This window comes from Crinia signifera, chromosome 5 (genome assembly GCF_055691185.1).
Source record: "Crinia signifera chromosome 5, ASM5569118v1, whole genome shotgun sequence".
Taxonomy (NCBI): domain Eukaryota; kingdom Metazoa; phylum Chordata; class Amphibia; order Anura; family Myobatrachidae; genus Crinia; species Crinia signifera.
The window spans coordinates 187,718,026-188,294,741 of NC_139221.1; the positions used below are offsets into that span (position 1 = coordinate 187,718,026).

General features: G+C 44.6%; 1 protein-coding gene and 1 pseudogene across 12 annotated transcripts in view; both read left to right on the plus strand.

Moving 5' to 3' along the window:
* Positions 1-12,810, plus strand: part of LOC146080731 (uncharacterized) — a 258,773-nt gene extending 245,963 nt beyond the window's left edge. For 4 of the 12 annotated variants that reach the window (XM_083188317.1, XM_083188319.1, XM_083188322.1 and 1 more), the window contains exons 11-13: positions 8,860-8,941; positions 11,068-11,370; positions 12,179-12,808. In XM_083188317.1, the coding sequence (XP_083044443.1) occupies positions 8,860-8,941; positions 11,068-11,370; positions 12,179-12,264 (471 nt within the window). In that variant the 3' untranslated portion in view covers positions 12,265-12,808. Of the gene's footprint in view, positions 1-8,859; positions 8,942-11,067; positions 11,371-12,178 lie in introns of all 12 variants that reach the window. The other 8 variants (XM_083188314.1, XM_083188321.1, XM_083188318.1 and 5 more) reach the window with 4 other exon arrangements.
* Positions 12,811-487,975: 475,165 nt separating this feature from the next.
* On the plus strand, positions 487,976-489,760 carry LOC146005770 (zinc finger MYM-type protein 1-like; annotated as a pseudogene).
* Positions 489,761-576,716: the final 86,956 nt, after the last annotated feature.

Here is a 576,716-nt window from a genome sequence, read left to right on the forward strand (position 1 = left end):
CAACCCTGGTCTTTACCAGGGTTGAACACGGCTCTAACACGTTTGTGTGCGGTCAGAAAGGCCCCGACCCGTGTCATCCGACACTACTGTTTATGAAATGCCGCTATTGGTGGATTCCTGTGAGGTTAGCAGTCTGACCCCGGAAACCAACAACCAACAAGCAGCACGCTGGAGCTGCGGACCACGGACACAGGCACCATCCCAGCTTGCACTCAGCACTTTAACAGCCTGCTGTTCCCCACTTTGGAAGCCTATTGCTCCACACTGCTACAGCCTGCAATCCACACTTGTCCAGTGTGTATTCCACACTTCTACAGCCTGCAATCCAGTGTGTATTCCACACTTCTACAGCCTGCTTTACAGCAATATGTCCTCTCTATCTGGACAGATGAGGAGGTGAGGGAATTGCTCAACATTAGGGGTGAGGAGGAGATCCACAGACAAATCACCGGAACCGTAAAAGGAAGCTGTGGTCTACAAAAAATATTAAGATGGTATTGGCATCCCGTGGCTACAAAAGGACACAGCAACAGGTGGTCAATAAGCTCAAGGCACTGCGGAAATATTTCATGAAGGTACACGACCACAATAGACACAAAAGTGGTGCGGCACGCCTAGATTGGAAACACTATGACCAGTGTGCTGGTGTTTTTGGATACACAGCATTAGCCACACCTGTCAGGCTGTCGTCCAATTTAGCTGCGCAAAGCAGCCAGGCATCTGAGAAGGACCATGACAACAGCAGCATTGCACACTCTTGTCCATCGTCGCCACTGTTAATTGATGATGACCCGGCAGACACCATGGACCAACATCCTGGGGGCCATGATGACAGTATCGTTGCGACTGTTGAATCGGCAGAAGAGACACAGGCCGTAGCCTGTATGGCATCTGGAGCCACATCGTCTGGAGCCACGCCACCTCCAAATACCCAGACCCCACCGTTGTCAACAGTAAGTACTAATGTATAAACAAATGTGTGGTGCCACTATTTATTTTATAGTGAGTGTGTGTGTGTGTATACATACACGCAGACAGACAGACTCGCACCCACAAGTACTTAAAAAGTTGGTGTAATTTTTTTTTTGGGGGGGGGGGGGGGGGGGTATGTGTGTGCAAGCACGTGTGTGTGTGTGTGTGTGTATATATATATATGTATATGTATATATATATATATATATACACACACACACGCACATAAACATCCTTTCAAAAAATAACGTGTTTTTTTTTGGGGGGGGGGGGGGTATATATATATATATATATATATATATATATATATATATATATATGTGGATTATGTTCTGCACAAGCAAAAAATCAGAGTCGGCACTCTTCAATGGTAATAAATTAATTTTAGTAGGTAAAATACATTACAGGTGCTCCAGGCGACATCGACGTTTCATGGCCAAACCGGCCATTTCATCAGGATGTGGGCTGCAGGTAGAGGGTGTGCGGGTGCCAGAACCGTCCTGGCTCCCGCACACCCTCTACCTGTAGCCCACATCCTGATGATGATGTCGCCTGGAGCACCTGTAATGTATTTTACCTACTAAAATTCATTTATTACCATTGAAGAGTGCCGACTCTGATTTTTTGCTTGTGCAGAACATCATCCACCTATATTGACTTTGTCGGTAAGGCACCTCCAAAGCTGAACCCTTCCTCCAGAGTGCCAAAGCTTCTTGCATAGATAGATAGATAGATAGATAGATAGATAGATAGATAGAGCGAGAGAGAAGCGATGGTGTGGTACTCGTGGCCAATGTTCAATAATCTGAAAAGGACGCCAATTATCTGATTATTGAACATTGGCCACGAGTGCCACACCATCGCTTCTCTATTCAAATCCCCCTGTGAGGGCACCGGCCGCAGTCGATTGTGAACCACTGGCCTACACCATAGTGGTATATTATTAGTTACCCTTCAGATGTTGGTGAACTACACATACAAGCATTCCTTGCACCAGATTTAGTATGGCCTAATGTAAGTCAAAGCATCGCAGTATGTGAAGTTCATCAGTAGGTGGAGGTCTGCTTATGGCTCACACCTGGTCTCCCCCACAACTTGACAAATGTGTAATTTCTTACCTCTCTTGGGAACAGCCAGCCACCTTGCTTTTCCTCCACTAGTTGGAAAAGGTCTGAATTGGCGAGGACTCTGGAGTCATGTGCTCTGCCTGGCCATCAGTGAAGCTAAAAGGAATGTATGTTTAGTTTAGAAAAATGGTCTCATTGCACATAATATAAAACACACACTGCAAAAACAAACTTACCAGTACTGGTGATCCACGACTGCTTGTAAAATGATGGAATGCCACCCCTTTCTGTTGTAATAGTCTGCCGGGCTGTCACGGGGTGCAATAATAGGTATATGTGTCCCATCAATGGCCCCAGCACACTGTGATAATAGGTATATGTGTCCCATCAATGGCCCCAGCACACTGCGGAACCCTTGGATGGTGTCCTCTAGGCGCTGTCCCTTTGGAAGGGAGATGGACCGCTGGTAGAGAGTATCCAGTATTGCCCGTGTGACTTGGTAGACTATGCTGCAGACTGTAGAGATCCCAACTCCAAACAAGCAGGACAGTGTGCGGTACTCCCCAGGTGTAGCATTTCACCAGAAGGTGATGGCTAGCCTCCTGCTTGGTCAATGGGTCTCCTGTAGTTGGTGGTCTGCATAGTGAGTGCAGGGGTCAGTACATCCAGGAGGTGCTTAAATGTGCCACGTGACATCCGAAAATGAGCCATCCACTGTTCATCTTGGAAAGATTCCACAACTAGCATGAAAGCTTGCCCATGACTCCGGTCTCTGGCCCACAATGTTCGGGCTGATGCCGTGTTCAGATGTAGTGCGGTCGACATAGTAGACGAGATAAATGCTCTCCTCCTGCACAAATAAAGGCATCTCTCCTTGTTCCTCTCTGCCCAAAACTGTGCACTTTTCTTCAGCATGAAATAAGTGTACAGCATGTTGCATAGTGTGACACTATGCTGCATGCTAACACCTGAATCACACAGAATTAAAGCACAAACATCCATGAGGTCAGAGAAGTCTGTCATGCTGGTGCTGCAATGCTGTGAACAATCTCCGCCCCTCACTTTTATGTCCTTTGTGACATCATTATTGTGAGCCATGAAAAAAGTCAATGTTTAATGGCACATAGGTTTTGCAGGCCGGACACGGGTTCAGTGTGTAAGCACCAATCCTAAGAAAACCCGGGTTGAAGTGACACGGCTCTTCATAAGGACAAACCCATTCAGGGTTGGACACGGGTTTGCGGTCTGAAAGTAGTATTAGTTACATTTTGATAAATGTGTCTCCAAAGTCATGGTTATAAATACCTCTTTAATGTAAACTCTAAATTTTATAGATTTGGAAATAAGATAGGCTCTTTGCTTACAAATCTATTACAGGGGTATAGACAATGTACGGTAATACACCCACTAATGAAGCATGATGGCTCTCGGCCCAGATAGTGGAAGTTATGAAGGATTTTTATGAAAAATTATATTCGCCACCTTGGACCTCCCAGAATGAGACGATGGATACTGAAAATCTCTCCACATCCTTTATATCCTCCCAATCCCATCCATATTGGGATTCTCTTCCCTTACCCCAGGTTTCTGATCAATTGAGGCAGGCCTTAATTGCTCCAATCACCACTGCAGAAGTCTCATGGGCTATCAGACAATTGAAGTTAGCCAAAGCACCTGGCCCGGATTTTATAAAATCATGGAGCCATATATTGTGAAGCCGTTGACAGCCTGTTTCAATTGTATAAAACATGATAATGTTCCTAATCAGTCCACCAATGTGTCTCACGAGATATGTGTGATGTATTTAAACACACAGTCTCCCGACCCACAAATGGAAACAGCGCAGGAGTCACTAGATCGGGCGCACAGTTAACAATAAGAACAGGTGTCGATTTATTTATAGTATCAATTGCAGCTCCCAATTGAGGACCTCTGTGTCTCTCAACATAGACCAAATTTTATACAGATTTAAACAATATCTTGTTTAAGAGAGCGCACATGACACTAATAAATTTTAAACAGGTTTTTTCATTTATTAATATACACAATCAATAATAAAATACCATAAAATGACTAGACAGAATTAGCCGTGGGGAGGATTAAATGGTGAACTGTTTCAGTCCATTTATAAGTCCAGCAATAATTTCCAGACAATACTCAATTAGCTGTATTGCCCAAGAGGTGCTCCAGTATGCAATACCACAATAGGTAACTTGGTAGATATTTAAGTGAAACTGTTATTGTTGGTAACAAATTGTAGCGCTTTTACTTAGATGATACAGCCCGTAGAATATATAGTGATGTTGAAGAATTACATACAGATGGGTCTGTTCCCATCCTTGCAGGGGATGGCGCTGGCGTCGCCAGCCGCCATCCCCCGCCAGCGCCATGGCGATCGTGAGAAGGGGGCGCGCGCGCACGAGAGGCGCGCGCGCCCCCTTCCGACGGCGCTTCCAAACGTTTCCCCGGGTCCCCGCCGGCTTGCCGGCGGTAACCCGGGGTCCCCGCCGCCTGCCCGCACCCCCCCTAACCCCCCCTAACCCTGTCCGTCTCCCTGAGGCGGGGACGGACAGGGTTTTCGTCGCGCTAGCGACGGAGACTGAGACGCGCGTGCGCGTGAGACGCACGCGCGTCTCAGTCTCCTCGCTGGCGAGGCTGCTGGCGGGTTGCCAGCGCGTACATTCTGGCGACCCGCCAGCAAGGATAGGAATAGGCAGGTACTGTACCAGCTTGTACGGTAATTGCCGCGATAGGCTTGAGGGTGCAGCGGCTGCTGTTTAGAAGGCAGACCGCAGCGTGAGACCTGCTCACTTAGCTGCGTCTGCGGGTAATCCACACACACTCGGCTGGGGGCGGACACCCGTTTGCAGTCTCAATGCTGCTGCTGAAATTGGTCACCCTCTGCTCTGTAAATGTGCGGCTTGGAGTTCCCAGTTGTTACCGGCTCGCTGGACAGCGGGAGCAATAGGGGGCGATGTAATCAGCTTTCAATCGGTTGCTGTTTTCTAAAAGTCCATACCCATCGGCAGTCTGTCAGTCAAACAGGGGGTCTCTTGACGCGTTTCTCCGTCATAGAATTTGGCGGTTTCTTCAGAAGATAACCCCAGCTAACAGAAGGGTGTTTAAAAAGGGTGGGCAACCAATCAGAGTTAGCCACCTCCTTCGATCACCTGCTCTTAATCAATCAGTCTTTTGACTAATACTTCAATGAGTGTCATAATACAATTTTAAAGTTTTTAAACCTATAGTGATGGCAAGTTTTAATTGAAAAGTAGCACATATTAATACTCTCCTACAATTGTTGAAGACAAAAAATCATTTTACATGAGGATTCCGACAATTTTACAGGCACATTTCATGTACTGTTTCTACCAATGTTACTATGTCCCATGGTTTTTCTATTAGCAACACAGATGCTCAGTGGCACACCACATAGAGCGTCTGTGCTTGTGTGTCACAGATCTAGTGTTCAAATCTCTGTGTGTGTCATACCAAATAATTATTTTTATTATTTACAGAATTGAAATTATAAATGTAGTTAGAGTGTCTTAATGAGGACTTATTTGTATCTCAGGTAAACACGCAGGGAGATATCTATACAAATACTTTGTTTTAATAGATAGAAAGACAATAAGAAGGATCGTTTTTTGGTTCTATGTTATAGAGATATATGTCATTAACCTTTAAATCTCTAGTGGCGCACCCTCTGTTCGTAAGAGCTACCAAGCAGTGGAAAACAGGTGTTCAATTCTCGACATGCGCAGTCTTATAATTTAATATATTGGTATTTTTGCCATGTTTCAATTGTATTATAAACCAGGGAACTCTTCCAGATTACTACTCTGACGCTATCATAAAAGTATTGCAGGCCAAAATTTAAGTTTGGCGGGTTCATACAGGCCAATCTCTCTGCTGAATATTGATTATAAATTATTTACAAAAATATTAGCAGAGAGATTGAAACCTGTGTTGCCTACAATAGTTCATAAAGACCAAAGTGGCTGACCTTTTTCAAACCTTAGATAAATTAGGATTTCCTCCTCAATTCATTTCAATAATTTGTATTCTATATCATTCATATCATGTCTGCTATAGCTTGTAACGGACTTCTTTCATCATTATTTCAGCTGGGGAGGGGCACCCATCAAGGCTGCCCTCTCTCACCACTATTATTTGCCATCGCAATTGAGCCTCTAGCAGTAGCAATTACTGGCCTAATACATGGCATAAAAATTAAGTCAGAAGAATTAAAAATTGGGTTATTCGCAGATGACACTTTAATCTTTATTTCAAACCCGTCACACACTATACCGGCCTTGCTGCGTCTTGCCTCGTTCGGGGAGGTCAAAATCTGAAATTCTGATGTTAGGAAATACTAATCCTACTTCTTTAGCTCACCTTAATATTCCATTTACCTTTACCAGTTCTCATTTCAAATATCTAATGATACAAATTAGCGCTAATCTATTACAATTGTACTCTAAATTTTTCCCCAATAATTGGCCACATAGCAACTAAATTATAAACTTGGAAGGATCTCCAGGTTTCCTTACTGGGAAGACTTGCCATTATACAATCAATGATTTTCCCACAAATATTCTATTGCGTTGTTTTCCAGATTTATCTGGCAAAACAAATGACCACGAATCGCTAGATTAAAACTCCAGACCCCTAATCAGAGGGAGGCTTTGGATCTCCTGATATTAGGAATTACACCTCAGACATATTTTTTAGGTATGTCTGTGACTGGATAATGATTAGATCAACATACACGGATTTAATACTAGACCAAGCTATTTTTCATCCGTACTGTATGCTCCAGGAGCATTGATTCAGTCTAAAATCACGGACATTCCTCCTGAAAGTAAGTCACATTCTGTTCAAAGACACTTATAATATTTTTTTTTTTTTTTCGTTTCTGTGGCAAAAGCTCACAGTTACTAATCAGAGGCGCAGCTGTACTCAGTCACATAAATAACCAAATGGGGTTTATGAACATATTCTAACAATTTATTAAAAATTATTCATAAAACATAATTTAAAGTGCACTTTATACTAACACACAGACATACAAGACAAACAACATACAACTTATATTTGGATGTTGTGGCAGGAATCCCTATGTCTCACTTTATCCCTTTGTGGGGTAATCCATCTCCCCTCCCCCCCCCCCCCCCCCCCTCATTAACCAATTCGGTACTTGTGTATTATCACGGCGCCCATCGCATACCACTAATTAAGGTATGCGATGCCATGCGATTGACCCGATTTCAGCCTTCTCCCAGGCTGAGTATACAATTTTAATATCGCGTTGCATCGCATGCCTGCAAAACGTGCACTTTTGGGGGTCCCTGAGGACCGAGGTTGAGAACCACTGGTTTAGACGACATAGTGGGTTTACACTCCACTTCACTGAAAGCCTTAAACTCCGTCTATTTGCAGGGGGTCTATGTACAAACATTACACAGAGCATATATTACGCCTCCTAGATGTATGCATATGATACCTGAAGAAACAGGTCATTGTATCATTGTATCAAGTGTGGTGTAACTATAGCAGACTTTGCTCATTGTATGTGGGATTGTCTTAAAATAAAAAGGTATTGGTGCAAAGTTATGACCTTTCTCACTACTGTATTTCATGTAAAATTGTCACCGGAACCTCTAGCTCTCATGGGACTTAACTTTTGCATGTGGCCGATGGACAGCATCAAGAAACACATGCTCCCTTTATTTATCATAATTCTTACAGTGGCGAGAAAATGTATCTTAATTCATTGGACCAAGAAAAGTGCACCGCAACTATCTCTGGTAAACAAAAACTCTTACAAATACTACATTTCGAAAGGAAATATGCAAGACTGGACCTATCCACTGGAGCTCAAAAATTGTATCAAACATGGTCTCTATTTATAAATACTCTTGAACTCTCCACTAAAAGGCATATACTCTCAGTATTTGAAAATTCACACTTACCTGCTCCCTTGTGAATATATGGATATACCATGGTTATCTTACAGTATATTGGCAGATATGTGGAAATTTGAGTTTAAATATAACTTATACTTACACACAGTTACTTACTCACTGTTGAATATATGATCTTCATTAGGGGAATATATCCCACCATTGATGCGTCTCTTCTCCCCCCCCTTTATTCCCCTCACTTTCTGTCTATTGTCAAATATTTAGTTATGTTTATTATTACAAAAATGTTGTTTTCTTTAAGTTCTATGTACAAATTATTGTCACATCCTTCTAGAGTCTTGGAATGACTTAACTATGTTCTACCAATAACTAGATGTGACATGTTCTTTTTATATTGGTGTCACATTGGCATACCCTGTGTTTTGTACATGTTGTGTGTTTTGGGATACACTTTTAAATGACATGAAAACTTTTCAATAAAAAGTATTTTAAAAAAAGTAGAGAAAAATACAGTACATGAATTAATAATTTCAAAGGATGTATAGTATGCACTGTGGGGAAGGAAACCCAAGCATGTGTGAGACAGAGGCTTGTCACGATGCATTGTGTAGTGCTTAGAAATTAATGAAGTTTGTTTTAATGGAATAGCTTTTGAGTTTGGTTATTTCCATATGTTATATTCTTGCACCGGGTGGAAGTGGGTAAGTACCAATGTCTTCTTGGTTTTATACATAATGTGGTTTATACTGTAATAAATGAACTGTTGGCTGATCTTTGGGGAAAATAAGAAAAAATGCTTTTTTTTTTTTTTACTGAAAAATATGTAATTAATTTACAATGGTAATTTGTAAAAGATATAGGGTTATGAATTTTTATTTATTATTATTATTAAGGTCTGCACAGAAGCAGAGCATGAGACAATGGACACACTTTGTACAAGTCCTCACACATTTCATCGTAGTCCTCTTATCCGTGGTAAGTATTTTGCTGAAATACATTGTAGCATTAATAACACTGGTGGTTATTTGTATGGTTAACACCAGACCATGTTTATTTTTTCCACTGATGAATCTTAATCCCCCCCCCCAATGGTTTATTCAGCAAATTGTATTAGCTTTCTCTATGAGCGAAGTAATTGCATGTTTGCTATTTTTTCTTGAAGCAAACCTGTTGATTTTTGAGCATTATTTTTACGTTGCCACTTGTGCATGTTGTTGTATGACCTAAAAGTAGACCACTCCTCCCTTTGCGTGGGAGAGCATGACATTTTCCTCTTTGAGTATTTGTACAGGCAGGAGTAGTTATTTTAAAAGAGGAAGTTGCACAGGAATGAGTATGAAACCGACCTTGCTGCTAGCATTCAGCAATTGTATGTAGAGTGAAAAAAACACCTATTTTCTATCAGATTGAGTTAGCAGTGAGAATTGAGTGGTTTGCCTAGTGCATAACCTAAACAGAGCTATGCCAAGACAATATGATCTACAAAGATCAAGTAATGAATTTACTATGGTAATAAAAATCTGTACTAAACATCATTTTTTTTTGTTCATTAGTGACCACTAGTACAGTGGGTATGGGTGGAGTTTCAGCAATGGGTACCAAGTTAATCTTTTTTTTTAGTGCAGCATCAGGCCCCTCCTCCCCCATACCCTTCAGTTTTTTGTCGGTGCCTCAGGGCACAAGTTGTTTCAAGGAAGTGCTGCATACAGCCGTTTGGGTGTTTTTTTGTTTTGTTTCTTTTTTAGTCTGATCAGCCTGCGTTAGCTTAATAGCTACTGCGCGGCTGCTCCTGACAGACTGACACACAGTCAGCGATGCCAGCCATCCTTAGCCAGTGTAACCATGTCCAGTCGACAAAGGGAATCGTCCCCTCTCTCTTGGGCCAGCACTTTAGCTGTGATTCCACCAGGGACAGTTCTGTCAGCTACGTGTCCATAGGGTTTCCAGAAGGAGCGGATCTTCCCTTCCTCTCAACCCCCTCTCCCGTGGCTGGTGCCCATCCTAGGTTTTCCGCCATGGGAAGCTTCTCTCCTCCACCCATCATGATGCTGGGTGCCATTTACAGAGCTGCCAGCATGGAAAAAAGTGCCCCTGCCTCCCCCAAACCTCAATTTCCTGGTGCTTGGTCTGATTATCTCCTACCACACTATTTAGATGTTGGTAAGAAGTATTGATGTACTTATTTCCTACTGTTTGGTGTATATCTGTGGCACTTTTGGGCAGCTCTATGCTGTATGTGTCTGAGATGTCACATTATACTCTATAGCAGCATCTTATTTACTGTTTTTCTGTGGTAGTCACTCTGTCACTGGAGTTTGCAGATAGCAGCCCTACACCACTTACTCCTTTATTTTCTGTTATATAGGACTGTGCAATTGTTATACACATTATGGTCTATTGCAGACACTGTATTGTATTGGAATAGCCATGTCATCTAAGGGGTCCTTTAAGACTAGATCCTTTCATAAGGAGAAGTGTGAGCTTCTGCACTGCATGCCTACACTTGTTATTTATGAGCGGAGAATTTGTCCTCCATAGCACAGGATCACACTGGCTTCTGTGACAGCTTCTCAGAGGGGGACTCAAACAGCCAGTGTTCAGGGACCTTAACGATGGAGCGGGATCTGGCTGCTTCTTTCTCATCCACTATGAGGGAGTTGGCAACAAAACTGGTGGCTGCAAGGCTTGTTGACACAGCTAGTAGTCTCAGCTGTGGTACCTCAGCAGCAGATGCTTTTTGCTATAATTGAGAACCCACATTTAATGACTTCCATTATCAGAAACAGCTTGGGTCCAGGTGCCTGTCTTCATCGGTACAAGGGTTGGTGCAAGTATGTAGCTCTTTACACCATTAACTTGTCCCAACTGCCAAGCACAAGGCGTCTTAAGGTTTGTACATGCGGTTCCATTCTGTCTCATGGCAGATTTTGAGTATCCAAATTTGCCTATTCAATTTTGACTAACTGCACTTTACATGTACTTTAGATTTCGACTATCTTGCTATTTCGCCATAGGCAAAATACATTCTACTTGCTGCACAGTCTATTTTTCTATGGTTTTCCTTTAAAGAAATTTAGCAATTAAGTGTATTTTTGTTTTAGAATCTTTAGGCATCTCCATTTCTGACCCGAAGGATTCTGCCATGTCCCAAGCAACCACTAACAGTGAATTTATAAGATCATCATGCAGCAACTCTTCAAGAAATTCATCCCCATCACAATGTGTGTCCAATTACTCATCTTCCACAGACTATCAGCCACATTCAGCCATCATGCAGAAGAGCTCCCCTACACATTATCCAAGTATTGAATATATTGACTCAAAATCCAGGTCACCAACCAATGCAAATGAGGCGATGATAAACTCTCCAAATAAAACATCTGCTACAAACTCAACATCTGAGGGTAAGGAACATGTTCATAAACGGCCCTTTGTTACTTTCGAATATGACCCCCAACTGCAATTGACATCCTGCAAACATAAGTTTTGAGAAGTTAGAAATGTGTAAGTAGCATAGCTGTCAAAATTGCAGTTTGATTTTTAAGTTACATGATAAAAATAATTTTAGCTCGTTGTCTTTAAAAATTGCATCTGTCGAGGGGCATTTATGTAGTTTTTCCACATTTATATTGTTGAGAAGATAAACATCTCAATACAGACCTTTCTAAAACCACTTTTAGACAGAAATGTTTTACCCCAAATTTTAATTTCCGGTAATTTTGCCAGTCCAAGCCCGCCCCGGGTAGAACTGCTTCATCCTATAAATTTGGTTTTCTGTGTGAAAGGGTATAACTTTCCATTTAGAATGTGTTGCAGGAGTGTTCTGATTCCTAAAACATCTTTGTTATCTGCTTGTGCTGCTTTTTATGAATTGTGTACTCAAATGTAACCTTGAAATACTGCTAGGACAATTTTGACCAATGTGTTTCTGAAAACAAACGCAAATCTGATACCCTATACCTAATAAAAATGTAAATAAATGTGTTCACAAAATACAGTGTATGGGAGTTTCTGCCCAAAAAAACCTATGCTGGGTAACTCTCCTGCCAACATTGATATATCACCTGTAAGTGTACCCACAGACTGTTTTTTACAGTTATGATGTCAGGACTTACTAATATAGATGTAGGAAATTTTGAGTGTTCCTTTTAATATAGTTTTTTATTACTAAGCGCAGTCATGAATTTGACCCATAACATATTTTTATTACAGATATCTGTTCGAATAATGAAGATTTGCTGGTTAAAAGTGAAAACTGCCTTGTGGCAGAAGCAGCTTGCAGCGATGAGGATGTGTAATATATGTATATATTTATGAGGATTATGATTACATGTTAAACTTACCTGTGGTTCTGATATTTTAAGAGTCTAAGTTGTTTTTTTAAGTATGTGTCTGGAGACATTGTGATCCCACAAATGTTTTAAACCGTGTATGCAGACACATTTTGTGAATGTGAATAAACAACAGTTTTTTGACAAATGCTGGAAATTGTTTATTAAAATCAAATGCTAATGGGGCATACACACGGTTCGATCCCAACGGCCATCAATACCAAATCGATATGGACGGTTGCTGGGTTGCCGGAATAGAACAGGAGAGAGAGGAGGGGCTCGCGAGGGAGGGGGGATGCCTGGCAAGTCTATTTCTGCTTTTGATTCCGGTCCCATCTATCTCATCCATCTACGGTAGATATAAGCCTTGAGTGATCTTTGCAAAATTGTACTTCACTCTCTGCCAAATCTGCCATCAACAAAATATATATATTTTTTTTTATTGAAGCAGAATCATTTATATACAACAATTATCAATAAAATGAGCGTAACAGAAATGACAAGAAGTTTTTCTGAAATATTACAAGAATAAAGTTTTGATACCATAGAGTGTCTTGTCTTGATATAAGTTTTAAGTGCAACAATCTTACACAAATGCAAATCTTATATGTAGCATATGTAAGCATTGATATATAAAAGAAAACAAATTATGCTCAAAAGCAAAATATCGGCTAATAACCTTAATAATGTAAAGAGGAGAAAAATGGGGAAGAAAGGTGTCTGGCGCTCACCCACTGGGCAAGTCAATAGGTGGGTCTCCCATCAGCACACGAGTTTCATACCATTGAGTCATTTGCATGGAGTTGTGAATCTGAGACTGTATTAAAGCCTGTTGTGTTGCGATAAAGCTCTCCCACGTATTAAAAAATTAGGCGGCTTTCTTTTCTTTATCAAACATGGTTTCCACCCAATCCATACGAAAGACAAAGGTAAGTTTTTCTTTGTATAAATGAAAGTTTACCGGGGTTGGGTGTATCCAATCTTGCAGGATAGCTTTCTTTGCCGCAGCACTAATTGCAAGCAATAATTTTCTCCCTCCAGGAGCCACCCTCTGGCCCCTCTGAAGAATTCCCAAAATTGCCCACTCGTGGGTCAATGGTACAAAATTGATCAAGTGAGTCTCAGCATCTCTTTTAACTAATCTCCAAAACCCTGAACAACCGGGCACTCCCAAAGGCGATGATATATGTCTGCCTCCTCCCTACCGCACCTAGGGCATGTATGATGGTCCGAAAGGCCCATCCTAAATCGTTTATGGGGGTATAAATAGGTCCTATGATATACATTTAAAAAAAGTTCATTATATGTGCTGGCCGTTAAGAGAGTGCAGGAGTGTTCGGAGCAGGTGCATGGTTAGCGGTGATCGTATAGTGTGTGTGTGGGGAGCAGGTGCAGGGTTAGCAATGATAGCATAGTGTGTGGGGAGCGGGTGCAGGGTTAGCGGTGATAGTATAGTGTGTGTGGGGAGCGGGTGCAGGGTTAGAGGTAATAGTATAGTGTGTGGGGAGCAGGTGCAGGGTTAGCGTGATAATATAGTGTGTGTGGAGCAGGTGCAGGGTTAGCGGTGATAGTATAGTGTGTGGGGAGCAGGTGCAGGGTCAGCGGTAATAGTATAGTGTGTGGGGAGCGGGTGCAGGGTTAGTGGTGATAGTATAGTGTGTGTGTGGGGAGCAGGTGCAGGGTTAGCGGTGATAGTATAGTGTGTGTGGGGAGCGGGTGCAGGGTTAGAGGTGATAGTATAGTGTGTGGGGAGCAGGTGCAGGGTTAGCAGTGATAGTATAGTGCATGGGTCCTCAAACTGCGGCCCTCCAGATGTTGTGAAACTACAAATCCCAGCATGCCTTGCCACAGTTTTGTTATAAGGGAGTGTTAAAACTGTGGCAAGGCATGCTGGGATTTGTAGTTTCACAACATCTGGAGGGCCGCAGTTTGAGGACCCATGGTATAGTGTGTGGGGAGCAGGTGCAGGGTTAGCGGTGATAGTATAGTGTGTGTGTGTGTGTGTGGGGAGCAGGTATAGGGTTAGCAGTGATAGTATAGTGTGTGGGGAGCAGGGGCAGGGTTAGCGGTGATAGTATAGTGTGTGTGTGTGTGTGTGGGGAGCAGGTGCAGGGTTAGCAGTGATAGTATAGTGTGTGGGGAGCAGGTGCAGGGTTAGCGGTGGTAGTATAGTGTGTGTGGGGAGCAGGTGCAGGGTTAGCGGTGATAGTATAGTGTGCATGGGGATCGGGTGCAGGGTTAGCGGTGACAGAATACTGTGTGTGCATGGGGAGCGGGTGCAGGGTTAGCGGTGATAGTATAGTGTGCATGGGGAGCGGGTGCAGGGTTAGCGGTGATAGTATAGTGTGCATGGGGAGCGGGTGCAGGGTTAGCGGTGATAGAATAGTGTGCGTTGGGAGTTGGTGAAGGGCTAGTGGCAGTATAGTATGTGGGGAGAGGGTGCAGGGTTAGCGGTGATAGTATAGTGTGCATGGGGAGCGGGTGCAGGGTTAGCGGTGATACAGATGGGTCTGTTCCCATCTTGGCAGGGGATGGCGCTGGCGTCGCCAGCCGCCATCCCCCGCCAGCGCCATGGCGATCGTGAGAAGGGGACGCGCGCGCACGAGAGGCGTGCGCGCCCCCTTCCGACGGCGCTTCCATACGTTTCCCCGGGTCCCCGCCGGCTTGCCGGCGGTAACCCGGGGTCCCCGCCGCCTGCCCGCATCCCCCCTAACCCCCCCCTAACCCCGTCCGTCTCCCTGAGGCGGAGACGGACAGGGTTTCCGCCACGCTAGCGACGGAGACGCGCGTGCGCGTGAGACGCACGCGCGTCTCAGTCTCCTCGCTGGCGAGGCTGCTGGCGGGTCGCCAGCGCGTACGTTCTGGCGACCCGCCAGCAAGGATGTGCATAGGCACATACTGTAGAATAGTGTGCGTTGGGAGTTGGTGAAGGGTTAGTGGCAGTATAGTATGTGTGGGGAGAGGGTGCAGGGTTAGTGGTGATAGTATAGTGTGGGGGGAGCAGGTGCAGGGATAGGGGTGATAGTATAGTGTGCAGGGTTAGTGGCAGTATAGTGTGTGTGTGTGTGTGTGGGAAACAGGTGCAGGTTTAGGGGAAGGGTGCGAAAGAAGCAGGGTTAAGGGTAGTGTAGTGCGTGAGGAAAGCTGGTGCAGGGTTAGTGGCACTACATACCTCCCAACATTCTGCATAATGAAAGAGGGACACACGCAGCGTCCGAAAAGGGTTGGGGTATATGCGAATGAGGGTGCGGCTTATGCAAATTAGTGGCAACCCCATTTTCGGCCGTGAATAGTGAATTCTACCAGATTGGGGGGACTCCAAACTCCCCCCCCCCCCCCCCCCCGCAGCGGGACAATGGCGGCCGCGGGTGGGACAGCGGGACAGGACCTGAAAATCGGGACTGTCCCGCTGAAGGTGTGACTGTTGGGAGGTATGGTACTATAGTTAAGGTAATGTGTGGGGAGCAGGTGCAGTTTTAGAGGTAAAGAGTTATAGCACCGGTCCTGTGCCTGGACAGAGCTGCAGGTGAGCTATTAAGGACTAATTAGTTTAACTGGAAACTTCCAATTGCGTAATTAGTTGTTAATTGCATTGCAGAGCAATTGCTGACAGTTTTTTCTTAAAATATGGATTTTAGGTTTAAATTGAGCTGTGTACATCGCTTTACACTCTCTCTATACTGAACTTTCAGGGTTATTCAGACCTGGTCGCTGGGCTACTAATTTGCAGAGCCCTGCCCAGTGAAATCCCACCCCATTCAAGACGAAAAACCTCCATATAAAGGTGCGTACACACGTACAGATTTTCTATCTGGCGGGAACAAAAACCTGAAATGTTATGGGAGCAACTGACAATCAAAAATTTCCACCCAAATGCAGGAAAACAGAAAAAAACATATGCTCTGATAAATTTGTTATATCAGAATGATTTAAACCAGGCATGTCCAACGTTGGCCCTCCAGATGTTTTGAAACTACACATCCCAGCATGCTTTGCAATTGTTTTAGCATTCTCTAATAGCAAAACTGTGGCAAAGCATGCTGGGATGTGTAGTTTCACAACATCTGGAGGGCCAACGTTGGACATGCCTGGTTTAAACAATTTTACTGATCACTGTCTGCTTTCAAGCATTTGAGAACAATTTTTTGTTGCTCCCATACATTTCCAGACTTTTGTTTCTACCAGATAGATCACACAGAAAATCTGTACGTGTAAGGTGCTTAAGGATGCAATGTTAATTATGGGCCAGTGCTCTGGACTTGTCCCCAGGTTAAAAGTTGCCAGCCTGCCCCTGCTATGACCGGATGCTGCTGGCAGCCTGCACGTGGGAGGGAAGGTGTGGTGGAGGAGCTCAGGGAGCCTAAGCTCGCTGCTCAAACTGATCCATTGACGCTGTCTGTTCTGCAAGTAAATTTGTCTGCCCTTGGTACTTTTGATGCATCAGCTCAGACTCTGTGGTCTTATTTGCGCATATTTGACAAGTTCCTTGCATGCAGCACCTTTAGTATAGTGTGTATGTATGTGTATATATATATATATATAGAGAGAGAGAGAGAGATATCGCTATCAATGCAATAACTGCCACTCAGTAAGCACCAACCTTGGAAGCAGTGGCGTAACAACGGGTTGGGGGAACCAGCGCCGGCGGAGTCTGCGGGGAGCGCACTCCATGGGGGCCCTGGAAAATTGTTGTACCGGGGCCCATGATTTCTCTTGGCAGCCCTGGTGGTGACAGAGTGGGCAAGAAGTGACGTTTGGCCCGTTCAGGGTCATCAAAAAACAAAGGATTGCCATCTTCAAAGACCCTAAGTTTGGCTGGGTAGAGGAGAGCAAATCTACGGTTGTGGGAGTGGAGGTAATTATAAACTTCAGAGAAAGCTTTGCGTTTTTTGGCAACCAGTAACGAAAAATCTTGGAAGATCATAATTTTGTGGGACTGAACCACAACTGAGGGTGACTTGCTGTATGCGTATAAAATCTGTTCTTTGGCCCTGTAAACTAAAAATTTTGCTATGACCGGGCGGGGCCTGGTATTGTTATCCTGATGTTCAGGGCCTAGGGGCGATGGGCTCTTTCTATTTGGGCTGTGCCTAGCACGTCTGCGATGTCTAAGGCTAAAGTTAAGTCTTTGGCCAAGAAATCAAGAAGTTGCTGTCCCTTTATGGCATGGGTCCTCAAACTGCGGTCCTCCAGATGTTGTGAAACTACAAATCCCAGCATGCCTTGCCACAGTTTTGATATAAGGGAGTGATAAAACTGTGGCAAGGCATTCTGGGATTTGTAGTTTCACAACATCTGGAGGGCCGCAGTTTGAGGACCCATGCTTTATGGACTCAGGAATGCCTATGAATATAAGGTTATTCCTTCTGTGACGATTTTCCAGGCCGTCAACCTTTTCCAGAAGGGACTGAATGGTGGAAGAGTGGGATGTAGTGTTGTCCTGAATGGACTGGACCCTATCTTCTGTGTCACCAACCCTCGTCTCAAGAGTATTTAAATGTGCAGCATGTGCATCAATTTTGGTCAAAGCAGCGTCTATTTTAATCTCTGTGCTCTCTAACCTTTTTGTCAAATTGTGGCATCAGTACCTTAGAGATGGCTTCAGCCATTTCGTTTATGGGTAGGGAGGAAATAGGAACCATGTTTGAGGTCGAGGGTGTTGGAGACACCTGGTTGTCTACGGATTCCTGAGAGGAGTGAGGGGTAGATTTACCAGACTGACTTTTTTTAGTTTTACCCATTGTGTCGATGGAGGTGTTATCGGAGGAAATGGACGTAGAGGCCTTAGCCAGATATCTGTCCATACCCTGACGACCCTGGGGCCACCGCTGGGTTGGGTAATGAGATAGGTGATCACCCAGGTTTTGTTAGCCGCAAAAGCTTAGAACATGCAGAAATCTGAAAGGGTTACTAAAATAGTTACAGATCAGTGCCCCCAGTTTAACATTTAAGGGTCACATGTTGTGTATTGTGAGAACAATAATTATCGCTACAAAATCTATTCCCCCCCTGTCCCCGCCCCTCATAATACACCTACTTGTGTGCGAGAAGCACAACCGTGGTATCAATTAGGTATTATGAGGTCTATTTTTTTGCGTTCTTTTTGTTGTGTTTTTATTTATTTTTATATATTTTTTTTTATTTTTATATATATTTATATATATTTTAGTTTTTTTGTCTTTAGCACTATATTACATTTTCAGTCTGCACCAATTGGAGTATTATAGTAGATTGCTGTAAATGGAAGTTTTGATATTAAACCTAAAGCTTCAAGGTTATCATTCAAAACAATAGCACTACTATCACGATATAATAACAGTAGGTATTACAGATATGCCGCAGCCTGAACAAGTGAACTATAACCCAACACAAAGTTAGGTGCAGATAGGGTATCTCAGTAATGCGGTTATAAACCAACCTGTATAGATGAAATATGCACCAATAAATTAGCTGTCTGCGATAGACTAAGTGTAGTAATTAAATCCAGCAGTAGGTGGCGGCAATACCCAGAAGGTGCATATGCTGTCAATGAAAACTGTAATGTGAGAAAATGTCCAAAGCTATCAAATAGTGCTAATCAACAAAAATATACCACAAACAGTCCAGAAATTAGAGTATGAGGTGTATAATCAAGCACACGAGGGGTTCCAGGGGAGAAGAGGATATCCAGTATACTGGTAATTAGGAGAATAGAGTGACAAGTGGCCTCGCTTCTGTGCACCTTAGGAGTCCACCTCACACGCCAATGTCTCCATGTAGAATGTGGCAGAAGGGAAAAGCCTTAAATAAAACTTTTTGGGGTTGCAAATGATCCCACAGGGAGATCCTACATCCAAATTGAAGCGGTGCAGTCCAAACCAGTAGCTGCCAGCGTTCTTAAAGTAGAGGGGTATGGGTGGCAGCGATGGATGTGCAAACTACCAAGGATCTGCAACCCCCATATGGTGAGGTCCTTTATCTTGCAGCTCACACAACAAAGGGATCAAACAGGTTTTGAAGGCTAAATATGTTGTAAGCAATGGTCTTCCCACACTGCTCCCCAATTAGGCTGTACGCCACACAGGTCCCTTTATAACAAGTCTTTGTAAGGATTTACGATCCCAATCCGAAGTGCCTTGCTTTAGTATTAGGGGAGAGACCTTCAATAATCTGCAATATCCAATATTGGGAACAATCCACCCCCTATTCCATGTCTAGAAGATGCCCAATGATGCAGACACTGTTGAGGGGAGAGGAATGTCTCCTTTGGAACTTATAGGGGTTACCTGACAATCAGGGCTGTCACATGGGGCAAATAACTTCCAGAGGCTCACAAGGGATCGGTGGGGGAAGTCGTCCCCCCCCCCCCAATGGACGCTGTTCCAATGAGCCAGGGAGTCCTGTGCCCCAGGGTCCCAATACCCCTTTTCTGGTCAATCACTCACCCACCACGTGCGAGCATGCAGTGATACTGTTTCCCTTTGGATTCAGTGCGGCACTCCAATATCAAGGTCCCACAGCCCAGGTGTAATGAGACTCCATGTCTTCCACGGGCAGCAAAGGGGGTATAGCAGCCGCCTCCTGGACCTCAGGCGTGGCAGGTAGGGTGTCACAGCGGCGTCAGGGGCTCATGGGCAGCAAAGGGGACACCAGGGCCGCTCCGGGATCCCCGGCAGTCAACGGCGCAGGCGCCGCAGCAGCATCGGGAGCTCACCCCGACCCGCCATCCTCCAACTTTGATATATGCTGCGGGTGAGGTCCGCCCGAAGTGTGCGGCGTATCGCTCTAACCGAGGCGAACACCAGGCCAGAAGAGTTCCGGTCCTGAGCCCTGCAATATGGCGTTACACCTCGCACCTAAACTTAGGTGGTCATACAGGCCCTCTATTCTGAGGGCCGGATCCTGGTGGCTGTTCAGCTTTTCGGCTCCACAAATGCTGTCACGCAATCCTCTCCGTCCAAGGGGCACGATGCGGTGAGTTATATTCGGGATAGATTCAGAGGGAAGGCGATGGAGACAGATATTTTTGGTATGAAAGGGAGCCTTGTTAAAATGCGGCCGCTCTAGGCGCCCCGCCCACCGGAAGTCTCAACAAAATAATTATTAATTCTAACTCTTATACCAGTTCATAATGATAACAGATTTCCTGTTTCACTGTGCATGCACTGCCAGAAACATTGCAATAATCATTGCAAACCAGCACAGCCTACTGAAGTGGGGTCACAAGATATCTCCCGGGCAAGACACTAGCTAATGTAAACTGTCCTCATAGAACATTATAAGCCTTTTAAATATGCCCCATCACATGTCCACTTTTATATCTCTGTATGTTTGAAGAGTTGGTCATCATACAGATCAGTGTTTATTTTTTTTATTTCTGGATATTCAGCATGAAATCTTATATTTTTACATTCACTGGTTTACTTTTTCAGCTGATCAATTCAATGGTATGGCTCCCACCGTTTTTTTTTTTTTTTTTAATTAAGTATTCATTGCATTTCCTTACAAAACATGCATCACAACAAAGAAAAAAACACTTTCAGAAAGGTTCAAAAAAATATACAGGCATGTGCAATTAAAACGTGTATAGTAAACATGTGGGTATGGTTAGAAATCTAGAATCTGACTGATCTAAATAATTGGAACAGCAGGAGCCGAGTGGTTTTACATTTTGGAGATCACCACATAGTCTCAGTTGGGAGAGACACCAGAAATCCTATTTGGAAGTGGCATACTGTAGCCATAAAAAAACTTACAATGGACTTCTGGTGGGCAGGCCAACCAGCATGGCTGCGTTTTAGACCAGCTCTACAGTTTAGGATCATAATCTCCATCCATCTAAGCTTTTAACTCTCCTTGGCTGCCAAAAAGATAAACATATATGGGCTCTCCACACTCAGCTGGTGGGATAGAGCCCAATTATAGCGCTGAAGATTGACCCCGGAGTCCGGCCTTTATACATTGGAGGCCTGAATGATTGCCCACATCACGGCGGGAACGAATGCGCCATCCACTCAGCGATAACAGACACTAAAATATCAGGAATACCCCTTCCTAACAGCTCTGTCTGTCCTGCATCCCAGCTACTGGCTAGAGTTCACTGAAGACGTGATCATCTAGCTGCGCCTGGAGGACGAACCCGTGCACGTGGCAGCGGCTGAGCCTGGCTATTTGGCGGAGCTTGCAGGAGAAGTGATCCGACAACCGTGCCCGGAGGAGGACACAGTCAAGCGGCTAAGAGGCACAGAGAGGTCCTGTCAGCAAAGGAACCCAACTGCCCGGTGAAGTTTACCGGAGGTGCTATCTGACAGCTGCGCCCGGAGACCGATTCCAGGCAGGTGGTGGCGGGCCGGAGAGAGGACTGATGCGGCTCCCGGCGATGGAGGGGTGAGTTCTGACACCTGGCCTCCCTTGACCCAGGCAATTGTGGGAGAAGGTTCGTTGGTGTGTGTGAGAGCTATCTACGCTGCTCGTGGCCGCATGGTGGTGGTAATCCCCTGAGACTTTCAGACACTGAGGCTTAGCTGGGAGAATTGGGCCCGTCTGGGGACCTGCAGACACTGACACCTACACTCCCTATTGATGTCTGAAACCCTGCTTCTAGAGGAAGACAGACCAGAGAGGGGACCTGACGCAGTATCCGGCGGTGTATGAGGTAAAAAGGTGGGTTGTGACTGGTCAAAGGGAATGGGGGTGTCAACAGATCCCCTTAAGGGCTCTACCACACAGTTAATACACCCACACCACGAACCTTCACATTGTTACCCACCAATTGATGGCAACAGTGCCAACAATATCTGAACAGAGACATTACACCCATTCCAGTGGTGGAAGACATAGGCAGTAACGTATGTGATTGTAAAGGGGTCCACTGGGATCGCCTGAAGCCGGAAGGCTCTTCCCCTCACAGACACAAAACCTGCAAAGAGACATATTAACACCTGAGACAAACTACTTGCTGTTACTGGGGAGGCGAGTGGAAAGGACATAGGTCAACCAAAACCTATGAGATTGTAAAGGAGCTCATAGAACTGCCATCACAGGCTCCTTTCCACCCCACCAAACAATAACAGATAAAATCTGACTCATATTTCCACAGCACATGGTATCCCATACAGATCACCTGAATCCCTGTCGGGAATCTCAATTTGTGAGAAGGCAGTGGAAATTTCCCACTCGGGGGACCCCATATAGGTGCACTCCCCTCCTCCCCCCCCCCCCCCCTGCAAAAGCACTCTCTTCTAGACTCAACTAACACAGGCACCACATTAAATAGGCAGCGCCAAAGCTCATCCAATAAATACAAAAACATGAGAGATGGGACTGCCTGGTGACTGCTACCCCTGATCCCCATCACTGTGAAGAAATCTGGCTGACACTATAACAAAACCACACCTCATATTTGCATATAGAGTAACTGATAAACATCTATACTGTACTGGGGACTTTTGCATTATTACCTCTAAGTTTAATTTCTTTCTAATTTGTGTGGATATAGTGCCATCTATTGGTCTGCCCTACTACATCTTACACATTGAAGAAAATATTGTAAAACATCATGTAATAACAGAACACTGCTCATGGATCCAACGCCATCGACTGGCCAATTTCAACAATTTCACTTTCTCTAATTGACATTTGGAGAAGCAACGCCACCTACTGGCTGAACTGCAGTTGAACATTACTGTGTATTGCTTTATACAAATTTTAATTCCACTTTATTATTAGTGAAAACTTTTTACAGTGCTTTCCTAATATCCTGGAATTGGCAGTTTAACTTCCAACGCTGTAGAAAAAAGTTTCTAATAAAGACCCACCCAATATGCTGTTTGACACACTCATATGTGAGTAATTTGTTTAGGGGTTCTGACCCCGCCCTATTCTATTGAATATACTTTGGCTTCGTGATACACCTGGGAAGGTGGGATACGCACTTATTGATAAAATATTTTGTGAGTTTCTTGAAGGGGGTAAATACCACACTACATATTGAAAATTCGCAAAATTCTCTAAGCACTACTCACACCATATTAATTTTGGTGACTCTTTTATTTAAACTATATTACACGAGGATATTTGCCCTCTGTCTCTCCTTTCTTATTGTTGCATATACCTTTATGGGAAGAGTACCTTAGGAGACATCAACATCCACCAGTTAATCAGGGGAGTAATAGTGTCTTATCTATAAGCACCTATATGCTTACAGTGAGATAAACTTTTTTTCTACAGTTTTTAAATTGGAGGGTGTCAGGGTGGTACCCTATATCTCACTCGAACACAGGCAGCTCTATTGCGCAGAAAAGTTTACTCCCCACAATTTCTTTAACTTCCAACGCTGTATTACAGTAACCATTCTGAAAGGTATTAATCTATTGCACAATTGTTATCTTTGTTTCTGATTGGTATGTACAGCTAAGAAATAACGTTCTTACGTGGCAAACTTACACACTAATATCATACCTATTAGTTAAATAACTAAACACTAATTAGTGGGTCTAAGTGCTTTTATATAATCTCTGTACAAATCTATAATTTTCTCCTATAGGTGACCTGTTTCCTGGTATGGACAAATATTTAGGTAAAATTAATCCATCAAACTCAACCATGCCTAAACGTCAATGCTCTCAGAAATCAAACTCCTCACACCAACCTCCCTTCCCCTCTGGTTCTCAAGGGCAGGATGACAGGCCTGATTTGGGGCATATCAATATACCCTCCTCAGTGGACAACGCTAAGGAAGTCATTAACATTAAACCCAGAGTTGTCACCAGTGGTTTTGGTCCGAGTCTCTGAATGTCTCTCTGCCATCTCATCTTGGATGTCTTCTCGACAACTCAAACTCAATATTTCCAAAGCGGAATTACTTATATTCCCGCCAACTAAGAACAGTTAACATCCTGATATCTCCATTGCTGTTGGCAACTCGACAATCTACCCTACCCCACAAGCTCGTTGCTTAGGGGTCATCCCCGACTCTGAACTGTCCTTTCTTCCCCGCATTCAATCTGACTCCAAATCATGTTACATGCATATAAAAAAACATCCAAAATATGACCGTATCTCACACAAGACACTACCAAATCTCTTATCCAGGCACTCATTGATTATTGCAATAGTCTCCTAACTGGTCTTCCCAAGAACAGACTCTCACCACTGCAATCTATTTTAAATGCTGCTGCTATGCTGATCTTCCTTGCAAGATGCTCATCATCTGCTGATCCGCTCTGCCAGTCCCTGAAAACTCACCTCTTCAGGCAAGCCTATTATATTTAAGTTCTACATGCATAACCCTCTGAGGCACTTATGTATTATATAGCTTCCCTTCTGGACTTGTAACTTGTGTTTCCCTCCTATATCCCTATAGATTGTAAGCTTGCAGCAGGGCTCTCCTACCTCCAAGTCTGTTTGTTTTACCCAGTTTTATCACGGTCTACTATTGTAAAGTGCAATGGAATCTGCTGCGCTATATAAGAAACTGTAAATAAATAAATTGATATTTTAATGCCCTTAATTGATAAATGCTTTTAAGGACTTACATGCTAGACTTGATGCTTCACTGGCTAAAATAGATAATAACACTGCTAGAATTGTTAATCTTGAAGAATGCACGAGCGACACTGAGGATTCAGTGCACGTGCCACAACAGGAGTTGAATGCTTAATCTCTGTTGATCCAGACTGTCAGAGAAGCTCGATGACCTAGAAAATCGCAATAGAAAATGTAATCTGCGTTTCATCGGAATACCGGAATCGATATCCGATTCACAACTATCCAAATACGTTAGCATATTGATTGTCCCTGGGCTTGAATGTAGATGACTCACCCATTCAGATAGAAAGAGTAGGGATGGGACGGAGAGGTAGAGATGAACGCCCTAGGCCTGCTATCGAAAAGTTTTTGGATTACAGAGAGAAAAAACTGCTGCAGGCTTATCGGTCCAAATCAGATTTGAGAATTGAGGCACAACGGTTGTTGATTTTCCAAGACACTTCAGTCTTGGTTTCACAAAAACGTAGGGCCTTCTCAGAAGTATGCAAAATGCTGGTGGCCAGGAATATTAGATTTGACCTTTTTATATCCGGCAATGCTCGGAGTGATTGAGAATAGACGCCCAGTCATATTTTCAGACCCTGCCCAAGCTAAGTTGCATTTTGGCGCAATCCCACCTCCCTCCCCTTCCCAGTCAAATGACCCCTCTAGAGATGAATAGTCTATCTAATGCCGACACAAATTAATGCTATTTGCATAGGTCAAGATCCTCAACCAAGTTAAAATATTATGAATATGATAATTGTTGTTTACCACTAAAATGTCTAGTTTGAGTGAAATTCTAGATGTTATGGATTTGAGAGGATAATTTGAAGTGTCGTGTCCCCTCTTTAGCGGACTCACTGCACCATATATATAGGGGATTAATTCTCTTTATAACATACTATCTAGTCCATTCCATCTTACTCTATTTACAGGTTTTTAATTTCACTCATCAATATGACCTAGCCATTTAATTCTGTAAAGTTTGAGATGATTTATCATTTCTATCCTTTATTTGGGAACAATGTATAGCACACTAGACACAAAATGATCTAAATGTTATGTCATCTTAGTAAATAATTTGTTCTGCTACTGGAGCATCCCCTATGTACTAATGGGGCTCCTCCGAAATTTCGGGTGGAACACAAGTTGGTTCCCTACCCAAAATTTAATTCACAAAGAAATGTTTTGCATTGCTTTGCTTGATACAATTATTTGTACACTCCTATTGTTACAACGCTTCTTATGGGGAGGTTCTGATTGGGAGCCCGGAGTTCGGAAATTTCAGAATTGTGCGATGGGATGGGGACTGGCTGATTGGGGTCACGCCCTTTTCCCATTCTGTTTCCTGTCACCCATCGCTTATCATAAGCCACCATAGCCATTTCTGCACCACCAAGTGATAACACTCCTTTACCAAAAGAGCCTAGTTTATCCCTATTCTCATGGAACGTAGGTGGTCTGAATAAATTAAAAGGAAAAATGTGTTGACACATACGTAAACACCAACCCGCGATAACCTTCATTCAGGAAACGCACTGGGTGTTTGGTGACACCTCAACATTACGTGCACCATGGATAGCTGAATGTTTATTTGCTTCAAAATCTAAAGGGATTGCAATACTTTTCCATAAAAATTTGAGGTATAATATTTTACACACCATATTGGATCCCAGGGGCCGCTACATCATAGTTGATATAAATTTAGAAGGTACGAATTACACCCTAGTAAATGTATATGCCCCTAATATTGCAACTGGCACTTTCTCCTCAAACTTTTACACACACTGGCTGCCAGATCCTCATATCCACTTATAATAGGTGGGGACTTTAACGCGGTGTCAGACCCAACAATTGATAAATCCCCCCCCTGCGTCCAGGCTCTCCTCCCCATGCTGGAATGAGGTTCAGGAACTTAGAGATACTCTACAGCTCAGCGATCCATGGCGTCTTCTTAATCAAACTGATCACTCCTATACACATTTGTACCGGCTCACGGTTCCCTATCTAGGAGCGATTATATTTTTTATTTCTAACTTTGTTGTGCAGGCTTAAATCACCTTCTTTAAAATATATTGTTGTTTCAGACCGGTTACGTTGGAGTGGTGGTGTGATTCCATGGAAGCCGGTAGTCCCTCATGGCGTTTCACTGAGTATCTTGCTAAATCTGATGATTTTAAAATTTTATTAAAAATATGTGGTCAAACTTCCTGGACGATAATATTGAGCATTGGGATAACCCGGTGCTACTCTGGGAGACATCAAAGGCGGTGATTTGAGGGCATATACTGGGTTACGTGTTTAAGACACGTAAGGAAAACAGACTGAAATACAACTCTTTATGATCCGCAGCTACAGTAGCAAAAGTTTTGACGATCATAAAAATACACCTACAGCTAAAAATATGGAAACCTATTTGAGAGACAGGAAACTATTTCAATCTTTCTTAACTGCACAAGCTCAGCAAAGATAGATTATACCAAGAATGTCTACTATAGATGTGGTAATAAGGGTGCAAGGCTTCTTGCTGCAATGTCGAAACCTTGGAAGAAACTATCTTTTATTAATGTATTGAGAGATGGCTCCTCAAATAGAATCTTAACTCAAACTAGAGATATCCTGTCATGTTTCCATAAATTCTACCAGGAATTATACAGCCCGATACCCCCACAACCTCTTCTAAGCCAAAAAATGTTACAAGACTTCCTCAACTCACACAGGAACAAAATGATAGTTTGACTGGGGTAATTACGGAAGAAGATTAACGGTACTTATGTATTAGCCGGGTGCCCACTAAGCCGGGTACCCATTTTGCGTAACAAAATCGCAACGCATGCGTTTTTTGCAGGCTTTGAGGTGAGCCTAACAAAATCAATGGGTATGTACCTATCTCCTGGACTCACTCGTCCTAGGTGTAGTGCGCATTTTCCTTTGAAATGGGCAAAATCTCATATAGTCTATCTAGGTATCAAACTCTCCAAAAATCCAGCTGAACTATATAGGATTAATGTGAAGGATGCCTTAAAAGATATAGCGGCAGACTTGGATAAATGGAAATCATTGTCTCCTATATAGGCAGAGCTAATTGAATTAAAATGTCAATGTTTCTACGTCTTTTATATATAATGCAATCCCTCCCCTTTCTGTTAAGTAATTCTGACATCAACAAGATTAACGTTATGTTTAGGAATTTCATATGGAAGGGGAAATAAACCCTTATTACTCTTAAAAAACTACAACAACCTAAATTTAATGGCGGAATCAATTTCCCACATATACCATCATATAATCATGCAGCCTTGCTACATTTTTTCCGTGACTACATAATGGAGACCTACGCCAACACGATCATTGAAAACAATTCATACTGGATGGTAACTTAATATCTTTTCTTCATAAATTTGAAGCTGAGATACCACAGTCCATTAAGGGGGTTATCACTGTTGTGGTCCGTTTATAAATTGTGGCATAGATTGCGACGTGTAAGGAATCTAAATGCCCACCATTCCTTGTTCCTGACGTTTTTAGGTAATGGGGAATTTCAGCACGGGGAGGCTGCCTATCCATTTACACTATTCAATTGTGAAGGTATCACCAACTTAGCTGACATTTGCGACCCCTCTTTGGGTAAAGTCTTATCCTTTCAACAAGCATGCCAAAGATTTCCTGTATTGAGCAGTTTCCCTCTTGCTTATTTTCAAATGAACCACTTCGCAAAATCAGCAGCCAAGAATTTCTCTGACAAAGATTGGTATAACGATCTGGATTGTATTCTGAGAGGTAATCTAGCAATGGAAAAAGCCATTACCATACATTATAATTATCTTAGAGTGTCAGAATGTACTATTAGTGGTCTGTCAGGTGTGAAGTTATGGTTGCGGGACTGTCCTGATTTAACATGTGAGATATTACTAAAAAATTCTTGTTGCCTGCTTCCTGCCATGCAATATCAAGAACTATTTTTACATTTATTTCACAGGGCCTATTATTCACCCCACAGTTTTTGGCAGGGATGTGGGGAGCTGGAGGCAGGACTACTACATTGTTTTTGGGCCTGCCCACTAATATGCCGATTTTGGCTACAAGTCCGTAGATTTGTCCTTGAAAATTTGATAAATTACGTACCCTTTAATGCATAGTGGGCTGTATTTGGGATTATGCCCACAACTCAAAGGGTAGCTAGGGGTTGTAGAAAATTGCTTTCGGCAGTACAGGCTGTCGCCTGTAAAACATTATTGCAGGGTTGGATATCTACACAACCTCCCTCTTTCGCTCTCTTCAAGAATAAACTCCATAATATATTTCAGATGGATTGGCTCGAAACGACTTTAGATAGGGAGAAAATTCTTCGAAACGGGAGAACTATATAGTTACCCTTCCAGTGAGGTTTCAAGAGAGGATTGAGTTCACGTTTAAAAATAGAGTGGTATGAGACAAGGAGGCTACTAGGTGATCCCCTATAGTTTTGAACTGATTACTTCAGATGTTTTGGTGGGTTCTTGAACTCCGGGCTCCCAGTCGTCCTTTATTGTTGTAATTATAATTATTATCAATGATATTGTACTATTGCTGTTGTAATAACCATATTTCACTTTTTAAGGACTTTTCGTAAATAAATACTCTGTAGATGTTTTATATAGGTACATAGTAGGTGAGGCTGAATAAAGACTTGCGTCCATCTAGTTCAACCTATGTTTATAGTAGCTTATCCCTTGTTGTATAGTATGTTATGATATTTTAAAGACAGATTTTGTTACTTATTCGTACCCATGGGTGTTTTTAACCAATAAATGTTTATCCAACCTTATTTTAGACATATTTATAGTGTCTGCCGACACCACTTCTCCAGGAAGAGAGTTCCAAAGTTTGACTGCTCTGACTGTAAAGAAATTTTTTTCTTATAGATGAACAAAATCTTTTTTCTTCTAATCTAAACTCGTGCCCTCGTGTCCTAGATTCCTTTCTAGTAGAAAAAAGGGTGTTTGACAGTTCCTTATATTGGCCCCTAATATATTTATACATGTTGAGCATATCCCCCCTTAAACGTCTTTTCTCTAGTGTAAATAGTCCCAAATTGTTTAATCTTTCCTCATAGTTTAAATTCTCCATTCCCCTAATAAGCTTTGTTGCTCTTCTTTGGATTTTTTCAAATTCTATGATGTCCTTTCTATAGTGCGGGGCCCAGAACTGCACTGCATATTCGAGGTGCGGTCTAACCAATGGTTTGTACAGAGGCATAATTACTTTTGAGTCCCTAGTTTCCATGCCCCTTTTAATACATGCGAGAATTTTGTTGGCCTTTTTTTTTTATATATTACATTGAGCACTACACCCCAGTTTGTTGTCTATTTGGACTCCTAGATCCTTTTCGAGTACTGATTTACCCAATTCATCCCCACTTAGGTTATAACTAGCACACTGGTTATGTCTCCCAAGGTGCATTTGTTCACATTGAACCTCATCTTCCACTTTTTTGCCCACTCATCTAGATTGTCAAGATCATTTTGAAGCGTGGTGACCTCTTCTGCTCAGTTTTGTATCGTCCGCAAAGATGGATACATTGCTGAGTAACCCCATCCCAATATCGTTAATAAAAATGTTAAATAAAATGGGCCCAAGAACCGAACCCTGTGGCACTCCACTTAGTACTGGTATCATATTAGATACGGCACTGTTCACGACCACTCTTTGTTCTTTATTACACAGCCAGTTCCCTACCCATCTACAGATATTTGCCCCTAATCCCATGTCCTCCATTTTATTTATCAACCTCTTGTGTGGTGTCAAAGGCTTTAGCAAAATCTAGGAAAATCACATCTACAGCGTTTCCATTATCAAGGTTTTTGCTAACCTCTTCATAGAAACCAAGTAGATTAGTTTGGCATGAACGATTTTTCATGAACCCATGCTGATTATTACTGAGTAAACTATGAAGGTCTAAATATTCCTGGATACCATCTCTTAAAAATCCTTCAAATAGTTTACCCACTATTGATGTTAAACTAACAGGTCTGTAATTAGCGGGATCCTCCTTTTTTCCTTTTTTGAATAATGGCACTACCTCTGCTATTCTCCAGTCTTTTGGTACCTTTCCTGATGATAGTGAATTATCAAGATATAATGTAGAGGGGGAGCTAATTCCTCCCTTAATTCCATTAGTACCCTAGGATGAATCCCATCTGGCCCAGGTGATTGATTTGTTTTGATTTTGCTGAGCCTCAATATTATTTCCTTAGTAGAGAATTCAATATTGAGGTGCGGCTTGTTCGTCCCATTTGTGGTATGTGTGCGTTTCACAGTCTGCTCTCCCTTAGTAAACACTGATGAGAAGAACTCATTTAACAGTTCTGCTTTTCCCTTGTCCTCCGTAAAACATTTTCCATTGATATCGGTTAGTGGGCCTATGTTGTCCTTAATTATACGTTTACTATTTATGTATTTGAAAAACTTCTTGGGGTTAGTTTTACTTTCAGTGGCTATGCGCTCTTCATAATCCCTTTTAGCTACTTTGATTGCCTCTTTGCAAATTTTGCTTGATTCTTTGTATTTGGTGAACGCCTCCTCATTTAAGTTATTTTTATAGAATTTAAATTCTCTTGTTTTATTGTTGATTGCTGACCTAAATTTTTTGTCCAACCATGGTGGCTTTTTTTTTTATTGAATTTACCCTTAGTTACTTTAGGAATGTATTTAATAGTTAATGATTCGAGTATATTTTTTAGAGTATCCCACATTTCCTCAGCATTTATCCCCATAAAAACTGTTTCCCACACAATTCTTTTTAGGGCTTCTCTGAATAATGTTCTGAAGTTTAGTATTTTTGTCGATCCTTTGTGATGTAATTTACTAAAGTTGATTTCCAGTAAAACCATATTGTGGTCACTGTTCCCTAGGTGTTCAATTAATTTTGTGTTTGAAACTAAATCTATATTATTTGTTAAAACCAAATCCAATAGGGGCGTGGCCTGGCAGCCTAACGGAGCAGACGCATCTCTACTCAGCTCCTGCACTTACCCCACAAACTGTGCCTTTTTTCCCCTCAGACTCTGCTTCTGCTTCCCCACAACACCTCTCCTGCATCCCCCCTGAGCTCCGGTCATTGCTGGCCCCTGCTGCGGAACCGGGAAGCGCTTATAAACGCTTTTGCGGGTTGCGGCCTGGGCGCGAGGCCGGAGCCGGGACCTCAATTTCGCCCGGAAGTGGACGGACGGACCCGGAGCGATGGAACGGACGGGACCAGAGGAGACAGGAGGGCTCCCCGCCGTCGCCGCTCACCTCCACCCACCCCATAGAAGCCCCGGCGGAGGCACGAATCCCCCCACACGGCGCTACCTCTCTGCCGCAAATCGGCGCGCTCCACTGGGCCGGAGCCGGCGCCAAAGTTAGGCGCCGGAGCAGAAGGCCAACAACTGCCTCTCCAGGCCCAGAGCCGGGCGGCCAGAGACCATCTACCAGCCGTGAGTACCCCTCTGGGAGCCCAACCCCATCGATACGCTGTGTGAGGGACAGCCATCAGTAGCCACCCGTCGCCATATTGGGGGAAAGATATCCCAGACAGGGACCAAGCCCAGGGATCTCATCCTCCTAGTCCCAGGCTGTATCACACCAACCCCTGTAAAAGCCTCTTGTCTCTACTGCCCCTCTGGATAGGTGCTCTCCCCTGCATCTCCCTTGTCCTGCTGCAGGCCAGCATCACACCGCACTGTTTGTGTAAGCTCACAACCACCCCAGTGCCCTCTAAAGGCAGTGTACCATCTCCCCTGGCTGAGTTTAACACCCAATTCTGCAGGCCTCTCAGTGAGCTACTTGAGTGAACTCCTAGCCCCCCTGCAGCATCTCCAGATGTGAAAAGTCTCCCTACCTGTTGCCACTTACTCACGATATCCGACTAGAGGTTAACATGACAGAGTGACCCTGCTCACCTTCCTCCCCCACCGGTGCCATTTTCTCTGAAACAAATATATTCAATACGAGTGAATGCCCTCTAAGAGAGTTAAAGACATTGTGCCCTCTAAAATATCCCTCTCCTCCTAGAAATCCCCGCAACCCTCTACGGCTTAGAACAGCCCCCTAAGCCATGTCTCCCACACCCGGGGTGCGCCGAGTGAGACGATGCCACCCTCAGGGCTAGCTGGAGTGGATGTTAACTCGGACGCTCCAGTGACGGTGAAGTCCCTGTGTCAGGTCTTCTCTGCATTCCAAGCGGAGATGACCAAAGATCTAAAGTCAGCTATCCGTGAGGTCAAGACGGAGCTGGTCGCCATAGGGGACAGAACCGACCACTTGGAGCGTAAAATGGAGGAGATTGTCGCGTCACACAACGACCTGATAACGTCCTATGATCGCCAACAGCGAGACATTGACCAATTTAAGGCCAAGCTGGCGGACCTGGAGGACAAGTACAGACGCAACAATATTAAAATTAGAGGCATACCTGATTCGGTGGCTAATGCTGAACTTGAAGACTACGCCACCACCCTGTTCCGTAAAATGCTCCCTTCAACTGACCCCAAAGACCTCTTGATAGATCACATACACCGCCTCCCAAGACAGTCTCTCACGATCTACCGAAAGATACGCTCCTTCGGGTGCATTTCTTTACAATCAAGGAAAGCATCCTCAAGGCGGCCCGTGAGTCAAAAAACACAGATGTTCTTGGCGGTCTTCAAATCTTCCAAGACTTCTCTCCAGCTACTATAGCCAGCAGAAGAGCATTTGCCCCATCACTGTAGCACTCTGATCCCACGATATCCGGTACCGGTGGGGATTCCCAGTCAAGCTGATCGTGTATTATGATGACTCCACCTACGTCCTATCTTCTTTGGACGCGGGGGTTAAACTCCTGATGGACTGGGATATCTCGGTCACCAGATCTCAGGAACCGAAACGCCCGCAGACCCTGCAACAAGACTGGTCCACTACTTGAGAACCCCCCTGGGTCCTGAAGATTGCCCAACCCTGTTTTGTGAAAAAGTGTCTTGAAAAAGGCTCTAAAGGAGCCGAAACACGTTGACACTAGGGGATTCTGTGCATCTTGGACCTGCCTGACCAACAGAGGTAACGTTGGACACTTTAACCCTTCACTCTGTCTGGACCTTTTTAACATCTATTTGTGAATGTGTTGATGCCCCGGCGTTGCCTCTTTGGGTCACCTGGTCCTTTTTGCATTTTTGCTCTTTTTAAAAAAAAAAAATTTCAATTTTTTTTTCAATTTTATCTAAATGTTTTTATCTTTTTTGTATACATGTATATGCATTGTACGTATCTATAGTCCAATTATGGACTTTTTGTAAAATTAAAGATTCTTCAGTCTATACATTGTTTTTTCCTTTGTTTTTTTTCTGGGGTCACCAACACCCACATTGAGAGATTCTCTGTGGAAATAAAAAGATCCCTTTTTTGAAACTACAAAGAAACCTTGATGCGTCTGGCTCCAGTCTAAAACACACTAAATTATATATAAAAGATACCTTGATGTGCTTTTATCCACCATCTTGGATGTGAGTGGGGGTACGCCAAATATACATTCATTTATCTGATATACAAAGTTTTGGGATAACCCCCACAAAAGATACCCTGATGAGATTTAACCCACCGAGTAACCAGTGAGTGGGGGTACGCTTATTCATCTTTCCTGATAGAAAATTGTGTGTTTTGAAAAGATACCTTTATGGGATTATAATATATAATATTTAAGTGAGTAGAGGTACGCCCCTGAAGTAAACTTCGTGACAAAATCTAGAAAATAGGAGAAAACCAATTCCTCTGCCAACATTCTGAACTTTATTATTCATGCTTTAGTTGTGTTGAATTTCATTTGTTTACACAATGTACATTTTCTTCATTTCATGCTTGTTTTGAGAAAAATAAGAAAACACACGGATCTAACACTTTAAAAGAATTTCTTCAAAGGACCGATACCCTTACCTCCCTCCCATTGAAACACATGAAAGGGAAGTACCTTTGATCTTACATTTGTGCACATTGACTTTGTTCACTTTATTTTTTCACGATTTTTATTTGATTTTTTTAGTTTGTTAGCGCTGTTACTGTTTCTGGATCTTAAAAACCTATTTTTCCATTTGTAAACAACCTCAGGACCTTTTGGTGTAGGTCCTATCAAGTTCCAGAGACTATTTATAGCTGCTTTTTAGCGCAAAACTTCAGTCACGCACAAAATTTGTTTTGCACTGTTCTGTTTTGTGAACCTGTTGTCCCTGTTCCTGCGATCCCCTCCACCGGGATGGGATCCACATGCTAAGTATTATATTTATCTGTTTACTATTATATGCAGGATGTACGACAATTGGTTCTTTACGTTAGAACTTTTGTTCTTTCCAGAGTGCAATAGGTCTAGTTTTCACCCTTAAAAGTGTCAAACATGTTATACGGTTTATGTTTCCTCTTTAACGTTATTTACCTGTTTATATGTGAGTGGCAGCTCCGCTATATGTGAGCCGAGCCACCACCCCAACGTTGCACTAACTACTTCAAGACCCTTTTTTCTTCTCCCCCTGCAGTAGTCATGCAGGTCCAATTTACCGGACCTTTTTGTTTTACCTCTCCCTATTCTTCTCCTACTTCCCATGCCCCTATCTCCCGCCCACCCCCTATCCCAACTACCTGGTCCTTAGCGGACGATGCAGATGTTAGGCCCCGGAGCAGGATACTCCCCCTGCTGGGCCTTAGGTTTCCACTACCACCCCCCCCCCCTATTACACAATGCCTAACTTCCTATCTTTAAATGTAAAGGGGCTGAACTCCCCTAACAAGAGACGACTGGCTCTATCCTACTTCCACAAACAAAAAGCGGACGTAGTGGCTGTCCAGGAGACACACTTCAATTCCTCCAACCCCCCTGTGTTTAGAGATTCAAACTACCCCACAGCTTATTATGCTAACGGTCCATTTAAGCGCAATGGGGTCGCTATTTTATTTAGTAAACACACTACTTTTGTATTACAATCTCAAATTCAGGACAAGAACGGTAGATACCTAATACTGTCTGGCCTGTTAGAAGATAAGCCAATTACTATTACTGTATATGCGTGTACGCACCTAACTCCAACCAAGTCCCCTTCCTGCGCAAACTATTCCTTTTAATGCGAAAATCCTCAAGGGGCCCTGTGATACTACTAGGTGATTTTAACCTAGCCTTAGACCCAAAACTTGACAAATCACATGTACCCACTTCCTCCCCCTCGCATACATCTGGCCCGTCTACATCTTTTTGTAACCTTCTTTTAGAGTTCGACCTTTACAATGTATGGAGAGCCAACTATCCCTCCGGCCGCGAATACACCTTCTATTCCCCTGTTCATAACTCATATTCTAGAATAGACTATATACTATGCGATAAGTGGACTCTACAACACACCAAAGAACCAAAGATGTTGACATCCTACCTATCACCTGGTCTGATCATGCCCCGGTCACCTGGAAATGGAACATTCACACACCAAAAACACCCTCGAGACCCTGGAGACTCTTCCCCCACCTACTTAAAGATTCTGCCTCCAAAACTACTATATTAAACTCCATAAACACCTATCTCTCTACCAACTCCCCTCAAGATACAGTACCTCCATCACGAACCATTGGTGTGCCCTTAAGGCAGTCACTAGGGGAGCCGCAATCCAGGCTGTTGCCAACCTCAAACGGAGGTCTACTAAGACCCAACAGGAACTAGAAGCCAGATTAGTTGACCTCGAATCTCAAAATAAAACGGCCCCGTCCAGGGTATTCAAAAAAGAGATCTCGGGTGTACGCAGCCAGATCCAGAAACTTCTCCTTGCCCGTACTCAAATGGCATTAAATAGAATGCGTCAGAAATTCTATCTGTTCAGTAATAGATCAGGTAGAATGCTTGCCCGAAAACTGTGAGCCCAACAAGCTAGAAACAAAATTAAGCATATTCTAACTCCCATCAAAACCAAAGTTATTAACCCCAAGGATATTGCGAATCAGTTCGCCCAATACTACTCACAACTATACAATCTATCCTCCGATACCTTCTATCCCCAGCCCTCTACGGACTCGATATCTGCATTTCTAGATAGTATACAATTTCCAACTCTTACCCCGGAGCAATTAGAAGCCCTCAACGCAGAAGGTCACAACTAGAAATCCAAGCAGCTATTAAATCCCTACCTCGTAACAAAGCTCCAGGCCCGGATGGCTTCATTACAGACTTTTACATCACATTCAAAGACCTACTATCCCCGCTACTGACAGACCCATTTAACGAATTGTCCTCCCTGGGCTCTGCCCCGCCAGAACTATTGGAAGCCCGCATAGTGACCATCCCTAAGCCAGGGAAAGACCCAGCCTTCTGCCAAAACTACCATCCCATAGCGTTATTAAACTGTGACATTAAACTGTTTGCCAAATTAATGGCCCTACGCATTAACCAATTTCTGCCATTGCTGGTGCACCCGGACCAGACAGGTTTTGTTCCGGGAAGACAGGCCTCCGACAACACCGGGAGGGTGTTCGACCTGATCGACTCCCTCTCCGGTGAGCAAGACCTCCTTCTCCTATCTCTCGACGCAGAAAAAGCGTTCGATAGGCTGAACTGGCAATATATGCAAGAGGTACTTTATCGCTTTGGCTTTAGAGATCGCATTCTCACGTCTATACTGACACACTATAGTTCCCCTACGGCCCGGGTGCTCAGCAATGGCTTCCTTTCTGACGCATTCAACATTACAAATGGCACCAGGCAGGGCTGCCCTCTATCACCGCTCATCTTCGTTCTCTCAATCGAACCCTTAGCCATCACTATTCGCAATGATAACAAGATATGTGGTTTAGAGATAGGCAAGTGCCACCATAAGATGAGCCTCTTTGCGGACGACGTCCTACTTTTTGTAACTAACCCTATTAAAACTCTCCCATCCCTCCACGCCATACTAGACTCATATAGTGCAGCTTCATATTATAAATTAAATACAACCAAAACGGATGCACCCAATCAATCTCACTTCATCCATCCCCCGCCTACAATCACTATACAAATACAACTGGCAAAAGGAAACGATAAAGTATCTGGGGATCTATATCCCCTCTACCATGGCCAAAGTCTTTGATGCTAACCTCACTCCCCTGCTTACGACCCTGACTGCCCTATCCAACTCCTGGCTTGCATATGATGTCTCCTGGATGGGCCGTATGGCGGCCTTTAAAATGTCTCTGTTGCCTAAATTGATGTACCTATTCCGAACTATCCCCTACAATTTTCCACAGAAATCCCTTTGGCAAGGTACATCCATATTGACGAAGTATGTTTGGGCTTCTGGCCCCCCAAAGATTGCCTGCGCCAAAATGTACCTACCCAGGGCATTCGGTGGCTTAGACCTCCCAGATCTGTCCCGCTATCAGTTAGCATGCCTCCTAGCCCCCATTAATAACTATACCGTACCCAATTCCCCGATGAGCTGGGTTACTATTGAGCAGGCCCTGACCCCTCACATACCCTTAGCCAACCTAATTAGAATCCCAAGACATATTAGACCGATTCAGCCCCATCTACTCCCGTCCACCAAAGCATCCCTACAAGCCTGGGACCAATTATTAGCCACCACGACAAATAACTTACCCAATATCTCCATAACAACTGTAGCAAAACTTATCCCAAACCTCAATTTAAACACCTGGAAGGCCCATGGTATTGTCACTTTAGGTGATATATTGGATGCGCACTCCTTACTCCCATTCACTTCCTTACAGAGGAGTTTCCAGATTCCCGCTTCGGAATATCTTCACTATATACAAATAGCACACTGGTGGAGAACCAACCTCTCGACACCCCCCCCCCCCCACACACACACACACACCTCACTCCAAACAATCTTCTCCAGACCTTTCTCGTTAAATACTAAAGGAGATATTTCCTTTACCTCCTATACAATGTCCCGCTGTTTAAACCATACAGAGATGCATATCAAGCTCATTAATAGAATCTACATGACCCCGGAGCGTCTGCACACCTTCTGGCCATCATGCTCCAACAAATACTGGAGACTGTGTGGAAAAATAGGGGACATATTCCATATCTTCTGGTCTTGCCCCCTAATCCTCAAATACTGGACAGAAGTATTCGACCTAATATCCTCAGTGCTCAGGACCACTGTCGCCCCAGACCCATCCCTTGCCTTGTTTCATATCTGCCCTCAAGAGCTCCCCCTCGAAGAGGCTGGTTATGGGTCACATACTCATTGCCGCCCGAGCTAACCTAGCTCAACAATGGAAACAACCCACTCCCCCATCCTTGTTACAGGTGATATTGAAGACGAACCATCACTTTCTTATGGAATCTAGCCCAGCCTCACACATGTCGCCACCCTCCCCCTCCTCCCAACTCTGGCTCTTGTGGCATACATATGTGACAGAAGGTGAGGGAGCTAAGTTCTTTCCCCACGCATCCCCCTCAGACCCCCACCAGTTCAGCCTGAACGATTCCACAGAGGTCTGATAGGGATGTAGGCTCTACACCTCTACTCACCCATTCAAAACAAAGGTACTAGGATTTGAAAATAAAAGGTTATCCGCTCTGCTGTTATGATGTTTCTGCTGCATTGTTCGCTCTGCGAACAATGGTACTGATTTATATTATGCAGACTACACGGCCTCCGTGTAGTCTTCCTCTATGCCTGTGCTCATTTCTTTCTCACGCGATGTTCAGTTATTTTTTACATATAGGTACACCCCCCCCCCCCCGCCCTTTCTATTTTCCCTGTCTTTTCTGTAGAGTGTATATCCCTCCATGCATAAGGCCCAATTGTGCGACTCGTTACACCATGTTTCTGTAATACCTATAATGTCATGATCATCCCTAGTGACCACAGTTTCAAGTTCCCCGATTTTACCTGCTAAGCTTCTTGCATTAGCCAGTAGGCATTTTAATTTATGTTTATTTTTATTTGCATCCCTAACATTGTGTTGAATTTCTCCTCTGGACTTATTTGTATTCCTTCCTAACTTCCTCATACCCACCTCCCTCTTAGTACTCATACCCACCATTCCCACTGTCCGACCTATTTACAGTTTTGAAACTTCTTCCTATGTCGTTAACTCCTTCCCATACCCTAAGATCATCTGTACCTAAGAGCTGTAATGAGGTATGATTACTGTTATTACATAACATATTACATATTCCTAGAGCACCTTTTGAATTACCCACAATATTACCCTTATTAGTACCCCGGACATTGCCTGTAACTATGTCCTCCTCCTCCCCCAAATTGAGTCTTGACTGCAATCCTACTATTCTCACTATGGGTCCCATAGTATCTAACTATCCCCACCCCCCCATTGCCTAGTTTAAAATCTCCTCCAACCCTCTAACCATCCTTCCCCCCAGCACCACAGCCCCCTCCTCGTTCAGGTACAATCCATCACGGCAAAAAAGATGGTTCCTGACCGAGAAGTCCGCCCAGTGTTCCATGAACACAAATCCCTCCTTCCTACACCAATCCTTTAGCCACACATCTACCTCCCTGATCTCCCTCTGCCTCCCTGGGCTAGCGCGTGGCACTGGTAATAATTCAGAGAATACTACCCTAGATGTCCTCGCCTTTAATTTCATACCTAATTCCCTGTACTCTTTCTTGAGGACATCCCACCTACCATTAACTTTGTCATTGGTACTGATGTGTACCAAGACCGCCGGGTTGCTCCCAGCGCCTCCCAACAATCTGTCTACTCGGTCCGCGATGTGCCATACCCGAGCACCCGGGAGACAACAGACTGTACGGCGATCACGGTCCAGATAGCAGATTGCCCTGTCTGCTCTCCTGATGATAGAATCCCCTACCACCACTATCTGATTTTGCACTTCCCTGTCTGTTATCTCGTTAGAGCTAGATGGACCGCTCCTCTGGTTGCTAGAGGGAACAGTCTCATCCAGCTCTGTCATTTCGTCGCTATCCTCCAAAATTTATTCGGGTGTGATAGATCCGAGATGTCGTGCCTGTCCCTCCTGGCCCTCTTTTTCCTCTTTCTGACCGTGACCCAACTGGCTGCCTGATCATCCTCATCTACCGGTGGCCCCATCTGCAACTCCTCCACCGTTCTATCTAAGCTTTGCTCGAGATTGTAAATATCCCTCAGTCGCTGAACGGACCGCTCTAGATCAGTGACCTGGGCTTCCAGGGCGGACGTTTATGTAGACTTTATTTTGAAGAAGGATATATCTACAGTATATCCAGATGCTATAGTGTTAATAAATATTAGTGAGAGGAAGCCAAAGCTATATAGAGTGAGAGATGGAAAAAAAATGAAATGTAATTAAAATCGAAGAGATAGTGTTAGTGAGTGAAAAGTGTTAATAGAATGTAAGGGCATGCTGCACTAAAGACACCCAGCTCAACCAGTCCAGGGGCACCGCACCCCACACCACAGTTACCCTAAATTGGGTCTACAATTAACCAGCAAAGAGCCACATGATAATGGCTGCTTACTTGATATATCTAAACTAAAGGCCCCCATACACTAGTAAGATTTATCTGACCTGTAAATTGCATCTGATTTTCCTTGCACTTCCCCGGCAGCTTCCCAGGAGGCCTACATACAATTTGACACCTGATGTGCCATTTTATACATACAATTTGCGTCAGATAAATCACATGTGATTTATCTGACGCACAGTAGCCCTGAGCCATCAGCGGAGTCCCTGATCCTAGGCTGTCCTTATGAGCCCATGTCCCCTGTGCCAGTAGACCTGGAGACGGTTTCTATTTTTTATAGTTTATATTTTATTTAATATTATATTAATAATATTGATTTAATAATATTTGTAATAATATAATTATTTCTAGTTGTCCCCAAATGTTTCAGTGTAGCCCCTACCCCCTCTGTCCCAGCAGGGCTGCTCCTAAACTGAAGCACCCCGCCCCCCAGTAATGTAGCTTGGGTACATATATTGTTAATTGACAGTATAATTGGTTACAGGACTAGTTACAGTTTTATCAGTACAATGTTGCAAATAAGACCAAATGAGGCTGGGAGTGGGGAAAGGATCTCTGTAATCACTCTGTAATACCGGGGGAGGGTAAGTGTACAATATTTGTGCATCTGATAGTGTGTCCTCTCTAGATTGAGGTCTGTGTGTACTGTACGTGTAGTAAGTGTGTCCCCTGCTTGGGGAGGTGTGCTGCTGAGGTGAAAGGTGATATGTGGAGAGGAGGGAAAGCGGTTAGGTGACACTCATGCTGAAATAAATCAGAGTGAAAAACCTAACGAACTGTACTGATGATTAACAGGGTAGTGTGTGTGGTGGGTATGATAAATAGTGCTGGTCTGGGGAAGTGTACCACGAATGGGATTGTTGTTGTGGGAATGAATATCTACTGTATTTGAATTAAAAGTGCTCTGTCACCTGCGGGCTGAGCTCCAGCAGCGTACAGTGTCTGCACGGCTCTCTGTGGACTCCTGTGTTAAATTCTTATAACACTGGAGTCTACAGAGAGCCGCGCAGGCAATCAGGTGTCATACACTGCCAGACCTCAGCCCAGAGGCGACGGAGCACTTCTTCTTTTACCGCTCAGTGCTGTCACTACATTTGTGACAGCCTGACATGACGCTGCGGCGGCTTCTCTCCGGCGGCCGTTTCCGGTGATGTACACGTACTGCGGGGGCTGGGAGGGGGGTCCAAACATATAGATATATCAGATCTGATACATCATGGGTGCAAAAGCACCCACGATATGCCCATGATGGGTCAGATGCCGATATATCTTATGTTCAGCTGGTCCGACCACCTGATCAGATCCGATTCGCATGGGACCGCGCATCAGATCAGATGTCAAATACATGCGATTTTGTTCCGATTTCACTAGTTTTAACGGCCAAAAGTGCCTGAAAATCGCATAGTGTATGGAGACCTTAAGAGCTACCTACCTTGGAGCAACCCCAGACTACTCAATGTGGCATATCAGGACCCACATCTCCTCCTAATATGGGCTCCCTTCTGCCTCTAACAACACACATACAGATAGTGGTAGATGCTCAAATTAGTTCAGTAATACTACTCAGGTGTATGCAAGGGAGAGGTTAATACTGGTTAAGTAAAACAAGACATTTTTGGAAGGTATAATTACACTGCTCTCCCAGGGGATATAGTTCATTATCTTGGAGTGTGTCAGTGCTGAAACCCTGGCTCTGTAATGTTCCAGATTCGTAAGAGACTCCGCCTCACCCATCGCTCCATTATGCATGTGTAGGAATGGTGGGTTTTATCTCACAATTTTTTTGTGTGACTTTGACTCTTACCAATACATCTTGTAACTTTTAAAACAGGCTCCATTGTAAGAGGACGGGGCCTGCCACGGGTGAGCTACACCACGCACTCTGGCTCCCAGCTGCCCCAGAGTTCCCTCCTGCATCAGCCATCTTCTTACAGCTGCATGCTGCTGTAGAAGTAAAGCAGAGATGTCCTGAGTCCCGCTGCCTCTACCCCAGGATCTGTGAGTCAGACACTGGTGTTTAGTTGCTTTTCAGGAGAGCGCAGGCTGTGTATAAATTTGATGTCATAGCGCTCTTCATATTTACATTCCAACGCGCTGTTGTGACATTGTGGCATAGCCTTCCTTTGTACTTTCTCTCCTTTGCAGTATTTCTTACTATCCTATATTAACTGTGTATATTGCATACCTCCCAACTGTCCCGATTTTAGAGGGACAGTCCCGATTTTCGGGTCCTGTCCCGCTGTCCCACCCGCGGCAGGCATTGTCCCGCTGCGGGGGGTGGCAGTTGGGAGACCCCCCAATCTAGTAGAATAGACGCTGTGTGCATGCGCACAGCGTCTATTCTCGTATGGAAATGAGGTCACGCCTAATTAGCATAAGCCGCGCCCTCATTTGCATACGCCCCGCCCCATTTTCGGGCGCTCGCGCGGCTTCACCGCGCGAGTGTCCCTATTTCTTCATGTCAAAAGTTGGGAGGTATGATATTGTGTTGTGTGAATGTTTATCATAGCAGGAGGCACCTCTAAGAAGGTAACCTGCAGGAGGTGTAACTCTAAACATCTCATATTGAGGGGGACCTGCTTTGTTAAACATGTGCAGGGGACCCTCCTGTACTAGTATCCCAACAGAATGTCCCTGCCTGGGCCTCACAGTTGTCTGATGTAATGTCCTAGTTATCCTCTGAGTTAACAGCATATCAGAGAGATAGGGAGACTGCCAGATCACAACAAGCTGGCTTTTCTGAAGCTGTACTGGGTCTCACTTAAGGGCCCTACATACACAGAGATTTATGCCAGAGATTCATAAAGGGAGATTCAGCATGAGAGATTTCACTCTCTCTGATAATGAGCCACATACAGAGAGATTTGTGTCAGAGATTCATAATGGAAGATTCAGCATGGGAGATTTCAAATCTGTCACAACTGTCACAGAAGTGTGACGTAAAAAAACGGAGCTTCGTCACAAAAGTAATGTTATATGCTATAGACCGTAATTTCCTATCCACCACATAAATAATATATGTTTCCAGAGCTCCTATATATACATTTAACCTAGGGGTATTTGCTGACATGACGTGCATTGAATGAATCAGCAAAACATTGTTATCTTCTGTATAAATAAAGTTGGTGGCATAGTACCCCCCCTCACCCCCAACAAATAAACAAATAAACATTGATGGCATAGTGTGTTCTATGCCCTCCCCCTAGTGTCTCCCCCACCCCCCCACCAAAAAAAACAACAAGTTTAACCATTGGTGGCTAGTGGACCCCCCCCCCCCCCCCGCACACACAAACAATCATTGGTGGCACAGTGGGAGCAAAAAATATATATATATGTATGTGTGTGTGTGTGTGTATATATATATATATATATATATATGTATAAAACACAAAATTCCCAGATTTGCGCTAATTTCACAATTCTATAGTTGGTCGCTAATAACACTTAGCCTCCTACTAGAGAGGCTATTAACATCCAATACCACCACAATAGTGTTAAACAGCGCCCAGTATTTCTTTCTTTCCTTAATTTAAATCAGACAAGGGGGGTTACTCCATATGGAGTTGGTGCATGCTCGCACAACCTATTGGTTTAATTTTCCTGGTTTGAACAGGTTTAGATGGACAAAGCTGTAAACAGCGAAACGTTGCGTTGCGTTGGCACCTTGCCTGTCCCAGGAATGTCTGATAGCCTGATTTGTATACTGTAGAAATGTTGTGCTAGATAGTGACTGATTACTTTTAGAGGAGTAGTATTAAACTACACCCTGCGAAAACTTGGTAGTAGAGTGTATAAACTCTAGATATTAATGAGATAGTGCAATAAGATCTTTATGATAATATCACTATAACCCATTTATGGGAATTATCTGTGCCCTATAAGTAAATGGGAACTGTGAATAATACCAAAGCCTGACCACTAGAGGGCGCCAAGAGACTGCATAAAAACTTGGGATAACATCATTCAGCCCCCTATCTCACTATAGATCATTGTTTGAAAACCTCTACCATTGTACCCTATGTCCTGACAGCACGTATTATATATAAAAGACTGTGATACAGTGACACTAGGATGTACAAATTAGTTTTCCAAAGTATATATATATAAAATACTTTCTAACAGCCAACCATTTCCTTCAGGGTGTCATAGAACAGACATTTTCCTGGGACAGCCATATGTGTGTATTTTAAAACACAAACACTCTTTCTTTTCAAAACACACTATATGTATATGTGTATGTACTGTATGTCATTTTAACCCCTTAAATGTCAGCTGTTTATTAACTTCCCCTATAATTGTGAAATAGGGAATATTAAAAGTAAAAATCAATAAAGGTTACATTTTAAAATACTCCTTTAGTGCGTTCCCCCAGACAGCCTTTTCCTTCTTTTTGCCTTGAAATACTTAATTTAAATCATCCATAAACAAACATTTTTTTACAAATATATAAAACCTTTATTAAAAATACACTTCTTAAAACAAAAATAGTTCCTTGTCAGAGAATTTTCTTTTTAGATAATGGATGAGAATAATAGCCCGACGCGTTTCGTCTCACTAGGAGACTTCATCAGGGGTGCTTTACAAACATCTTTATTGGTCCGTATGAGAATTTTCTCCTTATTTCAAAGGTTATAGTTCTCTATGTAGATTATTTGTAGTACCAAATGAATGAATTTTTCATTTGGTGTGAGCTTACTTTTATATATAGTTTTTTAGTGTGTTCTTAAATCACTCTTCTTTTAGGCAACAACTGTAGAAATACCAATCAATTCAGGGCTCAAAAATTGAGGGCTCAAAAATTGACCGGGTAACAATACAATCAATGGAAACGTCCCATATATATATATATATATATAAATTCAACTTCAGATCAGAACTGGAATTCCAGATTTATTCTCCAATGAGCATATCATAGAGTAATCCTTTTGGAATTAAATCCAATTTTTCAAGGCAGCAAGTAATCCCTGCTTACCACCAGCAGTAGTGTGCTCCTCTGTGTACATTGGTCACCCCTTTTTTATGTTTCTCAGATGTTCATTGATCCTGGTTTTAAGTGGTCTTGAGGTGCGTCCCACATACCAAAGATCACATTTGCACCCTACAGCATAGATGACATTGCTGCTATTACAGGTGACAAAGTCTCTGATTTTGAAGACTTTTTTATTGATGGTGACTTCATTAATTTTGGAGGAATCTCTAAAGAAACCCTTTGATTTAATGGTTGTCGTAGATTTTCCTGGGGGGGCGGCACTCCTTACCAAGCTGGTTCTGATGGTCGGTGCCCTTCTATATATGCACTTCGGTTTTTCTGGTAGCAGATTACCTCAATGACTTCTCCAATAATTTATGCTGGCTACTGTAGGTAGTCACGAACGCCCATTCAAACTTGTTTTTATCTTCTGTCTAGGCTCTTTCACTGGGTTTCAATAGTCTTTCTCTATCTATATCTGCTACTTTGGTATTCACCTTTCTTAAATTGTCTTCCTCATACCCCGAGGATAAAAACTTATTTTCCATTACTTTCTGCTCTGATAACCTATGCACACTATTTTTCTGCTTAGATTTATTTATTTTGGCTGTGGAATCCGAAAATACGTCTCCTAGCAACCTGGATACACAAACAATGCAACCAGGAAGGAGTGTGGGATCACGTGGGAGAGACAGAGAACTCTGCTCCCACACTATCAAAAGCCGGAAATGACGTATTGGCATTAGAATCCGGCACAAACAACAAAGCTGGAAATCCCACACTGAGATATGCTAGGAGGGCACAGAAACCGGATATGAGGTAACGGCACCCAGCGCTCTGCTGCGTCAGAGGCTGGCGTTGCCTAGGATACCCTGGACGCCTGGAAGAATGGGTAGACCAAAAGCCCGCGCCGCAGCAGAGGACTATGAGACTTGTAGTCTGGTGCTCTAATTAGAAGTCCGGCTGCGGCGCGGGAATCAGGACGGTATTTAAGCAGCTTCAATGCATGGATAAGGACACCTTGAAAAAGTCCTACAAAGGAAGAAACGCGTTGGTGACCTGCCTAGAAGCCACTTGATTGATCTGGAGGACCGGAGGAGATCCACACAGGAGTGCCCAGCAGCATTGACCTTGATGTGGGATATCTCATGTGATTGTGGAACTACTTCATTGCTAGTTCCATAAGGATCCGGTAATTACAATTCTCCATTTATTTAAGGACTCATCTAAGGATTTGGTTTTACAATGTATGCACTTTGCATAGTGCCACTTGCTACACGCATTGTGTCATTTTAGAAAATTGTGCTTGTTTTAAACATTAAAGTGTGATGTGTTTTTGAAAAAAAACGTACTTCACTATTCTATGTACCATTTCTTTCTCATTCCTATACACGCCATATGGGAGGAACTCTGGTACTGACTGAGAATCCAAGCGCTGGCTAAGTCATATTCCATCTTTTGTGTGTTGGTGTTTGGTGAAGGGTTTATTGAGGAACCTATTAGGAATATTTGACTGTCCTGCAGCTGGATGCGCATAATTATTCGTTCACTCCTCTGTGTTTTTAGTTTAAGGAACTATTTTTGTTTTAAGAAGTGTATTTTTAATAAGTGTTTTATATAAAACACTTATTAAAAATACACTTCTTAAAACACACTTTCTTTAGTAAAAAAATTGTTTGTTTATGTATGATTTAAATTAAGGAAAGACAAAGAAATACTGGGCGCTGTTTAACACTATTGTGGTGGTATGTATGTATATATATATATATATATATATATATATATATATATATATGTGTGTATATATATATATATAAATATATTCTAAGGGCACGGTAGTGCCCTTATATTAAGGCTGAATCCAAGGAACGGATTTTTCCCATAGGGAACTTTTCCGATGGGGGCATGGTGTTTGAGGGACTGCACCTCAAAAGTGACTGGGCGTAGTGAGCTGAAATTTGGCATGTTAGTCTATGAGGGTTTTTTTGGGAAGGCATAACTCGGGGTAGAGGCACAATTGAGACTTGGGGTTTGTTTTATTAGGTAGATATTGTCCCAGTGGAGTGCCTTTTGGGGTTGAGGATTTTCAGATAGGTACAGTTTTTTTATAATTTAGTGAAACGTCCCCCATTATAAAGATAGTAGAGCTCAACTTGTTGCGCCGCCGCAGATTCAATCAGCTGGGGGAGTACACAGAGAGGCTTCACTTGGGTGTACCAAGATGACCGACTCCTGCTCACAAACAGAAATTCTTTTGTGTAAGTGGAATTTGCAGTGTTTATGTTATACATGGGAGTGTGGGTGGGTGTAAGGATGGGTGCTGGGTGATCTTTAGCCTGACACTGCTGTAATTACATAGTTTTGTAAGGTCCGTGCTGTGCCAGAGACGGCTGTAAACTGAGTCAGTGACGTCATTAATTTATTCACTGCACTGCCGGGAAATTCAAATCTTACAGTCAGTGCTGCTCTATCAGTGGGAGCAGCAGACACTGCTGTGACTCTGTCAGTGTCAGTGCCAGCCAGCCAGCCAGCAATAGTGACCTGCATGTCTGACTTTCCCTCTCTGTAGTGGATAGTTAGGGGAGCAGCCAGTGAGAGTGGGTTCATGATGCTGACGTTGCAGAGCATAACCCAAGATGCAGAGAGACTCCCCTGCTGCTGCCGCCTCCCACGCTTCACAGATTAGGGTTACACGCTCGTAGTTACATGCCTTCCTCCGTCCCTTCCCCAGAATCCCCAATCCTCAGGGATGCGGGAAGTAGTGCTACACGTGGGGTGTACTACTCTGAGCTCTCTCTTGGCCAGGACAGCGGAACATCAGCAGCAGCGCTTAGCCATCCCCGAACCCTAGCCTGCAGGAGGCGCTAGCCGGAGGATGCCCTGGGCACAGAGCTCACGCAGGATGATCCCCCACACTCACTCAGGCTCCACATCCTGGAGGGGATGTATAAGTGCAAGGATAGGGGTGAGAGCAGAGGGCAGCTATCGACAGGGGCGTATTGGCCATTATATCCACCGGGAATATTCCCGGGAGGCCGATCATAGTGAGGCCGCCCGCCCGCCGCCGAAATACAGTCTCCTTCCCATGTAGGTATTTTATCATTCAGCAGCTGCCCCGCTGCTGAATGCGTCTCAGCCTCCTCCCGCCCACTGTCCTCTTGTTCTGCCACTGCCCAGCCTCCTCCTCTAGTAGTAGCGCAGCTCCATGAGCCGGGGCCAGGGATGTCAGCAGTGGCGGTTATCAACATCAGTTGCGGGCTGTGTAGGGGCGGCATGCTGGGCAGGGTGCCAGCTGCCCCCCCCCCCAGGCCACTGCAATAGAACTGTTTGTGGCTGCAGATGTGCCGTGCACATGTATACATGTGGCCGGTATGCAGTGCAGCGTGTGCTCCTGACTGCTCTGACAGGCATCAGTGGGGAGACAAAGTGCACTGTGACTGTATTGTACACAGTCACGACAGGACCTGTCACTGTGCAGTCCCTCTTTGCCTGGGACAGCCACCAATGAGCTAACTGAGCTCACGCAGGCTAGCCCCTCCCCTCCTGTGTCCACTGTCCTGACCTCAGGCTCCTCCTCTTCTCTCCTCCCGGGCAGCTTCAACTGCTTCCTCCCTTCTCCACGGTCCACAGTCACAAATCACAGCACAGGAGCTGCTGGCCTGGTTAGAAACATGTGTCAGTGCTTATGTGTGTGGAATGGACTAAGTATGTCTCTGTGTGTGTAAAACTATGTGTAACATATGTGGGTGGGCCCTGTTGCTTTCATTAAATGTTTGTGTGTCTGCATGTGATTGTGTGGAAAAATACATGTCAGTGGTTTGTGTGTGTGTGTGTGTGTGTGTGTGTGTGTGTGTGTGGGGTGGGGGGGGGTGGTTGGCTGTTGGGTACTTATGTAGTATCTGGGCGTCCGATTTAGAAATCGCATCGCATCGCATGCGACCAAATCGTATGCGATGCGATGGTCAAGATTTTTCCATAGGATTCAATGTTAAAATGGTCTGAGTCCATTTTAACATAGAATTCAATGGGAAAAAGGGGTCCTTTTCATTTCCCCACTATCCAAGTGGGCATGGAGTTTGATATAAACCTGTGGCGAGCGTAGCGAGCCACCGAGCCCGAAGCGTGGCGAGCGTACACAGAATACTTTTTAAGAAATATGCGTCCCCTCGCGGGGCGCGCTTCGCTCGCCACGCTTCGGGCTCGGTGGCTCGCTGCGCTCGCCATGCTATTTAAAATCAACTCTATGCCCACTTGGATAGTGGGGAAATGAACAGGACCTTCTTAACATTGAATCCTATGCAAAATCGCATCGCATCGCATCTGATTGTATGCATACAATCACAAAATCGGACGCCCAGATACTACATAAGTACCGGCTGTTGTTACAGTATCTGGTACTTGTATATAGATATTAGCATCTGTAACTATATATAAACTGGAATAGTTATGTGTGTATATGTGCCATTTGTATATGTGTTTCTGGTAATTGTATATGTCTATACAATCTGTATATTCCAAGGTTTATATGTATATATGAGTGTTTGTGTTTATATACAAGCCTATATATTGATATACAATATGTGTACCTATGGACAGTATATTAGTTCAGTAGCATAGGGTTTAGAAGGGTATGTAATGTGGTGGGTTTAGAAGGGTCATTGATGTACAAGGGTGTACAGAGTTCATTAGTGTAGCTTATAGAGGGGTCTGTGATGTAGTGGCGGGTACAGAGGGGTCTGTGATGTAGTGGCGGGTACAGAGGGGTCTGTGATGTAGTGGCGGGTACAGAGGGGTCTGTGATGTAGTGGAGGGTACAGAGGGGTCTGTGATGTAGTGGTGGGTACAGAGGGATCTGTGATGTAGTGGCGGGTACAGAGGGATCTGTGATGTAGTGGCGGGTACAGAGGGATCTGTGATGTAGTGGCGGGTACAGAGGGATCTGTGATGTAGTGGTGGGTACAGAGGGATCTGTGATGTAGTGGCGGGTACAGAGGGATCTGTGATGTAGTGGCGGGTACAGAGGGATCTGTGATGTAGTGGCGGGTACAGAGGGATCTGTGATGTAGTGGCGGGTACAGAGGGGTCGATGATGTAGTGGCGGGTATAGAGGGGTCGGTGATGTAGTGGCGGGTACAGAGGGTTTGGTAATGTAGTGTAGTGTATAGAAGGGTCAGTAATGTAGTGGCGGGTATAGAGGGGTCAGTAATGTAGTGGTGGGTATAGAGGGGCCAGTGATGTAGTGGTGGGTATAGAGGGGCCAGTGATGTAGTGGCGGGAATAGAGGGGTCAGTGATGTAGTGGCGGGTATAGAGGGGTCAGTGATGTAGTGGCGGGTATAGAGGGGTCAGTGATGTAGTGGTGGGTATAGAGGGGCCAGTGATGTAGTGGCGGGAATAGAGGGGTCAGTGATGTAGTGGCGGTAATAGAGGGGTCAGTGATGTAGTGGCGGGTATAGAGGGGGCAGTGATGTAGTGCAGGGTCTAAAGAAGTCAGTACAAATACTAATCCTTCATACACTCAAATTTAATTCAGCATCAAAATACAGGAAAAGGTATGCAATGTGGGTTAAAATAAAAAGGAGGGGTAGCAAACTCAGAGGTCAGATATGCGTGAACTGTGTAATGCCGCGCACCACATACCGCAATGTTTAAACTGAGGTATGCTATTTTTTTCTGTCAGCAAAGGAAATTTTTGCCCTGTGCTCCATCATTTGGTCTTCAGGCCCATACACACTGGTTCACTTTGAGCTGAAAGCAGCTCAGTTTGTCTATAGCTACTTTCATCTCAAAAGCCACCCTATGCGTATGGGGCAGTGATCAGTGGTGAGCGCTGCTGCACGTTCTCGCATCATCGCTGGCCACCACTGCTCATCTGCTGGTATTATCAGCAGATGAGTGATGGAGTGGACAGCCTTCCATAGTGTCCGGCTATGGGAAGTCGACCACCCCCGGGAAAAATCGCTAGAATGGACGAAAGACGCTCAGTTGTGTATGAACTGAGCATTTTTCAGCCGAGCGATTTTCTCATTTCATCATTTCTCACCATACAAGCTGGGCAAAAATGCCCATTGTGTATGAAGATTTAGAACCGAGGCCCAGGTGCATGCATGTGTGTTTGTATCCAAACTTCTGAAATGCCACATCAACCCACCCAGCGGTAAGATTGCCTCGTTGGTAGGAGTTAGTGCCCCCAGTAGTGGCTGCCTGGAGGAAGGAGGTAGTAGTCTGTGTGCCATGGCGCGGGGGTGTATGGCAGCAGTGTATGTATGAATGAGACTGTCAGTGCACGTATGTATGTTTGTATTTATGTATGTATGTATGATTGAGGCAGTCAGTGCGTGTATATATATTTGAATGAGAGTGACAGTGCATGTATGAATGAGGCTGTCTGTGCATGTATTTATGTCTGTATCAGAGCGGCAGTACATGTATGCATGAATGAGAGTGATGGTGTAAGTATGTATGAATCAGAGCGGCAGTACATGTATGAATGGAAGTGACAGTGCAGGTATATATGAATGAGAGCGGCAGTGCATGCATGTATAAATGAGAGTGTCAGTGCATGTATGAATGAGAGTGTCAGTGCATGTATGAATGAGAGTGTCAGTGCATGTATGAATGATATAGGCAGTGTATGCATGTATAAGAGCGACAGTGCATGTATGTATGAATGATAGGGGCAGTGTATGTATGTACAGTATGAATGATAGGGGCAGTGTATGTATGTACAGTATGAATGATACGGGCAGTGTATGTATGTACAGTATGAATGATAGGGGCAGTGCATGTATGTACAGTATCAATGATAGGGGCAGTGCATGTATGTACAGTATCAATGATAGAGGCAGTGCATGTATGTACAGTATGAATGATAGAGGCAGCATATGTATGTATGAATCATAGAGGCAGTGTATGTATGTATAAGAGCGACAGTGCATGCATGTATGAATAAATGAGAGCGCTATTAAGTGTAAGGGGGGGCCCCTTAAAAAATTTGCTATGGGGCCCAAAAAGTTATAGTTACACCCCTGATGACAGGTACCCCCACTGCCGCTAATGACTGGTACCTGCTGGTGCAGTGGTAAAGATAGGACACACTGCCGCCTGCATTAATAACGGGACCCGCTGCCATCTGCGCTTGTGACAGGGACCCATTGTCATCGCTGCACTGGGAGCCACTGCCGTCGATGCTAATTACAGATACTCCAGCTGCCGAAAGCATTAGTGACAGGGGTACCCCGCGTGTATTGTGAGGGGAGGTATAGAGGTTTGGTTCAGCACATGAATACCTCTGCTGGGGGTGTGGAGAGATACAGTGATGCTTGTTGCAGCCCCCCTCTCATTGGCTCTCAGGGTCTGTGCATTCTCACACCTGCACATGTACAGACTCCGACCATCAGGGATAGGGACGAATTTGGATCAAAAATAATGTGTCTGAATCGACCCCTTTTTTCACTGGTAAGGATTAGGAGGTGCAAAGTAATTTATGTAACAACTGCCTGCTCTCCCTTCTCTACCACCCCCTCTCCTCCTCTACCCCCCTCTCTCCCCCTATACCACCCCTCTTCTCCTCTACCACCCCCTTCTCCTCCTCCTCTACCACCCCCTTCTCCTCCTCCTCCTTTACCACCCCCTTCCCTCCTATAACATCCCCTCTCCCCCTATACCATCCTCTCTCCCCCTATACAACCCCTCTCCTCCTCTACCACCCCCATCTCCTCCTCTTCTAAACCCCCTCTCCTCCTCTACCACCTCCTCTCTTTTACCACCCCTGTCTCCTCCTCTAACCCCTGTCTCCTCTACAACCCAGTCTCATGCTCCAACAAGGAGATGCAGCCCTCTGCTGCCAGCACCGCGGATCAGGCCCACTGCTGTGGATAGCGGGGAGGAAGCCTGTCACCGTGGATTGGAAGGAGGAGGCCCAGCACCAGGGATCATGAGAAAAAGCCTTGCACCGCAGATAGGAGGTTGAGGCTCTGCACCAGGGGAAAACAGACAAGAGGCCTGGCACGCCGGTGTGGGAGGAGGAGGCCCGTCGCCGAAGAGAGGGAGAGCTGCCCGAGGTACACTCTCCATTTTGATTGAGGGGGGAGGAAGGATTAGGAGGCGCAAAGTAATTTCTGTAACTTTCAAACACCTGCCTGCTTCTGCTCTCCCTTCTCTACCACCCCCCTCTCCTCCTCTACCACCCCCTTCTCCGCCTCTACCACCCCTACTCCTCCTATACCATCCCCTCTCCCCCTTTACCACCCCTCTCCTCCTCTACACCCCCCTTTCCTCCTATTCCATCCCCTCTCCCCCTATACCAACCCTCTCCTCCTCTGCCATCCCTTCTCCTCCTCTACAACCCCCCATTCTCCTCCTCAACCACCCCCCATCTCCTCCTCTACCACCCTCCATCTCCTCCTCTACCACTCCCCCTCTACCACCCCCCTTCTCCTCCTCTACCACCCCCTTCTCCTCCTCTACCACCACCCTTCTCCCCCCTCTCCTCCACCACCACCCCCTCTCCTCCTCTACACCCCCCCCTCTACTCCTATACCACTCCTTCTCTTCATCTACATCCCATCTCCCCCTCTACCACCCACGTCTCTTCCTCTACCACCCACATCTCCTCCTCCTACCACCCCTGTCCCCTCCTCTACCACCCCCTCTCCTCCTCTACCACCCCCTCTCCTCCTCTTCCCTCTCACTGTCCCCATTTCTTGTACCTCTCCCCACTCTGACTCCAATCCCTTTGTCCACCTTCCCTAGCTCCCTATGTCTCTCCCTGTAGCCACCTTTGTCTCTCTATCTCTCCCCATCACCCACTGCATCACCATCTACCTCTCCCCTGTGGTACTATCTCCCCATTTCCTCTCTCTCCTGTCACTCTGCCTTTCCAAGACATCACCCTCTGCTTCTCTCAATCATCTGTTCACTGTTACCCACTGTCTCTCCTTGTCATTCCCTTTGAGGCCATGCCCTTGTTTTGAGGCAACGCCAACTGTTTTGGGAATATGCGCAAATAACCCCCCTCCCTTCCCTGTTATGGTGTCCTCCTGTAATTGTGTTCTGGAGCCACACCTGACGGGCAATGTATCAGTGGAGGCAACGCCGCACAGGGCCCTGCTGCTGGATGCGTCCCCACCTCCTCCCACCCCACCTCCTTCTCCATACACCGCAGTAAATATAAGGCCCGGTGCTGCTGGTTGTGGCACCGCCTATTGTTATGCTGGCTCTGCCCACATGAGGCCACTTCCAGATATTTTCCAGGGCCACTTTTAGGCCCCAATCCGCCCCTGGCTATCGACATATTGCATCAAGCTTTAATGAGGCAGTTCACATTATGCTGACCAACCCCATGCAGGACCTTCCACCCTGGGATCCAAAAGACTGGGTGCCGGGGGATCGGGGATTAATTATTGGACTCATCTGGAGCAGGAGAGCGGGTCAGCAGCACAGCGGCAGCCTGTCACTGTGTGCAGACAGTGGCAGAGGCGTCCACCGCTGCGGAGCATCTGCAGAGACACTCTCACGAGAAGATGATTTCATCATCACTCGAGTCTGACTGTGTGTCTGCAGACTGCAGTAGCCTGGGGCCGGATGCTGTCTGCACATGAGAGGGGGGAAGTGCTGTGGAGCCGGAGGAGCTCAGCAAGCCTGAGCTCACTGGTCACTGTCTGCAAACAAACTAACAGTAAAAACGCATATCATGTGAACCCCTGGCAGAGCAAGTAACTCCATGACAACAAGCATGTATCCCCTGGCAGAGCATGTTAACCCTAGCAGAGTAAGTACCTCTCTTTTGTATCACATCCGAGGGCTACATGCACTATGGTCATCTATAGTTATGCTGACCGATACAAAGATAAATGCTACAGAAGTTAGGGGCATATCTGGCACTGTGGGGGACATATCTGGCACTGTGGGGGGCATATCTGGCACTGTGGGGGGCATATCTGGCACTGGGGGCATATCTGGCACTGGGGGGGGCATATCTGGCACTGGGGGGGGCATATTGCATACTGGGGTCATATCTGGAACTGTGGGGGGCATACCTGGCACTGTGGGGGGCATACCTGGCACTGTGGAGGGCATACCTGGCACTGTGGAGGGCATATCTGGCACTGTGGGGGGCATATCGCACACTGGGGTCATATCTGGCACTGTGGGGGGCATATCGCACACTGGGGTCATATCTAGCACTGTGGGGGGCATACCTGGCACTGTGGGGGGCATATCGCACACTGGGGTCATATCTGGCACTGTGGGGGGAATATCTGGCACTGTGGAGGGCATATCTTGCACTGTGGGGGGCATATCTGGCACTGTGGGGGGCATATCTGGCACTGTGGGGGGCATGGCATTGTGGGGGGCATATCGCACACCTGGGGCAAACCTGGCACTGTGGGGGGCATACCTAGCACTGTTGAGGGCATATCTGGCACTGGGGGCATATCTGGTACTGTCTGGCACTGTGGGGGCATATCTGGTACTGTCTGGCACTGTGTGGGCATATGGCTGGCACTGGGGGCATATCTGGCACTGTGGGGGCATATCTGGTACTGTCTGGGCATATGTGTGGCACTGTGGGGGCATACCAAGCACTGCGGGGGCATACCAAGCACTGTGGGGGCATATCTGGCATATCTTCATTTTTGTCTGTACAATGGTTCTATACAATTTTTCTTCCAGCTTGCTATGCAATGTGCACTTGGATGCATGCGATGCACCCATGTTTGTAATGTTAAATTTCAGATGTAGTCTAAAAAGTATGTGCAGCACGTACTTTTTTAGACATACAATATCTGGCTCCCGGGAACGCGCATCGCATCGCATCGCACAAGCCCATAAACACCATCCAATAATTGTACATAAGATGCAATTTGTGTTTAAAAAGTACAAAACGCATTCGATTATTGTAGCGTCTGTGGGCACCTTAACACTCACTATACATCCCACTCCCCACCAGCCTAACACTCTCTATACATCCCACTCCCCACATCCAAACTTTAACTATACATCCCACTCCCCACAACCCAACCATTCTCCTCCCACCTGAAGCCTACCCCCACCCATCCCCACAGCCTAAACCTAACATACACTCCCCTCCGCAGCCTAACCATACATCCCGCTTCAGCCTATAACAATAATCCCACAGACACACACCCCACAGCATATAACCCTAACCATATACACCCCCCTCAGCCTATAACCCTAACCATACACACACCCTGCAGCCTATAACCCTAACCATATACACACCCTGCAGCCTATAACCCTAACCATACACACACCCTGCAGCCTATAACCCTAACCATATACACACCCTGCAGCCTATAACCCTAACCATACACATACCCCACAGCATATAACTCTAACCATGCACACACCCCACAGCATATAACCCTAACCATACACACACCCCGCAGCATATAACCCTAACCATACACACCCCGCAGCATATAACCCTAACCATATACACCCCCCTCAGCCTATAACCCTAACCATATACACACCCTGCAGCCTATAACCCTAACCATATACACACCCTGGTCACTGTCTGCAAACAAACTAACAGTAAAAACGCATATCATGTGAACCCCTGGCAGAGCAAGTAACTCCATGACAACAAGCATGTATCCCCTGGCAGAGCATGTTAACCCTAGCAGAGTAAGTACCTCTCTTTTGTATCACATCCGAGGGCTACATGCACTATGGTCATCTATAGTTATGCTGACCGATACAAAGATAAATGCTACAGAAGTTAGGGGCATATCTGGCACTGTGGGGGACATATCTGGCACTGTGGGGGGCATATCACACACTGGGGTCATATCTGGCACTGTGGGGGGAATATCTGGCACTGTGGAGGGCATATCTGGCACTGTGGGGGGCATATCGCACACTGGGGGCATATCTGGCACTGTGGGGGGCATATCTGGCACTGTGGGGGGCATATCGCACACTGGGGTCATATCTGGCACTGTGGGGGGAATATCTGGCACTGTGGAGGGCATATCTGGCACTGTGGGGGGCATATCGCACACTGGGGGCATATCTGGCACTGTGGGGGGCATATCTGGCACTGTGGGGGGCATATCGCACACCTGGGGCAAACCTGGCACTGTGGGGGGCATACCTAGCACTGTTGAGGGCATATCTGGCACTGGGGGCATATCTGGTACTGTCTGGCACTGTGGGGGCATATGACTGGCACTGGGGGCATATCTGGCACTGTGGGGGCATATCTGGTACTGTCTGGGCATATGTGTGGCACTGTGGGGGCATACCAAGCACTGCGGGGGCATACCAAGCACTGTGGGGGCATATCTGGCATATCTTCATTGTCTCTACTCCTGCACAGGACACGTGTCACCCTGATCTGTGCCATTCCAGTCCCGGTGCTGGCAGCTGGAGGGGAGCAGAAGAGGAGAACCACGTGGTGCCAGCAGCAGCAGAAGGTTAGGAAGCTCAGGAGAGTGCACTGAAGAGCGGAGGAGGGGGAAGACGGCTGCGGGGAACCTGGAACCAGAGGTCCGGACAGGATGAAGGAAGAGTTGCAGAGAGGTGAATCATTCAGAGTGTCCCCCAAAAAAGCAGCCTCCTTTGAAGCACAGTGGGCCAGGTTAGTAGCTACTACACACACCCTGAAGTCTAACACCATACCTCCCCAAACCTGCCATTAAGAGGGACACATCGCGCGCCTGGCCGTCTCCCAACTGCCCCCCCCCCCCACCACCACCACCACGGGACATACCTCCCAACTTTCGAAGTTGGGAGGTCGGGACGTCCGCGCGGCGAAGCACTCCCGAAAAGGGGGCGTGGCCTCGCGGAAAGGGGGCGTGGCCTCGCGGGGTGACGCGAAATGCGGCCACGCCCCCGTTTTCGCCGCTCGTCGGCGCTGAATAGACGCTGTGCGCATGCGCACAGCGTCTATTCTCGGGAAGCTGGGGGGGCTCCCAACTGTCCCCCCCCCACCGCGGGACAATGGCGGCCCCGGGCGGGACGCGGGAACGTCCCCGAATATCGGGACGTTCCCGCGGGAATCGGGACAGTTGGGAGGTATGACGGGACACTGTGGGACAGTTGGAAGGTATGCTAACACTATCCCCCCCCCCCCCAGCCTAACTCTAACTATATACCCCCCTCCCCCACAGCGTAACTATAACTATTCATCCCACTCCCCACCAGCCTAACACTAACTATACACCCTGCTCCCCGCAGTCTAAAGGTGCCCACAGACGCTACAATTGTACTGTGCTATGCGTTTTTGTCTGTACAATGGTTCTATACAATTTTTCTTCCAGCTTGCTATGCAATGTGCACTTGGATGCATGCGATGCGATGCACCCATGTTTGTAATGTTAAATTTCAGATGTAGTCTAAAAAGTACTTTTTTAGACATACAATATCGGGCTCCCGGGAACGCGCATCGCACAAGCCCATAAACACCATCCAATAATTGTACATAAGATGCAATTTGTGTTTAAAAAGTACAAAACGCATTCGATTATTGTAGCGTCTGTGGGCACCTTAACACTCACTATACATCCCACTCCCCACCAGCCTAACACTCTCTAGAACGTTTAGAGAAAAGTTTGTCAGTCGCACAGAGGTAGATTTATTGTAACAGACGGGTGGACCCTCATAGCATAATTGAATATATGTAAATGCGAGGGTGTGCTACCAGAGGCACAGACAGGATATTTTAAGGAGGACAGAAAAGAGTGCCTTTTCTTGGTGCACCTAGAGAAATAATACTGAGTAAAACATCACTTTTATTGAGTTCATTTAAAATAGTTGCGAAGATATAAAAAGGACTGGACAACACATAAGACAACAAATAGTGATTTTAAAAAGGATAAGAATCCTCACCTAGCGGGACCCCACTACCCGTTATCACCGTTATTATTTATAATAGATATAGTGTGGCATGGAAGACTTGTTTATATTATCAAAGTCATGTAATGTGGATAAGTCAGGTTTGTAACTTTATTATGTACAATGTATCACAATAGTCCTGAGGCTCACTTAGTGCAGCCACCAGCACGCGCTTGAACACGGATATGATGCCGTTTCAGCGCTGCTGTTAGGCTTGCTGGAGCCAGTAGTTCCACGACCTGCGTTCCAACCGCAGAGCTGAGTCTGAGGTGTGCCTGTGTGCACTCCCTCGCTCATGCGGATCTAGAACAGGCAGGGACACACGGCTCTGGCGCCAGAGACCGTGTCAGTGTACTGATTGGGGACCGTGTCCAACGGAAACCCCAATGTAGCCAACAACAAATATATATACAGTTTGTAAGTGGGGAGGGGAAAGTGGGGTATTAGACACACTAGGTGTGTAGTTAGTCGAGCGTACGCTTTCGCAAAAAAAGCTTCCTCAGGACCACTGGGCAAGCAGCCGGAAGCTCCTTAAATACCGGTTCCTCCATGCATATTCATGATATGCAAATTAGGGTGGGAGTGGATTAACCAACTCCTTTGGGTTATCGATTGCCTAGGTTGGTGGTCAGGTTTCCATATGTGTACGCATTTGCCTATGCGATAATTCATCAAGGTATATTAGAGACCTGTTGTGAGCGCTGAGTTTTATTTATTTAGTTTGGTAGTGTCGCCGTAGCGATCATCTCTCTGCACATTTTAATATGCTGCGAGTAATTCCCTAAATTTTAGAAGGCAGCCAGATGTTTGGTACTGTAGGGTAATCATGATAAAAGTGCATTGAAAAAGTGATGACATTTTTATTAGACATTCCATCAAATTGATACATGTGTCATATGTATTTCGAATTGCCGATTGCTTATTTGCCAGTGCCTACATGTTTTAGAACACATCCATCAGTTGTGATTGATGTCTGATCATGTCATAAGTTATGATTACTTGTAAGGACTTAGCGGTAATTTCGCATGTCCTATCCAGTTTTTATTGGCGTTCATATTATACCTACCTCTATACATCCCACTCCCCACATCCGAACTTTAACTATACATCCCACTCCCCACAACCCAACCATTCTCCTCCCACCTGCAGCCTAACGCCACCCATCCCCACAGCCTAAACCTAACATACACTCCCCTCCGCAGCCTAACCATACATCCCGCTTCAGCCTATAACAATAATCCCACAGACACACACCCCACAGCATATAACCCTAACCATACACACCCGCAGCATATAACCCTAACCATATACACCCCCCTCAGCCTATAACCCTAACCATATACACACCCTGCAGCCTATAACCCTAACCATATACACACCCTGCAGCCTATAACCCTAACCATATACACACCCTGCAGCCTATAACCCTAACCATACACACACCCCGCAGCATATAACCCTAACCATGCACACACCCCACAGCATATAACCCTAACCATACACACACCCCACAGCATATAACCCTAACCATACACACCCTGCAGCATATAAACCTAACCATATACAACCCCCTCAGCCTATAACCCTAACCATATACACACCCTGCAGCCTATAACCCTAACCATACACACACCCTGCAGCCTATAACCCTAACCATACACACACCCTGCAGCCTATAACCCTAACCATACACACACCCGCATCCTATAACCCTAACCATACACACACCCTGCAGCCTATAACCCTAACCATACACACACCTTGCAGCCTATAACCCTAACCATACACACACCCTGCAGCCTATAACCCTAACCATACACATACCCTGCAGCCTATAACCCTAACCATACACATACCCTGCAGCCTATAACCCTAACCATACACACACCCTGCAGCCTCTAACCCTAACCATACACACACCCTGCAGCCTATAACCCTAACCATACACACACCCGCATCCTATAACACTAACTATACACACACACCGCAGCCTATAACACTAACCATACAGATGGAGCGGGACTTATCTATCCAGGGGATGGCGATGGCGACACCAGCTGCCATCCCCTGCCCCGCGCCATCTGTATGCCGGAAGGGGACGCGCGCGCACGCGTCCCCTTCCGACGGTGCTGCCGGCGGTCACCCAGTGTCTACACCGGGTCCCCGCAGCCCCCTGAAGCGGGTGGCGGACAGGATTGCGTCCGCCTCGCCGCCCGGATACTGAGACGCGCGTGCGTGGGGGACGCACGCGCGTCTCAGTCAGATGGAGAGCCATGTTGCTGGCGGATCGCCAGCAACGTGCTGCTGGCGATTCGCCAGCAACAATAAGACCCGCTCCATCTGTACACACACCCCACAGCCTATAACACTAACCACACACACACCCTGCAGCCTATAACCCTAACCATACACACACACACCCCACAGCCTATAACACTAACCACAGACACCCCACAGCCTATAACACTAACCACAGACACCCCGCAGCCTATAACCCTGACAATACACACACACCCTGCAGCCTATAACCCTAACCATACACACAACGCAGCCTATAACCCTAACCATACACACACCCTGCAGCCTATAACCCTAACCATACACACACCCTGCAGCCTATAACCCAAACCATACACACACCCTGCAGCCTATAACCCAAACCATACACACACCCTGCAGCCTATAACCCTAACCATACACACACCCCGCAGCCTATAACCCTAACCATACACACACACACCGCAGCCTATATCCCTAACCATACACACACCCCGCAGCCTATAACCCTAACCATACACACACACACACCCCGCAGCCTATAACCCTAACCATACACACACACACTCCCCGCAGCCTATAACCCTTTACCATACACACACCCCACAGCCTATAACCCTAACCATACACACACCCCCCCCAGCCTATAACCCTAACCATACACACACACCGCAGCCTATAACCCTAACCATACACACACACACCGCAGCCTATAACCCTAACCATACACACACACACTGCAGCCTATAACCCTAACCACAAACACCCCCCGCAGCCTATAACCTTAACCATATACACCCCCCGCAGCCTATAACCTTAACCATATACACCCCCCGCAGCCTATAACCTTAACCATGCACACACCCTGCAGCCTATAACCCTAACCATACACACACCCTGCAGAATATAACCCTAACCATACACACACCCTGCAGCCTATAACCCTAACCATACACACACCCTGCAGCCTATAACCCTAACCATACACACACACACACCGCAGCCTATAACCCTAACCATGCACACACACACCGCAGCCTATAACCCTAACCATACACACACACACCGCAGCCTATAACCCTAACCATACACACAACGCAGCCTATAACCCTAACCATACACACACCCTGCAGCATATAACCCTAACCATACACACCGCAGCCTATAACCCTAACCATACACACACACTGCAGCCTATAACCCTAACCATACACACCCCGCAGCCTATAACCCTAACCATACACACCCCACAGCCTATGACACTAACTATACACACACCCTGCAGCCTATAACCCTAACCATACACACACACACACTGCAGCCTATAACCCTTTACCATACACATACCCCACAGCCTATAACCCTAACCGTACACCCCCCCAGCCTATAACCCTAACCATACACACACACACTGCAGCCTATAACCCTAACCATACACCCCCCCCGTAGCCTATAACCCTAACCATACACCCCCCCCCCCGTAGCCTATAACCCTAACCATGCACACACCCTGCAGCCTATAACCCTAACCATACACACACACCACAGCCTATAATCCTAACCATACACACACACACCGCAGCCTATAACCCTAACCATACACACACACCGCAGCCTATAACCCTAACCATACACACACCCTGCAGCCTATAACCCTAACCATATACACACCCCGCAGCCTATAACCCTAACCATGCACACCCCTGCAGCCTATAACCCAAACCATGCACACACCCCCTGCAGCCTATAACCCTAACCATACACACACCCTGCAGCCTATAACCCTAACCATACACACACCCTGCAGCCTATAACCCTAACCATACACACACCCTGCAGCCTATAACCCTAACCATACACACACACCCTGCAGCCTTTAACCCTAACCATACACACCACCCGCAGCCTATAACCCTAACCATACACATACCCTGCAGCCTATATAACCCTAACCATACACACACCCTGCAGCCGTTAACCCTAACCATACACACCACCCACAGCCTATAACCCTAACCATACACACAACGCAGCCTATAACCCTAACCATACATACACCCAGCTCTTTTCCGACGGCTCAATCACCATCCTGCCTGAGCTTCAAGTGAGGTCTGCTGCTCCTATGTTCAATTCTTTTAATTAATTGGGACTCCAGCACCTTAAGTTCCATTGTTTTACAATTAATTACATGTGATTTATGTATATTTTTGTATATGATTTTATTATGTGTTTATAAAATATTTTTGTTATTTGAAATGAACTGAGACTTGTGTTATTATTGAAAAGGGGGACCTATATTACATTTAATTTTTAACTTTAATCAAAGGTATAATTGCTAATGCTGTGACAGCTTTCCAATTGTTATCTTTTATTTCTTACAAGCTGGTTTGCTTGTTGTCATATGCGGCTTTCCTTAGCTATTATTATTTTATTCAATATACTGTAGCACCAGAGGTATGGTGTGACTCACTACCTCCCTCCCTTTTTTTTTGACTAAAATAGGTCACATTTCTCTTATTAGAATTTGATTGTACCCAAAAAACAAATGTTATCATTGCAGAAAGCCAAAATGGCTCCGGGAGGGCTGCTGCGCATGCACAGTCGTGTGTAGCTCCTCCCACGGTCCTTTGCAGGGAGGACCATGGGAGGAGGCACATGCACAGCAGCCCCCCATCGACACTCCCTTTAACTCCGGCGATCCAGTCTGGAGACCGCACCACTGCCATGCCACAAGAAGGAGGACTGGCTCTGTGTTCCTGCTCAGCATCTGCGGACACCGGGAACTCGCTGCTGGTGGGGAAACCATCAAGTTAGACAGAAGGAACAGATTGATCGCCATCCCCGGGAGGAACACTCAGCCTGGTGGAGTTCCATGACCTGGTAGGGTCAGCGTGTCATGTACAGGTAGGCATCATTGACTCTGGCACCTGTATCCTAACCCTGTACACAGACACACACACACACCCATATCCTATCCATACATTCATACATATGTGTGCACACACATATATGTAGCCTAACCCTATGCATCCATACATACATACTCACACACCCAGATAGGAATGGGGAGAGAAAGAGGACTCTGTTTTTGGGGCACTCTTATGATATGATAGTTTGTAAATAAAACTTAGCTTTTAATTCTTTATTTTAAAAAAAAAATATATAGAGGGCTTTGACTCTTGGACAAGGTAGCCTTATTAGTTCAAAATCTGTCACCAGTCTTGCAGTGAGCTCTTTATAATATATGCTGTGCGCTGGAGATTTTGATAAAAAGGTTCAGATTGGTTCCACACTGGGGCCAATTTGAAACAGTGATGTGCGCCTAGTGGGCCTTGCGGCCGATTATAGCTAGGGCACGTAAGAGGCGATGTTTTTTAGGATTTAGAGGGTTAAATTCCCTATTGTTATGGAGACTGCTAGTTAGTTACAGTACAGTATTTTTGCACAATGAAAATGTGCTAAGCAATTATTTAAAGGATCTTATGCATGTAGTGTAGGCATATATTGTCTCTGTCGACTTAAGGCATATATCGCTTAATTATGCGCGGTTTATTGTCTTACTGGAAATTGACACACAGTATTTATGTTGGCACCGCCATGGTTTGTCTAAGGCTAATTACAGCTTAAATCACCATTCAGCTTTGATCACTGCCCTAAATTGGGCTTCACACAATTAAACTGGCTGCTGAGCACATATACAGAAAAAGTGCTCTGCTTAAATCACTGCCCTGAATTGGGCTTTGCACTATTAAACTGGCTGCTGAGTACATAAACAGAGAAGAAACTCTGAGATCCGAGCTTCACAAAAACATAAATATATCTCTGTAGATGGATGTACAGAGATATGCTCTTAAATAGGGCTTCAGCAGATGTCGTTATAGGTGAAATGTAGACAGAGGGCGGTATTCAATGAGCCTGATTCGCCAGGTTTTTATGGCGAATTTGTGCTGTTTGGCGAATTTCTTACAAAAACGGTGAATCACCCTATTCAATGACCACATGGCGAATACATTTGAAGGTTTTTTTCGCCATGATTCACCGAGTAGCAATCGCTATCTTTTTATGGTGAAGTGCAATGTGAACTTTTAAAATAAAGTGTTTTTTTTTTTTACATTTGGTGTAAAAAAATCAGGAATTTTATTCTGAGGAGGGGCATGCTATTTTTATTCATGTGCTGTAAGCACATGAATATATATTTAATTTTAAAAATAATATATATATATATTTTTTTTTTACACAGCAGCCAGCAGGGGGCGCCGGAGCCGAGCCGCTCATTACATATTCATATATTCACTGCACGATCATTACAATCGTGTGTAGTGAATATACGCCCCCCTGCTGGCACCCCCGGGGGGGCAGCCTGTGCTGCCTGGCACCCGGGGAGCCCACCTAACCCCCCACAAAGGTCTGGGCTAGGCAAAGAGACTACCATCTCTCTGCCTGGCACCGTCCTCAGGCTCCCTGCGGCAATCGCCGCAGGAGCTCATATTCGCCAGTCAGGGGCTCGCTGCCCCTGACTCGTTGAATACCGGAGCCCGCCGGCTCCGGAACGTGGCGAATGTGCAGCGAATCCAAAAAAGGATTCGCTGCACCTCGCAGGTATTCACATTGAATACCGCCCAGAGTATTGCTCATAAAAAGAGCTTCAACCGAACAACTCCTTGCTGCTTCGTATACACTGATTTGCAGTTTCCGAATGCAGGCAACTGTGGCTAGTGTCAACTTCAATTAAGTATCAAATAACCTAGCTTTCCCTGTTCCATAACAGTGGATATTGAAACATAGTATGCACAATACAGTTTTTAACACAATCTAGATGTGCTGATCAGTTCAACTTCAATTAAGTATCCAATAACTCAGCTTCCACTGTTCCATAACAGTGGATATTGAGACATAACATGCACAATACAGTTTTTAGCACAATCAAGAAGTGCTGATCAGTTATTCTAAAAATCTTGCGCATAAAATTCAAGTTTGTTTATTGCCTGTGTTGACTAGGCATGCATAATGGTATTTCCAGCACAGCTGACACTCTGTAACCATTTATCGTCAGTACTAATAAATTATTTGACTGTTAGATAGACCCTTAGGTTGCTAGTTGAGATTTCTTTCCTAGAGTCATGCAAACGTGCATTGGACTCCAGGATGATAAAATCCCAATCTGCACTGCGGGGTCAGGTAATGATAGGGAAAGTAGACACTTCTGCTGTAGACAGTGGGGTTAGCAGTGTGATCCTGGTGCTAAGTTAGCATAGCAGGATATTCTTCTGCCCCTATTCTGTCCATGAGAGAGTGTCTGGATAAGAGTGGGGTGATAGACAGAGAGGGAAGGAGAAGTAGCTTAGTGGCACACCTGGGTTTAACCTTCTGCTTCCCACTGAGTCATGCTCCCGCAGTGGACTCTGTGGGTGAGAGAGGTATATTCTGGGTACTTTTGGGCTTAGTATAGTGGTAGGTATAAAGGATCGCCTTTACTGTCAGTGTTGAATGTCTTGTTGCCCTGTTATACACGGACAGAGCAGGGACACCCCAGACAGGTCACTGATGAGAAAGCGACAGAGTACCTTTCCATTGTAATTTTTCTCTAGATATCCCGCTCAGTCAGGTGTATCCTTCAGTCTCCTATTGATCCCCGTTAGCTGGCGCTGGTGTGCCTGATCCCAGAGGGAAAGGTGCTCCCGCTCCCGGCTGGTATACGAGTGTCCGGAGTGCTGGACGGCTTGGTAGCCGAGAAGGGAGAGAGGGGATGCCTTCCCCGGACGTTCTCTCCCTCTCTGTGCGGCTCCTATTGCGTGCGGCTGTGCTGCTGCTACGTGCGGCTGTAACGCGCTCCCGGCTGGTATACGAGTGGCCGGAGTGCTGGACGGCTTGGTAGCCGAGAAGGGAGAGAGGGGATGCCTTCCCCGGACGTTCTCTCCCTCTCTGTGCGGCTCCTATTGCGTGCGGCTGTGCTGCTGCTACGTGCGGCTGTAACGTGCGGCTGTATTGCTGCGTGCGGCTGTATTGCTGAGCAGTCTCCCGACACTGAACCACCGGCGCCGGTGTTCAGTGAGGCTGGATGACGCGCGTTTCGCCCCGACGGCTTGTTCACATCAGGTGACGTATGCCGTGTCAGTATTCTTTAGTTAAACTGTCTGGGGGAACCTCCCTTGTTCATTTGCGTGCTACAATAGGTTCCTATTATTTGAGTGACATTGCACTCCTCCTCCTCCGTGGGAGATGCAGTGTCTCCCATATGGAAGTGTGTTGCAGTTTAGTTCGCTTTGTTAGGTATTGTTCGTTTGTTGTAGCAGTGCTTGGCTGCTTCCAACAACTCTTACCCTGTTATAGGGATATCGTTATTTCATGGGTCCTCCTTTCTAAAATAGTCTTGGTAGTCTATATAGTGTGTTGCTTATATTTAATCTCAGGATGCTCATAAGTGGATGTACCAAAGGTGGCTCCTGGAAAATAGCTTTAGCGCACACTTTACTACTTAATAAGCAATGATTGGTAGTATCTCGATACATGTAACTGTTGCTGGTGTCAGTTATGATTTTATATCGATTAGCCTGATGACCAAATGACCTGAATAACCTGGTTACCACCGTTCAATATCAGTGGATATTAGCACATGGTATATACAGTACAGTTATTTGTACAGTGGGGAAGCGCTGGATAGTTTTCTGGAGAGTCTTCTGTGCATGATGCTGGCTTGTATTGCCTATGTCGGCTGAGCCATGTACTGCTTAATTATGCTGGAAAAGGAGCTGGAAAAAGAGCCACAATATTTATGTGGACACCGCCATAGCTTGTTTGTGGCTCAATTCCGCTTGATAGATTGCCTCTAGTGGGACTTACAGCATTTGATTAACTGCTGGATATAAATACAGGAAAAGCCGCTCTAAGGTAGAGCTTCAAAAAACGCCTAGGTGAAAAAAGTGCTCTTAAATAGAGCTACCGTGGATACTTTGTAGCTGGGTGTACAGAATATTGTGCTGGGTTGTCCCTTATGTGGGATGTGGTGTACTTGGCCCAACTGGGTAATGGGGGCCAGCGAGGGTTATTAGAGGTGCTTAGAGTGTTCGAGGGGTATAGACCCATGGTGGTATCGTGGTCAGTGTGGGAATCATCTTGGTGATTCTGTGATGGAGCTCTAATATGGTGAATAGGAGGATTGTGTTTTTGGGCTGGTGGTGCTCGTAGTCTAATTATCCAAGGATTGTGGTGTTGGATGCCCCTAGGGAGTGAGCAATGAAAGTGTCATGTACTGAGTGTTATAGTGGGTGGTTAAACGTGCACTGAAGTGCTGGATAAGAAATGGGCAGAGACGGGCCTGTGAGGTTGGTGCTATTTTCCAGGAGCCACCTTTGGTACATCCACTTATGAGCATCCTGAGATTAAATATAAGCAACACACTATATAGACTACCAAGACTATTTTAGAAAGGAGGACCCATGAAATAACGATATCCCTATAACAGGGTAAGAGTTGTTGGAAGCAGCCAAGCACTGCTACAACAAACGAACAATACCTAACAAAGCGAACTAAACTGCAACACACTTCCATATGGGAGACACTGCATCTCCCACGGAGGAGGAGGAGTGCAATGTCACTCAAATAATAGGAACCTATTGTAGCACGCAAATGAACAAGGGAGGTTCCCCCAGACAGCTTAACTAAAGAATACTGACACGGCATACGTCACCTGATGTGAACAAGCCGTCGGGGCGAAACGCGCGTCATCCAGCCTCACTGAACACCGGCGCCGGTGGTTCAGTGTCGGGAGACTGCTCAGCAATACAGCCGCACGCAGCAATACAGCCGCACGTTACAGCCGCACGTAGCAGCAGCACAGCCGCACGCAATAGGAGCCGCACAGAGAGGGAGAGAACGTCCGGGGAAGGCATCCCCTCTCTCCCTTCTCGGCTACCAAGCCGTCCAGCACTCCGGCCACTCGTATACCAGCCGGGAGCGCGTTACAGCCGCACGTAGCAGCAGCACAGCCACACGCAATAGGAGCCGCACAGAGAGGGAGAGAACGTCCGGGGAAGGCATCCCCTCTCTCCCTTCTCGGCTACCAAGCCGTCCAGCACTCCGGCCACTCGTATACCAGCCGGGAGCGGGAGCACCTTTCCCTCTGGGATCAGGCACACCAGCGCCAGCTAACGGGGATCAATAGGAGACTGAAGGATACACCTGACTGAGCGGGATATCTAGAGAAAAATTACAACAGAAAGGTACTCTGTCGCTTTCTCATCAGTGACCTGTCTGGGGTGTCCCTGCTCTGTCCGTGTATAACAGGGCAACCAGACATTCAACACTGACAGTAGAGGCGATCCTTTATACCTACCACTATACTAAGCCCAAAAGTACCCAGAATATACCTCTCTCACCCACAGAGTCCACTGCGGGAGCATGACTCAGTGGGAAGCAGGTTAAACCCAGGTGTGCCACTAAGCTACTTCTCCTTCCCTCTCTGTCTATCACCCCACTCTTATCCAGACACTCTCTCATGGACAGAATAGGGGCAGAAGAATATCCTGCTATGCTAACTTAGCACCAGGATCACACTGCTAACCCCACTGTCTACAGCAGAAGTGTCTACTTTCCCTATCATTACCTGACCCCGCAGTGCAGATTGGGATTTTCTCATCCTGGAGTCCAATGCACATTTGCATGACTCTAGGAAAGAAATCTCAACTAGCAACCTAAGGGTCTATCTAACAGTCAAATAATTTATTAGTACTGACGATAAATGGTTACAGAGTGTCAGCTGTGCTGGAAATACCATTATGCATGCCTAGTCGACACAGGCAATAAACAAACTTGAATTTTATGCGCAAGATTTTTAGAATAACTGATCAGCACTTCTTGATTGTGCTAAAAACTGTATTGTGCATGTTATGTCTCAATATCCACTGTTATGGAACAGTGGAAGCTGAGTTATTGGATACTTAATTGAAGTTGAACTGATCAGCACATCTAGATTGTGTTAAAAACTGTATTGTGCATACTATGTTTCAATATCCACTGTTATGGAACAGGGAAAGCTAGGTTATTTGATACTTAATTGAAGTTGACACTAGCCACAGTTGCCTGCATTCGGAAACTGCAAATCAGTGTATACGAAGCAGCAAGGAGTTGTTCGGTTGAAGCTCTTTTTATGAGCAATACTCTGTCTACATTTCACCTATAACGACATCTGCTGAAGCCCTATTTAAGAGCATATCTCTGTACATCCATCTACAGAGATATATTTATGTTTTTGTGAAGCTCGGATCTCAGAGTTTCTTCTCTGTTTATGTACTCAGCAGCCAGTTTAATAGTGCAAAGCCCAATTCAGGGCAGTGATTTAAGCAGAGCACTTTTTCTGTATATGTGCTCAGCAGCCAGTTTAATTGTGTGAAGCCCAATTTAGGGCAGTGATCAAAGCTGAATGGTGATTTAAGCTGTAATTAGCCTTAGACAAACCATGGCGGTGCCAACATAAATACTGTGTGTCAATTTCCAGTAAGACAATAAACCGCGCATAATTAAGCGATATATGCCTTAAGTCGACAGAGACAATATATGCCTACACTACATGCATAAGATCCTTTAAATAATTGCTTAGCACATTTTCATTGTGCAAAAATACTGTACTGTAACTAACTAGCAGTCTCCATAACAATAGGGAATTTAACCCTCTAAATCCTAAAAAACATCGCCTCTTACGTGCCCTAGCTATAATCGGCCGCAAGGCCCACTAGGCGCACATCACTGTTTCAAATTGGCCTAAGTGTGGAACAAATCTGAACTTTTTTATCAAAATCTCCAGCGCACAGCATATATTATAAAGAGCTCACTGCAAGACTGGTGACAGATTTTGAACTAATAAGGCTACCTTGTCCAAGAGTCAAAGCCCTCTATATATATTTTTTTTAAATAATGAATTAAAAGCTAAGTTTTATTTACAAACTATCATATCATAAGAGTGCCCCAAAAACAGAGTCCTCTTTCTCTCCCTATTCCTATCTAATTGTTTACTCGGACTCTAGGGAGCACCACCAACCGCTTAGTGTCTGCCCAATTGGTATATAGACATAGATCTTAGTTGGTACTAGGCGACTCAAGCCGAACCCCACTGCGGGAGGCAGGGATCTCTCTTGATCCCCCCCCATCCCGAGTGGGTATAACTTAGTGCGGAATCCAAACAAAACCACATCCCATACTCACACACCCGCAGCTGATCCATGACCTGGTACGATCAGCGTGTCATGTATATCTAGGGATAGGCATCATTGACTCTGTGTATGTGTGTGCAGGGTTATAACACGGTTCCCAAACACACACACACCCATAGCCTATCCATATATGCACACACACACATGTAGCCTCACCCTATCCATACACACACACGTAGCCTAACAGTATCCATACAAACATAGCCTAACACCATCCACACACACATGTAGCCTACCCTATCTGCACACACGCCCATCCGCATACTCTATACACACACACCTGCAGCATAACCCTATCAATTCATAGACCCATAGCCTAACCCTGTCCACACAGACACGCACACACACACTCGCAGCCTAACCCTATCCATACATTTGTAATTTGTTCTCTGCCCCAGGCAAGGGGCGTGGTCTCATTAAAATGGGCATGGCCTCACCGGAGAAGACTACCTTACAACCCAGTTTTTGGCCCTGCACTTACATACCTTTGCCACCACAGGAAGAACATTTTTTTCACCATATTAAGCCCCATACAGTAATTTCCCCTGCACCATATGCCCCACACTGCAATGCCCGTGATACATTATGCCCTACAGTATAGCTTCTACACACTGGGTGTCATGCTCATTGCCAGGGGTTTCATGGGATGGGTGTCTTCATTGCCAGGGCTTCCATGCTCTGGGATGGGTGTCATACTCATTGCCAGGGGTTTGTAATGCTTGTAGCCAGTGGTAATGCTCGTTGACAAGGGTGTGTTATTGTTAAACATTTTTAAAAATCCAATGTTTATTCTTACAGTTAAATTTTACAATTCTGAATTAAAAAAAATAAATTGAAAAAAAGCTATAAAATTCCAAAGACAAAAAAACTTACGGTTTTACATGTCCCATTAAGGCTTCTTACACATGATCTGGCATTTCTGAAACCTGTTGTAACTCTTCCACTCAAACGCCAAAAAGCAATGAAATTCCGATCATTAATGGACGTGTTTCTTGCGCAATACAGATATGGTATGCCATCACAGCCTGTGGGTAAGTGCAGATTCAGCACTCTCACAGAGTGAGATTGCTGTCACTCACACAATGGCGGAGCTGCTAATTCACAGATTTGTGTGCTCATTGGAATACACACATGCAGTCTATGCAACTGAAGGTCTGAGCAGTAAACAGAGCCATTAGGATGGGGTAAAAGTGGTGTTGATTGGGGTAGGAGGCAGTGTGGTGCAGATGGGGAGGAATAGAAATGCGTAGAAGGCTAAGCAGCGCTGATGGGGGACTAACGAAGCAGATGGGTGGAAAAGAGTGGCACAGATTGGGGAAGGTAAGGCAGAGTGATGCGATTGGGTGGGAAACAGAGGAGCAGTTGGAGGAAAGACAGCAGGGATGGGGGAGGGGGTTCGGAGCAAAGGGGATAAAGGGAAAACAGAGAAGTACAGATGGAGAGGGGAGACGGCAGTACAGATGGAAGGAAACTGTGTCATGCATGAGGCGGGCAGAGCGGCATGGATGGAGGGGGAGACAGAGTATCACTAATAGAGGGGAAGCCAGTGGCACAGGTAGAAGGAAACAGTGGCATCTGTGTGGAAAGACAGGGCAGCGCAGATGGGGAAAGACACATTGGTGCAGATGAGGGAATACACACAGCAGTAGGTATCGGAGAAGACAGAGCAGCATGAAGGCGTATAGGAGAAGAAAGTGTAGATGCATAGTAGTTGGGAGTATTATAGTTTTTGCAATTATGAAAGATGTTTCTGGTAACTGTATGTGAATACTAAATGAAATGGATATAGGTAGTGAGTGTGAAAGATGTTGGACCCTCAGTGGGATAGCTCTAGTAATAGTGTTTATTCTAGCAACCGCTATCTTTGAAAACCCATGCAGTTCCTCTACCCTGTCTGGGGTGTTGCTGTCTGCTGTAGTGTTTCTAGCACAGGTCTGGTTTGCAGTGCTGATATACAGATCACACTGTGCTAGAAGCACTACAGCAGACAGCTACACCCCAGACAGGGAAGAGGAACTGCATGGGTTTTCAAAGATGGCGGGTGCTAGAATGAACACTATAGTAATTCAGTGGGATAGACAGTTTTAGATGATTGTGGGTACTTATTAGGATGAGTGCGCCACATCACTGCTCAGACCTTCAGTTGTATAGACTGCATGTGTGTATTCCAATGAGCACACAAATCTGTGAATTAGCAGCTCCACCATTGTGTGAGTGACAGCAATCTCACTCTGTGAGAGTGCTGAATCTGCACTTACCCACAGGCTGTGATGGCGTACCATATCTGTATTGCGCAAGGAACACGTCCATTAAGGCGTCAGCCTTAATGATCGGAATTTCATTGCTTTTTGGCGTTTGAGTGGAAGAGTTACAACAGGTTTCAGAAATGCCAGATCATGTGTAAGAAGCCTTAATGGGACATGTAAAACCGTAAGGTTTTTTGTCTTTGGAATATATATATATATATATATATATATATATATATATATATATATATATATATATATATAGTTCCGTGGGTTGACCGCACTCTCACTTGTGGAATGGAGTATTAGTGGGGTGCGCATAGAGGGTACTGGAAAGGATCCGTGCCGTCAAATGTAGTGGAATTCTCCCATCTGGGAATGTGCACTCGCCACACTATCAAAGAGACGTGCTCTGATAAAATTCAAAGTGGTCTTTAATTCATATGAGGATATCAACAGCTTGTGCCAACATTTGTAATCCCTGACGTTTCGGTCCTACATCTGGACCTTTATCAAGGAGCATAGGCAGAAGTGGTCATACTGTAGGTTTACATCAATAAGTCAAACGCAGATCAGCATGGTGATATATAGGGACGTGAGGAGGCAATCCAAAAGAACTCCAATGTAAATGTATAGGAGATGCTAGATGGTCCGGTGCCCTCCTGGCTGTGCCTTGGCTGGATGCCAAATATGTAGAGGGGGGGGGGGGGGGGGTTGGCGGCACTCGGAAATAAAATGCAGACCACACGGGTGTTACCAACGTTTCTGTGCCAATCTGGCACTTTTATCAAGGTGCACCTTGATAAAAGTGCCAGATTGGCACATGTGTGTGTGTGTGTAAAGCAAAATACAGGGGTCCCCTCTCTGCGCTCTAATATCGTGATTTCCTAAACAGTTTACATTTCCCATCTCTCTCCCAAGAACAACTAGACTCCCTAAACGCTCCATGGTCACGGTCGGAAATCCAGTCGGCCATCAAGTCACTCCCCTGCAACAAGGCTCCTGGGCCCGACGGGTTCATCACAGACTTTTACATATCTTTTAGTGATCTGCTGTCCCCCTACCTAACGGACTTATTCAACGAACTCTCTTCTGCGGGACATGCCCCCCCAGAATTACTAGAGGCCCGAATAGTGACCATCCCGAAACCAGGCAAGAACCCTGCCTTGTGCCAAAACTACCGCCCGATAGCCTTATTGAACAGTGATATCAAAATCTTCGCCAAATTAATGGCATCCCGAATCAATCATTTCCTGCCCTTGTTGGTGCACCCAGACCAGACGGGGTTCATCCTTGGGTGACAGGCCCCGGACAATACCAGAAGAGTATTTAACTTAATTGACTCATTATCTACAGAGCAGGAACTCCTTCTCCTCTCACTCGATGCCGAAAAGGCATTTGACCGACTTAACTGGCAATATATGCGAGAAGTTTTATTGCGTTTTGGTTTCAGGGACCGGATTCTGTAGTCAATTATGTCACTATATAGCTCCCCGTCGGCCCGAGTGTTGAGTAACGGCTTCCTTTCCTCCCCATTCAAAATCTCCAATGGCACAAGGCAGGGTTGCCCTCTTTCGCCCCTAATATTTGTCCTTTCCATTGAACCATTAGCTATGTCTATCCGCAATAACCCCAACATACCAGGTCTCCGGGTAGGCCCCACTAACCATAAATTGAGCCTCTTTGCGGACGACGTGCTACTCTTTGTGACGGACCCTTCCAGTACGCTCCCACATATATTCACATGACACTAGCCTCATACAGCGCTGCCTCTTATTATAAGCTCAACACATCCAAGACCGATGCCCTCCCGATTAACCTCACAGACTCCCTTCCCTCAATGAAATCCACATATAACTACAATTGGCAGGCTAACTCTATAAAATACCTGGGTATCCACATCCCCCCAAACATGGCATCCGTATTTGAGGTCAACCTGTCCCCCCTCCTTACCTCCCTTACGTCCCTCTCCAGGTTATGGCTAGCATTTGAAATTTCATGGATGGGACGGATGGCAGCATTTAAGATGTCGCTCCTACCCAAGCTAATGTATCTGTTCTGCACTATCCCCTATATCTTCCCCAAAAAGTCTCTACAAATGGCCACTTCTATCCTGACGAAGTATGTCTGGTCAACAAAACCCCCAGCTATGGCCCGCGCCAAAATCTTTGCCTGTGTAGTGGCATCAGCCATATTCTACGGAGTAGTCTGCTGGGGCAGCAGTGTTTCAACAGCCGACAATAAGAGACTTAACAGGCTGGTAAGGAAGGCCAGTTCTGTCCTAGGAATGCCTTTGGATTCTGTAGAGATTGTGGGTGAGAGAAGAATGATCAGCAAGATAACATCATTATTGGATAATGCTTCACACCCTCTCAAAAATATTTTGACGGATCTGTGTAGCACTTTCAGTGATAGGTTGCTTCACCCTCGATGCTCAACGGAGAGGTACCGCAGGCCTTTTCTACCTGCTGCAATCAGAATGTACAACTGTCATGGTCTGTAGAGACCTACATGTTCTTAGATTCAAATGTAATAGGGTGAGAGTTTCAGAAAGTGAGAGATTTTGGGAGAGTTTTCCCATGTTTTTTAAAGCAGCAATCAATTACATGGCAAAATCAACCTGGTTTTGCCATGTAATTGATTGCTGCTTTAAAAAAAGGGGAAAACTCTCCCAAAATCTCTCACTTTCTGAAACTCTCACCCTATTACATTTGGCCCCTTATCTTATTTGCTATTTTCACCCTTATCTGTAATTGAACCTTGCTGTAACAATTGTAAATTTCTCCATTGTGAGACAAATAAAGGAATTCTATCTATCTATCTATCTATCTATCTATCTATCTATCTATCTATCTAATATGTCAATTCCAAGGGCATTTGGAGGACTCGACCTGCCCGACCTATCTCAATATCAAGTAGCTTACCTCCTTGCCCCGTCTAAGCACTACTTCGAAAGTCCTACGCCCAGGGCCTGGGTGGGCATTGAACAATTCCACTGCCCATATATCCCGCTTCCTGACCTACTTAAGATTCCAAAACACATCAGACCCCCCCTACCAGACCTCCTCCCAGTGACTGTTGCCACTCTACATGTGTGGGATCATTTACTTACCACTCTCCCCGTCAGCCCATATCACTACTCTCCCCGTCACTACAGTGGCAAAACTAATACCCAATCTTAATCTGAACCTCTGGAAAAACAGCGGGATCACATCCCTAGGGGATGTGGTTGACGCCAACACAATCCTCCCCTTTGCCTCCCTACAAGAAACATATTCCCTTCCCTCCCATGAGTACCACCACTACCTACAGCTGGCCCATTGGTGGAATACCCACTTCTCCAACCCCCCCCCCCCCCAGACGCACGCCACCAGACAGTCCTTTCCCGACCCTCCCTGAAGCTCTCCACGGGTGACATCTCCTTCTGGTATAGTACCCTGATAACCCCCTCTGAGTTTACTAAGACATCTGCCCATAGGAAATGGGAGGTAGATCTGGGCATCCAGCTCTCTGCCCCCCAGTGGCGTAAGATCTTCTTATCTTCATACACAATGTCCCGTTGCCTCAACCATTCGGAGATGCATATTAAACTAATCAATCGACTTTATCTAACACCCGACCGCCTCCACACCTTCTGGCCAACATGCTCCAATATGTGCTGGCGACAGTGCGGGAATGTGGGCAATATATATATTACATTTTCTGGTCCTGTCCCAAACTCAGGGAGTACTGGGGAGAGGTCTTTAATCTAATTTCCACAGTGCTCCAGATAACCCTTCCCCCTGACCCACTCCTTGCCTTACTCCATGTATATCCCCAGGAACTCCCGGCAGGGAAAACATATGTTCTCGGACATATCCTCATCGCGGCAAGAGCAAACCTAGCCCAACAATGGAAACAACCCGCCCCCCCTCCCTTCCTTCAGGTTATTCTAAAAACGAACCACCATTACCTTATGGAGACCAGCTTCCACCCCCACTCGACCAAACCCTCCTCACTCCACTCCAGATGGGCTCCTTGGCGCACCTACACAACGAAAGGGGCAGGGGCCAAGTTCTTCTCCTCCGAGCCTCCTGGGCAGACACCTTTGTTCAGCCTGAATGAAATCCCAGATCCAGACTCACCCCCACCCCAGGTACACGATTAGTGCTTATCCCCCCGCCCCCCCGAGGTGTTAGCCAGATTTAGGCAGGATGCCAACAAAAAATGTATTTTTATGCCACAGAGCTACGGTTATTAAAGGTTGTTTACCCAGTATTACCCCAATGCTCTACTTTGTATTGTGCTTTATTTGCCTTATGTACAGTTCGCTCTGCGTAGCGACGTGTTCTTGCTTTGATACACCTGTTATATTCACTGTATTGTTCCCAATCCCAAATGTAGTCCACCCCCCCCAAGTACCCCCTTTTTTTCTTCTGTACCCCTTATAAAACTTTGTGTTAATAAAAATCTATTGATGGAAAAAAAAACATGCAAGCCTAATGGAAGAGAGATCCACAGGATTAACATCATCAATGCTAATGGGCTATACTTACAGTGATGTCCTAGGGGAGCGTGCATACAGCTTAAATCCACCTTGGTGAATTAATGGGTTAGAGCCTGTACAGACTTATATAGTGCTAGAACGTCCCTTGAGCACAATCTAAGCTGATCACCATAAAACCAGTGTACCCTGTAATAAAAATTACCCCACACTTAAGGGCATGAAAATGCACATGGTTATCTAGGGTCTGTTGTGTATATTATCGCTGTAAGTTACATAACCAAGTGGGGAGTAAGCTAATACGACAGGTGGAACGCATGTAGAGCGCGGCGTGTGTTCCACCTGGTGGCCATCTTCTTCTGGTGTCTGATTTGAGCAAGTGGAACGCACATTTCCTGCGTTCCACTTGGCGGCCGTGTGCGTCATTAAGTGCCGCGCTAATGAGCGCTCGACTTCCTAACTAGAATAACAGCTGAAAGCTGAACACAAACGCGTGGAACGCACGCAGAGCGCGACGTGCGTTCCACCTGGCGGCCATCTTCTTCCGGTGTTTAGTTTATAATGCAGGTGGAACGCATATTTCCTGCGTTCCACCGAACGGCCTTATGCTCCCTTCGATACTGCGCATCTGAGCATTCCCCTTTCTAATGGGGATGCTCTATGGGTACTAATTAGGGTAGCTCTCTGAGAGAATTCCATTAAAATATACAGACACATGACAGCTAACAGAACAATGAAGTATAATAATATCACTCATTAACTGACACCATGTGACAATGATATTATTTAGCAGAAACTAAATATTTTTCAAAGTTGGCATAATATACCTAGTGTTCTATATTGCCTATAGTGACAAAAACGTGGGATAGTAAAATTACCCTTATACAAAATTAATTAGCAGGAAATAATGTTCCAAATTCCAAAAAGGCGTAATATACCTAATATTCTATGTGAATAGTAAAAAAAAAAAAATATATATATATATACCAGTGGAGGAGGCGGCAATCAATCAGACTGGATTCCAATGGTGAAGTAAAAAGCCTTTATTTCCTACGGTGTTTCGGGGCAACACACCCCCGTTTTCAAGGACAGACAATTCAAACAATGACATCAAAGTACATATATACATAAAAATTCCCGCCACCACTCCCCCAGAACTGGCGTGGACACGCCACACTCACCTGTCCAGGGAATCACCGCCGGCGTCCGTCACCGCTGTCAACCACGCTGGATAAGTGTTACGCTGCAGTGCTTCCCCACAGAACACAGCACAGTTGCCAAGGTTCCGGGTATTGCTTAAGCCGGCGCACACTTCCGGGGTTCCAGTCATGTGATGCGCTCCAACCAACAGCTAACCCTGTACAGGAAGCAAATTGTGTTGCCAGGCAATCTAGAAAACAACAACGAAAGAACATGTACATTAAAACAATGTAAATATTGCAAAATCAATTAAAACCTGTGAAATCTGTGGAAGTCGAGTTGTACACACGCCATTTTTAGGATAGTATGGCCGCCATTTTGGTTCGCAGAGTTGCGCAAATAAAGTTTCCATACCCGAGTATGTGTGACAAAGTGGACCAGAAGAGTAGCCATACTATCACACATAAATTCATAATAACATACTTACACTAAATGAAATATAGTTAAAGGTTTAGAACGCCACACATAGTTTAGTTAGCCCTGCACACATCTGTCTGTATCATGTTTAGTACCGTTCCGTTCCGTTTCTTATGCGTAGTATTCCGGTCATTGCGAATATTTCGCAATATACACGGCCCGATAGTTATGGACATAAGCCATATTCCAGAGACAGTTTCTGTTGAAAGTATGTAACAAAGGAATCTAGATGAAACCGGTTCTTATCACTGCTGACGCCGAAACCATCAAACAAAGGACTCTTAAAGTTCACTCCCCTGGACCTAGCCAAACCAGGTGTATCATCTTACCCCCCCAATCACAGCTGACCTGACATACGACCTCTGACCAATGAGAACGGCCTTTGACCTCCCCTTTCTGACCCTATAAGATAGGCGACCCAGAGCAGCCAAAGTCTCTTCGGCACATCTACCTTTCCCTGACTTTCTACCGGGCTATAGTTCATCCCTGAACGATAGCGAGCTCTGACCGGACTGCGCTTCGCATATTTGATGAGACGGTAAACGGTTGCATTCACGGTATTTATCCTTATTTGTATTGTTGGCTGATTGTGTCTTGTATCTGTTTCCTTCCCCCTAGCAGAGCCTGATTATAGTATTTTATTGTTAGTCTATTGTATTACCTGTTAAACCTGTATTTTCTATTCCTGTAACCCCCTTTTGTCCATTAGGGACTTAAATACAACCTTTTGCGGAGTTCTTATCTCCTTACTTCTATACTGTGGTTTGTGTCTGTTATTCGCATTTTGCGATAAAGGTATATTACAGACACTGTCCTTAAAGGTATATTCGCAGATTAGAGACAAAGTACTGCGAAGGGATCTCTTATTAAGGTATCGGTTCTTGGTGTATAATATACAATAAAGGTACGCTACGCTGCGCTACGTTTTGTTCGCACGTAGTTAGGTATAAAAGGTACGTAGGTTACGGACATAATACGTAACCTGCGCTTTTCACTTATTGTCTCTCTGGTCATATTTAATCGCCATTAACAATTGAGGGCTCGTCCGTCCGTTACACATTCTGGAGCTCAGTACCAGGCGCGCGGCGTGACCTATACCAGCAAAAGGGTGGAAGTATTATTATCCATTGCTGGATAGGCCAGGTCCGCGGCGGTGCGGGGTTCGGGAAGTGCTAGCGTGGAACCCGGAGTACAATAAGTGAAAGCCACGTGTTTAAAGCATATATTAAGTGTTTAGTAAACTGTACTTCTGCCTGCCACAAGTAGTTTAACGGGGTATAGTGTCTTGAGTTGCTTGTTCATTACAGTATATGTACCACGTGCGATAAGGTTCGCACACGTGGAGTCTGTGTTTATTATAGTACATAGAGGATCCCCTCTGTGCAAAACTATAACTTTTATTGTTAGTTACTGCAAAACCAGGGACTCCGCCACGTGGCGACAAGCCCTGGGCCTTTTGCAGTAACGTAAAGCATCTATTGTGTATTACGCAGGGTGCGCGCGCACGTGCCCACATCGGGAAAGTTTCGCATCTTTGTACGTGATTTACGGATTAAGTGCGGGATTTATTTCGCATCTTGATACGTAACTTTCGGACGGAGTTAAGGGATTTATTCCACATTTAGGCGCAATTACTGCGTATAGCGAAACCCGAGCGCAACCTTGCAAATACCCTATAGAACACGTGGGTGGCCGATTCATCGGCGGCCTGTGAACAACGCACGTACACACGTGGCTGTTCATTGGTACTGCACATGCAGCACACATAGGAACCCAAAGGTGAACAGTATTAAACTACTAGCTTTATTTAAACAGTATAGTAATATACTACGAATAAGGCGGTGATTAATAAAAGAAAATAAGTTTTTTTTTCTTTTTTGTTCATTTTTTTTTTTTAAAACAAGCAACTCAAGCATTATTTTAATAGATTCCTATAGCGTATTATAAGGGATTTATACCTGCATAAGTATCTAGTGAAAAGCTACCAGCCTGGGAAGATTTTCTGTACAGAAATATTTAAAATATATGCATAAGACCAAGGTGTAACCAGCGCCCAGTGTGAAACATAACTGAGGCGAACGGGTGTGTGACGGCACGACTCAAGCGCAGTGTAGTCCAGTGTAGGACAGTCCAGTTAGGACAGGGTTCACGTGACGACATGCCCATAGGAACTGCCCCTTCAGTGGAACTAAATTCCGCTAGGAGGGTACAAGAAGATACATCGGAACCCAGTTGTTTCCGATTAGCTACTTTAGAAATCCAGTTTCTGGGGGCACAGGAAAACAAGTTTGTTGTGCCCTGGAGAAATTAGGCCGCATCTTGCAAGTTGACTAGAAGTTCGCTGCTAGTTGAAAGACTTGGTGATTGAGTACATTACCTCGCATTGTGGGCTTCACGCTTGATTGCGGAATAGTGCCACTGTGTGGAGAAGTGAGTGGTTGGGGAGCTCTCAACTTAAATAACCCACCGGTATCTATTAGGCGTGAACGTTTATTCCTGTAATTATGGGTAATAACGGGTCACGCTGTGATAACGTGCATGTTAGGGAGGAAGCAAGCCGGCCAAAAGGATCGGCGGCTTTTATTATGTGCAGGAAGCACGGTGAACGCGCAGTTGTTTACCAAAATAAATGGAGAAAAATGACACAAGGCAGCAAGTTAGAATTTCCCAAGGTTGGTAGCTTCGATCCAGAAATCTTATCGGCAGTAAAAGATGAAATATGCCTACTCTCCAGTCGTAAGGAGAAGTCGTATAGGAGTGAAGCATATAGATATTCTTAAATTGTGGCAGAAGGAAGGACAGGAACAGTGGGGAATCAGAAGTCTGGCAATACCAGATACAATCAGCCACAATAAAAATGCAACCGCGACCGCAATAGAATCAGCTCCCCCACCCCCATATGTGCCGAAGGGGTTAATGACTCATAAGAAAGACATAAGTAATAATGTATCCGTTGCTAACTTGTACCCTGTCTTATCCCCTTATAAGGAAACCCGAGAGGAAAACGAGCAGCTGTTGGCACTGGCCGTCTCTCATGCAATTAAAATGATTGAGGGAAAAGCTCAACCCACTGTTGAGGTCCCAGCACAGGAGGAGGAGACGGCTGATGCCAACAGCGTAGTATTGGACTCAGGTAAGGATGCACTACACAGCACAGACACAGACGACTCCCAAGCAGGTCCCAGTAATGCGGATGTGGTACAAACATATCCTATGCGCACACTGGAGGTTCCCTATGGTAAGGCAGACAGAGAGGGTGTGATACCTACCAGAAAGATGACCATGCTAAACCCATGGACACGGCTAGAGCTGCGGTCCATCATTACAGATTTCCCTGATCCTAGGAAAGATCTGGCATTGTGCCGGAAATTTGTAAGGGATCTGGGAAACTCTGATGAGCCCACCAACAAGGATTGGAGAATCATGTTGAGGGCCTGTCTCCCCACTCACATAGACATCCCGAAATTCATTCAGGATAGTGGACTGAAAGTGGACAGGGAGATAAATGATGAGATCAACCAGGAAAATATACGCCTGATTAACTTACAATTGGGAGTATATTTTCCTGCGACAGTGGAATATAGCAGGATGTTTACCATCAAACAAAAGGATGGCGAATCTGCTGCTGATTATTTCACTAAGGCCTTACTGGAGGTATCAAAGTACACTGGTGTCTCCGAGCCTAAGGACGACCCCCACCTGAGGGAGATGATTGTCTCTGTGCTGGTGGAAGGGCTTAGGGAAAACCTGAGAGCCAGAGTCCAAACTTCTTTCCCAAATTGGCGTGGAATGACAGTGGATGCCCTACGGGAATCTGCTGTGGACCACGATCGCAACATTAAGAAACACAGGGAACTGCAAACTGACAAACTAATGATGGTTAGCATCCAAGCCCTTACTAATGCCCCAAACAAAGCTGCATACCAACGAAACACCAGGGACACAGGTAGAAAGCCAATTATTTGTTACAACTGCAATAGGGAAGGTCACTACTCAGCTCATTGTAGGTCAGGAAACCCCAGGAGTTATCAGACACATAAGCGAGAATGGGAATCTCACAAAGGTGAGACCCGAAGATACCCAGCCCCTAGACAATGGGAGGAGACAGACAGGTCACGCAACATGCCTCCTCCCCATCTGATGGCTGACACTGTGCTAAGGGCAACCCAGGTCAGACAATAGGAAACAGGTCATACCTGTATCCTACAGCCAGTTAGATTAACTCAACACCTTAGAGAGGAACCTCAGGTGAAGGTTGATATAGCTGGAGTAAGGCAAACCTTTTTGGTTGATACAGGGGCGGCCAGATCTGTTCTCAACACTCCTCTTCACTTGGGTTTCACTGACAAATCAGTAGCAGCAATTGGGGTAACAGGAAAAATACAACATTACCCACTGACGAAACCAGCGGAGGTTACAATCGGGCCTTTGCATACCAAACATTCTTTCCTGTTGGCTGCAGCGGCCCCGACTAACCTCCTGGGTAGAGATTTACTATGCAAAATGGGATGTGTCATCTATTGCACCCCCGATGGGGTATTTTTGGACACTCATAGAAATCTTACACAAGAAGTGCAAGATATGCTGGACAGTCCTCAGAGGCTAATGTTGTATTCCACTGTTGTAGAATCAAATCCATCTAGGGTAGCTGAAATTACAGCACAAATACCGAGTTCCCTTTGGACTAAAGATGGACAGGACGCTGGGCTGATGGCAAATGTAGCTCCAGTAGAAATCCGCTTAAAAGAAGGCAGGATAGCCCCAAAAATACCGCAGTACCCTTTAAAACCAGAAGATGAGCTAGGAGTATTCCCAGTGATCCAACGATTGCTCCAACAGGAAATCCTAGTTAGAACTTCCAGCACGGCCAATAGTCCCATCTTTCCTGTGAAAAAGAGCGGGGGGAGGGGCTACAGACTAGTGCAGGATTTAAGAGGGGTGAACAAAGTAGTTGAGAGCCAATTCCCCGTAGTGCCAAACCCAGCTGTCATCCTAATGCAAATCCCACCTCACTGTACTCATTTCACAGTCATTGATCAGTCAGTTCAGCGTTCTTCTCCGTCCCTTTGCACCCTGACAGCCAGTATCTGTTCGCCTTTACCTACAGAGGAGTACAGTATACCTGGACACGACTTCCCCAGGGGTTCATAGACAGCCCCAGCATCTTCTCCCAGGCCTTGCATGATTGTTTGCAATCCTTTCAACCCCTGAGTGGTTCGATACTGATACAATATGTCGATGACTTGTTGTTGTGTTCTGAGTCACTGGAGTCATCAGTGGATGACACTAGACAGCTGCTGATGCATCTCTCAGAGACAGGACATAAAGTATCAAAGGATAAGCTGCAATTATGCCAGACCAGGGTTAAGTATCTGGGCCACTGCCTTACCCAAGGGCTGAGACACCTCACCGACGACCGAATCCAAGCGATTCGAAACATGGCACTGCCACAGACCCAGCACCAGATCCGTACGTTCCTAGGCATGTGTGGATACTGTCACAATTGGATCCCAGGATTCTCTATTCTGGCATTACCACTACAAGAGATGGTTTCCTCAACTAAGCCAGATCGGGTCTCTCATACTGAGGAATCTGAGCTGGCTTTCGAGGAACTAAAGGTGAGCCTAACAAAGGCCCCAGCACTGGGAATGCCAGATTATGGGAAACCCTTTGAACTGTACGGAACTGAATCAGCTGGGTGTGCGGCAGGAGTACTTGTACAAAAACATGGTGATGCCAACCGACCAGTAGCGTACTACAGTGGCCAGCTGGACACAGTAGCACGCTCACTCCCAACTTGCTTACGAAGTGTGGCTGCAATAGCACAATTAGTAAGCAAGAGTGAGGACGTGGTGTTGGGACACGATTTAACTGTTCATGCTCCCCATGCTGTCTCTGCCCTCCTAAATTCTGCCCAAACACGCCATGTGTCCTCAGCACGGTTCACCAAGTGGGAACTGGCGCTGATGGCCCCAGTAAATATTACCATCAAAAGATGCAACACACTAAACCCAGCCACATTCCTCCCTCATGTGCCCTCCAAGGCACAAAGGGTGGAGGGTGATGGGAATGTTGCTGAAAATGGTAAAGCAGAGTTTAGTGAGAGTGAGGACAGACATGATTGCATGACCTATCTGAATCAGACCTTTACAGCACGTCCTGACATAAGCGACAGCCCATTAAGTGAGGTAGACATAACCTTATTCACAGATGGTAGCTGTCATAGACAGACGGAGATGGGAGAGCTGTGCACAGGCTACGCGGTAGTAGATGGAGAAGGTATTGTGGAAGCTGAACCCTTGGGACCACCTCACTCAGCACAAGTAGCAGAACTGGTGGCACTGACCAGAGCATGTGAACTGGCCAAAGGAAAATCAGTTAACATATACACCGACTCCAGATATGCTTTCGGAGTAGTGCATGATTTTGGAGCCCTATGGCGCCTCCAAAATTTCATGACGGCGGCTGGCACACCAGTGGCGCATGCGACATACATTAGGAGACTTCTGGGAGCTATCCAGCTTCCAGACAGAGTGGCTGTTATCAAGTGCAAAGCTCATACATCAGAAAAGGACAAGGTGTCACTTGGTAACAGCCGCGCTGATGAGGCAGCGAAAAGGGCCGCATGCCCTGTAAATATTTTCACCCATCCTACCAACCTTTGTACACTGAACATGGTATCCACATCCAAACTGATAGACATGCAGAATTTGTGTTCCCCACAGGAAAGAGCAGTATGGAAGTCGAAGGGATGTGGCCAAGAGTCTACCGGACTTTGGAGAGATGGACACGGGAAACCAGTGGCCCCCAGGGCATACCTTCCTAGTCTAGCCGAGGCGGCCCATGGGCTGACACATCTTGGGAAGGAAGGTATGTGCAAGCTGGTGAAGGCCTACTGGTGTGCACCAGGGTTCGCTTCTCAAGCAGGTAGAGTGGCAATGTCATGCCTCACCTGTTTGAGGAAGAACGTTGGAAAAGCCATCCCAACAGAGCCATCCCACATCCCTCCTACAGAAGGCCCTTTCCAGGTAATACAAATCGACTTCATACAGTTACCACCCTGTAGAAATTTGAAATATGTATTAGTTTGTGTTGACATGTTTTCCAGCTGGGTGGAGGCTTTCCCCGCTGCCTCCAACACTGCTACCTTTACAGCAAAGAAAATATGTCAGGAGTTTGTCTGTAGATATGGTATCCCAAAGGTCATTGAGAGTGACAGAGGCACTCATTTCACAGGAGAGGTCTTCCAAATCATGTGTAAACTCCTGGGGATTAATAGTAAACTTCATACTCCATATCGTCCCCAGGCGAGCGCCAAAGTTGAGAGAATGAATGGTACTATTAAGAACAAATTGGGTAAAGTTATGGCTGAAACAGGGTTGTTATGGCCAGAGGCATTGCCTATTGTGCTGTATAGCATTAGGACCACTCCCAGGACTCCGCTCAACTTGTCCCCCTTCGAGATATTGTTTGGTCGGCAGCCACACATCATGATAGACCCACAGGATGATCTCAAATGTAATAATGAGTTAACTGTACAGTATATCCTAAAGCTAAACAAACAGCTAAGGAAACAACAAAAGCAGCTGAATTTACTGAACCCTGATATGCCTACCGAGAATTGTCATAATCTTAAACCAGGAGACTTTGTTATGATCCGAAATTTTTTACGCTCAGGTTGTTTGATAGACCATTGGGAAGGACCGTACCAAGTTTTGTTGACCAGCACTACATCAATTAAAGTCGCAGAGAGAGAGACTTGGATACATTCGTCCCACTGCAAGAAAGCCAGTAACCCAGAATCCCAGTGTGCAGAGAGCGAAAGAGAAGAAGTGTCGCTAGAAGCATTGTTCCGGGAAGACTGAAAGGCAGCCAAGGTCGAGCAACCTGAGCGAGAAAAGGTCCAAGAGCAGAGCAAATAAAAGTCCCCTGGTAGAGATGATGGAAGGACTCCAAGCAACAGGTTCACAGTTATGCATATATTTCTTTGTTTTCTTTCTGTGTTCTTTTCTTCATCCCAAGATACTCGGTGGCTGCCACATTCTAGAGCGATCGGAGCGGAGTTCTGACAGTGTAATAATGGACCCAGATATGGGTGAGGTAGAATCCCTAAACCAGCTTGACACTTTGCCCATGACAGGAGAAGGTAAAAGGTATGAGGGAAACGTAGTTCAAGGGCTATGTGATGAGTTATTGTCTGGTGAGTACTGTGTCTGTAGATATTGTCAACCTAAAATGGAAGAAGAATGCATCCAGCGATGTCAGTCGACAAGTAAGGCAACTACAGGCCGACATCCTTTGAGTGATTACCACTCACTAGTGGGTAAGGTCTTAAACCAAACAGAATGCTGGGTGTGTTCACAAGTGTTACATAAAAGGAGTAGTGTAGGCCTAGTCCCATACCCGCTTAATATTTCAGAGATAAGCGTATTAAATAAGGGGAGGCCATTGGATAAGAGATACCTGTATACCAGGTCCCCTAGTCTTAGATTACACCCATACCAAGTGGATAAATCCCTGGTATGTATGAACTTCTCGAGTTCCAGAGCGATTGGTACTTGGGAAGTGACATGGCATAACCAGACAATAACTTACTCCCAGCGTCCAGATGGAGAGCCTATTGATAAAGAATTGTTGTTAAAGATCCGAACCAGTGGGAGACACTATAAATATGTTTACACGGTGAAGAAAAGTAAAATGATGGCCGGCCGAGTATCAGCCGGCTACTGCAATATGACCCTACAGCCAGAAACTTGTGAGGAACAAGTCAGGGAGCAGGGGACGGGAATGTTCTTATGGATAATGTGTGACAAGATCATGAAATACTCTGTCCCTTATTTTCTCCCTGACGACGTTTATTATATTTGTGGTAGGAGGGCGTACAAATGGCTCTCCATGAACTACGTTGGTATTTGTTATTTAGGCAGAGTATTACCTGAAGTGATGACCCTCACACATGATGAGATGGTGAGCATACACAGAGGTATACCTCCTCCTTACACTCATACCCATTATGACCAAATCCATAAAAGGGATTTAACAATCAGGAAAGAACCCCTAGCTTCTGAAATGATACACGAGTCGTTCGGTATCCAACTCCTCATTGCATTAGATATCACCCATACCGCCAGAGGAGTCATAAATTTTAAATATATACAAGCATTAGCCAGCTTGGTAGATAACATCACTGAGATTTATGATGACACTTTTAGATACACTGGGAAGGAGTTGCAAGCGTACAAAAGAGAACTAGTCCAACATCGGATGGTGTTGAACTATCTGACAGCTATGACAGGAGGATATTGTGTCACCCTCTCTACACAGTTTGGGGTGAAATGTTGTACATATATCACCAACAATACTGAAGACCCAGAAGAAATCATCGATCATCGGATGGATGAGATTCTTCAGCTTAAATGGGAATTTAGAAGGGAACATAATATCAGCCTGGCAGAAATAGGTAACAAAGTTAGCGAATGGACCTCCTGGTTGAATCCAATGCACTGGTTCTCTGGTTTAGGAGAATGGGCGCAAGGGATTATAGCTAGCATAGGAAAACTCCTTCTCTGTATCGGTGGTGCCATCCTAGTCTTTGTGTTATTGTTCAAATGTTTAAAGGTGGTGACCCGGGGAAAAGCAAAACGTACCGAAATCATGAGTGTAAGAACGAGAGATACAGAGGAAGACCAGGGTTTGGTATATGACCCTAGAATCGAAACCACCTCCCTTTAAAGAAACCATATTTGTGAACGTGTATATGTTGTAACCTCCCTTGTTTTTATTTTTATCCCAAAATTGTACATTATCCTTCGTGACCCTGAGTAGATTGTTCGATAAATGCGGCCCATCGTTTATCCATGATCCTGGGTCGGCCGAGAGCAGATGGTTTACTCCCCTTATATGTTTAATTCATGTACAGATGGGTCTTTTGCCATCCTTGCTGGCGGGTCGCCAGAACGTACGCGCTGGCGACCCGCCAGCAGCCTCGCCAGCGAGGAGACTGAGACGCGCGTGCGTCTCACGCGCACGCGCGTCTCAGTCTCCGTCGCTAGCGCGACGGAAACCCTGTCCGTCTCCGCCTCAGGGAGACGGACAGGGCTAGGGGGGTTAGTGGGGGGTGCGGGCAGGCGGCGGGGACCCCGGGTTACCGCCGGCAAGCCGGCGGGGACCCGGGGGAACGCATCGAAGCGCCGTCGGAAGGGGACGCGCGCGCCTCTCGTGCGCGCGCGTCCGCTTCTCACCGTCGCCATGGCGCTGGCGGGGGATGGCGGCTGGCGACGCCAGCGCCATCCCCTGCAAAGATGGGACAAGACCCATCTGTATCCCAATTTCTCTGTTAGGATTATGAATTTCTGTATTGCTGTGTAAAATGTTTTGTATTGTAACAGTTTTATATTTACTGTTAAAGGGTGGACTGTGGAAGTCGAGTTGCACACACGCCATTTTTAGGATAGTATGGCCGCCATTTTGGTTCGCAGAGTTGCGCAAATAAAGTTTCCATACCCGAGTATGTGTGACAAAGTGGACCAGAAGAGTAGCCATACTATTACACATAAATTCATAATAACATACTTACACTAAATTAAATATAGTTAAAGGTTTAGAACGCCACACATAGTTTAGTTAGCCCTGCACACATCTGTCTGTATCATGTTTAGTACCGTTCCGTTCCGTTTCCTTTGCGTAGTATTCCGGTCATTGCGAATATTTCGCAATATACACGGCCCGATAGTTATGGACATAAGCCATATTCCAGAGACAGTTTCTGTTGAAAGTATGTAACAAAGGAATCTAGATGAAACCGGTTCTTATCACTGCTGACGCCGAAACCATCAAACAAAGGACTCTTAAAGTTCACTCCCCTGGACCTAGCCAAACCAGGTGTATCATCTTACCCCCCCAATCACAGCTGACCTGACATACGACCTCTGACCAATGAGAACGGCCTTTGACCTCCCCTTTCTGACCCTATAAGATAGGCGACCCAGAGCAGCCAAAGTCTCTTCGGCACATCTACCTTTCCCTGACTTTCTACCGGGCTATAGTTCATCCCTGAACGATAGCGAGCTCTGACCGGACTGCGCTTCGCATATTTGATGAGACGGTAAACGGTTGCATTCACGGTATTTATCCTTATTTGTATTGTTGGCTGATTGTGTCTTGTATCTGTTTCCTTCCCCCTAGCAGAGCCTGATTATAGTATTTTATTGTTAGTCTATTGTATTACCTGTTAAACCTGTATTTTCTATTCCTGTAACCCCCTTTTGTCCATTAGGGACTTAAATACAACCTTTTGCGGAGTTCTTATCTCCTTACTTCTATACTGTGGTTTGTGTCTGTTATTCGCATTTTGCGATAAAGGTATATTACGGACACTGTCCTTAAAGGTATATTCGCAGATTAGAGACAAAGTACTGCGAAGGGATCTCTTATTAAGGTATCGGTTCTTGGTGTATAATATACAATAAAGGTACGCTACGCTGCGCTACGTTTTGTTCGCACGTAGTTAGGTATAAAAGGTACGTAGGTTGCGGACATAATAAGTAACCTGCGCTTTTCACTTATTGTCTCTCTGGTCATATTTAATTGCCATTAACAAATCTGACTGGTGAATAGTCAATGTTTTACGATTAAATACATAATCAAGAATTTTTCTTATTTATCTATATGTATGCATTTAAGCAAAGTGCCACACTATATCATTGGCAATATTTAAATAGTGGCAATTCTGTAGTATGGAGTCAGATTAGTGTCCAATTAGTGGCTGGAAGCAAATGAACAGCATTCTATCAATAATATGGCCTAATGCTTAAAAATAGGCCCATCGTAACAATTAAGACCAGACACCAAATTTTAAGTATCAGAGCAAGAATCTATAAAAACCTCCAGGCCATTAGATTAATGAATTAATTAATTAATGGAAAGTCCCAGGTACTAAAAGAAGAAGAATCACCCAAATTTACAAAAAGCATTGTAGCCCCAAGTTCTCATTGAGGCCATTGGGGGCCACTGTCCCCAAATAATGGATCCAGCGGCTTTCCTTCCTCAATAAGGCCTTGTTTCTATCGCCACCCCTTAAGTTAGCAGGGACATGGTCTATTATAATGGATTTTATACTGGCAACACTGTGTCCCATCTTCAAACAGTGTCTTGGAACAGGTTGATCTGAATTCCCCTGGTTGAGGGCAATATGAATTCCCGATCTATGGGCCGCCATTCTTTCTTTGAAAGTGCGTTGGGTTTTCCCCACATAACCCAAGCCACAGGGGCAAGTTAACAAGTAAATAACATAAGAAGAGCTACAGGTCAAAGGGTAATTTATTGGAACCCTTTTGCCAGATCGAGGATGACTGAATGTGCCACCGATGCTCATGGTGCGACAAGTTGTGCACCCCAAGCACCGGTAGCATCCATTCCTCCTCGTTAAAAAGTGGCTACTAGTTTTATTCTCCCACCCTGTGATGTCATATTTTACTACAGTATCCTTGATATTAAGGCCACGAGTAAAACTGGGCAGGATTCTGGAATTTAACAGTAGGGGGAGATCTGTGTCCGAAGACACTATGGGCCAATACGCTTTTACCCTTTTGGTGTTTCTTATAGAGTGGGTGGAATATCTATTAACCCATGGGATGACATTGTCACTCTGTGATTCTTTCTTCTTATAGCATAGCAATTTGTCACGTGGGATTGCTAATGCTTTTTTCTTTGCCGCCTGTAACTCAACCAAAGGGTAACCTCTATTATGGAATTTAGTTACTATAGCCTCCAGGGCTGGCTCAACCTGTTCAGTGTTTGAAGTGATCCTTCTTGCTCTGATCAACTGTGAATAAGGTAGTCTGGATGATGACTCTCATTGCGCAGGAGAGTGTTTCTATCAGTCTTCTTGGTGAATAATGATGTGGTGATGTGTCCATCCTTTATTTCAATTGATACATCTAAGAAATGGACCGATGTTTTATCGATGTCATATGTAAATTTCACCACGCTTGATGATACATTCTGCATTTCAATAAGATCACCAAGACATTCTTCTTCCCCCTACCAAATAATCAGAAGATCATCAATAAAGCGCTTGTACACTATGACCTCAGACCGCAAATTACCATTGATGAAAAACATCTGTTGTTCGATATGATGCATGAATACATTTGCATAAGCCGGGGCCACCGAGGACCCCATTGCACACCCGGCTATCTGCAAATAGAATCTGCCCTCAAATAAAAAGTAATTCTTGGTCAAGACCAAGTGTAACAAACGTAGGAATACATGGATTGGTGGACCTTTATAATGGGGGTTATTTACCAAGAATGCGCCAACCGCCTCAACACCCACATCATGTGGGATGCAGGTGTAGAGGCTGGTCACATCCGCGGTACCAATGCACTGAAATTTTGATAAATCCCCACTATTCTCTGCCACCTGTAACACTCTTAACAGGTCAGTTGTATACTGTAAGTAAGAGGACATCAATTGGACGCAAGGGTTTAGCAAACTATCCAAATATACAGACAAAGGATGGAACAGGGACCCCCTAGCTGATATAATGGGTCTGCCTGGGGGTTTGTACACATCTTTGTGTATTTTTGGAATAGTGTAAATTAATGGTGATACCGGAAATTCTACAATCAATGCTTTGCGGATATCAACATCTAAATGACCTTCTGAACCAAACATAGACAACAATTCTACTAACTCTTTTTTATATTCAGCTGTAGGGTCTTTTAACAAGCTGACATAAGTAGTATTATCACACAATTGTCTAAGACATTCTGATCTATAGGCGGCAGTATCCTGCACAATGACCGCCCCGCCCTTATCTGCCCCCCTTATTACTATGTCCTTCCTCAAAGACAGATTTTTAAGGGCTATCCTTTGGCCCGGGGACAAATTATCGTAATGTCTCTGTTGTAAAGGTTGCTCACCCAATTGGTCCATCAATCGTGAGAAGGTCTTGATCGATGGATTCATCGATGTCGGATCAAATTTCGATGTTGGAGTCACCTTTTTTAATTGAGGGGGTATAATCTCCTTAGCGTCCAATTGTTTGGCAGGTGACTTAAAGCGTCCAAAATGGTCTTTTAACCGTAGATTCCTTTGAAGTTTATAGGTGTCAACTTTCCACTGAAAAGCATCGTGTTTGGTCGTAGGAACAAACGCTAGCCCCAATGTCAGGACATCCAGTTCATCTTTTGTTAAGGGGGTGGAAGACAGATTAAACACTATTTCTTGCCCCTGTTGGGGGGTCTCTGGTTGTATCTGCCTTTTGTTCTGTCCAGCCCTGCTAGTAGCACGCCTTTGCCTTTTGTAATCATGGCTCTTGTCGACGTGCCTAAAGGGCCTGCACCTGAGGTTAATTGGGTGCCAGTTGTTTCACTATCACTCTGTGATGTACTCGACCCTTGATTCAGGTGTTGAAATCGCCGCGGTCGGCGTCTTGAAAGAGGTCGGGGATTATCCCGCTGTTGTGTCGATGATAGCCAACTGTACACCTGGCGCTGATCATAGTCTTGCTGCACTTTTTTCATTTTTTCACGTTTAAAGGCAACAAGATCCCTTTTGTATTTATCCATTTCAGTTTGAAGTTTGGATAGCCAATCAGTGTCCGTGCCCTCAGTGAAAATATGTTTGTAGGACTTTTCAAACTCGACAATTTTTTCTTTGTAAACATTTTGTTCACGAGTTGCCTCCTCTATGACTAGGAGGAGTAAGTCCATCGAACATTTATTTAAGACAGCACACCATCTTTTGCAAAAATTAATGCTGTACCTTCCAATCGTGGGCATATTTTTAATGCGGAAGCCCCGCGGAATCTGATGTAGGCGATAATATTCGGAGAGTGACACGCTGTGGTACAGAAAGTCACATTCTCTTTGTCGCATTTTTAATAATTGCCTGTATAGGCTTTCAAGTGCCAAGTTGGGCAGATCTTCTTCCAACCGCTGTTTGGACACTGACTCTGCCTCCGATTCACTGAAGCACAATAAATCACGTACATCCAGTTGTAAGAATTCTAGTGCAGTGTCCATTGCTTGGCTGGCCGCCATTTCAGTCTGCATGTATAATAGGCAACCAGCAGACAATCACCAAAAGATAACACTTTTAAAATATAGCTCTTCTAGCTCTGTGCCCATACAACACCAACTATAGAGCATCCAAGTCAGTCCTGTATGAAAAATGGCCCGGTATAGCCACAGGGTGCCTTCACGAGGACATACTCTAGGCAACAAAGCCACATATGTCCATGTACAACAATATGGGATCCAGCACTCCCTCCAAACAATCTTTGTGCTGTGGTGCCTTCCAAACCCTTTGCAGGGATACAATACCAGTGGAGGAGGCGGCACTCAATCAGACTGGATTCCAATGGTGAAGTAAAAAGCCTTTATTTCCTACGGCGTTTCGGGGCAACACACCCCCGTTTTCAAGGACAGACAATTCAAGCAATGACATCAAACCCCCGGGCAGACCCATTATATCAGCTAGGGGGTCCCTGTTCCATCCTTTGTCTGTATATTTGGATAGTTTGCTAAACCCTTGCGTCCAATTGATGTCCTCTTACTTACAGGATACAACTGACCTGTTAAGAGTGTTACAGGTGGCAGAGAATAGTGGGGATTTATCAAAATTTCAGTGCATTGGTACCGCGGATGTGACCAGCCTCTACACCTGCATCCCACATGATGCGGGTGCTGAGGCGGTTGGCGCATTCTTGGTAAATAACCCCCATTATAAAGGTCCACCAATCCATGTATTCCTACGTTTGTTACACTTGATCTTGACCAAGAATTACTTTTTATTTGAGGGCAGATTCTATTTGCAGATAGCCGGGTGTGCAATGGGGTCCTCGGTGGCCCCGGCTTATGCAAATGTATTCATGGATCATATCGAACAACAGATGTTTTTCATCAATGGTAATTTGCGGTCTGAGGTCATAGTGTACAAGCGCTTTATTGATGATCTTCTGATTATTTGGCGGGGGGAAGAAGAATGTCTTGGTGATCTTATTGAAATGCAGAATGTATCATCAAGCGTGGTGAAATTTACATATGACATCGATAAAACATCGGTCCATTTCTTAGATGTATCAATTGAAATAAAGGATGGACACATCACCACATCATTATTCACCAAGAAGACTGATAGAAACACTCTCCTGCGCAATGAGAGTCATCATCCAGCCTCATTGCGCAGAGCACTACCTTATTCACAGTTGATCAGAGCAAGAAGGATCACTTCAAACACTGAACAGGTTGAGCCAGCCCTGGAGGCTATAGTAACTAAATTCCATAATAGAGTTGGTTGAGTTGAGTTACAGGCGGCAAAGAAAAAAGCATTAGCAATCCCACGTGACAAATTGCTATGCTATAAGAAGAAAGAATCACAGAGTGACAATGTCATCCCATGGGTTAATAGATATTCCACCCACTCTATAAGAAACACCAAAAGGGTAAAAGCGTATTGGCCCATAGTGTCTTCGGACACAGATCTCCCCCTACTGTTAAATTCCAGAATCCTGCCCAGTTTTACTCGTGGCCGTAATATCAAGGTTACTGTAGTAAAATATGACATCACAGGGTGGGAGAATAAAACTAGTAGCCACTTTTTGACGAGGAGGAATGGATGCTACCGGTGCTTGGGGTGCACAACTTGTCGCGCCATGAGCATCGGTGGCACATTCAGTCATCCTCGATCTGGCAAAAGGGTTCCAATAAATTACCCTTTGACCTGTAGCTCTTCTTATGTTATTTACTTGTTAACTTGCCCCTGCGGCTTGGGTTATGTGGGGAAAACCCAACGCACATTCAAAGAAAGAATGGCGGCCCATAGATCGGGAATTCATATTGCCCTCAACCAGGGGAATTCAGATCAACCTGTTCCAAGACACTGTTTGAAGATGGGACACAGTGTCGCCAGTATAAAATCCATTATAATAGACCATGTCCCTGCTAACTTAAGGGGTGGCGATAGAAACAAGGCCTTATTGAGGAAGGAAAGCCGCTGGATCCATTATTTGGGGACAGTGACCCCCAATGGCCTCAATGAGAACTTAGGGCTACAATGCTTTTTGTAAATTTGGGTGATTCTTCTTCTTTTAGTACCTGGGACTTTCCATTAATTAATTAATTCATTAATCTAATGGCCTGGAGGTTTTTATAGATTCTTGCTCTGATACTTAAAATTTGGTGTCTGGTCTTAATTGTTACGATGGGCCTATTTTTAAGCATTAGGCCATATTATTGATAGAATGCTGTTCATTTGCTTCCAGCCACTAATTGGACACTAATCTGACTCCATACTACAGAATTGCCACTATTTAAATATTGCCAATGATATAGTGCGGCACTTTGCTTAAATGTATACATATCGATAAATAAGAAAAATTCTTGATTATGTATTTAATCGTAAAACATTGACTATTCACCAGTCAGATTTCACAGGTTTTAATTGATTTTGCAATATTTACATTGTTTTAATGTACATGTTCTTTCGTTGTTGTTTTCTAGATTGCCTGGCAACACAATTTGCTTCCTGTACAGGGTTAGCTGTTGGTTGGAGCGCATCACATGACTGGAACCCCGGAAGTGTGCGCCGGCTTAAGCAATACCCGGAACCTTGGCAACTGTGCTGTGTTCTGTGGGGAAGCATTGTGGCGTAACACTTATCCAGCATGGTTGACAGCGGTGACGGACGCCGGCGGTGATTCCCTGGACAGGTGAGTGAGGCGTGTCCACGCCAGTTCTGGGGGAGTGGTGGCGGGAATTTTTATGTATATATGTACTTTGATGTCATTGTTTGAATTGTCTGTCCTTGAAAACGGGGGTGTGTTGCCCCGAAACGCCATAGGAAATAAAGGCTTTTTACTTCACCAGTCTGATTGAGTGCCGCCTCCTCCACTGGTATTGTATCCCTGCAAAGGGTTTGGAAGGCACCACAGCACAAAGATTGTTTGGAGGGAGTGCCGGATCCCATATTGTTATATATATATATATATATAATTCCCAAATGGTGGTATAGCGCCTAGATTAAAAGTCCATGTATCACACCAAAGTTCAAAAACGTTGGATTTCCAAGAAGGTTCTTTGTTTGACTTTTAATAGTTCAAACAATGTCCCAACGCGTTTCGTCTAATATAGACTTCATCAGGGGAAATAGTTCAAATTCTTCCAATGAGGATCCAGACGTGTTAAACCTCACCCTTAGAAGGCTACAGTAAATCTTCCTGGAGCTGGATCTAACCGTCCTAATTCTTTAAAGGAATCCCGAGGTAGTTTTCCTTGGCGGGGATTATAGTTGCGTTAAATCAGCCTAAATCTGTGCATTCAAAAATATCCGTGCAATCAATAACATCCTGTGCTTTCAGCGCTGGACCAATTCTTTTAGTGTAGACTTATATAGAATTGTTTTCCAATACTGGTAACCGCAGGTGAGTCCTCCTATATGAGCTCCTTCTCTTGCAGGAAAATCCACCACAATTTCCTGCAAGAGAAGGAGCTCATATAGGAGGACTCACCTGCGGTTACCAGTATTGGAAAACAATTCTATATAAGTCTACACTAAAAGAATTGGTCCAGTGCTGAAAGCACAGGATGTTATTGATTGCACCAAATTTTTGAACTTCGGTGTGATACATGGACTTTTAATCTAGGCGCTATACCACCATTTGGGAATTATATTGTGGGTATTGTTTCCTAGCCCTCAGGAAACCTGGTGGTTAAGCAGCCGCAACTGGAATTATAATTGTTCCAATTTTTATTGTGCATCTAAGCGCGAGAGGAGTATTGGGGTCAATATATATATATATATATATATATATATATATATATATATATATATATATATATATAGTCACATTGGACACAGAGGAGCACACTACTACTGGTGATAACCAGGGATTACTACTACTATACGACTTTGAAAAATTGAAGTTCAATCCCAAAGAGATTGTTCTATTGTATGCTCATTGGAGAATAAAGCTGGAATTTCTATTCAGATCTAAAATAGAATGGTTCTATTGATTATATGGTCATCCGGCCAATATTAAGCCCTCAAATTTTGAGATCTTAAACCTTCGAGTCCTGAACCATTTTGGTAAAGATCTTAAACCTTTGAGTTCTGAACCGTTTGATATTCCTATAGGCTGCTGCCTAAAAGAAAAGCACCTTAAGATCTCGCTAAAATACTCTTTATAAAAGGAAAAATCCACACATTTGGTACTACAAATAATCGACATAGAGAACTATAAATCTTTGAAATAAAGAGAAAATTCTCATTCAGACCAATTAAGATGTTTGTAAAGCACCCCTGATGAAGTCTCCTAGTGAGACGAAACGCGTCGGGCTATTACTCTCATCCATTGTCTAAAAAAAGAAAATCCTCTGACAAGAATTTACGGCTACTGTTTTATATATGAAAAAATTGTATTTTTAATAAATGTTTTATATATTTGCAAAATTTGTTGGTTAATGGGTGATTTAAATTAAGGAAAGACAAAAGAGATATTGGGCGCTGTATAACACTATTGTGGTGGTATTGGTTGATATAGCCTCTCTAGTAGGGGGCTAAGTGTTATTAGCGACCGACTATAAAATTGTGAAATTAGCGCAAATCTGGGAATTTTGTGTTTTGTTTATATATATATATATATATATATATATATATATATATATATGTATTTATAAAATGTGGGGATGAGCTGGCACTCCAAACAACAACACAAATGCCCTGGGTGCCTTCCACAGTGATAAAGTAGTGGCTTGGGTTGACAGGCTTTAGAAGCTTGCTTTTTCTAATTGTTTTTCTCCCCGCATCTCATGTACTGCGGTTATTTATCCCTCTGTGCTTGCTACATGTGGTGCCCCCTGATACATTTTGTTTCTTGTATAGTCCAGCAGTGTCGACATGCAACTCAGTGTCTACCCGACCTGGGTTGTTCGGCGTCATAACCTTTTTTGCTGTCAGGATTCACCTCATGGTATTTGCTAGTAATTATGCCCCTTCGTACTGCTTATTTATGCATATGGATTGTTTAATTGTTATTCACTTTTTGCACTCTTAGGTGCTGTCACTTTTTGCACTCTTAGGTGCCGCGGCTTGATGTGTCTCCCTGACATACTTCCGGCTAGCAAACTGAACGCACCCGCGGCTGGGGGAGGGACGGTGAGCACTCGGCCGCCGGATGACACAGCAAAGGTAAGCTTATTTAGTGCAGTTACCTGTTTGCCTTATTGTTAATGTTTTTCCATTGCACCTAGTCTTGACAAAAATGTCGTTAGGACATTGAAACGTTGACCATCACAGTGCAATGTGACTGTCTGTTTTAAATTGTTCATTGCTATAAAAATCTTTCAACAAGACCCTTGGAGTGACGCCATTCATCCCCCAAACTGTATATATATATATATATATATATATATATATATATATATATATATACACAGTGATCAGCGGCACTCAGTGAAATAAGAACGACAGAACGCCAAATGACGCCAACGTTTCAATGCTTTATGGCATTTTCGTCAGGGCAGCAATTCATGTTACAGTACTCACCATTAATGTAGTGCTCGCCTTCACCAAACCGTCCCTCTGGGTGGGATCCAGGCACTGCCGGTGTCTCGCCCGGAAGTCATCACCCTGTGAACCCACCACCGCCATCTTACTTAAGGGAATGCTGTATGTGTACAAAATACAAAGTATTGGCAAAAATGCATGATACTACATTATAACAAACACTGTAAGTATAATAAATACAAGTGTCACAGCCTCCCGGACCGCGGTGGTCACTTACCGGGTCCGGGGGCGTGGGTGGTGCGGGCGCCCTCTCCGGGCTCAGCGGCAGCGGGTCTGGGGTTGCGTGCGGGGCTGTCCGGGTCAGAGCGCCGGGGTCCCCGCTGTCAGCAGTGGTTTCCCGGCGGTGCCGCGGGAAACAGGAAGCAGGGCAGGCGGGTGCGCGCTCACTAGGGGCGCACGCGCCGCTCTCATGCACTTTTAAAGGCACAGGCAGGAAATTAGGGGTTTTGCCTGCAGGGATAAAAGGAAGTCCCTGACAGGTAAACCCCGCCAGAGTATAGGCTCACACCTACTCCAGCGTTACTGTGCATTAGTGCTTGTCTCCATTGCTACTATTTGATCCGGCTTGTTACTGACGATTCTCCCACTTAACCCCTTGTACTCCGCTTGTGACTTCTCCGTGTATGACCCCAGCTTGCTCTCGACTATCCCTCCGTCTCATCCCAGTGTACCGCAACCAGTGTCTTCCGTGTATGACCCGGCTTGTCTTGGACCGCCTTTGCCTCTCCCCATGGCTCCTAACTGACCGTATAGATACCGACCCGGCTAGACGACCGCTTCTCCATATTATCTACTCCCAGCCTCCAGCTCATAAAGGGAAACCTAACCAGAGGACCGTGACCGACGTGTCGAGTGCCGCAGAAGCCCAAATCCCAATTGGAGGGGTCACTGGCAGAAAACCCTCGGCACGGTTAGACTCCACACCTCTGCGTTAGGTCTAGCCAATTCCCGAGCTGAATAGGCAGGGATTCCAGTAAACTTGTGACAACAAGATTATAAAAAGCATTGTAAGCCCATAGTTTCGTTCAACCCCACTTGGCTAAGGGAATCTAATAAAAAGATCCATTTGGCCTCTTTTTGTAAAAGCATCTTTGACCTATTGCCGCCCCTTACGAGCGGCGGGACATGGTCAATCACCATATGTCTGAATGTAGTAGGTGAGTGCCCAGCCTCTGCATAGTGTCTGGCCACCGGCTGGTTGCTGGTGCCAGAAAGAATAGCTGCACGAATTGCCAGCCTATGTTGGGCCATTCTAGTCTTAAATAAGCAGTCTGTTTTGCCCACATAATATCTGCCACACGGGCATATGAGGACATAGACCACGAACGAAGAATTGCATCCCAATCTATGATGGATTTTAAACTCTTTGGCCATATTAGGGTGTTTGATAGTGCTGCCTGTCAGCATGTATCCACATGTAACACACCCTGTACACTTAAAACAGCCTACTTTAGGGGTTCCCCAAAAAGTACCACAGCTCTTCTTTCCAAAGTTAGTGACATCCGTGTGCACCACTAAGTCCCGAATATTCTTTCCTTTGGAATAACTGGTCATTATTCTCTTATTGTGTAGTGCTGTCAACTTTTTATCAGTCGTTACAATGGGCCAATAATCTCTCACTGCTTTTTTAGATGTTTGGCTAGAACTATTGTATCGATTGGGCCAAATAATGGTATTTGAGTGATTTTTAGGAGGAGTTTTACTTAGCACACTAGCTCTAGACCTAAGCATGACCTTATCTTTAGTTTTAATAAGATATTTACGATCATATCCACGTTCTACGAACTTGTCAATCATTAAATCTAGCTGTACTAATGTGTCTGCATCATTATTACAAATCCTTCTAACACAAAGAAATTGGGAAAGAGGTAGTCCCCTAGAAACAGGTAGAGGATGGAAACTAGAAGGTGGCAATAAAACATTCCTATCGGTTGGTTTAACAAACAATGTAGTTTTTAACCGAGTATCAGCCAATTGAATCCTCACATCTAGAAAATCAATACTACTTTCCGATATGAGACTAGTCAACTTAATCAGACTGTCACTCGAATTCTGATCACTAATGACTTGTTCCAAGGCATTCCTGTCCCCACGCCATAACAGTATCATATCATCTATAAAACGTGAATAATAGACAATGTTACTGTATACAGATTCAGATGAAAAAAATATCTCATGTTCAACAGCTATCATATAGGCGTTGGCATACGCCGGAGCGACCGAAGCCCCCATGGCGCAGCCCGCCAGCTGGAGAAAAAAACTTCCATCATAATAAAAGTAATTCTTTGTGAGCACCATTTCTAGTAACCCACAAAAAAAATCTATATTAGGACCTTTATATGCTGAATTTGAAGAAATGAGTTGGCGTGTGGCAGCAATGTCCTGTGTGTGAGGAATACACGTGTACAATGAGCTGACATCGATGCTTGATAGCCATCTGATGTCAGCAACATTATCCAGATTTTCAAGTGCCAACAGTAAGGCTGTTGTATCTTGAAGGAAACATTGTGTATTCTGAATACACGGCTGGAGATACGTATCAAGGTACATAGAGACCTTGTGAAAAATGGACCCCCTGGCAGATATTATAGGTCTGCCAGGGGGATCCACAAGGCTCTTATGTACCTTGGGCAAGGTGTACAAAAGATATACCATTATTTGGCCCAATCGATACAATAGTTCTAGCCAAACAGCTAAAAAAGCAGTGAGAGATGATTGGTCCATTGTAACGACTGATAAAAAGTTGACAGCACTACACAATAAGAGAATAATGACCAGTTATTCCAAAGGAAAGAATATTCGGGACTTCGTGGTGCACACGGATGTCACTAACTTTGGAAAGAAGAGCTGTGGTACTTTTTGGGGAACCCCTAAAGTAGGCTGTTTTAAGTGTACAGGGTGTGTTACATGTGGATACATGCTGACAGGCAGCACTATCAAACACCCTATTATGGCCAAAGAGTTTAAAATCCATCATAGATTGGGATGCAATTCTTCGTTCGTGGTCTATGTCCTCATATGCCCGTGTGGCAGATATTATGTGGGCAAAACAGACTGCTTATTTAAGACTAGAATGGCCCAACATAGGCTGGCAATTCGTGCAGCTATTCTTTCTGGCACCAGCAACCAGCCGGTGGCCAGACACTATGCAGAGGCTGGGCACTCACCTACTGCATTCAGACATATGGTGATTGACCATGTCCCGCCGCTCGTAAGGGGCGGCAATAGGTCAAAGATGCTTTTACAAAAAGAGGCCAAATGGATCTTTTTATTAGATTCCCTTAGCCCAGTGGGGTTGAACGAAACTATGGGCTTACAATGCTTTTTATAATCTTGTATTTATTATACTTACAGTGTTTGTTATAATGTAGTATCATGCATTTTTGCCAATGCTTTGTATTTTGTACACATACAGCTTTCCCTTAAGTAAGATGGCGATGGTGGGTTCACAGGGTGATGACTTCCGTGCGAGACACTGGCAGTGACCGGATCCCGCCCAGAGGGACGGTTTGGTGAAGGCGAGCACTACATTAATGGTGAGTACTGTAACATGAATTGCTGCCCTGACGAAAATGCTATAAAGCATTGAAACGTTGGCGTCATTTGGCGTTCTGTCGTTCTTATTTCACCGAGTGCCGCTGATCACTGTGCTTATTGGGACGGACTTAGTCTGAGGACAAGTCTGTCTATGTGAAGGCACCAGGAACAGTAAACCTGCCGTCTAATAGTGAGTGTCGGGACCTCCAAGAAATATATATATATCTACTTGATATATCTACTAGTGCTACTATACATATGGTTACTTTACATTACATGTTTATAATGACGGGTGAATAGCGCATTGAATTAACTACTCCTATATATGTGGATACTACATTATATGTCTATGAAGATGGGTGAATGGTGCATTAAATTTGGTGAATATAGCACCTCCATTGAGCTTGCATTTACATTGAAATGAGGGCTAGCATTTACACTGAAATAACCGATATAACATCTCTTATATATTTGGCTACATCTGTCACTCAAAGTGTGTCTGGAGCTGTAACGCTGGGTGGAGCCTCTGACTCACATGACAGAGAACCAGCCCAGTGAGCCCACAGACAGTGCCAGACACCCTCTGCCGTTCCATGTTACACAGCAAAGACACAGCTACTCACCAGACACACCAGGTGAGCGCCCTACACCTCCATACCTCCCAACATGACCCTCTCCGGGAGGGACAGAATGCTCTGTTTGTGGACTTCCATCTTAATTTATGATTGTCATCACCTGTTTTAAACAGGGTAATTGATAAGAAAGGTGTTTAAGCACAGGTGATGGTAATCCATAAATTAAGACTAAAGTCCAGAAACAGAGCAATGTGTCATGTTGGGAGGTATGCACCTCCCTCCCCCCCCCCCCCCCCCCATTCACGGCATCCCCACAATTAAATGGCACATGCAAAACACTGACATGGCTATGGTCGACAATGAAAAAGGTTGACAAGATTTATTTTTCACTTTTTCAATGTTTTTATATTCATTCTCATGTGTCGACATGGACACCAATGAAGTGCCACACTTAATGTCAACATTTACATGTGTTGACCTTTCTGTGTTGATTTTTTCTTGTGGCGATTCGCGGCATGGAATAGGTCCTCCCATTTTTCCAGTGACAACTATGAACTATGTGCACGTCAACCTAGACATCATCAGCCAATTCTTTGTATAATATATAACACCTGTTCTGTTTTACTGTAGGTGCTTTAAGTCAGATCTTTTACTGCTATTACTGTTTATGTAAATGCATTCTGAATGACAGCAACATCCTACCATCCTTCTACAAGAATATATAACCAACTAGGTGATTCATCGTGCCCCGTGCCCCCCACTCCCGCAATTCACGGACCCCCCGCGCACCCCCCTCCTGCGATTCGCAACCCCCCCTTGCGCAATTCACGCCCCCTCCCACGCTTTGCAGACCCCCGCCCTCTCCCGCGATTCGCTGACACCTGCGCCCCCCTCCCTTGATTCACGGCACCCCCCACAATTCACGGCACCCCTAAGCCCCTCTTTAGTCCCCCGTATACTCACACACCCCTATCACTACCCAACTTCCTGCTCTCCTTAACCGTAACTTCCACCACTGGGGAGTCGCTGACGCTGTTTTGCCCACATGCCCCTATCATGCCTCATAGCCCAGTCTCCTGCTCTCATGCACCCGAACTCCCACCCAGTAGGAGGAGACACTGACTAAGGGCCACCATCCTGTACTGCCACGCTCGACCCTCACCCACTGGCAGAAGCTGCACAGTATCTCCCTCCCTCCTCTTTAGTCCCCCTTATGCCCACACACCCCTATCACTACCCAGCCTCCTGTTTTCCTGTGTCGTGACCTCCGCCAGTGGGGAGCCGCTGACTCAGAAACACCCTACACACACCTAAACAACATGCACACACAGCCCCCCCCCACAAATGTCACTGTACATCTTACTCTGTAACCGCTTTTTAATTAAACAAAACAATACACACCCCCTTCCACATAATATGCTCTCTATTTAACACATTTCACCTATAACTCAAGTTGCAATACAGGCCATCTTTCATACAATTCCAACCATCTTTCTCATATACAAATGTTCACAAATTAAGGGGGCGCAGCCCCTTACGACGGTGTGAAGAGCGCCCGTAGGGCGCGATGAATCACCTAGTACATATTAAGTATATAAATTGGGAAAGACATGGAAGAAAGAAAAAGTAGAAAAAGAAGGGATTTTTTTAAAATAAAGGCCACTTGTCCTCTGTTCCCACCTCTTGGATTAGGTGAGACTTTCTCTAGGATTGTAAAAGAGAAATTGTCCTTGGTAACAGTTGAACTATGTTTCTCCATAAAATGCCTAGGGAGGCTTTATTCCTGAATGCGAACCTTGGCCTGTCTGATGGTTTTGCCGATGTATTTGAGGCCACACCCGCAGGTGATCATATGTACGATGTGGTTGGAATTGCAGGTAACTGCATCTTTGATGGAATAGGTCCTCCCATTATCCAGGGTGCAGCTGAAGGGATTTTTGTCAAGAAATTTACAACAGATGCACTTATTGCAGGCTGTAACACCAGGTATTTTAAGCAGAAAATTCTTTTGAACACATGATTTTCCGTGGTCAGTGGATTTTAACTTGCTAGGTGCCAGTATGGATTTTAAATTGATATCTCGTCTGAATACCAAATTTGGTTTCGGAGGAAGATGTTGACCTAAAATGGGGTCCCTCAAAAGCGTGCTCCAATGTTGTTCAAGGATTTTTTTGATGGATTTGTTTTCACAGTTGAACTGTGTTATAAAGGGCCTGCACTTCATGATTTTCTTAGGTTTCTGTACAGAAGTTAAAAACGTGTCTCTTTCCTGGATCGAGGCTTTCTTTCTTGCAGCATCTATAAAGTCTTCTTTATACCCTCTTTCGAGAAATCTTGCATGTAAAAGCTCAGACTGTAGCCAATAATCTTTCGATGTTACTGCAATTCCGCTTGATTCTTAGGATTTGGGCGTATGGTACGCTATTTTTTCATATGGGGTGATGGCAACTTTCGGCAGGAATATAACTGTTAGCATCGACACCGGGATGACCTTCAAGTTCCAAGTCTTAAAGTCGTTCACTTGAATATGAGCTGTAAAAATATGGAAAAATAGCGTACCATACGCCCAATTCCTAAGAATCAAGCGGAATTGCAGTAACATCGAAGATTATTGGCTGCAGTCTGAGCTTTTACATGCAAGATTTCTCGAAAGAGGGTATAAAGAAGCCTTTTTAGATACTGCAAGAAAGAAAGCCTCGATCCAGGAAAGAGACACGTTATTAACTTCTGTACAGAAACCTAAGAAAATCATGAAGTGCAGGCCCTTTATAACACAGTTCAACTGTGAAAACAAATCCATCAAAAAAATCCTTGAACAACATTGGAGCACGCTTTTGAGGGATCCCATTTTAACATCTTCCTCCGAAACCAAATGTGGTATTCAGACGAGCTACCAATTTAAAATCCATACTGGCACCTAGCAAGTTAAAATCCACTGACCCCGGAAAATCATGTGTTCAAAAGAATTTTCTGCTTAAAAAACCTGGTGTTACAGCCTGCAATAAGTGCATCTGTTGTAAATTTCTTGACAAAAATCCCTTCAGCTGCACCCTGGATAATGGGAGGACCTATTCCATCAAAGATGCAGTTACCTGCAATTCCAACCACATCGTACATATGATCACCTGCGGGTGTGGCCTCAAATACATCGGCAAAACCATCAGACAGGCCAAGGTTCGCATTGAGAACATATGCGCAACATCAAAAATAAAGTCAAAATTCACAGCCTCCCTAGGCATTTTATGGAGAAACATAGTTCAACTGTTACCAAGGACAATTTCTCTTTTACAATCCTAGAGAAAGTCTCACCTAATCCAAGAGGTGGGAACAGAGGACAAGAACTCATCAAACATGAAAGCTTCTGGATTTACACCCTTGATTCCCTGACTCCCAAGGGCCTGAATGAAGGAATTTACATTGTGGCCTTTATTTAAGAAATCCCTTCTTTTTCTTCTTGGTCTTTCTTTCTTCCTTGTCTTTCCCAATTTATATACTTAATATGTATGTTATATTGGTTATTTCAATGTAAATGCTAGCCCTCATTTCAATGTAAATGCAGGCCCATTGCAGGTGTTATCTTCACCAAATTTAATGCACCATTCACCCGTCTTCATAGACATACAGTGGGAGCCACTGCCGTCTATCTCCATAATAGGATTAAGTGAGTAATTGGATTACTCTGCTAATCCCCTACTCTATTGTTCTATGAATTGTATTGCAGCTGAGAACAATAGGATAGCCATGGCTAGCCATCCTGAGCCATGGCCTAAGCAAGATAGATGAGATCTGCTCCTATTGTATAATGTATAGTATCCACATATATAGGAGCACTTAATTTAATGTACTATTCACCTGTCATTATAAACATGTAATGTAAAGTAACCATACAGATGTGGCAGAGTACATTGTGGTTTACAATGCGCTTTTGAGGGCTCTGAGTCGCGAGTTGTAGATTGCGTTATGTCCTGCGTTATGTACCATGCCATGTAATACATAGTTTAACCACTGGGTGACTAATGTTCCATGTTAAGACTAAGGTGCCGAATACAGCGATATTGGAGTTGACATTGAGTGTATGAGAAACTGGCCAATCAACGTTCTTCCCTTTTATAAAAGAAAAAAAATCTACAGTACTGTACAGTATCTTCTACAAAACGCAGTCACGCAACTTCACACCACAGATTTTGTCCTTACTTTAGGGACAGAGTGCTTGTATTTTATGCGCAGCAGCAGTTACGTACGGTTATTTATGTAATTGGTACAGATTGCTACTGTATGAACATGGAAGCCATGCTAACCTTTGCTAATGCTGGATGACTACTTAAAACATTATTTGAGGACCTACAGTATCATACGGAGCATGTCATACAGTACGTACTGTACTTTACGGGGCATGTCTTGTATTGGACGTTATATCATACACCAATGGAGCGAATAAAATCCCAGGTAACCGTGGCCTAGCGGGTAAGAGGCACAGCTACACTCTGAGCAGCAACAGTGGTTCGATCCACACTTGGGTACAATATATTTTTATTTTTTAAACTTACTTTTTTTTTTTTAAATCAATAGTTACAGTATTTGGTGCTTTGCAAATTCCTTCTGCCTTTTCCACAAACAAAAATTCACAATGGCAGGATGCCATGTACACGATAGTTATTGCCCATACATACTGCGCTACAGACAACGGGTTTTTTCGCAACAATACTGTAGATTTTGGTCTTCAGGTAAAAGTCCTTGCTTTGAGTACTACACTGTACTGTATGAATATTGAAGTCATGGTAACCTTTGCTAATGCTGGATGACTACTGAAAGCATTTGAGGACCTGTCTATCATTACATAGTTACATAATTACATAGTAGGTAAGGCTGAAAAAAGACTTGCGTCCATCTAGTTCAACCTGGTATAGATATCCATTGCTGATTTGGTAGGTTCTGATATTTTACAGACAAATTATATTTCTTATTTGTACCCATGGATGTTTTTCTCCAGTAAATGTTTGTCCAACTTTGCCTTGAACGCATTTAATGAGCCAGCCGTTACCACATCTCTGGGAAGAGAGTTCCAGAGTTTGACTGTTCTGACTGTAAAGAAATTCTTTCTACTAGCTGAATGAAATCTTTTTTCTTCTAATCTATACTTATGCCCTCGTGTCCTAGATTCCTTTCTAGTAGAAAAGAGGGTGTGTGACAGTTCCTTATATTGGCCCTTGATATACTTGTACATGTTGAGCATGTCCCCCCTTAAACATCTCTTTTCTATGTAAATAGGCCCAAATTGCTTAATCTCTCCCCGTAGCTTAAATTCTCCATTCCCCTAATAAGCTTTGTTGCTCGCCTTTGGACTTTTTCTAATTCTATGATGTCCTTTTTATAGTGTGGGGCCCAGAACTGCACTCCGTACTCGAGGTGAGGTCTCACCAATGCTTTATACAGTGTCATAATTACCCTTGAGTCCCTAGTTTCCATTCCCCTCTTAATACATGCCAGAATTTTGTTGGCCTTTTTTGTAGCTACATTACAATGGGCACTACATCCCAGTTTGCTGTCTATTTGGACTCCTATATCCTTTTCAAGTATGGAATTACCCAGTTCCTCTCCGCTAAAGTTGTAACTTGCACACTGGTTGTGTCTCCCAAGGTGCATAACCTTACATTTATCTACATTGAACCTCATCTTCCATTTTTTTGCCCACTCATCTAGAATTGCAAGATCATTTTGAAGCATGGTGACATCTTCTGATGATTTGATGACTTTGCTAAGTTTTGTATCGTCCGCAAAGATGGATTCATTGTTGGGTAACCCTATCCCAATATCGTTAATAAAAATGTTAAACAAAATGGGCCCCAAAACCGAACCCTGGGGCACTCCACTTAGTACCGGTATCATAGCTGATACGGCACCATTACGCTGTACTGCGCCATGTAAACAGCGCACTCAGACACAGACCGACACCTCAGACAATAAGATGTTGATTGCAGTCATACAAAATACAGTATGTTAATTGCAGTCTGCCTTCCTTTTGTTTCCCTGCTATTGTACATAATTCAAATGCACCTATCAGCATTACCCATGAAGGTTTTCCTTTGTCTCTGTCAGCATAAATTCAGCTACAGACGCTAAAATTGTCAAACTAACCAGTTTGTTTTCCTGCGTCTAAACCATGTGGAATTGCTACGGATCGTCTCTTCATCTCTTGGCTGTATCATCATACAAGCATGAGATTGTACCTGGACTATTCATTCTGCTGACTCCAAAGTCAAGTTGTTGCTGCGTTCCTGTTTCTACCAAGCTTTACCAGCATACTGCCTTCCGCAAGAACAGTACAGTATCTTCTTGCTGGAGCACTAAGTACAGTACAGTCATTTGTACATTTTGACTGATTGCTGCATTACAGTATACAGTAAGCAGCCAGGCTCCTACGAGGACAAAATGGTCCCTGAGCGGAAGCGCTCGGTTCCCACCTTGTCCCTGAATGAACCGGTTTCCCTTCTTTCCCTACTGTTTAAATGCAACCGGTGCAGAATACTGTATACAATCGCCTGCTGTATATGGGCCAGAGATTAGCGATAAGAATACTGTATTCAGATACAGGCTGCCGCTATGGGTGTTGTCCGTATATACTAGATTCGGGGTATTGTCCGTAATACTGTTGATGTAATACTGTAATTAATGGATTTGTTCGCAAAACTAGGCATTCATTAATGGACTGTTTCACAGACTCAGTTACTGTATACAGTAGTGATATTGTGATTTTTGATGGCTTCCACATACAGTACAGTGCAGCAGAGATAGCGCCATTTAGAATATTGTACAGTGTGTTAAAATTGCCTGGTGTGTATGGGCCAGAGATCCCCGACTAGTGATGACAATACTGTATTAGTGTAGGCTACTGCAGGCCGCCACTATGGGTATTGTCCGTATAATCTGTGCTAAATACTAGATTAGTCCGTAATACTGTTGGTGTAATAAATAACGTATTTTTCGCAGATGAGGGGGGCTGGTGTTTTTCACATATTAATGGACTATTTTGCAGACTCAGTTATTGTATACAGTAGTAGGAGCACATGTGATATCGTGATTTTCAGCCCTGTTGGGAATCAACATGGCTGCCACATACAGCACAGTGCAGTAGAGATAGCGCCATTTAGAATATTGTACAGTGTGTTTACAACGTTCCTTGGTAAATTTGCTAGGGCAGGATCAACTACACAGAACGTCGGTTCTCCCTTCCCTTTACTGTACTCCTGCTTCAGGTACCATAAGTTCCATAATTAACAGTGCATGATTCTTGTGAGGATCATACACACTTGACGCTATTCATCTGAAAATTGCCTGGTGTGTATGGGCCAGAGATCCCCGACTAGCGATGAGAATACTGTATTAGGCTACTGCAGGCTGCCACTATGGGTATTGTCCGTTTAATCTGTGCTACAGTAAATACTAGATTAGTCCATAATACTGTTGGTGTAATAAATAAGGTATTTTCCTCTACCTCATCCCTGGCAGCCAATCACTGGGTTCCTCCTTACTGGGCAGTACTCATGGAAAGGAAAAAAAGACCTCCTTCTCGTATATAAACGCCCCTTTCTCCTCCTTTCAGTGTCTTTTTTTCCTTTCCATGGGCAGTAGCAGGATACCCCGTGAAGAGTGCTATTATTATCTGATTCCCCTGTTTTTACCTGTTAGGTGCGGGGAAGGGAGAGCGCAGGCCGGCCTCCGGCGGGCATCTAGCCCGGGTGCTGGATGCCGTCAAAACGGCTGAACGGCGGCGTCCTCAGGCGGCGCGGGGTGCGCGTGGCAGCCTGGCCTCCGTTCATCCATGGGGAAAGGAGGCGGACGTCATCGGCGGGCGCTAGCATCATGTGGATGTGACAGGACGCGGACGTCAGTGACGCGGACGTCAGTGACGCGGACGTCAGTGACGCGGCAGCCGGCGTATAAGGCGGAAGTGCCTATGCGCGCGGCGGCTGTGTAGTTCTTTCTGGTGAGGCTGGATTGTTTTCAAGGAAGCGCCCGGAGGATCCCTGCAGTGCATAGCCTGAAGGGTGGTTTTGTTGTCGCTACATACCGCAACTGTGAGTAACTGTCTGGATAACAGCTATGTGCAATGGTGTATGTTCAGAGCTCATGGGGCATGTGTTGTTATAGATCACCTCCTCTGGTAGGAGTAAGTGGCAGCATCTTGTACAACCTACAAGCGCCCGTCTGATACCATGGACGATGACAAAAGGCCTAGCACTAAAAAATCGGGGTAAGAGCCTAATGGGACTATGTTTTTTTTGCCTTAAAGGCTGGATGTTTTTTTTTCTGTCATGATACTCAGGTTGTTATGTTATGTGCCTAGGTCCGAAGCAAGCAAGGACAGCACTAAAACTAAGCACAGAAGAGTTCACACTTCTAAGTGTGCAATGTGTGACAAAAAGTTGCTGGAAGGCTATAAGGAGGATGTTTGTGAAGCCTGCAAAACTCCTCAACTGTTTTCACCTAGCCAAATGGCAGGCCTAGTGGAGATGCTGAGTACAGCACTATCTGGGAAGTTTGTGACCAAGGAGGACTTGGCTAAACTGAGCACCAAAAGGAAGCATGCTGTGTTATCAGACTCTGAGGACTCTCAGGCTGGGCCAGCAGAAGGGCCATCTACGGGCCTGCAGGATATTGATCCTGATGATGATCCGCAGGATAAGACGGATATGGATTATAACCCAGTAATGGTGGAGAACCTACTGGAGTTAATACATAAATCATTAAAAATTGAGGATCAGCAGGAGGACCTGAATTTACAGGAACTCTTGTTTCAAGACAAGAAGAAGAAGGGGAAGAAGTTCCCACTTTCAGTCTCCCTTAGGGGAATCATTGAGGAGGAGTGGAAACACCCCGATAGGAGGGTGGCGGTTCCACCTAAAATTAATCGGATGTATCCTTTTGATCAGGCTCATGTGTCAGCATGGGAGGAGTTACCCAAAGTTGACGCAGCTATTGCCCGGATATCAAGAAAAACGACGCTGCCTCTTGAGGAGGCAAACGTGTTCAAGGACCCGATGGAGAGGCGCATTGAGCTGGGCCTTAGGAAGCAGCACCTAATTTCGGGGGCAGCTCTAAAGCCGTCGGCAGCGATGGCGGTCACATCTCGGGTCCTCAGAAGTTGGTGCCAACAACTGGAGGGGGATATGCTAGACGGCATACGGAGGTCAGACCTGATAAAGTCCATTCAGGACATACAGCTGGCGGTGGAGTTTCTGTGTGAGGCTTCAGTGGATGCCGTGAAACTAGCGGCCCGGTCTACAGCCACAGCGGCAGTAATCAGGAGAGCTCTCTGGCTTAAACCTTGGGCGGCAGATGTCCAATCAAAGAATAAGCTCATGTCTCTCCCTTTCCAAGGCAGCTACTTGTTTGGCAAACAACTGGACGATATCATATCAAAGATATCGGGTGGAAAGTCGGTCTGGATACCGCAGGAGAAGGCCGCAAGGAAGCCAGTATCGACCAGACCGTTCAGATACCAAGTACAGGACTTCAAAGACGCCAGAGCATATAGGCCAGGAAGGAGTTACAGGAGGACTCCCTGGCAATCGAGGGGTAATTTTCGTGCCAAAGAGGCAGGGAAGGAAGATTCCCCTCAAAGAGAGAGCAGCAATGACGACGAGCCAATTGCTGTGGGAGCCAGGTTGTTGCAGTATTACCACGCCTGGGAAGAAACTACCACAGACAAATGGGTGCTAGAAGTAATACAAACAGGATACAAGATCGAGTTTTTAAAAAAACCAGGGTCATTCTTCATAGAATCCCCCGTTCCACACAACCAGGAAGAAAGAATAGCATTAATGACGAGCCTGGAAGAAATGCTAAGACAAAAAGTAGTGATCAAGGTACAGGAAGATCAAAGAGGGACAGGATGGTATTCAAGATTCTTCATAGTCAGGAAAGCGTCCGGAGGATTCAGAACCATCCTGGACCTCAGAAGGTTGAACAAGTTTGTAGAGACAAAGCCATTCAAAATGGAGTCGGTGAAATCCATACTCCCAGACATCAGAAGAGGATCCTTTATGACATCAGTGGATTTGAAGGACGCATACCTACACGTACCGATATTTCTGGGCCACCAAAAATTCCTAAGATTCTCAATAGGAGGATGGGATTACCAATTCGTAGCTCTACCATTCGGTCTATCGACATCTCCCAGGACTTTCTCAAAGGTTCTTATAGTAATAGTGGCGAAACTAAGACAGGAGGGTATCGCAATTTGGCCCTACCTCGACAACCTGCTGATTGTGGCAAACTCAGAGCAGGAAGCGGAACGACACACAGAAAGGGTCTTGAGGTGCCTAGAATAACACGGATGGTTAGTCAACAGAAAGAAGAGCCAGCTAAAACCAACCAAGGTGATAAAATATCTGGGGGCATTAATAGACTCACACAAAATGAAGGTCGCATTAACGCCCGAAAGAAGGACAAAGATAATACAGAAGACGGAGGTACTAATATCAAAGACCATAGTGTCAGCAGGACAGTGCATGGAGATACTGGGGTTAATGTCGGCAGCGCTAGAGCTGGTACCTTGGGCCCGATTCCTCCTCAGAAAGCTGCAAGGATGTTTCCTATTCCAGTGGAATGGGGATGGAAAAAACTTGTCGCAAAGGATTTTGCTATCAAAACGGGCCAAGGAAGATCTGCGATGGTGGCAGAACAGCGGCAGGTTGGCCGAAGGCAAGTCGTTCGAGCAAACCAGGCAGGTAGTAATTACAACCGATGCCAGCAGTACAGGCTGGGGAGCAGTATGTGGAGCAGATACGGCTCAAGGCGAGTGGTCGGAGTACTGGAGAGAAAAGCACTCGAACCTAAGAGAAATGCGAGCAGTGGTCCTGGCATGCAAGTATTTTCAGGACAAGCTCATGAAATCGGAAGTGGTCGTCCGGACGGACAATCAAGCAGTGGTTTCATACATCAATCATCAAGGGGGGACAAGGAGCCGAACGATGATGAAAGAGGTGTCAGAACTGTTGGAATGGGCCGAGCCAAGGGTTGTAAACTTGCTAGCAGTACATCTAGCAGGAAGAGAGAACGTGATGGCAGACAGGCTAAGCAGACACATGTGCAGGCCAGGAGAATGGAAACTCAACAAGGAAGTGTTCCAGTCACTGGTGAACAGATGGGGCACACCACAGGTGGACCTCATGGCAACAGCTCAGAACAATCAAGTGCCAATGTTTTTTTCCAGATTTCGGGACCCGCAAGCAGCACAGACGGATGCACTAACATCCAGATGGGACATGGAGGTAGCTTATGTGTTCCCGCCAATTCCAATAATTGCCCGGGTGCTAAGAAAAATACAGAGGGAAAAAGCAAGGGTGATAGCGATACTCCCCTTTTAGCCACGCAGGGCGTGGTTTGCAAAGCTATTGCAGCTGGCAGTAGACGGCCCAGTAAGACTCCCGGACAGGGCAGACCTACTGTCTCAAGGGGAGATAAGTCAACGGCAGCCTCCATCATGGCACTTGACGGCGTGGCTGCTGAGTCCGAGACGCTGAGGAACAAGGGGTTCTCACGGAAGGTCATAACAACCCTACTTAAAGCTAGGAAACAGTCGACATCGAGGGTGACATTCTATGCTATGCGCTAAATGCGCATGTTTAATTCGCACACCACATCGCCGCAAATCGCCTATTTTCAAATCGCATTTTTCAGCCTAAATGCGCATATTTAATGTGATGCGCATTGGAGGCTGAAAAGTGCGAATAGGGGCGATTTGCGGCGATGTGGTGCGCTGTTTTTAGTCCTGAAAATGTGCGATTTTCATGTCTGAAAATCGCACATTTGCAGGACAGCGCAAGGTGTAAAAAAAAGAACCGAGCGCGGGGTCCCCCGCCCGAGTGTAACCAGCCCCGGGCTCACTGAGCCGGTGCTGGTGACATAAAATCAGGGTCCCCGACAAATAGGGGTCCCCTTGATTTTATGAAACCAGCACCAGACTCAAGGTCCGGCGCTGGTTCCCAAAATACGGGGGACAAAGTGACTAGGGGTCCCCCGTATTTTAAGAACCAGCACCGGACACAACCAGCCAGCAGGGTAATGCCACAGCCGGGGGGAGACTTTTTATACAAGTCCCCCCGGCCAAAGCATTAACCCCCTGGCTGGTCAGCATGGGCAGGGGTCCTGGGGAAGTGGGGACCCCCCCAATGAAGGGGTCCCCCCCTCCAGGACTTACCAGCCCATGCTGATAGTCCGGGGCTGTCCTCCATGCCCCTGGGCTGTGGGCATGGAGCTGATGCTTTGTGTAAAAAAAAGAATGATAACTATTGTTTTACACTGGCGAACTATCAGTCCCAGCAAGCCTACCCCGCATGCTGGGACTTGGGGAACCACAAGTCCCAGCATGCGGGGCATTAAAGTGCCCGCTGGCACTTGTAGTTCTGCAGTGTAAAAAATAGTGCACAAAATCACACTGACACCCTGTGAAATAAAACTTTAATACACACAAAACACACTGATACTTACCTACCTTGAGCCCGTAGGTCGGTCCCTGGATCCTGGATTCGTCCTCCGGGGCTCCAGGGCAGAAGAGTCCGGTTCCGGGGCCTTAGTCCTGGTTCCGGGGCTGGTCCTGGGGTTCCGGGACTCCTGGCGTGAAGAATCCGGGGTCCGGGATCCGTGGTAGTCCAGAGGGGTACCTAAGGAGGAAAATCCTACTCACCTGCTCCCCGGCGGCGACCTCCGGTGACAGCGCTGCTCCCGAATGGTACCCGGCTTCAAGGAGTTGGTCCGGCGGTGAGATGTTGCCTCCTCGACGTCTGTGAACAGAATGATTTCTCGGCCAATCAGGAGCCGAAAAAGTCGGCTCCTGATTGGCCGAGAAATCATTCTGTTCACAGACGTCGAGGAGGCAACATCTCAGCGCCGGACCAACTCCTTGAAGCCGGGTACCATTCGGGAGCAGCGCTGTCACCGGAGGTCGCCGCCGGGGAGCAGGTGAGTAGGATTTTCCTCCTTAGGTACCCCTCTGGACTACCACGGATCCCGGACCCCGGATTCTTCAAGCCAGGAGTCCCGGAACCCCAGGACCAAGGCCCCGGAACCGGACTCTTCTGCCCTGGAGCCCCGGAGGACGAATCCAGGATCCAGGGACCGACCTACGGGCTCAAGGTAGGTAAGTATCAGTGTGTTTTGTGTGTATTAAAGTTTTATTTCACAGGGTGTCAGTGTGATTTTGTGCACTATTTTTTACACTGCAGAACTACAAGTGCCAGCGGGCACTTTAATGCCCCGCATGCTGGGACTTGTGGTTCCCCAAGTCCCAGCATGCGGGGTAGGCTTGCTGGGACTGATAGTTCGCCAGTGTAAAACAATAGTTATCATTCTTTTTTTTACACAAAGCATCAGCTCCATGCCCACAGCCCAGGGGCATGGAGGACAGCCCCGGACTATCAGCATGGGCTGGTAAGTCCTGGAGGGGGGGGACACCTTCATTGGGGGGGTCCCCACTTCCCCAGGACCCCTGCCCATGCTGACCAGCCAGGGGGTTAATGCTTTGGCCGGGGGACTTGTATAAAAAGTCTCCCCCCGGCTGTGGCATTACCCTGCTGGCTGGTTGTGTCCGGTGCTGGTTCTTAAAATACGGGGGACCCCTAGTCACTTTGTCCCCCGTATTTTGGGAACCAGCGCCGGACCTTGAGTCTGGTGCTGGTTTCATAAAATCAAGGGGACCCCTATTTGTCGGGGACCCTGATTTTATGTCACCAGCACCGGCTCAGTGAGCCCGGGGCTGGTTACACTCGGGCGGGGGACCCCGCGTTCGTTTTTTTTTTTATTTAACCATTTATTTTACTTTTTAAAGCAGAACCCTGCACAGAACATTGCGATCTGTGCAGGGTTCTGCCTAATTCGCCTAACAGACCCAGGTCTGAAATAAGTGCGATAATTAGTCACTTAAATAATGCGATGTGCAAATGCGCATAGCATTAAATAAGCGACTTGTATACTTTTCTGTGCGCAAACATCTGGATGCGATAAAAATGCGAATTAATCTCGCATTTTTATTCACCAGACCTTTACGCACAAAATATGCGATTTCAGCCCCTGTGCGCATCCCATTAAATCGGCGATTTAATGGGAAAATGCGATAGCGCCATTTTGTGGTCTAATTACCGCAAAATCGCGCTAATCGCAGAGCATAGAATGTCACCCCAAGCGTCTACTATAAGACGTGGAAGAAATTCAGGATTTGGTGTTTAGAAAACCACAGTCCACCGAAAAGTATTCCCTCAATATTAGCTTTTCTGCAAGCCGGGCTAGAGAAAGGTCTGGCTACCAATTCATTGAAGGTACAAATTGCGGCATTAGGAGCCATGCTGGACATGAAGGTGGCCAACAACAAGTACGTCAAGAGGTTTGTACAAGCCGCAGGCAAGATTAGGCCAAGGATTAGGCAACCCATAGCGCCGTGGGACCTCAATTTGGTACTAGGGGCACTCATGGAGCCTCCTTTTGAGCCCTTACAGGACATATCAGTAAAGCTACTTTCATGAAAGGTTGCTTTCCTTGTTGCAATCACCTCCGCAAGGAGGGTCTCGGAGATACAAGCATTATGGGCGGAAGAGCCATATATGAACTTCTTCGAGGATAAGGTGGTGCTTCGCACCAATCCGCTGTTCCTTCCCAAAATGGTTTCCGATTTCCATATTAATAGAGAAATTATACTACCTTCCTTGTGCGCAAAACCAAGCAATACAAGAGAAGAGAAACTGAATAAACTGGACTTGGTCAGAGCCCTTAAAATTTATGTGCAGCGTTCAGAAACTTGGCGAAAGACAAAGAACCTGTTTGTTCTTACTGAAGAAAGTAGGATAGGGCAGAGAGACTCCAAGGATACAATTGTGAGGTGGATCAAAAGCTGCATTCAAAAAGCATATGAGGTAAAAGGGCAAACTCTTCCTCCAGGACTGAAGGCCAACTCTACCAGGGCCATCGCAACATCGTGGGCAGAGAAGGGATCTGCCTCGATAGAAGACTTATGCAAAGCAGCAGGTTGGGCCTCGGCCCACACTTTCTCCAAGCATTACAGAGTGGACGTCTGGTCCTCAGCAGATGCAAAATTTGGGAGAAAGGTGCTCAGTGCCGCGGTGGTATGAGCAAGAGGTTGTGAAGAATTTCGTTTCGTCATTTAGGAAGACGAACAGGCGGATGCCTGATATTTTTAGTTATGGTTTGTATCCCTCCCGTGAGTATGGACTGCTGGGGCATTACCCAGTGATTGGCTGCCAGGGATGAGGTAGAGGAAATATCAGATTTTTACCTGATAATGTGTTTTCCTCTACTCATCCCTGGCAGCATATATTCCCTACCCTATTGCTAAATGCATGATTAATGATCTGTGTTTTGTATTTGAAGCTTGAGAAAATGAAGACACTGAAAGGAGGAGAAAGGGGCGTTTATATACGAGAAGGAGGTCTTTTTTTCCTTTCCATGAGTACTGCCCAGTAAGGAGGAACCCAGTGATTGGCTGCCAGGGATGAGTAGAGGAAAACACATTATCAGGTAAAAATCTGATATTTTTCGCAGCCGGGGGGCCGGAGTTTTGCGCATATTAATGGACTCAGTTAGTGTATACTGTATCTGTGTAAAAAATCCCCTAGCTGTGTACAAAATCCCCTAGCTGTGGGTGTTCGTATTGTACTACTGTAATTAATACTAGATTACAGGTATCCGCAGAAGCAGAATACAGTTTTATTTCCCCCCCCCCATTTTTGGTACTTGTGTATTATCTTGCCCATCGCATCGCGTACCACTAATTAAGGTACAGTATGCATGTGGCATACTGGCACAGATGGCATGCGATGGGACCGATTTGAGCCTTTTCCCGGGCTGAGTGTACAATTTAACATGGGAATTATCCCAAATCACGTTGCATCGCATGCCATTATAATGGCATGCGATGCGACGCAATATGGGATAATTCCCATGTTAACTGCCCACCCAGACCCGATTTTTAATTGCATCCCCACCCTGATGGCTAATGAGTATGTTAAATTACCCCCCATTGTTAACGCCACCCCACTATCAGCGCCAACCCGAAGCGTGGCGAGCGCAGCGAGGCCTCGAGGGGCGGCGGTACGCGTCCTCTGACCTTTTCATACCCCCACTATCCACGTCGGCATGGAGTTGATCTTATATAGTGTGGTGAGTGCAGTGAGCCGCCGAAGCGTGGCAAGGGGACGCGCATTACTTCACAAGTATTACGCGTCCCCTCTAGGGGCTTGCTGCTCTCGCCATGCTTCGGGCTCGGTGGCTCGCTGCGCTCTCCACACTACAGTATATAAAATCAACTCCATGCCGACGTGGATAGTGGGGGTATAAAAAGGTCGGAGGACGCGTACCGCCGCCCCTCGCGGGCTGGCTGCGCTCGCCACGCTTTGGGTTAGCGTTGATAATGGGGTGTCGTTATCAATGGGGGTGCATTTACAACAGTCATTACCCATCAGGGCATCTGGGTGCCTGTACAATAAAAAATCGGTCCTATCACGTCATATCGTGTGCGATGCGATTTTTGGTTGTACAATGCCCTGCGATGGAAATCGGGGGCGCCGTGATAATACACAAGTACCCCATTTTTTTTAACTCATGCTACTTTTTGGCAATTTTCAGATGCAAATCGCCAAGTGTGTATACTGTAGGCCACCAATGGGAGACTAGCTCAACACTAGCAAAGTCTCTCGTCTGCTGATTTGACCAACATGCCAGCGATGATGGATGATTTTTCATCCATCATCACTGTGTGTGTGTGAGCGCAGAGCGGGCTGAAAGATCATACACTTTCAACTTGCGGACCGCCTCGGCGCCTCCCCTTCTCAGCGTAGTGTCCATTTCAGGGGGGGTGGGGGTGGAGTGTTGCGCCAATGCGTCTGATGCACAACAAAGGAGGCACTTGCCAGTGCCGGTACTACATCCTATACTGTACTGGCAAATGCCTCCATTTGAAACAACCACTGTCCAGGGCAGCCGTAAGTGGGGCAAGCGCAGCGGTAAAGTATGTTTCCTATCCACTTTGGAGCGGAGTCGATTTTATAAAGTATGGCGGGCGCAGCACTTATAAAATCCAGTCCACGCCTTTTTGTAAACCCACCCCTGCCCCATTTACAGTAATAAGAATACAGTCATTTTATTTATACATTTTCTCATTTTTGTCATTTTCCCACAGTGCCTCCGCGTAAAGACCAGGGCACCACCCTGCCCTTGTGGGCTGATACAGAGCCCCCCCCCCATCAAGCACCGCCCAGTCTGAGAGTAAGTCCTGTCATTTCTTTATTGTGTTTGTTTCTTTCGAACTTGTGTCTTTTCTTGCCTGTCAGCGTCAGCCAACGGCAGCCTAACGCAGTTAGCGTAGTGTCCCCGCGGCAGCCCTGCGTAGTCAGGCAGCCTAGCGAGCGACTCACACAGCGCCGGTAACCGCCAGTTCCCCATGATAATTTTTTACAGGGCCAGACCTCACCACACCTCATTGGCTGCCCACCCCTCCTCGTCCACTGTACCCATCGGAGTACACAACCTCCTGTGCATTCATCCGCCAGGAAGAAAGTACATATTGCCACACACCATAATGGCCATCACATATAATGCTACACACAGTAATGCCCATTCTACATAATGCTACACACCATACTGCCCATTACACATTATGCCAGGGCTTGACAAATGTTTGTAAAACAGAGATACTGGAAACTGTGCATTCCAAAGGTGCACGTCAAAAGTTTATACCGTAATGCCGATTACATGTCACACAGCCAATACATACTGTAGTATACCACATGCCATAATGCCCATTACACGTTATGCCACACACCGTAATGCCCATTGCACCGCAAACTGTGATGCCCATTACACATTGCACCTCACTGTGATGCCCATTACATGGTACGCCTCACACTCTGATGTTACATCGTAATGCCTAATACATGTCACACAGACGTTACACATTATGCCTCAGACCGTGATGCTCATTACACATTATGCCACACACAGTAATGGCCATCACACATAATGCCACACACAGTAATGGCCATTCCACAGAATGCTATACACCATAATTCCCCTTACAAATTATGCCACATACTGTGTTGCCCATTACACATTATTTGACACACATTATGCCACACACCGTAATGGCCATTACATATTATGCCACACAACTGCGGCTTACCTACAGTACATGCTCGTTGCTAGATGTTACATGCTTGATGCCAGGGATTACATCTTATTGCCCTGGTCTACATGCTCCTTTCCAGGGGTCTCATGCTCGTTGCCAGGGGGTGTAAAATGCTAATTGCCAGGGGGGTGGGGTGAACTGCTCATTCAGAATCAGATCAGAATCAGAATCAACTTTATTGGCCATGTATGCTTGAGCACACTAGGAATTTTTTGTGGATTTACAGTGCAGCATCAAGCAGGGATGAAGGGGGGGGGAGGCATTACATACATTACATTAAGACATTACATGTGGGGAACACATGCCCACCGAGTTGCACAGCACCTAGGCAGCCATCAGCGGCGCCACTGGTCACTGCTACAGCCAGGTAGGTAACATTAAGCAGAGACAGTACAATTATCACACAGGGAACACATACCCACCAAGCTGAACAGTGCCTAGCCAGCCATCAGCGGCGCCACTGGTCGCTGAAACAGCCAGGTAGGTAACAATACAAGCAGAGACAGTACAGTTATCACACAGGGAACATATTTGGCTGAGCTGCACAGCTCCTAGGCAGCCATCAGCGGCGCCATCTTGATCATGCTGCTCAAATGCAGCAGTAATAATAATATTTGTATTTATGAACCACTTTTCTTCCAAAGCTGACACACCCTGCCAGCTTGTTGCTGGCAGGGTGTGCAACCAGTGAAGGTACAGCATACAGGCTTTGCATACAGTGGGGGTAGAGGTATATGATGAAGATCATGGTAAAGAAACAGTAAAACAAAGAGTAATACATAGCTTTCCTCAGCTCAGAGGCGGAGACAGATAGTAATTTGGGAAAAGCAAAATAAAATGTGGCAATGTTTCGGTTTATGTCCAAATCCAGTCCAAACTCCAGTTCTAACTCATTGCTTGCTTTAGATGACTTGCTTCAGATGATGATGCCAGACAAGCCTTTGCCAGGCTTCTCCAAATTTCCCATTTTAAAGGAAAGTTTGGGTCAGCTGGTACAGGGGGAGGGGTTGGTGTTTGCACACATTGCTCAGCTTAACTGATTAAAGGTGGGGGATGTTGTAGGCTCCCAGTAGCAAAACACATTTCCATTGCAGACTGTTCTTTTAAATGAGAACCATCAGGTTTTGAAAAATGGCATTCATGTACCTGTACAGAGGAGATGAGAGATGGTTTGAAAACTTCATTCCAGTTCTAACTCATTGCTTGCTTTAGATGACTTGCTTCAGATGATGATGCCAGACAAGCACACAGTATACATTCCCAGGGGTAACAACTTTTTACCAGGGGTTCCATGCTACCTGTGAAGGGGGTGGTTAAAAGCTCATTGACAGTGGAAGTTTCATGCTCATTTCTTGGGGGGGCACACTGCACACACTTTCGGGAAGCACTAAGCACTCTTCTTATCAGATGCCTGCCGTAGCCTCCTTCCTTTTTAAACTGCATTCCCGCCTGCCAGAGCCAAAGCAGCCTCCTTCCCTTTTGAGCCGCTGGCCATATGCTGCACGTCGCACACTGAATCTAAAGTTACTTGTCAGCAATGGCAGCATCCAGCCAGCGGTTAAAAAGGAAGGAGGCTGCGGCGTTTCAGGTACAGCGGCCCATGCCCTCCCCTCTCTGAAGAGTGGCAGGGCCCGGGACACTTGTACCCCTAGTACCCAGTTGCAAATGCAGGATTCTTGTGAGTAATTTCCGTTCATACTGTATACACACACACACACATACAGTACACACACTTAAATAATGGGATGACATCACAACATGTTTCCAACAAAGCATACTGTACATGCTCTGAGAGACTTGCCTACCTTTCCAGGAGGCGAGGAATGGTGCCCAATTTTTATGAGCCTTCCATCCATTCTGGGACTGTAGGCACACAGTATACATACACACAGTCGACACACACACAAACACACACAGCATACATACAGTACACAGAGCATACATACAGTATACACACACACAGCCAACACGCATAGCATACATACACAGCTGACACACATACACACATAGTATACATACACATAGCATAAATACACAGCCGACACAAACACACACACAGTCTACATACACACAGCCAACACATACAGTACACAATAATAGTATACACACACAGAGCCCCCCCTCACATAGTACAGCCCCCTATACAGACACATGTACTGTATATACAAACAGAGCCCCCCACACACATGCTGTAGTATACATCCTGTATACAGACCCCCCCCATGCACACAAACAGTCCCTCACATACTGTACACACACAGCTTACACACACACACACATACATAACCCCCACACACCACACATAGTATACATACAGGCACAGCCTACACACACACAGATGTACTGTAGTACACACACACACACTTTACATACTGTAAACAAAGCTGATACACACACCTTTTTCACATAACAATAAAGACTGCCCATATAACAAAAAAACCCTGTTCCAGTGCCTCCCAAAAAGCAGCACACCTGCCGCATTGCACATGTCAGTCACCAGGAAGTCGTCCTCGTCCTCACAGTCCTCCTCACCCAGCCAGCGCTGCTCATTAATGTAATGCCTGAGAGGAGCTGTGCACTTCAGCTCCCCCTACAGGCAGCCAGGGGCCTCGACGTTAGTAGTGTATCTGTATCCTGATTCCTGCTTCAGCTCTGCCGTCTGTAACTGCGGCCAGCCTGGCTCCGCTCCCCGGCACTGCCTGCAATCGTGAGGGGGGTGCCCCTCATTAGGAGGTGTCTGTGCTCCCCCGGCACCCCCTGTGTGCACGCCTATGTTCCTGTACTGTACAACTAGAGGCTTGAGGCCAATGATGGAGATGAGTATGCAGACGAAGATGGTCACTGAGTGCCCGTTTGAAGCTTTGCAAGGTCGGGGAGAGTTTAATGGAGCGAGGGAGTGCGTTCCACTGAAGGGGTGCAGCACGGGCAAAGTCCTGTACTCTAGCATGGGAAGCAGTGATCAGGGTGGAGGAGAGACGACAGTCGTCAGCCGACCGTATAGGGGACGGGAGGGTGTATGAATGGAGATGAGGTTAGAAATACAGTATACATTATGGAGCAATGGAATTAGAGATGTCCCTGTATGTGAGTGTGAGTTTTTTTGTTGGTAACTCAATTGATACAGTACAGTACCTTTATTTCTGGGGACAATGTTACTGCTGTGACTGATGTTTGGAAGGGACATACAGTACAGTATACTGTACTACAGTACATCTCTACACCACCCAGCACCAAGGTCCACCCCAGATTTACAGCAATAACCATAACTTACTGTATTACAAGTAATGATAATAATAATGTAATAACAACTTTATTTATACAGCATATTTCTCTCATTTTTCCACAGTGCCAAGCGTACAAGAGGACCAGACAGCCTCCGCCCCTCCTCCAAATCCACCCATGGATAGAGGTACAGTATACTGTAGTAATAGTAATGCTTACTGTACAGTATTCAACCTGTATTTCTGTTCTAAAACTGTACATTGTTTGTTTCTTTATTTTCATAGATGAATTAAGAAGAGTGGTCATACTGCTCCAGGGTGTGATCAATCAAATTTTTGATTTATTAATACGTTTAATTTAACTTAATTAATTTTTACATTATTTATTTTTCTTGATTAAAAAATTTAAAAAATCATTACTGTCAGTACATTTCATTAAAGATGGTTTGCAGTTTGTAATTATTACAGTATACTGGGTAGGTGTCAGTACAGTACATCTTTCCAAAACTTCTTTATACTGTACCATACAATTAGAATCATGTGTGGGGACTTAAAATACAGTATAATAATAAAAAATAAAAAAACACAGTACATTAATTAAAACAGGACAAAGTCATATTTTAGGTACAATAATTTAAAGTACTGTTGGTCACAACAAAGCTTTTTACAAGGCAGTGGCTGCCCTTTGTTCTATGGGCCAAACACACTTGATTTTTCTCATGGTAGAGTGGCACGGTGGGTGGGGAGAGCAGAAAAAATAGCATTTGTACTGAATGGTCACAAGGATTTCAGGGGGGGAGAGACACATGTTGGCAGGGGAAGGGGATGGGAGAGCGATAATGTACAGTAAGATCATAAACGTACTTTTTTTCCATTTCATTGCCTGTCCTTTGTTCTGTAAGTACAGTAGATGCCAGTTTGAAGAGACGTCTCCAGTTGTTGTGCTACAGTAAGCACATCCAGCGTTTAACTCTGGGAATCCGTAGCAATCCATTTAAAGTGTCCTTTATCTTGCTTGAGTCAGCCTTTGTAAGTTCAAATTTTTCCTGGACTCGTGTCACTAAATCGAGGCGCAGATTTTCTGGGATTGCAAATTTATTGCGTTCAGTGGCATAACTAAGTTTTGGGCGCCCCGCCGCGCACCCTGAATCCCCCGTCGCCCATGCGAAACACCCCCCCCCCAATCCCCTGCAGCCTTACCTATCACGCTGGTCCCGGCGGCTCCGTTCTTCTTCTGCTGAGGACCACCACAAAATGGCCGCCCCCGTACAGCAGACCGTTTCAGAGAACTGTGTGCTATATGGGGCGGCCGTTTTGTGGTGGTCCTCATCAGAAGAATGGAGCCGCAGGGACCAGCGAGATAGGTAAGTCTGCGGGGGATTGGGGGGGGGGGGGTGTTTAACTATAGCACCACAGCCCCCGGCGCCCCCACATGCACAGCGCCCCCCCGCGGTGGCGGTGGCTGCGGTGCTATAGTTACGCCGCTGATTGCGTTGACCATCAAAATTGACCCGATTGCACCAATTTTTATACAGGTCAAAAGAAACATGCTCTTGGAAAATCATTTGGGCATAACGGTGCATTCTAGGTATGCTTCTAGATGTTCTTTGATGTAGAGGTGATGTTCTTTGATGTAGAGGTAAGGTTGCGACGATCATATTTCCAGGGGACAATTGGGATGATGCAACCATTGCAGTGTCCATGTTGTTAGAGGCTTGGGATGGTGCATTGTGTCTGTCAGCCAACCAGTGAGATGTCAGTGGGGTACTTGTTAAGTTGGTCTGACATTGTTGTGTATCTGAAGCATTATGTGTGGGAGGCAACCAGTGAGATGACACTGGTGTGGTGTCCATGTTCACCAATTCATTTGGTAAAACAGTTTCTGTGTCCATGCTAGGGCTGGGCAATCGGTTGGATGAAGCTGGTGCCATCTCCAAATCAGAAAAGTGGAAAGATGTGGTTGGTTGGGTCATTTCAAAGTCACAATCCTCTGTTTCAAATGCATCAGGGCAGTCAAATTGTGATTGTACTGGATTAGATGTTGTGGGTGTAATGGGTGGCCCTGTAGCAACTTGCCATTGTTCTACTGCTTTACAGGTGGCATCTTTAATGGCTTGAGCAAGCATGTCATTCAGACCTCCTGACAGCACATTCATTTTTCCTGTCAGTACATGAATTTGGCCTTTCAGTTCATCCACTTGTCCAGACAGTCCATTGTTTTGGGTTTCCAGGCGAGTCACCTTGCCCAAAAGGTCTCTCACCACCCCTGTGCAGCTACATTGTGGTGGGTTGTGATCCAGAAAGTTGTTTCCTACGGGACGGTGATTGAGATTTTTGTTTAAGCGGTGTAATGTGAAGCTCCAAAGGGTGCAAGTCATTATCTACGGGAACTGACACATCTGTCACTGTGTTAATGTCTTGCTGTGCATCAGTGTTAATGTCTTGCACCAGACATTCATAGTGAACATTTCCAGTCTCGGAATACAAATACTTGTTCTTGGTCTTGGCATTTTTCCATAGTTTGACAACAGGAATATTTTCTTTTGCTGCTTTCTTCTTAACGATATTTTTTTTAATGCGTGGCACTAATGCAGCCATGCTCTTGGGACATGCAAGTGAAGGTTCTCCAGAATATAATTTTTTTGTTTTCACCATCTTCAGTAGGCAGTGCACTCTACAATACACAACAATAAGATTCAAGTTAATACAGTACCTGTACAGTACAGTATATTAGTTACAGTACAATACAGTAGCATACTGTATTATGGTAAAATTACAGTAGTGAAAATGATGTGACCGTACTGCATAGACATGAGCTTTTTTTTATAAATTAAAGGGATGAAGCGATAAACAAAAGTACAGTACGTTAACAGATGTGGCTTAGACAGACAGACTAGGAGGGGAGCATACTGTAGTTGGACAGAAAGATGGATGGGGACATACTGTACAGTACTGTACTGTAGATTGACAGCGGATGGAGGGGGGGGCATACTGTAGATGGGCGGACAGACAGAGACAGACAGACAGGGAGGGGGCACATACTGTAGAGGAATAGGAAGAGAACCATATTGGAGCATAGACACAGACGAGGGCCAAAGACTGCTAGGACAGATCTTCAGAGCCCCATACAGTACTGTATGTGGGTAGGAGGCATGGACAACAGAACACCATTCTGTATGAATTACTGTACATACTGTAGGGGATACGGACTAGTGTTCATTCTAGCACCCGCCATCTTAGAATATCCATGCAGCTTCTGTTCCCTGCCTGGGGTGTCACTGTCTGCTGTGGTGTTTGTAGCACAGGTCTGGTTTGCATATCAGTGCTGATATACAGTACAGTACTGTCATAGGCGTGAGCACATTGAGTGTTAAGGGTGCACAGACACCCCCTAATGCTGTGCCCCCACCCCATACTCTTTGCTGCTAGTAATACCAGCAATACCTTTTACCAAAGACTTTTGCTTTTTAGACCTGTATTCCATTAAAACAAGCGCCCATCAATCAATTACAGTATGTGTGTTTTGCATTATTAATTGTATTACACCATTGTCATACAGTATCACTACATACAGTATCTGTGTCATCCAGATATGATTTTGACTTTATTTGCATGTACTGTTACACTGAGTAATTAGACGATTAAAACTGAAATACTGTAGGCAGGATACAGTATAATGCTGTGGCTGAGAGACGTTTTATATTGTAGTGAGTGCACGCCTGATTGGCGGTGTTAGACAGACCCAATGGCGGTGTTAGACATGCCCAATAGGTGGTGCTAGGCACACCACTTTGACAGTGCACCCCCTAATAAAATGTGCTGCGCACGCCTATGACCGCCACCCTCATACGTACATACATTTATACACCGTGGCCCTCATACGTGCATACATTTACATCACCACCCTCATACATACATTTATACACCGCCACCCTCATACGTGCATACATTTATACACCACCACCCTCATACGTACATACATTTACACCACCACCCTCATACATACATACATACATACATACATACACCGCCACCCTCATACATACATACATTTATACACCGCCACCCTCATACGTGCATAAATTAATACACCTCCACCCTCATACATACATACATACATTTATACACCGCGGCCCTCATATGTGCATACATTTATACACTGCCACCCTCATACATACATAAATAAATTTATACACCGCCACCCTCATACGTGCATACATTTATACCTAGCCACCCTCATATGTACATACATTTATACACCGCCACCCTCATACGTGCATACATTTATACACAGCCACCCTCATATGTACATACATTTATACACCGCCACCCTCATATGTGCATACATTTATACACCGCCACCCTCATACGTGCATACATTTATACACCGCCACCCTCATACGTGCATACATTTATACACCGCCACCCTCATACGTGCATACATTTATACACCGCCACCCTCATATGTGCATACATTTATACACCGCCACCCTCATACATTTATACACCGCCACCCTCATACATACTGTACATACATTTATACACCGCCACCCTTATACGTGCATACATTTCAGGGACGTGCAGTCAGGGGAGGCAGTGCCTCCCCTGTCATTAATGATTAACCATAATTAAAAGAATACAAAGAAAATACTTATGACACATATTATGTGTCATAAGTATATGCTTTATATTATAATCATTTTTACCTCTTTTTAAAAAGAAAAAAAAATATTGGTCTAGGAGGCACCAAGTGCGGTGCCTCCCGCTAACAATGTTAAATGTCCAGAATCAGGGGGCGGGCGGTGGGCGAAGCCGAGGACTGGGCTGTAAAAGCCCATTGGAAATAGCTGTAGAAATGGCACCTGTGGCGGTGCCTCAGTGACAGGGACGTGCTTTCTGCCTATATGAAAGTACGCCTCTGTCACTGAGGCAGATGTGATTGGGCAAGCACATCTGCCTCTGTGACAGGGGCGTGCATTCATAACGGAGAAAGCACGTCCCTGAGTCTATCACTGAGGCACTTCCAGGGGCAGTGGCGTAACAATAGAGGGTATTGGGGCCCGGTGGCTGGGGGGGCCCGCGGGCCCAGCAAGCTACCCCCTGCACCATTTGGATGATCATGTTTTATATATCTATATATAATTATCTCCTGGCAGTGCGGGCCGGGCCTGGCGATCTCTGAGCGTGCACTGCGGGGGCTATGTGACTGCTGATGCAGGCACAAGGCAGCAGCCGACGGGAGGTTCCGGGTAGTGACAGCGCTAACGCCACGCGCCTGGCAGCAGGGGGACCACTTGTGTGCTGATGCGCTGTAGCAGCGCGTGCGATGGTTAGAATGCCTGCAGATGTCGGGCAGTACCCGGCAGGGGGGGAGGGTGTGGGGGTGAACTGTGACCGCGGCGCTGATGTACGGCGCTGGCTGGCAAAGGGTTGCGGGGGACAATTGATGCCAGCTGAGGCGCGAGGGGGGTGGGGGTGGAGTGTCCGGGTGACCAGCGGAGCCTCAGAGGCAGAATATTCTTCTGCAAAACAGGGCCATTGCCCCTTAAACGGTACCTGGAGGACTTGCAAAGGGCAGAGAGGGTATGGATCCGCACAGACTAGTACATAATTTATTATCGTGTGAAAAACATCAGAAGAACCAATATGCTGGACTACTCCTATACATCAATGTAGTCTTGGATTGGTGGTGCGCCCAACACATTCAGTATTTGTAACTGAGTAAAGGGAGGTGTTTGCAAGAAGCAAACCAAAAGACAAATGTGCCTTTTTGGGCGCACTCTTTATTGTATAAATTAGATATGATTATTACATTAAAACGTAACTTTTAATGAACTTCTTATGCTAAAATATTGAGAGTATTCCTCATTTTATGGTCAGTCGTTTTAATGCATGAATGACTGCCAATCAAAAAACATCACAAAAATATCACATATAACATTAAGACACCACCTAGACAAACAAACATTTAGGAGACATACTATGCTACTAGCTTGTCCTGATGTCCATCATAGTATTGCTATGATATTCGAAATCATGTAGGTATAATACCAATTGTTCTAGTTATATAATCAGAAGATATAGTAAATACTATTATTAATTGCCTTAGCAAAGAATGTCAAGGATATCAACTGAAGACCCAGCCGCTTCAGCTCGGACCTAACTCCTGCTCTTTAGATTGAAACACCGAATAGCTTGCTGACCCTTATAGTCAGGTAGGGGGGGGAGGTATCTCTGGAGGGTGATTACAGATATTGCAGATTAAGACGGGAGAAATCCCTAAATGGTCATAGGAGATCAATGAAAAAATATATGAGAAAAATTGTGAGAAAAAAGAAAGAAGAGACCCCCGTGAATAGTACTCCTCCAACCGGTGGCTCCTGTGTATCTGTTGTTCATACACCCGTCTGAGTTACCAGCCAGTCAGTTCACCAGGAGTCTCCTCTCTGGTTAATGAACTGGCCCCATCCAGGCACTGCTGGAATATGGCCTATAAAGGGGTATAGGTAACCTATTGGACTGAGTGTTGTGTAGAATACCAGGTTGGTTGTTGTAATGGAGTTAAGGTACAGTACACTTCTGCTTTCGATTTCAGCTTCGTGAGTCACCCTGGTGCTTTTCCGTATTGCAGGGAGACACTACGGGCTGAGTGGATGAGAGAGTGTTTCGAAAAAAGTGAATCCCAGTGTTAAGTTGTCAGCTGACCAATTCATTGGGCTTCTGCTTTCAGAGATCTGCAAGCATCGAATCTCCGATGAGAGAGTCCCAGATGGATGGCTGCCTAACTGACATTTAATTATAGGATATAAAGGTAGGCTAAAGATAAGATTGAAAAAGAGAGGATAAAAAGAAAAGAATTTATTGTTGAAAAATAAATTGAACAGTGATAATCCCCTGCAAATAATGAATACTGTTGTTCTCTAGAAAGTCGAAATCCAGTACAACTACGGATCTCCCCGTGTGTACTGGATGTCAGCCAGTAGCTTATTACTCCCTTGTCAGTTAAATTATCCCCTGGGGGGTATAGCAAGTACAATGGTTTCAAATAAATGATCTACTGCTCTGATGATCGATCAATGCTTTATATCAACAATGAATACAGTGTAACCTCTATGCATATGTTCCGACAGAAAGTATCCTTCTCCTGAGAAATGTTACATTTAAGCATTTACTCATACTTGTATATAATTATATTGAGTAACAGTTTTAGAAGGAGAATCAATAAGTGCACAATTATATATCAAGGCGGCATATACATATATTTGAAGTCTGAAGTTTATCGCTGTAACCACACAGGTTTAAACCAAAAGAAAACAGTATATATTGCTATTAAAATTAACATACCAAGGGAACGATCAATGCATCATATTGAACAAATTGCTGCAGAATTATACTACCGGCCATCTCCCAAAAAATGCTGCAAGGAGGATACTTACACCTGTAGCACTAATTTTGCCAGATGTAAAGTAATGGGTTAATCCCAGAGCTTTAGCTTTCAATGTGTGGCAATTAAATTCCGCTCCCATGCACATGCAAAGACATATGTGAGTTGGATCATTGGTCAAATTAACAAAGACACACTGATAATACCAATGCTCTAACACAATGTATAAAATGCATAAAGGGACGCACTCAAATTGCAGACTATAGCGCAGGGAAAGGAGAGACTAGATGGAACAGTGTAACACATTGATTGTGACTGTGCGGTGTATCGCGCTCGCAGACTCAGCTGAGTTGCGGCGCAGGTTACCTCCCGTCTGCGCTGGTGTTTCCCGGCCGGGAACAGCGTCTACAGGATGCAGCGTCTGGCGGTGTACACTCTGTTCCTCCTGTCGGTGTGAGAGGCAGAGGATGGTCCTAGCGTTGGCGGCTGGCGGTGGCGGGGACGTGTTTCGCCTGGGGCTTCCTCAGTCCGCCATCTTGCTTGTGGGCTCATGCCCACTTCTTATCTCAGGTCTCCGGATTAGCCATTGGTGGAGAGCTGTGATTGACATCTACTTGAGCCTGTCTGTTCTAGGGCTCAGCGCGTTTTAGCCTGAACCTTATTAAATGAAAAATACTCTGTAGCAGTGCAATGACACTGTTGTATTAGTTGAATAACTATGTATCCATGGATAGTTCTGATCCTGCTCTAGAAAGTTGAAGTCATAACCCTTATATGGATTAACGCATTAAGAAAAGGGCTCCAGTGTGGTGATGAGTGACGTATATTGAGATTAATCTCAATTATAGTTGAAGCTATAATTCTCAAATTTTATCTATTAAAATACCATTGCTCATATATTGTGTTGTATGCGCAATAGTTTGGTCGATATGGTAAATGATATTATCACACCTGTCAATTCTGCTGGAAAATGTGATAGGACAAAGAGACTCGGAGATTACTTATTATGATGGTAGATATATAATTTCTACCTAGAAATAACATGATAGGTCAAGTCGTATGCTGGGGTCAGATACTAGCAGTTCATATATATAACAGTTTCCGGATGAGATCAAATTTTTATTTTTATTTTGTATATTTCATTTATTATTTTTTATTTTTTTGTTTCTTTATGATTTTTTATTATTTTGGTAACCCCAAATCAGGTAAAATAATTAGATGGCAATAGTAGTCAAGTAAGAGGGTGGAAAATGCTAACTGTACTGCTGCTACCACTGCAGAATTTGTAGACAAAAAGACTTATACATATAGGGTGTAGTATGAGGAGACAAGGGGGTATGGGGATGACACTGTTAGGGTCCCTTAATACTGAAAAAATCTCTGAAAGCCGCATAGCTCCTGGTAATAATAGAAGTCGGATTACATTCCTGGAAGAATACCAAATATGTGAGAAAACGAGAATAGACGAGAAAAATGACATGTGGGAAGTGAAAAAATATTATTATTCTTCACTGTGAATATTTAGCGCAGATTTAAGAATTATCGACGCTATAGAAAAAAGAAGTAAAAGGATGAACCTGTTTTTCATGGTACCATCCGAGAGGGGATGTGCATTAGAAGTCCCTTATGATTCTAAGGGTGTCTTTGAGTGAGCGTGATGCCCATTGGTGTCAATGTGTATAAAAACGGGTCACAGTTTCAACCGTGAACATATATTGGTGATGACGAAATATTACTGAAAATTTTTTTTTTACATTTATATATATATAGTGAACTATATATATATAGTGAACTATTATTTAAATATATTTTATTAGTGATGCTTATACTGTGAAGTCATAGAAGAGTGTGTATGACAGACTGGACCTAAAAACTAAAACCACTGCAAACTGTGCGCAACCAAATACCAACCGGTGAGTTAATAAACCAAAAAGAGGAATTTGAAGATACAGAAATGTAATCCAGGTATTCTATAATGTAAACATTTAAAGGAATAATGATGAGATTGTGATCAGGATAAGTATAAGGTAATTAATTCAGGAATGCTGCATAGTTGATATTATCGTTCAGGCCTCCTGGTGTCAAGGACCCCAGAAGAAAGATCCACCTGCTCTCTCTCTTTAGGAGTGCTTGCATGAGGTCTCCTCCTCTTAGACCCAATTTGACCTGTTCTAGGCCCCAAATCTGAAAGCCAGCAGGTTTGCCTGAATGTTTGTGCAGGAAATGACGTGCCACTGTTGTTATCTGCTTCATTTTAGCCTGATCTGTAGTGGCATTCCTTATATTGCCTAGATGTTCCAAGGCTCTTTGCTTTAGCATACGTGACGTCATCCCCACATACATTAGGTGACAGCTGCAAGTTAGGCAGTAGATCACATTTTTACTTTTACAATTAAAGTAGTCTTTGATCAACATGTTGTTGCCATATTTGTCCATCATTTCGGTGGTTTTGCTTATGTATGGACAAACCTTGCAGCCGCCACACGGATAGCTACCTACTGTCTTTTTTGTTGTTGTGGTTGGAACATTAGTATAATGACTTTGAACCAACTGGTCCTTCAGACTGGGGGCCCTCCTCCAGCTCATGTTGACCTTTGGTCCTAGTTTTTCCGCAAGGTCCTCGTCATTCAGCAGAATAGGCCAATGTTTTTGCACTATTTGCTTGATTTCTCTCCAATCTGAGCAAAAATTTCCCACAAATCTGATGGAATTCTGTTCCTTACTGCTGGAGGGATCCTTTGATTTATAGAGAATTTGTTCTCTAGTGGTCACTGCGACTGTTTGTCTTGCCCTTTTAATTGACCTCATCGAGTATCCTCTCTCTTTCAATCTCAAAGTGAGATCTTCACAGTTGGATTTGTAGGTAGCATCCTCGGAACAGTTCCGTCTCAGACGTAGAAATTCCCCTTTTGGGATATTAGCCATTGTTGGAGGGAAATGTCCGCTAGTTCTGTGAAGGAGACTATTAGTAGATGTTGTTTTGCGGAATAATTCCGTTGCAATTCTGTCTCTGCTGTCTCTATAAATCCGAAGATCCAGGAAGGGTATACTGGAGATGTTATACTCAAAGGTGAATTTCAAATTGAGGTTGTTGTTATTTAACCCCTCTATAAACTTGCACAGCTGTTCTTCAGAACCATTCCAGATAATGAACACGTCATCAATGTAACGCATCCATGTAGTGATGCAGTCCACAAAATGTTGGTTGTTCTCGTCAAATACCACCTCCCGTTCCCACCATCCAAGGAAGAGGTTGGCATAAGTGGGGGCACAAGCCGCCCCCATTGCCGTCCCCCTTCCTTGGATGTAGAAGTGATTGTTGAACAGGAAATAGTTCCTGTGTAGGACAAATTTTAACAAGTCCAGAAGAAAATACTGGAAGTCCCCAAGTCCTTCCATCGAGAGGAAGTATTTGACGGCTTGAAGTCCCAGGTCGTGCCTGATGCTGGTGTAGAGAGCCTCGACGTCTAGACTTACAAGGAGTTCATTCTTGTCCAGATATACGTCGTTTAATTTCTTCAAGACGTCGGCAGTGTCCTTTGTGTAGGATGGTAAGGACATCACATGGTGCCGAAGATGGGTGTCAAGGAATATGCAGGCATTTTCTATCAAGGCACCATTGCCTGACACAATAGGACGTCCTGGGGGTTCTTGCAGGTTTTTGTGGACTTTTGGCAACATGTAAAATGTTGCTGTTCTGGGATTGGGGACCTGTAGGAATTGATGTTCCGTTTTAGTGATGATATTGTCGCGTAGTGCCCCATCAATGATCCTCTCGTATTGGGTCTTAAAATTCGATGTTGGATCAAACAAAGTTTTTGTGTAACAGGTGGTATCATCCAGTTGTCGACTTGCTTCCTTCAGGTAAAGCTCGGTGGGCCATAAAACTATGTTCCCACCTTTGTCAGATGGTTTAACTGTAACATCCTGCCATTTTTTGATCTCCTGTAATGCTTTCCGTTCTGCTTTATTGATATTGTTAGAAGATCTTAGTTTGTACTTTGTTTTTTTGTGCAGTTTATCTAAATCCTTTGTAACCATTTTGGTAAACACACGGATCTCCGGGCATATGCTGTCTGGGGGAAAAAAAGTAGATCGTTTTTTACATGTTGGTCTAACCATTGGTTCTGGTGCTCGAGATTCCAAATTATTCTCCAACTCCTCCAATGTTTTGATTGCCTCCTGTTCTTCCGCTGTCCATTGTATTTGTGATGTTAGCGGATTTTCTTTTCTGGCATAGAGTTTGGTGAGTGATAATTTGCGACTAAACAATTGTAAATTAGTCTCCCATTGGAAGCGATCAAAGGTACTGGTAGGGCAGAAAGAGAGACCTTTTTGTAGAACAGATTTTTGTACCTCAGTGAGTACATGGTGAGACAGATTGATCACCTGTAATTCGGATACCCTTGTCTGTCTCCCTCCTTCCATCTGAGGGGATACCGATTCGGTGTTCTGGGTTCCCACCGAGAGAAATCTCTTCTTCTTCTTCTTGATCCCCCGTCTGGTCGGTCTTTTTGTTTTGCGCCTCTGGTGTTCCGGCCATATTCTAAAAAAGAAGAGGTGGCAGATGTAGAGGCAAGGGATGCTGAGGAGCTTCCAATATTATGTTGTTGTTGGTTCATCTGTGAATCCGGAGATCTTCTATTCATCATCGGATCATTTTGTTGGAAGCCATTGTCACTTAAATCCTCTGTGCTTGAATAGTCCGTTTCAGAGGAAGAGGGTGCATACCTCCTATTTTGCCTCTGGGGATTGGTCCTAGTCCAGCGGAAAATCTGTCCCATCGCAAAGTCTCTCTGGTCTCTATGGAACTTGTTCTTCTTTCTTTCAATTACATTACTTTCGTATTCCTCCAGTTCTTTTTTATTCCTTTCAAAATTATTTTGAAAATTTGTTAGCTGTTCCCATTGTTCTAACCTTTTTCCAATGGTTTCTATTTCTTTTGAAATCTCATCGAGCACCAGATGGTTATGTTGTATGAGAATTCCCATGAGTTCTTGGGAACACTTTAATAAACTCTTCTCCCACTCTTTTTTAAGGTTATCCGTGTAGAGGTCAAATGCCGGAAAAGTTCTTGGTCTGAGACCCCTGGGTGTTATCTTGGTTTTACAGTAGTTTTCTAAGCTAGTAAGATCCCAATTGGTTCGGATTTGTCGTTGTAGCAGATATTTTAGCTTGGTGAGATCATCAGTCCAGTTGCCATCCTGTGTCGCTTCACCACCTGATGCCATGAAAATGCTATCTAGATCTTCAGTCCTCCTTTTTTGTTGGAGTTCATTTTTTAAGCTGAAGGTGGACATATCGCTGGTTTACCCTTTATGAGATAGACGAGTTAATGTACTCGTGATCAGTGACGTGTCACTCAAGAAGTCCTAGCTATTTAAATGATGTAAATATCAGTGTCGTGCCAGATCCGAAATCGAGAAAGGCCTCGATATTCGCAGAATTTGCAAAGGGCAGAGAGGGTATGGATCCGCACAGACTAGTACATAATTTATTATCGTGTGAAAAACATCAGAAGAACCAATATGCTGGACTACTCCTATACATCAATGTAGTCTTGGATTGGTGGTGCGCCCAACACATTCAGTATTTGTAACTGAGTAAAGGGAGGTGTTTGCAAGAAGCAAACCAAAAGACAAATGTGCCTTTTTGGGCGCACTCTTTATTGTATAAATTAGATATGATTATTACATTAAAACGTAACTTTTAATGAACTTCTTATGCTAAAATATTGAGAGTATTCCTCATTTTATGGTCAGTCGTTTTAATGCATGAATGACTGCCAATCAAAAAACATCACAAAAATATCACATATAACATTAAGACACCACCTAGACAAACAAACATTTAGGAGACATACTATGCTACTAGCTTGTCCTGATGTCCATCATAGTATTGCTATGATATTCGAAATCATGTAGGTATAATACCAATTGTTCTAGTTATATAATCAGAAGATATAGTAAATACTATTATTAATTGCCTTAGCAAAGAATGTCAAGGATATCAACTGAAGACCCAGCCGCTTCAGCTCGGACCTAACTCCTGCTCTTTAGATTGAAACACCGAATAGCTTGCTGACCCTTATAGTCAGGTAGGGGGGGGAGGTATCTCTGGAGGGTGATTACAGATATTGCAGATTAAGACGGGAGAAATCCCTAAATGGTCATAGGAGATCAATGAAAAAATATATGAGAAAAATTGTGAGAAAAAAGAAAGAAGAGACCCCCGTGAATAGTACTCCTCCAACCGGTGGCTCCTGTGTATCTGTTGTTCATACACCCGTCTGAGTTACCAGCCAGTCAGTTCACCAGGAGTCTCCTCTCTGGTTAATGAACTGGCCCCATCCAGGCACTGCTGGAATATGGCCTATAAAGGGGTATAGGTAACCTATTGGACTGAGTGTTGTGTAGAATACCAGGTTGGTTGTTGTAATGGAGTTAAGGTACAGTACACTTCTGCTTTCGATTTCAGCTTCGTGAGTCACCCTGGTGCTTTTCCGTATTGCAGGGAGACACTACGGGCTGAGTGGATGAGAGAGTGTTTCGAAAAAAGTGAATCCCAGTGTTAAGTTGTCAGCTGACCAATTCATTGGGCTTCTGCTTTCAGAGATCTGCAAGCATCGAATCTCCGATGAGAGAGTCCCAGATGGATGGCTGCCTAACTGACATTTAATTATAGGATATAAAGGTAGGCTAAAGATAAGATTGAAAAAGAGAGGATAAAAAGAAAAGAATTTATTGTTGAAAAATAAATTGAACAGTGATAATCCCCTGCAAATAATGAATACTGTTGTTCTCTAGAAAGTCGAAATCCAGTACAACTACGGATCTCCCCGTGTGTACTGGATGTCAGCCAGTAGCTTATTACTCCCTTGTCAGTTAAATTATCCCCTGGGGGGTATAGCAAGTACAATGGTTTCAAATAAATGATCTACTGCTCTGATGATCGATCAATGCTTTATATCAACAATGAATACAGTGTAACCTCTATGCATATGTTCCGACAGAAAGTATCCTTCTCCTGAGAAATGTTACATTTAAGCATTTACTCATACTTGTATATAATTATATTGAGTAACAGTTTTAGAAGGAGAATCAATAAGTGCACAATTATATATCAAGGCGGCATATACATATATTTGAAGTCTGAAGTTTATCGCTGTAACCACACAGGTTTAAACCAAAAGAAAACAGTATATATTGCTATTAAAATTAACATACCAAGGGAACGATCAATGCATCATATTGAACAAATTGCTGCAGAATTATACTACCGGCCATCTCCCAAAAAATGCTGCAAGGAGGATACTTACACCTGTAGCACTAATTTTGCCAGATGTAAAGTAATGGGTTAATCCCAGAGCTTTAGCTTTCAATGTGTGGCAATTAAATTCCGCTCCCATGCACATGCAAAGACATATGTGAGTTGGATCATTGGTCAAATTAACAAAGACACACTGATAATACCAATGCTCTAACACAATGTATAAAATGCATAAAGGGACGCACTCAAATTGCAGACTATAGCGCAGGGAAAGGAGAGACTAGATGGAACAGTGTAACACATTGATTGTGACTGTGCGGTGTATCGCGCTCGCAGACTCAGCTGAGTTGCGGCGCAGGTTACCTCCCGTCTGCGCTGGTGTTTCCCGGCCGGGAACAGCGTCTACAGGATGCAGCGTCTGGCGGTGTACACTCTGTTCCTCCTGTCGGTGTGAGAGGCAGAGGATGGTCCTAGCGTTGGCGGCTGGCGGTGGCGGGGACGCGTTTCGCCTGGGGCTTCCTCAGTCCGCCATCTTGCTTGTGGGCTCATGCCCACTTCTTATCTCAGGTCTCCGGATTAGCCATTGGTGGAGAGCTGTGATTGACATCTACTTGAGCCTGTCTGTTCTAGGGCTCAGCGCGTTTTAGCCTGAACCTTATTAAATGAAAAATACTCTGTAGCAGTGCAATGACACTGTTGTATTAGTTGAATAACTATGTATCCATGGATAGTTCTGATCCTGCTCTAGAAAGTTGAAGTCATAACCCTTATATGGATTAACGCATTAAGAAAAGGGCTCCAGTGTGGTGATGAGTGACGTATATTGAGATTAATCTCAATTATAGTTGAAGCTATAATTCTCAAATTTTATCTATTAAAATACCATTGCTCATATATTGTGTTGTATGCGCAATAGTTTGGTCGATATGGTAAATGATATTATCACACCTGTCAATTCTGCTGGAAAATGTGATAGGACAAAGAGACTCGGAGATTACTTATTATGATGGTAGATATATAATTTCTACCTAGAAATAACATGATAGGTCAAGTCGTATGCTGGGGTCAGATACTAGCAGTTCATATATATAACAGTTTCCGGATGAGATCAAATTTTTATTTTTATTTTGTATATTTCATTTATTATTTTTTATTTTTTTGTTTCTTTATGATTTTTTATTATTTTGGTAACCCCAAATCAGGTAAAATAATTAGATGGCAATAGTAGTCAAGTAAGAGGGTGGAAAATGCTAACTGTACTGCTGCTACCACTGCAGAATTTGTAGACAAAAAGACTTATACATATAGGGTGTAGTATGAGGAGACAAGGGGGTATGGGGATGACACTGTTAGGGTCCCTTAATACTGAAAAAATCTCTGAAAGCCGCATAGCTCCTGGTAATAATAGAAGTCGGATTACATTCCTGGAAGAATACCAAATATGTGAGAAAACGAGAATAGACGAGAAAAATGACATGTGGGAAGTGAAAAAATATTATTATTCTTCACTGTGAATATTTAGCGCAGATTTAAGAATTATCGACGCTATAGAAAAAAGAAGTAAAAGGATGAACCTGTTTTTCATGGTACCATCCGAGAGGGGATGTGCATTAGAAGTCCCTTATGATTCTAAGGGTGTCTTTGAGTGAGCGTGATGCCCATTGGTGTCAATGTGTATAAAAACGGGTCACAGTTTCAACCGTGAACATATATTGGTGATGACGAAATATTACTGAAAATTTTTTTTTTACATTTATATATATATATAGTGAACTATATATATATAGTGAACTATTATTTAAATATATTTTATTAGTGATGCTTATACTGTGAAGTCATAGAAGAGTGTGTATGACAGACTGGACCTAAAAACTAAAACCACTGCAAACTGTGCGCAACCAAATACCAACCGGTGAGTTAATAAACCAAAAAGAGGAATTTGAAGATACAGAAATGTAATCCAGGTATTCTATAATGTAAACATTTAAAGGAATAATGATGAGATTGTGATCAGGATAAGTATAAGGTAATTAATTCAGGAATGCTGCATAGTTGATATTATCGTTCAGGCCTCCTGGTGTCAAGGACCCCAGAAGAAAGATCCACCTGCTCTCTCTCTTTAGGAGTGCTTGCATGAGGTCTCCTCCTCTTAGACCCAATTTGACCTGTTCTAGGCCCCAAATCTGAAAGCCAGCAGGTTTGCCTGAATGTTTGTGCAGGAAATGACGTGCCACTGTTGTTATCTGCTTCATTTTAGCCTGATCTGTAGTGGCATTCCTTATATTGCCTAGATGTTCCAAGGCTCTTTGCTTTAGCATACGTGACGTCATCCCCACATACATTAGGTGACAGCTGCAAGTTAGGCAGTAGATCACATTTTTACTTTTACAATTAAAGTAGTCTTTGATCAACATGTTGTTGCCATATTTGTCCATCATTTCGGTGGTTTTGCTTATGTATGGACAAACCTTGCAGCCGCCACACGGATAGCTACCTACTGTCTTTTTTGTTGTTGTGGTTGGAACATTAGTATAATGACTTTGAACCAACTGGTCCTTCAGACTGGGGGCCCTCCTCCAGCTCATGTTGACCTTTGGTCCTAGTTTTTCCGCAAGGTCCTCGTCATTCAGCAGAATAGGCCAATGTTTTTGCACTATTTGCTTGATTTCTCTCCAATCTGAGCAAAAATTTCCCACAAATCTGATGGAATTCTGTTCCTTACTGCTGGAGGGATCCTTTGATTTATAGAGAATTTGTTCTCTAGTGGTCACTGCGACTGTTTGTCTTGCCCTTTTAATTGACCTCATCGAGTATCCTCTCTCTTTCAATCTCAAAGTGAGATCCTCACAGTTGGATTTGTAGGTAGCATCCTCGGAACAGTTCCGTCTCAGACGTAGAAATTCCCCTTTTGGGATATTAGCCATTGTTGGAGGGAAATGTCCGCTAGTTCTGTGAAGGAGACTATTAGTAGATGTTGTTTTGCGGAATAATTCCGTTGCAATTCTGTCTCTGCTGTCTCTATAAATCCGAAGATCCAGGAAGGGTATACTGGAGATGTTATACTCAAAGGTGAATTTCAAATTGAGGTTGTTGTTATTTAACCCCTCTATAAACTTGCACAGCTGTTCTTCAGAACCATTCCAGATAATGAACACGTCATCAATGTAACGCATCCATGTAGTGATGCAGTCCACAAAATGTTGGTTGTTCTCGTCAAATACCACCTCCCGTTCCCACCATCCAAGGAAGAGGTTGGCATAAGTGGGGGCACAAGCCGCCCCCATTGCCGTCCCCCTTCCTTGGATGTAGAAGTGATTGTTGAACAGGAAATAGTTCCTGTGTAGGACAAATTTTAACAAGTCCAGAAGAAAATACTGGAAGTCCCCAAGTCCTTCCATCGAGAGGAAGTATTTGACGGCTTGAAGTCCCAGGTCGTGCCTGATGCTGGTGTAGAGAGCCTCGACGTCTAGACTTACAAGGAGTTCATTCTTGTCCAGATATACGTCGTTTAATTTCTTCAAGACGTCGGCAGTGTCCTTTGTGTAGGATGGTAAGGACATCACATGGTGCCGAAGATGGGTGTCAAGGAATATGCAGGCATTTTCTATCAAGGCACCATTGCCTGACACAATAGGACGTCCTGGGGGTTCTTGCAGGTTTTTGTGGACTTTTGGCAACATGTAAAATGTTGCTGTTCTGGGATTGGGGACCTGTAGGAATTGATGTTCCGTTTTAGTGATGATATTGTCGCGTAGTGCCCCATCAATGATCCTCTCGTATTGGGTCTTAAAATTCGATGTTGGATCAAACAAAGTTTTTGTGTAACAGGTGGTATCATCCAGTTGTCGACTTGCTTCCTTCAGGTAAAGCTCGGTGGGCCATAAAACTATGTTCCCACCTTTGTCAGATGGTTTAACTGTAACATTCTGCCATTTTTTGATCTCCTGTAATGCTTTCCGTTCTGCTTTATTGATATTGTTAGAAGATCTTAGTTTGTACTTTGTTTTTTTGTGCAGTTTATCTAAATCCTTTGTAACCATTTTGGTAAACACACGGATCTCCGGGCATATGCTGTCTGGGGGAAAAAAAGTAGATCGTTTTTTACATGTTGGTCTAACCATTGGTTCTGGTGCTCGAGATTCCAAATTATTCTCCAACTCCTCCAATGTTCTGATTGCCTCCTGTTCTTCCGCTGTCCATTGTATTTGTGATGTTAGCGGATTTTCTTTTCTGGCATAGAGTTTGGTGAGTGATAATTTGCGACTAAACAATTGTAAATTAGTCTCCCATTGGAAGCGATCAAAGGTACTGGTAGGGCAGAAAGAGAGACCTTTTTGTAGAACAGATTTTTGTACCTCAGTGAGTACATGGTGAGACAGATTGATCACCTGTAATTCGGATACCCTTGTCTGTCTCCCTCCTTCCATCTGAGGGGATACCGATTCGGTGTTCTGGGTTCCCACCGAGAGAAATCTCTTCTTCTTCTTCTTGATCCCCCGTCTGGTCGGTCTTTTTGTTTTGCGCCTCTGGTGTTCCGGCCATATTCTAAAAAAGAAGAGGTGGCAGATGTAGAGGCAAGGGATGCTGAGGAGCTTCCAATATTATGTTGTTGTTGGTTCATCTGTGAATCCGGAGATCTTCTATTCATCATCGGATCATTTTGTTGGAAGCCATTGTCACTTAAATCCTCTGTGCTTGAATAGTCTGTTTCAGAGGAAGAGGGTGCATACCTCCTATTTTGCCTCTGGGGATTGGTCCTAGTCCAGCGGAAAATCTGTCCCATCGCAAAGTCTCTCTGGTCTCTATGGAACTTGTTCTTCTTTCTTTCAATTACATTACTTTCGTATTCCTCCAGTTCTTTTTTATTCCTTTCAAAATTATTTTGAAAATTTGTTAGCTGTTCCCATTGTTCTAACCTTTTTCCAATGGTTTCTATTTCTTTTGAAATCTCATCGAGCACCAGATGGTTATGTTGTATGAGAATTCCCATGAGTTCTTGGGAACACTTTAATAAACTCTTCTCCCACTCTTTTTTAAGGTTATCCGTGTAGAGGTCAAATGCCGGAAAAGTTCTTGGTCTGAGACCCCTGGGTGTTATCTTGGTTTTACAGTAGTTTTCTAAGCTAGTAAGATCCCAATTGGTTCGGATTTGTCGTTGTAGCAGATATTTTAGCTTGGTGAGATCATCAGTCCAGTTGCCATCCTGTGTCGCTTCACCACCTGATGCCATGAAAATGCTATCTAGATCTTCAGTCCTCCTTTTTTGTTGGAGTTCATTTTTTAAGCTGAAGGTGGACATATCGCTGGTTTACCCTTTATGAGATAGACGAGTTAATGTACTCGTGATCAGTGACGTGTCACTCAAGAAGTCCTAGCTATTTAAATGATGTAAATATCAGTGTCGTGCCAGATCCGAAATCGAGAAAGGCCTCGATATTCGCAGAATTTGCAAAGGGCAGAGAGGGTATGGATCCGCACAGACTAGTACATAATTTATTATCGTGTGAAAAACATCAGAAGAACCAATATGCTGGACTACTCCTATACATCAATGTAGTCTTGGATTGGTGGTGCGCCCAACACATTCAGTATTTGTAACTGAGTAAAGGGAGGTGTTTGCAAGAAGCAAACCAAAAGACAAATGTGCCTTTTTGGGCGCACTCTTTATTGTATAAATTAGATATGATTATTACATTAAAACGTAACTTTTAATGAACTTCTTATGCTAAAATATTGAGAGTATTCCTCATTTTATGGTCAGTCGTTTTAATGCATGAATGACTGCCAATCAAAAAACATCACAAAAATATCACATATAACATTAAGACACCACCTAGACAAACAAACATTTAGGAGACATACTATGCTACTAGCTTGTCCTGATGTCCATCATAGTATTGCTATGATATTCGAAATCATGTAGGTATAATACCAATTGTTCTAGTTATATAATCAGAAGATATAGTAAATACTATTATTAATTGCCTTAGCAAAGAATGTCAAGGATATCAACTGAAGACCCAGCCGCTTCAGCTCGGACCTAACTCCTGCTCTTTAGATTGAAACACCGAATAGCTTGCTGACCCTTATAGTCAGGTAGGGGGGGGAGGTATCTCTGGAGGGTGATTACAGATATTGCAGATTAAGACGGGAGAAATCCCTAAATGGTCATAGGAGATCAATGAAAAAATATATGAGAAAAATTGTGAGAAAAAAGAAAGAAGAGACCCCCGTGAATAGTACTCCTCCAACCGGTGGCTCCTGTGTATCTGTTGTTCATACACCCGTCTGAGTTACCAGCCAGTCAGTTCACCAGGAGTCTCCTCTCTGGTTAATGAACTGGCCCCATCCAGGCACTGCTGGAATATGGCCTATAAAGGGGTATAGGTAACCTATTGGACTGAGTGTTGTGTAGAATACCAGGTTGGTTGTTGTAATGGAGTTAAGGTACAGTACACTTCTGCTTTCGATTTCAGCTTCGTGAGTCACCCTGGTGCTTTTCCGTATTGCAGGGAGACACTACGGGCTGAGTGGATGAGAGAGTGTTTCGAAAAAAGTGAATCCCAGTGTTAAGTTGTCAGCTGACCAATTCATTGGGCTTCTGCTTTCAGAGATCTGCAAGCATCGAATCTCCGATGAGAGAGTCCCAGATGGATGGCTGCCTAACTGACATTTAATTATAGGATATAAAGGTAGGCTAAAGATAAGATTGAAAAAGAGAGGATAAAAAGAAAAGAATTTATTGTTGAAAAATAAATTGAACAGTGATAATCCCCTGCAAATAATGAATACTGTTGTTCTCTAGAAAGTCGAAATCCAGTACAACTACGGATCTCCCCGTGTGTACTGGATGTCAGCCAGTAGCTTATTACTCCCTTGTCAGTTAAATTATCCCCTGGGGGGTATAGCAAGTACAATGGTTTCAAATAAATGATCTACTGCTCTGATGATCGATCAATGCTTTATATCAACAATGAATACAGTGTAACCTCTATGCATATGTTCCGACAGAAAGTATCCTTCTCCTGAGAAATGTTACATTTAAGCATTTACTCATACTTGTATATAATTATATTGAGTAACAGTTTTAGAAGGAGAATCAATAAGTGCACAATTATATATCAAGGCGGCATATACATATATTTGAAGTCTGAAGTTTATCGCTGTAACCACACAGGTTTAAACCAAAAGAAAACAGTATATATTGCTATTAAAATTAACATACCAAGGGAACGATCAATGCATCATATTGAACAAATTGCTGCAGAATTATACTACCGGCCATCTCCCAAAAAATGCTGCAAGGAGGATACTTACACCTGTAGCACTAATTTTGCCAGATGTAAAGTAATGGGTTAATCCCAGAGCTTTAGCTTTCAATGTGTGGCAATTAAATTCCGCTCCCATGCACATGCAAAGACATATGTGAGTTGGATCATTGGTCAAATTAACAAAGACACACTGATAATACCAATGCTCTAACACAATGTATAAAATGCATAAAGGGACGCACTCAAATTGCAGACTATAGCGCAGGGAAAGGAGAGACTAGATGGAACAGTGTAACACATTGATTGTGACTGTGCGGTGTATCGCGCTCGCAGACTCAGCTGAGTTGCGGCGCAGGTTACCTCCCGTCTGCGCTGGTGTTTCCCGGCCGGGAACAGCGTCTACAGGATGCAGCGTCTGGCGGTGTACACTCTGTTCCTCCTGTCGGTGTGAGAGGCAGAGGATGGTCCTAGCGTTGGCGGCTGGCGGTGGCGGGGACGCGTTTCGCCTGGGGCTTCCTCAGTCCGCCATCTTGCTTGTGGGCTCATGCCCACTTCTTATCTCAGGTCTCCGGATTAGCCATTGGTGGAGAGCTGTGATTGACATCTACTTGAGCCTGTCTGTTCTAGGGCTCAGCGCGTTTTAGCCTGAACCTTATTAAATGAAAAATACTCTGTAGCAGTGCAATGACACTGTTGTATTAGTTGAATAACTATGTATCCATGGATAGTTCTGATCCTGCTCTAGAAAGTTGAAGTCATAACCCTTATATGGATTAACGCATTAAGAAAAGGGCTCCAGTGTGGTGATGAGTGACGTATATTGAGATTAATCTCAATTATAGTTGAAGCTATAATTCTCAAATTTTATCTATTAAAATACCATTGCTCATATATTGTGTTGTATGCGCAATAGTTTGGTCGATATGGTAAATGATATTATCACACCTGTCAATTCTGCTGGAAAATGTGATAGGACAAAGAGACTCGGAGATTACTCATTATGATGGTAGATATATAATTTCTACCTAGAAATAACATGATAGGTCAAGTCGTATGCTGGGGTCAGATACTAGCAGTTCATATATATAACAGTTTCCGGATGAGATCAAATTTTTATTTTTATTTTGTATATTTCATTTATTATTTTTTATTTTTTTGTTTCTTTATGATTTTTTATTATTTTGGTAACCCCAAATCAGGTAAAATAATTAGATGGCAATAGTAGTCAAGTAAGAGGGTGGAAAATGCTAACTGTACTGCTGCTACCACTGCAGAATTTGTAGACAAAAAGACTTATACATATAGGGTGTAGTATGAGGAGACAAGGGGGTATGGGGATGACACTGTTAGGGTCCCTTAATACTGAAAAAATCTCTGAAAGCCGCATAGCTCCTGGTAATAATAGAAGTCGGATTACATTCCTGGAAGAATACCAAATATGTGAGAAAACGAGAATAGACGAGAAAAATGACATGTGGGAAGTGAAAAAATATTATTATTCTTCACTGTGAATATTTAGCGCAGATTTAAGAATTATCGACGCTATAGAAAAAAGAAGTAAAAGGATGAACCTGTTTTTCATGGTACCATCCGAGAGGGGATGTGCATTAGAAGTCCCTTATGATTCTAAGGGTGTCTTTGAGTGAGCGTGATGCCCATTGGTGTCAATGTGTATAAAAACGGGTCATAGTTTCAACCGTGAACATATATTGGTGATGACGAAATATTACTGAAAATTTTTTTTTTACATTTATATATATATAGTGAACTATATATATATAGTGAACTATTATTTAAATATATTTTATTAGTGATGCTTATACTGTGAAGTCATAGAAGAGTGTGTATGACAGACTGGACCTAAAAACTAAAACCACTGCAAACTGTGCGAAACCAAATACCAACCGGTGAGTTAATAAACCAAAAAGAGGAATTTGAAGATACAGAAATGTAATCCAGGTATTCTATAATGTAAACATTTAAAGGAATAATGATGAGATTGTGATCAGGATAAGTATAAGGTAATTAATTCAGGAATGCTGCATAGTTGATATTATCGTTCAGGCCTCCTGGTGTCAAGGACCCCAGAAGAAAGATCCACCTGCTCTCTCTCTTTAGGAGTGCTTGCATGAGGTCTCCTCCTCTTAGACCCAATTTGACCTGTTCTAGGCCCCAAATCTGAAAGCCAGCAGGTTTGCCTGAATGTTTGTGCAGGAAATGACGTGCCACTGTTGTTATCTGCTTCATTTTAGCCTGATCTGTAGTGGCATTCCTTATATTGCCTAGATGTTCCAAGGCTCTTTGCTTTAGCATACGTGACGTCATCCCCACATACATTAGGTGACAGCTGCAAGTTAGGCAGTAGATCACATTTTTACTTTTACAATTAAAGTAGTCTTTGATCAACATGTTGTTGCCATATTTGTCCATCATTTCGGTGGTTTTGCTTATGTATGGACAAACCTTGCAGCCGCCACACGGATAGCTACCTACTGTCTTTTTTGTTGTTGTGGTTGGAACATTAGTATAATGACTTTGAACCAACTGGTCCTTCAGACTGGGGGCCCTCCTCCAGCTCATGTTGACCTTTGGTCCTAGTTTTTCCGCAAGGTCCTCGTCATTCAGCAGAATAGGCCAATGTTTTTGCACTATTTGCTTGATTTCTCTCCAATCTGAGCAAAAATTTCCCACAAATCTGATGGAATTCTGTTCCTTACTGCTGGAGGGATCCTTTGATTTATAGAGAATTTGTTCTCTAGTGGTCACTGCGACTGTTTGTCTTGCCCTTTTAATTGACCTCATCGAGTATCCTCTCTCTTTCAATCTCAAAGTGAGATCCTCACAGTTGGATTTGTAGGTAGCATCCTCGGAACAGTTCCGTCTCAGACGTAGAAATTCCCCTTTTGGGATATTAGCCATTGTTGGAGGGAAATGTCCGCTAGTTCTGTGAAGGAGACTATTAGTAGATGTTGTTTTGCGGAATAATTCCGTTGCAATTCTGTCTCTGCTGTCTCTATAAATCCGAAGATCCAGGAAGGGTATACTGGAGATGTTATACTCAAAGGTGAATTTCAAATTGAGGTTGTTGTTATTTAACCCCTCTATAAACTTGCACAGCTGTTCTTCAGAACCATTCCAGATAATGAACACGTCATCAATGTAACGCATCCATGTAGTGATGCAGTCCACAAAATGTTGGTTGTTCTCGTCAAATACCACCTCCCGTTCCCACCATCCAAGGAAGAGGTTGGCATAAGTGGGGGCACAAGCCGCCCCCATTGCCGTCCCCCTTCCTTGGATGTAGAAGTGATTGTTGAACAGGAAATAGTTCCTGTGTAGGACAAATTTTTACAAGTCCAGAAGAAAATACTGGAAGTCCCCAAGTCCTTCCATCGAGAGGAAGTATTTGACGGCTTGAAGTCCCAGGTCGTGCCTGATGCTGGTGTAGAGAGCCTCGACGTCTAGACTTACAAGGAGTTCATTCTTGTCCAGATATACGTCGTTTAATTTCTTCAAGACGTCGGCAGTGTCCTTTGTGTAGGATGGTAAGGACATCACATGGTGCCGAAGATGGGTGTCAAGGAATATGCAGGCATTTTCTATCAAGGCACCATTGCCTGACACAATAGGACGTCCTGGGGGTTCTTGCAGGTTTTTGTGGACTTTTGGCAACATGTAAAATGTTGCTGTTCTGGGATTGGGGACCTGTAGGAATTGATGTTCCGTTTTAGTGATGATATTGTCGCGTAGTGCCCCATCAATGATCCTCTCGTATTGGGTCTTAAAATTCGATGTTGGATCAAACAAAGTTTTTGTGTAACAGGTGGTATCATCCAGTTGTCGACTTGCTTCCTTCAGGTAAAGCTCGGTGGGCCATAAAACTATGTTCCCACCTTTGTCAGATGGTTTAACTGTAACATCCTGCCATTTTTTGATCTCCTGTAATGCTTTCCGTTCTGCTTTATTGATATTGTTAGAAGATCTTAGTTTGTACTTTGTTTTTTTGTGCAGTTTATCTAAATCCTTTGTAACCATTTTGGTAAACACACGGATCTCCGGGCATATGCTGTCTGGGGGAAAAAAAGTAGATCGTTTTTTACATGTTGGTCTAACCATTGGTTCTGGTGCTCGAGATTCCAAATTATTCTCCAACTCCTCCAATGTTCTGATTGCCTCCTGTTCTTCCGCTGTCCATTGTATTTGTGATGTTAGCGGATTTTCTTTTCTGGCATAGAGTTTGGTGAGTGATAATTTGCGACTAAACAATTGTAAATTAGTCTCCCATTGGAAGCGATCAAAGGTACTGGTAGGGCAGAAAGAGAGACCTTTTTGTAGAACAGATTTTTGTACCTCAGTGAGTACATGGTGAGACAGATTGATCACCTGTAATTCGGATACCCTTGTCTGTCTCCCTCCTTCCATCTGAGGGGATACCGATTCGGTGTTCTGGGTTCCCACCGAGAGAAATCTCTTCTTCTTCTTCTTGATCCCCCGTCTGGTCGGTCTTTTTGTTTTGCGCCTCTGGTGTTCCGGCCATATTCTAAAAAAGAAGAGGTGGCAGATGTAGAGGCAAGGGATGCTGAGGAGCTTCCAATATTATGTTGTTGTTGGTTCATCTGTGAATCCGGAGATCTTCTATTCATCATCGGATCATTTTGTTGGAAGCCATTGTCACTTAAATCCTCTGTGCTTGAATAATCCGTTTCAGAGGAAGAGGGTGCATACCTCCTATTTTGCCTCTGGGGATTGGTCCTAGTCCAGCGGAAAATCTGTCCCATCGCAAAGTCTCTCTGGTCTCTATGGAACTTGTTCTTCTTTCTTTCAATTACATTACTTTCGTATTCCTCCAGTTCTTTTTTATTCCTTTCAAAATTATTTTGAAAATTTGTTAGCTGTTCCCATTGTTCTAACCTTTTTCCAATGGTTTCTATTTCTTTTGAAATCTCATCGAGCACCAGATGGTTATGTTGTATGAGAATTCCCATGAGTTCTTGGGAACACTTTAATAAACTCTTCTCCCACTCTTTTTTAAGGTTATCCGTGTAGAGGTCAAATGCCGGAAAAGTTCTTGGTCTGAGACCCCTGGGTGTTATCTTGGTTTTACAGTAGTTTTCTAAGCTAGTAAGATCCCAATTGGTTCGGATTTGTCGTTGTAGCAGATATTTTAGCTTGGTGAGATCATCAGTCCAGTTGCCATCCTGTGTCGCTTCACCACCTGATGCCATGAAAATGCTATCTAGATCTTCAGTCCTCCTTTTTTGTTGGAGTTCATTTTTTAAGCTGAAGGTGGACATATCGCTGGTTTACCCTTTATGAGATAGACGAGTTAATGTACTCGTGATCAGTGACGTGTCACTCAAGAAGTCCTAGCTATTTAAATGATGTAAATATCAGTGTCGTGCCAGATCCGAAATCGAGAAAGGCCTCGATATTCGCAGAATTTGCAAAGGGCAGAGAGGGTATGGATCCGCACAGACTAGTACATAATTTATTATCGTGTGAAAAACATCAGAAGAACCAATATGCTGGACTACTCCTATACATCAATGTAGTCTTGGATTGGTGGTGCGCCCAACACATTCAGTATTTGTAACTGAGTAAAGGGAGGTGTTTGCAAGAAGCAAACCAAAAGACAAATGTGCCTTTTTGGGCGCACTCTTTATTGTATAAATTAGATATGATTATTACATTAAAACGTAACTTTTAATGAACTTCTTATGCTAAAATATTGAGAGTATTCCTCATTTTATGGTCAGTCGTTTTAATGCATGAATGACTGCCAATCAAAAAACATCACAAAAATATCACATATAACATTAAGACACCACCTAGACAAACAAACATTTAGGAGACATACTATGCTACTAGCTTGTCCTGATGTCCATCATAGTATTGCTATGATATTCGAAATCATGTAGGTATAATACCAATTGTTCTAGTTATATAATCAGAAGATATAGTAAATACTATTATTAATTGCCTTAGCAAAGAATGTCAAGGATATCAACTGAAGACCCAGCCGCTTCAGCTCGGACCTAACTCCTGCTCTTTAGATTGAAACACCGAATAGCTTGCTGACCCTTATAGTCAGGTAGGGGGGGGAGGTATCTCTGGAGGGTGATTACAGATATTGCAGATTAAGACGGGAGAAATCCCTAAATGGTCATAGGAGATCAATGAAAAAATATATGAGAAAAATTGTGAGAAAAAAGAAAGAAGAGACCCCCGTGAATAGTACTCCTCCAACCGGTGGCTCCTGTGTATCTGTTGTTCATACACCCGTCTGAGTTACCAGCCAGTCAGTTCACCAGGAGTCTCCTCTCTGGTTAATGAACTGGCCCCATCCAGGCACTGCTGGAATATGGCCTATAAAGGGGTATAGGTAACCTATTGGACTGAGTGTTGTGTAGAATACCAGGTTGGTTGTTGTAATGGAGTTAAGGTACAGTACACTTCTGCTTTCGATTTCAGCTTCGTGAGTCACCCTGGTGCTTTTCCGTATTGCAGGGAGACACTACGGGCTGAGTGGATGAGAGAGTGTTTCGAAAAAAGTGAATCCCAGTGTTAAGTTGTCAGCTGACCAATTCATTGGGCTTCTGCTTTCAGAGATCTGCAAGCATCGAATCTCCGATGAGAGAGTCCCAGATGGATGGCTGCCTAACTGACATTTAATTATAGGATATAAAGGTAGGCTAAAGATAAGATTGAAAAAGAGAGGATAAAAAGAAAAGAATTTATTGTTGAAAAATAAATTGAACAGTGATAATCCCCTGCAAATAATGAATACTGTTGTTCTCTAGAAAGTCGAAATCCAGTACAACTACGGATCTCCCCGTGTGTACTGGATGTCAGCCAGTAGCTTATTACTCCCTTGTCAGTTAAATTATCCCCTAGGGGGTATAGCAAGTACAATGGTTTCAAATAAATGATCTACTGCTCTGATGATCGATCAATGCTTTATATCAACAATGAATACAGTGTAACCTCTATGCATATGTTCCGACAGAAAGTATCCTTCTCCTGAGAAATGTTACATTTAAGCATTTACTCATACTTGTATATAATTATATTGAGTAACAGTTTTAGAAGGAGAATCAATAAGTGCACAATTATATATCAAGGCGGCATATACATATATTTGAAGTCTGAAGTTTATCGCTGTAACCACACAGGTTTAAACCAAAAGAAAACAGTATATATTGCTATTAAAATTAACATACCAAGGGAACGATCAATGCATCATATTGAACAAATTGCTGCAGAATTATACTACCGGCCATCTCCCAAAAAATGCTGCAAGGAGGATACTTACACCTGTAGCACTAATTTTGCCAGATGTAAAGTAATGGGTTAATCCCAGAGCTTTAGCTTTCAATGTGTGGCAATTAAATTCCGCTCCCATGCACATGCAAAGACATATGTGAGTTGGATCATTGGTCAAATTAACAAAGACACACTGATAATACCAATGCTCTAACACAATGTATAAAATGCATAAAGGGACGCACTCAAATTGCAGACTATAGCGCAGGGAAAGGAGAGACTAGATGGAACAGTGTAACACATTGATTGTGACTGTGCGGTGTATCGCGCTCGCAGACTCAGCTGAGTTGCGGCGCAGGTTACCTCCCGTCTGCGCTGGTGTTTCCCGGCCGGGAACAGCGTCTACAGGATGCAGCGTCTGGCGGTGTACACTCTGTTCCTCCTGTCGGTGTGAGAGGCAGAGGATGGTCCTAGCGTTGGCGGCTGGCGGTGGCGGGGACGCGTTTCGCCTGGGGCTTCCTCAGTCCGCCATCTTGCTTGTGGGCTCATGCCCACTTCTTATCTCAGGTCTCCGGATTAGCCATTGGTGGAGAGCTGTGATTGACATCTACTTGAGCCTGTCTGTTCTAGGGCTCAGCGCGTTTTAGCCTGAACCTTATTAAATGAAAAATACTCTGTAGCAGTGCAATGACACTGTTGTATTAGTTGAATAACTATGTATCCATGGATAGTTCTGATCCTGCTCTAGAAAGTTGAAGTCATAACCCTTATATGGATTAACGCATTAAGAAAAGGGCTCCAGTGTGGTGATGAGTGACGTATATTGAGATTAATCTCAATTATAGTTGAAGCTATAATTCTCAAATTTTATCTATTAAAATACCATTGCTCATATATTGTGTTGTATGCGCAATAGTTTGGTCGATATGGTAAATGATATTATCACACCTGTCAATTCTGCTGGAAAATGTGATAGGACAAAGAGACTCGGAGATTACTTATTATGATGGTAGATATATAATTTCTACCTAGAAATAACATGATAGGTCAAGTCGTATGCTGGGGTCAGATACTAGCAGTTCATATATATAACAGTTTCCGGATGAGATCAAATTTTTATTTTTATTTTGTATATTTCATTTATTATTTTTTATTTTTTTGTTTCTTTATGATTTTTTATTATTTTGGTAACCCCAAATCAGGTAAAATAATTAGATGGCAATAGTAGTCAAGTAAGAGGGTGGAAAATGCTAACTGTACTGCTGCTACCACTGCAGAATTTGTAGACAAAAAGACTTATACATATAGGGTGTAGTATGAGGAGACAAGGGGGTATGGGGATGACACTGTTAGGGTCCCTTAATACTGAAAAAATCTCTGAAAGCCGCATAGCTCCTGGTAATAATAGAAGTCGGATTACATTCCTGGAAGAATACCAAATATGTGAGAAAACGAGAATAGACGAGAAAAATGACATGTGGGAAGTGAAAAAATATTATTATTCTTCACTGTGAATATTTAGCGCAGATTTAAGAATTATCGACGCTATAGAAAAAAGAAGTAAAAGGATGAACCTGTTTTTCATGGTACCATCCGAGAGGGGATGTGCATTAGAAGTCCCTTATGATTCTAAGGGTGTCTTTGAGTGAGCGTGATGCCCATTGGTGTCAATGTGTATAAAAACGGGTCACAGTTTCAACCGTGAACATATATTGGTGATGACGAAATATTACTGAAAAAATTTTTTTGACATTTATATATATATAGTGAACTATATATATATAGTGAACTATTATTTAAATATATTTTATTAGTGATGCTTATACTGTGAAGTCATAGAAGAGTGTGTATGACAGACTGGACCTAAAAACTAAAACCACTGCAAACTGTGCGCAACCAAATACCAACCGGTGAGTTAATAAACCAAAAAGAGGAATTTGAAGATACAGAAATGTAATCCAGGTATTCTATAATGTAAACATTTAAAGGAATAATGATGAGATTGTGATCAGGATAAGTATAAGGTAATTAATTCAGGAATGCTGCATAGTTGATATTATCGTTCAGGCCTCCTGGTGTCAAGGACCCCAGAAGAAAGATCCACCTGCTCTCTCTCTTTAGGAGTGCTTGCATGAGGTCTCCTCCTCTTAGACCCAATTTGACCTGTTCTAGGCCCCAAATCTGAAAGCCAGCAGGTTTGCCTGAATGTTTGTGCAGGAAATGACGTGCCACTGTTGTTATCTGCTTCATTTTAGCCTGATCTGTAGTGGCATTCCTTATATTGCCTAGATGTTCCAAGGCTCTTTGCTTTAGCATACGTGACGTCATCCCCACATACATTAGGTGACAGCTGCAAGTTAGGCAGTAGATCACATTTTTACTTTTACAATTAAAGTAGTCTTTGATCAACATGTTGTTGCCATATTTGTCCATCATTTCGGTGGTTTTGCTTATGTATGGACAAACCTTGCAGCCGCCACACGGATAGCTACCTACTGTCTTTTTTGTTGTTGTGGTTGGAACATTAGTATAATGACTTTGAACCAACTGGTCCTTCAGACTGGGGGCCCTCCTCCAGCTCATGTTGACCTTTGGTCCTAGTTTTTCCGCAAGGTCCTCGTCATTCAGCAGAATAGGCCAATGTTTTTGCACTATTTGCTTGATTTCTCTCCAATCTGAGCAAAAATTTCCCACAAATCTGATGGAATTCTGTTCCTTACTGCTGGAGGGATCCTTTGATTTATAGAGAATTTGTTCTCTAGTGGTCACTGCGACTGTTTGTCTTGCCCTTTTAATTGACCTCATCGAGTATCCTCTCTCTTTCAATCTCAAAGTGAGATCCTCACAGTTGGATTTGTAGGTAGCATCCTCGGAACAGTTCCGTCTCAGACGTAGAAATTCCCCTTTTGGGATATTAGCCATTGTTGGAGGGAAATGTCCGCTAGTTCTGTGAAGGAGACTATTAGTAGATGTTGTTTTGCGGAATAATTCCGTTGCAATTCTGTCTCTGCTGTCTCTATAAATCCGAAGACCCAGGAAGGGTATACTGGAGATGTTATACTCAAAGGTGAATTTCAAATTGAGGTTGTTGTTATTTAACCCCTCTATAAACTTGCACAGCTGTTCTTCAGAACCATTCCAGATAATGAACACGTCATCAATGTAACGCATCCATGTAGTGATGCAGTCCACAAAATGTTGGTTGTTCTCGTCAAATACCACCTCCCGTTCCCACCATCCAAGGAAGAGGTTGGCATAAGTGGGGGCACAAGCCGCCCCCATTGCCGTCCCCCTTCCTTGGATGTAGAAGTGATTGTTGAACAGGAAATAGTTCCTGTGTAGGACAAATTTTAACAAGTCCAGAAGAAAATACTGGAAGTCCCCAAGTCCTTCCATCGAGAGGAAGTATTTGACGGCTTGAAGTCCCAGGTCGTGCCTGATGCTGGTGTAGAGAGCCTCGACGTCTAGACTTACAAGGAGTTCATTCTTGTCCAGATATACGTCGTTTAATTTCTTCAAGACGTCGGCAGTGTCCTTTGTGTAGGATGGTAAGGACATCACATGGTGCCGAAGATGGGTGTCAAGGAATATGCAGGCATTTTCTATCAAGGCACCATTGCCTGACACAATAGGACGTCCTGGGGGTTCTTGCAGGTTTTTGTGGACTTTTGGCAACATGTAAAATGTTGCTGTTCTGGGATTGGGGACCTGTAGGAATTGATGTTCCGTTTTAGTGATGATATTGTCGCGTAGTGCCCCATCAATGATCCTCTCGTATTGGGTCTTAAAATTCGATGTTGGATCAAACAAAGTTTTTGTGTAACAGGTGGTATCATCCAGTTGTCGACTTGCTTCCTTCAGGTAAAGCTCGGTGGGCCATAAAACTATGTTCCCACCTTTGTCAGATGGTTTAACTGTAACATCCTGCCATTTTTTGATCTCCTGTAATGCTTTCCGTTCTGCTTTATTGATATTGTTAGAAGATCTTAGTTTGTACTTTGTTTTTTTGTGCAGTTTATCTAAATCCTTTGTAACCATTTTGGTAAACACACGGATCTCCGGGCATATGCTGTCTGGGGGAAAAAAAGTAGATCGTTTTTTACATGTTGGTCTAACCATTGGTTCTGGTGCTCGAGATTCCAAATTATTCTCCAACTCCTCCAATGTTCTGATTGCCTCCTGTTCTTCCGCTGTCCATTGTATTTGTGATGTTAGCGGATTTTCTTTTCTGGCATAGAGTTTGGTGAGTGATAATTTGCGACTAAACAATTGTAAATTAGTCTCCCATTGGAAGCGATCAAAGGTACTGGTAGGGCAGAAAGAGAGACCTTTTTGTAGAACAGATTTTTGTACCTCAGTGAGTACATGGTGAGACAGATTGATCACCTGTAATTCGGATACCCTTGTCTGTCTCCCTCCTTCCATCTGAGGGGATACCGATTCGGTGTTCTGGGTTCCCACCGAGAGAAATCTCTTCTTCTTCTTCTTGATCCCCCGTCTGGTCGGTCTTTTTGTTTTGCGCCTCTGGTGTTCCGGCCATATTCTAAAAAAGAAGAGGTGGCAGATGTAGAGGCAAGGGATGCTGAGGAGCTTCCAATATTATGTTGTTGTTGGTTCATCTGTGAATCCGGAGATCTTCTATTCATCATCGGATCATTTTGTTGAAAGCCATTGTCACTTAAATCCTCTGTGCTTGAATAGTCCGTTTCAGAGGAAGAGGGTGCATACCTCCTATTTTGCCTCTGGGGATTGGTCCTAGTCCAGCGGAAAATCTGTCCCATCGCAAAGTCTCTCTGGTCTCTATGGAACTTGTTCTTCTTTCTTTCAATTACATTACTTTCGTATTCCTCCAGTTCTTTTTTATTCCTTTCAAAATTATTTTGAAAATTTGTTAGCTGTTCCCATTGTTCTAACCTTTTTCCAATGGTTTCTATTTCTTTTGAAATCTCATCGAGCACCAGATGGTTATGTTGTATGAGAATTCCCATGAGTTCTTGGGAACACTTTAATAAACTCTTCTCCCACTCTTTTTTAAGGTTATCCGTGTAGAGGTCAAATGCCGGAAAAGTTCTTGGTCTGAGACCCCTGGGTGTTATCTTGGTTTTACAGTAGTTTTCTAAGCTAGTAAGATCCCAATTGGTTCGGATTTGTCGTTGTAGCAGATATTTTAGCTTGGTGAGATCATCAGTCCAGTTGCCATCCTGTGTCGCTTCACCACCTGATGCCATGAAAATGCTATCTAGATCTTCAGTCCTCCTTTTTTGTTGGAGTTCATTTTTTAAGCTGAAGGTGGACATATCGCTGGTTTACCCTTTATGAGATAGACGAGTTAATGTACTCGTGATCAGTGACGTGTCACTCAAGAAGTCCTAGCTATTTAAATGATGTAAATATCAGTGTCGTGCCAGATCCGAAATCGAGAAAGGCCTCGATATTCGCAGAATTTGCAAAGGGCAGAGAGGGTATGGATCCGCACAGACTAGTACATAATTTATTATCGTGTGAAAAACATCAGAAGAACCAATATGCTGGACTACTCCTATACATCAATGTAGTCTTGGATTGGTGGTGCGCCTAACACATTCAGTATTTGTAACTGAGTAAAGGGAGGTGTTTGCAAGAAGCAAACCAAAAGACAAATGTGCCTTTTTGGGCGCACTCTTTATTGTATAAATTAGATATGATTATTACATTAAAACGTAACTTTTAATGAACTTCTTATGCTAAAATATTGAGAGTATTCCTCATTTTATGGTCAGTCGTTTTAATGCATGAATGACTGCCAATCAAAAAACATCACAAAAATATCACATATAACATTAAGACACCACCTAGACAAACAAACATTTAGGAGACATACTATGCTACTAGCTTGTCCTGATGTCCATCATAGTATTGCTATGATATTCGAAATCATGTAGGTATAATACCAATTGTTCTAGTTATATAATCAGAAGATATAGTAAATACTATTATTAATTGCCTTAGCAAAGAATGTCAAGGATATCAACTGAAGACCCAGCCGCTTCAGCTCGGACCTAACTCCTGCTCTTTAGATTGAAACACCGAATAGCTTGCTGACCCTTATAGTCAGGTAGGGGGGGGAGGTATCTCTGGAGGGTGATTACAGATATTGCAGATTAAGACGGGAGAAATCCCTAAATGGTCATAGGAGATCAATGAAAAAATATATGAGAAAAATTGTGAGAAAAAAGAAAGAAGAGACCCCCGTGAATAGTACTCCTCCAACCGGTGGCTCCTGTGTATCTGTTGTTCATACACCCGTCTGAGTTACCAGCCAGTCAGTTCACCAGGAGTCTCCTCTCTGGTTAATGAACTGGCCCCATCCAGGCACTGCTGGAATATGGCCTATAAGGGGGTATAGGTAACCTATTGGACTGAGTGTTGTGTAGAATACCAGGTTGGTTGTTGTAATGGAGTTAAGATAGAGTACACTTCTGCTTTCGATTTCAGCTTCGTGAGTCACCCTGGTGCTTTTCCGTATTGCAGGGAGACACTACGGGCTGAGTGGATGAGAGAGTGTTTCGAAAAAAGTGAATCCCAGTGTTAAGTTGTCAGCTGACCAATTCATTGGGCTTCTGCTTTCAGAGATCTGCAAGCATCGAATCTCCGATGAGAGAGTCCCAGATGGATGGCTGCCTAACTGACATTTAATTATAGGATATAAAGGTAGGCTAAAGATAAGATTGAAAAAGAGAGGATAAAAAGAAAAGAATTTATTGTTGAAAAATAAATTGAACAGTGATAATCCCCTGCAAATAATGAATACTGTTGTTCTCTAGAAAGTCGAAATCCAGTACAACTACGGATCTCCCCGTGTGTACTGGATGTCAGCCAGTAGCTTATTACTCCCTTGTCAGTTAAATTATCCCCTGGGGGGTATAGCAAGTACAATGGTTTCAAATAAATGATCTACTGCTCTGATGATCGATCAATGCTTTATATCAACAATGAATACAGTGTAACCTCTATGCATATGTTCCGACAGAAAGTATCCTTCTCCTGAGAAATGTTACATTTAAGCATTTACTCATACTTGTATATAATTATATTGAGTAACAGTTTTAGAAGGAGAATCAATAAGTGCACAATTATATATCAAGGCGGCATATACATATATTTGAAGTCTGAAGTTTATCGCTGTAACCACACAGGTTTAAACCAAAAGAAAACAGTATATATTGCTATTAAAATTAACATACCAAGGGAACGATCAATGCATCATATTGAACAAATTGCTGCAGAATTATACTACCGGCCATCTCCCAAAAAATGCTGCAAGGAGGATACTTACACCTGTAGCACTAATTTTGCCAGATGTAAAGTAATGGGTTAATCCCAGAGCTTTAGCTTTCAATGTGTGGCAATTAAATTCCGCTCCCATGCACATGCAAAGACATATGTGAGTTGGATCATTGGTCAAATTAACAAAGACACACTGATAATACCAATGCTCTAACACAATGTATAAAATGCATAAAGGGACGCACTCAAATTGCAGACTATAGCGCAGGGAAAGGAGAGACTAGATGGAACAGTGTAACACATTGATTGTGACTGTGCGGTGTATCGCGCTCGTAGACTCAGCTGAGTTGCGGCGCAGGTTACCTCCCGTCTGCGCTGGTGTTTCCCGGCCGGGAACAGCGTCTACAGGATGCAGCGTCTGGCGGTGTACACTCTGTTCCTCCTGTCGGTGTGAGAGGCAGAGGATGGTCCTAGCGTTAGCGGCTGGCGGTGGCGGGGACGCGTTTCGCCTGGGGCTTCCTCAGTCCGCCATCTTGCTTGTGGGCTCATGCCCACTTCTTATCTCAGGTCTCCGGATTAGCCATTGGTGGAGAGCTGTGATTGACATCTACTTGAGCCTGTCTGTTCTAGGGCTCAGCGCGTTTTAGCCTGAACCTTATTAAATGAAAAATACTCTGTAGCAGTGCAATGACACTGTTGTATTAGTTGAATAACTATGTATCCATGGATAGTTCTGATCCTGCTCTAGAAAGTTGAAGTCATAACCCTTATATGGATTAACGCATTAAGAAAAGGGCTCCAGTGTGGTGATGAGTGACGTATATTGAGATTAATCTCAATTATAGTTGAAGCTATAATTCTCAAATTTTATCTATTAAAATACCATTGCTCATATATTGTGTTGTATGCGCAATAGTTTGGTCGATATGGTAAATGATATTATCACACCTGTCAATTCTGCTGGAAAATGTGATAGGACAAAGAGACTCGGAGATTACTTATTATGATGGTAGATATATAATTTCTACCTAGAAATAACATGATAGGTCAAGTCGTATGCTGGGGTCAGATACTAGCAGTTCATATATATAACAGTTTCCGGATGAGATCAAATTTTTATTTTTATTTTGTATATTTCATTTATTATTTTTTATTTTTTTGTTTCTTTATGATTTTTTATTATTTTGGTAACCCCAAATCAGGTAAAATAATTAGATGGCAATAGTAGTCAAGTAAGAGGGTGGAAAATGCTAACTGTACTGCTGCTACCACTGCAGAATTTGTAGACAAAAAGACTTATACATATAGGGTGTAGTATGAGGAGACAAGGGGGTATGGGGATGACACTGTTAGGGTCCCTTAATACTGAAAAAATCTCTGAAAGCCGCATAGCTCCTGGTAATAATAGAAGTCGGATTACATTCCTGGAAGAATACCAAATATGTGAGAAAACGAGAATAGACGAGAAAAATGACATGTGGGAAGTGAAAAAATATTATTATTCTTCACTGTGAATATTTAGCGCAGATTTAAGAATTATCGACGCTATAGAAAAAAGAAGTAAAAGGATGAACCTGTTTTTCATGGTACCATCCGAGAGGGGATGTGCATTAGAAGTCCCTTATGATTCTAAGGGTGTCTTTGAGTGAGCGTGATGCCCATTGGTGTCAATGTGTATAAAAACGGGTCACAGTTTCAACCGTGAACATATATTGGTGATGACGAAATATTACTGAAAAATTTTTTTTTACATTTATATATATATATAGTGAACTATATATATATAGTGAACTATTATTTAAATATATTTTATTAGTGATGCTTATACTGTGAAGTCATAGAAGAGTGTGTATGACAGACTGGACCTAAAAACTAAAACCACTGCAAACTGTGCGCAACCAAATACCAACCGGTGAGTTAATAAACCAAAAAGAGGAATTTGAAGATACAGAAATGTAATCCAGGTATTCTATAATGTAAACATTTAAAGGAATAATGATGAGATTGTGATCAGGATAAGTATAAGGTAATTAATTCAGGAATGCTGCATAGTTGATATTATCGTTCAGGCCTCCTGGTGTCAAGGACCCCAGAAGAAAGATCCACCTGCTCTCTCTCTTTAGGAGTGCTTGCATGAGGTCTCCTCCTCTTAGACCCAATTTGACCTGTTCTAGGCCCCAAATCTGAAAGCCAGCAGGTTTGCCTGAATGTTTGTGCAGGAAATGACGTGCCACTGTTGTTATCTGCTTCATTTTAGCCTGATCTGTAGTGGCATTCCTTATATTGCCTAGATGTTCCAAGGCTCTTTGCTTTAGCATACGTGACGTCATCCCCACATACATTAGGTGACAGCTGCAAGTTAGGCAGTAGATCACATTTTTACTTTTACAATTAAAGTAGTCTTTGATCAACATGTTGTTGCCATATTTGTCCATCATTTCGGTGGTTTTGCTTATGTATGGACAAACCTTGCAGCCGCCACACGGATAGCTACCTACTGTCTTTTTTGTTGTTGTGGTTGGAACATTAGTATAATGACTTTGAACCAACTGGTCCTTCAGACTGGGGGCCCTCCTCCAGCTCATGTTGACCTTTGGTCCTAGTTTTTCCGCAAGGTCCTCGTCATTCAGCAGAATAGGCCAATGTTTTTGCACTATTTGCTTGATTTCTCTCCAATCTGAGCAAAAATTTCCCACAAATCTGATGGAATTCTGTTCCTTACTGCTGGAGGGATCCTTTGATTTATAGAGAATTTGTTCTCTAGTGGTCACTGCGACTGTTTGTCTTGCCCTTTTAATTGACCTCATCGAGTATCCTCTCTCTTTCAATCTCAAAGTGAGATCCTCACAGTTGGATTTGTAGGTAGCATCCTCGGAACAGTTCCGTCTCAGACGTAGAAATTCCCCTTTTGGGATATTAGCCATTGTTGGAGGGAAATGTCCGCTAGTTCTGTGAAGGAGACTATTAGTAGATGTTGTTTTGCGGAATAATTCCGTTGCAATTCTGTCTCTGCTGTCTCTATAAATCCGAAGATCCAGGAAGGGTATACTGGAGATGTTATACTCAAAGGTGAATTTCAAATTGAGGTTGTTGTTATTTAACCCCTCTATAAACTTGCACAGCTGTTCTTCAGAACCATTCCAGATAATGAACACGTCATCAATGTAACGCATCCATGTAGTGATGCAGTCCACAAAATGTTGGTTGTTCTCGTCAAATACCACCTCCCGTTCCCACCATCCAAGGAAGAGGTTGGCATAAGTGGGGGCACAAGCCGCCCCCATTGCCGTCCCCCTTCCTTGGATGTAGAAGTGATTGTTGAACAGGAAATAGTTCCTGTGTAGGACAAATTTTAACAAGTCCAGAAGAAAATACTGGAAGTCCCCAAGTCCTTCCATCGAGAGGAAGTATTTGACGGCTTGAAGTCCCAGGTCGTGCCTGATGCTGGTGTAGAGAGCCTCGACGTCTAGACTTACAAGGAGTTCATTCTTGTCCAGATATACGTCGTTTAATTTCTTCAAGACGTCGGCAGTGTCCTTTGTGTAGGATGGTAAGGACATCACATGGTGCCGAAGATGGGTGTCAAGGAATATGCAGGCATTTTCTATCAAGGCACCATTGCCTGAGACAATAGGACGTCCTGGGGGTTCTTGCAGGTTTTTGTGGACTTTTGGCAACATGTAAAATGTTGCTGTTCTGGGATTGGGGACCTGTAGGATTTGATGTTCCGTTTTAGTGATGATATTGTCGCGTAGTGCCCCATCAATGATCCTCTCGTATTGGGTCTTAAAATTCGATGTTGGATCAAACAAAGTTTTTGTGTAACAGGTGGTATCATCCAGTTGTCGACTTGCTTCCTTCAGGTAAAGCTCGGTGGGCCATAAAACTATGTTCCCACCTTTGTCAGATGGTTTAACTGTAACATCCTGCCATTTTTTGATCTCCTGTAATGCTTTCCGTTCTGCTTTATTGATATTGTTAGAAGATCTTAGTTTGTACTTTGTTTTTTTGTGCAGTTTATCTAAATCCTTTGTAACCATTTTGGTAAACACACGGATCTCCGGGCATATGCTGTCTGGGGGAAAAAAAGTAGATCGTTTTTTACATGTTGGTCTAACCATTGGTTCTGGTGCTCGAGATTCCAAATTATTCTCCAACTCCTCCAATGTTCTGATTGCCTCCTGTTCTTCCGCAGTCCATTGTATTTGTGATGTTAGCGGATTTTCTTTTCTGGCATAGAGTTTGGTGAGTGATAATTTGCGACTAAACAATTGTAAATTAGTCTCCCATTGGAAGCGATCAAAGGTACTGGTAGGGCAGAAAGAGAGACCTTTTTGTAGAACAGATTTTTGTACCTCAGTGAGTACATGGTGAGACAGATTGATCACCTGTAATTCGGATACCCTTGTCTGTCTCCCTCCTTCCATCTGAGGGGATACCGATTCAGTGTTCTGGGTTCCCACCGAGAGAAATCTCTTCTTCTTCTTCTTGATCCCCCGTCTGGTCGGTCTTTTTGTTTTGCGCCTCTGGTGTTCCGGCCATATTCTAAAAAAGAAGAGGTGGCAGATGTAGAGGCAAGGGATGCTGAGGAGCTTCCAATATTATGTTGTTGTTGGTTCATCTGTGAATCCGGAGATCTTCTATTCATCATCGGATCATTTTGTTGGAAGCCATTGTCACTTAAATCCTCTGTGCTTGAATAGTCCGTTTCAGAGGAAGAGGGTGCATACCTCCTATTTTGCCTCTGGGGATTGGTCCTAGTCCAGCGGAAAATCTGTCCCATCGCAAAGTCTCTCTGGTCTCTATGGAACTTGTTCTTCTTTCTTTCAATTACATTACTTTCGTATTCCTCCAGTTCTTTTTTATTCCTTTCAAAATTATTTTGAAAATTTGTTAGCTGTTCCCATTGTTCTAACCTTTTTCCAATGGTTTCTATTTCTTTTGAAATCTCATCGAGCACCAGATGGTTATGTTGTATGAGAATTCCCATGAGTTCTTGGGAACACTTTAATAAACTCTTCTCCCACTCTTTTTTAAGGTTATCCGTGTAGAGGTCAAATGCCGGAAAAGTTCTTGGTCTGAGACCCCTGGGTGTTATCTTGGTTTTACAGTAGTTTTCTAAGCTAGTAAGATCCCAATTGGTTCGGATTTGTCGTTGTAGCAGATATTTTAGCTTGGTGAGATCATCAGTCCAGTTGCCATCCTGTGTCGCTTCACCACCTGATGCCATGAAAATGCTATCTAGATCTTCAGTCCTCCTTTTTTGTTGGAGTTCATTTTTTAAGCTGAAGGTGGACATATCGCTGGTTTACCCTTTATGAGATAGACGAGTTAATGTACTCGTGATCAGTGACGTGTCACTCAAGAAGTCCTAGCTATTTAAATGATGTAAATATCAGTGTCGTGCCAGATCCGAAATCGAGAAAGGCCTCGATATTCGCAGAATTTGCAAAGGGCAGAGAGGGTATGGATCCGCACAGACTAGTACATAATTTATTATCGTGTGAAAAACATCAGAAGAACCAATATGCTGGACTACTCCTATACATCAATGTAGTCTTGGATTGGTGGTGCGCCCAACACATTCAGTATTTGTAACTGAGTAAAGGGAGGTGTTTGCAAGAAGCAAACCAAAAGACAAATGTGCCTTTTTGGGCGCACTCTTTATTGTATAAATTAGATATGATTATTACATTAAAACGTAACTTTTAATGAACTTCTTATGCTAAAATATTGAGAGTATTCCTCATTTTATGGTCAGTCGTTTTAATGCATGAATGACTGCCAATCAAAAAACATCACAAAAATATCACATATAACATTAAGACACCACCTAGACAAACAAACATTTAGGAGACATACTATGCTACTAGCTTGTCCTGATGTCCATCATAGTATTGCTATGATATTCGAAATCATGTAGGTATAATACCAATTGTTCTAGTTATATAATCAGAAGATATAGTAAATACTATTATTAATTGCCTTAGCAAAGAATGTCAAGGATATCAACTGAAGACCCAGCCGCTTCAGCTCGGACCTAACTCCTGCTCTTTAGATTGAAACACCGAATAGCTTGCTGACCCTTATAGTCAGGTAGGGGGGGGAGGTATCTCTGGAGGGTGATTACAGATATTGCAGATTAAGACGGGAGAAATCCCTAAATGGTCATAGGAGATCAATGAAAAAATATATGAGAAAAATTGTGAGAAAAAAGAAAGAAGAGACCCCCGTGAATAGTACTCCTCCAACCGGTGGCTCCTGTGTATCTGTTGTTCATACACCCGTCTGAGTTACCAGCCAGTCAGTTCACCAGGAGTCTCCTCTCTGGTTAATGAACTGGCCCCATCCAGGCACTGCTGGAATATGGCCTATAAGGGGGTATAGGTAACCTATTGGACTGAGTGTTGTGTAGAATACCAGGTTGGTTGTTGTAATGGAGTTAAGATAGAGTACACTTCTGCTTTCGATTTCAGCTTCGTGAGTCACCCTGGTGCTTTTCCGTATTGCAGGGAGACACTACGGGCTGAGTGGATGAGAGAGTGTTTCGAAAAAAGTGAATCCCAGTGTTAAGTTGTCAGCTGACCAATTCATTGGGCTTCTGCTTTCAGAGATCTGCAAGCATCGAATCTCCGATGAGAGAGTCCCAGATGGATGGCTGCCTAACTGACATTTAATTATAGGATATAAAGGTAGGCTAAAGATAAGATTGAAAAAGAGAGGATAAAAAGAAAAGAATTTATTGTTGAAAAATAAATTGAACAGTGATAATCCCCTGCAAATAATGAATACTGTTGTTCTCTAGAAAGTCGAAATCCAGTACAACTACGGATCTCCCCGTGTGTACTGGATGTCAGCCAGTAGCTTATTACTCCCTTGTCAGTTAAATTATCCCCTGGGGGGTATAGCAAGTACAATGGTTTCAAATAAATGATCTACTGCTCTGATGATCGATCAATGCTTTATATCAACAATGAATACAGTGTAACCTCTATGCATATGTTCCGACAGAAAGTATCCTTCTCCTGAGAAATGTTACATTTAAGCATTTACTCATACTTGTATATAATTATATTGAGTAACAGTTTTAGAAGGAGAATCAATAAGTGCACAATTATATATCAAGGCGGCATATACATATATTTGAAGTCTGAAGTTTATCGCTGTAACCACACAGGTTTAAACCAAAAGAAAACAGTATATATTGCTATTAAAATTAACATACCAAGGGAACGATCAATGCATCATATTGAACAAATTGCTGCAGAATTATACTACCGGCCATCTCCCAAAAAATGCTGCAAGGAGGATACTTACACCTGTAGCACTAATTTTGCCAGATGTAAAGTAATGGGTTAATCCCAGAGCTTTAGCTTTCAATGTGTGGCAATTAAATTCCGCTCCCATGCACATGCAAAGACATATGTGAGTTGGATCATTGGTCAAATTAACAAAGACACACTGATAATACCAATGCTCTAACACAATGTATAAAATGCATAAAGGGACGCACTCAAATTGCAGACTATAGCGCAGGGAAAGGAGAGACTAGATGGAACAGTGTAACACATTGATTGTGACTGTGCGGTGTATCGCGCTCGTAGACTCAGCTGAGTTGCGGCGCAGGTTACCTCCCGTCTGCGCTGGTGTTTCCCGGCCGGGAACAGCGTCTACAGGATGCAGCGTCTGGCGGTGTACACTCTGTTCCTCCTGTCGGTGTGAGAGGCAGAGGATGGTCCTAGCGTTAGCGGCTGGCGGTGGCGGGGACGCGTTTCGCCTGGGGCTTCCTCAGTCCGCCATCTTGCTTGTGGGCTCATGCCCACTTCTTATCTCAGGTCTCCGGATTAGCCATTGGTGGAGAGCTGTGATTGACATCTACTTGAGCCTGTCTGTTCTAGGGCTCAGCGCGTTTTAGCCTGAACCTTATTAAATGAAAAATACTCTGTAGCAGTGCAATGACACTGTTGTATTAGTTGAATAACTATGTATCCATGGATAGTTCTGATCCTGCTCTAGAAAGTTGAAGTCATAACCCTTATATGGATTAACGCATTAAGAAAAGGGCTCCAGTGTGGTGATGAGTGACGTATATTGAGATTAATCTCAATTATAGTTGAAGCTATAATTCTCAAATTTTATCTATTAAAATACCATTGCTCATATATTGTGTTGTATGCGCAATAGTTTGGTCGATATGGTAAATGATATTATCACACCTGTCAATTCTGCTGGAAAATGTGATAGGACAAAGAGACTCGGAGATTACTTATTATGATGGTAGATATATAATTTCTACCTAGAAATAACATGATAGGTCAAGTCGTATGCTGGGGTCAGATACTAGCAGTTCATATATATAACAGTTTCCGGATGAGATCAAATTTTTATTTTTATTTTGTATATTTCATTTATTATTTTTTATTTTTTTGTTTCTTTATGATTTTTTATTATTTTGGTAACCCCAAATCAGGTAAAATAATTAGATGGCAATAGTAGTCAAGTAAGAGGGTGGAAAATGCTAACTGTACTGCTGCTACCACTGCAGAATTTGTAGACAAAAAGACTTATACATATAGGGTGTAGTATGAGGAGACAAGGGGGTATGGGGATGACACTGTTAGGGTCCCTTAATACTGAAAAAATCTCTGAAAGCCGCATAGCTCCTGGTAATAATAGAAGTCGGATTACATTCCTGGAAGAATACCAAATATGTGAGAAAACGAGAATAGACGAGAAAAATGACATGTGGGAAGTGAAAAAATATTATTATTCTTCACTGTGAATATTTAGCGCAGATTTAAGAATTATCGACGCTATAGAAAAAAGAAGTAAAAGGATGAACCTGTTTTTCATGGTACCATCCGAGAGGGGATGTGCATTAGAAGTCCCTTATGATTCTAAGGGTGTCTTTGAGTGAGCGTGATGCCCATTGGTGTCAATGTGTATAAAAACGGGTCACAGTTTCAACCATGAACATATATTGGTGATGACGAAATATTACTGAAAAATTTTTTTTTACATTTATATATATATATAGTGAACTATATATATATAGTGAACTATTATTTAAATATATTTTATTAGTGATGCTTATACTGTGAAGTCATAGAAGAGTGTGTATGACAGACTGGACCTAAAAACTAAAACCACTGCAAACTGTGCGCAACCAAATACCAACCGGTGAGTTAATAAACCAAAAAGAGGAATTTGAAGATACAGAAATGTAATCCAGGTATTCTATAATGTAAACATTTAAAGGAATAATGATGAGATTGTGATCAGGATAAGTATAAGGTAATTAATTCAGGAATGCTGCATAGTTGATATTATCGTTCAGGCCTCCTGGTGTCAAGGACCCCAGAAGAAAGATCCACCTGCTCTCTCTCTTTAGGAGTGCTTGCATGAGGTCTCCTCCTCTTAGACCCAATTTGACCTGTTCTAGGCCCCAAATCTGAAAGCCAGCAGGTTTGCCTGAATGTTTGTGCAGGAAATGACGTGCCACTGTTGTTATCTGCTTCATTTTAGCCTGATCTGTAGTGGCATTCCTTATATTGCCTAGATGTTCCAAGGCTCTTTGCTTTAGCATACGTGACGTCATCCCCACATACATTAGGTGACAGCTGCAAGTTAGGCAGTAGATCACATTTTTACTTTTACAATTAAAGTAGTCTTTGATCAACATGTTGTTGCCATATTTGTCCATCATTTCGGTGGTTTTGCTTATGTATGGACAAACCTTGCAGCCGCCACACGGATAGCTACCTACTGTCTTTTTTGTTGTTGTGGTTGGAACATTAGTATAATGACTTTGAACCAACTGGTCCTTCAGACTGGGGGCCCTCCTCCAGCTCATGTTGACCTTTGGTCCTAGTTTTTCCGCAAGGTCCTCGTCATTCAGCAGAATAGGCCAATGTTTTTGCACTATTTGCTTGATTTCTCTCCAATCTGAGCAAAAATTTCCCACAAATCTGATGGAATTCTGTTCCTTACTGCTGGAGGGATCCTTTGATTTATAGAGAATTTGTTCTCTAGTGGTCACTGCGACTGTTTGTCTTGCCCTTTTAATTGACCTCATCGAGTATCCTCTCTCTTTCAATCTCAAAGTGAGATCCTCACAGTTGGATTTGTAGGTAGCATCCTCGGAACAGTTCCGTCTCAGACGTAGAAATTCCCCTTTTGGGATATTAGCCATTGTTGGAGGGAAATGTCCGCTAGTTCTGTGAAGGAGACTATTAGTAGATGTTGTTTTGCGGAATAATTCCGTTGCAATTCTGTCTCTGCTGTCTCTATAAATCCGAAGATCCAGGAAGGGTATACTGGAGATGTTATACTCAAAGGTGAATTTCAAATTGAGGTTGTTGTTATTTAACCCCTCTATAAACTTGCACAGCTGTTCTTCAGAACCATTCCAGATAATGAACACGTCATCAATGTAACGCATCCATGTAGTGATGCAGTCCACAAAATGTTGGTTGTTCTCGTCAAATACCACCTCCCGTTCCCACCATCCAAGGAAGAGGTTGGCATAAGTGGGGGCACAAGCCGCCCCCATTGCCGTCCCCCTTCCTTGGATGTAGAAGTGATTGTTGAACAGGAAATAGTTCCTGTGTAGGACAAATTTTAACAAGTCCAGAAGAAAATACTGGAAGTCCCCAAGTCCTTCCATCGAGAGGAAGTATTTGACGGCTTGAAGTCCCAGGTCGTGCCTGATGCTGGTGTAGAGAGCCTCGACGTCTAGACTTACAAGGAGTTCATTCTTGTCCAGATATACGTCGTTTAATTTCTTCAAGACGTCGGCAGTGTCCTTTGTGTAGGATGGTAAGGACATCACATGGTGCCGAAGATGGGTGTCAAGGAATATGCAGGCATTTTCTATCAAGGCACCATTGCCTGACACAATAGGACGTCCTGGGGGTTCTTGCAGGTTTTTTCGGACTTTTGGCAACATGTAAAATGTTGCTGTTCTGGGATTGGGGACCTGTAGGAATTGATGTTCCGTTTTAGTGATGATATTGTCGCGTAGTGCCCCATCAATGATCCTCTCGTATTGGGTCTTAAAATTCGATGTTGGATCAAACAAAGTTTTTGTGTAACAGGTGGTATCATCCAGTTGTCGACTTGCTTCCTTCAGGTAAAGCTCGGTGGGCCATAAAACTATGGAATACTCTCAATATTTTAGCATAAGAAGTTCATTAAAAGTTACGTTTTAATGTAATAATCATATCTAATTTATACAATAAAGAGTGCGCCCAAAAAGGCACATTTGTCTTTTGGTTTGCTTCTTGCAAACACCTCCCTTTACTCAGGTACCTGGAGGACGTCACATGACCATTGCCCAGCTGGAACAAGCAGTGACAGTAAATGACAGGCTGAGGTGGTAATTCAGGAGATTTCAGAGGAGCAGCTGCAGGCCCTCTAAGGTAAGGAAATGTTTATGGCTATGTAAATGTAATTACATTGTATGTATGTATGTATATGTAATTGGTGATTATTGGTGTTGGTTACTGCTGCCCGACGTCTTACTATCCCGGCCACTCCCTATCCCCTAGTGTCTTTCTCCCCACCACCTAGCATCTCTCTATTCCTTCTCTACCGCCTAGTGTATCTCTATCCCCTCCCCACCGCCTTGCGTCTCTCTATTCCCTCCCCACACCTTGCGTCTCACTATCCCCTCCCACTGCCTAGCATCTCTCTATCCCCTCCCCACTTCCTAGCATCTCTCTATCCCCTCCCCACTTCCTAGCATCTCTCTATCCCCTTCCCACTGCCTAGCGTCTCTCTATCCTTTCTCTACCACCTAGCGTCTCTCTATCCCCTCCCCACTGCCTAGCGTCTCACTATCCCCTACCCTCTGCCTAGCGCAGGCATGTCCTAACTATGGCCCTCCAGCTGTTGTGAAACTACAAGTCCCATCATGCTTTGCCACAGTTTTGCTACTAAGGGATGCTAAAACTTTGGCTAGGCATGCTGGTATGTGTAGTTTCACAACAGCTGGAGGGCCATAGTTTGGACATGCATGGCCTAGTGTCTCTCTATCCCTTCTCTACCACCTAGCGTCTCTCTATCCCCTCCCCACTGCCTAGCATCTCTATCCCCTCCCCACTGCCTAGCGTCTCACTATCCCCTACCCACTGCCTAGCGTCTCTCTATCCCTTCTCTACCACCTAGCGTCTCTCTATCCCCTCCCCACTGCGTAGCGTCTCACTTTTTTTTCATGGGGGGGGGGGCCCTTTCAAGATTTTGCTATGGGGCCCTCAAAGCTATTGTTACGCCTCTGTCCAGGGGAGTATCTACAGGTGGCGTCCAAGGCTGCTTAACTGCCTTTTGATGACTGCTCCTCGCCGCCTGCTGTGTACTCGCCGCCCGCTCCGTGTCACCGGCTCATGCGGCTCTGGACTCTGACTGTGTGGATTGCAGGCAGTGGGGGCTGACAGCAGGGAAGTGGGTTGGCTTACCTAAACCCGCCAATGGGTGCCAGATGCTGGCTAGGCGCTGAAGGGTTAAATGAGGATTCCATGAAGCATATAAGTAAGTGCCACGTAGGCTAGCTTTATCTGTATTACCAAGTATGGTCATGCACTGTATGCCTGCTATGCGTTATCTCTCGATACTGTGTATCTGCTAATGCTCTAGTTTCATGTAACCTACACATGCACAGACGCCCTTATATGGAGATTATGCTTTTGGCTGAAACTGATAAGTAACTGTTAACGAGCCAATGACAATGTAACACATATTTGCTCACACCCATGTATCCTGTCTTCTTAACAAGCTGTTAACCCCCTAATAAACCAGAGTGATTCTTAACCATCAACTGTATGTCTTCTGTATGGTGTTAAGTTTCATTCTCACGGGTACCCAAGAGGTCATCACATCAAGGTGGTTCAGAGATAAATTCCCTACAATTTGGGGGCTAGGTCCGGGATCCAGCCGATCGTCCCCTGATCGGTAAGATAGAGAATTTTGTTGTCTGTCTTGTCCGCCAAGGGATTGCGACCATCTACTGGATCTGAACTCACTCCGTGTTCCGGGAACACGTGACAAGGTAATATTTAAGTCCGGGACTTAATGTTACGTAGTTTTATGTAAGGGATTTTTTTTTAAGGCGCCATAAAACAGGTATCTGGGATACCATAGAAGGACCAGGGGTCCATGTAACAGCGCCTCCTCGATTTGATTGCCTAATTATTTGTATGTCTGTCTTATAAGTATCTGTACTGTAAATTTTCTATTACAGACACTCAGTGAACGGGTGGTAAGTGCACGGACGCTGAGTGTCATTATTGTTTAAAGTGATTTTAAGTACACTTGCAAATTGACTTGTGACAGATATTATTGTGACTGTGTTGACTGACAGACTGCCATATTATGGGATCACACCAAAGTAAGGAGACTGAGTATCCCCCACCCTTACCAGGGGAGACATGCAAGGAATACGTTGCCCGTGTGTCTCCCACAAATTATTATTTTATCAATCCCTGGGTAGATAATTTGGCAGGTTGGACAGAAGCCGTAAAAAGTCCCAGTCCTTTCCCCCCGAGATGGATCAAATTATCCATTCTATATGGACATGATCAAGGGACTATGTTTAGGAGATAAGGCAGCCTGGCCGTGGTACGATCATGACCCCCAGTGGAATATGACATATATGAGGGTGGGAGGAGAACAATGGCTTACCATAGCGCCTTACTGGCGTGACAGGTCTGCCATTAAGAAACGAAAGACAACCATAGATTGTAATAAGTTATATAAGCAGGAACAAGAGAGATTTAATAAATTACAAGAAGCTATCTGTCCTCCCCCCTACACCCCACTCTATCCATCTTTAACTGATGAAGAAATTTTAGCAGCGGTTGCCTTAAACCGACCGCCACCTCTAAACCCTGATAATGTACCACCCCCTGAAAATCAACCGACACCTCAAAGGGCCGTCCCCGTGAGGAGAAATGCTGACTCATCAATTATAGATAATACCCTTGTCAGTCCTCCCCATTCACGGGGCGGGGCACAATACTCGGACTCAGGTTCCGACGAGTCAGAAATTATTGCCCCTCTCCTCCCTGTTGACCACCTACCTTTTATGACGGTCGGTGACCAACTCCTAAAGAAACCTATAGAAGTAGAGGACCTCGACAGGATAATTAAAAATTGTCCTAAACCAATGGTCACCCCCTTAGGATGTATCACATATCTAAAGAAAGCATGTAAGGGACGTAGTTTCACACAGGAAGACATGAGACTCATTATCGATGGTGTCATAGACCATTATAATGGTTGGGACTGGACAAAAGTCCCCACAATCAATGTTATGGCAGCCAATCAGACCGCAGCCAACTACCCCCTTAATACCCAAAATGGCATTAATGACATGTGGACAGAACTTTCCACACACATGGGAGAGGTGTTTTAAACCCGCTCCTCTCTCCCCATAGCCGTAGCTTGCAAACAAAAAAATAGTGAAACAGTGACAGAGTTTTGGAAAAGATTTAAGAAGTGTTGGTCTGAAGAGGCAGGACTCAGCCTCGTAGGTAGCGACAACCTTCTCATTTCCACATTTGTTAACAATCTGCTGCCCTCTATTGGCCTCACAGTAAAACAGAGTGTCTCCAGCTGGACCTCTGATAATCTTAAGGATTTTGAAAAACATCTGTATGAGAAAGAGGCAGCAGGCTGTTTTGAAATGAGGAAAATCGCTACCCCCACCACTTCACATAATTTCCAAAACCACCCTAGGAGACAGAACCGACCTTTCCATCCCCCACGAGATAACCTACCTCAGAGGGCCCCCATGGGACCCCCAGTCCGAAGACAGACATGCTGTTATAACTGTGGGAAGGATAATCATTGGGCCAGGGACTGCCCATACCCCTCAAGTAAGCCCCGACAGACCCCGGCCCCCATGCAGACCAACCAACCCAGAGACGGTTCCCGATTCCAGATTGACTGGCAGGGACAGACCCGTTGACGGGGCCCGGAGGAGGGTATCCCAGCCTTTACCCAGGTCACAGTGCACTGGAAAGAGCCGCCGCTTGTCACCTTGATTGTGGATGGGAGACCCATTCCCTTCCTGGTGGACAGTGGCGCTACTACCAGCGTTCTGTGTAGAGACCTCTACAAAGGTCCCCTGGAAAGGACTGCTCCTTCTATGGGAATCAATGGGATACCCACAAGAGCTTACATGACAATTGCCATCCCCGTGGAGACCCAAAAGGGCCACTACATGGGGAGACATATATTTACTGTAATACCTGACTGTCCAGTTAACTTACTGGGAAGGGACCTTCTCAGTGCATTAGAAATCACAATCAGCCCAGGTGAGGCAGGTAGTGGCATAGATATTTCATCACCACACCTTCCCATGTGGGAAACCTCTGGTCTACACCTTGAACTGGACACTGTAGACCCGAAAGTATGGTCAGACGGGCCCTATGACACAGGTTTAATATCCTGCACACCGTACAAAGCCACACAAGCCCGATGCACAGCCAATCTATCACAAACAATACCCCTTGTCCAGAGAGAATATAGAGGGTCTTAGATCTATGGTGCAACAATTTTTAGGACAAGGCATCCTCAGACCCGTTGTGTCCCCATACTGCACACCAGTTAATCCAGTAGCCAAGGCAGATGGCACTGTTAGATTTGTACAGGACCTCAGGGCAATAAACCAACTGATTGTCCCCATTGCACCCATTGTACCCGATGTGAACTCACTCATCTCAGCCATCCCTGTAGATGCTGCTTACTTCTCAGTAATTGACTTGAAAAATGCATTTTTTAGCATACCAGTAGACCCCCAGACACAATTGTTATTTGCATTTTCTTTTGAGGGCCAGCAGCTAACATGGTGTAGATTGCCGCAGGGTTATATTGATTCCCCTGTCGTGTACAGCATCATGCTCCAAGCCACTTTAACACCCTGGCACCCCCCCTATGGTTCCGTCCTGCTACAGTATGCAGATGATCTGCTTATCTGTAGTTCAAAAGAGGAGGCATGCCGAGAGGATGGTTTATCACTGTTAAACTGGCTCTGTAAATGTGGACACAAAGTGTCAAAGACAAAAATGCAATGGTGTAAAAAGCATGTTGATTATCTAGGTTTTGTCCTTACAAAGGGGGAGAGGAAAGTCAGTCCACAACGCATACAGTCTGTATTGGGTCTGGTCCGCCCAACCACTCAGAAAGAAATGCTATCTTTTCTGGGAATGATAAACTATTGCAGACAGTGGATATCTGACTGTTCCTACTATGATAACATTTTGAGACAAGCCACACTTAATGACAAACCTAAACAGATACAATGGTCACAAGAAATGTTAAATGCATATGAAAGCCTAAAATGTATGTTGATGAAAAGTCCGGCATTGGGCCTCCCAAACTATGTACAACCATTTCATTTATATGCAAGGGACAACTGTAAAACCATGGCGGGGGTACTATCCCAAGAACATGGAGGTAAACTGCGCCCCGTGGCATTCTTTTCTAAAGTAATGCCTGTGTCGGTCCAAGGTATGCCTGCCTGTCTTCGGGCACTGGCGGCCTGTGCAATGGTGGCTGAGATGGCAACTACACTCACCCTGGGACACCCCACTGTCCTTCACACAACCCATGATGTGATGGCCATTCTTAAAGGGTTACATACACAGCACATGTCAGCCCAGCGTCTTAGTGGATATGAGGTCCTGCTACTAGGAAGCCCCTCACTCACCATTAAGTATGCAAACGCATCCTCAGGCCCCGCACCCATTCTTAACGCACTTCTAGGACTAAAGGGTCCCCAAGATGACATACCTGACGACCATGACTGTTCTACATCAATAGAGTCAGAGACCTCCCCAAGACTGGATATGTCCCCTGTACCAATACCAGGTTCTGACCATGTTTTTGTGGATGGCTCATGCAGCAGACCCAATGACTCTACATACCAGGCGGGCTACGCTGTTGTACGCCCCCCAAATGACATCCTAGAAGCCAAACCCATACCATACCAGTCAGCACAAGCAGCAGAGCTCATAGCCCTTACAAGAGCTTGCCAAATGTACCAGGACAAGCCTGTTACAATTTACACAGATTCCAAATACGCCCATGGCGTGGTTCATGATCATGGCATGATATGGGCCCGCCGAGGGTTTGTGGGAGCCGATGGGAAAGGAATTTCCCACGCCCAACTCATTACAGATTTGCTCCATGCCATCACACTGCCCTCTGATGTTGCAATACTACATTGCAGAGCTCACACAGGTGGCAAGGATGACATATCTAAAGGTAACGCCCTTGCAGACAAAGCCGCCAAAGAAGCAGCACTGCAACCCATTATCAAGTCCCACATGACAGTCATGACACCCCCTGTGATTGATGATCAATACCTGATCACTGAATTACAGGCCTCAGCATCACCAAAAGATTTGGATGACTGGCTGTTCCCGATATTGCAGAAAAATCCTAAAACAGGATTGATCTGCAAAGAGGGGAGACCATGCATACCACAATCAAGCGTCCCATTGTTCATTGCTCACTACCACGGGGTAGGACACCATAGCAAAAACACCACAGCTATGCTTTTAAGTAAAGACTTTTACATTACAGATGTTAAAACATTGGTAGATCAGTATGTCAGCAGATGTATTACCTGCCTACGCAACAATCCCAATAACCCCATGAAAGCAAAACACCAGCACCTTGAGTACCCCACCACGCCTTTTACACACTTGCAAATTGATTTCACACACATACCTAATAAAGGAAACAAACAGGAATACGCCTTGGTTATAGTGGACATGTTCTCACGATGGCCAGAGGCTTTCCCAACAAAAGCAGAAGATGCTAAAACTGTAGCAAGAATATTAACCCAAGAAATCATCCCTAGATGGGGATGCCCGCTGCAGATAGATAGTGACAAAGGCGCAGCCTTTACAGCAAAGATCACACAAGCTTTAGTAAAAGCACTTCAAATAGAGTGGAAATTCCACATTCCCTATCATCCTCAAAGTTCAGGGATAGTGGAGAGAATGAATAGGACTTTAAAGGATAAACTCAGGAAAGCAACAGGAGGGTCGTTTAATAAGTGGAAACAGGTCCTCCCTATTATTCTAGCAGAGATTAGAATGACCCCCCAAAAGACTCTGGGTTATTCACCCTTTGAAATACTCATGGGAAGACCTTTCCCCACGCCCTGGGCTAAGAAACCACTAGTAGTACAGGAAGGGGATCTAGAACAGATTAGGGAAGAATATGTCAGATCCCTCATGACCAGACTGAGTGAAATTGAAAATGATGTTGTACGTAAAAACCCTTTTAATCCACAGGAATCAACACATCCTTTTCAGGTCGGAGACAAGGTCGTTGTGAAGGTACTCCCCAGGAATAAAGGTCCAGGAGATTTCACCTACGGTCCGGAGACGGAAGTCGTAGCAGTGACCAGGACGGCTGTCCTTACCGAAGAGGGGCCGACGTGGATACATGCATCCCGAGTGAAGAAAGTCCCAAGTGCCATCCCTGATAGAGAAGAGATCCAGGAAGGGGTACTAACGGGAGTAGATAACTCTGACCCCCAACAAGGAGAGGTACTAACGGGGGCAGACAGCCCTGACCTCCAACATGATGAAACAGAGCACTCCACAAGAGATGGAGAAAGCCCAGGGCCTTGGTCGATGGTGGATCATCATCATCCTAATGACTCTCACTTACCAGACACCCCTGGTCAGAACTGAAGTGGCCATCACTGAAGACACAGGCATTTACACTTTCTGGTACAACTCCTCCAGCACTGTGGTGGCCACCTACATAATAGACTATTGCACCATTGTCCCCTGTAAAAGGAAACGATGGTCATGGAAATGTGACCAATATGGAACACCATATTCTTTAAATGAGGCCTATATCTGTGTCACTAGCGACAGGTGGGGAATGGACTGCAGCTATTGGGGAGCTGTGGGCTGGAATTCAGGAATTGGGTGGGGATATCAGCCCGCTGAGGCAGCTGAAAAGGTTGACAAAAATGGGGAATCGCTGCTCTCCCGGCTTACCCTTTATAGGAAAAATAAATGTGACAGTCTATTTATAATGAGTATACGACACCCACAACCCCATGATGCAGGCACCTATGTTTTAGGCAAATACGGGGAGCACTTCTCACCTCGGAGACAGTTTTTTCTGAAGGATATGTTCAATAACCCGAGCTACCAACCCAAAACCAGCGCCCAAACTGGCCAACTCAAACCTCATATAACAACCCTTAAAGAAATAATAGCCATAGATAACCCCTCTTATGAAGATATTTTAGCCATTGAAACAGGTTTTTCTGATATCAACTTCTGGTTAGAATGGATGAAATATAATGCTATCAAGCATAATAAAAGTAACTGTTATGTTTGTGGCAAATCTAGACCCCATTTAGGTACTGTGCCTTTAAACATTCCAGTATCACAAGAAGATTGCTTCTTCAGTCTTTACAATGGCACACAAACTAATAGTAGCGAGTGTGAGATGTGGAAAAAGGAATACCCCATATTATCCAAGAATCCCAATCCAGGTAATACCATAACTATATATCCTGGTAATTACACTTGTTATGTATCCAATGACACCTCGGGTAGAAATTTGAAAACTTTCCCCCCAGGATATTGTGCAGAGAGAAGGACTACTGTCCTAGTTAACCAGACTAAATCCCTAGGAGATATCTATTATATCTGTGGGGACATGAGGATAAGAACAAAATTAGACACCCCATGGAAAGGAGAGTGTGCATTGGCTAAAGTAATCATGCCCCTCCATATTCTCTCAGAAGATGAGCAACCACCTTCTCCTATTGTAGCCTCCAAGAGAAGGAAAAGAGAGAGCCCAGAAGGTAGCTTTGACCCCCATGTATATATTGATGCTATAGGAATCCCTAGAGGAGTTCCTGATGAATTTAAAGCTAGAGATGAAGTTGCTGCAGGTTTTAAATCTTTAATCCCTATAATAACTGTTAATAAGAATGTTGCTTGGATTAACTATATATATTATAATCAGCTGAGATTCATTAACGACACCAGAGATGCCTTGGGAGGAGTAGCTGAACAGTTGGAATCCACTACCCAGATGACATTCCAAAACCGTATGGCCCTAGATATGATATTAGCGGAAAAGGGTGGAACATGCGTGTATATAGAAAGGGTAGAAGGATGTTGTACCTACATACCAGATAACACAGGTCCCAATGGTAAGGTCACCTTAGCTATTAAAAAATTAGAGGATTTATCCATTGAGCTGAAGAGGAACTCCGGTATTGATAACCCATGGAGCCAATGGTTTGGATGGTTTGAAAATTGGAAGCAGGCCCTTGTTCAGTTAGGAATCTATATATTAATTATTCTTGCTATTATCTGTGTTGTTGTTTTTTGCATCATACCATGTTGCAGAAAGCTTGCTACCAAAGGTATTGAGAATACCCTTATGTATGAATCCATTGCCCCTGCACACGTAAATTCCCCTGAAGGCTACAAGCAGTACCTTGCCAAATACAGGGATAAGGAGTTTAGTAAGAAGAATCATATCATTTAAATGTATGATTCTAAGAGGGGATTGAAGGGTTAAATGAGGAATCCATGAAGCATATAAGTAAGTGCCACGTAGGCTAGCTTTATCTGTATTACCAAGTATGGTTATGCACTGTATGCCTGCTATGCGTTATCTCTCGATACTGTGTATCTGCTAATGCTCTAGTTTCATGTAACCTACACATGCACAGACGCCCTTATATGGAGATTATGCTTTTGGCTGAAACTGCCTAGTAACTGTTAACGAGCCAATGACAATGTAACACATATTTGCTCACACCCATGTATCCTGTCTTCTTAACAAGCTGTTAACCCCCTAATAAACCAGAGTGATTCTTAACCATCAACTGTATGTCTTCTGTATGGTGTTAAGTTTCATTCTCACGGGTACCCAAGAGGTCATCACATCGAGGTGGTTCAGAGATAAATTCCCTACAGGTGCCCGCAGCAATTCATAATGCATTCACCCAGCGTCGCTAGTCCTGGCTGGGCTCCCAATCATTTTGTATATCACCCGTCTGGCTCCGCCTCCTGCACTTTAGGGAGAGAGCAGAGCAGCATTATGCGGAGTGCTGCAGACTAAAAGTAGGTTTGTGGTATATGGGGTAAGGTAAAAGGTATATTGGAGGGGTTAGAGGTATATATTATATAAATAAGTGTGTGGGCAAGTGATAGGTATATATACAGTATTTGAGATGGTTTTTTTTTGGGGGGGGGGGAGGGGGGTAAGTATATAGGATACAAGGGGTCTGTAGGGGTGATATAAATGTAGTATATACTTATAGGAGGGGTAATATATATGGTGTGTGGGTGAAATATATGTAGTATTTAAGCTAAGTGTGTATGTTAGATAGCATATCTGTGAGAACATGGGGCCTAATTATTATAGGTCACATATTAAGTCCAATCTGGTGGCGGCTTGGTGGAGCCAGCGCTGACGGGGTCTGCGGAGAGTGCTGGGTCCAAGTTGCTTCTGCGCTGACAGGCAGGAGCTGTTTTGCCTGTCTCTGCTGCTTATGCAGGTGGCTACACCAGCCTGTCCGCGCAGAAGGAACCAGGACCCAGCGTTCCCGACAGAGTCCGTTGGTACTGGCTCCATCAAGCCAGTGCCTCACTGACCAGTAACCTCACCGCACGTCACTGATACATTTACACCACCACCCTCATACGTGCATACATTTATACACGGCCACCCTCATACATACATTTATACACCGCCACCCTGATACGTGCATACATTTATACACCGCCACCCTGATACGTGCATACATTTATACACCGCCACCCTGATACGTGCATACATTTATACACCGCCACCCTCATACATGCATACATTTATACACCGCCACCCTCATACGTGCATACATTTATACACCGCCACCCTCATACATGCATACTTTTATACACAGCCACCCTCATACGTGCATACATTTATACACCGCCACCCTCATACGTGCATACATTTATACACCGCCACCCTCATACGTGCATACATTTATACAACGCCACCCTCATACGTGCATACATTTACACCACCACCCTCATACATACATTTATACACCGCCACCCTGATACGTGCATACATTTATACACCGCCACCCTCATAGTGCATACATTTATACACCACCACCCTCATACCTGCATACATTTATACACCTCCACCCTCATACGTGCATACTTCTGCAGCGGGGGGGGGGGGGGCGGGGAGGCAGGGCTACCCGGGGACACGGACTCGGGTTGCCGTCTGCCACTGAGGCTGAGATGTACACTGAGTAATGAGGGTCCCAGCCGAATTGTGTGTGGGCGGCACTGGTGTGCTACACACCCGCCTGCATCTTTCCGCCTAAATGTAATCGGCCTCCCGTGAAACTTCCCGGTGAATTTAATAGCCAATCCGCCCTGCCCACTCACACAGCACCCAGTCAGTGACAAATACACTTACGGCAGTCACCCACACACAGCACCCAGTCAGTGAAACACACAAAGCTCCCAGTCACTGACACACACAAGGCAGTCAACCATTGTCACCCACACACGGCACACAGTCACTGACACACACAAGGCAGTCAACCATTGTCACCCACACACGGCACACAGTCACTGACACACACAAGGCAGTCACCCATACAGCAGCGTCACTGACACAGACACAAAGCAATCACCCACACACAGCACCCAGTCACATAAACACACAAGGCAGTCACCCACACAGCATCCAGTCACTAACACACACACAGCTGTCATCGACACATGGCAATCACGCACGCACAGCACCCAGTTAGTGATACACACTCACGGCAGTGTTTCAGACACACACACACTCATGGCAGTCACCCACACACAGCTCCCAGTCACTGGCACACACAGGGTTAACCACTGTCACCCAGTCAGGGCCAGATATAAGTCTCAGCCCGTCCCTAGACACCAGATTATTTGCGCCCCCCCTGGCTATTATAGGGAGGGAGTGTAGAGAAAGCAGAGCATACGAACTACCTTCAGCAGCGCTGGTGCTGTAACTTCATGCGTGGGGCTGCATGTCTTCAGTGTAACTTCAACTGCATGGGGCTGCATGTCTTCAGCTCCCTGGCAGTGCAAAGCTCCCTCTTCAGCATCAGGGTGGCTCCAGCGCTGTGTCTTCATTAGCAGACAGGCATCATAGGGCTGCCTCTCTCTTGCGCTGGGGATCGGGTGCCGAACACCCGGAGAGAGGCAGCCCTGTAATGTCAGTGACAGGAGTTTGTGCTTCTGGTGCCAGGGATCAAGTACCCATAGTCAGAAGTGCAAGCTCCTGTCACTGACAATACAGGCGTCCGTCCTCTCTCCGGGTGTTCAGCACCCGATCCCCGGAGCCGGCTCACAGACGCTGAAGGGGGAGGGCACTTCCAGCGCAGCGCATCAGTATTTAAGAAAATAAGACACACCTGTGCTTGCAATTTACCGCCCCCAGCAGGTGCCGCCCATAGGCGCATGCCTCATGGGCCGAGTGGGAAATATGGCCCTGCACCCAGTCACTGACACACCCACACATCATGGCAGTCACCCACACACAGCACCTAGTCACTGACACACCCACACATGGCAGTCACCCACACACAGCACCCAGTCACTGACACATGTGGTACTCTGCTCCAAAGGGTACAACTTTTATTCCTGTAACCCCCCCTTTTATCCCTGTAATTCTATGGAGCCCTTTTAATTGCAGCCAATGCTGCTTAGAGAAAGCTTCCTCCTATGTGCAGCTGCAGGGCTGTGAGAGGTTAACAGACCCAGCAAGACACCAGCTCCTATGCATGTGCAGGGAGCATGACATCCCCTCCCCTGATTGGCTGCCCAGGGCCTGTGAGGAAGAGATCAGATTTCTGCAGCAGCATGATGAGAAGCAGAAAGAGAGAGAGAGACATGTGCTGATGCAGGCTGGAAGGTGATACAGAGATGCTGTGCAGAGAGAAGTCGACATCTGAGACCAGGCACTGGGAGCAAGGACCCAACAGTTAATGACAGCCAGCACTGCCGACCAGAAGAAGGGGTGAGCAGCATGTGAAGGGAGATAGAGCCCTGTAGGAGTAACTGCAGAGACCTACAGCACAGAATTAGGCAGTGGCCACCCAGGAGTCGTGACCAGCAGGAGCTGGCAACTGCAGCTGATTATTCAGGTACTGGGGTGTTGGATACCCCCACTAACAGGACTGCCTGTTTGCCTCTGATACAGGAGATTGCCCTAAGGCAGTGGTTCCCAAACTTTTACGAGTCACGGCACCCTAGAGCATCAAAATATTTCCAAGGCACCCCTAGGCCAAATGCTTCTTATCAAGAAATTCAGAAAAAAAATATTAAATGAAGTGCATTGTGTTTATATGTCACAGTTATCTGGTGAGGGACAGAATTTGCTTCTGTTTGTCCACATATATTATGATTGGCAGCCACAAGCACTGGTTTTGCCTGGTACATTGACCATAAATCATATGAATTGATCTTGGTCCACCAACCCAAGGCACCCCTGCAAGTGTCCTGAGGCACCCCAGGGAGCCACGGCACACAGTTTGGGAACCACTGCCCTAAGGGATGGGGATCTGCTTGTCCCTCTTGAGAGGATTGTAAACCTTTTATGTTCTACACAAGTTAGTGTGCACACTAAGCTAGGGACTATTCTCTCTTGTGAGGATTTCCGTCGCGGGACAGTGACTGTTTTGCACCAGGGACAACAGTTACATAGTTACATAGTAGGTAAGGCTGAAAAAAGACTTGCGTCCATCTAGTTCAACCTGGTATAGATATCCATTGCTGATTTGGTAGGTTCTGGTATTTTACAGACAAATTATATTTCTTATTTGTACCCATGGATGTTTTTCTCCAGTAAATGTTTGTCCAACTTTGCCTTGAACGCATTTAATGAGCCAGCCGTTACCACCTCTCTGGGAAGAGAGTTCCAGAGTTTGACTGTTCAGACCGTAAAGAAATTCTTTCTACTAGCTGAATGAAATCTTTTTTCTTCTAATCTATACTCAGGCCCTCGCGTCCTAGATTCCTTTCTAGTAGAAAAGAGGGTGTGTGACAGTTCCTTATATTGGCCCTTGATATACTTGTATATGTTGAGCATGTCCCCCCTTAAACGTCTCTTTTCTAATGTAAATAGTCCCAAATTGCTTAATCTCTCCCCGTATCTTAAATTCTCCATTCCCCTAATAAGCTTTGTTGCTCGCCTTTGGACTTTTTCTAATTCTATGATGTCCTTTTTATAGTGTGGGGCCCAGAACTGTACTCCGTACTCGAGGTGAGGTCTCACCAATGCTTTATATAGTGGCATAATTACCCTTGAGTCCCTAGTTTCCATTCCCCTCTTAATACATGCCAGAATTTTGTTGGCCTTTTTTGTAGCTACATTACAATGGGCACTACATCCTAGTTTGCTGTCTATTTGGACTCCTAGATCCTTTTCAAGTATGGAATTACCCAGTTCCTCTCCGCTAAGGTTGTAACTTGCACACTGGTTGTGTCTCCCAAGGTGCATAACCTTACATTTATCTACATTGAACCTCATCTTCCATTTTTTTGCCCACTCATCTAGAATTGCAAGATCATTTTGAAGCATGGTGATGATTTGATGACTTTGCTAAGTTTTGTATTGTCCGCAAAGATTGATACATTGCTGAGTAACCCTATCCCAATATCATTAATAAAAATGTTAAACAAAATGGGCCCCAAAACCGAACCCTGGGGCACTCCACTTAGTACCGGTATCATATCTGATACGGCACCATTCACAACCACTCTTTGTTCTCTATTACATAGCCAATTCCCTACCCATCTGCAGATATTTTCACCCAATCCTAGGTTCTCCATTTTATTAATCAATCTCTTGTGTGGGACAGTATCAAATGCTTTAGCGAAATCTAGGAAAATCACATCTACAGCATTTCCATTATCGAGGTTTTTGCTAACCTCTTCATAGAACCCTAGTAGATTAGTTTGGCATGAACGATTTTTCACGAACCCATGTTGGTTAGCACTGAGTAGACTGTGATGATCTAAATATTTCTGGATACCATCCCTTAAAAATCCTTCAAATAGTTTACCCACAATTGATGTTAAACTAACGGGTCTGTAATTAGCGGGATCTTCCTTTTTTCCTTTTTTGAATATTGGCACTACCTCTGCTATTCTCCAATCTTTTGGTACTATACCTGACGATAGTGACTTGCTAAAGATATAATGTAGGGGGGTAGCTAGTTCATCCCTTAATTCCATTAATACCCTCGGATGAATCCCATCTGGCCCTGGTGATTTATTTGTTTTGAGTTTGCTTAGCCTCAGTATTATTTCCTTCGGCGTGAAATCCACAATGAGATCTTGCTTATTTGTCCTGTTTGTGGTAAATGTTCGTTCCACAGTCTGCTCTCCCTTAGTAAATACTGATGAGAAGAACTCATTTAACAGTTTTGCTTTTCCCTTGTCCTCAGTAACACTTTTTCCACTAGTATCAGTTAGTGGGCCTATGTTTTCCTTAATTAAACGTTTACTATTTATGTATTTAAAAAACTGCTTTGGGTTGGTTTTGCTTTCAGTGGCTATGCACTCTTCATATGATATTTTAGCTGCTTTGATTACCCCTTTACAAGTTTTGTTTGATTCTTTGTATTTTGCGAACGCCTCCTCATTCAAGTTATTTTTATAGAATTTAAAGGCTCTGGTTTTATTGTTGATAGCTGACCTTACTTCTTTGTCCAACCATGGTGGCTTTTTTTTGTTGAATTTACCTTTAGTTACTTTAGGAATGTATTCAATAGTTAGTGAATCAAGCACCTTTTTTAGAGTATCCCACATTTCCTCTGCATTTTTTCCCTCCATAACCGTTTCCCACCCAATTCCTGTTAGGGCTTCCCTGAATAATTCAAAGTTCGCTTTTCTGAAGTTTAGTATTTTTGCAGATCCTTTTTGATGTAATTTACTGAAGTTGATTTCCAGTGAAACCATATTGTGATCACTGTTCCCTAATTGTTCAATTACTTTTGTGTTTGAAACTAAGTCTGTGTTATTTGTTAAAACTAAGTCCAAGAGTGCCTCATCACGAGTTGGAGTTTCCACCGTTTGTGTAATAAACTGGTCTTTAAGTAAGCTTAAGAACCCATTGCTTCTTGCTGATTTACCTGTTTCGTTTTCCCAATCAATGTCGGGTAAATTAAAATCCCCCATAATTAATACCTGCCCCTGATTTGATGCTTGTTTGATTTGGTTTAAAAGAAGAGACTCTTCCCTTTCGTTTATATTTGGTGGTCTATAGCATACCCCTATTATAAATTTGTTTTTTGTTTTTTTATTATTGTCGGTTATCTCTGCCCACACTGTCTCCGAGTTGTCGTCTTCCAGGTCTGTGCTCATATTTTTCTCACATGATGTTAAGTTATTATTTACATATAGGCACACACCCCCGCCCCTTCTATTTTCCCTGTCTTTCCTGTAGAGTGTATATCCCTCCATGTTTAATGCCCAGTCATGCGACTCATTACACCATGTTTCTGTAATACCAATGATGTCGTAGTCGTCCCTACTGTTTACCGTTTCTAGCTCCCCGAGTTCAGTACACACAGGGTGCATAGCGCCACCTGTCAGTCGGATATTTTGTGATAGTGTTATATATGCAGTATAGTGTCTTCCTGACGTAATATTATTCTCTTTAATGTCTCTTCTCTTTTGTATTTTTATCACCATGATGTCATTCTATTTGCAATCATTATCTCTTTAATGCCTTAAAGTGAACGTTTACATGTTACACCTTTTCTTGATGGTTATATATGTGTAAATGCACTGCAGCAACCGGTACAAGTATCTTCTTTGAAATAAATCTTTGTTGCTGCTAATTGTAGTAGTGTCGCTTCTGTGGGTCCTCCTTGGGTTGTGCCATTCCCTGTCACAGGTTCTTCCAAGAAGAGGCCGTGAAGATCCAAAGCCGGCAAGTCCAGAGTCCAGGTACGCCATCTTGCATCACACCATACAGGGGCACTGTCACACACACACACACACACACACACAGCAGTCACCCACTGTCACCTACACACAGCACCAAGTCACTGACACACTCACAGTAGTCACACTGACACACACCAGTCCCCCACACATGGCAGTCAGTCACACAGTCCCAGTCATTAAAACACATGCAATGCACAAACACACTTACATTACAAGCAGCTGGGGATCTGTAGTGGCTCCCTCTCTCTCTCACTGCTGACAGCACAGCAGCCCCTCTGGATTCTGTGTAGCCCCGCCCCCTCTGGGGTCTGTGTAGCTCCACCCCCTTCTGGGTCCCGTGTACCTCCGCCCCCTCTGGGACCCGTTTAGCCCCGCCCCCTGTGCACAGTTGACTACCTCTTGGTATGGTAGCTACTGTTTAAAAAGAAGAGGGAGCGGAGCTGGCTTGGGAGGCTGTCGCTAGTGGGACATGGGCTGTCCCGTGTAGCTCCACCCCCTCTGAGTCCCGTGTAGCACCGTCCCCTGTGAGACCCATTTAGCCCCGCCCCGTGTGCACAGTTGACTAGCTATTGTTTAAAAAGAAGAGGGAGCGGAGCTGGCTTGGGAGGCTGTCGGGAGTGGGACATGGGCTGTCCCGTGTAGCTCTGCCCCCTCTGGGTCCCGTGTAGCCCCGCTCCCTCTGAGACCCATTTAGCCCCGCCCCCTGTGTACAGTTGAGTACCTCTTGGTATGGTAGCTATTTTTTAAAAAGAAGAGGGAGCAAAGGTGGCTTGGGAGGCTGTCGGGAGTGGGAGAGAGGGAGCTGGTGCAGGGGAGAAGGAGGAACCTACTGGTGCAGCCCCCAGAAGGAGGAACCTACTGGGGCTGATGTCAGGGGGGAGAAGGAGGCTGCACAGTGCTTACAGTAAGATCGGGAGATGTGTGTACACTGTCCCTGTGTGACCGCTGGCAGCACTGACTGACAGCTGCCGGCAGGTACACGGAGAGCTGCTGCTGGAGTGGTGCTCAGCTGAGCTAATAAGAAAAGGCACAGAGAGACTTCCGGTAGGCGGGGCATCTAGCATGGCCGCATTTTAACAGCTCTCCCCACAGTGACATCTGGAATCTACCACCATCTATCTTATACCTGCCTTTTTTGGTACTGAATCCAGCACCATTACACTGCTGATGCATTTTGGATCCAATTGATACTGTACCTGTGATGTTGCGGGGAACCGAATTTCTGCCGGAGTCTGGCCACCAACAGAGGTGGCCTCTATGACCGCCAATTTGTCGGCGCGAAATCTGGCTTGGGCGAGGCGGCAGCTGCCACTGACTAAAGCCCGACTGCCGAGATCCTACTCTCTGCAGTGATCCTCACAGTGAGCAAAGGAACAGTAAGCTCCGGAGACACAGAGGGGCAGATGTATTAAGACTGGCGAAGAGATAAACTAGAGATAAAGTGGAAGGAGATAAAGAACCAACCAATCAGCTGTGTTTGAAATATGACAGTTGGGAGTTGATTGCCTGGTGCTTTATCTCCTTGCACTTTATCTCCAGTTTATCTCTTTGTCAGGCTTAATACATCTGCCCCAGAGAGAGAAAGAAGACCCTGCAACAGTGTACTGTGTGAAAAGCCCTGTGCTGCCGTTCCATCGTGGACGCTGGGGGAGCAGTTAAGGTATGCTCAGATCACTGTCAGTGAGCCCATGCGGAGAAGGAGAGGAGGCTTTCCTCTGACTCACTTCTTGCCAGGTTCAGAGGTCGCATGTGCTAGGAGGAGAAGCCACGAGTGACAGTGCTTCAGGAGACGCTGCTTGGGAATGCAGGGACGGCTGTAGGGGAGATACATTTTGTCTTACTGCACCCCTGCTGTGTACTGACATTTAAGGTCAACAAGGTACAAGGATGATGGATCACTTTAGCTGATTCTTGAATTGCTGCTGTCCATGCACTCTGCAGCCTCCCTGTGGAACCACAGGGGACTCATACCAACACTAATGCTGTAAGTAACAAGTAAGGGGAACAATAACAGTATCCTGCAGTAGTCTGTGGAACTCCCATACCATTAGCATCTTGGGGGACTTATACAACAGAAAGAACTGTGAGCTTTTTTTTTTATTTCTCTACTTGATACACACCTCTGACTTTGTGGGTTATGCACCCTCCCTCTTTTTTTTTTTTTTTTTTTGTTAATCCGGATCCCAGCAATTTTATGATCCCCTTTTGGATCTGATAAGGAACCTGATGTACTCAATAGGGTATACCTCACTGGCCTTAAACAGAGACACAGTAACTTACACTTGCTTCTGGTAAATTTTTATGTAATGGACGTGCCAGGAGAGAGCGCTATGTATGTAAAGGTGGATGCTACTGCTCTAGCTACTCAGCTGGCAGTTGAGTTATCGCAAATTATATTACCTTACTTTGAGAGAAAGTTTGACCATTTAATGCTCATCTTTGACAGAGCACAGGCTCCCTTGGCTAACCATTCTCCAAATTTGGATGCACTTACTTTGCCACAGAATGATCCTGAGATTGATAATTCCCTTAATTCCACAGTTATTTCTGATGTTAACATTTCTGTTTCTTCCACTACTCCTTCCCACAAGGGTAATTTTTCTGATTTAGCCTTGGATTCTTCCATGGTGCAGGCAGTAAAGGGTAACTTTGCGGCGTTTTTGGTAACATCCCCAAACTGGTCACCCCGGAAGTTACTGCTCAACATATGTAGCAACGGTTTTACTTTTTATAGCTTTCACCCAATTCTGCCAGGTCTTGAAATGTCATTATTGCATCTGTGGCAACTCACTTCACCCTGCACTATGTGTATTTTATGTATATTTCTATGCCTCCTGGGGGCTGTTACATAGATGGGTAATTTATTTAATACATTTTTGTATTTCTTCCACTAGACACACTCTTGCAATTTTGACTATGCCTCTTGATATCTCCCTTGATATTTAGTATTAATACTTTGAAGCTTAAACTTGTTTATTCTGCCAAAATTGAATTTTATGGGTATCTCTTTGAATTGGCGGAGTTTGTTAACACTACTCTCGTACACTTTATTTCAGTTTTAATCAGACCCAAAGGTTATACTGTACGTTTGTTGCTTTCCTGGCAACCCTATTACAATGATACTTATTTGTTTACCCCATTCCTCCACCCCCTACCCACAGTCTTATTGATTCTCTATAATAATTATTGCTGGTTTAGATTTGTTCGCTCATGCATGCATACATACGCATACACCGCTACCACCACCACTACACTTCTTTATATGTATGTGTGTGTGTATATGTATATATTTTTATTTTTTTGCTTTCCCAGAGTCATATTGTATCTGTTATCTGTTTTATTTATGTACTGACATATATATTTGAATTTCCTGACCTATGCATAACACTTTATAATATTTCATAATAGTCAATGGAGCTATCTTCTTGTGATATTGGAGGATACTTGCGATATTGGAGGACCTATAACTCGCACACATTTCGGCCTTAATAGGTAACTGAGTTTGTGGACCTTTATAACAAGTTCCAATATCATAGCAAAAAGCCTTCCTGTGCCATTCTTTGATGCATTTCAATATTTTACTTAGTGTTTCTGGGAAAATGTTGGATCTTTATATTATTTATGTTCATAGTAGTTCGGACAGTTTATTCTTTGGACATGGACTGCGGACGCAGTTCCTGTCCTTCTCCTCTGGTTTGGAAAATTAGAAAATAAGATAGCTGGAAGCATAGCATCTGTTTGCGCTGCAAACTTTAGCAAATATTTGTTCTATTTTGTATCTACTATTCAACAAATTGTCATTTTATTTAGCCTGCTGGCAAATTCTATGTGCAGCTCAGCTGTATTGTAAAGCCTTTCTTGATTCTGCCTAGCTATGTTTACTCTGTATTGTAGTCACCAATTGTATAATGTGATATGATGCATATGCTTCAATAAAAAGAGTAAAAAAAAAAAAAGAAAAGGCACAGAGCTGATAGCCTGCAGTAGGGATGGCCATCGACCATCGATGATTCAAAATCATCGATGGTTCATGGCCGATGTCGAATACTTTTGCCATCGATGGGGGAGAACCAGATGGTTTCCCTCCATCGATGGAACAGCAAAACGATGTTTTGCTGTTTTTTTTTTCAAAGTGCCAGGACACGGAGTATAGCTACGTCCCCGGCACCCACGAAGCCCCGCCCCCGTGTTTTGATTGGCCCACAGGTCAATCAATCAAACACAATGGATGACCATCAATATGTAAAAATATCGATGGTCATCCATTGCATAGTTTAGCACTATCGATGGCCTGTTGCAGAATTGCCATCGATGGCAACCATCGATGGTAATGATGGCCATCCCTAGCCTGCAGGGAACATGGACAGGCAGTGCTGGGCACCTATCACAAGCAAAGCACTTTTGAATATCCCGCCCAGTTCACTGACGTCACTGATTCTTCCCTCACCTCTGGCACTGCACGGAGCTTATTAAACTACTTAAATAAAGCGGTGCCAGTGCTATTATTCACACACACTGTCCCTCTTAACCCCATAACACCCCTTAGCCCCCCTGTATAACACAAAGAATGGTAATTGCCCTCCTGCTCACTAAACAAAACAGCTACTCGGGCAGGTCGGCCATGTTTGTGCACCCAAGTGAAGCTTCTGTCTGTACTCCCTCTACTGGACACACTGCACATGCGCAACAAGTTGGACAATCTCTATAATGGGGCATGTTTCACTAAATTAAAAAAAAACTGTACCTATCTGAAAAATCTAAACCCAAAAAGGCACTACACTGGGACAATATCTACCTAATTAAACAAACCCCAAGTCTCAATTGTTCCTCTACCCTGAGTTATGCCTTCCCAAAAAAACCCTCATAGACTAACATGGGTGACAAAGTGTCATTTCTCAAGTGTCAGAAAAAAACTGACAGTTGGAAGTTTAGATCGCTCCCAATTGGTCATTTTTTATATTTTGCCCTGAAATTTGGCACGCAGCACCGGTTGACGATTCTACGCTCAGTACGTCCAGTCACTTTTGAGGTGTAGTCCCTCAAACACCATGCCCCCATCCGAAAAAATATATATATATATATAGCGGCAGTGGACAGGCGACACTTGGCACTCGGAGACTCGAAGTGCAAAAAACGTGTTTATTGGAACGACATCTACGTTTCGGGGCTCTTGTCCCCTTCAAAAAAACATGGAGAAAAAGAAGACTCTCTTTTTTGGGGGCACTCTTAAGGAATAATTTGCATAAATTTGATATGCAAACAAAAAATACCCATATACTACCGAAATTGGTGGAAAAAGGTTAGTGTAATCTTTGTACTTTAAAACTTAGCTTTTATTTTTATTCTTCTTAATATAAGTGGTAGTTCACATAGTATATAACAAAAATTTGATTAAAAGATGCATTGTAGCACATATGTCTTTTGGACCGCACGAAAAGAGCTCTTCATTTAGAAATTTGGTCAATTAGAGAAATTATTTTATCTCGTTAGAGCTAATCAGTATTACAACCACTGTGTTCATCAATAATGATTGAATAATGTAAACAAAAATGAAACAGTCTTGTGCCAAATGAAACAAATCACGTTGCTACGTCCCAATTGTATCATCTGCTATAGGTATGGTACATTCGCATGACAAAGAGAGATAAAGTTTAGAGGAAAATCAGTTTGTCGGTGTCTATATCTCACCCAGGTTCCTATATTCTCACCATCATACATTCAGAGGATAGCTGGTAAGAGAATTGGGGAGAGCCTCAGCAAATGAAAAGAGTCAAAGATTTGGCCAAAGTATCTTCTGCTGCTCATTAGTTCGAAACGTGCACTTACTGTTGCTAAAATTTAGTATTGCAGTACAGATACACGGACGATCCTATGAGTGAGAGATAATTAATTGTCCTAGAGTAGGAAGTTGTTGAAGTAATAAATCTAGATTGGAGAGAGATAAAGTAAAAGTTAAGTAGTTCGACGGTGTCTATATCTCACCCAATTTCTGCTGTCCTACCATCACAAATATTGTAGGATGGTGGATGAGAGAACCAGGGAGAGCCTCCGTGTTGGAAAGATAGTAAGAGATTGGCCAAAAAAGTGCTTTCTGCTGCTCACTGGGATCAGGTTGTTCAGTCACTGTTGCTCGAAGAGCATTGCAGTGTCTCGATATTGCCTAGGCCCAAGATTGAGAGAAGCTGAAGGGAGACATTAATTAATTAAGGACAGATTAGAGGATAGAGAATATTATATGAAGTATATTCCTTCAGATGAAATATGATGGTCTCCAAATTCTAGTGTACACACTAGGTTCAATATTTAAAGGGTGATTCTAAAGTGACTGTAAATTCCCATCAAGGGCCACTGGTCCGTGGCTACAGTGAGGGGGCAGCTAGTTAATCAAATTAACACAATGCTGAGCCGTATACAAAAACCATTAATTGTCCCTAGAGGAGACCCTATCTATAATACAGAGGCTGCATATAACAATTCTCTATAGATGGGATACAATTTGCAACATAGTCATTTAGGTTCCACAAGAAATGATACAGTTTTTATATATGAGTTTTCCACGTAGTCATCACATTTGTACTAATACATATAATTAGCAGCAAGTTGTTTCAGATCCAACAGAATGAAAAAAGTGCTGACAGTTTTTCAAGCATATATACTGCCTGTGGTTCACACTGGAAAAGGTGTAACTATAAAATACTATCGAGTAGAGCAGTGATACACTCAGGCACACAGCAGGAGCCGATGGCTGTTTCTGCCCGTGCTGGGATCAAATACATACAACAAGTGCAATTGAACCTAAACATTTAGATGCAGCCTGTAGTTCACAAAGGAAAAAGCGCAACTATAAAGCACTAATGAGTAAAGTAGTAAATTATCCAGGCATGCAGCAGAAGCCAGTGGCTAACTCTGCCTGCGCCGGGATCATACACCGTCAGTGCAGCAAATGTAAGTTTTAATACGGTATGCAAATGAAAAACAAGTAGTATTACTATCAGGGTCCCGTCAGGACGCGATCAAAAGCCTCTTGGCTTAACATGAAATAGAAACTGAATAGTTACGTGTCCAACGCGTCAGCGGGAGCCGGTGGTTGTAAGATCGTGCTTGTAGTGAGTTCAGCTACTGCATCAATACAGGTAGGAAGACGCGTTTCGCCCCTCCCACGGGGCTTGTTCACATCCTATCTGGGTGTCTGTGATGTACGGCTATTTCACTGAGGAAGGATTGGGTGTCTTGATTGTTTAAGCTGCCGCAGCTAAAAAGGGGCTAAGTTCATTGGTAACATAATTAGCCCTGCAGTAAGTCCTATTCAAGGGCAGTAAATACCAATAGGTAACAGTTATAAACGCATAAATTATCAAAGTTACCGAGATAAGTAGTTCTATATAATTATAATTAACAGTTTATGCGTGCTAATAGATATACCCAGAATTAATTTGCATTAACTATGTCAGATAGTTTAACGGATTCCCATTTGGTTGTCATTACAGACTGTTTGATTATTTTATGGGTTCCAATTAAGGTGTTAATTACAGTATAGAGTACAGTTGTAGAGACTAGAGTGGTTAAAAATATATGAGATTATATGTCAGCTGAGAACGATCAAGTATAAGAGAAGTAGGTGTGTCGGGCACACTGTATACTTGAAAGAGAGGAGGGGGGAGCAAGATTGCCTTTAAGGTGGTCTCTTTTGTTTTTTATTTTTACACTGATTTTAATTGAAAAATAGAAGACGGCTGATAATATAGACAAAAGCTTTATGATAAAATGTGATAAATTTGAAAGAATATATTTATTGAAGAAAGTGACAATAAAATATATGTAAGAGTTTATTATGTAAAAATTAATTAATCAATAAAAGAATGGAAGACTTTGAAGCATTATGAGGATTACGTGTGTGCAGAAAATAAACATATAAATATATATATCCATACACATATACATAACAACAAAGTGTCATAAGGAAAATAAGGAAAAAGAAAAAGAAAGACTTGGTAGTTAGGGAATAGACATAAATTTGAATTTGAAGATGGTAAGATATAGACACCGACAAACTGATTTTCCTCTAAACTTTATCTCTCTTTGTCATGCGAATGTACCATACCTATAGCAGATGATACAATTGGGACGTAGCAACGTGATTTGTTTCATTTGGCACAAGATTGTTTCATTTTTGTTTACATTATTCAATCATTATTGATGAACACAGTGGTTGTAATACTGATTAGCTCTAATGAGATAAAATAATTTCTCTAATTGACCAAATTTCTAAATGAAGAGCTCTTTTCGTGCGGTCCAAAAGACATATGTGCTACAATGCATCTTTTAATCAAATTTTTGTTATATACTATGTGAACTACCACTTATATTAAGAAGAATAAAAATAAAAATAAAAGCTAAGTTTTAAAGTACAAAGATTACACTAACCTTTTTCCACCAATTTCGGTAGTATATGGGTATTTTTTGTTTGCATATCAAATTTATGCAAATTATTCCTTAAGAGTGCCCCCAAAAAAGAGTCGTCTTTTTCTCCATGTTTTTTTGACACTTTACCACTGACTCTGGGGTGCACCTCCAACCTTTAAATACCAAAGGATCCCCCTTTCTCTTCGAGAAGGGGTGCCTTTGCAGTAATTTATAATAGGATTTGGATTTGTTTCAAATTGTGGTACTTATGTAATATCTGGACTACCGTTTTTCTTATGAGACCGCGTCCCCTCGCGGGGCTCGCTGCGCTCACCACTCTTCGGGCACGGTGGCTTGCTGCGCTCGCCACACTATATAAAATCAACTCCATGCGTAGTTGGATAGTAGGGGTATAAAAAAATGGGGTGCATTTAACAGATTTAACCCCCCTGGAGGAGGCAAATCTGAGCACTGAATTACTGCATCACACATAGTTTGTTTTAAACTATTTTATTGTGAATATAGAAAATGTATTGATATAGTTCACTATTTATTATACATTTTGTTGTTTTGAAAGTTTTTTCACACTATTTATTTGCCTCATACAGATTGTGAGCCCGGAGCGTCACCATGGTAACTAGGGGACGCCTCAGGGCGGTCTTCCGGAGGAAGGAGGTGTCTCTGACCCAGGAAGGAGTCCAGGGAGCGAAACCAGTTTCCGGAGTGGACGCCCAGGACAGAGGGAGGAGGGGTAAGTTCTCTTATAAACTTTATGCACTTATATCACTGTTTCATCCTGACAAAGGGGACAAGAGCCCCGAAACGTAGATGTCATTCCAATAAACACGTTTTTTGCACTTATCAAGTCTCCGAGTGCCGCCTGTCCACTGCCGCTATCTAAGGACCTCCAATCCTACTGGAAGGCACCGGAGCCAGCAAGTCCGTGGGGACCTCAGAGTGCCGGGACGCACACAGCTTCTCTTTTATATATACATATATATATATGTAAACAAAAAGGGGAATACCCAACCGCACCCCAGGAAGTAGGTAGCAGCAACTCTGATTGCCCCCTGTTAGCTGGGGCAAAAGAAATGGATAGAAATAGAGAAATTTGTAGAACCGGATGTAGATTCATGAAGATCCAAGCACAGAATGCTGTGCTTGGATCTTCATGAATCTACATCCGGTTCTACAAATAGATTTTCTGATGATACTTGGATTTCTGGCTTGAAAATACGTACTTCCTGACTTTAAAAGTTGTGAATTCTTTTTGGCGGTCTCAGACCCCATTGCCAATTTATCGTGCTGTATCGGAGATATATGTATATATATTTTTGTGTACGGTCTACCACTGGGAAACTCAGTTTTTTGCTGTTTCAAACAGTTGGAAAATCTTTCCATCAAGAAGTGCAAAATTGTCTTGCCAATCAATATTTCCAAAGCCCCTGATGAAGTCAATTCGTTGACGAAACACATTGGACCTGCAACTTCATTGGATCTATCTAAAGAACTGTTTTGTTTTATCAGTCATGTTATGTAGTCTTATAAGACAATATTTTATTAAATTCTAATGTTTTAAATTGTGTACTGGTCTATAGCGCACTATGAACCTTTCTCTCTCTCTCTCTCTCTCTCTCTCTCTCTCTCTCTCTCTCTATATATATATATATATATATATATAATTAAAAATGAATAAACATTTAATAGACATACAGTATATAAAAAAATATGTACATAGCCTGCTGGAGTTGTTTATAAATATTAAATTATATAATAAAGCATATTAATACGAAGGTGCATATAGTGTGATAGTCACCCGTGACCTCTGATCCTGACTTGTCCAGTGTGCAATATGGAATCCCAAATGGGGTAGTTTTTTGGGGTGTGCAAAAGTCTTTTGGTACCAACGGGATGCAAATGCCTCCGATGAGTGGCGAGGTGGCGTTCCTCCGGTGAGATGGCAGAAGCTGTATGATTGCAGAAAGCTGGATATGCCGGTCTTCCTTAATGCCAATAAGTGAGTGCACAAACCCGGTGGTGGTACTCTGGATTTAATTGGGCTCTATGGCAGTCAACAGAGGGTATCAGTGTCTGGGTGACTGGGTAGTAGGTAAAATAGCACCTGTCCACCTTTTCTGCCTACAGCAGCTCCTCTACCTCCTCATAGAACCTTTCAGGGGGTGGATCTTCCTCTAGTGGAAACAGAGGCCATGGTCGAGGAGCCTTCTACGCAGCCCATATTGACCCACTACCTGTATCCAAATCTTCAGCATCCCAAAGGAAGGGGCATGTCTTCTGCTCTTCGTGGATGCTTGGGTGATGGATTTACCTGGGTGAGGGATTTAGTTGTTTCAGGTTACAGGATGAACTTCCTGACAACATCCCCCAACCATTTTTTTACAACCGGTTTGCCAGTTTCTCCAGAAAAGCACATTGGAGGACACTATCAATAAACTACTAAATGCAGTGGTGGTCAATCCTGTGCCACAGTAACAGCAGAAACAGGGGTTCTACTCCAGTCTGTCTGTTGTGCTGAAACCGGATGGTTCAGTCACGCACAATCTCAACCTGAAATGGCTCAATCCTTTCTTGAAGGCAGTCAAGTTCAGGATGGAGTCTCTTCAGTTCATGATAGTGGTTCTGAAAAAGGAAGAATACTTCGTGTCCCTAGACATTGAGGATGCTTACTTACACATTCCTATTTGGCCACCTCACCAGGCGTCTCTAAGGTTCGCAGTCAGGGACTGGCACTTCCCGTTTTGGGCATTGCCCTTTGGCCTGGCAGTGATGATGGCGTTACTTTGTGCGCAGGGAGTCATGATAATATCATACTTGGATGATCTCCTGTTTTAAAGCGATAACACCAGAGATACTGGTGCAGAACGTTCGTTTTGACTCAGAGCACCCTAATACATCACGGTTGGATTCTCAATTTTCAGGTCACAGCATTTGCCCTCCCAGAGGTTGCTATTTCTGGGGATGATTATGGACACGTTTCTCCTGAGAGTCTTTTTGTCTCTGGACAAGGTTCACTCTCTTCAGTCGTTGGTCTGTCAGGTACTGCAGCACAAACGGGTCTCAGTCCATCTTTGCACCTGCCTTCTAGAAAAAATGGTGGCTGTGAATGAAGTGGTTCAGTACGGCCGGTTTCATTCCGACCATTCAAACTATGTCTCCTCCGTCAGTGGTTAGGTTCTCACCTGTCCCTCCAGCAAAGAATAGAATAGAATTTATTGGCACACACTAGGAATTTTTTGTGGATTACAGTGCAGCATCAAGCAGGGATGCATTCCATACATTCCATTGAGACATTATACACATTACATTGAGCACATTTAGACATCACATGCCCGTCCAGCTGCACAGCGCCTAGGCAGCCATCAGTGGCGCCATCAGTGGCGTGACTGGTCTTTGCCTGGGACAGCGCGACAGAAGCTGTTAGCTGCGTCGGAGGAAGCCGGTTCAGCCCGCTGTCAGTGCGGGCTGTCCGGCTCTGCTGCAGAGAGACCAGCGCTGGATCCTGGATCGATATGTATAGCGGTGTAAAAGTGAGGTGTTTGTGTGTGTGTATTAAAGTTATACTTTTCTGTGTGTGTGCTTTATTTTAACATTCTTTTTACAGGTGGACTACTAGTCCCAGCGGGCCCATTAATGCCCCGCATGCTGGGACTTGTGGTTCCCCAAGTCCCAGCCTGTGGGGGAGGTCTGCTGGCACTTGCAGTTCTCCTGTATTAAGCAATGTTAGGAATGAGAATTTAACCCTATCAGGCCGGCGTCCAATGGCCAGGGACGCCGGTGACAGCCCCGGGCTTCAGCCCTGGACGGGTGAAGCCTGGGGGGGACCCCTTTATTGGGGGGGTCCCCACTCCTCCAGGTACCCCGTTCAAGGCTGACCAGCCACGGTGCTCATGGTGCGGCCGGGGGACCTTGTGTAAAAAGTGTCCCCCGGCTGTGGCATGACACTGCGGGCTGTTGGAGCCCGGTGCTGGTTTCAAAATATGGGGGACCCCCAGATTTTTTGTCCCCTGTATTTTTGGAACCAGGACCGGTCCAAGAGTCCGGGGCTGGTTTTAGAAATACGGGGGACCCCTACGCTTTTTGTCCCCCGTATTTTTGGAACCAGGTCCGGCTCCATGTATTTTTTTAACTTTTACACATATTTTAACAAAGAACCATACACAGATCACAATGATCTCTGCATGGTTCTGACAAAATCGCCATGTTTCTGACCAAACCGCCAGTCAGGATCAGGCCTATTTTTTTTGGGGAACTTTAGACCATTTTTTTTGGCGATTTCCAAATTCGCATCTCATTAAAAATGCGAATTGTATCTTTTTCAATGGGGAAAACATCTGGATGCGAATTCCGGAGTTAAAAAAAATCGCACTTTTAGAAAGTGTGATTTCGCGGCAAAAAGTGCGATTTATGCCGCAAATCGCCACCCATTAAAAAATCGATTTGGGAAAAAAATGAAAAAAACGTCAGTTTTTGCGATAAAAATCGTCAAAAACCCACCATCGATCTCTAATAAATGTCACCCATGATCTTACTGTACATTATCTCTCTCCCTCTCTCCCATCCTCTTCCCCTGCCAACATGTGTCTCTCTCCCCCCCCTGAAATCCTTGTGACCATTCAGTACTAACGCTATTCTTTTTTCTTCTCTCCCCATACCACTCTACCATGAGCAAAATCAAGCGTGTTTGGGACAGAGAAAGAGAGACCCACTGCCTTGGAAAAAGCTTTCTTGTCACCTACTGTAAAATACTGTACTTTACCTAAAATACTGTGTTAGGACTGATTGAATTACTGTACTTTTTTATTATTATACAGTATTCTACGTTAAGTCCCCAGACAAACTGCAAACCATCTGTACAGGGTCTTGCCTGACGTCATTGAATGAAATGTAATGTAATGTACAGTACATGCATACTGTAAATAACACTTCTCCTGCACTGTATTGTACTGTACTGTATGTTTTAAGAAAAATGAAGTACTGTAATGTACAATATTTTTGGTCAATGCTGTGTTTTGTCAATAAAGTACCGGTAGTCCTTGCAGGTGCTGAGGTAGCAGGCAGCGGCGGAGAGTTGAGTGCAGTGGTGGGTGTTAGGGTAGCGGCACTGCGGAGGTAGTAGGCGGCTTTGCGGCTGTGAGGGGAGTTGTAGCTTGGAGGTCGCGGCTGGAGAGGGTAGCAGGCATCGTGCGCACTCTGCAGAAGTGTGTCAGTGAGTAATGAGTACACCTGTGTGTCTGTGCTGTGACCTGGGAAGTGTGTCAGGGGGTGCGGGTGCATATACTGTAGTACAGTATTTGGCTTTTGTGTGTGTGTGTGTATAATGCTGGGGGGGCGGGGTTCAGTGGGGAGACAGTGTGAGAGAAAGAGCAGGGGATATAGAGAGACAGTGGGAGAGAGAGCAGGGGATAGATGCACAAATATTAAGTAGCACTGAAATGTATTAAGGTGGACCGCAGCAGGAATCTCCGATCCCTGCTGCGATCCCCCCCTGCAGCGCCGCCGGCCGCATGCCCCATAGGTTTCTATGGGGGATGCGAAGCTGCCCGATGTATCAGCCCCCCTTTCGGAGCCCTGTCCCTGCGCACAGCAGGTGATACAGCACATCCCGGTGATACTGTATGATCGCATTTTACAATGCGATCCTGGAGGTAATATTCCGCCCAGATGCAATCAATGATAAATGGGGGCCATAGAGAGACAGTGGGAGAGAGAGCAGGGGATAGGGAGACAGTGGGAGAGAGAGCAGGGGATAGGGAGACAGTGGGAGAGAGAGCAGGGGATAGGGAGACAGTGGGAGAGAGAGCAGGGGATAGGGAGACAGTGGGAGAGAGAGCAGGGGATAGGGAGACAGTGGGAGAGAGAGCAGGGGATAGGTGTACAGTGGGAGAGAGAGCAGGGGATAGGTGTACAGTGTGAGAGAGAGCAGGGGATAGATGCACAGTGTGAGAGAGTGCAGGGGATACTGTAGATGCACAGTGTGAGAGAGAGCAGGGGAGTGGGAGTACCTGTGTCTGTTGTGCTCCGCAGTTACTGTAGCTGCTAGGTATAGAGCCAGCCTTTTTCTTTGTGCTGCCAATGGAACCCGGGAGGAAGAAGATGACCACGGGAGAGGTGAAGGGGGTGGGGCTACTGCTGTGCAGGCTACAGCACAGGACGGAAAGTTTATCTGGTGGGAGGGGGGGCTGAGGGGGTGAACTGTCTGACCCTGCCTGACCCTGCCTGACACAGTGTGCAGCAGCCGGAGCTTGCCACTGACAGGCAGCAACGGCCCTATTGCACTGATACAGAATTGTAGTGGCCGAATGGGAGGGGGCACTTTGCCCAGCGCAGCCAGGCACTGGTGCTGGGAGAGGCAGTGCAGTGTCTCTGGAGATGAGGGGGAACAGAGGGAGGGCTGCTACATAGTGGACGGGAGGGAGGGCGGCAGGGACGTGCAGTCAGGGGAGTCAGTGCCTCACCTGTCATACTGTAAATCACAAAATACTGTAAAAAACAAATACAAAGATTACAGTAGATTGTACAGTACAGTATTTACAGTATAACACATACAGTACTGTACACTGTTACTGTATACTGTAAATACTGTACTGTATCTTATTGCTATTTTTTTTACAGTGTATGGGGTGAGATGCTCTGTTGGAGGCAGAGGGATCTATGCCTCGCGCTGTCAATGGAAAAATGTCAGCAGCGGTGGGGGGCTAATTTTGTGCACAAAAAGAGGCTGAAAAGCCCATTGAAAAATGTCACTGCACATCTGCCTCAGTGACAGGTACGTCAGCCCACATCACTGAGACAGATGTGATAGGACCAGGGGCATAGGGAGGGTGCTTCCAGTGGAGCGTGAGCTTCAGCAGCCGGGGGAGGAGAGCAGCGTTGCCGCTGCTGCAGGTCGGCAGAGCCCATGCTCTGGGATGTGTGGCTGCGTGGAAGACCAGCGGGGATTAGTGCAGAGGCTGTCCGTCAGCGTGAAGGAGACCAGGGGAGATTATTGTGTTGGCTGTCCGGCTCCTGCTCACCTTGTAATTCACCGCAGTAATTCCATTAAGGGGGGGGGGTGGGTAGAATGGGACTTGTTTTATAACTTCCCTGTCTCCAAATCTCTGCTGCTTTGCATGGAGTCCAATCTTAAATCCCAGTATACACGCTGCCAGATGCCCAATGCTGCAAAGGGACAGTGGATTAGCGAGGCAGCCAGCTCGCTCACCTCAACCCCCACTGTGCCATTGCCGGGGAGATGGCAAGTGACATGCTGCGCGCTGGGGTCGGCCGGCTGGCCAGGGATTGCTCTGGTGGCTCCATGGTTTCCATGGGCGGGGTGATCAACCCCAAAAAAACAAGTAGTCTACTACTAAGATGGATAATAACACAAATAAATAGTACTGCACATTTAAATCAAAATTTATAATTTATAAATTATTTAAAATAAAATCAAACAGCTGATTTGCAGTCCCAATAAGTGTCATTATTTCACTTTGTATGGCATCTGTGAAAATAAAAAAAATGAACAGTTTTAGAACAGTAATACAAGGTGAGTACTTTACAGTAAACATTATTACAGTGTTATTGTATACTGTACCTCTATTCTGGGGTGGTGGCGGCCCATGGCCCAATGGCACCTGCCCTCCATCTTACCTGTGACCTGTTTTATGAGAAAAAATATTTATCTGTAAATGCAGTGAGTTTTACAGTACATTCCTTTACAGTACATTATTTTCTATTCTGAAATGTACTGTAAGTGCACGCAGTTACAGTTCTATACTAATTACTGTACTGAATGTGGCCAATGAGACCTGCTTGATACAGTATCACAACTACAGTATCCATCCATTAACTGTACATGTGTCCAACCAGTTGTGATGTCACTCACTGGAGTACACTACTGCCCGGTTAAGGAGGGCACACAAAAGGTGTGCATGTACCAGCTCCGCCCATTACAGTACAGTATTGTACTGTATACAGTATAAGCTCCTGCATTCAGCAAGGCACAAAAAGGCAAAGAGGAATCATGACTGGCAGATGGCCTGACGTCATGATGTTGCCAAGCAGAAGCTTAGCCCCAGGGGCAGGGATTTGCTGAAAGTCACGGTTTAAATTTAGGCACTGGGGGAGGGGTTGGATACAAGGCACCGTGTGGGGAATAAGGTTGAGAGACAGTGGTAAAAGCCTTAAAAAGGTTTAACCCCCTTCCTGACAGAGCCAGTTTTTGCGTTCCTGACAGAGCCCTTTTTTTCAAATCTGACATGTATCACTTAAGTGGGGATAACTTTTTTTTGCTTTTACTTATCCCAGTGATTTTGAGATTGTTTTTTCGTGACACATTGTACTTCAAATTAGTGGTAAATTTGGGTCGATACAGTCTGTGTTTTTTTGTGAAAAATACCAAAATGTCGTAAAAAAATGGAAAATTTAGCAATTTGCAAAATGTTAAATTTTCTGCTTGTGAGACAAATAATCATACCACTCAAAATAGTTAATAACTAACATAGACCATATGTCTACTTTATGTTTCCATCATTATTTCAACTTCCTTTTAATTTTTTTGGACACTAGGAGGCTTACAATATGAATAGCAAATTCTCAAATTTTCAAGAAAATTTCAAACACTGATTTTTTTTAGGGACCAGTTCAGTTCTGATGTGACTTTGAGGGACTTGTATGTGAGACACCCCCATAAATGATACCATTTCAAAAACTGCACCCCTCACAGTATTCAAAACAGCATTTTGGAAGTTTGTTAACCCTTTAGGTGTTTCACAGGAATTAAAACAAAGTGTAGGTGAAATTTCAAAATTTCATTTTTTTTGCAGATTTGCAATTTTAATACATTTTTCTAAGGAACACAGTACATTTTACTAGAGAAATGTGACTAAAAATTGATTCCCCCAATTCTTTTGTTTTCATAAATATCCTATATGTGGCCCTAGTGTGCACGTTGACCAAACCACAGGCTTCATAATAGAAGGAGCACCTACTTGATTTTGGAGCCTCCTTTTTATGAGATTATTTTTTAGGCACCATGTAGGTTTCTAGGCACCATAAGATGCTAAAATTTAGGAACCCCCCCACAAGTGACCCCATTTTGCAAACTACACCCCTCAGGGAATTCATCTAGGGGTATAGTGTACATTTCAAACCCCCAGGGGTTTCACCAATTTTGATACAACTGGGCAGTGAAAATGAAAAATTACATTTTTTTACACAAAAATGCAGTTCTGGCTCAAAATTTTTCATTTTTATAAGGTATGAAGGAGAAAAAGCACCCCAAAATCTGTGCCCCAATTTCTCCCAGGTATGGCAATGCCTCATCTGTGACCAAAAAATACCAGTTGGGTGCATGGCAGGACTCAGAAGGGAAGGAGTGATTTTTGGTGGTGGAATGTTGGTGGGTGCTATGTCGCATTAGCAAGACCCCCAAAGCACCAATACAGTGGAAACCCCCAACAAGTGACCCCATTTTGCAAACTACACCCCTCAGGGAATTCATCTAGGGGTATAGTGTACATTTCAAACCCCCAGGGGTTTCACCAATTTTGATACAACTGGGCAGTGAAAATGAAAAATTACATTTTTTTACACAAAAATGCAGTTCTGGCTCAAAATTTTTCATTTTCAGAAGGTATGAAGGAGAAAAAGCACCCCAAAATCTGTGCCCCAATTTCTCCCGAGTACGGCAATGCCTCACATGTGACCAAAAAATACCATTTGGGTGCATGGCAGGACTCAGAAGGGAAGGAGTGATTTTTGGATTTTGCAGCTCAGATTCTGGTGGAATTTTGGTGGGTGCTATGTCGCATTAGCAAGACCCCCCCAGCACCAATACAGTGGAACCCCCCCACAAGTGACCCCATTTTGCAAACTACACCCCTCAGGGAATTCATCTAGGGGTATAGTGTACATTTCAAACCCCCAGGGGTTTCACCAATTTTGATACAACTGGGCAGTGAAAATGAAAAATTACATTTTTTTACACAAAAATGCAGTTCTGGCTCAAAATTTTTCATTTTCAGAAGGTATGAAGGAGAAAAAGCACCCCAAAATCTGTGCACCAATTTCTCCCGAGTACGGCAATGCCTCACATGTGACCAAAAAATACCATTTGGGTGCATGGCAGGACTCAGAAGGGAAGGAGTGATTTTTGGATTTTGCAGCTCAGATTCTGGTGGAATGTTGGTGGGTGCTATGTTGCATTAGCAAGACCCCCCAAGCACCAATACAGTGGAACCCCCCCACAAGTGACCCCATTTTGCAAACTACACCCCTCAGGGAATTCATCTAGGGGTATAGTGTACATTTCAAACCCACAGGGGTTTCACCAATTTTGATACAACTGGGCAGTGAAAATGAAAAATTACATTTTTTTACACAAAAATGCAGTTCTGGCTCAAAATTTTTCATTTTTATAAGGTATGAAGGAGAAAAAGCACCCCAAAATCTGTGCCCCAATTTCTCCCAGGTATGGCAATGCCTCATCTGTGACCAAAAAATACCAGTTGGGTGCATGGCAGGACTCAGAAGGGAAGGAGTGATTTTTGGTGGTGGAATGTTGGTGGGTGCTATGTCGCATTAGCAAGACCCCCAAAGCACCAATACAGTGGAACCCCCCAACAAGTGACCCCATTTTGCAAACTACACCCCTCAGGGAATTCATCTAGGGGTATAGTGTACATTTCAAACCCCCAGGGGTTTCACCAATTTTGATACAACTGGGCAGTGAAAATGAAAAATTAAATTTTTTTACACAAAAATGCAGTTCTGGCTCAAAATTTTTCATTTTTATAAGGTATGAAGGAGAAAAAGCACCCCAAAATCTGTGCCCCAATTTCTCCCAGGTATGGCAATGCCTCATCTGTGACCAAAAAATACCAGTTGGGTGCATGGCAGGACTCAGAAGGGAAGGAGTGATTTTTGGTGGTGGAATGTTGGTGGGTGCTATGTCGCATTAGCAAGACCCCCAAAGCACCAATACAGTGGAAACCCCCAACAAGTGACCCCATTTTGCAAACTACACCCCTCAGGGAATTCATCTAGGGGTATAGTGTACATTTCAAACCCCCAGGGGTTTCACCAATTTTGATACAACTGGGCAGTGAAAATGAAAAATTACATTTTTTTTACACAAAAATGCAGTTCTGGCTCAAAATTTTTCATTTTCAGAAGGTATGAAGGAGAAAAAGCACCCCAAAATCTGTGCCCCAATTTCTCCCGAGTACGGCAATGCCTCACATGTGACCAAAAAATACCATTTGGGTGCATGGCAGGACTCAGAAGGGAAGGAGTGATTTTTGGATTTTGCAGCTCAGATTCTGGTGGAATTTTGGTGGGTGCTATGTCGCATTATCAAGACCCCCCCAGCACCAATACAGTGGAACCCCCCCACAAGTGACCCCATTTTGCAAACTACACCCCTCAGGGAATTCATCTAGGGGTATAGTGTACATTTCAAACCCCCAGGGGTTTCACCAATTTTGATACAACTGGGCAGTGAAAATGAAAAATTACATTTTTTTACACAAAAATGCAGTTCTGGCTCAAAATGTTTCATTTTCAGAAGGTATGAAGGAGAAAAAGCACCCTAAAATCTGTGCACCAATTTCTCCCGAGTACGGCAATGCCTCACATGTGACCAAAAAATACCATTTGGGTGCATGGCAGGACTCAGAAGGGAAGGAGTGATTTTTGGATTTTGCAGCTCAGATTCTGGTGGAATGTTGGTGGGTGCTATGTTGCATTAGCAAGACCCCCCAAGCACCAATACAGTGGAACCCCCCCACAAGTGACCCCATTTTGCAAACTACACCCCTCAGGGAATTCATCTAGGGGTATAGTGTACATTTCAAACCCCCAGGGGTTTCACCAATTTTGATACAACTGGGCAGTGAAAATGAAAAATTACATTTTTTTACACAAAAATGCAGTTCTGGCTCAAAATTTTTCATTTTTATAAGGTATGAAGGAGAAAAAGCACCCCAAAATCTGTGCCCTTAATTTCTCCCAGGTATGGCAATGCCTCATCTGTGACCAAAAAATACCAGTTGGGTGCATGGCAGGACTCAGAAGGGAAGGAGTGATTTTTGGTGGTGGAATGTTGGTGGGTGCTATGTCGCATTAGCAAGACCCCCAAAGCACCAATACAGTGGAACCCCCCAACAAGTGACCCCATTTTGCAAACTACACCCCTCAGGGAATTCATCTAGGGGTATAGTGTACATTTCAAACCCCCAGGGGTTTCACCAATTTTGATACAACTGGGCAGTGAAAATGAAAAATTACATTTTTTTACACAAAAATGCAGTTCTGGCTCAAAATTTTTCATTTTCAGAAGGTATGAAGGAGAAAAAGCACCCCAAAATCTGTGCCCCAATTTCTCCCGAGTACGGCAATGCCTCACATGTGACCAAAAAATACCATTTGGGTGCATGGCAGGACTCAGAAGGGAAGGAGTGATTTTTGGATTTTGCAGCTCAGATTCTGGTGGAATTTTGGTGGGTGCTATGTTGCATTAGCAAGACCCCCCAAGCACCAATACAGTGGAACCCCCCCACAAGTGACCCCATTTTGCAAACTACACCCCTCAGGGAATTCATCTAGGGGTATAGTGTACATTTCAAACCCCCAGGGGTTTCACCAATTTTGATACAACTGGGCAGTGAAAATGAAAAATTGGTACTTATGTAGTATCTGGGCTGCCGATTTTTTGATTGTATGCCTTAAGTTAAGGCATACAATCAGATGCGATGCGATGCGATATCGCATCGCATCGCATCCGATATCGGATGCGATATCGGATGCGATGACCCGATTTTTCCATAGGAATCAATGTTAAAATGATTCCTATGGAAAAATGGGTCCTTTTCATACCCCTACTATCCAAGTGGGCATGGAGTTGGATATAAACCTGTGGCGAGCGTAGCGAGCCACCGAGCCCGAAGCGTGGCGAGCGAAGCGAGCCCCGCGAGGGGACGGTATTCATCCCCTCGCGGGGCTCGCTTCGCTCGCCACGCTTCGGGCTCGGTGGCTCGCTACGCTCGCCACAGGTTTATATCCAACTCCATGCCCACTTGGATAGTAGGGGTATGAAAAGGACCCATTTTTCCCATTGAATTCCATGTTAAAATGGACTCAGTCCATTTTAACATTGATTCCTATGGAAAAATCGGGTCATCGCATCGCATCGCATCGAATCGCATGGTCGCATGCGATGCGATGCGATCTCCCGATCCGACCCGATTTAGAAATCGGCAGCCCAGATACTACATAAGTACCGAAAAATTACATTTTTTTACACAAAAATGCAGTTCTGGCTCAAAATTTTTCATTTTCAGAAGGTATGAAGGAGAAAAAGCACCCCAAAATCTGTGCCCCAATTTCTCCCGAGTACGGCAATGCCTCATGTGTGACCAAAAAGTGGCAGGACTCAGAAGGGAAGGAGTGATATTTGGATTTTGCAGCACAAATTCTGGTGGAATGTTGGTGGGTGCTATGTCGCATTAGCAAGACCCCCAAAGCACCAATACAGTGGAACCACCCCACAAGTGACCCCATTTTGCAAACTACACCCCTCAGGGAATTCATCTAGGGGTATAGTGTACATTTCAAACCCCCAGGGGTTTCACCAATTTTGATACAACTGGGCAGTGAAAATGAAAAATTACATTTTTTTACACAAAAATGCAGTTCTGGCTCAAAATTTTTCATTTTTATAAGGTATGAAGGAGAAAAAGCACCCCAAAATCTGTGCCCCAATTTCTCCCAGGTATGGCAATGCCTCATCTGTGACCAAAAAATACCAGTTGGGTGCATGGCAGGACTCAGAAGGGAAGGAGTGATTTTTGGTGGTGGAATGTTGGTGGGTGCTATGTCGCATTAGCAAGACCCCCAAAGCACCAATACAGTGGAAACCCCCAACAAGTGACCCCATTTTGCAAACTACACCCCTCAGGGAATTCATCTAGGGGTATACTGTACATTTCAAACCCCCAGGGGTTTCACCAATTTTGATACAACTGGGCAGTGAAAATGAAAAATTACATTTTTTTACACAAAAATGCAGTTCTGGCTCAAAATTTTTCATTTTCAGAAGGTATGAAGGAGAAAAAGCACCCCAAAATCTGTGCCCCAATTTCTCCCGAGTACGGCAATGCCTCACATGTGACCAAAAAATACCATTTGGGTGCATGGCAGGACTCAGAAGGGAAGGAGTGATTTTTGGATTTTGCAGCTCAGATTCTGGTGGAATGTTGGTGGGTGCTATGTTGCATTAGCAAGACCCCCCAAGCACCAATACAGTGGAACCCCCCCACAAGTGACCCCATTTTGCAAACTACACCCCTCAGGGAATTCATCTAGGGGTATAGTGTACATTTCAAACCCCCAGGGGTTTCACCAATTTTGATACAACTGGGCAGTGAAAATGAAAAATTACATTTTTTTACACAAAAATGCAGTTCTGGCTCAAAATTTTTCATTTTTATAAGGTATGAAGGAGAAAAAGCACCCCAAAATCTGTGCCCCAATTTCTCCCAGGTATGGCAATGCCTCATCTGTGACCAAAAAATACCAGTTGGGTGCATGGCAGGACTCAGAAGGGAAGGAGTAATTTTTGGTGGTGGAATGTTGGTGGGTGCTATGTCGCATTAGCAAGACCCCCAAAGCACCAATACAGTGGAACCCCCCAACAAGTGACCCCATTTTGCAAACTACACCCCTCAGGGAATTCATCTAGGGGTATAGTGTACATTTCAAACCCCAAGGGGTTTCACCAATTTTGATACAACTGGGCAGTAAAAATGAAAAATTACATTTTTTTACACAAAAATGCAGTTCTGGCTCAAAATTTTTCATTTTCAGAAGGTATGAAGGAAAAAAAGCACCCCAAAATCTGTGCCCCAATTTCTCCCGAGTACGGCAATGCCTCACATGTGACCAAAAAATACCATTTGGGTGCATGGCAGGACTCAGAAGGGAAGGAGTGATTTTTGGATTTTGCAGCTCAGATTCTGGTGGAATTTTGGTGGGTGCTATGTTGCATTAGCAAGACCCCCCAAGCACCAATACAGTGGAACCCCCCCACAAGTGACCCCATTTTGCAAACTACACCCCTCAGGGAATTTATCTAGGGGTATAGTGTACATTTCAAACCCCCAGGGGTTTCACCAATTTTGATACAACTGGGCAGTGAAAATGAAAAATTACATTTTTTTACACAAAAATGCAGTTCTGGCTCAAAATTTTTCATTTTCAGAAGGTATGAAGGAGAAAAAGCACCCCAAAATCTGTGCCCCAATTTCTCCCGAGTACGGCAATGCCTCATGTGTGACCAAAAAGTGGCAGGACTCAGAAGGGAAGGAGTGATATTTGGATTTTGCAGCACAAATTCTGGTGGAATGTTGGTGGGTGCTATGTCGCATTAGCAAGACCCCCAAAGCACCAATACAGTGGAACCACCCCACAAGTGACCCCATTTTGCAAACTACACCCCTCAGGGAATTCATCTAGGGGTATAGTGTACATTTCAAACCCCCAGGGGTTTCACCAATTTTGATACAACTGGGCAGTGAAAATGAAAAATTACATTTTTTTTACACAAAAATGCAGTTCTGGCTCAAAATTTTTCATTTTCAGAAGGTATGAAGGAGAAAAAGCACCCCAAAATCTGTGCCCCAATTTCTCCCGAGTACGGCAATGCCTCATGTGTGACCAAAAAGTGGCAGGACTCAGAAGGGAAGGAGTGATATTTGGATTTTGCAGCTCAGATTCTGGTGGAATTTTGGTGGGTGCTATGTTGCATTAGCAAGACCCCCCAAGCACCAATACAGTGGAACCCCCCCACAAGTGACCCCATTTTGCAAACTACACCCCTCAGGGAATTCATCTAGGGGTATAGTGTACATTTCAAACCCCCAGGGGTTTCACCAATTTTGATACAACTGGGCAGTGAAAATGAAAAATTACATTTTTTTACACAAAAATGCAGTTCTGGCTCAAAATTTTTCATTTTCAGAAGGTATGAAGGAGAACAAGCACCCCAAAATCTGTGCCCCAATTTCTCCCGAGTATAGCAATGCCTCATATGTGATCAAAAAATACCAGTTGGGTGCATGGCAGGACTCAGAAGGGAAGGAGTGATTTTTGGATTTTGCAGCTCAGATTCTGGTGGAATGTTGGTGGGTGCTATGTGGCATTAGCAAGACCCCCGAAGCACGGTGAAATGATGAACCTAATAATCCATAGATGTGTGGTATATTTTAAAACACTCCTTTATACATAGGCCGGGTTTGTCGGGGCAAGTTTCACAGTGGAAAATAGTTTCCTTTCTTATTCCCTTTTTATAGCAAACTTTGCACCTTTTTTGTGTCCTGCCCTTTCTTGCAGTGGAGGGGATTTCGTTCGGAAAATGCTGCCCTGGTACAATACGGGGGCCAGTACTAGAAGTACTGGGGCCCTCTGCCTGCTGGTTCCCAAATACTAGGCCCTTTATGACTTCCTCTTGAAAGTGCATAAATGTCCCCCTCTGGCCGGTAGAACGGAATAGCACGTAAGCGTTATACAGTGCCATCTGGATGATATACACGGCCAGCTTCTTGTACCAGATTTTTGTTTTCCGCAGGGCACTGTACGGCTTCAGTACCTGATCTGAAAGATCCACTCCGCCCATGTACCTATTGTAATCCAAGATACAATTAGGTTTTGAGGTGTGGGTACTGGTACCTCGTACAGGGACGGAGGTGGTACTGTCTCCGTGAATTGTTGTCAGTATAAGGACATCCCTCTTGTCCTTATATTTGACCAACAACATATTTTCGGTGCATATTCCCCTGCTTTCACCCCTTCTCATTACTTGGGCAATGTGCGTTTTTGGGAGGCCTCTTTGGTTCTTGCGCACAGTACCGCAAGCTGCTGTACCTCTTGAACCAAGGGCCTTAAACAGGGGGATGCTAGTGTAAAAGTTATCCACATAGAGGTGATAACCTTTATCCAGGAAGGGGTGCACTAAATCCCAGACAATTTTTCCACTAACACCTACGAGGGAGGGGGGGCATTCTGGCGGTTCAATTCTTGAATCCTTCCCTTCATATACCCTAAACCTGTGAGTGTACCCTGAGGTGCTTTCACACAGCTTATACATTTTTATGCCATACCTTGCCCTCTTACTGGGAAGGTACTGGCGGAATTTAACCCTTCCTTTAAAATGTATAAGGGACTCGTCTATGCAAATGAATTTATCTGGGATGTACATCTCTTCAAATTTGGCACTGAAATGATCAATGACCGGCCTGACTTTGAATAGCCGGTCAAAGGTGGGATCATCTCTGGGTGGGCACTGTGCATTATCGTTGTAATGCAAAAATTTAAGGATCGTCTCAAATCGAGCCCGGGGCATGGCCATACGGTAAAATGGGGTGCTGTACAGAACATCTGTACTCCAATATTGCCTAATTTCTGGCTTTTTTACTATGCCCATATGAAACACCAGACCCCAAAACGTCATCATCTCTACTGCATCTACAGGGGTCCACCTAGCAAATGATGACGTGGGGTTTTGAGCAATAAACTGCTGGGCATATAAATTAGTTTGGTCCACCATTAAATTTATAAAATCATCAGAGAAAAATAATTTGAAAAAGTCAATTTCTCTGAGACCTGTGGAATCAAATTGGATTCCTGGCATGGCCAAAAACTCAGGAACCTGGGGCTCAAAATTGTTTGGTGGTGGGGTCCATACGAGATCAATTATTGGGGGGTGGGTCTTAGTTGCTCTACGGGGGCGTCTTTGAGGGGGTCCCTCATCACCAGAGGAGGAAGAGGAGCTTAAGACGAATCCTTCAAATTCCCCGCTTGCATCACTGGCTGTGTCAGAGTCAGAGGCAAGCATGGCATATGCCTCCTCCGCTGAATACATTCTTCTGGATGACTGGGATGACATTTGGGATGACATTTGGGATGCCATTTTTATTTTTGTGGGTACATGTGAGTTATCCGGACGCCCGATTTGAAAATCGGGTCGGATCGGGCACATCGCATCGCATCGCATGCGACCATCGGATGCGATGCGATGCGATGCGATGACCCGATTTTTCCATAGGAATCAATGTTAAAATGGACTGAGTCCATTTTAACATGGAATTCAATGGGAAAAAGGGGTCCTTTTCATACCCCTACTATCCAAGTGGGCATGGAGTTGGATATAAACCTGTGGCGAGCGTAGCGAGCCACCGAGCCCGAAGCGTGGCGAGCGTAGCGAGCCCCGCGAGGGGACACGGAATACCGTCCCCTCGCGGGGCTCGCTTCGCTCGCCACGCTTCGGGCTCGGTGGCTCGCTACGCTCGCCACAGGTTTATATCCAACTCCATGCCCACTTGGATAGTAGGGGTATGAAAAGGACCCCTTTTTCCATAGGAATCATTTTAACATTGATTCCTATGGAAAAATCGGGTCATCGCATCCGATATCGCATGCGATGCGATGCGATGCGATGCGATATCGCATCGCATCGCATCTGATTGTATGCCTTAACTTAAGGCATACAATCAAAAAATCGGGCGTCCAGATAACTCACAAGTACCTTTTTGTGTTACTGGTAGTGAAATGTTTCAACACGTGTATAGTGTAGGGGGGGGTACAAACTTTATTTCAACCCGGGGGGTATGTAGTGTGTAGTGTGTATGTAGTGCAGAAAAAAAAAATACTTTATACAAAAAAAAAAAATTGAAGGGGTTAAAAAAAAAAATTGAAGGGGTTAAAAAAAAAAATTGAAGGGGTTAAAAAAAAAAAAAAAAGGTCCTGCGCCAAAAATTGAGCACAGATGTTGGTCAGTAACGTCCGTCACTGAACAGCGCTCAAAGGCAACAGGAATTTGATAAAAAAAAAAAAAAAAATAGATCAACCCTGTGCCGAAAAAGATGATCAGTGATGTATGTCACTGATCAGCGCACAGTGGCCACAGGACACCCACAAAATCACAGTGTGTGTAAAAAAAAAAATTAAAAAAAGACCCCACAGCACCCACAAAAAAAAAAAAGGTGATCAGTGATGCGACACTGATTACCAGTGAGGGGCAGCAGGTGCACAACCTTTGGTGCAACTGACAGTGCAACTGGCAGCAACTGACAGGTATATATAAAAAAAAAAAAACCTCTGCACCCCCAAAAAGTTGCTGATCACCTCAGATATAGTGATCAGCACAAAAGGCGGGGGCAGCAGACACAAAATTTAGCATTCTCTATCACTCTCTGTCACTATCTCTCTCTATCTCTCTATCTCTCACTATCTATCACTCTATGACACTGCAGCAGCAGCACTGACAGGTATATATATATATAAAAAAAAACCTGCGCCCCCAAAAAGTTGCTGATCAGTTAATTTATACTGATCAGCACAAAAGGGGGGCAGCAGTCAGTTATATAAAAAATATATAGCACAATCTGTCACTAGCTCTCTATCTCTCTCTCTATCTCTCTCTATCTCTCTATCTATAACTCTATTACACTGCAGCAGCACAAAATATAGCACTCTCTGTCACTAGGCCTCTCTATCTCTCTCTATCTCTCTCTCTCTATCTCTCTATCTAATAACTCGCAGCAGCACAACACAGCACAACACAGCACAGGATGTCACAAGAAGAAGCAAGATCCAGGCAGTGATCAGGTAAGTATTTAGCAAGGTTCTGGTCAGTAAATGGCGGCAGCTGGGCACGGTGACCGCACTGCACGCAATTCCAGACCGGAATGGCGTCTGCAGTGCAGTCACCGTTAGTTTAAACCCCCCTCCATGGCTGTGATTGGTCCGTCGGTCCGACGAACCAATCACGGCCTTTGGGGGCGGGCGGGGTGAGGTGGGGTGACACCAGTGTCACCCTTACACCCCGCGGTGATTGGTGCTGTACTTTACAGCACCAATCACCTCCGATCCCGTGTCACCGGCGAACGTTATTCGCCGGTGACACAGAAAACGCTGTGAATGGCTGTTCACACTGAACAGCCAATCACAGCGATCGCCGACGGGGGGGCGGCATCGCAGCCCCCCCTGGGCATGCAGGGACATGTCTGCTGTCAGGGACAGCAGACATTGTCCCTCTGTCACTGCGTCTCTAGACGCAGTGACAGTTTGAAGTCATGACGTATATATACGTCATGTGTCGGGAAGTACTTCCCGGCCATGACGTATATATACGTCAAATGTCGGGAAGGGGTTAAAAATACTGTAAGTTACAGTATTAAGAAGTACAAAACTGTACTGTACCTTGTTGGTCTTCTTCCTCGAACGAGGGTGCAGGAGTTGCTGTAAAAAAAAATAAGCACTGTCAGTTTACTACAGTATAATAAGGTACTGTAATTATCAACCTCTACCCAATGTGAAAAACAAAATACTGTACTGTACAGTACAGATACTGTAAATGGATAAAAATCGCATCCCATTAAATACAGTAGCTGATTTGTATGCTTTTTCATGCGAAAACATCTGGATGTGATTTTTAGTTTCACTAAAAACCGCACCTCTGAAATGTGCAAATTTGAGGCAAAAAGTGCTTATGAAATTTCAACCAGTACTGTATACTGTATTACTGTACATACTGTACTGTACTTTATTTTAAAAATGTAGATAATCCAATCCCTCCAATCCGTGTTCCGCCCTTTACATTACACTGAAACTGTCCTCACCAAATTCACTAATGATCTACAGTACTATCGGCTAAATCCAAAGGCCTCTTCTCTATCCTCATCCAGCTTGATCTGTCGGCTGCCTTTGACACTGTTGACCACCCTCTCCTGCTCAACACCCTCTGCTCCTTTGGCATCACTGGCACGGTCTTCTCCTGGTTCACCTCATACTGTACCTCTCTGATCGCCCCTTCTCCATCTCCACTCCGAGCTCCTCCTCTCCTACTACCCCACAGCCAGTCGTTGTTCCCCAAGGGTCAATCCTTGGCCCTCTCCTCTTCTCCCTCTACACCACCTCTCTGGGCACTCTCATCAGCTCCTAGGGTTTCCATTACCACCTTTATGCTGATGATACCCTAATCTACAGTATCTCTACTCCTCCGACCTACAGTATCCCATCACTCCTGCCCAAGGTCTCCGAATGCCTCACGGCCATGTCAGCCTGGATGACCCAACGCTTACTGAAACTAAACATGGCTAAAACTAAACTTCTAATCTTCCATCCCCCGAACATACCCTTTTCTCCCACTATCTCCATCAGCATTGGTGAAACCGAGATCACCTCCAACGACCAAACGCGCTGCCTCGGTGTCATCATTGACTCCTCCCTCTCTTTCACCCCCCACATTCGTGCTCTCTCCCAGTCTTGCCGTTTTCACCTACGCAACATCTCACGCATCAGACCATTCCTCTCCACTGACGCAACCAAAATTCTCATTCACTCTCTTGTCATCTCCCACCTTGACTACTGCAACATCCTTCTCTCTGGGCTACCTCGAACACGCCTTGCACCACTCCAATCCATTATTAACGCTGCTGCTAGGCTCATCTTCCTCTCCCGCCACTCTACCTCCGCCTCCTGGAACAACCTCCCGCCACCCATCAGGCTTTCTGATTCCCTTACCTCCTTCAAGCGCTCCCTCAAAACCCACTTTTTTCGACTAACCTATCCCTCCTCCTAACCTATTTTGATCCTCCTATCCTACCTCCGTTCCCATCTGTTCCTACAGTACTTACAGTACAGTATCCTATTGTTTTTCGTTCGTCCTCCTTTTAGTCTGTTAACTCTTATGAGTAGGGCCCTCCTTCCTCACGTACTCACCCTACCTCTTTACCTCACCTGTGCTCCTGTCCTGTTCTTCCCTTCATCTACTGTACTGTACTTCATCTTCAGTCTCCTCGACAATTTCGACACCTACAGTACTTCTGAACTGATGCTGATTTTAGTTCTACCAGCTACAGTATACCCCTATTTACAGTATGCTGTATTTTTCAACACACCCTGTACAGTACGTTACCTTGTAATTTTTTTTTGTTTGCTACAGTATGTACGGCGCTGTGGACACTTTGTGGCGCCTTATAAATAAACGTACTGCTACTACTACTACTACTTACATGGTTGGGGAGGAGTTTGGTCATACTGCCAAGGTAGACAAGGGAAATGCACTGTGGAAAAAGAAATGTTTGTTCATTTTCTGAAACAATAGTAATACAGTACAGCATATTGTACAGTACATACTGTACAGTACTGTACAAATACTGTACTGTACAGTACTGAACAATAATGTCTCATACTGCAGCACATACAGTACTGTACACTTGTGTACTGTACAGTACTGTATGAACACCAATAAAGTCATAAGATTTGTCATAGTGTACTTTCTGTGTACAGTAATGTACAGATGGAGCAGCTCCCAATTCAGCTGCTCCTGGAGACAGAATCTCAGGACAGCTATCCATACTGTAGGCCAGTATTCAATGCAGCAGAAGCAGTTGCAGCAGTGAGTGTTGATGAATGAAGGCATTACACAAGTCAGGGGGCATTGTGCATTAGGTGATAGGGGGGAGGGGGGATAGAATGCATAATTACTGTAGGCACTAAAGGGGGGGAATTCTTCATACAGTATGGGTCATTCTGTACAGTATACAGAATGGCACTATTGAGGGAATTTTGTACTGCATACTGTACAGTAGGTACAGTATACTGTATGGCTTTACAGGTGGACTCCACAACTCCCTCAATGCTCAACACCATTACTCCCACCTTCCCTCCCTGCTCCACACTACTACTCCTACTGTACCCTTTCTGCCTGCTCCGCACTATTACTCCCACCGTCCTACCTTGTTTTTCACAATTACTACCTCCCTCTCTACTCCACACTATTACTCCCACCCTCCACCACACTATTATTCACAGCCTCCCTCCCTGCTCTGCATTATTACTCCCACACTACTGTACCTCCCTACTCGAAACTACAGTATTACTCCCCCCGTGATCCACACCATTACTAACTGCTGTATGCTTGATGGGGAAGGGGCCCCAGAGAGATCAATGTACAGGATGGCGCCCCAAGATTTATGGTGCCGGCCCTGAGTACGGTACTTACATCCTGGTGGAGTTCTGGTCGAGGCTGCAGGAAGACCTTCTGCCACTGCCACCTCACTCTCTGTAGGGCTAGTGTAGGGGTGTTCCTGTGGCTCTGGGGATGAAGTGCTCCACGTGTCGCCCTCTACACTCTCTTCATCCTCCTGGTCTTGGGCATCTTCCGTATATTGCAGGTCTGTAAAACAAATGACACCACAATTTGAGCTTGGTGATACAGTACACTGTACAATAGGGAACAATCTTGTCTGTAGCATAGAGGATATACAGTACTGTACAGTACAGTATTTTACTGTATGGATGCAAAGAGACACAGAGGGACTACTGTAGTTTAGAGTTGAGCGTAATCAGACACACTTGTGTTTCTGCGCATGCGTAAGAGGGGATGGAATGGAGCTGGGGTCTATTAGTAGCACTTGCATTCATAATACTGTATACTATAGAGAAAACATCAGAATCGGCCCCATGGAGAGAAATACTGTAGACGCACACAATCTTAAAAAATAGGGGAAAAAAATTCAGACAGTTGTCCCCGTACTGTATTTACAAACTAACAAATACTGTACAGTAAATAAAAACATGTACTGTACTTACTAGGTGGTGGGCTGATCCGGCCTCCAATGACTTTTTGAGGCGGAGGGGGCTGTGTCGGCCACCATTGGCAGGGTGCCCTCGTCTTCAAGCGGAGGCACTGTGGGAAAATGTCAAAAATGAGAAAATGTGATGTTTAATGTACTGTAAATAAACTTACTGTACTCTTATTACTGTAAATGGGGCTGGGGTGGGTTTACAAAAAGGCGTGGACTGGATTTTATAAAGTGCTGCGGCCGCTATAGTGTACTTTATAAAATCCACTCCGCTCCAAAGTGGATAGGACACATAATGTACCGCTGCGCTTGCCCCGCTTACGGCTGCCCTGGATAGTGGTTGTTTCAAATGGAGGCATTTGCCAGTACAGTACAGGATTTAGTACTGCCACTGGCAAGTGCCTCCTTTGTTTTGCATCAGAGGCATTGGCGCAACGCTCCACCCCCACCCCCCTGAAATGGACACTTCGCTGACTACGCAGGGCTGCCGCGAGGACACTACGCTGACTGCGCTAGGCTGCCGTTGGCCGACGCTGGCAGCATCGGCCAACGGCACGCCAAGAAAAGACACAAGTTGGAATGAAAGAAAAAATACACAAACTCAATAAACAAATGACAGGACTTACTCTCAGACGGAGCGGCGCCGCTGGTTGAGGCGGTGGGGGCTGTGTCGGCTTCCATGGGCAGGGTGCCCTGGTCTCCAAGCGTTGGCACTGTGGGAAAATGTTTTTTATTTTCATATATTTGTACATACAGTACAGTACTGTACAGTATACAGTATTTATCCAGCTTTGAGAAACTAGATCTTAATCAACACTGAAGAAATACAGTATTTCAGTTTCTCACAAATACAGTATCCTATAAACTACAATACATTAGTGGGGGTTGGTGGTGCAGAGCTTTACCAGATAGAAATGCTAATGAGTTAGTGTACTTGGAGTGGGGAGGCTAAGTGTTATTTTTCCTTTGACAGATACTAGATTCAAATGTAAATGTCCTTTTTAGACAATGCAGTCAAGGTGTATAGTGACCCTTAATCACATTATCTGTCTGCACTTAAAACTACAGAAAGGAGGGTGAACTTGCATCTACAGTATGCAGCTTTGAAAAGGGGAATCATCATCACATTTGAAGAAAACTTTCAGATTTTCACAAATACAGTACAGTAGCAAACAAAGATGGGTCATAGGAAAGACAGACATTAGGTCTACAAGCATTCGGTCGACCACTGAATGTTGACATGCATGAAGGTCGACATGACTGAAGGTCAACATGGGTTAGGGAGACATGGTCATTAGGAAAACTAAATTATTAGGTCGACATGGGTATGGTCAACATTCAAAAAGTTCACCATCGAGTTTTTCATTATTGTTGCCTGAATTTCGACACAGTCAACATGGACACTAGAAAAGTGCATTGCGTCCCCTCAGCCTCGGCCAACGGCACGGCAAGGAAAGACACAAGTTCTAAAGAAGAAAAACACACACACACACACAAACACAATTAAGAAATGGCAGGACTTACTCTTAAACTGGACAGCGGCTGTGCTTGTTGAGCCGGGTGGGGCGGCTGTAGCGGTCTGTAAGCTTTGAAGCATTGGCACTGTGGGAAAATATCAAAAATGAGAAAATGTGCTGTTTAAATAAAGTTACTGTATTCTTATTACTGTAAATAGGGCGGGGGTGGGTTTACAAAAAGGCGTGGACTGGATTTTATAAAGTGCTGCGGCCGCTATAGTGTACTTTATAAAATCCACTCCGCTCCAAAGTGGATAGGACACATACTGTAATGTACCGCTGCGCTTGCCCCGCTTACGGCTGCCCTGGATCGTGGTTGTTTCAAATGGAGGCATTTGCCAGTGCAGTACAGGATTTAGTACTGCCACTGGCAAGTGCCTCCTTTGTTGTGCATCAGAGGCATTGGCGCAACGCTCGACCCCCACCCCCCTGACATGGACACTACGCTGACTACGCAGGGCTGCCGCGGGGACACTACGCTGACTGCGCTAGGCTGCCGTTGGCCGACGCTGGCAGCGTCGGCCAACGGCACGCCAAGAAAAGACACAAGTTGGAAAGAAAGAAAAAATACACAAACTCAATAAACAAATGACAGGACTTACTCTCAGACGGAGCGGCGCCGCTTGTTGAGGCTGTGGGGGCTGTGTCGGCCTGCATGGGCAGGGTGCCCTCGTCTTCAAGCGGAGGCACTGTGGGAAAATGTCAAAAATGAGAAAATGTGATGTTTAATGTACTGTAAATAAACTTACTGTACTCTTATTACTGTAAATGGGGCGGGGGTGGGTTTACAAAAAGGCGTGGACTGGATTTTATAAAGTGCTGCGGATGCCATACTGTACTTTATAAAATCGACTCCGCACCAAAGTGGATAGGACACATACCGCTTGCCACGCTTCCACTTGATGGCGACAGTGGACGTGCCCTTTCCCTCCTCCTCCTCTGAAGTCCTGTAGCATTAAAAATAACATTTACAGTATACTGTAGTGTCCTTTCAAACATTAGTGCATTGGGTCAACAACACTAGGTCGACAGAAAGCAAGGTCGACATGGGTTTAGGTCGACTTTGGTCAAGGTCGACATTTCATTTGGTCAACACAAGCAATAGGGCTACAGTCAAAATGTCATCATGGGTTTTGTCACTGTTTTTTGATGCACGGCGGTTCCCCTTCGCTGTATGCTGCGTGCAGGGCTGGTGGTATGGTACTTGTGGAGTATCACGGCTCCCACGATGTCCATCTCATAGGAAATGCGATTGCATGCGATTTTGCACTGAAATGCATGCAAATGCATTGAAATGTGTAGGAATCATGTTAAATGCCCCCAAATGTCATTTTTCATAGTAAACCACCCCCACTATCAACGCCAACCCGAAGCGTGGCGAGCGGCGGCGTTACGTGTCCAACGACCTTTTCATAACCCCACTATCCACGTCGCCGTGGAGTTTAGAACAGAAAGTGTGGCGAACGCAGCGAGCCACCGAGCCCAGCGAGCACCGCGAGGGGACACGGATACCTGTACAGATAAATGCTTACCCACGCGGGCTTCACAGGTGTCCGCATCCCCTCGCGTTTGTGTCTATCCAATTATCCATACCTGCTATAATAACAGTAAATACTGTATTACAGTACTAATGTACTTTAATTTTGTAAATGTCATGTACATTCTGTACCTCTGCTCAGCTTGGCCCTCAATTTGGCCAGTTTATCTGGCTGTCGTCGAAGCAGGTCACTCCACCTCTTCTGCAACGAGAGGATACTCCTATCCCTGTGCAGGACTTCCTCAATCTCCTCCTTTGCGCTTCTATATGCGTGGTGTTTCTCGGCATTAGTGGCCAGGGACTTGTCAACATGCCGCAGCAAGATCAGGAGCTCCGCATCGGAGAAGTTCCTTTTCCTGTGCGCCATGTTGCCTACAGTATACTGTAATGGTGGCCGCCTTCCACGCATGTCACATGTCGAACACAGGTCACATGTCAAACACAGCAAGTCGCATCATTCAAGTTTTTATCCCTACATTAGTGTACTACAGTAGTTACGGAAACCCTCCACTTAATCCGGAAATATTCGCAGAACAAATTCGCGGCGCCCATACTTGACAACTATACAGTATGTACTGATTACGGAAGCCCTCCACTTAAACCGGAAAAATTTGCAGAACAAATTCGCGGCGCCCTTACCTTATCACTATACAGTATGCACTGATTATGGAAACCCTCCACTAAATACGGTTATTTTCGCAGGACAAAATACTTACAGTACATACAGTATGGTACAGTACTGTATATTGAATACTACTGTACCTGTAAATCCGGTATACTGTACAGTATTAATCGCAGGAATAATAATGTAGCAGCTGCAACGCACAGTTTATTAAATTAATATGAGGCCTCCCATATACTGCAAAAAGAGGGGAAAGGGGGAGGGAGAGGCCGAGGGCACTGGGCTATTGCGACAGGGGGTGAGAAGGCATGCTCCAATCAACACAGTAATATGTATGTATACCGTTATGTAGTTGTGGAGGTGCTCCCAGGGAGTAGGGTGAATGTAGACAAAAAAAGTTAGATATCCAAGAGAGGATATCCAAAAGGTCTCCCGGGTGGGGCACAGCCTTCTAAAAAGAGTGGGTGACTGTTAATACAAAATTTATTGATTAAAACATGACCCTAAAATTGGGCCAGACAAGGACAGAAGACAAAGACAAACAGATAACACTTATAACAAAATGCGAGAGAAAGAAGTGAAATATAATTTCCTCTTGATAGTTATGTCAATGGATTTGTGGGGGGGGGGGGGGGATAATCCCTCCTGATACCAGTAACTGTATATAAGAATACTTTGTTAACAAATCCTATCAGACAATAAACCCCTCTAATACCAGTGTGTATATTCAATTTGTCTTAGTAGGTATCAAAAATGATAGTACGGCAATCTTCCCTGTAAGTCACAAAGTGTAACAGCCACGTTTCGCCAAAGTATGAATGGTATAACAGTATAGGCAGAGTTGGAGAATATCCGAGTTGAAATTTGCTAAAGGAGTCGCTGCTGCCTGTGCATGTGACAGATGTCAGTGAATGCACAGTTGAGCGGACCCCAAGAGCGTCACGGGTATCTGAATTTAGATCAGAGAGTTTCTGCTGTTTACAGGGGTAACCTGCCTGGCTCTGTTATACAAACTTGGGTTTCTGTTAAGAGCGCTAAAAATGGTGATTTTTGTTTACTGGAGGTATAATGAAAAAGGGAGGAGAGTAGGGCTGTACATAAAAATGTAAATATAAAAATATATATAAATGTTGGGGATGAAATTATTGATAAGTGGTACCTGTAAGGAAGGAAAAAGGTTAGTAAAAATGTTTAAGCCCTTCTGGGGAAAACTTGAATTTTTTTGTAAGATTGCCGTTTGTGTGTTTCCGTTGAAGCGCTGTCCCTATCTAACCCTGCAATGAAGATGGTACCTTTTCGCCGCTTCTTCCGGCTTTCCTGCGGTGTCAACTGGAGGGCTTCTAAGCGCAAAGACTATCTGAGTGATAGCCGTTTGCGCTGATGCTCCGTCCGTGGCGTGTAGACCGGAAGTTGGCGGAAGGCTTGTATTGCGGCTGCGGGTGTAGGGGACGGCTTCTCCGGTGGTAGTCTCTGTAAGGCTCCAACGCGTTTCGTACGCCAAACGTACTTTTTCAAGGATAAAAGATTCTGCCAACTCTGTGGCTATTTATAGGGAAAAAACTTTAATGGTAAAACGGAAGTAACATTCCGGAAGGAGGGTGAAAGTGGTGGGAATCGCGTGCTTTTCTAAACTGCTGACTCCATCTTGGATTTTGATGTTGGTTACTTGATCCACCTTGGTTTTAATTTCGTTTGTATTTCGATATTCTGAAAGCAAAAAGTTTTAGAACGTAGTGAATATAAAAAGAAGGGAAGTAAAAAATTAAATGAAACAGGTACCACTTATAAAAATGCATTTAGTTCTATTTCGATGTTTAGACCCAAAGGCTCCAGCGTTTTCATATTGAAGATCCATTTGGTTTCAGCTCTCCTTAACTCTTTCACAAAGTCCCCACCTCGCCAGTTCTCATTTATCTTTTGTATAGCTATACACTTTAGACCAGATGGGTTTTTATTGTGTTTTTCGAGAAAATGATTAGAAACGCTGTGGGTTTTGAGTCCTTTAATAATATTGTAGATGTGCTCCGCAAATCTAACTTTTGCTCTTCTTTTTGTTTGTCCAATATATTGTAATCCACATTGGCATTCTAATAGGTAAATAACCCCTTCTGTATTGCACGAGAGATGTTCTTGTATTTTATAGATTTTGTTAGTTTGGTTTGATTTGAAATTGGTTATTGGTTTTGTTGAAGGTTTTTGATTTTTGCACGACTTGCAGTTAAAGCAATTGCTTTAACTGCAAGTCGTGCAAAAATCAAAAACCTTCAACAAAACCAATAACCAATTTCAAATCAAACCAAACTAACAAAATCTATAAAATACAAGAAGATCTCTCGTGCAATACAGAAGGGGTTATTTACCTATTAGAATGCCAATGTGGATTACAATATATTGGACAAACAAAAAGAAGAGCAAAAGTTAGATTTGCGGAGCACATCTACAATATTATTAAAGGACTCAAAACCCACAGCGTTTCTAATCATTTTCTCGAAAAACACAATAAAAACCCATCTGGTCTAAAGTGTATAGCTATACAAAAGATAAATGAGAACTGGCGAGGTGGGGACTTTGTGAAAGAGTTAAGGAGAGCTGAAACCAAATGGATCTTCAATATGAAAACGCTGGAGCCTTTGGGTCTAAACATCGAAATAGAACTAAATGCATTTTTATAAGTGGTACCTGTTTCATTTAATTTTTTACTTCCCTTCTTTTTATATTCACTACGTTCTAAAACTTTTTGCTTTCAGAATATCGAAATACAATTGAAATTAAAACCAAGGTGGATCAAGTAACCAACATCAAAATCCAAGATGGAGTCAGCAGTTTAGAAAAGCACGCGATTCCCACCACTTTCACCCTCCTTCCGGAATGTTACTTCCGTTTTACCATTAAAGTTTTTTCCCTATAAATAGCCACAGAGTTGGCAGAATCTTTTATCCTTGAAAAAGTACGCTTGGCATACGAAACGCGTTGGAGCCTTACAGAGACTACCACCGGAGAAGCCGTCCCCTACACCCGCAGCCGCAATACAAGCCTTCCGCCAACTTCCGGTCTACACGCCACGGACGGAGCATCAGCGCAAACGGCTATCACTCAGATAGTCTTTGCGCTTAGAAGCCCTCCAGTTGACACCGCAGGAAAGCCGGAAGAAGCGGCGAAAAGGTACCATCTTCATTGCAGGGTTAGATAGGGACAGCGCTTCAACGGAAACACACAAACGGCAATCTTACAAAAAAATTCAAGTTTTCCCCAGAAGGGCTTAAACATTTTTACTAACCTTTTTCCTTCCTTACAGGTACCACTTATCAATAATTTCATCCCCAACATTTATATATATTTTTATATTTACATTTTTATGTACAGCCCTACTCTCCTCCCTTTTTCATTATACCTCCAGTAAACAAAAATCACCATTTTTAGCGCTCTTAACAGAAACCCAAGTATTGCAAACCCATAGGAGCTGCTTAGCATATCAAGCGCGGAAACCAAATAATTCTCTGTTATACAAACGACAGTGCAGAGTCGGGTCCCGGGTCCCCTGGAAATGAGAGAACCCTGAGTAGATATAGAGGTAAGTATAGGGTACTCCTTCACTCTATCCCTGGTGTATGCTGCTGTCCTCTGTGTACAGAGCTAGCTGTAGTGGACAGAGGTTGAGCGATACCACCCTGGTAGTGAGGTGTCAAAAAAAGTATAGTTTGCACATAGATAGGTGTTAATACGGTTACCAGGGTCTCCTCCTGTTGTCAGATAGGTGACACTACAGAAGGATTGACACTCTGGATCCTATCTTTTGTTGCTGGGATGCTGTGCGAAAAGGGTGGAGCCAGAGCAAGATTTGAAGAGAGGGTGGAGATGAGACCCAAACTGTGATATGGTATTCAACAATTTTCATACAGGCATTCTCTTATAATAGATTTCATATACTGTAAGCAAATATTAACTCTGCCGCACTGTAATGCTTTACGCTAGAGATGAATTGGCTGTCAAGTCTATTCTTCCTTGGTAAGTGGATAGTAAAGAGGTAGTTAGGCTGGCGTATTGCGCTTTGTGATCATAGGTGGTCCTCTAACTGCATGGATGCATCATTTATTTAATTTAGCAGAGACAGTTTGGTTACACATAGAGTATATTAGTGCTACAATGTTTCCACCAATGGATACTCAGGTAGTGAAAACTAGGACAAGTATGTTGTGGCTCATATTTCTGATATAAGCTAGATATTTATACTTTTGCGCTATTAAGAGTTTACAGTTAAATTAGACAGTAGATGTATAGACTGCTACGATTTATCTGTCTAGCACAGTTGTACAAGGACAAGTATATTGTGGCTCATATTTCTGATATAAGCTAGATATTTATACTTTAGCGCTATAATGAGTTTACAGTTAAATTAGACAGTAGATGTATAAACTGCTACGATTTATCTGTCTAGCACAGTTGGTGCCACAATGGCTGATACACTCACGGACAGGACCCCACTGCGGCCGTATTGCAGGTGATGCAGAGATCTATGCGCTGTGTCCAGGTGGAATGAAAGCGCCTGTGGCAAGCGGGGATGCAGACACCGGTAGGGAAAAGTATCCTCTATGCTGTGCAGGTGATGCAGAGATCTATGCGCTGTATCCAGGTGGAATGAGAGCGCCTATGGCAAGCGGGGATGCAGACACCGGTAGGGAAAAGTATCCTCTATGCTGTGCAGATGATGCAGAGATCTATGCGCTGTATCCAGGTGGAATGAGAGCGCCTGTGGCTAGCGGGGATGCAGACACCGGTAGGGAGAAGTATCCTCTATGCTGTGCAGGTGATGCATAGATCTATGCGCTGTATCCAGGTGTATTGAGAGCGCCTGTGGCAAGCGGGGATGCAGGCACCGGTAGGGAAGAGTATCCTCTATGCTGTATAGGTGCCGGAGTCCCAGTGCTGTGTATTCGACGGGAGCCGGCACTGTCTGCTCTGAAGTGAAGAAGTCTGTGTGCCGGGGTCGCGCTGTCAGGCGCTAGGTCTACAGCGGGAGTGGGCACACGGTAGTCTGTATATCAGGTCTGTGCCGTATAGGTCCTGGAACACAGTGTCTCTGTTCTGCGCCGTAATAGCCGGCAATGTGCTCTGCAATGAGTCGCCGATTAGGGGCGTCTGGAGTGTGTCAATAGTCAGCTTCGTGGGCTATCCAGGTCAGTCTGCTTGTAGGGAATAGGGGTGACAAAATGAATGAGGCGGTGAGGGTCCCGCTCGTGCACAGCGGGGACCAGAAACCGAGACGTACGTTTCACCGTTCGGCTTTCTCAATCAGGTTTCTAGTGTGTCTGGCCATTCATTATTTAAATGATTGGTGGCCAATCCTCAATAGGAACAGGTAGGGATGGGAGGGGTTTGGGACAATGGGAAACCTGTGTGCAATAATGTTTAAGTACGCATTGGGGCAGGTAAATGTAAGGTTAATACAGGGTGTGATAGGAGTAAGGCGCACAATCCTATTGTATTATTGGTAATGATACTGAAAAGCTTGAAAACTTCATTCTAAGATAAATGGACAAAACTCTAATAAAATAATGAAAAGGGGTACAAGATAATTTATAAGTGAAAAATAATATATAATGAAAAGTTATATATATATATAAGAATAATATATATATAAAGAAATGTGTATAAGAAAAAGGTATGAGAAAAAGATTTATTATAATAAGAAAAAATGAGATATAGTGTATTATATTGGAATAATATGATCATACGTATAAAAAAGTGTTTTGATGTGCTACATGCCGGGAGCTTGATGGAACGTGATATGGTGAGGATAAGATAATTTGTACATCAGGCATAGTTCCGTCAGTTGTGATGGGATTGGGTGAGGAAGAGTGAATTTTTTTTTATAAATAGTGATGATCACACGTGCGATAAGTAGGTGATTGGTGTATGTGCAATATAGTGAGAAAAAAGGGGAGGGGAGGAGGGGGGAAGTGATACAATGTGGGGTAAATGAGTATGCAGGGTTAAATACATATATAGAGGGAAGAATGATGAAATCGACCTTTGGTGGTGATGAAGAATATGTGTAAGGAAATGGTGAAAATGTTACAGTAAAAGTGATACAATATAATGGTTAAATGTGAAGTGTGAATATGATAATGGTACTAATATTTTTTGGTCATGGGTCCGAAATTATGAATAAGGGGATACATTGAGTAAATGAATGAAGTAGAATGGTGTAAAGTAAAGTAGGATGGTTGGAATATAGTGGAGTAAATATGAAATTTTTACTAAATGCACATAAGTATAAATGGAGATAAAAATAAGACAGGTACAATAACTTGATAGATATCGATACGCAGGAATGGGGATGAACAATTAGTTAATAAAGAGTAGAAGAGAATTGATATACATATTTTATTTAATTATATTATTTTTATTGTTTTTTAATGTTTTTTAATATTTTTTAATCGTTGATTTTTCTATAAGGATACGTAAGTATCATTTTGATGTTAATGAATAAAGAAAACAGAAAGGGTATTGGTATCTAGAGAAAATTAATACTGTCAGATTATTCTGTCATATGATTCGCCGGTCAGATTATTCGCCAAGAAAGACTCCGTAATTGATGAATTCATTGAGACCCTTGGGGGTCACTGAATTCAATTTAAAGGTCCAGTTGCTTTCTTTTTTGAGGAGTTCTCTTGTGGCATCTCCTCATCGAAAGCCAAGATGTAATGGTTCTAGTCCAAAGGCTTTGAGATTTTTGGGGATCCTCCATGGTGCTTGTGGAAATGACGGGCCACGGACGTCAGTTTTTTTAACTTAATAAGGTCCGTGCTGGCATTACGAATGTTGCCCACGTGTTCTAAAATCCTTTGTTTGAAAGGGCGTGTGGTCATGCCCACATATCTGAGATTACATTGACATTCTAGGCAGTAGACCAGATTTCTTGTTTCACAGTTGAAATAGTGGGAGATCTTAATTCGCTTGTCAAATCTGTCCGTCACCTGTGACCTCTTCTCTATGAAGTCACAGGCTTTGCAGTGGCCACAAGGATAGGTGCCAGTTGCTCTGGGTGGTAAAGGTTTTTTATGTTTCGAAAGATGGCTTTGATCTAATTTGTCATGCAGATTGGGTGCTCTGCGCCAACTGTAGGTAGGACGGTCACCCAATGCCTTCTTAAGTATGTCATCGTTGAGGAGGATGGGCCAGTGTTTAGAAAGAATTTGTTGGAGCTCCTGCCATTAATTACAGAAATTGCTGATAAAGCGTATAGGTTGTTGGGTTTCCCTGGGCTTATTTTGTGGAAAAATGAGGGTTTGTCTATCAAGGATGCGAGCGTGGTATTTGGCATTCTTGATACATCGCTTGCTATATCCCCTACCAAGCAATCTGTTGGTCAATTCTTGGCTTTTGCTGTCATAGGTCTGTATATCGGTACAATTTCTGCGAAGTCGCAGAAATTCTCCTTTTGGCAGGTTCTTAATGGTTGGAGGAAAATGGGAGCTCTGGTGGTGAAGAAGACTATTAGTGGAGGTCTGTTTCCAGAATAATTTTGTCTTCAGTGCTCCGTCATGTTCTTTGTACAGGGTCAGATCCAAGAAGGTAGCTTCATGTTGGCTGTACTCATATGTGAGCTTGATGTTTAGGGTGTTGGTATTAAGGATATCGATGAATGCTTTGAGTTCCTCCAAGCCCCCGTGCCAGAGCATTAGAATGTCATCAATGTATCTATACCAACCTGTGATGAGGTCGGTATAGATATCATTGGCATCACAGAAGACACATTCCCTTTCCCATGATCCGAGGAACAGGTTGGCATAGGTGGGCGCGCAAGCCGCGCCCATCGCTGTTCCTCGGATCTGTAGGAAGAAAGAGTCATTGAACGTGAAGTAATTTTTGCCTAGAACAAAATTAAGAAGGTCCAATAAGAAGATATGGAAATCATTGTGCCCCTCTGTCTCCAGAAAAGATTGTACGGCCTGCAGTCCATCTTGGTGTCGAATGCTAGTATATAAGGATTCGACATCCATTGTTACAATATAATGTTCTGGTGCTAGACAGATACCGTCAATTTTGCGGAGAACATCCGCTGTGTCCTGAAGATATGATGGTAGACTGTAGACATGATGTCTGAGGTACTTGTCAATGAATTTGCTGGCTGGTTCCAGGAGACCACCAATACCCGACACTATCGGTCTCCCCGGGGGTTTGGTAAGATGTTTGTGTACCTTGGGTAGAAGGTAAAAAGTAGGTACTTTTGGGTAGTGAATCTGTAAGAAGGAGATCTCTTTGTCTGTGATGATACCGGATTGTTTGTATTTATGCAAGATTTTGTTATAAATTTCGAGAAAATCATTAGTGGGATTACAAAACAATTTTTTATAACAGGTTTTGTCTTGCAATTGTTTGTTGGCCTCCCCAAGGTACATATCCATCGGCCAGATGACAATATTGCCACCCTTGTCCGAGGGTTTCAGGACAACATCCTCCCAGTCATTGATTTCCTGCAGGGCAACCCTTTCCTCTCTGGTGAGGTTATCCTTTGATATTGAATGGTTTAGATTTTTTGATTTTTCCAAATTATCCATGTCTCGGCCTACCATGTCCATGAAGACTTTGACGTTTGGACTGATGTTATCCTGGGGCATGAAATTGGATCTCTTCTTACATAGATCTCGTCATCTCACTTCAGGAGGACATGTGGTGATGTTCTCTGATGCCAGTTCTTGTAAGGCTTCGATGGCCTCCAGTTCTTCTCCGGATAGTGTCTGTTCCAATGATTCTGTGATGGATGTAGCATTTGTCTGGTTGATGTCAGTATGATTGTTATACATTTTGTGTAACAGAAGTTTTCTTCCAAACATTTTTAAGTCCTTTTCCCATTGAAAACGGTTAAAGGAGTTAATGGGGGAAAAGGATAGTCCTTTGGCCAGAAGAGATTTATGGGCGTCATTCAAGGAGTGGTCTGAGAGGTTGATTACTCTCAAATTGTCTTCCGTGGAATTTAAGTGTGTTGGAAGCGTGGTGACTGGCGAGATGGTGTTTCGGTTCTCCATTGGCGTGGGTCCCTTCCTCTTCTTCTTGCTCCTCCTCGTTCATTTGTTGGCTTTCTGTACCTGCCTCTGGTTGCTCCAGGGCCTATCTCTAAAAAAGACATGGCATTCCTGAAAGGTGTGTTCTGTGAGTCTTCTACATCGGATGATTCTGCTTCTGAAGAGCTGTATTGGGAGTTATAGTTTTTCTCTTTGGGTCTGTCGATACGTCTCCATTTAAAGATTTGACCTGAGGCATAATCCCGTTTGTCTCGTAGAAATTTTGTACGTTTGCGTTCAATGATCATTTTCTCATAATTTATGAGATCCTCCTTGTTTTTCGCAAAGGTCTTTTGAAAGTTCTCATCTTTTTCCCACGGTTCTAGGGATTTGCTGAGTTTGGCAATTTCCTTGTCAAGTTCTTCTAGCATGAGTAGGTTGTGTTTTGACAGGATAGCCATCAGGTCCCAGGAACATTTTAGCAAGCAGTTTTCCCATTCTGTTTTGAGATTAGGTGTTATAAATTCAAAGGTGGGGAATATCTTTGGGCGTAATCCTCTTGGAGCTAGTTTTTGTTTGATATAATTCTCGGTGGTTGTCAAGTCCCAATTGGTGCGTATCTGTTTTTGTAAGATTAGATTTAGTTTCCGGAAGTCTTCCTCCCATGAAGTTTGTTGGGTGTAATCCTCAATAGAGGTTGTGAAAATGTTGTTAAGGTCATCTGTTGGTCTTCTAAGAGAAAATAGCTCATCTTTCAGGCTAAATGCCATGTTTGAAGATGTCCACAAGATGGGGCGTTGATACGTTTAGTACGTAAGGTGTCAGTAATAGCGTGGTCCGTGCAACCTATAATGGCCTAGGAATGTGTCCATAATGCCACGAACCTGGTCAGACCATGGTCCAGTGAGTGTGATTATACAAAATACAGAGATGAGTAAAGGTCCTGGGCAGTGGCGACTTAATGATCGGATCCTCCTTAATCCGCAAAACAAAATCCTCATATTTGACAAATTACGAGATTATTTCACTCTCAATGCCACACCAGAGACAAGACCATTGCTGTTATGGGAAGCACATAAAGCGTTGATTAGGGGTCATTTGATAAGTATATCTGCACATGCTAAAAAAATAAGATTAGAGAGAATTCGTACACTATCAGAAGAGCTAAAAATCCTGGATAAAAAACATAAATCTTCTGGTTTGGCAGAAGATTTATCCCGTTTACAGGTGGTGAGGGGAGAACTTAACCTCCTCCTGACTCATCAAGCGGAAAATTCACTAAAATGGCTAAACCAATCTTACTACGAGAAAGGTGATAAAGCAGACCGTCTCCTAGCTTCTAAGCTAAGATCAAAGATATCACATAATAACATTCTCTCTATTAAAACTTCATCAGGCAAACAGATTTATAATCCAAAACACATTACAGAGGAATTTCTGTCATTTTACTCCAATTTATATAATTCTACACAAAAACATTCCACATCGCTAACATCATCGATACAACAATTTTTAAAGAAATGCAAACTCCCACACCTATCTCAAGAAACTACTAAATCCTTAGGCCTAGCTATCACTGAAGAAGAATTACTACAAGCGATTAAACTCTCAAAATCTAATAAGGCACCAGGCCCAGACGGGTTTACTGCGTCTTATTATAAAGTTTTCGCAGAGGTTCTAGTTCCACACTTAATCACTTTATTTAATAGTATTATGAATGGTGCTCCATTTTCTCCACAAGCTTTAGAGGCACGTATAATTGTCATTCACAAAGAAGGTAAAGACCCAACAAATTGTGCCCATTATAGGCCAATATCTCTACTGAACAACGACTTAAAACTATACTCAAAAATTTTAGCTTCTCGTTTGAATACTATTTTACCGTATCTAGTAGATAAAGATCAGGTAGGGTTTATACCAGGTCGTCAGGCCCGTGATAATACAAGAAAGGTTATAAACCTTATACACATTATTATTTCAAGGAAATGCCCGGCAATAATGCTTTCTCTAGATGCCGAGAAGGCATTCGATAGAATTAGATGGCCTTTTATGATTGAGACACTTCGTCATTTTGGTTTGGAGGGTCCATTTTTGCAGGGTATATTAGCATTATATTCAGCCCCATGTGCAAAAATTATGGTCAATGGTTTAGTGTCAAACTCCTTTCCGATAACAAATGGCACAAGACAGGGGTGTCCATTGTCTCCCCTGATTTTTGCTTTAACTATTGAACCGCTCGCAGCTTATATTCGTCAGTCCAGATCTGTGAAAGGAATTTTGATTGGCAAAAAGGATTATAAAATTTCGTTATTCGCAGATGACGTATTACTTACCTTATCTTCACCGCAAACTTCGCTCCCTAATTTGTTTCATATTCTTAATTCATATGGTAATTTACCTGGCTACAAGATCAATCATACGAAAACTGAAGCTCTACCTTTACACATGCCTCATGAACATCTAAACTCTCTTAAAAGAAAATATAATTTTACTTGGAAGACAGATAAAATAAAATATCTTGGCGTCTATATTACTAGAGATTATAATTCATTATATAGTGCTAATTTTCCAAAAATTCTAAGTTCTATAAAAAGGGATTTAAACACATGGCAATCATATTATATATCCTGGTTTGGTAGAATAGTCGCTCTCAAAATGAACATTATACCACGCCTTCTCTACTTATTTCAAACACTGCCAATTAGTGTTCCTAATCAGATACTCTCACAGCTCCATAAATGGTTTGCAAAATTTGTCTGGAAAGGGAAAAATTCTAGAATTAGCTTTTTAACTTTACGTAAGGAACCGTCCAGTGGGGGACGCGGATTTCCTGATATTAAATTATATTATTTGGCAACACATATTAGTCAGGCAGTGGTCTGGTTTGCGTCTAGTTTAAGACCATGGTGGGTCGACCTTGAGATGAGTTCCAGTGGAATAGAATCGCTTCCTCTTATATTAACGCTTTCATCAATATGTGGACCTCTTGAAGTTACTAGTAACCCTGTAATTAATTTTACCTGTTCAATTTGGAAACAAGGGATCAGAAAATATAAACTACTGTCTAAACCATCTCCCCTTACACCACTATGGAATAATAAATCTTTCAAACAGGGACGAACAACAGCGGATATAACAAAATTAATTACTAAAGGAATTGTTTTTGCAGCAGATGTTCTTCAAGAGGGAAAATGTATGAGTTTAGGAGATCTAAGAGAAAAATATTCTTTCCCAGAAATTAATGCTTTCATGTTCCTTCAAATAAAGAATTTTATAGATACCCTTTGCTTCCCCATCAAAATTCTAAAGTCTCCATTAGAACGTATATGTTTAGATGAACCCCTTAAGAAGGGAATGATCTCGTCAATATATAATCTGTTATTGCATTCATCCGAATCTCCCGCCTCCAAATTTGAACGACAATGGGAGGAAGATTTGGGAGACCCCCCAGATGAAGAGTCTTGGTCACTAATCCGTGAGAGATTATCCAAAAATTCTATCTCTACTCTGGTTAAGGAGAATGCATATAAGATTTATTATCGCTGGTACTTGGTTCCAGTTAGACTAAATAAGATGTATAGCTCTGCTTCACCTTTATGCTGGAGAGGTTGTGACGAGTTGGGCTCTTTCTTGCACATATGGTGGACTTGTCCTAAAATTAAGTATTTTTGGAACAAAGTAGCAAATCTATTAAGCAAAGTTTTGCTAACTACTGTAATTAGGGATCCATGGTCTTTCCTGCTAGGACATCCAATAAACTACCTAGATCCTCTTTCAGAAAAATTAGCAAACCAGATATTAAGTGCAGCAAGATGTCTTATTGCATCACATTGGAAATGCGTAGAACCCCCTTCGTCTCAGATCTTATCAAATAGAATTTGGTTTATTGCTTCAATGGAAAAGATTTCAGCATTTTTACAAAATAGATCCGTAAAATTTATTCAGATTTGGAACCCTTGGTTTGTTTATGCACAATCACTACATGGTGGGGAAAAACGTGCCAAACTTGATCAATATGTATTCTGAATATTATATATGTCCTCTGTAAATAAGAATAGATGGGATAAGGGAAACACTTAACTGTGTTTTGTTTTGTCTTTCTTCTTTATATGATATGTATATAAATATATATATAAAACCTTCCGGGCAATTATTACTTTTTTTATTTTTTTTATTTTTTTTTTTGTTTGTTTGTTTGTCTTGTTTTAATGTCATTTCATAATTTTAAGATTTGTAACTAATTTTGAGTTGAAAATAGAAATTCCAATGTTCTGAAAAATGTCAAAATGTTCTATGCAAATTATAAAACTGTAAAGCTGAATATTTCGAACTATATATATGTATATGTGTCTATTGATACGCTTGAACATTGTAAACTGTATATTAAATGTTAAATTGAATAAAATATATCAGTTATAATGGCCTAGGAAAACCGGGAAAAGAGCACCGGTATTGCGTACATGCAAAAAGAGGGGAAAGGGGGAGGGAGAGGCCGAGGGCACTGGGCTATTGCAACAGGGGGTGAGAAGGCATGCTCCAATCAACACAGTAATATGTATGTATACCGTTATGTAGTTGTGGAGGTGCTCCCAGGGAGTAGGGTGAATGTAGACAAAAAAAGTTAGATATCCAAGAGAGGATATCCAAAAGGTCTCCCGGGTGGGGCACAGCCTTCTAAAAAGAGTGGGTGACTGTTAATACAAAATTTATTGATTAAAACATGACCCTAAAATTGGGTCAGACAAGGACAGAAGACAAAGACAAACAGATAACACTTATAACAAAATGCGAGAGAAAGAAGTGAAATATAATTTCCTCTACCTTCCCCCATGGCAGCCATTACTATGGGTTCCTCCCTTCTGGGTAGTCCTTCGGAAAAGAAAAAAGACACCAGCCCCTATAAGAAGGCTCCACCTCCCTGCTCCGGTGTCTTTTTTTCTTTTCCGGGTAGTTGGAGAAGGGCTTACCCTGTGAAGTGCTGCCTGTATTAAAAGACCGCTGCTCAGGTACTGGGACCTTGCTGCAGTCGGTGGGATCCGGTCCCAGTGTGTTTGTGCCGCATGCAAACCCGTTTGCAGGGGGGAGCTGAGTCGGTGGCACCCGCAGGGATACACTGTTAAGCGGCGCGGGATAGCATTGTGGTGTATTTCCCTGGCCTGTGTTAATCTGTCTAAGAGAACAGGCGGGTGTCAGGTGGTGCGCGGCGCGAGTTGATGACAAAGCGGGAAATGTCACCTGCATATTAAGTAGCCGGCTGGGGAAGAAGCCGAAAGACGCCGGAGACATGAGGACGTGCTGCGGCGGAGAGAAACGGAGTCGGCTGGATGGGTAAGAGGACTCAGATAACCGCTGTACCACCAATGTTGCTGAGGAAACATAGTGATTATGCATATATTACAGTGTGTCAGGATACCGGAGTAAATAGCCAGCGCTGTGGTTGTTGTGACTGGACGCTGTCAGCAGGATTTGAGGTGATTACTGGTCTATCTTAATTGCTATTGGGAAAATGAACAGTGTTTTTTTCTGGCGATTCAGCGGAGACAGAGTCTTGAATATTTATATATATGCTCTTGTAGTGCGCACCACCTAAAAATTATGGAGGAGGAAAACCGGCAGGCTGCTAGGAAGTCAGGGTAAGCCCAAATGAGTTTTTTTCCTATGGTGGTGGTCATTAGTTTTTTATTTTTTCTGAGTGACACCGCTGTAGTGATTAGGCTGTTCTTTGTTGGTAGGTCTGAGACCAGCAGAGAGAAAGAAGCCAAGCAAAAGAGATCTCATAAAGCTAAATGCAGTTCTTGTGACAAATCGTTGTCTGAAAAGCATGTGGGCAACCTATGTGAGGCTTGTAAGACCCCGCTGCAAATACCATTGGTTCAGATGAACAGTTTGGTGGATATGCTGAGAAAGTCTTTGTCGGATACTTTTATGACAAAAGAGGACTTTTCTAAAATGAGATCTAAAAGGAAACATGCTGTGTTAAGTGATTCAGATGAATCAGTGGAAGCAACTGGCAGTGTGCATATGCTGGATCAGGATCCTGATATTGATGATGAGGATCAGGTGCAGGACAAGTATGAGTCTGACTTTAGCACTGACATGATTAATAATTTGTTGGGACTTATTCACAAGTCGCTTAACATACAGGATCCGACAGAAGATCTTAATTTGCAAGAAATGCTGTTTAAAGATAAAAGGAAAAAGAGTAAAGTTTTTCCATTATCTCAAACCTTGAAGGGGGTGATTTCTGATGAGTGGAAATACCCAGATAAAAGGATTGCTATTCCAAATAGGATAGCAAAAATGTATCCGTTTGAGAAGGAGCAGGTGTCATCCTGGGATGAGGCCCCTAGGGTGGATGCAGCAGTCTCTAGGATATCCAGGAAGACTACGCTTCCACTAGAGGACGCAAACATTTTTAAGGATCCCATGGAAAGGAGGATCGAATTGGGCCTTAAAAGGCAGCATTTGGTGGCAGGGGCGGCGTTAAAGCCCGCTGCGGCAATGGCAGTGACCTCCAGAGTTCTCAGAGGCTGGTGCCAGCAGCTTGAGGCTGATGTATTAGATGGCATAAAGAGGTCTGAGTTAATCAAAATGATCCAGGACATACAACTGGCAGTACAGTTCTTGTGTGAGGCCTCTTTGGACTCAGTGCGCCTGGCTGCAAGGGCAGGGGCCACTACAGCAGCTATCAGGAGAGCCTTGTGGCTGAAGCCGTGGGCTGCAGACATTCAGTCAAAGAACAAGTTAATGTCTCTTCCGTTCCAGGGGGATTACTTGTTCGGGAAGCAACTGGATGATCTGGTGACAAAAATTTCTGGGGGCAAGTCGGTTTGGTTGCCCCAGGATAAAACTGCCAAAAAGAATGTGCCTAGTAAGTTCAACAGATACCAGCCACAAGACTATAGGGAGGCCAGAAGTTATAGGCATGGTAGGGCCTATAGAAGGGGATCCTGGATATCCAGGGCGAATTTTCGGACCCAAAGTGGCAGAGAAAATAGATTCCCTTCCAAAAAGGAACAGCAATGACGCCGACCCTCAAAGGGTAGGTGCCAGGCTGTTAAAGTTTCATCAGGTCTGGCAAAGGTCCACCACAGACAGGTGGGTCTTGGAAATCATTCAGTCTGGATACAAGATAGAGTTCGAAACGTGGCCAGGAAATCTGGTAGTAGAATCCCCTATTCCCAGGGACAAAGAGGAAAGGGAAGCTTTATTTTTGAGTTTGGAAGAGATGATGGCCCAAGGCGTGGTCACTGTAGTACCAAGAGGACAAGAACCTCTAGGGTGGTACTCTCGTTTTTTTGTTATAAAAAAAGCATCCGGAGGTTTTCGTACCATTCTGGATCTCAGACGTCTAAACAAAAAGGTGCGCATCAGGCCATTCAAGATGGAATCAATCAAGTCCATACTTCCAGAGATAGGGCCAGGAGATTTTATGACTTGAATAGATCTCAAAGATGCATATCTTCATGTGCCAATATTCGAGGGACATCGAAAATTTCTACGTTTCAAGATTCTAGGTGTGACCCATTCGGGTTGGCAACTTCCCCACGCACATTCTCAAAGGTACTGATAGTACTAGTGGCGAGACTAAGACAAGAAGGCATAAAGCTTTGGCCTTACCTGGACGACATACTTATAGTGGCAAGTTCCAGGGACATTGTGCTACGTCACACAAAAAGAGTGATTCAGTGTTTGGAGCAACACGGGTGGCTTATAAATCGAAAGAAAAGTCATTTAGAGCCAACTCAGAAAATACAATACTTGGGAGTGATAATAGATTCCAGTCAAATGAAGGTAGCATTGACCGCCGACAGGAGGTTGAAGTTAATACAACAAGCCAATATGATGCGGGTAAGATCAACAGTGAGGTCACAGGACTGTATGAAGGTGCTGGGTCTCATGGCAGCCGCATTAGAGACAGTGCAATGGTCCAGGTTTCACATGAGGAAAATGCAGGCTTGCTTTCTCATACAATGGAACAAGGACAGCAAAAACCTGGTGCAAAGAATAGTTCTGACAAAGGCGGCAAAATTAGATTTGGCCTGGTGGTCAGACAACGTTCGGCTAAGGCAGGGAAGGTCGTTTGCCGCCATGGAACAAGTGGTCGTGACTACAGATGCCAGTCAAACAGGCTGGGGGGCAACTTGTGGTCCAGAGATTGCACAAGGAAGATGGTCCCCATCCTGGGGAAAGGCACACTCCAATGTGAGAGAAATGGAGGCAGTGGTCAGAGCGTGTCGACAGTTCCAGAGTCAGATTCAAGGCAAAGAGCTCATCATCAGATCAGACAATCGGGCTGTAGTGGCCTATATAAATCGCCAGGGCGGAACAAGAAGTCGCAGTCTGATGGAAGTGGCAGACAGATTGCTGGCCTGGGCAGAGATTCATGTCCTGAACATAACATCGGTCTTTCTAGCAGGGAAAGAGAATTACAGGGCAGACGAATTAAGCAGGAAGACCTGTCTACCAGGAGAATGGTCGCTCAACGACGAAGTGTTCACCATGTTAGTGAGGAGATGGGGTCTACCTCAAGTGGACCTCATGGCCTCAGCAGAGAACAACAAGGTACCAGTGTACTTTTCTCGCTTCAAGGATCCGCAAGCAGAGCAATGGGACGCGCTGACGGACACCTGGTGGATGAGGCGTGCCTATGTTTTCCCACCGATTCCGGTAATTCCGAGATTGTTGAGGAAAATTCAGAGGGAGAAAGCAGAGGTAATAGCGGTTCTACCTTATTGGCCACGGAGGGCGTGGTTTGCTTCAGTACGCCAGATGGCGGTGGAAGAACCGTGGATGCTTCCGTCAAGACCCGATCTTCTAGTTCAGGGGCAAATATGTCAGCCGCAACCTTTGACCTGGAAGTTGACGGCCTGGCGGTTGAAACCAGGTCATTGACTGAAAAGGGTTTCGAAGGGGAAGTGGTCCAAACCCTGCTCAAGGCTAGGAAGGGGTCCACTTCTGCAGCGTATTACATAGTGTGGAAAAAATATGTATCAAGATGTAAGGAGAAAATGCAGTCGCCGAGGGAAGTTACATCAGTGCTAAGTTTTCTGCAAGTAGGACTACAGATGGGACTGTCCTTAAGTACTTTGAAGGTACAAGTCTCAGCTCTGTCGGCAATGTTGGACTGGGACTTGGCAGGGGACAGGTATGTCCGAAGGTTTATTCAGGCAGTAAGAAGACTGAAACCTAAATTTAGATCTCCCATGGCACCTTGGGACTTGAACTTGGTGCTTGGGGTGCTTATGGAACCTCCGTTTGAGCCCTTACATGAAATTTCATTATTGTTTCTTTCCTGGAAAGTTTTATTTTTGGTGGCAATTACGTCTGCAAGAAGAATTTCAGAATTGCAAGCGTTATGGGCGGAGGAGCCTTTTCTAAATTTTTTTGAAAATAGGGTAGTTCTAAGAACTAATCCACAATTCCTACCAAAGGTTGTGACAGAGTTTCACATAAATCAAGAGATTGTTTTGCCTTCTTTCTGTATGAATCCTACAAACGAAAAGGAGAAGCGGTTGCATAACTTGGATATTGTGAGAGCACTAAAAGTTTATGTTCAGAAAACAAAAGAAGTTCGAACAGTCAAGAATCTTTTTGTTCTAACAACTGGTGCTAGAAGGGGTCAAATGGCCTCAAAGGCGACATTGGCGCGGTGGATTAAGGACTGTATCCTTAAAGCGTATCAAGTGAGGCAGAGAGAGCCGCCTGTGAGTTTGAAGGCACACTCTACAAGAGCAATGGCCGCTTCCTGGGCGGAGAAAGGATCCGCTTCAGTGGAAGAATTATGTAAGGCGGCAGGATGGTCGTCGATACATACATTTACAAAACATTACAGACTGGATGTAATGTCTTCAGCAGACGCTAAGTTCGGAAGGAAAGTTCTTAGCGCAGCTCTGTGAAAGTTTGAAGAAGTTTTGATGAAACTATGATTTACGATTATTATGATTTCGAGGAGGCAACAATTCGGTCTGGTTGTGAGTATGCCCTCCCGAAAGCAATAACTGCTGGGGTATGACCCATAGTAATGGCTGCCATGGGGGAAGGTAGAGGAAATATCAGATTATTACCTGGTAATATGCTTTCCTCTACTCCACCATGGCAGCATATATTCCCATCCCTTGCGAATTGTTGTGTATTGTGTTATGTGGAATAATTATTTCTGTTTATATATTAAAGCTGGAGAATGCAAGACACCGGAGCAGGGAGGTGGAGCCTTCTTATAGGGGCTGGTGTCTTTTTTTCTTTTCCGAAGGACTACCCAGAAGGGAGGAACCCATAGTAATGGCTGCCATGGTGGAGTAGAGGAAAGCATATTACCAGGTAATAGTCTGATATTTCCTCTTGATAGTTATGTCAATGGATTTGTGGGGGGGATAATCCCTCCTGATACCAGTAACTGTATATAAGAATACTTTGTTAACAAATCCTATCAGACAATAAACGCCTCTAATACCAGTGTGTATATTCAATTTGTCTTAGTAGGTATCAAAAATGATATTACGGCAATCTTCCCTGTAAGTCACAAAGTGTAACAGCCACGTTTCGCCAAAGTATGAATGGTATAACAGTATAGGCACAGTTGGAGAATATCCGAGTTGAAATTTGCTAAAGGAGTCGCTGCTGCCTGTGCATGTGACAGATGTCAGTGAATGCACAGTTGAGCGGACCCCAAGAGCGTCACGGGTATCTGAATTTAGATCAGAGAGTTTCTGCTGTTTACAGGGGTAACCTGCCTGGCTCTGTTATACAAACGTCAGTGCAGAGTCGGGTCCCGGGTCCCCTGGAAATGAGAGAACCCTGAGTAGATATAGAGGTAAGTATAGGGTACTCCTTCACTCTATCCCTGGTGTATGCTGCTGTCCTCTGTGTACAGAGCTAGCTGTAGTGGACAGAGGTTGAGCGATACCACCCTGGTAGTGAGGTGTCGAAAAAAGTATAGTTTGCACATAGATAGGTCTTAATACGGTTACCAGGGTCTCCTCCTGTTGTCACATAGGTGACACTACAGGAGGATTGACACTCTGGATCCTATTGTGAATGTCGGGTTTTTAATAACTGACCGGTGGATTATGGAAGAGTTATACTATATTAGTTAACTTATATTACATATAAGTCGTTACCAAGGGCAACAACAGGATACCACATAGATATAAGAGAAAACAAAAGCCTTTACCAGAGGTCTGTGAGCTAGTCTTTTCACTGACAATGGGAACACCAATTAACATATGATTGAGAGCTTTGATAACCAGCGTGCAGTGCCCCCAGCAGACTATTAACTCTTTTCCTGCTGTATAAGAAATGAACCCTTGCTCTTGGTCACCTTAACCATACACAATAAATATTACACAGTGTAGATGCAAGAGGCGATACGCTAGCTGCTCAGACTCAAATGCGTCTGGTACTCCAAGTCGCTTCTTATGCGATGCTTGTCCCTTTCATAACCTTTGACCAGTTATCATTACACAAGCCTTAACATGGCATGAGCGCTAGGTTATGACCAATGTTGCTAATGTGTCTGAATACACAAACACTGATTTACTTGTGATTAAGTAAGGGAAAAACACTGAGATAATAAGAGTCACGGGTCCGACCCCGTAAAGCTTTTGGTTTATTGTCCAAAGTAGACACAAAAGATTAACAGAATAAAGGGGATATACAAACTATGAAAATATACACAATACAGTTATTACATAAATGAAAGGAAATTGTGATACATAGATTTACAATGCAGGTCACGGCCAATGTACACACACACAACTAATACAGATAAAACACAGCAAATTACCGTCAAGAAGAGGCACACCACGACTGTATACGAATCCCAGGATCCTGGGTATGTGTTCTGGATAGATCACATATGCCCCTGGAATCCTGCGCTTCGGCTTTTTAAAGCAAAGGGGTGTGGGGTCAGGTTGGATGATCATTGGGTGCAGAAAGGAGAATTGGAAAGAGGCCATTGGCTTTCCCTATTCACGGTCCCGATTTCCTGTCTATGGGAATCCCGTCAAATCATGCTGGATTCTTTGTCTTTGTTCTTGGAAAGAAACTTTAGAACAGGTTTGAACAGGAAGTGTGGGCCATGACTTTACTGCACACAAAGGCCCATCAGATAACATTGATTTGGGTATCGGGGGAGGGCCAGTATAGTGATTGTTCCTCTATACTGGCCCCAGCAACTTTACAGGCAATTGTGATAAAAACAAATAGGAACCATAGTCTGAGTTTACACAAAAGGACACACACACACACAAGAGGACAGGAACATGAGGGGACAAATCAATTGAGAATTAACCATTAACGTATCACGTCCGTCCTTGTTCATTAAGTTATGCTAATAAGTCGCAACTGCGTCTGAGTATTGCGTAAAGGCCGACCGTAATACGCCAATGGCGTTTGAGGTGCAAATACGTTTTCCACAGTCCACCCTTTGATAGTCAAATAAAACTATCACACTACACAATTAATAATTCATAATTTCGCATTAATTTCCATATTTCATAAAAATTTAAATTTTTCATACAAATTTTTTTCATTGATGAAAGGTTTGTGAAGCGTGGATCGTGTGTGTATGTGCAGTAAGAGGGGATGTATCATTTTTGCGCTATGGCTAATCCAAGATTAATAATAAATGGGGGGAGTACATTTACTTACTGTCGGCATGTCCAACCCATGGCCCTGCAACAGTTAGAGGGTCACAGCCCAGACACGCCTGACTGGAATGATACATTTGGGGACTTGTGTGTGTGTGTAAGTGTGGTGTTCCTGCATTGATCGTGTGTTGTATAACCTGCCGCAGGGTGTAATAGGGTGAACCACCTTCATATGACCTATAAAGGATGCTGGGGAAAACATTGATGGACAACATAACAAAACATTTTTACAGGATAATGTAAACTTGTAAGATTGGAGAGCAGTCATTTTTCCTTGTTCAAAAAGGGGGAGGCATGTGGTAACCGGGGAATGGGAACTGGAACAGGCATACATTTATAGATATGGTATCCCTTTCTACATAACAGTTTCTATCTGTGGGTTATATTGAAGTCCTGGGTCTTCCGTAGGACCACTGGTCCTTATACTCATTAATTCTGTGTGCTTCTTTCTATCCCGGGTTACCCACCGCATACATTTAAATAACAGGCCGAATAGTATGATGACACCACCAATGCAGAGCAGTAATTTCCCTATGTTGGCTATAATTCTCTGAGCCCATTCTCCTAATCCTGAGAACCAGTGCATTGGGTTCAACCAGGAAGTCCATTTTCCAATCTGTTCTCCTACTTCCCCCAAACTGGCATTATGTTGCCTTCTAAATTCCCATTTTAATTGGAGTATCTCATCCATTTTATGATCAATGACCTCTTCTGGGTCTTCGGTATTGTTGGTTAGGTATGTGCAACACTTAACACCATATTGGGTGGAGAGGGTTAGGCAATAACCTCCTGTCATTGCTGTTAGGTAATTTAATACCATTCTATGCTGGACCAACTCTCTTTTGTATGCCTGCAGCTCTTTTCCTGTGTATCGGAAGGTGTCATCATATATCTCGGTAATGTTATCTATCAAATTTGCTAATGCTTGTATATATTTGAAATTTATCACTCCCCTGGCAGTATGGGTGATATCTAATGCGAGTAGGATCTGATAGCCAAATGTTTCGTGGACCAAATCTGAGGCTAGAGGTTCTTTTCTGACACTCAGATCCCTTCTATGGAGCTGTTTATAATGCATGTGAGTATAAGGAGAGGGTATTCCGGTGTGGATTTTTACCATGGAGTCATGTGTAAGAGTCGTAACTTCAGGCAACACTCTACCTAGGTAACACAGTCCAATGTGATTCATGGAAAGCCATTTGTATGCCCGCCTGCCACAAATAAAATAAACATCGTCTGGAAGGAAATAAGGCACAGAGAATTTCATAACTTTCTCACATAGTATCCACATGAACATTCCCATCCCCTCCTTCCCAACCTGACTAGCACATGTATCTGGTTGTAGAACTTTGGCACAGTATTCTGTCGGTACTCTACCAGCCATAATCTTCTTTTGTTTTACTGTAAAAATATATTTGTAATGCCTTCCACTTGTGCGGATTTTTAACAGTGTCTCTTGGTTGATTGGCTCTCCATCTGGGCGTTGGGAATAAGTTATTGTTTGGTTATACCACGTTGCTTCCCATGTCCCCAATACCTTTGAACTAGTGAAGTTCCAACATATAAGGGACTTGTCTACCTGGTATGGGTGTAGCCTAAGTGTGGGAGATCTATTGTATAAGTATCTCTTATGCAAAGGTCTTCCTTTGCTCAGATTTTGCATCTCAGCCAGAGTCAGAGGGTATGGGACTAGGCCCACACTACTCCGTCTCTGGGGTACCTGTGAACATACCCAACATTCGGTTTGATTCAAAACTTTTCCCACAAGTGAGTGGTACTCGCCCAAAGGATTGAGCTTCGCCTCAGCTGTCCGGTTATGTTGACATGTATGGATACAAATATCTTCTATCTCAGGTATACAACCCCTGCAAACACAATATTCATCAGATGATAACCCATCACATTGCCTTTGCCCTGAATAGTTTTCCGACTCCTTACCAACTCCATGATTGAAAAAAGCATCAGGCCCGCTCAGGGGTCCTAACATGGCTTGATTATCTGCCACCCTACTACCAAAACTCCGCTCTTCCCCTTCCACCCTTTGTTGATTGCATCGGACCTTGGGGAGAAATGGGATAAGAAAACAATAGTACAAAAAGGTATTCATCTTCTGCCAGCTGCTCCTTTCTTCGTCTGGTCAGGGGTTATATGTAAGACAGTCTCTCTTGTCGTTCTAGGTCTCTTAGTCTTCCTGGAACAGGGCTTCTAGCGATACTTCTTTTTCGTCGCTTCTAGCTTCCACCAGTTCCGGGCTGTTGACCTTTTTACAATGGGACGAATGGATCCAAGTATCCTTCTCTGCCACCTTTATGGATGTGGTGCTGGTTAGCAGTACTTGATATGGTCCTTCCCACCGATCTACCAAACAACCTGAACGTAAGAAATTCCGGATCATAACAAAATCCCCTGACTCAAGACAATGACAGTTTTTAACAGGCAATTCGGGTATGAACAATTTCAGTCTCTTTTGTTGTGCTCTCAGTTGCTGATTCATCTTCATGAGATATTGGACAGTCAGTTCATTATTGCATTTCAAATCATCTTGGGGGTCTATCATAATGTGTGGATGTCTTCCAAATAGTATTTCGAAGGGGGACAGGTTAAACTGAGCTCTGGGGGTAGTTCTAATGCTATACAGCACTATAGGCAATGCCTCAGGCCATAACAACCCTGTTTCAGCCATAACTTTGCTCAATTTATTCTTGATGGTACCATTCATTCTCTCCACCTTGGCGCTTGCCTGAGGTCGGTAGGGAGTGTGGAGTTTACTATCAATCCCTAGAAGCTTACACATGACTTGGAAGACTTCTCCAGTGAAGTGGGTACCCCTGTCACTTTCTATGATTTTCGGGATACCATACCTACAGACAAATTCTTGACATATTTTCTTTGCAGTAAAGGTTGCAGTGTTTGAAGCGGCTGGAAAAGCTTCTACCCAATTTGAAAAAACATCAACACACACCAATACATATTTCAAATTCCTACAGGGTGGCAACTGTATGAAATCGATTTGTATTACCTGAAAAGGGCCTTCTGTAGGAGGGATGTGGGATGGCTCTGTAGGTACCGCCTTCCCAGTGTTCTTTCTCAGACATGTCAGGCAAGACATTGCTGTCTTACCTGCCTGAGGGGCAAAACCTGGTGCACACCAGTAAGTTTTTACTAGTTTGCACATACCTTCCCTACCAAGGTGAGTCAGACCATGGGCTGCCTCTGCCAGGCCAGGGAAGTATGCTTTGGGGGCCACTGGTTTTCCTTGTCCATCTTTCCATAACCCTGTTGGTTCTTGTCCACATCCCTTCGACTTCCAGATGGCTTTCTCCTGCAGGGAACACAAATCTTGCATCTCTATCAGCTTTTGGGTTGACACAGGTTGGAAAACACAGACATTTACAGGGGATGTTTCATTATTCGCAGGGCGCGCAGCCCATTTAGCTGCCTCATCAGCACGGCTGTTACCAAGTGATACTGGGTCTTTGCTCGAGGTGTGGGCTTTACACTTGATAACAGCCACTCTTTCCGGCAACTGAATGGCTGTGAGGAGTCTCTTTATCTGTATCGCATGCGCCACTGGGGTACCAGCCGCTGTCATAAAATTTCTGAGGCGCCAAAGGGCCCCGAAATCATGTACGACTCCAAATGCGTACCTGGAGTCTGTGTAAATATTGACTGCCTTCCCCTTTGCCAGTTCACACGCTCTGGTTAGTGCCACTAATTCGGCCACTTGTGCTGAGTGAGGTGGTCCAAGGGGCTCAGCCTCTACTACACCTTCTCCATCTACTACAGCATAGCCAGTGCACAATTCTCCCGTCTCGATATTCCTATGGCAGCTGCCATCAGTGAAAAAGGTTATGTCTACCTCCTTCAATGCATTTTCACTTATGTCAGGACGTGCTGTGAAAGTCTGGTTCAAATGTGTCATGCAGTCATGCTCGTCTATGCTCTCTCCAAATTCTTTCTCAACATCCACTCCCACCCTTTGTGCCTTAGAGGGCACACCAGGTAGGAACGTTGAAGGGTTTAAAGTGTTACATCTCTTTATTGTGATGTTCACTGGAGCCATCAGTGCAAGTTCCCATTTTGTGAACCTGGCCGATGAAACATGCCGTGTTTGTGCTGAGTTCAGGAGAGCAGAGACCGCATGAGGAGCATGGACAGTCAAATCATGACCCAACACCACGTCCTCACATTTGGTAACAAGTAATGATATGGCTGCTACACTACGCAAGCATGTAGGTAGAGCCCGAGCTACTGGGTCTAATTGTGCACTGTAGTACGCAATTGGTCGACTGGCATCCCCATGTTTTTGAGTCAGTACTCCTGCCGCACACCCAGCATATTCTGTCCCATATAGATCAAATGTTTTCCCATAATCTGGAACTCCCAATGCAGGGGCGCTCATCAAACTTGCCTTTAGTCTTTCAAAGGCATGTTCAGATTCGTCTGTATGTGACACTTGTTCTGGTTTGTTTGATGAGACCATTTCCTGCAGAGGCAGTGCCAGAACTGAGAAACCAGGGATCCAACTGCGACAATACCCACACATACCTAAGAAGGTACGGATCTGATGTTGGGTCTTTGGCAGTTTCATGTCGTGTATGGTTTTAATCCTGTCCTCCGTAATGTGTCTTAACCCTTGGGTCAGACAATGTCCCAAATACTTAACCCTGCCCTTACACAATTGTAGTTTGTCTTTTGACACTTTGTGGCCTGTTTCTGCCAGGAAAATTAGCAGCTGCTTAGTGTCGGCTAATGATGCCTCAAATGAATCTGAGCATAACAACAAATCATCCACGTACTGTATCAGCACAGATCCATTCTTAGGCTGAAAAGACTGCAGACAATCGTGTAAGGCCTGGGAGAATATACTTGGGCTATCGATGAATCCCTGGGGGAGGCGTGTCCATGTATATTGTACCCCTCTGTACGTGAAAGCAAAGAGGTATTGGCTGTCAGGATGCAAGGGAACAGAGAAGAAAGCAGAACAAAGATCGATGACGGTGAAGTAGTTTGCATGGGGCGGTATTTGCATCAGGATTACTGCTGGATTGGGCACTACAGGGAATTGGCTCTCCACAACCTTGTTTACCCCCCTCAAATCCTGCACTAGTCGATAGCCCCTCCCCCCACTCTTTTTAACTGGGAAAATTGGGCTATTGGCTGTGCTGGAAATGCGGATTAAGATTTGCTGTTGTAATAACCTTTCTATGATGGGGTAAACACCTAATTCTACCTCTGGCTTCAGGGGGTATTGTGGTATTTTTGGGGCTGTCCTACCAGTTTTTAAGCGAATTTCTACTGGGGATACATTTGCCATCAATCCAGCTTCCTGTCCATCCTGAGTCCACAGAGGCTCTGGTATCTGTGTCAACATTTCGGCTATGGTTGGCGGGTCTACTTCCATGACAGAAGAGTGCAACATTAGTCTTTGAGGGGTATCCAACATATCTCGCACTTCCTGTGCAAGATTATGCGGTGTATCTAGATAGACTCCATCTGGGGTGCAATAAATGACACATCCCATTTTACACAGCAAATCCCTACCTAATAGGTTAGTCGGAGCTGACGTAGCCAATAGGAAAGAGTGCTTGGTATGCAGAGGTCCAATGGCGACCTCTGCAGGTTTCGTCAAGGGATAATGTTGCACCCTGCCCGTCACTCCAACTGCTGCAATGGTGTTTTTTGTATATCCTAGGTCTAGTGGGGAATTTAGGACAGATCTGGTCGCCCCTGTATCTACCAGGAAAGTTTGGTTCACGCCTGCTATTCTTACTTGCACTTGGGGTTCTTCTTTAAGATGCTGGGTGAGTCTTACTGGCTGTAGGATACAGGTATGACCTGCTTCCTATGACTGTGTTTGTGATCTCTGGGTTGCTGTTGCGACCAAATGTGGAGGAGGCATGTGTCTCATTTTGTCAAGCTCCCCCCATTCGGTCTGGCGGGGGAATCTGTACCCTTCTGCCGGGTTTGTTCTATCCCTCCTAATCGGATGGTAATTCTGACCATATTGTGGTAAAGAAGATTGGGCATTTGGGCAGTCTCGTTTAAAGTGCCCAATTTGCTTACAAAGGAAGCATTGTTTGTTTACAATTCCGGGTTTAGCAAAAGTTTGGGGCCTATTGTAGTTGGGGACACCACTGTAGGCCAAGATGCTTAGGGTCATTAATTTATCTGCCTTTGTTTCCTTGTTTTTCTTGATATTTCTATCATGGTCTATGGCTGACTCCCTGAGAGCATCTACAGTCACTCCCCTCCAGTGGGGAAGAGACGTCTGCACTCGGTCTTTCAGGGCTTCCTTAAGTCCTTCCATCAACACGGAGACAACCATTTCCCTATGTGCTGGACTGTCCTTGATGTCGGGGGTACCTGTAAACCTGGTGATGTCAGTCAGTGCACGGCTGAAGTATTCTCCAGCCGTTTCCCTGTCAGTCTGTCTGATGCTGAAAACCTTGCTGTACTCAATGACAGGTGGAAAATACACGCTCAGTTGTGCATTAATCGAGCGGATATTTTGCTGGTTGTCAGCATCAGTCAGGCTTTTGTCACCCGCTACCTTACAGTCGTCAATGAATTTCAGTGCGTCTATGTGTGACGGTAGGCAAGCTCGTAATATAACTCGCCAGTCTTTATTGGTTGGCTCATGTGAATTCCCCAAATCCTTAATAAACTTCTGACAGTCTGTCAGATTCTTCCTGGGGTCAGGGAAGTCTTTAATCATAGACAATAAATCTGACCTAGTCCATGGGTAATGCATATCCATTGGCCTTGTTGGAATGACTCCATCCCTATCTGGATTTTATGGGACATGCAAAGTGCGAAGTGGGTATGTACCTACAGGATCCTGGTCCTCTGTCGTTGTCAGAACACTGGCTGTCTCCGTGCTACTTACTGTACCATACCTTCCTGCTCCTTTGGTCTTGGCGTGCTCATTGAGAGGGAAGCTTGCATACTAAAGTGAAGCTTGATTACTTAAGTGAGTTGGAAACTGAAGCAGGTGAGTTAGAATACTGAAAAAGGTGAGTTTGAACACAGTCTAAATTTTCATCTTCTATTTTATTGTATTATATTCATCTTCTTTCTATCCTATTGTAACCTGTTGCTCAATTTTGACATTTAATTCTTTTTATCTATATTTTTTCCAACATTGTATTTCACTTTACTCATTCACTATTATCTTCTCTTATCTTTGCCACACATTTATTGCACTCTGTTTCCCTCTTCACGCCTGCTCACATTTGCCTCACTTCTGACCTTCTCTGTTCCCTTCATCCTCTCACTTGTTGCTGTTTCATACTTAATTGGATTACTCAATCAACCTGATTTTACCCACTGGTCTCCTCTCTGACAGTAGTTCCTTGCCTGTTACCTTCTCTCTCACTCTCTTTACTACCACATCCTCGCAAATCTACTACAGACGCTGTCTGTCCTCCCAAATCCCTCTGTCTGCTTTCACTAACCTACCCTCTCACCTTCGGTTCCTCATGGCTGTTAATCTCTCAACTTCACTTTCTCCAACTGCTCCTCCCCCCTCCCATCCCATACCTATCCTGACCACTCGCCCCCGCACCCCCACCCTCCCAACGACCCCACCTCGCTTCTGCAATCCCAAAAACCTTATCCACATAAATACACAACCCACCCCCCCTCTTTCCTGTGCACTATGGAACGCCAGATCCATCTGCAACAAACTCCCTGCCATCCATGACCTATTCATCTCTAGAGCATTCCACCTCCTTGCTATCACCGAGACCTGGCTCTCCACCTCTGATTCTGTCTCTCCGGCTGCTCTCTCCCACAGTGGCTTCTCTTTCTCTCACACTCCCAGGCCGGACGGTCGCCAAGGTGGCGGCGTGGGTTTTCTCCTCTCAGCCTCATGCACCCACAGTGTCATTCACCCTGAACCCTCTCTCCTTTTCTCCTCCTTTGAGTCTCACTCTATCCGTCTATACTACCCCTACCACCTCCGTGTCGCTGTAATCTACCGCCCCCCTGGCCCTATCTCCCAATTTCTTGACAACTTCGCCGCCTGGCTCCCACACTTCCTCTCCTCTGACCTGCCATCTGTCATTCTTGGTGACTTTAACATCCCCTTGGATAACCCCGCTGATCCTGGCACCTCCAAACTCCTCTCTCTCTGCTCCTCTCTTGGCCTATCTCAGTGGACTACCTCTCCCACCCACATCCAAGGACACTCCCTCGATCTCGTCTTCTCTCGCTCTTGTTCCCTTACTGACTACACTATCTCGGCTTTTCCTCTTTCTGACCATCACCTCATCTCCTTCTCCCTCACTGCTTCCCCCTCTCCCACTCCCCCTCCCAAGCGCATTGTCTCACGGCATAACATCAACACACTTGATCTTGCTGCCTTCTCAAACACGCTGTGTCCTCTTCTCGCCCCAATCACCGCCATGTCCTGCCCGAACCTCGCCGCCTCCCTCTATAATGACACCCTATCTTCGGCATTGGACTCTGCCTGCCCTCCATCCTCTATCCCCCTTCGATGCTCCAACCCCCAACCGTGGCACTCGCCTATCACCCGATTCCTTAAAAAGTGCTCTCGCACTGCTGAGCGCTTCTGGAAGAAATCACGCTCCCTCGCGGATTATCTCCATTTCAAATTCATTCTTTCCTCCTTCAGCTCTGCCCTTGCTCTGGCCAAGGAATCCTACTTTAAGTCCCTCATCCTTTCCCAATCATCCAATCCCCGCAGGCTCTTCGCCACCTTCAACTCCTTGCTCTCCCCCCCTCCTCCAGCTCTTCCGTCCTCCATCGTAGCCGCTGATTTTGCTACCTACTTTTCAACCAAAATCTCCTCTCTCAGGACTGCCATCACTGCTGCCATGACCTCACCCTCTCCCTCCTCCCCTCCTACATCCCCACTCCCCTCCTTCCAACCCCTGTCCTCATTTTACCCCACCACTGCTGCTGAAGTCCACTCTATCCTTCAATCCGCTTCTCCCTCCACCTGCCCGCTCGATCCTATCCCCTCCAATATTATCCGTCGTCTCAGTCCGTCAGTCTGCTCTCACCTGGCTCACCTCTTTAATCTTTCCCTATCCTCTGGGATCTTCCCTTCCTCCTTCAAACACGCTCTTGTCTCCCCAATTCTCAAAAAAACAAATCTGGACCCCAACTCTCCATCCAACTACAGGCCCATCTCCCTCCTCCGTTTTGCCTCCAAGCTCCTAGAACGTCTGACCTATAATCGTCTCCTAAGCCACCTTACTGCTAACTCCATTCTCGACCCCCTCCAATCCGGGTTCCGCCCTTTACATTCCACTGAAACTGCCCTGACCAAAGTCACTAACGATCTAATATCGGCTAAATCCAAAGGCCTCTTCTCTATCCTCATCCAGCTTGATCTGTCGGCTGCCTTTGACACTGTTGACCACCCTCTCCTGCTCAACACCCTCCGCTCCTTTGGCATCACTGGCACGGTATTCTCCTGGTTCACCTCATACCTCTCCGATCGCTCCTTCTCCGTCTCCACTCCGAGCTCCTCCTCTCCTACTACCCCGCAGCCAGTCGGTGTTCCCCAAGGGTCTGTCCTTGGCCCTCTCCTCTTCTCTCTCTACACCACCTCTCTGGGCACCCTCATCAGCTCCTATGGTTTTCATTACCACCTTTATGCTGATGATACCCTAATCTATCTCTCTTCCCCCGACCTATCCCCATCACTCCTGTCCAAGGTCTCCGAATGCCTCACGGCCATCTCAGCCTGGATGACCCAACGCTTCCTGAAGCTAAACATGGCTAAAACTGAACTTCTAATCTTCCATCCCCCGAACATCCCATCTTCTCCCACTATCTCCATCAGTATTGGTGAAACCGAGATCACCTCCACCGACCAAACACGCTGCCTCGGTGTTATCATTGACTCCTCACAGTCTTGCCGCTTTCACCTACGCAACATCTCACGCATCAGACCATTCCTCTCCACTGACGCGACCAAAATTCTCATTCACTCTCTTGTCATCTCCCGCCTTGACTACTGCAACATCCTTCTCTCTGGGCTACCTCTCACCCGCCTCGCACCTCTCCAATCCATTCTTAACGCTGCTGCTAGGCTCATCTTCCTCTCCCGCCGCTCTACCTCCGCCTCCCCCTCTGTCTATCTCTTCACTGGCTCCCCATTCCTTTCCGAGTTCTCTTTAAACTCCTCACCACCACCTACAAGGCTCTCTCCTCCTCCACCGCTCCTTACCTCTCTTCACTGATCTCTATCCACACTCCCTCCCGTCCTCTTCGCTCCATCACTGACCGCCGACTGACCTCTCACCTAATCACCTCCTCCCACTCCCGTGTCCAAGACTTCTCTCGCGCTGCGCCCCTGCACTGGAACAACCTCCCGCCACCCATCAGGATTTCTGATTCCCTTACCTCCTTCAAGCGCTCCCTTAAAACCCACTTTTTTCGACTAGCCTATCCCTCCTCCTAATCTCTTTTGATCCTCCTATCCTGCCTCCATTCCCCTCCGTTCCTACTTATCCTGTTGTTTTTCGTTCGTCCACCCACCTATTTTTAGTATGTTAACTCTTATGAGCAGGGCCCTCCTTCCTCACGTACTCACCCTACCTCATTACCTCACCTGTGCTCCTGTCCTGTTCTTCCCTTCCTCTACTTCATCTTCAGTCTCCTCGACAATTTTGACACCTACTTCTGAACTGATGCTGATTTTAGTTCTACCAGCTATACCCCTATTTATACTGTATTTTTCAACACACCCTGTACGTTACCTCGTAATTTTTTTGTTTGCTATGTACGGCGCTGCGGACACTTTGCGGCGCCTTATAAATAAACGTACTACTACTACTACTACTGGGGTCGGCCGTACCCACTGATAGTGGCTCCACTGCCTCTCTCGCTGACCGTGCCTGGTCTTCATTTAAATTTATTGCGTAGGAGGCAGCCGACGCCAGTAACATGTCATCATCGGATTCGTGACCTGTAAAAGATGTTAGTACAGGATATAATTTGGTATAACCTTTAACTTTTGGTAGTGGTTCCTTGTTGACGGTAATTGCTCCTTCTGTAACATAAGGAGGGGGAGGTACAGCTGTATTGATGACATTAGCCGCACCTGCATTGCCTAGACAATTTCCAATGCCTTGAGTCTGTCCTTCCGCTAGCCACAAGTTGAAACAATTATGGTGTTTTAACCTTTTCTTGTGGGATTTAATTTTACAGAGCTGATTTCTCAATGTGTTTAGAATATCAGGGTTGAAACTACCAATACCCGGGAATTTTATATCACATTCTTTGGTCAGTTTGACCCATTCATTCATGTATGCCACGGCATACGTGCCATACTTGCTCTCCATAATATATCCAGCTGATCCTTTGGGCCAATTTCCCAATTTATCCGTCCCGTTGCCAGCCTCCTGCATCTGAGAACTGTTGTTCCCCATTGCTGTTACGGTTACTGGATATCTTATGCCTTATAATCACTTCCAACCGGTTTTCTTTTCCGCACTCCCGGTTGGACCTGACCTTGTCCTTTCACACAGACGATCCTTTTCCAAGAGAACGCTACCTCTCCTGCCAAGAGGGTCGGTGGGGTTCTGAGTTCCCCCACAAAACTATTGCCCCTTACAGCGAGCAATTCGCTCTCCGCACTGCCTGTGGTAACCACCAAACAACCTCAACCTAGTTAATGCCTCTGATCGGCGGTCTTTAACTACCTAATAGCTGAGGTGTTCAGCAATTCCCTACAGTAGTACAGCAGGTTACGCTGATCAGCACCGATTCCACAGTAACCTCCACCGCCTTTGTTAAATAAAACAGACTTGTTTGCTGCTTTGATTTAATAGACTTTCATAACCATTGCCTCTGATCGGCGTTCTATGATTATGCTTCAGTCGCTGCCTCTGATCGGCGTTCTACGACCGGCGTTCACTCAATGCACTCACAGATTCAAACAAGCAGACTTCAGAATGTTCACTCCCTGGATGGTAGCTCTATCCCCAAAACCCTATGCCTACAATTTATACTTTATAATTTCAGGTTTAAATAACTAGCAATGCTTGAATTGTTTTGAAATAATTATAATAAAATATATATATATATATAAACTGGACAAAAGTGTGGTGGTATTGTTTCTACACATATGCACAATGCACACCTATCACAGGAAATGCCTCACTAATGCGCTCATGAAAGGGCCTCAGGGCTAATTGTACGTGGCGATAGATACGGAAGTTGCTTCTAAGACTTGCGTGTGCATACGGACGCAACTGCGAACCGGGAGCAAGCAAGGCAGCTCAAACGCAAAATGTGTCTGAGCCAAACACTTTACACAACGCACACGTGCACGCACCTCCTGCGATGAAGACTGTTACTTAATTGTGCATGTGTAATGGTGTCCAACACGTGTTCTGCCGGATCGCTCTCACCCTGTATACCTGGTCCAAATAACCTTACTAGTATACTGCTTGAGCGCGATCTCACCAAACCACGTGTTTTCCGACAGAAAGGCAACAGCGTCTTAGACAATTCTGCGCTATGTTCCTTGGCCCAATGCCATGTGGCAAGAGCTTTAGAACACAGCCTATAATACTATAACACTACAACCACACTTTATAATTTCATTTACTAGCATATGCTTTTAAGAAGACTTTGTACAATATTGATCCAATTTGTTTTAACCAACTATCTGTGTAACACAGCTCTGTTAACTGGGCTTCACAATCTCAATCTAAACAATTCAAGCATTAAACAATAGAAAGGAAACTCCTTATCTCCTTGTGGCCAGCGGAAGTTCAGTACCTTAACTATACTCTATACACAATACACACTGATTTACAGTACCAACAAAACACATTGGGGAGAAAAAATTCTTTAAATATAGTATAACAATTCCACCGTCTTTGGGCCTTTTTTCCTAGCAACTTTCAAACTGATACACCTCGGATGTCTCTCAATTAATACTAAGGGTACACCTCACGCGTTAAAAGTCCAACCCCAGCATTATGAGATTCACTCCGTATCGCTGTACCTGTTTTAAAGATTGTAGGCCCCACGTTCGGGCGCCACTGTGAATGTCGGGTTTTTAATAACTGACCGGTGGATTATGGAAGAGTTATACTATATTAGTTAACTTATATTACATATAAGTCGTTACCAAGGGCAACAACAGGATACCACATAGATATAAGAGAAAACAAAAGCCTTTACCAGAGGTCTGTGAGCTAGTCTTTTCACTGACAATGGGAACACCAATTAACATATGATTGAGAGCTTTGATAACCAGCGTGCAGTGCCCCCAGCAGACTATTAACTCTTTTCCTGCTGTATAAGAAATGAACCCTTGCTCTTGGTCACCTTAACCATACACAATAAATATTACACAGTGTAGATGCAAGAGGCGATACGCTAGCTGCTCAGACTCAAATGCGTCTGGTACTCCAAGTCGCTTCTTATGCGATGCTTGTCCCTTTCATAACCTTTGACCAGTTATCATTACACAAGCCTTAACATGGCATGAGCGCTAGGTTATGACCAATGTTGCTAATGTGTCTGAATACACAAACACTGATTTACTTGTGATTAAGTAAGGGAAAAACACTGAGATAATAAGAGTCACGGGTCCGACCCCGTAAAGCTTTTGGTTTATTGTCCAAAGTAGACACAAAAGATTAACAGAATAAAGGGGATATACAAACTATGAAAATATACACAATACAGTTATTACATAAATGAAAGGAAATTGTGATACATAGATTTACAATGCAGGTCACGGCCAATGTACACACACACAACTAATACAGATAAAACACAGCAAATTACCGTCAAGAAGAGGCACACCACGACTGTATACGAATCCCAGGATCCTGGGTATGTGTTCTGGATAGATCACATATGCCCCTGGAATCCTGCGCTTCGGCTTTTTAAAGCAAAGGGGTGTGGGGTCAGGTTGGATGATCATTGGGTGCAGAAAGGAGAATTGGAAAGAGGCCATTGGCTTTCCCTATTCACGGTCCCGATTTCCTGTCTATGGGAATCCCGTCAAATCATGCTGGATTCTTTGTCTTTGTTCTTGGAAAGAAACTTTAGAACAGGTTTGAACAGGAAGTGTGGGCCATGACTTTACTGCACACAAAGGCCCATCAGATAACATTGATTTGGGTATCGGGGGAGGGCCAGTATAGTGATTGTTCCTCTATACTGGCCCCAGCAACTTTACAGGCAATTGTGATAAAAACAAATAGGAACCATAGTCTGAGTTTACACAAAAGGACACACACACACACACAAGAGGACAGGAACATGAGGGGACAAATCAATTGAGAATTAACCATTAACGTATCACGTCCGTCCTTGTTCATTAAGTTATGCTAATAAGTCGCAACTGCGTCTGAGTATTGCGTAAAGGCCGACCGTAATACGCCAATGGCGTTTGAGGTGCAAATACGTTTTCCACACTATCTTTTGTTGCTGGGATGCTGTGCGAAAAGGGTGGAGCCAGAGCAAGATTTGAAGAGAGGGTGGAGATGAGACCCAAACTGTGATATGGTATTCAACAATTTTCATACAGACATTCTCTTATAATAGATTTCATATACTGTAAGCAAATATTAACTCTGCCGCACTGTAATGCTTTACGCTAGAGATAAATTGGCTGTCAAGTCTATTCTTCCTTGGTAAGTGGATAGTAAAGAGGTAGTTAGGCTGGCGTATTGTGCTTTGTGATCATAGGTGGTCCTCTAACTGCATGGATGCATAATTTATTTAATTTAGCAGAGACAGTTTGGTTACACATAGAGTATATTAGTGCTACAATGTTTCCACCAATGGATACTCAGGTAGTGAAAACTAGGACAAGTATGTTGTGGCTCATATTTCTGATATAAGCTAGATATTTATACTTTTGCGCTATTAAGAGTTTACAGTTAAATTAGACAGTAGATGTATAGGGCGGTATTCAATGAGGCAGATTCGCCATGTTTTATGGAGAATCTGTGTTTTTTTCGTGTGTGCCGGCGATTTTTGGAGCTGAAAAAGCGAATCACCCTATTCAACGACCTCTATTCTCCGATGACGACCGGCGAATGAAGCACCATTCGCCATATGTTATTCACTGCAAATCGCCGTTTTTTGTCAATAGGAATTTTCATGGGGATTCGCCGGGAGTCGACGGGATTCGCCATGATTCGCCAAAAGTGTATTCAATGAGAAGTTGGCGAATCTTATTTCTTGTTTCATATCGCCGTTCCTCACCGAGTGTCCCTCGTCATCTTTTTATGGCGAACTTTTATATAAACCTGTGAAATAATTGGTTTTAAGTGTTCAATTTTACTCTGCAAGTGTAATCTAATATTATTTGCTGCCCTTGTGTGATTTTATGTTTGTAGAAGTGCTATATAAATATATATTTATTTTTTTCTGGTATTTTTTTTTAACTCCCACAATGCACTGTTATTACCCATGATTCACCTCAATTACCCATGATTCTCCTCCCCACCTCACTCCTTCGTTTGGCCTTTGAGGAGATTACACAGCTTTTGCAGTCTGCTGTATTGGAATCGTTTTTGTAGGGTAATTTGCGTTTTTTTGCATTTCACTGCAATTTCTTTAACACTGACTACAGTAATGGAGCTGTTCAGGGATACTATTGTTGTTTTCATGCTGAATGCCAGTGTGGAGGAGGAGGCAGATATGATGGAACATGACACTAGTATTCCGGCGATAGCTCCATTAGGTGAGTCGGTGCGGGTTTCAGTCCCACGTCCACGCCACTTTCGTACTAGGCGTGAACTGGGTGATCTCACCGAGGCGGAGGTGATTTCTAATTATCGCCTTTCATCTGCGGCAATCCATATGCTGTACGATCTCATGGAGCCAGACCTGGTAGCACGGAAACGGGGCAATCACGCACTCACCGGTTTCCAGAAACTGTTGGGAGCGTTGCATTTTTTTGCGTCGGGCACATTCCAGCCCACTTTAAGCCAAACATGCGGTTATTCACAGCCAACCCTCTCCCGCTGTATAGCACAGGTCATAAAGGCATTCCGCAAATTAACGACCCAGTTTATTAAATTTCCTGATCAAGACAGCGAATGGAATGAGATCAAATTTGTTTTTTTCTCAAAATGGAAGTTCCCCAATGTCTTGGGCGCGATTGACTGCACCCATGTGGCGTTCAAACCACCGCGTGCATCAGAGGAATGTTTTCGGAACCGAAAATACTTCCACTCGATGAACGTTCAGGTGGTTTGCGACCACCAAATGAAGATTACCAACCTCCTTGTGGGTTTTCCTGGGTCGGCCCACGACTCGTTCATTTTAAGCCAGTCCGCCCTGTATGCCGATTTCGAGCACGGCCGAATGCCGGACGGCTGGCTGTTAGGTAAGTAGTTTTTTTTTTTTTGGGGGGGGGTTTGATTTGTCTTCAAATCCAAACTATTTTGTTTGTAATGTAATTATTTTTTTTTGTATTCCATAGGTGATGCGGGTTACCCCAATAAGGACTGGCTCCTGACCCCATTATCTGATCCTGTGGGCGAAGCTGCTGAAAGGTACCAAAAGGCTCACACGACAGCGAAGGCTGTAATTGAGCGAACCTTCGGTGTCCTTAAAAGCCGGTTCAGATGTTTAGACATGACCTGTGGAGCCCTTTTATACTCACCGGCAAAGGTTTGCGGCATAATGAATGCATGTTGTATTCTACACAACATTTGCATTGCAAACCGTTTGCCGGTGATCGTGGATGCTGCGGTTTTCCGGCATGGGGACCTTTCAACAGCTTTGCTCGCGGGCATGAATGAACGAGATGATGCGAGAGCTCGACTCATGCGGTCGTATTTTGCCCAATGTGAGTATTTGTAGTCCCAAGTGTGTTGCTTGTTTGATTAGTTGTATGATATGTAACGCTTTTCATTATTTTATGTTTTCCAGAGTTCCGTTTGGGCGTGTTTGTTTGTTGGCCTGTTGCCGTATTTTCTTCGTTTTTTTACGGTTCTTTTCCAGTGTTGTGGATGTATGCCGGTGTTGTTGCATGGCTCCTATCCCAGGGCTACTGTACAGTTATCCCGTGAGTATCGCTCCTCCCGGGGGAAGGTGGGGAGGGTTTGGGCCCTGTGAGGTGTCACTAACCCCTTCTTTCTTCTCCGCAGCCTATTCCTGCTTAATACTTTCAGCAGGACCCCAAAATCAGCTGGATCCTGTGTGCAGCGGAAGAACCCCTGAAGTGTGACGGCTGCTGGCAGGATGTGGGTGCGTGGCTCCTTACCCAGGGCTACTGTGCAGTTACCCGGTGAATATCGCTCCTCCCGGGGGAAGGTGGGGAGGGTTTGGTCCCTGTGAGGTGTCACTAACCCCTTCTTTCTTCTCCGCAGCCTATTCCTGCTTAATACTTTCAGCAGGACCCCAAAATCTGCTGGATCCTGTGTGCAGCGGAAGAACCCCTGAAGTGTGACGGCTGCTGGCAGGATGTGGGTGCGTGGCTCCTTACCCAGGGCTACTGTGCAGTTACCCGGTGAGTATCGCTCCTCCCGGGGGAAGGTGGGGAGGGTTTGGGCCCTGTGAGGTGTCACTAACCCCTTCTTTCTTCTTTGCAGTTTCTTTTGCTGGTCTCTGGCCTGGGAAGTCTGCTGCGACTGGTCTGCTGCGGGTGAACCCCTAAAGTGTACAAGACCTGCTGGACCAAAGGGTGTACCTGTCATGTGCGAACGCATCCATTAAAACCAAATCTGGGGTGAGTATGGCTCTACGTGGGTGATGGGTGTGGGACAGGTGGTGGGAGGCTATAGGATACAGTCAACAAACATTAACCCCATCTTTCTTCTTTGCAGTTTCTTTTGCTGGTCTCTGGCCTGGGAAGTCTGCTGCGACTGGTCTGCTGCGGGTGAACCCCTAAAGTGTACAAGACCTGCTGGACCAAAGGGTGTACCTGTCATGTGCGAACGCATCCATTAAAACCAAATCTGGGGTGAGTATGGCTCTACGTGGGTGATGGGTGGGGGACAGGTGGTGGGAGGCTATAGGATACAGTCAACAAACATTAACCCCTTCTTTCTTCTTTGCAGTTTCTTTTGCTGGTCTCTGGCCTGGGAAGTCTGCTGCGGGTGAACCCCTAAAGTGTACAAGACCTGCTAGACCAAAGGGTGTACCTGTCATGTGCGAACGCATCCATTAAAACCAAATCTGGGGTGAGTATGGCTCTACGTGGGTGATGGGTGGGGGACAGGTGGTGGGAGGCTATAGGATACAGTCAACAAACATTAACCCCTTCTTTGTTCTTTGCAGTTTCTTTTGCTGGTCTCTGGCCTGGGAAGTCTGCTGCGGGTGAACCCCTAAAGTGTACAAGACCTGCTGGACCAAAGGGTGTACCTGTCATGTGCGAACGCATCCATTAAAACCAAATCTGGGGTGAGTATGGCTCTACGTGGGTGATGGGTGGGGGACAGGTGGTGGGAGGCTATAGGATACAGTCAACAAACATTAACCCCTTCTTTCTTCTTTGCAGTTTCTTTTGCTGGTCTCTGGCCTGGGAAGTCTGCTGCGGGTGAACCCCTAAAGTGTACAAGACCTGCTGGACCAAAGGGTGTACCTGTCATGTGCGAACGCATCCATTAAAACCAAATCTGGGGTGAGTATGGCTCTACGTGGGTGATGGGTGTGGGACAGGTGGTGGGAGGCTATAGGATACAGTCAACAAACATTAACCCCTTCTTTCTTCTTTGCAGTTTCTTTTGCTGGTCTCTGGCCTGGGAAGTCTGCTGCGACTGGTCTGCTGCGGGTGAACCCCTAAAGTGTACAAGACCTGCTAGACCAAAGGGTGTACCTGTCATGTGCGACTGCATCCATTAAAACCAAATCTGGGGTGAGTATGGCTCTACGTGGGTGATGGGTGGAGGACAGGTGGTGGGAGGCTATAGGATACAGTCAACAAACATTAACCCCTTCTTTCTTCTTTGCAGTTTCTTTTGCTGGTCTCTGGCCTGGGAAGTCTGCTGCGGGTGAACCCCTAAAGTGTACAAGACCTGCTGGACCAAAGGGTGTACCTGTCATGTGCGAACGCATCCATTAAAACCAAATCTGGGGTGAGTATGGCTCTACGTGGGTGATGGGTGTGGGACAGGTGGTGGGAGGCTATAGGATACAGTCAACAAACATTAACCCCTTCTTTCTTCTTTGCAGTTTCTTTTGCTGGTCTCTGGCCTGGGAAGTCTGCTGCGACTGGTCTGCTGCGGGTGAACCCCTAAAGTGTACAAGACCTGCTGGACCAAAGGGTGTACCTGTCATGTGCGAACGCATCCATTAAAACCAAATCTGGGGTGAGTATGGCTCTACGTGGGTGATGGGTGTGGGACAGGTGGTGGGAGGCTATAGGATACAGTCAACAAACATTAACCCCTTCTTTCTTCTTTGCAGTTTCTTTTGCTGGTCTCTGGCCTGGGAAGTCTGCTGCGACTGGTCTGCTGCGGGTGAACCCCTAAAGTGTACAAGACCTGCTAGACCAAAGGGTGTACCTGTCATGTGCGACTGCATCCATTAAAACCAAATCTGGGGTGAGTATGGCTCTACGTGGGTGATGGGTGGGGGACAGGTGGTGGGAGGCTATAGGATACAGTCAACAAACATTAACCCCTTCTTTCTTCTTTGCAGTTTCTTTTGCTGGTCTCTGGCCTGGGAAGTCTGCTGCGGGTGAACCCCTAAAGTGTACAAGACCTGCTGGACCAAAGGGTGTACCTGTCATGTGCGAACGCATCCATTAAAACCAAATCTGGGGTGAGTATGGCTCTACGTGGGTGATGGGTGTGGGACAGGTGGTGGGAGGCTATAGGATACAGTCAACAAACATTAACCCCTTCTTTCTTCTTTGCAGTTTCTTTTGCTGGTCTCTGGCCTGGGAAGTCTGCTGCGACTGGTCTGCTGCGGGTGAACCCCTAAAGTGTACAAGACCTGCTGGACCAAAGGGTATACCTGTCATGTGCGAACGCATCCATTAAAACCAAATCTGGGGTGAGTATGGCTCTACGTGGGTGATGGGTGGGGGACAGGTGGTGGGAGGCTATAGGATACAGTCAACAAACATTAACCCCTTCTTTCTTCTTTGCAGTTTCTTTTGCTGGTCTCTGGCCTGGGAAGTCTGCTGCGACTGGTCTGCTGCGGGTGAACCCCTAAAGTGTACAAGACCTGCTGGACCAAAGGGTGTACCTGTCATGTGCGAACGCATCCATTAAAACCAAATCTGGGGTGAGTATGGCTCTACGTGGGTGATGGGTGGGGGACAGGTGGTGGGAGGCTATAGGATACAGTCAACAAACATTAACCCCTTCTTTCTTCTTTGCAGTTTCTTTTGCTGGTCTCTGGCCTGGGAAGTCTGCTGCGGGTGAACCCCTAAAGTGTACAAGACCTGCTAGACCAAAGGGTGTACCTGTCATGTGCGAACGCATCCATTAAAACCAAATCTGGGGTGAGTATGGCTCTACGTGGGTGATGGGTGGGGGACAGGTGGTGGGAGGCTATAGGATACAGTCAACAAACATTAACCCCTTCTTTGTTCTTTGCAGTTTCTTTTGCTGGTCTCTGGCCTGGGAAGTCTGCTGCGGGTGAACCCCTAAAGTGTACAAGACCTGCTGGACCAATGGGTGTACCTGTCATGTGCGAACGCATCCATTAAAACCAAATCTGGGGTGAGTATGGCTCTACGTGAGTGATGGGTGGGGGACAGGTGGTGGGAGGCTATAGGATACAGTCAACAAACATTAACCCCTTCTTTCTTCTTTGCAGTTTCTTTTGCTGGTCTCTGGCCTGGGAAGTCTGCTGCGGGTGAACCCCTAAAGTGTACAAGACCTGCTGGACCAAAGGGTGTACCTGTCATGTGCGAACGCATCCATTAAAACCAAATCTGGGGTGAGTATGGCTCTACGTGGGTGATAGGTGGGGGACAGGTGGTGGGAGGCTATAGGATACAGTCAACAAACATTAACCCCTTCTTTCTTCTTTGCAGTTTCTTTTGCTGGTCTCTGGCCTGGGAAGTCTGCTGCGGGTAAACCCCTAAAGTGTACAAGACCTGCTGGACCAAAGGGTGTACCTGTCATGTGCGAACGCATCCATTAAAACCAAATCTGGGGTGAGTATGGCTCTACGTGGGTGATGGGTGGGGGACAGGTGGTGGGAGGCTATAGGATACAGTCAACAAACATTAACCCCTTCTTTCTTCTTTGCAGTTTCTTTTGCTGGTCTCTGGCCTGGGAAGTCTGCTGCGACTGGTCTGCTGCGGGTGAACCCCTAAAGTGTACAAGACCTGCTGGACCAAAGGGTGTACCTGTCATGTGCGAACGCATCCATTAAAACCAAATCTGGGGTGAGTATGGCTCTACGTGGGTGATGGGTGGGGGACAGGTGGTGGGAGGCTATAGGATACAGTCAACAAACATTAACCCCTTCTTTCTTCTTTGCAGTTTCTTTTGCTGGTCTCTGGCCTGGGAAGTCTGCTGCGACTGGTCTGCTGCGGGTGAACCCCTAAAGTGTACAAGACCTGCTGGACCAAAGGGTGTACCTGTCATGTGCGAACGCATCCATTAAAACCAAATCTGGGGTGAGTATGGCTCTACGTGGGTGATGGGTGGGGGACAGGTGGTGGGAGGCTATAGGATACAGTCAACAAACATTAACCCCTTCTTTGTTCTTTGCAGTTTCTTTTGCTGGTCTCTGGCCTGGGAAGTCTGCTGCGGGTGAACCCCTAAAGTGTACAAGACCTGCTGGACCAAAGGGTGTACCTGTCATGTGCGAACGCATCCATTAAAACCAAATCTGGGGTGAGTATGGCTCTACGTGGGTGATGGGTGGGGGACAGGTGGTGGGAGGCTATAGGATACAGTCAACAAACATTAACCCCTTCTTTCTTCTTTGCAGTTTCTTTTGCTGGTCTCTGGCCTGGGAAGTCTGCTGCGGGTGAACCCCTAAAGTGTACAAGACCTGCTGGACCAAAGGGTGTACCTGTCATGTGCGAACGCATCCATTAAAACCAAATCTGGGGTGAGTATGGCTCTACGTGGGTGATGGGTGTGGGACAGGTGGTGGGAGGCTATAGGATACAGTCAACAAACATTAACCCCTTCTTTCTTCTTTGCAGTTTCTTTTGCTGGTCTCTGGCCTGGGAAGTCTGCTGCGACTGGTCTGCTGCGGGTGAACCCCTAAAGTGTACAAGACCTGCTAGACCAAAGGGTGTACCTGTCATGTGCGACTGCATCCATTAAAACCAAATCTGGGGTGAGTATGGCTCTACGTGGGTGATGGGTGGGGGACAGGTGGTGGGAGGCTATAGGATACAGTCAACAAACATTAACCCCTTCTTTCTTCTTTGCAGTTTCTTTTGCTGGTCTCTGGCCTGGGAAGTCTGCTGCGGGTGAACCCCTAAAGTGTACAAGACCTGCTGGACCAAAGGGTGTACCTGTCATGTGCGAACGCATCCATTAAAACCAAATCTGGGGTGAGTATGGCTCTACGTGGGTGATGGGTGTGGGACAGGTGGTGGGAGGCTATAGGATACAGTCAACAAACATTAACCCCTTCTTTCTTCTTTGCAGTTTCTTTTGCTGGTCTCTGGCCTGGGAAGTCTGCTGCGACTGGTCTGCTGCGGGTGAACCCCTAAAGTGTACAAGACCTGCTGGACCAAAGGGTGTACCTGTCATGTGCGAACGCATCCATTAAAACCAAATCTGGGGTGAGTATGGCTCTACGTGGGTGATGGGTGTGGGACAGGTGGTGGGAGGCTATAGGATACAGTCAACAAACATTAACCCCTTCTTTCTTCTTTGCAGTTTCTTTTGCTGGTCTCTGGCCTGGGAAGTCTGCTGCGACTGGTCTGCTGCGGGTGAACCCCTAAAGTGTACAAGACCTGCTAGACCAAAGGGTGTACCTGTCATGTGCGACTGCATCCATTAAAACCAAATCTGGGGTGAGTATGGCTCTACGTGGGTGATGGGTGGGGGACAGGTGGTGGGAGGCTATAGGATACAGTCAACAAACATTAACCCCTTCTTTCTTCTTTGCAGTTTCTTTTGCTGGTCTCTGGCCTGGGAAGTCTGCTGCGGGTAAACCCCTAAAGTGTACAAGACCTGCTGGACCAAAGGGTGTACCTGTCATGTGCGAACGCATCCATTAAAACCAAATCTGGGGTGAGTATGGCTCTACGTGGGTGATGGGTGGGGGACAGGTGGTGGGAGGCTATAGGATACAGTCAACAAACATTAACCCCTTCTTTCTTCTTTGCAGTTTCTTTTGCTGGTCTCTGGCCTGGGAAGTCTGCTGCGACTGGTCTGCTGCGGGTGAACCCCTAAAGTGTACAAGACCTGCTGGACCAAAGGGTGTACCTGTCATGTGCGAACGCATCCATTAAAACCAAATCTGGGGTGAGTATGGCTCTACGTGGGTGATGGGTGTGGGACAGGTGGTGGGAGGCTATAGGATACAGTCAACAAACATTAACCCCTTCTTTCTTCTTTGCAGTTTCTTTTGCTGGTCTCTGGCCTGGGAAGTCTGCTGCGACTGGTCTGCTGCGGGTGAACCCCTAAAGTGTACAAGACCTGCTAGACCAAAGGGTGTACCTGTCATGTGCGACTGCATCCATTAAAACCAAATCTGGGGTGAGTATGGCTCTACGTGGGTGATGGGTGGGGGACAGGTGGTGGGAGGCTATAGGATACAGTCAACAAACATTAACCCCTTCTTTCTTCTTTGCAGTTTCTTTTGCTGGTCTCTGGCCTGGGAAGTCTGCTGCGGGTGAACCCCTAAAGTGTACAAGACCTGCTGGACCAAAGGGTGTACCTGTCATGTGCGAACGCATCCATTAAAACCAAATCTGGGGTGAGTATGGCTCTACGTGGGTGATGGGTGTGGGACAGGTGGTGGGAGGCTATAGGATACAGTCAACAAACATTAACCCCTTCTTTCTTCTTTGCAGTTTCTTTTGCTGGTCTCTGGCCTGGGAAGTCTGCTGCGACTGGTCTGCTGCGGGTGAACCCCTAAAGTGTACAAGACCTGCTGGACCAAAGGGTGTACCTGTCATGTGCGAACGCATCCATTAAAACCAAATCTGGGGTGAGTATGGCTCTACGTGGGTGATGGGTGTGGGACAGGTGGTGGGAGGCTATAGGATACAGTCAACAAACATTAACCCCTTCTTTCTTCTTTGCAGTTTCTTTTGCTGGTCTCTGGCCTGGGAAGTCTGCTGCGACTGGTCTGCTGCGGGTGAACCCCTAAAGTGTACAAGACCTGCTAGACCAAAGGGTGTACCTGTCATGTGCGACTGCATCCATTAAAACCAAATCTGGGGTGAGTATGGCTCTACGTGGGTGATGGGTGGGGGACAGGTGGTGGGAGGCTATAGGATACAGTCAACAAACATTAACCCCTTCTTTCTTCTTTGCAGTTTCTTTTGCTGGTCTCTGGCCTGGGAAGTCTGCTGCGGGTAAACCCCTAAAGTGTACAAGACCTGCTGGACCAAAGGGTGTACCTGTCATGTGCGAACGCATCCATTAAAACCAAATCTGGGGTGAGTATGGCTCTACGTGGGTGATGGGTGGGGGACAGGTGGTGGGAGGCTATAGGATACAGTCAACAAACATTAACCCCTTCTTTCTTCTTTGCAGTTTCTTTTGCTGGTCTCTGGCCTGGGAAGTCTGCTGCGACTGGTCTGCTGCGGGTGAACCCCTAAAGTGTACAAGACCTGCTGGACCAAAGGGTGTACCTGTCATGTGCGAACGCATCCATTAAAACCAAATCTGGGGTGAGTATGGCTCTACGTGGGTGATGGGTGTGGGACAGGTGGTGGGAGGCTATAGGATACAGTCAACAAACATTAACCCCTTCTTTCTTCTTTGCAGTTTCTTTTGCTGGTCTCTGGCCTGGGAAGTCTGCTGCGACTGGTCTGCTGCGGGTGAACCCCTAAAGTGTACAAGACCTGCTAGACCAAAGGGTGTACCTGTCATGTGCGACTGCATCCATTAAAACCAAATCTGGGGTGAGTATGGCTCTACGTGGGTGATGGGTGGGGGACAGGTGGTGGGAGGCTATAGGATACAGTCAACAAACATTAACCCCTTCTTTCTTCTTTGCAGTTTCTTTTGCTGGTCTCTGGCCTGGGAAGTCTGCTGCGGGTGAACCCCTAAAGTGTACAAGACCTGCTGGACCAAAGGGTGTACCTGTCATGTGCGAACGCATCCATTAAAACCAAATCTGGGGTGAGTATGGCTCTACGTGGGTGATGGGTGTGGGACAGGTGGTGGGAGGCTATAGGATACAGTCAACAAACATTAACCCCTTCTTTCTTCTTTGCAGTTTCTTTTGCTGGTCTCTGGCCTGGGAAGTCTGCTGCGACTGGTCTGCTGCGGGTGAACCCCTAAAGTGTACAAGACCTGCTGGACCAAAGGGTATACCTGTCATGTGCGAACGCATCCATTAAAACCAAATCTGGGGTGAGTATGGCTCTACGTGGGTGATGGGTGGGGGACAGGTGGTGGGAGGCTATAGGATACAGTCAACAAACATTAACCCCTTCTTTCTTCTTTGCAGTTTCTTTTGCTGGTCTCTGGCCTGGGAAGTCTGCTGCGACTGGTCTGCTGCAGGTGAACCCCTAAAGTGTACAAGACCTGCTGGACCAAAGGGTGTACCTGTCATGTGCGAACGCATCCATTAAAACCAAATCTGGGGTGAGTATGGCTCTACGTGGGTGATGGGTGGGGGACAGGTGGTGGGAGGCTATAGGATACAGTCAACAAACATTAACCCCTTCTTTCTTCTTTGCAGTTTCTTTTGCTGGTCTCTGGCCTGGGAAGTCTGCTGCGGGTGAACCCCTAAAGTGTACAAGACCTGCTAGACCAAAGGGTGTACCTGTCATGTGCGAACGCATCCATTAAAACCAAATCTGGGGTGAGTATGGCTCTACGTGGGTGATGGGTGGGGGACAGGTGGTGGGAGGCTATAGGATACAGTCAACAAACATTAACCCCTTCTTTGTTCTTTGCAGTTTCTTTTGCTGGTCTCTGGCCTGGGAAGTCTGCTGCGGGTGAACCCCTAAAGTGTACAAGACCTGCTGGACCAATGGGTGTACCTGTCATGTGCGAACGCATCCATTAAAACCAAATCTGGAGTGAGTATGGCTCTACGTGAGTGATGGGTGGGGGACAGGTGGTGGGAGGCTATAGGATACAGTCAACAAACATTAACCCCTTCTTTCTTCTTTGCAGTTTCTTTTGCTGGTCTCTGGCCTGGGAAGTCTGCTGCGGGTGAACCCCTAAAGTGTACAAGACCTGCTGGACCAAAGGGTGTACCTGTCATGTGCGAACGCATCCATTAAAACCAAATCTGGGGTGAGTATGGCTCTACGTGGGTGATAGGTGGGGGACAGGTGGTGGGAGGCTATAGGATACAGTCAACAAACATTAACCCCTTCTTTCTTCTTTGCAGTTTCTTTTGCTGGTCTCTGGCCTGGGAAGTCTGCTGCGGGTAAACCCCTAAAGTGTACAAGACCTGCTGGACCAAAGGGTGTACCTGTCATGTGCGAACGCATCCATTAAAACCAAATCTGGGGTGAGTATGGCTCTACGTGGGTGATGGGTGGGGGACAGGTGGTGGGAGGCTATAGGATACAGTCAACAAACATTAACCCCTTCTTTCTTCTTTGCAGTTTCTTTTGCTGGTCTCTGGCCTGGGAAGTCTGCTGCGACTGGTCTGCTGCGGGTGAACCCCTAAAGTGTACAAGACCTGCTGGACCAAAGGGTGTACCTGTCATGTGCGAACGCATCCATTAAAACCAAATCTGGGGTGAGTATGGCTCTACGTGGGTGATGGGTGGGGGACAGGTGGTGGGAGGCTATAGGATACAGTCAACAAACATTAACCCCTTCTTTCTTCTTTGCAGTTTCTTTTGCTGGTCTCTGGCCTGGGAAGTCTGCTGCGACTGGTCTGCTGCGGGTGAACCCCTAAAGTGTACAAGACCTGCTGGACCAAAGGGTGTACCTGTCATGTGCGAACGCATCCATTAAAACCAAATCTGGGGTGAGTATGGCTCTACGTGGGTGATGGGTGGGGGACAGGTGGTGGGAGGCTATAGGATACAGTCAACAAACATTAACCCCTTCTTTGTTCTTTGCAGTTTCTTTTGCTGGTCTCTGGCCTGGGAAGTCTGCTGCGGGTGAACCCCTAAAGTGTACAAGACCTGCTGGACCAAAGGGTGTACCTGTCATGTGCGAACGCATCCATTAAAACCAAATCTGGGGTGAGTATGGCTCTACGTGGGTGATGGGTGGGGGACAGGTGGTGGGAGGCTATAGGATACAGTCAACAAACATTAACCCCTTCTTTCTTCTTTGCAGTTTCTTTTGCTGGTCTCTGGCCTGGGAAGTCTGCTGCGGGTGAACCCCTAAAGTGTACAAGACCTGCTGGACCAAAGGGTGTACCTGTCATGTGCGAACGCATCCATTAAAACCAAATCTGGGGTGAGTATGGCTCTACGTGGGTGATGGGTGTGGGACAGGTGGTGGGAGGCTATAGGATACAGTCAACAAACATTAACCCCTTCTTTCTTCTTTGCAGTTTCTTTTGCTGGTCTCTGGCCTGGGAAGTCTGCTGCGACTGGTCTGCTGCGGGTGAACCCCTAAAGTGTACAAGACCTGCTAGACCAAAGGGTGTACCTGTCATGTGCGACTGCATCCATTAAAACCAAATCTGGGGTGAGTATGGCTCTACGTGGGTGATGGGTGGGGGACAGGTGGTGGGAGGCTATAGGATACAGTCAACAAACATTAACCCCTTCTTTCTTCTTTGCAGTTTCTTTTGCTGGTCTCTGGCCTGGGAAGTCTGCTGCGGGTGAACCCCTAAAGTGTACAAGACCTGCTGGACCAAAGGGTGTACCTGTCATGTGCGAACGCATCCATTAAAACCAAATCTGGGGTGAGTATGGCTCTACGTGGGTGATGGGTGTGGGACAGGTGGTGGGAGGCTATAGGATACAGTCAACAAACATTAACCCCTTCTTTCTTCTTTGCAGTTTCTTTTGCTGGTCTCTGGCCTGGGAAGTCTGCTGCGACTGGTCTGCTGCGGGTGAACCCCTAAAGTGTACAAGACCTGCTGGACCAAAGGGTGTACCTGTCATGTGCGAACGCATCCATTAAAACCAAATCTGGGGTGAGTATGGCTCTACGTGGGTGATGGGTGTGGGACAGGTGGTGGGAGGCTATAGGATACAGTCAACAAACATTAACCCCTTCTTTCTTCTTTGCAGTTTCTTTTGCTGGTCTCTGGCCTGGGAAGTCTGCTGCGACTGGTCTGCTGCGGGTGAACCCCTAAAGTGTACAAGACCTGCTAGACCAAAGGGTGTACCTGTCATGTGCGACTGCATCCATTAAAACCAAATCTGGGGTGAGTATGGCTCTACGTGGGTGATGGGTGGGGGACAGGTGGTGGGAGGCTATAGGATACAGTCAACAAACATTAACCCCTTCTTTCTTCTTTGCAGTTTCTTTTGCTGGTCTCTGGCCTGGGAAGTCTGCTGCGGGTAAACCCCTAAAGTGTACAAGACCTGCTGGACCAAAGGGTGTACCTGTCATGTGCGAACGCATCCATTAAAACCAAATCTGGGGTGAGTATGGCTCTACGTGGGTGATGGGTGGGGGACAGGTGGTGGGAGGCTATAGGATACAGTCAACAAACATTAACCCCTTCTTTCTTCTTTGCAGTTTCTTTTGCTGGTCTCTGGCCTGGGAAGTCTGCTGCGACTGGTCTGCTGCGGGTGAACCCCTAAAGTGTACAAGACCTGCTGGACCAAAGGGTGTACCTGTCATGTGCGAACGCATCCATTAAAACCAAATCTGGGGTGAGTATGGCTCTACGTGGGTGATGGGTGGGGGACAGGTGGTGGGAGGCTATAGGATACAGTCAACAAACATTAACCCCTTCTTTCTTCTTTGCAGTTTCTTTTGCTGGTCTCTGGCCTGGGAAGTCTGCTGCGACTGGTCTGCTGCGGGTGAACCCCTAAAGTGTACAAGACCTGCTGGACCAAAGGGTGTACCTGTCATGTGCGAACGCATCCATTAAAACCAAATCTGGGGTGAGTATGGCTCTACGTGGGTGATGGGTGGGGGACAGGTGGTGGGAGGCTATAGGATACAGTCAACAAACATTAACCCCTTCTTTGTTCTTTGCAGTTTCTTTTGCTGGTCTCTGGCCTGGGAAGTCTGCTGCGGGTGAACCCCTAAAGTGTACAAGACCTGCTGGACCAAAGGGTGTACCTGTCATGTGCGAACGCATCCATTAAAACCAAATCTGGGGTGAGTATGGCTCTACGTGGGTGATGGGTGGGGGACAGGTGGTGGGAGGCTATAGGATACAGTCAACAAACATTAACCCCTTCTTTCTTCTTTGCAGTTTCTTTTGCTGGTCTCTGGCCTGGGAAGTCTGCTGCGGGTGAACCCCTAAAGTGTACAAGACCTGCTGGACCAAAGGGTGAACCTGTCATGTGCGAACGCATCCATTAAAACCAAATCTGGGGTGAGTATGGCTCTACGTGGGTGATGGGTGTGGGACAGGTGGTGGGAGGCTATAGGATACAGTCAACAAACATTAACCCCTTCTTTCTTCTTTGCAGTTTCTTTTGCTGGTCTCTGGCCTGGGAAGTCTGCTGCGACTGGTCTGCTGCGGGTGAACCCCTAAAGTGTACAAGACCTGCTAGACCAAAGGGTGTACCTGTCATGTGCGACTGCATCCATTAAAACCAAATCTGGGGTGAGTATGGCTCTACGTGGGTGATGGGTGGGGGACAGGTGGTGGGAGGCTATAGGATACAGTCAACAAACATTAACCCCTTCTTTCTTCTTTGCAGTTTCTTTTGCTGGTCTCTGGCCTGGGAAGTCTGCTGCGGGTGAACCCCTAAAGTGTACAAGACCTGCTGGACCAAAGGGTGTACCTGTCATGTGCGAACGCATCCATTAAAACCAAATCTGGGGTGAGTATGGCTCTACGTGGGTGATGGGTGTGGGACAGGTGGTGGGAGGCTATAGGATACAGTCAACAAACATTAACCCCTTCTTTCTTCTTTGCAGTTTCTTTTGCTGGTCTCTGGCCTGGGAAGTCTGCTGCGACTGGTCTGCTGCGGGTGAACCCCTAAAGTGTACAAGACCTGCTGGACCAAAGGGTGTACCTGTCATGTGCGAACGCATCCATTAAAACCAAATCTGGGGTGAGTATGGCTCTACGTGGGTGATGGGTGTGGGACAGGTGGTGGGAGGCTATAGGATACAGTCAACAAACATTAACCCCTTCTTTCTTCTTTGCAGTTTCTTTTGCTGGTCTCTGGCCTGGGAAGTCTGCTGCGACTGGTCTGCTGCGGGTGAACCCCTAAAGTGTACAAGACCTGCTAGACCAAAGGGTGTACCTGTCATGTGCGACTGCATCCATTAAAACCAAATCTGGGGTGAGTATGGCTCTACGTGGGTGATGGGTGGGGGACAGGTGGTGGGAGGCTATAGGATACAGTCAACAAACATTAACCCCTTCTTTCTTCTTTGCAGTTTCTTTTGCTGGTCTCTGGCCTGGGAAGTCTGCTGCGGGTGAACCCCTAAAGTGTACAAGACCTGCTGGACCAAAGGGTGTACCTGTCATGTGCGAACGCATCCATTAAAACCAAATCTGGGGTGAGTATGGCTCTACGTGGGTGATGGGTGTGGGACAGGTGGTGGGAGGCTATAGGATACAGTCAACAAACATTAACCCCTTCTTTCTTCTTTGCAGTTTCTTTTGCTGGTCTCTGGCCTGGGAAGTCTGCTGCGACTGGTCTGCTGCGGGTGAACCCCTAAAGTGTACAAGACCTGCTGGACCAAAGGGTATACCTGTCATGTGCGAACGCATCCATTAAAACCAAATCTGGGGTGAGTATGGCTCTACGTGGGTGATGGGTGGGGGACAGGTGGTGGGAGGCTATAGGATACAGTCAACAAACATTAACCCCTTCTTTCTTCTTTGCAGTTTCTTTTGCTGGTCTCTGGCCTGGGAAGTCTGCTGCGACTGGTCTGCTGCGGGTGAACCCCTAAAGTGTACAAGACCTGCTGGACCAAAGGGTGTACCTGTCATGTGCGAACGCATCCATTAAAACCAAATCTGGGGTGAGTATGGCTCTACGTGGGTGATGGGTGGGGGACAGGTGGTGGGAGGCTATAGGATACAGTCAACAAACATTAACCCCTTCTTTCTTCTTTGCAGTTTCTTTTGCTGGTCTCTGGCCTGGGAAGTCTGCTGCGGGTGAACCCCTAAAGTGTACAAGACCTGCTAGACCAAAGGGTGTACCTGTCATGTGCGAACGCATCCATTAAAACCAAATCTGGGGTGAGTATGGCTCTACGTGGGTGATGGGTGGGGGACAGGTGGTGGGAGGCTATAGGATACAGTCAACAAACATTAACCCCTTCTTTGTTCTTTGCAGTTTCTTTTGCTGGTCTCTGGCCTGGGAAGTCTGCTGCGGGTGAACCCCTAAAGTGTACAAGACTTGCTGGACCAATGGGTGTACCTGTCATGTGCGAACGCATCCATTAAAACCAAATCTGGGGTGAGTATGGCTCTACGTGAGTGATGGGTGGGGGACAGGTGGTGGGAGGCTATAGGATACAGTCAACAAACATTAACCCCTTCTTTCTTCTTTGCAGTTTCTTTTGCTGGTCTCTGGCCTGGGAAGTCTGCTGCGGGTGAACCCCTAAAGTGTACAAGACCTGCTGGACCAAAGGGTGTACCTGTCATGTGCGAACGCATCCATTAAAACCAAATCTGGGGTGAGTATGGCTCTACGTGGGTGATGGGTGGGGGACAGGTGGTGGGAGGCTATAGGATACAGTCAACAAACATTAACCCCTTCTTTCTTCTTTGCAGTTTCTTTTGCTGGTCTCTGGCCTGGGAAGTCTGCTGCGGGTAAACCCCTAAAGTGTACAAGACCTGCTGGACCAAATGGTGTACCTGTCATGTGCGAACGCATCCATTAAAACCAAATCTGGGGTGAGTATGGCTCTACGTGGGTGATGGGTGGGGGACAGGTGGTGGGAGGCTATAGGATACAGTCAACAAACATTAACCCCTTCTTTCTTCTTTGCAGTTTCTTTTGCTGGTCTCTGGCCTGGGAAGTCTGCTGCGACTGGTCTGCTGCGGGTGAACCCCTAAAGTGTACAAGACCTGCTGGACCAAAGGGTGTACCTGTCATGTGCGAACGCATCCATTAAAACCAAATCTGGGGTGAGTATGGCTCTACGTGGGTGATGGGTGGGGGACAGGTGGTGGGAGGCTATAGGATACAGTCAACAAACATTAACCCCTTCTTTCTTCTTTGCAGTTTCTTTTGCTGGTCTCTGGCCTGGGAAGTCTGCTGCGACTGGTCTGCTGCGGGTGAACCCCTAAAGTGTACAAGACCTGCTGGACCAAAGGGTGTACCTGTCATGTGCGAACGCATCCATTAAAACCAAATCTGGGGTGAGTATGGCTCTACGTGGGTGATGGGTGGGGGACAGGTGGTGGGAGGCTATAGGATACAGTCAACAAACATTAACCCCTTCTTTCTTCTTTGCAGTTTCTTTTGCTGGTCTCTGGCCTGGGAAATCTGCTGCGGGTGAACCCCTAAAGTGTACAAGACCTGCTGGACCAAAGGGTGTACCTGTCATGTGCAAACGCATCCATTAAAACCAAATCTGGGGTGAGTATGGCTCTACGTGGGTGATGGGTGGGGGACAGGTGGTGGGAGGCTATAGGATACAGTCAACAAACATTAACCCCTTCTTTCTTCTTTGCAGTTTCTTTTGCTGGTCTCTGGCCTGGGAAGTCTGCTGCGGGTGAACCCCTAAAGTGTACAAGACCTGCTGGACCAAAGGGTGTACCTGTCATGTGCGAACGCATCCATTAAAACCAAATCTGGGGTGAGTATGGCTCTACGTGGGTGATGGGTGGGGGACAGGTGGTGGGAGGCTATAGGATACAGTCAACAAACATTAACCCCTTCTTTCTTCTTTGCAGTTTCTTTTGCTGGTCTCTGGCCTGGGAAGTCTGCTGCGGGTGAACCCCTAAAGTGTACAAGACCTGCTAGACCAAAGGGTGTACCTGTCATGTGCGAACGCATCCATTAAAACCAAATCTGGGGTGAGTATGGCTCCACTTGTCTAATTTGTCGGATTTTGGGAGAGTTTTCACATTTGAAAATAGCGATCACTTAAAGAGCAAAAACCAGTTGATTTGAACAAATAATTGATTTCTTATTCTTAGCTATGGGAACACTCTCCCAAAATCACTCGCTTTCTGAAACTATCACCCTATTTCAATTGGCCCAGCAATTGGCTTTTTTGCACAATTGACACCGTCATGAGACGGCGGTGATTGCTCCAAATATTTCACTGACACACCTTCAGAAATCTTTTTTTGGCGTATTTTGCAACATAGACAATTTTTTAGGAAAAGCTTAGAAGCAGGAGTGTCAGTGAATTATTAACCAAAAAAGCATTGACTGTAAACCAGCACCAATCTGGAAACTCCTAGCTTGACTGCATTTCTTAAAAAAAATACAAATACTTATTAATTCTCTAACACTGAACCTTTATCATTTCTTTCAGGCGTTTTAAATGAAAAGATTCACAACTGAAAAATGGAATTACACTCATCTTAAACCTTTTTAAAAAAATTAATTCGGAATAATGCGTCTGGACCGTGCGTTAGCACAAGGGACATGATTTGGGGACAAGTTGTCACTGGCGAAGTTGTGGGCACCGGTGCAGAGTAACCGTTGTGGTAACGCACAAGCCAGACACACTTCAAATGCGTCTGGACCGTGCGTTAGCACAAGGGACATGATTTGGGGACAAGTTGTCACTGGCGAAGTTGAGGGCACCGGTGCAGAGTAACCGTTGTGGTAACGCACAAGCCAGACACACTTCAAATGCGTCTGGACCGTGCGTTAGCACAAGGGACATGATTTGGGGACAAGTTGTCACTGGCGAAGTTGTGGGCACCGGTGCAGAGTAACCGTTGTGGTAACGCACAAGCCAGACACACTTCAAATGCGTCTGGACCGTGCGTTAGCACAAGGGACATGATTTGGGGACAAGTTGTCACTGGCGAAGTTGGGGGCACCGGTGCAGAGTAACCGTTGTGGTAACGCACAAGCCAGACACACTTCGAATGCGTCTGGACCGTGCGTTAGCACAAGGGACATGATTTGGGGACAAGTTGTCACTGGCTAAGTTGTGGGCACCGGTGCAGAGTAACCGTTGTGGTAACGCACAAGCCAGACACACTTCAAATGCGTCTGGACCGTGCGTTAGCACAAGGGACATGATTTGGGGACAAGAAAGCAATAAGATTTCAGAGGGTGTGCTTGCATATTACTCACCAATAGGCATGTAGATTTCGCATTCTCCCGGTATGTTAATTCAGGCTGTGACAATCAATTTCCAATGCACCGCCACTGAAAAATACAAAAATATAAAAAAAATGGTGTATGCATTTGGTTTAATTTTGACGAATGTGAGCAAATGGTTTAAAGATTGCATTGCAAGGGTAAAAATGTGGGATCAGATTGCTCTTTTTATGGCCCATTATTACATCCACCAAATGTAAGGAGCTTTCATCATTTCCCAACAATTCGCAATGCATGCACGCGCATGCATTGCATAACTGTTTAGCCCAACTCCTTGGTGAACACAGCTGTGAAATTAATGTGCAAGGGTTAAATAAACATAAGAAAAGACAAACTGAAAGTAGGAGAAAAGAAAGGTTTCTATATTAACATTCAAACAAACAACATTTAAAATAAATGGAAATATACGACCGTGTTCACTGTGCAGGGTCCTCCTCCGCCGGTCCCGGCCTTTGGGCGGTTGAAGCTCGTGCAGGAGATGTGCGATGTGGTGGCGTCCTTGGTCTTTGGCTGGAGTGTGGAGGAGGTGGATACATTCCAGCGTACCCTTGGTATGCCTGAGATGATCCGGGCCACGATGTTTGGAGATGCGCAGGTTCCTCATGTCGACTTGTTGAAGATGGTGGATTCCACGATGAAGGGGTGGCTCTTGCTGGTTGTCCCACGTAGTCCGGATTGTAACTGCGCTGCAGGGAACTGGCGATCATCATGCAGCTTGCCGAAATTTGCGTCTGGCAGGTGGAGATTTGCCTTAGGGTCTCCTGTTGACACGCTGCATTCTCAACCAACTTGTAGATCCCGGTCATCATCACCTGGTTATCCTCTCGACGTCGGCGTTCTGATTCCACCCAGTCTTCATGGCGTCTTCGCTCGATTTCGGCCCAATCCTCCTGGCGTCTTCGCTCGATGTCGGACATCGTTGTGGCCAGTGTTTCCAGATGCTTCTCCATGGCTGTCATCCTCTGCTCCATCTTGATCCGGTACTGGTTCTGATGGTCTTCTATTTCAGATGCCAATTGCCGGACTCTATGGACGCGCGTTGGAGCCTGTTCTCTCTGGATGTCCTCCACGAGCTGCATTCCGGCTAAAAAACAAAAAACCAAAAGAAAAATAAATTGATCAATTCCACACAATTTAATAAAAAAAAAAAAAAAGGAAAAAAAAAACAAGGTTACAAACAAATGGCAAAAGCTTACAATCCAACGGTGGTGTTCTGGTGGGATCCACCTCCTCCTCTTCAGACGCTTCCTCAATGTCCTGGATGGAATGATGATAACTTGGAAGCTGTTGGGCCAATCCTCCACTTGCTGTAGATCCTTCTTCGCCCAGTGGGGTTTGCAAACTGCTGTCTTCTAATCCTGGATAGGTGTCTTCTGTTTGAATGGAAGATTCAAACTGACTGACAGAGTACAGATCCAGGGTGATGGTCTCTTCCTGTGTTGAGGTTTCTTCAGCCGGTTGGCTTAAATGGGTGTCTTCTGTCCGTTCTTCAGCAAGGACAACTGTTGTAATGAGAATACACATTTTAGAGAGTTGCCAAATAATTTAATAGAAAGCAAAGTAGTACATTTAATTACCCTGCTGTGGAGTTTGCAAAGGCGCTGTTCCTGGTGGTGTTGTCTTCCGTCTTCTTCGTTGTGCTGGTGGAATTTGCGCTTCCTGAGCATTTAACACTTCTGCTCTGCGGACATTGGACTCCACAGAGCCTGGGACACCTTCCACCATGATTGGATTCATGTGGTCCCGGATGGCTAGTTCCCACGGCTGCCATGTGACTTGTAATGGAGAACCGCCTCCAGTCTCGATTACATGTTGCCTGACTTGTCCCATTTTCTTCTTGGTTTGCCGACGACAATCATTGTATCGTTTGTGGCATTTGTCGATCGGCCTTACGTTGCCACTCACTGCTGCTGTAATCTATGATTAAGATGCAAGACATCAAAATATAAACAAGCAAATAATGCACTTTTTTAAACCACTTCCCGACATTTGACGTACATTTACGTCATGGTCGGGATGTACTTCCCGACACATGGCATAAATGTACGTCATGACTTGTAACTGTCACCGCGTCTATAGATGCGGTGACAGAGGGACGATGTCTGCTGTCCCTGACAGCAGACATCTTCCCTCATTGCGCCGGGGGGGCAGCGATACCCACCCCCGTTCGGCGATCGCTGCGATTGGCTGTTCAAACGTGAACAACCAAAAGCAGCGTTTACTGTGTTATGTGCATAATTTTGACTCTGCTGCCGCCTAGTGTCCAAAAAAATTAAAAGCAGGTTGAAATAATGATGTCATAATAAAGTATACATATGGTCTATGTTAGTTATTAACTATTTTGAGTGGTATGATTATTTGTCTCACAAGCAGAAAATTTCACATTTTGCAATTTGCAAAATGTTCAATTTTTTTACGAGATTTTGGTATTTTTTTTAAAAAAAAACAGACTGTATTGACCAAAATCTACCACTAACGTAATGTACAATGTGTCACGAGAAATCAATCTCAAAATCACTGGGATAAGTAAAAGCAAAAAAAAGTTATCCCCACTTAAGTGATACATGTCAGATTTGAAAAAAAGGCCTCTGTCAGGAAGGCAAAAACAGGCTACGTTGGTAAGGGGTTAAATTTATTATAAAAATAAATGAAATGAACCTTCTCTCCAATCGAAGTCCAAATTCTTTTTCGCTCTCTACTGCTTGTTTCTTGTCTTCTTGGTCCACACAATTTGTCATAGAACTTGTGGACCATTTCCACCAACACGTTGCTTTCTGCTGTGTTGAACGGGTTGCTCTCTTCTTCTCCCTCGGCAAGTTGGTCTAGGGGAACCTTTTTTTTCCGTCCAGGTTTCTTTCTCGCTACGGGTGGTTGCACCCCAGAACCACTGGGTTGTTCATCCAGTGTTCTGTCTGTAGCCTTTATAAAACAAACAGTGTCAGCAATTTGACACATTTTGGCATATAGTAAACATTAACATCATGATGTATGCATCATGTTTTAAACAAGTTACCTGGGTCCTTTTCCTTTTATTAGTTTTTCTTGCTTGCTGTGCTTCTCCTCGTCCTCCATGTTCCGTTTCGTCCTGCACCGGCCGGCCAGGAGTACTTGTGGATATCCTATCACCATCTTCCTCCCTTGTAGTCATCTCCACTGGGCTCGTCTCACCTGAAATAGAAAAAAGAGGGGAAAGGGGTTCCTCGCTCCTGGTCCGATGTGACATTCCTGCGGAATTTAAACACAAATAAAGCAATGTTAATTTACATTTTTGTACCTTTACTGTGAATTTAGCCCACTTTAATGCAATTTGGCAAAATGGCATTTAGGGGAGAACAAACCCAAGTGGGGTGCGCAGTGCAGGCATGCCTTTCAGGGATGCTGGGGTGTCGTGGGGGGATCCCGACATGCTATGGGCGTGATCCAGGGCCCCCATTTCAAAATGGCTGCAGGGTTTTTTTTTATATTTTTTTTTTTGCAGCAGTCATTTTAAAATGGGGACACACGACCACGCCCAAAGCATGAAGGGCACCCACCACAACACTCCAGCACCCCAAAAAAGCATGCAGCTTGCCTTGCACATTGCACCCACTTGGAAGAAGACATGCTATACAAATAAAATACCCCCAACAGGCAATTTGCAAAAATGGCATTTAGGGGAGAACAAACCCAAGTGGGGTGCGCAGTGCAGGCATGCCTTTCAGGGATGCTGGGGTGTGGTGGGGGGGATCCCGACATGCTATGGGCGTGATCCAGGGCCCCCATTTCAAAATGGCTGCAGGGTTTTTTTTTTATCTTTTTTTTGCAGCAGTCATTTTAAAATGGGGACACACGACCACGCCCAAAGCATGAAGGGCACCCACCACAACACTCCAGCACCCCAAAAAAGCATGCAGCTTGCCTTGCACATTGCACCCACTTGGAAGAAGACATGCTATACAAATAAAATACCCCCAACAGGCAATTTGGCAAAATGGCATTTAGGGGAGAACAAACCCAAGTGGGGTGCGCAGTGCAGGCATGCCTTTCAGGGATGCTGGGGTGTCGTGGGGGGGGGATCCCGACATGCAATGGGCGTGATCCAGGGCCCCCATTTCAAAATGGCTGCAGGGTTTTTTTTTATCTTTTTTTTTTGCAGCAGTCATTTTAAAATGGGGACACACGACCACGCCCAAAGCATGAAGGGCACCCACCACAACACTCCAGCACCCCAAAAAAGCATGGAGCTTGCCTTGCACATTGCACCCACTTGGAAGAAGACATGCTATACAAATAAAATACCCCCAACAGGCAATTTGGCAAAATGGCATTTAGGGGAGAACAAACCCAAGTGGGGTGCGCAGTGCAGGCATGCCTTTCAGGGATGCTGGGGTGTCGTGGGGGGGATCCCGACATGCTATGGGCGTGATCCAGGGCCCCCATTTCAAAATGGCTGCAGGGTTTTTTTTTTATCTTTTTTTTTTGCAGCAGTCATTTTAAAATGGGGACACACGACCACGCCCAAAGCATGAAGGGCACCCACCACAACACTCCAGCACCCCAAAAAAGCATGGAGCTTGCCTTGCACATTGCACCCACTTGGAAGAAGACATGCTATACAAATAAAATACCCCCAACAGGCAATTTGGCAAAATGGCATTTAGGGGAGAACAAACCCAAGTGGGGTGCGCAGTGCAGGCATGCCTTTCAGCGATGCTGGGGTGTCGTGGGGGGGATACCGACATGCTATGGGCGTGATCCAGGGCCCCCATTTCAAAATGGCTGCAGGGGTTTTTTTTTATCTTTTTTTTGCAGCAGTCATTTTAAAATGGGGACACACGACCACGCCCAAAGCATGAAGGGCACCCACCACAACACTCCAGCACCCCAAAAAAAGCATGCAGCTTGCCTTGCACATTGCACCCACTTGGAAGAAGACATGCTATACAAATAAAATACCCCCAACAGGCAATTTGGCAAAATGGCATTTAGGGGAGAACAAACCCAAGTGGGGTGCGCAGTGCAGGCATGCCTTTCAGGGATGCTGGGGTGTCGTGGGGGGGATCCCGACATGCTATGGGCGTGATCCAGGGCCCCCATTTCAAAATGGCTGCAGGGGTTTTTTTTTTAATCTTTTTTTTACAGCAGTCATTTTAAAATGGGGACACACGACCACGCCCAAAGCATGAAGGGCACCCACCACAACGCTCCAGCACCCCAAAAAAGCATGCAGCTTGCCTTGCACATTGCACCCACTTGGAAGAAGACATGCTATACAAATAAAATACCCCCAACAGGCAATTTGGCAAAATGGCATTTAGGGGAGAACAAACCCAAGTGGGGTGCGCAGTGCAGGCATGCCTTTCAGGGATGCTGGGGTGTCGTGGGGGGGATCCCGACATGCTATGGGCGTGATCCAGGGCCCCCATTTCAAAATGGCTGCAGGGTTTTTTTTTATCTTTTTTTTTTTGCAGCAGTCATTTTAAAATGGGGACACACGACCACGCCCAAAGCATGAAGGGCACCCACCACAACACTCCAGCACCCCAAAAAAGCATGCAGCTTGCCTTGCACATTGCACCCACTTGGAAGAAGACATGCTATACAAATAAAATACCCCCAACAGGCAATTTGCAAAAATGGCATTTAGGGGAGAACAAACCCAAGTGGGGTGCGCAGTGCAGGCATGCCTTTCTGGGATGCTGGGGTGTCGTGGGGGGGATCCCGACATGCTATGGGCGTGATCCAGGGCCCCCATTTCAAAATGGCTGCAGGGTTTTTTTTTTATCTTTTTTTTTTTGCAGCAGTCATTTTAAAATGGGGACACACAACCACGCCCAAAGCATGAAGGGCACCCACCACAACACTCCAGCACCCCAAAAAAGCATGTAGCTTGCCTTGCACATTGCACCCACTTGGAAGAAGACTTGCTATACAAATAAAATACCCCCAACAGGCAATTTGGCAAAATGGCATTTAGGGGAGAACAAACCCAAGTGGGGTGCGCAGTGCAGGCATGCCTTTCAGGGATGCTGGGGTGTCGTGGGGGGGATCCCGACATGCTATGGGCGTGATCCAGGGCCCCCATTTCAAAATGGCTGCAGGGTTTTTTTTTATCTTTTTTTTTTGCAGCAGTCATTTTAAAATGGGGACACACGACCACGCCCAAAGCATGAAGGGCACCCACCACAACACTCCAGCACCCCAATAAAGCATGCAGCTTGCCTTGCACATTGCACCAAGCACAGTTAAAAAAAATTAAACACTCAAACAAGCACAAAACAGTTTAAATCCCCCCCCCCCCCAAAAAACGGGGGACACACACCACCACCCACACAAGAAAAGTTACCCACTACATGCACCATACAAGAAAAAAAAACAACAACAAATAAAACCCAAAAATAACCAACACGCAGCATACTGCAAACAAACAAACTCTCACCCACCCCATACAACAAACCCCCATAGGAATGCATTACAAACACATCTCAATACTCACCTGCAAAAGAAAATATGCACTCCACACTCCGCTCTCCGCTCACTGCTCACTGCTCACTGCTCTCTCCACGTGTCCTGGGTCCTAGGAGAACTATTAGCTCCAGCAACTTACTCCACCCCTGCTGAAAGCTAATAGCAGAGCTACGCAGCAGGGAAGTCACTTATATAATCGTGGAAGAGCAGGAATATATGCTCCCGCCCTCCACCCAGTCACCAGATACGCCGGATTGGCTGAGAATCGCCGTTGGGGGCGGCGATTCTCAGCCACGTTGAATAGGGTGACACAGCGAGTCCTGGCGAGTCCCGACGAATCCCTACGCGTGGCGAATCGCCGTCAAAAAGCCGGCGAATGGCTGGCGAATCTAAAAACAGATTCGCCGTGACCAGCGAATTACCTCATTGAATACCGCCCATAGACTGCTACGATTTATCTGTCTAGCACAGTTGTACAAGGACAAGTATATTGTGGCTCATATTTCTGATATAAGCTAGATATTTATACTTTAGCGCTATAATGAGTTTACAGTTAAATTAGACAGTAGATGTATAAACTGCTACGATTTATCTGTCTAGCACAGTTGTACAAATGGTGCCACAATGGCTGATACACTCACGGACAGGACCCCACTGCGGCCGTATTGCAGGTGATGCAGAGATCTATGCGCTGTGTCCAGGTGGAATGAAAGCGCCTGTGGCAAGCGGGGATGCAGACACCGGTAGGGAAAAGTATCCTCTATGCTGTGCAGGTGATGCAGAGATCTATGCGCTGTATCCAGGTGGAATGAGAGCGCCTGTGGCAAGTGGGGATGCAGACACCGGTAGGGAAAAGTATCCTCTATGCTGTGCAGGTGATGCAGAGATCTATGCGCTGTATCCAGGTGGAATGAGAGCGCCTGTGGCAAGCGGGGATGCAGACACTGGTAGGGAGAAGTATCCTCTATGCTGTGCAGGTGATGCAGAGATCTATGCGCTGTATTCATTTTGTCACCCCTATTCCCTACAAGCAGACTGACCTGGATAGCCCACGAAGCTGACTATTGACACACTCCAGACGCCCCTAATCGGCGACTCATTGCAGAGCACATTGCCAGCTATTACGGCGCAGAACAGAGACACTGTGTTCCAGGACCTATACGGCACAGACCTGATATACAGACTACCGTGTGCCCACTCCCGCTGTAGACCTAGCGCCTGACAGCGCGACCCCGGCACACAGACTTCTTCACTTCAGAGCAGACAGTGCCGGCTCCCGTCGAATACACAGCACTGGGACTCCGGCACCTATACAGCATAGAGGATACTCTTCCCTACCGATGCCTGCATCCCCGCTTGCCACAGGCGCTCTCATTCCACCTGGATACAGCGCATAGATCTCTGCATCACCTGCACAGCATAGAGGATACTTCTCCCTACCGGTGTCTGCATCGCCGCTTGCCACAGGCGCTCTCATTCCACCTGGATACAGCGCATAGATCTCTGCATCACCTGCACAGCATAAAGGATACTTTTCCCTACCGGTGTCTGCATCCCCGCTTGCCACAGGCGCTCTCATTCCACCTGGATACAGCGCATAGATCTCTGCATCACCTGCACAGCATAGAGGATACTTTTCCCTACCGGTGTCTGCATCCCCGCTTGCCACAGGCGCTTTCATTCCACCTGGACACAGCGCATAGATCTCTGCATCACCTGCAATACGGCCGCAGTGGGGTCCTGTCCGTGAGTGTATCAGCCATTGTGGCACCATTTGTACAACTGTGCTAGACAGATAAATCGTAGCAGTTTATACATCTACTGTCTAATTTAACTGTAAACTCATTATAGCGCTAAAGTATAAATATCTAGCTTATATCAGAAATATGAGCCACAATATACTTGTCCTTGTACAACTGTGCTAGGGCGAGATGTACTAAGCAGTGAAAAGTGATAACATGGACAGTGATAAGCCACAAACCAATCAGCTCCTACCTGTCATTTTTCAAACACAGCCTGTGACATGGCAGGTAGGATCTGATTGGCTGGTGGTTTATCACTCTCCATTTTATCACTTTTCATGCTTAGTACATCTGGCCCCTAGACAGATAAATCGTAGTAGTCTATACATCTACTGTCTAATTTAACTGTAAACTCTTAATAGCGCAAAAGTATAAATATCTAGCTTATATCAGAAATATGAGCCACAACATACTTGTCCTAGTTTTCACTACCTGAGTATCCATTGGTGGAAACATTGTAGCACTAATATACTCTATGTGTAACCAAACTGTCTCTGCTAAATTAAATAAATGATGCATCCATGCAGTTAGAGGACCACCTATGATCACAAAGCACAATACGCCAGTCTAACTACCTCTTTACTATCCACTTACCAAGGAAGAATAGACTTGACAGCCAATTCATCTCTAGCGTAAAGCATTACAGTGCGGCAGAGTTAATATTTGCTTACAGTATATGAAATCTATTATAAGAGAATGCCTGTAATGAAAATGTACAATGAAAATTGTTGAATACCATATCACAGTTTGGGTCTCATCTCCACCCTCTCTTCAAATCTTGCTCTGGCTCCACCCTTTTCACACAGCATCCCAGCAACAAAAGATAGGATCCAGAGTGTCAATCCTTCTGTAGTGTCACCTATCTGACAACAGGAGGAGACCCTGGTAACCGTATTAACACCTATCTATGTGCAAACTATACTTTTTTCGACACCTCACTACCAGGGTGGTATCGCTCAACCTCTGTCCACTACAGCTAGCTCTGTACACAGAGGGCAGCAGCATACACCAGGGATAGAGTGAAGGAGTACCCTATACTTACCTCTATATCTACTCAGGGTTCTCTCATTTCCAGGGGACCCGGGACCCGACTCTGCACTGTCGTTTGTGTAACATATACATGCTGTATATATGTTAGAATATAAAGAAATGCATTATAAGCTTCTTTGTTGTAAAAATTTATGCTGTGTGATAGACTCTTATGAAAATATGGTAACATTTACTGAGCAACCAAAGTGCACAAGTTGCCAGAAAATGTTCAAAACAATGTGGCATAGACTCCTATGTGTACCAGTGACATGACTGATGAAAGACTTTATCAAATATGTAATTTATTGTTATAATATTTGACACAAAAACATTGGTGGCAGTGAAAGTGCTGTTTTCACATAGACTCGGGTTAAACAGCGTTGGTATTGATGCTGCCCCCTCAGTGAACTTTACAATGTGCTGCCAATCAAAAACCTTCAGTGAGTGTCCCCGGCTCGAGGACCAAGCGGGAAAACAGCTGTTCTCGCGCTGAACAGCTGACCTCCCAGCAGAGATATAAAGGAGCTGTCAGCGCAGTGAAGGGCAGCTCAGCTGTTCCCTCCTTTGAGTGCTCATCTAGTCGCTGCAGGCTAACATACAACGCTGTAAACATTGCCGCAGCCTAGATACATGAGCCGGTGAAGGAGCCCCCCTAATAAAAGACTCTGTAAGAAGCCTGCCTACCTGTATCTGTGAGGACGCTGCTCAGCCGGAGCTTGGTGCCTGACCTCCGGCGCGAGGAAACTCCGTTCAGCTGCCTCCCACCGCATCAGCGCTCCCTCTTCCCCGCCCACCGCCGATGACGGAGGTTAGAGCCGCCCAGCTGATGCCGGCATCTGCGGCCAGAGACGGCGAGGCGCTGCCCGTATAGGAGAACCGCCGCCCCCTACAAGACTGCCCCTCTACACCCAGGGACTCCCTGACATACGGGGGAGCCCTGCGGGAGACGGGAGGAGGCGGAGTGAGGAAGCTGGGGCGCGGCGCTGCCCGACAGCCCATCCAAGAACGGAGCCGCCTTCTTGTCGCCGCCCACCGCCGCCCACAAGTCCAGATGGAAGAAGATGCCGCCCGGCGTCAGTGATTGACAGGACGCCCCTCCGTACTGCAGAGCCGCGCTGACAGGAGACCAGGGAAGCGCAGTGAAAGCCAGCCGGGAGGAGAAGCCGCCTGTCAAGCCGCCCACTAGTCCAGTAACGCGCTAGAAGGAGAGACCAGCCCGTTCACACCCCTCTACACCCAGGTGCTGCCTGCTATACCAGCAGCGCTGCCCTGTGGGAGACGGGAGGGAGCGTGAGCGGTGAAGAGAGGGAGAGGAAGAGGGCTGCCCATCTGCTGCTATGAGGAGAATATGTAAGTGCTGCCCAGCCTGAACTGTCTGCCCTTTCTTAGTCACCTCCAGCCTCCCTGAAGCCAAGTCACCTCCCTACTACCGCCCACAAGCCAGCTGAGACCCTGATGGGAAGGGGCATCCCCAAGCACGCCCCTCTACACCCAGAGCCTGCTTGTCATCCAGCAGCGCTCTGAGGGAGACGGGAGGAGGCGTGCTGATGAGTGGGGGAAGGAGCCGCCCACCGGCTCATTGTTTGTAGAAGGGAAGCGTCGCCCAGCCGCCAAAGCCACCACCCACCTGTCCATCAGCAGCAAGAGGGAGCCAGACTAGTGGAGAGAGCCAACCCCTTGATGTGCCCCTCTACACCCAGGCACTGCCTGCGGGAGACGGGAGGAGGCACAGACAGGGAGGGGAGAAGTGAGATGCTCTGTTAAAAGTAGCACCAAAACTGGCAGCCAAATCGCCCTTTTACACAGCCCAAAGTAAAGGAAGTCGTATCACTCCCTACACAGTGCCGCACAACCTGTAAGCAAAGGGACACAGATGAAGACTGCCCCTGTCACACCCTGCTACACCCTGGTGCTGCTTGTATAATAGGCAGCCTCCAGAGGGAGACGGGGAGTGGTGTGATAGTCAATCATTGCAAAGCCTATAGCAAGACAAATACTGAAAGGCAGCCACAGTGAAGAAGAAAGTACAGGGACAGAGTCAGGGGCCAGATTAAAGCAAAGCGCAGGAAGAGAAGAGGAAAGAGACAGAGAGAGGCAGTTTATCAGCCAGGGAGACAGCGGCCAGATTGGGTGAGCCTGAATAACCCCCTTTTTATAATGCACTTTACACCACAGGAATCCTAGACAATTAACTTAATCGCGCATAAAGGCAGCCACTTTAGCATGAACACCTTAACCCTATGCTACACAATATAGGAAAGGAAGCATTGATTTAAAGCTCTTGCAATAGTTGCTTTTGGGCCTACAGCCAAGCAATTACAAGAAAAGGATAGAAAGTTTCAACCATCTAAAGGGAAAGCCAGACTATTGTATTTAAACTCTGAGGTACAGATACTTTGTGTGATTAATATCACACATCAAAGGGACAGAGACATAGACTTCTACAGTGCTAGGAACACCTAGTGAAGAACAGCGGAGAGACTTATACTTAGACAGGTTGCTTATTAACCCATTCACACGTTCAGCAAGGGCCCCAACGCGCGCCAACAAATATATTTATATGCAGTGTTTTTTATGCTGGCCAGCACATGGTGACTTTTTGTGTAAATGCATGCATTAATACATGTATAGGAAATATAGAGAGTATAGTTGTTTATTGAGTTTATATATGTCATGAAAAGTTACCTACTGAATCACCATACTGCGTAAAGTTATATTCTGCTTGTTCTATAAAGTTATTGATGTGTCATGTTAAAGTCATTAGTTGAAGCCGTATGCTATGTAAAAGTTGTTTATTGAATTCAAATGTTTGCATTGTAATGTTATATTCATCACATTTAAAAAAAGTAAACTTACCTTTTTTTATATAAACACGCTGTACCTCTATTCATTTGAGAGCCCTAAAAGGAAACAAGTATAAAATCAGTATAGTACATGTGGTAGCCACATACCTGCAATTAAAAGGTGGTTACATTTGGAGGCACTGGAGCTGAGATTTGGTAGGATTTCCTGTTTGCCAGACATATATAAAATGGAGACTTTAACAGGAAGGGATATACACGAGTGGTGTATACAAAATGATAGGGACCCTAGGAAATGCCAAGGAATAGCAGGAAACTTTTCGGAGTTCTCAGATGAAGAGGTACTAGAACAAGCAGACAAACTGTATGGTATGCTTAAACCAAAAATAGTGGACAAATGGAAGGGAGCCTTGGGGAAGGTAACAGCATTTCTCATAGAGAATCTGAGAGAATTAGACCCCAGCTTACTCCCGGCAATGGTTTTAGCTAGCGAAGAAACAGGGAGGAAATGGCATATAATAGGGCCAGTAAAACCAGAAGGGCCTGCCAGTACAAAAACCCCCACCACTAATGCAAATGCCAAAGGGAAAGAGGAAAGGGATGTAGAGGATAATGATACCCAAAGCCAAACCACCAATGTAAGTGGCGGACAATTTGAGGTTATAGTAGACAGGGTGGTAACACAACTTGAAAGGTGGCACTATGAGGGAAGTTACCGTAGGCTGCGTATATTTTCTGGGTTTATCCCAATACCCACGGGAGAGGAAGCCTATGAGGCATGGAAGGAGGCAGCCATACAGCAAGCTGAGGAGTGGCAGTGCCCAGATAAAATTAAAAGGCAAAGGGTGGTAGAAAGTTTGAGGGGCCCCGCCATGGGAATTATCCAGGCAGCCAGGCGCAGTAGCCCCAATGCCACCCTGGAAACGTATTTAGAGGCCCTGGATTATGCATTTGGGACCCTGGAGGACGTAGGGGACCTTACGTCCCGACTATACCATACATTCCAAGACCCTGGGGAGAAGCTAAGCACCTTCCTGATCCGCCTAGACAAATTATTGTATAAAATAGTGGATAAGGGAGGAATAGAGAAAACGGAGGTAGACAAACACAGGATGAAGCAGCTTCTCAGAGGAGCATTAACTAGTGACCCTGTTGCGCAGAAGTTAAGATGCTCAGGGATACGAGAGCCTCCCCCTACTTTTAATGACTTACTTAAGGAAGTGAAGCAGGACGAAGTCCTAATTGAAATGAGGGAAAAAACTGTGAAAAAGGTAAAGGTGGTACAATCCGCCACTGAAAGTAGCGAGTTTGAGGCCAAAATCCTTAAAATGTTAGAAGAACAAAATAAAAAATTAGAGGATTTTATTGTAAAGCAGAATGCAAAGGCCCCCACTCCAAACGTCAACACCCCGATAAGAGGATTAGGAAGGGGGAGTGGCAGGGGATGTTTTAACTGTGGAAGGTTTGGGCATAGAGCTTTCGAATGTAACCGGGGCACATACAGAAACCCTGGCAGGAGAACAGACAATAGCAACCTGAACCAAGAGAGTCAAGAGCAGGGAAACGGGAGAGGGAGGTCTGTGAACCCCGAATAGGCCCCCTAGAGATTACTTGCTGCGCCATGGGAAACTCCTGGTGGAATGGGGAATTACCTGAGGGATTAGTAGGGCCCACTTGCCACATGGACGCGTCCATCAACAACAAGCCGTGTAGAATCTTAGTGGATAGCGGGTCCCAAGTGTCCATAATATTTGAGGAGTGGTATGAGAAGAACTTGTCAGAGGTACCTATTCAGCCACTCAGCGGACTTGTAATATGGGGCCTTAGTGCTGAAAAGTACCCCTACCTGGGCTATGTACAAGTGAACCTCAGTTTGCACAAGACGTCATCACAAGAGACTGACACTTTAGAAACACCTTTAATTGCTTTGGTGTGCCCAGACCTGTCGAAAGAAAGGGGAGAAACACCTGTCATAATAGGGACAAACACCCACATATACCAGGTGTTACAGAAGTGGCAAGAGGGAGAAAGAGAGCAGGCAAATGCAAGTTCTTTCTATGTGGGGACAAAGGAAGATAAGTTTCAGGACTGTTTTGAAGGGAGCGACATTACACCAAATGATAGAGCCATGTTAATCGAAGAACTTGAAAAGCATAAGCAAGCCTTCTCTGAAGGAGAGTGGGATCTCGGCATGGCTAAGGGAGTGGAACACAATATAAGACTCACAGATGAGACCCCTTTCCGGGAGCGTTCAAGGAGAATTGCGCCAGCTGACTTCGAGGATGTGAGGCAGCACTTAAAAGGACTATTAGAAAACCAAGTTATCATAGAGTCCCGGAGCCCTTATGCCTCCCCTATTGTGGTAGCTTGCAAGAAAAGCGGAAAGATCAGGATGTGCGTCGATTACCGCACTTTAAACCAGAGAACAGTAACTGACCAATATACAGTGCCAAAAATAGACGAAGCCTTAGACTGCTTACAAGGGAGCGCTTGGTTCTCGGTGCTTGACCTAAGGAATGGCTTCTATCAGATTCCCATGAAACCTGAAGATAGAGAAAAGACAGCCTTTATCTGCCCATTGGGATTCTTCGAGTTTCTGAACATGCCCCAAGGAGTCAAGGGAGCCCCAGCCACCTTCCAACGGACAATGGAAAGGATCGTGGGTGGCATGGTGTATCGAGAAGTCATCGTGTACCTGGACGATATCATCGTGTTCGGGTCAACCCTTCAGGAGCATAACCAACGCCTGCTGAAAGTGCTGGAGAGGTTGATCGAAGGAGGGCTGAAACTATCGCTTGACAAGTGCCGGTTGTGCCAATCACGAGTTAAGTACTTGGGGCATATTGTCAGCAGAGATGGTGTGGCGACCGATCCCGAAAAGGTAGAGGCAGTGAAGAAGTGGCCCCGTCCAAACAAGCTTAAGGAGCTGCGATCGTTCCTGGGTTTCTGCGGGTACTACCGCAGGTTTGTCCCAAACTACTCCAGTATTGCAAAGCCCTTGACTGATCTGACCAAGGGATACCCATCGACCAACAAGAGGGTAAAGTCAAAGAAAGACTGTTATAAGACAAGTGAACCCTTTGGAGATCGGTGGACGGCTGCATGCGAGGCTGCTTTCAACTCCTTGAAACAATGCTTAACAGAGGCACCTGTCCTCAGCTATGTAGACCCAGAATTGACCTATGTCCTACACATTGATGCATCGCTGGATGGACTGGGAGGAGTGCTGTACCAAGAGCACGGGAAGGAGCTAAAGCCGGTATCATTCGCCAGCCGTGGATTGAGCGAAAGCGAGAAAAAGTACCCGACGCACAAGTTGGAATTTCTAGCCCTGAAATGGTGTATTGTGGATAAATTCCATGACTACCTGTATGGAGCATCATTTACCGTCCACACTGACAACAACCCGCTTACTTATGTGCAAAGCACAGCCAAGCTTGATGCTACCGGACACAGATGGCTAGCTGCATTAGCTCTCTACAACTTCTCGCTGAAATACCGCCCAGGTGTCAACAACACAGATGCTGACTCTCTTTCCCGCATGCCGGGCCAACCTGAAGAAAAAGGGGAAGATGAGTGGATCGAAGTACCCGCAAGTAACATCAAGGGGATGTGCCACAGCATCGGAGTGAACCAACCACCCGAAAAGAGGTATGCAGATTGCTTAGGGCTGTCACCGCAAGTCTTACCGCTATCCTACTGTTGGATTAGCCAAGTTGAAATGGAAGGGCTACCGAAGGTGAGGCAGAGTCAACTAAGGCAAGACCAGCAAGCTGATCCAGGCATGAGGTGCGCTTTCTCTCACAAGCACAGTCCCAGCACTTCCCCAGAGGTCAGGAAAGAAGCTGAACTATTGAAAAGACAGAGAAAGAACCTGATTACCAAGAAAGGGGTAATGTACCGAAAGCATGAAGCTGGGAGAAACCAATGGCAAATTGTGCTGCCAAGGAAACACCGTGTCACAGTAATGAGAGCTCTCCATGACAATCATGGCCATATCGGGATAGAAAAGACTCTAAAATTAATAACCGATCGGTTCTACTGGCCAGATATGAGAAAGGATGTGGAGGCCTATTGCAAAAACTGTGGTAACTGCGTCGCCAGGAAAACTCTCCCGGGAAGAACAGCCCCACTGGTAAACCTAAAAAGCCAAGGGCCCATGGATCTAGTCTGCATTGACTTTTTAACACTGGAAGTGGAGTCAGGAAACAAATGCAACATTCTAGTGATTACCGACCACTTTACCAGATACGCCCAGGCATACGTCACCCCAAACCAAAAGGCTGTTACAGTTGCCAATGTGCTGTGGGAGAAATTCTTCATTCACTATGGACTTCCTAACAGACTGCACTCAGATCAGGGTCGTGACTTTGAAAGTAGACTTATCAAAGAACTGTGTCAAAGTTGCGGAATTAAAAAGTCACGAACCACCCCATACCATCCACAGGGTGACCCCCAGCCTGAAAGATTTACCAGAACCCTATTAGATATGTTGGGGACCCTGAATCCACTAGACAAGCGTCGATGGAAGCAACATGTATCCAGACTGGTGCACGCATATAACTGCTCCCGTTGTGATGCCACTGGGTATTCGCCATACTACCTAATGTTTGGACGTGAAGCGAAGCTCCCCATTGACATCAGCTTTGGAACTTTAGACTCTGATCCGTCAAACACCTCACACTTAAAGTATGTGCAGACCCTTCGGAAAGAACTCCAGGAAGCCTATGAACTGGCTGAAAGGACAGCAAACAAACTAGGGAGAAAGAACAAGACTAACTATGACCGCAAAGTACGTGATCATGTCTTGCACCCAGGAGACAGAGTGCTACTTCGACGACTGGGACACCCTAGAAAATTCAAAATCTCTTACCGCTGGAGAGAAGAACCATTTGTGGTGTTAGAAAAGTTTGAAAACTTACCTGTGTACAAAATCCAGAGAGAGGATGGAGATGGTGCTGTGTTGACCCATCATCGGCAAAATCTTCTCCCCATTGAACGGGATACCAGAATGGAGGACCTGAAAGACAGAGACACAGAACCCATAAGAAAAGAAGCACATACAAATGATACTGCACAGATACATCAATCTACAGAACCAGAACAGAATGGAGATGAAATTGGCCAAGGCTGTTACTTCAAAGACTGTGAAAAAGACATTGACAAAAGCCTTGAGGAGAGTGAAATTATTGATGAACCCCCTTTGCAAAGCCCTGCCGTAGCAGATTGGGATTTTACAATTGATGACTCTGACTGTCCTGTCCCTGAAGAATGGGTTGTGGGGGAGGAGGATATAACAGAGAATTATCCCAGTGACTATACCTTGGAGGATGGGGAAGCATTTGGGGAAGTAACTACAACTAGGCCCAAGAGAGCATGTAGGCCCCCAAACATTGTCACTTATGATCAATTAGGGGTACCCACATATATCCCAAGAGTGACCTACCCTGCCAATTTAGCAGTATGGCCTTATTTTGCAAATACTGAAATTGTATATTAATAAATGTAATATTTCTATGATGATCCAAGTTCATTTATTGCCTTGTATCATCAGGGGAAGAATGTAACATATACATGCTGTATATATGTTAGAATATAAAGAAATGCATTATAAGCTTCTTTGTTGTAAAAATTTATGCTGTGTGATAGACTCTTATGAAAATATGGTAACATTTACTGAGCAACCAAAGTGCACAAGTTGCCAGAAAATGTTCAAAACAATGTGGCATAGACTCCTATGTGTACCAGTGACATGACTGATGAAAGACTTTATTAAATATGTAATTTATTGTTATAATATTTGACACAAAAACATTGGTGGCAGTGAAAGTGCTGTTTTCACATAGACTCGGGTTAAACAGCGTTGGTATTGATGCTGCCCCCTCAGTGAACTTTACAATGTGCTGCCAATCAAAAACCTTCAGTGAGTGTCCCCGGCTCGAGGACCAAGCGGGAAAACAGCTGTTCTCGCGCTGAACAGCTGACCTCCCAGCAGAGATATAAAGGAGCTGTCAGCGCAGTGAAGGGCAGCTCAGCTGTTCCCTCCTTTGAGTGCTCATCTAGTCGCTGCAGGCTAACATACAACGCTGTAAACATTGCCGCAGCCTAGATACATGAGCCGGTGAAGGAGCCCCCCTAATAAAAGACTCTGTAAGAAGCCGGAGCTTGGTGCCTGACCTCCGGCGTGAGGAAACTCCGTTCAGCTGCCTCCCACCGCATCAGCGCTCCCTCTTCCCCGCCCACCGCCGATGACGGAGGTTAGAGCCGCCCAGCTGATGCCGGCATCTGCGGCCAGAGACTGCGAGGCGCTGCCCGTATAGGAGAACCGCCGCCCCCTACAAGACCGCCCCTGACATACGGGGGAGCCCTGCGGGAGACGGGAGGAGGCGGAGTGAGGAAGCTGGGGCGCGGCGCTGCCCGACAGCCCATCTAAGAACGGAGCCGCCTTCTTGTCGCCGCCCACCGCCGCCCACAAGTCCAGATGGAAGAAGATGCCGCCCAGCGTCAGTGATTGACAGGACGCCCCTCCGTACTGCAGAGCCGCGCTGACAGGAGACCAGGGAAGCGCAGTGAAAGCCAGCCGGGAGGAGAAGCCGCCTGTCAAGCCGCCTACTAGTCCAGTAACGCGCTAGAAGGAGAGACCAGCCCGTTCACGCCCCTCTACACCCAGGTGCTGCCTGCTATACCAGCAGCGCTGCCCTGCGGGAGACGGGAGGGAGCGTGAGCGGTGAAGAGAGGGAGAGGAAGAGGGCTGCCCATCTGCTGCTATGAGGAGAATATGTAAGTGCTGCCCAGCCTGAACTGTCTGCCCTTTCTTAGTCACCTCCAGCCTCCCTGAAGCCAAGTCACCTCCCTACTACCGCCCACAAGCCAGCTGAGACCCTGATGGGAAGGGGCATCCCCAAGCACACCCCTCTACACCCAGAGCCTGCTTGTCATCCAGCAGCGCTCTGAGGGAGACGGGAGGAGGCGTGCTGATGAGTGGGGGAAGGAGCCGCCCACCGGCTCATTGTTTGTAGAAGGGAAGCGTCGCCCAGCCGCCAAAGCCACCACCCACCTGTCCATCAGCAGCAAGAGGGAGCCAGACTAGTGGAGAGAGCCAACCCCTTGATGTGCCCCTCTACACCCAGGCACTGCCTGCGGGAGACGGGAGGAGGCACAGACAGGGAGGGGAGAAGTGAAATGCTCTGTTAAAAGTAGCACCAAAACTGGCAGCCAAATCGCCCTTCTACACAGCCCAAAGTAAAGGAAGTCGTATCACTCCCTACACAGTGCCGCACAACCTGTAAGCAAAGGGACACAGATGAAGACTGCCCCTGTCACACCCTGCTACACCCTGGTGCTGCTTGTATAATAGGCAGCCTCCAGAGGGAGACGGGGAGTGGTGTGATAGTCAATCATTGCAAAGCCTATAGCAAGACAAATACTGAAAGGCAGCCACAGTGAAGAAGAAAGTACAGGGACAGAGTCAGGGGCCAGATTAAAGCAAAGCGCAGGAAGAGAAGAGGAAAGAGACAGAGAGAGGCAGTTTATCAGCCAGGGAGACAGCGGCCAGATTGGGTGAGCCTGAATAACCCCCTTTTTATAATGCACTTTACACCACAGGAATCCTAGACAATTAACTTAATCGCGCATAAAGGCAGCCACTTTAGCATGAACACCTTAACCCTATGCTACACAATATAGGAAAGGAAGCATTGATTTAAAGCTCTTGCAATAGTTGCTTTTGGGCCTACAGCCAAGCAATTACAAGAAAAGGATAGAAAGTTTCAACCATCTAAAGGGAAAGCCAGACTATTGTATTTAAACTCTGAGGTACAGATACTTTGTGTGATTAATATCACACATCAAAGGGACAGAGACATAGACTTCTACAGTGCTAGGAACACCTAGTGAAGAACAGCGGAGAGACTTATACTTAGACAGGTTGCTTATTAACCCATTCACACGTTCAGCAAGGGCCCCAACGCGCGCCAACAAATATATTTATATGCAGTGTTTTTTATGCTGGCCAGCACATGGTGACTTTTTGTGTAAATGCATGCATTAATACATGTATAGGAAATATAGAGAGTATAGTTGTTTATTGAGTTTATATATGTCATGCAAAGTTACCTACTGAATCACCATACTGTGTAAAGTTATATTCTGCTTGTTCTATAAAGTTATTGATGTGTCATGTTAAAGTCATTAGTTGAAGCCGTATGCTATGTAAAAGTTGTTTATTGAATTCAAATGTTTGCATTGTAATGTTATATTCATCACATTTAAAAAAAAGTAAACTTACCTTTTTTTATATAAACACGCTGTACCTCTATTCATTTGAGAGCCCTAAAAGGAAACAAGTATAAAATCAGTATAGTACATGTGGTAGCCACATACCTGCAATTAAAAGGTGGTTACATTTGTATAACAGAGCCAGGCAGGTTACCCCTGTAAACAGCAGAAACTCTCTGATCTAAATTCAGATACCCGTGACGCTCTTGGGGTCCGCTCAACTGTGCATTCACTGACATCTGTCCAGGGGCGGGCTGGGCCGGGGGGCAGGGTGCCATGTGCCCCCCGGGCCGCTCAATCGTTTTGTGTGCGGGCCGCTGCCACCTTGCTCTGACTCTGAGGCGGCGGCTGCTGCTGCAGCCACGGCTGACCTGTCTGGTTTCTGGTCTCCAGAAACATGGCCGCCGGCCTCCTGCACTGAGGACACGCCTAGTGCAGGAGGCTGCTAGAGTGGAGGAGGAGAGTGCACGGCCCGGGTCACAGTGCAGCAGAGTATCAGATGGAGCAGGCTGCCAGAGCGAGGTACTAAGGACTCTGCCATTTATTGCAATGCACACTGGCAGCCCGCCCCGGAGTAGTGGATGTATGAAGTCACCGCCCGGGGAAGGTAGTGTCAGACTAGGGAGACTGCGGAGGGCAGGTAGGGGGTGTTTGTGTAATTGTGTATGGAGCTGTTCTGTATTGTTGGGAGGGGATGGTGGTGTTATATATATGTATGGATTTGAATGAGGTGTGTCGATGTGTATATGATTGGATTGATATAAGAGAGGCAGTGTATGTATGTGTGTATGAGAGCAGCAGTGTATGTATGTACAGTATGTATGTATGAGAGTGCCAGAGTATGTATGTATGTATGTATGAGAGTGCCAGAGTATGTATGCATGTATGAGAGTGCCAGAGTATGTATTATGAGAGTGCCGGAGTATGTATGTATGTATGTGAGTGCCAGAGTATGTATATATGTATGTGAGTGCCGCCGGAGTATGTATATATGTATGGGAGTGCCGGAGTATGTATGTATGAGTGCCAGAGTATGTATGTATGTATGTATGTATGTATGAGAGTGCCAGAGTATGTATGTATGTATGTATGTATGTATGTGTGAGAGTGCCAGAGTATGTATGTATGTATGTATGTGAGTGCCGGAGTATGTACGTATGTATATATGAGAGTGCCGGAGTAAGTATGTATGTATGTAAGTATGAGAGTGCCAGAGTATGTATGTATGTATGAGAGGGCCGGAGTATGTATGAGAGGGCCGGAGTATGTATGTATGTATGTATGTGAGTGCCGGAGTATGTATGTATGAGTGCCGGAGTATGTATGTATGAGTGCCAGAGTATGTATGTATGTATGTATGTATGAGAGTGCCAGAGTATGTATGTATGTATGTATGTATGAGAGTGCCAGAGTATGTATGTATGTATGTATGTATGTGAGTGCCGGAGTATGTACAGTACAGTATGTATATATGAGAGTGCCGGAGTAAGTATGTATGTATGTAAGTATGAGAGTGCCAGAGTATGTATGTATGTATGAGAGGGCCGGAGTATGTATGAGAGGGCCGGAGTATGTATGTATGTATGTGAGTGCCGGAGTATGTATGTATGTATGTATGTATGTATGAGAGTGCCGGAGTATGTACGTATGTATATATGAGAGTGCCGGAGTAAGTATGTATGAGAGGGCCGGAGTATGTATGAGAGGGCCGGAGTATGTATGTATGTATGTATGTGAGTGCCGGAGTATGTATGTATGTATGTATGTATGTATGTATGTATGTGAGTGCCGGAGTATGTATGTATGTATGAAAGTGATGGTGTATGTATGAGAGTGCCGGTATATGTATGTACAGTAGGAGCAAGTTTCATCTTTGCTCCTTTGGCCATGGCTAGCCATGGCCAGCCATGGCTATTCTATTGTTCTCAGCTGCAATACGTATTGTATTGCAGCTGAGAACAATAGAATAGCCATGGCTAGCCATGGCTAGCCACGCCCAAAGGAGCAAAGATGAAACTTGCTCCTACTGTATGATAGTGGTGCTACATGTATGTAAGAGGCGGTGCATGTATATATGTAGATGCGAGGTGGCGGATGGACTGCCACTCATGGGCCTGTCCTTTGTGCATGCCCCCCAGGCTAAACTTTGCCAGCCAGCCCCTGCATCTGTCACATGCACAGGCAGCAGCGACTCCTTTAGCAAATTTCAACTCGGATATTCTCCAACTCTGCCTATACTGTTATACCATTCATACTTTGGCGAAACGTGCCTGTTACACTTTGTGACTTACAGGGAAGATTGCCGTACTATCATTTTTGATACCTACTAAGACAAATTGAATATACACACTGGTATTAGAGGCGTTTATTTTCTGATAGGATTTGTTAACAAAGTATTCTTATATACAGTTACTGGTATCAGGAGGGATTATCCCCCCCACAAATCCATTGACATAACTATCAAGAGGAAATTATATTTTACTTCTTTCTCTCGCATTTTGTTATAAGTGTTATCTGTTTGTCTTTGTCTTCTGTCCTTGTCTGACCCAATTTTAGGGTCATGTTTTAATCAATAAATTTTGTATTAACAGTCACCCACTCTTTTTAGAAGGCTGTGCCCCACCCGGGAGACCTTTTGGATATCCTCTCTTGGATATCTAACTTTTTTTGCCTCCCATATACTGTACGGTATGAAGACACAATTTCATTAAAGTTAAGAAACTCATTCACAACATCCAATGGAATAATACAGTATGCGGATGTACTACAGTACAGTATGACATGGCATTGTTCGCAATCTACAGAGTTTGAAAAGTCACTGCAGATTTCTTTACTGTACCTTCACCCACGATCACTCATTAATTAGTATGCAGAACCACTGTTTACACTATTGTGACTTTGTGTCTATGAAAACACCTCCCCCAGCTTGAACAAAAAAAGACAATATTGACAGCGCCTGGACTGCTGCAGCCTACCAATACCTAAAGGTTCCTGAAACCTTTACCAATACAGTAAATACAAAAAGTGGTGTTGGTTATGGCGCTGCAGTCCCCTTAAAGCAGAATGGTGAGGTTTTATCACCAAGGGGAATGTATCCTCAATTCTTCAGTCCAGTCGATTAGAATGAATATCAGACTGACCTGGAAGAATTTCCCTATGTGCATGTAAAGGTTTCTTTGCACTTCTCCCGACCTCTGCATACACAGTGGATAGCCAGATAAAATAGTAGTGGGGTTCTATCACCCCAGGGGAAATGTATCCTCAATTCTTCCGTCCAGTTGATTAAAATGAATATCAAACTGACCTGGAAGAATGTCCCTATATGCGTGTAAAGGTTTCTTTACACTTCTCCCGACCTCTGCATCTACAATCGGTGGCCAGGTAAGATCCCACACACAGGAGCCCCTTGAGATGTGCACTCACCGGGATTAAGTGCCCTATGTGCACTGAAAGGTATCTTTGTATCCAACACTTTTCATCACAGGACACAAGTGGACCGCTGACTTCCAGATGTGGGTAGTAAAAAAACTCCAAATTTATTTTTCCAAAACGGTACATACGATAAAAACAGATAAAAAATATGGGAAGAGAATCCCTAGGCAAATGGTGGTCTGGATACCTTCCAATCCGGATAGAAGGCCACCCAGTCGCTGAAGATAACAAAACAGCACCTACCACAAGCCTTTGGGGTATTCTCTTTCTCCTCCAACCACCAACGCGTTTCGGGCTGTTTTGAATAAGCCCTTTTTCAAGGTGTGGAGGAACTGACCATCTTTCCGGTATTTATACCAGAATTCAAACATCACATGTAGTAAGCTCACACTAAAACATGGAAAATCTCCTAAAATGACAACATTGAAGCATGCATTAACAATCAGGTAAAAAAACAGGGCTTACACTTATATGAAGCATCCAACTGTAATTAATACATCTAGCAAAAAATTAACTGTACAGGTCTTTTAGAATGAGTAGAAGTAGATGTGGCTATATTGAAGTCTGTTTATGGTTTTACCCATATCCTGCAGCCACCGCTGATAGAAATCGGTGTTTAGCGCTAGAAACCCGCGCTTCCGGGTATGTGGAACGCATGACGCTCCAATACGTCACTTCCGGTGACGCGTGGAACGTATAGCGCTGAATAAGGGTTTTTCTTACGCTGCAGGCTCTCTTTCTTCATGCGCTGGATGTAGCTTTATTGATTCGTTCAATGGAACGCAAACAATGACATAACGGAGCTTGGGACTTCCTGTGTGCTTGTTAATATGGTTGTAATCGCCAGGTTTTTGGTTCCGCAGTTACTTGTTCACCATGAATGTATATGGCATAAGACATACAACATATATAAAAAGACAGTTTTAGTGCATGGTATTAATAAACCTAGATCATAAGGTAAACATTTCATTATGTGATGGGTGAGACATAATGGAAAATGATTTTAAAAATGGTATTATTAAAATACTTTAAATATCATAGTAACAAAAATATATATATTAATTATTAAAAAAGGGGGGGAAGGACTGATAGGTATTAAAGATGGGAAATGGGGTGGGGATACATTTTACAAGAAGCAAAAATAAGATTAGCCGAACATGTTCGGAATATTGCGAAGGAGGTTGAATCCCACAATGTGTCCTTACACTTTAAGAAAATACATGGTGGAGATGTCAAACATCTGGTGAATTTTTGTGGCATTAAACTTGTCTCTGATCATTGGAGGGTTAATGACAGGGACAAAAAACTGTCACAGGAAGAAATGCGGACCATATATACCCTTAACACTATTGAACCTGAAGGTTTAAATGTGGGGTTCGAATTAAAATGCTTCTTGTAAAATGTATCCCCGCCCCATTTCCCATCTTTAATACCTATCAGTCCTTCCCCCCCTTTTTTAATAATTAATATATATATTTTTGTTACTATGATATTTAAAGTATTTTAATAATACCATTTTTAAAATCATTTTTCATTATGTCTCACCCATCACATAATGAAATGTTTACCTTATGATCTAGGTTTATTAATACCATGCACTAAAACTGTCTTTTTATATATGTTGTATGTCTTATGCCATATACATTCATGGTGAACAAGTAACTGCGGAACCAAAAACCTGGCGATTACAACCATATTAACAAGCACACAGGAAGTCCCAAGCTCCGTTATGTCATTGTTTGCGTTCCATTGAATGAATCAATAAAGCTACATCCAGCGCAAGAAGAAAGAGAGCCTGCAGCGTAAGAAAAACCCTTATCCAGCGCTATACGTTCCACGTGTCACCGGAAGTGACGTATTGGAGCGTCATGCGTTCCACATACCCGGAAGCGCGGGTTTCTAGCGCTAAACACCGATTTCTATCAGCGGTGGCTGCAGGATATGGGTAAAACCATAAACAGACTTCAATATAGCCACATCTACTTCTACTCATTCTAAAAGACCTGTACAGTTAATTTTTTGCTAGATGTATTAATTACAGTTGGATGCTTCATATAAGTGTAAGCCCTGTTTTTTTACCTGATTGTTAATGCATGCTTCAATGTTGTCATTTTAGGAGATTTTCCATGTTTTAGTGTGAGCTTACTACATGTGATGTTTGAATTCTGGTATAAATACCGGAAAGATGGTCAGTTCCTCCACACCTTGAAAAAGGGCTTATTCAAAACAGCCCGAAACGCGTTGGTGGTTGGAGGAGAAAGAGAATACCCCAAAGGCTTGTGGTAGGTGCTGTTTTGTTATCTTCAGCGACTGGGTGGCCTTCTATCCGGATTGGAAGGTATCCAGACCACCATTTGCCTAGGGATTCTCTTCCCATATTTTTTATCTGTTTTTATCGTATGTACCGTTTTGGAAAAATAAATTTGGAGTTTTTTACTACCCACATCTGGAAGTCAGCGGTCCACTTGTGTCCTGTGATGAAAAGTGTTGGATACAAAGATACCTTTCAGTGCACATAGGGCACTTAATCCCGGTGAGTGCACATCTCAAGGGGCTCCTGTGTGTGGGATCTTACCTGGCCACCGATTGTAGATGCAGAGGTCGGGAGAAGTGTAAAGAAACCTTTACACGCATATAGGGACATTCTTCCAGGTCAGTTTGATATTCATTTTAATCAACTGGACGGAAGAATTGAGGATACATTTCCCCTGGGGTGATAGAACCCCACTACTATTTTATCTGGCTATTCACTGTGTATGCAGAGGTCGGGAGAAGTGCAAAGAAACCTTTACATGCACATAGGGAAATTCTTCCAGGTCAGTCTGATATTCATTCTAATCGACTGGACTGAAGAATTGAGGATACATTCCCCTTGGTGATAAAACCTCACCATTCTGCTTTAAGGGGACTGCAGCGCCATAACCAACACCACTTTTTGTATTTACCTCCCCCAGCTGCATATCTTTTGGTCACAATACAGAGTCTGGAAAATTAATGTACTGTATACTGCAGTATACTATAATAATATAATAATAATAATATAATAATATAATATCGAATATACAGTACAGTATTGTACATCACTGTACTACTGTACATTACAGAGCTTTTCCCTGCGGGATAATATCCGTGACTCGAACCGGGCTAATATTCTCAGAGCTGGGATAATAAACGCAGGACAGACGCTGGGATCAAATTTGCAAAGGTCGGATATTATTCGCAAGTGCTACTACAGTATAGTGTACAGTCGAACTGGGCTACTATTCTCAGAGCTGGGATAATAAACGCAGGACAGGCGCTGGGATCAAATTCGCAAAGGTCGGATATTATTCGCAAGTGCTACTACAGTATAGTGTACAGTATGTAATGAAGTGTTAAATCAGACTACATACTGTACAACATATTTTGGTAATAATACAATTATTAATTACATTATGCCTATTCACATGACATGTATAATATGCAGTCAGTACTGTACAGTACAGGTACAGTATCTGTACTCTACAGTACAGTATGTCTCCTGGATTGATTACTTTAGCCTACTGACTACCATGTGTACTGCGTTTTGTGTCATGCGCTGGGGAGTGTTCACTTCCAAAATGGATTCTGCTCAGAGGCAGCGTTACAGCTACGCCGAGCTGATGATTTTGGTTAGCTGCCGGGACCAGCCTCTGAGCACTAACCTGGATAAGCGTAATGCTTACCGGGATGCGCGCAGGCTAATCCTACGCAGATACTGCCGGCTGCGCAGGATTAGAATGCTCCAAAGAATATGGAGCGACCTAGTGACAAGGCAGCCTGCGAAGCTAGAGGCCCTGCGCCGTTCCGTCGCAAGTAAGTACTGTACACTACTCCTGTTAGGTACTGTACTTTACATTGAACTCTACTGTACAGTATACTGTATTTAGATTGTGTACTGATCCTGTACCTACAGTACCTACACAAACTACTGTAGGTTGACAAGCATTGTGTCGACACCCCTAGGTCAACAGACAGCAAGGTCTACATGTGTTTAGGTCAACATGGGTCAAGGTGGACATGTGATTAGATTGACACGAGCATTACAGTATGTCAACATTCAAAAGGTCGACATGGTATTTTCCAGTGTTTTTGGGATCCGCCATGTGCTGACAGGCGAAACTGTATTTCATGCCCTAACATCCACTAGGGCAGGGGTGTCAAACTCAAATTCATCCGGGGCCGCATCAGCAGTTTAGTCACCCTCAAAGGGCCGGTTCTACATCTTCCCCAATATTTGCAGATAATAATAACCCCGAAACACAATTTTTAAGGGCATATCCGCAAATAATGTATTAGGTAATGCAGCACACAGTATATATATTTATAAAAATACAACAGTATACAGGTACTGTATATTTGGCTGTATATTTGGCGCATGTAGGACACTGTCGCAAGTACAGTATGTCGCAGCGTCAGGAGATGGCGATGCGGAGATGTCGGAGCCAAGCTGCGATTGCACGTCCCACAGCTCATTGTATTAGGGTTAGTATTGGTGCAAGCCCTCCAGCTCCCCGTGCCACCGTCGTAGCGGCGTAGCGCTCACGCGTGGCCAGACTTATACAGTACAGTATGTACAGTAGCTGTGATGACATCCCTGATCACATGACGGTACAAACATTGGCTGGCGGGAATGCTGTAATAGGTGTGTTGACCAAATGAAATGTCGACCTTGACCAAAGTCGACCTAAACCCATGTCGACCTTGCTTTCTGTCGACCTAGTGTTGTTGACCCAATGCACTAATGTTTGAAAGGACACTACAGTATACTGTAAATGTTATTTTTACACAGGACTTCAGAGGAGGAGGAGGGAAATGCAGGCCGATACAGCCCCCACCGCCTCAACAAGCGGCGCCGCTCCGTCTGAGAGTAAGTCCTGTCATTTGTTTATTGAGTTTGTGTATTTTTTCTTTCTTTCCAACTTGTGTCTTTTCTTGGCGTGCCGTTGGCCGACGCTGCCAGCGTCGGCCAACGGCAGCCTAGCGCAGTCAGCGTAGTGTCCCCGCGGCAGCCCTGCGTAGTCAGCGTAGTGTCCATTTCAGGGGGGGTGGGGGTGGAGCGTTGCGCCAATGCCTCTGATGCACAACAAAGGAGGCACTTGCCAGTGGCAGTACTAAATCCTGTACTGTACTGGCAAATGCCTCCATTTGAAACAACCACAATCCAGGGCAACCGTAAGCGGGGCAAGCGCAGCGGTACATTACAGTATGTGTCCTATCCACTTTGGAGCGGAGTGGATTTTATAAAGTACACTATAGCGGCCGCAGCACTTTATAAAATCCAGTCCACGCCTTTTTGTAAACCCACCCCCGCCCCATTTACAGTAATAAGAGTACAGTAAGTTTATTTACAGTACATTAAACATCACATTTTCTCATTTTTGACATTTTCCCACAGTGCCTCTGCTTGAAGACGAGGGCACCCTGCCCATGCAGGTCGACACAGCCCCCATAGCCTCAACAAGCGGCGCCGCTCCGTCTGAGAGTAAGTCCTGTCATTTGTTTATTGAGTTTGTGTATTTTTTCTTTCTTTCCAACTTGTGTCTTTTCTTGGCGTGCCGTTGGCCGACGCTGCCAGCGTCGGCCAACGGCAGCCTAGCGCAGTCAGCGTAGTGTCCCCACGGCAGCCCTGCGTAGTCAGCGTAGTGTCCATGTGAGGGGGGGTGGGGGTGGAGCGTTGCGCCAATGCCTCTGATGCACAACAAAGGAGGCACTTGCCAGTGGCAGTACTAAATCCTGTACTGTACTGGCAAATGCCTCCATTTGAAACAACCACGATCCAGGGCAGCCGTAAGCGGGGCATGCGCAGCGGTACATTATGTGTCCTATCCACTTTGGAGCGGAGTGGATTTTATAAAGTACACTATAGCGGCCGAAGCACTTTATAAAATCCAGTCCACGCCTTTTTGTAAACTCACCCCCGCCCCATTTACAGTAATAAGAGTACATTTTTGTCATTTGCCCACAGTGCCTCCGCTTGAAGAACCAAGGACCCTTCCCTGCCGGGATGCTGCAGGCCCCCCCTCAAGCATCGCCACGATGCTAAGCAGTAAGTCCTGTCATTTCTTAATTGTGTTTTGTGTTTGTGTGTTTGAACTACGTAGTTTAGTTTTTTGCCGTGCCATTGGGCGACACTGTCAGCATCGGCCAACGGCAGTCAGCGTAGTGTCCCCGCGGGAGCCCTGTGCAATTACCGTAGTGTCCCCGTCAGGCAGCTCTGCATCTCGTGCACAAAGGGGGTGGGGGTGGAGGGGTGCGGTGCGCAAATACGTCTGTTGCACGACCTTTTGACCTAGACATTGTTTATCTATTGTAGTGTAATACTGAATACTCTACCACTGATCACAGTAGTGTGTGTGAACTAATGTTTCAAAGGACACTACAGTAGAGTATACTGTAATGTAATTATTTTTACACAGGACTTCAGAGGAGGATGGAAAGGGTATGCCCCATACGGCCCCCTCAAATTGTGGCAGCCGGAAGTGTGTCGGAGGCTGCAAGCGGACACAGATAGGCTGGTTTCACACACTACGGCTCCTGCCGGACGGTGAAATCCCGCACGGCCAGGGAGCCGTGCCGCACACAGTACTTTATCATGGAGGGGATGGCCACAGCCCGGCAGCCGTCCCTTCCAGTGGTGGGATCCGGCTGCAGCCGTGCGGCCGGGCCGTGGCCGTCCCGTGTGAATGGACACAATAGTGTCCATTCATAACTAATGTGTGCGGCACGGCTCCCTGGCCGTGCGGGATTTCACCGTCCGGCAGGAGCCGGAGTGTGTGAAACCAGCCTAAGTGTCCTCCCGACCTGTTATTACCCCCACTATCCACGTTGACGTGGAGTCAATTTTATCAAGTGTGGCGGACGCAGCACTTTATGGAAAACAGTCCACGGCTTTTTTTTAAACACCCCCTCCTCCCTATTTACAGTAAGAATAATAACTTTATTTTAACAGCACATTTTATCATTTCCCCACAGTGCCAAGCCTAGAGGAAGACCAAGGCACCCTGCCCTTGCAGGCTGATTCAGCACCCCCCCTCAACAAGCGCCGCCGCTCCGTCTGAGAGTAAGTCCTGTCATTTCTTTATTGTACTGTACAGTATTTGTGTTTTTTTTTTCTTTCGAACTTGTATCTTTTCTTGGCGTGCCGTTGGCCGACGCTGTCAGCGTCGGCCAACGGCAGCCTAGCGCAGTTAGCGTAGTGTCCCCGCGGCAGCCCTGCATAGTCAGGCAACCTAGCAAGCGACTCTCACACAGTGCCGGTAACCGCCACATCCCCTGCGCTGGCGGATGGGCAATCATGCGTGTACAGTACTGTACATTGTACAATACTGTATTGTACAGGGGCCAATGTGCTTTATTATTTTTTATGGTACTTATGTATTATCTGGACTCCCATGTTAAATGCACCCCATTTTTTCATACCCCTACTATCCAACTACGCATGGAGTTGATTTTATATAGTGTGGCGAGCGCAGCGAGCCACCGTGCCCGAAGCATGGTGAGCGCAGCGAGCCCCGCGAGGGGACGCGGTCTCATAAGAATATCGGGAGTCCAGATATTACATAAGTACCTTTTTTACATGGCCAGACCTGACCAGACCTCATTGGCTGGCCACCCCTCCTCGTCCCCTGTACCCATTCGAGTGCACAAGCCCCTGTGCATCCATCCGCCAGGAAGAAAGTAAGCATTCCTGTACATACAGTAGGTGTGCGTAGCCCATTTTATTAGTGCATCCATCCGCCAGGAAGAAAGTAAGCATTCCTGTACATAAAGTAGGTGTGCGTAGCCCATTTTATTAGGGGGTGCACCATTCCAGGGGAATCGGGACATCTGTCAGAATGAACTTAGGTCTACAGTCATTAGTTCGACCCCACTAGGTCGACTGGCAGGAAGGTCGACCTCACTTAAAATCGACATAGGCCAAGGTCGACATGACTTAAGGTCGAATTTGCATAAAGGTCGACATGAGGAAGGTCGACTGGTCGTAAGGTCGACATGGGTTTTTCACTGTTTTTTTATCCGAATGTCGACACAGTCGACATGGACACAGTTGGCAATGAGAATCGGACCCTCGCATCGCTCGCTTCGCTCGCCATGCATCGGGCACGGTGCCTCGCTGCGCTCGGCACACTATTTTATTCTCCCACCACGCCCTAGTGGATGGTAGGGCTTGAAATACCGCCTGTCGGCACATGTCGGCTCAAAAAACAGTGAAAAACCCATGTCGACCTTATGACCAGTCGACCTTCCTCATGTCGACCTTTATGCAAATTCGACCTTAAGTCATGTCGACCTTGGCCCATGTCGACCTTAAGTCAGGTCGACCTTCCTGCCAGTCGACCTAATGGCTGTAGACCTAAGTTCATTCTAATAGATGACCGCATCCCATTCCAGGGGCATGTCAATCACTGGACATGTCCATCACCGCCTATCATTACACAAGATGCCACACACTTTAATGCCCATTAGAGATAATTACACAAACAGTAATGCCAATTCCACATACTGTAATGCCATGCACAGTAATGTCCATTCCACATAATGTCACACACAGTAATGCCCATTCTACATAATGCTACACACCATAATGCCCATTACACATTATGCCAGGGCTTGACAAATGTTTGTAAAACAGGGATAATAGAAACTGTGCTCATTCATGCTCATTGCTTGGGGGGGCGCACTGCACACACTTTCGGGAAGCACTAAGCACTCTTCTTATCAGATGCCTGCCGGAGCCGCAGCCTCCTTCCTTTTTAAACTGCATTCCCGCCTGCCAGAGCCGCAGCAGCCTCCTTCCCTTTTGAGCCGCTGGCCATATGCTGCACGTCGCACACTTACTTTACAGTAATAACCATAACTTACTGTATTACAAGTAATAATAATAATAATACAGTAATAACAACTTTATTTATAAAGCATATTTTCTCATTTTTCCACAGTGCCAAGGGTACAAGAGGACCTGCAGCCTCCGCCCCTCCTCCAAATCCACCACCCATGGATAGAGGTAAAGTACAGTATACTGTAGTAATACAGTAGTAATGCTTACTGTACAGTATTCAACCTGTACTGTATTTCTGTTCTAACTGTACATTGTTTGTTTCTTTATTTTCACAGATGAATTAAGAAGAGTGGTGATGATGCTCCAGGGTGTCATGAACCAAATATTTGATTTAATGATGAGATGAATTTAATTAATTTTTATTTTTGTTTGTTTACAGTACTGTAGTTGATTAAAAATTTTATAAAAATCATTACTGTCAGTACATTTCATTAAAGATGGTTTGCAGTTTGTAATTATTACAATACAGTATACTGGGCAGGTGTCAGTACAATACATCTTTCAAAAACTTCTTTATACAGTACCATACAATTAGAATCATGTGTGGGGACTTAAAATACAGTATACAGTAATAAAAAAAAAATGTTTTTAAACACAGTACATTAATTTAAACAGGACAAAGTCATCTTTTAGGTACAATAATTTAAAGTACTGTTGGTCACAACAAAGCTTTTTACAAGGCAGTGGCTGTCCTTTGTTCTATGGGCCAAACATGCTTGATTTTGCTCATGGTAGAGTGGTATGGGGAGAGAAGAAAAAAGAATAGCGTTAGTACTGAATGGTCACAAGGATTTCAGGGGGGGGGGAGAGAGACACATGTTGGCAGGGGAAGAGGATGGGAGAGAGGGAGAGAGATAATGATTTTATATAGTGTGGCGAGCGCAGCGAGCCACCGTGCCCGAAGCATGGTGAGCGCAGCGAGCCCCGCGAGGGGACGCGGTCTCATAAGAATATCGGGAGTCCAGATATTACATAAGTACCTTTTTTACATGGCCAGACCTGACCAGACCTCATTGGCTGGCCACCCCTCCTCGTCCCCTGTACCCATTCGAGTGCACAAGCCCCTGTGCATCCATCCGCCAGGAAGAAAGTAAGCATTCCTGTACATACAGTAGGTGTGCGTAGCCCATTTTATTAGTGCATCCATCCGCCAGGAAGAAAGTAAGCATTCCTGTACATAAAGTAGGTGTGCGTAGCCCATTTTATTAGGGGGTGCACCATTCCAGGGGAATCGGGACATCTGTCAGAATGAACTTAGGTCTACAGTCATTAGTTCGACCCCACTAGGTCGACTGGCAGGAAGGTCGACCTCACTTAAAATCGACATAGGCCAAGGTCGACATGACTTAAGGTCGAATTTGCATAAAGGTCGACATGAGGAAGGTCGACTGGTCGTAAGGTCGACATGGGTTTTTCACTGTTTTTTTATCCGAATGTCGACACAGTCGACATGGACACAGTTGGCAATGAGAATCGGACCCTCGCATCGCTCGCTTCGCTCGCCATGCATCGGGCACGGTGCCTCGCTGCGCTCGGCACACTATTTTATTCTCCCACCACGCCCTAGTGGATGGTAGGGCTTGAAATACCGCCTGTCGGCACATGTCGGCTCAAAAAACAGTGAAAAACCCATGTCGACCTTATGACCAGTCGACCTTCCTCATGTCGACCTTTATGCAAATTCGACCTTAAGTCATGTCGACCTTGGCCCATGTCGACCTTAAGTCAGGTCGACCTTCCTGCCAGTCGACCTAATGGCTGTAGACCTAAGTTCATTCTAATAGATGACCGCATCCCATTCCAGGGGCATGTCAATCACTGGACATGTCCATCACCGCCTATCATTACACAAGATGCCACACACTTTAATGCCCATTAGAGATAATTACACAAACAGTAATGCCAATTCCACATACTGTAATGCCATGCACAGTAATGTCCATTCCACATAATGTCACACACAGTAATGCCCATTCTACATAATGCTACACACCATAATGCCCATTACACATTATGCCAGGGCTTGACAAATGTTTGTAAAACAGGGATAATAGAAACTGTGCTCATTCATGCTCATTGCTTGGGGGGGCGCACTGCACACACTTTCGGGAAGCACTAAGCACTCTTCTTATCAGATGCCTGCCGGAGCCGCAGCCTCCTTCCTTTTTAAACTGCATTCCCGCCTGCCAGAGCCGCAGCAGCCTCCTTCCCTTTTGAGCCGCTGGCCATATGCTGCACGTCGCACACTTACTTTACAGTAATAACCATAACTTACTGTATTACAAGTAATAATAATAATAATACAGTAATAACAACTTTATTTATAAAGCATATTTTCTCATTTTTCCACAGTGCCAAGGGTACAAGAGGACCTGCAGCCTCCGCCCCTCCTCCAAATCCACCACCCATGGATAGAGGTAAAGTACAGTATACTGTAGTAATACAGTAGTAATGCTTACTGTACAGTATTCAACCTGTACTGTATTTCTGTTCTAACTGTACATTGTTTGTTTCTTTATTTTCACAGATGAATTAAGAAGAGTGGTGATGATGCTCCAGGGTGTCATGAACCAAATATTTGATTTAATGATGAGATGAATTTAATTAATTTTTATTTTTGTTTGTTTACAGTACTGTAGTTGATTAAAAATTTTATAAAAATCATTACTGTCAGTACATTTCATTAAAGATGGTTTGCAGTTTGTAATTATTACAATACAGTATACTGGGCAGGTGTCAGTACAATACATCTTTCAAAAACTTCTTTATACAGTACCATACAATTAGAATCATGTGTGGGGACTTAAAATACAGTATACAGTAATAAAAAAAAATGTTTTTAAACACAGTACATTAATTTAAACAGGACAAAGTCATCTTTTAGGTACAATAATTTAAAGTACTGTTGGTCACAACAAAGCTTTTTACAAGGCAGTGGCTGTCCTTTGTTCTATGGGCCAAACATGCTTGATTTTGCTCATGGTAGAGTGGTATGGGGAGAGAAGAAAAAAGAATAGCGTTAGTACTGAATGGTCACAAGGATTTCAGGGGGGGGGAGAGAGACACATGTTGGCAGGGGAAGAGGATGGGAGAGAGGGAGAGAGATAATGTACAGTAAGATCATAAACGTACTATTTTTCCATTTCATTGCCTGTACTTTGTTCTCTGTCCCAAACACGCTTGATTTTGCTCATGGTAGAGTGGCATGGTGGATAAGGGGAGAGAAGAAAAAAGAATAGCGTTAGTACTGAATGGTCACAAGGATTTCAGGGGGGAGGGAGAGACACATGTTGGCAGGGGAAGGGGATGGGAGAGAGGGAGAGAGATAATGTACAGTAAGATCATGGGTGACATTTATTAGAGATCGATGGTGGGTTTTTGGCGATTTTTATCGCAAAAACGGACGTTTTTTCATTTTTTTCCCAAATCGTTTTTTTAATGGGTGGCGATTTGCGGCATAAATCGCACTTTTTGCCGCGAAATCACACTTTCTAAAAGTGCGATTTTTTTTAACTCCGGAATTCGCATCCAGATGTTTTCCCCATTGAAAAAGATACAATTCGCATTTTTTATGAGATGCGAATTTGGAAATCGCCAAAAAAAATGGTCTAAAGTTCCCCAAAAAAAATAGGCCTGATCCTGACTGGCGGTTTGGTCAGAAACATGGCGATTTTGTCAGAACCATGCAGAGATCATTGTGATCTGTGTATGGTTCTTTGTTCTTTTCGATAACCGACAATAATAAAAAAACAAAAAACAAATTTATAATAGGTGTATGCTATAGACCACCAAATATAAACAAAAGGGAAGAGTCTCATCTTTTAAACCAAATCAAACAAGCATCAAATCAGGGTCAGGTATTAATTATGGGGGATTTTAATTTACTCGACATTGATTGGGAAAACGAAACAGGTAAGTCAGCAAGAAGCAATGGGTTCTTAAGCTTACTTAAAGACCAGTTTATTACACAAACGGTGGAAACTCCAACTCGTGATGAGGCACTCTTGGACTTAGTTTTAACAAATAACACAGACTTAGGGCCTTATTTTGGTTCATTCTTTCTGACAAAATCCTTCTTAGATGGACAAAACCATGTGCACTGCAGGGGGGGGCAGATGTAACATGTGCAGAGAGAATTAGATTTGGGTGAGTAATTTTGTTTCTGTGCAGGGAAAATACTGACTGCTTTATTTTTACACTGCAATATAGATCTCACTTTGAAGTAAAACCCCACCCAAATCTAATTCTCTCTGCACAAGTAACACCTGCCCCACCTGCAGTGCACATGGGGCCTTATTTTGGTTCATTCTTTCTGACAAAATCCTTCTTAGATGGGCAAAACCATGTGCACTGCAGGTGGGGCAGGTGTTACTTGTGCAGAGAGAATTAGATTTGGGTGGGGTTTTACTTCAAAGTGAGATCTATATTGCAGTGTAAAAATAAAGCAGTCAGTATTTTCCCTGCACAGAAACAAAATGACTCACCCAAATCTAATTCTCTCTGCACATTTTACATCTGCCCCCCCTGCAGTGCACATGGTTTTGTCCATCTAAGAAGGATTTTGTCAGAAAGAATGAACCAAAATAAGGCCCATGGTTTTGCCCATCTAAGAAGGATTTTGTCAGAAAGAATGAACCAAAATAAGGCCCTTAGTATCAAACACAAAGTAATTGAACAATTAGGGAACAGTGATCACAATATGGTTTCACTGGAAATCAACTTCAGTAAATTACATCAAAAAGGATCTGCAAAAATACTAAACTTCAGAAAAGCGAACTTTGAATTATTCAGGGAAGCCCTAACAGGAATTGGGTGGGAAATGGTTATGGAGGGAAAAAATGCAGAGGAAATGTGGGATACTCTAAAAAAGGTGCTTGATTCACTAACTATTGAATACATTCCTAAAGTAACTAAAGGTAAATTCATCAAAAAAAAAGCCACCATGGTTGGACAAAGAAGTAAGGTCTTTTCTCAGGAAAGACGGTTCTATTCCAGGTGTTCACCAACACACGGGACAGAAGAGAAAAAGATTTTCCAGTTAGCACATAAACTGAAAATTCTGATTCAGACGGGTAAAAGTACCACCGCCACTCACCTAGATTGACTAGGAGATGTTCACATCAAGGTATCTTTAAATGCCCATACACCAAGCCAATGGAAAGACACTCACCGAGGGAACAGTCCCTATGTTCACCATAAAGGTTTCTTTATTCAGCGGACTCCACACGACAGGTCCACAGGTAAAATTCACATTTATTAAAAAATTCCACAAGACAAACTTAGGGCCCCACACTTCCACTGCTGTATAACTGTCCTCTCATCCGGAATAAGGGGTGGCAGCGACACAGTTCAACCCAACGATGGCAAAAGGGTTAGGTGGAAATACAAGGGTCCAGGTTAAAAAGTCCTTTAAACACCAACGCGTTTCGAACATGAAAGTTCTTCCTCAGGGTGCAATACAAAATAAAATGGCTCCTGGACGGGTATATATGCTGCACACAAACATGATAGTTCTAAAACGTGGCAGAAATCAATGCTCTGACCAGCATATACAATATACATAAAAGCTAAAAAATATACACAATTTCATCTATTTTAACAATCATACAAACAACATTCATAATCCGTTATTTCATATATAAAAATTGCAGGATAAAAATGAGAAACATCAAATATATATAAACACATCCAATCCGCTCCGGGGTTTACTAATAATTGGCTGGCGTCCGTTTTCCAGAGACTGTACGCTCTTACTTCCGGAGTCCAGACGCCATATCCGTTAGGTGGAACGCGCTATGCGGGTCACCGCCCGACATGCCGCTTCCTGTCAGATCGCGGCGCTTAGTCCTTTGGAACGCAAGCTGCCGGCTTGTTTCCAGGAAGTGTGGTTTATGAATGCGTTCCACTGCGGATCTTGCGGACTTAGGTATTGAAAGTCTCTGCCATCATAACGTAGATAGTCTCCCCCATAATAAAACAAAAAAGATAATAAATGGGTCAGTCAATATATAGACAATAAGACAAATACATACTTCATTATACCATTCCATCCCTATAACTGTGTATATAATAGCGGGTATACAGACAAATTTTGTACAAAGAACTCATTACGTACAGACACATCATATCAGAAAACATTTCAATTCAAAATCTGTATTTAAGCCCCTTGGCATCAGGGTTTTGAGGTCATAAATCATTTTCATTTCAGTTTGAGACAATCTGTTGTCTCTATCGTCTCTCCTCCAGTTAGAATTAACCACTTTGATACCACAAAAAGATTTAATAAATTTGGGGTCACTACCATGAACATTTTTAAAATGCAGGGATACACTATGACTCTCCATGCCTTTCATAGTGTATCCCTGCATTTTAAAAATGTTCATGGTAGTGACCCCAAATTTATTAAATCTTTTTGTGGTATCAAAGTGGTTAATTCTAACTGGAGGAGAGACGATAGAGACAACAGATTGTCTCAAACTGAAATGAAAATGATTTATGACCTCAAAACCCTGATGCCACTTCCGGTGGGCGTTTCTCCGAGGAGGACGCGTTTTTACTAAGCTCCCAGGCCGTGGCTCTGAAATCGGCCGAAAATAACACAGGGAGGCCTGTGAAACACCCCCACAGCTGGGATAAGCATCGGCAAGAGTCCCCTGCTGGGACCGGCTACCGACAACCCCCTTCCACCGGAGTCCCGCTCCATCATCTTGGGAGCACTGAACGCGGCCGCCATCTTACCTCGCGGCCTAGTCCGGCGAGTTCCTCCCTGGCACGTCCATCGCCTTGGGCAGACTGCGCCCTGCTGACCGCCGGTCAGAAGATCATTGGCGGAGGGAGCCGCGGCCGCCGTCGCGCCCCGCTGCACATCCACCGGCGGCTGGCGACGAGGAGATCTGCCGCCGCCTGCCCACCTCCCCGGCTATCAGGCACCTGGGGGCCGACGTCACCCACATGCAGGACGGCGCAGAGAGAGCGGCGCGTGGGGTGGGCTCCTGCGATACTTCCTGACCACCCTGCCTGCATCCCACCGGTGGCTGGATATCTGCTGGACCCCTGCGCTGTGGCGGGAGAGGCAGACGGCCATTACATCAAGGACCTAACTGAACCTCCCCCTTGGGCACCGGCTCACACACAGCAGCCCGGGGGCTCACTGTGATCCTGCAATCCCTATTGAAACCTGAAGCTGACACCTGCCCTGAACTACCCCAGACATTGGGGAACCACATTGCACAGCAAACAGTGAGTACTGCACCTCTCACCCCAGTGGGGGCACAGCACCCAACTACCAGCGCATAGTGACATAGCTGCCGCCTAGTGCCCATATACACCCGACCTGTATGACACATACTATTGGATCACCTCATCGGGCCCAGTAAATTGTGGACTGTGAGCCTATCATCCCCCCGGGCTGGTCTCGGGGAGCAGAGTTGCTTATTGTCCCGGAACCCTGCACATTCAGAGCCTAGACTACCCCAGGCATTGGGGACCCATATAGTACAATAAACAGCGAGCGCTGCGCCTCTCACCCCAGTGGCGACGCAGCACCCGACTAGCCGAGCTGAGTGTCATGGCCATTGCCAAGCGCCCAAACACACCCTCGACTTGTTTGATATAGCGCACACGCTGTACCATCCCATCGGGCTCAACGGCAAGCGGACAGTAGGCCTACCCGTGGAACCAGCCGCCTACCACCCCCCGGACTGGCCCTGGGAAGCAGAGCCACCTAAATCTCCTGGAACCTCTCTCATTCGGGGTCTAGACGCCAGGAACATACCTCAGCTATACCCCTCCGTCTGATCACACCCCCAGGTGTTGACCGAGAGACGGGCCACAACCCACTTGGGACATACCTTCCCGTTTGTTTCACTATCATCAACAGAGCCATGGACAGCATTTAATCCCATTTGCTTTTATCTTCCACACAACTGCCTCGCATCTACTGCAGCCCCGGAGACTATTGTTGGCCTAAGTTGAGAGAACTCACGCCCCACCACACCGGCTACACAGACAATCCTCTCCCTGCCTATCATCCCCCTACAGGTCTGCCTACCCACTGTGGCATAGGGAAAGCGGCCTGCCGCACAGCGGGATCGCCGCGGTCAGCGGGTGGACTGCTGTTGACGGGACGGCCGGATCATCATTGCTTTGTTGTGTGCTTTGTATCGCAGGAGAATAATACCTCAGCTGTTGTCCCTTTTCCCAAAGTCTAACGGAAAACAGATGGGAACATAGACTTTGAACGACAAATGTTACTTGTTTTATATATGCACTAGATAAATATCATAGCGTGTCTCTCCACGATCTGACCACCACCTACATATATTTCTGCTTTACAGGTTATGCACAGATTCTTTGAACCTTACCCCTCTTACGTCATGGCGAAGGGAAAGTCACAGGGGACAAAAAACACCCCACCTAGCGTTGCCCCCCCTGTAGTGTCCCCCCCCGCCTCAGCCTCTCCCCCTCCAACGCCATGCCTCTCCCAATTAGTCTCCCAGACACCAGCCCCATCCGCATCATTGGTCGCAACGTCGGCCGCAGACGCGGCGAAAGAAATGCTGTTAATACTTAAACCGGCAATGGACCAACAGTTTGCCGAGTTCAAAAACACATTGACCTCAGTAGTTGCCCAACTAGATTCTAATACTAAGAGAATTGTCTCCCTGGAACAGAGGGTCAGCGACAGTGACGACAGCTTGGTGTCACTACAAACCTCTGTAGAGAATCATAACATCACAATAAAATCCCTTATGGATAAAATTGACGACCTGGAAAACAGGAGCCGTCGGAGCAATCTGCGGTTCCTGGGAATTCCGGAGTCAATAACAGGCCAACCCTTGCTACACTACCTCCAGTCCGATCTGTCACACGCACTGGGGCTGGCAGACTCGGGAGCGATATTGATCGAGAGGGCACACAGACTGGGTCCAGAAAGGGCCCAGGCTGGCGACCGCCCTAGACCTGTCATTGCAAAATACCTAAATTACCGAGATAAAGAGGTGGTTCTTAGAGCCTATCGTAGGGCGGGTTCAGTCTCTGTGGCAGGCAGAAGGATTCTGATTTTCCAGGATTTTTCGGCAGCCGTGTCCCAGAGACGTAGAGAGTTCTCACCAATTTGTAAAACCCTCTTTGAGCGGCGGTACCAGTTCACCCTGTTATTTCCAGCAAAGCTAAAAGTAACTGTGAATGGGACCACCCATTTCTTTGATAATCCACAACAAGCCAGATCTTTTGTATCTTCCTTGGCTGTGTCTGAAAACTCTCCTCCTCATTCCCCGATTGGGGAGGGTTGATCGTTCTCTAAGCTCCCTATGACAAAGCGGTCTGTACAAAAATAGAGAGACCCCAAAACAATGGGGAGACACGCGGCACCAGTTAGTTATAGCACCCCTTTAAGTTACAATAGGCGTTCACTGGGTAGAATATGTTTACTTCCCTAACGTTCACTGGTTTGAACAAGTTTTTCCTGTCCTTACTAATTCAATGTTTTGTTCTTCAATTGAGCACAGCAATTAATCAGGACTCCTGTGTGCCTGTTGCCACAGGCGGTCTTTACATAAAGTTGGAAAAATATGAAAATGATAAGGATTGGAGCAAAATTAAATGTAAAGTTACTGTTACAAGATTACTGATCTTAACATTGTTGAATTCTTTTATCAAGGTAGGACGCGGATGGAGGGTCTGCGGGACATCACAAGCGGGAGTCCCTGGAGGCTGGGCTGGGGACCTCTGCAAACTGTTCACGGAAATCCCTGCATCTCATCGTAACAAGACAGGTATTGGCTAATGCCCATGGCGCAACACACTACGTCCAAACAACAAACACATGACAAACTACACATAGTCTCATGGAACGTCCATGGCTTAAATTCCCCTATAAAAAGGAAAAGAATATCGACACACCTAAAACGCCTATCTCCTGACATTGCATTTATGCAAGAGACACATTGGGCATCATCACAGAATATGTCTCTGAGAGACAGATGGATTGGTGAATGCATATCAGCCCCATTCACCTCTAAATCTCGAGGTGTGGCGATCCTCTTTCACAAAAGACTGAGGTACACCATTACAGACACGCTAAAAGACGAAGATGGTAGGTTTCTACTATTAGATATTTTAATAAATGATATACCATACACACTGCTCAACATATACGCCCCAGCCACCCCAAATACCGACTTCTTCCAAGCACTTTCTAACTTATTGCTGCAACGCACTATACATCACCTGGTAGTGGGGGGCGACTTTAACAGTGTAGCAGATCCCTCCTTAGACCGCTCACACCAAATCACACCATCCTCCGCTAGTGGAGACAAGGGACTTCACCTACTACAGCATCTGCATAACCTCCACGATGCATGGAGAATACTGAATCCCAATGATAAAACATACACTTTCCACTCTCACGTACACCACACATTCTCCAGAATCGACTACCTTCTATTTTCTAACTCCTTATTCTCCAAAATAGCCTCGACACACATACACGACATTCTGATCTCAGATCACGCCCCTATTTCTACACATCTCTGGTCAACGGCTCCCGCACCATTGACTAGATTCTGGAGATTCCCAACGGCACTGCATAAATCGGAACAGTTCACTCAATTCCTTCACAACAAATGGCAAGAATACACAGATGATAACATAGAACACTGGGACGACCCGGTATTATTCTGGGCTACGTCCAAAGCAGTCATCAGAGGGCATATCCTCGCATACCAGTCCAGGAAACGGAAAGAGTATAGGGAAAAATATTCCTCCTTACACCATTCTGTAACTGAGACATTCAAATCTTATGTAGCACTCCCCTCAGACACTACATTTCAAAACTATAAACAACAACGCCAGCTCTTGGAAAGTTTCCTTTTAGCTGAGGCAAAGAAACAAGTTGGCTTCACAAATAATCAATATTATAGATGGGGCAACAAGGCGGGCCGCTTACTGGCCAACATGACTAAAGGCTACAAAACCAAAACCTACATCAAAACCATAAGAGATCTCGCACACACTAGACACTTACACTCAACACAGGAGATATTATCCAAATTTCACTCATATTTCACTGCCCTTTATAAAGCCCCTACAACAGACGGTCACCTAGGGGACCGCTTATTAAAGGAGGCCAAACTGCCCACACTAAGCACAGACCAGCGCACATTCCTCAATAGAGACATCGGGGAGATAGAAGTCTCCACGGTGATCTCCCAACTCCCTAATGGAAAGTCACCAGGCCCGGATGGCTACACAGGGGAATACTACAAAATATTAAAACCACATATAGTCCCCCTTCTCACACAACTCTTCAGGAAAATTCACAAAGACCAGGCTCCTTTCCCCAATTTCACAGAATCTCATACAATCCTCCTACCCAAACCAGACAGGGACCCAGAATTGTTGTCCTCCTACAGACCAATAACTTTACTTAACCAGGATTTAAAAATCCTCTCCAAAATCATGGCCAATCGCCTTCAACTAATACTTCCCTCTTTGCTGACCCCTAACCAACTAGGCTTTACACATGACAGATATTCAGTGAAAGGAGTGCGAACCGCCCTGGCAGCAGTAATACGGACCGCTCAATTCCCCTCAAGATCTCCGCCGATGCTTCTCGGCCTTGATGCCGAGAAAGCATTCGACACAGTTTCTTGGACGCACCTTAGAAAAATCTTTAGCATAAGAGAATTCGGGGAAGAATTTCTTAGATTTTTTGAATATCTGTATACTACCCCTAGTACTTCAATAATTATCAATGGAGAGAGAGGCTCACCTATAAAGATAGCACGGGGAACCAGACAGGGTTGTCCCCTCTCCCCACTCCTTTTCAATCTCGCGCTAGATCCCCTCCTGCGTCTTCTCCAAGCTTGGCCTACCTTCCGAGGCATACCCATGGGACCACAGGAGACCAAGGTGATGGCTTTTGCAGATGACCTGCTCCTGTACATCTCTAACCCCGAAACCACCCTTACACCCATTCTTAAAAAAATAGAAGAATATGGTTCATTCTCTGGACTTTCCATAAACCAAGACAAATCCCAGGGACTCTATCTGGGCCCTCAAACAAGGCCCGATTGGGCGGGAGGAAGCCAAATTAAATGGGCCTCAAGGGCAATAAAATATTTGGGCATCTACATACCTAAAAACATGCAAACCCTATATAGACTCAATATAACTAAAACAATAAAATCGGCATTAGACGAACTAGATAATTGGAAACATTTAATGTTATCCTATCTGGGCCGCATTCATCTATTAAAAATGATAACATTTCCAAAAATTCTATACCCCTTACAAATGCTACCACTATTACTATCCACCACGGATGAGAAACAAATAAATAGGGTATTCCGAGAGTTTATATGGCAGAACAAACGACCAAGGATAAGCTTGGTGAAGCTACAGCAACCTGTAACCAACGGAGGCACAAATCTTCCTAACTTCCGTATATACAACCAAGCATGCATCCTTAGGTACATCAGAGATTGGATACACAACACCTCTAACCATACAGACACGGTCATAGATCAATCCTTCTCACCTCAGTTACATCTACTTTCGTTTCTACACTGCCACAAACAAGAGATACCATCCCCGATAGCCCAAAATCCCCTTTTATTAACAACATGGAAGGTCTGGCACATCACAAGACATAAACATAACCTAAACAGTCACCACTCCCTATTTCTACCACTGACAGCGAATCCTGAATTCCAAAACGGTCAGGCACTTCAACCCTTCCAATCATGGAAGGACAAAGGGATTACACATGTAAAGGCCCTCGTAAATGAAGCCGCATCAGCTCCCCTAAAGGTTCACGAAATAGCAGAAAAATACACACTCCCCCGCATGCAGGCCTTAGCCTTGTATCAAGCTCAACACTACGCGAGCTCAGTTCTCAGACACCTCTCATCCACTGACAGGACCAACGCCTTAGACACGCTTTTATTTAGACCAACCTCAGGAAGAAAAGCCATTTCAACTTACTACCAACTATTACACACCCCCATTGCTCTAGACACTATACGAACAGGTATGTCTACATGGACGCAAATCTTCCCTCAATACTCAATGAAACACCTATTGAGATCGTTTCACTACTCCTGGAAGACATTACCCTCTTCCATGTATAGGGAAATGACCTACAACATATACCATAACGGTTACCTCTCCCCACACAGACGTTGCGCCATGGGCATTGCAGAGACCGACACATGCCCGAAATGTGGCTGCTCGGGAGCAACATTCAAACATTGCATGTGGGATTGTCCGCTCATACACCGTTTTTGGAGACAGGTGCAGGGGTTCTCTGTAACTTATCTACTAAATAGCCTTCCCTTGACGGCAGAGTGGGCTCTGCTGGGAGCGTTTCCTCCCAATACGCCGATATTGCCAGACAGCAAAAAGATGATGCTGATAATCTCGGCTGTTGCCCGCAAATGTATCCTACACCAGTGGATACATGCGGACCCTCCATCCGTCCAGCTATTCAGGGCTAAACTTTTCCATGTTTTTCATATGGAATGGATAGAGACATCCCTCCAGAAAGAAGAACGTACAGAGAGCTTCTTTCAATTATGGGAGGGTTTTATTGATTCCTTATCAAATAATCTTAAAATACAAATCGACAGATGTTTTAGATCAACACAGTGGTACGAAACTCGAAATCTCTTGGGAGATGCTCCTCTGGACCTACCAACAAGCCAATAGCCACCCTGAACTCAGGGGGCCTCCAGTCTGTGTCCACACACATAGCTATTGCCTGTGTAAGAAAGAACTAAATAAGGGGAAAAAAAAATTGTAACGCACAATACTATAACCTGATTTTACATCATATCCTTTTCTTTGTTGTAACAAACGCAAACATGTTTACTGAATGTAATACTTTAATGCTCAATCCTGAATAAAAAATATTTTGAAAGAAAAAAAAAAAAAACCCTGATGCCAAGGGGCTTAAATACAGATTTTGAATTGAAATGTTTTCTGATATGATGTGTCTGTACGTAATGAGTTCTTTGTACAAAATTTGTCTGTATACCCGCTATTATATACACAGTTATAGGGATGGAATGGTATAATGAAGTATGTATTTGTCTTATTGTCTATATATTGACTGACCCATTTATTATCTTTTTTGTTTTATTATGGGGGAGACTATCTACGTTATGATGGCAGAGACTTTCAATACCAAAGTCCGCAAGATCCGCAGTGGAACGCATTCATAAACCACACTTCCTGGAAACAAGCCGGCAGCTTGCGTTCCAAAGGACTAAGCGCCGCGATCTGACAGGAAGCGGCATGTCGGGCGGTGACCCGCATAGCGCGTTCCACCTAACGGATATGGCGTCTGGACTCCGGAAGTAAGAGCGTACAGTCTCTGGAAGACGGACGCCAGCCAATTATTAGTAAACCCCGGAGCGGATTGAATGTGTTTATATATATTTGATGTTTCTCATTTTTATCCTGCAATTTTTATATATGAAATAACGGATTATGAATGTTGTTTGTATGATTGTTAAAATAGATGAAATTGTGTATATTTTTTAGCTTTTATGTATATTGTATATGCTGGTCAGAGCATTGATTTCTGCCACGTTTTAGAACTATCATGTTTGTGTGCAGCATATATACCCGTCCAGGAGCCATTTTATTTTGTATTGCACCCTGAGGAAGAACTTTCATGTTCGAAACGCGTTGGTGTTTAAAGGACTTTTTAACCTGGACCCTTGTATTTCCACCTAACCCTTTTGCCATCGTTGGGTTGAACTGTGTCGCTGCCACCCCTTATTCCGGATGAGAGGACAGTTATACAGCAGTGGAAGTGTGGGGCCCTAAGTTTGTCTTGTGGAATTTTTTAATAAATGTGAATTTTACCTGTGGACCTGTCGTGTGAAGTCCGCTGAAGAAAGAAACCTTTATGGTGAACATAGGGACTGTTCCCTCGGTGAGTGTCTTTCCATTGGCTTGGTGTATGGGCATTTAAAGATACCTTGATGTGAACATCTCCTAGTCAATCTAGGTGAGTGGCGGTGGTACTTTTACCCGTCTGAATCAGAATTTTCAGTTTATGTGCTAACTGGAAAATCTTTTTCTCTTCTGTCCCGTGTGTTGGTGAACACCTGGAATAGAACCGTCTTTCCTGAGAAAAGCGCTGTGAAGATCCACCTCTGTAATTGTCACGTGTATCTGTTTTAGGGTTTGGTAGCCCTATTTGGTGTATTTTCTAACTGCATTTCTTTAGTGAGCGCAGGTGACCACTAATATCCTTTTTTTCCAAAGAAGTAAGGTCAGCTATCAACAATAAAACCAGAGCCTTTAAATTCTATAAAAATAACTTGAATGAGGAGGCGTTCGCAAAATACAAAGAATCAAACAAAACTTGTAAAGGGGTAATCAAAGCAGCTAAAATATTATATGAAGAGTGCATAGCCACTGAAAGCAAAACCAACCCAAAGAAGTTTTTTAAATACATAAATAGTAAACGTTTAATTAAGGAAAACATAGGCCCACTAACTGATACTAGTGGAAAAAGTGTTACTGAGGACAAGGGAAAAGCAAAACTGTTAAATGAGTTCTTCTCATCAGTATTTACTAAGGGAGAGCAGACTGTGGAACGAACATTTACCACAAACGGGACAAATAAGCCAGATCTCATTGTGGATTTCACGCCGAAGGAAATAATACTGAGGCTAAGCAAACTCAAAACAAATAAATCACCAGGGCCAGATGGGATTCATCCGAGGGTATTAATGGAATTAAGGGATGAACTAGCTACCCCCCTACATTATATCTTTAGCAAGTCACTATCGTCAGGTATAGTACCAAAAGATTGGAGAATAGCAGAGGTAGTGCCAATATTCGAAAAAGGAAAAAATGAAGATCCCGCTAATTACAGACCCGTTAGTTTAACATCAATTGTGGGTAAACTATTTGAAGGATTTTTAAGGGATGGTATCCAGAAATATTTAGATCATCACCGTCTACTCAGTGCTAACCAACATGGGTTCGTGAAAAATCGTTCCTGCCAAACTAATCTACTAAGGTTCTATGAAGAGGTTAGCAAAAACCTCGATAATGGAAATGTTGTAGATGTGATTTTCCTAGATTTCGCTAAAGCATTTGATACTGTCCCACACAAGAGATTGATTAATAAAATGGAGAACCTAGGATTGGGTGAAAATATCTGCAGATGGGTAGGGAATTGGCTATGTAATAGAGAATAAAGAGTGGTTGTGAATGGTGCCGTATCAGATATGATACCGCTACTAAGTGGAGTGCCCCAGGGTTCAGTTTTGGGGCCCATTTTGTTTAACATTTTTATTAACGATATTGGGATAGGGTTACTCAGCAATGTATCCATCTTTGCGGATGATACAAAACTTTGCAAAGTCATCAAATCATCAGAAGATGTCACCATGCTTCAAAATGATCTTGCAATTCTAGATGAGTGGGCAAAAAAATGGAAGATGAGGTTCAATGTAGATAAATGTAAGGTTATGCACCTTGGGAGACACAACCAGTGTGCAAGTTACAACTTTAGCAGAGAGGAACTGGGTAATTCCATACTTGAAAAGGATCTAGGAGTCCAAATAGACAGCAAACTAGGATGTAGTGCCCATTGTAATGTAGCTACAATAAAGGCCAACAAAATTCTGGCATGTATTAAGAGGGGAATGGAAACTAGGGACTCAAGGGTAATTATGCCACTATATAAAGCATTGGTGAGACCTCACCTAGAGTGCACAGTACAGTTCTGGGCCCCACACTATAAAAAGGACATCATAGAATTAGAAAAAGTCCAAAGGCGAGCAACAAAGCTTATAAGGGGAATGGAGAATTTAAGCTACGGGGAGAGATTAAGCAATTTGGGACTATTTACATTAGAAAAGAGACGTTTAAGGGGGGACATGCTCAACATGTACAAGTATATCAAGGGCCAATATAAGGAACTGTCACACACCCTCTTTTCTACTAGAAAGGAATCTAGGACGCGAGGGCATGAGTATAGATTAGAAGAAAAAAGATTTCATTCAGCTAGTAGAAAGAATTTCTTTACGGTCAGAACAGTCAAACTCTGGAACTCTCTTCCCAGAGAGGTGGTAACGGCTGGCTCATTAAATACGTTCAAGGCAAAGTTGGACAAACATTTACTGGAGAAAAACATCCATGGGTACAAATAAGAAATATAATTTGTCTGTAAAATACCAGAACCTACCAAATCAGCAATGGATATCTATACCAGGTTGAACTAGATGGACGCAAGTCTTTTTTCAGCCTTACCTACTATGTAACTATGTAACTATGTACAGTAAGATCATAAACGTACTTTTTTTCCATTTCATTGCCTGTCCTTTGTTCTCTGTCCCAAACACGCTTGATTTTGCTCATGGTAGAGTGGCATGGTGGATAAGGGGAGAGAAGAAAAAAGAATAGCGTTAGTACTGAATGGTCACAAGGATTTCAGGGGGGGGGGAGAGACACATGTTGGCAGGGGAAGGGGATGGGAGAGAGATAATGTACAGTAAGATCATAAACGTACTATTTTCCATTTCATTGCCTGTCCTTTGTTCTGTGAGTACAGTAGATGCCAGTTTGAAGAGATGTCTCCAGTTGCTGTGCTACAGTAAGCACATCCAGCGTGTAACTCTGGGCATCCGTAGCAATCCATTTAAAGTGTCCTTTATCTTGGAACAATCAGCCTTTGTACGCTCAAATTTTTCCATGAGTCGTGTCACTAAATCGAGGCGCAGATTTTCTGGGATTGCGAATTTATTACGTTGACCATCAAAATTGACCCGATTGCACCAATTCTTATACAGGTCAAAAGAAACATGCTCTTGGAAAATCTGTTGTGCATTTCCATCTTCGCTGCTTCAAATAGAGTGTTGACACCCTCAGCTGTGATGACTTTGAGTGGCATGTCAGGCAAGGAAATCCCCACAGCGCACAATTCTTTTAGTATGCTTCTAGGTGTTCTTTCATGTAGAGGTGATGTTCTTTGATGTTGAGGTAAGGTTGCGACGATCATATTTCCAGGGATTGGGATGATGCAACCATTGCAGTGTCCATGTTGTTAGAGGCTTGGGATGGTGCATTGTGTCTGTCAGCCAACCAGTGAGATTTCAGTGGGGTACTTGTTAAGTTGGTCTGACGTTGGTCTGACGTTGTTGTGTATTTGAAGCACTATGTGTTGGAGGCAACCAGTGAGATGACACTGGTGTGGTGTCCATGTTCACCAATTCATTTGGTAAAACAGTTTCTGTGTCCATGCTAGGGCTGGACAATCGGTTTGATGAAGCTGGTGTCATCTCCAAATCAGAAAAGTGGAAAGATGTGGTTGGTTGGGTCATTTCAAAGTCACAATCCTCTGTTTCAAATGCATCAGGGCAGTCAAATTGTGATTGTACTGGATTAGATGTTGTGGGTGTAATGGGTGGCCCTGTAGCAGTTTGCCATTGTTTTGGCTTGAGCAAGCATGTCATTCAGACCTCCTGACAGCACTTTAATTTGTCCTGTCAGTACATGAATTTCCGCTTTCAGTTCATCCACATGTACAGACAGTCCATTGTTTTGGGTTTCCAGGCGGGTCATCTTGCCCAAAATGTCTCTCACCAGCCCTGTGCAGCTACATTGTGCACGGTTGTGATCCAGAAAGTTAAGTTTCCTACGGGACGGTGATTGAGATTTTTGTTCAAGAGGTGTAATGTGAAGCTCCAAAGGGTGCAAGTCATTATCTATGGGAACTGACACATCTGTCACTGTGTTAATGTCTTGCTGTGCATCAGTGTTAATGTCTTGCACCAGACATTCATCGTGAAAATCTCCTCCAGTCACGTAATACAAAGACTTGTTCTTGGCCTTGGCATTTTTCCGTAGTTTGACAACAGGAATATTTTCTTTTCCTGCTTTCTTCTTAACGGTATCATTTTTAATGTGTGGCACTAATGCAGCCATTCTCTTGGGACATGCAAGTGAAGGTTCTCCAGAATAGAATTTTTTTGTTTTCACCATCTTCAGTAGGCAGTGCACTCTACAATACACAACAATAACATTCAAGTTAATACAGTACATACAGTACAGTACCTGTACAGTACATTAGTTACAGTACAATACAGTAGCATACAGTATTGTATTATGGTATTACAGTAGTGAAAATTATGTGACCGTACTGCATAGACATGAGCTTTTTTTTTCAATAAAAGGGATGAAGCGATAAACAAAAGTACAGTACGTTAACAGATGGGGCTTAGACAGACAGACTAGGAGGGGAGCATACTGTAGTTGGACAGAAAGATGGATGGGGACATACTGTACAGTACTGTACTATACAGAACTGTACTGTTGATTGACAGCGGATGGAGGGGGGGGCATACTGTAGATGGGCGGGCGGATAGACAGACAGAGACAGACAGACAGGGAGGGGGCACATACTGTAGAGGAATAGGAAGAGAACCATATTGGAGCATAGACACAGACGAGGGGCCAAAGACTGCCAGGACAGATCTTCAGAGCCCCATACAGTACTGTGTGTGGGTAGGAGGCATGGACAACAGAACACCATTCTGTATGAATTACTGTACATACTGTACTGTAGGTGATACGGACTAGTGTTCATTCTAGCACCCGCCATCTTAGAATATCCATGCAGCTTCTGTTCCCAGTGCAGTCAGTTTTTGAGGATCCTAGAGGAGGTGGAGGACTCCTCTAAGTTTCTTAAAAACGCTCTGCTGTACAGGGGCAGCCATATTCTTAGTGTCACTTTTCATTAGCAGGAACAGGGAGAGCCGGGACTGATGCACTGTTGCGGCAGGTACCATCGGTGGCAATATGCTGAGCGGTAAGGGGTGGGGGAGCTGGGAGAGCAGGACCTGGGCAGAAGGCAGCGCGTAACAATAGCCCAACAGCACAAATCTGCTTGCTACTGTAAGCACCTTCCTTACCACCGCTGGGGCTGTATGCTGTACTTACGCCACTGTGCACACTGTATTGGCCATTGGCATACCGTAATGCCCATTACACATACAGTACTTTATGACACACACCGTAATGCCAATGTACAGTACAGTATGTAGAGTAATGTACAAAAAAGTTTAAAAACAAATCAAAAAATAAACTGGTACAGTATTCTGGTTCTCCGGATACCTGTAATCTAGTATTACTGTAATTACAGTACTTACAATACGAACACCCACAGCTAGGGGATTTTTTACACAAATACAGTACAGTATACTTTATGACTGAGTCTGCGAAATAGTCTATTAATATGCGCAAAACTCCGCCCCCCCCCCCACCTGCGAAAAAATACGTTATTTACAGTATTACACCAACAGTATTACGGACTAATCCAGTATTTACAGTAGCACAGATTATACGACAATACCCATAGTAGCAGCCTGCAGTAGCCCACCCTAATAGAGTATAGTCATCGCTAGTCGGGGATCTGCGGCCCATACACACCAGGCAATTTTAACACATTGTACAATATTCTAAATGGCGCTATCTGTACTGCACTGCACTGTACTGTATGTGGCATCCATGTTGATCCCTAAAATGGCGGAAAATCACGATACCAGGTGATCCTATTGCTGTGACTACTTCAATTACAATTACAGTATGCGAAAAAAAAAGATGCGAAAGGATCCGTTATTTACGGTATTACAACAATATTATGGACAATACCCCAATCCAGTATTTATTACACATTATACGGACAATACCCATAGCGGCAGCCTGCAGTAGCCTAATAAAGTATTCTCATCGCTAGTCGGGGAACTCTGGACCATACACACCAGGCAATTTTCAGATGAAAAGCGTCTAGTGCAGGGGTTCCCAATCTTTTTTAATCACGGCACCCCTAGAGTATCAGAATTTTTTCATGGCACCCCTAGGCCAAAGAAAAAAAAGCAGAATAAATATAACATTAAGTAGATTGGGTTTCTATGTGATCCTTCTGGTCAGTTACGTGGTAAAGGGCAGGAGTTGCTTCTGTTTGTACACATTGTATGATTGGCAGTCACTAGCACTGGTTTTGCCCATAAACAATTAACCATAAAAAAATTTGAATTGGTCCTGGACCACCAACCTGGGGCATTCTTGCAAGTGTCCTGAGGCACCCCTGGGAGCCACGGCACACAGTTTGGGAACCACTGGTCTAGTGTGTATGATCCTCAAGAGAATCATGCACTGTTCATTATGGTACTTATGGTACCTGAAGCAGAAGTGCAGTAAGGGGAAGCGAAAACCGATTCTGTGTAGTTGATCCTGCCCTAGCAAATTTACCACGGAAGGTTGTAAACACACTGTACAATATTCTAAATGGCGCTTTCTCTACTGCACTGTGCAGCCATGTCGATTCCCAACATAGCTGAAAATCACGATATCACATGTGCTCCTATTACTGACTGAGCCTGCGAAACAGTCCGTTAACATGAGAAAAAAAACGGTCCCCTCGTTTGAGGAAAAAATACGTTATTTACAGTATTACACCAACAGTATTACGGAGTGATCTAGTATTTAGCAGCCTACAGTAGCCCACCCTAATAGAGTATTGTCATCGCTAGTTGGGGATCTGCGGCCCATACACACCAGGCAATTTTAACACATTGTGCAATATTCTAAATGGCGCTATCTCTACTGCACTGCACTGAACGTGGAAGCCATCAAAAATCACGATATCACTACTCGATACTGTATACAGTAAGTCTGCGAAATGAGTCTGCAAAACAGACTCTAGTATTTACGGACAATACCCATAGCGGCAGCCTGCAGTATCTGAATACAGTATACACAGCAGGCGATTGTATACAGTATTCTGCACCGGTGCATTTAAACAGTAGGGAAAGAAAGGAAACAGGTTCATTCAGGGACAAGGTGGGAACAGAGCGCTTCCGCGCAGGGACCATTTTGTCCTCATAGGAGCCTGGCTGCTTACTGTACTGTATACTGTAATGCAGCAATCAGTCAAAATGTACAAATGACTGTACTATACTGTACTTACTGCTCCAGCGAGAAGATACTGTACTGTTCTTGCGGAAGGCAGTATGATGGTAAAGCTTGGTAGAAACAGGAACGCAGCAACAACTTGACTTTGGATTCAGCAGAATGAATAGTCCAGGTGTACAGGTACAATCTCGTGCTTGTATACAGGCAAGAGATGAAGAGACGATCCGTAGCAATTCTACATGGTTTAGATGCAGAAAAACAAACTGGATAGTTTGACAATTTTAGTGTCTGTAGCTGAATTTATGCTGGCAGAGACAAAGGAAAACCTTCACGAAGCTGATAGGTGCATTTGAATTACAGTATGTACAATTAGCAGTGAAACATAAAGGCAGACTGCAATTAACATACTGTATTTTGTATGACTGCAATCAACATCTTATTGTCTGAGGTGTCGGTCTGTGTCTGAGTTTGGAGAAATCTATTGTTGCGAAAAAAAAAACGTTCTCTATAGCGCAGTATGTATGGGTATTAACTATCGTGTACATGGCGGCCTGCCATTGTGAATTTTTGTTTGTGGAAAAGTCCGAAAGAATTTGATACTGTAAGCACCAAATACTGTAACTACAGTACCTGTATTGGTTTAAAAAAAAAAAAAGTACGTTTAAAAAATGAAAATATATTGTAACCAACTGAGGATCGAACTACTGGTACTGACATAGTGAAGCTGTGCCTATACCCGCTAGGCCACTGTTGCCTGTGATTATAGCAATAGCAGATGGTTAGCATGGCTTCTGCACCAATTACATACATGACCATACGTCACTGCGGCTGCGAATAAAATACAAAAACTCTGTCCGTTAAGTAAGGACAAAATCCGTAGTGTAAAGTATGATACTGTAGGTCCTCAAATAATGTTTTAAGTAGTCATCCAGCAATAGCAAAGGTTAGCATGGCTTCTGTACCAGTTACATAAATGACCGTACGTAGCTGCTTCTGCGAATAAATACAAACACTCTGTCCGTAAAGTAAGGACAAAATCCGTAGTGAAAAGTCGTGGCTGTTTAGCAAAGGTTAGCATGGCTTCTACTGTATGTTCACACAGTAGCACTCTGAACCAGGGACATTAGTAGCCTTGAAAAGCTGGAGAAGCGAATTTAATCCCGAAACACGGTTCTCAAAGCAAGGACTTTTACCTGAAAAGCTAAATCTATTTTGAGAAAAAAAACGTTCTCTGTAGCGCAGTATGTATGGGTATTAACTATCGTGTACATGGCGGCCTGCCATTGTGAATTTTTGTTTGTGGAAAAGTCCGAAAGAATTTGATACTGTAAGCACCAAATACTGTAACTACAGTACCTGTATTGGTTTAAAAAAAAAAAAAAAGTACGTTTAAAAAATGAAAATATATTGTAACCAACTGAGGATCGAACTACTGATACTGACATAGTGAAGCTGTGCCTCTACCCGCTAGGCCACTGTTGCCTGTGATTATAGCAATCGCAGATGGTTAGCATGGCTTCTGCACCAATTACATACAGTACATGACCATACAGTATGTCACTGCGGCTGCGAATAAAATACAAAAACTCTGTCCGTAAAGTAAGGACAAAATCCATAGTGTATAGTATGATACTGTAGGTCCTCAAATAATGTTTTAAGTAGTCATCCAGCAATAGCAAAGGTTAGCATGGCTTCTGTACCAATTACATAAATGACCGTACGTAGCTGCTTCTGCGAATAAATACAAACACTCTGTCCGTAAAGTAAGGACAAAATCCATAGTGAAAAGTCATGGCAGCCACTGTTTTGTAGAAGAGATTTTTACGCATGCGCTGTACTGTTTGGGAAAAGTGACATCTGGTGGTCAATGAGTGTAACTGCAGGTTACATTTACAAGATTACGTTACGTTATAACGCGATCTATAACGGGACTATAGCGCAAGGAGCAGGCGCGATTTGCATAGCGCACTTTATGCGCAACGCAGCCACGATGTACTTGGGCATATCTGTAGTAACATAGTAATTAAGGATGAAAAAATAAGTTTGTCCATCAAGTTTAACCTATTTGACTTGTAACTACTGACTTGAGTAAGTTATATCTATATAATTCCCTTAGTGGCCAGGAATGTATCCAGTTTGGATTTCAATTAATTAACAGTAGTGGCTGTAACCACCCCCACTGGCAATGAGTTCCAGAATTTGACTGCTCTAATGGTGAAGAATCCTCTTCTTAATTCAGTACGGAATTTATTTTCCTCTAGCCTCAATATATTCCCGTGTGTCCTAAGTATAGGCCTGTTAGTGAACAAATCATCTCCCAGTTCCATATGATTCCCAATCCTGTATTTGAACATACTAATCCTATCACCCCTCAACCTCCATTTCCCCAGTGAAAACATGTTCAGCCTGCTTAAGCTATCTTTGTATTCTAGTGATGTAAGACCTTTTTTTTTAGCTTAATTGCCCTTCTCTGAACCTGTTAAAAACCATTAATGTCCTTTTTAATTTGCGGTGCCCAGAACTGCACACAGTATTCCAATGCCTTGTAAAGAGGCACTATCACATTGGCATCCCCTGAATCCACTCCCCATGGAAGACCTCAGTGCTTTATCTTGTTGTCCTCCTTACTTAGTATTTAATGAGGACCGTGCAGAGTTTCGCACCATTCTGTCTTTCTTCCCAAAGGTTGTGACAGCTTTTTTATATTGATCCACCGATTGTGGTTCCTGTTTTTCTTGAGACTCCTGACTCCAAGATTCTGGATGTTGTTCAGATGCTCCACATCTATGTGGGCAGAAAGTTAGCTGTCTGCAATTCAGATGCTTTGTTTGTCCTATACGATGCAGCTAAGCCTGAGTGGCCGGTGGATTCACCTGGCCATCCACCAGGCTAATGTGGTGGCTTCTCTGCCTCCACCTTCTTCCATTTCCTCACATTCCACATGCTCTGTGGGACCCATGTGGCTGCCCATGGGGTGTCCAATCAGGAGCTTTGCCAAGCTTTGACACCTTTGCGGCGCCTGCTTCCCAGTGTCACGACTGGTCAGATCTGACCTAGAAATGACCACAGGCGTACTGGTATACGATTTGGGGTGCCTTGATAAGGCTATTGCGCATCACCAGGAGGCACCCAGGACAGTTAGAAACAGGACCACAAGGTAAAAAGCACAAGTGTTTATTAATACCACAGATGGTACAGATGGTAACTGGTGAAACTTGACTATAAATATGAACGACAACAAACACAACAGGATTCAGTACCATAAGATGAGCAAGAATAACAATAAGAGGTGAAGCGTAGGAACGTGGTAGCAAATGGAGAAGTGTAGCACACTGATGAGGTGTAACACTGATGAAAGACTGGCAATTGATGCAGTGTGAGAACATTGAGGGTGTCCAGACAATAATAACAGTAGTTTTGGTATTGGTGCAGTGTAAGAACACTGATGGAGTGAAGGCACAATAACTAATAATAGTGGGGTATGGTGCAGTGTAAGAACATTGATGGAGTCCGGGTAACAATAATGACAGTAACTGTAAAGATATTGGGGTATGTTGCAGTGTAGGAACACTGATGAAGTCCAGATACTAACACAGTCTCAGGAAATGCAATATGAATAAACAGCAGAGTTGTACTGACCCATGAAGACTTGGAGGAATGCCATGGAAATTGAGTCCAGATAATACAGGAAATTCTGAAGAATCTTGGATGAACCCTACCAATGGTGGAAAATTGATAGCGCTGATGATCACTTAAAAAACTGCAGAGTCACTGATGTTGCAGGAGAATAACCAATGGTATATATCAATGAAGGAGCTGAAGAATCACCGATGGTGCTTGGAAGTCACCTCCAACTAGGAGCTGAACGCATTATGTTTTGTCAAGGGCATTACAGATAAGGGTGTTAAACACCTTTTCTGCTGCCAGCAACAGATTAATAGGAGCGGGAGCACAGGTGACACTGTTCTCTGCCCCCCAACCCTCTCCCTGACCCGAGAGCACTGAAACAGTAGTTCTACCTCTCATGCAGCAGCAGAGCCAGTATGCCGTGCAGAAAGAAAACACAGTAGTATCAGGTTTCATGAGCTACCGATGGAGTTTCCCAACTAGAAATGCTTTAAGAAGGGGTAAAATATAATTTTAGGTGCCAATATACGGTGCAAGTAACTCCGATGAGACTTTAGAGATGATTAGCAGCAGAATGCCCTTTTAGGAGACAGCCATTGTACACTGGGAAATTACTGAAATTTGATTGTGTCCATACATGTCGCATTTTATGTTTACTTATTATGTGTGTACCTATCACCGTGCTGAAGGTCGCATTTTGTTGTAATGTATATTCCTGTCGATAAACTATATTTTAAAAAAGGGAAGAACTGTGAGTCATTAAGGGATCCTAGCTTCTCCCCACTTTGGTGTCTGGGTCTTGTTTAACCTTTTATCAAATGGGAGCATTTGGGTCTAGACTATAAACAGAATTCTAAGGACTGTCCCACTGTGTAAATAGTACACAGACCGCTGCTATTTTAGCATGTGACAAAATAAAATATAGATTTTTATTTCTGTGTGTACGTATTTTAAGGTTGTTTAAGTTGTCTTTCTTCCACTACAACAAAACTTTATAACGTAGTTGTCTATCAGTTATTTGGAGCTATAAACAGTACCGAGGTATTGTTAAACTATTATACACCATTGGTTTAAATTTGATGTGCACACTCCATACATTCGAACTTGATCTATTCCAGGAGAGACAAAATGCTCTCTACCTGGACTTCACTCTTAGTTTATGATTGTAATCACCTGAGTAGAAATAGATTTCTCATCAATTAAATAGTTAAACAAAGAGTTTCGGTTCTGGCTTAGATGAGAGCTGGTGCTTCCTAGGGGAGCTCTGCTGCAGCGCTAACTCAATGCTGATACATAGACGACACTTCAAAAGCACTATATGGAGATTTCTCTCCCCTTAGATGCCAGCAAAATCTCAGAGGAACCGATCAGAGAGAGCCACCATGCTTTATGCCCATGCGGATGCAATGCAGCAGATACATGACTTCCAACCTTTTTTCCCTCAATGAAGAAAACCCAGTCACATATGGGGAAGTAGTCAGAGCCATACAGGAGACTTTGGGTCCACTTATAGACTCTCAGGCTGCTAAAATGCAACAAGCAGTACATGATATAAAATCATAAATTAAACATATCTCCCAAAAATTGCAAACTACATAAAGCAGAGTAGGTGACTTTTTCATGATGTGGCAGAGCTAAAATCCTCCCATGAACACTCCAAAAAGGCCAATATCAATTCCAAAATTAATTTGACGATTTGGAAAAATAATCTAGATAAATATTTTAAGAATTGTGGGTCTTGCTGAATCAATTAAAGAGAAGGACATGGTGGTCAAACAGGCTTATCGCTTAGGTCCAATCCGCAACACACCTAAAAGCAGACCGATGGTGGTAATATTCTATTGCCTCAACTTTCTACATAAAGATGCAATGTGGTCAGCTTCCAGGAGACACAAAGATTTGATATGGAGATAAATATATATTTTTCAAGATTACTCAGCAGAAGACTCATACTGGGCTAAACGTAATCTTCCTCAAATGTCTATGAATCAAATAAAGTCTTTGATAACTTTAAAAACTTTTTCTGATGTGATTGGAGTTATCAAGGATTGAAGTCTGGCAAGGTCCCCAGCCCTGATGGGCTTACCAAAGAGTACTATAAAATTCTAGCTCCAAAATTAAGCACACCCCTGGCTATGATTTTTTATTATTTCTTGTCTGTCAAATGTCTACCCCAATGGTAATGGTAATAAATGGTAATGGTAATAAATGGTAATAAATGTACTGCCCAAACTGGGTCATGAACCTGAACGTCCCAAGTTCCTACAGGCCCCTATCCTTAATAAATACAGATTACAACATTTTAGCAAAAAAATCTAGCCCTCAATAATTGACCCACCAATCAGGATGCAATGGATTAAAAATCCCCAAATCCTGTTACTAATTTAATACTTTCACTAGATGCTCAGATGGCTTTTGATCTTTTTACCTGGGATCATGTTTTATAATTATTATGCAGAATCGGAGTGCCAGAAATCTTTATTGCACTATTATGACTTCTATACACTACTCCGGTTACACAGGTAATGGAAAACGGGTACCTACAACAACCATTAGTTATTCAACGAGGCACTCGCAAGGGATGCCTATTATCCCCTCATCTCTTGGCACTAGCTTTGAAGCCTATAGCAATTGCTCTATGTTCTTCACCCATATACTCTGCAATTTGGTTCTATATTAGCTACACAAATTCCAATGATCAATTATGGAGATAATATTTTAAATAAATTTTGCAGGTTACAAGGTCAATTTATCCAAATCTGAACTGCTGCCACTTTTAGGCGATACTATATTCTTTACTTCACACCCTTTGCTTGCACAATTCCCGATAGTTAAAGAGTCTCTTAAATACTTTGGTATTTACATTCCCCCCCAAAAAACAGTTTTAGTCCTGCACAAGATATTCACCCCAATTTGTTATATATTCACAGTCCTAATATCCTTAATTTTGGGGTTTGGATTTAAATTTGAGACCAACATTATCTATTATTGAGAGACGGGTGTGACATTTTATCACCCTAGCCTAGAGAGAGTGCAGTTGTTGGCGGTGCTCCCAGAGTCAGAAAGAAAGTTGATTTGCAAGTAGTAAAGAACACTCTTTTTGGGGGGGACACTCGTTTATGGAAAAAAGACCTAGGGTGTACTTTCACTTGCATCTCCCTGCATCTCTCTATCCCCTCCCTGCATCTCTCTATCCCCTCCCTGCATCTCTCTCACCCCTCCCTGCCGCCATTCATCTCTCTATCCCCTCTCTGCGTTTCTCTATCCATCTATCATCTCCCTACCACCTTGTATCTCACTATCCCCTTCCTACATCTCCCTATCCTCCCCCTACTGCCCTGTGTAACTTTACTCCCTCCATACTGCCCCGCACCTCTCTCTCTCTCTCTCTCCTTCAGCCGGTAAAAACTTGCTCTGTACCACAATGTAGTGGAACACTCTTTTTGGGGGGGACACTCGTTTATGGAAAAAAGACCTAGGGTGTACTTTCACTTGCATAAATGTGAATACTCTTGGTTAGATAAAATATCACTTTTATTGAAAATCATTTAAAATTTATGTACACATTTAATCATAATTAAAAAACACAATTACAAATAGAAATAACACAAGAAAGGGGAGTCAAAGGAATTGTGGAAGAATCCAAATAAACAACTTAAGATGATTCAGACCTCAAGTAGTAATTGAGACTATTTCCATATGATTGCTAGAGGAACTAAGATACCACACAAATCCTATTCAAAGAAAGATTATCAAGAAATGATTATATTATTTACGCCTTCGTAATTACAATTTTTTGTATTTAATAATATTATTGCGTGAAGGTGGGGACGCAGCCAAATCTCCCTTAATGGAATAAAGTATTTTAGTCCAATTAGTCAGATTGTCACACGTGCATCACCATGATTCTTAAAACAGTATTTCAATCAATTTGTATACTAGTGATCATACATATATGGTGAAAGATTGAATCATCTGTGAGTATTTAACAAAGTCAGAGCATAGCAAGTATAGCACAGTTCTCATTCAACAGGAGAAAATATTTATGCAACGTTATTGAAACAATCTACAAGGTAACTATTATGAAGTTCTACTGCAGACAGATACTCTGTATAGTCAGAGCACAGAATTTGTCAATCACCTTAGAAGCTAACAGTATCAATTTTTGAAATGGTATAGCCTTAATGGTAACAGCTGCAGTTGCAGAGTTCTATTGCAGACAGGTAAACCAACAGAGCATGAAATTTATCATATGCTTGTAAGGACAATTTTTAGGAAAATTGGAGGAAAAAGAAGGGAAGTGTGGGAGGGTAGGGGGGGAATAGATGCCCTTCTACTGTCCTTGTTAGAGAGGTGATGGGACCCTGGTATCTAGGACATTGTAGGGTACCATCCCTCAATTTGAGGATGAGAGAGGGATAGCCGGGGGTAAGGTAAACTCAGGCTGGATTGTCCAGGCTGTCAGTAGGGCAGGCGTCCTGGGTGCAGGAAGAAAAGTTTACTGTGTAATTGTCAGTGCCGCTCCAGTAATGCACTTCCCTCCATCCAGCTAGATACTTTACATGGCTCTGCTCGTAGTGGTGGGACAAGGGGCAGATGCTAGAAGATAAGGTGAGAGTGCCGGGTGCAGGCTGATCTCCCCCTCCCCCCCCCCCCCCCCCCGGTTTTTCATTCCTCTTCCTCCTCCCAGGGCTTCCTTATGATCATGAGGGGTCTTTGCCAGGCACAGCACAACACTGCAGATTGTACAGGGAGCTCAGAGTCAGGCCATGTGTTTTGCATCTACCCCCTCCCTTTCATCCTACATCTATTATTAAATAAATGATAAATATTACAAGCCTACCACACTGTGTCTCTCTCCCCACTCCCTACCGCCCTGCATCTCACTATCTCCTCCCTGCCACTCTATCCCCTCCCTGCTGCCCTGCCTCCTTGTATCTCACTATCCCCTCCCTGTGTCTCTCTCTATCCCCTCCCTGCCGTCCTGCATCTCTCACTATAACCTCCCTGCTGCCCTGCTCTCTGTCCCCTCCCTGCGTCTCTCTGTCCCCTCCCTGCGTCTCTCTGTCCCCTCCCTGCATCTCTCTATCCCCTCCCTGCATCTCTCTATCCCCTCCCTGCATCTCTCTCACCCCTCCCTGCCGCCATTCATCTCTCTATCCCCTCTCTGCGTTTCTCTATCCATCTATCATCTCCCTACCACCTTGTATCTCACTATCCCCTTCCTACATCTCCCTATCCTCCCCCTACTGCCCTGTGTAACTTTACTCCCTCCATACTGCCCCGCACCTCTCTCTCTCTCTCTCTCCTTCAGCCGGTAAAAACTTGCTCTGTACCACAATGTAGTGGTGCTGATGGGTTGAGTCTGCAGTGCTGAGTATAGTTTTTATTTTCAAGTGTGTGATTTTCTCATGGGGGGGCCAAGATTTTGCTATGGGGCCCACAATCTTCTAGTTATGCCCCTGAGAACTTCATAATAGTTACCTTGCAGATTGTTTCAATAACCTTGCAGAAATATTCTCTCTTGATGAATGAGAACTGTGCTATACTTGCTATGCTCTGACTTTGTTAAATGCTCACAAATGATTCAATCTTTCACCATATATGTATGATCACTAATATACAAATTGATTGAATTACTGTTTCAAGAATCAATTATGGGGAAACAAAAGAATGTGTATTTATTGCTTTATTTAAAAAATACCTACTAATGTGTACACAAGTGTGACTGGCAGCAGCGGTGCGCTGCGTACTTCCAGCGGCATTACACGCTGTAACAAACATTTGAATTCTGACCGTGGTGCTGCTTTTAGAAAATCAAGCAGGCAATTACTTTTCTAAGTGGCACCTAGGATATAAGTATATATACTATCGGGGGCCAATCTATGAGTTGACCTTATAACAAATTTAATAGCGGGGTGAAAAGGAGGGGCCAGGACGCTGCCCGTATCCGATCCCCTACAAACATTGAAATTGGTTGATTCACAGCACACAGGGACATGGTTCCCATACTTTAAATACAAGACTTATATGTTGACATATTACCTCCTAGAAACTTATAAGCTAACATTTGTGTCAATTTACCTATTGTTACAATTGCCATTGCACAAATTGATATACAGTGAAAACACCGTACACACCAGAAGATTATCTGCTAACCCCTGCAACCTCATGAATGTAATTTCCTTTTTATACTGTCTCATTAGTCTTTACATGTTGTATGTCTATTTTATCAAAACTCTTTCGCTGAAACTTTTTAATATAATATAATAATAAAGGATACATTTTATATTTTTCTTCTTGTGCACCGCAAAACAGATATTCTCTTGTTTCCCCATAATTGAGTCTATCCTATGTCTTGCGGTAGCACACCTCAACATAATAAAGACCAAGTCTAAGTACTAATAAAGAGGTTACACTAGTCACTCTAACGAAATTATCCAGTGCGATCTGATGGAATGGGATCATTCGTCAGACTGCATTTAGGTCTACAAGCATTAGGTCTACACCATTAGGTCGACTTGCATTTAGGTCGACCTGACTGAAGGTCAACATGGGTTAGGTCGACATGGTAATTAGGTTGACAGGTATAAGGACGACAGGGTCATTAGGTCGACAGTGAAAAAGTCGACATGTTTTTTTGTTTTGTTTTTATATTTAAAAAAAAATGACCCCATGTCGACCTTTCACATGTCGACATAATGACCCTGTCGACCTTATAAAAGTCGACCTAATGACCCTGTCGACCTAAGTCATGTCAGACCTAGTGGTGTAGACCTAATGCTTGTAGACCTAAATGCTGTAGACAATATGACTGTATCCTGATCTGACACCCACTTGTTTTCTGTTTCAAGAATCATGGTGATTGTGATAATCTGACTTATTGGACTAAATACTTTATTCCAATAATAATCTCTCAAGGGAGATTTGGCTGCATCCCCACCTCCATGCGATAATATTATTATATACAAAAATTTGTAATTACAAAGGTGTCAATCATATAATCTCATGTCAATTACCTACACTAGATCGATGCAGTCGATAGGTTGACAGGCAATAGGTCTACCACTACTGGTCGACACATGAAAAATGTTGACATACATGAATCAATGTTGATACTCAATAGGTCAAAATGGAAAAGGTTTTTACTATCCAAGTGGACATCAAGATAGATTATAGTGACCGAAGCATGACCAGCAAAATGAGCCATGCCCGGGGACGTCGTACACTTATATGGTGTCCATGACAGTGTATGTCGACATAGGCACAAAAAAAGTGAAAAACTCATGTCGACCTTTTCCATGTTGACCTTTTGATCCTGGCGGCCTAAATCATGTCGACCCTTTTAATGAGTCGACATTTGGCCTGTCGACCAATAGTGGTCGGTCTATTGACTGTCAACCTATTACCTATACCCAGGGCTATTTTTCAGTAGGCTCCAGCAGGAACTGAGGCCCTTATTCTAGTTCACTCTTTCTGACAAAATATTTCTTAGATGGACAAAACCATGTGCACTGCAGGTGAGGCAGGTGTAAAACCCCACCCAAATCTAATTATCTCTGCACAAGTAACACCTGCCTCACCTGCAGTGCACATGGTTTTGTCCATCTAAGAAATATTTTTGTCAGAAAGAGTGAACTAGAATAAGGGCCTCAGTTCCTGCTGGAGCCTGCTGAAAAAAAGCCCTGCCTATACCCGATCTTACAAGAGTTTTTACTATTCAGAATTGTATGTTGCAAATAGCAAGAAAATATGGGATACCTATTTAAATAATTGGGAAATAGACATTTACACAGTAACTGTGTAGGAAGTACATCTCAAAACATTATATAGAACATATTTTTCACCAGCACAAAGAGCACATATGGTCCCAGATGAAAAGGGAGAGTGTATGAAATGCTGCTAACTTTCTGCCTCCTTTCAGAATTTCTATAAATGTATATTTTTCAATATCCCTCATTTAAGCATCGGTTTGTATGTTTGTTGTCCAACGTCAAAGAATGGCATCTCGGTGAATGACAAAAATAACTTATCCCCCTGTGAATGACACAAAGGCCCTTATTCACATTGGCGCGTTCGCATGCGAATTTGCACGATTCAACCTGCTACTCCCATTGCGCATGTGCAAGTTGAGAAAACACTATTCCCAAGCAATCATCCGAGTAGTTTTAGCCGTCCGAACGAGTGCTTAGGAAGTAGGCGTGCTGTGGGAGTTAACATGGGCGCGACCTTTATAATGAGCAAAACTGGGCGTACACATGGGCGTTCACTGTGAGTGGTGGGTATGCTTTCGCATGAGTGCAAGAGGGATTGTTCCGCACAAACGCAAAAGTTTTTGCAAGCTCAAAGCAGGTTTTTATTTTCGCACACCATACTTTTTGTGATGTGCTGATTCGTATGGACCAAACACACGCACGGAATGCCTAAATCTAGGGGTAAATCAATGGCACCTGCACACCATTGACACCAATACATGGTTGATTTCGGGAGACAATTAACTCAGCACAACTTCTGATTGCATACCAACAGCAAAGGGGGGTTGCAGAAAGGGGTATTTGGATCCGCACAGACTTAATTAATCTATTAATGCATCTCAAAAAGAAACATCTATCATACCAATATGTTGGACTACCGCTCAGTATTTGTTGTAGTCTTGGATTGGTGGTGCGCCCAACACATTTAGCAGTATTCAATGCCGGTGCGAGCGGCCGGCGAGGGGGTTAAACTGCGAGGATCACAGAAAACCAGTGATCCTCGCAGTTTAACCCCCGTGCCGGCCGCTCGCACTATGAAACGTTCCGGGGGAATCCTCGCCGTCACAGAACGACGAGGATTCCCCTAAACTGCGAGAGCCGCGGCTAGTGCAGCAAGCTCGCTGTAATTAGCCTCGGCTCTCGCAGTTTTTGGAGGCACATTCGCAAATTCCCCCTAGCTCAAAAAACGGAGCGAGGGGGAATTTGCGAATGAGGGGGGTCAGTTGAATACTGACAGGGTGAGCGGTGACTGCGAGCAAAAAGTCCTGCTTGCAGTCACCGCTCACCCACGGCATTGAATATATGCCATCAGTATTGTGACTGAATAAGAAGGGATTTGTACACAAAAGTGTGAACAGAAAGACAAATGTGCCTTTTTGGGCGCACTCTTTTACTAGTTAATTATATGATAATATTAATCATCTAAAACATAACTTTTATTGAACTCTGCACATAAAAAATTATTAGGGAGCATTCGTGGCTACTTTTTTTGAGCAGTCAAAAACACATTATACCTTTGCTATCAATCAGCTACATAAGATACATTTTCAAGTAGACATGGAATTTTGTTAGCCTTGGCACTTCCTCATGCTATAAATTTCCAAAGGACATAATCCACATGGGTCTTATGTTTGCTGCCAAGGTCAATCTCAGAAAACCGTCTATAAGTTGCACATACTTTTTTATTTATTTGTTATTTTTGACATGCATAGCATTATATATTTTTATTAAATTTTATTTAAAATAACTTTTTATTCCTTTTTTTAAAATATAGGTAATTATACCTTAGAGTCTCCAGAAGCCCGCGTGAAATAGTGCTCCCACAACCGGTGGCTCCTATGTATATGCTGTTTGATCACCTCGCCTATGTTACCAGACCGGCTATTCGCCGGGAGTCTCCTCTCTGGTTACTAGGCCGGCCCCTAATTGGCACTATCGGAATCTGGCCCCGGTTTTAGGTGTATGGGTAACCTTATGGCTGAGGTGTCAAATGAGAGTACTAGGTTGGTTGTATATGGGAGCTAGGATACAGATCACTTCTGCTTTCCAATCCAGTACGGTGTGTCCCCTGATGCTTTTCAGTTTTGCAGGAATAACACTAAGGACTGGGTGGATGAGAGAGTGATGGAAAAAGTGGATACCAGTTGTAAAGTGTCAGATAATCTGACAAATAGACTTCTGCTTTCAGGGATCTGTCAAGATTCGATGTCTTGACAGATCCCTGAAAGCAGAAGTCTATTGACACTCTACAACTGGTATCCACTTTTTCCATCACTCTCTCATCCACCCAGTCCTTAGTGTTATCCCTGCAATACTAAAAAGCATCAGGGGACACACCGTACTGGATTGGAAAGCAGAAGTGATCTGTATCCTAGCTCCCATATACAACCAACCTAGTACTCTCATTTGACACCTCAGCCATAAGGTTACCCATACACCTAAAACCGGGGCCAGATTCCGATAGTGCACACACTATTGTCCTGAGGTGTAGTCTGTGAACAGGTCACATTTCCCCACACTTACCATTAGTTGCTCTGAAATAAGACAATATTTCTTTAGTACATATAAAACTACCTTTTTGACCATAGGATAATGTTTCACACAATAGATTTTATGTAAAATACTTCTGCAATCCTTATATCAGCAGAGAATCCATCTTCCATTTCATAATGGATACTATTGTTACTGAATAACTTTTAATAATTGTCTCTGTACAGTGCATATACTTACTGTCTTACACCCAATAGCAGTCTAGATGTTTTCTATGAGGTAGCATAAGACAAATCTTTTCTGTCTGACTATTTTGTAGATTTAACTTCATAATTTACGTATTTTGGATTTTATCTATAAAACATTTAATAACATATTATCAATAATGTCTCACACATGATAAGCCCTGAAATGTGGATGACAGTGGTGCAGATGTTATGCTAATCTGGGATGAGCACGGAATTAACCCTTGCTCTGGCTGGCAGATCTGTAAGAAGTTGACTTCAACCTGAATTGTGCTTCTGCGACTGAGGTAGTAAAACCACAGTATCCTTTAATTCTGACTCTGTTACCATATCCTGTGTCAGCATTAATAGCCGCCTTTCTGGGGTAGACTAGCTCCACCCTGGTCTTTTGTAGTGACACAAAGTCCCAACTGAATCAGGATTCTGGTAAGAGGTGATCTAACTAGAAACACAAAAAATAAATTAACTTTGCACATTATCCGAAACTAAAATACTGTATGTTGCGGTCGCAGCCCATACAAGGAAACTTATCAAGGCATATATACTTATGAAATAATACTTAGACATTAACCCCTTCCTGACACAGCCAGTTTTTGCGTTCCTGACAGAGCCATTTTTTTCAAATCTGACATGTTTCACTTAAGTGGGGATAACTTTTTTTTGCTTTTACTTATCCCAGTGATTTTGAGATTGTTTTCTCGTGACACATTGTACTTCAAATTAGTGGTAAATTTGGGTCGATACAGTCTGTGTTTTTTTGTGAAAAATACCAAAATGTCGTGAAAAAATGGAAAATTTTGCAATTTGCAAAATGTCACATTTTCTGCTTGTGAGACAAATAAACATACCACTCAAAATAGTTAATAACTAACAAAGACCATATGTCTACTTTATGTTGCAATCATTATTTCAACCTCCTTTTAATTTTTTTGGACACTAGGAGGCTTCAAATATGAATAGCAAATTCTCAAATTTTCAAGAAAATTTCAAACACTGATTTTTTTAGGGACCAGTTCAGTTCTGATGTGACTTTGAGGGACTTGTATGTGAGACACCCCCATAAATGATGCCATTTCAAAAACTGCACCCCTCACAGTATTCAAAACAGCATTTTGGAAGTTTGTTAACCCTTTATGTGTTTCACAGGAATTAAAACAAAGTGTCGGTGAAATTTCAAAATTTCTTTTTTTTTTGCAGAGTTTCAATTTTAATACATTTTTCTAACGAATACAGTAGATTTTACTAGAGAAATGTGACTAAAAATTGATTCCCCCAATTCTTTTGTTTTCATAAATATCCTATATGTGGCCCTAGTGTGCACGTTGACCAAACCACAGGCTTCATAATAGAAGGAGCAGCTACTTGATTTTGGAGCCTCCTTTTTATGAGATTTTTTTTTAGGCACCATGTAGGTTTCTAGGCACCATAAGTGCTAAAAGTTAGGAACCTCCCCCACAAGTCACCCCATTTTGCAAACTACACCCTTCAGGGCATTCATTTAGGGGTATAGTGTACATTTCAAACCCCCAGGGGTTTCACCAATTTTGATACAACTGGGCTGTGAAAATGAAAAAATTTAATTTTTCATTTTCACAGCTCAGTTGTATCAAAATTGGTGAAACCCCTGGGGGTTTGAAATGTACACTATACCCCCTGATGAATTCCCTGAAGGGTGTAGTTTGCAAAATGGGGTCACTTGTGGGGGGGTTCCACTGTATGGGTGCTTCAGGGGTCATTCAACCAGAATCTGTGCTGCAAAATCCAAAAATCACTCCTTCCCTTCTGAGTCCTGCCATGCACCCAACTGGTATTTTTTGGTCACATGTAATTTTTTACACAAAAATGCAGATCTGGCTCAAAATTTTTCATTTTCACAAGGAATGAAGGAGACAAAGCACCCGAAAATCTGTGCCCCAATTTCTCCCGAGTATGGCAATGCCTCACATGTGACCAAAAAATACCAGTTGGGTGCATGGCAGGACTCAGAAGGGAAGGAGGGATATTTGGTGGTGGAATGAATGGTGGGTGCTATGTCGCATTAGCAAGACCCCCGAAGCACCAATACAGTGGAACCCCCCCACATGTGACCCCATTTTGGTCACCAGCTTTGGGAGGGGGGCTGGCGCTGCGGCTGGTGGGGGGGTGGGAGGGGTGCTGGCGCTGCGGCAGCTGGGTGGGCGGGAGGGAGGGGGGGCTGCCGGGTGGGAGGGGGGGGGGCTGGCGATCGGTGCTGTACTTAACAGCACCGATCACCACCGATCACTGTGTTACCGAGCGGCTTAGCCGCCGGTAACACAGAAAACGCTGCAATTGGCTGTTCACATTTGAACAGCCAATCGCAGCGATCGCCGCAAGGGGGGATGTCTGCTGTCAGGGACAGCAGACATCTCCAAACTGTCACCGCGTCTATAGACGCGGTGACAGTTTAAAACCATGACGTATATATACGTCTTCGGTCGGGAAGTACCTCCCGACCATGACGTATATATATACGTCATATGTCGGGAATATCTTTATATATATATATATATATATATATATATATGTATGTATGTGTGTGTGTATATATATATATATATATATGTGTGTATGTATATATATATATATATATATATATATACACATATATATATATACATATATATATATATATATATATATGTGTGTATATATATATACACACATATATATATATACACACACATATATATATATATATATAATTCAGTTCATTATCATTTTTTTTTTAACTTTTTATGCAGCTCATGCTGCTGCTGCGGCTGGCGGGGGGGGGGGAGGGGGTGCGTGCGCTCCTGCCGCTGCGTGCGCTCCTGCCGCTGCCGTCGCCGGGTGAGCCTGCTGCCGGGCCGGGTGAGTGCCGGGTGGGTGGGAGGGGGGTGCTGCTCATCGGTGGTGATCGGTGCTGTACTTAACAGCACCGATCACCACCGATCCCTGTGTTACCGAGCGGCTTAGCCGCCGGTAACACAGGAAACGCTGTGAATGGCTGTTCAGATTTGAACAGCCAATCACAGCGATCGCCAACCGGGGGGGGCACCCCTGCCCCCCCTGGGCGGCGAGGGGGGATGTCTGCTGTCAGGGACAGCAGACATCTCCTAACTGTCACCGCGTCTATAGACGCAGTGACAGTTAGAAGCCATGACGTACATTTACGTCATGTGTCGGGAAGTATCTCCCGGCCATGACGTAAATGTACGTCAAATGTCGGGAAGGGGTTAATTTTTCCCATTGGTGTTATGTAAATAACCATTTTTTGTATTTGCACGGTTATTGCATAACAAAATAAAACATTGAAAACTGCAGAGCAGTAGTTATGTCATTGTAAAACTAAAAATATATTTATTACATATATCCCCTGTTTGTTTGCACAATGGTTCGCCCATGGAGCAAACAAAACACTTAAGAAACATATTTTTTTTAAAACAATTAGCGTGTAATTAACCATATAAATATAAAGGAGAAAATAATTATGAAACTTGGGCATTATTCATACTATGGAAAAAGATTAATCCACTAGCATAGTTATAAACCAATTAATCAAGAGATTGCATACCACAGTTGTCAATATAGGCTATGACATAATTTCAAGTATCAATGTTTGCTAGGAAGCGGTATTACAAGTAACGGTCAAGCTGTGATTGGTAGTGATTTTTCAACAGCTCTACTTAGTCTGAAGCCCTAGACTGGGCCCTTTGAGGTGCTGTAAAACACTTGTGGCACCTTATAAATAAAATAATAATATTATATTATATCCCCATAGTGGTCCACCGGTGCCTGCGAGCTACTAGTCTTCACCTGCAGCCGCCGCGGCTGAAAGGGTGAATTAGGTCCACCCAAACTCCGTTGCAGCATGGATTTATGTTATAGACAAGACCGCAGTGGAGGCTAGTGAGATGATAATCGGAAAATTGACTTAACCCACAAATGATACAAAACAGACTATAAAGTTCACTAATGAGCACACAAGCTACACCTGAGCAGCTGTGCCCATAGATACAAGAACAATGACAAGTGAATAAGGCAAAACCCAGAAAGCTTATCTGGAGAGAACATACAAACTAAACACAGAACATAAAAATTCAACAAAATCCTAAAACAGGAATGAGCCACTCTGTGGCTTGTAACAATGTTCCAGTAAGGTATCAGTGTTCATATTAGGCTATGAAGGATAACATAGTCACATATGAAAAACAATAGTATTAACCGTGTTTTGTTTTTACATTCTAAGTAATCTGTATACTAAGTCATTACACTAATGATGGTTTAAAAATATACCACTGAACTTCCAAGTGATGTCATGGTAAGAAGAATCAAGTTCCCTTCAAAAACTGAGTTCTAATTAAATGCACACATAATGGGTGACATTCTATGCTGTGCGCTAAATGCACATGTTTTTTTCGCGCACCACATCGCCGCAAATCGCACTTTTACAAAATGCGCATATTTAATGTGATGCGCATTGGAGGCTGAAAAGTGCGAAGAGGGGCGATTTGCAGTGAAGTGGTGCGCTGTGTTTAGTCCTGAAAATGTGCGATTTTCATGTCTGAAAATCGCACGTTTGCAGGACAGCGCAAAGTTTAAAAAAAAAACCCGAGCGCGGGGTCCCCCGCCCGAGCATAACCAGCCCCGGGCTCACTGAGCCGGTGCTGGTGACATAAAATCAGGGTCCCCGACAAATAGGGGTCCCCTTGATTTCATGAAACCAGCACCAGGCTCAAGGTCCGGCGCTGGTTCCCAAAATACGGGGGACAAAATGACTAGGGGTCCCCCGTATTTTAAGAACCAGCACCGGACACAACCAGCCAGCAGGGTAATGCCACAGCCGGGGGAAACTTATTATATAAGCTCCCGCGGCCAAAGCATTAACCCCCTGGCTGGTCAGCATGGGCAGGGGTCCTGGGGAAGTGGGGACCCCCCCAATGAAGGGGGTCCCCCCCTCCAGGACTTACCAGCCCATGCTGATAGTCCGGGGCTGTCCCCGATGCCCCTGGGCGGTGGGCATCGGGCTGATGTCTTGTGTAAAAAAAAGAATTAAAACTATTGTTTTATACTGGCGAACTATGAGTCCCAGCAAGCCTACCCCGCATGCTGGGACTTGGAGAACCCCAAGTTCCAGCAATCGGGGCATTAAAGGGCCCGCTGGCACTTGTAGTTCAGCAGTACAAAAAATAGTTAAAATCACACTGACACACTGTAAAATAAAAGTTTAATACACACATACACACACATTGATACTTACCTACCTTGAGCCCGTAGGTCGGTCCCTGGATCCTGGGTCCGTCCTCCGGGGCTCCAGGGCAGAAGAGTCCGGTTCCGGGGCCTTGGTCCTGGTTCCGGGGCTGGTCCTGGGGTTCCGGGGCTCCTGGGCTGCAGAATCCGGGGTCCGGGATCCGAGGTAGTCCCCAGGGGTACCTAAGGAAGCAAATCCAACTCACCTGGTCCCCGGCGACGACCTCGGAATCCTTTCCGGTGACAGCGCTGCTCCCATCTGGTACCCGGCTCGCAGGACTTTGACAGGCGCAGAGATGTTTCCTCCTCGGCCTCTCTGCACAGAATGATTTCTTGGCCAATCAGGAGCCGAGAAAGTTGGCTCCTGATTGGCCAGAAATCATTCTAACTAGAGACGCCGAGGAGGAAACATCTCTGCTCTAGATGCGCTGAGATGTTACTTCCTCGGCGTCTGTATTCAGAATGATTTCTGGCCAATCAGGAGCCGACTTTCTCGGCTCCTGATTGGCCAAGAAATCATTCTGTGCAGAGAGGCCGAGGAGGAAACATCTCTGCGCCTGTCAAAGTCCTGCGAGCCGGGTACCAGATGGATCCCGGACCCCGGATTCTGCAGCCCAGGAGCCCCGGAACCCCAGGACCAGCCCCGGAACCAGGACCAAGGCCCCGGAACCGGACTCTTCTGCCCTGGAGCCCCGGAGGACGGACCCAGGATCCAGGGACCGACCTACGGGCTCAAGGTAGGTAAGTATCAGTGTGTGTGTGTTTTGTGTGTATTAAACTTTTATTTTACAGTGTGTCAGTGTGATTTTGTTAACTATTTTTTGTACTGCTGAACTACAAGTGCCAGCGGGCCCTTTAATGCCCCGCATGCTGGGACTTGTGGTTCTCCAAGTTCCAGCATGCGGGGTAGGCTTGCTGGGACTCATAGTTCGCCAGTATAAAACAATAGTTTTAATTCTTTTTTTTACACAAGACATCAGCCCGATGCCCACCGCCCAGGGGCATCGGGGACAGCCCCGGACTATCAGCATGGGCTGGTAAGTCCTGGAGGGGGGGGACCCCTTCATTGGGGGGGTCCCCACTTCCCCAGGACCCCTGCCCATGCTGACCAGCCAGGGGGTTAATGCTTTGGCCACGGGAGCTTATATAATAAGTTTCCCCCGGCTGTGGCATTATCCTGCTGGCTGGTTGTGTCCGGTGCTGGTTCTTAAAATACGGGGGACCCCTAGTCATTTTGTCCCCCGTATTTTGGGAACCAGCGCCGGACCTTGAGCCTGGTGCTGGTTTCCTAAAATCAAGGGGACCCCTATTTGTCGGGGACCCTGATTTTATGTCACCAGCACCGGCTCAGAGAGCCCGGGGCTGGTTATACTCGGGCGGGGGACCCCGCGCTCGTTTTTTTTATTTTTAACCCTTTCTTTTATTTTTTACAGCAGAACCCTGCACAGAACATTGCGATCTGTGCAGGGTTCTGGCTAATTCGCCAAACAGACCCTGGTCTGAAATAAGTGCGATAATTAGGCACCTAAAAAATGCGATGTGCAAATGCGCATTGCATTAAATAAGCGACTTGTATACTTTTCTATACGAAAACATCTGGATGCGATAAAAATGCGAATTAATCTCGCATTTTTACTCAGCATACCTTAACGCACATAATATGCGATTTCAGTCCCTTAGCGCATCCCATTAAATTAACGATTTAATGGGAAAATGCGATATCTCCATTTTGTGGTCTAATTACCGCAAAAAAACGCTAATCGCAGAGCATAGAATGTCACCCATAGTGTGTTAGTGTACATATCACATATTTCTTGCTTTAAGGAAAAATTCAAGTACAAATAATCAATGAAATATAAGAAATATCCTATCTGCAAACATAATGTGTAACTGTAATTTGCTTGTGAACTTTGAAAAAAAGAACAGAAATAGCAGTCAGATCGTATTTCTACTTGACTGAGGAGACAGAAAAAACAGATGTTACTGTCACATAATGGTTTCAAAAACAAATAACACATACAAATTAAATACTGATCAGATTTCTAAAAGAAAAAAAAAAATTTCAAATTTTGCGCTTTGATCTTAAAGATGTTCAGCTAGCTTCGGCTTCCGTGCACGAGCAGCTGCTACAGACGTCACATGCTTTAACACAGAGAGACATCACTCGATTCACACACTGGAACTAAAATAGTGCAGCACCGTGACCTGTTTGACCTGAGTAAAATATTGCACTTACTGAATGTTCAAATACAGTTAAGTAGTAAAATTCACCAAATGCAGAGCACACTATTGCATACGTAAGAATTAGGCATTCACATGAGACATTACAGCTGATTTTAGACATATGACATAAACTTATGTCAAGATTTCTTAGATAAATTTTAGTTCGTTACTTTTGAGCTCATGAGTGTAACGCAATACATTTGACTCTGTTCATTGGTAATAAAGGGAAAAACTGAATAAAGATATAAATGTATTTTCCTGGCCAGGATACATTTTCCCATTTTACCAAATTGCAGACTTGCAAACATTAGGCGTATTAGACATTTTTACTTTCTCAGATCTTGTTGTTTGATCTGGGCACATATTTATTTATTCCTAGGATTTTAAAAACTTTAATTTCATTGTAACTAGTTACTTTAGTTGGCATGTTTTATCTGAATTTTTATACTGTCTGTCTTTGTTTAAGATACTTAATTGTATTCTTAATTGCTCCCAGTGTACATTAGAGATTATTTTATTAAGTTTAAGCTATGATAATCTCTAACCTGTTATGATTATCTTAACACTTCTTTTTTAAATTACTTTAGTTTAATTTGCTTTATTAAAAAACTGTATACCACATGTTACTTCAATTTAGAATAGGCTATGATTTTGATCAAGTTAATAGATGATTACTGAATTACTGTATTCAGAACAATCCAGTTCAATATCTGAGCAAGACATCTCTTGCTTAGACCTATTATGAACCGTGGATCTTATTAAAAACCCGTAAAACGTTAGACTATTTTAAGACACCAGAGTCCTAATACTAACGTTTAATTCACAATGACATCACGCACTGTGATATATATTTATCTATAGTTTTATGTCTAAAACTTAATTTTAGTGTTCCAAAAAAAACAAAACCCATAGAATCGTTAAAACATTTTAAGACACAAGAGCCCTAATATTTAACGTGAACCACAGTGACAATTGACCTTTTGTCACACACTGTGATTAAATTAATCTATTCCTTATTAACAGCCTATAATTTATTATTTTGAAAATAACTACAGTTTTTATAATAAGTTTTCCAATTTAGAATAAGAATAAGCAATATCACATAATATAACATATATCGTGTTACATACCGTTCTCCACTAGACCACCTACTCCCCACATCGTGACTTATTAACCACATTACAGTAAATAAAAGGTACGCTTACCTTATTTGTGTGGAAAGTCACATAAAAAGTATGGAGCAGGCAGTCCAATGCAGAAGGCAGCAGTCGTCGGGGTCACCATTTGATAAGTCGGGAAAAATCCCACTGTTAAGTTTGAGGATAAATAAATGACACGTAATTACATATTTATCCAAAATAATATATTATACAATATTGCTTAATTCCAGACAGACAGAACAGCACAGCATCCTGGAGCATGGAGTGTGGAGGAGGAGGGGCAGGGCCCCAGAACTCCCCACTCAGCTGTCATCACATGATCCAATATATACCTTTTAAACCTCCTATCTATGGCCACAAATAGTATGAGGGTGATTTCATATATGGTGATAATGCTAACTATCTTTATTTAAATCATTTCATATATGGTCTTAGGCAGTTCTTTTAACTTTCTGATGTAGGACATGTTGTAATGTATATATTTTAAACCCATACATTAAGTTCTATTGACAGGAACAACTGGTGATCCTCATAATAGCTTGTTGATTGGTCTTTGATTGACAGGAACAGGTGATAGTAGCTTGCAGTAGCTTATGTCCCATTGATAAGTCCTTGCTGGTTTTTCACAAGATATGTTTTTACATTGATGCAACAATTAATATAATCGAAATCCATTTTATCAACTTGAAAATGTATCTTATGTAGCTGATTGATAGCAAAGGTATAATGTGTTTTTAACTGCTCAAAAAAAGTTGCCACGAATGCTACCTAATAATTTTTTATGTGTAGAGTTCAATAAAAGTTATGTTTTAGATGATTAATATTATCATATAATTAACTAGTAAAAGAGTGCGCCCAAAAAGGCACATTTGTCTTTCTGTTCACACTTTTGTGAACAAATCCCTTCTTATTCAGCAATCAAGTGTTAGCAGACACAAACTTATTATGTTGGTAAGGGGATTTTTAAGAAACAAATGCGATAAAACCAAACAAATTACACCCTTATAAATTGGCCTTATGTAACATACCACCACTATTTTCATTTCTACTCTGCTATGTTTAGCATGTTGGCCCTCTCAACATTAGTCGACATGTGTCAACTCACATATGCAACATAGATATCAGATACTACCTTTACAACACAACACATGTGACACATGTTAATTGGAAGCATAATTTTTATTGCATATGCAACATCAAATAAAAATGTTGTTTTTTAATGAAAAAAATAACAAAACACAACATCACAATTATTTCCGCCCTCTTTTTGGGAGACCACCTTTTGTGGGTCGACCAGACCTGCGTCTGCTGGTTAGTGGGGGTTGATTCTGCCCTTCCCCAGGTGGGGCAGGAGCTGGTGGTGTAGCCTGAGGGGCTGATGTTTGTATGGCCAGATGGTCGTTGAGGCGCTTGAGTTCATGCTGGATGCCCTGAAGGCATTCTGCAATCGTGGACATAAGCTGCAGCATCTGCCCCTGCCCTTCCACAGTTGTGCGGCCCTGCTGATGGATGTCACCCAGCACCTGCTCCAGGTTCACCGTGTCCACTGGTGGTGTGACGTCTACAGCAGTGCTTGGAGGTGTTGGTGGTGGAGGTGCTGAAGTGTCAACCTCAGTGTTGTCATCTGTCAAGAAATCAGAAAATATCAGTTTAATCACATTCAGCCTTATACAAATAAGTTGTCATTCAAAAAAGACATTTACCTCCTAGGTCAGCACCAAACTCATCCCCCTGCAGTTCGCTGTCCATTGTCGACACCCCTTGTATCTCCTCCATGGTAATGCACTCTTGTGCCAACTCATCTAGAGGTGTGAGCTGTAGGTGGTCGGGCAAATTTCCACCCCCAGTTTTCTGGCTAGCTTTCCACCGTTCTGACAGTTTTCTCTTTAGCCGGGATTTGTAATCTTGCCACCTGCAGAATATGAAAACATACATATGGACATATTAAACATATATTTCAGATGTAATCATGTGCATTAAGCACAAGTGTGTTATGAATCACATGCTTCAATGTGAGCCCTTACAAACTGTACACCTTTTGTACTACCTTGCAAACATTCTGCATTGTGACGGTGCCACATATATGTACTACACATGTACTTCATTACATAGGACGTCACAAACACCTTGTCATCTTCACTCAGTACAGTATTAACAGGTCCACACTGTGGGCAAAATGTGTAATATTTTTAAAATACCTCTGTAATCATTTGCACATACACCAACATACCTATGCCATTAGAAATCTGGATAGTACAAGCAACTCACAAACACATTTAACATCACACACCCACACACATACACCACAACACACTTGCCTGCGCTTAACATGCTGCCAATCCAGGGGCTGAGGGGAGACCTTATTAATTTCTGCAGTGATGTCTTTCCACAGCTTGTCTTTGGTATTAGGGGTCATTTTTTTGGGGCCAAATTCAATCAGTTCACGTGCTCTTGGCACTAAAATGGCCAGTTCAGCCTTTGCGAAGGGTGTGTTTCTGCTTCTACTTGCCACATCCATACTCCCAACATTGCTTGGTCCTGGACATGCAGCCGGAGTTTGGCCTGCCACTCCATCACCCACGGTGTTTGGTTGGGTTGAAGGCAAACTGCTTGAAATGACAGGATGTGTATCTGCTGAGCTTTCACCTTCCTCTTGTCTGCTCCTCTCCATCAGGCTTGCAGTGATGGAAGTCAGTTGTGCAATAATAGCCTCGTGGTCAGAGGTGACCTCTCCTTCTGATTCGGAAGTCATTCACATTTCAAATGTGTAATGTGTTCATGTGGCCATTTATAGTTATGGTCTGGAGTGAGTTTTCGCACGCACGCGTCCACACCTGCGGTAGCACGTCCACACCTGCGGTAGCAGGTAAAACCTGGTGGTGAGGTTCATGCGTTAGCCTAATGGGCATCACTTTATGTTGCAGTGCACTCTCATATGTCACTGTTATTATGCGCATGACAAGTGTGCGGAATATGTTTATTGAATGTGTGTGCTATCTACTAAATAATAGTTGTGTACTCTTCACAATCCATGCCATTTTTTGGTATATGCTCACGAACGCTTAATTTTTGCCCAGAACGCAAAACACATGCTGTGTGCCTATATAAAAGCAGGTTGTCCCTTTTACCCACACTTGCTATCTTTTATGTTTGTGGAAGGTGCTGGTTTTGTGCAAGCAGAACGCACTGTGCGAGTGGGTAAGTTTTGTGGCCACATATTAGCAGATTAAATGGTGCGACATTTTGCTGCTAATGACCAATACTTCTTGTAATGTCTGCCATGCATACAGAGATTTCCATATGTATGTTACAATGCATGTGTGCACAGGTGTTTTTTGGGGGATTGTATGGTTCTGCCGGTACTTGTTTCCTAGCACGGCCACACCGATATGAATCTTGTCAGTCTTGAGCATCGCGTCGCATCGGTGTCTTTTTTGTAAGGTTACGATGATCCCGAGCCTTAAGATACCCCCGATGTAGTTTTGTACTCCCGATGTATTTTTTTGGCGTCGGTATTCACATCGGCATCTTGTTCATTGAGTCAGGTCCCTTTTAACTATGTACCCCCGACCGACGCGATACTACCGATGTACTTCTTTCCTCCCGATCTTTGTCTTAAATCACGTCGGTCGCGTCGCATGTTTAAGCAAAACCCCCCGATGCTCATGATGCACACGATGTTAATCTGGCCCATTGGTCCTACGATTTTCCCGCTGTTTAGGCCCGTTTTAATAGGCCCAATTAATCTTTATAGTCCAACCCCCTATAAAATCTCCCTAGTACCATATGTTTTAATGTGTTGTAATGTGTGTTTCTATGTCAATATGAAATCTGCCCTCTGTAATCTGCTCAGTTACAGCATCAATGTCAATATTTATTGTGATAGTCCGGCCCCTTACTTTGACAGCCCCTTCTGTTTTATTTTCCCCTACTGCCTTTGTGGGTTTGTCTCGGTAGGAGTGAGACGTGTATTCAGTTGCTGGTGATTTTTTGGCTGATTGATCCTTTGCTGGTGATATCTCCCTGATTGATCCTGTGCTTTGAATACTATTTGCTGCTGATCCTGAGCCTTGTGCTGCGGATTGCTACAGATCCAGTGGATTATTGCTGATCCTGATTATTCTGCGATTGATTTCTGGTGATCCTGACCCTGAGCCGTGCTGATCCTTAGTTCTGAGCTGTGGATTGGTGTGCTGTGGAGTGCTCTGTGGGTGTTTCCGTGACCTCTGAGATGGCTGAAGTGAATATGTTCTCACTGCCTACAAGTGAGGAGGAGGCAGTGGCGTTTCTGCAGCGCCATCATCTGCTGCCATCAGAGGCTACGTGCGCCAATGGTCATCCGATGCGGCTGAATCTGAAGGAGACCATGTGGCGCTGTAATGTGAGGGACTGCCGTTTGAAGAGGAGTCTGAGAGCAGGACTGTTCTTTCCTGGCTGTCGTTTGCCATTCCTAACGCTGGTCCGCTTTATATTTTCCTGGGTACAGGAATTTACCAGCGTGGAGTACTGCAAGAAGAATTTGTCCCTCTCCAAGAAGACGGCTGTCCTGTACAATAAGTACATGAGGGAGGCCTGCCTGCTGGACCTCATGGCGCAGCTGCAGCGCCGGATTGGAGGTCCCGGCAAGATCGTTGAGGTGGATGAGACCCTCTTCGTGAAAAGGCAGGCAAATGTTGGCCGAGTTTTGCCTCAGCAATGGGTCTTTGGTGGCATATGCAGAGAAACAGGGCAGTGTTTCGCCACTAAAGTTGCCACTCGGGACGCCAACACCCTCATGGAAGCTATCCTGCAGTTTGTGGAGCCTGGGTCTACGGTCTACACTGATTGTTGGAGAGCGTACAGTACGGCCCAGCTGAATGCTGCAGGATATGAGCATGCCCAGGTGAACCACCGATATAACTTTGTCGACCCTACAACAGGGGTTCACACCCAAAATGTGGAACGGATGTGGGGGGCATGCAAGTGGAGGAATAAACGTCACAGGGGCACCGCCAGGCATATGCTCCAAAGCTATCTAGAAGAGTTCATGTGGCGGAAGAGCCTTGGACATGATAACCCTTTTGCCCGCATATTATATGCCTTGACTTCATTACCCAAGGACTCTTGATATTTACCCCCATTCCTTTTTCCCCATTACTGTTCATGTAATATGTTTTGTTTTCAATGACTTATATACAGTTTTTCCATTTTCATTTCAAAAGTAAAATTTGAAAAATGGTTTTAAAAAACTTGTGTTTCTTGTCTCAGCTGAATAATTTGTGATGGATGAATGCTATGGAGTCACACCACCACTATCCAAATGGGATGCGGTCACTTGGTCTACTGCATTATGGTAGAAAGTCATTAGGTCGAATCCATTAGGTCGACATGCTAAAAGGTCGACATGACTCTAGGTCGACATGGGAAAAGGTCGACATGATTCTAGTTCGAAAGGTCATTAGTTCGACAGGTCATTAGTTCGACAAGGTCATTAGTTCGACATTGTCTATGTCGACATTCACAAGGTCGACATGGAGTTTTTCACTGTTTTTTGAGCCAACATGTGCCGACAGGCGGTATTTCATGCCCTACCATCCACTAGGGCGTGGTGGGAGAATAAAATAGTGTGCCGAGCGTAGCGAGGCACCGTGCCCGACGCATTGCGAGCGCAGCGAGCGATGCGAGGGGATGCAGTGCACTTTAAACTGTGTCCATGTCGACTGTGTTGACATTCAGGTAAAAAAACAGTGAAAAACCCCATGTCGACCTTGTGAATGTCGACATAGACAATGTCGAACTAATGACCTTGTCTAACTAATGACCTGTCGAACTAATGACCTTTCGACCTAGAATCATGTCGACCTTTTCCCATGTCGACCTAGAATCATGTCGACCTTTTAGCATGTCGACCTAATGGATTCGACCTAATGACTTTCTACCATAATGCAATAGACCAAATGATCCCAACCCATCCAAATAATTTTTGGAGCGCGGTGAGTGCAGTGGAAGCGTGGTGAGCGCAGCAAGCCCCAAGAAGCGTGTGTGGGTTACTAACATAATAATTTGCATAGGCTTCTGGGGCTTGTGGGCCTCACCATGGTTTGGACACAGAGACCCGCTGTTATCAGCATACTAAACATGATCAACTTGAAGTTGACATGTTTAGTCGACATGTCGACATGATACACATGTTGACATGTTTAAAAGCATATCGCGTCGGACGCAATGTACTGTGAGCTTAACAGCTCAATGCTGCCGACCGACGTGACATGTAATTGTATAAGCACTATACAGTGTTCATATAGTTCTTAACATGTCCGTCGCGACGGGAGCATTGTACAACGGCTGCGACCGACGCGATCGATCAGTATAAGCACTATACAGTGTTAATACTGTTCTTAACATGTCCGTCGCGTCGGGACCATTTTACAACGGGTCCGACCGACGCGATCGATCAGTATAAGCACTATACAGTGTTAATACTGTTCTTAACATGTCCGTCGCGTCGGGAGCATTTTACAACGGCTCCGACCGACGCGACCGATCAATTTCCAAGTACCTCCCCGCATTACGAGCTACACCGTACATCTACAAAGAAATATCGCGTCGGTCAGTCTTATGCATTGGCGTGAGCGTAACATCACCGCCCGACCGACGCGATTTTTCTGCCTGCCGGGATAAACGCGCCAAAAGCACTCTGGGGAAGGACATCAGCAGCCATTTTGATGGTAATTATCTCCAACACGCAGAAGCTGTGTCTGGCTCCCTGCCCCTGCACAAAAAAGTAAGTTGATTTTGAGGATTACTGAGCATAGGTGGGCCTTGGGGTTTGTGAGGAACATATACAGGCTTGGGGGGGATGTGGGGGTTTGGGGGGGAGGGGGTGAGGGGGTTTGGGGGGGTGGGGGGTGGGGGCGCTTACTGTGGTTACTGATATATATACATGTGTGCTTCATATATCATTTTTTTGTGGATTAGGGGGTTACCATTGGGTGTATAGAGTGGATAATGTTTATGTTCAAGGGGTACTGTTTATCTAAATAGCTAGAAAGTGTTTATGTGCAGGAGTTTATGAAGTGTATGGCTTTAGTGTCATGCTAATAATGAAAATCTGGATAAAACAGGTTTATGTGCAGAGGGTATCATGTGCCTGGAAATGATGTACTGTGTGTTATAATACATGCAGAATACTCTGCTGTTTGTGATAGTAATGCAGGGTGACATAGACTGTAATGATTTCTTGGTACACATATGTAAAATATAGCTGTTTGAGGTGTCATGTGCTTGTTATTGAAATGGTGCAGCAGGCATTATGCTGTGTCTACTTTATAGTAATGTGCATGTAAAATGTTTGGTACTCTTTACCTAGAACGGCGACCATCGAATGCATTAAAAATCGGGTGCGATGCGATGCCCGCGATGGCCGCGATTTCCCATAGGGACCAATGTTAAAAATGAGATTGGACCCGATTTTAGTGTTCAATGCCTCAATGCCCGCGATTTTTACATAGGAAACAATGTTAAATGGGCCACAGAGCCCAAATAGTCACCGTGAAGTCTGAAATGGCCCCCACAATTGTTAACGCCACCCCACGATCAACGTCAACCCGAAGCGTGGCGAGCGCAGAGGGGCGGCGGTACGCGTCCTCCGACCTTTTCATGCCCCACTTTCCACGTCGGCGTGGAGTTGAGAATAGAATAGTGTGGCGAGCGCAGCGAGCCACCGAGGCCCGAAGTGTGGCGAGGGGACGCGGATACCTTCACAGTTATACGCGTCCCCTCGCGGGCTTCACAGGTGTCCGTGGCGATGTGGACACCTGTGAAGCCCGCGAAGGGACCCGTTTACCTGTGAAGGTATCCGCGTCCCCTCGCGGGGCTCGCTGCGCTCGTCACGCTTCGGGCCTCGGTGGCTCGCTGCGCTCGCCACACTATGCTATTCTCAACTCCACGCCGACGTGGATAGTGGGGCATGAAAAGGTCGGAGGACACGTACCGCCGCCCCTCGCGGGCTCGCTGCGCTCGCCACGCTTCGGGATGGTGTGGATAGTGGAGGGACATAAATATATAAGTACTTCTGTTGTCAAATGTGGTGTAAATTGCATTTATTATATCATATGCTATGAGTATCTCGGATTAAAGCTTTGTTTTTTTTCTCGGATTCTATTTCAGTTTCATTGACATATATTACGCCTGAAAGGCTATTATTTAGACACATTTTTTTTGGTCCTGCTACCAATTGAGGTAAATATTAGTCGCTTTTTTGTAGTGTGTTAAAGAATAACATTGGAGTGCGTAGTGTTTTCCATGCAAAATTGCATTTTTCTAAATTTTGTTGTTCTAAATGTGTATTATGATGTATCATTTTAGTATTAAAGTGCGAGGAGGTTTTTTTTCACATTTTTTTTGGAATGACCTGTTGGAGTAGACTTTGGGTAACTTGTGTCCCATCACAGCGGCCATGTCACACCATCCTGAAGTGTGGCGAGGGGTGGCGGTACGCGTCCTTCGACCTTTTCATACCCCCACTATCCACGTCGGTGTGGAGTTGAGAATAAATTAGTGTGGCGAGCGCAGCGAGCCACCGAGCCCGAAGCGTGGCGAGCGCAGCGAGCCCCGCGAGGGGACGCTGATACCTGTGAAGCCCACGAGCGGGCGTGGACACCTGTGAGGCCCGCGAGGGTACGCAGGGATCTGTGAAGGTATCAGTGTCCCCTCGCGGGGCTCGCTGCGCTCGCCACACTATTCTATTCTCAACTCCACGCCGACGTGGATAGTGGGGCATGAAAAGGTCGGAGGACGCGTACCGCCGCCCCTCGCGGGGCTCGCTGCGCTCGCCACGCTTCGGGATGGTGTGGATAGCGGAGGGACACAAATATATCAGTACTTCTGATGTCAAATGTGGTGTAAATTGCATTTATTATATCATATGCTATGAGTATCTCAGATTAAAGCCTTGTTTTTTTTCTCGGATTCTATTTCAGTTTGATTGTGATTTTATTGCCCCTGAAAGGGAATTCTTGATTAGAATTTTAAAAATTTGACACCTGCTACCGACTGAGGTAAATATTAGTTGCTTTTTTGTAGTGTGTTAATGAATAATAGTGGAGTGCGTAGTGTTTTCCATGCAAAATTGCATTTTTCTAAATTTTGTTGTTCTAAATGTGTATTATGATGTATCATTTTAGTATTAAAGTGCGAGGAGGTTTTTTTTCACATTTTTTTTTGGAATGACCTGTTGGAGTAGACTTTGGGTAACTTGTGTCCCATCACAGCGGCCATGTCACACCATCCTGAAGTGTGGCGAGGGGTGGCGGTACGCATCCTCCGACCTTTTCATACCCCCACTATCCACGTCGGCGTGGAGTTGAGAATAAATTAGTGTGGCGAGCGCAGCGAGCCACCGAGCCCGAAGCGTGGCGAGCGGACGCTGATACCTGTGAAGCCCACGAGCGGGCGTGGACACCTGTGAGGCCCGCAAGGGTACGCAGGGATCTGTGAAGGTATCAGTGTCCCCTCGCGGGGCTCGCTGCGCTCGCCACGCTTCGGGCCTCGGTGGCTCGCTGCGCTCGCCACACTATTCTATTCTCAACTCCACGCCGACGTGGATAGTGGGGCATGAAAAGGTCGGAGGACGCGTACCGCCGCCCCTCGCGGGGCTCGCCACGCTTCGGGATGGTGTGGATAGTGGAGGGACACAAATATATCAGTACTTCTGATGTCAAATGTGGTGTAAATTGCATTTATTATATCATATGCTATGAGTATCTCAGATTAAAGCCTTGTTTTTTTTCTCGGATTCTATTTCAGTTTGATTGTGATTTTATTGCCCCTGAAAGGGAATTCTTGATTAGAATTTTAAAAATTTGACACCTGCTACCGACTGAGGTAAATATTAGTTGCTTTTTTGTAGTGTGTGAATGAATAATAGTGGAGTGCGTAGTGTTTTCCATGCAAAATTGCATTTTTCTAAATTTTGTTGTTCTAAATGTGTATTATGATGTATCATTTTAGTATTAAAGTGCGAGGAGGTTTTTTTTCACATTTTTTTGGGAATGACCTGTTGGAGTAAACTTTGGGTAACTTGTGTCCCATCACAGCGGCCATGTCACACCATCCTGAAGTGTGGCGAGGGGTGGCGGTACGCGTCCTCCGACCTTTTCATACCCCCACTATCCACGTCGGCGTGGAGTTGAGAATAAATTAGTGTGGCGAGCGCAGCGAGCCACCGTGCCCGAAGCGTGGCGAGCGCAGCGAGCCCCGCGAGGGGACGGTGATACCTGTGAAGCCCACGAGCGGGCGTGGACACCTGTGAGGCCCGCAAGGGTACGCAGGGATCTGTGAAGGTATCAGCGTCCCCTCGCGGGGCTCGCTGCGCTCGCCACGCTTCGGGCTCGGTGGCTCGCTGCGCTCGCCACACTAATTTATTCTCAACTCCACGCCGCCGTGGATAGTGGGGGTATGAAAAGGTCGGAGGACGCGTACCGCCGCCCCTCGCGGGGCTCACTGCGCTCGCCACGCTTCGGGATGGTGTGGATAGTGGAGGGACACAAATATATCAGTACTTCTGTTGTCAAATGTGGTGTAGATTGCATTTATTATATCATATGCTATGAGTATCTCAGATTAAAGCCTTGTTTTTTTTCTCGGATTCTATTTCAGTTTGATTGAGATTTATTGTGCCTGAAAGGCCTTTATTTATTCTGTTCATTTCTTTTATCACCTGCTACCGACTGAGGTAAATATTAGTCGCTTTTTTGTAGCGTATTAATGAATAACAGTGGAGTGCGTTAATTTTTATGGGGTAAACTTCATTTTGGAATATTTCTTTACAGAATGGATCGTAACGTCGACCGCCAGCTCATGAAGAAGTTGATCGATCTCTACAAAGAGAATAGATGTCTGTGGCGACAAGATCATATTGATTTTCACAACCAGGCAAAGAGGAATGAGGCCTTTGGGAAGATCTCGGCCTACGCTAGGAGACGTGTCCCTAATGCAGACATCACGTGGGTCCGGAGGAAATTCACTAATATGCGGACAGTGCTGGTGAAGGAGCATAATCGGGTCCAGCAGTCGCGAGCTTCAGGAACTGACCCTGCAGATGTGTACCAGCCAAAGTTGTGGTACTATGACCGTATGCTGTTTATTGTGGAGGATCAAGGAAGGAGAGAAACAGAGGGAGCTACTACGGATGAAAGCTCTTCATCCAGTGCACAGGAGAGTGCGGACGTAGTAAGTATCTAGTTCAAACATGTTCAGCATGTAAATGTAAGTGAAATGCAATGTTTTAACTTTTTTTTTTTTTTTTCATTTTAGGTAGTTCCCTCAGTCAACGCAGCAGGCTGAGTCGGTGTCCGAGGTGGCGGCTCCTGTGGTGGCGAGCACGTCATCAGCTCCCCCCAGGAGGCGTAGAAGGAGACAGCCGACAAGACCTGCTGCTACCGGCCAAGAACACTGCTGTCCCTACAAGGAGGAAGCACTAAACAATCCCCCAGATGATTGCAAAATGTTTACCAATCATTTGTGCGCAGAAATGCGAAAGTGGAAGGGTTCAACACAACACCACTTTAAGCATGTGCTGTATGGCCTTATGTTGCGGGCAGCCGAGGATGATATATGTGCTGACTGCAACGGAACGTCATGCCGCAATGCGCACAGAGAGCCACCATGCCCATACCCACATCACCCCCCCATGTTCAGTGCGCCGGTTGCTCCTCCGCCTGCCCCTTACTACACGCCGGGACCCCCTATGCCACCTCCCACTGATCCCTCGACTTTGTCTGGGACTGTTTTCTCCGCTTTGCGAAGTGTGCAGACCCCCACCCCAGACGAAGAGCGTTATTTCAATTATTAATTCGGCTAATTTGATTTTTAATTTATAATTTGGCAGCAATGTTCTTGTTTCTCTTCCTTTCTGAGTTCTCTATAATAAACAGTTTTTAGTCATGTACTGCAATTTTGGCTGGTGAACGTTGCAGTGTGGTCTTCCTGAAGTTTGCGATGGCTGTACTTGTTTTGCTCCTTCACTAACCACTGTTCTGCATATTTGTATTTTCTTTCGGATTCATGTGATTGTTTGCATTAGTGGGCACAGTTTTCTAGTGTGCCGTTATCTTCCCATGCCTCATTTCAATTTGCCTGGTTGTGATAGCCAGGCATCTATTCTCTTTGTACTGATCGATCAACTTCTTCTGAATTTGATGTTGTCGCCGTAATTGTTACCCGGCAAATTGTTGCTGAAAAAAAAAAAGTTTGAAAAAGTAACAAAAAAAGTCAAAAAAAAAAAAAGTAATTATATTTGTATTTATTGTGAAAAAAAAAAAAGCAAAAAAAAAAATAATGATATTTGTATTGTTAAAAAAAAAAAAAAAAGCTGTTAACCGGCAATTTTTTGCTGTAAAAAAAAAAAAAAGTCATTATATTTGTTAACCGGCAAATTTTTGCTGTAAAAAAAAAAAAAATTTGAAAAAGTAAAAAAAAAAAAATTATTATATTTGTATTTATTGTAAAAAATAAAATGGCAAATTATTGAATGATTTTTGTATTTATTGATAAAAAAAAAGAAAATGGCAAAATTATTTATTATTTATTTAAAAATAAACGTTAAAAAAAAGAAAGTTTTAAATAAAACCTGTTAAATCTATTGTCATGTGTCGTGTGATTTATTATTTCATGTGTGGTTAAAAATAGGGTACAAACTGTAAATGTGGGTGTAAATGTGGGGTTCAATTGGAAGCAGCCATGTCAAAACATGAAATGGGTGCTTGCAATAAAAAAATCGCGTCGCTCGCGTCGGGGGCATTGAAGACTGACATTCAGTGCTCCCGATGGGACCGATAGTTCTTAATGCCGCCGATACCGGTGAATTCTTCAATTATCGCGTCGATCGCGTCGGGGGCATTGAATACTGCCATTCAGTGCTCCCGATGGGACCGATAGCTGGTAATCCAGCCGATTTCGGTCAATTCTTCAATTATCGCGTCGGTCGTGTCGCGGTAATTGAAGCATGGTACAGAATACCGACGATTTCTGAAATCAAGAGCATCTCCTCCGTCGGGGTTGATCGCGGCCCTTAAAGTGCACTAAATAAGAGCCGCGACCGATACCGATTGTGGCCGTGCTAGGAAACAAGTACCGTTCTGCCAGCTATTTGAATGGGATATTTATTTGCTTCACTTTTCCCTTAGGATTTTTTAATTTGGCCAGCTACTGGTGTTGCATTTGTGGTGTCTCTGCTGTCTCCTAAGGTAATTTACACTTTACAGGACATTTCTCTGTTTTGCTAACCTTGCCTTATGAATATGTTTGTGAGGAATGATGTTGTTATCTTCCAAACACATATCATACTAAGGCCAACTTTCATTATCATGCTAAATATCATATGCTTTCGTCCTTATTTCCTAGTTTCATTGTGTGTATTGTTACCTAATGACATTGTAATGGCATGTTAAGCGTGTGTGCTAATGGCTTTTTGTGTACACATCCCCTTTTTCAGGACTGTGGTCATATATGGATCTATTCAGCCATCCTTTGCCCATATGTATTATGTTGGTTGTGGTTGGTGTGTGTGTGGGTGTGTTTCCTGACACTAATGTTTTTTTTTGTCTTTACAGAGTCAAGTGGTGGCCGTGCATGTGGGTGTGTGGCAACTGGACCAACGTGTGGCTCAACCTCTTCGAGGAAGGAGGCTGGGGCGTGCATGAATCTTCCGCACACGTGTGACCCTCTTTGGGATGCCTGATGATGAGGTACAAACTAGGTACCGGTTACCACCGCATGTCATCTTGGACACTCTCTCATTAATAGAGTGTTCTGGAAAGTAGTCACAGGAGTAGTCACAGTCATAAGACCATCAGTTCATCTAATTATATAGAGAGATATATTAGAATCTTTCACCATTTATACTGGACCCCGGTTAAGCTGAATAAAGCATGGCCTAATACAACGGATGTCTGCTGGAGATGCGGAGAGGGAGTGGGCGATATGATTCATATATTTTGGGCCTGTAAAAAGCTGTTTCCTTATTGGGCAGAGGTTGAAACTCTGATATATAAGGTCTGTGGGATTAGAATTAAGGTTACACCCCATCTCCTACTCCTACATCTCCTGCAGATAGATCTGGCATATCCCCAGAAATTTATGGTATTACACATCTTGATGGCGGCCAAAACTTCCCTAGCACAGCTGTGGAACTTATTCCGGGTATAAACATGATAATCCGAAAAATTGAATATTGTTACTCAATGGAAAGGGGAACACCAAGAAAAGGGGTACTTAAAAACTGGTCCCTGTGGTCTCAATTTAGGAATGTATAGAATAGATGATGACGGAATATTGAAATACGAGGCAGCAATATGATCTTACTTCTATAGGCTAGATATCTGAAAGTGAAATGTCTGCATATCTTAGGCTCTTCTGGGATAGGACCCCCACGGAATGAATGTGATTGTCTCGTTATTGTCTTCTGTTTGCTTTCCCTTCCTTTTTCCTTTCTTCCCCTTTTATTTTTTTTAATTTATTTATTTATTTATTTATTTTTTTTCGATTGGGTATATAAATGAATGTATTTGGATGTAAGGTTGTGGTATCTATCTGTACTAGAGGGGAGGGGATGACTAATCACCCCCCTCGTTGTGTAAATCTGATGTGTTTATATTTGAAAAATAAATAAAGATTAAGATTTAAAAAAGAAAGTAGTCACAGGCTCCCAACAGCAATTCCGCCTCTCACACAGTGGTTGGCGGTGTTGCATTTCTGCGCCTCAGGGTCTTTCCAGCAAGTGGTGGCAGTGCTTGCTGGAGTCTCTCAACCTACTTTTAGTAGGATCCTGAGGCGTGTCATGTCGGCCATGTTTCGACGCAAGCGCCACTTCATGGCCATGCCATTTGACCAGGATACCCTGGATAGGGTAAAGCTGCAATTTCACCACCTTGCAGTTTTCCCTAATGTGATAGGTGCTGTGGATGGGACACATGTACCATTCGTGCCATCATCACGTACTGAGCACATCTTCTGTAATCGGAAGATGTTCCATTCCCTGAACGTGATGGTGGTGCTTGGCCCATCCCTTGAGATCCTGGCCTTTAACTCCAACTTTCCTGGAAGTGGCCATGACTCCTATGTCATCCGTCAAACCAGGATCTGGAAAAGATTAAAAGAGCTGGAAGGACGTGATGCGTGGATTTTGGGTGACTCCGGTTGTGAGGATACGAGTTCTTCAATCACTCAGACACCGAGCAGATGAAACCAAAATATGGTTTATTTTTATCATAGCACACACAGGTAGACAAACACAGGAACAAGAGGCAAATGTAGCCTATAAACGTTATCGGGTAGCATATATAAGAACAAGTTTGTGGGATGTGGCCTTTTTATGGCGCAATGCTGCCTCTAGTACGTACTCGTCCCTAGTTATCACCAAATAACCAAAACAATAATACAGAAATATACAAATGAGATTTTCCAAACTGTATGAGGCGCAAAAACAATTTCCAGATGTTTATCCTAACAGTCGAATTCTCATCCGATCTTCCCGACCGTTACACAATGGGTCTCAGAGTGGATCAGGAAAAAGAAGAGAAAAGACCACCAATTAGATATAAACTAGATCAGGAGATTTTTACTGATGAAGTCAAAAGGGTTGAAAGACACAAGTGGGCGTACCCAACTCACAGTATGGATAGCACTGTATGTACACGTAGCGGGTGCTTGTTCCGTTATTTGCGACTCTTCTATGTTCTCCCTCTTGGTTCTCAGTGTTGTGTGTACCGTAAAAGAGATTTAAACAACAATGTGTGACTCTGAATAAAACTTCACTAAATGTATTGTTTGTGGTAGGAGAAGAGCTTTGTAGGCGCACCTCACTCACTTATAATAGGAGGGAGGCACACATATAAAGGTTTCTTTTCCAGTATTGGTGCGTCAGATGTGCACAAGTGAAATGGAGAATAGTAGGCGTACCCCACTCACGGTAAAATAGGATGATATAAGCCCGTAGCAGGTTCTTTGCCTCTCTTTTCAAGAATATGTGACTTGTTCCACTGGTGGTAAATCTTCTATATTCCCCCTCTTTGCTCCCAGTTTTTTGTGTATCATAAAACAAAATTAAACAACAATGTGTGACTCCAATTTGATCAAAATTGTATGTGTTTTTTTATAATGGGAAATGGACTTTGTAGGCGCACCTCACTCACTTATAGCAGGAGGGAGGCACACATACAAAGGTTTCTTTCCCAATATTTTAGTGCATCAGGTGTGAAAAATGAAGGATGGTAGGCATACCCTACTCACGGTCAAGGTAAGATGGTATAGGCTCGTAGCGGGTTCTTTGCCTTCCTCCTTCGAATAGTCGTGTCAATTATAGTTTTCTCCGTCTCATACGTGTGAGTGTTGAAAAGACAAAAAAAGGTGCAATGTGTAGTCTCGTCAACCAATTTCTATGTCTCAAAAATTAATTTATAAAATCGTGAAGTATTTCCAGTACCAAAGATTATAGTGAAGTACTGTGTATATCCGTACCAGAACTCACACAAGAAAGTGTTCTCAGATTGTGCATAAAGGTATCTTTCGGTGCTCTTAAATTGTGAGTAGATATCCTCCACCAGATCAAGAAAAGTTTCTATACCCTATATAAATGGAACATATTCAATGTAGATCGTATCGGCGTACCCGACTTACGATTGAATAGACGTTTATACTCCTGTAGCGTTTTCTTTGTGCCCTTAGTTGTTGGTATTGTACTGGAGTATTCCTCATCCAGACATATACCCGAAACGTGGAGGGCAAAAAAGAAAAAATGGTTTCAGAGTTTGTACCCAAGGAGTGGAGATTCTCCCTTTTTGGCAAACTAATGTCCCAAGAAAAGCTCAAAATTTCCTCCGTAAAAATTTTTTATTTTCCATTTAAAAATCCTTCATCCCCACAATGATAGGATGTTACAAATCCCAATAAATAAGACCCACAATGGTCATGCACAGAATAAGATACAAGATAAAATGTCCAGAAAAATATACCAAAAAAAATAAAAAATAAAAAAACTTTTTTTTAAAAATTCCAAATTTTATACATACATCCAGTGTCGGATAGGATAGATGTGATGGCTGCTCACTCTCCACACAGGCTGCCGACGCGTTTCGGTGTAAGACACCTTTATCAAGACATACTGGTGGAGGGTGAGAGGCCATGCTTTTATACCCTGAGCAGCCATTCATCTCTGGGCAGGAAGTGATGCAATAATCATTTACAACACCTTAACATCTGTTCAAAACATTCATTGGGTCCTATAACACCATTAATAATAAATCCAAAATGCACATTTTACACACAAAGTAAAGTTTTAAGCATTGATTAACACGCTCGTTGTTGTATTCCTGGACGGTCGCCATGACAACCGGACGTATACTTCCGGTCAAGGGATTTATACCTCGCAGAACATCTCCGTGTATGGGGAATCCGTTCGTGTTATATAGGTTTTTAAGGGTATCCAGAGAGGCGCATCTTATGCCACACTCCGATCTTCTTGTAAGCCGCAGGTATTCTGTAGATGTATGCAACGGGGAATTCTCCGCCCGGAAGACACCATCCTGTCATGGCCGTACGCTTCTTCCGGTTGCTGGAACGCAACTTACGGAAGCCTGGCGGGGTCACGCGGCGGACTGTGTCTTCCGGCTTCTAGCCAAATGGAACGCAAAACGCGGAAGTCAGGCAATATTTGTCCTGTTGTCATGACGACGCGTCCCTGCGGGATACAATAGAACAGGTTATATACGTAATCCATAGGTAATTTACATCATATGTCCCTGATCTTAGAGGGCCACAATATAAGAATATAACCCCTAAAAGGATCTATATGTATTTTCCTAACTTTGTATAAGTGTTCTTATAGAGAACCTACAATAGCAAGGCTTAAAGCGATATTGTACTTATATTTCCTAAGGTCTATCACATGAAATAAATGTTATCATAACATCTAGTTAGGCAGTTTATACATTAAATAATGCATATAACATCAGCAGGCCATTTATATCACATGTCCACAATATTTTTTATATAAAGAAATGGTGACATTCGAGACATTTCCCTTAAAGTGGTCTTATTATTCCCCAAAAATTCAACTTGCGGCACAAAACTAAACCAGGAGAATCCCTATTATACAGTGATCTAAAATGGACCCGATGTTTACAGGAACCACTTTAATTCGAAGTCACTGTTAAGGCCTCCCGGAATAAGTGTGCCGCAATTGAATATGAGATTCATCTCCAGTTTAGCTAAAGGAGTGATCTCATCTTTCTGTCTGATGTTTCCTTTTGCAATCTTGAGGCCACAAAAAGATACAATATCCTTTGCTGAACATTTGTGTACACTCTTAAAATGGGAAGATAAAGAATGCGTCTCCATGCCATTTTTTACATTCCTCAAATGTTCCCCCAATCTAGTTTTGAGCGGCCTAGTTGTTCTGCCGATATAATGTTTCTCACAGCTGCATTTGATGGTATACACCACATTTTTTGTACTGCAGGTGATAAAATCTTTAATCACCATCTTGTGGTTATTAATGGTGTATTCGGTAATCTTGCTAGAACCGTTACTTTTCACATTTTTACATCCAATGCAGCTGCCGCACCTGAAAAAACCTTTAGAGGTGATTTTAGATATAGGGGGTTTAGAAGAGAAATTGCTCCTAACTAGATTATCCCGTATATTTGGTGCCTTGCGATATATATGTTTGGGGTGTTCTGGTATCATCTTATTAAGGATAGGGTCGCTCTGTAGAATTTTCCAATGTTTGCGGAAAATCTTTTCCACTGCCTTATGTTCATCCGTGTATGTAGTGATAAATGAATAGGCATAGTTGTCATTCTTCGGCTGTTTTTGTTTCTCACAATTCTCCATTGGCACTACAATATTGGTTGTTATGTTGTCGACTTCTCTTTCTAGAATGGATTCCTCATACCCACAAGCCTTGAACTTGTTTTTCATTTCTTTTGCCTGTTCAGAAAAAGTTGCATCATCAGAACAATTCCGTCTGAGACGTTTAAATTGTCCCTTCGGAATTGAACCAAGCCAATTTTTGTGGTGGCAACTAGATGATGGAATATAAGTACCAGAGTCTGTGGGTTTACAAAAGTTTTTGTATTTGAGTAAGCCTTCCTCCACATAAACTGTGATATCGAGGAAGTTTATACTCTCTTCAGAAGCCTCAAAAGACAGTTTGATGTTACAATTATTCTCATTTAAATATTTGCAGAAGGAGTCTAGGGTCTCCCTATTGCCCTCCCAAACAAAAAAGATGTCATCTATATATCTCGCGTAGGACACCAGACTCGCCCCAAACGGGTTGTTAGCCCAGATGGTGTTTAGCTCCCATGCCCCCATAAATAAATTGGCATAGCTTGGGGCGAATCTGGTGCCCATCGCGGTCCCTGTACGCTGAATATAATAGTTGTCATTAAACAGAAAAAAAATGTTTTTTAATATGAATGATATGCCCTCCAAAATAAAGTCTTGAAGTTCCTTAGATTTGTCGGACATAGCTAGAAATTGTCCTGAACTCTGAACACCTATCTCATGCTGGATTATGGTATATAGAGAACTTACGTCCGCAGTAACCATAAGATATTCCTTTTTCCATGTAATGGAACTGATAAGTTTCAGAAAATCGCCCGTGTCTTTAAGGTGTGATTTGTTCAGGGACACTAATGGCTGGAGATGGTAGTCTATATACATGGATAAGTTGCTGGTAATAGAATCCACCCCGGAGATGATAGGTCTCCCGGGGGGATCTATTAGGCTTTTGTGCACCTTGGGTAATATATAGATAACGGGAGTAGTGGGTTTCTCGTTAAAGAGGAATTTATACTCTCCCACAGAAATTATATTTTTGTTCAAGGCTATTTTTAAAAAAGCTTCCAATTTCTGAAGAGTGTTTTGGGTGGGGTCTCCTCTTAGTTTTCTGTAAGTGGATGCATCCCCTAGTTGCCGCATCACTTCGGCCTCATATTTGGCCACATCCATTATAACAATTCCCCCCCCTTTATCTGCAGGTTTTACTAGGATTTCTTTGTTTTCCTTAAGATCTTTCATGGCAGTCTTTTCTCTGAGGGTCAGGTTGGATGATTTTTTATCTATTTTAATAGATTTGATGTCTTCAAAGACAAGCGTAGAGAATGTTTCCAAAAAAGGGCCCTTACATTATTGGGGATAAAATATGGACTTGGGTTTGAATGAGGTGTTACCTTCTTCCCTATTCTCATCTTCCTCTGTACAGTTTTGTTTTTCAAAAAACTTTTTTAAAGTTAGTTTTCTTGTGAACCTTTGTAGGTCTATATAGAGCTCAAAGTTGTTTATATGATTCGTAGGAGCATATTTGAGACCTTTTTGTAGTAGGTTCTCTTCCTCTTGAGTTAGCACATGGGAGCTTAAGTTAAAAATTTTTGTAGTCATTTTTATGGGGTTCCCCTCTTGTGACTTATTGTCAACCTTTTGAATTTTGCTTTTTCCCTTTTTCCTCTTCCTAGTTCTTTTTGGCTTATTAAGGGGAGCTTTTATTTCATGTTTTCTTCCCGCCCTTTTGCCCCTATATTTAGGTTGTTGTTCTAGCTGTTGGGAGAGGAAGTAAAGCTCATCTCTAAAAAAGAGGACTGGCAGATGTCGTAATCTTCAGTTATGGAGATCTCCTCTAGTAGTGGACTGTATCTGTTTTTATACTTTAAAGGGGTCTCATATTGTTCCCTAGTTACTCTTTTTTGGGTTCTTAGGGGAATTCTCCACTCTGGAGTTCTTCTTTGCTCACCCTGATGGTGTTGTGCTGTATTTCTTGGGGTAAATTTTCTCCCATTTGTTGCACGGTAGGGTTCCCTACGTTCATATATGTCAGGTCTACGGTAGGGGGATGGATTTCTATTTAGACGGGTCGGCTCTCTTGAATATCTTGATGGGCCTTCATTACGTCTATATGGTCTTTCCATGGACCTCTCCTGTCCATATCTATATGAATTTTGTGTACTTCTTTTCCTCTGATTACCCTGTTTTTTTCCTCTTTGCTCATTTTGGTTAGTTTCTTTTTGCGCAGGTTTTATTTCATCTAGGGATTTATTAAAGTCCTCCTTATCCCTTTTGAATTTCTTCACTTTCCTTTGTATAAGGGCTCTCTCTATTTTTCTTACATTTGTAGTTATTGTATGTTCTAAGACCCTGAATTCTTCGCTTTTCGAATACGGGGAGGCTAAGGACTTATAGAGTTTTATTTCTTCTTCAATTTTTTCTAACTCTCTCCTTCTTTCATTTATTATTAATTCCATTAGAGAGAGAGAGCATTTAGTTATAATAGTTTCCCACTGCTTTTTAAACTCATCTCTTGCCGTAGAGAAAGTAGAGGTTTTATTAATCTTTAACCCCTTAGGGATCAATTTCTGTGAAAGGTATTTCTCTAGTGTGATCACTTCCCATAGAGTTTTACTCTCTTTTAGCATTAGGCCCTCCAATTTCGACATAATCCCTTCAAGATCCTCATCTATCAATTCGGTCTCTTCGGAATTGTCCTCAAATAACTTTTCAAAATTGGACAGCCTTTGTTCCCTAAATTGAAACATTTTTCAAATAGATTATCTACAACTATGCTGCCTGTGACAGGCCTACCCACGGAGGTGAAAAAATACAATATATAAGAACAAGTTTGTGGGATGTGGCCTTTTTATGGCGCAATGCTGCCTCTAGTACGTACTCGTCCCTAGTTATCACCAAATAACCAAAACAATAATACAGAAATATACAAATGAGATTTTCCAAACTGTATGAGGCGCAAAAACAATTTCCAGATGTTTATCCTAACAGTCGAATTCTCATCCGATCTTCCCGACCGTTACACAATGGGTCTCAGAGTGGATCAGGAAAAAGAAGAGAAAAGACCACCAATTAGATATAAACTAGATCAGGAGATTTTTACTGATGAAGTCAAAAGGGTTGAAAGACACAAGTGGGCGTACCCAACTCACAGTATGGATAGCACTGTATGTACACGTAGCGGGTGCTTGTTCCGTTATTTGCGACTCTTCTATGTTCTCCCTCTTGGTTCTCAGTGTTGTGTGTACCGTAAAAGAGATTTAAACAACAATGTGTGACTCTGAATAAAACTTCACTAAATGTATTGTTTGTGGTAGGAGAAGAGCTTTGTAGGCGCACCTCACTCACTTATAATAGGAGGGAGGCACACATATAAAGGTTTCTTTAGTTGGGTACGCCCACTTGTGTCTTTCAACCCTTTTGACTTCATCAGTAAAAATCTCCTGATCTAGTTTATATCTAATTGGTGGTCTTTTCTCTTCTTTTTCCTGATCCACTCTGAGACCCATTGTGTAACGGTCGGGAAGATCGGATGAGAATTCGACTGTTAGGATAAACATCTGGAAATTGTTTTTGCGCCTCATACAGTTTGGAAAATCTCATTTGTATATTTCTGTATTATTGTTTTGGTTATTTGGTGATAACTAGGGACGAGTACGTACTAGAGGCAGCATTGCGCCATAAAAAGGCCACATCCCACAAACTTGTTCTTATATATTGTATTTTTTCACCTCCGTGGGTAGGCCTGTCACAGGCAGCATAGTTGTAGATAATCTATTTGAAAAATGTTTCAATTTAGGGAACAAAGGCTGTCCAATTTTGAAAAGTTATTTGAGGACAATTCCGAAGAGACCGAATTGATAGATGAGGATCTTGAAGGGATTATGTCGAAATTGGAGGGCCTAATGCTAAAAGAGAGTAAAACTCTATGGGAAGTGATCACACTAGAGAAATACCTTTCACAGAAATTGATCCCTAAGGGGTTAAAGATTAATAAAACCTCTACTTTCTCTACGGCAAGAGATGAGTTTAAAAAGCAGTGGGAAACTATTATAACTAAATGCTCTCTCTCTCTAATGGAATTAATAATAAATGAAAGAAGGAGAGAGTTAGAAAAAATTGAAGAAGAAATAAAACTCTATAAGTCCTTAGCCTCCCCGTATTCGAAAAGCGAAGAATTCAGGGTCTTAGAACATACAATAACTACAAATGTAAGAAAAATAGAGAGAGCCCTTATACAAAGGAAAGTGAAGAAATTCAAAAGGGATAAGGAGGACTTTAATAAATCCCTAGATGAAATAAAACCTGCGCAAAAAGAAACTAACCAAAATGAGCAAAGAGGAAAAAAACAGGGTAATCAGAGGAAAAGAAGTACACAAAATTCATATAGATATGGACAGGAGAGGTCCATGGAAAGACCATATAGACGTAATGAAGGCCCATCAAGATATTCAAGAGAGCCGACCCGTCTAAATAGAAATCCATCCCCCTACCGTAGACCTGACATATATGAACGTAGGGAACCCTACCGTGCAACAAATGGGAGAAAATTTACCCCAAGAAATACAGCACAACACCATCAGGGTGAGCAAAGAAGAACTCCAGAGTGGAGAATTCCCCTAAGAACCCAAAAAAGAGTAACTAGGGAACAATATGAGACCCCTTTAAAGTATAAAAACAGATACAGTCCACTACTAGAGGAGATCTCCATAACTGAAGATTACGACATCTGCCAGTCCTCTTTTTTAGAGATGAGCTTTACTTCCTCTCCCAACAGCTAGAACAACCACCTAAATATAGGGGCAAAAGGGCGGGAAGAAAACATGAAATAAAAGCTCCCCTTAATAAGCCAAAAAGAACTAGGAAGAGGAAAAAGGGAAAAAGCAAAATTCAAAAGGTTGACAATAAGTCACAAGAGGGGAACCCCATAAAAATGACTACAAAAATTTTTAACTTAAGCTCCCATGTGCTAACTCAAGAGGAAGAGAACCTACTACAAAAAGGTCTCAAATATGCTCCTACGAATCATATAAACAACTTTGAGCTCTATATAGACCTACAAAGGTTCACAAGAAAACTAACTTTAAAAAAGTTTTTTGAAAAACAAAACTGTACAGAGGAAGATGAGAATAGGGAAGAAGGTAACACCTCATTCAAACCCAAGTCCATATTTTATCCCCAATATTGTAAGGGCCCTTTTTTGGAAACATTCTCTACGCTTGTCTTTGAAGACATCAAATCTATTAAAATAGATAAAAAATCATCCAACCTGACCCTCAGAGAAAAGACTGCCATGAAAGATCTTAAGGAAAACAAAGAAATCCTAGTAAAACCTGCAGATAAAGGGGGGGGAATTGTTATAATGGATGTGGCCAAATATGAGGCCGAAGTGATGCGGCAACTAGGGGATGCATCCACTTACAGAAAACTAAGAGGAGACCCCACCCAAAACACTCTTCAGAAATTGGAAGCTTTTTTAAAAATAGCCTTGAACAAAAATATAATTTCTGTGGGAGAGTATAAATTCCTCTTTAACGAGAAACCCACTACTCCCGTTATCTATATATTACCCAAGGTGCACAAAAGCCTAATAGATCCCCCCAGGAGACCTATCATCTCCGGGGTGGATTCTATTACCAGCAACTTATCCATGTATATAGACTACCATCTCCAGCCATTAGTGTCCCTGAACAAATCACACCTTAAAGACACGGGCGATTTTCTGAAACTTATCAGTTCCATTACATGGAAAAAGGAATATCTTATGGTTACTGCGGACGTAAGTTCTCTATATACCATAATCCAGCATGAGATAGGTGTTCAGAGTTCAGGACAATTTCTAGCTATGTCCGACAAATCTAAGGAACTTCAAGACTTTATTTTGGAGGGCATATCATTCATATTAAAAAAACAATTTTTTTCTGTTTAATGACAACTATTATATTCAGCGTACAGGGACCGCGATGGGCACCAGATTCGCCCCAAGCTATGCCAATTTATTTATGGGGGCATGGGAGCTAAACACCATCTGGGCTAACAACCCGTTTGGGGCGAGTCTGGTGTCCTACGCGAGATATATAGATGACATCTTTTTTGTTTGGGAGGGCAATAGGGAGACCCTAGACTCCTTCTGCAAATATTTAAATGAGAATAATTGTAACATCAAACTGTCTTTTGAGGCTTCTGAAGAGAGTATAAACTTCCTCGATATCACAGTTTATGTGGAGGAAGGCTTACTCAAATACAAAAACTTTTGTAAACCCACAGACTCTGGTACTTATATTCCATCATCTAGTTGCCACCACAAAAATTGGCTTGGTTCAATTCCGAAGGGACAATTTAAACGTCTCAGACGGAATTGTTCTGATGATGCAACTTTTTCTGAACAGGCAAAAGAAATGAAAAACAAGTTCAAGGCTTGTGGGTATGAGGAATCCATTCTAGAAAGAGAAGTCGACAACATAACAACCAATATTGTAGTGCCAATGGAGAATTGTGAGAAACAAAAACAGCCGAAGAATGACAACTATGCCTATTCATTTATCACTACATACACGGATGAACATAAGGCAGTGGAAAAGATTTTCCGCAAACATTGGAAAATTCTACAGAGCGACCCTATCCTTAATAAGATGATACCAGAACACCCCAAACATATATATCGCAAGGCACCAAATATACGGGATAATCTAGTTAGGAGCAATTTCTCTTCTAAACCCCCTATATCTAAAATCACCTCTAAAGGTTTTTTCAGGTGCGGCAGCTGCATTGGATGTAAAAATGTGAAAAGTAACGGTTCTAGCAAGATTACCGAATACACCATTAATAACCACAAGATGGTGATTAAAGATTTTATCACCTGCAGTACAAAAAATGTGGTGTATACCATCAAATGCAGCTGTGAGAAACATTATATCGGCAGAACAACTAGGCCGCTCAAAACTAGATTGGGGGAACATTTGAGGAATGTAAAAAATGGCATGGAGACGCATTCTTTATCTTCCCATTTTAAGAGTGTACACAAATGTTCAGCAAAGGATATTGTATCTTTTTGTGGCCTCAAGATTGCAAAAGGAAACATCAGACAGAAAGATGAGATCACTCCTTTAGCTAAACTGGAGATGAATCTCATATTCAATTGCGGCACACTTATTCCGGGAGGCCTTAACAGTGACTTCGAATTAAAGTGGTTCCTGTAAACATCGGGTCCATTTTAGATCACTGTATAATAGGGATTCTCCTGGTTTAGTTTTGTGCCGCAAGTTGAATTTTTGGGGAATAATAAGACCACTTTAAGGGAAATGTCTCGAATGTCACCATTTCTTTATATAAAAAATATTGTGGACATGTGATATAAATGGCCTGCTGATGTTATATGCATTATTTAATGTATAAACTGCCTAACTAGATGTTATGATAACATTTATTTCATGTGATAGACCTTAGGAAATATAAGTACAATATCGCTTCAAAATCGCCTTGCTATTGTAGGTTCTCTATAAGAACACTTATACAAAGTTAGGAAAATACATATAGATCCTTTTAGGGGTTATATTCTTATATTGTGGCCCTCTAAGATCAGGGACATATGATGTAAATTACCTATGGATTACGTATATAACCTGTTCTATTGTATCCCGCAGGGACGCGTCGTCATGACAACAGGACAAATATTGCCTGACTTCCGCGTTTTGCGTTCCATTTGGCTAGAAGCCGGAAGACACAGTCCGCCGCGTGACCCCGCCAGGCTTCCGTAAGTTGCGTTCCAGCAACCGGAAGAAGCGTACGGCCATGACAGGATGGTGTCTTCCGGGCGGAGAATTCCCCGTTGCATACATCTACAGAATACCTGCGGCTTACAAGAAGATCGGAGTGTGGCATAAGATGCGCCTCCCTGGATACCCTTAAAAACCTATATAACACGAACGGATTCCCCATACACGGAGATGTTCTGCGAGGTATAAATCCCTTGACCGGAAGTATACGTCCGGTTGTCATGGCGACCGTCCAGGAATACAACAACGAGCGTGTTAATCAATGCTTAAAACTTTACTTTGTGTGTAAAATGTGCGGTACTTATGTAGTATCTGGGCTGCCGATTTCTAAATCGGGTCGGATCGGGAGATCGCATCGCATCGCATGCGACCATGCGATTCGATGCGATGCGATGCGATGCGATGACCCGATTTTTCCATAGGAATCAATGTTAAAATGGACTGAGTCCATTTTAACATGGAATTCAATGGGAAAAATGGGTCCTTTTCATACCCCTACTATCCAAGTGGGCATGGAGTTGGATATAAACCTGTGGCGAGCGTAGCGAGCCACCGAGCCCGAAGCGTGGCGAGCGAAGCGAGCCCCGCGAGGGGACGAATACCGGCCCCTCGCGGGGCTCGCTTCGCTCGCCACGCTTCGGGCTCGGTGGCTCGCTACGCTCGCCACAGGTTTATATCCAACTCCATGCCCACTTGGATAGTAGGGGTATGAAAAGGACCCATTTTTCCATAGGAATCATTTTAACATTGATTCCTATGGAAAAAGCGATATCGGATGCGATGCGATGCGATATCACATCGCATCGCATCTGATTGTATGCCTTAACTTAAGGCATACAATCAAAAAATCGGCAGCCCAGATACTACATAAGTACCAAATGTGCATTTTGGATTTATTATTAATGGTGTTATAGGACCCAATGAATGTTTTGAACAGATGTTAAGGTGTTGTAAATGATTATTGCATCACTTCCTGCCCAGAGATGAATGGCTGCTCAGGGTATAAAAGCATGGCCTCTCACCCTCCACCAGTATGTCTTGATAAAGGTGTCTTACACCGAAACGCGTCGGCAGCCTGTGTGGAGAGTGAGCAGCCATCACATCTATCCTATCCGACACTGGATGTATGTAAAAAATTTGGAATTTTTTAAAAAAAAGTTTTTTTATTTTTTATTTTTTTTGGTATATTTTTCTGGACATTTTATCTTGTATCTTATTCTGTGCATGACCATTGTGGGTCTTATTTATTGGGATTTGTAACATCCTATCATTGTGGGGATGAAGGATTTTTAAATGGAAAATAAAAAATTTTTACGGAGGAAATTTTGAGCTTTTCTTGGGACATTAGTTTGCCAAAAAGGGAGAATCTCCACTCCTTGGGTACAAACTCTGAAACCATTTTTTCTTTTTTGCCCTCCACGTTTCGGGTATATGTCTGGATGAGGAATACTCCAGTACAATACCAACAACTAAGGGCACAAAGAAAACGCTACAGGAGTATAAACGTCTATTCAATCGTAAGTCGGGTACGCCGATACGATCTACATTGAATATGTTCCATTTATATAGGGTATAGAAACTTTTCTTGATCTGGTGGAGGATATCTACTCACAATTTAAGAGCACCGAAAGATACCTTTATGCACAATCTGAGAACACTTTCTTGTGTGAGTTCTGGTACGGATATACACAGTACTTCACTATAATCTTTGGTACTGGAAATACTTCACGATTTTATAAATTAATTTTTGAGACATAGAAATTGGTTGACGAGACTACACATTGCACCTTTTTTTGTCTTTTCAACACTCACACGTATGAGACGGAGAAAACTATAATTGACACGACTATTCGAAGGAGGAAGGCAAAGAACCCGCTACGAGCCTATACCATCTTACCTTGACCGTGAGTAGGGTATGCCTACCATCCTTCATTTTTCACACCTGATGCACTAAAATATTGGGAAAGAAACCTTTGTATGTGTGCCTCCCTCCTGCTATAAGTGAGTGAGGTGCGCCTACAAAGTCCATTTCCCATTATAAAAAAACACATACAATTTTGATCAAATTGGAGTCACACATTGTTGTTTAATTTTGTTTTATGATACACAAAAAACTGGGAGCAAAGAGGGGGAATATAGAAGATTTACCACCAGTGGAACAAGTCACATATTCTTGAAAAGAGAGGCAAAGAACCTGCTACGGGCTTATATCATCCTATTTTACCGTGAGTGGGGTACGCCTACTATTCTCCATTTCACTTGTGCACATCTGACGCACCAATACTGGAAAAGAAACCTTTATATGTGTGCCTCCCTCCTATTATAAGTGAGTGAGGTGCGCCTACAAAGCTCTTCTCCTACCACAAACAATACATTTAGTGAAGTTTTATTCAGAGTCACACATTGTTGTTTAAATCTCTTTTACGGTACACACAACACTGAGAACCAAGAGGGAGAACATAGAAGAGTCGCAAATAACGGAACAAGCACCCGCTACGTGTACATACAGTGCTATCCATACTGTGAGTTGGGTACGCCCACTTGTGTCTTTCAACCCTTTTGACTTCATCAGTAAAAATCTCCTGATCTAGTTTATATCTAATTGGTGGTCTTTTCTCTTCTTTTTCCTGATCCACTCTGAGACCCATTGTGTAACGGTCGGGAAGATCGGATGAGAATTCGACTGTTAGGATAAACATCTGGAAATTGTTTTTGCGCCTCATACAGTTTGGAAAATCTCATTTGTATATTTCTGTGTTATCGGGTAGCAGTCCAAAATGGCAGTCCTTGTAGCAGCAGTTCCAAATCACAAAACTATCACTCCTCCACACAGCAGTGATAGCAGATAAGTCCACACGATACCTAGACAGAGTACAACCTCTAAGTCTAGGACAGTCCAAAAAATCTCCCCCCTGGCATGTGTGCAAGTCATTTTAAAACCTTCTAATTTCCCACGGTACACAAACCAAAAGTGGGCTTGCAGTGGGTCTTGATTGGTGGATTCAAGAGTCAGGTATATCCCCCTCCCAGCTACTGCTGCTGCCCCCCCCCCCCCCCCTGCTGGGTCAGGCTCCAAAGAGTCTACTAGAGTCCAGAGATATGCAAAGGAGTGTCAATAAGGAGGAACACCCACAAGGTAATTTGGTTTATGTCCTGATTACCCCCTGTGGGCATAACCTTCCTGTAAATAGCAGGGGAGTTGGATCACACCCTGCGGTGCCCGGTTCCACTAAGTCTGGTCTTGGCCAGCGTTACACAAAGGAAATGAAGATAGAGACACAAACACAGTCTGATTGCATTATGTCTTGATCACCCCCCTGTGAAAATTTCCTGTCTGATCATATTGGGCAATATACAGTCTAATACTATGGTACACACAGATATGGGGAATAGAAACATCTGCAGAGAACAGGAGGGCTAAAATGTACATTAATTACTGTGGAGTTCTACAGCCTAATACTATATGATCTGGAAATACACACACATATATGGGGAACAGACATATCTATAGAGTACGAGAGGGTACAGACTGACTAAAGTGTACATTCATCACTACAAATAATAAAATATCATAATTACAGTCTTACTGTCAGTCTGCTAACCTCACACCGGTTACCCTTGTAAGCCCTGGCTCCTAACTCCTTACAGCTCCCCCACACCAGGCCCACAGGAGTCATACAATGTGGCCCATGTCGCCACCAGGCAAGTGGCGGAGCGCACCATTGGCCTCCTGAAGGGCCTATTTCGTGTGCTCCATCGCACTGGTGGTGACCTCCAGTATGCGCCAGCCATGGTGGCAAAGATTGTGGGGTTGTGTTGTTTGCTACACAACATAGCTGTAACGAGATCATTCCCCTTCCCAGAGGAGGAAGTCCATCCACCTGAGCCACACGACAGTGCCCCCTGCCGCTACAGACACCTCCAAAATGTGCGTGGGTACGCCCTGCGTGACTCTGTGGTGGCACGCTTTTTCAGGTAGGTTGAATAACAGTGTTTAACACCATATTTACAAGTACTACCCACATTCCCTAGCCACATTGATGTGGATTAACCATGTAAATGTTTGTAAAACACATTTCCAGATCATATGTGTGATTACATGAACCAATATATATGTGATGTTGTTGTGTTGCAATGTCTTCTATGTATGTATTAGAATGTGTATTACAGAATGTTTTTCAATTTCCTATCCTTCTAGCTGAACTCATAAAGCAGATTTGGTGAGTTACAAATGTTTAAACCAATTGCATTAATGGAGAATAATATTAGCATACTACAGTATGTGGTGGAAATGTATTGTTGCTGTGTATGTTCATTTCCTTCCAAATGCCCAATATGGCCGAACTGTCAGAAAAAGTTTAACAAAGTACAGATGTATTCCAATCAGAGTGTGTCATGGTAGTGAATGTGTATAATTTTTGATTTTAGGTTACCAATGGATGGAGGTTGCCCAGCACTTGTATGTTTTTGTTCACATTTGCCTTTGATTTAATAAAATTTGTAATCATTACTATTGTTTGTGGGTAGCTTCTTCAGTAACCTATGTCTACTTTTGACTCAAAGTAGTCATTATAGGAAGGTGTCATATACACACTGGCAAAACATGCTTGGACAGTCAGAAATGGACATATATTCGCCAGTATACGGTAAGATATTGGCACTTACATAATTGTCACAGTATTTCCAATGTGAAAAGTTATGTTCAAATTACAGATAACCAACCAATCACAGAGCACCAGAGTTTATATATAGGTATGCCTTTATTTCGTGCACCATTTCCAATATGAGAGCAGCAGCATTTTCAGAGCGTGAACTGTGCATCCTTACTGAAGTTATGGACAAGAGGATGGGTCGCGCAGCTCGGTACATTTCCTATGCTGCTAAACGTCCTGCATACAGAGAGGTGCTGAGTTAAATCCAAAGACACACAAGACCGACCAGGACCATCCTCCAGCTTGCATGACATTGGTTGTACCTGTGGAGAAGAGAAACCGGCCATCCTTGAGCTTTTCTGGAGGAGTAGCCGGTGCGGTAAGTTGCTAATTAAAAAATCACCCTGTTATGCAGACAATAGGAGCAATCAAGCATTAGAAACATCATCATGACACCTGTACTATGAGTGTATGCATATTGATGTATATATATGTGGGTGCATGTATGTCACTGTAGGTGTCCATTGATGCAAAGTTATGATATGTGTGTGTACATTTTTACCATAACAATGTTTTTTCCCTTTCCCCCCTTCAGAAACCTACAGAAAAATGGCCCATTCTGGGACTGAACAACACACAGCACCCCAACGCAACCAAAACCTAGTGGCCTACACACCATCCCCAGAGGCCACCACTAGCCACAACCAAGATGCTGGGACACAAACAGAAGGGCAGCCAGGGTTGTCATCTGCAGGCCAGATGGAGGATGTGTGTGTATGCATATGTGTTCGTGTGTATGTGTGTGTCATCAAAGACATGTATAGGTAGTTTGAAAGTAACTGTAATGGCCATTCGTTCTATCCTTTCCAGTTGCAACACAAAGAAGACACGCATTTGTGGCAATGCTGCAGGATGTGCCAGTGCACCTAAGGGATGCTGCTTGCTGTGTGTCCCCATTGATGAACCTGATTGAACACTAATGTAGCTGCTATGTTTGCACTATTGACAGTTTAGAGATGTGAAAAATAGGGTTGTTCACAATAAAGGTTTTAATTTTCACATGTGTGGTTCAGTATATTAGTAGTGAAAGTGATGGGGTGAGAATACCCTAGCTAACAGTTATGTATGGTTTCAGATGACAATTGTTTACAGAGATATTGGTCTAGTATTCTTTATATACAGTATGGATCATGTGACCAGAGCCAGATTAAGGTCTAAATGGGCCTGGAGCTGAAAATGATCAAGGGCCTATTATGCGCAATAATAGGGGTTGCGGCCAGCATCTAATAATGTGGGGGACGTGACCAGTGTTCTGTTTGGGTGGTCTACTCATGGTCGTGTAAATACTTTCAACTAATTATATGTGCCTGAAAAATACAGGGGACTGGCATAAGAAAAATGCAGGGAGATATATTGACGGGTGCACTCCAAAGGTGCACCCGCAGGACGCCGATGTCCTAAGATACTTGCGGGGTGAGACGGCACTCCAGTCATAAAAAAATACTGAAAACCGAAACTTGTTAGACAATATGTCAGCAACTTTTATGTGGTAACCTAAGTTTACCACACCATATACCCCTTATACAAATCATGCAACACAATAGTAACCCCCTCATACTGTACTTGCTTCTTACACATTATGCCACATGGAATGAGACAAAATTCACACCGATTGAGCAAAAATTCACACTATGGCACACAGATTGAGTCAAAATTCACGTTATGCCACACAGAATAAGGCAAAATTCACATTTTGCCACATGGATTGAGCCAAAATACACTCTATGCCAGGCATGTCCAAACAGTGGCCCTCCAGCTGTTGTGAAACTACACGTCCCAGCATGCCTTGACATAGTTTTAGCATTCCCTAATTGCAAATCTGTGGCAATGCATGATGGGACTTGTAGTTTCACAGCTGGAGGGCCATGTTTTGGACATGCAGTATACCAAACAGATTGAGCAATAATGCACAATATGCTTCATAAATAGGGGCATTGCGCGCCAAAGGCGCACATTAAAAATTTATACCATAATGCTCATTACATGTTAAGCCTCACACCATAATCTCCATGACGTATTATGCCAAACACCATAATGCCTATTAAAAATTATGCTATATAAGTGTTGCTTACCTACATGTTCATTGCTAGGGGTTCCATGTTCATTGCCAGGGGTTCCATGCTCATTGCCAGGGGTTCCATGCTCATTGCCAGGGGTTCCATGCTCATTGCCAGGGGTTCCATGCTCATTTCCATGTGGGATTACATGCTCATTGCCAAGGGGGAATACATGCTCGCGGTAACTGGGGGACAGTTGCCGCTGGGCAGAAATGACAGCCATTAACAGCTGGCTACCCAGGGGGCTGCCCGGCTGTATTCAGAGCACTGCATGTCCTGGCTATTTGAAATAATACCCCTTTCATACCAGAAAATGCAGCGAATATGGTCCCAGGATCATGCAGAGACATTCTCGGACTGGCCCCTTTTACACCAGCCTAGTCCGTGCATTTTCTGGTGTGAGGGGGAGAGAACCCCCCCCGCCCCCCTTTAAACAACCAGCTATATCTTCGTAACCAACTGACCCATTTACATGTAGCCTTCGAATGATTTTGGTCCTGTGAAACTGGGCCATTTGGTTCCAGAGAAATCTGCCCTCAAACAACATGAACAGCCATGAAATTACATTTCAGAAATGAGAAAAAGAATAGTTTTACCTGCAATATCTCTAGAACCAATGAACCCATATGGACCAGGTATCAGATTGAAGGCCCAGCAATTTGGGTTTGACTGAGATCAACCTCAAGTTTCTGTGATGCCGCAGGGGGAACTGGCAGCCGTTGGAACCGGGTGGAGGTCGGAATTAGCGGGTCCCATGTTATCTTATGGGGAAAACGTTCCAGGTTTGCCTGGCGGTATCTCCGGTCCCCGGGGGGCTAGCGACGCGGGCCTGGTCTCGTTGGAAAGCCCTGACCCTCAGCTATTTGGAGAGTGGGCCTGGACTGGAGCTATAGCTCCATCAGGCCCATTGTTAATCCGGCTCTGCATGTGACATGTTTGCAGGTCCTACATTTGGAAATGATTAGTAATTGAAAGCTGTAATAGGTGTCACACATAGAATATGGTGGATCAATCTAACAATTTTCTTTAACAAATGTAATCACAGGTGTACATTACACACCTGAATAACGTGGCGGTTATGTGTATGAACGCATAGTAGTGAGTACATATTTCAGCATACGCCATATACAAAGGCCGTGTCATTGTAATGCATAAGTGTATGTTCGCCCGTGCATATCAGAAGTTACGTAGAGCGAAAATTTTTGTTTGCATACATACTGTCAATTTCAAATGGCCTAATAAAGTTATCAAGGTACTTGGTAGTTGTGGAGGATGCAGGGAGGGTAGACAGTGATGCCCATTATACATTTGCCACACACCATGATGCCCATTATACATATGCCACACAACATGATGCCCTTTATACATATGCCACAACATGATGCCCTTTATACATATGCCCCACACCATGATGCCCATTATACATATGCCACACACCATGATGCCCATTATACATATGCCTCACACCGTGATGCCAATTATACATATACCACACACCGTGATGCCCATTATACATATGCCACAAACCGTGATGCCAATTATACATATACCACCCACCATAATGCTCCATTATAATATGCTGCACACCCTGATGCCATTATACATATGCCACACACCGTGATGCCCATTATACGTATGCCACACACCGTGATGCCCATTATACGTATGCCGCACACAATGATGCCCATTATACGTATGCCGCACACAGTGATGCTCCATTATACATATGCCACACACCGTGATGCCCATCATACAAATGCCACACACCGTGATGCTCCATTATATATATGCCACACACCGTGATGCCCACTCCCCACCCCTCTCCACCTCCCATTCCCCCTCCACTTCCCCCCCTCCACTTCCCATTCCCCCTCCAACTCTCCATCCCCCTCCCACCCCCCTCCAACTCCCATTCCCCCTCCACTTCCCCCCCTCCACTTCCCATTTCCCCTCCAACTCTCCATCCCCCTCCCACCCGCCTCCAACTCCCATTCCCCCTCCAACACCCCTCCCCCCACCAACCCACCACTACCACCTTTTGCTCCCCCCTACTACTCCCCACCACACACCCCCAACCCCTACCAATCCCCAACACAACCCATCACCATTACCCCAAATCCCATCCCAGCCTCATCCCTCCTTTTAACCCCATACCCCACCAACATGCCACCATCCAACAGTGAGCAGGATGGGACTGGCATCCGTAAGTAAACAATGTGGCTAATGTCTTCACACAAATATCTACACATTGCCAATCACAACACCCACATATGTGCACGCACCATAATTTTTTGTTCAACACAATCACTACAGTGCTACCCTGACCTGTGGGGTGTCCCCCTCCAGGATCAAAGGGCCCCTTGAAAAAAAATTGTGTGCAGACAGGCCTCACCCCTTCAGTAATTGGCCAAACATAACAGTTAATATGTAATACAATTTATTTAAGATCAGATTCATGTACAGTGCAGCATAATCCACTGTGCTTCGCAAAGAAAACATTGAAATGAAACACAGGCAAATCCAAGACAGACAAAAGGTAGCTGGGGCCTGCTTGGAAGCTTACAATCTATAGCGACAACTCATTATATATTCTAGTGTAGTGGTGTGGAAGTTATGTGGAAGTTATGTGGGCCAAGCTGCTTCAGAAGTGTAGTTTCCAGCATGATGTGCTACACACATTTCCATATTGGCTACTTAATTCTATGACAGGCCATGCTGAGGCATGCAGTACTAAAAAAGCTGAAGGCCCCTACATTGTACAGCAATGTCAAACATCTTGACCAATAAGGTGTGGTAAATCCACAACAATGTCATGACCCTAAAACAGCAGCACATGTCCCTTCTGAGGTTTGAGGAAATTCCACCGGCAGAAAACTCACAATTGTGATGCAACCTACATTAATCCAAAGTTTGCTGGTATGTAATATATATGCGTGTGTAAACATCATAGTAGTTAGGAGTAGAGATGAGCGGGTCTGGATCCCCGAGATTCGACAGATCCGAATATCGGGGATCCGGGTCAGATCCGAGCCGGCTCGGGAGTTCCCGCCTGAATTCCGGACCAATAACGAGGCCGAACGTCATCATCGTGCTGTCGGATTCTCGCGGGAGCGGGATCTTATAAAAGACGCACGCGCGCCCCGCCATCTTCACTCCAATCTTGGAGAGGGAAGAGGGTGGTTGGGAAGCTCCGTGTGCCCTGTGCTGTGCTCTGTGCCATGTGCTCCGTGCTGTGCTCCGTGACCTGCCCTGTGCCCTCACTGCCCTGTGCTGTGCTCCATGCCATGTGCTCCGTGCTGTGCTGTGCTCCGTGACCTGCCCTGTGCCCTCACTGCCCTGTGCTGTGCTCCATGCCATGTGCTCCGTGCTGTGCTCCGTGACCTGCCCTGTGCCCTCACTGCCCTGTGCTGTGCTCCGTGACCTGCCCTGTGCCATACTTGCCTACCCTCCCGCATTTAGCGGGAGTCTCCCGTGTTTTCAATCCTCCTCCCGCTCCCCCGCAAATCCCTATGTTCCTCCTGTTTTTTTTGTCCCCTTACCGAAAAAAACAGACTGCGCATGCGCGAACGCGATGCTCCGGGGGCGGGGCCTTTATGCGCGACGTTGTGACATCATTCTGTCTGCCACCGCGGGGCTGTGTGGGTATTGGTGCCCGTGGGAGGGAAGAATCTGAGTGGCAGCAGCAGCGTGAGTGGGAATCACCAGGAGTAGGAGGGCGGCAGGGAGAAGACCCGAGGTGCGGCAGCGGCAGCCACTGATTGATGGGGTAGGATGAGGATGACAGCTGGGGAACCTCCGCTCTTCAGATGCACAGCAGCTCCGTGACTGCACTCTCTGCAGGGAAGAGGAGGATGCTCCGCCCCCACATCCCCGGCTTCCTCATCTGACTGTACTCCCTGCCCACATGGGGGACAAGGACAGAGCTCAGCGTCCTCACTGGGGACCGGATCCTCACAGCCATCGTAGGTTACAGAATATAAGGGGGGGGGGCCATATGTGTATAAAAGGTGTGAGTGCGGTGGGTTAGAGATAGGTAGCTATATATGAGTATAATGGATGTGGGGGCCTGGTAGTAATATATGTAATGGATGTGGGGGGCTAATAGTCATGTATGTATAATAGATATGGGGGCTGATAGTCATGTATAATGGATGTGTGTGTGTGGGGGGGTGATAGTTATGTATAATGGATGTGGGGGGCTGATAGTCATGTATGTATAATGGATGTGTGGTGGGGATAGTTATGTATGTATAATGGATGTGTGTGTGGGGGGGTGATAGTTATGTATAATGGATGTGGGGGGGTTGATAGTCATGTATGTATAATGGATGTGGGGGGGCTGATAGTTATGTATAATGGATGTGGGGCTAATAGTCATATATTTATGTATGTATAATAGATGTGGGGGTCTGATAGTAATATATGCAAGGGCGTAACTACCATAGGTGCAGGGGGTGCAGCTGCTATGGGGCCCAGAGCTGAGAGGGGCCCACTTTGCCTGTCAAAGTATCATGTGCTGTATACATTTTTATTAGGTGATGAATAGGGGCCCTTACAAACTTTTGCTATGGGGCCCACATGTATCTAGCTACGCCACTGAATATATGTATAATGGATTTGGGGGGGGGGGGGTTAGGCATATATGTATATAAGGGTTGGATGTGAGGGGGTGATATACATACAATATACACCAACAGTCAGGATGCCAACACTGGATTATTGACAGTTGGCATTCCAATTGGTGAGTATGTGGGGCGGGTTAGTCACTAGCAGGGAGGGTTATAGTCAGCTGCAGGTGGGGCGTAGGGTTAGGCTGCAGGTGGGGTGTAGGGTTAGGCTGCAGGTGGGGCGTAGGGTTAGGTTGCAGGTGGGGCGTAGGGTTAGGCTGCAGGTGGGGCGTAGGGTTAGGCAGCAGGTGGGGTGTAGGGTTAAGCTGCAGGTGGGGCGTAGGGTTAGGCTGCAGGTGGGGCGTAGGGTTAGGCTGAAGGTGGGGCATAGGGTTAGGCTGCAGGTGGGGCGTAGGGTTAGGCTGCAGGTGGGGCGTAGGGTTAGGCTGCAGGTGGGGCGTAGGGTTAGGCTGCAGGTGGGGCGTAAGGTTAGGCTGCAGGAAAGGAAGCTTAGCGGGGGCAGGGAGAGGGTAAGTATAACTATACCTGTTTCTCCATCGGATGCCTGTGTCTGTATTTTGACCACCAGCATCCTGGACGCCTGTCTTCGGAAGTATCCCAGGTAATCTTATCATAGTCCGGAGGTGTTTTACACTGAGGGATGAGGGTTGTCAGGCCAGCGGCGTAGGTTATCAGACATTGTGGTACGAGTGCGGTGGCCCTGCAGGATGCCAGACAGAGGCTGGCATCCCGCAGGGAATGTCTGCCCCCTTAAAAAACCGAAGGCATCCGGCCCATTATTGTGGTGTCAGCTTTGAGGTGGAGGTGTGAGCGCTGGGAAAGTTCTGGGACATGATCTTTGCTGTTTAGATAGGTGGATGTTTCTGTTTAGGACAGGATTATAATAATAGAGGGAGACTATGTAAGAAATGTAATGTAAAAAAAAAACACATTTAAAACTGACAGTTTAACATAAATATATTTGCTATTATTGCTGGTATAAATTGTATAGTTAAATTGTTTTAACGTTTAAATAATTGTATGTTCTGTGAAGTCAGTGATGCTCTTATTAGTGTATATATATACTGTATATAGTGGGATTAGTATGTTTAAGTGCAGTGTTGTATGTTGGTTTTAGAGTTGTTTTAGAGCTCTTTCCTCTGGGTGTAGTCGAGGGTTGCCTATTCTCCCGCATTCAGTGGGATGCTCCCATTTTTTTCCCAGTTTCCCCTCCCTATTTCTTTACTCAACACTCTCTCTCATCTGCCACTGCAGGACACACCCCTTAGTGGTGATAGGTACGCCCATGGGTGGAGTTAGACACGCCCTCTGGGTGGAGCATAACACACTTCTCAGCAGAGTGGCACATTCTACGATCAGCTAAAATCTCCCTCAAAATAGTTTTCAAAAGTAGGCAAGTATGCCCTGTGCCCTCACTGCCCTGTGTTGTAGACTTGTATTGAGAGTCAGTGACTGTTTATAGGCCTGAGCCCTGAAGTGTGATTTAACTAACTAGGGCCCTTATTCTGGTTGGTGCGGCCAGAGCCGCACACGGTGCTCCGGCCGCACAAACCAATCCCCGCCCACACTACGGATCGCCACGGCCGTCCGTACACGGACGGCTGTCGATCCGCACGAAAATGGTGGGGCGTACGCCTCCACCATGGTGGGAGCTGCCCCCTGCATTCGATGGTCGGCGACCATCGAAGGCAGGGCCGCACGCCCCACCAGGTCCCGCAAGCTGAGACCACACGGACAATCGTCCGTGTGATAGCTTGTATGGGGGCTGAGAGCTGACATCCGGCGACGTCAGCTTTCCGCCCCCATCACTGGCGTCATACCCTCATTAGCATGCATACGCCCCGCGTTTGCATGGGAACGCCCATGAAACGCGGGGCGTATACATAGGGAAATGAGGGCATGAAGCCCCTCACTCCCCTATACGCCCCCTTTGCGGCGTAGTAACTTTATGTGCGGCGAATTCGCCTGCACATGCGCAGATTGACCTCTGCGCATGTGCAGACGGAAAACATCGGCGGTACGGCCGCACGCGGGCCGTACCGCTCGAATCAGAATAAGGGCCTAGGTGCTGCAGTGCTCACACGCAGGGGCTGCAGTGTCCACTGTCCAGGGGCTGTCCTGTGGCCCGTGCCCTGTTGTGATTTATTTAGCCCTAAGCCCTGTGTTGTGATTTATTTAGCCCTGAACCCTGTGTTTTTTGTGATTTAATTAACTAACTCAGTGCTGCAGTGCTCACACGCATATATCCTGTGTCCAGTGTGACGACATATATCCTGTGTCCAGTGTGACGACATATATCCAGTGTCCAGTGTGACGACATATATCCTGTGTCCAGTGTGACGACATATATCCTGTGGCCAGTGTGACGACAATATATCCTGTGTCCAGTGTGACGACATATATCCTGTGTTTAGTGTGACGACATATATCCTGTGTCCACTGTGACGACATATATCCTGTGTCCAGTGTGACGACATATATCCTGTGTCCACTGTGACGACATATATCCATTGTCCAGTGTGACGACATATATCCAGTGTCCAGTGTGACGACATATATCCAGTGTCCAGTGTGTCGACATATATCCAGTGTCCAGTGTGACGACATATATCCTGTGTCCAGTGTGACGACATATATCCTGTGTCCAGTGTGACGACATATATCCAGTCTCCAGTGTGACGACATATATCTTGTGTCCAGTGTGACGACATATATCCTGTGTCCAGTGTGACGACATATATCCAGTGGCCAGTGTGACGACAATATATCCTGTGTCCAGTGTCACAAGTCACAACATATATCATGTGTCCAGTGTGACATGTAATGTGTGCCGGCATATATCCTGTGTCCAGCGTGACATATATCCATTGTCCAGTGTGACGACATATATCCAGTGTCCAGTGTGACGACGTATATCCAGTGTCCAGTGTGACGACATATATCCAGTGTCCAGTGTGACGACATATATCCTGTGTCCAGTGTGACGACATATATCCTGTGTCCACTGTGATGACATATATCCTGTGTCCACTGTGACGACATATATCCTGTGTCCAGTGTGACGACATATATCCTGTGTCCAGCGTGACGACATATATTCTGTGTCCAGCGTGACGACATATATCCTGTGTCCAGTGTGACGACATATATCCTGTGTCCAGTGTGACGACATATATCCTGTGTCCAGTGTGACGACATATATCCTGTGTCCACTGTGACGACATATATCCATTGTCCAGTGTGACGGCATATATCCAGTGTCCAGTGTGACGACATATATCCAGTGTCCAGTGTGACGACATATATCCAGTCTCCAGTGTGACGACATATATCCTGTGTACAGTGTGACGACATATATCCTGTGTCCAGTGTGACGACATATATCCTGTGCCCAGTGTGACGACATATATCCAGTGGCCAGTGTGACGACAATATATCCTGTGTCCAGTGTCACAAGTCACAACATATATCCTGTGTCCAGTGTGACATGTAATGTGTGTCGGCATATATCCTGTGTCCAGAGTGACATATATCCATTGTCCAGTATGACAACATATATCCAGTGTCCAGTGTGACGACATATATCCAGTGTCAAGTGTGACGACATATATCCTGTGTCCAGTGTGACGACATATATCCTGTGTCCAGTGTGACGACATATATCCAGTGTCCAGTGTGACGACATATATCCTGTGGCCAGTGTGACGACAATATATCCTGTGTCCAGTGTGACGACAAATATCCTGTGTCCAGTGTGACGACATATATCCTGTGTCCACTGTGACAACATATATCCAGTGTCCAGTGTGACGACATATATCCAGTGTCCAATGTGACGACATATATCCAGTGTCCAGTGTGACGACATATATCCAGTGTCCAGTGTGACGACATATATCCAGTGTCCAATGTGACAACATATATCCAGTGTCCAGTGTGACGACATATATCCAGTCTCCAGTGTGACGACATATATCCTGTGTCCAGTGTGACGACATATATCCTGTGTCCAGTGTGACATGTAATGTGTGCCGGCATATATCCTGTGTCCAGCGTGACATATATCCATTGTCCAGTGTGACGACATATATCCAGTGTCCAGTGTGACGACATATATCCAGTGTCCAGTGTGACGACATATATCCAGTGCCCAGTGTGACGACATATATCCTGTGTCCAGTGTGACGACATATATCCTGTGTCAACTGTGACGATATATATCCTGTGTCCACTGTGACGACATATATCCAGTGTCCAGTGTGACGACATATATCCTGTGTCCAGTGTGACGACATATATCCTGTGTCCAGTGTGACGACATATATCCTGTGTCCAGTGTGACGACATATATCCTGTGTCCAGTGTGACGACATATATCCTGTGTCCAGTGTGACGACATATATCCTGTGTCCAGTGTGACGACATATATCCTGTGTCCAGTGTGACGACATAGATCCTGTGTCCAGTGTGACGACATAGATCCTGTGTCCAGTGTGACGACATATATCCTGTTTCCACTGTGACGACATATATCCATTGTCCAGTGTGACGGCATATATAAAGTGTCCAATGTGACGACATATATTTAGTGTCCAGTGTGACGACATATATCCAGTCTCCAGTGTGACGACATATATCCTGTGTCCAGTGTGACGACATATATCCTGTGCCCAGTGTGACGACATATATCCAGTGGCCAGTGTGACGACAATATATCCTGTGGCCAGTGTCACAAGTCACAACATATATCCTGTGTCCAGTGTGACATGTAATGTGTGTCGGCATATATCCTGTGTCCAGAGTGACATATATCCATTGTCCAGTGTGACAACATATATCCAGTGTCCAGTGTGATGACATATATCCAGTGTCAAGTGTGACGACATATATTCTGTGTCCAGTGTGACGATATATATCCTGTGTCCAGTGTGACCACATATATCCAGTCTCCAGTGTGACGACATATATCCATTGTCCAGTGTGACCACATATATCCAGTGTCCAGTGTGACGACATATATCCAGTGTCCAGTGTGACGACATATATCCAGTGTCCAGTGTGACGACATATATCATGTGTCCAGTGTGACGACATATATCCAGTGGCCAGTGTGACGACAATATATCCAGTGTCCAGTGTCACAAGTCACAACATATATCCTGTGTCCAGTGTGACATGTAATGTGTGCCGGCATATATCCTGTGTCCAGCGTGACATATATCCATTGTCCAGTGTGACAACATATATCCAGTGTCCAGTGTGACGACATATATCCTGTGTCCAGTGTGACGACATATATCCTGTGTCCAGTGTGACGACATATATCCTGTGTCCAGTGTGACGACATATATCCTGTGTCCAGTGTGACGACATATATCCTGTGTCCAGTGTGACGACATATATCCAGTCTCCAGTCTGACGACATATATCCAGTCTCCAGTCTGACGACATATATCCTGTGTCCAGTGTGACGACATATATCCAGTGGCCAGTGTGACGACAATATATCCTGTGTCCAGTGTCACAAGTCACAACATATATCCTGTGTCCAGTGTGACATGTAATGTGTGCCGGCATATATCCTGTGTCCAGCGTGACATATATCCATTGTCCAGTGTGACGACATATATCCAGTGTCCAGTGTGACGACATATATCCTGTGTCCAGTGTGACGACATATATCCTGTGTCCAGTGTGACGACATATATCCAGTGTCCAGTGTGACGACATATATCCTGTGTCCAGTGTGACGGCATATATCCTGTGTCCAGTGTGACCACATATATCCTGTGTCCAGTGTGACGACATATATCCTGTGTCCAGTGTGACGACATATATCCATTGTCCAGTGTGACGACATATATTCAGTGTCCAGCGTGACGACATATATCCAGTGTCCAGTGTGACAACATATATCCTGTGTCCAGTGTGACAACATATATCCTTTGTCCAGTGTGACGACATATATCCTTTGTCCAGTGTGACGACATATATCCTGTGTCCAGTGTGACGACATATATCCTGTGTCCAGTGTGATGACATATATCCTGTGTCCAGTGTGACGACATATATCCTGTGTCCACTGTGACGACATATATCCAGTGTCCAGTGTGACGACGTATATCCTGTGTCCACTGTGACGACATATTTCCATTGTCTAGTGTGACAACATATATCCTGTGTCCAGTGTGACGGCATATATCCTGTGTCCAGTGTGACGACATATATCCTGTGTCCAGTGTGACGACATATATCCTGTGTCCAGTGTGACGACATATATCCTGTGTCCAGTGTGACGACATATATCCTGTGTCCAGTGTGACGACATATATCCTGTGTCCAGTGTGACGACATATATCCTGTGTCCACTGTGATGACATATATCCATTGTGACGACATATATCCTGTGTTCACTGTGACGACATATATCCTGTGTCCACTGTGACGACATATACCCTGTGTCCAGTGTGACGACATATATCCTGTGTCCACTATGACGACATATATCCAGTGTCCAGTGTGACGACATATATCCAGTGTCCAGTGTGACAACATATATCCAGTGTCCAGTGTGACGACATATATCCTGTGTCCAGTGTGACGACATATATCCAGTGTCCAGTGTGACGACATATATCCAGTGTCCAGTGTGACGACATATATCCTGTGTCCAGTGTGACGACATATATCCTGTGTCCAGTGTGACAACATATATCCTGTGTCCAGTGTGACGACATATATCCATTGTCCAGTGTGACGACATATATCCAGTGTCCAGTGTGACGACATATATCCAGTGTCCAGTGTGACGACATATATCCTGTGTCCAGTGTGACGACATATATCCTTTGTCCAGTGTGACGACATATATCCTTTGTCCAGTGTGACGACATATATCCTGTGTCCAGTGTGACGACATATATCCTGTGTCCACTGTGATGACATATATCCATTGTGACGACATATATCCTGTGTTCACTGTGACGACATATATCCTGTGTCCACTGTGACGACATATATCCTGTGTCCAGTGTGACGACATATATCCTGTGTCCACTGTGACGACATATATCCAGTGTCCAGTGTGACGACATATATCCAGTGTCCAGTGTGACAACATATATCCAGTGTCCAGTGTGACGACATATATCCTGTGTCCAGTGTGACGACATATATCCAGTGTCCAGTGTGACGACATATATCCTGTGTCCAGTGTGACGACATATATCCTGTGTCCAGTGTGACGACATATATCCTGTGTCCAGTGTGACGACATATATCCTGTGTCCAGTGTGACAACATATATCCTGTGTCCAGTGTGACAACATATATCCAGTGTCCACTGTGACAACATATATCCTGTGTCCAGTGTGACAACATATATCCAGTGTAACGGGCTGTGTCCAGGGGCAGTGTCCAGTGACCAGGGGCAGTGTCCAGTGTCACAGGCTGTGTCCAGTGTAAAAAATCAGAAAAATAGATAAAAGTATTTTTTTGGAGGATGATGGAGGAGGAAATAGTGGGAGATAGAACTTCTGAAGCTGCTACCACCAGTCAGATTCATGATGGCAAGGCCGATGGTCAAAGGCCTAGAGGCCATGTAAAAGCAAAGCAGAAATCTAATTTTACAATGGTCCATAAAAAAAAAAATTAAGTCACGTGCGGAGAAAAATAAAATTAATAAAGTTATCAAGGTACTTGTGTATTATAGCGGCGCCCTCGATGTTCATCGTGCAATGTTTTTATCGCATCGCATGCCATGCACCCGATGGCATGCGATGCAACGCGATTTTTGCCCCCTATGCGATGAAACATTGTACCCAGGGTGGTTACAATGTTAAACGCACCCCATGCCACCCCCCACTATAAACGTGAACCCGAAGCGTGGCGAGCGGCGGCGGTACGCGTCCTCAGACCTTTTCATACCCCCACTATCCACGGTTCAAGTGCGATCATTCTGTGCCCATCAGCCATGCAGCACTGACACTGTTACTGAAACTATGCTTTCAGGGTCTCTGGGCACACACTATGAGCAACTCCATTTCCTGCCTCCCTCCAAGGAAAAAAACTTAAGTGCCCTGAACCCAGCAAACAGCAGTACTAATTAAAAATAAAATATAAAAAAATAATAATTCAAAAGGGTGCAGTGGAATTGCCTACACTATGCAGATATGTTCGACTTTACCAATGTAGAAATGCCAGTGTAGATTTTAAGTTTGGGGATAGGGGGGCAGCTCACCGACAGCGGGACTCAGCAGGTACCTTCTGATCAGCTGTGCCAGTCATGCTCCAGACAGGGGACCTCACCGGCAGTCTCTGATCCTTCATGTGACAGCCGCGCTTCTGCCTTCTGAACTCACAGGATGGTGAGGTCATCATCATCTCTGACGATCAGGCTCCTCGACTATGCACACTGAAGCTCCCTTCAGTGTGCGGCTGCCCCAAGTCTCCTCTGCATCGGCCGACAATGGGTCCCAGCTGAATCAGTCATGGAGTCTCCTCTGGAGCGACTGCTGGATTGGCCACCGGGTCTCCTGTTATGCAGCTCTGGCAGTGGCTGCGCTCCCCCTGAGCTGCTGGCACACAGAACGGGGAACGCTACTGTACCGGCCCCTGCTCTGTATGCAGACTGTGATGTGCTGCCCTGCACTCCCGCTCCCACCGCCGGAGATGCCGCTACTCTCACCGCCGCCAATGCCTGCCACCACAGATGCCACTGCCGCGCCCGCTTCTCACTACAACCGCCGCCGATGCCCGACATTTTGCAGGTCAAACAGTACCTTCTTGGGTGGGGGTGTCTGATTATGAGTGCCCCTCGGCTGGACCAGCTGCTGCAGGCTCTGGTCACAGTAGAAAGGGCCGGCACTGAGCGCAGATACAGGCTGTCAGTGTATGACAGCCTGTACCCGCTGTCCTATCACATCTGTCTCAGTGACATCCCTGTCACTGCCGCTTCCCCGTTGATTTCTAATGGGCTTTTCTGACTCTTACTGTGCCCGCCCTAAGCTCCGCCCCTCGCTGCTGATAATATTCAATTATCAGCAGGAGGCACCGCTCTCACTGCCTCCCAGCTTCCTCACAGAGGGCCTTATTCTGGTTGGTGCGGCCGGGCCGTACACGTACGTTTCGGGGTTTTTCATGATCTGCGCATGCGTACATTCGCTAATGCGCAGGCGCGAACACAACACAACGCTTATGGACGGGTCTCTACGTGCGAAAAAACCTGTACGCGAGTGTACGGGCATTGGGGGCGGCATAGGGGCGTGATGAGGGGAGCGGCCGAAATAATGAGGGAAAATGGGCGTAAATATGGGCGTACACGGGGGTGTGCACTAAAAATGAGCGGTGCTACTACCGCACGATCGCCTAAAGCACCGTTCATTTCGGACACAAAACAGGCGTCCGCCAACCGCCAGCTCAGACCACCCCTACAGATACCGCATGCCAGCGTGCGCCTGGGTTTGCTAATTAACGCTGATTACTACTCAAACACATACACCTGAATGTAATAAGCAATGCTGCAGTCTATTAAGTCCAAACCATGATTTCACTACCTGCAAGCCACACACAGCACTCAAACACATTGGAAGCTTATCTTTCTATACTTCTCTACATTTAAAGGTTTGTTTAATTTAAGGTAAGAATCTTTTTAAGACCTGCTTATATATGCTAAGCTAGGTATTTGCTAAACAGTTATACACATTCACTACGTGCTTTCATAGACTTTACACAGTAGCACACTCAATCTACACAAGTCGACATGTGTCAACGTGTTCACTCTAATACAAACATAGGTTTTGTATTTATGATACAATAACATAAACCACATCTAACACCTACAAAGGATGTTTCAGCAATGTTTTAAGCCCATGCCCACTATTTTGCACACAATCTTTGTATAGTACCCAAAATACAGAACTGTACCACTATCTGATCTGCTATGAATTGGATTTGACTACACTCTGGATGTAAGATGCCACCAATCACATTATTGCACTCACATCTCTCTAACAAAGGATTCCTACATCTGCTTATGACACTGTAAAATCATATATTTAAAAAGTTATACATGTTTGTTCACAAGCAATTTTCTCATGTTTGGCCGATTCACACATCTTTTTTTAGGGAGGACACATATGCATTCCTACACAAATGTACCTTTTGACCCTTGTTTGTCTGCCTCACCCACTCCATGAGGAAAGCATTGTTCTGGACCTGCTTTTACCTACTACTGTAGGAGCTACCTCACCTGCACACAAACTGCTTTCTCACCTATTAAGTTGCTCTGCACATGTGCTGACACAAACTAATTAGCAGGGAAAAGTTGGATAGGAACATGGGAATGGCCATGGAGAGGGTTACACATGGGAAACTTCTACCACACTTCAACAAATGTTCAAAAATACCCTGGTCAGTAAGTACACATAAATGTAGTATTTGTTTCACACAAGAAATTACACATACAACAATTTTGTTTTAATTGCTGTTCAGCATCACAGCTTATTTGACACTTTCATGTCATAAATCAAATAAACAAATAAAATAGACACAAAAATAAAAAAACAGCCAGAACAAGAGGTTGCATATCTCCAAACATGTGTTACCCTGCAAATGCAATGGTGAAAGAAATGGGGACACCAGAATACGTACTGCAACAACCAGGGTGAATACTAAGCAAGATACACACCACCAAAAATTTATCCTGCATTTGTAGAGGTCAAAATAAGAACTTTAATGCCCATGGCACGAAAATGGATCGATGGCCAACTCAGGAAGTGGATGTCCAGTGCAATTTAAACATTTGGGGTCCAACCACAGAGGAAGTGAACCAGGTCTCATTATTTGGGCCCTTTTTTCCCCCTTTTAGATGGGGCCTTGGGGACAGGGGCCTTTGGCTCAGATGGCTTGCGGCGTCTTCCCCTAGTGGACACAGGAGGGTCAGCAGAGGTGGAAGGTTGGGGAGCAGCTTGGGGTGGGCCAGCAGATGGGGGATTGTCCCTTAGGGACCTGGCGGTGGTCAGCAGCTCCGCAAGAATGTCATTCTGGCGGCTGAGGTGTTGGCCAATGCTTTGCATGCCAGCCGCCAGAGTGTCATTCATGCGGTTGAAGGCCTCACACTGCTGCCTGTTTGTGGCCTTCCAATCCTCCAAAAATTCCCCAATCTGCTGCTGACGGAGCGCAGCATCCACCCCTTGCTGCTCGATCCTCTCCAGCATCACCATCACGCTCTCATCCCATGTCTCCTGTGGCTGGGGCTGGGGGTGTCGTCTTGGTGGAGGCTGGACCACTTGCTCCACCTGTGGCTCTGCAGAGGAAGATGCACTAAAAAATATCTTTCAAAATACAATGCATTACTGTGACTTACCATCAAAAGCAGCAGCAAAGACCTCCGCCGGGAGCTCACTGTCCATATTGGAGATCCCCCTGACCTCGGCCACATCAATGACGTCCAAGGCGTCCTGCTCCAGGGGGGTATACTCCAAATTATCGGGCATAGGACCTCTCCCGGTGGACATGCTGTGGTTGTACCGGTCAGTCATCTTCCTCTTCAGAGTCGTTTTGAAGTCTGTCCACCTACAAGTTTAAAAATACAAATATCACCATGAGATATGTGCACCACTGTGCTAGTGAACATCATGACTACGTTACATTTCCTAGTGTGGGTGATCTTATGTTTTTTAGCCATATGTGTCCCACACACACATTAATGTCTCCATTAGGAGGCATTTCAGTGTCTCATCTCATTCATTAGGCCACTAAATGCACATACATAGATCACTATGCAGAAATGACATCATCCATGGCCAAATTATGCACCTCCACCTGTTGTGAAACTACACATTCCACCATAGCTTGACAGTGTGGTTATTATGGAGTTATTTAACTATGGGATGGCATACTGGGATGTGTAGTTTCTCACCAGCTACATGTGCACAGTTTGCTCATTCTTGTTTCAGTTGCATCATATGGAACATGTTACAACAACTCTTTCCAAAACACACTTTCTCTTGTCCCATCACATACTTCACATACTTCACATGAGCAGAACTGTGCCCATAACCACACATCACACCAATGGTGCATGTTTCATATATCAATGTGGGTTATTAGACATGGTTGTGTTCACATGTGACATTGAAGTGTAGCACTATCTACAAACACACCTTTCTATTATTCTCAAAACATACATGTAACATATGTACACACATATGACATTATCAGGGGGACAAACACACTTGCCTTTTCTTCACCGCTAGCCAAACTCTGACCACTGGTGACACCTGGTTCACTTCCTCTGTGATCTTGTCCCAAAGGTTTCTCCTTGCACTGGCACCCGGCTTCCTGGTTGGCAATTCGATCCATTCGCGTGCTCTGGGCACTAAAATTCTTAATTCTGCCTCTACAAATGCAGGGTTTCTCTTTTTGGTGGTGGTATCCTGCTCAGTCCTCACCCTAGATGTTGCAGCTCGTTTTCTGGTGGCCCCAGTTCTCTCACCATGCACCTGCTGGATCACACCTGTTTGGAGAGATGCAACCTCTTGTTCTGGCTGGTTGCTTGGCCCTTGTGGAGCTGGTGGAGGTTGAACAGGGCCTGTTAGTGAGGGGCCCGCTTGGTCTTGCAGGCTACTTCTCTCTTGAGCCCTCCTTCTCCGCTCCTGTTCCCTCTTCTGCAAAGCTTCAAGCAGGGATTCTGCTGTAGCTCTCTGTAGAGCGTCCTCAGCTGCGGAATCGTCTGAGTTAGACATGTTTGCAGCAATTCTGGCCTGCATCTGACTGAATATTTATATGTTAATCTCCCGCCATGAACAAGGGGGCGTATATTTTTCCCCGCAATGTAGTTGCTAATTTACACCGATATTTCCCGCCGATAATTGCCGCTTAAATTACGCAGGTCTCAACGCACCTGATCAATCACCTGTATATGCACATACACAGGTTGTGGAGCATTGTGTGCTACATCGTGAAATGTGTGCACCTGTCATTCCAATGATGAGTGTTGTCAGCTGGTATCTGTTGGAGTTCGTGTATGCTTTGTGAGTCACATTTCAAAACATCACGTTATAATGCTTTCCTTACATATGTCATGAGTCTGAAATTGTCATACACCAACATGTTGCATTGTGACCCTTTTAGCAGCGTATTTATTAGTAGACGGTTGCGTGTATTCTTTTACGCACACTGTATATACAGTTCCTCTCTATACATTGAATGCATGCTGTTGGTTATGGTGTGTGTATATCGGAACGGTCCGCGTAAGTTTCTATTTGCATCCAGTTTGTTAATGTAAGAAGGATTAATAAAGTTAATACTAAACAAACAATTTTTTACACCAATCAGCAAGCACCAAAAGTGATATATGTACCTGCAATTAATAACTGCGCCATTGCCACTATGACTTCAACCAGGGCTAGGGCGTTTTCTACCCAGGAGCTGTTGGCCTTGGTTGAGGTCATGGACCGGCGCCTGGGGCCCAGGAGCCCATATGTGTCCAACATGGACAAGCGGCGGGCATATAATGCTGCCCGCCGGCTAATCTTCGCCCGGACCGGCGTCCGCAGAAGCCTGGCCCAAGTTGAGCGGCGCTGGTCTGACCTGCGCCGGCGGCAGCCAGTGTTGCTTTCGACACTTCGCCGCCATATTGCCCGATGTAAGTTTTTATTTACTAGTATGTCTGCGTTTTTTTGCAATGTTTTCTGTACTTTTTATAAATATGTTCCTGAGTATGTGGGTGTATATGGGGTGTATATGGGTGTATAGGGGGTGTATAGGGGGTGTATATGGGTGTATAGGGGGTGTATAGGGGGTGTATAGGGGGGTTTAAGTAGTTGCTCAGTTTTTGGGTGTAGCATATCAATTAGTTTGCATGATAAATGTCTGAAATATAACAGCAATGATAATTTGGAAGGTTATGAGCATGACTAATGTGAATTTTTCTTTCCCCCTTTTTTATGAACCCCAATCTTCGATTTCTATACCATCAACATGAACATTTCAGCACGGGCAAGGGCACGCATAGAAGCCCGGGAGGAGGCAGCCCGGGAGCAGGCAGCCCGGGAGCAGGCAGCCCAGGAGGAGGAAGAGGAGGCGGAAGAGGAGGAGGAAGAGGAGGAGACAATGGGTCAAGCTGGGGCCCACCAAATTTCGCCATCCCCTTCGACCAGCCACTCCCCACCCACACCCCTACCCCCACCCACACCCCTACCCCCACCCACACCCCTACCCCCACCCCCTCCCCAACCCCCACCCCCTTCCCAACCCCTACCCCCACCCCCTCCCCACCCCATTTCCAACCCCCCTACACCTCTCCACCACCCACCCCCAAACCTCTCCAATCCCCACTCCAACCCACTACCAGTATCCCAAGTCCTATCCCATCCCCCTTGCTCCTGACCCCCCCAACCACCGCACACCCAACCAGCGGCGAGCAGGATGGCTCAACTAGCCGTAAGTAAATAATGTGTCTAATGTTTACCTACACATTTCTACACATAAACAATCACAACAACCACATATGTGTATCCAACATCAACATTAGTTGCAACATATCACTGCAGGGCGACCATGAGGTGAGGCCTGTCCTTCTCCAGGAACAAGGGTCCCCTTGGTGGTTTTTTGGAGTGTGGCCATGCCTCACCACTTGAATAATTGACATAACAGTACATCCAATGAGATATCCGACATTAGTGGTGTTGTAGTTATGTGGGTCCAGGTGTTGGGTAACTCCACTTCCCAGCATGATGTGCAACATAAATTTATAGATTGTTTTGTTAATTGTGTGTGAGGCCATGCGGATGCATGCTTTACAAACATAGATTTAGGCCTATAATTTGTACAGCAATGTCCTAAATTTCAAATAGTAAGGAGTGCTTAAGCCGCAACAATGTCATAACCCTTAAATAGCACAGCCTAATTGTGAGGTTAGAGGAGAGTTCCCCAAAACCAAACTACCAATTGGGATACAGCATACATTCATCCAAGAAGGAGTAATTTAATTAATGTTATTTACTATGTACAGTATGTGTGTGTTAACATATTATTTTTTAGTACTGTGTTTACAGCAGACCCATCTTCAATGTAGTTTAAAAATGTATGTGGCCTTCACACATAACTCACAACTTTTTATTATGTACAAATACAACAAACATTTGTGTATGTTATATATTATTTTATTTTTTTTATCCCTTCACTACAGACACTGAACAGCACCAGGAGGAGGTGGCCAACATCTTGCGGGAGATATTCCTTACCCTTTTTTATTTACATCTTCTTTTTTTACGTTTGGAGGCCCTCATTTAATTTATTTTTATCCCCCCCCCCCTTATTATGTTTGTTCGTAATAAAAGTTTATGTTCAGTTAGAAGTTTCCTGTGTTTTTAATAATAAATATGTTAGAGGGCTTGTAAGGGTAGGTACATACAGATGTGTAATGTAAGTTATATTTGTAATTTGAGGTGAGGGGTAATGATTGATGTGTGAATGTGTGTGTTTTTGAGTAAAATAACACATAGTGAAAATGCATGAATGTTTAATGTTGTTAGATGAAAACATCACACATAACATCAGGGTAGGTATACATGTTACACATTTTGGACAAACTAATTATGGACATAATTTAGTACATATACAAACACCAACATAACTTGATTTAAAAGTAACAGCAATATGGGGACACATAGATAGTGATTAAAATGCCACATTAGAACATTACAAATATACATGTAATGAGGGTTAAAATGTTGTTTTATAGGGTCTTTATTAAGGTAGACAATTGAGTTAATATAAAACAATAATTGAATAACAATTAGAATAATTAATTAATTGTCTGATTTGTAGTTGAAAGGCAAGATTTGCAGGTCCATATATGTGAAGGGTATGCCAGCGTGCACGGACGTACGCTCACTCTCACGAGCGGTGACATAAGCTGAGTTTTCTATTGGAAACAATAGGGACCCGTCCGTGCAAGCTGGCGTACGCTCAGATTTCCGCAAGAAGTCGGTGGGAAGACGGACGAGAGACGTCCGTAAATGGTGGCGGACGCTCTGTTGTACGCCAGTTGTCGGAGTGTAAGGGCTGGGCCGTCCGTGTACGTTAGCGTTCGCTCAATTGTACGCCACTCCCCTTTGACGTTGTTTCTGGCCGTACGTATGCGGCTGACTTGTGGGTGGACTTAACCCCAACGGCCGCGTACGGATAGCGTACGTTAATATGGAACGTACGCACGTTTGGCCGCTACGATCAGAATAACCTCCAGTGTCCCACCACATAAATGATTTTAAAAAAAAATACAAATAGGATATTTCTTGCACAGTATACGTGTTTTAAATATGTTTGTATTTTTTTTTATCATTTATGACAGGTGAGGCACTGCCTCCCCTGCCTCCCCTGACTGCACGTCCCTGGGGTGTATATATCTGTAGTGAATGTTTGTTGGGCAATTTGGGTAGTGTGTTATCTGTGTATATATGGTGAGTGTGTATATGGCCCAATATGGGTGTACATGGGTGTATATGGGTGTGTTTGTGTGTTGAAGGGTGTATATGGGTGAGGTGTCTGGCTCAATCTGATTGTGTTTTAAAGTTATAAAATAAAGTAAGCCTAGAGTGTGTATGCAGATCACATGACTAATTGTACTTCTCCTTTCCCTTTCATATTCATCCACCTTGAATGACCCCTGACCCATCATTGACATTGCAGCACGAGCCAGGGCACGCCAGGCAGAGGTTGAGAGGGCACGGGCCCAAGCCCAGGAGGAAGAGGAGGCCGCCAGCAGGACCAGCTCCACCACCCACTCTCCTACCACCTCCACCTCCCATTCCTCCTCCAACACCCCTCCCACCACCCACTCCCCTCCCCCATCCACCTCCCATTCCCCCTCCAACTCTCCATCCACCTTCCACTCCCCACCCCCCTCCAGCTCCCATTCCCCCTCCAGCTCCCATTCCCCCTCCAACTCTCCATCCCCCTCCCACTCCCCACCCCTCTCCACCTCCCATTCCCCCTCCACTTCCCCCCCTCCACTTCCCATTCCCCCTCCAACTCTCCATCCCCCTCCCACCCCCCTCCAACTCCCATTCCCCCTCCACTTCCCCCCCTCCACTTCCCATTCCCCCTCCAACTCTCCATCCCCCTCCCACCCCCCTCCAACTCCCATTCCCCCTCCAACACCCCTCCCCCCACCAACCCACCACTACCACCTTTTGCTCCCCCCCTACTACTCCCCACCACACACCCCCAACCCCTACCAATCCCCAACACAACCCATCACCATTACCCCAAATCCCATCCCAGCCTCATCCCTCCTTTTAACCCCATACCCCACCAACATGCCACCATCCAACAGTGAGCAGGATGGGACTGGCATCCGTAAGTAAACATGGCTAATGTCTTCACACAAATATCTACACATTGCCAATCACAACACCCACATATGTGCACGCACCATCATTTTTTGTTCAACACAATCACTACAGTGCTACCCTGACCTGTGGGGTGTCCCCCTCCAGGATCAAAGGGCCCCTTGAAAAAAAATTGTGTGCAGACAGGCCTCACCCCTTCAGTAATTGGCCAAACATAACAGTTAATATGTAATACAATTTATTTAAGATCAGATTCATGTACAGTGCAGCATAATCCACTGTGCTTCACAAAGAAAACATTGAAATGAAACACAGGCAAATCCAAGACAGACAAAAGGTAGCTGGGGCCTGCTTGGAAGCTTACAATCTATAGCGACAACTCATTATATTTTCTAGTGTAGTGGTGTGGAAGTTATGTGGAAGTTATGTGGGCCAAGCTGCTTCAGAAGTGTAGTTTCCAGCATGATGTGCTACACACATTTCCATATTGGCTACCTAATTCTATGACAGGCCATGCTGAGGCATGCAGTACTAAAAAAGCTGAAGGCCCCTACATTGTACAGCAATGTCAAACATCTTGACCAATAAGGTGTGGTAAATCCACAACAATGTCATGACCCTAAAACAGCAGCACATGTCCCTTCTGAGGTTTGAGGAAATTCCACCGGCAGAAAACTCACAATTGTGATGCAACCTACATTAATCCAAAGTTTGCTGGTATGTAATATGTATGCGTGTGTAAACATCATAGTAGTTAGTGTCAGCGCTGGCTAAACCAAATGAATGGAGCAGACGGTTCTCAAAAATATAACAATTTAATGATACAATGATATACAATAATATAAAGCATAAAAAAGGTAGGTTAAAAGGTGTGAAGGTACTTATGTAGTAACTGGGCTGCCGATTTTGAAATCGGGTCCATCGCATCGCATCGCACCCGACCAAATCGCATGCGATGCGATGCGATGCGATGCGATGGACCCGATTTTTCCATAGGAATCAATGTTAAAATGGACTGAGTCCATTTTAACATGGAATTCAATGGGAAAAAGGGGTCCTTTTCATACCCCTACTATCCAAGTGGGCATGGAGTTGGATATAAACCTGTGGCGAGCGTAGCGAGCCACCGAGCCCGAAGCGTGGCGAGCGTAGCGAGCCCCGCGAGGGGACACAGAATACCGTCCCCTCGCGGGGCTCGCTTCGCTCGCCAGGCTTCGGGCTCGGTGGCTCGCTACGCTCGCCACAGGTTTATATCCAACTCCATGCCCACTTGGATAGTAGGGGTATGAAAAGGACCCCTTTTTCCCATTGAATTCCATGTTAAAATGGACTCAGTCCATTTTAACATTGAATCCTATGGAAAAATCGGGTCATCGCATCGCATCGCATCGCATCGCATCTGATTGTATGCCTTAACTTAAGGCATACAATCAAAAAATCGGCAGCCCAGATACTACATAAGTACCGGTGTGAATCAATAGGACTAAAGTGTCCCGGAAGATTTGTACATCCGGCTTCTTCAGGAGCAAGTGCTCCTGAAGAAGCCGGATGTACAAATCTTCCGGGGAAACGCGTTGAGCTACCCATGATCCTGGCCGACTGACCCCATCCTTGACGATTTGGTGACCTGTCCGATTCACCCACAGATTCTACCTCAACTCAAAACTGGACTTTTGCATTGGGAAAACAGCACGATCCCTAATTTCATCCAGCAAAAACTGAGGCAATCAGCAATAGTGGGAACCGTGAGTCCTTGAAATTATAGGACATCTAAGGACACAATCGATCACCTGTCTGGATCCATCACCCTACCAGACCACCCAGGATGGTAACATACCCGTCAGTCAATAAGTGCCTATATTTTTAAATATCCCGGTGATATTCTTTTTAAAAAAGAAAAATTGGACACTTTAGTCCTATTGATTCACACCTTTTAACCTACCTTTTTTATGCTTTATATTATTGTATATCATTGTATCATTAAATTGTTATATTTTTGAGAACCGTCTGCTCCATTCATTTGGTTTAGCCAGCGCTGACACTTTCTGCTTTTATTCCCGTAACCTCTTGGGGTTTGACCACCCCGTGTCAGCTGCTGATTGGTTGCGCACCACGCACACACACTACTTTTATCATAGTAGTTAGGAGTAGAGATGAGCGGGTCCGGATCCCCGAGATCCGTCAGATCCGAATATCGGGGATCCGGGTCATATCCGAGCCGGCTCGGGAGTTCCCGCCTGAATTCCGGACCAATAACGAGGCCGAACGTCATCATCGCGCTGTCGGATTCTCGCGGGAGCGGGATCTTATAAAAGACGCACGCGCGCCCCGCCATCTTCACTCCAATCTTGGAGAGGGAAGAGGGTGGTTGGGAAGCTCCGTGTGCCCTGTGCTGTGCTCTGTGCCATGTGCTCCGTGCTGTGCTCCGTGACCTGCCCTGTGCCCTCACTGCCCTGTGCTGTGCTCCATGCCATGTGCTCCGTGCTGTGCTGTGCTCCGTGACCTGCCCTGTGCCCTCACTGCCCTGTGCTGTGCTCCATGCCATGTGCTCCGTGCTGTGCTCCGTGACCTGCCCTGTGCCCTCACTGCCCTGTGTTGTGCTCCGTGACCTGCCCTGTGCCATACTTGCCTACCCTCCCGCATTTAGCGGGAGTCTCCCGTGTTTTTAATCCTCCTCCCGCTCCCCCGCAAATCCCTATGTTCCTCCCGTTTTTTTTGTCCCCTTACCGAAAAAACAGACTGCGCATGCGCGAACGCGATGCTCCGGGGGCGGGGCCTTTTTGCGCGACGTTGTGACATCATTCTGTTTGCCACCGTGGGGCTGTGTGGGTATTGGTGCCCGTGGGAGGGAAGAATCTGAGTGGCAGCAGCAGCGTGAGCGGGAATCACCAGGAGTAGGAGGGCGGCAGGGAGAAGACCCGAGGTGCGGCAGCGGCAGCCACTGATTGATGGGGTAGGATGAGGATGACAGCTGGGGAACCTCCGCTCTTCAGATGCACAGCAGCTCCGTGACTGCACTCTCTGCAGGGAAGAGGAGGATGCTCTGCCCCCACATCCCCGGCTTCCTCATCTGACTGTACTCCCTGCCCACATGGGGGACAAGGACAGAGCTCAGCGTCCTCACTGACGTCTGCACCGCGATCCTCAGCACAGACACGGTGACAGACCGAGCGGCGTTCACTGCCGACTACCTCGGTCAGCCACGAAGCTGACAGACTGGCTGGCCTTGGGCGGTTAGCCCAGCCTGTGATTGCGTACTGACCACATCAGACGCAGCACACCACGCAGTAATAGAATCCACTAGCCATGGTGCAGTGGTTGCTTGGTGTGTAACATCACTTTCCAATATAACATTCTTCTGTTGAAATAGAGGACCGTTGGTCTTTTTCAGACTTAGCTGACATATAGCAGTCTGAGCTATTGCACAGACGATCTGTTACCAATTAACCTTATCAGGTGCCACCACTCTCATACTTAATAATAAACTGCAACAAATTATACACATTTGAATTGACACTATTACAGTGATAACTGAGAATCCTTTGAAGTGGAATAGTGGAGTCCCACGTAGTGAGGATAGTAATATCCTTTTTATTTTCACATGTTCAATGTTTGTATTTGTATGTATTGTGTCCTTTTATCTCGCTAATGCTTTTTACCAATTAAACAATAAAGGTTATATTTTACTGTAAATTCTCTTGGTGCACCACACAGTGACACTCCTTTTCCTGTACATATTCAAGAATCTGAGTGGCAGCAGCAGCGTGAGCGGGAATCACCAGGAGTAGGAGGGCGGCAGGGAGAAGAAACGAGGTGCGGCAGCGGCAGCCACTGATTGATGGGGTAGGATGAGGATGACAGCTGGGGAACCTCCGCTCTTCAGATGCACAGCAGCTCTGTGACTGCACTCTCTGCAGGGAAGAGGAGGATGCTCCGCCCCCACATCCCCGGCTTCCTCATCTGACTGTACTCCCTGCCCACATGGGGGACAAGGACAGAGCTCAGCGTCCTCACTGGGGACCGGATCCTCACAGCCATCGTAGGTTACAGAATATAGGGGGGGGGCCATATGTGTATAAAAGGTGTGAGTGCGGTGGGTTAGAGATAGGTAGCTATATATGAGTATAATGGATGTGGGGGCCTGGTAGTAATATATGTAATGGATGTGGGGGGCTAATAGTCATGTATGTATAATAGATATGGGGGCTGATAGTCATGTATAATGGATGTGTGTATGTGTGTGTGGGGGGGGGGTGATAGTTATGTATAATGGATGTGGGGGGCTGATAGTCATGTATGTATAATGGATGTGTGGTGGGGATAGTTATGTATGTATAATGGATGTGTGTGTGGGGGGGTGATAGTTATGTATAATGGATGTGGGGGGGTTGATAGTCATGTATGTATAATGGATGTGGGGGGGCTGATAGTTATGTATAATGGATGTGGGGCTAATAGTCATATATTTATGTATGTATAATAGATGTGGGGGTCTGATAGTCATATATGCAAGGGCGTAACTACCATAGGTGCAGGGGGTGCAGCTGCTATGGGGCCCAGAGCTGAGAGGGGCCCACTTTGCCTGTCAAAGTATCATGTGCTGTATACATTTTCAGCATTAGGTGATGAATAGGGGCCCTTACAAACTTTTGCTATGGGGCCCACATGTATCTAGTTACGCCACTGAATATATGTATAATGGATTTGGGGGGGGGGGGGTTAGGCATATATGTTTATAAGGGTTGGATGTGAGGGGGTGATATACATACAATATATACCAACAGTCAGGATGCCATCACTGGATTATTGACGAGTATGTGGGGCGGGTTAGTCACTAGCAGGGAGGGTTATAGTCAGCTGCAGGTGGGGCGTAGGGTTAGGCTGCAGGTGGGGTGTAGGGTTAGGCTGCAGGTGGGGCGTAGGGTTAGGCTGCAGGTGGGGCGTAGGGTTAGGCTGCAGGTGGGGCGTAGGGTTAGGCTGCAGGTGGGGTGTAGGGTTAAGCTGCAGGTGGGACGTAGGGTTAGGCTGCAGGTGGGGCATAGGGTTAGGCTGAAGGTGGGGCGTAGGGTTAGGCTGCAGGTGGGGCGTAGGGTTAGGCTGCAGGTGGGGCGTAGGGTTAGGCTGCAGGTGGGGCGTAGGGTTAGGCTGCAGGTGGGGCGTAAGGTTAGGCTGCAGGAAAGGAAGCTTAGCGGGGGCAGGGAGAGGGTAAGTATAGTTATACCTGTTTCTCCATTGGGATGCCTGTGTCTGTATTTTGACCACCAGCATCCTGGCCGCCTGTCTTCGGAAGTATCCCAGGTAATCTTATCATAGTCCGGAGGTGTTTTACACTGAGGGATGAGGGTTGTCAGGCCAGCGGCGTAGGTTATCAGACATTGTGGTACGAGTGCGGTGGCCCTGCAGGATGCCAGACAGAGGCTGGCATCCCGCAGGGAATGTCTGCCCCCTTAAAAAACCGAAGGCATCCGGCCCATTATTGTGGTGTCAGCTTTGAGGTGGAGGTGTGAGCGCTGGGAAAGTTCTGGGACATGATCTTTGCTGTTTAGATAGGTGGATGTTTCTGTTTAGGACAGGATTATAATAGAGGGAGACTATGTAAGAAATGTAATTTAAAAAAAAAAACACATTTAAAACTGACAGTTTAACATAAATATATTTGCTATTATTGCTGGTATAAATTGTATAGTTAAATTGTTTTAACGTTTAAATAATTGTATGTTCTGTGAAGTCAGTGATGCTCTTATTAGTGTATATATATATATATACTGTATATAGTGGGACTCGTATGTTTAAGTGCAGTGCTGTATGTTGGTTTTAGAGTTGTTTTAGAGCTCTTTCCTCTGGGTGTAGTCGAGGGTTGCCTATTCTCCCGCATTCAGTGGGATGCTCCCATTTTTTTCCCAGTTTCCCCTCCCTCTTTCTTTACTCAACACTCTCTCTCATCTGCCACTGCAGGACACACCCCTTAGTGGTGATAGGTACGCCCATGGGTGGAGTTAGACACGCCCTCTGAGTGGAGCATGACACACCTCTCAGCAGAGTGGCACATTCTACGATCAGCTAAAATCTCCCTCAAAATAGTTTTCAAAAGTAGGCAAGTATGCCCTGTGCCCTCACTGCCCTGTGTTGTAGACTTGTATTGAGAGTCAGTGACTGTTTATAGGCCTGAGCCCTGTAGTGTGATTTAACTAACTAGGTGCTGCAGTGCTCACACGCAGGGGCTGCAGTGTCCACTGTCCAGGGGCTGTTCTGTGGCCCGTGCCCTGTTGTGATTTATTTAGCCCTAAGCCCTATGTTGTGATTTATTTAACCCTAAACCCTGTGTTTTTTGTGATTTAATTAACTAACTCAGTGATGCAGTGCTCACACGCAGGGGCTGCAGTGCTGCTGAGTAGTACACTGTGTACAGGGGCTGCAGTAATACACGGGGCTGTGTCCAGTGTGACGGCCTATATCTTATCCAATGTCCAGTGTCACGAGTCACTCACGACATATATCCTGTGTCCTGTCCTGTGTGACGACATATCCTGTGTCCAGTGTGATGACATATATCCTGTGTCCAGTGTGACGACATCTATCCAGTGTCCAGTGTGACGACAATATATCCTGTGTCCAGTGTGACGACATATATCCAGTCTCCAGTGTGACGACATATATCCTGTGTCCAGTGTGACGACATATATCCTGTGTCCAGTGTGACGACATATATCCAGTGGCCAGTGTGACGACAATATATCCTGTGTCCAGTGTCACAAGTCACAACATATATCCTGTGTCCAGAGTGACATGTAATATGTGCCGGCATATATCCTGTGTCCAGCGTGACATATATCCAGTGTCCAGTGTGACAACATATATCCAGTGTCCAGTGTGACGACATATATCCAGTGTCCAGTGTGACGACATATATCCAGTGTGACGACATATATCCTGTGTCCAGTGTGACAACATATATCCTGTGTCCACTGTGACGACATATATCCTGTGTCCACTGTGAAGACATATATCCAGTGTCCAGTGTGATCTTTATCGATTGATTATAGTGCACGTTTCGTATCTTTTATTATTCTCACTGTGGAGTAAGTATGTGCATGCACTAATATCACAATCCTTATTAGTTCGTGACTCACATATCTCACGAACTAATAAGGATTGTGATATTAGTGCATGCACATACTTACTCCACAGTGAGAATAATAAAAGATACGAAACGTGCACTATAATCAATCGATAAAGATCAACCAGTGATTTAAGGGATAGCGGGGTTCACTAAGCAGGAAAAATTTCCTTGTATTTTTCCTTTTTACTCTTATCCCCATTTCTACCCATGTATGTTGTGTTTTATATGTCGCCATTTTAAAATGAATATTAAAAGTTAATTTTTATGACTAACAATTCTCTACCTTGAGTGCGCCACACCCATGACAGTCTTTTCTTTCCTCTTCAAATTATATCCTGTGTCCAGTGTGACATGTAATGTGTGCCGGCATATATCCATTGTCCAGTGTGACAACATATATCCAGTGTCCAGTGTGACGACATATATCCAGTGTCCAGTGTGACGACATATATCCAGTGTCCAGTGTGACGACATATATCCTGTGTCCAGTGTGACGACATATATCCTTTGTCCAGTGTGACGACATATATCCTGTGTCCAGTGTGACGACATATATCCTGTGTCCAGTGTGACGACATATATCCTGTGTCCAGTGTGACGACATATATCCTGAGTCCAGTGTGACGACATATATCCTGTGTCCAGTGTGACGACATATATCCATTGTCCAGTGTGACGACATATATCCTGTGTCCAGTGTGACGACATATATCCTTTGTCCAGTGTGACGACATATATCCTGTGTCCAGTGTGACGACATATATCCTGTGTCCAGTGTGACGACATATATCCAGTGTCCAGCAGTGGTGCAAGTAGAATTTTTTTCTTGGTGGTACTGATAGCCTCCACCAAAAAATGGGCGTGACCATGTGTCATGAGGGGGTGTGGTCACACAAAGCTAGAGGAGTGACTAAATGACAATAGTGGCGTGGCATCAGGAGACAGGGAATCAGAAACAGGGAATGACTGCGGGTGGGTTGGCTCTTGCATGGGGGAGAGCTGGGCAGCTTGTGCTTACAATTGTGGAGCTTGCTCTTCATGGTGTCAGCGCCGCTGATGCCTGTCAGTGTGACAGGCTAAATCAGCAGTTGCCGGTAGCTGCATACAGCACCAATCATAACGCTGGGTGGGCGGGATGCGGATGCATTATATTTAGACTTAAAATAAAAATAGAATTGATAGTGGGTCAGGGCGTAAGTGGTACTGCGTACCTGCAACATATTTCTTACAGGTACTCCGTACCACGCCGTACCCCCTTACTTGCAACACTGGTGTCCAGTGTGACGACATATATCCTGTGTCCAGTGTGACGACATATATCCAGTGGCCAGTGTGACGACAATATATCCTGTGTCCAGTGTAACGACATATATCCTGTGTCCAGTGTGACGACATATATCCTGTGTCCACTGTGACGACATATATCCTGTGTCCACTGTGACGACATATATCCATTGTCCAGTGTGACGACATATATCCAGTGTCCAGTGTGACAACATATATCCAGTCTCCAGTGTGACGACATATATCCTGTGTCCAGTGTGACGACATATATCCTGTGTCCAGTGTGACGACATATATCCTGTGTCCAGTGTGACGACATATATCCAGTGTCCAGTGTGACGACATATATCCAGTGTCCAGTGTGACGACATATATCCTGTGTCCAGTGTGACAACATATATCCAGTGTCCAGTGTGACGACATATATCCTGTGTCCAGTGTGACGACTTATATCCTGTGTCCAGTGTGACGACATATATCCAGTGTCCAGTGTGACGACATATATCCTGTGTCCAGTGTGACGACATATATCCTGTGTCCAGTGTGATGACATATATCCATTGTCCAGTGTGACGACATATATCCAGTGTCCAGTGTGACGACATATATCCAGTGTCCAGTGTGACGACATATATCCAGTCTCCAGTGTGACGACATATATCCTGTGTCCAGTGTGACGACATATATCCTGTGTAAAGTGTGACGACATATATCCAGTGGCCAGTGTGACGACAATATATCCTGTGTCCAGTGTCACAAGTCACAACATATATCCTGTGTCCAGTGTGACATGTAATGTGTGCCGGCATATATCCTGTGTCCAGCGCGACATATATCCTGTGTCCAGTGTGACGACATATTACCTGTGTCCAGTTTGACGACATATATCCTGTGTCCAGTGTGACGACATATATCCTGTGTCCAGTGTGACGACATATATCCTGTGTCCAGTGTGAAGACTTATATCCTGTGTCCAGTGTGACGACATATATCCTGTGTCCAGTGTGACGACATATATCCTGTGTCCACTGTGATGACATATATCCATTGTCCAGTGTGACGACATATATCCAGTGGCCAGTGTGACGACAATATATCCTGTGTCCAGTGTGACGACATATATCCTGTGTCCAGTGTGACGACATATATCCTGTGTCCAGTGTGACGACATATATCCTGTGTCCAGTGTGACGACATATATCCTGTGTCCAGTGTGATGACATATATCCTGTGTCCAGTTTGACGACATATATCCTGTGTCCAGTGTGACGACATATATCCAGTGGCCAGTGTGACGACAATCTATCCTGTGTCCAGTGTCACAAGTCACAACATATATCCTGTGTCCAGTGTGACATGTAATGTGTGCCGGCATATATCCTGTGTCCAGCATGACATATATCCATTGTCCAGTGTGACGACATATATCCAGTGTCCAGTGTGACTACATATATCCAGTGTCCAGTGTGACGACATATATCCTGTGTCCAGTGTGACGACATATATCCTGTGTCCACTGTGACGACATATATCCAGTGTCCACTGTGACGACATATATCCAGTGTCCAGTGTGACGACATATATCCTGTGTCCAGTGTGACGACATATATCCTGTGTCCAGTGTGACGACATATATCCTGTGTCCAGTGTGACGACATATATCCTGTGTCCAGTGTGACGACATATATCCTGTGTCCAGTGTGACGACATATATCCAGTGTCCAGTGTGACAACATATATCCAGTGTCCAGTGTGACGACATATATCCAGTGTCCAGTGTGACGACATATATCCAGTGTCCAGTGTGACGACATATATCCTGTGTCCAGTGTGACGACATATATCCTGTGTCCAGTGTGACGACATTTATCCAGTGTCCAGTGTGACGACATATATCCTGTGTCCAGTGTGACTACATATATCCAGTGGCTAGTTTGACGACAATATATCCTGCGTCCAGTGTGACGATATATATCCTGTGTCCAGTGTGACCACATATATCCAGTCTCCAGTGTGACCACATATATCCATTGTCCAGTGTGACCACATATATCCAGTGTCCAGTGTGACGACATATATCCAGTGTCCAGTGTGACGACATGTATCCAGTGTCCAGTGTGACGACATATATCCAGTCTCCAGTGTGACGACATATATCCTGTGTCCAGTGTGACGACATATATCCAGTGGCCAGTGTGACGACAATATATCCATTGTCCAGTGTCACAAAACACAACATATATCCTGTGTCCAGTGTGACATGTAATGTGTGCCGGCATATATCCTGTGTCCAGCGTGACATATATCCATTGTCCAGTGTGATAACATATATCCAGTGTCCAGTGTGATGACATATATCCAGTGGCCAGTGTGACGACAATATATCCAGTGTCCAGTGTCACAAGTCACAACATATATCCTGTGTCCAGTGTGACATGTAATGTGTGCCGGCATATATCCATTGTCCAGTGTGACAACATATATCCAGTGTCCAGTGTGACGACATATATCCAGTGTGACGACATATATCCTGTGTCCAGTGTGACGACATATATCCTGTGTCCATTGTGACGACATATATCCTGTGTCCATTGTGACGACATATATCCTGTGTCCAGTGTGACGACATATATACTGTGTCCAGTGTGACGACATATATCCAGTGGCCAGTGTGACGACAATATATCCTGTGTCCAGTGTCACAAGTCACAACATATATCTTGTGTCCAGTGTGACATGTAATGTGTGCCGGCATATATCCTGTGTCCAGCGTGACATATATCCAGTGTCCAGTGTGACGACATATATCCAGTGTCCAGTGTGACGACATATATCCAGTGTCCAGTGTGACGACATATATCCAGTGTCCAGTGTGACGACATATATCCTGTGTCCAGTGTGACGACATATATCCTGTGTCCAGTGTGACGACATATATCCTGTGTCCAGTGTGACGACATATATCCTGTGTCCAGCGTGACATATATCCAGTGTCCAGTGTGACGACATATATCCTGTGTCCACTGTGACGACATATATCCAGTGTCCAGTGTGACGACATATATCCTGTGTCCAGTGTGACGACATATATCCTGTGTCCAGTGTGACGACATATATCCTGTGTCCAGTGTGACGACATATATCCTGTGTCCAGTGTGACGACATATATCCTGTGTCCAGTGTGAAGACTTATATCCTGTGTCCAGTGTGACGACATATATCCTGTGTCCAGTGTGCCGACATATATCCTGTGTCCACTGTGACGACATATATCCATTGTCCAGTGTGACGACATATATCCAGTGGCCAGTGTGACGACAATATATCCTGTGTCCAGTGTGACGACATATATCCTGTGTCCAGTGTGACGACATATATCCTGTGTCCAGTGTGACGACATATATCCTGTGTCCAGTGTGACGACATATATCCTGTGTCCAGTGTGATGACATATATCCTGTGTCCAGTTTGACGACATATATCCTGTGTCCAGTGTGACGACATATATCCAGTGGCCAGTGTGACGACAATCTATCCTGTGTCCAGTGTCACAAGTCACAACATATATCCTGTGTCCAGTGTGACATGTAATGTGTGCCGGCATATATCCTGTGTCCAGCATGACATATATCCATTATCCAGTGTGACGACATATATCCAGTGTCCAGTGTGACTACATATATCCAGTGTCCAGTGTGACGACATATATCCTGTGTCCAGTGTGACGACATATATCCTGTGTCCACTGTGACGACATATATCCTGTGTCCACTGTGACGACATATATCCAGTGTCCAGTGTGACGACATATATCCTGTGTCCAGTGTGACGACATATATCCTGTGTCCAGTGTGACGACATATATCCTGTGTCCAGTGTGACAACATATATCCTGTGTCCACTGTGACGACATATATCCAGTGTCCAGTGTGACGACATATATCCAGTGTCCAGTGTGACGACATATATCCAGTGTCCAGTGTGACGACATATATCCAGTGTCCAGTGTGACGACATATATCCAGTCTCCAGTGTGACGACATATATCCTGTGTCCAGTGTGACGACATATATCCAGTGTCCAGTGTGACGACATATATCCTGTGTCCAGTGTGACGACATATATCCAGTGGCTAGTGTGACGACAATATATCCTGTGTCCAGTGTGACGATATATATCCTGTGTCCAGTGTGACCACATATATCCAGTCTCCAGTGTGACGACATATATCCATTGTCCAGTGTGACGACATATATCCAGTGTCCAGTGTGACGACATATATCCAGTGTCCAGTGTGACGACATGTATCCAGTGTCCAGTGTGACGACATATATCCAGTCTCCAGTGTGACGACATATATCCTGTGTCCAGTGTGACGACATATATCCAGTGGCCAGTGTGACGACAATATATCCATTGTCCAGTGTCACAAAACACAACATATATCCTGTGTCCAGTGTGACATGTAATGTGTGCCGGCATATATCCTGTGTCCAGCGTGACATATATCCATTGTCCAGTGTGATAACATATATCCAGTGTCCATTGTGATGACATATATCCAGTGGCCAATGTGACGACAATATATCCAGTGTCCAGTGTCACAAGTCACAACATATATCCTGTGTCCAGTGTGACATGTAATGTGTGCCGGCATATATCCAGTGTCCAGTGTGACAACATATATCCAGTGTCCAGTGTGACGACATATATCCAGTGTGACGACATATATCCTGTGTCCAGTGTGACGACATATATCCTGTGTCCATTGTGACGACATATATCCTGTGTCCATTGTGACGACATATATCCTGTGTCCAGTGTGACGACATATATACTGTGCCCAGTGTGACGACATATATCCATTGGCCAGTGTGACGACAATATATCCTGTGTCCAGTGTCACAAGTCACAACATATATCCTGTGTCCAGTGTGACATGTAATGTGTGCCGGCATATATCCAGTGTCCAGCGTGACATATATCCATTGTCCAGTGTGACGACATATATCCATTGTCCAGTGTGACGACATATATCCAGTGTCCAGTGTGACGACATATATCCAGTGTCCAGTGTGACGACATATATCCTGTGTCCAGTGTGACGACATATATCCTGTGTCCAGTGTGACGACATATATCCTGTGTCCAGTGTGACGACATATATCCTGTCTCCAGTGTGACGACATATATCCTGTGTCCAGTGTGACGACATATATCCTGTGTCCGGTGTGACGACATATATCCTGTGTCCGGTGTGACGACATATATCCTGTGTCCACTGTGACGACATATATCCAGAGTCCAGTGTGACGACATATATCCTGTGTCCAGTGTGATGACATATATCCTGTGTCCACTGTGACGACATATATCCATTGTCCAGTGTGACGACATATATCCAGTGTGGCGCCATATATCCAATGTCCAGTGTGACGACATATATCCAGTGTCCAGTGTGACGACATATATCCATTGGCCAGTGTGACGACAATATATCCTGTGTCCAGTGTCACAAGTCACAACATATATCCTGTGTCCAGTGTGACATGTAATGTGTGCCGGCATATATCCTGTGTCCAGCGTGACATATATCCATTGTCCAGTGTGACGACATATATCCATTGTCCAGTGTGACGACATATATCCAGTGTCCAGTGTGACGACAAATATCCAGTGTCCAGTGTGACGACATATATCATGTGTCCAGTGTGACGACATATATCCTGTGTCCAGTGTGACGACATATATCCTTTGTCCACTGTGACGACATATATCCTGTGTCCAGTGTGACGACATATATCCTGTGTCCAGTGTGACGACATATATCCTGTGTCCAGTGTGACGACATATATCCTGTGTCCGGTGTGACGACATATATCCTGTGTCCGGTGTGACGACATATATCCTGTGTCCACTGTGACGACATATATCCAGAGTCCAGTGTGACGACATATATCCTGTGTCCAGTGTGATGACATATATCCTGTGTCCACTGTGACGACATATATCCATTGTCCAGTGTGACGACATATATCCAGTGTGGCGCCATATATCCAGTGTCCAGTGTGACGACATATATCCAGTGTCCAGTGTGACGACATATATCCAGTGTCCAGTGTGACGACATATATCCTGTGTCCAGTGTGACGACATATATCCTGTGTCCAGTGTGACGACATATATCCTGTGTCCAGTGTGACGACATATATCCTTTGTCCAAAGTGACGACATATATCCTGTGTCCAGTGTGACGACATATATCCTGTGTCCAGTGTGACGACATATATCCTGTGTCCAGTGTGACGACATATATCCTGTGTCCACTGTGACGACATATTTTCATTGTCTAGTGTGACGACATATATCCTGTGTCCAGTGTGACGACATATATCCTGTGTCCAGTGTGACGACATATATCCTGTGTCCACTGTGATGACATATTTCCATTGTCTAGTGTGACGACATATATCCTGTGTCCAGTGTGACGACATATATCCTGTGTCCACTGTGATGACATATTTCCATTGTCTAGTGTGACGACATATATTCTGTGTCCAGTGTGACGACATATATCCTGTGTCCACTGTGACGACATATATCCTGTGTCCAGTGTGACGACATATATCCTGTGTCCAGTGTGATGACATATATCCTGTGTCCAGTGTGACGACATATATCCTTTGTCCAGTGTGACGACATATATCCTGTGTCCAGTGTGACGACATATATCCTGTGTCCGGTGTGACGACATATATCCTGTGTCCGGTGTGACAACATATATCCTGTGTCCACTGTGACGACATATATCCAGAGTCCAGTGTGACGACATATATCCTGTGTCCAGTGTGATGACATATATCCTGTGTCCACTGTGATGACATATATCCATTGTCCAGTGTGACGACATATATCCAGTGTCCAGTGTGACGACATATATCCTGTGTCCAGTGTGATGACATATATCCTGTGTCCACTGTGACGACATATATCCATTGTCCAGTGTGACGACATATATCCAGAGTCCAGTGTGACGACATATATCCTGTGTCCAGTGTGACGACATGTATCCTGTGTCCACTGTGACGACATATATCCATTGTCCAGTGTGACGACATATATCCAGTGTCCAGTGTGGCGCCATATATCCAGTGTCCAGTGTGACGACATATATCCAGTGTCCAGTGTGACGACATATATCCAGTGTCCAGTGTGACGACATATATCCAGTGTCCAGTGTGACGACATATATCCTGTGTCCAGTGTGACGACATATATCCTGTGTCCAGTGTGACGACATATATCCATTGTCCGGTGTGACGACATATATCCTGTGTCCAGTGTGACGACATATATCCTGTGTCCACTGTGATGACATATTTCCATTGTCTAGTGTGACGACATATATCCTGTGTCCAGTGTGACGACATATTTCCATTGTCTAGTGTGACGACATATATTCTGTGTCCAGTGTGACGACATATATCCTGTGTCCACTGTGACGACATATATCCTGTGTCCAGTGTGACGACATATATCCTGTGTCCAGTGTGACGACATATATCCTGTCCACTGTGACGACATATATCCTGTGTCCAGTGTGACGACATATATCCTGTGTCCAGTGTGACGACATATATCTTGTGTCCAGTGTGACGACATATATCCTGTGTCCACTGTGACGACATATATCCTGTGTCCACTGTGACGACATATATCCATTGTGACGACATATATCCTGTGTCCATTGTGACGACATATATCCTGTGTCCACTGTGACGACACATATCCTGTGTCCACTGTGACGACATATATCCTGTGTCCAGTGTGACGACATATGTCCTGTGTCCACTGTGACGACATATATCCATTGTCCAGTGTGACGACATATATCCAGTGTCCAGTGTGACGACATATATCCAGTGTCCAGTGTGACGACATATATCCTGTGTCCGGTGTGACGACATATATCCAGTGTCCAGTGTGATGACATATATCCTGTGTCCAGTGTGACGACATATATCCTGTGTCCAGTGTGACGACCAGTGGCGTAACAATTAGGCCGCAGCCCCCGCGGTGGCGGGGAGGCGCCGGGGGGCTGCGGGCGCTGGTGGATCTCCGCCAGCTCCCCACTGCATGTGGGTGCAGCGGGAGCTGGCAGGGGGGTCTGTGCGGCGCGGAGGTACCTGTTTAAGGGAGAGCCTGGAGGTCCCTGCGCCTGCGGCGCTGAGTATGATGCTGCCGGGGTCCCTGCAGTGAAGTGGAAATAACGCGCTATCTCCGCTGGAGAGGGGGGGGGTCTTTTAACGGGGGGGGGGGGAGAGCTGCAAAATTGTCCGGGGGGGGGGGGGGCGGTGAAATTGTCCCGGCGGGGGGGCGCAAAAGTTTTAGTTACGCCACTGGTGACGACATATATCCAGTGTAACGGGCTGTGTCCAGGGGCAGTGTCCAGTGACCAGGCGCAGTGCAGTGTCACAGGCTGTGTCCAGTGTAAAAAAATCAGAAAAATAGATAAAAGTATTTAAAAAAAAATTTGGGGAGGATGATGGAGGAGGAAATAGTGGGAGATAGAACTTCTGAAGCTTCTACCACCAGTCAGATTCATGATGGCAAGGCCGATGGTCAAAGGCCTAGAGGCCATGTAAAAGCAAAGCAGAAATCTAATTTTACAATGGTCCATAAAAAAAAAAATTAAGTCACGTGCGGAGAAAAATAAAATTGGCAATATGCCGTTCACCACACGCAGTGGTAAGGAAAGGCTACGGCCTTGGCCTTTGTTTCTGACTGATGGTACAGTGTCTCAGAAGAATGATGGTAGCCCTTCTGCTACTACAAAAAAAAGAATGAAAGTTTTTAAGACAAAGGCGAGTTCACAAATGTCACAAATCCCAGAGGAGAGTCTAAGTGTGTCCGCGGATGCCATATGTGAGCCGGACCTTTCAAATACTGTTTGTGAAGAGGAGGTTCATTCCACCATTTGCATGCCCTCTGCAAGTGTGTGCAAGAGCATCCCCAGTCAAGATTTTGACCTGGTTATTGAGGATGCTTCTGAGGAATTGGATGAGGATGTGGATTCTGTTGGTGAAGCTGGCACACAGAGGGATGCGGATGATGACGATGTTGAGGATGATGTTGTTTGTTTTAAGGCACCGACGGAGACAGTTGTTGTCCGGGGTGTGGAAAAGCCCATTGTCATGCCAGGGCAAAAGACCAAAAAATCCACCTCGTATGTATGGAATTATTTGTACCCAAATCCGGACAACAACTGTCAAGCCGTGTGTAGCGTTTGCAAAGCTATTGTAAGTAGAGGTAAGGACGTGCAGCACCTTGGGACCTCCTCACTGTTACGTCATTTGCAGCGCATCCATCAGAAGTTTTTGTCAAAAGAAACTGTGAACAAACATGTAGCAGCCCGCCCAGCGTCACCGTCCTGCTCCCCTTTCTCTGTTAAATCCAAGGTCCTGCAATCTCCTCAAACAACTGCATCATCCCCATCCTCAGAGATTATGGGATTGGGAAGTAGTCCTGCACCCAATGTCATGATCCTGACTGAATCCTCTCCTATCCTGGATTCCTCAGAAACATCCTTAACAGCTACACCTGTTGCTTCTGCTGCTGCTGCTGCTGCTGGTGCTGCTGCTTCCAGGAAGGGGACCAGGAATGCTAGTCCTGATCACTTAGCCAAGCAACTGACTGTAAGTCAATCCTTTGAAAGGGGGATGAAGTATGCCAGCAGTCACCCCGTTGCACAGCAACATCATCTCCCATTACTATTCAGAGGCAGGCTACACTGTGTATCCCCGGTTTCAGTAAAAGGCACACTGCGGAAAACCTCCTAGAAAAACTATGGGAAGTCATTGCGCAATGGCTTACCCCACTTGGACTCTCCTCGGGATTTGTGGTATCCGACAATGCCACCAATATTGTGAGTGCATTACATGTGGGCGAATTCCAACATGTCCCATGTTTTGCTCGCACAGTAAATTTGGTGGTGCACCATTTCTTGAAAGAGGACAGGGGTGTTCAAGAGATGTTGTCAGTTGTTCGGAAAATGTGTGGACATTTTCGCCATTCTGCAAGTGCGTGCAGGAGATTGCAAGACTTGCAAGAAAAGCTAAATTTGCCCTGCCATCAGCTGAAGCAAGAGGTGGTCACAAGGTGGAATTCCACCCTCTATATGCTTCAGCGGATGGAGGAGCAGCAAAAGGCCATCCAAACCTACACCTCGACCTATGACATAGGGAGAGGAACGGGAATGCACATGAGTCAAGCTCAGTGGAGAATAATTTCCTGCACCCAATGTCATGATCCTGACTGAATCCTCTCCTATCCTGGATTCCTCAGAAACATCCTTAACAGCTACACCTGTTGCTTCTGGTGCTGCTGCTGCTGCTGGTGCTGCTGCTTCCAGGAAGGGGACCAGGAATGCTAGTCCTGATCACTTAGCCAAGCAACTGACTGTAAGTCAATCCTTTGAAAGGGGGATGAAGTATGCCAGCAGTCACCCCGTTGCACAGCGTATTACTGACGCCATAACAACTATGTTGGTAATAGACGTGCGTCCAGTATCTGCAATTAATTCTGTGGGTTTTAGACAGTTGCTAGAGATCCTGTGTCCCCGTTACCAAATTCCATCTAGGTTCCACTTCTCCAGGAAGGCAATACCCAGACTGTACACGGACATTAAAAAAAGCGTTGTTACTGTCCTTAAAAATGCCTCTGTACCCACTGTCCACTTAACCACGGATATGTGTACAAGCGGAACAGGGCAAACAAAAGACTACATGTCTGTGACTGCTCACTGGGTGGATGTATTGCCTTCAGCAGCAGCACCAACAGCAGCAACATCATCTCCCATTACTATTCAGAGGCAGGCTACACTGTGTATCCCCGGTTTCAGTAAAAGGCACACTGCGGAAAACCTCCTAGAAAAACTATGGGAAGTCATTGCGCAATGGCTTACCCCACTTGGACTATCCTCGGGATTTGTGGTATCCGACAATGCCACCAATATTGTGAGTGCATTACATGTGGGCGAATTCCAACATGTCCCATGTTTTGCTCGCACAGTAAATTTGGTGGTGCACCATTTCTTGAAAAAGGACAGGGGTGTTCAAGAGATGTTGTCAGTTGTTCGGAAAATTTGTGGACATTTTCGCCATTCTGCAAGTGCGTGCAGGAGATTGCAAGACTTGCAAGAAAAGCTAAATTTGCCCTGCCATCAGCTGAAGCAAGAGGTGGTCACAAGGTGGAATTCCACCCTCTATATGCTTCAGCGGATGGAGGAGCAGCAAAAGGCCATCCAAACCTACACCTCGAACTATGACATAGGGAAAGGAACGGGAATGCACATGAGTCAAGCTCAGTGGAGAATAATTTCCGTGGTGTCCAAGATCCTGCAGCCCTTTGAGGCTGCTACACGCGAAGTTAGTTCTGACACTGCCAGCTTGAGCCAGGTCATTCCCTTGATAGGCCTTTTGCAAAACCAGTTGGCGAAATTGAAGGAGTTGAAGCAGAGTGAATCTGCTAAATATGTAGGACTAGTGGATCACGCTATTAGTTCACTTAGCAAGGATCCAAGGGTCGTCGATCTGGAGGGGGAATGGGTGATTTTTTCTCTCCACATCATCCATTATGGATGAAAATATGTCCTCATGGACATCCATGGTCTCATCCATTCCTATCGTACTTCTTTTTGGATGGGATGTCCCGGATGGATGGCTGGGTGGCAGGGCCCCAGCAAATTAGGAGAACAGACAGGGCAATCTGCTATCGGGACCGCGATCGCCGCACGGTCTGTTGCTTCCCGGGTGCTCGGGTACGGCACATCACGGACCGAGTCGACAGATTGTTGGGAGGGGCTGGGAGCAACCCGGCGGTCTTGGTGCACATCGGCACCAACGACAAAGTCAATGGTAGGTGGGATGTCCTCAAGAAAGAGTATAGGGAATTAGGTAAGAAATTAAAGGCGAGGACATCTAGGGTAATTTTCTCGGAAATATTACCAGTGCCACACGCTAGCTCAGGGAGGCAGAGGGAGATCAGGGAGGTAAATGTGTGGCTTAAGGATTGGTGTAGGAAAGAGGGATTCGTGTTCATGGAACACTGGGCGGACTTCTCGGTCAGGCGCCATCTTTTTTGCCGTGATGGATTGCACCTGAACGAGGAGGGGGCTGCGGTGCTGGGGGGAAGGATGGTTAGAGGGTTGGAGGAGATTTTAAACTAGGCGACGGGGGGTGGGGGCAGCAAGACATTATGGGACCATCAGGGAGAGAAGCCGGACTGGGATCAGGAATCATATGGGGGAAGGAGATGGGGGGGGGGACGGAGACATAGACAAAGCCCTGGGACATAACAAGGGTAAAATCGGGGGTAACTCTCAGGGTGCATCAGGAATGTCATGTAATAAAATGTTATGTTGTAACAGTCACGTTACCCCATTACAGTTCTTAGGTACAGATGATCTTAGTATACGGGAAGGAGGGAATGACAGAGGAAGAATTCCCGGAACTATGGAGAGGGCAGGCAGTGTGCATGGTGGGGAGGCCTGTAGAGAGTCTATTGAAGGGGAGAGGGGAAAGGGGAAGCTAGTAAAGAATTCAAATGGGTCCTGGGGTGAAACTAATCACAATATTAGAGCCATATCTAAAAATAAACATAAATTAAAATGCTTACTGGCTAATGCAAGAAGCTTAGTGAGTAAAATCGGGGAGCTTGAAACGGTGATCAGTAGGGATGACTACGACATCATTGGTATTACAGAAGTAGTCCTGCACCCAATGTCATGATCCTGACTGAATCCTCTCCTATCCTGGATTCCTCAGAAACATCCTTAACAGCTACACCTGTTGCTTCTGCTGCTGCTGCTGCTGGTGCTGCTGCTTCCAGGAAGGGGACCAGGAATGCTAGTCCTGATCACTTAGCCAAGCAACTGACTGTAAGTCAATCCTTTGAAAGGGGGATGAAGTATGCCAGCAGTCACCCCGTTGCACAGCAACATCATCTCCCATTACTATTCAGAGGCAGGCTACACTGTGTATCCCCGGTTTCAGTAAAAGGCACACTGCGGAAAACCTCCTAGAAAAACTATGGGAAGTCATTGCGCAATGGCTTACCCCACTTGGACTCTCCTCGGGATTTGTGGTATCCGACAATGCCACCAATATTGTGAGTGCATTACATGTGGGCGAATTCCAACATGTCCCATGTTTTGCTCGCACAGTAAATTTGGTGGTGCACCATTTCTTGAAAAAGGACAGGGGTGTTCAAGAGATGTTGTCAGTTGTTCGGAAAATTTGTGGACATTTTCGCCATTCTGCAAGTGCGTGCAGGAGATTGCAAGACTTGCAAGAAAAGCTAAATTTGCCCTGCCATCAGCTGAAGCAAGAGGTGGTCACAAGGTGGAATTCCACCCTCTATATGCTTCAGCGGATGGAGGAGCAGCAAAAGGCCATCCAAACCTACACCTCGACCTATGACATAGGGAAAGGAACGGGAATGCACATGAGTCAAGCTCAGTGGAGAATAATTTCCGTGGTGTCCAAGATCCTGCAGCCCTTTGAGGCTGCTACACGCGAAGTTAGTTCTGACACTGCCAGCTTGAGCCAGGTCATTCCCTTGATAGGCCTTTTGCAAAACCAGTTGGCGAAATTGAAGGAGTTGAAGCAGAGTGAATCTGCTAAATATGTAGGACTAGTGGATCACGCTATTAGTTCACTTAGCAAGGATCCAAGGGTCGTCGATCTCTTACAATTAGATCATTATATTTTGGCGACAATACTGGATCCTAGGTTTAAGTCTTACATTGTGTCTTTGTTACCAATGGGAACAAATCTGCAGAGGTGCAAAGACCTCTTTCTCCAAAATTTGTCAGCTGAAGCGGAAAGTGGCAGGCACACAACTCCTCCTTCAATTTCTACCACTGGGGTTGCGAGGAAAAAGCTAAATTTTCCTAAGAGACCCACTGCTATTCAGTCCGGAAATATATTTGACATCTGGTCCGGACTGAAGGAGCTTCCTAGCATAATGGACATGTCGACTGCTACTGACTATGATGCTATCACAATTGAAAGAATGGTGGATGATTACTTTGCCGATAGCATCGATATAGGTATGTCAGATCGTCCATTCCATTATTGGCAAGAAAAAAAGGCAATGTGGCGTCCTTTGCACAAACTGGCTTTGCTTTACTTAAGTTGTCCACCCTCCAGTGTATATTCTGAGAGAGTCTTCAGCGCAGCTGGGAACCTTGTTAGCGATCGGCGTAGGAGGTTACTTCCACAAAACGTGGAGAAGATGATGTTCATAAAAATGAATTTCAAATTCCACGAACTTGACCTTCTTCACCAGCACTTACGTCCTCCTAATACACACAGTCCTCCTGTATTGGTTGATTCCAGCGACGACAAATTAATTGTGTGTGAAGAAGAGGATGAGGCTGTGGAATCTGATGCTGAGGATGACATCTTGTAAAGCCAGTTTGTGCAATGCCCATTGCCATTTATTTTTCGTGGGGGCCCAAACAAACCAATCATTTCAGCCACAGTTGACAGTCCCTGCCGCTGAAGTCCCTGTCGCTGAAATGATTGGTTTGTTAAACTGTGCATGTCCTGTATACAACATAAGGGTGGGTGGGAGGGCCCAAGGACAATGTCATCTTGCACCTCTTTCTGCGTTGTTTTGTTGGCTGTTGTAGCGTCCTAAATTTATAAATCTTTGATGGATGAATGGTGGGGAGATGGGTGGTTTCTCTCTCCACATCATCCATGATGGATGAAAATATGTCCTCATGGACATCCATGGTCTCATCCATTCCTATCGTACTTCTTTTTGGATGGGATGTCCCGGATGGATGGATGGCTGGGTGGCAGGGCCCCAGCAATTCTTTTACTTGCACCTCTTTCTGCGTCATTTGTTGGCTCTTTGTAGCGTCCTAAATTTATAAATCTTTGATGGATGAATGGTGGGGAGATGGGTGGTTTCTCTCACACATCATCCATTATGGATGAAAATATGTCCTCATGGACATCCATGGTCTCATCCATTCCTATCGTACTTCTTTTTGGATTGGATGTCCCGGATGGCTGGGTGGCAGGGCCCCAGCAAATCTTTCTTGCACCTCTTTCTGCGTCATTTGTTGGCTCTTTGTAGCGTCCTAAATTTTTAAATCTTTGATGGATGAATGGAGGGGAGATGGGTGATTTTTTCTTTCCACATCATCCATTATGGATGAAAATATGTCCTCATGGACATCCATGGTCTCATCCATTCCTATCGTATTTCTTTTTGGATGGGATGTTCCGGATGGATGGATGGCTGGGTGGCAGGGCCCCAGCAAATCTTTTTCTTGCACCTCTTTCTGCGTCATTTGTTGGCTCTTTGTAGCGTCATACATTTTTAAATCTTTGATGTATGTATCTTTGATGGATGAATGGAGGGGGAATGGGTGATTTTTTCTCTCCACATCATCCATTATGGATGAAAATATGTCCTCATGGACATCCATGGTCTCATCCATTCCTATCGTACTTCTTTTTGGATGGGATGTCCCGGATGGATGGCTGGGTGGCAGGGCCCCAGCAAATTAGGAGAACAGACAGGGCAATCTGCTATCGGGACCGCGATCGCCGCACGGTCTGTTGCTTCCCGGGTGCTCGGGTACGGCACATCACGGACCGAGTCGACAGATTGTTGGGAGGGGCTGGGAGCAACCCGGCGGTCTTGGTGCACATCGGCACCAACGACAAAGTCAATGGTAGGTGGGATGTCCTCAAGAAAGAGTATAGGGAATTAGGTAAGAAATTAAAGGCGAGGACATCTAGGGTAATTTTCTCGGAAATATTACCAGTGCCACACGCTAGCTCAGGGAGGCAGAGGGAGATCAGGGAGGTAAATGTGTGGCTTAAGGATTGGTGTAGGAAAGAGGGATTCGTGTTCATGAAACACTGGGCGGACTTCTCGGTCAGGCGCCATCTTTTTTGCCGTGATGGATTGCACCTGAACGAGGAGGGGGCTGCGGTGCTGGGGGGAAGGATGGTTAGAGGGTTGGAGGAGATTTTAAACTAGGCGACGGGGGGTGGGGGCAGCAAGACATTATGGGACCATCAGGGAGAGAAGCCGGACTGGGATCAGGAATCATATGGGGGAAGGAGATGGGGGGGGGACGGAGACATAGACAAAGCCCTGGGACATAACAAGGGTAAAATCGGGGGTAACTCTCAGGGTGCATCAGGAATGTCATGTAATAAAATGTTATGTTGTAACAGTCACGTTACCCCATTACAGTTCTTAGGTACAGATGATCTTAGTATACGGGAAGGAGGGAATGACAGAGGAAGAATTCCCGGAACTATGGAGAGGGCAGGCAGTGTGCATGGTGGGGAGGCCTGTAGAGAGTCTATTGAAGGGGAGAGGGGAAAGGGGAAGCTAGTAAAGAATTCAAATGGGTCCTGGGGTGAAACTAATCACAATATTAGAGCCATATCTAAAAATAAACATAAATTAAAATGCTTACTGGCTAATGCAAGAAGCTTAGTGAGTAAAATCGGGGAGCTTGAAACGGTGATCAGTAGGGATGACTACGACATCATTGGTATTACAGAAACATGGTGTAATGAGTCGCATGACTGGGCATTAAACATGGAGGGATATACACTCTACAGGAAAGACAGGGAAAATAGAAGGGGCGGGGGTGTGTGCCTATATGTAAATAATAACTTAACATCATGTGAGAAAAATATGAGCACAGACCTGGAAGACGACAACTCAGAGACAGTGTGGGCAGAGATAACCGACAATAATAAGAAACCAAAAAACAAATTTATAATAGGGGTATGCTATAGACCACCAAATATAAATGAAAGGGAAGAGTCTCTTCTTTTAAACCAAATCAAACAAGCATCAAATCAGGGTCAGGTATTAATTATGGGGGATTTTAATTTACCCGACATTGATTGGGAAAACGAAACAGGTAAATCAGCAAGAAGCAATGGGTTCTTAAGCTTACTTAAAGACCAGTTTATTACACAAACGGTAGAAACTCCAACTCGTGATGAGGCGCTCTTGGACTTAGTATTAACAAATAACACAGACTTAGTTTCAAACACAAAAGTAATTGAACAATTAGGGAATAGTGATCACAATATGGTTTCACTGGAAATCAACTTCAGTAAATTACATCAAAAAGGATCTGCAAAAATACTAAACTTCAGAAAAGCGAACTTTGAATTATTCAGGGAAGCCCTTACAGGAATTGGGTGGGAAACGGTTATGGAGGGAAAAAATGCAGAGGAAATGTGGGATACTCTAAAAAAGGTGCTTGATTCACTAACTATTGAATACATTCCTAAAGTAATTAAAGGTAAATTCAACAAAAAAAAGCCACCATGGTTGGACAAAGAAGTAAGGTCAGCTATCAACAATAAAATCAGAGCCTTTAAATTCTATAAAAATAACTTGAATGAGGAGGCGTTCGCAAAATACAAAGAATCAAACAAAACTTGTAAAGGGGTAATCAAAGCAGCTAAAATATTATATGAAGAGTGCATAGCCACTGAAAGCAAAACCAACCCAAAGAAGTTTTTTAAATACATAAATAGTAAACGTTTAATTAAGGAAAACATAGGCCCACTAACTGATACTAGTGGAAAAAGTGTTACTGAGGACAAGGGAAAAGCAAAACTGTTAAATGAGTTCTTCTCATCAGTATTTACTAAGGGAGAGCAGACTGTGGAACGAACATTTACCACAAACGGGACAAATAAGCCAGATCTCATTGTGGATTTCACGCCGAAGGAAATAATACTGAGGCTAAGCAAACTCAAAACAAATAAGTCACCAGGGCCAGATGGGATTCATCCGAGGGTATTAATGGAATTAAGGGATGAACTAGCTACCCCCCTACATTATATCTTTAGCAAGTCACTATCATCAGGTATAGTACCAAAAGATTGGAGAATAGCAGAGGTAGTGCCAATATTCAAAAAAGGAAAAAAGGAAGATCCCGCTAATTACAGACCCGTTAGTTTAACATAAATTGTGGGTAAACTATTTGAAGGATTTTTAAGGGATGGTATCCAGGAATATTTAGATCATCACCGTCTACTCAGTACTAACCAACATGGGTTCGTGAAAAATCGTTCATGCCAAACTAATCTACTAGGGTTCTATGAAGAGGTTAGCAAAAACCTCGATAATGGAAATGCTGTAGATGTGATTTTCCTAGATTTCGCTAAAGCATTTGATACTGTCCCACACAAGAGATTGATTAATAAAATGGAGAACCTAGGATTGGGTGAAAATATCTGCAGATGGGTAGGGAATTGGCTATGTAATAGAGAACAAAGAGTGGTTGTGAATGGTGCCGTATCAGATATGATACCGGTACTAAGTGGAGTGCCCCAGGGCTCGGTTTTGGGGCCCATTTTGTTTAACATTTTTATTAACGATATTGGGATAGGGTTACTCAGCAATGTATCCATCTTTGCGGACGATACAAAACTTAGCAAAGTCATCAAATCACCAGAAGATGTCACCATGCTTCAAAATGATCTTGCAATTCTAGATGAGTGGGCTAAAAAATGGAAGATGAGGTTCAATGTAGATAAATGTAAGGTTATGCACCTTGGGAGACACAACCAGTGTGCAAGTTACAACCTTAGCGGAGAGGAACTGGGTAATTCCATACTTGAAAAGGATCTAGGAGTCCAAATAGACAGCAATCTAGGATGTAGTGCCCATTGTAATGTAGCTACAAAAAAGGCCAACAAAATTCTGGCATGTATTAAGAGGGGAATGGAAACTAGGGACTCAAGGGTAATTATGCCACTATATAAAGCATTGGTGAGACCTCACCTAGAGTATGGAGTACAGTTCTGGGCCCCACACTATAAAAAGGACATCATAGAATTAGAAAAAGTCCAAAGGCGAGCAACAAAGCTTATTAGGGGAATGGAGAATTTAAGCTATGGGGAGAGATTAAGCAATTTGGGACTATTTACATTAGAAAAGAGACGTTTAAGGGGGGACATGCTCAACATGTACAAGTATATCAAGGGCCAATATAAGGAACTGTCACACACCCTATTTTCTACTAGAAAGGAATCTAGGACACGAGGGCATGAGTATAGATTAGAAGAAAAAAGATTTCATTCAGCTAGTAGAAAGAATTTCTTTATGGTCAGAACAGTCAAACTCTGGAACTCTCTTCCCAGAGAGGTGGTAATGGCTGGCTCATTAAATGCGTTCAAGGCAAAGTTGGACAAACATTTACTGGAGAAAAACATCCATGGGTACAAATAAGAAATATAATTTGTCTGTAAAATACCAGAACCTACCAAATCAGCAATGGATATCTATACCAGGTTGAACTAGATGGACGCAAGTCTTTTTTCAGCCTTACCTACTATGTAACTACCTACTATGTAACTATGTAAATCTTTTTCTTGCACCTCTTTCTGCGTCATTTGTTGGCTCTTTGTAGCGTCATAAATTTTTAAATCTTTGATGGATGAATGGTGGGGAGATGGGTGATTCGCTCTCCACGCCATCCATAATGGATGAAAACATGTCCTCAGGGACATCCATGGTCTTATCCATTCCTAGACCGAGTGCGTGGCTTCGGGAGGAACACACGTGATTTGGTGAAGTGGTGAGGGAGGTAAGGGAAAACACACCTAGCCAGCCAGCTCAAACAAATTAACCTTAGCGGTGAATTGGGTGACAGATGTCGCAGACAAATTGACCCTACTACCTAGATAGCGGTCTATAAGGGTAGACTATATAGGGATCTCCTAACCTGGGGTCCTAGAGAGGTGGAGGCCACCAATTACCCCACCCCTGCCACCAATTACCCCACCACCCTCCACCCATTAGGTGATGGATGAGGAGGCAACTGGTAATGCTCCCAGCGTTCAGAAACCACGTGACCTCACACCAGATAGGGGTCTTGTTCGATATTAAACTGATCTAATCAGATACTACCTTGCAGACTAAATAAGTGCTGCACGAAATGCCCACTGTGTGTTTAGTAGAATTTTGCTGAAGGTGGGAGTGGTTATCTGCTCAGGTGGGTAGCTGATTAGTAGCACCAGTATAAGAACAGCAGGGGGCAAGTGAATGTAATCTATACTCATGCCCTCGCGTCCTAGATTCCTTTCTAGTAGAAAATAGGGTGTGTGACAGTTCCTTATATTGGCCCTTGATATACTTGTACATGTTGAGCATGTCCCCCCTTAAACGTCTCTTTTCTAATGTAAATAGTCCCAAATTGCTTAATCTCTCCCCGTAGCTTAAATTCTCCATTCCCCTAATAAGCTCTGTTGCTCGCCTTTGGACTTTTTCTAATTCTATGATGTCCTTTTTATAGTGTGGGGCCCAGAACTGTACTCCGTACTCTAGGTGAGGTCTCACCAATGCTTTATATAGTGGCATAATTACCCTTGAGTCCCTAGTTTCCATTCCCCTCTTAATACATGCCAGAATTTTGTTGGCCTTTTTTGTAGCTACATTACAATGGGCACTACATCCTAGATTGCTGTCTCCTAGATCCTTTTCAAGTATGGAATTACCCAGTTCCTCTCCGCTAAGGTTGTAACTTGCACACTGGTTGTGTCTCCCAAGGTGCATAACCTTACATTTATCTACATTGAACCTCATCTTCCATTTTTTTGCCCACTCATCTAGAATTGCAAGATCATTTTGAAGCATGGTGACATCTTCTGATGATTTGATGACTTTGCTAAGTTTTGTATCGTCCGCAAAGATGGATACATTGCTAAGTAACCCTATCCCAATATCGTTAATAAAAATGTTAAACAAAATGGGCCCCAAAACCAAACCCTGGGGCACTCCACTTAGTACCAACGAGCCCAGCCCCATGTCTCTAGCCCCCCGGGAATCGGAGATATCGCCTGGCAAAGCTGTAACGTTTTTTCCCCATAGGATAATATGGGACCCGTCAATTCCGACCCCCACCTGGTTCCGACGGCTGCCAGTTCCCCCCCTGGCATCAAAGAAGCTTGTGGTTGATCTCATTCAATTCCAAATCGCTGGGCCTTCAATATGATACCAGGCTGGTCCATATCGGTCAATCGGTTCTAGAGATATTACGTGTAAACTAATTTTTTTATTTTTGAAATGTAATTTCATGGCTGTTCTTGTTCTTTGAGGGCAGATTACTCTGGAACCAAACGTTCCAGTTTCACTGGACCAAAATCATTCAAAGCCCACTCAAAAGTTCTTCAATATGATACTTGTCTCATGTAAATGGATCAGTTGGTTCCGAATGTCAGGCGCCGGGGGCACACTCTGGCAGGGAAGGGGTGCCCGGCCGCCCGACAGCGCAGCGTCTGGTTGCTCGGCAACCAGAGACGCTAGCCGTCTCCACGCCAGGACGCAACCCCCGGCAGAAGCCGTCGGGGTTGCTAGGCAACGTAGGACGCCTCGGACAGGCGCCGGAAACTCCTCTCCCTGCTCTGGCGTTGCTGGGCAGCGTGTGGGACGCTGTCCAGCGCGCGTTATCCCAGCAGGGATTAATTAGGCTACTGCCCATTGGTTACACTCCCTTTTTAAGGGGAGTCAGTTTAGCCAGACCCCGCCGGTGATAGCTTCCGCTCTGACGCTGTCATCTGCCCGATCCCCGCTTCTCCTGTTCCCGTGCCTGTCTGCTTGCTGCTTGGAGCCATCCTGATCCTGTCAGTCATTCCTGGTACTGTAAGTTCCCCTTTTGGGGGTCTGGTTCCTTCCGCTTTTGCAAGTTGCCCGCCTGGGTATTATTTGGTTTATTAACCCTCCGTTTTGATTTCTGGAAGGCATCTCCAGCAGTTGCTGGGTGTTCAGTTACCCTGTCTGGGGTTTCCCAGTTTGGGTTATCTTCTTTGTTCTGTGTTAGTGCGTATCGTTTCGTCGTGTGCTTTGGTGTGGTGTATTTATATTGTGTATGCGACGTGGTCGCAGTTTGTAGCGACTAGGTCGCTGGCGCCTTTAGCCGCGTTAGTTAGCTTCGGCAAGTTGCCTTTTTCCTTAATTTCAGTTAGGGTCCCTCAGCTAGATTATCCTTTTGACTGTACCCTGAGGGGGTCCCCGGTTCTTTGTTCTTACCTAACTCCTGGCTGCACCGGAGCTAGGGCGGGCTTAACTCGCCCTCCCAAACGTGGCGGCTACAGGCGAAGCCTAGTTCTCGCAGGAACCGGTCACCCAACTCCGGGGGTCAACAGAGGTAGCGTAGGACTCTGCCGTGGCTGTCCTAAACAGCAGTCCCGGCTGCGGGTGCACACCCTAAACGTAACATTATCACCGGCCATAAAAAATATAGGGGTCAGTCAGATACTTGGGTGTCACCCTTAGAGGTTCTCTGGCCGTTGCTTGATATAGTCGGTATCCATGAATCCTACCAACCCAACCGCGCCTCAGGCATTTGCCAATCAGATCCAAGGCCTTACCCAAATGGTCCAGGACTTATCACTACGGGATAAATCTCAGGAAGACGCATCTCGGGGTTCACCTGTACCGCTACATGAACCTAAAATGAACCTTCCCGACCGATTTTCTGGGAACCGTAAGGATTTTTTAAATTTTCGCGAGAGTTGTAAACTTTACTTTCGGCTCAGGCCCCAGTCTTCCGGGTCGGAGCGACAACAAGTAGGGCTGGTAATATCATTACTCCAGGGAGACCCTCAGACATGGGCCTTTGGGCTCAAACCGGAAGATCCGGCACTCCGGTCGCTTGATGCCTTCTTTCGATCTCTCGGATTATTATATGATGATCCAGATAGAGAGGCCTCGGCCGAAAGCCACTTACGTGCTTTAAGGCAGGGAAGGAACCCTGCAGAAGCATATTGTACTGAGTTCCGTCGTTGGTCCAACGACTGTGGGTGGAATGACCCAGCTCTTCGGAGCCAGTTTCGGCAGGGATTATCAGACGCTATCAAAGATAGTTTAATCCAATACCCCGTACCTGAGACCCTCGATAAACTGATGGAACTATCCATAAAAATAGATCGACGTCTCAGGGAACGGAGGTCTGAGAGAGGTACGGTACTCCGGCCGACTTCAATTGGATACGCTCCACCCGAAGATGAGGAAGAGCCCATGCAATTGGGGGCTTTCCGTATATCCCAGGATGAGAGAGCGCGGAGGATGAGTTTAGGTCTTTGCCTTTATTGCGGTAATAAAGGTCATGTTCTACGTACTTGCCCGAATAAGTCGGGAAATGCTCGGACCAAGTGAACATTGAGGGGGTTCACCTTGGTCATCAACTCATTACCTCTCATAATGCGTTACTAGTACCGGCGGAGATCCAGTTTGATGGAATTAAGACCCCAGTATCTGCCTTCATCGATAGTGGGGCTGCCGGGAATTTTTTAGATCTCATGTTTGCAAAAAAAATAGGGATTCCCCAATTGAGTCTGGATAAAGTCCTTTTCATGCGGGGTCTGGATGGTAGTCCTCTCGCCAATGGGATGATATCTCACCAGACGCCGCCATTGCGTTTAAGTATTGGTATTTTTCATGTTGAAACCATTTCTTTTTACTTAACTTCTTGTTCCGCAGTACCGTTAGTTTTAGGCCACCCCTGGCTAAAGGTTCACAACCCTCAAATTGATTGGCCAGGTGGGGAGATCGCCCGTTGGGGCAATCAGTGTTCAGGTACTTGTTTAGTTCACCCTATGCTAGTGGCGGCCACGTCGCTAGGGGGAGTTCCTGCCAGCTATTCAGACTTCGCCGATGTCTTCTCCAAAGGCAAGGCGGATGAACTCCCACCTCACCGTCCATATGATTGCGCTATAGAGTTGGTACCTGATGCGCAGTATCCTAAAGCCCGGCTCTATTCCCTTTCAGGGCCTGAAACTCGATCTATGGATGAGTATATTCAAGAAAATTTGGCCAAGGGTTTTATTAGACCCTCTAAATCCCCATTGAGTGCAGGGTTTTTTTTTGTGTCCAAAAAGGACGGGTCATTGAGACCCTGTATCGACTACAGGGCACTCAACAAAATCTCCATTAAAAACACTTACCCGTTACCCCTAATTTCAGTCTTGTTCGACCAGCTTCGCTCTGCTAAAATCTTCTCGAAGATTGATCTCCGCGGGGCATACAATCTTGTTCGAATTAAAGCTGGAGACGAATGGAAGACGGCCTTTAGTACTCAAACAGGGCATTATGAATACTTGGTCATGCCCTTCGGGTTGTCTAATGCGCCTGCAGTCTTCCAAGACTTTATCAATGATGTTCTCAGAGACTTTTTAGGGAAGTTTGCCGTGGTGTACTTGGATGACATCTTAATCTATTCCAGTTCCTTGAAAGAGCACCGTGTGCAAGTTCGGCAGGTTCTTCAAAAACTCAGGGAAAACCACCTCTTCGCTAAACCAGAGAAGTGTGAGTTCGAAGTTCCTGAAGTATCCTTTTTAGGATATGTGATTTCGGCGGATGGATTCCGCATGGAACCCAAAAAATTGCAAGCAGTTTTAGATTGGGTGCGACCTACTAATCTGAAGGCCATCCAGAGATTTCTAGGTTTCGCCAACTACTATAGGCGATTCATTCGTTCATTTTCTGATCTGGTCGCTCCCATAGTGGCTCTCACTAAAAAAGGTGTGGACCCCTCTGTTTGGCCTTTTCAGGCAGAGCAGGCATTTACTGCGCTTAAACGTGCCTTTGTCTCAGCTCCCGTATTAAGGCACCCGGATCCTGAGCTACCTTTCGTGGTAGAGGTAGATGCCTCAGAGGTGGGAGCAGGGGCTGTGTTATCCCAGAAACATCAGAACTCTTCTTTTCTCTTTCCATGTGCCTTTATGTCCCGGAAATTCTCGTCGGCCGAGGCCAACTACGATGTAGGCAACCGAGAATTGCTCGCCATTAAATGGGCCTTTGAAGAGTGGAGGCACTGGTTGGAGGGGGCCAATCACCAGATTTTGGTTATTACAGATCACAAAAATTTGCAATACCTCGAATCTGCCAAACGCCTGAATGCACGACAGGCCCGTTGGGCGCTATTCTTTACGCGTTTCAACTTTATTATTTCCTTTAGACCAGGCTCGAAGAATGTTCGGGCAGATGCCCTTTCACGGAGTTTCCTTCCTAAACAGGAAGTTAAAGAACCTCCCATATCGATTCTTCCAGGATCAATGATTCATTCCGGTCTTACACAGACTCTTAAGGAACTGCTTCTCCAGGTTCAGAATCAGGCTCCCAGCCAAAAGCCCACTGAATGTCTGTTTGTTTCACCATCCTTTAGAAGGGAAATTTTGACAGAATTTCATGAGAGCAAAATTGCAGGACATCCCGGAGTCAAGAAAACTTTAAAACTTCTTTCCCGAAGTGTTTGGTGGCCAGACATTGCTGCAGATACTAGAGAGTTTGTCCTTTCGTGTCCAGTCTGTGCGAGATATAAAACTCCCAGGACTGCACCAATTGGTCAATTGATTCCTTTGGCCACTCCATTGAGGCCATGGTCACATATCGCCATGGACTTTGTGGTTGAATTGCCTGTTTCATCTGGTCTCCAGGTAATTTGGGTCATTATAGACCGTTTCAGCAAAATGGCTCACTTTGTCCCCTTGCCACAGCTGCCGTCGGCAAAAGATTTGGCCAGGCTGTTCCTTCTCCATGTTTTCAGACTTCATGGCCTGCCCAAGGACATCGTGTCAGACCGAGGCCCTCAATTCGTGGCACGATTCTGGAGGAGTTTTTGTGCGGCCCTCAAAGTCAAATGCAGTCTGACCTCTGCTTATCATCCCGAGTCAAATGGTCAGACTGAGCGACTTAACCAGTCCTTAAAGCAGTATCTGCGGTGTTTTGTCTCAAAGACGCAGGATGATTGGTCAGAGTTCCTGCCCATTGCTGAGTTTGCATACAATAATGCATATCATACTTCCACCAAGATGTCCCCATTCTTTGCAGTTTATGGGTTTCATCCCAAAGCCAACGCTCTGGGGCCAGAAGGGCCAGTATCTTTATCTTCGTCCACTTCCCGATTGAGATTAATCTGGAAGGAGGTACATTTGGCTTTGAAAAGAACCGCGTTTCAGGTAAAGGTCTTTGCCGACCGCTCTAGACAACCTTGTAACTTCAAGGTGGGGGACAGGGTTTGGTTATCAACCCGTAATATTAAAATTCGCCAAACTTCAGCCAAATTTGGACCTAAATTCATAGGTCCATTTCTCGTGATCAAGAAAGTGAACCCTGTGGCTTTCCGTTTGCAAATTCCTAGATCCCTCAGGATCGCTAATACCTTCCACTCTTCTCTTTTGAAACCTGTAAAAGTTTCAAAGAAATTTCCGCGGAAGGTGTCCCAAGGAAAAGCTCCAGTGAAGGTACACGGGCAACCAGAATATCTGGTTGAAAAAATCCTGGATTCCAAATTCTCGCAGGGGTCTCTACGGTTTCTGGTTCATTGGAAAGGATATGGACCAGAGGAGAGATCCTGGGTCTCTGAGAAAAACTTACATGCCCCAAGGCTGAAGATGGAATTCTTTCGGAACTTCCCTGATAAACCTGGGGGTAAGGGGTGGTGCACCCCTCCTCGAGGGGGGGGTACTGTCAGGCGCCGGGGGCACACTCTGGCAGGGAAGGGGTGCCCGGCCGCCCGGCCGCCCGACAGCGCAGCGTCTGGTTGCTCGGCAACCAGAGACGCTAGCCGTCTCCACGCCAGGACGCAACCCCCGGCAGAAGCCGTCGGGGTTGCTAGGCAACGTAGGACGCCTCGGACAGGCGCCGGAAACTCCTCTCCCTGCTCTGGCGTTGCTGGGCAGCGTGTGGGACGCTGTCCAGCGCGCGTTATCCCAGCAGGGATTAATTAGGCTACTGCCCATTGGTTACACTCCCTTTTTAAGGGGAGTCAGTTTAGCCAGACCCCGCCGGTGATAGCTTCCGCTCTGACGCTGTCATCTGCCCGATCCCCGCTTCTCCTGTTCCCGTGCCTGTCTGCTTGCTGCTTGGAGCCATCCTGATCCTGTCAGTCATTCCTGGTACTGTAAGTTCCCCTTTTGGGGGTCTGGTTCCTTCCGCTTTTGCAAGTTGCCCGCCTGGGTATTATTTGGTTTATTAACCCTCCGTTTTGATTTCTGGAAGGCATCTCCAGCAGTTGCTGGGTGTTCAGTTACCCTGTCTGGGGTTTCCCAGTTTGGGTTATCTTCTTTGTTCTGTGTTAGTGCGTATCGTTTCGTCGTGTGCTTTGGTGTGGTGTATTTATATTGTGTATGCGACGTGGTCGCAGTTTGTAGCGACTAGGTCGCTGGCGCCTTTAGCCGCGTTAGTTAGCTTCGGCAAGTTGCCTTTTTCCTTAATTTCAGTTAGGGTCCCTCAGCTAGATTATCCTTTTGACTGTACCCTGAGGGGGTCCCCGGTTCTTTGTTCTTACCTAACTCCTGGCTGCACCGGAGCTAGGGCGGGCTTAACTCGCCCTCCCAAACGTGGCGGCTACAGGCGAAGCCTAGTTCTCGCAGGAACCGGTCACCCAACTCCGGGGGTCAACAGAGGTAGCGTAGGACTCTGCCGTGGCTGTCCTAAACAGCAGTCCCGGCTGCGGGTGCACACCCTAAACGTAACACCGAAGATATAGCCGGTTAAATAAGATAACTGGTTAAAGGGGGGGGGGGGAGGGGTGGTTTTCTCTCCCCCTCACACCAGAAAATGCAGGGACTAGGCTGGTGTAAAAGGGGCCAACCTGGGAATGCATTTTCTGGTGTGAAAGGGGTATTATTTCAAATAGCCGGGACCTGCAGTGCTCTGAATACAGCCAGGCTCTGCCACTGTCAGTGGCTATCACTTCTGCCTGGCGGCTGTCCCCCATTTACCGCGAGCATGTATTCCCCTTGGCAATGAGCATGTAATCCCACATGGCAATGAGCATGGAACCTCTGGCAATGAGCATGGAACCCTTGGCAATGAGCATGCAGCACTTATGTAGCATAATTTTTAATAGGCATTATGGTGTTTGACATAATACATAATGGATATGGTGTGTAACTTAACGTGTAATGGACATTATGGTGTAAATGTTTAATGCACGCCTTTGGTGGACAATGTTCCTGTTTATGAAACGTATTGTGAATTTTGCTTAATCTGTGTGGCATTATGTGAATTCTGGCTCAATCCGTGTGGCATTATGTGAATTTTGGCTCAATCTGTGTGGCATTATGTGAATTTTGGCTCAATCTGTGTGGCATTATGTGAATTTTGGCTCAATCCGTGTGGCATTATGTGAATTTTGTCACAATCCGTGTGGCATTATGTGAATTTTGGCTCAATATGTGTGGCATTATGTGAATTTTGGCTCAATCCATGTGGCATTATGTTTATTTTGGCTCAATCCATTTGGCATTATGCGAATTTTGGCTCAATCCGTGTGTTATTATGTAAACTTTGGCTCAATCCGTGTGGCATTATGTGAATTTTGGCTCAATCCGTGTGGCATTATGTGAATTTTGGCTCAATCCGTGTGTTATTATGTAAACTTTGGCTCAATCCGTGAGGCATTATGTGAATTTTGGCTCAATCCATGTGGCATTAGGTTTATTTTGGCTCAATCCATTTGGCATTATGTGAATTTTGGCTCAATCCGTGTGTTATTATGTAAACTTTGGCTCAATCCGTGTGGCATTATGTGAATTTTGACACAATCCATGTGGCACTATTTGAATTTTGGCTCAATCCATGTGGCATTATGTGAATTTTGGCTCAATCCGTGTGGCTTGATGTGAATTTTGACACAATCCATGTGGAATTATTTGAATTTTGGCTCAATCCGTGTGGCATTATGTGAATTTTGGCTCATTCCATTAGGCATCATGTGTAAGGGGCAAGTATAATGGTGTCTAGTATTTTGTTGCATAATGTGTAGAAGTTGTATATGGTGTTGTACACTACACTCAAGGACACGCCCCCTGTTGAGTGGCCACACCCCATTTTCCGGAGCGCGCCTTCGGCGCGCGCACAACTACGTCCTTCACTTTTCTCACCATGGTGGGCCTTCGTACTTTAAATGCCAGGGCCTATTTTTAATCCCATTCCCACCCTCTCTCTGCCGCTCTCTTAGCATGTACACTGGCACCACTAACACCGCCCCTCCCCCACCTAAACCCTCTTTTATCATGGTGCCCCCCCTGTCATTTTATCCTGGATCCGCCCCTGAGGACAGGTACATACAGATGTGTACTGTCAGTTATATATGTTTTTTAAAGGGGTGTTAGTAATGTTTGTTGTGTAATAATGTGGGTTGTATGGTGAATTAACACATAAGTGGACATGCATGAATGTTTGATGTAGTTACAGTAAAACTTCACACATCACATTAGGGTAGGTTGACATAGTAAAAAATAGGAACAACATAATTATGGCCATAACTTAACACATACACACAAACAACACAATGTGGGTACTCATAGTCATTTATTAAAGTTACACATTTAAACATATTCAATATACATGTACTGAGGGATAAGTAGTTGTTTCATTTTGCAGCTTATTAACCCCTTCCTGACAGAGCCTGTTTTTGCCTTCCTGACAGAGCCCTTTTTTTCAATTCTGACATGTCTCACTTAAGTGGGGATAACTTTTTTTTGCTTTTACTTATCCCAGTGATTTTGAGATTGTTTTTTCGTGACACATTGTACTTCAAGTTAGTGGTAAATTTTCGTCGATACAGTCTGTGTTTTTTTGTGAAAAATACCAAAATATCGTGAAAAAATGGAAAATTTAGCGATTTGCAAAATGTTAAATTTTCTGCTTGTGAGACAAATAATCTTACCACTCAAAATAGTGAATAACTAACATAGACCATATGTCTACTTTATGTTGACATCATTATTTCAACTTCCTTTTAATTTTTTGGGACACTAGGAGGCTTACAATATGAATAGCAAATTCTCAAATTTTCAAGAAAATTTCAAACACTGATTTTTTTAGGGACCAGTTCAGTTCTGATGTGACTTTGAGGGACTTGTATGTGAGACACCCCCATAAATGATGCCATTTCAAAAACTGCACCCCTCACAGTATTCAAAACAGCATTTTGGAAGTTTGTTAACCCTTTAGGTGTTTCACAGGAATTAAAACAAAGTGTAGGTGAAATTTCAAAATTTCTTTTTTTTTGCAGATTTGCAATTTTAATACATTTTTCTAAGGAACACAGTACATTTTACTAGAGAAATGTGACTAAAAATTGATTCCCCCAATTCTTTTGTTTTCATAAATATCCTATATGTGGCCCTAGTGTGCACGGTGACCAAACCACAGGCTTCATAATAGAAGGAGCACCTACTTGATTTTGGAGCCTCCTTTTTATGAGATTATTTTTTAGGCACCATGTAGGTTTCTAGGCACCATAACATGCTAAAAGTTAGGAACCCCCCCACAAGTGACCCCATTTTGCAAACTACACCCCTCAGGGAATTCAGCTAGGGGTATAGTGTACATTTCAAACCCGCAGGGGTTTCACCAATTGTGGTACAACTGGGCAGTGAAAATGAAAAATTATTTTTTTTACACAAAAATGCAGTTCTGGCTCCAAATTTGTCATTTTCAGAAGGTATGAAGGAGAAAAAGCACCCCAAAATCTGTGCCCCAATTTCTCCCGAGTACAGCAATGCCTCACATGTGACCAAAAAATACCAGTTGGGTGCATGGCAGGACTCAAAAGGGAAGGAGTGATTTTTGGATTTTGCAGCTCAGATTCTGGTGGAATTTTGGTGGGTGCTATGTCGCATTAGCAAGACCCCCCAAGCACCAATACAGTGGAACCCCCCCACAAGTCACCCCATTTTGCAAACTACACCCCTCAGGGAATTCATCTAGGGGTATAGTGTACATTTCAAACCCCCAGGGGTTTCACCAATTTTGATACAAGTGGGCAGTGAAAATGAAAAATTACATTTTTTTACACAAAAATGCAGTTCTGGCTCAAAATTTTTCATTTTCAGAAGGTATGAAGGAGAAAAAGCACCCCAAAATCTGTGCCCCAATTTCTCCCGAGTACGGCAATGCCTCACATGTGACCAAAAAATACCAGTTGGGTGCATGGCAGGACTCAGAAGGGAAGGAGTGATTTTTGGATTTTGCAGCTCAGATTCTGGTGGAATGAATGGTGGGTGCTATGTTGCACCAATACAGTGGAACCCCCCCACAAGTCACCCCATTTTGCAAAGTACACCCCTCAGGGAATTCATCTAGGGGTATAGTGTACATTTCAAACCCCCAGGGGTTTCACCAATTTTGATACAAGTGGGCAGTGAAAATGAAAAATTACATTTTTTTACACAAAAATGCAGTTCTGGCTCACAATTTTTCATTTTCAGAAGGTATGAAGGAGAAAAAGCACCCCAAAATATGTGCCCCAATTTCTTCCGAGTACGGCAATGCCTCACATGTGACCAAAAAATACCAGTTGGGTGCATGGCAGGACTCAGAACGGAAGGAGTGATTTTTGGATTTTGCGGCTCAGATTCTGGTGGAATTTTGGTGGGTGCTATGTCGCATTAGCAAGACCCCCCAAGCACCAATACAGTGGAACCCCCCCACAAGTCACCCCATTTTGAAAACTACACCCCTCAGGGAATTCATCTAGGGGTATAGTGTACATTTAAAACCCCCAGGGGTTTCACCAATTTTGATACAAGTGGGCAGTGAAAAAGAAAAATTACATTTTTTACACAAAAATGCAGTTCTGGCTCAAAATTTTTCATTTTCAGAAGGTATGAAGGAGAAAAAGCACCCCAAAATCTGTGCCCCAATTTCTCCCGAGTACGGCAATGCCTCACATGTGACCAAAAAATACCAGTTGGGTGCATGGCAGGACTCAGAAGGGAAGGAGTGATTTTTGGATTTTGCAGCTCAGATTCTGGTGGAATTTTGGTGGGTGCTATGTCGCATTAGCAAGACCCCCCAAGCACCAATACAGTGGAACCCCCCCACAAGTCACCCCATTTTGAAAACTACACCCCTCAGGGAATTCATCTAGGGGTATAGTGTACATTTCAAACCCCCAGGGGTTTCACCAATTTTGATACAAGTGGGCAGTGAAAATGAAAAATTACATTTTTTTACACAAAAATGCAGTTCTGGCTCAAAATTTTTCATTTTCAGAAGGTATGAAGGAGAAAAAGCACCCCAAAATCTGTGCCCCAATATCTCCCGAGTACGGCAATGCCTCACATGTGACCAAAAAATACCAGTTGGGTGCATGGCAGGACTCAGAACGGAAGGAGTGATTTTTGGATTTTGCAGCACACATTCTGGTGGAATGAATGGTGGGTGCTATGTTGCACCAATACAGTGGAACCCCCCCACAAGTCACCCCATTTTGCAAAGTACACCCCTCAGGGAATTCATCTAGGGGTATAGTGTACATTTCAAACCCCCAGGGGTTTCACCAATTTTGATACAAGTGGGCAGTGAAAATGAAAAATTACATTTTTTTACACAAAAATGCAGTTCTGGCTCACAATTTTTCATTTTCAGAAGGTATGAAGGAGAAAAAGCACCCCAAAATATGTGCCCCAATTTCTTCCGAGTACGGCAATGCCTCACATGTGACCAAAAAATACCAGTTGGGTGCATGGCAGGACTCAGAACGGAAGGAGTGATTTTTGGATTTTGTGGCTCAGATTCTGGTGGAATTTTGGTGGGTGCTATGTCGCATTAGCAAGACCCCCCAAGCACCAATACAGTGGAACCCCCCCACAAGTCACCCCATTTTGCAAACTACACCCCTCAGGGAATTCATCTAGGGGTATAGTGTACATTTCAAACCCCCAGGGGTTTCACCAATTTTGATACAAGTGGGCAGTGAACATGAAAAATTACATTTTTTACACAAAAATGCAGTTCTGGCTCAAAATTTTTCATTTTCAGAAGATATGAAGGAGAAAAAGCACCCCAAAATCTGTGCCCCAATTTCTCCCGAGTACGGCAATGCCTCACATGTGACCAAAAAATACCAGTTGGGTGCATGGCAGGACTCAAAAGGGAAGGAGTGATTTTTGGATTTTGCAGCTCAGATTCTGGTGGAATTTTGGTGGGTGCTATGTCGCATTAGCAAGACCCCCCAAGCACCAATACAGTAGAACCCCCCCACAAGTGACCCCATTTTGCAAACTACACCCCTCAGGGAATTCATCTAGGGGTATAGTGTACATTTAAAACCCCCAGGGGTTTCACCAATTTTGATACAAGTGGGCAGTGAAAAAGAAAAATTACATTTTTTACACAAAAATGCAGTTCTGGCTCAAAATTTTTCATTTTCAGAAGGTATGAAGGAGAAAAAGCACCCCAAAATCTGTGCCCCAATTTCTCCCGAGTACGGCAATGCCTCACATGTGACCAAAAAATACCAGTTGGGTGCATGGCAGGACTCAGAAGGGAAGGAGTGATTTTTGGATTTTGCAGCACAGATTCTGGTGGAATGAATGGTGGGTGCTATGTTGCACCAATACAGTGGAACCCCCCCACAAGTCACCCCATTTTGCAAACTACACCCCTCAGGGAATTCATCTAGGGGTATAGTGTACATTTCAAACCCCCAGGGGTTTCACCAATTTTGATACAAGTGGGCAGTGAAAATGAAAAATTACATTTTTTTACACAAAAATGCAGTTCTGGCTCAAAATATTTCATTTTCACAAGGAATGAAGGAGACAAAGCACCCCAAAATCTGTGCCCCAATTTCTCCCGAGTACGGCAATGCCTCATGTGTGACCAAAAAGTGGCAGGACTCAGAAGGGAAGGAGTGATATTTGGAGTTTGCAGCACAAATTCTGGTGGAATTTTGGTGGGTGCTATGTCGCATTAGCAAGACCCCCCAAGCACCAATACAGTGGAACCCCCCCACAAGTCACCCCATTTTGAAAACTACACCCCTCAGGGAATTCATCTAGGGGTATAGTGTACATTTAAAACCCCCAGGGGTTTCACCAATTTTGATACAAGTGGGCAGTGAAAAAGAAAAATTACATTTTTTACACAAAAATGCAGTTCTGGCTCAAAATTTTTCATTTTCAGAAGGTATGAAGGAGAAAAAGCACCCCAAAATCTGTGCCCCAATATCTCCCGAGTACGGCAATGCCTCACATGTGACCAAAAAATACCAGTTGGGTGCATGGCAGGACTCAGAAGGGAAGGAGTGATTTTTGGATTTTGCGGCTCAGATTCTGGTGGAATGAATGGTGGGTGCTATGTGGCATTAGCAAGACCCCCGAAGCACGGTGAAATTATGAACCTAATATTCCATAGATGTGTGGTATAATTTAAAACACTCCTTTATACATAGGCCGGGTTTGTCGGGGCAAGTGTCACACTGGAAAATAGTTTGCTTTCTTATTCCCTTTTTATAGCAAACTTTGCACCTTTTTTGTGTCCTGCCCTTTTTTCCAGTGGAGGGGATTTCATCAGGAAAATGCTGCCCTGGTACAATACGGGGGCCAGTACTAGAAGTACTGGGGCCCTCTGCCTGCTGGTTCCCAAATATTAGGCCCTTTATGACTTCCTCTTGAAAGTGCATAAATGTCCCCCTCTGGCCGGTAGAACGGAATAGCACGTAAGCGTTATACAGTGCCATCTGGATGATATACACGGCCACCTTCTTGTACCAGATTTTTGTTTTCCGCAGGGCACTGTACGGCTTCAGTACCTGATCTGAAAGATCCACTCCGCCCATGTACCTATTGTAATCCAGGATACAATTAGGTTTTGAGGTGTGGGTACTGGTACCTCGTACAGGGACGGAGGTGGTACTGTCTCCGTGAATTGTTGTCAGTATAAGGACATCCCTCTTGTCCTTATATTTGACCAACAACATATTTTCGGTGCATATTCCCCTGCTTTCACCCCTTCTCATTACTTGGGCAATGTGCGTTTTTGGGAGGCCTCTTTGGTTCTTGCGCACAGTACCGCAAGCTGCTGTACCTCTTGAACCAAGGGCCTTAAACAGGGGGATGCTAGTGTAAAAGTTATCCACATAGAGGTGATAACCTTTATCCAGGAAGGGGTGCACTAAATCCCAGACAATTTTCCCACTAACACCTACGAGGGAGGGGGGGCATTCTGGCGGTTGAATTCTTGAATCCTTCCCTTCATAAACCCTAAACCTGTGGGTGTACCCTGAGGTGCTTTCACACAGCTTATACATTTTTATGCCATACCTTGCCCTCTTACTGGGAAGGTACTGGCGGAATTTAACCCTTCCTTTAAAATGTATAAGGGACTCGTCGATACAAATAAATTTTTCAGGGATGTACACCTCTTCAAATTTGGCACTGAAATGATCAATGACCGGCCTGACTTTGAATAGCCGGTCAAAGGTGGGATCATCTCTGGGTGGGCACTGTGCATTATCGGTGTAATGTATGAATTTAAGAATTGTCTCAAATCGAGTCCGGGGCATGGCCATACGGTAAAATGGAGTACTGTACAGAACATCTGTACTCCAATATTGCCTAATTTCTGGCTTTTTTACTATGCCCATATGAAACACCAGACCCCAAAACGTCATCATCTCTACTGCATCTACAGGGGTCCACCTAGCAAATGATGACGTGGGGTTTTGAGCAATAAACTGCTGGGCATATAAATTAGTTTGGTCCACCATTAAATTTATAAAATCATCAGAGAAAAATAATTTGAAAAAGTCAATTTCTCTGAGACCTGTGGAATCAAATTGGATTCCTGGCATGCCCAAAAACTCAGGAACCTGGGGCTCAAAATTGTCTGGTGGTGGGGTCCATACTAGATCAATTATTGGGGGGGGAATCTCAGCTGATCTACGGGGGCGTCTTTGAGGGGGTCCCTCATCAGCAGAGGAGGAAGAGGAGCTTAAGGCAAATCCTTCAAATTCCCCGCTTGCATCACTGCCTGTGTCAGAGTCAGAAGCAAGCATGGCATATGCCTCCTCCACTGAATACATTCTCCTGGATGATTGGGAGGACATTTGGGAGGACATTTGGGAGGACATTTGGGATGCCATTTTTATTTTTGTGTTACCGGTAGTGAAATGTTTCAACACGTGTATAGTGTAGGGGGGGGCACAAACTTTATTTCAATCCGGGGGGTATGTAGTGTGTAGTGTGTATGTGGTGCAGAAAAAAAAAAAAATGCTTTATACCAATAAAAAAAAAAAAAATGAAGGGGTTAAAAAAAAAAAAAAATGAAGGGGTTAAAAAAAAAAAAAGGAAGGGGTTAAAAAAAAAAAAGGTCCTGCGCCAAAAATTGAGCACAGATGTTGGTCAGTAACGTCTGTCACTGAACAGCGCTCAAAGGCAACAGGAATTTGATCAAAAAAAAAAAAAAAATAGATCAACCCTGTGCCGAAAGAGATGATCAGTGATGTACGTCACTGATCAGCGCACAGCGGCCACAGGACACCCACAAAATCACAGTGTGTGTAAAAAAAAAAATTAAAAAAATACCCCACAGCACACACACAAAAAAAAAAGGTGATCAGTGATGCGACACTGATTACCAGTGAGGTGCAGCAGGTGCACAACCTTTGGTGCAACTGACAGGTATATATAAAAAAAAAAACCTCTGTACCCCCAAAAAAGTTGCTGATCACCTCAGATATAGTGATCAGCACAAAAGGCGGGGACAGCAGACACAAAATTTAGCACTCTCTATCACTATCTCTCTCTATCTCTCTATCTCTCACTATCTAACACTATCTAACACTCTATGACACTGCAGCAGCAGCACTCACAGGTATATCTATATATAAAAAAAAACCTGCGCCCCCAAAAAGTTACTGATCAGTTAATTTATACTGATCAGCACAAAAGGAGGGGGCAGCAGTCAGTTATATAAAAAATAGTAGCACAATCTGTCACTATCTCTCTCTATCTCTCTCTATCTCTCTCTCTCTATCTCTCTCTATCTCTCTATAACTATCACACTGCAGCAGCACAAAATATAGCACTCTGTCAGTAGGCCTCTCTCTCTATCTCTCTCTCTATCTCTCTCTCTCTATCTATAACTATATCACACTGCAGCAGCACAAAATATAGCACTCTCTGACACTATCTCTCTCTCTATCTCTCTCTATCTCTCTCTATCTCTCTCTATCTCTCTCTCTCTATCTCTCTCTATCTCTCTCTATCTATCTCTATCTATCTCTCTCTATCTATCTCTATCTATCTCTCTATCTATCTAGCTAATACTAATACAGTGCAGCAGCACAATATCACAGTATGGCACAATTATTGCACAGGATCCAGGAAGCAATCAGCAGCGATCAGGTAAGTATTGCAGCAAGTATTTCTGGTCAGTATGGCGGCAGGGGGGTACGGTGACCGCACTGCACGCTTTCCAGACCGGAATGGCGTCTGCAGTGCAGTCACCGTTAGTTTAAATCTCCCTCCTTGGCTGTGATTGGTCCGTCGGTCCGACGGACCAATCACGGCCTTTGGGGGCGGGCGGGGTGAGGTGGGGTGACACCAGTGTCACCCTTACACCCCGCGGTGATTGGTGCTGTACTTTACAGCACCAATCACCTCTGATCCCGTGTCACCGGCGAACGTTATTCGCCGGTGACACAGGAAAACGCTGTGAATGGCTGTTCACACTGAACAGCCAATCACAGCGATCGCCGACGGGGGGGCGGCATCGCAGCCCCCCCGGGGCATGCACGGACATGTCTGCTGTCAGGGACAGCAGACATGTTGAAACTGTCACCGCGTCTATAGACGCGGTGACAGTTTAAATCCATGACGTACATTTACGCCATGTGTCGGGAAGTGCTTCCCGACCATGACGTAAATGTACGTCAAATGTCGGGAAGGGGTTAAGGAAGACAATTTAGATAATGAGAAAACATTATTAGATTAAGCTCTATTGTGTCAGTGTAATTAGCTTTCTAAATTGATTATTGTATCCAGCACACGGAATTAATTGAGGAGCGTGATGAGATTTAATTGATGTGTGAGTGGATGTTTGCTGCGTGCATACTTGTATTTGGTTTGCAAGCATTCGGGAGCAGAGCATGTTCGTTTGCACACTGTGGTGAGTGTGCATACGAAAATGTGTGGGAGCGAGCGAACAGTTTTACGTACGCACAATGTTAGTCCACTCCCCTTTTGTTATGGTTGCGTGCGAAGGATTTCGCAAGCACTATAGGCGTGGCTCCAGTGGCGTAACTAGCTTTTGGGCCCCCCCCCACCGTTAAAGGGAGGGCGGCCACCCACGCACCCCGCCGCACCACCCACCCACGCACCCCGCCCGCCCCGCTGCCGCACCGCACCAACCCTCGCCCGCCCAGCCGCACCAAGCCCCGCCTCGCCGCCCATGCAATCCCCCCCAGTCTTACCTGGCTACGCTCAGTACGCGCTGGTCCCGGCTCCCTTCTTCTGCTATGAGGACCACCACAAAATGTCTGCCCCCATGCAGTAGACAGTTTCAGAGAACTATCTGCTACATGGGGGCGGACATTTTGTTGTGGTCCTCATAGCAGAAGAAGGGAGCCGGGACCAGCGCGTACTGAAGACTGACAGGTAAGACTGTGGGGGATGGCGGCGGGGCGACGGGGTGTAACTATAGCACTGCAGCCCCCGGCGCCCGCACATGCACAGCGCCACCCCCCCCGCGCGGTCGCGGGGGCTGCGGTGCTATAGTTACGCCCCTGCGTGGCTCCGCCGGATGCGTGCGTGTGTTTCTTGTATGAGTGCTTGCGAATGTGCATGCAAGCGCATGAACCTGAATAAGGCCCAAAGAACTTAATAGTTATACTTACTGTAGCTAAAAAAAAAAAAAATTCTTAACCATGATAAAACGCTCTACTCAGCACCTTGTACAATGGAATTGGAACTACATATCCTCTATGGAGATCACTGAGCCACACTCCCTGACATTTGAGGGGGAAATTTACTAAAGAAAATTTGTAAAAAAATAGGTGTATTTGTATCCAGGAATACACTTATTTTTGACATTTACTATCCCGAAAATACGGCAATTCGTATTCGTATTGATGTGCTATCAATACGTATACGAATTGCCGTATTTTCAGGATAGTAAATGTCAAAAATAAGTGTATTTCTGGATACAAATACACCTATTTTTTACAAATTTCCTTTAGTAAATTTCCCCCTGAGTATGAACTTACTCGATTCGGTACTTCTTTACTTTCACGGCGCCAGCATGGCGCCGCGCGTACTTCCGGGTTACGCTCGCCACTAATTAAGTAAAATAAACTAAGTTAACGCCATGCCAACATGGATAGTTCATACCTCCACTATCCATGTTGGCATGGAGTTGATTTTAATGAGCGTGGCGAGCGTAGCGAGCCACCGAGCCCGCAGCGTGGGCGAGCGAAGCGAGCCCCGCAAGGGGACTCTGACGCGCGGCGCCATGCTGGCGCCGTGAAAGTAAAGAAGTACCCTCGATTCTATAAGAAATGGGGGACTTACATTGAGGGGGAAATTTACCAATATGAAAAACCTAGTTTTTCGTATTGGTATTTCCCCTACGGTTGCATACGACGTATGCAAACTCGTGTTCCGGAGGGTCAGTTACAAAGCAGTCAGATACGACTGCTTTGTAACCCTCCGATGGTGTAACCATCCGTATTGGCGGCCGCATATACGGCCGCTAATACGAATTATTTCTAGCAGTCTGCACGGATCAGTCAGATCCGTGCAGGCTGCAGTGTGTAAAAAAAAATAGAAAAATAAATAAATGAAAAAAAAAAAACGGCGTGGGGTCCCCCCCACAGCTGTAACCAGCACCAGGCTGAAGGAGCCGGGGCCGGTAATTAAAAATCAGGAAACCCGACAAATAGGGGATCCCCGATTTTTAACAACCAGCCCCAGGCTCCAAGTCCGGGGCTGGTTCCCAAAATACGGGGGACAAAATGACTAGGGGTCCCCCGTATTTTAAGAACCAGCCCCAGGCAAAACCAGCCAGCAGGGTAATGTCACAGCCGGGGGACACTTATAATATAAGGTCCCGCGGCCAAAACATTAACCCTACCGACCAGTCAGCCTGGCCAGGGGCCCTGGGGGAGTGGGGACCCCCCCAATGAAGGGGTCCCCCCCCCTCCAGGACTTACCTGACCAGGCTGAAGCCTGGTGCTGTCCTCGATGCCCCTGGGCGGTGGGCATCGAGCTGATAAATGGTGTAAAAAAATAGATAAAACTATTGTTTTTTACTGTGGCACTACAAGTGCCAGCAAGCTGGGACTTGGAGAACCACAAGTCCCAGCCTGCTGGGCATTAAAGGGCCCGCTGGCACTTGTAGTTCCACAGTTAAAAAAATAGTGCACAAAACACACTGACACACTTTTAAAATAAAACTTTAATACATCCATTACACACATACTAATACTTACCTATCTTCTTCCCGTAGGTAGCCCTGGTCCTGATGTCCTTCGGTCCTGTGTCGGCGTTCCTCTTCATGTCGACGTCCTTCTTGAAGTCGACGTCCCTGTCAGCGATGGTGTCCGGGTCCGACGAAATCCATGGAGGAAGCTGTGGAAGGAAACCATACTCACCTGTCCCAGCGCGACGTAGTCCAGGTAAGGGTCTTGGCAAAAAAACAAACCGAACACCCCGAAACCAGCCGGACACGGAGACGCACGGTGTTTGTTTACATCGTGCGGCTCCGCCTCCCGAATGCCGCTATTGGCCGCCTTGCGGCCTAGCGGCTCCTGATTGGCAGTGGCTACCAGTATTTTATTTATTGCAGTATATAATTCTAGTCTGCTGTTGCCACTGGCTACCAGTATTTATCGCAGTATATAATTCCAGTCTGCTGTTGCCGCTGGCTACCAGTATTATTTATCACAGTATATAAAAATCCAGTCTGCTGTTTCCACTGGCTACCAGTATTTATCGCAGTATATAATTCCAGTCTGCTGTTGCCGCTGGCTACCAGTATTATTTATCACAGTATATAAAAATCCAGTCTGCTGTTTCCACTGGCTACCAGTATTTATCGCAGTATATAATTCCAGTCTGTTGCCACTGGCTACCAGTATTTATTGCAGTATATAATTCCAATCTGCTGTTTCCACTGGCCAGTACTATCAGTCCAGGGGTGCCCACATGTGTGCTGTATCATCCAGGGGTGCCCACATGTGTGCTGTATTTGTCCAGGGGTGCCCCCATGTGTCCTGTATCAGTCCTGGGGTGCCCGCATGTGTGCCGTATAATTCCAGGGGTGCCCCATGTGTCCCATATCAGACCAGGGGAGCTGCCCTTTTTTTAATGAAAATAAAATTAAGGTGTTTTTTTTTTTTTTACTGCAAGGGCTGTTAAATGCGCTGTAGTCCAGGGGTGAGCCAAGAGTGCTGTATAATTCATGGGGTGTTGCTAAGTAAGGTGTGCTGCTCTTTTTTATAATTAAAAGAATACACATTTTTATTTTTACTGCAGGAATTTGTCTGCTGTATAATTCCATGCCTGCCGCCATGTGTGCCGTGCCAGTCCAGGGGTGCCACCATCTGTGCTGTATAATTCCATGTGTGCTGTATCAGGTCAGGGGTGCCACCATCTGTGCCGTATAATTCCTGGGGTAAGCCAAGTCTGCCGTATAATTCATGGGGTGCTGCCAAGTGTGCTGTATTAGTCCAGGGGTGATGCTAAGCGTGCCATATCAGTCCAGGGGTGATGCTAGGTGTGCCGTATCAGACTAGATGCTAAGTGTGCCATATCAGTCCAGGGGTGATGCTAAATGTGCCGTATCAGTCCAGGGGTGATGCTACCTGTGCCATATCAGTCCAGGGGTGATGCTAGGTGTGCCGTATCAGACTAGGAGGGGTGCTAAGTGTGCCATATCAGTCCAGGGGTGATGCTAAATGTGCTGTATCAGTCCAGGGGTGATGCTACCTGTGCCATATCAGTCCAGGGGTGATGCTAGGTGTGCCGTATCAGACTAGGGGGGGTGCTAAGTGTGCCATATCAGTCCAGGGGTGATGCTAAATTTGCCGTATCAGTCCAGGGGTGATGCTACCTGTGCCATATTAGTCCAGGGGTGATGCTAGGTGTGCCGTATCAGACTAGGGGGGGTGCTAAGTGTGCCATATCAGTCCAGGGGTGATGCTAAATGTGCCGTATCAGTCCAGGGGTGATGCTACCTGTGCCATATCAGTCCAGGGGTAATTCTAGGTGTGCAGTATCAGCCTAGAGGGGATGCTAAGTGTGCCATATCAGTCTAGTGTTTGTGCCGCACACTTGTGTGGCTTATCATAGTTATTCAGCTACCTCGGTGCAACCTTTTGCCCTAAAAACAATATTGTAAGGTGTGAGCTGTTCAGAATAGACTGTAAATGAGTGGAAATGAATGTTATTGAGGTTAATATAGCGTAGGAGCAAACAAAAAAAAAAATTCTGCGATTTTAGCAGTTTTTATGCTTTTTTAACAAAAAAATCAGAACCCAAAACCCAAGAAATCCAAACACAAAACACTTAGGAGGTGTTTTGGCAAAACCCATTAGAACCCAAAACCTCAAGGTAATCAGAACCCAAAACCCAAAACCCGAAAAGTGGCCGGTGCACATCTCTAATTAGTATGTGTGTAATGGATGTATTAAAGTTTTATTTTAAAAGTGTGTCAGTGTGTTTTGTGCACTATTTTTTTAACTGTGGAACTACAAGTGCCAGCGGGCCCTTTAATGCCCAGCAGGCTGGGACTTGTGTTTCTCCAAGTCCCAGCTTGCTGGGGAGGCTTGCTGGCACTTGTAGTGCCACAGTAAAAAACAATAGTTTTATCTATTTTTTTACACCATTTATCAGCTCGATGCCCACCGCCCAGGGGCATCGAGGACAGCACCAGGCTTCAGCCTGGTAAGGTAAGTCCTGGAGGGGGGGGACCCCTTCATTGGGGGGGTCCCCACTCCCCCAGGGCCCCTGGCCAGGCTGACTGGTCGGTAGGGTTAATGTTTTGGCCGCGGGACCTTATATCATAAGTGTCCCCCGGCTGTGACATTACCCTGCTGGCTGGTTTTGCCTGGAGCTGGTTCTTAAAATACGGGGGACCCCTAGTCATTTTGTCCCCCGTATTTTGGGAACCAGCCCCGGACCTGGAGCCTGGGGCTGGTTGTTAAAAATCGGGGAACCCCTATTTGTCGGGTTCCCTGATTTTTAATTACCGGCCCCGGCTCCTTCAGCCTGGTGCTGGTTTCGGCTGTGGGGGGGACCCCACGCCGTTTTTTTTTTTTTAATATTTATTTTTTTTCTATTTTTTTACACTGCAGCCTGCACGGATCTGACTGATCCGTGCAGGCTAAATCGCAAATAGAACAGGAAAATGGTGTTCTGTTTTCCTGTCGTATTTGCGTGGGTGTTTTACACCACTAAGCAGCCGTATTATCAGTACGGCTGCTTAGTACATCAGGAACCACCATTCTTTTGAATGGTGATTTCTGTCGTATCCTATCGATGGTGTAGGACATTCGTATTTGTAACTACAAATACGAATGTCCCATCTTTAGGACTACGAATTGTTGTATTTTTGGGATTGTAAATCCCGAAAATACAAATTTGTAAAAAAAAGGTGTATTTCTCCCTACAAATACACCTTTTTTCTACGAATCCATTTTGGTAAATGTCCCCCTGAATGTCTGGCCCAGGCTACTAAATCACATATAATTAAATTTTTTGAAAACTCATCCAGGGGCCAAATGTAATAAAGTGTGAGCATCAGATAGTGAGAGATTTGGGGAGAGTTTTCCCCCTTTTTTTACAGCTGCAATCATTTACACTGCAAAACCATGTTGAATTTGCCATGTAATGGATTGCCACTTAAAAAAAATGGGTAAACTCTCCCAAAATCTCTCACTATGGTCCTTATTCTAGTTCACTCTTTCTGAGAAAATCCTTCTTAGATGGACAAAACCATGTGCACTGCAGGGGGGCAGATGTAAAATGTGCAGAGAGAATTAGATTTGGGTGAGTTATTTTGTTTCTGTGCAGGGTAAATACTGGCTGCTTTATTTTACACTGCAATATAGATCTCACTTTGAAGTAAAACCCCACCCAAATCTAATTCTCTCTGTATGTTTTACATCTGCCCCCCTGCAGTGCACATGGTTTTGTCCATCTAAGAAGGATTTTCTCAGAAAGAGTGAACTAGAATAAGGCCCTATCTAAGGCCCACACCCTATTTTATTTGGCCCCCTGTGTCCAATGTTTGACATCGACTATCAAGTAATAAAATGTGCTATGTCCCCCCCCCCCCCCCCCTTCAAGGCTTAAAGCAGCCAAGCCCTATCTATACATAACATTATTTTATTTTTATAGAAGGCAGTTCTTTAATTGAGAAATTACAAAGTGGGAATTAATTATACAGAACAGTTATAAAACAGTTATCCTGCATGAATTTCCCTGAATATGGACTGATCTTCTGTTTATTTTTTTTCTCACAGGTATGATTGCAGTAGTATACAATGTATGTGATTTAAATTGGTATGTGATTTAAATTGGTGAGCTTCACTACAAGTCCCAGCTGTCTGCTCTGCATAAACCCCTATGAGGCCATTGCAGTAGTATACAATGTATGTGATTTAAATTGGTGAGCTTCACTACAAGTCCCAGCTGTCTGCTCTGCATAAACCCATATGAGCCCATTGCAGTAGTATACAATGTAGGTGATTTAAATTGGTATCTAAAACACTATAACTGATATGTAATCTGTATTTTGCCCATTGCAAAATATTTGTATTGTTAATGTGTTTCTAGTCTTTATAGTACCTGTTTGAAGCCGTGTTCAGTGAGGCATAATTTATTGGAGTACCCCACTCCCTGTCCCCCCTGCACATACTGCCCCCACACTGTCCCTCTCCTGCACATAGTGTCCCCACACTGTCCCTCTCCTGCACATACTGCCCTCACACCGCCCCCTGCACATACTGCCCCAACACCATCCCCCCTGCACATACTGCCCCCACACGGTACCCCTGCACATACTGCCCCCACACTGTTTCCACCTGCACATACTGCCCCCACACTGTTTCCAACTCCACATACTGCCCCCACACTGTCCCCCCTGCACATACTGCCCCCACACTGTCTCCTCCTGCACATTCTGCCCTCATACTGCCCCCCCGCACATACTGTCCCCCACACTGCCTCTCGCCTGCACATACTGCCCCCACACTGTCCCCCCTGCAGATAGTGCCCCCACACTATCCCCGCTGCACATACTGCTCCCATACCGTCACTCTCCTGCACATACTGTCCCCACACCGTCCCTCCTGCACATACTGGCCCAACACCATCCCCCCTGCACATACTGCCCCCACACTGTTCCCCTGCACATACTGCACTTACACTGTTTCCACCTGCACATACTGCCCCGGCATTGTTTCCACCTGCACATACTGCCCCCACACTGTTTTCACCTGCACATATTTCCCCCACACTGTTTCCACCTCCACATACTGCCCCCACACTGTCACCCTGCACATACTGCCCCCATACACCTATTCCCCCTGCACATACTGCCCCCACACTGTTCACCTGCACATACTGTACCCACACTGTTTCCACCTCCACATATTGCCCCCACCCTGTCCCCCTGCACATACTGCCCTCATACACCATTCCCCCTGCACATACTGCCCCCACACCATTCCCCCTGCACATACGGCCCCACACCGTTCAATCTTGCACATACTGCCCCCACACTCTCCCCCCTGCACATACTGCCCCCACACTCTCTCCCCTGCACATACTGCCCCCACACTGTCCCCCCTGCACATACTGCCCCACACTGTCCCTCCTGCACATACTGCCCTCACTTTGCCCCCCTGCACATACTGCCCCCCCTTGCACATACTGGCCCCACACTGCCTCTCGTCCACACATACTGCCCCCAGCGCATACTGCCCCCATACTGTTCCCTCCTGCACATACTGTCCCCCACACTGTCCCCGCTGCACATACTGCCCCCACACTGTCCCCTACTTCACATACTTTCCCTCCTGCACATACTGCCCCCACAATGTTCCCCCTGCACATACTGCCCCCAAACTGTTCCCCCTGCACATACTGCCCCCACACTGTCCCCCCTGCACATACTGCACCCACACATTGCCCCCCCCCTGCACTGACTGCCCCCACACACTGCCCCCCTGCACATACTGCCCCCACACCCTGCCAAACTTCACATACTGCCCCCATACCATCCTTCCTGCACATACTGCCCCCACACTGTCCCCCCTGGACATACTGCCCCCTTGCACATACTGCCAACCTACTGCCTCTCGCCTGCACATACTGTCCCCAGACTGTTCTCTCCTGCACATACTGCCCCCTCCTGCACATACTGCCCCCACATTGCCCCTCCTGCCCATACTGCCCCCACATTGCCCCTCCTGCACATACTGCCCCCACATTGCCCCTCCTGCACATACTGCCCCCATACCGTTCCCCCTGCACATACTGCCCCCACACTCTCTCCCCTGCACATACTGCCCCCACACTCTCCCCCCTGCACATACTGTCCCCACACTGTCCCCCCTGCACATACTGCCATCACTCTGCCCACCTGCACATACTGCCCCTCTGCACATACTGCCCCCCTTGCACATACTGGCCCCACACTGCCTCTCACCTACACATACTGCCCACAGCACTTACTGCCCCCATACTGTTCCCTCCTGCACATACTGCCCCCACACTGTCCCCTACTGCACATACTGTCCCCCCTGCACATACTGTACTGCCCCCACACTGTTCCCCCTGCACATACTGCCCCCAAACTGTTCCCCCTGCACATACTGCCCCCACACTGTCCCCCCTGCACATACTGCACCCACACACTGCCCCCCCTACACAGACTGCCCACACACACTGCCCCCCTGCACTCACTGCCCCCACACACTTCCCCCCAGCACATACTGCCCACACACTGCCACACTTCACATACTGCCCCCACACCGTCCTTCCTGCACATACTGCCCCCACACTGTCCCCCTGGACATACTGCCCCCACACTGTCCCCCTTGGACATACTGCCCCCTTGCACATACTGCAAACACACTGCCTCTCGCCTGCACATACTGCCCCCACACTGTTCCCTCCTGCACATACTGCCCCATCCTGCACATACTGCCCCCACATTGCCCCTCCTGCACATACTGCCACCACATTGCCCCTCCTGCACATACTGCCCCCACATTGCCCCTCCTGCACATACTGCCCCCATATCGTTCCCTCCTGCACATACTGCCTCCACACTGTTCCCTCCTACACATACTGCCCCCACACTGTTCCCTCCTGCACATACTGCCCCACACTGTGTCCCTAGCACATACTGCCCCCACACCATCCCCCCTGCACATACTGCCCCCACGCTGTTTCCACCTGTACATACTGCCCCCACACTGTTCCCCTTACACATACTGCCCCCACACTGTTCCCCCTGCACATACTGCCCCCACACTGTTCCCCCTGCACATACTGCCCCCACACTGTTTCCAACTGCACATACTGCCCCCACGCTGTTTCCACCTGCACATACTCCCCCCACGCTGTTCCCCTTACACATACTGCCCCCATGCTGTTCCCCTTGCACATACTGCCCCACGGTCTTCCTCCTGCACATACTGCCCCACGGTCTTCCTCCTGCACAAACTGCCCCCACACTGTCCCCCCTGCACATACTAACACCACACACTGTCCTTCCTGCACATACTGCCCCCACACTGTCCCCCCTGCACATACTGCCCCACACTGTCTCCTCCTGCACATTCTGCCCTCATACTGTCCCCCCTGTTCATACTGCCCCCACACTGTTTCCAACTGCACATACTGCCCCCACGCTGTTTCCACCTGCACATACTCCCCCCACGCTATTCCCCTTACACATACTGCCCCCATGCTGTTCCCCTTGCACATACTGCACACAGTCTTCCTCCTGCACATACTGCCCCACGGTCTTCCTCCTGCACAAACTGCCCCCACACTGTCCCCCCTGCACATACTAACACCACACACTGTCCTTCCTGCACATACTGCCCCCACACTGTCCCCCCTACACATACTGCCCCACACTGTCTCCTCCTGCACATTCTGCCCTCATACTGTCCCCCCTGTTCATACTGCCCCCCCTGCTCATACTCCCCCCTGCACATTCTGTCCCCCACACTGTCCCCCCTGCAGATCGTGCCCCCGCTGCACATACTGCTTTCATACTGTCCCTCTCCTGCACATATTGCCCCAACACCGTCCTCATTGCGCATATACTGCCCCCACACTGTTCCCTTGCACATACTGCCCCCCCACTGTTTCCACCTGCACATACCGCCACCACACTGTTTCCACCTGCACATACTGCCCCCACACTGTTCCCCCTGCACATTCTACCCCCATACCATTCCCCCTGCACATACGGCCCTCACTCTGCCCGACCTGCACATACTGCAACCCTTGCACATACTAGCCCCACACTGACTCTCGCCTACACATACAGCCCCAGCACATACTGCTCCATACTGTTCCCTCCTGCACATACTGCCCCCACACTGTCCCCGCTGCACATACTTCCCCCACACTGTTCCCTACTGCACATACTGCTCCCTCCTGCACATACTGCCCCCACATTGCCCCTCCTGCACATACTGCCCCCACATTGCCCCTCCTGCACATACTGCCCCCACATTGCCCCTCCTACACATACTGCCCCCATACCATTCCCTACTGCACATACTGCCCCCACAATGCCTCTCGCCTGCACATACTGCCCCCACACTGTTCCCTCCAGCACATACTGCCTCCACACTGTTCCCTCCGGCACATACTGCCCCCACACTGTTCCCTCCTGCACATACTGTCCCCCCTGCACATACTGCCCCCAAACTCTTCCCTCCTGCACATACTGTCCCCCTGCACATACTGCCCCCAAACTCTTCCCTCCTGCACATACTGCCCCCACACTGTCCCCGCTGCACATACTGCCCCCCCTCACATACTGCCCCCACACTGTTCCCCCAGCACATACTGCCCCCAAACTGTTCCCCCTGCACATACTGCTCCCACACTGTCCCCCCTGTACATACTGCACCCACACACTGCCCCCATGCACAGACTGCCCACACACACTGCCCCCCTGCACTGACTGCCCCCACACACTGCCCCCCTGCACATACTGCCCCCACACACTGCCACACTTCACATACTGCCCCCACACTGTCCTTCCTGTACATACTGCCCCCACACTGTCCCCCCTGGACATACTGCCCCCACACTGTCTCCCCTGGACATACTGCCCCCTTGCACATACTGCCAACATACTGCCTCTCGTCTACACATACTGCCCCCACACTGTTCCCTCCTGCACATACTGCCCCCTCCTGCACATACTGCCCCCACATTGCCCCTCCTGCACATACTGCCACCACATTGCCCCTCCTGCACATACTGCCCCCACATTGCCCCTCCTGCAGATACTGCCCCCATACCGTTCCCTCCTGCACATACTGCCCCCACACTGTTCCCTCCTGCACATACTGCCTTCACACTGTTCCCTCCTGCACATACTGCCCCCACACTGTTCCCTCCTGCACATACTGCCCCCACACTGTTTCCACCTGCACATACTGCCCCCACGCTGTTCCCCTTATACATACTACCCCCACACTGTTCCCCTTACACATACTGCCCCCACACTGTTCCCCCTGCACATACTGCCCCCACACTGTTCCCCCTGCACATACTGCCCCCACACTGTTTCCAACTGCACATACTGCCCCCACGCTGTTCCCCTTACACATCAGTGTGGTGGCGGTATGTGCAGGTGGAAACAGTGGGGGGGCAGTATGTGCAGGGGAACAGTGTGGGGGCAGTATGTGCAATGGGGATGGTGTTGGGGCAGTATGTGCAGGAGAGGGACAGTATGAAAGTAGTATGTGCAGCGGGGGCACGATCTGCAGGGGGGACAGTGTGGGGAACCGAATGTGCAGGGGGAAGTATGAGCAGGGGGGGCAGTATGAGCAGGGGGGGGGGCAGTATGAGGGCAGAATTTTCAGGAGGAGACAGTGTGGGGGCAGTATGTGCAGGGGGACAGTGTGGGGGCAGTATGTGCAGGGGGGAAAGTATGGAGGCAGTATGTGCAGGAGGAAGACCGTGGGGCAGTATGTGCAAGGGGAACAGCATGGGGGCAGTATGTTCAAGGGGAACAGCATGGGGGCAGTGGTACCAGCAGAAACTTCCTCTCTACACCGTTTTGCTAAGATTTGGTCTGGGCTCCATAGCGCTCTTCTCAAATCCTCTGCTCACTACAAGAGGGCGGCCGACAAGTAAAGAAGAGCAGTTCCTAGTCTGAGAGTTGGAGATCAGGTATAGCTGTCAACTCGTAACCTACATCTTTGCTTACCATCTATGAAGTTGGCTCCTCGATTTATTGGTCCATTCCCCATTATTCAAGTCATTAATCATGTGGCCTACAGGTTGCAACTTCCACCTACTATGAAAATTTCAAACTCTTTCCACATCTTTCTTCTCAAACCATTAAAGTAACATTTTTATCAGAAGAGGGTGCCTAAACCACCGAGAAAGATGTGGAATTCGAGGTCAATCGAATTATAGATTCCTGTTACCGCAACTCTAGTCTCCTATTTCTGGTAGAGTGAGCTGGGTTCGGCCCTGACGAGAATTCTTGGGTGGACTCTACTGATCTGCATGCTCCTGGTCTCATTAAACAATTCTTTCAAAGGAATCCACACAAAGCTCATAAGCAGGGCAGCCGAGAGGAATTCCGGGCCCCGGTAAAAATTTTGGGGCGTGGCCTAAGTGTGGGAGGTGTGGGCACCTCCCGCACTTAGGCCACGCCCCCAAAATGTTTTAAGGAGGGAGAAAGAAAAATCTAAAAACTGTAATCTTAGCAGCAGCACACATGCACAGCACATGCTGTAGAAGTGTGTGCTGCTGTTGCTACCCGGGAGGGACGGAGGGGGAAGGGAGGGGTCGGACCAGGGCCCCTGCGGGGCCCCCCCAGCAAGCCTGGGCCCGGGTAATTTGTACCCGCTCCCCGCTTCTCTCGGCTGCCCTGCTCATAAGTGTCCTGTCACGCGCCGCCGCGGCAGAACACCTGGCACAGTACTCACCTGTCCGTGCCCACCGTCGGCTGGCATGTGTGGTCTCCCGTGCGGCGGCAGGTCTCGGCATCTCTGGGCGGCAGAAGGGGAAGGCACTGATTCTGTGATCCAGCTGGGAAGACGGTGCCGACATCTTGAATGTGGGCAAAAGCGGGAATGGGCCAGGTTAGGGGCTATCCACCCATTCTGTCCTGACAGACAATGGCAGCCGCCCTCTATAGATATAGGGGATCTGCCTAGGTTGATCAGGGTCATTACAAAATGTCTCTTGAGCTGTTCAGTTCTTGGGAAGCCTCCTTACTATTCATAGTGTTCCAGCTTATTCTGCCCTGCTGATTGGCAGCAGAAGATCTCACACAGAGCTACGACTACCACATGTGTTAATTACTAGCAAGCATAGACTCTCTAGGAAGCATGATTGCAGTCTAATCAGGGCCGGCACCACCACTAGGCAAGGTTAGGCATTTGCCTAGGGTGCCAGCCACTGGAGGGCGGTAGTGAGCCGGCCAGCAGCAGTAGCAGCAGCAGCAGCAGGAAGCTACTATGCACGCTACCGCAGTCCGCAGTGGAGAGGATCAAGAAGAAGCAAGCTGCCTGCAGGACTACAGCAACAAGTGTGCAGCTATTATGTAAGTAATTATTTTGTCCACCGTCCCCACCGTCCCCACCCCGCCGGAGCCCGCCCGTGTACTACCTTGCTGTGCTGCCGCCTGCCAGGTGCTGACAGACTAGTCAGTCGCAAGTCATCAGGCCTGGCCAGGCTGGCTTACAGCTACAGCAGCCAGCGGGAAACTTCGGCGGCAGGTGGCCGCAGCCCCTGTCCCCGCCGGCAAGTCAGCGGCAGCGGCACAGACAGTGAGTGAGCAATGCTGTCTTGTAAATCTCCCCCCACCCGCCAAGCTACTCGGTGACACAGTCCGAGCCGTGTCATCCTCTCCCTCTGGATGGTGGCAGTAATTATTTTTACAAGGTGGTGCGGGGGGGGGGGGTGTCGGGTGTCACTGGCAGTCATTTTTTTACAAGGTTGTGCTTCCTTGTCACTGCAGTGCAATGCATAAAGACCAGGTAACAAGAGCAGATGATGTTACTCTCTCCCTGGTGACACCCCCCCCCCTTCCTCCCTCTATGGGGGGGGGGGGGAGTGTGTCATTGGGGACAGAAGGGAGAGAGTAACATCATCTGCTCTTTTTACCTGGCCTTAATGCATTGCACTGCAGTGACTGTCAGTCAAAACTCTGGGGTGGGAGTAAGGTGGAGCACCAAGTCCAAGACACAGAACAGGAGAGCCACTGGTGCTGACTGACACTCAGCACCTCTGTCAGAGCAGCAAGTCCAGGACATGAGAGCAAAAAATGTGTGGAATGGTTGAACGCACAGGACCAAATGGTATCTTATATATATAGAAATATCAGGACTCCCCACTACCACATAAATACCCTAATGATATAATTAATGTATTGCAGGCAAAGGGTGTGCTACCACTCTCCCAGTGCGAAATTTAGAAGAGAAAAGACTTCCAGTACATGGTGTGGGGGGTACAATGGAGGAGCGGTGCCCCCTTTAGAGGCTGCAGCCCAGCTGCAACCAATTTCATTGTCTCCGGCAGTTCTGCTCCTGTTTCCATGGTTCTCCTGTTTCCATGGCTGGCAGCATGGACTGTGTCACTGAGGGGAGGGGGGCGGGCGGCGGCGGCTCCGCCACCCACCAGAGATTTACAAGGAAGCATTGCTCTCTGAGTGTGCCGCCTGTGTGACTGTCCTGAGCCTGTACTTAATAAATAATCACTGTCTGTAGTAGGCAGCTGCTGGTGTGGGGAACAGCTGTGTGCCCACTGCACTGCCCAGTACAGTATAATCATGCACCCACCCTGCACATAGAAATTAATGGACAGTCAGTGATTGGCTGAGAGCTCTCTGACTGAGAGAGCTCTCTGCCAATTACTGACTGTCCATACATTTCTATGTGCACCTGCTGCTACCCGGCTAATATGCCAGTGTCGTAACTCCAATGTGGCAGACCCTGTGGTGGCACAGATGGAAAATAGCAGGGAGTGTGCAGCCTAGCCATCACAGCCTAGCCATACCCTCTCATGGCGCAGCCTAATGCTAACTTCCCCTGACACATAGCCGCCACTTTCCCCGCCGCAGCTTAGCTGTCACCTTCCTCGCCTCAGCCTAGCCATCACCTTCCCCACCACAGCCTAATATTAACTTCTCCTGCAACAGATTTTTTGCTTCTACTGTGCGGTGTAATGTGATATTTGGGCCCTACTGTGTGACTTAATGTGATTTTTGTCTCCTACTGTGTGCAATAATGTGATTTTTGGCCCCTACTGTGTGACGTAATGTTATGTTTGGCTCCTACTGTGCGAAGTAATGTGATTTTTGGCCCCTACTGTGCAGCATAATGTTATGTTTGACTCCTCACTGGGCGGCGAGGGGACCAGATTGCCGGGTAGCGTAGGGGAAGCCGGGCAGCAGCGGGCGCACATGGAAAAAACACACAGAATTGAATGGCCAGCCAGTGATTGGCTGAGAGCTCTCTGACTGAAAGAGCTCTCAGCCAATCACTGACTGTCCATTCATTTCTATGTGCTCCCGCTGCTGTCCGGCTTCCCCCACGCTACAGGGTGCCCATCACTGCGTTCACTGCCCCGGACCACCGGCTCCCTGCTTGCGGCGATCACCGCTGAGGTCTGTGCGCCTCCCCTGCCCGGCTCCTTGCATCAGCTCCCCATACGCCGCGGCCCCTGCCCGCCTCCAGGCTGCACACGGAAAAATTACCAAATCTTATGTGCAGCACGTCCGACCTCCCAACCCTGACCCGATCCGCACGGGACCGTGCATCGGGTCGGATGGCATGTCTGCACATACGATTTGGGCCAATTTCACTGCCCGATCCATCCAAAATTGGGCCCAAATCGCAGAGTGTATGGGGGCCTTTAATAATGTAGCTGTGCCACAGACTGACTGTTCGGTAACATGTGCATGTGCAGCACCAGCACTGTGCATTCAGGGACTGGCTATATAATGCAGTGGCACACAGTCACTCAGCCAGTGCTGCTTTAGGGTGGCATGGATGAGTGATGCAGCTGCTGTCCTCCTCACATGCTGCTCAACTCCATGCTGAGGTTGCTGCTGCGACAAGTCTATTTACCTGCAGTGTGACATGTAGTGTAAGGGGCATTACAATATGCGACGTTTGGTGTGGCGTAATGTGAAAGAGGCATTATGAGGGTGGGGGCACCTGTAACTAATTTGGCTAATTCATATATGTATAATAATGTATTAAGAAGCATATGTGACAGTGCCCCTGGAACAGTGTGGTGCAAGATGGCGTACCTTAATCTGGAGCTGGTGACGGCGGCGGCTTCTGGATTCTTCACGGCTTCTGCTGGAGAACCTGTGGCAGGGAACGGCACAACCCAAGGGACCCACAGAAGACAACGCTAAACATTTAGCAGCAACTGAAATTTATTTAAAGAATATGTAGTGCAATCCTGCTGCTCTTTCCTCACATAACTGCGTAAACATCACACTTACAATAACGACTGTATGAATGGGTGAATGAATGAATATCTCTGCAACACTAACTAGTAACCAATGACCACCTCAGTCCGTTTCAAGGGTCAGACTGTACTGGTCATGAGCATTCCTACCTACGGTACCGTAACACTAAACACTGGTGCAATAAATGACAGTTCTACATAAATGACAGTCAGCAAAAATATAATAAAGACAAGGGTAAAGAGATTTACTTCAAAGACTGGTATTTCAAAACAAGATGACTTTACCGGGGTAATAAAGAATGTCCACAAGATGGCGCCGGGCACCTCATATATGCATATTACACGATAGTCCCAGATAGAGTACAAGGTCCCACGAAGGCAAATCCTCACTCTGAATTAGGCCCTAACAGTGTGCACACTTATCTACATAGACCCACAACAGGGTAACTCACAAAACGATCCTCATGAAAGAGGGGCAGGCAGATTCCCGTTTCCTGGGGTAACCTCCTGTACTCAGGTAACAACAGGCTTTGGAAGCACTATGCAAAATAGGGAGCTTTCACCAAGGGAGTCTCTCAAGGGGCCTCCTTCTCTCCAGGTGCTGGGTTAGGGGTGTCCCTGGGACTGGGCCTCAGCTGGGTTCTACGCAGGCTGGCACATGGGTGGGTCAGCCAAGGGGGACTGGGTACCTGTGATTACTGCTGCTGATGCTGGCTCCAGCCAGTAACGATTGCTTCCTCTCAGCAGCTGTCCCTTCTCCTCCTGCAGCTGTCTCTAGCATCCAGGGTCTGTGGGGTCACTGCTCTGCTTTGATGCTCTCTCTCTTGGTCTCTCCTGGCTGCTGCACTTCACGCTGCCCAGCTCTGGCTACTGGACACACACTACACAGTGTCTCCTCTCTGGCAGCATGTGAGTCTCCTTCCTCTCATGCTGCTGCAGACTTCTCCCTCTCATCAGTTTCAGTTTCAGTTCCTCCTCACGCTCCCTCAGCCAGCTAATCAGGGGGGTGTCAGGTTCTCTGCACGTGGATGTGAGCTGGGTCTGTTAACCCCTCACATCCCTGCAGTGTCTATGAAGCTGCAGTCTTTCCTAACAGCAGCATTGGCTGCAATTAAATCCTTGTGGCACAGGCACACCTCTGGGGTGGACTGCCACATACCTCCCTGCTGGAAATTTGCCTGTCCGCAGGCAACCTAACCTGGGTCAATAAGTTCCGGTCAAAAGCCTCTCAATGTCCATGACAAGACATTTAACGTTGAGAACGAAAACAGGTGAGTACACATACATTCAACACAAATACAAACTACTGCCTCCCTATCACCTGATATCCAATGTGGGCACCCTGAGTCAACCATCCCTCTGCCACAGGACTCCATCCCTCTGCGGGCCAGCTTCTCCACTGCTGTCAACGGATGGCGCCCACTCTCACGACTTGCACTCAGCTTTAGGCATGTCTCGCCTCTCGATCTTGCCTCTTCGACCTCTGTATTGCCTGTTGGATTCTGAAGGCAAATTCCTCTCCAGAGATGGTCGCGTATTCACTGCTCATTACTGGCTTCCCAGCGATGGAATAAATCTCGGCCTTGTCATCTCTCTCTGGTGCTTCTACTTTGGCCTTGGATTCAGGCAGTGGCACAACTGGTTCTGCTGCTGACGGCTCCACTGTCTGTGTCACAGCCATGTGAACCACAATCTCGGTGCTTCTCTGCTGGTAAACCATTCCACCATTTCTTGGCCCTAGGTTCGCCACTCGATAGTCGGCATCATCCATTCTAGGGACGTACTCTCTTGTTGGCTCCGGAAGTTGAGGCCTGGTCGCTTCTTGTCGATTCTGATGGACCGCCTCACTCCACACGACCGGTTTCTCGCTTGACCTCGTGATGTCAGGTTCTGGTGGGCGGGGCATCTGTCCTGGTCTAGGAGGATTGGTGTTCACCCTTTTATTTTCCTGCTTGACCTCTCTCGGTTCAGCTCTACTTCCGCTGTATTGGTGGTAAGGTGGAGGCTCTTTACGGTGTGGGTAGTGCCAATGCTGTTCTGGGGCGTGTCTGTTGCGCAGCACCGGTGTTCCATTCGGCCCAGTCACTTTGGCGGCCTTGATGCCCCTCCTCCCATTCACCAGTTAAAATTCGACTACCTCACCGTCGCTCAGGCTCCGGAAGCAGTTTTGAGGATCGGCATGCTGGATGGCGGTGTAATGGACGTACACGCTACGCCCGGTATCTGCACGCCTAATGTATCCATATCCGCGTGGCACATCAAACCACAGGACACGACCTGTAATTCTTCTTGGGCCGGTTTGCGGCCTATCGGTCATCTGCATTCCACAGGACACTCTCGTCGTATTCTGGAACACTGCCGGTGGACCGCCTCTCCCGTGTCTTCTCGTGGTCTGTGGGCACACAGTGACCTGGTCGGTGGGTCGTCGCTCCAACCTCCATCGGGGATTCCGCTGGTGTCTGTACCTTCTATCAAGTTCACGTCGCCATCTTCTATATTCATCTTCCTCCCGTTCTCGACGCATTTCACGGATTACCTTAGTCGCCTCCTTGATTTGTTCTATCATGGTCTCGATAGCGTCTGGACCTACTTGGGGTGGTGGACTGGCGGTTGTCCGCATCTCCTGAGGTGCTGCATATTGCGATCGCCACATCTCGTCGTTCACAGGGGTCTTTGCAAACCTGTTCGTAGACGCCAAGTGTGACAGTGCCCCTGGAACAGTGTGGTGCAAGATGGCGTACCTTAATCTGGAGCTGGTGACGGCGGCGGCTTCTGGATTCTTCACGGCTTCTGCTGGAGAACCTGTGGCAGGGAACGGCACAACCCAAGGGACCCACAGAAGACAACGCTAAACATTTAGCAGCAACTGAAATTTATTTAAAGAATATGTAGTGCAATCCTGCTGCTCTTTCCTCACATAACTGCGTAAACATCACACTTACAATAACGACTGTATGAATGGGTGAATGAATGAATATCTCTGCAACACTAACTAGTAACCAATGACCACCTCAGTCCGTTTCAAGGGTCAGACTGTACTGGTCATGAGCATTCCTACCTACGGTACCGTAACACTAAACACTGGTGCAATAAATGACAGTTCTACATAAATGACAGTCAGCAAAAATATAATAAAGACAAGGGTAAAGAGATTTACTTCAAAGACTGGTATTTCAAAACAAGATGACTTTACCGGGGTAATAAAGAATGTCCACAAGATGGCGCCGGGCACCTCATATATGCATATTACACGATAGTCCCAGATAGAGTACAAGGTCCCACGAAGGCAAATCCTCACTCTGAATTAGACCCTAACAGTGTGCACACTTATCTACATAGACCCACAACAGGGTAACTCACAAAACGATCCTCATGAAAGAGGGGCAGGCAGATTCCCGTTTCCTGGGGTAACCTCCTGTACTCAGGTAACAACAGGCTTTGGAAGCACTATGCAAAATAGGGAGCTTTCACCAAGGGAGTCTCTCAAGGGGCCTCCTTCTCTCCAGGTGCTGGGTTAGGGGTGTCCCTGGGACTGGGCCTCAGCTGGGTTCTACGCAGGCTGGCACATGGGTGGGTCAGCCAAGGGGGACTGGGTACCTGTGATTACTGCTGCTGATGCTGGCTCCAGCCAGTAACGATTGCTTCCTCTCAGCAGCTGTCCCTTCTCCTCCTGCAGCTGTCTCTAGCATCCAGGGTCTGTGGGGTCACTGCTCTGCTTTGATGCTCTCTCTCTTGGTCTCTCCTGGCTGCTGCACTTCACGCTGCCCAGCTCTGGCTACTGGACACACACTACACAGTGTCTCCTCTCTGGCAGCATGTGAGTCTCCTTCCTCTCATGCTGCTGCAGACTTCTCCCTCTCATCAGTTTCAGTTCCTCCTCACGCTCCCTCAGCCAGCTAATCAGGGGGGTGTCAGGTTCTCTGCACGTGGATGTGAGCTGGGTCTGTTAACCCCTCACATCCCTGCAGTGTCTATGAAGCTGCAGTCTTTCCTAACAGCAGCATTGGCTGCAATTAAATCCTTGTGGCACAGGCACACCTCTGGGGTGGACTGCCACACATACAGTAACCTTGAAAAAGGCTGACACAGCCAAAACGCATTGGTTTAAACACCAAATAACACACACACTTTAACCCAGCTTCCTACTTACAGCACAAGAAGCAAGACCCCGCTGGAGAAAAAAGAGTCTTAGTCAGACGTTACAGACGGAAGCAGAGTGACCCGCTCTACAGTACCCGGCAAGTGAGAGAGGCTGCAAAGAGTGGTCAGCACACGAAGGCGAGCTCCAGACCGGGCTTCAGACCGCAGTCAGGGACTACAAAACGTGAGTGTTAACCAGACAGCCTACAAACACTATATATAATATATTTTCTCCTACTAGGAATAAAAAGTGCTTGCATTAGCCTTTTACAGCACACAATATATATATAAAAAAATAACAACTTAACAAGGGACATTAGTGAAATGTTTGGGTGAACAGGAAAGTCTTGAGTCTATTTTTGAATGTTTCCAGAGTGGAAGCATCTCGCGAGGAAGTAAGTTCCATAGAGATGTAGCCACAGCGCTGAAAGCTCGACCCCCAGATGAATTCAGGGAAATTCTGGGTACTGTTAGTAATTCTTCATCAACCGATCACAGTAATTGAGTGGGACCAGGGCTATTTTTCAGCAGGCTCCAGCAGGAACTGAGGCCCTTATTCTAGTTCACTCTTTCTGACAAAATATTTCTTAGATGGACAAAACCATATGCACTGCAGGTGAGGCAGGTATAAAACCCCACCCAAATCTAATTATCTCTGCTCAAGTAACACCTGCCTCACCTGCAGTGCACATGGTTTTGTCCAGCTTTGAAAGTCAGTAAGCCAATCTTGGAAATTATTCGCCATCTTATAGGCAGCCATTGAAGGGAGTGCAGAATGGGTGTTATGTGGCTGGAACGGGGCTGATCGGTTAATAGCCTGGCAGCTGTATTTTGTACCATCTGCAAGTGGTGCTATTCTTTTGCTGGGAGACCGAGGTAGAGGGCATTGTATTGGTCACGGCGCGATGATACAAATGCATGTATGACTTTAGGCAGATCTTCTGAGGGAATTAAGTGCTTGATTCTGGCTATATTCCTTAGATGATATAATGAGGATTTAATTGTGGCTGAATACTGATGTGGTATAGATTGAGAAAAGCAGAGGAAATAAGATTGAGCCTTGCAGTATTCCAACTGATAGAGGTAGGGAACAGGAGGTGGAATCAGAGACACAAACACTGAAAGAGCGATTCAATAGGTAAGATGAGAACAAAGAAAGAGCTGTGTCCTGAAGAACTAGGAACTGTAGTGTTGTATGAGAATTGACAGCAGTTTGGTCTATGTAAAATGTTGATTTGGTGTGGTGGGCAGTGTTTTAGTTCAGCAGACAAGTTGGGTGATTGGAGTAAAGTTTATTTAATATATGGGCAGTTTAAAGCCTCAAACGCACAGCCTGATATGTCATGTTTAGCTGAATCGGGACAACATGTCGGCCGGATCATTCAGTGTGTATGGGTGATATGCAAGCTCTGTAGGTGGTTAACAATCTGTTCTGTAAGGGCAGATGCAGGTCTTCTTTTCTTGAGAGGCACATTGAAGTCATTTTTATTCTGATAAGTGAAAAATATGCATGCTACAGGTTGGTAGCGAAACACATTGTTGCAGGCTTCCACACTCCAGGCCCACCCCATTTATCCAGCTGACTCTTTCATTGCCAGAGGCGGCATCAACAACTGTGGACATTCCTCATTGGTACCTTTATTCAACACCGCAAAGATTAGAGAGGACCTTACCATGCACTTATATGCTGTTCCAGATTTCAACTTTGTGTCTGTTCATGTCTTGATGATTTCTTTATGACCGAAAATATATCACTTTAATAGTCACTTTCCCATTTGTATGCTGTATTTTTTAACCTGGTTAGGTATACTATAAAATTTAGTTTTTTAGGTATATCTTTATGAAAACATTACAGCACAAAGGATTTTCTTTTTCAGTGGAATTTCTACCATGGCAAATAAATTTTTTTTCTGGGGCACAGTTTCGAAAAAGGAGGGCTGAAAAGGAAAAGGAACAAGCCAAGCAAGAAGGATCTTTTCTTAAGTATCTTCGGCCAAAACACCAGGATGATGACGGTAGCTCTACTTCAGAAGTTCAACCTGAGACTCAAACTGAGCCAACTGTCATGTCTACAGTCTCAGAGACTGACATCGTGTATGAACATACTGTAGATGTTGACGTGGAACCATGTGAAGTCCAGCTGGATCAAGAGGTGACAGAAAATGAAAGTAGCGGCAGCTTCAACTATAGTGACCCTGCTACATGGATAAACTTTGATGATAATATGCGTCAAATTTTGGTAGAACTTGGACCAGAACAAGTTCAGCAGTTTGAATTTCCTAAAGATGCCAATCAGAGAAGATTTTTAACAAATTATTACAAAAGAAGACTTCCTAATGGTGACATAATGCACCGTAAGTGGCTACAATATTCTATATCAAATAACTCTGTATTTTGCTTTTGTTGCAAGTTGTTTGGTAATTACACAAACAACCCACCATCATCTCTCTCTGACAAAGGTTCAAAAGATTGGAAGAATATCACTGCAATTCTGTCACAACATTAGAGAAGTAATGCACATTTGGAAAATTCTCAAAACTGGAAGGAGCTTGAAATACGACTGAGAAACAAAAAAACTATTGATGGAGAAAATATGCGCATTATCAAAAAAAAAGAAAACTACTGGCAGCAAATTCTTATACGACTGATTGCTTTAGTGCGAGTTCTCGGTATGCAAAATCTGGCCTTTTGCGGAACAAATGAAATATTGCACACAGCGGGAAATGGGAACTTCCTAAAATTTTTGGAATACCTTGCCTTGTTCGACCCCTTAATGAGGGAACATGTTCGCAAAATAAAAGATAAATAGACCCATGTACATTACCTTGGGAAAGATATACTGAATTAATTAATACTGTTTTTATCCAAGACCATCAAAGAAGAAATTATTCAATCTGCCGAAGTGGCCAAGTATTTTTCAATAATTGTTGATTGTACACCTGATGTAAGCCACGTTGAACAAATGACCATGATCCTTCACTTTGTGAACATAGCTTCATTACCTGATGATCATGAACCTGTGTGCATAAAAGAACATTTCTTAGGATTTCTGCCACTAAAGGAAACTAGTGGTGCTGGTATGACAGATATTATCCTTCACCAGTTAGAAGAGATGTCATTACCTGTTGTAAATTTACATGGCCAAGGCTACGATAATGGAAGCAATATGAAAGGGAAGGAAAATGGTGTGCAACGAAGAATTATGGATGTTAATCCAAGATCAAAAATTTGCTAATTCCCCTCCAAATTTTAAAGAATCTCCCATTAAAAAGATCATTAAATGGGTAATAGGAAGAAGGTATCCAGAATATACAAAACAATAATAAAAGAAACTCCAAGTAACTACTTAACTGAATTAAGGGTCAAATGGGAAGAGAATCTGGGCCCAATATCAGAGGAGGACTGGCAGTCAGCCCTAGGTATGGTTACTATGGCCACAAAGGCCCTAAGAGTACAACAAATCCAACTGTTTATTCTGCACAGGGCGTATTTGTCATCATCTAGATTGATTAAATATGGAGCAGTGACTTCAATAACCTGTATTAGGTGCAAAAAATTCCCGGGTACATTTTTTCACTTGCTATGGGAGTGCCAACCAGTGTCTGAATTCTGGGAACAAGTTATACGTATAATGATAAACACTGGGGTTAAGAGAGAGCTAATGTCGCCGAAGGGCTGTTTATTGAATATTTTTGAAAATACCAGAATAGACTGGGGCCTAAAAATGTATGTACTATGTATGTCCTCCTTAGCTAAGGTAATAGTCTCTAGATACTGGCTGGCTAAAACCGGGCCAGTGATAGAAGAATGGATAGCGCTGGTCAATTACACAGCTGAACAAGAGAAGTACTTAGCCGTTAACAGAAATACACTGAGTAAATACGACACAATATGGTGTAGATGGAAAGCCTCGCGCTATTGGAGTACGAGGCACACAGTAAAATAAATAATAAATATATAACAAAATATGCACACTGACAGTATTTCTATAAGGTATTAATTTAATAAAACAAAGAATAACACAATGAGAATAAGGAAAGGGCAAGGTGAAGAAAGGAAGAAAGAAAAAAAAAAGGGGGGGGCATTGTTTATTGGTTTATCACTAACTTCACTACTTAATATGCGATGAAAGTACACATGTATATGTAAAAAAGGAGTTAATGAATTGGGTAAAAATGGACTTAGACACATCACAATAGGAAGAGAAAAAGTTGATCATAAATATATATATATACATTTTTTTTTTATTATTATTTTTTTTTTATTGAGCACGAAAAGTTCCAGGTACTTCTGATAAACTCTTGATAGAATACTCGGAGGATTGACTTTATATCAGACTGTGTTAAATGTCCAATAACAGGCACCTAGCAAGGATAAGACAATAGCACCAAGACATAGCGACTAAAAAGGCAGGCCCACCATAAATATTCTAACCTAATATATACTATGAGCCACCACCATATGTATTACTCACCAATGCACGTAGCCATACGAACTCTACCGGACTTGACTGACTTGCATGTTGTAAATGTTGTAAATGTATTGTATGTAAATTTGTCTTTTGTAACTTCTATGTCTTTCTATGTCAGCTCACATGCTCTTTTTGTCAGCTGTACGTGTAAGATTTTAAAAATATAAATAAAAACTAAGTGTAAAAAAAAAAAAAAAAAAGATGCCAATCAGAGAAGATTTTTAACAAATTATTACAAAAGAAGACTTCCTAATGGTGACATAATGCACCGTCAGTGGCTACAATATTCTATATCAAATAACTCTGTATTTTGCTTTTGTTGCAAGTTGTTTGGTAATTACACAAACAACCCACCATCATCTCTCTCTGACAAAGGTTCAAAAGATTGGAAGAATATCACTGCAATTCTGTCACAACATTAGAGAAGTAATGCACATTTGGAAAATTCTCAAAACTGGAAGGAGCTTGAAATACGACTGAGAAACAAAAAAACTATTGATGGAGAAAATATGCGCATTATCAAAAAAAAAGAAAACTACTGGCAGCAAATTCTTATACGACTGATTGCTTTAGTGCGAGTTCTCGGTATGCAAAATCTGGCCTTTTGTGGAACAAATGAAATATTGCACACAGCGGGAAATGGGAACTTCCTAAAATTTTTGGAATACCTTGCCTTGTTCGACCCCTTAATGAGGGAACATGTTCGCAAAATAAAAGATAAAGAGACCCATGTACATTACCTTGGGAAAGATATACTGAATTAATTAATACTGTTTTTATCCAAGACCATCAAAGAAGAAATTATTCAATCTGCCGAAGTGGCCAAGTATTTTTCAATAATTGTTGATTGTACACCTGATGTAAGCCACGTTGAACAAATGACCATGATCCTTCGCTTTGTGAACATAGCTTCATTACCTGATGATCATGAACCTGTGTGCATAAAAGAACATTTCTTAGGATTTCTGCCACTAAAGGAAACTAGTGGTGCTGGTATGACAGATATTATCCTTCACCAGTTAGAAAAGATGTCATTACCTGTTGTAAATTTACATGGCCAAGGCTACGATAATGGAAGCAATATGAAAGGGAAGGAAAATGGTGTGCAACGAAGAATTATGGATGTTAATCCAAGAACGTTGTTTGTTCCTTGCAGTGCACATTCTTTAAATTTAGTTGTGAATGATGCTGCTAAGTGTTGTTTGGCGGCCACAGCCTTTTTTGATTTAGTACAACATGTGTATGTGTACTTCTCCGCATCCCCACGTCGATGGGAAGTTCTAATGCGCTATGTGCCTAGTCTACCTCTACGCTTTCAGCTTGGTGATATTTATGATGCCCTAACTGAAATATATAATGACATTACCCTCACTAGAGCATCTGGCAACACCACGAAAATACAGGCAGAAGGTCTTGCAAAAGCCATTTCGGCTTTTGCATTTATGGTTTCTCTAGTGGTTTGGTATCGTATATTGTTTGAGGTCAATATGACTAGCAAACAGCTTCAGACAAAGGAATATGACATACACAATGCAATTAAACAATTGAATGAAACAAAGACATTTCTTGTAGACTGCAGGAGTGATGAAGGGTTTGGAAAAGCACTGGACGAGGCTGGCGAACTTGCTGAAGCATTCGGGGTACCAGCGCAGTTTGATGCAGAACCTGTTCGCATTAGTACAAAGAGAAAACAGTTCATCTATGAAGCAGAGGATGCACCTATCTGAAGCCCAAAGGAAAAATTCAAAGTAGAGTTTTAATTTGCTGTGCTTGATACAGCTATACAATCAGTTGAAGAAAGATTCACACAGATGAATCAAATTAGTTCTGTGTTTGGCTTCCTTTATAATGTTCATAGATTACAGAATAGAACAATGATGGAAATTATGGAAGATTATTTCAAGTTAGAGCAACCTTTACAACATGGGGACTCCAAAGACATTAATGCTTCTGATTTATGTAGTGAATTACAAAGTATTGCAAGACGAGTTCCAGAGTGTACATCTCCACAAGGTGTATTAAACTTTTTGTGTAAAAGTGAGATGACAGATATTGTCCCAAACACATGTATCGCTCTTTGCATCCTTCTGACCCTCCCTGTGTCTGTGGCCAGTGGTGAGAGAAGCTTTTCAAAGCTGAAGTTGATTAAAACATATATTCGATCTTCCATGATGCAAGAAAGACTTGTTGGTCTCTCTCTTTTGTCAATAGAACATGAGATCGCTCAACAAACGGATCTCGAAGAGCTTGTCTCTAAATTTGCTAAATTGAAGGCATGGAAAGTAAAAATCTAATTTATGGCTGCATTTTCTTTCAGTACACTTCCAGTACAAAGTGTTAATGTTATTGCTGCTGTTATACTGTTTTTTTATTTGTTGTACTTCTTCCAGTACATTTCCTGTACATTGTTAATGTTATTGCTGCTACTTTTATAGTATTATTTATTATTGCACTTCTTCCAGTACATTTCCTGTAAAATGTGCCAGTTATTGATGTTACTGTTACATCATCATGGTATTTATTGTTGCTATTATTTATGTTGTTAATCTAAAAATATAGCTAATAAAAATGTTAAAAGTCAATTGTGTATGTGAGAAGTTGGTAGGGTGGCGGGGGGGGGGGGCAGAATCCTGTAGGTTTGCCTAGGGCGCCTAGATGCCTTGCACCGGCCCTGAGTATAATTGCAGCTGGCTGGAATACACAGAAGTGAATAGCAGAATGACAGCCCAGATACACAGGATTCAGACAGGATTGTGACAGGGGCGCTCCTAAGATTCTGCCGCCTTTTCTTCAATGCCCATGGATCAGTCACTACTGATTCTATTCGATTTTTTTAAACAAGGGGGTAGGGTTTTGAAAAAATAGAAATATGAATAGATAAGTATTTTCCGAACTGCAACTTAATACAGTGCCATTATTTCAAAACCCTACCCTCTTGTTTAAAAAAAAAACAGTTCAAAGTGTGCTTGGATTACCGGGTACCTTGGACGAGCTCATGGAATTAGTAATCCACATTGATAGGCGTATCCATGAGAGACATTCTGAGCGGGATCTACCATCTGTCCAGTGCCCCATTACTTCTGGGGATACTAATCTCGATAATGAGGAAACCATGCAAATTGGGAACACTCGTTTGTCGAATCAAGAAAGGGCCCACTGATGCTCTCAGAGCCTTTGTCTCTGCTGCAGTGGCAGGGGTCATGTGGTGAGCGCCTGCCCAGAACGTCTGGAAAACGCCAAGGCCTAGGGATTCGGGGAGAGATCCTTTCAGGCCTGTCATTAATGTCTCCCAATAATTCTGTGTTACATCTCATAAACTTGGGAGTTGGGGTGGATCGGTGGGCGAGTCAAGCATTTATTGACAGTGGGGCTGCGGGGAATTTTATGGATCTCCAGTTTGTCAAGGATCATAGAATTCCTCTCATTCTTTGACCTTGTGCATGTATGGGTTATATGGTAATCTCCTATCAGTCATACCTGATATATCAGTACCATACCTATTGATTTGAGTGTTGTAATTACTCCTTCTGCAAAAGTATCCTTTTTTGTGGTACACAGTCTGTTGGCCCCTGTGATGTTAGGTTTACCTTGGTTTAGGACACATGACCTCGGGTTTGATTGGTAGACAGGGGAGTTATTATACTGGGGTAAGGAATGTGCTTTTGACTATCTCAGACATCCAGTACCCATGATTAAGCTTTGTGCTCCGCTTCTTCCTATACAATATTTGTCTTTTTCTGACATTTTTTTCAAAAAAAGAGGAGGACTCATTGCCGCCTCATCATCCATATGATTGTGCCATTACCCTTCTTCCTCATGTAAAATTGCCCAAGGGTTGTTTATAGTCTCTATCCTTGCCTGAAGCTAAGGCAATGAAGGAGTACATAGAGGAGAATTTAAGCAAGGGGTTTATTAGGCCCTCAAAATTCCCAGTAGGGGTAGGCTTCTTTTTTGTTACTAAAAAGGATGGCTCTTTACATCCTTGTATTGATTACAGGCAAATAAACCTTATAAAAGTGAATAATTCTTATCCCCTGCCACTGATTTCAGTTTTGTTTGATCTTCTTAGTAGGGTGTCCATTTTTTCCAAAACTGACCTGTGTGGCACCTAAAATTTGGTAAGAATAAAAGCAGGAGGATGAATGGGCCTTTAACACTCACACAGGGCATTATGAGTATCTAGTCATGCCATTCGGCTTGGCAAATGCTCCTGCGGTTTTCCAGGATTTAAGCAACGATGTGGTGAGGGACTTCCTGGGAGTTTTTGTTGTTAATTTGGACGATATATTAATTTTCTCTTCGACAATGGAACAACATAGAGGGCATGTGCAAGAAGTACTACAAAAACTTAGAGTAATCTCTTTGCCAAACTTGAGAAAAGTTTGAAGTGAAGAGGACCCGGTTAAGGTCCAAGCCATTGTGGACTGGGTTCCACCCATGAATATTAAGGCCATACAAAGGTTCTTGGGATTCGCAAACTATTACCGGATATTAATTTCTTAATTTTTATCCATTGTCACACCTATAGTAGCTCTTATTAAAAAGGGGGCAGATCCTTCCTGTTGGTCAGTGCAGTCTCAAGGGGCCGTTAAAAAATTAAGGGAAGCTTTTATTTCTGCCAAAATACTAAGTCATCCTAACCTGGCTCTCCCTTTTATTCTGGAGTTGGATGCTTCAGAAGTGGGCATTGGGGCCTTACTTTCTCAGGTGGATAAATTGGATGGTCTTCTCCATCCTTGTGCTTTCTTCTCACAAAAGTTTTCCACTGCAGAGATTAATTATGATGTGGGAAACAGAGAGCTTTTCGCCATTAAGTGTGCTCTAGAAGAGTGGAGACACTGGTTAGAAGGGGCAAAGTTCCAAGTGACCATTTTTACTGACCATAAAAATCCCTCTTATTTACAGTCAGTTAAGAGAGTGAATTCCAGGCAGGCCAGGTGGACCTTGATTTTTTTCCTTTTCATTTTGTTATTACCTTTAGGCCAGGTTCTAAGAATATCAAGGCTGATGTGCTGTACAGAAGTTTCTCAGCAGTGCAGGACTGTACCTCTTTACAAGAACCCATTATTCCGTCATCACGAATTTTGGTGGGGTCACGCAGGGTTTGTTTGATGAAATTCTTATTGCTCGGTCTTTAGCGCCTAAAGCCACTCCCTCAGGAAAACTTTTTGTGCCTACAAAGTTCCGGGAATTTTTTTAAAATTCCATACATGCAAGACAGCAGGTCATCCAGGAATTTCTAAAACAATTGAATTGTTTTCCCAGGCAGTATGGTGGCCTTCTATGAGGAAGGACGTGGAAATCTTTATTTTGTCTTGCGAGTTTTGTGCTAGAAACAAGTTTCCTCATAGTTCTCATTTGGGAAAGCTCCTTTGTTGTTCCTTTGAAACCATGGTCACATATTTTGATGGACTTCATTTTAGACCTGCCTCAGGTCATGATACTATCTGTGTTTTCGTTGATAGATTGAGTAAGATGCACATTTTATTGCCCTGGTTGGTCTTCCGTCAGCCCAGAGATTAGCAGCATTATTTATTTCTCAGATTTTTTGTCTCCATGGCCTGCCACTGGATGTTGTCTCAGACAGAGGCATACAGTTTGTGGTGAAATTTTGGAAATCAGTCTGTTCTGCATTAGAGATTAAGTTGAGTCCCTCATCAAGTTATCATCCACAATCTAATGGACAGACTGAATGGGTCAATCAAACCCTTGAACAATTTTTACGTTGTTATGTATCCAAATGCCAGAATGATTGGGTGGAGAATTTGCCATTAGCCGGGTTTGCTTATAATACGCATGGAATGCTGCCACAAAGATGTCTCCTTTCTTCTGTAATTTTGGTCACCATCCCAGAGCTAGCTCTTTTGATCCTGTTCCTTCAGAGACGGGTACTTCTTGGTGGGTGACTGGTAAAAGAAAGATCTGGGCATGGGTCCGTGAGGCTCTTCTCTCTGTGATATTTTTCAGACCGTCATAGAAGATTATGTACTCTTGTATAGGGTGATATTTTTTTTTTTATTTTTTTTTTTAACTTTTATTTTTTAATAAAGTTTTGAGATATGCATATAAGAAGAAAAGAAAAAGAAAATAAAAAAGACATAACAAGTAAAGAGTGTACTGGGGTCATTGAAAGCTAAACATATAGTAATACATATATATGTTACATATTTTAGCGAGATTGGTCGCGGTAAGAAGACAGTATTTTCGTTGGGCAGCCTGAGAGATTATCTTATATAATATTTAGATTGGCTGAAAATTTGGTTGGCTGGGGAGGAGAGACGACAAGGACGTAGTATTACAAGGCATGGTAAGATGAGGACACGAGAACAGGATTGGAATATTTCTTGCTGTTAGCAATAATGAAAAAACATTCACCATTAAGAAACTCTACAGTATAAATTGGTTTGATAACCTATTGCGTTCGATGCTCATAAAAATTAAGACACATTCTGAATACAATTAATAAAATAATCATTAAGCTTAACATCTCTTCTCACGGGTAAAACATAACCTACATATAAAGAGTATAATTTTTACATTCACCGTTTCTTACGTTCCAGTGAGGGAGGAAAAAAAAAAAAAAGTGGATCAGGTTTCTAGCAAAATGTAAAAAAATTCACCAATCAAATCTATTTGAGCTTAAAGAAAGTGAAGTGCAGACACCTCTAATATATTTGGTGTACAATCGACCTACCATTCCTAAATAATCAAGCATATAGGTTCGGAAACATGTGTCCCATACAGAGTGAGGCGTATAATGTATATCAATTCATAGAGAGAAGAAAAAAAAAAAAGGGTGGGTCAGGTTTCTAGCAAAATGTAAAAAAGTTCACCAATCAAATCTATTTGAGCCTAAAGAAAGTGAAGTGCAGACACCTCTAATATGTTTGGTGTACAATCGACCAACCATTCCTAAATAATCAAGCATATAGGTTCGGAAACATGTGTCCCATACAGAGTGAGTGAGGCGTATAATGTATATCAATTCATAGGAAAAAAAAAAAAAAAAAAAAAAAGGAGGGGCGTGACCACGGCGGGTAGGGAGTGAGGTGTGTGTGTGAGCTCTCTGACCTCCATCCGGCAGCGGCTCCTGTTAGACATCAGCCCCGGCGAAAGTACCTCCCTATCCGGGTCCCACGTGAGGAGTGGCGCGCTGAGACGCCGGCAGCACGTGGATGCTCAGTGCCAGACACAGCCAGACGCCCAGTATCAGATGCCAGCAACGGGGCTCTGGGTTACTCCGGCGAGTTGCGGCAAGTGATTCCAGCAGCCATATCGGATCCTCTCTCCTCTCCCTTTGTACATGCTGCATTCTGCTATACATCAAGTCCAAGCAGCGTGACCTGTGACATGAGAATTTCCCCTACGCAGCGGAGGCCGATTGGAACCGTGAGTGGGCCCCCGCAGTGGGGATAAGGTGTACTATCCTTTGTGGGGAACTGTTTGAGCCTGAACAAGCTTGTCTATGATATCCCTGGTGGAAAGTTTGTTTATGCGGTGTGGTCTGCGCCATATGCTGATGTCTTGCTCGTATTCTGCAATTGTTGGATGCTGGGACTATTGAGGCAGTGACTGAGACTGTTGTGGCTTGTGTACTTTATTTCTTCTCTTACCAGTTTGCCCACTGGAGCCTTGCTCTAAAGAGAAAGTTGAGAACTGTCCTACATTATAGTAATGGGCAAATCAAATAATGCTACTGCCGCCGCTCGTTTGGAGCGCTTTGCCCGTACCCAAACAAACTTGCCCCAGACTCCAGGCTCTACTCCCCAGACAACCCCCTCCAAAGATAAAAGCAGCACCCCTTCGGGACCCCCTGAAATTACCCTACAGCAAATTTTAGATGCTATAACGTCTAGTGAGCACCGTCTCACTGAAAATATTCAAGCAGTCCAGAATGAGACCCTCTCAATTAAAGCAGACCTTAAAATCATTAATGAGAGAGTACAGGAGGCTGAAATACGGATTTCTTCCTTAGAGGATTCAACTAACTCCTGGGCCCAAAAAATGAGTAGTTTGGACAAACAAGTATCTGAAATTAGATTAAAAATGACTGAGATGGAAGGAAGGCTTTGAAGGAATAACCTGCGTTTTGTAGGATTACCTGAACATGTAGAGGGAAAAGATCCCTCGGCCTTTCTGGAGAAATGGCTATTATCAATCCTCCATAACTCAGAGCTATCGCCACAGTTTACAGTGGAACGGGCCCATCGCGTCCCCTCCAATCCCCCTCCTCCAGGGGCATACCCCCGCACATTCATCGCTAAATTTTTGAATTTTCGCGACAGGGATGCTATCCTCAGAGCTACCCGAATAAAAGGGCAACTGGAATACGATGGAAATAAAGTCTCTGGGTGAAATGTAATAGGATGAGAGATTCAGAAAGTGAGAGATTTGGTAAGAAATCTCCAGTTTTTTTAAAGTGGCAATCATTGACACAGCAAAACCAGTGTGATTTTGCTGTGTCAATGATTGCCACTTTAAAAAAACTGGAGATTTCTTACCAAATCTCTCACTTTCTGAATCTCTCATCCTATTACATTTCACCCTCTGTTTTCCCAGACTTTGCCCTTGATGTACAAAGAAACCGGGCAAAATTTTTGGATATTAAGAGACGGTTGAGAGACTGCAACATTAAATATGCGATGATTTTCCCCGCAAAGCTCAAGATAATCAGTAATGGTGAAATTCTTTTTTTTTCAACTCCAGAGGAGGCTGCGTCTTGGCTGGATAAGAACGTTCCAGGCCCATTTCAAATGGCCAGCCGCTAATAACTTTTTTCTCTTTTTCCTTTGATATTGTCTAATAGTGTCAGAGAGCTCCCCTATACCTTGGTGGTCTAGGGTTCTTTTTCTAAACAGGCCCCCTTTTTTTTCATTCATTCAATTTTTTTTTTTTTTTTTTTTTTTCTCTTCTTCTTTTTCCTTTTTACAGGGATATAGGTTTATAAAGTATGCCTTTTTGGGGAAGGTATGCAGGGTGGGGGGAGGGAGGGAGAATGGGATTCGGGATGGGGTTTGTTGTTCATTGTATGTTTTTGTGTAACAGTAAGAAGCGGCAGCCTGTGCTGATTTTGGTTTGGCAGGGGAGGATGAGACATGACAGGAGTGGGCCTGATAGATCGCTCCATATAATGGTCCTGGATAAAAGCAATAAGGGAAGAACACCATGGTGAAATTAACAACGTGGAACGTACGTGGTGTAAACGATAAAGTTAAACGTTCTTTGGTAATGGACCAACTCAAAAAGTCTAAAGCACAGATTATGTGTATCGTAGAAACACATCTGACTGGTGGGAAATTACAAGCATTAAAAAGACCCTGGGTTGGAGCGGTTTATCACGCCCCATTTACTTCCTCTTCTAGAGGTATCTCAGTCTTAATTCGAAAAAATCTCTCATTTGAATGTCATAATGCACAAATAGATTCTGGAGGGCGATATATATTTTTGAATTGTACGATAAATAATACCCATATATTGTTACTATTTATATATTTCCCTCCTCCATTTTCTATGGAGGTATTACTTAAGGCTGCAGAATACCTGATTAAATTTCCCCAGGTTCCATCAATTTGCATGGGAGATTTCAATAACATAATGGACCCTTTAATGGATAAATGGAGGAGTACCCCAAATACTAAGAATACCTCTAGCAAGGGCTTTGCAGATTTCATTCACGGTTTGGGATGGATCGATATCTGGAGACACAGGAACCCCTCTAAAGCCCAATTTTCTTATTATTCTGCTACTCACCAGATGTTCTCCAGAATCGATCTTACCCTAGTATCTCGTGATTTGCTGCCCCAGATCTCCAATATCAATTATATGGCCAGGGGTATATCTGATCATTCCCCAATGACACTTGAACTGATAGATTGGAGAGAAGGAGGGTACCAATTCTGGAGGTTGGATCCATATTGGTTGGAGGATCTAGATCAGGAAGAATGGATGCTCTCCCAATGGGAAGTATTTTGGGCACAGAATAAGGATACAGCTTCCCCCGCTATTATATGGGATGCATTTAAGGCCTATGTTAGAGGACTGTTTAAAAAGAGAATCACGGAAAAAAAAAATATAAGTAGAAATAAGATATCTAGTCTAGAGACAGAATGTAAAAACCGAGAAACAAAATATCTCCTAGACAAGGAAGAGACCTCTAGATTAGAATGGGTACAGGCCCAGCATGATTGGCTGGAGCTGTTACAAGAGCATAACATTAAGTCGATGCGCAACACTGTTTGTAAAGGGTACCAAAATGCTGACCGAGTGGGCAAATACCTGGCTTATCTATCAAAGGCTGAGGCACCTGCTAGTAATATTCTAGGTATATTGAGACTTGATGGGTCCACTGTTTATACCACTGCAGAAATAGCAGAAGTATTTAAGAATTACTTCTTTTCCCTATATACTTCTTCTTTTGTTTGCTCGCAGGATGATCTGGAAGATTATATTACAAAAACCGGTATACCATCTCTAGATTTCCAACAAAGATTAGAACTTGAGGCCCCACTGTCATTATCAGAAATAAAAAAGGCCATTAATGAACTACCCGGGAAAAAATCGCCTGGATTAGATGGTATGCCAGTGGAGTTCTATAAAAAATATATAGATCTAATTTCTCCACTTCTTTTAGATACTCTTTCCTCATGTTTTGAATGTGGCAGTTTACCCTCTTCCTTAGTTGAAGCAAAAATATCAGTAATTTTAAAGCCTGATAAGGACCCTACCAAAGTGGACTCATACAGACCTATATCAGTGTTAACGGTTGAGGCCAAGATCCTCGCTAAGATCTTGGCGAATCGTATTAATAGATTTATCCTAAATATTATTCACCCTGACCAAAATGGGTTTATGCCCGGTAAGACTACTTCCCTTAATCTGCGCAAACTACACACTCATCTGCAGATCCCCAAAGTAGGTTGCCCGGGGGCCGCGGTGGCTTCTCTTGATGCCACTAAGGCCTTCGATGTAATTGAATGGCCATATTTATGGGCAGTTCTTAGGCACTTTGGTATAGGCCCAAAATTTATAAAGTGGATCCAACTTCTCTACACAAACCCTACTGCCAGGGTTGCAGTCAACGGTTGGATATCCCCATCCTTTGAACTAGCGAGGGGGACAAGACAGGGTTGCCCGCTGTCCCCTGTTCTGTTTGCCCTCGCCATAGAACCCCTGGCATGTATGTTAAGAAATCATGCTGATCTTAAGGGATTTAAAGCTGGTCCAAATAACGATATTACATCTTTGTATGCAGATGACTTACTGATATATATTGCAGATCATACAACAGAAATGCCTGATATCCTGCGAGCAATTGACTGTTTTGGTGAGATCTCAGGGGTCAAAATTAATTGGAAAAAATCTAGTATAATGCCAATGCAAAAAATGCAACCTTTACCCCTCTGTGACTCATCTCCTCTTGAATGGGTATCCAAATTTAAATATCTCGGAGTCTGGATCTCTACGGACCCAAATGATTATATTTCCCTTAATATTGATCCCTTAGTGTTTTATTTAGAGACCAAATTTAAAGCTTGGAAAAGATTACCCCTCACTCCAACAGGGCGCATAAATTTAGTTAAAATGGTGGCCCTGCCAAAATTACTTTATGTACTGCAACAATCTCCTGTTTACATCCCCCCCTCTTTATTCAGGAAAATAAATAGCCTGATATCCTCTTTTATCTGGAAAAATTCTAGGCCTAGGGTGAGACTAGAAGTGCTAATGAGTGGAAGAGATCAAGGAGGTATGAGTTTACCTAATATAAAATATTATTATTTTGCAGCACAACTTGCACAATTAAAAGACTGGCAGGTAGATTGGCTAGGGGAGAGCTTAATACAAGATTTAGTTAACCTATCTACCCCCGGGAGCACCCCATTATCGAGACTACTTCAGGGCAAAGTTACAGTACGAGACCCTCCCCTACTAGTCCAGTCCATTAAGATTTGGAGGGAATCTAATAAAATAATAAAATTTGAAGGTACCGACCTACTCCATCCCTTAGAAGACAAAATAAGGGCGACTAGTGTGAACGAACTCCAAATCCGCGAGGTCTGGTGCCCCTTTTCAGTTTGCTATTTAGGCCAGCTGTATTCCGGAACTGGGTTTAAATCATTTGAACAACTGAAGTTAGAATTTGGTATCCCCCAGACTTATTTTTTTCGATACCTCCAACTGAGAAGTGCGCTTGAACATCTACCAGATCTTAACTCTGCGAATTTCGGTCTGTCTCCTATTAGGAAAACAATAACCTCCTTTAAAAAAAAAATGACATCTAGGATCTATAAATGTTTAAATGATGTCCCTATAATTGGATATATGACCCTTCTTAAGGCCAAATGGGAGCAAAACTTGGGGCCTCTACAGGAAGATGAGTGGCAGAGAGCAATTTCTTGTATAACTGAAGCCACCAATTCGCTGCGAGTACAGCAAGTACAATTTTATATTCTTCACAGATCCTACTTGACTAATACAAGAATGGTCAAATATGATGCTTCAGCCTCACTAACCTGTAAAAGATGTAATAGTGGAGAGGGCACCTTTTTCCACTTGCTATCAGAGTGTTATCCTGTTGCGAAGTTTTGGGAAGAGGTTAAGGAAATAATGATAGAAACGGGTATTCATGTTGACATGCTATCTACCAAAAATTGTATACTTAGTACTTTGACTAGACATAATTGCGATTTGGCTAAAAAAAAGTACGTTATTTCTTTATGTGCACTTGCGAAGGTGATTATCTCTAGATATTGGATGGCAAAATCGGGTCCACCAATTGAAGAGTGGAAAGCACTCGTTAACTTTACAGCACATCAGGAAAAATATTTGCACATTCGCAGGAATACACTAGTAAAGTATGGTAAAATCTGGGGTTCCTGGAGAGCCTCAAAATATTGGACTCCGGATATAACCTAATGCCTAGCTGCTTAGCTAATTAAATGTACATGATGCTCTTTTCCTTCTTCTCCGGCTTAATATTCTCGCTATCCCTTCGTCTTCTGTTTTTTAAAGGTATGCTGTTATTCCTTCTCTGGCTTAATTATCTCACTATCCCCCCAGTATAGGGTGATATTTTTAACTACTTTTTGGACGCCATTTTGTCATGTATAACCTCCATTTTGTATCTGTATAACTTCATTGCTATATAAATGTACTTTTCATTAGGATTAGTGCTTTTACAGACATATAGGCACCAGTTAGAAATATAGTTCCATTCTAAGTGATAGCTGTCTTTTACACTTGACCTGGTGTGGAAGATATAGGGAGTGGGAAGTGTAGCCAGTGTTTAGGCAAGCTGACAGTAAGAAATATATGTTCTTGCTATCAGTATGTCTGATCGGAACTGTCGAGTAAGCTGTATGGGCTATTGTGTCCATAGCTATGTGAACAGGAAACTTGTCATTTTGGATAATTTATATTATGTGAACAGACTGCTACATCCAGTAAGCAATATCTTACAATACTAGGATATTTGCTGCAGGATGGGTATAAAGGCTAGAGACTTATACATGGCAGAAGTTCCTGAAATCTAGGTCTGTCTGCAGCGGACACAGACTTCTAATGCACCCCAGTGTAGTAACTCAGTAGAGTTACATACTAAGAGGGACCCTGGGGATGACTGGACTTTTATTCTTTAAACTACTGATGACAACCATCCGGGACAGATCTTAAAACATCTGAGATAAAAGCTAGTATTAACTTGTTACTTATTTGCATGTTTTTATTATTGTAGCTTAAATAAATGTTTATCTTTGTTTTGAAATGTCCTGTGTCAGTCTCCATATTTAACACATTGTATCCTAGAACCTGGTCGCTTGAGTTATTACTTTCAACCGACAACATTTGGCGTAGTCGGCAGGATACAAAGGGTTAAATTAAGACTGTAAATTAACATGAGTTTGTTTAAGAAATGGTTCAGGGGAGCAGCTTCTGAGAAGAGCTCCAAGCATCCATCGTGGTTTGCGAGACCCGGCCGGTGGCAACCATTGATGGATGGGTGTTGTAAAGACATTCAGCCTTTGCAAGTTGAGAATCCATTTGGTGCTATGCAAAGAATTGATGTTAGTTGTGATTCTGGGAAAATTGTCAGTGAAATTAAGAATTTTACCATTCAATCTGTTAACCAGTTTGAGGATGTGAAAATTGAATGTGACATGCTTAGAGAGCAAAATGAAAGTTTAAAGTTTTATGTAAATGAACAGAGTGAGAAACAAAATAATGTATCATCAGAGGAAATGCTTTTTGATGAAATGTGTACTGTTGGGAAAAATGAACACCAAGTAGTTCTGTCAGATAGTCTCACTTTAGGAAGTTTTGAGGAAAAGTCAGATTCTGATAAGTCTTGTGGAGTTGTAACATGCTGCAGACAGGAAGGTGGGGCTGGCTCCCCCTTCCCAAGCTGCAGCTGTGACTGTGAGACACAAACTTATGAGATATATGAAAATTATGTTGAATTTGTATGTGACTGTATGAAGTCAAATGATCAGACTTGTGTTGATGCATCATATCGATCAGACAATGTAACTACATACCAGCAAAATGCTGACACAGAGGATTGTGAACAGTTAACATTGAAGCAGAGAAATATGATTGTTTACATATCCAATAGAGGTATTTGTAATGAGCAAGTTGATTTAGGAAACACAGACAGTAGGATGTGGCTACATCCACTGAAAGAGAAAGAACTTGATACACACACAATAGAAAATGTTTTTTGTGTGGGAAATAAGTTTAGTCCTGAGACTTCACAGAGGCAAATTGAGAGTGTAAATACACTAAGAGAAACTGAATTTCAACCTGTTGAAGCGCATTTTTCAGTTATACAGCATGCAGGATTGCATTATGACAATACATTAAACAATGGGTCTCAATACACTGAGGAGACCGGGGAGATGTGTCATGGTTTATCTGCATGCAGTAGACAGGAGGAAGTGTTTGAAGTTGGATTTGAAATCTTACAGGCAGAGAGTTGCTGTGACAATTACAAGTCAAAGGAATGTAGTCATGATAATTCTTTTCACGCTGTTAATGACATACCTGAGAGTAAGATGCAGACTTTAGAAGAGGTTGAGTGTGATTGTGTAAAGTTTTGTGAACAAAATATTGATCCACAGTTGAAATTGGTGCAGAGAGATACTGATATGACACAAATAGCATCATGCATGACCAGTTATTTAGTGGAAAATGTACCACCTGGGGTACCTGTATACACGATACCACTGTTCACTCAAGCAGAATCAAATAGATTGTTACATGTGTGTAAATGTGTGGAACTGGCAGCTTTAGGTGAACAGGAGGAGGGTGGTAATGGTACATATCAGGGACAGGTTACACAAAAGCCAGTCAGAGACCCTGTCCATTATGAAACACCTGGGAAACAAATGCATTTTGATTCATTAAGTGTGGATTTAGCAAGAAAGGAGATGATTGTATTATCACAGACAGATCCGTGTGAGCACATAGATAGAAATGACACTGATCAGGAAGTGGGTGAATCAGCCAGACAGTTTGCCCCGCCTGCTCCATGCCCCTCACCCTATGAGAAAGCAAAGGTAGCCCTATGGGACACAGGATGGAGAGAAGGGGAGTCAGCCAAGGGTGGAAATACACAAGCTCTCACCACCCCCTGGAAGAAGACACACTTTATTCTCTCACAGGTAGGGGGGTCACTGACAGCCCACTCTCCCAGGGAAGTAATTAAGTATGAGATCTGTGTTACTAGAGACACAGGACAAGATGAAGAGAAAAGCACAGATGTATCATCCACAACCTTGGTGAATGATAATGTAGAAACATCATTGTTACAGTCACATCATGACACAACCAGCTGGGTAGCAGTAGAAGGTTATACCAAGCCGTGGACGGCCCAGAGTTCCTGCAGAATGTTGGTCTTTGAGTTACTAGACAAAATAATTGGAATGGACATACTGAAGGGGCAGTCCATAGACAGCCTGTCCAGCACTTATATGTCTGGCAGCTCTGTAAAAGCCTTCACAACCTCTGCAGTAAATCTGACAGTTAGGGGGAATGCTAAATGGCAACCTGTGTATAAACCCCCAGCAGCACAAACTGTAAGCCTGAAGCAGTATTGCACCCATAGTGGTCATGAAGAAATAATACAAACCACAGAAGTGGTTATCCCAGAGTGTCAGGATCAATTTGCTTTTACCTGGGATGGTCGTCAGCTGGCTCCCACCATTCTGCCTCAGGGTTACAAGCACAGTCCGTTTATCTGTCATGGATTGGTGTCCAGGGATCTGGACACAATTATTCCCCAGTTACCATGCACTCTTTTTCACTACATCGATGACATCATGTTGTCTGGGCCTACTGCTGAACAAGTTAAAGAAGATTTACACACCTTGGTACAACATATGGAGAACCGAGGGTGGGCTATAAACAAAGACAAGGTGAAAGGCCCTGCTCAAAGTGTGATGTTTCTGGTAATGATTTGGACTGGGCCTAAAAGGACAATACCGCAGCCTGCATTGGAAGCAAAATCCCAGCTAAAGACTCTAACAACAGCCAAAGAAGCACAGCAAGTGTTAGGCACTCTTGGATATTGGAGAACGTTGGTACTGCATCTGGGATTGATTCTTCGGCCTATCTACAAAAGTGTTACCAGAAAGAAAGATACATTTGTGTGGACAGCTGAACAGAAAGATACAGTTCAAGCTGCAAAGCAAGATATCCAGGAGCATAATGCTCTGGGCTCCATCCAGGGAGATCAGCATTTCTTTATGGACATGACAGTAACTGAGCATGTTTTTATTGGACTTTGGGCTCAGCAGTTACCATGCTCACAGACAGTAAACTTACTTTTGACAAAGACTTTGCTAGCAGCATATACTGCATTTCAACATGTGACAAATGTCACCAAGCAACAACATGTCGCTGGAAAAACACCTGTGAAAGGGTGGGTGAGACAAGTGGGCCTAGGTGCATACACAGCCTTGGTCCAGAAGCAGACGCTGCAGAAGTGGCAGTGGTACCGGTCAGAAAGAGGTGGAGTGTCCAGCCAAGAGCCTGTTCAAGTGACCTGCTGCATTACTAGAATGGTGAACAGTGAAAGTACAGAGACTGAGTTGCCTCCACTATCAAACAATGGAGGTCAAGTTCAGATCACAGAACTATATACCCAACTGACCAAAGAAGAAAATAAGTATGCAAGTTTGTCAAACAGGTCAGCAACAGTGGTCTCCACAAGAAGCATCCAAGAACTGATACATGGTAGTGGTGAAGAAGGAACAAGTCAGTATGCAGAACTACATGCTGTAGTCATGCTGTTGGAAGAAATTAAAGGCCCTCCCATCACCATTTACACCTGGCACCAGCATGATTGGAAGGTGCATGACAAGGACATCTGGGGAGAAACCAAGCTGTGGAATGAAAGTTGGAAGAACCAGTGTCATCAATGGTCTGTGTCCATGGAACACATTACTACCCACAATGGACTGGTAGGCAATGAAATTGAAGATGCCCTGGTGCAAGTTGAAACAGTGAAGGTTACCCCACAAGAGAAAAGAAAACTATACCATTTGATAGAAGAAAGAAAAAGTGTCCCAATGTCAGAACGTATGGCCAGAGAAAAGGTGAAGTGTGAAACTCATCAACTGCCGAATAACCACAAGGATCAGACTTATGATATGAATGGTGCTGAAGCATGTGTCTTCAGAAGTGTGGATAAACAAGTTCCAATCAAAATGTCAAGAGACTTACAGTTGCTATATGAGACCCCCAAAGACATCCAGTCTGATGATGACACACACTTCATAGACAAGACAGTCAAAGACTGGGTGGCTGTGTGGGGGGTGTCCTGGTTATGCCACATTCCCCATTATCAGCAAGCTGCCATGTTGAGTGAATATATGAATGAGCTCCTGAAGGATCAGGAAAAAATGTCCACGCAGAAGAGAAAGGGTGGGGATTAAGTCCTTCAGGAAGCTGTGTGTTGTTTGAATGAGAGGGCAGTAGAGGGGAACATCCCACATGAACTGACACAAAGTGAGGCTATAGGCTCTAAGTTGATTATGTTAAACATTGTGTACAGTATGTAGCACAGAAATTGACAGGAGAAATGATCAAAGCTGCATTAGGACAGATGTGTAATATGTTGTTTGAAAATGATTCAGATTCCTGTCTATTTATCTTCCCACAGGCTGTACACCAGATCAACATGATGGCGTACAACAGATTATTCGGGCACAGCTCAAACAAGGCTTTGTGGGCAAGCATCATGGGCATCATTATCCTGACAGTCAAGACAATTCTCCTGATGCGGATTTTCCATCCTACAGACCTCTACAAGATTGATTCTGAGACAAAAAGAGGTCTATTGGAGTCATGGTCTATCTCCTTTGTACAACGACATTATAGAGCTGCAGAACAATTGCAGATTAAGGACTATGGTACTCATGCCTCGGTTGCTATCAATATCATAAACTGGGTAGAGGCACCATTGACTATGACTGAATTTGAGGAAAAAAAAGTATATAAATGGCTCAGTTACCAAGTATCAAGCCCCTGATAGTGATCTGAATCAGAATCAGAATCAGAATCATCTTTATTGGCCAGGTATACTTGCGTATGCTTGGAATTTTTTGTGGTAACAGTGCAGCATCAATCAGGGAACACAAAGGGGGTGGGAAGAGAGGCATAAACATACATCACATACATTTCACATGTATCTAGAAAAGTTCGAGTTAGTATTTGGTATGTTCAATACGGTTTAGTTGGTGGACAGCTATTGGGAAGAAGCCTTTTGTAGTTCTTGTCGTCTTTGCTGGGATGGACCTAAAACGTCTGCCTGACGGAAGGGGTTCAAACAGGTTGTGGCCAGGGTGTAGCTTGTCCGCCAAGATCTTTCCTGCACGCTTATTGACCCTGGCTAGGTATAGTTCTTGGACAGTGGGGAGCTCCGCCCCAATGATCTTTTCTGCCATCCTCACCACTCTTTGCAACTTTCGTCTGTAATTCTCGTTTGCTCCTCCGAACCAGATTGTGATCGAGGAGCAAAGGACAGACTCTACTATGGCAGTGTAGAAGATGAGCAGCAGCTCCTGCGGGATGTTGAATTTCTTGAGTTGCCTCAGGAAGAACAACCGCTGCTGAGCCTTCTTGACAGTTGTAATGATGTTGGGACCCCATTTGAGGTCGCAGGAAATCTTTGTTCCTAGGAATTTGAAGGAGTCGACCCTCGACACTACTCTGTCAGATATTATGAGTGGGTGCATGGCATTTGGTTTCCTTCTGAAGTCCACCACCATCTCCACCGTTTTGAGGGGGTTGAGGTCAAGGTTGTTTCCGCTACACCATTTAGTTAGCCGATCCACCTCCCGTCTGTATGCCGACTCGTTTCCATCCATGATTAGGCCGATAACCGTTGTGTCGTCTGCAAATTTTATAATTTTTACTGACTGTTCTGCTGAGGTGCAGTCGTTTGTGTAGAGGGAGAAGAGCAGGGGGGAGAGGACACATCCTTGAGGGGCACCGGTGCTAATTGTGCATGTGTTTGAAATGAATGCGCCTGCTTTCACCGCCTGTTTCCTTTCAGTCAGGAAGTCAGTGATCCAGGAGCATGTAGGTTCTGGGACTCCTAGTGAACGGAGTTTTGGCTCCAGGATGTGAGGGATGATAGTGTTGAATGCCGAGCTGAAATCAACAAATAGTATCCTTGCATAGGTGCCTGGACTGTCCAGGTGCTGTAGAATGTGGTGCAGCCCTAGGTTGACTGCATCCTCGACACTTCTGTTTGCTCGGTAGGCAAACTGCAGGGGGTCGAGGTGAGCATTTGTAACAACTCTCAGGTGGTTCAGCACCATACGTTCAAGCACTTTCATGACCACTGATGTTAGTGCAATCGGCCTGTAGTCATTGAGGTCTTTCGCAGTTGAGCTCTTGGGAACTGGGACGATAATTGAGGCTTTGAAGCAGGTGGGGACCTTGCACATTTCTAGTGAAGTGTTGAAAATCCTGGTAAAGATAGGGGCGAGCTGTGTTGCACAGGTCTTGAGGGCAGATGGAGACACTCCGTCTGGGCCTCCAGCTTTCCTAGGGTTGACCCTCTTGAACATTCCTTCTACCTCTGTTTGGTCCACCTGGAGAGTCTGGGGGTGGCAGTTTTGGAAGGAGGGTGGGCAAGCCATTTTGCCCCGGTTAGGGGTAGGACTGATGCAGGTAGCTTCCTTCTCGAACCTGCAGTAGAAATCGTTCAGCTCGTTCACTAGTTTCTGGTGCATGGTGGAGGGGGTTCGAGAGATCTTGTAGTTGGTTATAGCTTGCATGCCTCTCCAAGCTGACGCGGGGTCGTTGGTTGACAGGTTGTTCGCCAGCTTGTCTGAGAATCTTTTTTTTGCCAGCTTGATTTCCCGTGTTAGGGAGTTCCTGGCCTGTTTGTACAGGACAATATCACCACTGCGATAGGCTTCTTCCTTTGCCTGACGGAGCTTCCTGAGTTGACCGCTGAACCATGGCTTGTTGTTGTTGAAGGTGCGTGCTGTTTTGATTGGCACGCACAGGTCCTCGCAGAAACTGATGTAGGCTGTCACTGTGTCGGTCAGATCGTCTAGGTTTGTAGCAGAGGATTCAAAGACTCCCCAGTCTGTGCATTCGAGACAGGCCTGAAGCTTCATTTTTGCCTCGTTTGTCCAGCTTTTGACTGATCTGACCACTGGTTTAGCTGACCTTAGCTTCTGGGTGTAAGTTGGTAGAAGGTGGACTATGCAATGGTCAGAGAGGCCCAGAGCTGCCCGGGGGATAGCCCGGTAAGTAGACTTGATAGTGGTGTAGCAGTGGTCTAAGGTACGTCCTTCCCTGGTGTGGCATCTGACTTGCTGTCTGTACTTCGGTAGCTCTTGGGACAGGTTGGCACTGTTGAAGTCGCCCATCACTATAAGCAGTGCTTCCGGATGTTTGAGTTCTGTGTCTGTTATCCTGGTGGCCAGTTGGAGTTGGGCTTCTTTCGCATTTCCTTGGGGAGGTATATACACCCCCACCAGGACTATTGAGGCAAATTCCCGGGGGGAGTAGAATGGGTTGCATTTAATGATGAGTGTCTCTAGTTGAGGGCTGCTTGATTTACTTAGAGTTTTTACGTCGGTGCACCACCCTTCATTTATGAAGAAGCAGATACCTCCTCCCTTGGTTTTTCCGGTGAGCTCCTTGTCGCGGTCAGCCCTGAGGAGACTGTAGCCCGGCAGCATCACCGAGGAGTCGGCAATGAGTTCATCTAGCCATGTCTCAGTAAAGCATAGGATAGATGAGCCAGCAGTTCCTGATCTTGCATCATTTATGAGCAGGGACAGCTCATCCATCTTGTTTACAAGGGATCGGGTGTTCGAGAGTAGGATAGCTGGGAGTGCAGATCTGTGACCTCTGCGTCTCCACTTAACTAGGGCCCCAGCACGGCGGCCCCTCTTGCGAGCCCTGAGCCTCACATATCTTCCTGTCAGCCTAGCTGTTAGGTGGGGGGCCCCTCCAGGCCACTTGGCGGTGGTAGGGGCATGTCTGTTCCTACTGGAGGGAGCCAGCGGCCTGGCTGGGTTTGCCCTCATTGTTGTCAGGGGCTCAGTTCTGGCTATCTTCTCAGGTGGGCACTGAGTCACACCACTTCCTTTTTGGGCCCCCATAAGTAGGCCCTGGGGGTTTACTTTTCTGCTACCTCTGTGAATGGTTCTCCATGGTCGCCGGTCCACTCTCCAGCAACTGCCATTCAACTTTGCTGCATCCTTTCTGCACAGGGCAGCAAGGGCAGCATGGACTGTGAGGGCTGCCGATCTGCCCACGTCCCGCTCCGTCAGGCTCATATGGGTGGTCTGCACCAGGGGTGAGCTCCATTTCAGAAGGGCTTCTCTGCTGTGCTTGGTTACCACACTTGGCAGGGTCATCACACTCGAGGACAAGGACAGGGGGAGACAAGGGGAGACATGTAGTTTGGTTGAGCTGCACAGCTCCGAGGCAGCCTTCTGCGGCGCCATATTTGTGGTATCCAGTATGATGAAAACACTTTTACTCAAGTCTGTGAGTGCTCCAGGTTATTGCTGTGTTTGGTTGCTTCTTTCTTGTACAAAGATGTATTTTGGACAGATATTCATTAAATAAACTACAAGTAACTTTCCTTTTCAGTTGCTAATTTAGTGATTTAGTCACACAAGTTATTCAGGAACAAAGCAGGCTTGTAGAAAGGTGTTAGAAGCCATTCCTCATGTAGGTGTGAAATCCCAGTGTGAGGCTTTTGAAGTGTATATTCTTTGTATAGATAACATGTCTCTTGGGAATAAACTGGGGCCCTGTCTGATTGTGGAATCCAGGGGCTGGGGATATTGTATTTTAGATTCTTTTAAGGGAATCTAAGAGAATCTTTTCTGAACAGAGAAATATATGTAACTGGACGGGAAGCATAGGCAACTGATGTCAATGGGGACCCCGACAGAGATAGTTAGTTTTTCCAGTACCTTGTTCAGTGATGTTCCCCGAGGATGTAAAGCCAGTCCTAGCAGAAGGGGCAGAGGTCCAAATTCAATCCAGTGTGCATCTCAGTGCAGGAGCGCAATCCGTTTGCTCTGGAGAGACATCCATGTAGTGGAGTACAAGTTAAAGGTAAGTCCTTGATATTTTTGGTGATTCTGAAGTCAGCTGTGTAGAATTTAAGCTGTTTTGTAGAGACCTTCAGGAGCATGTAAAGTGTGAGGCAGCCATCTTGGGGGCTGGGCTTTTGCAGTACCTGTAAACCACCATCTCATAAAAAGTAAGGGTGGATTGTATAGGGTGATATTTTTAACTACTTTTTGGAAGCCATTTTGTAAATATACATATAAATGTACTTTTCATTAGGATTAGTGCTTTTACAGACATATAGGCACCAGTTAGAAATATAGTTCCATTCTAAGTGCCAGCTGTCTTTTACACTTGACCTGGTGTGGAAGATATAGGGAGTGGGAAGTGTAGCCAGTGTTTAGGCAAGCTGACAGTAAGAAATATATGTTCTTGCTATCAGTATGTCTGATCGGAACTGTCGAGTAAGCTGTATGGGCTATTGTGTCCATAACTATGTGAACGGGAAACTTGTCATTTTGGATAATTTATATTATGTGAACAGACTGCTACATCCAGTAAGCAATATCTTACAATACAAGGATATTTGCTGCAGGATGGGCAGGGCCGGCCTTAGGCATAGGCCAACTAGGCAATTGCCTAGGGCATTTGGAATGCCTAGGGGCATCAGCAGCTTCTGCTGATTAAAATGATATGCAGCCTGCCTATATTCTGTGTGCGAGTGAGGCTGTATCTGCATATGAAATAGTGTATTAATGGAAATCACTGTAACATAGCATTCCATATGCAGGTACAGCCACAGTCGCACACAGAATATAGGCATGCTGCATATCATTTTAATCAGCAGAAGCTCCTTGTGTGTGCTGGTCATAACAATGCAAATAAGACGAATTTTCAGCAAAAAAGGCACCGAATGGGTGTGCTGGTTCTATTTAAAATATTGCGGGTAGGGACACCAAAATGATGACTGCTATGATGAGGGTTGATGGTGCTGGGAAAGGGGAGACGGAACTAGTGGCAGTGCTAGGGGGCAACAGTCAAAATCTTGCCTAGGGCATAATTTAGGCTAGGGCCGGCTCTGAGGATGGGTATAAAGGCTAGAGACTTATACATGGCAGAAGTTCCTGAAATCTAGGTCTGTCTGCAGCGGACACAGACTTCTAATGCACCCCAGTGTAGTAACTCAGTAGAGTTACATACTAAGAGGGACCCTGGGGATGACTGGACTTTTATTCTTTAAACTACTGATGACAACCATCCGGGACAGATCTTAAAACATCTGAGATAAAAGCTGAGTATTAACTTGTTACTTAGGGGGAAATTTACCAATATGAAAAACCTAGTTCCACAGTATTAAAAATAGTAAAATAAAACACACTGACACACACTTAAAATAAAACTTTAATACATCCAAAGCCCTTACATACTAATACTTACCTATCTTCATCCCGTAGGTAGCCCTGGTCCTGATGTCCTGGTCTTCTGGTCCTGTGTCGTCTTCTGGCTCCATGTCCACGTCGCTGTCGGTGTCCAGGTCCGACGAAATCCATGGTGGAAGCTGTGGAAGGAAACTATACTCACCTGTCCCAGAGCGACGTAGTCCAGGGAAGGGGTCTTTGCAAAAAAACAAACCGAGAACGCGAACCAGACCGAACAGCTGAGCCGCACGGTGTTTGTGTACATCGTGCGGCTCCGCCCCTGAATGCTGCTATTGACCGCCTTGCGGCCTAGCGGCTCCTGATTGGCCGCTAGGCCGCAAGGCAACCCCCCCTGCGTGCGCTACTGACTATCCACGGCAGCGTGGAGTTGATTTTAGAGAGTGGGGCGAGCGCAGCGAGCCACCGGGCCCGAAGTGTGGCGAGTGGACGCGGAATACATATAAAGTAATCCGTGTCCCCTCGCGGGGCTCGCTGTGCTGCGGTCTACCCCCCCCCCATCCCCTTTACCCTGATAACTTGTCCCAGTGTATACCTGCTCCAATAGAGCTTCTGTTTATGTACCTGTGTTTTCACCCATTTGTCTGTCTGCAACCAGAACTGCCCCACAGTCCGGTCCTGCTCTATGTACTGTCTGTATGTACCCGCCTGTGCTGGCTCTGCTCTGCAAACCAGTCCTGTCACTTTAACAATGGAAGAGAGCACTTATAATTTAAAAATATATAATCAATTTTATTGCACATAGAAAGCAAACATTATGTTTGCCTTCTATGTGCAATAAAATTTAATATATATATATATTTTTAATAACTGTTTTTATTAATTTTCACATACATACATTAGGTATAATACAATAATAAGAAGTATTACAACCACATAGTATTTGTATTCGCATATTTTGGTTGCAACGCCTTCAGCAGTGTCGAAAAAGGGGCCTTATTTTGGTTCATTCTTTCTGACAAAATCCTTCTTAGATGGACAAAACCATGTGCACTGCAGGGGGGGCAGATGTAACATGTGCAGAGAGAATTAGATTTGGGTGAGTAATTTTGTTTCTGTGCAGGGAAAATACTGACTGCTTTATTTTTACACTGCAATATAGATCTCACTTTGAAGTAAAACCCCACCCAAATCTAATTCTCTCTGCATATGTTACATCTGCCCCACCTGCAGTGCACATGGTTTTGCCCATCTAAGAAGGATTTTGTCAGAAAGAATAAACCAAAATAAGGCCCTATATCCTTATACTATAACACTTTTATAGATGCTGTAATACTGGCATTTTGATATAGATTGTTTTTATTTTCCACGTAGCAATCTGAAAATAGTTCAGCACATGAGTAGTAATATTTATGAAGAAAAATACCAGTTCTCAAAACGATTATTACAGAAAAATAACAATACAGGACAAGACATTACTAGCGAAAAACAGGGGGGGAGGGTCACACACACATCTTCCAGATAAATCATATGGGCATATAGGAACCTTTCAGTTTGATGTAATACAGAGATATCACACATTTAGCGCGTACATATACATATCTTGATACATGAATTACTGTCCAGTCTAGTGCATTTTCATATTCCTCGAACAATTATCTAATTTAGCGATTATCAGCAATCTGTCTTAATAGAGACCAATTTGTGTTTTCAAAAAGTTTATATTAGAGATGTGCGGGCTCGGATTCCTCAGATCCGAGCCAGCACGGACGTCATCAATCCGGGCCCGGATACGAGCAGCGCTCGGCGCTTCCCGCCTGACTCGAATCCGGGCGCACGGGCAAAACGTCATCACCCGGCGTCGGATTCTCGCGAGATCACGGAACCCTTAAATTCCGGAACCTCGCGCCGCCATCTTCACTCCAATCTCGGAGAAGGGTAGGGAAGGGTGTGCTGCTGCTGTGTGTGGTCTCTGCTGGGGCCCGTGCTGCTGTGTACTGTGTCTCTGCTCAGTGATCAAGACATCACCATTGCAAGGATGACTGGTGCTGTGTTCTGTATCTCCTTTGTGCTGGGGCCTGCCTCTGCTGAGTCTGCTCCTGTATATTCAGTCACAGTGTGATAGTCCACTGGTGCTGCTAGTGCCACTGCCTGCCCTGCACTGCCTAGGGTCTGCTGCAGTCTGCTCTCTGCTGTTGCCACACTGGCTAGTGCCTACCAGTACCTATTGCAGTATATAATTCCAGTGTGCTGTTGCCCCTGGCTACCAGTACCTATCACAGTATATAATTCCAGTTTGCTGTTGCCACTGGCAGTGGCTACCAGTATTTTATTTATTGCAGTATATAATTCTAGTCTGCTGTTTCCACTGGCTACCAGTATTTATCGCAGTATATAATTCCAGTCTGCTGTTGCCGCTGGCTACCAGTATTATTTATCACAGTATATAAAAATCCAGTCTGCTGTTTCCACTGGCTACCAGTATTTATCACAGTATATAATTCCAGTCTGTTGCCACTGGCTACCAGTATTTATTGCAGTATATAATTCCAATCTGCTGTTTCCACTGGCTACCAGTACTATCAGTCCAGGGGTGCCCACATGTGTGCTGTATTTGTTCAGGGGTGCCCCCATGTGTCCTGTATCAGTCCTGGGGTGCCCGCATGTGTGCCGTATAATTCCAGGGGTGCCCCATGTGTCCCATATCAGACCAGGGGAGCTGCCCTTTTTTTTTAATGAAAATAAAATTAAGGTGTTTTTTTTTTTTTTACTGCAAGGGCTGTTAAATGCGCTGTAGTCCAGGGGTGAGCCAAGAGTGCTGTATAATTCATGGGGTGTTGCTAAGTAAGGTGTGCTGCTCTTTTTTATAATTAAAAGAATACACATTTTTATTTTTACTGCAGGAATTTGTCTGCCATATAATTTCATGCCTGCCGCCATGTGTGCCGTAACAGTCCAGGGGTGCCGCCATCTGTGCCGTATAATTCCATGTGTGCTGTATCAGGTCAGGGGAGCCACCATCTGTGCCGTATAATTCCTGGGGTAAGCCAAGTCTGCCGTATAATTCATGGGGTGCTGCCAAGTGTGCTGTATTAGTCCAGGGGTGATGCTAAGCGTGCCATATCAGTCCAGGGGTGATGCTAGGTGTGCCGTATCAGACTAGGGGGGATGCTAAGTGTGCCATATCAGTCCAGGGGTAATGCGGCCGCGACGCACATGTAGGGGGCGGACATATGACATTGCCTGATGTCAGCTGCCCGCCCAGATCCCTGCTTTTGCACGGAGAAATGGCCGTGTGGTCTGAGGTTGCGGCAGCTGGTGGAACACTCGGTCCTGCATTCGATGGTCTGAAACCATCGAATGATGGGGGTGGTTACCTGAGATGGAGGAGGCGTATTCCTTGAGAAATACACTTGCGGTCCGTGCGGACAGCTTCTTACCGCGTACGGACGGAGTTGACGATCCGTATGGAAGGCGGGGTTTCGGACGTACGGTCCTGGACGCATATTCGGATCCGGCCGCACTGACCAGAATAAGGCCCTTTATTCCAAAATACAGCTATTTTCCGGCATTGCCAAAGATTGTGGAAGCAATGTGCTTCTCTTTCTGAGCATTTAGGGCATTTAGCTGTTTCTTCAGGGACCATGTGTGCTCTCTGTGCTTGTGATATGTATGCTCTCTGAACAATTTTAAAAAGTGTCTCTTGTAAGGATGCTGAGTGTAAGTATTTTAACATTTTGTGATTATGCTGTATTAATGTAAATTCATCAGGCAGTTCAGGGATGTCCCTCTGCAATGCTGAAACAATGTGCTTCCATAACTCCAGGATGTTAGATTAAGTTATTGCCATGCTATAATACCTTAGCCCAGTGGTTCCCAAACTTTTTCAGTCCAAGGCACCCTTTGGGTCTCCATGACTTTTTCAAGGCACCCTTAACCCCAAAAAATTACCGAACTGTCCCTATTTTTAAAGTAGATGGGTTGAAACAATGCTATCAGTCTTTAGATAAGGAATTTATTTTATTAACGTGATTGTAAAAATAACACACATAAATCCAAGAAAAAATTCAGACCTGCTCACTGGGCTGCGAGTGTTCGGAGCCCTGCTAGCAGGTTAACGCCACCCCGCTGAGCTCAATCCCCTACCCCTGTGCATGGCTGCAAACATGTTTGCAACCATGCACACAGGGGGGAAATAACTCACCATCGAATGATTTTCCCACTTCTAGCAAACGTTAGTAAGTCTAGACTTACTCAGCGCTGGTAAGGCGGTGAGGAGAAGGCGGCCGCTGCTGATGGCAGCAGCCCTCCCTCTCAACGTCTAGAGAAGGCCTGCGTTTTGTGGAAAAATCCCAGAAAATGCATGGTTATCGCCGCATGGTGTCAATTATTTCGCTGGCTGTCTTTGTACGGACAGCGTGCCGTGTGCATGTGTGGTTGCAAAAAATCGCCCTTTTCAGTTCCCAACTATGCAGCACCTCAGTTACACTCAGTTACCTGTAGATTACCTGCAGAAAGCCACCACTGTCTGACTACAGGCACAGAGGTAAGCCCCATGCTCACCCCCTCCTCCCGGGGCCACTGCCGGTCACAAGTAACTGCTCAAATCCCCCCCCTGTCACCGGCTGACTCAGGTCACAGATAAGCAGCCCCCTGCTTATTGCTGCTGGCTCATTCCGACTCATCCCATTCACTGCCCGACCCCTCCAGGTGCTCACCCCCACTCCCTCCTGGAGCTCACCTCCGGTGCACACACATGCGGCTGCAGGGACACTAGCCGCCTTTACTCCACCGCTCTCTCCTGGCGCTAACCACCGCTCCCTCCTGTAGACACAAATGCTACTGCAGGGACACTGGCCATGGCACTGGCCGCACTTACTCCCCCCCGCGCAGCTGCTCGCTGACAGTCTGCAGGGACATTGGCTGCGCTCACTCCGCTGCCTCCTGCGGACATCCACATGGCTGACAGGCTGCAGGAACAGTGCCGCGGCACCCCTGTCACAGCGCTGCGGCTCCCCAGGGAGCAGCGGCGCACAGTTTGGGAACCGCTGCCTTAGTCTAAAAAAATACAATTGCAAGTCATTAGTAGTAACGATTGGATTGAATTATTCATGGCTGTTGATGGCATCGCCGCTGGCATTGTTTGAATGAAGTGCTTCATCTGTAAATACATGTAAAATTGGCCATTTGTAATAGAGAATGTAAGCAGCCCACCCACCGGATCGAAAACATCACGGATGGAACTAATACCAACCTCCCTCCATGTGTTAAAGGTTGAGTTTTTGAGTCCTGGGATAAATTGAGGATTGCCCCATAAAGTATTGAAATGTGAGGAACTAAAGTTTCTTCCTAGTTTTTTATTGGTGTATAACAATGCTGCATATGTGCTTCTAAATAAAATGTTATCCAATACCCGTGGTGGCAGCTGTTTCTTGGGGGGATGTATTAAAGCAATTGGTGAATAGGGGTAGAATAGTTCCAACTCTAGTTCATAATTAACGAATACAGAGTGCCTCCACTGCTACAGAGCGCCTCCACTGCCAATCTGTTATGTATCTGAAATGGGTGGCTCTGTTATACACTATTGGATCAGGGACAGCTAAACCTCCCTCTTAGATAATTTCATCTTAGCATATGCTATCCTGGGTTTCTTTCCAGCCCATAGGAAACATTTAAACACATTCTCTACCTTAGTTTGATCAGCCTTAGTCAATGCAAGACATCTGCAAGACGCATGCCAACTTGGGGAAGATTATTTATTTCAGAACCCCATTAAGGATAGGGGATAGTCTTTCCAGTTCGAGAGAATTAGCAGTACAGAAGACACTACTGGGCTTACATTCCGTTCGTAAAGCATCGCCAACTTAGTTGGAATGCGTATCCCTAGGTATTTTAATGCTGTCATCACTATAGGAAATTGAGATAGTACTGGGTGAGAACCAAATTCTCTTGTCTCTCCACTGAGCGGGAGTATTTCTGATTTAGTATAATTAACCCTATATCCAGCAAAGGATCCGAACCTCTCTATTGTAGTTACTATAGCGGGTACTGAAACTAAGGTATTAGATACAAACAATAACATATCGTGTGCAAATAGAGCTATCTTACATATAGGCCTGCCAACCATGATACCAGTAAAGGATGGGAAATTACGCAAAAGGTTCTAAAGCCAAAGCAAACAGCAGTGGTGAAAGGGGGCAGCCCTGATGTGTGCCCCTCTCTATAGTAAACGGGGAGGATAAATATGAATTTCCTATAATTTGGGTTTTTGGAGTAGTGTACAAATTGTTAAGTAAACAAATAAATTGGGATGAGGCTCCAAACTTCTCCAGAGTGGTAAAGAGATGGTCCCAGGTCACCAGGTCAAATGCCTTTTCTGTGTCCAAGGATAAGACCACATTAGAGGCATTAGGACTTGAAAGTTATAGCCATTGCTGTACTCTCAGCACCTTGCGTATATTTCTGATTGACTGTCGTCCCCAGATAAAACCAGTTTGATCTCGGTGTATTAGGGTAGGCACTACCACTTTTAACCTATTTGATATCATTTTTGTGAGCAGTTTTTAATCCGCATTTAGCAGCAAGATTGGGCGATAGGACTCTGGTAGCTCAGGGTTTCTTCCAGGTTTGGGAAGTACTTTAATAAGAGACGAATTAAAATGTGGGGGTAGTTGTGTTCCCGTCAAGATAACATTAAACATGTCTTTCAGTGATTCTGCAATTCTGAATCCTAGGATTCTGACATTTGGGGCATAGCTAAGCCTGACTAGAAATGTTGTTTTTTGGACTCGTCTATCGTTTGGCTAGCATACAGTTTAGAATAAAATTATTTGAGTGTGTCAGTAATTTGCGCATTTAGTCTGACCAAGTCTCCCTGTGGTGTCCTTAGGGGTGGTATCACGGTTGCAGGATGCATACCTCTGAGTAAATGTGATAGAAGTCTGCTGGACTTATTACCAAATCTATAAAACCGTGCTTCTTTATGGAAAGTATATTTCTTTTCTATTTTGGACAAAATATTATCAAACAGCGTCTTCTGGTAATAATAGTTTTGTCTCGAGGAAGGTCTAGGGCACGATGTAAAGGCCTGATATGCGTCCGTAAGTTTTGATTGGGCTTCCAGATAATCAGAATTATTCTGTTTATGCAGGGATTTACAATACAAAAAGATTACTCCCTTAATTACTGGTTTGGCTGCCTGCCAGAAAAGCACAGGGTCGATAAGCTCACACTCTGCATTATTATGTTTGTAGTCAATCTACGCGGCTTCCAGCATGTTCCTGAATTTAATTGAATTGGCCACATGTGAAGGGAACCTCCACTGGCATACTGGGCATCTGCGCAGATGGACATCTTAAACCAACACAGTGCGTGATTCGACAGGTGTATAGCCTCCATTTTTGCATCAATAACTCTAGGGAACAAATGATTAGAAACCATAACATAATCTATTCTGGATAGCGTGCCATGGGCAGCAGAGAGACACAAGTAGTCCCTCTCCAGTGGATGTCATGCCTTCACCACATCCACCACCTGTAGCTCCCTCATTAATTTGGGTATCCCCAGACTGGGTAGCTTAGTCCTCGACGCCCGGGGAGTATTCCTGTCCATTTTGTTAGAAGCCACCAAATTAAAGTCTCCCCCAAGAATTAAGGGAGTACCAGAATGACCAGATAGCTTGGCTAGAATATTTAGGAAAAATTCCCTTGAGTATGTGGTGGGTGCATATATATTACACACCACACATCTAGTGGTTCTAACTTTGACATCTATTATTACATATTTCCCTTCAGGGTCTATATCTGAGGAGTGTATTGTAAATGGAATGTTTTGCTTTATTAAGACAGCAACCCCACGCGCCTTCGAGGAGTAAGAGGCATGTGCCATCACCGCCCATCCTAATGTGTTTCATTTAAGTATTTCTGGGGTAAGCAAGTGTGTCTCTTGGAGGAGTACAATGTCTAACGCCATTTTGTTTAAATACATTAGGACCTTCTTCCTCTTTATCGGTGAATGAAATCCCCAACATTCCACATGGCAACTGTTAATTCAGCCATAATCGAGCTGTAAAACTGTTTCTTAACCAGATAGATCTATAACTGTAACTGCCATTTTAGTAATATATTGCCTTGTACACATACCATGCATATGAATCCGAGGTACACAAGACAAGATACAATAGGTAAAAGACATACAAAAGGGGGATACAAACAGGCACATATATAAACATATATTCAAACACATAGTATAGAAATAGAACCTGGTGGATCAAGTCCTCCAAAGGTCTACGAGTTAAATCAGAACTTCCATAGTATTAATATCAATGATTATAAAACAACTTAGAACAGAGAAAAAGAAAGAAAAATCAAAAACTCCTAGCTCACCCCAGCTCTAGATAAACAACATACAAAAGATAGTGTGGCTGATTAGAAAGAACCCATGTTGCCACAACCTATCCAAACATTTAGAGATATCGGGTGAAATTTACTAAAGGAAATTTGTAAAAAATAGGTGTATTTGTATCCAGAACTACACTTATTTTTGACATTTACTATCCCGAAAATATGGCAATTCGTATTCGTATTGATAGCACATCAATTCGACTACGAATTGCCGTATTTTCGGGATAGTAAATGTAAAAAATAAGTGTATTTCTGGATACAAATACACCTATTTTTTTTACAAATTTCCCCCACCACCCCTCCTCATACTGATACCTATGTAGATTCGTCCTCAGGGATGCAGTTTATATTTAGGCATCTACAATTAGGACTAGTTCTAGTAAGGTAATATGTCAAAAACCATACAGTCTATAGTCCTCATGTGTTGTTAAGAAATAAGTGTCGTCTGCTGGGGTAAATCGAGTATCCTCAGATGCCATCTCTTTCAAATACTGTTACGCATCTGCTGCTTTAGAAAATTTGTGAAAGGTGTCCCCCTCAAAAATACACAACTTGGCAGGATAGAGTAACGTGAAGCTTCTAGAATCATTAAACAGACGTGTGCATATGGGTGTAAACGCCTTGCGGGCTCTGGTGACTTCTGTCAAATAATCCTGAAATATACGTATTTTTGTACCATCCCAGATCTGGTTTCTTACTGGAAGCATGCCAGATGGCTTCCTTATGTTGGAAGTTCATGGCTTTAAATATTAGAACTCGGGGCCGTCCTCCAGAGCCCCTCTGAATGGGACCTATACGGTGTGCCCTCTCCACCACCAAATCTCCGCAAATGTCCTTTATGTCTAATAATTCAGGCAGAGTGGTTTGCAGAAATTTGCTCAACTCAGCTCCCTTGATAGACTCAGCCAGCCCAGTCACCCTTAAGTTATTCCTGCGTGACCTATTTTCCAGGTCGTCTAGCTTGTTAATGATCTGCATGTGTTCCTTGGATAAGGAAGTAGTGTCCTTTTTCAATAGGGTTACATTGTAGAACAGGTCTCCCACCCTGTTTTCAGTAACTGACAGGCATTTTGAGACATTTTTCAGCTGTGAGTTAATATCAAGCACTGCCTTGTCAAACCTAGCAGCCTGCACTTCCATCATGGGCTGCATAGTTTCCTGGATAGCTTTTACAAGGTCTGCGTATGTAATAGGTGTGTCCTCTGGGGTAGTGGATTGGTTTGCTTCTTTGGGGCACCGTGGGGCAGTGGTACCTGAGTCTATGTCTGCGCGGTCAGTGTCCTCCACGTTCTGCATCATGTCTACTATGGCCGTGGCCATATTGGATATTTCTGGTCTCCTCTCAGATCTTGAGCGCTGCGTCTTTGGTGGCATGGGAGTGCCAGAAATTTATCCATGGGGTGCCTGGGGATATCAGGTGCCTGTGTCTCTGCGTCCCGCCGCGATGTAGCCGATGTTGTGGTTTTTTAGCGGTGTGTGAGACAGCGAAGCTCTCTGTCTGCTGCCAGCAGCATGAGAGCCGGAACCGAAAGTTCTGATTATATATTTTTACATTATAAGCGCTCTCTTCCATTGTTAAAATCTTCTAGTCTAATAGTGTTCCAGTATACTATTTGGGAGCTGCTATTTGTAAATTAATTGATTCATTGGCTCAGAACATATATATGCACAGTCAATATGTCGGGAGGAATCTAGGAACACATCACAATGAATCTGGGAGGTATTCTTGGATTAATCCCTGACTAAATATTGCTCCCGATTGTTTTAAAATTTGTTTTATGGTCCTGTCACTTGTCTGTCAGTACAATATTGCATTTAGACACTGCCTGGGAATGCACCTTTGACGCCATTGTGGTTCAGTACCCAGTACTTGGTAATCCCATCTCCAGTGCTGTGGTGCTCATGTATACCATCTGCTGTAGTGGTCCCATGCTAGTCGCACATGATAGTGTGCTAAAGTTTGTATTTGTCTTGTGTCTCTGGTCCTTCCTTGTGTCCCAGTCTGACTCCAGTCCTGTCTTTGCCTTGCCCAGCCTACTGTAGCAGCCTTGCACCTCAAAAGTCCTGGCAGCACCGGGGTTGTGTTGAACCTAATTTACCCCTTCGAACGTGGCCGTTAGAGGTGAAGCCTTAGCCTGCAGGAAGCTTTTAGGACTGCTGGGCAAGTGCAACAGCGCCACCTATACCACCTTGATGGCATCCCTGACATTATAACCAGCCAACAAAAAAAAATTATGGAGCAGACTTTGGAAGAGTCCAGTCTTGTCCAGTCCGGTCTTGTCTTAGTCCTTAGTCCATTTTACTTTAGTTTGTTTTGCCTTGTTTACTGTAGTTTGTATTGTTTGTTTTTTCTTGCAGTGCTTGATTATGCAAGCCCTGCAGGAGTCCTTAGCGGCCTTAAACATGGCTTTCAGTGACTTTAAGCCTGAGCTGTGGGAGGTTTTGCAGCAGTTGCTACTGCAATTACAAAACCTTTTAACCAAAATTTGCTTGGTCCTTCCAGAGGTGATTGGGGCTCTATCTGCCCCTATGAGACCCTGGCTAAAAAATTATTGGTCAGTGAGTCTTCATACCAGGAGTGCCAGAAGAGGCATAGTGGGTATATGTGGCCCAAGCTCTCCTTAGAGGAGCGAAAGTGGCACAGAAACCAAAACCTGTTCCTGTATTGTGGGGGTTCATGCCACTATATTAAGACCTGTGATTTGCGCAGGCCAAGATGTGGTGACAAGTCCTGCCCTGTGGACACATTGACTCAGGATTTAAGAGCTACTCCTGTCTCTACTGTGGCAGAGATTCTTACATAGTTACATAGGGCCTTATTTTGGTTCATTCTTTCTGACAAAATCCTTCTTAGATGGGCAAAACCATGTGCACTGCAGGTGGGGCAGATGTAACATGTGCAGAGAGAATTAGATTTGGGTGGGGTTTTACTTCAAAGTGAGATCTATATTGCAGTGTAAAAATAAAGCAGTCAGTATTTTCCCTGCACAGAAACAAAATTACTCACCCAAATCCAATTCTCTCTGCACATGTTACATCTGTCCTACCTGCAGTGTACATGGTTTTGTCCATCTAAGAAGGATTTTGTCAGAAAGAATGAACCAAAATAAGGCCCATAGTTACATAGTAGGTGAGGCTGAATAAAGACTTGTGTCCATCTAGTTCAACCTATGTTTATAGTAGCTTATCCCTTGTTGTATAGTATGTTCTGATATTTTAAAGACAGATTATGTTACTTATTCGTACCCATGGATGTTTTTAACCAATAAATGTTTATCCAACCTTATTTTAAACGTATTTATAGTGTCTGCCGACACCATTTCTCCAGAAAGAGAGTTCCAATGTTTGACTGATCTGCTCTCAAAATCTTTTTTTCTTCTAATCTAAACTTGTGCCCTCGCGTCCTAGATTCCTTTCTAGTAGAAAAAAGGGTGTTTGACAGTTCCTTATATTGGCCCCAATATATTTATACATGTTGAGCATATCCCCCCTTAAACGTCTTTTCTTTAATGTAAATGGTCCCAAATTGTTTAATCTTTCCTCATAGCTTAAATTCTCCATTCCCCTAATAAGCTTTGGATTTTTTCTATTCTATGATGTCCTTTTTATAGTCCGGGGCCCAGAAATGCATTGCGTATTCGAGGTGCGGTCTAACCAATGATTTGTACAGAGGCATAATTACTTTTGAGTCCCTCGTTTCCATGCCCCCTTTAATACATGCTAGCATTTTGTTGGCCTTTTTTGTTGCTATATTACATTGAGCACTACACCCCAGTTTGTTGTCTATTTGGACTCCTAGATCCTTTTCGAGTACTGATTTACCCAATTCATCCCCTCTTAGGTTATAGCTAGCACACTGGTTATGTCTCCCAAGGTGCATGACCTTGCATTTGTTCACATTGAACCTCATCTTCCACTATTTTGCCCACTCATATATTCTTGTCCCGAAACAACACAAAAAAGCACTCTGACCTATAATTGTGGTCCTAGAACTAGGGAGCCCCATTATAGATTCAGGAATCAAAGGAGGATGTTTCCCTTATCTTTCTCCTTTCCTGTAAAATCATAGCTGCAAACCCCAGTTGGAGAGTCTGAGGTGTCAGTCACAGAAGGGGTCTCGAGTGGCACAACCTCAGTAGGGGTCCAAGAAACTGTTGCCTCAGGAGGGCTCTCAAGTGGCATAGCCCCAGGAGGGGTCCTAGAAGCCATTGCCCTAGAAGGCGGCTTCAAAGTCACAACCCCAGAAGGGGTTTCAGAAGCCGTTACCTCAGGAGGGGTCTCAAGTGGCTTAGCCCCAAGAGGGGTTCCAGAATCCATTACCTTTGAAGGGATCTTGAGAGGCACAGCCCCAGGAGGGGTCCTAGAAGCTGTAGCCGCAGGAGAGGACTCGAGAGGCACAGCCCCAGGAGGGGTTCCAAAAGCTGTTACCTCAGCAGGATACTTGAGAGGAATAGCCCTAGAAGGAGGTCCAGAAGCCATATCCCCAGGAGGAGACTCAAAGGCCACAGCCTCAGCTGAGGTCCCAAAGGCCACAGCCTCAGCCGAGGTCCCAAAGGCCACAGCCTTAGCCGAGGTCCCGTAGGCCCCAGCCTCAGCCGAGGTCCCGTAGGCCCCAGCCCCAGCCGAGGTCCCGCAGGCCACTGCCTCAGCCGAGGTCCCACAGGCCACTGCCTCAGCTGAGGTCCCGCAGGCCACTGCCTCTGCCGAGGCCCCGCAGGCCACTGCCTCTGCTGAGGTCCCGCAGGCCACTGCCTCTGCTGAGGTCCCGCAGGCCACTGCCTCTGCCGAGGTCCTGCAGGCCACAGTCTCTGAAATGGTCATGAAGACCACTGCCCCAGGAAGGGTCCTGAAGGTGATAGCCCTAGAAGAGATCTTGATGGCCATAACCCCAGGAGAGGTCCTCAAGGCCGCAACCTCAGAAAGGGTCCCGAAGACCACTGCCCCAGGAGGGGTCCCGAAGGTCACAGCCCCAAAAGGGGTCTCGAAGGCCATAGCCCCCAAGAGGGTCCTGAAGGCCCTCTTGGGGTGGACCTCCACTTTGTTCAATCTTAGTGGAGGTCCTAAAACTCACAGCCTCAAGTGCGGTCACTAGTGACATTATCCCAGTGAAGCAATCAAGCCAGACAGTGCAAAAGACCCAGCCCATAGCTATTGCCACTGGGTGTGCTCTTTTGTCTCCCTCTTACAGGAATGTTCCTGGAGTATTAGCTTCTAGAGCAGTGGAACCTATGTTTGGTTCATTCTCCGATTCCTATTCGGCATACGTATTTGAGATTTATGTTAATCCAGTTTTTGCCAGCCATATGGTTTTTGATGAAGCATTTTTCAAACCAAGGACATCTTCTCTTTCTAAACATTCTCAGAGAAGGAAGAAGAAAAAGAAGCACTGACGTTTGCCTTTTCTTTGCTTGTAAATGTATTTTTGTCCGGTCTTGTTGTGTCCAGTGGCCACCTTCAAGGGGGGGGGGGGGGCACTGTTACAAGCTGCAGCTTGTTTCTGTTTGTTTGGCTTTCTGTTTGTTATTTGTGCCAGGTTTTCTATTGTATCCTGTCACATCCACCATGGCGTTTACCCAAAACCCCTGTGCTGTACTCAGCCCTAGGCTCTCTAGCTGCACTTATAAAACCATGGCGCTCACCTCTGCTTGTGTCCCTGGCTCCGGTGGGGTACATGTGGCCGCGATGTCACCGCGTGGTGACACCGGTGCTGTGTGCTCTGGTTCCATGCAGGGTATGAGCGGTGTGCCGCCATGTGTGTTTGTGCCTGGTTAGCTCTCTGACTGAATGCCGGCATTGCACAGCTGCGTACAATCCAGGCCGGCTGAAATCTGTCGCCCTCTCTGGCACACGGCAGGGATGCCCGCTGTCCCCTGGTCTCTTTGCCATTGCCGTAGAGCCCCTGGCATGCCTGATGAGAGAAAGCCCAGATATTCGAGGGCTTACAATTGGCGAGAAGGAGGACCGGGTCGCCTTATATGCCGATGATATCCTCCTTTTTGTACAAAACCAGGTGGAGGCAATACCGGTGGTAGTAGGGATGGTAGAGAGATTCGGGGGATATTCGGGCCTCAGAATAAATTGGGCAAAGTCATGTATCCTGCCTCTACAGAGCCAGCATCCACTGGCGAGTACGGCTGTGGCACCTTTGAGAAGGGTCCAGGAATTGAAGTATTTAGGCATATGGGTGACAAGGGATACTTCGGAATTCGAGAAGTTAAACATTATACCCCAAATAGAATACATAAAATCCAAAATAGAACCCTGGGGATGGCTCCCACTCACAGTAACTGGTAGGGTGAACCTTGTGAAAATGATTGTGCAGCCCAAAATACTGTATGTACTCCAGAATTCACCTATATATTTACTGCGGCAAATTTTCAGACAGATAGAAGGACTTATCTCATCATTGATCTGGTCTAATAAGAGACCCAGGATAAAGTTATGAGGCCGAAGGTAGAGGGAGGTCTGGCGTTGCCAGATTTCTGGCTGTACTATATCTCAGCTCAATTGGCCCATTTAAAATGGCTAATCCAGGAAGGGGTAAGGGATGATAGTTTTACAGAGATATTTAAGATTCTATCTCATGAACATACACCTTCACAGATGCTCCTTAGTGGAAATAGGAAACGTAGCTGGCCACCCATAATTCAGCAGATGGCTCTAGTATGGAAACAGGTGGAAAGCATACTGGGAACTCAGGGAATAGACCCCGATACACCTATTAACAAGGCAAGAGCCCTTACAGAACTGAATAAGTTACAGGTTAGGAAGACCTGGAATGAGAAGGGAATAAAATCTGTTGGCCAATTGTACCTCAACCTGGAATTCAGATCCTTTCAGTCATTAAAACTCGAGTTCTCCCTCCCAAATAAATATTTGTTTAACTATATACAGCTGAGACATGCCTGCAATGCTCAATTCGTTCAGGGCGGGCCTAGGATAGAATTATCATTAACCAAAAAATTGCTAAAGAAATGTCCAAATAAACATGAAGTATCCTATCTATACAAGTCCCTGAGCCAGGAAATCCAAAAGGATAACCTATTAGAATTAAAGACTGCATGGGAGATGGACATTGGACCCATCTCGGCTGAACAATGGCAGGAGGCCCTGGAAAATGTATGTCTAGCAACTAATCAAATCAGCAGGCAACAGTCTCAGCTGTACATAGTTCACAGAACATATATGACAGCCGAACTGCTATATAGGAAAGGAGGTAGGGAAGATGCGAAATGTCCAAAATGTACGACTAGCCAAGGAACATTTATGCATTTAATATGGGAATGCCCTAAAATAGCAGAATTCTGGGAATTAGTAATTAAAGAATTGGAGGATAGGGGGATCCCTAAGGAAAGTTGTACACCAATAGCTTGTCTGCTGGCAATAATCGAGAGAGGATTTATGGACAGATATCTTAGACAGTTTACTATAATTGCTTTGACTCTGGCAAAGATATGTATAGCCAGGAAATGGCTCGCTAAAGAAAGCCCCGAGATAGAGGTCTGGAAAGCCCTGATGGACGCGACCATGTCCCACGAAAAATTCACTTACCTGGCAAGAGGGTCCGTAGCAACATATCATAAGATTTGGAGCAACTGGAAGGTGTAAGAGGGATCCATTTATGATGTATAACCCACCACATAAATAGGGTGAAAGGAGGGTAGCTTTTTAAAAAATACTATACATAGAAACAGGGGAGTGGGAGTTAGCCTAATCCGAGGGGGGGGGTTATTTTTAGTTATTGTAACATAAAATAGATATAAAGGGTCGCAGGAGATTGAAGTATTTTTTTCTCTTTTTCTTATTAGCGCAATCCTCCACAACTTTAGGGTTTTTTTCACCTTTTGAGGAGGGTCCTTATAGATAATTGCTCTGAGTTTGGAACTCCCTTGAAGCTAGAATTCGATAGGGGCCCATTTTGGGACCATAACTACCGTAATGGATGATAATGGAGGGTAGAGGAATGCCGATCTAAAAAAGTGTGAATCGCATGGTGCGCTCCACGGTTGCTGACCAAAAGGAGGGAAATAAAGGCACACTAAATAATTCACTGATAAATTAATACATGAGGAAGATATAAGAAGGCAAATAGTTAAAGAAGCACATTTATATAGGCACATAACACAACACACTATTAGTTAAAGAATTAATACACCAACAAGTTATAACTTGAACTTGTTTATTATTCAATAACTGCAATACACGAGAGAAAGAAATAGACACAATACAAGACACTAAAACACTAATATATGTAAATAAAAGCAAAGCACAATGGCGTGTAGTATAGAGAAGTTAAAATAAATACAGAGGACGGATAATGGTGTAGCGCACCATGCGATAATGAAAGGGAGGCTTTGTTAAGATTCATTATATGGCACCGTATAAAATGTATTCCACTGTTGATCACAGACCACGGTTTTAAAAGGTACATACTCCAGCATCCTATCTATTTTATGATGTATGTTATATTAAATAAGAAAAGTAAAAAATAAAATAAAGTTGAAATTAAAAAAAAAAAGAAATCTGTCGCCCTCTCTGGCGGGCGGCATCTTGTTGGTTACCTCAGCCTCTCTTGTGCGGCTCCGCCTTCCCTGTCAGATTGCCTGGCCTATCGCTGCACAGTTCACCTGTTAAGTTACTGACTGGCCGGGTTAGACCGGCAGTCAGTACAATGATGTCGATCCCTCAGCATCATTGCTCCGGTCTGGCTCTGTAGTTGTCCACTACAATCCTGAGCGTATTCTAGGAAGGTCTCCTGCTGATCGTCAACTGCTCCAAGTGCCACGGACTCCATTGCTGCCAATGAGGACTCAGCAAGGTTAGCCCTCCCAAGGGGTCTCACCTTGCTTCACATTCCCGACGGTTACTTCCACGGTCACCTCTGTCTGCAGCTATGATCTTACTCAACAAGGACAAGTCTTCTTCATTCATTATTCATTTATCTTCCAATCTTCAATCCGCTCATCCAATCTTCAACCCAATCATCCAATCTTCAACCCAATCATCCAATCCTCAATCCAATCATCCAATCCTCAATCCAATCTTCAATCCAATCTTCAATCCAATCCTCAATCCAATCATCCAATCTTCAACCCAACCATCTAATCTTCAATCCAATCCTTAATCCAATCTTCCAATCTTCAATCCAATATTCCAATCCTCAATACAGTCATCCAATCTTCAACCAATCATTCAATCTTCAAGTATCCAATCCGATCCTTTTATTTATTCTTCAACTCTTCAAGCAATATTACAATATTCTTTCAAGGACCAAGCATCATCATATAATGCAATAACATATTGGACTATTGACTTTATATTTGCATATCTGCCATATATCATTTGTGCCATCAGTATCATTGTCTTGCAATACCTTTATGAAACCAACTTCATTTATCCTATTTGTTTCACTCCATTCTGTCGTGGATGCAACCCCCTTACATTAAAGCACCCAGCCTACGTTACTCTGCAGCTGGTGCTTCTAAAAGCGTGACAGTTTGTACTGACTCCATGGATCCAGCATCAGGTCCGGAGAGAGGCGCTGTTCCTGTACAACAACTTACAGCTCGCCTGGATCAACAGGAGGCTGCTCAGGAGCAAGTTATTCATGCCCTTCAGGGCCTGACCCAGAGACTGGACACTTTCAAACTACGTTGCAAAAAGGTCAAGGGCCTGTAGTTACATCTACACCATCATCTAGACCTATGCCTACTGTGACAGGAGTTACTGCTCACCTTCAACTACCTACCCCAGCTAAATTTGATGGGAACCCCAAAAATTGTAGGGGTTTCTTCAATCAATGTGAGATTAATTTTGAACTTCAATCCTCATATTTTCCCACCGAGAGGTCCAAAGTGGCCTATGTGATATCCCTTCTTACTGGCTCAGCCCTCAATTGGGCATCTCCCTTATGGGAAAAATCAGATCTTCTACTAGCAGATTATACCTGGTTTATCGCTACTTTCAAAATCATTTTTGATGAACCAAGGCGTGTCCGTTCCGCCGCTACAGAAATCCTAAAGCTGCGTCAAGGATCCAGGACAGTGGGTCAATACCTAATTCAGTTAAAAATCCTAGCAGCCGAGTTGGCGTGGAATGAGGAGGCCTTTTAAGCAGCATTTATGAATGGACTCTCATACAAAATCAAAGATGAGCTTGCTGCTAGAGACCTACCCCCCAAGCTGGAAGATCTAATCTCATTATGCACAAACATTGATCTGAGGCTCAGAGAAAGGAATCAAGACAGAAACCGATCTGATCCTAAACCTATTTTTCTTGCTACTAAGCCATCCTCTTTATCAGCCAGTGGCAAACGCAGGATTTTCAGAAGGGGGTTTCCAGAGGGGCGGAGCAAAGCACGGAGATGGACACTTAGGTGACCCAGTATATGCCGGGTCAGTTAAAGTATTATAGATAGACCAAATGTATCTAAATAATAATAATTAAAAAATAATAATAATTAAAAAAATAATAATAATAAAAAAATAATAATAATAAAATAAATATATATATATATATATATATATATATATGGCGTCAACAGCAGTGTATGACCCCTGGGTCATAGCAATGTATTGGGGCCCCTACCGATCCTCCAGCGGTAGGGGTGGGGGAAGCTTTGATGTCCCGCGGTTGGTAGGGGGTATTATACCAACCGCTCAGCATGTAGGGCCTGGATCAGTAATTTTCACTAATTACCCCTTTACTACACCGATGGTGTTAGATGGAGTGGGAGAAGGGGGCATTGGGATGAATGAAGGGGCCCTGATACATAACTTCCAGGGTGGTAGAGGATGTTTAATATGCAGAGGAGGGGTGTATAGTGGAGTGGGCTCATTATTCATAATTTTCTGGTGGGAGGACAGCTTGCTTGACTGCAGATATCTCCAGTTCCCAGAAATAGATTTCTTAGATTTTAATGGAATTAAAAACTAGAGAATCCCACCTACCAAATGGTAATGGGGACTAGGTAGGGTTACCACCCGTCCGGGATTACTCCGGACAGTCCGGTAATTATGCCCGGTGTCCGGAGTCCGGAGGGGTGGTGTTCCCGGACTATACATTGTCCGGGAACCGCGCCGCGAGTGAGAAGCAGCTGTGTGAGAAGCTGCAGTTCTAAATCTTGCGCCAATCCGGGGATGGAGAGCCGCTGCCACACCACCACTGCTGGTCCTGAGTGGTTGCCCTGACCGCGAGCCAATAGGAGCTTGCGATCCGGGCAACCAATCAGGACCAGCAGTGGTGGTGTGATGCTGACTGCAGGCGGCGCGAGATTAGAAGTGCCAGAAGAACTGACAGGCAGGTCCCGCGCCGCAGCCATCTACCGGAGAGTGCACCTACCAGTCAATATAGCAACGAAGTGGTCGGCTCTGGCTGGGTGTGCAGTGTGTTGCTGCCGGGGACTCATACATACGCTATTGGCAGCCTCCTGTTCCTCCGTAAGTTAGCAATATCACCTGCTTATACAGTCTGTGTTAGTGTTACTGTGATTAGATGTCCCCCCCCCATTTCAATATTGGACTGATACAGAGACTTCATTCTAATTGGACAATGAGCTTAAAGGAATAAAAATAATCAAAAGTTTATTCATTTGGAAATGGAATTATACAAATATAAAATATATGGACATATACTGTATATTTCCATTTAATCAGAGAGGTGGAGTACACCGCTTGTGATTATTATTCTTGGACATTGTCAGTAGAGTTTGTAAAAGGTAGGGTGGCGTTTCCGGACTATACATTGTCCGGGAACAGAGCAGGGAGAGAGGGTCGGGCAGCCTCGCTGCCGTGCCGTCACCGGGGACCAAGCTCCGGCAGGTAATAGCCGCTGCCGGTGTCCTGACCGTCATCCGAATAGAATCACAGAGCTGCAGGACCTGCGTCCTGCGGCTATTTTAAATCTCGCGCCGGCTCGCTCTGCGGCTCCCGATTGGCTGCCAGTGCCGGACTATGTGAGCTGTCGCAAGATTTCAAATAGCGCAGAGTCAGACCTGCTCTGCCATTGACAGACACGGGTGGACCGTGGGCTGCGCTGCCGCTGATAGTTCTCTGCCCGGCTACCTGCTTCACCACTCCCCCTGCCTGGCCTCACCGCTCCCCCTGCCTGGCCTCACCTCACTCCCCCCTTTGCAATGAGCATATAACCCCTGGCATAGTGTATGTACCCACCTGGCACAGAGCATGTAACCCCTGGCATAGTGTATGTACCCACCTGGCACAGAGCATGTAACCCCTGGCATAGTGTATGTACGCCCTGGCACAGAGCATGCAATCCCTAACATCGAGCATGAAATCTGAAACCCTTGGCATCAAGAATTAACCCCGTAGCAATGGGCTGTAGGTAAGCAGCACTTATATGTAATAGGATTTACGGGGTGTGGTATTATATATAATGGGCATTACAGTGTGTGGCATAATGTGTAATGGGCATTACAGTGTTTAGTATAATGTGTAATGGGCATTATGGTGTTTGCTATAACGTGTAATGGGCATTATGGTGTGTGGCATAGCATGTATTGGGCATTATGGCATATGGTATACTATGTAATGGGTGTGTGACATGTAATCGGCATTACAGTGAATTTGGTGCACACTGTCCATGGTATCCCTACTTAGAAATAAATTGAGTCCTGGCAGAACGAGTAATGGGCATAATGTGTAATGCGCATCACGGTGTGTGGTATAACATGTAATGGGCATAACGGTGTGTGGCATAACATGTAATGGGCATGGCATGTAGTATACTATGTAATGGTTGTATGACGTGTAATCGGCATTATTTTGTACATTTTTGGCGCGCGCCTTCGGCGCGCACTGTCCATGTGAACCTTCCGTTACAAAAAACTTTTTGAGTCCTGGCTTAACGTGTAATAGGCATTGTGGTGTTTGGCATAACATGTAATGGGCATCACGGTGTGTGGCATAACATGTAATGGGCATGGCATGTAGTATACTATATAATGGTTGTATGACGTGTAATCGGCATTATGTTGTACATTTTTGGCATTGTGGTGTATGGCGTAACATGTAATGGGCATCACGGGGTGTGTGGCATAACGTGTAATGGGCATTACTGTGTGTGATGTAACTGGCATTATGGTGTGCACAATCAAGAATGATTTCACAAAGGTAAAAAAACATAGTGGGTCAAGGGACGGGGCAGTGGGTGGGATGTGGGTGTGTCTAGGTTCGGGCCACTGTCCGGGAATCTCTCAACACAAAGGTGGTAACCCTAGGACTAGGGGATCAGAGTTCAGGAGGCAGAGCAATCTGCCCACGAGTATATAATACTACATACCAGGTGTGTGGAGCTGGAGCAGTAACCAGCTGCTGGAAGGCTAATATCTCTAGTTCTGGGAAAAGTAGAGACAAGCTACTAGTGTCCCTAAAAGGGGAAGAGTCCCAGCTTTTGGAATATACCCTCAGAAAAACTCTAAATCAGACAGAACCTGAAATATCTGACTGGGAATAACAATTAACAGGCTTGGATGGGGACCTCTGCTTTGAAGTCAGATATCTCCGGTTCCCAAGGGCCGATTTTTACAATTCTTATACCCATGGAAAGAGGGGACCCTCAAGCTTTCATCTGAGGGCCCTTAGACTCCTGGGGGGGTTCTGTGTACTCAGAAACCCCCCCGGCGGGCGCTACTGCGAAGAACCTATGCAGGTTAACCGTTCCAAACTAACTCCAGCTGAGCGTAAACGTCGCCAAGTTGAACGCCTTTGTCTGTATTGTGCTGATCCCCAGCACTCCGTCGATTCCCGTGCTAAGAAGCCGGGAAACGTCAGAACCTAACCTGTAAAAGAGAGGGCAGGTTAGGGGTGGTTATTACCTCTCTATATAACAAAGATTGTATTCTTCAAGTTTCCTTGCAGGTTAAACATCAGCTCAGACAGTTGCCAGCTCTTCTCGATTCAGGAGCAGCAGAAAGCTTCATCACTACTGATGTTGTTAAGCGTTGACACCTACCCACTACACCGCTTCATCGCCCTGTATATCTCACTGCAGTGGATGGGAGAGACTGTCACACAAAAAACCCAACCTTTAACTCTGCAAATTGGTTTACACACAGAAAGAATACAGTTCTTTGTCATTCCCAAATCCTCCTGGGACTCAACTGGTTATGTACCCATAATCCCAGCATCATAGTTACATAGTTACATAGTAGGTAAGGCTGAAAAAAGACTTGCGTCCATCTAGTTCAACCTGGTATAGATATCCATTGCTGATTTGGTAGGTTCTGGTATTTTATTGGGTAACTTCTCAAATCCAAACTTGGAATACTAATTGTATGAAATCATGATTTAAATCTTTTGCACCAACCCGTCAAGTCTCTCTTCAAGCACTAGAAGGGTTACCTATTCAATACCAAGAGTTCTCTGATGTTTTTTCTAAACAGGCCACTGATAAATTGCCTCCTCATCGGTCATGGGACTGTTCTATCGAATTAGTACCAGGGAAAAAGCCTCCACGAGGTCGTACTTACCCTTTGTCTGTACCTGAAACACAGGCCATGTCAGAATACATTGAGGAAAACTTGGACAAAGGTTTCATACGCCCTTCGTCATCTCCTGCAGGGGCAGGCTTTTTTTTCGTAAAGAAAAAGGATGGAGGACTACGTCCCTGTATTGACTATAGGGGGGTTAAACGAAATCACTATCAAAAATCCATATCCACTACCACTCATCACAGAACTTTTCAACAGAATTAAAGGAGCCACCATCTTTACTAAATTGGATCTTCGCGGTGCATATAATCTCATCCGCATCCGTGAAGGGGATGACTGGAAAACCGCATTTAACACAAGGAATGGACATTATGAATATCTTGTCATGCCTTTTGGGTTAAGTAATGCTCCAGCAGTTTTCCAGTCTTATATGAACGAACTGTTTTGTGATCTGCTTTACAAACATGTGGTGGTCTATCTCGACGATATATTAATATTCACCAACAGTTTACAAAAACATCGAGAGATTGTCAGGGAGGTGCTTTCCCGCCTCAGGAAAAATTTTCTCTTGTGTAAATTGGAGAAATGTACTTTTGAAGTGTCTTCCATACCTTTTCTAGGTTACATTGTATCGGGGTCCGGTCTGGAGATGGATCCTGCAAAAGTAGAAGCCATTCAGTCCTGGCCTCGTCCTCACACTCTCCGAGGTATCCAAAGATTTCTTGGTTTCGCAAATTACTACAGGAAATTCATTAAAGACTTTTCCACCATCGTTGCCCCAATAACTGCCCTCACTCACAAAAATGCTAAACCTTCCAAGTGGGATACTGAAGCCGCTGACGCCTTTTTATTGCTCAAGAAGAAATTCATCTCTGCACCAGTGTTGACTCAACCAGATGTCTCTTTGCCTTTTACTCTCGAGATTGATGCCTCTGCCATTGGCGTAGGTGCAGTTCTGTCCCAGGTGGGAGCTGATGGACAGTTGCACCCATTTGGCTTTTTCTCCAAAATATTTTCCCCGGCTGAACAGAATTATGCTATAGGGGACCAAGAATTATTAGCGATTAAAATGGCCTTGGAGGAGTGGCGGTATCTTTTAGAAGGGGCAGTTCATGTTATTAATATCATTACTGATCATAAGAATTTGCTGTATTTGAAAAATGCTCAATGTCTTAATCCCCGTCAAGCCAGATGGGCATAGTTCTTTTCAAGATTTAATTTTAGATTGTCTTTCTCTCCTGGAGCAAAAAATCGAAAGGCGGATGCCTTGTCTAGATCGTGGGAGACTGAGGAGGAAGCGAGATCCTATAAAGGAAGTCCAATTGTCGATCCACTGGCGTTTGCCTTAACAACTGTGCAAGTTCCAGTACCACCAGGTAAAACTTTTGTCAAGTCTAACTCAAGACAACAGATTCTTTGTTGGGCCCATGATTCTAAGTTTTCTGGCCATCCAGGGGTTTAGAAAACCTATGAATTCCTGTCACATCAGTATTGGTGGCCAGGTGTGAAAATAGATATTCAAGACTATGTTGCTTCCTGTCCTCACTGTGCCCAACACAAGTCCACCAATCTTGCTCCAGTAGGTCCATTAAGACCCTGGTCCATTAAGTCCATCTATTCCCAAAAGACCCTAGTCTCATCTATCGATGGACTTTATCACTGATCTTCCACCATCAGAGGGTTATACCACCATTTGGGTCGTTATAGACAGATTCTCCAATATGGCTCACTTCATACCTCTACGAGGTTTACCTTCAGCTCCCAAACTAGCTGAATTATTGGTACTTGTGTTGCGTCTGAGTCCCCTTGTGGGCCTGCTACGCTCTGCCACGCTACGCTTGCTACGCTATCTAAAATCAACTCCATGCCAACATGGATAGTGGGGGTATGAACTATCCATGTTGGCATGGAGTTAAGTTAGTTTCTTTTAAATAGTTTGGCGAGCGTAGAAACCGGAACCATGCTGGCACGTGAAACTACACAAGTACCGAATTATTCATTAAAGAAATTTTTAGGATCCATGAGTTACCTGAGGAAATTGTGTCCGATCAGGGCGTACAATTTGTGGCAAAATTTTTGGAAAGTCCAGAATCAATCATCTAATTGTGGGCCACCCCGGCAAAGAGTCCAAATCTCAAGCTGTATGCACCAAGTCCTCCAAACGTGTTTTCAGTCACACCTGTGACCTTTTTCAAGGAGAGCCTTATACTGCTTGTTTCAAGCAATTGCAGAAGAGCACATGCATGCTTTCCTTAACAACCCTTATGCTTATCGCCTGTACTTAGTCCTTATCTGTATACTCTATCCTACCCAGCCCTGAGTTTGTACCTACCTGGATCCTGTTTCCCAAAGTTCGTTTAACCCTTCATGTGCCTGTGCTGTTTGGTCCTGTTTGTCCCAGTAACATGGCTAAAACGGAACTTCTAATCTTCCATCCCCCGAACATCCCCTCTTCTCCCACTATCTCCATCAGCATTGGTGAAACCGAGATCACCTCCACCGACCAAACGCGCTGCCTCTGTGTCATCATTGACTCCTCCCTCTCTTTCACCCCCCACATTCGTGCTCTCTCACAGTCTTGCCGCTTTCACCTACGCAACATCTCACGCATCAGACCATTCCTCTCCACTGACGCAACCAAAATTCTCATTCATTCTCTTGTCATCTCCCGCCTTGACTACTGCAACATCCTTCTCTCTGGGCTACCTCTCACCCGCCTCGCACCTCTCCAATCCATTCTTAACGCTGCTGCTAGGCTCATCTTCCTCTCCCGCCGCTCTACCTCCGCCTCCCCCCTCTGTCTATCTCTTCACTGGCTCCCCATTCCTTTCCGAGTTCTCTTTAAACTCCTCACCACCACCTACAAGGCTCTCTCCTCCTCCACCGCTCCTTACCTCTCTTCACTGATCTCTATCCACACTCCCTCCCGTCCTCTTCGCTCCATCGCTGACCGCCGACTGACCTCTCACTTAATCACCTCCTCACACTCCCGTGTCCATGACTTCTCTCGCGCTGCCCCCCTGCACTGGAACAACCTCCCGCCACCCATCAGGCATTCTGATTCCCTTACCTCCTTCAAGCGCTCCCTCAAAACCCACTTTTTTCGACTAGCCTATCCCTCCTCCTAACCTCTTTTGATCCTCCTATCCTGCCTCCGTTCCCCTCCGTTCCTACTTATCCTATTGTTTTTCGTTCGTCCACTCACCTATTTTTAGTATGTTAACTGTTATGAGTAGGGTCCTCCTTCCTCACGTACTCACCCTACCTCTTTACCTCACCTGTGCTCCTGTCCTGTTCTTCCCTTCCTCTACTTCATCTTCAGTCTCCTCGACAATTTTGACACCTACTTCTGAACTGATGCTGATTTTAGTTCTACCAGCTATACCCCTATTCATACTGTATTTTTCAACACACCCTATACGTTACCTTGTAATTTGTTTTTTGTTTGCTATGTACGGCGCTGCGGACACTTTGCGGCGCCTTATAAATAAACGTACTACTACTTTATACTTGCTCCAATAGAGCTACTGTTTATGTACCTGTGTTTTCATCCATTTGTCTGTCTGTAACCAGAACTGCCCCACAGTCTGGTCCTGCTCTATGTACTGTCTGCAGCTACCCACCTGTGCTGGCTCTGCTCTGCAATCCAGTCCTGTAACTTGTCTGTCAGTACAACATTTCATTTAGACACTGCCTGGGACTGCACATTTAACACCATTGTGGTTCAGTACGCAGTGCTTGATAATCCCATCTCCAGTGCTGTGGTGCTTGTGTATACCATCTTCTGCAGTGGTCCCATGCTAGTTGCACATGGTAGTGTACTAAAGTTTGTATTTGCCTTGTGTCTCTGGTCCTTCCTTGTGTCTTAGTCTGACTCCAGTCCTGTGTTTGCCTTGCCCAGCCTTCTGTAGCAGCCTTGCCCCTCAAAAGTCCTGGCAGCTCCAGGGTAGGGGTGAACCTAATTTACCCCTTCGAACGTGGCTGCTAGAGGTGAAGCCTGACTACTGGGCAAGTGCAACAGCGCCACCTATACCACCTTGGTGGCATCCCTAACACATCTACCACAGCTACAATCCATTTTGAATGCAGCTGCAAGGCTAATTTTTGTAGCAAAGTGTTCATTATCTGCTGATACGCATTCAGTCCCTCTATTGGTTGCTCATATTTTACTGCATTCAATTCCAAATACTTCTACTCAAATATAAAGCAATTAAGCAAGCTACACTAAAATATAGTATATCTATACTCTAACTTATCTCAAAATATCTCCCAACTCGTCCTCTCTATTCTTAATAAGAACTGCATCTCTCATCAACATTAATTCATAATTGCAGGACAAACCATAATGATATGATGCAAGGCTGTTGGTATTTATAAACAAATGCTTTATTTAACACTTGTAAAATCGTGCATATGTTTTTGATAGATGCGGGGTGGGTTGGGGGTGGGGTAGGTCTCACTGTTGGATGGGTGTCACAGGGACCACTACTGCTGCAGATCTCACTTCAGTGTTTTCTGCAGGTATGGGTTTGTGCTGTTCCTCCCTTCAATGAGTGGTTGGGGTGGGTTTCAGCAGACCTCCGTGGTTGGGCAATGCACGGGGTCTGTTACTATGGATGGGGCTGGAGTGGGTTGGTTGTGGGAGGCTGGTCGGGGTTGTGGGTGGGTACTGGTAGACTTGTGGCCACAACGGAAGTCTCTTTGCAAAAAAGTCTGGGTGGTCAAGGAAAGTGTAAAGTGGTACCGGGGGGCTGGCGTCCCTGACCCTCCGGTGGTGCACCGTGCACTTACCCGATACCTGATACTTGCTACTTGCAAGAGGTTCTTGCCGCATCTTCTCCTTTGGTCTTCACCGGCGTCCTCACTTCTCGCGATAGCCGGCAGTGTATTCCACACCGCTGCTTCAGTTACTCTCGGCACTTCCGGGTTCGGCTTGCGGGCGTCACCCGGGGTGTCGGGGGTCCTGTAGCGGTGTGCACTCGACTCCTCCTGGAGGAGACTTGTGGGGTGCTGGGTGGGTGCAGGACATGCGTCCTGGTGTCCAACACGTTTCGGCACGTTTGTGCCTTTATCAAGGATGCAGTGAGGTCTGAGGTGCTCCTGTATTTCTACCCGCCCGGGGGTCCAGCCATTGGTTGCCAGTTCTGTGGTGGGCGGGGTTGTTGCCTGTCAGCTGGTATAATCGTACTTTTGTATGTTGTGCAGCTGTATTAGGTTCTGGGTGGTTGCCATGTAGACCCACATGTACGTGTCGACTGTGTTGACTCTCCTTGTTGGGTGAACCAACTTAGTAGCTGGATGTGTCAACATGCTGGTTTATTATTAGGGGGTTGCAGACATTACTGTGAGGTTTCTATTGCTATTTTCAGAAAAGCAGATCTGGTGGGAGTGCTACAGTTGGAGTGCTATATTTATCAATCTATATGTACATGGATTGATAGAGGGAGTAGTGGAATAGGTGGAAAAAAGTTAAATGAGATTAAAAAATGAAATGGAATGAATTGAAATAAAATCGCATGAAAGAAAAGAAAATAAATAAAAAATAAATAATGAAAATATTAAAAAAAAATATATATATAATATAAATAAAAATATAATATATATACTAACTTGTGTGATAGCGATGAACGTCATCCCTGTGGGGTCTCTGTTGTTTGTTTCATTGAAATGTTGTGACAAACTATGTTTGTTCAAGTCCTTTTTTGATGTTGCGAATGTACTCGTACATTCTTGTTTTAAGGGGTCTGATCGTTCTCCCAATGTACTGTTTGCTGCATGGGCATGATATAAGATATACCACCCCTTTAGTGTGGCATGTCATTTCTTGCTTGATTGTGTATGTCTGACCTGTGCTGTGTGATGTTATGTCTGTCACTTTTCTGTGCCCTTTCCTATCTGTTGTTCTGCAGGCTATACATGTCCCACAGTAGTGGAATCCTGGTGTTTGGGTTGTTCCGTCAATTTTGCTCTGTATGAGGTTTTTGGGTGGTATGTGGTTATGTACCAATTGCTTTTTGAGGTCAGGGGCTTTTCGGTAGACTATTTTGGGTTTTTCAGTTAATGTCTCTGTGCCAGATGTTTGTTTACTATTTGTTTTATGTGTCTGGCTGAATCGTTATACTGAGTTATGAAAAATGGGCCTTCTATTGTCTTGTGGATTTTGTTTATGAGTGTTGACCTGTCTACTGTAAGTGCTTTGTTGTAAGCCTCATCTGCTGTCTGTGGATTGTACTTCTTCTCAATGAATTTTTGTTTGAGTTCCTGTCCTTGCTATTTGTATTCCTCTACTGTGGAGCAGTTTCTTCTGATGCGTGTGAATCCAAGTGGGATACTGAAGCCGCTTACGCCTTTTTATTGCTCAAGAAGAAATTCATCTTTGCACCAGTGTTGACTCAACCAGATGTCTCTTTGCCTTTTACTCTCGAGATTGATGCCTCTGCCATTGGCGTAGGTGCAGTTCTGTCCCAGGTGGGAGCTGATGGACAGTTGCACCCATTTGGCTTTTTCTCCAAAATATTTTCCCCGGCTGAACAGAATTATGCTATAGGGGACCAAGAATTATTAGCGATTAAAATGGCCTTGGAGGAGTGGCGGTATCTTTTAGAAGGGGCAGTTCATGTTATTAATATCATTACTGATCATAAGAATTTGCTGTATTTGAAAAATGCTCAATGTCTTAATCCCCGTCAAGCCAGATGGGCATAGTTCTTTTCAAGATTTAATTTTAGATTGTCTTTCTCTCCTGGAGCAAAAAATCGAAAGGCGGATGCCTTGTCTAGATCGTGGGAGACTGAGGAGGAAGCGAGATCCTATAAAGGAAGTCCAATTGTCGATCCACTGGCGTTTGCCTTAACAACTGTGCAAGTTCCAGTACCACCAGGTAAAACTTTTGTCAAGTCTAACTCAAGACAACAGATTCTTTGTTGGGCCCATGATTCTAAGTTTTCTGGCCATCCAGGGGTTTAGAAAACCTATGAATTCCTGTCACATCAGTATTGGTGGCCAGGTGTGAAAATAGATATTCAAGACTATGTTGCTTCCTGTCCTCACTGTGCCCAACACAAGTCCACCAATCTTGCTCCAGTAGGTCCATTAAGACCCTGGTCCATTAAGTCCATCTATTCCCAAAAGACCCTAGTCTCATCTATCGATGGACTTTATCACTGATCTTCCACCATCAGAGGGTTATACCACCATTTGGGTCGTTATAGACAGATTCTCCAATATGGCTCACTTCATACCTCTACGAGGTTTACCTTCAGCTCCCAAACTAGCTGAATTATTGGTACTTGTGTTGCGTCTGAGTCCCCTTGTGGGCCTGCTACGCTCTGCCACGCTACGCTTGCTACGCTATCTAAAATCAACTCCATGCCAACATGGATAGTGGGGGTATGAACTATCCATGTTGGCATGGAGTTAAGTTAGTTTCTTTTAAATAGTTTGGCGAGCGTAGAAACCGGAACCATGCTGGCACGTGAAACTACACAAGTACCGAATTATTCATTAAAGAAATTTTTAGGATCCATGAGTTACCTGAGGAAATTGTGTCCGATCAGGGCGTACAATTTGTGGCAAAATTTTTGGAAAGTCCAGAATCAATCATCTAATTGTGGGCCACCCCGGCAAAGAGTCCAAATCTCAAGCTGTATGCACCAAGTCCTCCAAACGTGTTTTCAGTCACACCTGTGACCTTTTTCAAGGAGAGCCTTATACTGCTTGTTTCAAGCAATTGCAGAAGAGCACATGCATGCTTTCCTTAACAACCCTTATGCTTATCGCCTGTACTTAGTCCTTATCTGTATACTCTATCCTACCCAGCCCTGAGTTTGTACCTACCTGGATCCTGTTTCCCAAAGTTCGTTTAACCCTTCATGTGCCTGTGCTGTTTGGTCCTGTTTGTCCCAGTAACATGGCTAAAACGGAACTTCTAATCTTCCATCCCCCGAACATCCCCTCTTCTCCCACTATCTCCATCAGCATTGGTGAAACCGAGATCACCTCCACCGACCAAACGCGCTGCCTCGGTGTCATCATTGACTCCTCCCTCTCTTTCACCCCCCACATTCGTGCTCTCTCACAGTCTTGCCGCTTTCACCTACGCAACATCTCACGCATCAGACCATTCCTCTCCACTGACGCAACCAAAATTCTCATTCATTCTCTTGTCATCTCCCGCCTTGACTACTGCAACATCCTTCTCTCTGGGCTACCTCTCACCCGCCTCGCACCTCTCCAATCCATTCTTAACGCTGCTGCTAGGCTCATCTTCCTCTCCCGCCGCTCTTCCTCCGCCTCCCCCCTCTGTCTATCTCTTCACTGGCTCCCCATTCCTTTCCGAGTTCTCTTTAAACTCCTCACCACCACCTACAAGGCTCTCTCCTCCTCCACCGCTCCTTACCTCTCTTCACTGATCTCTATCCACACTCCCTCCCGTCCTCTTCGCTCCATCGCTGACCGCCGACTGACCTCTCACTTAATCACCTCCTCACACTCCCGTGTCCATGACTTCTCTCGCGCTGCCCCCCTGCACTGGAACAACCTCCCGCCACCCATCAGGCATTCTGATTCCCTTACCTCCTTCAAGCGCTCCCTCAAAACCCACTTTTTTCGACTAGCCTATCCCTCCTCCTAACCTCTTTTGATCCTCCTATCCTGCCTCCGTTCCCCTCCGTTCCTACTTATCCTATTGTTTTTCGTTCGTCCACTCACCTATTTTTAGTATGTTAACTGTTATGAGTAGGGTCCTCCTTCCTCACGTACTCACCCTACCTCTTTACCTCACCTGTGCTCCTGTCCTGTTCTTCCCTTCCTCTACTTCATCTTCAGTCTCCTCGACAATTTTGACACCTACTTCTGAACTGATGCTGATTTTAGTTCTACCAGCTATACCCCTATTCATACTGTATTTTTCAACACACCCTATACGTTACCTTGTAATTTGTTTTTTGTTTGCTATGTACGGCGCTGCGGACACTTTGCGGCGCCTTATAAATAAACGTACTACTACTTTATACTTGCTCCAATTGAGCTACTGTTTATGTACCTGTGTTTTCATCCATTTGTCTGTCTGTAACCAGAACTGCCCCACAGTCTGGTCCTGCTCTATGTACTGTCTGCAGCTACCCACCTGTGCTGGCTCTGCTCTGCAATCCAGTCCTGTAACTTGTCTGTCAGTACAACATTTCATTTAGACACTGCCTGGGACTGCACATTTAACACCATTGTGGTTCAGTACGCAGTGCTTGATAATCCCATCTCCAGTGCTGTGGTGCTTGTGTATACCATCTTCTGCAGTGGTCCCATGCTAGTTGCACATGGTAGTGTACTAAAGTTTGTATTTGCCTTGTGTCTCTGGTCCTTCCTTGTGTCTTAGTCTGACTCCAGTCCTGTGTTTGCCTTGCCCAGCCTTCTGTAGCAGCCTTGCCCCTCAAAAGTCCTGGCAGCTCCAGGGTAGGGGTGAATCTAATTTACCCCTTCGAACGTGGCTGCTAGAGGTGAAGCCTGACTACTGGGCAAGTGCAACAGCGCCACCTATACCACCTTGGTGGCATCCCTAACACATCTACCACAGCTACAATCCATTTTGAATGCAGCTGCAAGGCTAATTTTTGTAGCAAAGTGTTCATTATCTGCTGATACGCATTCAGTCCCTCTATTGGTTGCTCATATTTTACTGCATTCAATTCCAAATACTTCTACTCAAATATAAAGCAATTAAGCAAGCTACACTAAAATATAGTATATCTATACTCTAACTTATCTCAAAATATCTCCCAACTCGTCCTCTCTATTCTTAATAAGAACTGCATCTCTCATCAACATTAATTCATAATTGCAGGACAAACCATAATGATATGATGCAAGGCTGTTGGTATTTATAAACAAATGCTTTATTTAACACTTGTAAAATCGTGCATATGTTTTTGATAGATGCGGGGTGGGTTGGGGGTGGGGTAGGTCTCACTGTTGGATGGGTGTCACAGGGACCACTACTGCTGCAGATCTCACTTCAGTGTTTTCTGCAGGTATGGGTTTGTGCTGTTCCTCCCTTCAATGAGTGGTTGGGGTGGGTTTCAGCAGACCTCCGTGGTTGGGCAATGCACGGGGTCTGTTACTATGGATGGGGCTGGAGTGGGTTGGTTGTGGGAGGCTGGTCGGGGTTGTGGGTGGGTACTGGTAGACTTGTGGCCACAACGGAAGTCTCTTTGCAAAAAAGTCTGGGTGGTCAAGGAAAGTGTAAAGTGGTACCGGGGGGCTGGCGTCCCTGACCCTCCGGTGGTGCACCGTGCACTTACCCGATACCTGATACTTGCTACTTGCAAGAGGTTCTTGCCGCATCTTCTCCTTTGGTCTTCACCGGCGTCCTCACTTCTCGCGATAGCCGGCAGTGTATTCCACACCGCTGCTTCAGTTACTCTCGGCACTTCCGGGTTCGGCTTGCGGGCGTCACCCGGGGTGTCGGGGGTCCTGTAGCGGTGTGCGCTCGACTCCTCCTGGAGGAGACTTGTGGGGTGCTGGGTGGGTGCAGGACATGCGTCCTGGTGTCCAACACGTTTCGGCACGTTTGTGCCTTTATCAAGGATGCAGTGAGGTCTGAGGTGCTCCTGTATTTCTACCCGCCCGGGGGTCCAGCCATTGGTTGCCAGTTCTGTGGTGGGCGGGGTTGTTGCCTGTCAGCTGGTATAATCGTACTTTTGTATGTTGTGCAGCTGTATTAGGTTCTGGGTGGTTGCCATGTAGACCCACATGTACGTGTCGACTGTGTTGACTCTCCTTGTTGGGTGAACCAACTTAGTAGCTGGATGTGTCAACATGCTGGTTTATTATTAGGGGGTTGCAGACATTACTGTGAGGTTTCTATCGCTATTTTCAGAAAAGCAGATCTGGTGGGAGTGCTACAGTTGGAGTGCTATATTTATCAATCTATATGTACATGGATTGATAGAGGGAGTAGTGGAATAGGTGGAAAAAAGTTAAATGAGATTAAAAAATGAAATGGAATGAATTGAAATAAAATCGCATGAAAGAAAAGAAAATAAATAAAAAATAAATAATGAAAATATAAAAAAAAAATATATATATAATATAAATAAAAATATAATATATATACTAACTTGTGTGATAGCGATGAACGTCATCCCTGTGGGGTCTCTGTTGTTTGTTTCATTGAAATGTTGTGACAAACTATGTTTGTTCAAGTCCTTTTTTGATGTTGCGAATGTACTCGTACATTCTTGTTTTAAGGGGTCTGATCGTTCTCCCAATGTACTGTTTGCTGCATGGGCATGATATAAGATATACCACCCCTTTAGTGTGGCATGTCATTTCTTGCTTGATTGTGTATGTCTGACCTGTGCTGTGTGATGTTATGTCTGTCACTTTTCTGTGCCCTTTCCTATCTGTTGTTCTGCAGGCTATACATGTCCCACAGTAGTGGAATCCTGGTGTTTGGGTTGTTCCGTCAATTTTGCTCTGTATGAGGTTTTTGGGTGGTATGTGGTTATGTACCAATTGCTTTTTGAGGTCAGGGGCTTTTCGGTAGACTATTTTGGGTTTTTCAGTTAATGTCTCTGTGCCAGATGTTTGTTTACTATTTGTTTTATGTGTCTGGCTGAATCGTTATACTGAGTTATGAAAAATGGGCCTTCTATTGTCTTGTGGATTTTGTTTATGAGTGTTGACCTGTCTACTGTAAGTGCTTTGTTGTAAGCCTCATCTGCTGTCTGTGGATTGTACTTCTTCTCAATGAATTTTTGTTTGAGTTCCTGTCCTTGCTATTTGTATTCCTCTACTGTGGAGCAGTTTCTTCTGATGCGTGTGAATTGTCCTACGGGTATGTTATTGATCCAGTTGTGGCGGTGGCTGCTGGTTGATAAGATATAGCTGTTTACATCCACGGGTTTGTGAAATGTTTTAGTGGCTAGTGTGTTGTTGTCAATGTATATCTCTAAATCCAGGAATTCTAACTTCGATTGGCTGTATTGTGTTGTGAATGTAAGATTGAGGTTATTGTTATTGATGTGTCTATTAAATTCAAGTAGTTCTGCTTCAGTCCCCTCCCATATGAAAAGTACGTTGTCTATAAATCTGCGCCAGAGGACGAGGTTAGCCCCAAAGCCATGCCCCCTCCATATATTTTCCTCCTCCCACTTGCTCATAAAGAGGTTGGCATAGCTCAGGGCAAACCTCGTCCCCATCGCTGTCCCCTTGGTCTGTAAATAGAATTGGTTATTGAACCAGGTGTAGTTATGGTTGAGTATGTAGTTGATTGAGTCAAGAATGAATTTTGTCTGTTCCTGTGGTATGGTGGTGTCTGTTTCCAAGAAATGCCTGGCTGCATCTATTCCATGTGTATGTTCTATTATTGTGTAGAGGGAAGTGACATCGCTTGTAGCTAGCCACATTCCCTCCTTCCATTGGATTTCTGAAAGTGTTTGCAGTGTGTGAGTGGTGTTTCTGAGGTATGATCTTTGTGTACTGACGTGCTTCTGTAGGAATGTGTCTATGTATCTGGATAGGTTTGATGTTATCGAGTCAATGCCTGATATTATGGGTCTTCCTGGTGGGTTTATTGTGTCTTTATGAATTTTGGGTAGCTGGTAATATACGGGTATCACTGGGTTGGTGGGGTTGATGTATTCAAATTCTTTTTTGTTTAGTATGCCTAAACTTAATCCCTCATTCAGTAGTGTTTGTAGTTCCTCTTTGTATTTCGATGTTGGGTCTCCTTTGAGTATATGATATGTAGTCTGGTCTCCTAGCAGTCTAAGTGACTCTTCTGTGTACTTATCTGTGTCCATGATGACTAGCCCTCCCCCTTTGTCTGCGGGTTTCAGTGTCAAATCTTTGTTGTTCCTGATCGATATGAGGGCCTCTCTCTCTGCTTTCGTGAGGTTGGTCTTGGTCGCCAAACCACAAACTAGACAAATTTGAAACATACCTTGACATCAAATCATTCACTAGGAAACTGACACTTAAGAAATATTACGCAAGAGAGACAGTACAATACACACCCAAAATTACCAAAGACACCTACAAGCATACAACCCTCAAAAAACCATCGACATTCAATCCAACATACATAAGGGGACATCTCATTAACACATTTGAACAAATGGTAATCACAGACATGGAGAAAATAGATACCACAAACAAAAATAGGACCAAGACCAACCTCACGAAAGCAGAGAGAGAGGCCCTCATATCGATCAGGGACAACAAAGATTTGACACTGAAACCCGCAGATAAAGGGGGAGGGCTAGTCATAATGGACACAGATAAGTACACAGAAGAGTCATTTAGACTGCTAGGAGACCAGACAACATATCATATACTCAAAGAAGACCCAACATCGAAATCAAATCAAACTACACCATAACTACACCTGGTTCAATAACCAATTCTATTTACAGACCAAGGGGACAGCGATGGGGACGAGGTTTACCCCGAGCTATGCCAACCTCTTTATGAGCAAGTGGGAGGAGGAAAATATATGGAGGGGGCATGGCTTTGGGGCTAACCTCGTCCTCTGGCGCAGATTTATAGACAACATACTTTTCATATGGGAGGGGACTGAAGCAGAACTACTTGAATTTAATAGACACATCAATAACAATAACCTAAATCTTACATTCACAACACAATACAGCCAATCGAAGGTAGAATTTCTGGATTTAGAGATGTACATTGACAACAACACACTAGCCACTAAAACATTTCACAAACCCGTGGATCAATAACATACCCGTAGGACAATTCACACGCATCAGAAGAAACTGCTCCATAGTAGAGGAATACAAACAGCAAGGACAGGAACTCAAACAAAAATTCATTGAGAAGAAGTACAATCCACAGACAGTAGATGAGGCTTACAACAAAGTACTTACAGTAGACAGGTCAACACTCATAAACAAAATCCACAAGACAATAGACACCAAGGCTAACGAAGGCCCATTTTTCATAACTCAGTATAACGATTCAGCCAGACACATAAAACAAATAGTAAACAAACACTGGCACATCTTGAAACAAGATGACGTACTAGCAGAGACATTAACTGAAAAACCCAAAATAGTCTACCGAAAAGCCCCTGACCTCAAAAAGCAATTGGTACATAACCACATACCACCCAAAAACCTCATACAGAGCAAAATTGACGGAACAACCCAAACACCAGGATTCCACTACTGTGGGACATGTATAGCCTGCAGAACAACAGATAGGAAAGGGCACAGAAAAGTGACAGACATAACATCACACAGCACAGGTCAGACATACACAATCAAGCAAGAAATGACATGCCACACTAAAGGGGTGGTATATCTTATATCATGCCCATGCAGCAAACAGTACATTGGGAGAACGATCAGACCCCTTAAAACAAGAATGTACAAACACATTCGCAACATCAAAAAAAGGACTTGAACAACATAGTTTGTCACAACATTTCAATGAAACACACAACAGAGACCCCACAGGGATGACGTTCACCGCTATCACACAAGTCCCGCACAACTGGAGAGGGGGGGATTACTTAAAAAAAATAAACAAAGAAGAACTGAGGTGGATATACAAACTACAGACAATGAAACCCAAAGGGCACAATATCGACTTTAAGATAAGTGACATAGTATAGACAGAAGAGACTGCATTCCAGAATACCCCCCAGTAAGCAAATTAACAGCTACCAGACAATCATACTGGATACAGTGTGTACATATATGGAGTTATTTTTCTTTCATTTTATTTTTCCCCTTATTTAGTATATATATTTATATTTTTATTTATATTATATATTTTTTTTATTTTTTTATATTTTAATTATTTATTTTTTATTTATTTTCTTTTCTTTCATGCGATTTTATTTCAATTCATTCCATTTCATTTTTTAATCTCATTTAACTTTTTTCCACCTATTCCACTACTCCCTCTATCAATCCATGTACATATAGATTGATAAATATAGCACTCCAACTGTAGCACTCCCACCAGATCTGCTTTTCTGAAAATAGCAATAGAAACCTCACAGTAATGTCTGCAACCCCCTAATAATAAACCAGCATGTTGACACATCCAGCTACTAAGTTGGTTCACCCAACAAGGGGAGTCAACACAGTCGACACGTACATGTGAGTCTACATGGCACCCAGAACCTAATACAGCTGCACAACATACAAAAGTACGATTATACCAGCTGACAGGCAACAACCCCGCCCACCACAGAACTGGCAACCGATGGCTGGACACCCGGGCGGGTAGAAATACAGGAGCACCTCAGACCTCACTGCATCCTTGATAAAGGCACAAACGTGCCGAAACTTGTTGGACACCAGGACGCAAGTCCTGCACCCACCCAGCACCCCACAAGTTTCCTCCAGGAGGAGTCGAGCGCACACCCCTACAGGACCCCCGACACCCCGGGTGACTCCCGCAAGCCGAACCCGGAAGTGCCGAGAGTAACTGAAGCAGCGGTGTGGAATACACTGCCGGCTATCGCGAGAAGTGAGGACGCCGGTGAAGACCAAAGGAGAAGACGCGGCAAGAACCTCTTGCAAGTAGCAAGTATCGGGTAAGTGCACGGTGCACCACTGGAGGGTCAGGGACGCCAGCCCCCCGGTACCACATTACACTTTCCTTGACCACCCAGACTTTTTTGCAAAGAGACTTCCGTTGTGGCCACAAGTCTACCAGTACCCACCCACAACCCCGACCAGCCTCCCACAACCAACCCACTCCAGCCCCATCCATAGTAACAGACCCCGTGCATTGCCCAACCACGGAGGTCTGCTGAAACCCACCCCAACCACTCATTGAAGGGAGGAACAGCACAAACCCATACCTGCAGAAAACACTGAAGTGAGATCTGCAGCAGTAGTGGTCCCTGTGATACCCATCCAACAGTGAGACCTACCCCACCCCCAACCCACCCCGCATCTATCAAAAACATATGCACAATTTTACAAGTGTTAAATAAAGCTTTTGTTTATAAATACCAACAGTCTTGCATCATATCATTATTAGAATTAACCAGAGGTCCATTAACATTGGATAAAATAGCGAGTGCGCAATTCATCAAAATTGCAAAAGAACTCAGAATCTGCTGCACCGCAGACACAATATAAATAGTGGAGCGCAATACCAACCCCTCAGAACCACAGGACAAACCATAAGACTCTCCTCCAGCCTCCAAACTTTCAACCGTTCCCTGAAAACTCACCTCTTCAGGCCAGCCTATCAAATTCTTGAACCGCCCACATAACTTTCAAAGCTTTCATTCTAATTATATCCCATCAGAACTGGTCTTGGTAATTTGCTGGGACTATAGATAGTGTCTATCCTTGTGTATCCTTTCTATCTCCCTATAGATTGTAAGCTTGCGAGCAGGGCCCTCAATCCTCTATGTATGTCTATAATCACCCAGTTTGTCTTAACACTGTTGATTCCAACTGTAAAGCACAATGGAATATGCTGCGCTATATTAGAAACGTTAAATTAATGACGACCTCTAGCATTATTCAGCAATGTGCTTTTAGAAAGCAGTGAGCAAGTTTAGACTGAGTTAGGGAGTCCCAAGAGTTATTCCTGGGGAAACAGACTCTAAAGCAAAGATTAGGGGAAGCTCTTATTCGTAGACAATAGATCTCCCTACTGAATGTGTACAGTGCACAGCATGTGCAATAATATATGTTTTAATCTATAAAATGACACATTAAAGACCTTATTCTGGTTCACTCCTTCTGGCAAATTTCTTCTTAGATGGACACAACCATGTGCACTGCAGGGGGGGGGGGGGGGCAGATGTAAAATGTGCAGAGAGAATTAGATTTGGGTGAGTTATTTTGTTTCTGTGCAGTAGTAAAGTACTGTGAAGTAAAACCCCACCCAAATCTAACTCTCTCTGCACAATTAACATCTACCCCACCTGCAGTGCACATGGTTTTGTCCATCTAAGAAGGAATTTGGCAGGAGAGAACCAGAATAAGGCCCTAAATCACATACAAATGTGTCCACAAATTAAACAACGAGCGAGTTCCTGGAGACTTGTCTACTTTCCTGAGAGGCCAGGAGTGTCATTTGATTTTTGGGAGCCTCCTGGCCGTTCCAGGAGAGAAGGCAAGTATACAAGGTTAAATAATTAGCTTTTCACTTGTGATATACAGTAGTTCCACAGCAGCTCTTTTTTTAGTAGATAAAAACAGTTTTCTTCAACTTAACAGTAATAAAGCATTTGGTCGTAATAATAAAATCCCTCATATGTAGGGAAGCCAATCCTGGGGCATTTTTTCAATCCCGGGATTAGGGACTGAAAAATGCTTAATCCCGGGATTCGGGATTGGCTCTCCTAATAAAAGAGGCCCGGCTGCTCCGCATTTACTTACATTTGCGGGTGCAGCAGGGTTGCCGGTCAGCTTCATACTGCCGGGAGCCAGGAGCCGGGTTGCTGGGTGGGGGGACGGGTCGTCCATGCTGCTTACTTGCGCACTGGCTGGGTGGGCTGGCGCGCTGGCTAGTTGGGCGGGCAGGCCCTCTGATCTCGTCACGCTGCGCAGTGCTGCTCTTCCGGGTACTGGGAGAAGTCGGGCAGCATCTGAGCGATGCTCAGATGCTGCCCGGAATTAGACTGCGCGCATGCGCAGTCTAATCCCGAAATCCCGGGATTGGAAACTCCAATCCTGGGATTGAAATCCCGGCGTTTTGGGGGCCAAATCCTGGGATACCGCCGATCCCGGGATTGGCCACCCTAATCATATGTATCACATACACTTAAGGTCCATACACACTGGGCGATTATGCCCAGCATGTATGGACAGAGATGATCGCTGGTGGGGAAAGACATTCAATGCATACACCCCTGTATATACACTGAGCTGCTTTCCCATCACCAAGTGCTGTCAGCTGGGGGGCAAACGGCTTTGCATAGTGCAGCGCTATGCAAAGCCATCCACAAAGACACTCATCTGCTGCTAATACAAGCAGATGAGTGGCTTTCCCAGTGATGATGCCAGAGTGCGCATCACCGCTCCGGCAGGGCCATACACACTGGGTGGCTTTGAGCTGAATAAATAAATAGAAGGGAAAGAAAATGGTTGCAAGTTTAATTGTACCATGTTAATGTTCTTGTCTGTCTTGTGTCCCCCTACATCTCCCTCATTCCTCCCCTCATCTTTGTTCAACTTACTAGACATGGAAATATTTATACTTTAATTTGTACTCATTAGCATGAATATTATGAAAACTCTTTTCAGAGGACTGATTTTGTTGACAATTTATTATTCTGTTGAAGTTCCTACTACTCTGGATCTTCGTGTTTCTTTTTTTTATTACTGTTGTTTATGTTACCTACTATAATTTACTGGGAAATAGTTGTGTACTTCTGTCATATTGTTTATTACTTTCATATCCTCATACTCATATTTAAACGTACAGTATGTGATGATATGTTATACTGCTGGAATGAGATTGTGTTACAGTGACTGTCTGCTTTTACAAACATTATGATTCAGTTCTCCCAGGCTATTTAATATGTAATTTATTTTTAAATCAAGCCCCAAAATTGGTGTCATTCATTAGTGTATCAAACCAGCGAGGCAAAAACAGGTATCTTCGCTGGATCCATTCATAATTCATTTTTTTCTCTATAATACCTGCTCCTTATAAGGTGCCTATGGTGATGGCAACAGGAACAAACCACTTTACCAATTGGAGTATGCTGAGGCAAATCTCTGCATATATAGAAAAACAATGTAGTTTTATTTTCTTTGCTTTTGCCTCTTTTCTCAAGATATTACAGGATAAATTTACTAAGATGGGGGCTCTATTGAAGATGGGATGTTGCCAATAAGAATCTATTTCTCATTTATTTAGCACCTTCTAGAAGATAATAGATTGACTCTGATTGGGTGCTATGGGCAACATCCCATCTGGTACTTATGTAGTATCTGGGCTGCCGATTTTGTGATTGTATGCCTTACCTTAAGGCATACAATCAGATGCGATGCGATGCGATTCGATGCGATTTTGCATAAGATTCAATGTTAAGAAGGTCCTGTTCATTTCCCCACTATCCAAGTGGACATAGAGTTGATTTTATATAGCGTGGCGAGTGCAGCGAGCCACCGAGCCCGAAGCATGGCGAGCGAAGCGAGCCCCGCGAGGGGACGCATATTTCTTAAAAAGTATTCTGTGTCCCCTCGCGGGGCTCGCTACGCTCGCCACGCTTCGGGCTCGGTGGCTCGCTACGCTCGCCACAGGTTTATATCCAACTCCATGCCCACTTGGATAGTGGGGAAAGGAAAAGGACCCCTTTTTCCCATTGAATTCTATGTTAAAAGGGACTCAGACCATTTTAACATTGAATCCTATGGAAAAATCTTGACCATCGCATCGCATACGATTTGGTCGCATGCGATGCGATACGATGCGATGCGATCCGATCCGATTTCTAAATCGGACGCCCAGATACTACATAAGTACCTCCCATCTTTAGTAGAACTCCTATCTTATGCTGCGTTCTCATTGCCGCACCTGCAAAATCCCGAGTTATTCTTGCTGGATTTCTGGCGGGGCATAGAGCTTCTTAGCTCAACAGACCCCCTTCATACTGCACCTCAGACCCGGGAATTTCCCTTTCACACTGCTTTCCATGGTCTGCCTTCCAACAAGTGTGTGGAATGTAATTGCAGCTTTGATTGGGTATTGGGAAATTTGTAGAAATTGCTGTGATTGGCTGTTTAAAAAACAGCTTTTACTTGAAAAACTTAAATAAAGAATATATATATATATATATATATATATATATATATATAAAAAGCTTTTATTGTCACATATCACATGATTACATCCCCCAATGAGCTTGTTTTTTGGCATTATGTGTGAAAAAACACGGGTCTGTGCTGTTCACACTGCCGTACACCCATGTATTACCCAGGAAAAACCTTGCAAAAAACCCGTGTCTAATTCCTGGGGCATAACACCCTGGAATTTCACAAAGACCCTTTCATATAGAGACGCGACACGGGAATTTTCCGCTTGCCCCGGAAAACACCCGGGTTTTTGCGCCAACGAGAACGGGGTATTATTAGAGATACCCATACATCAACAGTGTTTCAGCTTTCAAATTTTTAGATTTACTGGTCTCTACTTCTTATGCCGTGTTCACACAAATTCCCGGGTGAAGCAGTTCTACCTGGTAATTTGCTTTTTAACATGTTTTTTTTTGCAGTGTGAACCCGTGTCTGCATACCCAGATCTCAAACACAGGTAAAAAGCAGGGTTGGAGACCCGGTAATTTTGACACGGCTTAAAAGGCAAATTACCGAGTCGACATGCTAGACCCAGGAATTTGCCTAGCAGTGACAATGGGGTATCTTTTGAGCTCCAGTTCTTATTCAGAACATAGTTACATAGTAGGTAAAGCTGAAAAAAAGACTTGCGTCCATCTAGTTCAACCTGGTATAGATATCCATTGCTGATTTGGTAGGTTCTGATATTTTACAGACAGATTATATTTCTTATTTGTACCCATGGATGTTTTTATCCAGTAAATGTTTGTCCAACTTTGCCTTGAACGCATTTAATGAGCCAGTCGTTACCTCCTCTCTGGGAAGAGAGTTCCAGAGTTTGACTGTTCTGACCGTAAAGAAATTCTTTCTACTAGCTGAATTAAAACTTTTTTCTTCTAATCTATACTCATGCCCTCGTGTCCTAGATTCCTTTCTAGTAGAAAAGAGGGTGTGTGACAGTTCCTTATATTGGCCCTTGATATACTTGTACATGTTGAGCATGTTCCCCCTTGAATGTCTCTTTTCCAATGTAAATAGTCCCAAATTGCTTAATCTCTCCCTGTAGCTTAAATTCTCCATTCCCCTAATAAACTTTGTTGCTCGCCTTTGGATTTTTTCTAATTCTATGATGTCCTTTTTATAGTGTGGGGCCCAGAACTGCACTCCGTACTCGAGGTGAGGTCTCACCAATGCTTTATACAGTGGCATAATTACCCTTGAGTCCCTAGTTTCCATTCCCCTCTTAATATATGTCAGAATTTTGTTGGCCTTTTTTGTAGCTACATTACAATGGGCACTACATCCCAGTTTGCTGTCTATTTGTACTCCTAGATCCTTTTCAAGTATGGAATTACCCAGTTCCTCTCCGCTAAGGTTGTAACTTGCACACTGGTTGTGTCTCCCAAGGTGCATAACCTTACATTTACTGTATCTACATTGAACTTCATCTTCCATTTTTTTGCCCACTCATCTAGAATTGCAAGATCATTTTGAAGCACGGTGACATCTTCTGATGATTTGATGACTTTACTAAGTTTTGTATCATCCGCAAAGATATATACATTGCTTAGTAACCCTATCCCAATATCGTTAATAAAAATGTTAAAAAGAATGGGCCCCAAAACCGAACCCTGGGGCACTCCACTTAGTACCGGTATTGTATAACATGTTATATTAAAACAATTAAGTCAAGTTGGATTACTCCGTTAGCAATATATGAAGGAAAAAGCATATCCCTGTCAATATGCTTTAAAATTGGCCACACACACACATACAAATTGTTACCATTTTGAATGGGTAACTGTAGTTCTGAAAGGGATATAGGGCGAGATGTACTAAACCCTGAAAAGTGATAAAATGGAGAGTAATAAGCCATCAACCAATCAGCTCCTACCTGTCATTTTTAAAACACAGCCTGTGACATGGCAGGCAGGAGCTGATTGGCTGGTGGTTTATCACTCTCCATTTTATCACTTTTTAAGCTTATCTGGCCCATAGTCTTGGACCACAAAATTGAAACCTGAACATAAACAGAGGGTGGTCACTTACATAAGACCCATTAATATTTTGCCGGGCACAACACTTTATTAAGCATGAAATAGGATGAAATGTAATTTCATGGGAATTACAACTAAAAGGAAAAATTATATATAAGTTGTGAAACACCCAGTAAAAACACTGCATATTTTATAAACTGAGTCTAACTGGGTAATATATGGTAAAGCAAAGGACTGGACATTTTCTTTCAATGAAATAACAGGTGTAACCGCTATATATCGATGGAATAATTATACCAAGTAAGCTGAGGATACCAGAACAAGCAGACAATTATCTGCTAGTCATTGTAGCAACTTAACCACTCATGTACTGTTACATTGTTCTAATAACCGAAAGTTACAAAAACTGTTGCTTCTTAGTTTATAATTTTAATAGCAATTTCATGTTATATGTGTTTTTTTATTTGTTTTTATATATATTTTCTGTGCTTATTAATATGATTGATTGCCCAAATTGAAGGAGGCTACTTTTATTTGGAAAGAAATAAAACAAATTTTGGTACTTGTGTGCCGTAGTGTACGTAGTTGGCGTAGTGTCCCTGTCAGAATCAGCGTAGTGTTCGCGCGGCCAGCGTATTTAGCGTAGTCTAATTGAAAACACAAAGAGAAAAAGAAACTCGGGTGGGGTGCACTCTTATTCCCTAAGATTTGCTCAGCTGCTCGAAAAAAGTTTTTTTATTTTTTATGAATATTTTTTATATATGCCAAGTGAAATGATTTATTTGGAAGTCATAATGTGCAAAAATATCTAATAATAATGAATGTGTTAATTTATGCTGCTCAAGCAATTTTTATGAATAAATACAATAAAAGATTATTGGTGTATTTATTTCATAAATTTTTACTCCAATAGTAATATTTAATAAAGACCAATATAGTTGCCTCTGGTTGCGAATTATCTGTAGACAATTGTAATGGGGCTGGTAGAAAGGATTGGCTGACCTTCATATATCCTCAATGGAATATCATATTGGCATTTTGGAGAGCGGTGTGTTCTGAGCGCTATGGGTCAGTGTATGTGTGCTGTGTGCAAATGGCTGCCCTCTAGGAGGGGGTTGCCGCCCCCAAAAAAAGGGGTTTACAAAAAGAAAAGAGATACCAGTGGGCGCCTCTTGCACACAAATAAACCAATTTATTAAATAAATATCATACAAACATTAATTAAGTTACTTAAATAGACACAAAAAATACACAGAAAAAAATAGAAATGTAATAAAATTAAAAGATAAGCATAAAAAAGGTTAAAAAACATGTGCAATGTTAGACAGCTGATAAGGTGCGGCACAATTATCGGCTTCGCTTCGGTGTTTCATTTTATAGGTCAGCTGAAACAATCATTACAGTCTTTCTGTATACCTATTTTCCGCACAATAACGGTATACTCTTCTAGCACATGTATATATATAAAGTATATATAGAATAAATAAAATATATATATATATTAATATATATTTTCCTTTTCTTATTTTATTTATTCTATATATACTTTATATATATACATGTGCTAGAAGAGTATACCGTTATTGTGCGGAAAATAGGTATACAGAAAGACTGTAATGATTGTTTCAGCTGACCTATAAAGTGAAACACCGAAGCGAAGCCGATAATTGTGCAGCCCCTGATAATTGGCTACACACACCTGTGTACAATATCCAGGTATAAGACCAGCCTACCTAGCTGTACTTCCTATCCTCAATTGAAAAAGCTGCCGTAGCGCGGCGAAACGCGTCTTGAATAGGAGCCCTGCTGCCGCCATTTGAACCAGTGAACCTGGAGGAAATTCTCAAGTCTTGAGCTCCATGCTAATCATCCCACCTCGGTCCTTGGTAACTTCTTACAGGCGCAGCAGCGGTGTGTTACTGAAGACGCTACACAGCCACCTAACCATCTGCAGCACTTAGCCGCCGCGTCCATAGCAGAACGCACGGGACTTTCACCTCTAAACAGCCTCTGCCCGCGTCAGTGTCCAGCGGCTTGTGCTTGGCTGTCTGGCCGATACAGCTGCTTTGTTACTATCTGACACAGCACGTAGGGCATCTGGCGTATTCTTTCTCCCTCACTGGGATCTGCTACAGATTATCTGACGACATACAAGACCTGTGGCTGTCGTCTTCATCGACACAAAAGTGTCGACCGCATTGGCGCATCAATCTTCTTTTCTGCTACTACAAAGCTGCTTGAAAATCCTCGTTGTGGATTACAAATACCCTGTTGGGTTACTCTACAGCTTTCTATTATCCCCACAAAGTGCTGGCATTTTACCCCTCAACTAGGACACTAATACCTGGCTTCATATGCGCATATGAAAGAAAACATACCTACCAGGACTTGGTAAATATGTACCGCACCTTATCAGCTGTCTAACATTGCACATGTTTTTTAATCTTTTTTATGCTTATTTTTTATTACATTTCTATTTTTTTCTGTGTATATTTTGTGTCTATTTAAGTAACTTAATTAATGTTTGTATGATATTTATTTAATAAATTGGTTTATTTGTGTACAAGAGGCGCCCACTGGTATCATATTGGCATTATAGACTTTTTCTCAATTAAATGAGATAAGGATTGTAATCATCAGTCAGCAAATTAAATCCGAAAACCAAATGAAGTATATACAATACACACTATTTACACTTGTACACCTGCATTAATTCCCCTCATGGTCAGCTGGCTTTTATAGGACTATAATGTAGTCAACTTTCCCAGCGGTGTTTATAAACACAATTTTATTGAAAAGAGATGAAATAACATTAGTTGCACAGCCTAATTTTGATGGTAATATCCCAATCTAGCAACAATGTATGCATTCAGCAATAAACCCAATCAGTCCTGCACATATGTCACAAAGGATGTCTCTTTCATGCATTCAAAATACACCACTCAAGAACACTTTAACTGGGAAAAACTCCTCAATGAATCAATAAAGCACTGAAGTGGGAAAAACAATATAGATCAGGTACAACAATTGCTAATTATCAATTATATGCACGTGTGTCCACCGCAGCTGACTCAATGCAGAGTGGTATGTGACTGTGAAACCTTTAAGCGGTTAATGCATCCTACAAACGTTTGATTAATTATAGGCGATAAAAGGATACACACTCTTATTGTCACTATTGTTGTGTGCAGAATTTGCATATAAATCACCTGAAAAGGACTTGAAAAGACTACAAGGGCAAATACTGAAACTGAGAAATGCCGCAAATTCTAAAGATACAATGGTGTTTAGAATGCCAAGTTTAAACCATGTAAGGGACAAGGGGGATAACAGGTGCACAATTTTAGCCTTTATATAAATAATAATAATAAAAATGAAAGAGACCGGTTTGCCTGTAACAGAAGCTAAGCCGGCACCTATGGCGCACGGCCGCTTTACAAGCAGGGGTCTACGTTACCAGCCCCGGATCTCTTGGGCGCAGGGACACACAGGAGCGCTTGTCTCGTATTGAAGCTCCGATCTGGAAGCCGCTCCAGCATTCACGTGTGCACACGTGACCACGTCCCTGTCTGTCTGGACGTACGTTTCGCAAAGCTTGATCACTGTTACTTCTTATGCTTGTTCACAGCCAATGAAAATCGTTTATGATTAATTACTCTTGCTCCAGCAGCTGTATTCATTGATTTATTTAGGCTGGTTTTATATTTGTATTTTGGCATCTGTTTGCCCATTATATTTGCACGGACTTACGTTTTAAAGGTGTATTACCACTTGAAGTTACGTGGAAAAAGGGGGAGGAATGACTTTATGATCCAAGGAATACATTTTTATAAGATATATGCATTCTTTTAGGAATTTTATGTACCCACTATTTTTATTTTCATTTTATTGAAATTTTTATTGAGATTTTTATTTTCATTACAGTTTCTGCTAATACTATTACTATAAGTAATAGTGATTGAAACTTTGCATGCTCATTGCATCCAAGTACAACATAACTATTCCACTTATTATGTTTTTAATTAATGATTAAATATTTCTATGTAATCTACATGATATTAATGAATTTTTATTTTACCTTTTTTATATTATGTATATATATCATGACCATTCTTATTTCTCAACTATATTATTTATGATGTTACTGTATCTTTTTATATATATTTTTTATATAGTTATGGTTTGATAATTCCTTCTTTTATTTTATTATTATCTTATTGTTTATTGGGTACTTGTTTCCTAGCACGGCCACACCGATTTACATCGGGGTGGTCGTGTCGGAAAAATCGGGTCGATCGCATCGCATGCGATTTGGTCGCATGAGATGCGATCGACGCGACCGACCCGATTTTCGACCCGATTTTTTGATTGAATGAAATGTAAATCGGGTCCCTGGGACCTGATTTTACATTGGATTCAATGTAAAATATTCCCTAGACCCCCAAATTTAACGACGTAAACCCCACCCCACGATAGACGCCAACCCGAAGCGTGGCGAGCGCAGCGAGCCCGCGTGGGGCGGCGGTGCGCGTCCTCCGACCTTTTCATTCCCCTACTATCCACTAGGGCGTGGAGTGAGAATAGAATAGTGTGGCGAGCGCAGCGAGCCACCGAGCCCGAAGCGTGGCGAGGGGACGCGGATACCTGTGAAGCCCGCGAAGGGAGGCGTTTACCTGTGAAGGTATCCGTGTCTGCTCGCCACGCTTCGGGCTCGGTGGCTCGCTGCGCTCGCCACACTATTCTATTCTCGCTCCACGCCCTAGTGGATAGTAGGGGAATGAAAAGGTCGGAGGACGCGCACCGCCGCCCCTCGCGGGATCGCTGCGCTCGCCACGCTTCGGGTTGGCGTCTATCGTGGGGTGACGACGGGGACATCTATAATGTAAAATGGGTCATATTGGCCCATTTCACATTTTTCACATTTTTTTAAAGGTGAGATGGACTTAATCAGGGGGCATCGCGTCGGTCCGTGTACCTTAACTTAAAGGTACACGATCCATAAGATTGTGGCCGTGCTAGGAAACAAGTACCGTTTATTGTTCTATCTTAAATTTATTCTGACATTTTTTGTGCTATTTTGTATTTATAATGCATATTTAATATTTTTATTATTATTTTATTAATTTTTATTTGTTTATTTTTTTTTATTATTATTATTTTATTATTTTATTCTTTAATTTTTTTTTTTGTTATATATTCTATATAAATTACTATTGATAACGCAGAGATTTGTTTGATAAGATTAGATATGATTGATAACCCAAACCTGTATATATTTACTTTATTACCTTTAAATATAATGGCAACGCTGAAATGATTGCACACCCACACAACCTTGTTATAAAATGTATGACAATGCTTTACTTAACCCCTTCATGACAGAGCCAGTTTGTGCCTTCATGACAGAGCCCTTTTTTTCAAATCTGACATGTCTCACTTAAGTGGGGATAACTTTTTTTTGCTTTTACTTATCCCAGTGATTTTGAGATTGTTTTCTCGTGACACATTGTACTTCAAGTTAGTGGTAAATTTTGGTCGATACAGTCTGTGTTTTTTTGTGAAAAATACCAAAATATCGTGAAAAAATGGAAAATTTAGCAATATGCAAAATGTCACATTTTCTGCTTGTGAGACAAATAATCATACCACTCAAAATAGTTAATAACTAACAAAGACCATATGTCTACTTTATGTTGCAATCATTATTTCAACTTCCTTTTAATTTTTTTGGACAATCAGATATGACTAGCAAATTCTCAAATTTTCAAGAAAATGTCAAACACTGATTTTTTTAGGGACCAGTTCAGTTCTGATGTGACTTTGAGGGACTTGTATGTGAGACACCCCCATAAATGATGCCATTTCAAAAACTGCACCCCTCACAGTATTCAAAACAGCATTTTGGAAGTTTGTTAACCCTTTAGGTGTTTCACAGGAATTAAAACAAAGTGTAGGTGAAATTTCAAAATTTCTTTTTTTTTGCAGAGTTTCAATTTTAATACATTTTTCTAACAAATACAGTAGATTTTACTAGAGAAATGTGACTAAAAATTGATTCCCCCAATTCTTTTGTTTTCAAAAATATCCTATATGTGGCCCTAGTGTGCACGTTGACCAAACCACAGGCTTCATAATAGAAGGAGCACCTACTTGATTTTGGAGCCTCCTTTTTATGAGATTTTTTTTTAGGCACCATGTAGGTTTCTAGGCACCAAAAGTGCTAAAAGTTAGGAACCTCCCCCACAAGTCACCCCATTTTGCAATCTACACCCCTCAGGGAATTCATCTAGGGGTATAGTGTACATTTCAAACCCCCAGGGGTTTCACCAATTTTGGTACAACTGGGATGTGAAAATGGAAAATTACATTTTTTTACACAAACATGCAGTTCTGGCTCAAAATTTTTCATTTTCACAAGGAATGAAGGAGACAAAGCACCCCAAAATCTGTGCCCCAATTTCTCCCGAGTACGGCAATGCCTCACATGTGACCAAAAAATACCAGTTGGGCGCATGGCAGGACTCAGAAGGGAAGGAGTGATTTTTGGATTTTGCAGCACAGATTTTGGTGGAATAAATGGTGGGTGCTATGTTGCACCAATACAGTGGAACCCCCCCACAAGTCACCCCATTTTGCAAAGTACACCCCTCAGGGAATTCATCTAGGGGTATAGTGTACATTTCAAACCCCCAGGGGTTTCACCAATTTTGGTACAACTGGGCAGTGAAAATGAAAAATTACATTTTTTTACACAAAAATGCAGTTCTGGCTCAAAATTTTTCATTTTCACAAGGAATGAAGGAGACAAAGCACCCCAAAATCTGTGCCCCAATTTCTCCCGAGTACGGCAATGCCTCACATGTGACCAAAAAATACCAGTTGGGCGCATGGCAGGACTCAGAAGGGAAGGAGTGATTTTTGGATTTGGCAGCACAGATTTTGGTGGAATGAATGGTGGGTGCCATGTTGCATTAGCAAGACTCCCAAAGCACCAATACAGTGGAACCCCCCCACAAGTCACCCCATTTTGCAAAGTACACCCCTCAGGGAATTCATCTAGGGGTATAGTGTACATTTCAAACCCCCAGGGGTTTCACCAATTTTGATACAACTGGGCAGTGAAAATGAAAAATTACATTTTTTTACACAAAAATGCAGTTCTGGCTCAAAATTTTTCATTTTCACAAGGAATGAAGGAGACAAAGCACCCCAAAATCTGTGCCCCAATTTCTCCCGAGTACGGCAATGCCTCACATGTGACCAAAAAATACCAGTTGGGCGCATGGCAGGACTCAGAAGGGAAGGAGTGATTTTTGGATTTGGCAGCACAGATTTTGGTGGAATGAATGGTGGGTGCCATGTTGCATTAGCAAGACTCCCAAAGCACCAATACAGTGGAACCCCCCCACAAGTCACCCCATTTTGCAAAGTACACCCCTCAGGGAATTCATCTAGGGGTATAGTGTACATTTCAAACCCCCAGGGGTTTCACCAATTTTGATACAACTGGGCAGTGAAAATGAAAAATTACATTTTTTTACACAAAAATGCAGTTCTGGCTCAAAATTTTTCATTTTCACAAGGAATGAAGGAGACAAAGCACCCCAAAATCTGTGCCCCAATTTCTCCCGAGTACGGCAATGCCTCACATGTGACCAAAAAATACCAGTTGGGCACATGGCAGGACTCAGAAGGGAAGGAGTGATTTTTGGATTTGGCAGCACAGATTTTGGTGGAATGAATGGTGGGTGCCATGTTGCATTAGCAAGACTCCCAAAGCACCAATACAGTGGAACCCCCCCACAAGTCACCCCATTTTGCAAAGTACACCCCTCAGGGAATTCATCTAGGGGTATAGTGTACATTTCAAACCCCCAGGGGTTTCACCAATTTTGATACAACTGGGCAGTGAAAATGAAAAATTACATTTTTTTACACAAAAATGCAGTTCTGGCTCAAAATTTTTCATTTTCACAAGGAATGAAGGAGACAAAGCACCCCAAAATCTGTGCCCCAATTTCTCCCGAGTACGGCAATGCCTCACATGTGACCAAAAAATACCAGTTGGGCGCATGGCAGGACTCAGAAGGGAAGGAGTGATTTTTGGATTTGGCAGCACAGATTTTGGTGGAATGAATGGTGGGTGCCATGTTGCATTAGCAAGACTCCCAAAGCACCAATACAGTGGAACCCCCCCACAAGTCACCCCATTTTGCAAAGTACACCCCTCAGGGAATTCATCTAGGGGTATAGTGTACATTTCAAACCCCCAGGGGTTTCACCAATTTTGATACAACTGGGCAGTGAAAATGAAAAATTACATTTTTTTACACAAAAATGCAGTTCTGGCTCAAAATTTTTCATTTTCACAAGGAATGAAGGAGACAAAGCACCCCAAAATCTGTGCCCCAATTTCTCCCGAGTACGGCAATGCCTCACATGTGACCAAAAAATACCAGTTGGGCACATGGCAGGACTCAGAAGGGAAGGAGTGATTTTTGGATTTTGCAGCACAGATTTTGGTGGAATAAATGGTGGGTGCTATGTTGCACCAATACAGTGGAACCCCCCCACAAGTCACCCCATTTTGCAAAGTACACCCCTCAGGGAATTCATCTAGGGGTATAGTGTACATTTCAAACCCCCAGGGGTTTCACCAATTTTGGTACAACTGGGCTGTGAAAATGAAAAATTACATTTTTTTACACAAAAATGTACTTCTGGCTCAAAATTTTTCATTTTCACAAGGAATGAAGGAGACAAAGCACCCCAAAATCTGTGCCCCAATTTCTCCCGAGTACGGCAATGCCTCACATGTGACCAAAAAATACCAGTTGGGCGCATGGCAGGACTCAGAAGGGAAGGAGTGATTTTTGGATTTGGCAGCACAGATTTTGGTGGAATGAATGGTGGGTGCCATGTTGCATTAGCAAGACTCCCAAAGCAAAAATACAGTGGAACCCCCCCACAAGTCACCCCATTTTGCAAAGTACACCCCTCAGGGAAGAATTCATCTAGGGGTATAGTGTACATTTCAAACCCCCAGGGGTTTCACCAATTTTGATACAACTGGGCAGTGAAAATGAAAAATTACATTTTTTTACACAAAAATGCAGTTCTGGCTCAAAATTTTTCATTTTCACAAGGAATGAAGGAGACAAAGCACCCCAAAATCTGTGCCCCAATTTCTCCCGAGTACGGCAATGCCTCACATGTGACCAAAAAATACCAGTTGGGCGCATGGCAGGACTCAGAAGGGAAGGAGTGATTTTTGGATTTGGCAGCACAGATTTTGGTGGAATGAATGGTGGGTGCCATGTTGCATTAGCAAGACTCCCAAAGCACCAATACAGTGGAACCCCCCCACAAGTCACCCCATTTTGCAAAGTACACCCCATCAGGGAATTCATCTAGGGGTATAGTGTACATTTCTAACCCCCAGGGGTTTCACCAATTTTGATACAACTGGGCAGTGAAAATGAAAAATTACATTTTTTTACACAAAAATGCAGTTCTGGCTCAAAATTTTTCATTTTCACAAGGAATGAAGGAGACAAAGCACCCCAAAATCTGTGCCCCAATTTCTCCCGAGTACGGCAATGCCTCACATGTGACCAAAAAATACCAGTTGGGCGCATGGCAGGACTCAGAAGGGAAGGAGTGATTTTTGGATTTGGCAGCACAGATTTTGGTGGAATGAATGGTGGGTGCCATGTTGCATTAGCAAGACTCCCAAAGCACCAATACAGTGGAACCCCCCCACAAGTCACCCCATTTTTGCAAAGTACACCCCTCAGGGAATTCATCTAGGGGTATAGTGTACATTTCAAACCCCCAGGGGTTTCACCAATTTTGATACAACTGGGCAGTGAAAATGAAAAATTACATTTTTTTACACAAAAATGCAGTTCTGGCTCAAAATTTTTCATTTTCACAAGGAATGAAGGAGACAAAGCACCCCAAAATCTGTGCCCCAATTTCTCCCGAGTACGGCAATGCCTCACATGTGACCAAAAAATACCAGTTGGGCGCATGGCAGGACTCAGAAGGGAAGGAGTGATTTTTGGATTTGGCAGCACAGATTTTGGTGGAATGAATGGTGGGTGCCATGTTGCATTAGCAAGACTCCCAAAGCACCAATACAGTGGAACCCCCCCACAAGTCACCCCATTTTGCAAAGTACACCCCATCAGGGAATTCATCTAGGGGTATAGTGTACATTTCTAACCCCCAGGGGTTTCACCAATTTTGATACAACTGGGCAGTGAAAATGAAAAATTACATTTTTTTACACAAAAATGCAGTTCTGGCTCAAAATTTTTCATTTTCACAAGGAATGAAGGAGACAAAGCACCCCAAAATCTGTGCCCCAATTTCTCCCGAGTACGGCAATGCCTCACATGTGACCAAAAAATACCAGTTGGGCGCATGGCAGGACTCAGAAGGGAAGGAGTGATTTTTGGATTTGGCAGCACAGATTTTGGTGGAATGAATGGTGGGTGCCATGTTGCATTAGCAAGACTCCCAAAGCACCAATACAGTGGAACCCCCCCACAAGTCACCCCATTTTTGCAAAGTACACCCCTCAGGGAATTCATCTAGGGGTATAGTGTACATTTCAAACCCCCAGGGGTTTCACCAATTTTGATACAACTGGGCAGTGAAAATGAAAAATTACATTTTTTTACACAAAAATGCAGTTCTGGCTCAAAATTTTTCATTTTCACAAGGAATGAAGGAGACAAAGCACCCCAAAATCTGTGCCCCAATTTCTTCCGAGTACGGCAATGCCTCACATGTGACCAAAAAATACCAGTTGGGCGCATGGCAGGACTCAGAAGGGAAGGAGTGATTTTTGGATTTTGCAGCACAGATTTTGGTGGAATAAATGGTGGGTGCTATGTTGCACCAATACAGTGGAACCCCCCCACAAGTCACCCCATTTTGCAAAGTACACCCCTCAGGGAATTCATCTAGGGGTATAGTGTACATTTCAAACCCCCAGGGGTTTCACCAATTTTGGTACAACTGGGCTGTGAAAATGAAAAATTACATTTTTTTACACAAAAATGTACTTCTGGCTCAAAATTTTTCATTTTCACAAGGAATGAAGGAGACAAAGCACCCCAAAATCTGTGCCCCCATTTCTCCAGAGTACGGCAATGCCTCACATGTGACCAAAAAATACCAGTTGGGTGCATGGCAGGACTCAGAAGGGAAGGAGTGATTTTTGGATTTTGGAGCACAGATTTTGGTGGAATGAATGGTGGGTGCTATGTTGCATTACCAATACAGTGGAACCCCCCCACAAGTGACCCCATTTTGCAAACTACACTCCTCAGGGAATTCATCTAGGGGTATAGTGTACATTTCAAACCCCCAGGGGTTTCACCAATTTTGGTACAACTGGGCTGTGAAAATGAAAAAATACATTTTTTTACACAAAAATGTACTTCTGGCTCAAAATTTTTCATTTTCACAAGGAATGAAGGAGACAAAGCACCCCAAAATCTGTGCCCCCATTTCTCCAGAGTACGGCAATGCCTCACATGTGACCAAAAAATACCAGTTGGGTGCATGGCAGGACTCAGAAGGGAAGGAGTGATTTTTGGATTTTGGAGCACAGATTTTGGTGGAATGAATGGTGGGTGCTATGTTGCATTACCAATACAGTGGAACCCCCCCACAAGTGACCCCATTTTGCAAACTACACCCCTCAGGGAATTCATCTAGGGGTATAGTGTACATTTCAAACCCCCAGGGGTTTCACCAATTTTGATACAACTGGGTAGTGAAAATGAAAAATTACATTTTTTACACAAAAATGCAGTTCTGGCTCAAAATTTTTCATTTTCACAAGGAATGAAGGAGACAAAGCACCCCAAAATCTGTGCCCCCATTTCTCCAGAGTACGACAATGCCTCACATGTGACCAAAAAATACCAGTTGGGTGCATGATAGGACTCAGAAGGGAAGGAGTGATTTTTGGATTTTGCAGCTCAGATTCTGGTGGAATGAATGGTGGGTGCTATGTGGCATTAGCAAGACCCCCGAAGCACGGTGAAATGATGAACCTAATAATCCATAGATGTGTGGTATATTTTGAAACACTCCTTTATACATAGGTCGGGTTTGTCGGGGCAAGTTTCACAGTGGAAAATAGTTTCCTTTCTTATTCCCTTTTTATAGCAAACTTTGCACCTTTTTTGTGTCCTGCCCTTTCTTGCAGTGGAGGGGATTTCGTTGGGAAAATGCTGCCCTGGTACAATACGGGGGCCAGTACTAGAAGTACTGGGGCCCTCTGCCTGCTGGTTCCCAAATATTAGGCCCTTTATGACTTCCTCTTGAAAGTGCATAAATGTCCCCCTCTGGCCGGTAGAACGGAATAGCACGTAAGCGTTATACAGTGCCATCTGGATGATATACACGGCCAGCTTCTTGTACCAGATATTTGTTTTCCGCAGGGCACTGTACGGCTTCAGTACCTGATCTGAAAGATCCACTCCGCCCATGTACTTATTGTAATCTAGGATACAATTTGGTTTTGAGGTGTGGGTACTGGTACCTCGTACAGGGATGGAGGTGGTACTGTCTCCATGAATTGTTGTCAGTATAAGGACATCCCTCTTGTCCTTATATTTGACCAACAACATATTTTCGGTGCATATTCCCCTGCTTTCACCCCTTCTCATTACTTGGGCAATGTGCGTTTTTGGGAGGCCTCTTTGGTTCTTACGCACAGTACCGCAAGCTGCTGTACCTCTTGAACCAAGGGCCTTAAACAGGGGGATGCTGGTGTAAAAGTTATCCACATAGAGGTGATAACCCTTATCCAGGAAGGGGTGCATTAAATCCCAGACAATTTTTCCACTAACACCTACGAGGGAGGGGGGGCATTCTGGCGGTTCAATTCTTGAATCCTTCCCTTCATATACCCTAAACTTGTGGGTGTACCCTGTGGTGCTTTCACACAGCTTATACATTTTTATGCCATACCTTGCCCTCTTACTGGGAAGGTACTGGCGGAATTTAACCCTTCCTTTAAAATGTATAAGGGACTCGTCGATGCTAATACATTTATCAGGGATGTATAGCTCTGCAAATTTGGCACTGAAATGATCAATGACCGGCCTGACTTTGAATAGCCTGTCAAAGGTGGGATCATCTCTGGGTGGGCACTGTGCATTATCGGTGTAATGTATAAATTTATGGATTGCCTCAAAACGAGTCCGAGTCATGGCCATACGGTAAAATGGGGTGCTGTACAGAACATCTGTACTCCAATATTGCCTAATTTGTGGCTTTTTTACTATGCCCATATGAAACACCAGACCCCAAAACGTCATCATCTCTACTGCATCTACAGGGGTCCACCTAGCAAATGATGACGTGGGGTTTTGAGCAATAAACTGCTGGGCATATAAATTAGTTTGGTCCACCATTAAATTTATAAAATCATCAGAGAAAAATAATTTGAAAAAGTCAATTTCTCTGAGACCTGTGGAATCAAATTGGATTCCTGGCATGGCCAAAAACTCAGGAACCTGGGGCTCAAAATTGTCTGGTGGTGGGGTCCATACGAGATCAATTATTGGGGGGGGGGTCTCAGCTGCTCTACGGGGGCGTCTTTGAGGGGGTCCCTCATCACCAGAGGAGGAAGAGGAGCTTAAGACGAATCCTTCAAATTCCCCGCTTGCCTCACTGGCTGTGTCAGAATCAGAAGCAAGCATGGCATATGCCTCCTCCACTGAATACATTCTTCTGGATGACTGGGATGACATTTGGGATGACATTTGGGATGACATTTTTATTTTTGTGTTACTGGTAGTGAAATGTTTCAACACGTGTATAGTGTAGGGGGGGGGTACAAACTTTATTTCAACCCGGGGGGTATGTAGTGTGTTGTGTGTATGTAGTGCAGAACAAAAAAAATACTTTATACAAAAAAAAAAAAATTGAAGGGGTTAAAAAAAAAAAATTGAAGGGGTTAAAAAAAAAAAAAATTGAAGGGGTTAAAAAAACAAAAAAAAAGGTCCTGCGCCAAAAATTGAGCACAGATGTTGGTCAGTAACGTCTGTCACTGAACAGCGCTCAAAGGCAACAGGAATTTGATCAAAAAAAAAAAAATAGATCAACCCTGTGCCGAAAAAGCTGATCAGTGATGTACGTCACTGATCAGCGCACAGTGGCCACAGGACACCCACAAAATCACAGTGTGTGTAAAAAAAAAATTAAAAAAAGACCACACAGCACCCACAAAAAAAAAAAAAAGGTGATCAGTGATGCGACACTGATTACCAGTGAGGGGCAGCAGGTGCACAACCTTTGGTGCAACTGGCAGCAACTGACAGGTATATATAAAAAAAAAAAACCTCTGCGCCCCCAAAAAGTTGCTGATCACCTCAGATATAGTGATCAGCACAAAAGGCGGGGGTAGCAGACACAAAATATACACTCTCTATCACTCTCTGTCACTATCTCTCTCTATCTCTCACTATCTCTCACTATCTATCACTATCTATCACTATCTATCACTATCTATCACACTGCAGCAGCAGCACTGACAGTTATATGTATAAAAAAAAACCTGCACCCCCAAAAAGGGGGGGTAGCAGACTCAAAATATACACTCTCTATCACTCTCTGTCACTATCTCTCTCTATCTCTCTATCTCTCACTATCTATCACTATCTATCACTATGACACTGCAGCAGCAGCACTGACAGTTATATATATAGAAAAAAAACCTGCACCCCCAAAAAGGGGGGGTAGCAGACACAAATCTCTCTATCTCTCACTATCTATCACTATCTATCACTATCTCTCACTATCTATCACTATGACACTGCAGCAGCAGCGACAGTTATTTATATATAAAAAACCCCTGCACCCCCAAAAAGGGGGGGTAGCAGACACAAAATATAGCTCTCTCTGTCACTATCTCTCTATCTCTCTCTATCTCTCTCTCTCTATCTCTCTATCTCTCTATCACACTGCAGCAGCAGGAAGTCTCAGGAAGTCAGATCCAGGAAGCGTCCAGCACGCTACAAGCAGTGATCAAGTGATCAGGTAAGGTATTTGCAAGGATCAGGTAAGTATGAGCAAGGATCAGGTCAGTATCACGGCAGATAGGCACGGTGACCGCTCTGCACGCTACTCCAGACCGGAATGGCGTCTGCAGCGCAGTCACCGGTAGTTTAAATGTCGCGCCTTGGCTGTGATTGGTCCGTGGGTCCCACGGACCAATCACAGCCTTGGGGGCAGGTGGGGTGAGGGTGGGGTGAGGTGTCATCGTCACCGATGACCCCCTCATGCCCCCTGACGCCCGGCGGTGATTGACACCTGTGTTACCAAGCGTCTGATTCGCTGGTAACACAGGAAAACGCTGTGAATGGCTGTTCACACTGAACAGCCAATCACAGCGATCGCCGACGGGGGGGCGGCATCGCAGCCCCCCCTGGGCATGCAGGGACATGTCTGCTGTCAGGGACAGCAGACATCGTCCCTCTGTCACTGCGTCTCGAGACGCAGTGACAGTTTAAAGTCATGACGTATATATACGTCATGTGTCGGGAAGTACTTCCCGGCCATGACGTATATATACGTCAAATGTCGTGAAGGGGTTAAAGAATAGCTTCATTACAGGCATTTGCAAATGCAGACTAACACAAGAAACATAAAATTGATTAGCTAATACTTAAACAGTAATTCTAAATCAAATCAAAATGGACACCTTTCAAGGACAGTGATCAGCCATGATTAAACCTCCTTCATAGTTACCTCCAGCCCCCTGTGCTTCCTTGTTCTTCCTCAACTGCCTTCCCCCCTCCTTCTCTAACTCTGATATTTAAGCCTTAATCACATTAATTAATTAATTACTCATAAGCATTGAGTCTTATTGGAAAGCTCTGCTTTCAATCATGATGTCATAATTAACCCAACACCCAACTTCAGTGGCCTTGTGGGTCTACGCATGTGTGGCCTTGTTCCCATATAGTTGATGATTGTGGAGTCTAGGTGTCTGTCCTTGCTCTATTATACTGTCAACATCACATTCTTAAGCTTCTAAAGCCAAAAACAATTCTCTATAACAAATCACTTTTACAGCACTGTTCTGAATGATCAGCCATTTTATAATGTTATTATGCAAGTCATGCCTAACAAAATGGCCGCCGTTTCTGACATATTATAACTGTTTAGCGCAAAGGGAAGGCCTCATACGCAGTGAATAGTACATTGTGCAACAAGCTAAAGTCATCTGCAGCAATAATAGCAGCAGTCAGGAAAACAGAATATAATAAAAGCATAGATTTATTGATTCGTTGATTTTCTGTATTATCAGTCCATCCTCAACATTTTTCATATTTCCGAAGAAAGTTCATATCTCTCGTACTGTGCATCATTTGTTTCTCTCTTAATACATCGGAAAACCTGCTTGAAGCATTTCACTAGTATACAGAAAAATCAATAATATTATCTTGGCAAAAACATTAAACTTCTTAAAGCATATATAACATTGAATTATGCAAACCAGTTATTGGGGATCAACCAAATAAACCAACTGTAGGGAATCACATCACTCACACCTGTTCAATAAACTAATTTTTTAACCCAAATAATTTCATTCAACTTTCCCTTTAACGTCACCATCAGTTTAGTATTTGTGATGCTTGTACCATATTTTAATTATATTCACAAATTCAAATACAATTTTATAAACTTGGGATCATGTAAATAAGTGTGTTTCTTTAATATACCATGTGTTACTTTCAAATCTTCATGTTGAATCACCACTGTATTAATTAGTAAAAGTAAAATGTATTACAATAGATCTTGTTTGTAACCATTTAGAAACCTTAAGTTTGTAAATATAATATAATCCTTGTGGTAATGTCCATGGCTTATGAGACAGTATGTTTGAGAAAACATCATAAGAAACAATTCAATGAGTACCCTTTTTTATCAAGATTTTCCACTAGCTCACCCAACTCTGTCACATGATAACTACATGTTTTGTTGTACTCCAAAATATCTCCTGTTATTACACTCTTTACCAATTTTAAACCTAGGGAGAGTCAGTAACCTTATAAGATTTACTTGTGTAAATCCTACATAGAAAATGAAGTGTTGTTTGATTTGACTGCAAATATAAGTAGCCATTAACCCAACATTACCGGAGTGATACCGTAGATGACAATATAACCAACAATCAGTTTACCTTATTGTTCTTTCTATCAGCTCATGATGAGCGTCTAAGGAAGAAATGTCAGTTTGCATATAGATATTATGTTTGCACCATTGTTACCATCCTTACTTAGAATGCCTCTTCTTTACTGATACCTTACTAGAAGTATTCTATTAATGGTTCCTGTGTGGGCGTTCTCAGTTACTTTTATGTTATTACGCATATATTTATTTTAAACCTTCTAATTAGTTTAACATATTGGCTATCAGTATTTTATTACCATCCTCTGATGCATACCGAAACCTGGGAGCATCAGTAGTATGATGTATATGTGTGTCTGTTATGATTATTACTATACTTGTGGGATTAAAATTAAAAGCAGAAGTAGAATACACCACCATGACTCTAGTAATACCTCTTTGATAACTATACACACTGTCCTTGCCAGCAACCAATCCCTGGTAACCCTCATTCACTATAAAAATATGAAAACTTAAAAAACAAAAATGACTTCTTCAGTTAGTTAGTGTATGGGAAACTTGGACACTCATGGGAATCATTGTTTTACACCTTGTCCACAACCCGCAGGGACACCACTAAGGGTATCCCCCGATTCCGTGGACCTCTTCTTGCCCACAACCCGCAGGGACACCACTAAGGATGCCCCCCGATTCCGTGGACCTTGTCTTGGTCTGTGTGGGGGCCCTGGACAGGCCCATCATCAAATAAGTTTATTAAGTTAAAATCAAAGTCACAATATTTATCTGCATCAGTTTCTTTTGCTTTCAACTGATATCACCACCAGGTCGGAAACCTTCTTGCAGTGAGACGCATTAATTCAATTGGTTTGTTTCACAAGGACGGGTCTTGCCTTTGATCTACGAGACATTTAATTGTAAGAATTTTCACACCATTGCATAGTCTCCAGGCTGGACCTTATAACAACATCCCTTCATAAGCTTGTTTGCTTTTCTGGTAAACTCTTTTGATGATGTGAGAATTAGAGTGACAAGTCTGCTGCTGGATGTTGAATAGGGTTTGATGTTCTCCAAAAAAATTTATATATCAATTAAAATAATGATCTTATAAGAGGACAGGTTCAGTGGCTGCTGAGGAGTAGTGTGAATGTTATACAAAACCGAAGACAAAACTTCAAGTCATCTCATGGTAATTTCCACACCCACCCTAAATAATGTGTTCTCAATGTGCATTTGTTAACATGTTCAATTTTGACTAAAACCTTTTAGTGTGTGGTGAGTGCAACCAAATTTTCATACCCATATATTGACTTACTCCTTAGAATACCTTTCCTGTCAAATATGTACCTCTATAATTTTTTTTAATACCATATACCTTATGGGATAACATATCTGAACACAAATTTCTCAAAAAAATTTCTTTGCTGTAAAGGATGCTGTACATAGGACAGTTGGGATGTTCCTTATAATCAAAATAACATATCAGATACCATTTAAATATAATGACAATTTTAAATGCATGTAAATTCCAAAAAAATTATTTTTAAACTTAGGAATGGACCAGTGGTAGGAGAAATGTTAGATGGTTCTATAGGAATAATTTTCCTGAGTTCATTCTCTTGCAGATGAGTTTGGGACTTTTCTGCATAAGATGAAATCAAAATACATGCCCTCTCTCTCCTTACATGGGTCATCCCATGGGCAGCTTCTGTATATGCCAGGAGGAGGGGTTTGGGGAGCTACTGGTCTGCCCCCACCATCTTTACATAGGCCATTAGCCTTTTGACTGCATCCATTCATCATCCATTGGCACATTCATTTTAAATACACAACTCTTGATGTTTTATGAGTTTCTGCTGGTCAATTGTAAAAACATTAAATTGTATAGTGGTGTGATTCACAACAGTGGCCATCTTATTTTTGTTACCAAGTGCAACAAGATCACTTTATAACATGTGAGCTTGACACTTAACAACTACTGCCTTTGCAGGGAGTTGCACAGCCTCAATGAGCTCCTTTACTTGCTGTGAGTCGACGAGACTGAGACCTCTGGTGGGGACCTGGACCGGTAACTGAACCGAGAAGGTTGGAGAGGACCCTTACGCATAGAATGCGTGACAGTGCACCCGAAGCCAATGAACAGTCAGTAATAAAATACAACCGAGTTTTATTAGCAGATGGTTGTAAATAGACAGGCAGTAAAGTATGCAGGAGATATGATACAGTCTATGCAGATAGCGATACTTTACAGCTGGATGATGATGGTTGTGAAGATACAGGGTTCCTCAATCACTCAGACACCGCGCAGATGAAACCAAAATATGGTTTATTTTTATCACAGCACACGAAAGTAGATGAAGACAGGAAAAAGATTCAAATGGTAGCATAAAAACATCCGGGTAGCAAAGTCCTTGTAGCATCACAGTCCAAAGCACAACACTATCACTTATTCCACACAGCAGTGATAGCATATAAGTCCACACGATACCTTGTGTAAATCCACACAACACAGACGCTCCACACCAGAGCTTGGTAGGATGCCCCCTTCCCGGGCAAACGATGTGTTCCACAAGATCCAGTGAAGGGTAGGACCCCTGAGACCGGATTGCGACTAACATACTGAGCTGGCAGGTGTACAAGTCATTTTAAAAACTTCCAATTTCCCACGGGGCTTAAACTGCCAGGGGGGCGGTACTTGGTTCGGATTGGTGGACCCAAGAGTCAGACACATCCCCCCAGGTAATATTCAGCTGGCCATCTGCTGCTGCCCCCCTGCTGGGGTCGGTTCCAGTAAGTCTGTTAGTTACCAGAGATATGCAAGGGAGTATCAATACAACGAACAATAACCAGCTGATTACGTTGTGTGGTGGTCACCCCCTGTGGACAACCTTCCTGTTGATAGCAGGGGAATTTGATCACCCCCTGTGGTGCCGGGTTCCACTAAGTCTGGTATTGACACAAAGGAGCTTAAGATAGAGACACAATCATAGTCTGATTACATTATGTCCTGATTACCCCCTGTGAACATTTCCTGTTGGTAGCAGGGGAATTGGATCACCCCCTGTGAAGATTGTCCCTCAGCTAACACCCTCCTGTGATAGCAGGAACAAAAGTATGGTAATTGGACATAACCTTTTGGTGAATTATTTCCTGGGTATTTCCTGGCAGACCATATTTGGGCAAGAGCGATCTGATCTGGAAATACACACAGATTTGGGGGATAGAAACATCTATGGAGAATAAGAGGGTACCGACGGACTAAAATAGTACATTAATTACTACACCTAATAAAATATAGTAATTACAGATTTACAGTGAGTCTGATAACCTCACATTCCTTCCCCTACTATTGTAGTCCCGGTACCAAGCTGTTCTGGAACCAATAACAACCTGTAGTGTGATTCAAAGCCGAGAATCTGGGGTTTGGATATACCACCTGAGTCCCACAGGGTGACATCATACCAAACCCATCTTGTAAAAGGCGGCTGGTTTGCAGAACCAGCAAGGGCATGATTACAGTCTAAGTCATACATT